This window comes from Homo sapiens, chromosome X, assembly GCF_000001405.40.
Source record: "Homo sapiens chromosome X, GRCh38.p14 Primary Assembly".
NCBI classification, from domain to species: Eukaryota; Metazoa; Chordata; class Mammalia; order Primates; family Hominidae; genus Homo; species Homo sapiens.
Genome location: NC_000023.11, coordinates 13,493,558 through 14,070,273, shown reverse-complemented (window position 1 = coordinate 14,070,273; position 576,716 = coordinate 13,493,558). Strand labels below are relative to the sequence as shown.

The 576,716-nt window shown below is 41.2% G+C and overlaps 7 protein-coding genes, 2 long non-coding RNA genes, 1 other non-coding gene and 2 pseudogenes across 61 annotated transcripts, besides 26 other annotated features; 4 read left to right on the top strand and 8 right to left on the bottom strand.

Moving 5' to 3' along the window:
- Positions 37,193-37,375: a silencer, noted in NCBI's record as "fragment chrX:14051018-14051200 (GRCh37/hg19 assembly coordinates)". NCBI's record gives its function as "represses an EF-1alpha promoter that drives an FKBP-Casp9 reporter gene in an ReSE screen in K562 erythroleukemia cells {active_cell/tissue: K562}" and the evidence as "EXISTENCE:reporter gene assay evidence [ECO:0000049][PMID:32094911]".
- Positions 39,792-40,292: an enhancer, noted in NCBI's record as "H3K27ac hESC enhancer chrX:14048101-14048601 (GRCh37/hg19 assembly coordinates)". NCBI's record gives its function as "activates a minimal SCP1, AML or CMV promoter by ChIP-STARR-seq in primed H9 embryonic stem cells {active_cell/tissue: H9 hESC(primed)}" and the evidence as "EXISTENCE:reporter gene assay evidence [ECO:0000049][PMID:30033119]".
- Positions 39,792-40,793: a biological region, named in NCBI's record as "H3K27ac hESC enhancers GRCh37_chrX:14047600-14048100 and GRCh37_chrX:14048101-14048601".
- Positions 40,042-40,181: a silencer, noted in NCBI's record as "silent region_20670". NCBI's record gives its function as "represses an Ori minimal core promoter by ATAC-STARR-seq in GM12878 lymphoblastoid cells {active_cell/tissue: GM12878}" and the evidence as "EXISTENCE:reporter gene assay evidence [ECO:0000049][PMID:35858748]".
- Positions 40,216-40,415: a silencer, noted in NCBI's record as "fragment chrX:14047978-14048177 (GRCh37/hg19 assembly coordinates)". NCBI's record gives its function as "represses an EF-1alpha promoter that drives an FKBP-Casp9 reporter gene in an ReSE screen in HepG2 liver carcinoma cells {active_cell/tissue: HepG2}" and the evidence as "EXISTENCE:reporter gene assay evidence [ECO:0000049][PMID:32094911]".
- Positions 40,293-40,793: an enhancer, noted in NCBI's record as "H3K27ac hESC enhancer chrX:14047600-14048100 (GRCh37/hg19 assembly coordinates)". NCBI's record gives its function as "activates a minimal SCP1, AML or CMV promoter by ChIP-STARR-seq in primed H9 embryonic stem cells {active_cell/tissue: H9 hESC(primed)}" and the evidence as "EXISTENCE:reporter gene assay evidence [ECO:0000049][PMID:30033119]".
- Positions 40,382-86,089, top strand: GEMIN8 (gem nuclear organelle associated protein 8). 11 transcript variants are annotated; one of them, XR_950464.4, is made up of 9 exons: positions 40,382-44,134; positions 48,763-48,810; positions 49,740-50,196; positions 61,105-61,403; positions 62,404-62,546; positions 66,870-67,034; positions 71,324-71,394; positions 81,445-81,584; positions 83,753-86,089. XR_950464.4 is itself a non-coding variant. In NM_001042479.2 (5 exons), exons 3-5 carry the CDS (start codon positions 48,796-48,798, stop codon positions 61,359-61,361), a joined length of 729 nt encoding a protein of 242 aa, NP_001035944.1. In that variant the 5' UTR covers positions 40,382-40,497; positions 44,053-44,134; positions 48,763-48,795; the 3' UTR covers positions 61,362-63,548. The 11 variants fall into 11 exon arrangements, 5 of the variants coding, with proteins under 5 accessions (NP_001035944.1, NP_060326.1, NP_001035945.1 ...); XR_001755703.2 differs by lacking the exons at positions 71,324-71,394; positions 81,445-81,584; positions 83,753-86,089 and having other exon boundaries at positions 40,382-40,497; positions 44,053-44,134; positions 61,105-61,375; positions 66,870-68,930; XR_001755702.2 differs by lacking the exons at positions 71,324-71,394; positions 81,445-81,584; positions 83,753-86,089 and having other exon boundaries at positions 40,382-40,497; positions 44,053-44,134; positions 66,870-68,930.
- GPM6B (glycoprotein M6B) lies at positions 131,636-299,335 on the top strand. Of its 10 annotated transcripts, none has more exons than XM_011545497.3 (8): positions 131,636-131,767; positions 262,505-262,624; positions 284,466-284,652; positions 286,753-286,909; positions 290,285-290,456; positions 292,849-292,922; positions 293,971-294,036; positions 297,244-299,335. In XM_011545497.3, the coding sequence occupies exons 1-8, from the start codon at positions 131,764-131,766 to the stop codon at positions 297,391-297,393; spliced, it is 930 nt and encodes a 309-aa protein (XP_011543799.1). In that variant the 5' UTR covers positions 131,636-131,763; the 3' UTR covers positions 297,394-299,335. The 10 variants fall into 10 exon arrangements, with proteins under 10 accessions (XP_011543799.1, XP_016884921.1, NP_001305658.1 ...); XM_017029432.2 differs by having other exon boundaries at positions 295,650-299,335; XM_047442007.1 differs by lacking the exon at positions 131,636-131,767 and adding an exon at positions 164,393-181,293.
- Positions 241,503-242,702: an enhancer, noted in NCBI's record as "BRD4-independent group 4 enhancer chrX:13845691-13846890 (GRCh37/hg19 assembly coordinates)". NCBI's record gives its function as "activates an origin of replication core promoter dependent on BRD2, P300/CBP, MED14 and CDK7 cofactors, and independent of BRD4, by STARR-seq in HCT116 cells {active_cell/tissue: HCT116}" and the evidence as "EXISTENCE:reporter gene assay evidence [ECO:0000049][PMID:35650434]".
- Positions 267,655-268,188: an enhancer, noted in NCBI's record as "NANOG hESC enhancer chrX:13820205-13820738 (GRCh37/hg19 assembly coordinates)". NCBI's record gives its function as "activates a minimal SCP1, AML or CMV promoter by ChIP-STARR-seq in naive H9 embryonic stem cells {active_cell/tissue: H9 hESC(naive)}" and the evidence as "EXISTENCE:reporter gene assay evidence [ECO:0000049][PMID:30033119]".
- OFD1 (OFD1 centriole and centriolar satellite protein) lies at positions 296,536-355,769 on the bottom strand. 21 transcript variants are annotated; one of them, NM_001330210.2, is made up of 24 exons: positions 335,191-335,526; positions 334,928-335,026; positions 333,596-333,796; positions 331,360-331,428; positions 331,242-331,272; positions 330,061-330,185; positions 325,755-325,859; positions 323,819-323,955; positions 323,321-323,494; positions 320,741-320,847; positions 318,906-319,025; positions 316,833-316,906; positions 315,032-315,123; positions 313,507-313,696; positions 312,484-312,614; positions 311,826-311,937; positions 309,554-310,159; positions 309,063-309,189; positions 307,830-307,930; positions 306,419-306,529; positions 302,990-303,147; positions 302,050-302,220; positions 301,489-301,556; positions 300,917-301,208 (listed from the first exon to the last, which is right to left on the bottom strand). In NM_001330210.2, exons 7-24 carry the CDS (start codon positions 325,849-325,851, stop codon positions 301,166-301,168), a joined length of 2,619 nt encoding a protein of 872 aa, NP_001317139.1. In that variant the 5' UTR covers positions 325,852-325,859; positions 330,061-330,185; positions 331,242-331,272; positions 331,360-331,428; positions 333,596-333,796; positions 334,928-335,026; positions 335,191-335,526; the 3' UTR covers positions 300,917-301,165. The 21 variants fall into 21 exon arrangements, with proteins under 21 accessions (XP_047298540.1, XP_047298544.1, NP_001317139.1 ...); XM_047442584.1 differs by lacking the exons at positions 300,917-301,208; positions 330,061-330,185; positions 335,191-335,526 and adding exons at positions 296,536-300,589; positions 354,480-355,769; XM_047442583.1 differs by lacking the exons at positions 330,061-330,185; positions 335,191-335,526 and adding an exon at positions 354,480-355,769.
- Positions 309,025-309,524: an enhancer, noted in NCBI's record as "H3K4me1 hESC enhancer chrX:13778869-13779368 (GRCh37/hg19 assembly coordinates)". NCBI's record gives its function as "activates a minimal SCP1, AML or CMV promoter by ChIP-STARR-seq in naive H9 embryonic stem cells {active_cell/tissue: H9 hESC(naive)}" and the evidence as "EXISTENCE:reporter gene assay evidence [ECO:0000049][PMID:30033119]".
- Positions 310,831-310,920: an enhancer, noted in NCBI's record as "active region_29445". NCBI's record gives its function as "activates an Ori minimal core promoter by ATAC-STARR-seq in GM12878 lymphoblastoid cells {active_cell/tissue: GM12878}" and the evidence as "EXISTENCE:reporter gene assay evidence [ECO:0000049][PMID:35858748]".
- Positions 314,727-314,796: a silencer, noted in NCBI's record as "silent region_20669". NCBI's record gives its function as "represses an Ori minimal core promoter by ATAC-STARR-seq in GM12878 lymphoblastoid cells {active_cell/tissue: GM12878}" and the evidence as "EXISTENCE:reporter gene assay evidence [ECO:0000049][PMID:35858748]".
- Positions 334,613-335,184: an enhancer, noted in NCBI's record as "H3K27ac hESC enhancer chrX:13753209-13753780 (GRCh37/hg19 assembly coordinates)". NCBI's record gives its function as "activates a minimal SCP1, AML or CMV promoter by ChIP-STARR-seq in naive H9 embryonic stem cells {active_cell/tissue: H9 hESC(naive)}" and the evidence as "EXISTENCE:reporter gene assay evidence [ECO:0000049][PMID:30033119]".
- Positions 334,613-336,152: a biological region, named in NCBI's record as "CDK7 strongly-dependent group 2 enhancer GRCh37_chrX:13752241-13753440".
- Positions 334,953-336,152: an enhancer, noted in NCBI's record as "CDK7 strongly-dependent group 2 enhancer chrX:13752241-13753440 (GRCh37/hg19 assembly coordinates)". NCBI's record gives its function as "activates an origin of replication core promoter dependent on BRD2, BRD4, P300/CBP, MED14 and CDK7 cofactors, with strong dependence on CDK7, by STARR-seq in HCT116 cells {active_cell/tissue: HCT116}" and the evidence as "EXISTENCE:reporter gene assay evidence [ECO:0000049][PMID:35650434]".
- Positions 335,654-358,029, top strand: TRAPPC2 (trafficking protein particle complex subunit 2). Of its 6 annotated transcripts, none has more exons than XM_011545566.3 (6): positions 335,654-335,749; positions 349,777-349,846; positions 350,292-350,403; positions 353,596-353,740; positions 354,185-354,270; positions 355,769-358,029. In XM_011545566.3, exons 3-6 carry the CDS (start codon positions 350,311-350,313, stop codon positions 355,865-355,867), a joined length of 423 nt encoding a protein of 140 aa, XP_011543868.1. In that variant the 5' UTR covers positions 335,654-335,749; positions 349,777-349,846; positions 350,292-350,310; the 3' UTR covers positions 355,868-358,029. The 6 variants fall into 6 exon arrangements, with proteins under 6 accessions (XP_011543868.1, NP_001122307.2, NP_001011658.1 ...); NM_001128835.3 differs by lacking the exon at positions 349,777-349,846 and adding an exon at positions 336,089-336,224; NM_001011658.4 differs by lacking the exon at positions 349,777-349,846 and adding an exon at positions 336,089-336,230.
- Positions 359,770-381,146, bottom strand: RAB9A (RAB9A, member RAS oncogene family). 4 transcript variants are annotated; one of them, XM_047442645.1, is made up of 3 exons: positions 380,986-381,146; positions 366,372-366,539; positions 359,770-361,553 (listed from the first exon to the last, which is right to left on the bottom strand). In XM_047442645.1, exon 3 carries the CDS (start codon positions 361,525-361,527, stop codon positions 360,922-360,924), a length of 606 nt encoding a protein of 201 aa, XP_047298601.1. In that variant the 5' UTR covers positions 361,528-361,553; positions 366,372-366,539; positions 380,986-381,146; the 3' UTR covers positions 359,770-360,921. The 4 variants fall into 4 exon arrangements, with proteins under 4 accessions (XP_047298601.1, NP_004242.1, XP_047298600.1 ...); NM_004251.5 differs by having other exon boundaries at positions 366,372-366,460; XM_047442644.1 differs by lacking the exon at positions 380,986-381,146 and adding an exon at positions 380,374-380,867.
- Positions 378,016-378,212: a silencer, noted in NCBI's record as "fragment chrX:13710181-13710377 (GRCh37/hg19 assembly coordinates)". NCBI's record gives its function as "represses an EF-1alpha promoter that drives an FKBP-Casp9 reporter gene in an ReSE screen in phorbol 12-myristate 13-acetate-treated (for megakaryocytic differentiation) K562 erythroleukemia cells {active_cell/tissue: K562(+PMA)}" and the evidence as "EXISTENCE:reporter gene assay evidence [ECO:0000049][PMID:32094911]".
- Positions 380,837-380,996: a silencer, noted in NCBI's record as "silent region_20668". NCBI's record gives its function as "represses an Ori minimal core promoter by ATAC-STARR-seq in GM12878 lymphoblastoid cells {active_cell/tissue: GM12878}" and the evidence as "EXISTENCE:reporter gene assay evidence [ECO:0000049][PMID:35858748]".
- Positions 381,007-381,246: a silencer, noted in NCBI's record as "silent region_20667". NCBI's record gives its function as "represses an Ori minimal core promoter by ATAC-STARR-seq in GM12878 lymphoblastoid cells {active_cell/tissue: GM12878}" and the evidence as "EXISTENCE:reporter gene assay evidence [ECO:0000049][PMID:35858748]".
- Positions 381,397-381,446: an enhancer, noted in NCBI's record as "active region_29444". NCBI's record gives its function as "activates an Ori minimal core promoter by ATAC-STARR-seq in GM12878 lymphoblastoid cells {active_cell/tissue: GM12878}" and the evidence as "EXISTENCE:reporter gene assay evidence [ECO:0000049][PMID:35858748]".
- Positions 399,744-404,199, bottom strand: LOC107985656 (uncharacterized). Its single transcript, XR_002958816.2, has 3 exons — positions 403,804-404,199; positions 401,549-402,590; positions 399,744-400,444 (listed from the first exon to the last, which is right to left on the bottom strand). It is a non-coding gene; the product is annotated as an uncharacterized LOC107985656 (long non-coding RNA).
- Positions 400,115-401,314: an enhancer, noted in NCBI's record as "P300/CBP strongly-dependent group 1 enhancer chrX:13687079-13688278 (GRCh37/hg19 assembly coordinates)". NCBI's record gives its function as "activates an origin of replication core promoter dependent on BRD2, BRD4, P300/CBP, MED14 and CDK7 cofactors, with strong dependence on P300/CBP, by STARR-seq in HCT116 cells {active_cell/tissue: HCT116}" and the evidence as "EXISTENCE:reporter gene assay evidence [ECO:0000049][PMID:35650434]".
- Positions 400,938-401,077: an enhancer, noted in NCBI's record as "active region_29443". NCBI's record gives its function as "activates an Ori minimal core promoter by ATAC-STARR-seq in GM12878 lymphoblastoid cells {active_cell/tissue: GM12878}" and the evidence as "EXISTENCE:reporter gene assay evidence [ECO:0000049][PMID:35858748]".
- Positions 404,200-404,864: 665 nt separating the features above from the next.
- TCEANC (transcription elongation factor A N-terminal and central domain containing) lies at positions 404,865-417,133 on the bottom strand. 4 transcript variants are annotated; one of them, NM_001297563.2, is made up of 5 exons: positions 417,086-417,133; positions 414,901-414,985; positions 410,506-410,622; positions 409,152-409,243; positions 404,865-407,773 (listed from the first exon to the last, which is right to left on the bottom strand). In NM_001297563.2, exon 5 carries the CDS (start codon positions 407,763-407,765, stop codon positions 406,710-406,712), a length of 1,056 nt encoding a protein of 351 aa, NP_001284492.1. In that variant the 5' UTR covers positions 407,766-407,773; positions 409,152-409,243; positions 410,506-410,622; positions 414,901-414,985; positions 417,086-417,133; the 3' UTR covers positions 404,865-406,709. The 4 variants fall into 4 exon arrangements, with proteins under 4 accessions (NP_001284492.1, NP_689847.2, XP_016884805.1 ...); NM_152634.4 differs by lacking the exon at positions 409,152-409,243 and having other exon boundaries at positions 416,962-417,133; XM_017029316.2 differs by lacking the exon at positions 409,152-409,243.
- Positions 416,835-417,777, top strand: LOC107985657 (uncharacterized). Its single transcript, NR_171573.1, has one exon. It is a non-coding gene; the product is annotated as an uncharacterized LOC107985657 (long non-coding RNA).
- Positions 416,911-417,000: an enhancer, noted in NCBI's record as "active region_29442". NCBI's record gives its function as "activates an Ori minimal core promoter by ATAC-STARR-seq in GM12878 lymphoblastoid cells {active_cell/tissue: GM12878}" and the evidence as "EXISTENCE:reporter gene assay evidence [ECO:0000049][PMID:35858748]".
- Positions 417,021-417,332: a silencer, noted in NCBI's record as "fragment chrX:13671061-13671372 (GRCh37/hg19 assembly coordinates)". NCBI's record gives its function as "represses an EF-1alpha promoter that drives an FKBP-Casp9 reporter gene in an ReSE screen in HepG2 liver carcinoma cells {active_cell/tissue: HepG2}" and the evidence as "EXISTENCE:reporter gene assay evidence [ECO:0000049][PMID:32094911]".
- Positions 417,021-417,450: a biological region, named in NCBI's record as "ReSE screen-validated silencer GRCh37_chrX:13671061-13671372".
- Positions 417,261-417,450: an enhancer, noted in NCBI's record as "active region_29441". NCBI's record gives its function as "activates an Ori minimal core promoter by ATAC-STARR-seq in GM12878 lymphoblastoid cells {active_cell/tissue: GM12878}" and the evidence as "EXISTENCE:reporter gene assay evidence [ECO:0000049][PMID:35858748]".
- EGFL6 (EGF like domain multiple 6) lies at positions 436,699-500,673 on the bottom strand. Of its 2 annotated transcripts, none has more exons than NM_001167890.2 (12): positions 500,339-500,673; positions 480,606-480,718; positions 475,346-475,438; positions 470,180-470,299; positions 466,838-466,957; positions 463,761-463,895; positions 461,828-461,950; positions 452,221-452,544; positions 451,031-451,111; positions 446,349-446,453; positions 442,998-443,263; positions 436,699-437,289 (listed from the first exon to the last, which is right to left on the bottom strand). In NM_001167890.2, the coding sequence occupies exons 1-12, from the start codon at positions 500,410-500,412 to the stop codon at positions 437,179-437,181; spliced, it is 1,665 nt and encodes a 554-aa protein (NP_001161362.1). In that variant the 5' UTR covers positions 500,413-500,673; the 3' UTR covers positions 436,699-437,178. The 2 variants fall into 2 exon arrangements, with proteins under 2 accessions (NP_001161362.1, NP_056322.2); NM_015507.4 differs by having other exon boundaries at positions 446,349-446,450.
- Positions 449,606-450,124: an enhancer, noted in NCBI's record as "NANOG hESC enhancer chrX:13638269-13638787 (GRCh37/hg19 assembly coordinates)". NCBI's record gives its function as "activates a minimal SCP1, AML or CMV promoter by ChIP-STARR-seq in naive H9 embryonic stem cells {active_cell/tissue: H9 hESC(naive)}" and the evidence as "EXISTENCE:reporter gene assay evidence [ECO:0000049][PMID:30033119]".
- Positions 457,727-458,279: an enhancer, noted in NCBI's record as "NANOG-H3K27ac-H3K4me1 hESC enhancer chrX:13630114-13630666 (GRCh37/hg19 assembly coordinates)". NCBI's record gives its function as "activates a minimal SCP1, AML or CMV promoter by ChIP-STARR-seq in naive H9 embryonic stem cells {active_cell/tissue: H9 hESC(naive)}" and the evidence as "EXISTENCE:reporter gene assay evidence [ECO:0000049][PMID:30033119]".
- RN7SKP20 (RN7SK pseudogene 20) lies at positions 473,803-474,038 on the bottom strand (annotated as a pseudogene).
- Positions 479,928-479,982, bottom strand: MIR6086 (microRNA 6086). Its single transcript, NR_106734.1, has one exon. It is a non-coding gene; the product is annotated as a microRNA 6086 (primary transcript).
- On the bottom strand, positions 495,203-495,633 carry RPL30P15 (ribosomal protein L30 pseudogene 15; annotated as a pseudogene).

The window sequence follows — 576,716 nt, the reverse complement described above, 5'->3', positions numbered from 1 at the left end:
CGGGAGGCTGTGGCAGGAGAAACGCTTGAACCCAGGAGGTGGAGGTTGCAGTGAGCCGAGACTGCACCATTGCACTCCAGCCTGGGTGACAGAGCAAGATTCCGTCTCGAAAAAAAAAAAAAAAAAACCATAAACAAAAAGAATTGCTTCTTTATGTCCATCCTTTGCTTATTTTTGTATTCAGCATTTGTTTTATTTATTTGTAAGACTCTTGCTACATATTATAGATATTAAATCCTCTGGTTTTGTTCTGTCATATAAGTTGCAGCTTCTTCTGTGGGCTACTATTTTTCTTTTAACTTATGGTATTTTTAGCCACCTATTAGGTTTATTGTGTTTTTTTAATGAAGTAAAATCTCTCTGTATTTTAATTTAATGTTTCTACCCTCAGTGACATGCTTTAAAGGAGGGCAGAGGGCTCCAAGTCAAGATTATGAAAATATTTTTTTCTGTTTTTCAGGAACTGTTTTACTTTTCGTAGTTAAGTCTTAGCACACCTGAAACTGATGTTTGTATGTGGCAAAAATCAGGGCTCTAACTTGAGAGATGAGGACAGCAGAAAAGATTATTCTGAATTTTGCTTTGTATTTGATTGGTTGGATGGTTAATTTGAGTTTTGAAATTTGGTTTCGTTTTTGGAGGAGTGAGTTTTTTTAAATTCTAATTTTTTTCAATTCTCTTTGTGCATTTGTTTCTATGGAGAGTGATTTTAATTGCAATTCACAACAGAATTTATTCAAGAATAAAGGTCAGAGCCTAATTTTGCCTATATTGTACCCCGTTTTCCTTTCCATGGATGTGTTTTATGATTCCAGATTTGGTTCCTTGGGACTCGAACCAAAGTAGAGAGTGTAGATGTGAATAAAATCAAGATCAAATAAAAGAGAAAAAAGGAAAAATGCCTGAGGGGCGACACTATGATTACATGGTATTGACACTTACCTACAATTCAGGTCTATGCTCACATGACCAAGTCTTGCAAAACTGGGTCTGGGGCCAAGTTGTCTCGGCCACCCTCAGAGCTATTCTGAGCTTGTAGTGCATTCAGTGGAGATAAAATATTGGCTGACAAGTTCATCTTTGCTTGTGATGATTCTTAATTCACAGGTGTCAACAAGGAGCTGGAGAAAGAACAACACAGTAATAGTGGTAGGTTCCCAGAGTCCACAGGGAACACCTAACTCCTCAGAGATGCCAACTCCCCTGGCTGGAATTCCTGTGCAGGACAAGGAAGATCAATGAAGAAGTGAACCCATAGTCCTTCAGGCACATCTGGCCCAACTGGCAGACAGAATTCGTGTGTCTCTCCTTTACTCCTTTAGTTTATTACTCCCCCTGTGAGATTCAGCACCAGCCTACTTCAGACCTGTCACTGTTAATACCATTGCCTTGCTTTATTTTCAAAGCACTTTCTGAAATTATTCATCTATTTTTTTTACAGGTATACATGTTGCTATGGGTTGAATTGTGTCCCCTAGAAAGATATGTTGAAGTCTTAATCTCTGATTCCTGTGAATGTGATCCTATTTGGAAATAGAGTCTTTATAGAGGTAACTAGGTGAGGTTATACTGGAGTAGGATGGCTCCTCAATCCAATATGACTAGTATGCTTCTAAGAAGAGGAAAACTTGATATGTTGTCATTCCACCCTGAATGTGTCCAATCTTATTTGATCTTTGAAGAACAGGGAAATATGGTCACAGACACAGAGAGGTAATATGGTCACGTGAAAACAGAGGCAGAGATGGAGATCAGAGTTATGCTACCACAAACCCAGGAAGGCCTGGGGCCCAGAAGCTAGAAAGAGACCAGGAAGGATTCTTTTCTAGAGCCTTTAGAGAAAGCATGGCCCCACGAACAACTTGATTTAAGATTCGTAGTCTCTAAAATTATGCAAGATTGGATTTGCATTGTTTTAAGCCGCTAGGTTTGTAGCATTTTGCTAGTGTACACACAGGAATCTAATACTCATGTTTACAATCCATCTTTCACCCCTGCCCTCAACACATACACCACAAACAAACCAAGGGCAAGGACCGGTCCTGTATCTCCAACACTTAGCACAATGCCTAACACATAGTTGGTACACAATATTTATCGGAAAGAAATTATTGTAGCATGCTTTGGCTCTGTACCTGAGAAGATGTGGATGTCACTTTCTGCACTATCCACCCCTCCCTCTTGCCTGTCTTCATGTCCCTTGACTCTTCACAAATTTGTCTCAAGACCTTTGCTGGAGAGCTTCCCATGACTGCCTCTCACTGCCTCTTTATAGCTTAGAGCTGTGCTGCCCAGGTCAGTGGTGACTAGCCACACATGGCTGTTGAGCACTTAAAATATGCCTAGTACATCTGAGGAACTGAATTTTTAATTTTATTCCATTTAAATTTAAATTTAAATATAAAAATAAATGCTCAATTCAGTTACCAGAAAAATTATAAGTGTGCCTCAAACATGTGAATCTCCTTTTTCAACTGTAATTTTAATGAAATCTAAATATGAGCTAAGTATGTTCAATAAAAATTTAGCATCCAAATCAAGATGTGCATTGAGTGTAAAATACACACTGAGTTTTGAGGATTCGGTATGAAAAAAATGTAAGAGATCTTGAAAATGTTTATATTGATTATATTTTGAAATAATATTTTAAATATATTGGGTTAAGTAAAATATATTATTAAAATTAAGTTCACCTGTTTGTCTTTAGTTTTTAATGTGGCTACTAGAAAATTTAAAATTACAGATGTAGTTCACATCGTATTTCTATTGGACAGCGCTGGCTTAGAAGTTAAGAACTCAGCATGTAGTCAATCAGAGCCTGGTTTCAGTCTCTACTTACCAGGTTTATGAATTTGAGCAAATGTCACAACTTTCTGTTTTTTTGTATAAATATAAGGGGTACAAGTGCAATTTTGTTACAAGGATATATTGCCTAATGGTGAAGTCTAGGCTTTTAGTGTAACCATCACCCAAATAATATACATTGTACCCATTAAGTAATTTCTCATCTCTCACCTCCCTCCCATTCTTCTCACGGTTCAGTCTCCAATGTCTATTATTCCACACTCTATGTCCTGTGTACACATTATTTAGCTCCCACTTATAAGACAGAAGATGCAGTATTTGACTTTCTATTTCCGAGTTGTTTTACTTAAGATAATGGCCTCTAGTTCCATCCATGTTGCAGCAAAAGACATGATTGCATTCTTTATGGCACAAATGGCACGACTTTCTGAGTGTCAGTTTTGTCATCTATGGCTTGCAGGGTCTTTGCTAAGCTTAAAAGAGATAAATAAGGCAATGTGTACAGTGAGTGGCAGGGAAGAGCTTAAAAATGGTAATTCTTCTTAAAATTTTATTATCATTATTACTTTTCCTGATGTGAGCATTAAAATGTTTCCTCATGCTCTGACCTGCTATAGCAATCTCTCTATTTAAAATTATCTCATCTTGGCCGGGCGCGGTGGCTCACGGCTGTAATCCCAGCACTTTGAGGGGCTGAGGCAGGCGGATCACTTGAGGTCAGGAGTTCGAGAACAGCCTGGCCAACATGGTAAGACCCCATCTCTACTAAAAATACAAAAATTAGCAGGCAGTAGTAGCGCATGCCTGTAATCCCAGCTACTCAGGAGGCTGAGGCAGGACAGTCGCTTGAACCCAAGAGGCAGAGGTTGCAGTGAGCGGAGATCGCACCACTGCACTCCAACCTGGGCAACAGAGCAAGACTCCAAGAAAAAAAAAAAAAAAATATATATATATATATATATATACACATATCTATATATCTCATCTTGACCCAGGGCTGGCTATACAATTTGCAGAGCTCAGTGCAAAATAAAAATGAGGCTCCTTGCTGGTGTGGGCGGGGGGGGGGGGGCGGGCGGCGGGGGTGAGACAGGAAAAAGTGCACTTAACGTTATTATAATATGAAACTTTTTTTTCCCTTCTTCACTGTTTCTCTCAATCCGTGGTGGTAACTTTTATTTGCTATTTCACGCCAGGTTCAGGCACAGGGTAATGAATAAGGTGAGTTACAGCCCCTCTCAGGCTCCAGGGCGTGGGTAGGGATGGGGGGCGTCTAGGTTGGCAGTGTCTCAAGTGTCCTTCTGGCGGGGATCCATCTCCCCTTCCCAGTCGACCGTCATAGCCACCCACTGCTGAAGAGCAACCCCCTCAAGGCATGAAAAGCCAGAGGCCAGGACCCCCTCAGGCCCAGGGCTACTGATGGGTGGGCGTCCCACCCCTCCTGACGGGCCAAGGTCCGTGATGACGGCAGCCACGCCTCACCCGCGAGACATCGCGGGGCCTGCACTCAACCCAGCCCTCTGCACGCCCACGTGCTAGTGCCCCAAGCAGAGGGTGGCCGATGGGCAGGGCAGGTAGGCGCGGACACCAGGGACTGGGAGGTAGGGCTGCCCCTGCCCACCCCCATGCTCCGTCGTCTCCCCCCACCTTCGCTTACAAAACACATTGCAAGAGATAACGCTGCAGGCTTCAAGATGGCAACTGCAGAGGCTTGAATCCCAAGTGCGGGGTTCTTCGAAAGGCAGGGCCCTGTGCTGCTGCGGTGGCTGCAGGCCCCTGAAGTCGGCCCTTCCTTGACCTAGAAGTAGATACTGTCGTCACACGGCCTGCCCCTTTCAGATTCCCTTTCTAGGACCCGTGCTTCCATTGCCGGGTCCCAGCACTGTCCCTCGACTTCTGTAGCCACTTCATCCTCTCGTCCAGGGAGCAGAAATGCCTGGGAGCTCACTTCCTCCAAAAGCCAACTGCAGCCAGCAGTGACCGTAGGAATATGGAGGCCTAGCTCCCTGGCCTAGAGGCTCTGAGCCTTCATTGATCCTCCAGAGCTCCCCAAGGATCAGGCTGAGGCAGGGACTTCCCTGGCCTGTTCTCCTGCCCTCACTTCCTGAGAAACTCACGGGCTCTTAGATTCTCCTGTCAGCGTCTGCTGCCGGGGAACCTGACTTCAGACAGACTTTTCTTTCGCTGCTTTTAGATAATCGTATCATTTATTCAGCGCTGTCGTGTACCAGGCATGGCGCTGAACGTTTCATCCCATGAGGCAGCCCGTGTCTTCCTCCGTGTGCAGCACAGCAATCGATGATTCGCTTGGAATGAATAGCGCAAACGTAAGAGAGCAGTCGTAATTTACAGAGCTGAATGTTTGCATTGAGGGAGTGGTGTGACTCATCTTGGGTTAGCAAGGCGCTTCAGATAAGGAATTGCCAGTCATTAAGGTTCTTCTTTCAGTGTTATTCAGACAGTCAGAGTGCTCCCTAGCTAGGATTTAAAGAAGCTGAAGACTTCATTTGCTGCCTTTAAGCCAAAATATTAAGATAAGCATAAAGTCCTCACTTAGACATGACCATATGTGACACCAAGGAGCAGAATCATTTATTTTGCTCTAATGGAGTAAGTGAAAGAAACACCATCAAAAACAATACACTGAATGCAAAGGCACAGTGCACTCTGTCATTCTCTTAAAAAGCCACGTTTTATTCAGATGGATAATACTAGCTATCCTAGAGAGAACAGAAGGTGGGGAAAGGCCTCTCTTAAGGAGGCAATTGGATCATCAAAGAATGTCTTTGATTCGCAAGAGTTTGCTTGAATTATGGAATTATGTCTTAACACCCTTCACTCCTGTCATCATCGACAATGTCATTTTTCTCCTTTGAAGTCAAAGCCTGACTTTTCCCTTTTCAACACCAAAAGTTAGCAGCTGTTCCCACATGAAGGTGAAAATGCTGAACAAAATGCTTTTTAAATTGAGTCATAGGTATATTTTACCTAAATGATGACTACTTACAAAAGTTTTAGTTATGTTCATTTAATAAGTCTATATTTTAGCAAACTTAGAACATATAATCCCATAGAAATAGGATTCAAGGGCAAGACAATCAAAAGGCCAATTTAATCCATTAGGTAAAGAAATTTAATATGATAGTATTATTTTGACTCCAACTAATTCCCATTAATTTCTATGGGATATTTGTCCACAATGTCCACATGATATGCCCCAAATCTGGCTTCTTGGCAGTAGCACCTTGAAACAGAAGGGTCATGGGGTACGGTAGACAGATAGTCCAAGGCAAAAAAAAAATGTTTAACCATTTACATCTGTATAGGTATTATGTAGATACTTTTTAATTTTTGAATACATGCTAAATTTCCAAGGTTCAAAATTCAAAGTTACAAAAGGGCATACAGCAAAACGTCTTCTCTCAGCATGCCCATACCTACCCAATGTCTTTCTCATGTTTCTTGTTTTTCCTCCAAAGATTTTCTCTGCATGCCCAAGCAAATATGAATCCTTTTTATTTTCTTTTTATATCCATACTGTATACACTGGAATGTTTCTTGCTCTTTTCCACTTAAGGATAATGGCCCATTTTAATCAGAGGCCACATCAAATTTAATGCACTGCCAAAACAGGAGTTACTCAAAGTGACATCCACTGTACAACCAGTATGAGAATCACCAAAAGCAGATGCCTGGACCCAGCTTAGACTTACAGAATCAGAAATATATACACACTAGAATGTGTGATCTGAGGAAGTAGAGAAAAGTACATTGGCTTTCAAGTCAGATCTGAATTGGATTCAAATCCTGTTACTGTGCGTGCCGCTTGGCACTCTCATCTGAGCAATGGGGATAATGATGTCTACCTTTCCATGCCACTGGGAGGAAGAGAGGTAAGTTGCATATTTCAATTAGGAACAATCTCAGGAACTGGTTTATGAATTCACAGGCACCCATACCCAAAGGTTGGCTCTGCCTTTCCATTCCACTCTACTAGACTTTCCTTTGCCTCCCAGATAAACTGCTTGCATTCAAATTCTTGTCTCAACAGTCTTCTAGGGGAATCTAAGCTGAGACAACACCTTTCCATAGCAGGAAGGATGAAGAAGGATGCTGTGAAGATTAAAAGAGTGAATGTCTATAAAGTGTTAGAAAGTTGCCAGGTATATAATAAGCACTACATGTGTTTGTTTCATTAGTATTATACTATTATTATCACTACATCTTCATTTTTAGTGGTGGCAAGCTTACTCCTAATAATTGTCCCAAATGCATCCTACCTTGTTTCACTAAGGAATAGTTTGTTCACCAAGCAATTGGGAATGGCCCATCATTTGCATTCCCCATAGGCTATAGCAGGCATTTACCCTTGGTGATAATTCATAGAATTTCAATCGCATGTATCTGAATTACATTATTTTGTTGTAATCAGTCTCCAAAGCCTTCACGCTCTTCCCTCTCACTCAGATATGGGGCATGCCTTATTAATTAAATGACAAAGTTATTACAGCCAGTAATTGAATTACTCCATAGCTCCTGCCTGCAGTAATTAACATCTATCAAAATAAAAGAGGAGGAGCTGTGTCACCCTTATTACAAATGGTTTGGTTTCATGGGTTTTTGATCAAATTAAATAGAATCAAACTAACAAGCGATTGGATTAAGCCAAAAGTCATTGTACTTATATTGCCCTTATTTGTTCCTGGGCACAACTGAACACTGAGAATCCACTTTATAGGCTACATATTTTTCCTTAACAAACTTCCTCCTTCTCAGTGCAGACTCAAGAATGTGACTGGGCTTTCAAACTGATGAACAGTATTCTCATCAGACTATATTCAGTAGCTGTTTTGCACACAAGAAACTATTTAAAAGTAAGTCAAGAACAACCAATTAAATCTAAAAATGATTCTGCAGCCACTGTACCAATTATAGGCATAACCAAGGAGCAGTTTATGTACAAAAATACTCATAAAATCCGAATCATGTCAGAGTCGTTCGACAGCTATCAATTGTTATTAGTGTACAGCAAAACAGTAATGCCGGCAAGTGCTGAGCAGGCCAAAAAATGAATCAAAAGGATGTTTTCTCATGAATAGGCAAACAGATTGTCTCTCATAAACAGACACACAATTACATGCAGGAAAAGGATGGAGAGAAAGGGATAAAGGAAAGGGAAAGGAGAGGGAGCCCTAACTGTTGAGTGATACATGAGAAAGAGAAGATATACCACTCCCCCAAAAAAGAGCTGTCCATCAAAGCATATCCCCACCAATATTCAGAGCATCACAAACCACAAAAAAATAAAATTAAATCTGTATTTGTAACAATATTCATGACAGCTATAGACCTCAACAAAAACGTGGACTACTTTTGCTCTTTACTGAAATCCACAAAGACAAAGCCTGCTTTAATTGGAATCTTCCTCTTTTTAGATGCTGTTCCCTCACCCCATTCTGGTGCATAGGCAAACACACATGCAATCCCTCAACAGTTGGCTAAAAGTAGCTTACATAAACTTGTTCTAGTTTAGGTTGCCTGGGATAGTACTGTTTATGGCTATTGTGTCAGCTACATTACTAATAGTATCATTTTCACTCTCACAGGTGTTCTGGTTCAGAGGCTGGGGATGAGGAATTAGATGTTGGTCAAAGGATACAGTTTTAGTCAGATGGGAGAAATAAGTTCTGGAGATCTATTGTACAGCAAAATGACTATAATTAATAATGTACTGTATATTTAAAATTGCTAAAAATAGATTATAAATGTTCTCAACACAAAAAAGTCATAAGGATACGAGGTGATGAATCCAATAATTAGCTTGATTTAATCATTTCACTATATATGTATGTATGTATATATATATATATAGTGCCCCATAAATACATACAATTTTAAAAAGTAGTCTTGGTTTGGAAAATAAGTTATTTGCTCCTATTGTGTCAACATTAAAGGCCTCCAATGTATATATTAATTCTCTTCTGATCTGGTATAATAAAGAGTTCTGAATCCAGTCACCATTCCTGAACATCTCCAAATTTCCTTTGGAATTATCTCTCAGGTTGTATTAGTCCGTTTCCATACTGCTATAAAGAACTGCCTGGAACCGGGTAATTTATAAAGGAAAGCAGTTTAGTTGACTCAGTTTAGCATGGCAGGGGAGGCCTCAGGAATCTTACAATCATGGCAGAAGATGAAGGGAAAGCAAGACACCTTCTTCACGAGGCGACAGGCGGAGAAGTGGCAAGCAAAGTGGGGGAAGAGCCCCTTATAAAACCATCAGATCTCGTGAGAACTCACTCACTATCACAAGAACAACGTGGGGAAACCACCCCTGTGATTCAATTACGCCCACCTGGTCTGGTCTCTTCCTTGACACATGGGGATTATGGGGATTACAATTCAAGATGAGATTTGGGTGGGAAAACAGCCAAACCATATCACAGGTGCTAGAGCATGGGGGGCTTGCAAAATAAATTAGAGGAAAAGAAAGGGCTTGGAGATCAGAAAGTAAATGATAAAGGAATGAGAGAAAGGGATAAAGGAAAGGGAAAAGGTAGGGTGCCCTAATTGTTGACTGATACACGATGCAATGTTGTGAGTCTCTATTTGTGAACACCTGTTCCTCATAAGAATTTGAGATAATTCATACAAGTTTCTTGACAAGTTATTTCCTCCCTAGTTAATATGTAAAGGACACTGAACTAAAGGCAAAGCATCATTATGGAGCTGAAGTGCTTCATGCTTACAATTTTTAGAAATAATAACAGGAATTTGACATTAAAGAAAGTAGCGTTTCACACATGCAAACAGCTCTTTAATTTCATTCTAGAAAATAGAATATTTAAACTATAAAAATATTACTGATCTAGCAATAGGATCAAGCGAGTTGAAGAATATTTTAGAAGTCAATAACCTCAATTTGTCCTCAACATAATAGTATTCTACCTGGCTTTTACCTGCCTCAAAGAGATCTTCTAAGTAATCATCCATCAATATGACAAAGTATTGAAAGAAGTTGGCTAAAGAAGTGGTAAAGCCTGGCTCTATCCCTAGATGTATACCAGAAGAAAATAAATAACCACCCCTCCTGAGTGCTACAGACATCAATCTTTTGGGTCAGCTTATTGTTCAAGTTACTTTCCAGCCATACGAAATCTATAATTCATTGGAACTTTGAAATCCTCTGTAGGCAATATGCTAATACAAATGTTAGAGCATTAAGTACATCCAGAGAAAATGTGACCTTGTATGGACATAAATTTGTAAATAGCCAAAATATTAAAGAATATTAGCTTGCCAGCTCAAACAACGAAACACAATTTATGTCTTAAAAATATATTCTAGTTATCCAAGAAATGCAGATTCACTGGGAAAAACTTGGAAAACACAGATATCTCAAATAAGAAAACAAGATCATTCCATTCCAACATGGTTAACATTTTGGCTTCTTAGTGTACTACTGGATGAATTATGATATACATATAAGTAAACTCCACCCAAATCAAGAACTACAAGATTCCCACTCCCCCAGAAGGTTCCCTTATGATTCCTTCTAGTCAATCCCTACCCTTCATAGGCAAACACTATTCTGATTTCTATCACTGTGGACTAATTTTGCCTGTTCTTGAACTTCACAAAAGTGGAATTACACAATATAATGTTACTGAGATCCATTCATGTTGTTGCCTGTGTATGTATTTAACTCATTTATATTGCTGAGCCATTTTCCATCATATGAATATAGTAATATTACATTGTATTGCTATGCCACATTTTGTTTACCAGTCTCCTAGGGATAGCGAAGGGTGAATAGACTCTAGAGTGCGTAGTAGAGGAAGGCGCCGATAAGTGTCCGTTGTGGCCTCAAGAACAGCTGCAGAAATAAAGACCATAGTGAAGATTCACTAACCTTCATCTTAAAAGTTTTTGCAGGAAAGGAGACCAACCAGCCTTGTAGAGGAGCTGTTCCCAAAACTTGTTGTAAAATGCAAGGACATCCAAGTGGCACAAAGGGTGGATGAGAGTGAATCCTCTGAAGCACCAGCCAGATCCCCTTTAAGAACTGAAGCACTAATTTCCCCAGCTGCTGGAAGTGCTGGTAGCTGATGGCCCTCAGCTGAAGAAGGTTGACTCACACAAGCTTGTAGCCTCTCCCTGATGGAAACCAGCAGCCAACGGGTGGTCGAATTGAGGGTATAAAAGTCAGCACCTGCCCCCGCATGCTTGCTTCAAAGAAGGGCAATTATCTCAATTACAGGGTTCCCTGAGCCATGGACTGAAGCATCCACTGCAACTCGTTCACCATTCCATTTCTTCCTCTGTGTAATCATGTTTTTTTCAATCCTCACAAGTGTTATTACTGAGAGCAATTTCCAATAAAGTTTCTGTCTACAAACATCATAGTCTCAGAACCTTTTCCTCATGAAATCTGACCCACAACAAGCACGTTTTGAAGTAAGGCCTCCAACTTCATTCTTCTGTTTCAAGATGGTTTTCGTAATTCTAGGTCTTTTGCATTAACATGCAAATTTTTGAATCAGCTTGCTCATTACTGCCAAAAGCCTTTTGGGATTTGAATTAGAATTGTGTGGAATCTGTAGATCAATTTTAGATTGAGGTTCATCTTTTTCCATATGGATATCCAGTTGTTCCAGGCCATCTGTTAAAAAGACTATGCTTTCTCCCATTAAATTACCTAGGCACGATCATATCATCTGCAAATAGAGATCATATTTATATGCCTTTTTTGTATTTTTCTTGCCTTACTGCGCTCTCTAGGACATCCAGTACAATATTGAATACAAATTGCAAGAGCAGATATCCCTGCCTTCTTTCCAGTCTTTGGGGGAAGCATTGGTCTTTTACCAATGAACATGTAATTGTAGATCCTCCCACCCCACCACCAACTTGTAATACTGTCTTTATTAAATACCAAATTCCTCTATGTTCACAGGTCTATCTGCATTGATCTGTCTTTTCCTTCACTAGTACCATAATGTTTTAATCACTATAGTTTTATAGGTCATTTTTATGTCAGGAAGAATAAGTTATTCTTTTTAATTTTTTTGGTCATTCTCCGTTTATTCTTCTAGATACACTTTAGAATGCTATTTGTTTAATTTGTCTCGTATGTTTTTGTTGTTGTTTCTTTCTTACTTTCTATTTGATTAATCAAATATTGTTCTATTCCATTTTAATTCCTCTATTGACTTTTTATCTATACCTCTTTGTATTACTTTTAGTAATTATGCTAAACATGACAATACACACCCTGAATTTATCAGAAACTATGTGGATTTAACATTATACCACTTCACATCAAACGTAAGAACGTGTAGCAGTGCAATTTTATTAACCCCCTTCCTTGTTACCATTGTTATGTATAAACACGTATGTTAGAAACCGCAAAATAAAATATTAATTTTGCTTTGAAAAGTCAGTTGTATTTTAAGGGAATTAAGATTAAAAACAAAAAGAGAAAGTCTCATATTTATGCAAATACTTCATTTTTTAGTTCTTTTTATTCCTTCTCTTATATTTGAGATACTATTTGATGCCATTTCCTTTCAGCCTAAAGAACTTCCTTTTTCATTTCTTGTAATTCAGTTGTGCTTGGAACAAATTCTCTCAACTTTTGTTCATCTCAAAATATGTATTCGGCCGGGCGCAGTGGCTCACACCTGTAATCCCAACATTTTGGGAGGCCGAGGAGGGCAGATCACTTGAGATCAGGAGTTCAAGACCAGCCTGGCCAACATGGTGAAACACCCATCTCTACAAAAAATACAAAAATTAGCTGGGTGTGGTGGTGGGCGCCTGTAATCCCAGCTACTCAGGAGGCCGAGGCACAAGAATCGCTTGACCCCAGGAGACAGAGGTTGCAGTGAGCTGAGATCATGCCACTGCACTCCAGCCTGGGCGACAGAGTGAGACTCCGTCTCAATAAACTAAACTAAACTAAACTAAACTAAACTAAAATAAAATAAAATAAAATAAAATAGTCATTCCATTGTCTTTAGGTCTTTATTATATCTGATGAGAAACTGGCCAATATCTATATCATTGTTTTCTGATGTGTCCCTCTACCCACCAGCTGCTTTTAACATTTTCTCTTTATCTTTGATAATCAGCAGTTTGACTATGATGTGCCTAGGTGTGGTTTTATTTGCATCTTTTCTACTTAGTGTTCACTTAATTTCTTGGCTCTGTAAATTGATTATCTTCAGCATTGGGAACTTTTCAGCCATCATTTCTTCCATTTTTTTTCTTCTCTTCTTTCTCTCCAATCCTTCTCAGACACAATTACACATATGTAAGATCACTTGATATTGTCCCACCTGCCACTGAGGCATGTTCATTTGTTTCAATCTTCTTTCCTCCCTATTCTTCAATTTGGATAATTTCTATTGATTTTTCGTTAAAATATATTGATCCTTTCTTCTGCCAATTCCAAGCTGCTGTTAAGCCCATCTGGTGAATTTTTTATTTCTGTTATTGTATTTTACACTTTTAGAATTTCATCTCGTTCTTTTTTATAGCTTTTATTTCTCTGCTTTGGTTCCCCATCTGTTTACTTGTTATGATTTTTTTTCACTTAAGTTCTTGGATGTGAGCATAATAGCTCCTTCAAAGTTCCTGTATATGAATTTAGTCTGTTTATATTCACTGCTTTCTTTCCTGACCTTAGGTTATATGTTTCTGTTTTCATGCATATCTTGTATTTTTATTGTATGTTAGACATTGTGGATGGTATGTTTTATAGAATCTGGTCTCTCTTACTCTCTGTAAAATATTATTGATTTTTGTTTTACCATGTAGTTAAATTGCTGGCTGATAATCTTGAACTTATGGAGACTTCATTTTATACTTTGTCAGGGTAGATCTGTTTTGATTTGTCCTTAGTTTTAGGGTAAATCTTAGTCCTATGACAAAGTTTTAACACCCTAAGTATGGCCTTTCTGTGGTTTCAAAGAAAATCCAAAGTACATACCAAGCTGACATAACTTGGCAGGACTCAAATTCCAATCTTTATCTTCCTTGTTTGGGCAGAGGCTTAAATCCCTGCTCACATTTTTCAGCCTTTCAGCTTCCTTTCACTGGTACCCTTGGATTCTCCTTAAGGCAAGTTCAATTCAGGGATCAGCCTGGGACTTAAGAAGAAATTGTATGCAGATTTTTATGCATATATGAGATACGTAGATAGGACTTAATGGGAGATTATATGCAGCCACCTCTGTGACTTCCTCCTTTCTAGAATTTTACATTCAAATTCTAGCCACTTTTGCCTCTCCTAACTCAATCCTCTGATACCTCTAGCCAATGTGACATCAGCTTTCTGCTTGAGTTTTAACCTAGACTGGAGCATCCCTTCAGGGGAAAAGCTATATAAACTTGGATTTTTACCCAGTGCAGTTCTCTTCTTTCAAAAGTCAAATACAATTTCTGCCTCCTTTTTGTCACTCTCTTTTGTCTTCCAATAATTATTTTGCTAATATCATGTCAAGAATTTAATGTAGTTAGAATTTTCTTCTACAATATAGTTTTTCAGGTTCAGGCATAACTTGAATGCATAAAGAAAACATGATATATATACATAATGGATTACTACTTGGCTATTTTAAAAAGTATGAAATCCTGTCATTTGTGGCAACATGGATAAACTTGGAGGACATAATGTTAAGTGAAATAAGCCAGACACAGAAAGACAAATACTGCATGGTTTCACTTATACAAGGAAACTAAAAAAATTGAGCCCACAAGAGTAAAGAGTAGAACAGTGGTTACCAGAAGCTGGGGAAGGGAGGGGGGAATGGAAGAGGTTGGTCAACAGGTACGAAGTTTCAGTTAGAAAGGAAGAATAAGTTCTGTTGTTCTACTACATAGCATGGTGATTAGCAGCTAATAACAATATATTATATATTTCAAGATAGCTAGAAAAGAGTATCTTAAAAGTTACCACCACAAAGAAATGATAAAGGTTTGTGGTAATGGGCATGCTAACTGCCCTAATTTAACTATTATACAATATACGCATGTACTGAAATATCACACTTACCCTATAAACATGTACAATTATGCATCAATTATAAACAAAATTTAAAAATTTTTGAAGTATAAAAAACATAATGTTTCAGATAAACTTACTACATTTGTGTCAGAATTGTGGAAAATACTAAAATACCTAACTTTAGTTTTCTTAGAAGATTATGATGATAGTCTGGTTTGCAGCACCATAGAGATGGCAAGAAAATATTAAGTGACCTCCGTGAAAATTCAGAACTTTACAAACTATTCCACTGAGACAAATAACTTTTGTGTGATTTCTGCCTTCTGAATGTACTTTGGCTGATATACCAACCTTAAGGATATTCAAAAACTATGACTCAGGTTCTAAAGAGAACCCCTCCCTCAAAAAATTAAAAGCTCTATGCATCTTTCAGGTATTTTCCCATTTCTTAGCATGTCTTCCCTTTACCCACAAGTGTTTGCCTTATGGGAGCTCTAGGTAAAAGTGTAGGAAGAAATTGACATTAATAGCAACTCCTAACCACACATCAGAGCTCACCATTACTTGATATTTCAAGCGCGCTCTATGACTTACAAACACAGTAAAACAAGAGAGCTTGACAGAATGTGTTAAGTCTGTGGGGGACCTCTTCATACATAATACTGACAGATAAACACCCTATCTATTCAGAAACAAACTGAGGTGCTTTTCCTAATATACTGTTTGGCAACGCTCACAACTTACAGTAAAGATTTCAAGCATTAGTTATCAGTTCTGACAAGATTTATATTCAGGTTTTTTTTTTAATTCAGAGTTTTCTAGGCAATTCCATCTCCTGGAAAAAAATATATTCCTTCACAGTTTGTGCTTGTGTTTATTATTCACCATGGAGAGTAAACAGCTGAAATGAAATGACTACAAAATGAGGTTTCTCTTTAGTCATTTGAATGTGGGACACAGATTTTCCTGCATTATCATTCTGCTATTGGGGGTTCAGAAGTGGAGCTGTGATTGTCTTTACTCAGGACACCTGAGCCCCTGTATTAAAAAGCTACACATACTGGAAAATACAAGATTTCCCAGGCCTCAAATCATTAAATACTCAGTACCAAATCTGCAAAGATCCCACTGCAGCTCTCCATTGCTTGGATAGAAGTGCTGGCTGAAAATACAAGTAATAAATGTGATAAATTATATCATGGTGCTTACTCTAAGCTTTTTAATAAGAAACATACATTTTGAGGGACAGAAGTCATGTTTATCTTTATTTCAATCAGCACACTTTCAATTAGCCACATACATGGATGAGTGGCTTGGACCAAACACCACCACCACCACCCAAAGGTAAAATAGCTGAATTTAAGGCAAGGTAGTATCAGGGATGAATAAAACACTTTTAATTTGAATCTTCAAACTTTAAGTAATCATGCTATCCATGAGGAAAATCAGACATCTGTCTTGTGGCCACTAGAGTATCCCATACACTCTGAACTTTTTTAAGAAGCTATAGTCAAAGCCCTATAATTCTAGGAATTTTTCTATCCTACTCTCACGAATAGGTTCATTCTTATGTACAAGAATGATCTTCAGGTACTGGCTTGACAACAAAACATAGGCTAGAATAAATAAGAAACACGCAAAAAAAAAAGGTGCAAATAACGTATTTTTGCCAAAGGTAGAATGTACTGAATAGGCAATTCATGGTACTTGAAAAGCAGAAGTAATGACAACAAATGGAAATACAGGCCACTGGCAGAAGAAACAAGGACAAATGATTGGGTAAACAAGACCCCCAAATTGGTTAAAATTTATAAAAGTGGGGCTCATAAGTGTAGAGCAATAAGCCCATGTGAGTTATAAGAGAGAGAAAAAAAACTGAGACATGATTATGGATAAAGATGAAAGACGAGCCTAGATATTATAAACAGCAGGCTAATATAAGTGCTGTACTGCTGCATGTCAGTTCACTGTTCCTAGAGGTGATACCCATATGCCATACAGAGAAGGGGAAGAAGGAAAGACCTCATATGTCCCAAGAATTTTCTGGGGCCCGTCTGGGTTTACAGTGTAAAATGATATAGCTCCAATAGGGTCTAGAAGAAGATTCCCTTCCTAAGAAGGAAAAAAATATGGCATTTGGGGAATGCTCACTGTGAATCAGGAGCGTCACATGTTACTTTACTTAATCTTCAAAAAAAAAAAAAGGAAGAGTATTACAATAGACCCTTGAACAACATGGATTTGAACTGCAAGGGTCCACTTATTTGTGGATCTTCTTCTGTCTCTGCCACCCCTGAGACAGCAAGACCAACCCCTCCTCTCCCTCTTCCTCCTCAGCTTACTCAATGTGAAGACAAGGATGAAGACCTTTGTGATGATCCACTTCCACTTAATGAATAGTAAAAATATTTTCTCTTCCTTATGATTTTTAACAGTTTTCTTTTCTCTAGTTTACTTTATTGTAAGAATACAGTATGTAATATGTATAACATACAAAATATATGTTAATCAACAGTTCATGTTATCAGTGAGGCTTCCAATCAACAGTAGGCTATTAGTAGTTAAGTTTTGGGGGAGGCAAAAGTTATACATGAAATTTTGACTGCAGGTGGGGGTTGGTGCCCTAACCCTCATGTTGTTCAAGGATCAGCCATATATTCATTTTAAAACCATAAAACTAAAGCTTTATTAAGCTCTTACTATGTATAAGCCCTTCACAAGCATTATCTCATTTTATCTTCACAACGATCCTTCAAGTAGGTATTACTGTCTCCAGTTTACATACAAGTATTAGCTGTACTGACCCTTGCTTTTGAGATTTATATGAGTTTGAAGTGAACCCCCATTTTATGAAAAACAAATGTTAGCTACAACTTTCTTAAGGGCTTACTTTATCATGGTTTCCTCTGCCTCTTAGCTCCTGCTTTACTGAATTTGTTTAGCTTATTAACTGTCTAATCACTCCATGTTTTCCCTTTTCCATTCCATTGTAGTCTAAACATTAGGCTTATTCCCTTTACTTAATACACACACACACACACACACACACACACACACACACACACACACCCAACCAAGACATTTATGTTTACAGCAAACTTGACCCAAGGTTTGGAAAAACAGCATGGGTTCACAACAGTAATACAAGTAACTGAAAACTAATATTAGCTCTCCCTATTCCTAAGAGTCCTTTTGCCACCCCCAACATTCCATGTAGCCCCCAAACTTTCTTACTGGCTCTTCTTTCCCTTTATTCCCTTACTCCTCCTCACTCAGAGCCAACAACAAATGAATAATTTCTCCCATATAATTTCTTATAGAAAATGACTTGGTCCTTCTTGAGTTCTGCATTTCTTCTCCAGACCCTTCTCTGAAGGCTTGGTTTTGATGGCCAAATTACCTATTGAGATATTTTTTCAAACAAGGACAGTTCCATCTCTAACAGGAATTCTGGTGCCAGCACACAAGAAATACAGATGAGGGAACCAAGGCTTGGAGGTGTCTAGAAACTAACCCTGTAAGGTTTGTTCTTGAGAGCTGCTTGTTCAATATAGAAGCCACCAGCCTCATGTGACCACTCAAATTTAAATTGTACTTAATTAAAATTGAATAAAATTAAAATTTCAGTTATTCATTCTCATTACCTCATTTCAAGTGCTCGAGTGCTCTTGTGTCTAGTGGCCATTGTACTGGACAGTGCAGATGTAGAGCAGTTCTACCAACCTGGAAAGTTCTATTGGACAGTGACACTTCCACAGTAGCCGTGTGGTTCCCAGACGCTGCTATCTCTTGTCCATGTGCCACTGCTGAAGATGGTGACATATCCCTCTCCTTCTTTTTATGTTGGACTGCCATCTGCTGTGCCATTTCTAAATGAAAAGAAATACACTGTCCAATTACAAGTATGGAGTCTATGAACAAGTCAGCCGATAATCTCTGCTGTCTGTGTGAAGGCCGCCTCTTAGGCTGCACAGTGTCCTGCCTTCAGATGAAGAAGTCCTCAGACCATACTCTGCCAAGGTTTCTACCTGCCCTGGAGGCCCATTGAGACTGCTTATCCTCCAGAAACAAAGGCCTTATTTCATAATCAAGGCACAGACCAATTTATGAACCTGAAGAAGCAGCAAGTCTTTTAAAGAGTGTTGGTGTTTCCCATTCACCCACCACACTCCCCAATCCTGGCTAACCTTTCAATGATAAAGTCCGACTGTCTCAAAGAAAAAGTGCTGTTAATGGTGTTACCTTGGTGATGATGCCCCAGTCCACTCCCTCTGTAACAGTTCTCACTGAATCCTTTCTTCTGATCTTTGAATTGTACTGAATTCTCTGATTCAGTTATTCAAACTGCCACCATTTCTTCATTTTAAGCTTTGATAGCAAGAGAGATGATTCATCAGGATTGAATGCCTTTAAGCCAATGGTCTCAGTGTGGCTGTACATTGCTGTCCCCTGGGAAGGTGGGAAAAATCCAGATGCTTAGGCACACTGAAAACCAATGACATGGGAATGTATAGGGTTGGGATCCAGGCAACAGCATTTTTAACACACACCAGATGATTCTGATGTGCAGCAGTAAGACAGGCACCACTGACTTAAGTGGAATGACTGTACTATAGAGATTCTCAAACCTCTGTAAGCAGTGACTAAGAAAGCTTTGCAAAAATACAGACTCCCAGGCTCCTCACCCACCAACTGAGTCACAGTCTTAGGACTTGGGATCGAGCTATTTGCATTTTTCTAAAGACCCACAAGAGATTCTAAAGGGAAGACAGATTTGTAAATACGTGCCTAGGTGCAGTTGCAGCCCTGCAGATATCAGGGCAAAACTGCAAGGCGAGAGAATTCTGCCTCTCTCTCTCTCCTGCACCTCCTCTCCAGCACGGTGCAAAAGCCCGCAGAGCCCTTTCCCACCTCCAGGTTTGGGTTTCATCTCTGCTTTCTAAAAAGGGAAACAAAAATAAAGCTAGAGTCTAGAAAATCTTCAGTTTGAAAGTTCCTAAGCAACGGATCCTTTTCTGTTTATAACTTTCCTGCTTCAGGATCAGCCTTTCTCTCTAGCACCCTGCCAATTTTGTAATTGAGTTCATCATGCCATAATCTTGCCTTATATGCAGTAGGTGCTCAATAAATGTTTGAATGTGAATTATAAATGTGTAGAAGTAGTCCTGTATTCATAATTTGACATTCAATGATTTTTTTAAAGGGCTGGATTTTTTTCCAGGAAAATAAAATCTCTTTTGTGTTGATCAAATTAGTTTAGGAGAACATCTCTGCATATGAAAGAGATAAAGCAAAATTTAGGGAAATTATTGAAATTAGCAGAAGATGGACCCTACAAGCTGTCTAATTAATGCCTTGGGAATTAACATCAATCCTATTTTAAATCAATTTTCTGAAGTAAGTGGAAGAGCCCACTGAAACTTTCTTCCACGTATTTGTATGAATTTTGCTCTTAAATACATCTAAACTAACTAGAAGACCAAATGAAATAGAAGATGTTACTTTTCTCTAAGGGGATTTCCTTGGAGAAACCCCAGCAGTTTCAGAGCTCATGTGGCATTTATTCAAACTGTCCATAGGTGGAAGGTGGGAGGAGGGTGAGGATCAAAATACTACTATGCTGATTACCTGGGTGACTAAATAATCTGTACACCAAACCCCCATGACACGTAGCTTACCTACATAACAAACTGCACATATTCCCTGAACCTAAAATAAAAGTTAAAATAAATAAATAATAAAACAAAAAAAATAAGAAAATGGCAATGATTTTCTCATTCCCAGGAGGGGATTTTTCTTTTATTTTTATTTATACATATTTTTTGAAACAGGGTCTCGCTCCCTTTGTTGAGCAGGCTGGTCTCAAACCCAGAAAGAGATTTTTCTTTCCTTCCTTTTGCTTATATTATCTGGCTTTCATACAATACAAATCCATGTTTAGGTAATAATAAATGTAAGTGTACCATCTTAATAGTGAATATTGGCATACACCTAAGTTTAGTTTTATTCAAGTGAAGGCAGGGAGAAGCTATTCATCTCCACTCAAAGATGGGTTAGGTAGCCAAACTAGTGTTCACTGCCTGTTTGAAATTCTCTTTTGGGGAGCTTTCTCCCAGTTTAATCCTTTAATGATAATTATTAATCCATTTTACAAGTTTCTCCATTACACAAAATTTTCCAGTTGCACATTCCTTTATGCATTCTTCATGGACAAAGAAAGACTTCAAAATAGATCTTGAATGTGGCTTTAAAAATAATCCATTTATCTAATTTTTGCTTTTGTTGCCTGTGCTTTTGAGGTCTTAACTAAAAATCCTTGCCCAGCTCATTGTCATCAAATGTTTCCCAACGTTTTCTTCTAGTCGTTTCATAGTTTCTGGTTTTACATGTAAGTCTTTAATCCATTTTGAGTTAATTTTTGTGTATGGTAAAAGAGGTAGGGATCTAGTCTCATCCTTCTGCATGTGGATATCCAGCTTTTCTAGTACCATCTTTTGAAGAGACTATTCTTTCCCCAGTGTGTGTTCTTGTCACCATTATCAAAAATCAGTTTGGTCATAAGTGCATGGATTTATTTCTGGACTTTCTGTTGTGTTTCATTTGTCCATGTGTTTATTTTTATGCCAGTACCATGCTGTTTTGGTTACCACAGCTTTGTAGTATATTTTGAAGTCAGGTAGTGTGATGCCTCCAGCTTTGTTCTTTTTGCTTAAGATTGCTTTGGCTATTTGGGGGTCTTTCGTGGTTTCCCATGAATTTTTGGATCATTTTGTTCTATTTCTGTGAAAAAGATCATTGGTATTTTGATAGGGATTATATTAAATCTGTAGATTGCTTTGGGTGGTAAGACCATTTTAACAATATCAATTTTTCCCATCCATAAACATGAGCTATCTTTTCATTTATTTGTGTCATCTTCAATTTCTTTCAGTGTTTTATACTTTTGATGTAGAAATCTTTCACCTCTTCAGTTAAGTTTATTCCTATGTACATTTTATAACTATGCTAAATATAATTGTTTTCTTGATTTCTTTTTCAAATCATTTACTATCAGCATACAGAAATGCTACTGATTTTTGTATGTTTGTCAAACTAAGAAGCTTTTCCACAGCAACAGAAACAACAGAGTGAAGAGACAACCTATAGAATGGGAGAAAATATTTGCAAACTATACATCTCACAAGGGGCTAATGTCCACAATATATAAGGAACTTAAACAACAGCAAACAAAAACATAATCTGATTTTTAAATGGGCAAAAGACCTTAACAGACATTTCTCAAAAGAAAACATACAAATGACCAACAGGTATATGAAAAAATGCTCAGCATCACTAATCATCAGGGAAATGCAAATGAAAACCACAATGAAATGTGACCTCACTCTAATTAGAATGGCTATTTTCAAAAAGATGAAAGAAAACCACTCTTGGCAAGGATATGGAGAAAAGGGAACCCTTACACAGTGCTGGTGGGAATGTAAATTAGTAGAGTCATTATGGAAAACAGTATGGTGGCTCCTCAAAAAGTTAGAAATAGAACTACTGTATAATCCAGCAATCCCACTACTGGATATATATCCAAAGGAAATGAAATCAGTACATCAAAGAGATATCTGCACTCCCATGTTTACTGCAGCACTATCCATAACAGCCAAGACTTGGAATCAACCTAAATGTCCAAAAACAGATGAATGGATAAGGAAAATGTGATATATCTACACAATAGAATAGTATTCAGCCATTAAAAAGAGTGATATTCTGTCATTTGAGACAAAATGGACAAACCTGGAGGATATCATATTAATACATGAAATGAGCCAGACACAGAATGACAAATACCACATGATCTCACTGTTATGTGGAATCTAAGAAAAAGTGATCTCATAGAAGTAGAGAGAAGAACAGTGTTTATATCAGAAACTGGGGAGGGAATGGGGAAGGGCAGGATGAGGAGAGGTTGGTCAGTGTGTACAAAGTTAAAATTAGGCAACAGGGATAAGTTCTGGTGTTGTATTACACAGTAGGGTGACTATGGTCAATGGCAAAGTATTGTATATTACAAATTAGAAGAGAGATTTTTTAATGTTCTCACCACAAAGAAATGATATATGCATGGGGTGATAGATATGCTAGCTACCCTGCTTTGAACATTATACAATCTGTACATATATCAAAGCATCAAATTGTACATCACAAATATGTACAATTATAATGTATCAATTAAAGAATAAAAAGTTTTAAAAATAAAATAATCCAAATATTTTAAAATCTACATGCAGAAAAATCTACTTATAGTGGTAAAAAATTAGAAACAACTTAAATATCCCCACATAGAAGAAAGACCTAGCAAATTATGATATAGCCATTTGAAGAGACATTTTGAAGCCATACTAAAAACTATTGAATTGTGTATTTTAAATTGGTGAACTATATGGTATGTGAGTTATACCTCAATAAAGTTGTTATAAAAACATGCATAGTTTTGTGCACACTATGAGTACAGGAAAGCATATGCATAGAGAAAAATTCAAATTGTGTGATATGATTATATAATTATAATGACAAAAATTAAAAATGAATCTGATTCATGGACAGCAATCGACATAGGAATTTTCTACCTAATTTTGTGAGCATTCCATATTGTCTTCAGTAAAGATTCATTTATTAGTTTCAAGCCAGATTCAGAACACTTGGGGATGAGGACTGTGAATAGGAGGTGACTCTCCCTAAAAGCCAAATGTAGTATAATAGATTAGAAAGGTGACCGGCAAGCACACAGTAGGTTTGCACTAACTATTAGCTGAGCTTTATTTCTCACATTACATCCTGAGCCCTCTTCTCTCTTCTCCCTACAGTCTCCCTTGAAATCTCATTCTTTCCCATAACTTTGACTCCTTCTGTAGTAGTAAGTCCCAGATTTCTATTTCCAACACAGAGCTTTTTTTTCCCCGAATTTCAAACTCCTGTTGCTATCTGCTTCTTGTTAATAATAAATATAAAGTTTACAAATAAACCGTGTTAATCAGAAAACCAAGCACCACATATTCTCACTTATAAGTGGGAGCTGAACAATGAGGACACATGGACACAGGGAGGAGAACAATACACTGGGGCCTGTCGGGGCATGGGGCCGAGAGCATTAGGGAAAAGAGCTAATGCATGCTGGGCTTAATATCTAGGTGATGGGTTGATAGGTACAGCAAACCACCATGGCACATGTTTACCTATGTAACAAATCTGCACATCATGCACGTGTACCCTAGAGCTTTCAAAAATAATAATAAAATAATAAATAAATAAACTGTGCTCATTGCTGTTAAGCACTTTCCCTTAGAACCTGTACTTAAAAGAATCTCTTTGACTTTTATTTGGCTGAATACAAGCTTTTTATTTGAATACTCCAACCCAATACAATTGTCAAGCTAGTGGTGAGCTGGGGGAGGAAAGTGAAAAGTGGGAGAAGGAATTTAACAGTGTGCTGTGTAACTATCTCCTCTGAATTCCCACTTAAAATTGAAAGCATGTACATGTTCAAAGACAACTCCAGCCTCCAACCCCTTTTTCTCTTCTCCCACTGAACCACGGAATATGAACTCAGATTATCAAGAGATATATCAAACAAATTATCTCAGGGATACTGACAAAAGGCCATAAATGCCCCAGAACAGAAAGACACATATTGTGGTAATAATTTGCACTGTATTAATGCTCCAAATGCATTATCCCATTTAAACCTCCCATCAACTCCAAAGTGGGTGCTAATAATATCTGCATTTTCACATGGGATTCAGGCAAGAATACATTCAGTAAATTGCTCAAGATTACACAGTTAGGAAGTAGAGAAATAAGACTTTGAATGCAGTCAGACTCTAGAGCCTCACTCTGTAGATCAGGGTTCCTTTACCTCAGCACTAGTGACTTTTGGAGCCAGATAATTCTTTGCTATGGCTCTGTCCTGTGCATTGTAGGATGTTGAGCAGCATCCCTGGCCTCTACCCAGTAGATGTCAAAAACAACTCCCCAGCAGTAACAATCAAAAACATCTCCAACATTGACAAATGTCTCCTGGTGGGAAAAAATTGCCTCCAGTTGAGAAATACTGCTATAGATGGGGCAGGGGGAAACTTGCTTAGAGATTAAATACATTGCCAATCTATGACAACTGGTAAATAGCCCAATCTGCATTCAAACTGAGAATGACCTGACTCCATATGCCATTATGCTATATTGATCAACTTGGCAAAAATAAAACAAAATGAAACAAGAGCAAAAAAAAACAGATAGGAATAAAATAAAACAAATAAACTATTATTTTGGAATGATTTGCTTCCATTTAAAGAAAAAGAAACAGAAACAGTCCCTAAAGACTGTTTAAGAAAAAGACTGTTAATGATTGTTAAAGAAAGAGTCCCTGAAATACTTAAACTTAACTAAGAGTAAGCAGAGATGTTCTATAAAGTAGTATTTCTCAAAGTTGGCTACATATTAGAACTATCTAGTGAGCTTTAAAAGTACGGATATCTGGGCCTCATCCCCAAGAGATTCTAGTTTAATTGGTCTGGAATGTGACCTGGGTTTGGGATTTTTAAAAGCTGTTCAAGTGTTTCCAATATGAATTCAAAGCTAAGAACCACTGCTGTAAAGGATTCAACTAGTATTTTATTTCTATGGGTCTTATCAATCATGCATATTAAATTGATTACATACATTTAGTTTAATAGAAAACCAATGGATACCTAATAAATTGAGAGCGTACATTACCCTTAACATTCACTGAGCTACTGATCACCAAATTTGTAGATGTTTATAGGATCATATAGCCAGAAGAGAAAGTATTCTCTAGTTCCTAACCTTTGGACCATCTTGTCCCCCATCATCATTTCCAACAAAAAATTAGCCAAAATTTGAAAGGGTACTGTTATTTCATGATTATTCACAGTGCTTTCAAAGTGTGATGGAAGAATATTTTTTCAGTTATTGGGTAAAATGTGATTTTGGAATGGTTTCAAGACTCTAAACACTTTATTTTGGCTTATTCCAATATGTGTGATTAAGTAATTTTTCTAAACATTAACCTTGTCACTACTACCATGAATAATTCAGAATTCAATAGATACATTCATTTCTAATATGTAATATGTTCAGATAACAATAAGACACCTTAGGTTTTCATTACTGTAGCCGTCAAACTACGGAAGTGATAACATTTGCTTAAATGGCTTTCTATAACAATGACCAGCAAATCTAGCCTAATGTAGACAACACTGTTATTCACTCCAAATATACTCCCTTTCCTTCCATAGACAGTCTATGCCTGCACATGGCAAGCAATAAAACAGTATGAACATTCAGATAATTTATCCAGTGTTGATGATCATTTCTAATTACACTGTACAATAATTTGTCCAGTGATTAGCATTGATTATTACAAAATGGTCACTTCTCAAACATTAATCTAAGCTGACAGGCTCAGAACACAATACCCCAAAATACAGTAGCTTGGCAATTGAGAAAATGGCAGAAGCAGGAAGGTCTCTCTCATCTTCTCCCACCATTCTCCCCTGAAACAGGCCATAGAATCTAGGAAGGTCAGTCTCTGACCCTCTCCTTCCTTTCTCCCCTGAAGACCCTCATATGACAGGTGTCCTGCCCTATACCTAGAGGAAAGAAATGTTACACAGAGAGGCCAAAAAGAATCTGAACAAACAGGCCTTGCTAAGTTCCCCCAAATTTACTACCACTATGTCATATTATTTTGTCCTCCAATCACACTTCTGCATGACTGTCCACAAAAATATGGTTTTCCCTTAGTCTCTGGGTTTTCATTTCTGAAGCTTCCTGTGTTATGTAAAATTTATATTGAGTAAACTTGCTATGCTTTTCTCTTTTTAATCTGTCATTTGTTATTGGGGTTTCAGCCATGAAGGAACCCAAAATATTTCTGTCTAAAACACTGAGGACTATTGACCTGAAGAAGGTTAAAACACCAGAGGACACTCTGCCCCTCCCTCTGCCTGCCTGATGACAGGAGAGCAATTTACAAAGACAAAGGTCTTCCTGTCCTCCTCCCTGACTTTTCCTGCCTACACTTGCTCATCAGCTGAGAGATAACAGTGCCAGAGGACCTAGGAACAAACTTGACTCTTCCCATAAGTTTACCTTCCCACATTTGCCCACCTTTTGGAAGCCTGAAAATGCTCTCTTCTTTGTCTTGTCACTATAGGATTTAAGGCTGTTTGTTGAAATACTATTTAAGCAAGTCCCCTAAGCCACTGCCTTAAGAGAGAAATACTTTTGAACAGAGGCCTCTCCCAAGTGATGGGTACAGCACGTGTCAATAAACTTCTGCTGGTTTTTCTCTTGTTAACGTGACTTTCGTTTTCAGGAGTGTCTCAACTAAGAGAGGGGTAAAAATAAGAAATTATATTTTCTCCCCTATAGTCATGAACCTTATAATGAGTGAGGAAAGACACTCCTTCTCCCCTACAAAGTGTAGATGACTTTTTATACATTGATCCTTGGAATCTGTAAGGTTCTTGAGAATTAAGCAATAGAAACCAAAAATTATGTCCCATTACAAGTTATCTTCCAACCACCATTCTGAAGATTAGGAGGTGGGTTTGCTTATTCGTTTTGTGGTTACTGCAAATTTTGTTGGGTATTTTTTTTGTTTTTTGGAAGAAAGAGAAGGCTTGGAAGTGTAATAAATTTTCCCAAGCCCTGGAAGTGCATAAATACTTTCAAGAGCAGGGTGAAGCTCAACAAATTATAGTATAAACTCTCTTCAATAAAATACCCACACATCCACTGTGGCTAAGGTTGAACTGGAGTCTTATTTTAGACAGCAGAACTAAAAGAAAATAGCACTCACCCTGGGTAGCAGAAATGCCTGAATTTATATAACACCTATATTCACAGAGTTAATGTACAATTTAGTGAAATTAAATTAATTAATTTTTAATTGCACAGAGGGTCCACTCTACTCCTATTTTTAATTCTTTTGTAGGAAGGAAAAAAAAAGGCTCCAGTGAGTTGTAATTGTGCCACTGCCCTCCAGCCTGGGCAAAAGAGTAAGAGCTTATCTCTAAATAAATAAATAGGCCAGGCAGGCATGGTGGCTCATGACTGTAATCCCAACACTTTTAGAGGCCAAGGTGGGCAGATTGCTTGAGCCCAGAAGTTCGATACCAGCCTGGGAAACATGGCAAAAACTCATCTCTACCAAAAATGCAAAAATTAGCTGGGCGTAGTGGTGTATGCCTGTGGTCCCAGCTACTTGGGAGGCTGAGGTGGGAGGATCACTTGACCCTAGGAGTTCGAGGCTGCAGTGAGCCGTAATCATGCCACTACACTCCAGCCTGGGTGACACAGCAAGACTCTATCTCAAAAAAATTTTTTTAATTAAAAATGAGTGAGGGTAGGGAGCATAAATACATCCTTCTTTTGAGTCTCCACAGCACCTAGCAACCTGCTTTACACATTCAAAATATGTCTTATATATTTGAAATATGGGCTATTTATTGATTGGCTGAAGGAAAAGATCCTTGAATTCCATAAATTATGATTCTCTAATTTATCTTTTATCATTTCTTCTTTTCCTCATTCCATTGCTTCTTTCTCAACTGGAGGTAAATTTGTCCCAGGATGAAGTCTATGAATGGAATGGATGAAGTGTCATGGAAACAGAATGGAGCAAATCCAAGTGTGGGTTTTTTTTTTATAACTATTGATTTCTTGACTCTGCTTTCAGTTTCCATTGATTTGTTGGTGTTAACTGGATTTATGACTACTATGCTTTGTTTCTGTGAGTCAGTATTCTATTTTCCCTGAAGCAACATGTCTGTTGTACACAGGCCATCTCCCTGAGACCTCAACGCATCCAGAAAACAGCCAAGAGCTGAGAAGTAAGCAAAATATCTCTGAACAACCAAAACAGGTATCACCATGTCTCCACTGTCCAAACACTTACATAAGATGGAACACCTTTTGGAGCTCTCTGCACATAATTCTAGTCAATTCGTTTGTGTGATTTTCCTAACAAGGCATGTTAGAAGCAGCAAATTTGTTGGCAGGTTAGGAAGGATAGGTTGCCAAAGGCTGGAACACTGACAATCATTAAAATGACACCTGATAGACTAAAAGTGAGAAAAAGAACAAACAACAAAAAAAGAAAACATGTAAAAATAAGAACCAAGGAATCAAAACTCAAAAGAGATTTGATCATGCCATGTAGAGGCAAATAACCCTATATTTGTATTGCTCATTGCATTCTAGTGTGGGAGAGAAATTGACATTCATCATGGTAAGCCTGAGATATAAAGACAAGAATAAAATGTGCTCAGGAAACTGTTGGAGAAGACAGGAAAGTACACAATAGATTTTAGAAAGATTTCTAGTCAAAATGGTTTTGTTGTTGTTGTTTTTGTGTTTAGAGGAGTAAACATCAGTTAATGGGGAAAAGAAGATTCATAAGTCATTTAAATAGGCCACTTCTTTCCTAACAGACTGGACAAATTGGGCATTACTGTATTTCAAACAAAGCACGAAAAATCTCTTTAGAAGTGTCTCATTCTACAAATATACTATAACCGCAATAATGTGATTTAGGAGGGAAAGAGAGAGACACACACACAAAGACTGCTACTAACTCCTGGACAGGTTAGAAGTTATTACCATTCCATCTTTCTTGCCATTGTTCCCCAACCACATATATTCTCAACTTTTACATAGCTATTAGCATAATATATGATTTATTTTGCTTTGACTTGACTTATCATTCATCACATACTTTCCATGTGCCTATATAATATTCATAATTTTCATTTTGATGGCTGCCTAATAGTCCATGTTCCTAAATTGCTTTCAATTTTACCAATTATCAATAAACAATACTGCAATAAACACCTTCACATATACAGCTATTCTGTCCTTGTGTAGTTTTGGATTACTATCAAACAATAAATTCACCAAAGTGAAATTAGAAATATATCTAAATTAAGAAATGTATTTGAACAGTGACTTGCTTTACGAGGTTGTGGTGAAAATGAGGTTGTAATACCAGTCAAAGCCCTCCTCCCCAGATTAGCAGAAATTTAACTCCTCACTTGACTCTCCCCCACTTCCCTGAATTGCCCAAGAACCCAGAGATTCATTCAGTCAAACTCTTAGCAGAGGGAAAACTAGAGAATCTGACCACCGTCCAGTGGACACTTCTTGACGCCTGCTGTTGCTTCAGTTACTCAGTTACTCCTGTCCTATGGCACATGCATCTAATGAGTGGATATCATGGCTCTTAAACCATGAACTCACAACACCCATGTGTGAAGAGGGCCCCGTGGGCATCATTGTTCCTCTACTAACAGATGAAGATAGGCAGGCTCTGAGAAGTAGTGACACAACCAGGAAGGGACAAAGACAGACCTTCCATCCCTCGGACAGGGATTCATCCATTTCACCGTGCAAGCTCATCATGTACAAGATCCATGCCAAGAAAAATCTGACAGTATACAGGGACAGGACCTGATTTTTTTTCTTAATGTAGAAGGGTGATTCTGCACAGTATATGTAGTTGTGCTTCTATGTCAATGACCCATAAAATATCTTGTGAGGACAGAAAACATAACATACGTAAAATTATGCTCTAAAAAAGCCTTACACATTGTTGGCCTCAAATTATTTTAGCCAGTTGAAATGAAAATTATTTAGAGATTAATTTTAACCTAATTCGGATTTTGTTGAAGATGTAGTAACTTTAAAAACAATGTGAAAGAATAGAGCTGGAAACGCAGTAGTGAAATATCATCTAAAAACAATACACTATTGAATTTTAGATGTATAGAGTCATTTACATGTGACTGACATGTGTCACTACAGCCTATGACTGAGAGATTAATGCACTTCCTTTTAAAAGCATTTCTCCAATACTTTGTACAATTGTGCCCTCTGCCGGATGCACATGGGTATTATTTTACAGGGCTATACATAGGAAACAATGCTTTATAATCACATCTTTTTAAAGTAAAACTTTTCAATACTTGAATTCTGTGTATATTTCAGCAATTAGTTGGTTCTATCCCACACAAACTTCCTAATCCTCTTTTTAAATTACTGATAATCTCATTTACAGAAATCAAAACATTGTTAAAGATTAGCTCAGTACTGTTTAGTGCTGTCAGCTGAGTAAATTGTTACTTCTCAAAAAAGAACTCATAACTAAATATAAATATGGATAAATCTCTTGAAAGTTTCTCATATCTCAATAAAATGCATAATGAAACCATTTATTATCATATTTAAGTTTACAAATATCCACCCAATTATTGTCTCATTTCGTTTCATTATTTAAAAATATTTATTCCCATGTAGCATACTGGATTTCAATGATACACAACAAAATAATATGTGGTCTCAATTCTCAAGAATTTTATTATTAAATGGAAAATGGTGAGAAGTAAATGAACAACTGCAGAGTAGCACATGCCATGAACACTGGGATGTTCCAGATTCCCCTTCAATGAGGAACTTGCGGCTCCAGTCACAGAGAGCCTCCTTACGCAATGTCACACCCCTTTTCAGGAGCCCACATCCAATGACTGATCCATGCTGGAGAAAAAAGTGCCCACCATATCAGCCCAACTTTCTACAACTCAGAAGGGCCATTCTGGCTCCCTAAATCCCCTGGGGTTTACCACAGTTGTTAGGCACACATTCAAGCTCAGCCCTTCTCTCTACCCCAGTGGTTTTCAACTGAGGGCAATTTGCTATCCCCTCCTTCCCCACCACCAGCATATTTTGCAATGTCTGAAAACACTTTTGGTCATCACAACTGAAGGGGAGGGAGGTGTGTATGTGTGCTACTGGCATCTAGTGGGTAGAGCCCAGGGATACTGCTATGCATCCCATAGTGCACAGGACAGCCCCACAACAAAGTGTTACACCTAGTCTGAAATGTCTCTATGCCACAGTTGAAAAACCCTGTTCTATCCAATCTCGTGCTTTCCTTTCCCTTTCATAGGTGTTGGTCTGAGGTCATTCTTTTTTTTGGGGGGGGGTGTTTTGGTTTTGTTTTTCAACTTTTGTTTTAGATTTGGGGGTACACACGCAGGTTTGTTACAAATGTGTATTGCATGATGCTGAGGTTTGCAGTACAATTGAAACCATCACCCAGGAAGTGAGCATAGTACCTAACAGGTAGTATTTCAATCCTTTCTTCCCTCCATGTCTCCCTCCTCTTGTATTCCCTGGTGTCTATTGTTCCCATCTTTATGTCCATGTGTGTCCAATGTTTAGCTCTCACTTATAAGTGAGAACATGTGATATTTGGTTTTCCATTCCTGCATTAGTTCACTTAGGATAATCACCTCCATCTGCATCCATGTTTCTGCAAAGGACATAATTTCATTATTTGTTATGGCTGTGTAGTATTCCATGGCGCATATGTACCACATTTTCTTTATCCAATCCACCATTGATGGGCACTTGGGCTAATTCCATTTCTTTGCTATTGTGAATAGCACTGCAATGAACATACAGGTGCATGTGTCTTTTTGGTAGAATTTCTTTTCCTTTGAGTATATACCCAGTAATGGGATTGCTGGGTCGAACAGTAGTTCAACTCTCACTTCTTTGAGAAATCTCCAAACTGCTTTCCACGGTGGATGACCTAATTTACAGTCCCACAAGTAGTGTATAAGCATTCACTATTTTTTTTTTTTTTTTTTTTTTTTTTTTGGCGGCGGGGAGACGGATTCTCGCTCTGTCTCCCAGGCTGGAGTGCAGTGGCGCGATCTCGGCTCACTGCAACCTCTGCCTCCCGGGTTCAAGCGATTCTCCTGCTTCAGCCTCCTGAGTAGCTGGAACTACAGGCACGCACCACCACGCCCGGCTAATTTTTGCATTTTTAGTAGAGACGGGGTTTCACCATGTTGGCCAGGCTGGTCTCCAACTCCCAACCTCAGGTGATACGGCCGCCTCAGCCTCCCAAAGCACTTTCGCAGGCCCACCAGCATCTGTTTTTTGCCAAGGTCATTCTTTACCGAACATCCTGCACCCTAAACTCCATCAAAGAGTTGGCTTTCTGGGAAACAGTTACGATAGTATCCATAAGAAACCATTTGGTCTTATACGTGTGTATAAGAGAGACAAAGTAGTATGTATGTATATAAATTTATTAGTATGAACAAAACTAGGAGGACATACGCTAAATATAAAGAGTGGTTATTTCATTTTTTAAATGTTTTGTTTTTAATTATTGTGGGAATATAATAGGTGTATGTATTTATGGGATACATGAAATGTTTTGATATAGGCATGCAATGTAATTATCACATAATGAAAGATAGGGTATCCATCCTCTCAAGCATTTATCTTTTGTGTTACAATCCAATTATCCTCTTTTAATTTAAAATGCACAATTAAATTATTATGAATTATAGTCACCCTGTTGTGCTATCAAATACTAGGCCTTATTCATTCACTTTATTTTTTGTGCCCATTAACCACCCCCATCTCCCCATCACCCCCCACTATGCTTCCTAGCCTCTTGTAATCATCCTTCTACTTTCTATCTCCATGGGTTCAATTATTTTGATGTTTAGATCCCACAAATAAGTAAGAATATGCAATGTTTGTCTTTCTTTTCCTGGCTTATTTCACTTAACATAATGACTTCCAGTTCTATCTATGTTGTTGCAATCTCATTTTTTTTTTATGGCCGAAGAGTACTCGGTTGTGTATATGTACCACATTTTCTTTATCCATTCATCTGTTGATGGACACTTAGGTTGCTTCCAAATCTTGCCTATTGTGAACAGAGCTGCAACAAACATGGGAGTGCAGATATCTCTTCGATATGTTGATATCCTTTCTTTTGGATATATGCCCAGCAGTGGGATTGCTAGATCATATGGTAGCTCTATTTTTAGTTTTTGAAGAACCTCCAAACTGTTCTCCATAGTGGTTATACTAATTTACATTCCCAACAACAGTGTATGAGGGTTCCCTTTTCTCCACATCCTTGCCAGCATTTGTTACCGCCTGTCTTTTGGATATCAGCCATTTTAACTGGGGTGAGATGATATCTCATTATAGTTTTGATTTGCATTTCTCTCATGATCAATGATGTTGAGCACCTTTTCATATGCCTGTTTGCCATTTGTATGTTTTCTTTTGAGAAATGTCTATTCAAATGTTTTGCCCATTTAAAAAATCAGATTATTAGAGTTTTTTTTCTGTAGAGTTGTTTGAGCTCCTTATATATTCTGCTGATTAATCCCTTGTCAGAGGGGAAAATATTTGTTTGCAAATATTTCCTCCCATTCTGTGGACTGTTTCTTCACGTTGTTGATTGTTTCCTTTGCTGTGCAGAAGCTTTTTAATTTGATATGATCCCACTTGTCCATTTTTGCTTTGGTTGCTTGTGTTTGTGGGGTATTACTCAAGAAATATTTGCCCAGAATGTGGTCCTGGAGAGTTTCCCAAATGTTTTCTTGTAGTAGCTTCATAGTGTGAGGTCTTAGACTTAATTATTTAATTCATTTTTATTTGATTTTTGTATATGGTGAGAGAGACAGGAGTCTAGTTTCATTCTTATGCATATGGACATCCAGTTTCCCCAGCACCATTTATTGAAAAGATTATCTTTTCCCCAGTGTATGTTCTTCCCCCCTTTGTCGAAAATGAGTTCACTGTAGGTATGCAGATTTTTTTCTGGGTTCTCTGTTCATTGGTCTATGTGTCTGTTTTTATGCCAATACCAAGCTGTTTTGGTTACTATAGCTCTGTAGTATAATTTGAAGTCAGGTAATGTGATTCCTCTAGTTTTTTTTTTCTTCTTCTTATGATAGCTTTGGATATTCTGGGTGTTTCGTGGTTCCATATAGATTTTATGATTTGTTTTCTCTATTTCTGTGAAGAATGTCATTGGTATTTTGAAAGGGATTGCATTGAATCTGTAGATCATTTTGGGTAGTATGAACATCTTAATGATATTGATTCTTCCAATTCATGAACATGGGTTTCCATTTTTTGGTGTCCTCTTCAATTTCTTTCATCAGTGTTTTATAGTTTTCATTAAAGAGACATTTCACTTTTTTGGTTAATTCCTATATATTTAATTTTATTTGTGGCTATTGTAAATTAGACCACTTTATTTCTTTTTCAGTTTGTTCACCGTTAGCATAAGAAATGCTACTGATTTTCGTATATTGATTTTGTATCCTGCTACTTTACTGAATTTATCAGTTCTAATGTTTTGGTAGAGTCTTTTGAGGTTTTTTGGGATGAAAGGATGGTGAATTTTATCAAATGTTTCTTCAGCATCAATCTAAATAATCATACGGTTTTTGTCCTTCATTCTGTTGATATGATGTATCACATTGATTGATTTGCCTATGTTGCATCCCAGGGATAAATCCCACTTGAGCATGATGAATGATCTTTCTAGTGTTTGATGAATTCAGTTTGCTAATATTTTGTTGAGGATTTTTGCATCAATATTCATCAGGGATATTGGCCTGTAGCTTTTGTATTCTTTTTGTGTTGTTGTTAGATGTGTCTTTGTCTGGTTTTGGTATCAGGGTAATATTGGCCTTATAGAATGAGTTTGGAAGTACTGCCTCTTCCTCTATTTTCATTTGTTTCAAGACATTTTTCAATTTCCTTCTTAATTTCTTCATTGACTCACTGGTCATTCAGGAGCATATTGTTTAATTTCCATGTATTTGAATAGTTTCCAAAATTCTTCATCGATTTCTAGTTTTATTCCATTATGGTCAGAGAAGATGCTTTATATCATTGTAATTTTTTTGAATGCTTTAAGACTTGTTTTATGACCTAACATATGGTCTATCCTTGAGAATAATCCATGTGTTGAGGGAAAAAAATGTGTCTTCTGCAGCTATTGGATAAAATATTCTCTAAATATCTATTAAATATTTGGTCTATAGTGCAGATTAAGTTTGATATTTCCTTGTTGATTTTCTGTCTGGAAGATCTGTCAAATGCTGAAAAGTGGGGTGTTGAAATCTCCAGCTATTATTGTAATGGAGCCTATCTCTTTCTTTAGCTCCAATAATATTTGCTTTATATATCTGAATGCTCCAGTATTGAGTGCATATATATATATAATTGTTATATCCTAAAGAGTGGTTATTTTAAAGTAATGGCATTGCAAGCCATTCTTGTTGTTTTCCTTTGTACTTAAGTGCCTCAGTTGTCCAAGATTTGTGTTTTTATTATTGTATTTTTCTTTTTTGCATTAAGCACATGTTACCTTTGCAGTCTGGGGAGAGAAAATCTTGTAATTTTAAAGAAAAAGGGCATGGACAATAGTATTAAATACTGCAGAGAGGCCAAAATATAGTAGATGGAAAGTCAGCCATGATGCCAGTGAGACAGTTGTACCGGAATGGACATGCCTGAAGAGAAACAGCTGTGGGATGAGTGGAAAGTAGGTGAGGAAATAAAGGTATCTCACTTTTTACAGAAGTATAACCAAAAAGAGAGGTGGAAAAATAGAAAGGTGAGGAGAGGAGAGTGAAAAATCAGCCCAAATGATTTTAAAGATCAGAGAACCTGAGTAAGTTTGATGCTGATGGGGAAGAAGCCAGGAAAGAGAGAGGCAATGATACGAGAGGTGTACAATTGAGGGTGTGAGGTGCCTGTGAGGACATGGAATTGGATCCAGAGAACAACCCTTGACTGGGTTGGCCTAAGCACAAGCAAAGGCATTCATCATGCCTCTTTAAACCAAGAGGCATGGTGAGTGCAGATGGCAATATATTTCAAGGTGATGAAATCCATGCCTGGTCATCTCAATTGTGTCAATAGGAAGTGGTCATCTGCTGAAACGAAGGGTCTGGGGCTGGTGAGGCAGGGGCTTGAGAAGGTGAAATCAAAGAGAAATTATAGCAGAGGACCTGAGCCGGACCTGAAGCGAGGGCCTGCTAGGGGGTGCTCCTGGGAAACTGCTCTTTCCTTTACCCAACTTCAAAGTAAGAATTCAGGACTACTGTTTGCAGGTGGTTTAGCACCATTTACTTGATCCAGGTAAGGGGACTGGTTCCCAAGCTGTTTCTTCACAACACTTAGGTGGCAGATGGGTCCCAGCTGGGGGACAGGGGAGGATCCAAAAAGCCCCATGAGATTAGCTATGGCTTCCCACAGCTGGCAGGATTTCCACACCTGGCACCTGAACTTTGGGGCCCCAGTAACAGAGTTTGAGATTCGTCGGTGCTACTTCCTGTGTTAGGTAATAACCTCTATATATTTCCTTACCATAGGGCCTTTAAAGAAACTACATCCTGTAGCCACGCCTTTTGGCTTCTCTCCCTCAATCTCATCTCCTATGGTTGAGATAAACAGGAGCGAAATTCTCCAAAGTGTAAACCAGAGGACACGTCCTGCTGCATCTGGTGCCGTTTTCTCCCAGCACTGCCTCCCCATCCTTTCCAGACACACCAGGATACACTGATAGGGGACTACTATGCCTTAACAGGCACTGGGATTTTAGATGCCTTGTTTCAAGGAGTGGTTCTCAACCAGGAGCCATTCCCCACACCCTCACCCTAGGGACATTTGGCAATGGCTGGAAACATTTTTGATTGTCACAAATGGGGGCAGGGAGGGACATCCAGTGGGCAGAGGCCAAGAATGCTTCTAAATATCCTACAATGCACAGAATAGTCCCCACAATGAATTATGCAGCCCCAAATGCCAATAGTGCAGAAAGTGAGAGGTCATGCTTTAGAGTTCCTCATCTGACAGGATTCTTTAAAGTTTTGCTATAATCCATTTAAAATTTGAAGCATATGCCTGAGAAAAATTAAATACTGAGGAATTGCCATTTGTAAATTTCCACCAGGTGGCGCCAAATGACAAGTGAAAATCCAACCTCCTCTAGCCTCCATTTCAAAATTCAGTTTCTCTCCCTGGTTAACCCCCTGGAGTAACAATCCCCATTCTTTTCAAATAGGATTGTCGCTCCTTAGGTGCTTAGTGTTCCCCACCACCAGTATTTTTATGCAAGTGAGTTAAAGTGAGTAATGACTAAAACTCAGACTTAAAGATGAAAAGAACAGGACTACATCCTCAATCAGCTACAGAATTTCCATTCCCTGCAGCAACAAGGGTATGGGAGAATCAGCTAGTTTCTTTTCTTCTTTAGTCAACTTTTAGCTGGGCACTTGGCCATCTGAAAAAGACAATTCCAAGCTCCTGCACCCTTAGGAGGGCTAAGTAATGAAGTTCAGGCCATTAGTAGGAAGTGATCAGAAGTGCTGTGGGCCGCCTCTGGGTAGTACTCTTAAAGCAGTGGTTCTCAACTGGGGGTGACTTTGCCCCCTCCTCCCCCAGCCCAGGAGACATTTGGCAATGTCTGAGGACATTTTTGGCTGTCACAACTGGGAGACAGTACTGGCATCTTGTGAGTAGAGACCAGAGATGCTACTAAAACTCCTACAATGCACAGGACAACCCCCAAAACACAGAATTATCCAACCCCAAATGTGAATAGTGCCAAGGTGGAGAAATCCTTAGAGGGAAAGGGCATGCCCTTGGCTTTCTCTTTCCCACTGGCTGAAAGGTGCAGTGGTGCACCATCTTGGACCATGTGGGCCAAGGCAAGAAACCAGGGAGGGTGGAGCTATGAGACAGGTGGAGCTGCCATACTCTGGACTCCTTACACCCAGACTGCCATGAGATAGAAATACACTTCTCAACAGTTTGAGCCACTCCTCTTCTGGGTCTCTGTGACAGCAGCCAACTAATATTCTATCTAATGCCATAGTATACCATATATATTGTATTTTTTCATTCATAGAACCAGGAATCACTCTACCTGAACTATATCCACTCTAGGCCTGCATCCTTCTGCCTTTCCCAGGAACCCCCTAAGCTCTTTCTCCCTATCTTACCCCTCTCCATCTTTCTTTCCTGCCTCTCTAGATGCTGGCTTCTTCCTTGAGGTAGAGATTGCACCAGGCCCCATCTGACTTATCTGTCTCAATCCACACCTGACTTTTCCCATAAGACTTCACCCTCCTACCATCTCCTGCTTCTATCCATAGATATCTCATTTCCTCCCACATCCATTTTCTGAGGTGGAGGAATAATCTTTTCTAAAATAATCCCCCTCTATATACACATACTTTCTGGCCCTTACCCTGCTATACTGTCTTCATATAACTCACCACAACATACAATTCTATTTATCTGCTTATTGTCTATGTTCTACACAAAAGATTTAATTTTATGAGCCCCAAAACTGTATTGTTTACTACTGTGTATCCGGTAAATAGAATACCACGGTACAATAGAAATGCAATGCATGCCACATATATAATTTTAAATGTTCTAGTAGCCACACTAATAAAGTAAAAAGATAAAGATCAAATTTTAGTCTTTAACCTCAATAGTCCTTCTCTAAGATGTTATCACTATAAAGAAATTGAGGTATTTTACATTCTTTTTCTCATTCTTCTTCAAAATCTAGAGTGTAATTTACCCTTACAGTGTATCTCAGTTCAGACTACTACAATTCAGGTTCTCAGGGCCACATGTAGTGGTTACAATGGACAGCGCTAACATAGAATACTTGGCACATAGCCGGCATCCAGTAAATATTTGTTAAAGTTAATATTCTTCTATACCATTTTAATTCTTCTGTAGTCCAGGAATAATACAGTAATGTCACGTCATTAATACCACCCAATTGACTTAGCCATTTCCTTGTTGGGCATTTAGGTCTTTTCCAATTTTCACTTTTTAAAATAATTCTGTAATAAACATCTATCTGGTTCGTACCTGTTTTTCCTTGGAATAAATTCCCAGAAAGTATTAAATATGGTAATTGCCCCAGAAATGATATGTCACGTAAGACTTCTAATTGTTTATGCTTGGTTCTTGTTAATGACTCTTGTAATGTTAACAGGGCAGGTATTGCTGTGATGGTTATAATTACAAACATATTAGTACTAATGTTTTGTCTGCTGCAATGCATCAGGCACTCTGCATTAGGTTATGCATATCTTATAGATGAGACACACGAGGCTTGGGGAAGTTACAAACTTAGCACTGGACTCGCACTCAAACTGAGATCTGGGTTAATCTATTTTCAAAGACTGGGTGTTTTACGCTGGGACAAATTAAGAAACTAAAACTGTTTTAGTTAAGAAAGAAAACAGAAAGGAAGAAAGAAAAGGCTAAGTAAAGACAAGGGAAGGAAAACGAAGAAAGCTGAGGAAAGGACAAAAAGTTAAAGGCTGGAAACCCGGGCGGTGCAGAAGCGACCCTTATCTCGCCGGTGCAGAAGCACCGTCCGACCCCCGGCGCGGGTGCCCGCCACAGTCCCAGTGCCCCGCCCGGTGCAGCTCCCTCTCCGCCGGCCCCGCCACCCGCAGCCATCCCACGCCTGCCGCCCCGGCGCTCCACTCGGGGTAGCCGATTAGCAGGCAGCTTCCGGCCTCCAGCACTGCACCGCCTGCGGTGCGAACGTGACGTCCGCGACACAGGGGGGGACTTCCGGCGCGCCGCGCCACGCCACGTGTTCCGCACCGGAAGCGCGCTTCCAGTCGCCCCGGCAACAGCCGCCTCCCTCGCGTCCCCCACTCCCCCTCTGTCTCTCCAAGGAAAACTAGGCCCCTGCGCGGCCAACGCCCAGGATCCGCAAGCTGCGCGCCCACGAGGTGACTTCGGGGACGGCTGGGTTTCCTTTGGGGAGTGAGGGAGGAGCTTAGACGCCCCGGGCCCTGGCTTCTTCTGATGCGCAGAGAGCCGAGGTCTTGGACGTCACGTTGCTCTCATAATTATCTTAATCCCGCGACAAAAGGTGGGGCCGGAGGCCCATGAGATTCCTAAATCATTGCAGGTTAATTGTGAGAGGGGACCAGTCCCAGAGGCTCTCAGCTCTGCAGTGCTTCCGAATCACTGGACGACTCTTTAAGAATTCTGATCCCCGGGCCCCCATCCCGGACCAATGAAATCAGAATCTCTAATAGTGGGGCCCTGGCATCGGTAGTTTTTAAAGCTGCCCAGGTGATTCTGGGGTGCCGAGAACCACCGTGTTAAGGTCTGTAGGTGAATTCGGATTTTGCCCATCCAGTCCAGTATCTGAATAGAAGATCGCCCAGGACAGCCACATACTTGAAGGATGTCTAGGATATTGCCCTCTCTGCTCAAAAATTCGGGTTTCTTTCTTTTCTCTTGCACTTTAACCTCTGCAGGAGGTCAGCTTTTGGTGGGAGTTATCTTGAGACATCTGGCGCCTACAGTTTATGGGCCTTGTGTCTCTGCCCACTTATCAGTAATGAGCTGTAATTGAACCAGTGGCCAACGAAGTGCATTTTAGCTCTGAAATCTTGATGTTCCCTTAGTACAGATCAGATGGTTCTGAACAATTTTATTTTTTTCAGGAATGATGTTTTTAAACTCGTTTGACAGGCTAGGCTGTGTATTCAGCTGTTCTTCATCTCAAATCAGAACAATATTACTTAAAAAATCTAGACTAAAGATTAGTAACGCAACACTTCTAGGATTATTTATGCTCACAGCCCCCATGAATTGTAGGATGAGAGCTACCCTTTAAAAATACTATTTTTGCTAGCATAATTTATCGGAATAACAGTCTCTTTGTAATTTCAATGTGAACAGAAACCATATATTTTTAAAGACTGCTGGTTAGTAACTTGGAATAAGCATAACTGAAAGCAAGTTCACAGGTGTATAAATCCCCTCTGTGTGTTCATTGCTGTGCTGGGGAAGTATACAAACTAAAGTTCCAGAGAGAAATGTTCATTCTGAAACTGTTCTATAGATGGTGATTAATCATTTTGGGTTTTTTTTTAAAGGATAGGGTGAGATGAGAATGACGGGGGAAAGTTTTGAACAGTTAAGGCTAGAGTGTAAATTGGAGAGTTTGCAAAGTAGGTACAGAACTTTTTTTGAACAACTTCTCTACAAGAGGAAATTCAGCCACGGAACAGCTGGACAAGTGAAAAAAGAATGTAGTTGATCAAATATCAGATGAATTGAAAAGATCTTTGAAAACATAATGTATTTAAATATTTGCTTCCTGAAAAGATTTGGTGCTTTATAGTCAGTTTTTTGAGTTACTAGGTCCTCAGAGATTTTGGGGAGTAGATGCAGGAGGAGAGAACGTTATCAGGAAACAACAGACAAGCTCAACAATTTCAGCAGCATCTAAGAGCATGAAATATTAGCTATTATTTTTATGCTGGAAGGAAAATAGGAAACTTAAAAGGAGTAGATTGTAGAATCCATGCCTACAGGTAACTGAGTAAGTGCCCAAGTAAATGAGGCATAGTGAGTGCCTATAAATTCAGAAAAGAGAGATTAACATGGAATTACCGTGAATATGTTTATAGAAAAAAGTAAATTTGAAATAAGACGCCTGAAATGTACTAGCGATCTTAACTACTTTAAACTAGCCATGGTTTTTGCTGTTATGCTCTTAATTTGCAGAACCTGCCTATTCAACCCTTATTACCTTATGGTCACACTAGGTTTTGCTTATGAAGGACATGCTTGCTGTGAAACAAACTTATCTGTTTCCTCTTTTGAACTATGTTATCATTATGTCATTCTCAGTCATCCCATTGCTTGTTGTGTTCCTGAGTCAGAGGGTAACTTTGTTCCTGGCCTCATATTTCACTTTTGATTCTGATATTAGTCACAAGGGGATTCAGAGAACTTGCAAATAAACCCATTCACAAATTCATCACACTTGCTGACAAATTAAACAATGCCCTTCTGTGGGTGGAATGTCATTTGTATGAAAAAAAGAATTGTTAACTGCATCCTTTCAGCCTTACTCCTTCCCCATGCTATGCCTTCTTTGTGACAGTACTTATTACAACATCCAGAAGAGGGTAAATTGGGGTTGGGGATTGAGGGAATGAAAAGAAAATAAAACTCAGTTTTTTGGCTCCCTTGCCTATCAGTTTTAACTGTAGCTATTATAGACGGGGAGATGCAGGCTTTCTGAACACAGTGGCATGTGCACTTGAGTAGGCCTGTGTCCTGCCCAAGATGGAGCTTGGATGTCTGCAGGTGGAAGAAGGCCATTTGGACTTGAGCCATCTTTGATGTCCAAATCACTAAGCAGGGACCATGCAAAGACACAGGAGGGAGGCCATGAGGGCATCAAGCCAGATGAGCTTGCCAGCCTCAGCAACCAGCCAGGGATGGGGGCAGGGCTGCCCAAGTAGGTGGGGCAGGAAGCCCAGCCCTCAACAAAACCCTATTATATTCTTTGTCTTAGTGAGGAAGTTCTTACTGTTGTGTGTATTATTGGAAGACATCTTCTGTGATAGGGTTATTATTGCATGTACAGAGAGATTCCTTGGAACCGCATATGACTCAATCTATCTCACTCAGATTTCTCACCATACCTTCACTTATTTTGCTGCAGTGTCCAGCAGATCTCCTTGAAACAGTGTGTACTGAAGACCTAACTAAATCCTCCAAATTACCTGGTTGGTTCAGAGAACCAAATCACTGGAGCTTTGTAGGGAAGGTTTGACTTTCAGGGCTTTAGCCAGAGTAACTTATTTAATGATTGGCTTTTAATGTGTTTCTGTGCAAAGATCAAAGCAGGTGAATTTTCATGTATTTTTAGAATTCTAGTAGAAAAGGAAGATAGGAAAATCTAGTTCAAGTATACATTCTAGTTTTTAGGGGAATTTGTGTTTTTATTTTACTTTTTTGGTTGCTACGATTTGTCCTATATTCTATATTTATAAGAACATAAATATGTAATTAAAAGAATATATTTGATGGCACTACCTGTCAACAAAGCCACTTATTTGTGAAATTTTTTGGTAACTTGATGGAAATAGTCACATTTTATCCATTGAAAACTACAAAGCTCTTATCTATTGTTCTTTGTGTATATTTATGCATTAAAAATAGATCCTGCAGGATGAGCAGATGTACTGAAGTGTAAATCCGTTTTTTAAGAGAGGCTATATGGAAAAATATATCATTCAAGACTCAGTCTCTGCCTTGCCTATAGGCCTCGTCAGTGTTTAGTGAATGACCTCAACCCTGTTTTTTTCCTTCCTTCTTTGGTGGTTGAGGACAGACAATGAATGGTCTCTGTACTCGCCTGGGCTCAGCTGGGTGGTGGCCATTATGCCATTGTGCTCACTGGAGAGGGCTGCCGGGTTTGTAGAGCTGCGGATCCCGGCCTTCCCTGACATTGCCAATCTCTTTTCTTTCAGCTCCACCAGCCCATTGGAGAAAAGTTACTGTTCAGTCCCTGAAGGCTTGTGCCATAAAAGAGTGGGAGACATTCCCAGGGAGGTGAGGAATGAAAGATCGAATTAAAGACCATTAAAGACCAAAGGGCATCTAAATCTGCAGCAACCATCAGCTCTCTTTTCTTTGAGAGGTAGTAGTCTCTGAAGGTGTTGCTGTAATGTCTATAATTATTTAGATGTTGGCTTTTCAGAAACCCAGGCATTCTTATTAGCTCCTTAAGTTCTCCATGCGTGAAGAAAATAACCAGCTTAAAAAAGCTAATCGGACCTATCTCTAGAAGAGGACCTCTTCTTCCCTTGGGAGCTAACTGATATTAACTGACTAACTGATTGCTTAGCAGGAAAGAATATATATTCTTTCCAGGGAATAGAGATTCAGAGCTCTGTCCTGTTTGCTTTCTAAGCCCTGCTGATTGATATGGTTTTGCAGAATTTTTATTGTTATTTTTAGTTAAGTCTTTAAATGTTTATATGGATATTTAAGAAAAGATCCAATTTCCTTATTTAGTCATGGAGAGTGTTTTTTTGTCCCACATATTAGCAACCGGTCAACATGATTGCTATTGGTCATAGTCAGTTTTCTTGCCTCCACTAGTCTTTCTCCAAACCTAATCATTTATGAAACGTGTGAGAATCGTGAAGTTCGTCTACTGATTCCCAAGTGGAAACTGAGGAACAATTAGGATGCTCAGTATATTCAGAGAGAATCTATACAACTTCAAAATGTGTTAACATGAAACAGGGGTGGGCAAAATAAAAGCCCACAGCCTGTTTTTTGTACTTCAGGAAGCTAAGAATTGTTTTTACATTTTTAAAGGGTTGTTTGGTGTGTGTTTTTTTTTTTTTTAAAGCAAAGAACGTGAAGACTATGCGACAAAGACTGTATGTGGCCCACAAGCCTAAAATATTTATCTCGCCCTTTACTGAAAAAAAATTGCTGGCATAAAGTAATAATACTGGAAAGACCTAGCTAAAAATAATTATAAAGCTCTATGCAAGTTGCTATTCCTTTAAACATGTTTTTCTATGCCTTATTTGACTTTTGAGAGACGAATGTGTAATTCTTCAAGTCAATTATTCAAATTGGTTAATTTGAATATAGGATTTTAGGAATCTTAAAAAGACTTAAAATGTAAAAGGCTATTACAAGTACAAGTACATTTTGGGATTTAGGGAGAGAAAATAATAAAGCCAAGAGTGAGATGAGCACAGTCTACATACAGCCTCAGGACTTTAAACTTGATGGAAGATGGCAGCAAGTTTGATTATAAATGTCCCAGTGGTCAAAACTGTGAGGAAAGCATAATCAAAGCAAAGCAAAATTGCCTACAGAGTTTCTTGCACTCCATCATTAACATAAATTCATCCTTTCATAATGTCCTGGGTCTTAAGAGTCTAGCACCTTAGCTGATGAATTAATATATTTAATTAATGTAGATAGTGGGCACTCTGGGCTTATTCTGAACTGCCTCTGGTTCAGAAGCTGGAACTGGCTTTCTTCAGTCATCTCAAATGATTCTCTTGGCTTCTTTCTTGCATAAGTGCTCAGGATGTACCTGGGTGATCTCTGAGGCCTTCTAACATAGCAGCCCTTCTACCAGATGATTTGTTGGATCAAAGTTACCTCTCCTCAAACTAGTGCTCCCTCCCTCTTCTTTTTTTTTTTGTTTTTGTTTTTGTTTTTGAGACTGAGTCTCACTCTGTCACTCAGGCTGGAGTGCAGTGGCACGATCTCAGCTCACTGCAACCTCCACTTCCTGGGTTCAAGCAATTCTTGTGCCTCAGCCTCCCAAGTAGCTGGGATTACAGATGTGCGCCACCAGACCCAGCTAATTTTTGTATTTTTAGTAGACATGGGGTTTCACCATGTTGGCCAGGCTGGTCTTGAACTCCTGACCTCGGGTGATCCACCCACCTCGGCCTCCCAAAGTGCTGGGATTATAGGCGTGAGCCACAGTGTCTGGCCCCTCCCTCTAAATCACAGCCATTGACATTTGAGCAGCCTGGAGAACATCATCAATTACCCTTGAACTCCTTAAAATGGTAGTCTACTTTATCTCACATGCCTAAACTTCCAGCTTTGCAAAATGGAGCCTCTCTTAGCCATCTGGTGGATTTTCAGAATATTGGTGCTACAACCTTTAATACCACACTGGATTTTCCCAATTATAACTAAAAACAAGATTTTGTCTATAGTAGTGTTTGATCTCAATGGTGTTTATTCCATATTTGAGGCTATCACACTTCCCAGTTTGGAATAATTGATATTTTAGTTGACCTGGTTCTAAATGCCTTATGATGCGTAGAAAGAAGTCTGGATTCAAAACACTTAATTTCCAGAACACATGCAGATGTCTCCTAGACTTTTCTAATTTAATTCCTGTGCTGCTTGTTAATCTATAAAACAAATTTGATTAAGATACACATGCAGTTTGCGTTAATGTCATTATGTGCTGCAGGCTCTCAGAAAATTATTCAGATTTTAGTGATAAAAATATAAAACCTGGGCCGGGCACGGTGGCTCACGCCTGTAATCCCAGCACTTTGGGAGGCCGAGGCGGGCGGATCATGAGGTCAGGAGTTTCGACCAGCCTGGCCAACATAGTGAAACCCCATCTCTACTAAAAATACAAAAATTAGCCAGGCATGGTGCCACGCGCCTGTAATCCCAGCTACTCGGGAGGCTGAGGCAGGAGAATCGCTTGAACCTGGGAGGCGGAGGTTGCAGGGAGCAGAGATCATGCCATTGCACTCCAGCCTGGGTGACAGTGTGAGACTTCGTCTCAAAAAAAAAAAAAAAGGAATATAAAACCTGGTTCTAGTGAATTAGCCACTTAAAGGCTGCACCTTACAGTTTTGCTCTTAAGTACATACTAATTTCTACATAATTTCAAGTATGTTTTATTTCTCTGAGTGGTAAGCCACCTAAGTATTAACTTTTATATTTCTTCAGTGGCCCGGAAAGCACATAGCAGTTAGCTAGGTTTTCAGGTACTTGTTCATGTTTTAAACCTTTAAAACATTAAAATTATAGATTAATGTGAACTTAATTTACACTGCATTTGTTAACTTTTTCAGTTTATATTCGTTGCATGTATGCATAGTATTGAATTTAAGACAAGGAACAGGAACTATGGGCTATGTTTAAGATAAATTTACAGAAGGTTATGTCAGCCCTCTTAGAAATACCCTATTTGAAAGTTTATTATATTCAAAAAGAATGTGAATGATTCTCTTTCAGCTAAATCTTAAAATATAGAAGTGGTTGATTTAGCATCTCAGTTCTTAATATAACCATAGCAAAACATCTGATAGAGATTATAAAACAAGTAAAGTTTGTTTCTTAAGGGTTGGGGAATGTTTTAATTCTACCCTATAGTTAAGTGAAAAGGAAAAATAAGACTGCTTTGGTATCTGATTTCCAAAGTTTCAAAACCTAAGTAGTTGTTTGCTCAGCATTACATTGTGTTAGTGGTTTTGTCTCACAGAAACTTAAATTATCATGCATTTTTGGATATTTTTGTTTAACTTTTTAAAAGTACATTCTGGTGTAGCTCTGAACCTCTGAATAGAAAAAAAAAAAGTCTATTTTAAATAGATTGAAAAAGCTACAGCTGCAGATTAGCCATTACTTTTGGGTATTTCATGCATCGAATCAGCAAATCACAACAGGTGGGTAGAGAGAAAAGGAGTAAATCTCAGCAGAGCAATGCTATTTGCCAGAGGCAGTCTATCTGGTGCCTCAGTAGAGACTCCATGGAGTGTTTTTTTCTCCTGTGAAGAGACAGGGTGGTTAGGCAAGGAGAGTGTGATGTCACATGCTGGCTGAGAAATGCATATTGCAATCAAAATGAAAACAAAGCCCATTTGGGGAACTTAAAGCCCAGGGCACAACTGAGGCTGGAGAGATGTCTTATTCTCCAAGTCCCAAACCTAAGGCAAGACCCAACAGAGGTTTCTGGTCATTTGGAAAGATGTGTTCCCCTCAAGCCTCAGGAAGACCCAGGGTTAATTTAAGTAAGCATTAGCATGAGTTAAGGATTAGTAAATAAAGTAATAACTATAAATTTTTAGTTCATGTTTTGTATATTGTGTGTGTGTGTATATATATATACACACACACACATATATATACACATTATATATACATGTGTATATATACATGTGTATACATACATATATGTGTATATATACATTATATATACACACATATATATGTGTATACATACATATACATATATATGTGTGTATACATTATACATTATACATATACATTATCTGGGACTTGGAGAATAAGACATCTCTCCAGCCTCAGTATATATATCAGTATATATATACTATATATATATATATATATATATATATATACACACACATTAACTACTAAATATTTATATGGTCATTTTCATAGACTTTACTTCCTATAGGGAAATAAGTAATTGAACCATGCAGGATCTTTTGACCCACTTAATCAAACCTAAGTGGATCCCTCCTTTTCAGACCACAAAGTTATAGCCCAGGAACCAACGTCATATAGATAGGTTGCATGAAATCAGGCATGGTCCTGGGAAGAGGCAGTTCCTTGGGAGCTGCCTCACAAACCATAGAATAGCCACAAATATCACACAGCCATACTGATCAGACGTTTGCACTGTGATTCTTCTTTCCTAGTTTCAGCACCCATTTGGACTTTCACAATCAGAGATGGCAGCGGTAAAGGTAAGATTTTTATTTTTTTATTTTTTTTTTGAGCTCGTAAGTAAAAAAGGTAAACTTTAGTCTTTTTTTTTATACTTTAAGTTTTAGGGTACATGCGCACAACGGGCAGGTTAGTTACATATGTATACATGTGCCATGTTGGTGTGCTGCACCCATTAACTCGTCATTTAACATTAGGTATATCTCCTAATGCTATCCCTCCCCCCTCCCCCCACCCCACAACAGTCCCTGGTGTGTGATGTTCCCCTTCCTGTGTCCATGTGTTCTCATTGTTCAATTCCCACCTGTGAGTGAGAACATGCGGAGTTTGGTTTTTTGTCCTTGCGATAGTTTGCTGGTAAATTTTAGTCTTTAAAGTTTGGTATTCTCATTGCACGATGGAGAAGACCTAAGAAATACAAAAGTAAAAGCACTATTGGGTGCATTCCTAGACATCTCTTACCCCAGGCATTTAGGGGTGGCTCAGGCCAGCAAGTTAGTTTAGGGGGCAGAAAGGGAAAAACTAAAGTCTGTCATGCTTGTCAGTCTAGTGTGGTTCTTAGCAGGCCGTTGCTCAGTTGGCAGTAGTCATTTAATTACAGTGGGTAGAGAGGGCTAAGGTGATAAACATCCAGTCTTCTCTCTCCCTGCGTCTCATCTAGAAACGATCACTAGCCTTCATCCCCACATTATAATGCTCCATAGCTTTAATTGGCTGGCTTGTGCATACCTTATGTACATGGACTTAGCAAGTGTGCATACACTTGGTGTCCACTGTGGGCCTGGACCTATCTCACACAATATTTTGGGCCCAGTAGCCTCCTCATGTAGGTAGGTATTTAGCAAATACTAAGTAAATACCTGTTGGGTAGCAGATTAAACATTTGAAGATTTCTCTTGAGGATAATAAACACTTTGGTGTCCACCCTCCACCTCCTTTCATTTTGTAGGCATCAACATCGAAAGCTACCAGGCCTTGGTATTCTCATCCGGTATATGCAAGATACTGGCAACATTATCATCAAGCAATGGCTTGGATGCAAAGCCATCACAATGCCTACAGGAAGGCCGTGGAATCCTGTTTCAATCTTCCATGGTACTTACCTTCTGCGCTTCTTCCCCAAAGCTCTTACGATAATGAGGCTGCGTATCCTCAGTCCTTCTATGACCATCATGTGGCCTGGCAGGACTACCCCTGCAGTTCTTCACATTTCAGAAGATCTGGGCAGCATCCACGTTACAGCAGTAGGATCCAGGCATCCACAAAAGAAGACCAAGCTTTGTCCAAAGAGGAAGAGATGGAGACTGAGTCAGATGCAGAGGTAGAATGTGACCTGAGCAATATGGAAATCACTGAAGAGCTCCGCCAGTACTTTGCAGAGACCGAGAGGCATAGAGAAGAACGACGTAAGTTCAGGCCTCTGTCTCTTCATGCTTCCTTTCCTTGCCCTGCCTTTTACATTTTTTTTCTCTAATATATAAAGTAATTTTATAATTCTTCATTGGCTAGGGTAATATTCCAAATCCAGTCCTAAGCCTGGAAAAGCTATGGGGATGCTGTACCTTGCTTATGTTAGTTTCTGGAGTTGTTTTAGTATAAGACATTTTTTTGTTCCAGAACAAAGCTTATCCTAATAGTAGTTCTACTATTTATTAACCATTAGACACTCTACCAAATGGAGTGTGTATGCATGCATGCTTGTGTGTGTGCGTGCTCTGATCTACACAGCAGTCCCTCAGAGTATTAAACTCATTTTATATATGAGGAAAGTGAACCTTAAAAAGGTTAATTGACTTGTTCCGTGGTACACAACTAGTAATTTGCTGTTAGGATCCAAACCAAATCTGCCTACCTCTACTTCCTGTACTGCTTTCTGTATACTAGGACTTGTCCCTGAGACTGCTAGGTTCCTAAAATACTTTTGCCATTCCTCTGGGACACATCTTGGAGATGTCCTTGGTGCTAGAGGTCCCAAATCTTAAATAGCATGAACCTAAACAGAGTAACGAAATGCCTGGCACTTACAACTTTCCTGTTGGTTCTGCATTGAGGCCCTGTCCATGGGGTCAGAGAATTATGATAAAGGTCTTATATCTTCAGTCAAAAACAGGAATTTTCTTTTTAAATTTCTTACCACCTTACTAGAAAGAACTAGAACAGCTTTTGTGCTCTCCTATTAAAATTCACCAGACCATTTCTAAGTACCTCTAACTGAGATACAAATGCTTCTTTCCCTATTATAACCAGTATTCATTCTCAATTTTGTTTTAAGTGAGGCCTAATTGTATGACATTTTACCTACAATTTTCCAATGACACAGAAGCGTAGAAACCTGGGAATGGGAGTTTCATTCCTGTCTGTCATTGTCAGCATTTTCCTAATGATGAATTAGCTTTTATTGATCCCCACTGGATGCCAAGAACTGAGCACTGGGCTTTGTATAAAATATTATATCCTTTAGTATCTTCGTCCGTGATTCTTCACTAAACTACTTGTTCAGATTTTTTTGACTTCCTTTCTTTTGTTTAAACTGTGTACTTCTTTAAGCATATTAGAAAGTATATCCAGCCAGGTGTGGTGGCTCACACCTGTAGTCCCAGCAACTCGGGAGGATGGCTTGAGCCCAGGAGTTTGAGGCTGCAGTGAGCCACGATCACACCACTGTACTCCAGCCTGGGTGACAGAGCGAGACCCTGGCTCAAAAAAAAAAAAAAAAAGAAAAGAAAAGAAAGAAAAGAAAAAGAAAAGAAAGAAAGAAGTATATCCAAACAAATACTTTTAAGACAGTACTTTCTATTACACACAGAATACTTTTGCTTGATCTCCAGAAATAAATTTTACCCTTTTTAAAAATATAGATACGAAACAACCATTAGTCTAATATATACAACAAATGAGAAGCATTGGAGCATGTCCATGTTTGGGTTGGAATGCTGTTTGTTACAGCTTTTGACAGAGAAAATGGGATGGAGATCGAGTTTATTACTCTTGTCCTTACCAGAAAGTAGAATAACATGTTTTGCCCACTAGAGGTTGATACTTTTATGATGGAAATTGTAATTATGGATGGAAGCAAATCCCAGTCATCTCAAAGGTGACTTTGAATTATCTGCTGGTTTAAAATAAACTTGAGTTAGTCAATAAAAAGTGGATATGAATAAAATAAAGATAAAACAATGAAATGTGTCCTTGCACCAAAGAAAAAATGTGAACGGTTCAGTTACAGATATTGTTAACAACCATCCCTATTCCTCCCTCTTGCCATTGTTAGGTAGAACTCTAGGTAGGTAAACAAAATCATGAAAATTACCTGCTAAGTCATACTTGCCACTTAATATTATTTTGAGTGAATAAATGAAGTCTTTCAGTGTGAATTAGAAGCCTTAAATCAGAGGTTGGCAAATCTTACCCATAGAGTGCTACACTTGCAGTGATTCTGTGGGACATTTTACAGAATGAGCTAGGCCTTGTGTGCATTATAAACTTGATAAGCTTCATCTCTGTGTTTCATATTATTTCCAAATCTGTCTAGTTACTTTACGGCTCCAAATTGCACTTTCATCATCTGGGTTGAATTGTATCTCCCCAAGAAAGATACAGTGGAATCCTAACCCCCAGTTCCTCAGAATGTGACCTTATTTAAAGACAGGGTCTTTCCAGAGGTAATTGAGGTTAAGTGAGGTCATTACAGGGATCCTAATCCTATGTGACTCAGGTCCTTATAAAAAGGGCAAAATCCGGACACAGAGACAGACACACATGCAGTGAAAACACCATGTGAAGATTGACATTATGTCGCCACAATCCAAGGAACATCCAGAAGGTGGGAGAGGCCTGGAACAGATCCTTCCCTAGCACCTTTAGAGGGTTTATGGCCCTGCCAACACCTCGATTGCAGACTTCTGACCTCCAGAGCCATGAGACAATACATTTCTGTTGTTTTAAACCACCCAGTATATGGTACTTTGTTATGGCAGCCCTAGGAAAGGAGTACAATCACCCTGGGAGAATTTTCTTTGTCCCCAAATGCAATCTGTGACTGGGACATAAAGTAAACCCACAGTTCTTGTCATCTGTCTGAAAAAACTGTATTACTTATTTGTTTTACTGTGATCTAGATAGCAAACCATCATAAAAGGGAATTTTATGAAAACCCTTGCAACTTCCATCTTGAACCTCATTTTCCAGTATTCATATTATTGCTGGCAACAGTGTATGGAGGCAGCTGTGGCAGAACTGCTTGAATCACAGAGGTCCAGCCTCACTCTACCACTCGCTGATTAGAGGTTCTCGTCCTCCTGTAAGCCCCCTGCCTTCACCATTCTTTGCCTCAGTTGCCTCACCTATGAAATAGGATCCTAATTAGTGGGTAGTAATTATGAAGAATCCCTAATGGGTAGTAATTGTGAAGAATCCATGAGATAATATGAGAAAAGTTATAGAATGGTGCTTGGTACCAAGTTGGTGCCCAATAAATGTTATTGTTACAGTTAGTTGCTAGTAACCCATCCTTTAACATGGATTATTAACCATAAATTGGTTTTTCTCTGATACCGTTTGCCTTGATTAGTGCTTGATTGAGATTCTGTACATATATATATATATATATATATATATTTTTTTTTTTTTTTTTTTTTTTGAGACAGATTCTTACTCTGTCACCCAGGCTAGAGTACAGTGGCGCCATCTCAGCTCACTACAACCTATGCCTCCCGGGTTCAAGTGATTCTCCTGCCTCGGCCTCCCAAGTAGCTGGGATTTCAGGCGCCAACCACCACACCCAGCTAATTTTTTTATTAGTAGTAGAGATGGTGTTTCACCATGTTGTCCAGAGTGGTCTTGAACTCCTGACCTCAGGTGATCCACCTGCCTCGGCCTCCCAAAGTGCTGGATTATAGGCATGAGCTACCGCGCCCAGCTAAGATTCTGCATATTTTTAATAAGATGTTCTGTGACTTCAGAAAGGTCATATTTCTGCTCTGGGTGGCACCTTTCAAACTTTTAAACTGATTTAGAATATTAAAGACATGAAAGAATGAAAGTTTTGGTGTCTATCAAATTTAGCAATTAACACAGTTTTTAGTTCTGTTTCAAGGATATTCTTGCTTGATAAAATTTAATGCAGTAAAGTACATGGACTGGGAAAATTAACCCACTTCAATATTACTAATAATGTCCCTAAACAAGCTTTCAATTCTTTGTATTTTTAAAATGTGTAGTTACAGCATGATTCAAAACTACTTTTCTTAGCGTCTGTGTCATGCTCCTACAGCCTTCCCTGAATGCATTAGCTGGTCCCAGGGAGATGTGAGAATTGTCTGGTGAGGGTGAGAACAGACTGTGGTGTCAGACTGGAATCTAAAGACTTCGTCTATATTAGAAGCAGCTGCCAGGGCCCGATCTTGCACCAGTAAGAAAATAATGGGCAATAGATCACTAGCATTATTTTTTTCAGCAGCACTTTTGGTGAGTACAGGATGAACAACTGTTCTTCAAGCGGTAATGAATGATGGAATTCATATGTAAGTAATCTGAGTGCCCATGGCGCTTTCCAATTCATTACCTTCACCAGAAATTTTCATGGAGGGTTAGTTACATACACTGTTGGAAAAAGCTTTAATAAAGAGATAAGGGACCTGGGTAGTATGAATAATTGGTTCAAGTTTTTTGTTTCATTTTGCTCTCAAAACCACTAGAAGCTACTTATTCAATAAGGACATTTTCAGCTTTGAACATGAATGCTTTGAAGAACACAGGATTTTAGAAAATGTTACTAGCAAGAGGAAATGTCACTAAATTTGAAAGATTTAACTTTTCAGTATTATTCACTTCCACAGGAACATACAAGTTATGCAATTCATCATCGCCTGAGTCTTGTTTAATATTTTCTTAGGATAAAGGCCTTCAGATTGGACAGTATGTTCTTTTTTGTGATTGCTACTCAGATTCCAGATAGTCTCTACTTTAACATATTTCAAGGATAAAAAACACCAAAAGCTTGACTAGGATAAGAACTCCTTTTGTACAGTGGGAACATGCATGCTTTTGATTATGTCTGTCATCATTTCCTAACAAGATATTTCCGTTACTTAAAGCTTCAATGGAAAATAACTTATGAGAAAGTTTACAGTTATGAAGTTTTAAAGGTCAGCTGTGTTTTCAATTATTTCTTAGGAAAAATGTTTATTATTAGGTTAAGAAAAATACCATTTTGTAGTCATAAGTGACCACTGGTCGAGACTGCAAGGTTATATTGCTAATACTTAGAGGGAAAATGAGTGGAAGTCACCCTCAAAAGAGAGTAAGGCCCTCTGAAACAAACACCACCACTGTTTTCTCGGGTTTGAGCCAATCAGGTATTTATGACCTATGTTTTGAGGGTGTTGGCTCAAAACAGGGACATATTCTAAAAGCTTAAACCCCATTGGGAAGAGGAGACAAAATGAAATGTAAAGTGACACATAGAAGAAGAGTGTCTATGGTGTGGTTCATGGTTATACATGCACATGAGGGGTAGAGCCAGTGACCCAGGCAGTCAAAGGAGGAGCACCGCGGGGCAGCTGTCAAGAAGTAAGGTATGCACTAGGCCAATTTGAGGGATAGGGTCAATTTGGAATGAGAGAAAAAAGGACTTAGTTCACTCCCGGCTTAGACACTCAAAGTGCTGTTCTTACCAGAGAGCCCAGATGTGGTTTTCATATGCCCAGATGTGGTTTTCATACGTTTGAGGGGAGACATCTGCTCCATTACACTGTGTCCATCTGAGTGGGAAGGCTGAGACTGTAGTTTTCATAGTGAGCCTTTAGTCAGTCAAACCTAGAGAGAACCCGGTGAAGTTTATGGCCCAGTATTTAGTGAGCTGTCTTGCTTTAGTCAATGAGGTTGAAGGATGAAATTGCAGTGATTGAGCACAATCCTGACATGCGTGTGTGTTTCATCTGGTGCAGATATTCACAGGTGCACAAAACCGATCAGTGAGATGATACGTGTTAATGGCTGTAGAAAAGTGGAAAGGAACATGAAAATGCACTTCTGTTGTAAAAGTAAAAATGGCGGTTGTCCAGTAACTTCAGGATTACATTTGTCATGGGGCAAGGGATGTGCGACGAAGAGAGAAGACCAGTCTGAAATGGCTCCAGTTCTGCTGGCATGTACCTGTGTTCTGGGTGGTTGCTGACAAGCCAGAAATGAGGCATTCATGGCATACATCAAGTTTGTGCTTTCCCTCGGTTGTGCTACAATTATTCATTTTGGCAAAATAGCAGAAAATATAATCAGAAAGATGTACTAGTCCTAGGAAAGTGAGGGGAAAAAACATTCTTTGCCACTTGCTGCCTCCATGCTTTATCCTCTAACATGTTCTGCCTTTGGGCTCTATGTGTGGAATAATCTTGGATGAAAGTTTTCCTGCTATATAAGATTCTCTGAAGTCCTGGTAACTTTCCATGATTTTTTTTTTCCTTTATGGACTATTACGTGATGTGACATTGGTCACATCATGTAGACAAATAGATTGATGTGAAAAATACCAGGATTATGTATCCTGAACCCAGATGGAATCCAGTAAAGCTTTTCCTTAATAATACATGCCTATTGTTCTTGTTTTAACCTATATGCATATTAACCCTTGTATTAGCCTCCCAGGGCTGCTGTAACAAATTACACAACCTGGGTGGATTAAAAAAAAAAAAAAAACAGATTTATTCTCTCACAGTTCTCAAATCAAGCGGTCAACAGGACCACACGCCCTCTGAAGGCTGTAGGGCCTCACCTCTTCCAACTTCTGGTGTTTCCTGGTGTTCCTTGGCTTGTGGCAGCATCATTCCATCTCTGCCTCCATCTTCATGTGGCCTTTCCCCTGTGTCTGTGTGTCCTTTTCTGTCTCATACAAGGACTTTGTCATTGGAGTTAGGGTCCACCCTAATCCAGTATGATCTCATCTTGATCCTTTAATTACATCTACAAAGCCCTATTTCCAAATAAGGTCACCTTCTGTGGTTCCAGGTGGACATGGATTTGAAGTGACACTATTCAACCCACTACAATCCTATTTTGAAGCTGGAATAGAATCAAAAAAGATTTCTGATTCATATTAAAACAAATTATCTTGCCAAAATACCCTATAAAAGTGTATGGCAACATTGAGTCCTACAGCTGTTTCCAATAAAAATGACCAAACCCTCCATGACAAGGCAACTGTTCATTGGCATCTGAAGTGTGATGTCCGTACTGGTCTGCTTTGGTCAGATGATTTTCCATCTGGCTGGCTGAGCGCTCACCTTGTTTTGACAGCAAGGAAAACTGCCAGTGATTGAGAATCCGTTTTCGTTGGAAGGAAGGAAGGAAGCAATAAATAGAAAACAGAATGAGTGGATGCCTTCAAACTCTGATACTCCATTCTGAGGTTTACTTGGTCCCCTAAGTCAGTACACGCTAAAGTACTTTCACATGCTGGCTGTGACCATCAGTGCACAGCCTGTCTGCAGTTATTTGGTTTTAAACTGACTGGTTTTCAACTTGTAGCCTAGCCTTAGGACTTTTTAAAAAATTGTGTGAGTAAGTAGAGGCAAAGCAATTCGAATGTAAGAGAACAGGGTCCGACCCCAACTCATTGGTGCCCCCCCCCATAGCCCCTCTGCCTGGGAGGCTCTGAGGAACCCACAGGGAAGGGAGTTCTGCCCAGCACCTAGTGAGATTTGAGCATCTGTTTCTCAATCCCCGAGTTGTCATTATTGTTCTTTAACAGCATCTGGAAGGAAAAGAGCTGTTTACAAAAAAATCATGCATGGCCTTTGAGCATTCATTTGACAGTCACTTCCTGAGCATCTGCTTTGTGTCAGGCATTGTGTCCTCTCAGGTCTGGGGGTACAGCTGTGAGTAAAGGTGACAGTGCCCTTCCACCATAAATGACCCCCACAGGGTAGGTCGCAGGTGACAGGCTTCTTGCCCTTTAGTTCAGTGTTTTAGGGCCACTGTTCACTATGCAGGAAACCATTAAACCTCCAAATCTCTTGAGAGGCAAGGAGGGGATAAGGGTTGGGTCTTAAATTTTCATGAGGGGCCAGGCACGGTGGCTTTACGCCTGTAATTCCAGCACTTTGGTAGGCCAAGGCAGGTGGATCGCTTGAGTTCAGGAGTTCAAGACCAGCCTGGGCAACATGGCAAAACCCCATCTCCAAAAAAAAAAAAAATACAAAAATTATCCAGGCGTGGTGGCACACACCTGTAGTCCCAGCTACTCAGGAAACCAAGGTGGGAGGATCGCTTGAGCCCAGGAGGCAGAGGTTGCAGTGAGCCAAGATTGCACCACTGCACTCCAGCCTGAGTGACAGAGCGAAAAAAAAAAAAAAAATTCATGAGGAAGCCTGAATGGGAATGAAAAACAAATAAGAATCAAAAGCAGAGGGCTGTGTCTTTTATTTTTGTATTCTTACACCGTATGAACTTTATTAAGAACTAAAATCATGTGATGGTAACCCATGGGCACACGCTGAGTACAAAGTTGGAAAATTGTACCAGCATCATTAACTGGGGTTGCTTTGTGTTAACATTGTGTATCATTCACAGATGTCAACAATAAGAGAACACATCTCTCTATATATAATTGTTACAAACATTTTAAATTATAAGGAAAAGAAAAAAAAAGATGCAAAAGTTCAAAGACTAAACTCACAACATCCTACCGACAGAGAATACTTAGGATAGCTAAGATCTCAGTGTTCATTCAAACTTCTAAACTCAAAGACTCGGATTTATGCAGGAAGTTGAACATGTCTTGTGTCACCAGATCTGTCAGTGAAGCTGATTATAGTCTTGGGATAAATTTGAGAGTAATGTGACAGTGGTCTGGGAACTCTGACTGTGGGCTCTGCCCTCTGGATGCAGAGACTCCAAGGCACTCAGCAAACCCACCTGTGGGATCGTCTCCTCCAGATAGACCAAAAAAAAAAAAAAAAAAAAAAAAAAAGAGAGCCATAGGATTGGTAATGGGTACAAGGCTGCTCATAGATGGCAGAGGGACTGTGTTGTGCTAATGTGGAAATGCCAAGCCTTCAGAAAAGTAGCCCTTGAATGAGAGATTCTTTAGCCAAATTCTACCTTTCCTGGAAAGCCTGGGCAGTGCCATCAGCCCACCCACTGCCTGCTCAAGGTTCCTAGAAAGAGGCAAGTGGGAAAGGCCTGTATGAACTTAGTGACTGAATATATCTCACCAGTCTGTACTGCCCATACCAAGACCCAGTGTCCTAGGTCACCCCCGCTCTTCCTTCTAAAAGCACGAAGCTAAGCTTTCCTTCAAAGTCAGGTTCAATCATCCCAGGACAGAGGCAGGAGAAAAACAGAGATGCCCCCAGGGAGAAGCTAGTCCCCAGCGGGGCTTTCACCCTGACCTGAGTACCAGGAACACACAGAACTCTTGCGGAAATAAGAAGCTGTCATGGCGGTTGTCGAGTGCTTTCTCTAACCCACTGTTTGGCTCATCCACTCCCACGCCACTCCAACACAACTCAGTTTAGGGGGCATAGAATTTAAACACTTGTGAGAACTGAACAACTTATATGCTGATGTTTCAAACTTGGCAGAAAGACCAAAAATTAGAAACAAATGCTTGGTGGCCCCCATTCATTTGCATATTAGGCCAATATTTTGGTTTCATTCTGCATTGCCCAATGAGTTAATCATACATTTTTTCCATGGGTGAGGTAGCAGTTACGCAGCTTTTATTGTGTTTGATAGTCATTGGGCTTATTCATATAAGCCCTTAGGTAAAAATAAACTGTGGATGTTCCAAGACAGCAATGGCCACATACATTTTTAATAATGTTTCCAAGTTTATAAAACTCCTTCCCTCCAATGCCATGATGATGCTTATAAAGAGCAGGATTTATGCGAGCGACTATGCATGGCCTTATAAATATCTTTCCATTCACACTTGATTAGCTCACTACCATGTTCTGTTCCATGTATTAGTACAGGGAGGACCAACAATGGAAGAATGATTTATATGATTCTTTTATTTCCCTACAACCATCTTCACTCCTTATCTCGTGGTGTTTCTCTTGATAGCCATAGTAGCCGTGGATATGTGTTCCCTGCTGTCAATTTCTCTCTTGACAGAGTCGCTTACAAGAGCTATGGAAATTGGCTAAATTTAACCTTATGCAGCATTGTCTTACTGATACTTTTATGTTGTTGCAGTTTACATAAGAATAAAAATTATGATATTGGGACTTGCCATAGTAAAAAACAGAGGGAAGAGTAAATTGAATAGATACTTCTTGCTTTACAAGAATCCATTTAAATTAGTAGGATTAAAAGTATGTAATGATACCACTTGCAGTTTAACCTAGGCCAACCTATGAAGTGGAAAGTCAAATCCCGTAGTGAGAAAACCAACCCATTATTGCAGATTTTTTGATATAGCGGGAAGATTAGAAGTCAGAGGCCTTAATTCCATTTGTAGAATTGCCCTTTCCTCACCCTTCTTCCTTCAGCAAGTGTTGACTCATTTAACTTTTCCTTGCTTGGTATGATTTGCATTTCGAATCTGTGGAAGGATAATCAATCATCCATCATCATTGCATACTGTGCTTGCTAGCACTTGTTCTTTTCCAGGTTACCTAAAATCAATACCTCTTCCAAAGGAGTGATTTTTTCCCCCCACATCACCTCATTCATGGTGGTAAGCACTGCTCGCAACACTGGACTTTCCAGGAAGCTTTTTGTTTCCCTGCTGGCCTGGGGCAGTGTTTGAAACCAAGCAAGCTCTATCAGCCATTCCTAGCTGGGCAGGTGGTGAGTGGGCCGTGCAGATGAAAAGAGAGAACCTCAGGTGGGTTCATTTCTTTCCTGTGTTTTCAGGGCTTGTTGCAGAGGTTTGGTAGTTTGGAGTGATGAGTTTCCTTGTGGCTCTTCACCATTTCTTTTTCTTTTTTTTTTGACACCGGGTCTGGCTTTGTCACCTGGGCTGGAGTATAGTGGTACACTGCAATCTCTGCCCCCTGGGCTCAAGCCATCCTCCCACCTCAGCCTCGCAAGTAGGTGGGACTATAGGCACTCAACTCTTTGCCATTTCTCTCAGTGTATAATAACCCCTTGGTAGGTGAATGATGATAATAATCTGCAGGTCTTGCCTCAAAATCTGGTAAGCATCTCATCTGGAACACTTGGGCCTGGTTTCACAGTTGGAAAGGGAAAGATGAGGGACCTTAGGGGGCTGCAGATGGCATGGCCAGCAGCAGCAGCACTCACTGGGCTCCTTCTGCAGTGCACACACGTGTGTTTATGTTCATGTTCACGTTCGTGTTTGTTCTCAGGGCGGCAGCAGCAGCTGGATGCAGAGCGCCTGGACAGCTATGTGAACGCTGACCACGACCTGTACTGCAACACCCGCCGGTCGGTAGAAGCCCCAACTGAGAGGCCTGGTGAGCGGCGCCAGGCCGAGATGAAGCGTTTGTACGGGGACAGTGCTGCCAAGATCCAAGCCATGGAGGCCGCGGTGCAGCTGAGCTTTGACAAGCACTGTGACCGAAAGCAGCCCAAGTACTGGCCGGTCATCCCCCTGAAGTTCTGAGCTCAGGGCACAGGGTACCCAGCCTCTCCTTCTTCCTTTTGGGTACACGCTCTTTATCTCTCCTTCTGTACATTTCTTAGGGAAAGGGGACTTTGTACTGGGGTACAGGCATGTTCACCACAGTCCCAGTGGGCCTGTCACGGGGTGGATGTACTATGCCAGCCACTTGGAGGTCTGCAGGACATGTTCTGTTGCCAACATGATAAATTTTCTCCTGACATAAAATAATTTTGCATATACTATACTGGTTTTTTATGTTGTTGGTAACAGTTCAATTCATTAACGTTCTTGCCTAGAGATACTGCCTGGTGTTTTGCTTTTTTATCTTTTCTTGTCTTTAACCTGTCTGAACTACACAAATGCCTTTAAAAAACCAGATATCCTCTCTGACTCTAGCTCCATTAGCCCCCACTAAAAATGAGCCAAGTGTGTAGTGAGACAAATACCACTACCTGTAGTGGAGAGGGATGCATGTTCTATAAAGGGCCAGAGAGTGAATATCTTTGGCACTGCAAGCCACACGGTCAGTGTTGTGACTACTCAACCCTCCCTTTGTAGTGTGAAAGCAGCTGTAGACAGTAAGTAAACAAATGGGTGTGGCTGTGTTCTAATAAAACTTTATTTATAAAAACAGGCGGCCGGGCGCAATGGTTCATGCCTGTAATCCCAGCACTTTGGGAGGCCGAGGTGGGCAGATCACGAGGTCAGGAGATGGAGACCATCCTGGCCAACATGATGAAACCCGTCGCTACTAAAATACAAAAAATGAGCCGGGCATGGTGGTGTGTGCCTGTAATCCCAGCTACGTGGGAGACTGAGGCAGGGGAATTGCTTGAACCCAGGAGGCAGAGGTTGCAGTGAGCTGAGATCGCGCCACTGCACTCCAACCTAGAGAAAGAGCAAGACTCCGTCTCAAAACAAAAACAAAAACAGACTGCAGGCCAGATTTGGTCTACAGATGGTAGTTTGCCAACTGCACCTCTCATGGAATGAAAATCACCTGCCTGACATTTTTATTCTTGTTATCTCATTATGTCTACAGAGCTTAGATGTCATACAGAATTGAGAGCAAAGAACAATAATTCCGGCCCGGCGCGGTGGCTCATGCCTGTAATCCCAGCACTTTGGGAGGCTGAGGTGGGCAGATCACGAGATCAGGAGATCGAGACCATCCTGGCTAACACGGTGAAACCCCATCTCTACTAAAAATACAAAAAATTAGCCGGGCGTGGTGGCGGGCACCTGTAGTCCCAGCTACTTGGGAGGCTGAGGCAGGAGAATGGCGTGAACCCAGGAGGCGGAGCTTGCAGTGAGCCGAGCTCCAGCCTGGGCAACAGAGTGAGACTCCATCTCAAAAGAAAAAAAAAAAAGAACAATAATTCCCAAACCTGGTCACTGCTGCAGTCACCTCTGTTGCAGAAAACGCACAGTTGATTTCTTACTATATACAGCAAATATTGATTTGATAAAGGAATACATTTCTGAAAATGAAATCTAAAAGCTGATGGAGCAGGTCATTTATAAAAGCCAGCTGCCTTTTAAATAAGTTATTACAGTACATTGCCAGGGTGAGCCCATGTTGACCTGAGAAGATTAGCACATCCATCAAAGGCTGGTGAAAAGATTTAGTATTGACATGTTTCTCTCTAAGAACAGTTGGCTTCACATTCAGCCCCTGCCCTGAGACAAATGCATTATTTTCATCAGCCCTGGGTGCTTATTTTTCTAAGCTCTCATTTTATTACTGGAGTCACAATTTGTGTGTAGGTGTTGCCGACAAAAATGATAATTAACTTTCCCTTGAGGTGACACATAACTAAAATTTCAAATCTTTAGTATTTCTCCCTTTCATTTTAAATTCATATGCCTAACTATAAAATAACTGTGACTGAGATACAAGTACAAACCAAAGCCTGGAATTGCAGCAGGTGCTGAGGCATTTGAAAGTGAAATGTTTCTCTTCGCAAAGGACTCTTATACCCTCCCCTAAAGAAATCACCATGCCGGTCTCACCCCTACTGGCTTTGTTACCTAAGGCTTCACCTCTCAGTGCTTCTGGTTCCTTCCTTATCCTTAAAATGAGTGTTAATAATTCTCTCGTGGGGTCATTGTGCGGACCACATTGAGTAGTGCCTGTAAAACAGTGCTGGCTACACGGTAAATACTCAATAAATGTTGACACGTTTATTACCTGTCTTTAAAAATCACTGGGAAGTGCCAGTGGGAGTCTTGAGTATAAAATTTCTAAATACGGAGAAATGTTTCCCTGTCAGCTCTCCGAATGGATGCGCTGGCTTCTGGACACCTCATGCCAGCCCATCCTTCCTCCTGCTTGTCTCAGATAATTTGTGATACAAGGCACACGTGACTCGTTTGTTTGTTTATCCAACAAATATTTGAATTTCTTCCATCACAGTTAGTTAAACCATAGTCTCTTCCCTCAGGATTTTTTTTCTCCCTTTTTTTCTTCTAAATCCTACTTTTGCTTCTGTCTGTTGGTGACAGTCTGATGGCTATTCTCCCTGTGTCCCTGTGTATGTGAGAGTAGATGGGCATGCAGAGCTTATTAGATGTCTCTAGCTCAGGCCGGGAGCGGTGGCTCACACCTGTAATCCCAGCACTTTAGGAGGCCAAGGTGGGCGGATCGCCTGAAGTCAGGAGTTCGAGACCAGCCTGGCCAACATGGTGAAGCCCTGTCTTTACTAAAAATACAAAAATAAGCCAGGTGTGGTGGTGCACACCTATAGTCCCAGCTACTCGGGAGGCTGAGGCAGGAGAATTGCTTGAACCCAGGAGGCAGAGGTTGCAGTGAGCCGAGATTGCGCCATTGCACTCCAGCCTGGATGACAGAGTGAAAAAAAAAAAAAAAGTGTCCCTAGCTCTTTGGCCAGTCACAGAAGAATCTGTGGATGTCTTCACTGATAGGATCACATGGCCTTTTAACAAGGCCACCTTTGCCACCGAGGGGAACATGTGTTGGAGGCACCAATATCTGATGGAAAAAACAAACTTCTTTTTTCTCTACTCGCACTCAATACAACAGAGAGCACTTCTGACACCAGATGTCAGGGGGCTTTTCCCTACACATCAAGCAATTTCTCCAGGGGCCACCAACTGGGTGTCCTATAATTCATTTCTGACACTATCTATCTGGAGGTAGCATCAGATCCCACAAGTTAAAGGCCCAGTACCACAGGATTGCCCCCGACTTCAGATGCCAATCACAAGTAGTAGGTTGTCACGTATACTTCTGACTGAACAGCTATCAATTAGGGTTCCCACGACCTCCTCTTTGGGTTCAATTAATTTCCTAGGAAGGCTCACAGAACTCAGGCTCACACTTCTTGAGTTTACCTGCTTACTAAAGGATAGTACAAAAGATACAGATGAACAGTGAAGAGATGCATTGGGCAAGGTATGTGGAAAGGGGTGCAGAGTTTCTTTGTCTCTCTGAGCACGCAGCCCTTCAGGAACCTCCACATGTTCAGCAATCCAGAGGCTCTCCAAACCCAGTTCTTCTGGGGTTTTTATGAAGGCTTCATTACATAGTCATGATTGATTAAATCATTGGCCATTAGTGACCAACTCAACCATCAGCCCATCTCCCTTCCCTGGAGGTTAGGGGGTGGGCCTGAAAATTCCAACCTTCTAATCATGTGGTTGGTTCCCCTGGCAGCTGGCCCCATCCCGAAGCTGTCCAAGAGCCCACCAAGAGTCACCTCATTAGAACAAAAGACTCCCATCACCCAGGAAATTCCAAAGCATTTAGGAGCTCTGTGTCAGGAACCAGGGTCAAAGACCAAGTATTACAACAAAAGACTTTCCTAGTGCCTCTATCTACAAGAGTTTCAGGGGGTCTATGTCAGAGACCAAATATATATATTTTTTATTATCTCACAATATCACACAATGGGGGGCAGGCAGACCACTTACAAGCCTATTGCAGAAAAGGTGTTCAACCTCACTGGTAACCAGAGAACCACTAATTACAATAAGAGTGATATTCCATACCCTTCAGATAGGCAAATGTCTAAAAAGAATAAAAATGCTGGCCAGTCACGGTGGCTCATATCTGTAATCCCAGCACTTTGGGAGGCCAAGGCGGTTGGATTGCTTGAGGCCAGGAGTTCGAGACCAGCCTGGCCAATATGGTGAAACCCCGTCTCTACTAAAAATACAGGAAAAAAATTAGCCAGACATGGTGCCATGCACCTGTAGTCCCAGCTACTTGGGAGGCTGAAGCAGGAGAATCACTTGAACCCAGGAGGCAGAGGTTTCAGTGAGCTGAGGCCGTGTCAGCCTGGGCAACAGAGCGAGATGCTGTCTCACAAAAGAAAAAGAATAAAAATGCCAAGTGTGGCAAGGACGTAGAGAGATGAGAACTCACATTGCTATGGGAGTATAGGTTGGTCCACCCTATTGAAGGGCACGGTGGCATTTTTCTTGCAAAGTTAAAACAGGCACATATGACCCAGCAATCCTACTCTCAGGTATATGCCCAAGAGACACTCTTCCATGTGGGCACAAGGAGGTGCACAAGAGAGTGGGCACTGCCACATAATAATAGCAAACAATTGGAAACAAATTAAGTGCCCATCTACAGGATGTGGGTAAGTAAACTGTGGAGTGTTCAATGATGGCATACTACAGGAGCCCTTAAGAGAAATGAGCTAGACTACATGTATGAAAATGCTAGTGTCGAGGTGAAAAAGGAAGTTGTGTAGGTATAGCATGATAACATTTAGCCATAACTTTAAAAAATACACACCATGCACGCATATATGTACTAAAATCTAGAAACATGCATGGAAAAGATTCACACACATACACCCCAACTTCAGAATAGTGGTTAGTTCTGAGTAGGGAGAGGTTGAGACACCACTCAAAGGGGGTTTTTCTATCTGTCTAATGTTTAATTTCTTTAGAACAGAAAAGCAATGGTAATAACCCAGCTTTGATGGAGGCCCCTAAGTTTATCAAACTCTATTCTAACAAAGTAGTTTATCTTTCACTTCATTTCTAGGGTTAAATGTTACAGGAAATGTTTACTTTATCAAACACTTAAATAGAGCTTACTATAAGCCTCACCCTCTTCTAATTGCTTTACAAATACTAATTTCTTTAGCAATCTATCTATGACAAACCTATGAGGTAGCTATTACAGGTACAAAACCTGTTTTCCAAAACCCTTAGATCATGTATGTTTCAGAATGTAGGCATTTTTGTACTTTTGAAAAGTAAAACAGCATATTCTAGAACTTGGCCCAGTGGGCTAGGGTAGCCTGCCACCAAGATAGCTGGACTATAAAATGGAAGAATATTCTAAGTATGATAAATACAGACCATAAATATCCTCAGTTCCATCCAGGTCAGGTTTTGTCATCAAATCATTAAGGTCAAGTCAGGTTGTGCTGCCAAACAAATTTTAAAACAAGAAAAACCCTTCCAGTTTTCAGACCTTTGGGAATTTCAGAAATGTGTTGAAGGAATATTATTGTCATTTTGCAGATGAGGAGACTGAAGCACAGAGAAATTAACCAACATCACCACATTCACTTCAAGTGATGGATGTGAGCTTCAAACACAGATATTCTGACTCCTAACTTCCCTGCCGTTAGCTGCTCCAGCATGCTGAAATCTGGTTCTAACAACCACATTCACAGGAAGTGGAAGGTACATGTCTTCAAAGCACAGGAGCTGAGCTGAATCTGGAGCTGAGCATGAGGTTACGGTCTAGTCCCTGCTGGGCTTGAGAACGTGTGACTCTGGATAATGCATTTGCATTCTTTAACTGAATTTTATAACTGAGGCTAAGGCAGTGAGAAGAGGGGACACATTCCAGAGACACCGAAGAAATAGACATCCCATGGCTTGGTGACTTGGGCCAGGTGATGAACCAGCCTAGGATGGCTCAGGTGTGTGTCTTGGATGGAAGTTGTAGTCACTGAGGTAAAGCGAACAATGAGAAACAGGTTTGAGAGGGACAATCAATTCCATTTGGGACACAGTGAATTTGAGGAGTTCAAAAAACATCCAGTGACATCCTACCACTCACTGGCTATTTGGGTTTGGAACTCAATAGAGAGGACCTGCATTAAAAATACAGATGTTGGCCGGGCGTGGTGGCTCATGCCTGTAATCCCAGCGCTTTGGGAGGTCGAGGTGAGTGGATCACCTGAGGTCAGGAGTTCGAGACCAGCCTGGCCAACATGGTAAAACTGTCTGTACTAATAATACAAAAATTAGCTGGGCATGGTGGTGCACACCTGTAATCCCAGCTACTCCCGAAGCTGAGGCAGGAGAATGGCTTGTACCAGAGAGGCGGAGTTTGCAGTGAGCGGAGGTTGCAGTGAGCCGAGATTGCACCATTGCACTCCAGCCTGGGCGACAAGAGCGAAACTCCATCTCAAATAAATAAATAACTAAATAAAATAAAAATATAGATGTTTCAGCCCTCGGCCTTAGGAATGTGGAAAAAGGGACAGTATGTAAACTAAGAGGAATTGACCTGTGACAGTGGGGCCCTGAAGAACTCTATTTATCTATCTATCTATCTATCTATCTATCTATCTATCTATCTATCACCTATCTATCTATCTCTACCCATCTTATCTGTATATCTATCATCTATATTTGCAACCGAAATCTAATCAAGACTCTATGTCTAATTACCAGTCACAGGAAGTTCAGGGAGAAGACCAGTATATTAAAAGACACTGAAGATGTCATCAGCCAAATCCAGAATGTGAGAAATTTCATAGGATGGAAGACCCAGTTTCTTTAACAAACTTTTTTTTTTTTTTTTTTTTTTTTTTGCTGGAGTGCAGTGGTGTGATCTTGGCTCACTCACTGCAACCTTCGCCTCCTGGGTTCAAAGGTTTCTCCCACCTCAACCTCCAGAGTAGCTGGGATTAGAGGTGCCTACCACCACGCCCGGCTTTTTTGTATGTTTAGTACAGACGGGGTTTCACCATGTTGGCCAGGCTGGTCTCTAACTCCTGACCTCAGGTGATCCGCCCACCTCGGCCTCCCAAAGTGCTGGGATTACAGGCGTGAGCCACCAAGCCAGGCCACAAATGGACTTTTAAGAAGCACATGTTGGGGCCGGGCATGGTGGCTCACACCTGTAATCCCAACACTCTGGGAGGCCGAGGCGAGCAGATCACAAGGTCAAGAGATGGAGACTATCCTGGCCAACGTGGTGAAACCACAAAAAATACAAAAATTAGCGGGGTGTGGTGGTGCACACCTGTAGTCCCAGCTACTTGGGAGGCTGAGGTGAGAGGATCACTTGAACCCAGGAGGTGGAGGTTGCAGTGAGCCCAGATTGCGCCACTGCACTCTAGCCTGGCGACAGAGTGAGACTCTGTCTCAGGGGAAAAAAAGCGCATGTTGGAGAAAGAGTGATGGCGAGGGCGAGGAGGTGTTATGGGATATGGTGTGGAACTTGTATGTGTCCTAACTTGGACAAATTGATTATTAAAACACTTTTAGATCATTGAAGAAATTTGAGTATGGACCGAGTGTTAGACGATATTAAAGACTTATTAACTTTGTTAGGTATAATAATTGTTTTATGGTTATGGGTTTTTTGTTTCTTTGTTCGTTTAGTTTTTATCTGTTAAAGACACTGAACTATTTCAAGTTGAGCTGATATGATACCTGGGGTTTTCTTTAAAGTGCTCCAGTGACAGGGCATGGGAGAGGCAACAGTTGAAATCAGATCAGCAAAATGTTGAGAATTACTGAAGCCGAGTGATGGACACGTGGAGATGCAGTATGCTATTCTCTCTAGTTTTGTTTTTGTTTGAAAATTTCGTAGTAAATTTTTCAAATGAAATAGAATTTGAAGGAAAGAGCTTTACAGTACTAAATGTTACGGAGAGGTCTGATAAGCTGAAGACAGAAAAGTAGACAATCTAGAAACCATTGTCATCTGAAGGACCTTAAAGCAATTTCAGTGGATAGATGGGGAAGAAAACCAAGTTTTACATCAAAGCTAATATACTCAAAACAAAATAAAAGGACGGCGGCATGTCAAAGGGGCACAGAAGCCACTCCCAGAAGAGCTCCCAGTGGCCAAACTGGACAGCCTGAGCAACAAAATAAATAATATGGTGTTAGATTGTAACCCAAAGTATAACATAAAAATACTTGAGTCTATACTGATAAATGATTGACTAATAAATAAATATATGGAGAGAAGAGACAAATCTTCCTTACAGAATAATTCCAAATAATAGCTATAGATACTAGCCCCTCCAAGATGTGGGACTCACCCCTCCATCTCCATCTTTTTTAAATTTTTTTTTTTTCAAGATGGAGTCTTGCTCTGTCACCCAGGCTGGAGTGCAGTGGCACGATCTGGGCTCACTGCAAGGTCCGCCTCCCGGGTTCACGCCATTCTCCTGCCTCAGCCTCCCAAGAAGCTGGGAGTACAGGCGCCCGCCACCACGCCTGGCTAATTTTTTTGTGTTTTTAGTAGAGACGGGGTTTCACTGTGTTAGCCAGGATGGTCTCGATCTCCTAACCTTGTGATCCACTCGCCTCAGCCTCCCAAAGTGCTGGGATTACAAGCGTGAGCCACTGCGCCCGGCCTAAATTTCTTTTTTAGAGACAGGGTCTTGCTCTGTTGCCCAGGCTGGAGTACAGTGGTGTGATCTTGGCTCACTGGAGTCTCAACCTCCTGGGCTCAACCAATTCTCCCACCTCAACACTTCCAAGTAGCTGGGACTGTAGGCATGAGCCACCATGCCCAGCTAATTTTTTTTTAAGAGATGGGGCCTCACTATATTGCCCAGGTGGATCTCAAACTCCTGGGCTCAAGCAATCCTCCTGCCTCAGCCTCTCAAAGTGCTGGGATTACACGTGTGAGCCACCATGCCTCACTCTCTCTCCCCCATTTGAGTGTGGGCTAGACTAGTGACTCACTTCCAAACAACAAAGTACAGAAAGGGGAAAATAACAGCTTTTGGAAGAACCTGGCAGATACCATATTATCCATGTGATCAAGGTCAACATCACCAGTCGTAAGTTCTGCTGATGTTGTGGACAACCTGATATGATATGATGAGAAGGGAGCTTTACCTCTGTGGGATTCTCAAAACCCATAACCCCAATTTAAACATGAGAAAAATATCAGATAAGCCCAAATTGAGGGGCATTTGACAAAATACCTGACCAGTATGAGTCAAAATCCTCAAGGTCACAAAAGGCAAAGAAAGACTGAGAAACTGTCACAGAGGAGACTAAGGGGACATGACAACTAAATGCAATGTGGGATCTTGGAGCAGAAAAAGGATATTAGTGGAAAATCTGGTAAAATCTAGATACAGCCGGCCGGGCGCAGTGGCTCACGCCTGTAATCCCAGCACTTTGGGAGGCTGAGGCGGGCGGATTACCTGAGGTCAAGAGTTCAAGATCAGCCTGGGCAACACGGTGAAACCCCATCTCTACTAAAAATACAAAATTAGCCGGGCGTGGTGACACATGCCTGTAATCCCAGCTACTCAGGAGGCTGAGGCAGGAGAATCACTTGAATCTGGGAGGCAGAGGATGCAGTTAGCCGAGATCACACCATTGCACTCCAGCCTGGGCAACAAAAGTAAATCTCTGTCTCACCAAAAAAAAAAAAAAAAAAATCTACATACAGCCCGTAGCTTTATTTAACAGGAATATGCCAATGTAAATTTCTTGGTTTTGACACATGTACCATAGTTATGTATAATGTTAACAATGAGGGTAACTGAGTAAGGGTGTATAGGAACTCTGCACTGTCTGTATAACTTTTCTATTTGAAAATAATTCCAAAATAAGAAGGCTTTAAAAAAAAACAAAAATTTAATATCGATTTTTGCAAGTTGTGTTTATATCAGTTATACTTGTTCCACTTTTCAAAGGGAGGAGATATATTTTTATCTGTCTAAAAAAAGACTTTACAAAGCCTTTTTTCTTCTTTTGAGTGCTATAGAATCTGACAGTGACACCAGAATGACAAGTCAGAAGGGAAAGTGAAGGATTCAGCCTTTACAAGGTATGTAATATGTGTTATAGTGCTAGACAACTTACACACATTACCTGCCTTGTATTCTCCTAACCACCTTATAAAGCATAAGCCCCAATTTTCTGATGAACAAGTTGGTTCAAAGTAAGTATAAGAAGCCAAGTGCAGTGGCTCATGCCTGTAATCCTAACACTTTGGGAGGTCGAGGCAAGTGGATCTCTTGCGCCCAGGAGTTTGAGACCAGCCTGGGCAACATAGTGAGGTCCCCTGTATTAGTCTGTTTTCACACTGCTATAAGGACATACCTGAGACTGGGTAACTTATTTTTTTAAAAAAAATATGTTTAATTGACTCACAGTTTCGCATGGCTGGGGAGGCCTCGGGAAATTTACAATCATGGCGGAAGGCAAAGGGGAAGCAAGCATGTCTTTACCATGGTGGAGCAGGAGAGAGAGAGCACGAAGGGTGAAGTGATACTTTTAAACCATCAGATCTCGTGAGAACTCAATTCACTATCACAAGACCAGCAAGGAGGAAACTGCCCCCATGAGCCAGTCACCTCCCACCAGGTCCCTCCCTTGACGTGGGGATTGCAATTTGAGATGAAATTCGGGTGGGGACACAAAGCCAAACCATATCACCCCCTCTCTATAAAAAAAATTTAAAAATTAGCCAGGTGTGGTTGCATGTACTTATAGTCCTAGCTATGTGGGGGACTGAGGTGGGAGAATCACCCGAGCTTGAGAAGTCAAGCTGCAGAGAGCCGTGATTGCCCCACTGCACTCCAGTCAGAATGACAGTGCAAGACTCTATCTCAAAAAAAAAAAAAAAAGCAAAAATGGTAAGAATAAGTAACATACCTAGGGTCACATTAGCTGAAGTGTGGATTTTCCTTCATAGAGGTTAAATTTTCTCCTAATTTTAAAAATACGTCGTGACTATTAATTTATTCTTGCCTCCGGGATTTTTAAGATACATCACTTCTATGATTTTTTTTTTTTTTTTTTTTTTGAGACAGAGTCTTGTTCTGTCGCCCAGGCTGGAGTGCAGTGGCATGATCTCGGCTCACTGCAACCCCTGCCTCCTAGGTTCAAGCAATTCTCATGCCTCAAGCCTCCCGAGTAGCTTGGATTGCATGCATGCATCACCACACCTGGCTAATAATTTTTGTATTTTTAGTAGAGACGGCGTTTTGCCATGTTGGCCAGGCTGGTCTCGAACTCCCGACCTCAGGTGATCCGCCCGCCTCAGCCTCCCAAAGTGCTGGGATTACAGGCATGAGCCGCTGCACCCGGCCTCTATGATTCTTTTGATCAGAAAAATTGCCCCTTGTGTAAGTTAGCTTTTGTTACATAACAACTCGTCCCCAAACTTAGTGACTTAACCATTTTTTATGTGGGTTGGCAACTTAGGCTGGGCTCAGCTAGGTGGGTCTTCTGCCAGTCTCCCCTGGGCTCACTCTTATAGATGCAGTCAGCTGATGGGTCAGCCAGGGGCTGGTTAGTCTAGGATGGCCTCAATCACATATCTGGGGTTTGGAGCTGGCTGTCTTATGGTTATCTGCTAAAGTAATAGGAGCAACTGGGCCACATGTCTCCAGCAAGCTAGCCTGAGTTTGTTCCCATGGTAGTTATAACAAGGGTCCCAAAAGCAACAAAAGAGGACAAGCCAGCCGGGCACGGTGGCTCATGTCTGTAATCCCAGCACTTTGGGAGGCCAAGGTGGGCAGATCACGAGTTCAGGAGATTGAGACCATCCTGGCCAACACAGTGAAACCCCATCTCTACTAAAAATGCAAAAATTAGCTGGGCGTGGTGACGCACACCTGTAGTCCTAGCTACTCCAGAGGCTGAGGCAGAAGAATCGCTTGAACCCGGGAGGTGGAGGTTGCAGTGAGCTGAGCCGAGATATCGCCACTACACTCCAGCCTGGCAACAGAGAGAGACTCTGTCTCAAAAAAAAAAAAAAAAAAAAAAGACAAGCCACAGCATGCAAGCGTTTTATAAGCCTCTGCTTTCTTCATATTTTCTGATGTCCCATTGCCCAAAGCAGATCACATGGCCAAGCCCAGATTCGAGGGGTGAAAAAATAGGCTCCACCTCTTGATGGGAAGAGCTTTGAGTCACATTGCAAGAGGATGTGCATACAGGGATGGGAGAAATTATTGCAGCCTTTTTTGCAAGTAATCTACTGCACCCCTTTTGTGTTCCTTTTCACATGATAGCTTATAGAATTTTACTGCTTAGAGTATAGGATTAAGATTCTATTTCTTTGCCAAGCTCCTATGTAACTATGGATATTGATATGGTTTGGCTGTACCCTCACCCAACTCTCATCTTGAATTCCCATGTGTTGCGGGAGGGACCCAGTGAGAGGTCATTTAATCATGGGGTCAGGTCTCTCCCATGCTGTTCTCATGATAGTGAATAAGTCTCACAAATCTGCTGCCATGTGAGACAGGCCTTTCACCTTCTGCCATGATTGCAAGGCCTCTCCAGCCACGTGGAACTGTAGGTCCATTAAATCTCTTTCTTTTGTAAATTGCTCAGTCTTGGGTATGTCTCTATCAGCATTATGAAAACGAACTAATACAGATATACAATTAGCCCTTGTCTTATGACTTTGAGAATCACAGAGTTGGAAGGAGATTTAATGGCTAGTCAATTCAATATTATACTTAATAGAGGACCATCTTGTGGACACAGAAGCACAAGATCGCATCCATGTGGTAGGCCTTCAAATCCTTAAAAATAGTAGGTTCTATGATTTCTCTTTTCCATTTTAAATATTCCAAATGTCGTAATGTCCCCATTTTATATAATGGACATACAAGACAAGCATTGCAGATTTACCAGATATGCTGATCTTCAGACTGCTCTTCCTCATTGCCAGCTAGATTTGACTGAGCTTCACATTAGCTTCAAACAGAGTGGGAAGTTAGAAAATGACAGGGTAGGCATGGATGTTGACCTACGTGGGTCCTTGAGATGGTGTGATAGGCCCCCCAGTGTGTCCAGCGTTCCACAATGTGGAACCTGTGAATACATTCCTTTGCATCGCAAAAGATTTTGCAAATGTGACCAAGTTAAGGAGCTTGCCATGGAGAGAGCATCCTGTATCCTCCAAGTGGGCCCAATGTCATCACAAGGGTCCTTATAAGAGGGAGGGAGGTGGGTCAGAGTCAAAGAAGGAATGTGAGAAGCAGAGGTTGGAGTAATGAAAGGAAGGGGCTATATATCAAGGAATGCTGGCAGTCTCTAGAAACCAGAAAAATCAAGAAAACGGATTCTCCCCTAGAACTTCCAGAAGACATGCAGCCCTGCCAACACCTTGATTTTAGCCCAGTAAGACCCCTTTCAGATTTCTGCCCTCCAGAACTATAAAAGGACATATCTGTGTGCTTTAAGTCACTGAGTTTATGGTAATTTGTCACAGCAGTAACAGGAAACCAATAGAGATGGGAAATGTGTGATTGGTTAGTGATGAGTGTAATAATACGAGCTTGCTGTGCACTGAACACTTTACATATGCTACCTTATTTCATCCCAGCACAACACTGGGAGTCAATTTCTCATTTCCCAGATACAGAAATGAACTTAGATTAAGTAACTTGTCCAAAGCCAGCAAGCTAGAAAGCGTCATTGAGGGGTGAAGATTGAACCCAGGTTTCAAGTCTTTCTGAGCCCTTGCCTCTGTGCTATACTTTACCATCCTGATAGGGAGTTGAGCCCCTGGCTTGGGAGATTGGGGGTAATGTCGCCATTGAGTGAGCTAACAAATTCAAGAAGAGAAAAGGAGAAGAGGAGGTTTTCCTATAATTGCAGGTGACAGAACCAGCATGGTCCAGTGGGCACTTAAGTGCACTGTCGCCTTCCCTACTTTTGATGTTTTGGGACTCTGACTGATCCACCACTGGCTTCCTTGTTCCTCAGCTTGCAGACAGCCTGTTGTGGGACTTCACCTTGTGATTGTGTGAGTCAATTCTTCGTAATAAACTCCCTTTCATATAGACACCTATCCTATTAGTCCTGTCCCTCTAGAGAACCCTGACTAATACATGCAGAAATCGTGTGGTTTGTAGTATTTCTTAATTTTTATTTTCTGGTCAAAGAACAGTTGTTCTATAGAATGGTATTCATATATGCTGACCACAAATACTCCATGGGACAGTTTGAGGAACAGTTTTTCATGGAATGAGGCCTCATTTTAACAAGAGTACAATGTAAGGGTCACATTTGGCCACAAGTGCCATAGCAGCCACCCATGAGGTTTCAATAAAATGTGAATTCTCTCCAATGCTACTGGAACTGTTCTTTCACCACAAACATATTTTAAGCATCCATCCACCATTTTCTGGGTCACTGCAAAGATATAAAAGAGATCAGAAATGGATATTACACCAAACATTATGTAGTAAAAAATTTTTAAAGTAACAAAACTGAGTAACAAATGTGACAAAGGTAGTAGAGACTTTGGTTAGTGAGGACAGTGCAGCTCAGATGCAGCAGGAACTGAGGGGAGGAGAAGCTCGGGGGCCAATGTGTGTGGGAGTTGAGTCTGGGCTCAGCTTCCCGGAATGAATAGAGTTGGCAACATGGAGATGGCACAAACAAGCACTCCAGGAAGAGAGAACAGTGCAAGGCAGAAAATACGGCTGTGTGTTGGAAACAGAATGGAGATCCGTCTGCCAGCTTGCGAGGTTCTCAGACCTGGCTGCATGTTAGAGTCACTTGGATCCCACCCTAGACCAATTAAAGCAGAATCGCTGGTCATCGGGGCCCAGCCATTGCTGGTTTTGGTTTTGTTTTTTAAAGCTTCCCTGGTGATTCCTGTACAGCCAGAGTTGCACCCACTAGGCTAAGTTGGCTGTTCTCAACTATGGTGTGGGGACCTACTGATGTTTAATTTGAGGTATGACAGGTACTACTTCTCAAACTTTAGTATGTGTTAGAATATCCTGGGGAGCTCATTAAAACACAGATTCCTGGGCCCTGCTGTCAGAGATTCTCATTCAGTAGGTCTGGGGTGGGGTCCAAGAACATGTATTTCTGTCAAGCTCCCAGGTGATGCTCTGGTCTATAGACTGCACATTGAGTAGCACAGATGTAAATAATTTGATATAATGATAAAAGAACAGTGAAGGAAAGTTTACAAATGGTTTGCTTTCTTAAACTATATACATCCAGGCCAGGCATGGTGGCTCACACCTGTAATCCTAGTAGTTTGAGAGGCTTGAAGTGGGAGGATTGCTAGAGGCCAGGAGTTCCAGACCAGCCTGGGCAACATGATGAGACCTCATCTCTATAAAAAAAATTTTTTTTGTTTAATTAGCCAGGCATGGTGGTGCATGCCTGTAGTCCCAGCTGCTCAAGAGGCTGATGTGGAAGGATCACTTGAGCCCAGGAGGTCATACCACTTCACTCCAACAGAATGAGATCCTGTCTCTTTAAAAAAAAAAAAAAAAAAAAGTATACACAACAAAAGCAGATTAAAGCATTTGACTGGGAGACAATGTGGTGGCCTTAAGGTGACTGTGCCAGTGTTTGCAAATATCTCACAGCTCAACACCCCCTATATCCTGTGCATCATGATGGGGAGACAGTCATGAAGCCCTGGGCTAGAACAATTAGTTCATGAAGCAGAGTGATGACATAGAAGCATGGAGAAGAGCCAGTTCATGAAGGGTCCTCCCTGCTAAACCATGGATGCTGTGAGCAACCACAAGGTCTTTACAAAGGTTAGGAATGAACAAAGCCATTTCTCAAGACAAATATGTTTATAGTATCTGTTCAAAGGCGATGACAGTAATGCGAATTGATGGGGCCTAACCTGGAGAAGTGGCAGTGGAACTGGAGAGAGAAGATAGATGTAAGAGATGGTGCAGAAATGGCAACTCCACCCTTCAAGGTGCTCAAGCAACTCCTTTTTCATGCCTCCAACCAACCTATCAGAAAGCCTGCTGGATCTCCCCACTTCTCCCATCCCACCACCTCCTCCTAGTCCAAAGCATCACCATCTCTCACCTGGATTAGTTCCATAGCTTCCTAACTGCCTTTGCCCTCCTACAATCTATTCTAAAACATAAGCCAGATCGTCACTTTTCTGCTCCTGTGTCACTTGCAATATGAGCTCAAGCCCTTACAGTGGCCTACAAGCATGGCACGATCTGGACCCCTATTATCTTTCTGTCATCGGTTCCTTCTACTCACCCATTTCTCTCATTCTGCTCCAGCCCCATTGACTTCCTAACTTTTTCTAGGACCTTGCTTCTCAAAATGTGGCCCCTAGACCAGTAACATCAGCATCAATTGGGAGCTCAATAGAAATGCAGAGTCTCAGGTCCCTCTCCGGCCCCACTGAATGAGAGTCTGCATTTCATCAAGACCCTCAGGGGATTCCTCTACCCCTCTATGTGAGGAGCACTGATCCAGAACAGCCCAGAACACTCCCACCCCTGGATTTTGACATTTCTCTACCTATACAGCTTGCCTGCTGGGTATCCATGTAAATCACTCCCTGCATCCTTTTCTTAAATGTCACTTTCTCAATATTCTACTTAAAACTGCAATGCCTCCACAGCAGGGCACTCCTTAACCCCTCTGATGCCTTTATTTCTCCCACAGCATTTGTCACCACCTGAAAATGGTGGCCTCTGAGAGTCAGAATAAGGTGTGGAGAGGTGAGGCACAGGACTACTACTTTTTTAAGTCTTAAGTTTGTGAAGGATTATTTGACATTTACGTTGTATACATGTATATCTTTCACTTGTTTATTGGTAGAGATTAAAAACTGCCAGAGAATAAAGTCTGAGTTCCCATCAGGCTTCATGAATGAGGATGTTGAGTTCAGCCTCAGCTTCATGGCCAGTAGACGAGTACTGTGGGCAAGAAATAAATCTTTGCTGTTTCAAGCCACTGACATTTTGGAGTCATTTTCACAGCCAACTTCAAGCTTCTCTTCATTGCCGCAGGAAGAGACAATTGAAATGGAAGAACATGGTTTTTGAAAGAGTCAATAGGGATTAGGCTCAGTAAACAGTCACAACAGAGCCACCTCCTTTCCTTGGAGGTTATAACTCAAATTTATAGGATGTCACCTCTTGCTGAAAGGCTGCAAGTAGTCCACAGATGTGGTTTATCTGGTTAGGATAGTATTTGCTTAAATGTTTAAACGGGAGATGGGAAAAGTGTGTGTGTGCGTGTATGTCATTTATTCTCCTCTTAGCTATAGTCCCCACTACTCCCTATTACTTAGGACAGCCTCAATTGACTCATTTACTTGCCTGAATAGCCCTGAAGACATTTGGATTTGTAACACTGGCCTGTCCACGCATCAAACCCATTGAGAGGAGGTAGAACAGGCATTAGCATACTCACCTAATAGACAAGAAGACAGAGGCCCTGAAAGTCCACGAGGCTTCAAAAATGACACAAGTCAATGGCAGAGCTGGGGCCCCAACTCAGGACTTCTGATGCCTCTGTTCAGGACAAGCTAAGGATGTCCCCCCTCAGAGACAGCTGCCATCTGCTGCTGCAGTCATCCTAGGAGGTTAATGCATTGATTGTATGCTCTATTGTCTAATCAGCCCACACACTGCTTGAGTTTATCACCAAGCAAATTCTCATTTGTTTTTAACAGGAAAATCACTCCATCCCAAAATGCCTTAAACCAAACTCTGCAATCTCAACAAACAGCTTGCCTTTTAAATCCATAAGCTAAACACAAGGCTCTTTGCATTCTTTCAGCCAAGCCATTGCAGCTCTTTTCTCTTTCAGTCTGAACTTGTTTGTAATAAGTACAGCCAAGAAAAGGAGTTAAAGAAATGACTCCAACAGAGAATCTCCAAGGTATATTTTTAAGTGCAAAAAGCAAAGTGCAGGCCAGGCGCAGTGGCTCACACCTGTAATCTCAGCACTTTGGTGGGCCAAGGTGGAAGGATTACTTGAGCCCAGGAGTTTGAGACCAGCCTGGGCAACATAGTGAGACCACGTCTCTACAAAAGATAATAAATTAGCTAGCCATGGTGGCACATGCCTGTAGACCTAGCTACTTAGGAAGCTGAGGCAGGAGGATGGCTTAAGGCCAGGAGGTTGAGGCTACAGTGAGCCATGATGACGCCACTGCACTCCAGCTCTGGACTCCAGAGACCCTGTCTCAACAAAAACAAAAAAGCAAAGTGCAGAAGAGTATACATGGAATTAGCCCATTTGGATAAATGGAAAAAATACATCTCTTTACATATATGCATTTATACTTATGTATGCAAAAGTGTCTCCAAGGATGCACATGATACATTATGGCCATGCCTGGAGAGCAGCCTGGGGGTCAGGAGTGAAGGAGGCAGGCACTGTGGGTGACCCATGCACTCAAGCCCTGCCAACTCCAACCATTCTCTTCTGTGACTCTGCCTGAAGGTAAAAGTGCTGAGAAGCCACACACCCTGGGGCAGCCATCAATCAGTGATTGGCAGGAATTCGTAGAGAAATATACCAACTCCTTCACCTCTTGGGTGGGATGATTCTGAGGTACATGCTGTACATCTGTTCCCAGAGTTCCCCAGCATGACTCAGCTGCAGTTGCCCCCAGAGCAGATGCGCTCAACAACACAGCCTTTTCTGGCTGCCTTTGTTTTCTGTCTCCCTTTCCCACACCCTTACTCTTCCAAATGAATTTCAAGTCCTATCTCAGGACTGGTTTCTGGAGGAATAATGCTGTCCAATAGAAATTTCTTCAATGATGGAAATGTTCAATGTCTGCACTGTCCAATACAGTAACAACTAGCCACATGTGGCATTTAAATTTAACTTAATTAAAATGAATAAAATTTAAAATGCAATTCCCTGGTCACATAGCCACATTTCAGGTGCCCAACAGCCACATGGACAGCACATAATAGTCCATTTTCATGATCGCACATGGCTCTATTGGACAGTACTGGTTTGCAGTGCATTGGAGCAAATGAGTGTAGACTTGTACCACATGTGTCAAGAAGCAAGAAGATGTTTTCAAAGGGGAAAAGGATATAATATACTTCTATGAGTGTCTCTGAAATCTGTGTGTGGGATCTATGTGTGAAGCCTGACTCTCACTCAAGTACTCCTCTAAATCTATTACCTAAACCTTAACCCTTTCTGTTCTCAGCTAAGGCGCAGGCTGTTTCAAACCCCTATGGCATCTTTGTGCAAATAAGACCAAGGCGCCTCTCTTCCCAGAGGAAGCAATCCCATGTCAGTGCACACTGGATCTGAGCAGTGCCACCAAACAGGGCCCACCTAACAACGCTGTACAAATCTGGCCTAAGGGCCAGGATTTGAAATTTAGAAGGCAGGAAGAGTTTCTTCATTGCTCTGTGTTCTGCATCTCAATACTTCTTTTAGCAATGAGTGCAGACAGAATGACAGGGCTTGAGTTTGTGAGTTGGCAGGAAGGCCAAAGGATAAAGGAAATACCAAGAACAACAATTTTTTTAAAAACACTAATAATACTACAAGTCAAAAACATGGTCTTTGCTGGGCACAGTGGCTCACGCCTGTAATGTCAACACTTTGGAAGACTGAGGCAGGAGGATAGCTTGAGGCCAGGAATTTTAGACCAACCTGGGCAACATGGCAAGACTTCATCTCTACCAAAAAAAAAAAAATTTAAATTTAAAAATTAGCCAGGGTTGGTGGCATGCACCTGTAGTCCCAGCTACTCAGGAGGCTGAGGCGGGAGCATCCATTTAACCCAGAAGTTTGAGGCTGCAGTGAGCCCTGATTGTGCCATTGCATTCCAGCCTGGGCAACAGAGAAAGACCCTCTCTCAAAAAATTAATTAAAAAGAGAAGAGTTTTGCTCCTCATAGGTAAGCTTTAACTCTCAACCTGCTCTTACTCAAACTATAACAATTTGCATTAATTCAAGTTCTATAACCCAGTTCTACCATTTTTCCAAAGTATAACAATTTGCATTAATTCAAGTTCTATAACCCAGTTCTACCATTTTTCTGTTGGGCACCGTAGCACTCACTGCAGAAAATCCCTTCCATCTTGAACATTTTCCAACTTTGACCCTTTCTTTCCATTCCCTTTCCGTGAAACAGGCGTGACTTCTTAATCCTGTATTGACATGGAATGATACTCTAGTCATCTTGGCTTGATCTAGTGTGCCTCATTGTCCTGATCAGAAAAATCAGAAACTTTGGGGGACCTGAAACATCATCTCTCTGGACTTGTTGCAAAGGTTAGTGTTCAATCTGTTGACTTATTTAATAGCTCCCTTTCCTGCTCCTAGGAGAGGTTCTTTATCTTTTTAGTTTGTGACAAGTTTGACCACTTGCTAAGTGTCAGGTGTTGGGGATACAAGGGCAAGCTTCTGCCCTCAAGGAGCTGCAGTCTACCTGGTGGTACAGATGAGTGTGATGAGAAAATATTCTGCCCTGTAACCCTGCCCCTGCTCAGTTGTTTATTAACTGAGAGAAGGGATGAGATCTGGAAACGGTGAAAATACGATTCACCTCTGGGCTTTTGAGTTCCGAAAGCCTCATGCTCAGGAGAGACAGATAGAACTCATATGTGGAAATACCATCAATATTGAAGAATATAAAACAATACTTTGCCACCTTCTTCCAGCCACTCCTCCCCACCAGATGACTCCCTGTGGGAGGGAGGTTGTCAGAGGGGCAGTTGTACGTGCGCAAGTATGCTTTTGGTCCTAGAATTGCTACGCCCGCATCCCACCCCCAGAAGATTCTAGGGTAAGGAGAGGACAGAAAGAATCTGTGGCAGACACTATTGGCTGTCCTTAACCCTAATAGTATTCAGACAGTGGGTGACAATGTACTGAGCCCCAGGGAATGAATCATGATTGCTCTAAACCAGCCATTGTAATCCAGTGACCCAGTCCTGCCCAATGACTTGTGAAGGGAAAGGGTATTGTAAAGATTTTTCCTTCTTGAAAGAAAGTGAAATACCATTTCTTGCTGCTTTGGATGGTCAGGAGAGAACACGGTGCTTGGCATCACAGCAAGTATGTTATAACTAAGGGGGAAGCCAAGAGATTGGCTGAGAAAGCTTAATAGAGCTGACTACCTGAATTAGCCTGTCTACTTCCAACCTTCTTGCTATATAAAATGATTCAATCCATACTTTTAAGCCATTTGACTTGCAAGCAAAAGCCTTCTACAACATGGGCCTATGGTCTCTGGAAGAGGGGTCTCACATAGCCATGCATGAGTGTGCCAGGGTGTTCCCCATACATTAGAGGTTGGCAGAAGAGGACAGTGTCTTAGGGAGCTCCACAGAAGTTCCTGTGACCCAGCGCAGTGAGAACACATCTGTTTATTCCCATGTCCCCCAGTGGAAACTGGAGAGCTGAGAGAAAGCCTGGCCAGATAGGCCCTTGACAATGGGATGAGGAACAGAAGTCATGGGGAAGGGTGACAAAGAGCCAAGCAAGAAGAGGACACCTCAGGTGATGCAGAAGTGAACAGAGGACCCAAAGCCCAGATCCCTACCTCCACCACCCCCAACTCCAAACTTAGACCCAATGCCACAGAAAAGGGAAGAGTCATGATTCTAGTAAATTTACATTTCCTCACTCTGCTGAATGATGGGTTGAAATAGAAATTAACATCAAATGCAGAAAAATAAGGTTTTATTTCTGCACCTTAGAGCTTGAAGGCCAAGATTTGAACCCACTACCCAAGTCAACAGGCCATTACACCATCATGGGAAAAGGGACTTGAGAGCACTCAAGTGGGGTGCCTGTCAAAGACTGAGGAAGGGGCTCCCTGGAGTGAGTGCAGTAGAATGCCTAGAACACAAGTAGATTAGGAGTAAGGACACAGGGTAGCCAATGACAACCACATATTCCCATCCTGATTTCAAAAAGAAATAACATTTTAACATTAAAAAGTCCATAAGACATAAAGGCAAGATAAAGGCAGAATGAAGGACAGTTCCTTAAATAAAACTATTAAAAAATCTGTACTTTGCACAAATTTGTTTACATTTCAATAGAGCCTAGTGAATACTTTCTTGTTGGTTGGCAACAGTCCTTAGAACCAGCATTTGGGAACAACATATGGAAGGTACATCCCAGTGAACAATTTCTGGCCCATTGTGGTCATCCCCCAATATCTAAGTCCCTTCTTCCATAGTAGTAGAAACCTTGGTTTTCAGCCAGGGACATGTAAAGACTACATTTCTCAGCCCCTGTTGCTGCTAGGTGTGGCCATGTGGCTATGTTCTGACCAATGAGGTGTGAGCAAAAGAGCCCTGTGGCTGCTGCCAGGCACCTCCTTTAAAAGACAGCTGGTGCATGCCCATTCCACAGTTTTCTTCTTCATCCTTTCTCCTCCTGCTGCCCAGAATTCTGACATAGTGGCTGACCTTCATTCTCCACCATAGATGGAAGGTAACACCCTGGAGATGGTAGAGCATTGAGACGAGAAGAGTGTGGGTCATTGAAGACTTCATGAAACACAGCAGCCACACACCAGCTCTGGACTGCCCCACCCTGACTTTGACATTAGAGAAGTAAACTTCATTTTCTTGAGCTACTGTGATTTGAAATCTTTGTTACCTACAGCTGGGGCTAATCCTTTCTGATACACATGGCCACCAGCCATACTATGAGAAAGCCCCAGGTCAAGAGTGAGGATCTGGGCTATTCAAGATGTAAGACAGGCATGGCAAATCTCACCCATCATTGACTCCCAGCTCACATCCTCTGTCCACCTGAACCACATTTATAACATGCTTAGTCCAACTTTTCCATTTCCTTAGTCAATTTTCTTTCTACTTTCTGTTAGGGCCATTTCATAAGATGTTTCAAGTTTGTTGTTGTTGTTGTTTGTTTGTTTGTTTTTTAGCACAGTAGAAATAGCAGTAGTTACTAAATAGAAACAACACAAATAGCAGAGAATCTCATATGTATGAATGTCATTATGCATGAAGTAAAAAAGAAACTTGATAAGAATCAAGTTTCGAAAAAGAAACCATAAAAGGCATTACTGTTCACTCATATATGGCTTCCTTCCACTTTCTCTGGGGGTAAATGGCACTCCCTGTGCAAGTCTCTTTTTATGGTAGACATGCATATCTGTTATTTCTGTTTTAGGATATAGTGTGTCTCTCTAGGTCACAAAAGGCCATTGTTGATCAAGTTATGAAGAGAAGAGTATTAATACCTCATGAGCATTTTTCAGTACACAGCACTTTTCTGTCATCTTTCCAGAAAAAGAGTTGTGTGTACTAATTGGAAAAGTAGGTTTCCAATACAACATTCAATACTCTGTACTCAGTCTTGTTTCGTATAAGGAAACTATAGTGAGCAAATATAGCCACAATACATCCATCCCACAAATTGGGCACTGGTTGAGTTTTTCACAGTAATTTGTTAGGTTATATTAAGAACGTAAGGAAGTCAGTACATAAAAATAATAATCATCTGTGGAGTTTAAGAGCCTAACAAATTGCAGCCCTCTTTTCTGCCCAAGTTCAGGACCAATTGAGAAGTCCAACCAGTGGAGAAGGAAATAATCAACTTTGTTACTAATAAGATGATTAAGGAGCATGGCTTTAAATCCAGCTCCAAATGGACTTCCTAATGCAGTCCCATTGACTTGAACTTAACTATGGGCTCCCCTGTTTCTGGGGGCAGTGCTTACCCCATAAGCTTCTTTCATAGTGGAGAGCAAACCAGAATGGACCCTTTAAGTGGGCAGGCAAATTTGGAAGAGAAATAACCCAAAAAATCCTGAGCCAAGCATGTTCATTTCCTTCTACCAAATTCACTAATTAGAGGTGTCACACCTTTTTCTCTGGTGAGAGGTTGTTACAGAGGTGAGGCAATGGAGAGAAGTTAGACTTGTCCTCAGGTCCTTTTCCTCCTGTAGCAGACCCTGTCCCTGCCCCACCACTATCCACCAGCTTTAATTTTGCCAATTAAAGCTGCCTGTCACCATCTTTTTGCCCGAAGGCCTTCTTCAAAGCCGTGGAAGCAGCATTCCTCAACCAATGACTGACCCAAGTTGGTAAATAAATACCCCAACTCCCTTGCCCTAGTGGCTATAGAACTCTGAGGTGCATGTTCTATACTGTTTCCCAGAGCTTTCTGGCAAAACTAAGCCCCAGACACACACAATGATAGCCAGCTCAATAATGCACCCTTCCTTGGCTTCCTTCCTTTACCTGTCTCATCTTCCCACTTGCCTAGTGTGTCCTGGAATCACCACTCAAGTATTTACTGAGAGTAAATCCTTGCTCTCAAGTACTTACTGAGAGTAAATCCTTGCTCTCAAGTACTTATCTCAAGGTCTTCTTTTAGATCAGGGATCAGCAGATTTTTTCTAGAAAGAGCCAGATATTAATGTTTTAGGCATTGCAACTGCACAACTCTAGCATTGCAATGTGAAAGCAGTCATAGACAATATGTAAAGAAATGGGCATGGACTGTGTTCCAACAAAACTGTATTTACAAAATCAGGTGGTAGGCTGGATTTGGTATCTGAGCCAGGCCATAGTGTGCTGACCCTTATTCTAGAGGAATTTGAGATAAATCATTCCCTGAATTTGTATTTTTATAGCTGTGTAACAAATTATCACAAACTTGGCAGCTTAAAACAACACAAATTTATTATCTCACAGTTTCCATGGGTCAGGAGTCCAAGCACTATATAACTGGGTTCTATGTTCAGGGTCTCACAAGGTTGAAATAAAGCTTCCAGCTGAGCCACGTTCTCATCTAAGGCTCAGAGTCGTCTTGTAACTTCACACAGTTCTTGGCAGAATTTAGCTCCTTGCAGTTGTAGGACTCAGATCCCAGTCTTCTTGCTAGCTGTCAGCCAGGGACCATTTTCAGCTCCTAAAGGCCACCATTCCCTGACACACAGCTCTCTCTGCAACATTACAATTTGCTTTTTTTTTTCTTTTGAAAAAGATTTATAGACAAAAAAGGGAAGTGAGGCACAGAAATCGGAAGTGAGGTACAGAAACAACTGGTTTGGTTACAAGTTGTTGTTTGCCTTATTTGAACACAGTTTGAACACTCAGCAGTGTATGAATGGTTGAAGTACGGCTGCTGGGATTGGCCGAGACTCAGCTATTGTTACAGGCACATACTCCTAAGTTAGGTTTTCAGTCTTGTCTACATATTAAGTTAGGTTGCAGTTTGTCCACAAGGACTCAAATATAGAATTATGGAGTCCTTCTCAGGCCACATTTAGTTTGCTTTAACAATTCCCTCTTTTTGGTCATTTTCTCAATTTTGAAAGATTGACCAAAACTTTATTTTATTTTTATTTTTATTTATTTATTTATTTATTTATTTTTGAGACAGAGTCTGGCTCTTGTTGCCCAGGCTGTAGTGCAATGGTGCGATCTTGGCTCACTGCAACCTCAGCCTCCCGGGCTCAAGCGATTCTCCTGTCTCAGCCTCCCGAGTAGCTGGGATTACAGGCATGAGCCACCACGCCCGGCTAATTTTTGTATTTTTAGTAGAGACGGGGTTTCACCATGTTGGCCAGGCTGGTCTCGAACTCCTGACCTCGTGATCCACCCGCCTCGGCCTCCCAAAGTGCTGGGATTACAGGCGTGAGCCACCGCACCCAGCCTGACCAAAACTTTAGTCACTGATGTCACTGTTACCATCGTAACTGTACTTATTTGGTCTTGAAACCCACTGGGAAACAGTAGAACAGTGAGTTTTGCAAAGGTAGGAACAAGGACTGAGTAGAAGTCACCCCCTCATGCTAGAACATACTGTTTAGAGGAGAAAAACAAAACCTGGTCTGTTCCAGGATCTATGTGTTTCCTTAAAGTATTAGTTTGGTTATGTCACATTTAGCATGAGCAGCTCCATTTTGATTGGGTTTTGTGCGTTGGGGTATAGTGCATGAGCTCAGTCCAAAACAGTGGCCTCCCATAATGCTGTTTTTTAAAAAATTCCCCCTTTTTGGTCAGGTTCTAGCTTAGGTGAGAATGTGACAAAACTTACGGCCTTAGTGCCACTCTCAGTTACCATCATTTTGGGTTTCTGGTCTCAGCATGACATTCATGGGTTACGATGACCTCATGATCATACATTTCTTTCAGCCATTGTCATTCCAGTTGAAGAGAGGCCATTTGGCATTCTAGAGGTGGCTGTATGTAAACATTTAAAAACTTGGAGAGAATTTGGCACACCAGGGAGACTATTATTATTACTATCAGGAGGATAGAGTTTGGAGTATGCTCCCAAAGAATGAGCTAGGTAAAGAGTCTATTCACTTTACTAAGCAATCTCATTAATCCCCTGCAACTGAATCTCTATAATACCTGATGTTTTCTCCATAGGGCATAAGTGCCAGCAGCTGCACAGATACTTCTCTGTTTAGCCAATTCTATTATTTAGCATAACTTTCACAAAAGAATTTAAAGTCTGTTGTGTAACCATAGCCTTTACAGTAGAATCTCCTATAGAGCCTATCACGAGGGATACATTTCTAATCATTGCCTCTTTTATTCCAAACCATGGAAAAAGGACCTAACAAATGATGCCCTTCTAGAAGAGTGAAGGCTTCCTGGCATTTTTTTTAAACCCATGATGTGGGTTAAGAGGAGTGAATCAGTGTTCTGTATTTCACTGATTATGAGGCAACGTATGTACCATTAAAGTTTCTCACCTACACTGGGCTTTCATCTTTTATCTATCAAAGTATAAGTTTATCAATGTATAAGGCTGGCCACAAAATCCTTCACAAATAAAAGTATACCCCATAAGTGCACATAAGAGACCCCCTTTTCATTTCTGTTGTTCATAGAGGCATAAACAAGGAAAAATATTCAAAGATAACAGTCTCATGATAGTAGAGAAGTCTTGCTCCATGAACTTGGGAAAAGCTGTTCACATCAAGAATGTCATCTTCTTCTGGGGGGAAGCTTCCCTGGTTAGGTTTACCTTAAGGTTCCAATGGGTGTACAGTTCCAAGAGTGTGGAGGGACCGTTCTCAGTTTCTTTAAAACCAGCAAGAGAATTATTTTAAAGAATTCGCTTGATTAGTTCAGGCCCTCCCAGGATTATCTCTCTTTTGACGGACTCAAAGTCAACTGATTAGGAACTGTAATTACATCTTTAAAATATTTTCACCTTTGAGTTATAATGTAACCTAGTCACAGAGCTAGTCTGCAGTGAGGTAAGAGTTAAACCCAGAATCCTGACTCCATAGCTCATGCCATTAACCACCTTTTCATACTGCCTTGCCTCTGAGATTTTACATACAATTCCCCACATACCCAACACAAGCCATCTAAATCAGACACTATTATGCTGCATAGCTTTCTTAATATTTAAAATTTGGCCAAGCAATCCTTCAGCCTTTTTAAAAAAGTCAAGCAATATTTGCACAAATTGGGCTTTGGGCAAACCTTTCCTAAAGCTAGAATTAATCAACTATGCCAGATATAAATGAAAACTCAAGACTCAAGTTGGAAGAAATGATATAATCAACATTGCCTTCATTATTGTTTGCTTTCTCAGACGAAACAATACTGTGAAAGTCAATTTTAAAAAGGGAAGAGGAAGGAACCAAGTATTAATAGAGCATTGCATTCATTATTTCATTTGAGTCTGACATCACCCCTGGAAAGCCTATTATTGTTGCAGATGAAACTAAGCTTAAAGAGTAGAAAAACGCTTCAAATTGTCGCATAATGTCTAATCTCCCCTTCTTCATGAGTAACAGAAGGCTGGATTTATTCAGGGTAACAATGTCACCAGCTAAAAGACTACATTTCCCAGCCTCCCTTGTGGCTAGGTGAGATTATGTGACAAGTATTTGGCTAATAAGAGCTAAGTAAAAGTGTGTGGGCCCTCTGGGAGGTTGCTTAAAGAAAGCGAAATCAATCAAGACTTGACTTTTTTGTCCTTTCTTCCTTATACCTTCCTGCTATTTGGAACTCTGGCATTATGGCTAGAGCTCCAGCTGTCACCTTGAATCCTGAGGCAACCTTGAGATGGGAGCAATCTGCTAAGACATGGAGCAGGAAGGTACGAGGAGTTTATATCCCTGATGATCATGGAGCTAGAGCCATCATACCAACCCTGGGGTTCCCAGCTTTGGAATGATTGTTTTGCAAGACAGGAAAAAAAACATTTACCACTTTTAAAACCCTGTTATTTAGAGTTTGTCTTACACAGAGCTTAATAACTGATGGAGATGACCTAAATAACCTTCCCTAGGTCACCCCTTAGTAAGAAGATGCATAATGCAAACCTTACTCTCTCAGACTACTGTATGCTTGGGGCTAATCATCTATATGTTTTGTTTGGAAAGTGGGGATGTTACGTTGGTTGGGAGATGAAGATAACCTTATCTGACCTCATGGACTTCAGTCAAGTTACTATTTCTTTTATGTATGTATGTATGTATTTATTTATTTATTGAGACGGAGTTTCGCTCTTGTCGCCTAGGCTGGAGTGCAATGACGTGATCTCGGCTCACTGCAACCTCCACCTCCTGGGTTCAAGCAATTCTTCTGTCTCAGCCTCCTGAGTAGCTGGCATTACAGGCGCCTGCCACCATGCCTGGCTAATTTTTGTATTTTTAGTAGAGACGGGGTTTCACCATGTTGGCCAGGCTGGTCTCGAACTCCTAACCTCAGGTGATCCGCCCGCCTCAGCCTCCCAAAGTGCTGGGATTACAGGCGTGAGCCACCATGCCCGGCATTAAGTCTCTATTTCTTAGATTCTCTTTTGAATCCAGCTTCCAGCCTCTGCAAAGTTCCTTTTATTATTGCTGACAAAGATAATATGAGTCCATACAATTTATAACTACCTTCCACAGTTGGACCTTAGTCCTCTACAATTAGAACCATGTTTAGAGTATAATTTAACCTGTTTTTACGTTGTTATAATAAATCTAACACATGCACATTGAAAAAATGAGAACCAGGTCAGGTGTGGTGGCTCACGCCTGTAATCACAGCATTTTGGGAGGCCAAGGTGGGCAGATGACTTGAGCCCAGGAGTTTGAGACCAGCCTGGGCAACATGGCAAAACCCTGTCTCTGCCAAAAAAAAAACAACAACAAAAAAGAAATCAGCTGGGTGTGGTGGCACGTGCCTGTAGTCTCCGCTACTCTAAAGGGTGAGGTGGGAGGATCACCTGAGCCCAGGAGGTTAAGCCTGGGTGACAGAGTGAGACCCTGTCAAAAAAAAGAAAGAAGAAAGAGAAAGAAAGAAAGAAAAAGAAAGAAAGAAAGAAGAGAGAGAGAGAGACAAAGAAAGAAAGAAGAAAGAAAGAAAGAAAGAAAGAAAGAAAGAAAGAAAGAAAGAAAGAAAGAGAAAAAGAAAGAGAGGGAGAAAGAAAGAAAGCAGGAAAAAAAGAAAGAAAGAGAAAGAAAGAAAGAGAGAAAGAAGAGAAAGGTAAAGTTTTTCCTCCCCAAACCTAGACTCAAGTCCCACTACCCAGGTGTAACATAATGAATCTTTCCAGAAAGTTTTTGTACGTATACAATAATATATATTGATATCCATTATATTACAAATGAAAATACACTACATGCATGGTTTGCATTTACTGGGTCTTGTATCATATAATCACATATAAGCCCCCAGGTCATTTATTATATGGCTATAGAGCATTCCATTGTATGGGTGCAAAATAGTTTATTTAACCAGTATTTCCTTATTACTGGACAGTTAGTTTTTGTATTTATTTATTTATTTTGAGAAGGGATCTCACTCTGTCACCCAGGCTAAAGTGCAGTGGTGCAATCTCAGCTCACTGCAACCTCTGCTTCCTGGGTTCAAGTGATTCTCCTGCCTCAGTCTCCCGAGTGCCTGGGATTACAGACACATGCCACCACACCAGGCTAATTTTTGTATTTTTTGTAGAAACAGGGTTTTGCCATGTTGTCCAGGCTAGTCTCAAACTCCCGACCTCAAGTGATCTGCCTGTCTCAGCCTCTCAAAGTGCTGGGATTACAGGTGTGAGCCACCACAACTGGCCAGTATTTTCTTTTTTTTTTCTAGATATACAATCATGTCATCTACAAACAGGGACAATTTGACTTCCTCTTTTCCTAATTGAATACCCTTTATTTCCTTCTCCTGCCTGATTGCCCTAGCCAGAACTTCCAACACTATGTTGAATAGGAGTGGTGAGAGAGGGCATCCCTGTCTTGTGCCAGTTTTCAAAGGGAATGCTTCCAGTTTTTGCCCATTCAGTATGATATTGGCTGTGGGTTTGTCATAGATAGATCTTATTATTTTGAGATATGTCCCATCAATACCTAATTTATTGAGAGTTTTTAGCATGAAGGGTTATTGAATTTTGTCAAAGGCCTTTTCTGCATCTATTGAGATAATCATGTGGATTTTGTCATTGGTTCTGTTTATATGCTGGATTACGTTTATTGATTTGTGTATGTTGAACCAGCCTTGCATCCCAGGGATGAAGCCCACTTGATCATGGTGGATAAGCTTTTTGATGTGCTGCTGGATTCGGTTTGCCAGTATTTTATTGAGGATTTTTGCATCGATGTTCATCAGGGATGTTGGTCTAAAATTCTCTTTTTTTGTTGTGTCTCTGCCCGGCTTTGGTATCAGGATGATGCTGGCCTCAAAATGAGTTAGAGGGGATTCCCTCTTTTTCATTGATTGGAATAGTTTCCGAAGGAATGCTACCAGCTCCTCCTTGTACCTCTGGTAGAATTCGGCTATGAATCCATCTGGTCCTGGACCTTTTTGGTTGGTAAGCTATTAATTATTGCCTCAATTTCAGATCCTGTTATTGGTCTATTCAGAGATTCAACTTCTTCCTGGTTTAGTCTTGGGAGGGTGTATGTGTCGAGGAATTTATCCATTTCTTCTAGATTTTCTAGTTTATTTGCGTAGAGGTGTTTATAGTATTATCTGATGGTAGTTTGTATTTCTGTGGGATCGGTGGTGATATCCCCTTTATCATTTTTTATTGCGCCTATTTGATTCTTCTCTCTTTTCTTCTTTATTAGTCTTGCTAGCGGTCTATCAATTTTGTTGATCTTTTCAAAAAACCAGCTCCTGGATTCACTGATTTTTTGAAGGGTTTTTTCATGTCTCTTTTTCCTTCAGTTCTGCTCTGATCTTAATTATTTCTTGCCTTCTGCCTGCTTTTGAATGTGTTTGCTCTTGCTTCTCTAGTTCTTTTAATTGTGATGTTAGGGTGTCAATTTTAGATCTTTCCTGCTTTCTGTTGTGGGCATTTAGTGCTATAAATTTCCCTCTACACACTGCTTTGAATGTGTCCCAGAGATTCTGGTATGTTATGTCTTTGTTCTCATTGGTTTCAAAGAACATCTTTATTTCTGCCTTCATTTCGTTATGTACCCAGTAGTCATTCAGGAGCAGGTTGTTCAGTTTCCATGTAGTTGAGCAGTTTTGAGTGAGTTTCTTAATCCTGAGTTCTAGTTTGATTGCACTGTGGTCTGAGAGACAGTTTGTTATAATTTCTGTTCTTTTATATTTGCTGAGGAGTGCTTTACTTCCAAGTATGTGGTCAATTTTGGAATAGGTGTGGTGTGGTGCTGAGAAGAATGTATATTCTGTTGATTTGGGGTAGAGAGTTCTGTAGATGTCTATTAGGTCCGCTTGGTGCAGAGTTCAGTTCAGTTCCTGGATATCCTTGTTAACTTTCTTTCTCGTTGATCCGTCTAATGTTGACAGTGGGGTGTTAAAATTCTCCCATTATTATTGTGTGGGAGTCTAAGTGTTTTTGTAGGTCTCTAAGGACTTGCTTTATGAATCTGGGTGCTCCTGTATTGGGTGCATATATATTTAGGATAGTTAGCTCTTCTTGTTGAATTGATCCCTTTACCATTATGTAATGGCCTTCTTTGTCTCTTTTGATCTTTGTTGGTTTAAAGTCTGTTTTATCCGAGACTAGGATTGCAACCCCTGCCTTTTTTCGTTTTCCATTTGCTTGGTAGATCTTCTTCCATCCCTTTATTTTGAGCCTATGTGTGTCTCTGCATGTGAGATGGGTTTCCTGAATACAGCACACTGATGGGTCTTGACTCTTTATCCAGTTTGCCAGTCTGTGTCTTTTAATTGGAGCATTTAGCCCATTTACATTTAAGGTTAATATTGTTATGTGTGAATTTGATCCTGTCATTATGATGTTAGCTGGTTATTTTGCTCGTTAGTTGATGCAGTTTCTTCCTAGCCTTGATGGTCTTTACAATTTGGCATGTTTTTGCAGTGGCTGGTACCGGTTGTTCCTTTCCATGTTTAGTGCTTCCTTCAGCTGCTCTTTTAGGGCAGGCCTGGTGGTGACAAAATCTCTCAGCATTTGCTTGTCTGTAAAGTATTTTATTTCTCCTTCACTTATGAAGCTTAGTTTGGCTGGATATGAAATTCTGGGTTGAAAATTCTTTTCTTTAAGAATGTTGAATATTGGCCCCCAGTCTCTTCTGGCTTGTAGAGTTTGGCCAGTATTTTCTAATGTAAATAATGCTACCATATACATCTCTGAACATGAATCTTTTTTGCACACTTTTGTCTCTGTAGGATAAATTCCTAGAGGTGGAATTGCTATATCAAAGAGCATGTCTAGCTTTGAATTTTGCAGTTATTGCCAAAGTGCTCTGCAGAGATTGCTCAAAATTGCACTGCCCCCGACAAGTGGATGAGTGTGTCTATTTCTCTTCCCTGCCCATATTGGCTATTAACAAATCACTGGATCTTTGTCAATCTGAAATTCTTTTAATGTACTTTCTTGATATCTTAATTTGCATTTTAAAATTATAAATGAAATTGTTACTATTTATTGACCATTGAGATTTCTTGTTCTGAGAACTGCTTACTCATGTCCTACCCCAATTTTCTGTTAGGTTATCTCTTTCTTATAGATTTATAAGAGATTTTTGTAATTTTAGGAAATTAATCCTAAGTCACATATGTTGCAAAGTCTTCACTAGTATGTGTTGTTTTCTAACTCTGTTTATGATGATTTTCCCTGCAGAAGCTTATTTACTTTTAGTGAAATTTATTAACCTTTTCCAGATTCCTGACCTCAGGATATCTTCTTAGTTTTATGTCATGCCTCAAAAGACTGTTCCCAAGTTAATTTCTTTGAATTTTAGTCTTGGATTTTTTTGTGTGTTTTATTTTTTATTTTTGTTATTATATTTTTTGAGACAGAATCTCACCCTGTCACCCAGGCTGGAGTACAGTGGTGCAGTCTTGACTCACTGCAACCTCTGCCTCCCAGGTTCAAGCAATTCTCCTGCCTTAGGCTCCCGAGTAACTGGGATTACAGGTGCCTGCCACCACGCCCAGCTAATTTTTGTATTTTTCATAGAGACGGGGTTTCACCATGTTGGTGAGGCTGGTCTTGAACTCCTGGCCTCAGGTGATCCGCCCACCTTGGCCTCCCAAAGTGCTGAGATTACAGGTGTGAGCCACTGTGCCCGGCCTATTTTTTTACATGTATATTATTGGTCCTTCTATTTAAGGAGAGATGTAGTGACTTCATTTTGTTTTTCTCCATATAACTAGAGAGGTATTCCAAAGCTATTTATTGGATAACCCATCTGTTTAGATTTGATACGTGACTTGCATTATATTTTAAATTATCATATGGATTTGGGTCTATTTATGAACTCTTTGTTCTATTTTTTTCTACTCAATTTATTCTTGGTCCAGAAACCAAACTATGTTACTTTATAACATATTTTACTAGCTGGTCAAGCTAATAACCACTCTTTACCCATTAATCACTTTCCCCCAGAGCTCCCTAGCCATTCTCACAGGTTTATTTAAATCTGTAAATGTTGACTGAGCACCTATGAAGTACCAGGCAGCAGGGCTAAGCACTTAGGATACAGCAGTGAACAGAAAAGGGAAGATCCCGGTCCACAGGGTGCTTACATTCCACCTGGGAGAGAAAGACATAAACAAATCAGTCAAATTGATACAGTATCCGAGGGTGGCAACCCATATGGAGAAAGACAAAACAGGGAAGGTTCCTATCTAGGAAGTAGGGGAAGTACAGACCCAGGTAGTCAGAGCAGACATCATTGAGAATCTGGCAGTTGAGGTGAAGGAGTAAGCTGCACCAATACCTAGGGGAAGACTGGCGGGAACAGCACATGCAAAAGCCCTGAGGTGGGAAGTCAGTGTACCTGGAGTAAAGTGAGTGAGAAGAACGTGAGGGCAGAGAAGTAACAGGGAGTGACATCCAGGAGGGCCTCACAGGCAAATGTAAAAACTTGGACTGTTTCTCCGAGCAAGGTGAAAAGCCATTGTTGAGCAGAGGTGCATCATGAGCTAACTTAAAGCTCCAGAAATTGATGCTATCGGTATTTTGGTTGTGATCACGTTGAATCTTTCATTCATTTATGGAGGACTGATATCTTTATAATCCCGTGCCCTATCCAAAAAATCAGACATGTGGCAATATTATAAATGTATAAAATGACAAAAAGATCCACTTCTAACAATGTATTCTACAGATAGACTTGCATATGTGCAAAGTAACTTATGGAGAAGCGTCATTTATGATGACAAAATACTGGAAATAATGCAGACATCCAGACATACACCCATAAGGATTAAGTCAATTATGAGGCATGCACATGACAGAATACTATGCCACTACAAAAAGAGTAAGAACTTTTATGTACTGATATGGAATCATCTCCTTGATAAACTCAGAATAAAAACAAGGTACAGAATGGTGTGTATAGTACACTATCATTTGGGTAAAAAACAGAAAAATTATATTATATATGAGTTTGCTTTTGTATGGATAAAATATCTCCATAAGAATACATATGAAACTGCTAGCAGGACTGATCAGTAGGGAGGGGAACTGAGTAGCTTGAAGACAGAGATACAAATGAAAGGTTTCATTGTATACACTTTTCTATCTTTGGACTATTGAGCCATGTGAATATACCACCCATTAAAAAACAAATAAGTATATATTTTAATGAAATAAAGTATGCATTTATCTCAGGGCTATTTTGGAAATGTATCCAACAGCTGAAACAGAATTAGCAGAGACCTAAATCATATAGCAAAGATGACCGATATGATGTATCTTTACATGTCAGTTTTAATAAATGTGCAATAAATATACGAATCAATAAATAGACAAATGTAAGGCTGAATACATAAATGTGCTCATTTCTCTGCCAAAATAAAAGTGTTTTGGAAGAGGACAAATGGCACAAAATGAAATTTGCACATTATCATTGTGCAAGTGAGTTAGAAGAGCTCAATCTCTTGGCCAGCCAATTGCAGATTAAGGCCTGTGATGAAGAAGGGTGCTGTATAGTCTGCCCAAGGTAATTCATAGATTCAATGCCATCCCCATCAAGCTACCAATGACTTTCTTCACAGAATTGGAAAAAACTACTTTAAAGTTCATATGGAACCAAAAAAGAGCCCGCATTGCCAAGACAATCCTAAGCCAAAAGAACAAAGCTGGAGGCATCACGCTACCTGACTTCAAACTATACTACAAGGCTACAGTAACCAAAACAGCATGGTACTGGTACCAAAACAGAGATATAGACCAATGGAACAGAACAGAGCCCTCAGAAATGATACCACACATCTACAACCATCTGATCTTTGACAAAACTGACAAAAACAAGAAATGGGGAAAGGATTCCCTATTTAATAAATGGTGCTGGGAAAACTGGCTAGCCATATGTAGAAAGCTGAAACTGGATCCCTTCCTTACACCTTACACAAAAATTAATTCGAGATGGATTAAAAACTTAAATGTTAGACCTAAAACCATAAAAACCCTAGAAGAAAACCTAGGCAATACCATTCAGGACATAGGCATGGGCAAGGACTTCATGTCTAAAACACCAAAGGCAATGGCAACAAAAGCCAAAATTGACAAATGGGATCTAATTAAACTAAAGAGCTTCTGCACAGCAAAAGAAACTACCATCAGAGTGAACAGGCAACCTACAGAATGGGAGAAAAATTTTACAATCTACCCATCTGACAAAGGGCTAATATTCAGAAACTACAAAGAACTTAAACAAATTTACAAGAAAAAATCAAAAAACTCCATCAAAAAGTGGGTGAAGGATATGAACAGACACTTCTCAAAAGAAGACATTTATGCAGCCAAAAGACACATGAAAAAATGCTCATCATCACTGGCCATCAGAGAAATACAAATCAAAACCACAATGAGATATCATCTCACACCAGTTAGGATGGCGATCATTAAAAAGTCAGGAAGCAATAGGTGCTAGAGAGGATGTGAAGAAGTAGGAACACTTTTACAGTGTTGGTAGGACTGTAAACTAGTTCAACCCTTGTGGAAGTCAGTGTGGCAATTCCTCAAGGATCTAGAACTAGAAATACCATTTGACCCAGCCATCCCATTACTGGGTATATACCCACAGGAGTATAAATCATGCTGCTATAAAGACACATGCACATGTATGTTTATTACGGCACTATTCACAATAGCAAAGACTTGGAACCAACCCAAATGTCCAACAATGATAGACTGGATTAAGAAAGTGTGGTGCATATACACCATGGAATACTATAAAGCCATAAAAAAGGATGAGTTCATGTTCTTTGTAGGGACATGGATGAAGCTGGAAACCATCATTCTGAGCCAACTATCGTAAGGACAGAAAAGCAAACACCGCATGTTCTCACTCACAGGTGGGAACTGAACAATGAGAACACTTGGAGACAGGGTGGGGAACATCACACACCGGGGCCTGTTGTAGGGTGGGGAGGGGGGAGGGATAGCATTAGGAGATATACCTAATGTAAAGGACAAGTTAATGGGTGCAGCACACCAACATGGCACATGTATACATATATAACAAAGCTGCATGTTGTGCATATGTACCCTAGAACTTAAAGTATAATAAAAAAATAATAATAATTTAAAAAAGGGTGCTGTATAGTATATTAAAAGATGAAGCATCCTAAAAATTTAAAGAAATGATTCCAGTAAGAGGGTTAGAGATTGTGGGATGGATATTGAGATTGAGAATGGGCTGTACAGATCTGAATTGGTTGGTTAGGGAAGGTTCACTGAGAAGTGATATTTGGGGAAAAACATGAAGATGGGAAGGGAGCAGCCATGTGTGAGAGAAAAGCATTCTCCGTAGAGGAAACAGACAGTGCAAAGGCCCTGAGGCAGGAGAATGCCTGGCCTATAGGAAGGACAGCAAGGAGGCCAGTGTGACTGGAGCAGATGGAGTGGGAAAGCATAGGTGGATAGGAGGGGCAGCAGATCCCACAGGGCTTTGTCAGCTGTCCTAAAGGCAGTGCCTTAATGAGTTGGGAACCCCTGGAGAGGAGGGAAATTGACTCTTTTAGATTATATACATATATGGGTGTTTTTCGTTTTTGTATTTGTTTTTTTGAGACAGGGTCTCACTCTGTTGCCCAGGCTGGAGTACAGTGGCATGATCATAGCTGACTGCAGCCTCAACCTCCTTGGCTCAAGTAATACTCCCAACTCAGCCTCCTGAGTAGCTGAGATTATAGGCGTGAGCCACCAAACTTGGAGAATTTTCAAAATTGTTTTGTAGAGACAGGGGTCTCACTATGTTGCCCAGGCTGGGCTCAAACTCCTGGGCTCAAGCAATCCACCTGCCTCAGCATCCCAAAGTGTTGGGATTACAGGCGTGAGCCACCGCGCCTGGCCAAAAATTCACTCTTATATTTTAAGAACATCCCTCTGGCTGCTGTGTTGAAAATGGGTCACAGGAAGTCAGAAGTAGAAGCAGGGAGGCCAGTGCCAAGATGATTTCCAGTTACTCCTCACATGACCGCCCTCTGAAGCAGATTCTTAAAACTATTCAAAGTAAATGTGTGTAAAGAAGCTACATTTAGGCCGGGCGCGGTGGCTCACGCCTGTAATCCCAGCACTTTGGGTGGCCGAGGTGGGCGGATCAGCAGGTCAGGAGATCAAGACCATCCTTGCTAACACGGTGAAACCCCGTCTCTACTAAAAATACAAAAAATTAGCTGGACGTGGTGGTGGGAGCCTGTAGTCCCAGCTACTCGGGAGGCTGATGCAGAAGAATGGCGTGAACCCAGGAGGCGGACTTGCAGTGAGCCGAGATGGCGCCACTGCGCTACAGCCTGGGCGACAGAGCGAGACTCCGTCTCAAAAAAAAAAAAAACAAAAAACCTACATTTAGTACACAAGCAGTCTTTAAAACACAATCATTCTCCTGATTATAAAAATAATGTACAGTCATGGTAGATAACTTGAGAAAGCCAGAGGCATATTAATAGATAAGAAAAAAATTTACCAATAGAATACCTCCCAGATACAATACCTTTAACATTTTGGTGTATTTCCCTCTCAGTTATCTGGTTTTATATAGCTAGATTCATAAAACACATATACTGTGGTATGCCACTTAATCACTCAACCTAATATAATTAGCATTTTATCACTAAAAGAATTACTTATTCTAATGGAAACATAATATTCTATTTTATGACTATATAAAATTTAACCAGTCCACTAAATTATTAGTCTTCTAGGTTATTTCCACTTTTTCACTACTATGGATAATGCTTTATTATTTATAAATAATGCTTCAATGAAGATTTTTATGCATAAATTTTGGTCTGCATTTTAGATTTGTTTTCCTTAGAACAGATTCCAGAGGTGGAATTAGCAAGTCAAATAGAGAATATATTTTAGGTTTTTGATACTCACTATCAGATTACTCTCCAAAAAGGTCATGCCTATATAAATCCCCATAACTTTACTAAAGTCATAGACAACTTTTAAGGAAAAAAAAATTCCCTAATTAGTATCATCCTCCTTTAAAAAGATTTTTTTTGAGCGAGCCATAATTTCACACATCATATGCATAGCAGAGAGAGTGAAAAATAAGATTCTGAGTATGAAGGAGTCATTAGAATTTTAAACCAAAGCTGCAGTTAAATTATGATCCTCCTTGAGGAGTACATATGAAACCCAGTGCACATTGGACATGCTTTATAGGCATCGAAGTAGTCATTACTAAATATATGTGGTTGCTAAGATACAAAACTGAGAACTAAGAATTAAATTTAACATGTTCTCCTCAAATTGAGTTATTTCAGGACTAGCCTTCTCTTCTTTATAAATGGCATAATATGGAGACATTCGTGACAAATTGGTGTTCGGCCAGAAGAAAAGAAATGGGCAGAATTAAGAGGAGATAAGAAGTAGGAAGATGTGGGTTCTAGAACAAGGCCTTACTTCCTAATTTCATGTCAGTCATTTGACCCTTTGGGTCAAGTATAGTGGGAATAATATTGCTTGTCTTGTCTCATCTACCTCACAAAGCTTTTTGAAGGTCAAATATGCTAATAAATGGCAAAGTGACATACAACGAGAGGGTGTTATTACCACATTGAAGTCTTAGGCCCACTGCTTTGGAAACTTACATGTAATGAGGTTCTTTAAATTGCTGTTGCTGGGTTTCTTTTGCGTTCAATTAAAGAAGATTCAATGATCTGTTTTTGGTGAAATCCATTCAAAAAGGAAAGAATGGTAATGCAGGCCATAATTCTGAGCACCCGATTAGACTGAAGCTTCCTAAAGGGAAAGGATTGTATCTCATTCTCCCATGCGAACAAGTGTCCAAAACCCTGTTAGGACAAAGTAAGATTATACACTCCTGCTTTGTCTTGTTTCTCAATGGTGTATTATAGATGAGGACAAGAAAGAGGCTCATGGACTAATTTCTTTCCTACCCCACCCCTACTTGCTTTTCCATATTCACCCTGAGCTGCCAGGCAAGCTACTGCTCATCACTCAAGTCAGCTCTTTCCCTGATCCCATCAATCCAGTCCCAGTCTTCCATTAGTGCCCAGTTCACCTGGTCACAACACCGTCTCATTGGATGCTATGATGCTTTCTTCCCCACTGGCTGACCAGGCTCCACGGACCTGCCCTGCCATGTTATGCCCCTTTGTATCTGCTTCGGTGCCTAGCACAGGCTCAACACATGACCTCCCAGTAAAGGAATGGCTGGGTTTTCAAAGGCCTGGGCCACAAAAAAGGCAAATGCTCACCTGATGAAAAAGAAGTCATTATGTATCTTGGTTCCAGAAACATAGCCATGAGCCAACCTCTACATAGATACATTACTACATACTTACATGTGTTTATGTATACATATATCCAGGATTCTCTTGGTAACACAAAATGTTGAGAATAGTAACAAGTTGAGGTTACTGAGGCCTGATACTAATCATGTTGAGGTCTTACATGTAAATAGAATTGGAGTATAGTCAGAAGGGCAGAGGATTTTTTAATCTGGTTCTTTTCAATTTTCTATCAGAAACCTAATTCAGTGGTTCTCAGTCATCTGATGATTCTGTATAGCAGTGGAAACTTTAATAAATAACTGATGTCTGTGATTCAGGTGTAATTGATCTGGGGTAGGACTTGGGTGTCCGTACCTTTCAAAAGCTCCCCAGGGGATTCTAATGTGTAGTCAAGACTGAGAACCATTGCTCTAAACTGTCTGGGGTGGAGATGACTCATCGAACTAATTAAACCTTCAGGTTGAACACACTAGGCTTCCTGGGCATCTGTATAAAGTTTCTTGATCGCTCCCACACTCTCCCTCTTTCACTCCCTCACTCTCTCATTCTTTCTTCTATTTATCCAATAAATTGCTTTGGAATGAGTCTCCCGCTTTTCAATTCAATCAGGAAGAGCCCAGATCCTGATGGTTCAAATTGAAGCAACCTGGGATCTTTAAGGCCCAGGACATAATGGTATAAATCATGGACTGTGAAAGGATGAGACAATGCCATTGGTTCCCTCTCCTACTTCAGCTTGTGTTATATGGGTGGCCTTAATGATGGGAGGGCATTGGAGAAGCCCAGAGTAAACACTGATATGCTGGGATTTACCAAACCTCCGAAAAATTTCACTCTTGGAATCAGGCACAGACTACGTGAAATACCATCTGACTCCCATGTTATGAATACTGTGTGGCCAATAAGTATCCTAAGATTCTCTGAAGCAGGCAGTTCCTGCAATTTTCTTTTGAGTCCCATGACTCTTGGGGTAGGGTGGAGGATGGATGAAGATGTGTGTCTCAGTGTCAGTGAAACAAAAGCACTCTTTACGTAACTCATCCTTGCACAGGGGGAGCCAATCGTGGCCAATCTCTGACTGTAAGTTCCCAGAGGGCTTAGTTCTTTTTTCCGATGGTTCTGATCATCACTGCCTCTTACGAACAGATGATCACCCAGCAGACGCTCAATGAATATCTACAAAACAAACGCCCTCTAGCTCCTCGGTATTTCAATAAACCATTGACGCCCCATATTTGCTTGTTCTCAAGTCAGAAATTGTTAACTTAGAGACACACAGGCCCTGAGGTTTCTTCCATTGGCTTTTTAAAGGTGTAAGGTATGAACCACAAGGGTACAAGGGGCAGGAGTGAAATAACATGGGTACCTTCCTGGTGCCATGTCTCTCTGGGGAGGGATGGTGCTCTCCTGGAATGTATTGATGAACCAAGAGGTCTCAAAAGACTGGCCTGCAGGCTCGCTGGCAGCCACCTAGCTGGGTCCTGTCCCACGGTCCTACATGGATCATCTCCCTGACAACCAGCATCTTAGCATGATTCAGATGAATATTACTTCTAAAACCCTGAGCTTCACAATTCTCCCAAAAAATTGCATTATCCTGGGAGCTGATTCAACTGATGCTCCACTCAAATTTGATTGCTATAGTCACAGTCTCAACTATCATGAGGATTGAAGAAGTAAAAATCCATGCAGATCATGATACTTTTCAGAAAACATCAAATAGCAATTGTGCCATGTCTTTTATCTCAGTGTGTTGGTTCTTTTTTTGTCCCACTATTTCTTTTTTTGTTATTACGTCGCAGAACCAAGGTTTTTTTTGTTTTTGTTTTTGTTTTCTAAAAGAAACGATTACAAAAGATTGCTGTTTCCGCTGCCTATGAAAACAGAGGAAGCTAGTCCTAAGGCTTCTGCTGGAAGGAAGCCCTATTTCTATTTTCATTGGAAGGTTCTCAAAGCAAGTTAATGAGGATTTCTCAGGGCCCGATGTTTGCCTCTTGCCCTCCATAATGTCAGCCAATTATCATGCAGATATATTTCATGAAATTCCATGGAATAGATACATTTCATGGAGCTTTTTCCTACAGCATTTTTTTTTTTTCAAATCCTGGAACAGGCCATTCCCCCAACAGATAGCATGACTTTTAATTACACCAGACAGCCTGACTCCAAGCCACGAGTGCCCGGGCTGGGCCGCAAGAATGCCAGCAGAGGCCTCTTGACATTCACGCTCATTTCTGAATCGGATATTGCACCAGTTTTCCAGCTTCCGATTTCTGTTATAGCATCAGATTTTGGTTTTAATTGGCTGCCAGAAATAAGCAAGCATTTTTACAGGGTAGGAGGCTGTGGAGTTTTAGGAAACTCTGCCATGATGAGTTTAGAAAAACTGTCAGACAAAGCAATGTATTCTTTCCTTTCTGTCTGATGTTGAATTTAATTCCTAGATTTATAGGCTATTAAATCGGCCTACCTGAAACTCGTTTGCAGATATTGCTAATTGTGATAATAGTGGCATTTCTCAAGCATTCCTTCCTTATGAACTAGGCATTCATATGCCTAAAAATCCCGTGCCTTGGGCAGGGGTGAGCCTGCTGGACAGGGAGCCATGAGACCCAGGCTGTAACCTTGATCCTGCCACTCCTCGGTTGTGCTATTTTGGGCAGGCACTTTCCTGAACCTCCTTTTCTTTCTTTCTTTTTTTTTTTTTTTTCCTTAAATTTCTCTAAATCTCTGTTTCTTCTTTATAAAGTTATGTGTTGGGCTGCATGGTCTATTTCAGGTCCCTTCCAACATCTACAGTACTAAGTAGATACAAATTCCTAAAACCTCACTCAGCCCAATTTTAAAAAATGAAAGACACAAGAAGAGAAAAAGAAAAAAAATTAAAAAGAACCAAATAAATAATTCGGGTATTTTTTTGCTCTTGCTAAGCTTTTAGTTCTGTGAATACCAGTTTTTCCTATTATGTTAGTGGGAAGGATAGAAGGGCTTAAAAAGAAGAAAAGAAAAAGGCAGAAATAGAAAGCAGAGGCGCCAAAAAGGGAAGAGGCAAAGAGAAAGAGCCAAGTAGCGTGGGACAGAAGCTGCATCCCCCGGGCCTGCTGTTCCCCTCTTCTGCCAGTAGCCCTGAGAACTGCGACAAAGCACAACAGCGCGAGATGCTGGCAGCATTTCCCACTCTTATGGTCATAATATAATGGGTCATAGTATAACTTGCTTCAACAAATAATGAGAGATCCCCTCTTCATATTTGAGGAATGGCAGTCTCAGGCCTCCAGAACTTGCAAGGAGATTGGGGAGAAAAGATGTTCACAGAGAAAACAATTTCAGGAGACAGAGAATTCAATCCAAGGTTATGTGGTAGAGACAGGACGTTGTGGAGCGGTAGGAGAACAAGGGGACCTGGGTGGACTGAGGAGGTCTGAGAATGCAGGGGAGAGGTGGAGCTGGATTGAACTTGAGAGTTGTTTGCAGGCAAGAAAGAACCGGAAGGACCTTCTAGATCCATCCATTCTTTCTCCTGCCGCTGCTCCATCATGTGGCGGGGGCCTTTGGGGCACAGCTTCCCTACTTTTCTTCAGGTATTCAGTTATTGTTTTAAATCAACCTGCATATATCTGTTATTAATGAAAGAATCAGCACTTTTCTTCAGACAGAACCATTTGTCCAACACATTAAACATTTCTATTTCCTACTAATGTGGGTCTAATTTCCTGAAAATTTTTATTATTTATGTTTTTCCATTAAGACCTCGTTCTGCAGTGGATTTCACCAGGCTCAATTGATGGACTCATCCTCTCATTTGGAGTTTTACATTGTTATTTGCATGATGATCCTACTAAAGTGTGAATGATTTATTACTTCTTTTTTCCATTCCTCCATCTCTGGAGATCTGTGTTTAGGTAGGGAGGCTAGGGGGCACCAAAGAGAGAAAATAAACTCTCCTTTTTACAGGTGGTTCAGTTTCACTCACTGTAAGAATCATCCCCTCAGACTCAGGCAAAAAAAAAATGGTCCGATTTCTGCTCTAGGGGCCCATTTCTAAAAGATGCCTAATGTCTGGATTTCACACACACAAACACACACACATGCACGCACACATATCCGAAAACTATGGCTTAGAAAAAGACCAAATCTAGATCCAGAATATATAAAGAACTCTTGCAACTCAATAATAATAACACAAATAACTAAAATAATGGGCAAAGGAGTGGAATAGACGTTTCTTCAAAGAAGATATACGAATGACCAATAAACAATGAAAGCTGTTCAATAACATTAGCTATCAGGGAAATGCAAATCAAACTCACAATCAGATACCACTTCACACCCACTAGGATGGCTATAACAAGAAAGATAGACAAGAACGAGTGTTGGTGAGAATGTGGAAACGATGGAACCCTCATACACTGCTGGTGTGAATGTAAAATTATACAGCTGCTTTGGAAAAGACTTTGGCAGTTTCTCAAAAAGTCAAACACAAAATTATCATGCCACCCAGCAATTCTACTCCTAGGTGTATACCCAAGAGAAATGAAAACATATGTTCACACAAAAACTTGTACACAAATGCCCATAGCAGCCTTATTCATAATAGCCAAAAACTGGAAACAACTCAAATGTCCATGAACCAATGAATGGATAAATACAATGTGGTCCATCCATAGAAGGGATATATATTATTTGGAATGGAATATTATTCAGCCATGAAAATAATGAAGTACTGATTCATGCTACGACATGCATGAACCTTGACAACATTATGCTAAGTGGAAGAAGCCAGTCACAAAAGGCCACATAATGTGATTCCCATTTACATGAAATGTACAGAATAGGCAAATCTATAGAAGCCGAAAACAGATTAGAGGTCGCCTGGTGTGGGGAGAGAGGGGGTGGCAGCTGGGTTGGTGGATAATTGGAAGTGACTGCTAACTAGCCTAATGTTTCTTTTAGAGGTGATGAAATGGTCTAAAATTGATTATGGTGATGACTGGTACTGAAAACCATTTAAATCTTACACTTTAAGAAAAGGTGTTCCAGAAAAAAGAAATTCCAAATATTTGTCCCACTTTTGCTTGCTGACAGGCATGAAAAACGAAGGGACAGAAATCAAGCGACAATGATTCAATTGCTGCTACTTTCTAACACAATGCACCAAAACAGTTAAAACTGGTGCCCATATATTTCAATGAACCAGTCCTGTTGGCATAAATGGTTATAGGGCACATCTCATAACCTATGACGGAGGACATCATCCTGGAAGAAAAGAATCCTTGGTTGGGAGCAGGTCATCCCTCCGCAATGTCACTAGGCATCTTCCAGGACTGGCATCATTTTCACAGGCTGAAACCAGGCCGAGTTGTTCAGGAGGCAGAGGTGAGGTATTATCACTCTGTCGTGGAATCTAGATGAAAAAACAGATTTCCGTGCTCAGAAAAACAAGTTCCCGGTTTAGACACACTTCCAGACAATGTAGCACTGATTTCTTAAAATGTTCTTTTTTGAGTGTTAATTACCAGGAACCCAGCAATTCCACTTTTGGAAATCCATTCTAAAGAAAATCTTAAATTAAAAAAAAGTTATGTGCGCTAAGACATTTATCACAATATTGTTTACATTGGTGAACAGTTGCCCAAAAATTGGGGAAAGGTGAAATGAACCATTCCACAAGCATAATGCCATTGAAGTAATGGTGGTAAAACTGATTTTAAGACAACGTTCATTGAAAAAGCATTTTAAAGGAATGTACAGCATGATGTGGATGTACAGTATATGTATATGAAAATATACCCATTGTAAAAATAGTGGTTACATTACATTAGAGTCTTAGGAAAGAAGGTGATATTTTTCTTTTTTATCTTCTCCATTTTTCTATAATGAGATTTAATTACTTTTAGGATAAAACAATTTTTTAATCATTGGAAGAATTAAAATTGTACCTTTGCCTTTTAGAAAGCAATTATAGGCCTGGCACAGTGGCTCACGCCTATAATCCCAGCACTTTGGGAGGCCACAGTGGGAGGATTGCTTGAGGCCAGAAGTTCGAGACCAGCCTGGGCAACATAGGGAGATCCTGTCTCCGCAAAAAAATACAAAAATTAGCTGGGCGTGGTAGTGCATGCCTGTAGTACCAGTTACACGGGAGGCTGAGGTGAGAGGATCACATGAGCCCAGGAGGTTGAGGCTGCAGTGAGCTGTGATCACGCCACTGTACTCCAGCCTGGGCAACAGAGCAAGACCCCGTCTCAAAAAAATATATATATGTAAAATAATAAAAATAATAAAAATGAAAGCAATTATGGCTATGAAATACTGTCTGTATTTTCTGGTTGTCCAGAACAGGACTGTTTTTTTTGAGACAGAGTCTCACTCCATCGCCCAGGCTGGAGTGCAGTGGTGCAATCTTGGCTCACTGGAACCTCCACCTCCCGGGTTCAAGCAATTCTCCTGTCTCAGCCTCCCGAGTAGTTGGGTCTACAGGCACCCACCACCACACCCTGCTAATTTTTGTATTTTTAGTAGAGACGGGGTTTCTTAAGCTTTAATGTGTGTGCAAATCACCTGGGATCTTGTTCAAATGCGGGTTTTGACTCAGCAGGTCTTGGGACATGAGATTCTGCATTTCTAATAAGCTCCCAGGGCTGCTGCTGCTGCCCCATGTTCTTGGTCTATGCAGCACTCTTGGAGTAACAAAGGGCCTAAGAGTTTCTTCAGAGAAATTGTCCACAAAACAAAAACAGACTAAAATAACACTGAAAATCATTAAATTCAGGAAACGGTTTCTATACAATTGGTAGTGTGGACATCCAGGTAGCCAAACTTGCCCCTGGGTTTTTAAACTGAAAGGCCAGTTTTTGTCCCTATTCAGTGACTTGAGTTTAGTTCAGAGATCTTGGAAGCAATCCATGATTCCTTCCCTCTCTACAAATTGACCCCCAGCTGTTGGCTTTCCAAGAATAAAGCAATCAAAAGTCGGTAGACCTTTTCCGTGAAACGTTGTACAATACTCACTTTTCCCCTGGGGCTTTCACTGGGTCACTGGGCAATAACTTGCCTGAACTTTCTCCAATCTGCCAACTATACTAAAAAGTAGAGACGCTTTTCTGCTCTGCATCCCTCAGGTACAAAGGCTCATAGCCTTTACATGCTGCTGCTCATGGTATTGCCACAGTGTTCAGATAGTGATTGTATTAGTTTCCTGCTTGTGCTGTAACAAATTACCACAAACAGAAATGTATTTTCTTATAGTCCTGGAGTTCAGAAACATAAAATCAAGTTGTTGGCAGGGCCATATTCCTTCTGGAGGCTTCAGGGGAAAATCTTTCCTCCACTGGCAAAATGCATCATTCCAACCTCTGATTTCATTGTCTATTGTCACATCTCCTTTTTCTACTTCTCGTCCTCCTGCCTCTCTCTCTCTCTCTCTCTTTTTTTTTTTTTTTTTTTTTTGAGACAGAGCCTCACTCTATTGCCCAGGCTGGAGTGCAGTGGTGTGATCTTGGTTCACTATAACCTCTGCTCCCAGGTTCAAGCGAGTCTCATGCCTCAGCCTCCGGAATAGCTGGGACTACAGGCACGGGCCACCACACCCAGCTAATTTTTGTAATTTTTGGTAAAGATAGGGTTTCGCCCTGTTGACCAGGCTGGTCTTGAACTCCTCACCTCAAGTGATCTGGCTGCCTCCCATAGTGCTGGGATTACAGGCATGAGCCACTGTGCCTGGCCCCACTTCCCTCTTATAAGGACCCTTGTGATGACATTGGGCCCACCCAGATAATCCAGTATAATCTCCCTCCTCAAGATCCTTAACTTAATCACATCTACAAAATCCCTTTTACCATATAATGTAATATAGTCAAAGGTTCCAGGAATTAGGATATGGATATTTTTGGGGGGTGATGTTGTTCAGCCTATCACAGCAGTCTAAATGCAGCCCGTAGCTACTTGCCCTTTGTTGAGTATGTTTCCTTCTTTCTATTAATTGTTTGGTTGACACCCAGGGTTAGCCATAGCTTACCATATGTAAGCTCAAGTAAGCGCACTATGTTAGTTTTTTATTACTACATAACAAATTACCACAAATTTAGTGGCTTAAAACAATGCAAATTTATTACCTCATAGTTTCCATAGGTCAGGAGTCTAGGCATGGCATGGCTGGATTCTCTGCTCAGGGTCTTTTTAGTCTGAAATAAAAATGTTGGCAGGCCTACATGACGTTTTGGAGGCTCTGGGGAATAATGTTCTTCCAAGTCCACTCAGGTTGTTGGCAGAATTCATTTCCTTATGGTTGTAGGACTGAGGCCCCCAATCTCAGCAGGCTGCCGGCTGAGAGCCCCTCTCTCAGGTCCTTAAGGTGCCCTGCATTCATTTCATTCTTGTGTAGCCCCTTTCAATCCTCAAGCCAGCAGTGGTGAGGTTTCAAATCTCTCTGGCTTCTTTCTGCCTTCCTCTTGTCCAACCAGCCAGAGAAATTTCTCTGCTTTTAAGAGCTCATATTATGTGATATTAGATGAGACTATCCAGGTCATGTCCTTTTTTTTTTTTTTTTGAGATGGAGTCTCGCTCTGTCGCCCAGGCTGGAGTGCAGTGGCACGATCTTAGCTCATTGCAAGCTCCACCTCCCAGGTTCACGCCATTCTCCTGCCTCAGCCTTCCAAGTAGCTGGGACTACAGGTGCAGTAATGTCCCTTTCAAAACTCAGCTATACCACATAGCATAACACAATCACAGGAGTAGTAGCTCATCACATTCACAGTTCTGGGGATTAGGGAATATAAAATCTTGGGGGATTCATTTTTAGAATTCTGTCTATTTTACTTATGCACACATAACTCTGCAACTTCCCATCCATACATTTTGTAGGTGACAAGAGAAAGCCTCAGTGAGGTAGAGTGACTCGCTGTAAAAAATACTGTCGGTACCCCACCTATATCACTGGGGGTCTTACTTCCTCAATGATACCCACCAGCCAACTTCTAACTGCCAGTGTCCATATCTCTTTGCCTAAAGTCTTTCCCTAAAGCCAATGAAGGTGACTCAGCCTGAATTGCTGAGGAATTATAACCCTCTGGGAGCAGACCTCAACTAAGACAGAGTAGCTGGTAGATAAAGACCCCAGCTCCCTCGGCCTTGGGTTAACCCTGAGACATGCATTTTATACCAGAGCAGATTGGTTATGGCACTAGCAGCAACAGCATCAAGGAAGCTTGCCTTAAATGCATATCCATGGGCCTCACTCCAGACCTGCTGAATCGGAAACTGTAGAAGTGCAGCCCAGGAATTTTACAAGCTTTCCCGGTGATCTGATGCTTGCCAAAGTTTGACCAAGTGACTAGAGGAGCATCAGTTCTTTCGAAGTGAGGAGGTTCTTAGAGTTCAGCCTGAACTCTAAGAGGTCCACAGCAGTGCTAGTAAAAGCCTGACTCACAGATTGGCAATATCACCCACATCACTTTGAGATTGTTAGAATGCAGATTCACGGGCCCCATCCCAGACCTGTTGAATCAGAAGCCTATATTTTAACAAGCCCTTCAGATTATTCTGATGCACACTAAAGTTTGAGAAGCACTGCTCTGGTCATAATAGAAACCATCTATAAGGGACTACAGCAAAGCCACCTGCTGTGTGGCTTTAGAGTCAAAATGGCTGCCTCACATTGCTCTCTATCTCAAGTTAGCTGTGTGAGTGTGGGCAAGCTACTTGTCTGCCCAGTGTCCTAGTTATCTGACTTTTAATAGGAATGATCTAACCATGCTTACTGCTCAGGAGATTGTTCTAGAGAATCTCTAAGACAATCCCTTAACAACACCTAGAATATTGAGGTGCTCATTCAAAGGGACCTTAGGGATTCCTCTCACTAACCTTTGGAATGGCATGGATTCGTAGGATAATTACACCCAAGACCTTCGATAAATGCTGGTCTGTTGGCTTTGAGGTGACACAATTTACATATTTACAAGGAGCTTTTCAGATACTGCCTGTGGAAGGCTGAATAAAGCCCCCTTACCAACCAAATATGTCCATGTCCTAATTCCAGAGGCTGAAAATATGTTGCCTTATATGGCAAAGGAAACTTTGCAGATGTGATTAAGGATTTGGGGAAGAGGAGATGATCCAGGCTGGCCCAATGTCATCATAAGGGTCCTTATGAGAGGAAGGCAGGAAGAGATGGAAGATAATGCAATGTGATGTCAGAAGAGATTAGAGTGATGTGCTTTGAAGATGGAGGAAGTGGCCACAAGTCAAGGAATACAGGTGATAACAAGAAACTGAAAGGGCAAGTAAAAAAATTCTTCCCTGGAGGCTGCAGAAGGAACCAGTGCTGCTGACACTTTGACTTGATCTCAGTGAAATTGATTTCACTCTTCTGACCACTGGAACTTTAAGGGAATACATTTTGGTTGTTTTAAGCTTGTGGTAATTTGTTACAGCAGCCTTAGGAAATGAATATACTACCTTAACCTAGACCAACATCAGCATGCATCACAATCACCCAGAGCCTGGGCACAACCTCCAGAGCTTCTGATGCAAGAGGTCAAGGATGAGGCCATGAATTTGCATTTCTAGCAAGCTCCCAGCTGATACTGTTGCTGCTGGTTCCACTGCTACTCTGAGTAGCAGTGACCCAAAAAACTTGTTAAAATCCAGACCCTGGCAGATAACTTTTGATTCACGTGGTCAAGAGCATCCCCAAGTAGCTGTGAGTCACACTCAGAGACATGAAACTTAACCTGAGCAGCTCAGAGCATGGGAACACCGTGCTTTGGGCAGGCCAGTGGCAGAGAGAGGTGTTGAGGCTCCCTTGAACCAACTAATTCATCACACAGAGGGGTCACTGTATTAGTCTGTTTTCATGATGCTGATAACAACATATGCAAGACTGGGAAGAAAACGAGGTTTAATTGGACTTACAGTTCCACATGGCTAGGGAGGCCTCAGAATCATGGTGGGAAGTGAAAGGCACTTCTTACATGGCGGCGGCAAGAGAAAACGAGGAAGATGCAAAAGCAAAACCCCTGATAAAACCATCAGATCTCATGAGACTTATTCACTGCCATGGGAACAATATGGGGGAAACCACCTCCATGATTCAAATTATCTCCCACCAGGTCCCTCCCACAACATGTGCAAATTATGGGAGTACAATTCAAGATGAGATGTGGGTGGGGACATGGAGCCAAACCATATCAGTCTCTAACTGTGCTTGTGATTTAGTTTACCCAAATGACCATCCAACAGGTCACCAGGGCCACCAGTGTGTACACAGAGGAGACATTTACAGAGAGCAGAGACCACTGTCCTGTGGGACCAATAAGCACACTACATCACTTGGCCTCATCCTACCAAAAAGCAGAGAAGGCTGGGAAGCATCGACTCAAGGCCACGCTACCCTCTGGCTCTGTACAAAGCAATCTCTGCAATGTTTGGCTGCGCCTGGTTAACACAGAGAACAGCATAAGAAAGGAAAACCGGGGCTGGTAGGAATTGAAGGAGGAAATGGAAACCAAAAAAAAAAAAAAAAAAAAAATGAGGCGGTGGAAGAATAAGAAAAAGGAAATCAGGAAAAAACAAATTGAGAACAGTCAGTGATTATGAGTAAGATGTGGGAACAGCAAGGGAGACAACTGCTGTGGGTCCAAGCCAAGGACACAGTGGGGGTGGGAGAATGGGGTTTAAGCAGCCGGTGGCTTCTGTCAAAACAACCAGGCTTTGCCATTAACTCGTCCTCCACCTCCCCCACCTTGGAGCCCCCTTTATGCACATGTGGACATCCCTGCTACATCACCTTCAGTGGGGAGCAATGAACTGCTAGATGGTTTGAGCTCATAGGGAGAAAAAGCTCTCCAAAGCAAACTTAAGTTAATGCTGGGTTTAGAGTTCCATTCCAGGAATTCCTTTTTCCTTCTGATAAAATCTATATTTTTTTTTTACTTTTTTATTTAAGTTCAGGTGTACAAGTACAGGTTTGTTATATAGGTTTGTTGTGCAGATTATTTCATCACCCAGGTAATAAGCATAGTGCTCGATAGGTATTTTTTCCGATCCTCTCCCTCCTCCCATCCTCCACCCTCAAGTAGGCCCCAGTGTCTGGAAATGGAGACACAAAAAGCCATGCAAAAGATCAACAAATCCAGGAGTTGGTTTTCTGAAAAAATTAATAAGATAGACCACTAGCTAGACTAATAAAAAGAGAGAAGATCCAAATAAACACAGTTAGAAATGACAATGGGGATATTATCACTGACCCCACAGAAATACAAAAAAACTCAGAGACTATTATGAACAGCTTTATGCACACAAACTAGAAAATCTAGATAAAATCTTAATAAAAGGAGACAACCAAGAAAAACATCATTTAATGCTACCAAAAGGGGAGAGGTGTCAATATTTATATAAGTAAATATACATAAATACTTACATGTATATCTCCACCTATTTATATATATACATCAAGTGGAAGTCTGGAGGTCACTCACAGTTAAAGGGTGTCCTTGAGACACACACAACCCCACACAAAATAGCATGAATTGACAAGCAAAGCCTTCTGAAGAAGCTAAGGAGTGAAGATGAGCTAGGTTTTGCCCACACTGGGTCCTTCCAGGGCCGCCCCAGCTGCTCAGTAACCATAGTTACTGTTTATCAAGAACTTTCTGAGAGTGAGGCTTGGCACTACACCCTAAAGAGTGCCAAGAGTTCATTTCATAGCAAACCTTTTAAGAGAGGCAGAATTCCTCTCCCATTCTAGAGAGGAGGAAGGGCTGCTCAAACAGGTTCAGGTCATTCAAAGTTTCACAGCGTGCGTGAAGCCAGGGGCAGAATTTGAACCTCTGTTCCTTAGCTGAAATACTGGGCTCAATTTTTTTTTTTTTTTTTTTTTTGAGACAGAGTCTTGCTCTGTCGCCTAGATTGGAGTGCAATGGCGCGATCTCGGCTCACTGCAACCTCTGCCTCCCGGGTTCAAGCAATTCTCCTGCCTCAGCCTTTCCAGTAGCTGGGATTACAGGCGCATGTCACCATACCCAGCTAATTTTGTATTTTTAGTAGAGACAAGGTTTCATCATGTTGCCCAGGCTGGTCTCAAACTCCTGGCCCCAAGTGATACGCCCACCTCAGCCTCCCAAAATGCTGGGATTACAAGCATGAGCCATTGTGCCCAGTCGACTACTGGGCTCACTTCTGAGTGGAGTGTAGTTTCTTGGAGCAGACCAAGGACCACTTACCATCACCACTTGCCCTTCTTGCTAGGATTTGATAATTAACTTCTCCAGAGAAGGAGCTGGGCTCAAGTGGGCCAGCAGGCAGCGAGGTGAGACACGACCACACAACAGGCATCAGGAAGAGTGGGGAGAACTGTCCCCAAAGGACCTGGCTCTGAAGGCAGAGCCAAGACACCAAGCTGTCCCCAGGGGAGGTGCAGAAGCCCTGTGCACAGCTGCTGCAAAGGGACATCTCTCCCCCAGAGAAGGAGCCTGGTTTTCTAAGACTGCCAATCTGCTCTCACCACCCACACAAACTTCTTAGCAAAGCGAAAGCCGAAAACAGAGAGAAGATTAATCCTACTTCAATAGCCGCACTCCTACATACTTTTTCCTGGCCCTTTGCTGTGGCACAAAGATGTACACACTCAAAAGTCGATTAGCAAATTGGCTTCCTAAATGGCATTTCCAATGGTTAGGTTGACTCACAAAATTGCTGTTTCCCAATGCACTCAAGGGAGAAAAACACAGTCAACTGTGGGGGATAATGGGCATGCTATTAAGTGGTAAAAAATAATGCAGTGATTTATCATTGCTTCACAATCAGTCATTTGACAGAACAAAGAAAAAATTAACAGAGTTAAAATCCCTTTTGGGTATGAAATTATGATTATTCTAAAGCAATCATTATTCATTTTACATATTGGGAAATTGCTCCCAAAATGTGACCTGTTTGGAGATAGAAAGCTACTTCAGTGTAATTCCCCAAGAGGATTTTGATTCTTTATCTCAAATTCAATTGCATTGCAAGAAATCAAAAGAAACGTAACAGTTTTTAGAATTAGAATTAGGTTTTTTTGATTGCCTTACTTTAAACAGGACATTATGTAGCTTGACTGATTGGCTAATGTTTTATCCTTGTGTGTGCTATGCTTTCGTTTGTGACCCACAAATCACAAAAGATATTTTAAAACTCATGATTAGATGAAGGAGGGACCAAAAAAATGGATGGAAGTGCGGTTTGGAGCAGATCAGATGACAGGGAGAAGGCAAATCTATCTACTTCCTCATTTGCTTCTACCTTTGACAACGAGCAAAATAATGAAAAGAAAGAACAAAATGTAAAGAGGATACCATTATGAAAGGGGGAGAGGGCTGAGGTTAAGTTGAATGTGGGAAAGAGAAAAATACCAAGTAGCTATGATATAAATCCTCCTACCAACCCTGTAAGGAGGCTATTTTCTTCACTTTACAGATGGGCAAACAGAGGCTCAGCTTTTAAGGCCCAGGGTGAGATTTGATCCCAGGTCTGTCTTCTCTTTATATTTATCTATTCATTCATTCAATAAACATTCTGTGAGGGACTGAGGACACAGAGGACAATAAGGGGAAGAGTTTAGCCAGTCTTGAGAGCATTCCAGGTGAGCTGGGAATGAGCACTCCACTGTGGGCTGAATGATGCACCCCCAAAATTCCTATGTTGAAATCCTAATCCCCAAGATGATGGTATTAGGAGGCTTTAGAAAGGTGATATGGTCAAGATGGCAGAACTCTCCTGAGTGGGATTAATTCTCTTATAAGAGACCCCAGAGAGACTCCTTGCCCTTCTACCACTTGAGGATACAGTGAGAAGGCGCCATTTATGAACCAGGAAGCGAGCCCTCACCAGACACTGAGTCGGCCAGCGTCTTGATCTTGTACTTCCCAGAGTCCCCATCTCAAATAAAAGGAGACATTGATTCAACAGATCATGGCAATACCAACAAAAATAGTAAGCCTGGAGGCAGGGCTTTACCTTAAACCTTGTGTTTTCAAACATCCTTTTGTGAACCTCCTCAAACTTCCACAAAGATAGCATGGGCCAATGGTATCTTTTTTTGGTTTGTTTCTGGGACGGAGTCTCGCTCTATTGCCAGGCTGGAGTGCAGTGATGCGATGTCAGCTGGCTGCAACCTCCACCTACCGGGTTCAAGCGATTCTCCTGCCTCAGCCTCCTGGGTAGCTGGGACTACAGGTGTGCGCCACCATGCTCAGCTAATTTTTGTATTTTTAGTAGAAACGGGGTTTCACCATGTTGGCCAGGATGGTCTCAATCTCTTGACCTCGTGATCCACCCGCCTCAGCCTCCCAAAGTGCTGGGAGTGCAGGCATGAGCCACTGTGCCCGGCTGGGCCAATGGTATTCTTATCTGCCTCTCAAAGATGAGGAAACAGGCTCAAAGGGGTTAGGTAATTTGTCCAAAAGAAAACAGCAGGTCACCTAGTTAGTGCATCACACTTCTAAGTGGATGCTGATATTGGTAGGCGGGAAGGGAAATTCACAAGGAGTCCTTGTGACTGGAGACTTAGAAACATAGCTAAGGCACTCTCACACTGAATCTTAATTTTCTCTTCTGCAAAGTTTTGATAATACTTTTCCTGCCAACCTCTATTTCACGAATACATTGGGGAAATATATGGTGATGTATAGGGTACATCTACAAATGTATGGTAGATTTACCATACAACTAAGGTCTCTGTGCACATTTTAAAAGAAAGAGATGATTATAGGGAACCAGAAAATATCAAATCACAGCAGTTGGCTCCTCACCCTCAACTTCATTGCTTTCCTGGATAAAGTTTCTAGATGGGAGAATAGAGACATGTTCGCCCTCCTAAAGTCTGGACTTTAGAAAGTGCTAAAGCAGACGAATGGTCATTCACAAGAGAGAAGAGTCCTGAAACCACATTTAATGACCTCATTAGAGCAGCAGAAACTGTTGCACTGCAGGTGTTCCTTGACCTTGCTTAGAATATGGTACAAGAGCTGGTTCCTACTCCATGAGGCAGTTTCTGGGCATTGAAATATGCAGCGGGTTGCATAATTGTTACATCTGTTCTTCTTTCTGGGGTTTAAGTGGGACTTGCTCACAGTGCATTTTGGAAATCACCCTGTTAACAGGTGCCTGTCCCAGCTGAACAGCTGAATAAACCTAGGACTTCGTGTGTGCTAAACAGACGGTGGCCTTTTTCCACAACAGAAGTTGTTATTTCCTTGTGGACAATATACAGAAATGTGTGCCGAGTGTCAGCACAATCAAGGATTACCAAGCTGGCTGAAAACAATTGTGCTCAAAGAATGCTGATCAATGAATTGAGGTCACCCTGAAGGAAGAAAGATTGTTAAGATCTATATTTTTATCCACAAGGTGGATGAAAATTTAGGAGTGTTTGCCAAGAGTAGACGGGGATAGCTAATACACTAGGTAGAAGAATCATAAATTAATAAATCCAAATGGAGGAGGTACTCATTCATTCATTTAACAAAGACTTGAGCATCTGATACATTCTGCACGCGGAGGATACAGTAGTCATCAAAGCAAACAAGGTTCCTGCCATGTGGATCATCCAATCTACTAGATGAAACTGACAATAAAGAAATAAACCTAGTCATGACAAAATCACTTTAGGTAGTAGCAAATAAGACTGAGAAATTGAATCCAGTGAGGTCGAAGGAAAGCCAGGAATATGTGGGTTTATGAAAGCCAAGATAAGAACATGTTTCTACAAGAATGGACGCAGGCACTGCAAGAGTTCTAACTTGTCACATGGCGACTGGTCATTTGTGTCCTTGACAAAAGCAGTTTCAGCGAAATGATGGGGACACAGGCTTATGAAAGTGGGCTCCAGAGAGTGGGAGGTGAGAAAAGCACAGACAAGTACGGATGACTCTTCCAAGAGGTTTTGCTAAGAAGGGGAGTGTGAAAATGAGGCAGTATCTAGACATGTGTATGAACCAGTGGGATTGGCAAGTTAAAAAGGAGATATTGATAATGCAGGAGAGATAAGACTATTATGCAGGAGCAGAATCCTGGGAAGGAAGAGATGGAACATGAATTTAGAGAACTTTATGTTCAAAAGACTTTCAGATTTTAGTTAGCCACAAGTTCAAAGTCTCAGAGGTTCCCCAAAATGTTTTTCATTCATTAATTGGCACGTTTTAATTGTACTTGCACTATAGTCATGGCCCAATGGAGGAGAAAAACAAATATTATGTATTCACATAATCCAAAGTTAAATTGCAACTGGGGCAGATCCTAGGAAAGGGAGGTATTTGGTGTAATGAAACTCAATTGGGTCATTTGACCCAGTGGGGAGGTCAGATGAGGCTTCTTTGGAGAAGTGATGCTCAGGCTGAGAGCCAAACGATGATTGGGATCTAGCCAGGCAAAGTGGCAGTGGGAATGGTATGTGCAAAGGTCCTGCATTTGGAGAGAGGGCCTGAAAGCAAGGTGAGTGAGGCTGGAGCAGGAAGAACGGGGGCATGCAGGGGGAGATTAGGGTTGCCCTGGGCGGAGCCTTGGAAGCCATGGCAAGCAGGTCTTAAAAAATAGATCACTTAGGCCAGGCGCGGTGGCTCACGCCTGTAATCCCAGCACTTTGGGACGCCGAGGCGGGTGGATCACGAAGTCAGGAGATCGAGACCATCCTGGCTAACACGGTGAAACCCTGTCTCTACTAAAAAAAAATTATAAAAAATTAGCCTGGCTTGGTGGCGGGCGCCTGTTGTCCCAGCTACTCGGGAGGCTGAGGCAGGAGAATGGCGTGAACCCGGGAGGCGGAGGTTGCAGTGAGCCGAGATTGTGTCACTGCCCTCCAGCCTGGGCGACAGAGCGAGACTCCATCTCAAAAAAAAAAAAAAAAAAAAAATCGATGACTTAGAATACTACTTCATACCCACTAGGATGGCTGTAATTAAAAAGATGGAAAATAACAGGTGTTGGTGAGGATGCAGAGAAATCAGAACCCTCACACACTATTGGTGGAAATGTGAAATGGCACAGCCACTGTGGAAGACAGTATGGTGGTTCCTCAAAAAGGTAAACATACAATTACCACATGATACAACAATTCCACTTCTAGGCATATACACAAAAGAATTGAAAGCAGGGACTCAAACAGGTTATCTGTACACCAATGCCCTTAGCAGCATTATTTACAATAGCCAAAAGGGAGAAGTAACCCAAGTGTCTGAAGGACAAATGGATAAAGAAAATATGGCCCAACCATACAATGGTATATCATTCAGCCATAAAAATGGAATGAAATACTGCTACATGCTACAGCCTTACGCTCAGTGAGAGAAGCAAGGCCACGTGTTGTATGATTCCATATATATGAAAACCCAGAAGAGGCAAATCCATAGGGAAAGAAAGCAGATTAGTGTTTGCCAGGGACCAGAAGAGGGGGTGATGGAGAGAGACTACTTAATGGACATGGGATTTCCCTTTGGGCTGATGAAAATGTTCTGGAACTAGACTGTGTTAATGTGCCCAACCACACTGGGAATGTACTAAGTGCCACTCAATTCTACACTTTAAAACGGCTAATTTTATGTTGTGTGAATTTTACCTCAATAAAAACAAACAAACAAACAAAATACGTATTACCAGAGTGTTACCAACTTAAGAGAAGAAAGAGTTTCAACCTAACCAGCTGGAGATGTACATCTTATCTAGAGCCCCCCACTTGAAGAGGAATTTTGATAAAATTAGACCGTGTTCACTGCAGGACAATCAGGAGGCTGATTTTCTAAACTTTCATTAAAAGTTTTGAAAAATCATAGACACTTTGATTTTTTTGTTTGCTTGTTTGGAGACAGAGTCTCTCTCTGTTGCCCAGGCTGAAGTGCAGTGGCATGATCTCGGCTCGCTGCAGCCTCCACCTCCTGGGTTCAAGTGATTCTCCCATCTCAGCCTCCTGAGTAGCTGGGATTACAGGCGTGCACCACCACATCCAGCTAATTTTTGTATTTTTATTAGAGATGGGGTTTCACCATGTTGGCCAGGCTGGTCTCGAACTCCCAGCCTCAAGCAATCCACCTGCCTCAGACTCCCAAAGTGCTGGGATTACAGGCATGAGTCACTGCACCAGCCTCATTTTGCTCTGTATAACAGAGGAGCTTGACCTAGCTTGGAGTAAAAGGAGCCTCCCTCCAGGATAGGTGATGGAGGTTGAAAACACAGTAGCTGAGGATGGAAAACATTTTAACAATCACAGTTGTTGAGAAATAATAGTGTTGAGCTCCCCATCATGAAAAGTACTCAAATATACCTGAATGACTAATGGGCATGGACAGATACAAGGGATTACTGAACGTGAAGAATGGGACTGGATGAACCAAGTTCCCTTTAACTCAGAGATGCTTTGATACATTTTTAAGAATCACTTGGGGGCCGGGTGCAGTGGCTCACGCTTGTAATCCCAGCACTTTGGGAGGCCGAGGTGGGCAGATCACGAGGTCAGGAGATCGAGACCATCCTGGCTAACACGGTGAAACCCTGTCTCTACTAAAAAATACAAAAAATTAGCTGGGTGTGGTGGCAGGTGCCTGTAGTCCCAGCTACTTGGGAGGCTGAGGCAGGAGAATCACTTGAACCTGGGAGGCAGAGGTTTCAGTGAGCCGAGATCGCACCACTGCACTCCAGCCTAACAACAGAGCAAGACTCCGTTTCAAAAAAAAAAAAAAAGAATCACTTGGGTGGGGAGATAGCAAAATTCTAGCCCAAAGTGACATTCCTTTTTTCCAACAGGGTACCAAATTCATTATTACTAGGCAATTGGGAAGTGTAGGAGAAGTAAGAGAAATCATTGTCAGCTAATACAGGTGAAGGGGTATTTCAATACCTATTGAGCTCTTTGCATGATTCAATTTTCAGTATCATCTGTAAACACAAGGACACACTGTCAGATTAGCTATAATTTTTGGCATTCATTGCGAGTTCCTGATGCACTGCTGTGAACTCTGTTCTAGATTCACATATGTGGGTAACATAGCCACAGTGCAAAACTATAGAACATCCCATGAAAGACACAAGCTTTAGAGGTAGACATAGCCCAGACTTCGGGATTGAAATGCTCAGTAAAAACCAAAGGAAAATCACTTGCCAATTGCTCTGACTCGCAGGAGACATCATGAAATGACCTGTGTTTTAAAGGCAGGATCTGCTTTTAACCAGCTGTGAACTCCAGAGGCCCTTGGGATGCTGCTATTTTCTTTTTTGCCTTCATTCTCCTCACTTCTGGCCTGCAATTCCATAAGATACATCACAGCATGTAGGCCTTTTCCCTGTTCTCTAAATTGCAGCCAAACTGGACCTAGATTCTGAAAGTGGGCCCTAGAATGTAACCCTGGCTGAGGGCTTCCACCTGTTCCTTGTAGCCCAGACCAGCAATCCTACAATCTGGAAACATCTTCTACAGAGAGTAACATGGTGGAGTAGACGGAGTTTAGATTTGGATAGAGGTGAGCCCAAATCCAAATCTAGGCTGAGGGTGGTGGCTCATGCCTGTAATCCCAGCACTTTGGGAGGCCAGGGCAGGAAGATCACTTGAACCTACCATTTCAAGACCAGCCTGGGCAACATAGCAAGACCCCCATCTCTACAAAAAACTTTTTTTTTTTTTTTTTTTTAGATTTGTTGGGCATGGTGGCTTTGTACCTGCAGTCCCAGCTACTTGGGAGGCTGAGGTGGGAGGATGGCTTGAGCCTAGGAGGTTGAGGCTGCAGTGAGCTATGATCAGGCCACTGGACTTCAGCCTGGGCAACAGAGCAAAACCCTGTCTCTAAATAAATAAAACCTAAATGTGCCATGTACTCAGTGTGTGATCTGGGACACACAATCTAATATCTCCAAGACCCAGTTCCTTCATTAAAGGAGCACGAGGAAAGATTCAGACACCTTAAGATAACCAGAAAAGTGTGAGAGGGAATCTAGGGTCCTCACCTGATGCTCAGGAAGATCCTCAGGAGAAAGCCAAGGGCACAGAGAGCCAGGACACCTCACTCTGTCACCTGCAGATGACTGGAAGAGCCCCCAGAAGAGTTACAGAGGTCCTGTTTTCTCCCATCCCAGAGGACAATTAGCCCCTTAAACATCTTGTAGTCAGAAATTGCATTTTCTCCTCTTCCGTCCCCAAGTTGAACATAGTAAAATGTAGGAGAAGGAAGTTGATCGGGTGCTTTATGTCAGCTTCCTCTCCAAGGTCTGGCAGCTCCTCCTTGTAGGTCTTCCTGGCTGTCCCCATGCCGGGCGCGGGCTGCCCAGGCTTCCTAGAGCTCTATAATTTCCCTTGTACTTTCCGTCTTTCCTTCTTCCATTAAAGTTGCCTACTCTCAGGAAGGCTGATCTCAAGTAGGCATTTCCAAAGCCATCTAAATTCACACTCAAGGTGTGAGTGATCTTTAGTGTTCGGGGGCATTTGTGGTCTTAAGAGGTATGTATTTAAACTCAAAGTATTTTTTTTTTCTAATTAAATGATGGACAGTCCCACAGCATAAGAAAGTTATCTTTGTTAATTGCCTGTTGCTTCTTGCTACTTTGGGCTACTTTCTACTCACTTACTACTCAAGACCTCCTGACCTCCGCTCCTCACCAATAAGTAGACAAACAAACAAACCACTACATAATAGAAGAATGGAAATCAGCAATTTCTTTCCACCTTCCAGAGCAGATGCAGAGCCAAGGGAGGGCACCCCCTGCCTAAAATAATATGAGACAAAATTTCAAACCAGGAACATTCATCCCTTTCTTTACTGCAAAAGCTTGGAATGCCTTTGCCCTAAAGCTGCTTTCTGGCTACCCCAGGGACCCCTCTGGCTCCCCAAGGTAAAAAGAAGGGATAATAATGATAACATTAACAACAACAAGATCCGCATCAATAGCTACCATTTATTGAGTCCCAAATGATAAGTGCTTTACTCATATTATCTCCTTTAATCTCTACAACAATAATACGAGGTAAGGATTGGATTATACCCATTTAACAGATGAGGTATGTCGGGAAATAAGGTCTTAGGGGCCCAGAAGGAATAGAAGTAAACATTCAATAGACTCAGGTGCCTTATTTCTTTTTATTATTCTACTTTAAGTTGTAGGGTACATGTGCACAACGTGCAGGTTTGTTACATATGTATACATGTGTCATGTTGGTGTGCTGCACCCAGCAACTCGTCATTTAACATGAGGTATATCTCCTAATGCTATCCCTCCCCCCTGCCCCCACCCCACAACAGTCCCCAGTGTGTGATGTTCCACTTCCTGTGTCCAAGTGTCCTCATTGTTCAATTCCCACCTATGAGTGAGAACATGCGGTGTTTGTTTTTTTGTCCTTGCGATAGTTTGCTCAGAATGATGGTTTCCAGCTTCATCCATGTCCCTACAAAGGACACGAACTCATCCTTTTTTATGGCTGCATAGTATTCCATGGTGTATATGTGCCACGTTTTCTTAATCCAGTCTATCACTGATGGACATTTGAGTTGGTTCCAAGTCTTTGCTATTGTGAATAGTGCCTCAATAAACATACATGTGCATGCGTCTTTATAGCAGCATGATTTATAATCCTTTGGGTATATACCCAGTAATGGGACGGCTGGGTCAAATGGTATTTCTAGTTCTAGATCCTTGAGGAATTGCCACACTGTCTTCCACAATGGTTGAACTAGTTTACAGTCCCACCAACAGTGTAAAAGCGTTCCTATTTCTCCACATCCTCTCCAGCACCTGTTGTTTCCTGACTTTTTAATGATCGCCATTCTAACTGGTGTGAGATGGTATCTCATTGTGGTTTTGATTTGCATTTCTCTGATGGCCAGTGATGATGAGCATTTTTTCATATGTCTGTGGGCTGCATAAATGTCTTCTTTTGAGAAGTGTCTGTTCATATCCTTCGCCCACTTGTTGATGGGGTTGTTTGTTTTTTTCTTGTAAATTTGTTTGAGTTCATTGTAGATTCTGGATATTAGCCCTTTGTCAGATGAGTAGATTGCAAAAATTTTTTCCCATTCTGTAGGTTGCCTTTTCACTCTGATGGTAGTTTCTTTTGCTGTGCAGAAGCTCTTTAGTTTAATTAGATCCCATTTGTCAATTTTGTCTTTTGTTGCCATTGCTTTTGGTGTTTTAGACATGAAGTCCTTGCCCATGCCTATGTCCTGAATGGTATTGCCTAGGTTTTCTTCTAGGGTTTTTATGGTTTTAGGTCTAACATTTAAGTTTTTAATCCATCTTGAATTAATTTTTGTATAAGGTGTAAGGAAGTGATCCAGTTTCAGCTTTCTACATATGGCTAGCCAGTTTTCCCAAGGTGCCTTATTTTTTAAAAAATGTACATATATATGTAATGCATATACATGGTAAAAATTAAATAGAACACAAGGACTTATGATAAAAAACAACAGTCTCCCAGCCCTCCTCTCCTAGCCAGTGGTCTCCCTCCCAGAAACAATCTCTTTTAACTATTTCTTGTTTTGGTTCTTCTGGAAGTAACTTCCACAGTCTAGACTCATGGAAGTCAGGAAGCTTGGATTTTGGCATAAGTGTTTTTAGTTGTCACGGTGAGGGGGTGTGGGGGAACTACTGGCATTTAATGGGCCCAGGACAAGGTGACAGGCCTCCTGCAATGCACAACATGGTCTTGAACAATGAAGACATGTTCCCATTTCTCACCCAGCTTACTGTCCTCTGGACATTCATATAGATGAAAAATCTGCTTCTAATTATCAGTATATCTCCATCTCACATATAAACGTGAGATATTTGGGGGGTGGTTTTAAGACATGGTGATTTTTTTCCAGGGAGGCAATTATCTTGTAAATTGAGGGAAGATTGCACTTTCTTTTGCTGGGAAATTTACCAAGTTGTTCTCTATTTTGGAACATTGTGACTTTGATGGCAAGGTCACTCTTGGTATTTGAATTACAAAACAACACATCTCTGTAGGTGGCCTTTGTCCCACTCATGGGGATTCTATAAGTAGGTTGCTTGTTAGGTGACTTTATTACATCTTCCACTCTCATTGTACCTGAGGACTTACACATCAAGATAGACACTATGCATGCAACTATTTTCAGTTATCCTTCATAGTTAAGGAATTATATTGAGTTTTTTCTTTGATTTGGATTTAAGGAGCGCAGAAATGGCATTACAAATGTTTGTTTATAAGCAACATCAGATCCAGTGGGGTTGAGAACAATGGCCCTAGCCTAAAAAATATGCTTAGTCCTCTCTTTCTTGACTTAGCAACTTTAAACAGTATCTACTAACTCCCTGACATAAAAGATGAAGATTTATGTTACTTACATTAGCCCCCCTCCCAAATCTCTATTTTCAATCAAATTTTGACAGTATCTTTTGACTTCCACTTGAGAAGCTGAGGATATTAGCGATGTTGCTTTTTTTATAATGCACTTCATGTTTTTCAGAGCAGTTTTAGATTCACAGTAAAACTGAGCAGTGTACGGACAGTTCTCAGAGACCCCCTGCTTTGCCATGCATACCTTCCCCCACTATCGATATCCTGCATCAGAGTGGGACAGTTGTTACAATGAATGGATCTACACTGACTCATCACTTCACCCAAAGTCCATAGTTTACATCACGATTCACTCTTGATGTTGTATATTCTGAGGGTTTTGGCAAATGTATAATGACATGGATCTACCACGGTAGTATCATACAGAGTGGTTACACTGCCCTGAAAATCCTCTGTGCTCTGCCTACTCATCCCTCTCTCCCCACTAACCTCTGGCAACCACTGATCTGTGATGCTGCTTTTTCATTCATATTCTCCTGTGTTCCACTTTGTGTCAGCTACACTTTTACATTGTCAAGGTTTGCTAACATTTTCATTTAGTTGTACAAATGGAACTGTCTTTTTTCATTTTGTCCATAGGTGACCAGTTCATGGACCTCCCATTGGCTTGAGAAAGTAGCCGTCTTGCTGAGAGACAGGAGAGAAGTCTATAAAGGATATAAACCGGGCCAGGCGCGGTAGCTCAAGTCTGTAATCCCAGTACTTTGGGAGGCCGAGGCGGGCGGATCACCAGGTCAGGAGATTGAGACCATCCTGGCTAACACGGTGAAACCCCGTCTCTACTAAAAATACAAAAAATTAGCTGGGCATGGTGGCAGGCACCTGTAGTTCCAGCTACTCAGGAGGCTGAGGCAGGAGAATGGCGTGAACCCGAGAGGCGGAGGTTGCAGTGAGCCGAGATAGTGCCGCTGCACTCCAGCCTGGGTGACAGAGCAAGACTCCGTCAAAAAAAAAAAAAAAAAAAAAGGATCTAAACCATGCATGATATGCTGAGAAAGGAACTAGAGTAAGCAGGAGGTAAAGAGATTTGTAAGAATCAAACATCAAGCCAGGTTTCTGCCCATACAGGGATTGTGCTGGAGAGACAAGATCCCTGAGTGCTTATTAAACAGGAAGGAGTGAGGCACACAAGTGAGTAAATGTCCCCCAAAAGACTATAGTTAATATCACTGTATTGTATACCTGAAAATTGCTAAGAGAGTAGGTTGTTGTTTGTTTTTGGACAGGGTCTCACTCTGTCACCCAGGCTGGTGCAATCTCAGCTTACTGCAACCTCCACCTCCCAGCTAAAGTGATTCTCATGCCTCAGCCTCCTGAGGTGCTAGGATTATAGGCGCACACCACCATGCCTGGCTAATTTTTTTTTTTTTTTTTTTTTTGTAGAGACAGGGTTTTGCCATGTTGCCCAGGCTGGTCTTGAACTCTTGGACTCAGGTGATCCACCCCCGCTTGGCTTCCCAAAGTGCTGGGATTACTGGCGTGAGCCACTGCGCCTGGCCTAAGAGAGTAGGTCTTAAATGTTTTCACGACACACATACACACACACACACACACACACACACACACAGAAATAACTAGATATGGCGATAGATGTTAACTTGATTGTGATTATCATTTTACAATGTATACACATATCAAAACATCTCGTTATACATGGTAAATACATACAATTTTAATTTATCAATTATACTTCAACAAAGCTGGATAAAAAAGATTGGAACAGGCTGGGCGCAGTGACTCACGCCTGTAATCCCAGCTCTTTGGGAGGCTGAGGTGGGCAGATCATGAGGTCAAGAGTTCGAGACCAGTCTGGCGAATGTAGTGAAACCCCCGTCTCTACTAAAAATACAAAAAATTAGCCAGGTGTGGTGGTGTGTGCCTGTAATCCCAGCTACTTGGGAGGCTGAGGCAGGAGAATCACGTGAACCCAGGAGGCGGAGGTTGCAGTGAGCTGAGACTGTGCCATTACACTCCAGCCCAGGCAACAGTGCGAGACTACGTCTCAAAAACAAAAAAAAGATTGGAACAGACAAAATGCATCCTTATGGTTTATAATTATTTTGTACTCCTAGATGAGGTATCGAAGTTCTGCTAAACCTCAATTTTTTGTGTGTGTTTTGTTTTTTAGAGACAGGGTCTCGCTCTGTCGCCCAGGCTCAAGTACAATGACACCATCATAACTCACTGCAGCCTCTGCCTCCCGGGCTCAAGCGTTCCTCTTACCTCAGCCTCCCAAGTAGCTAGGACTACAGCAGTGCACCACCATGCCTGGCTAAGTTTTTTGCTTTTGCAGAGACAGGGTCTCACCACATTGCCCAGGCTGTTCTTGAACTCTTAGGCTCAAGTGATCCTCCCGCCTCAGCCTCTCAAAGTGTTGGGATTACAGGCATGAGCCACTGCATCTGGCCCCTCAATCAAATTTTAAAAATTAGTTGGAAATATGATTTTATTGATAGTTTAAAATCAAATTATTAGAAGACTGTATCTACTGTGGAGTAAGGTATGCCTGTGTTTTCCTCATTATAAAAGTAATTCTTGCTCATTATAGAAGTCCGGGAAAACATAACAAGGTATACAAATAAAACTAACAATTCTATTAATCTCACATCCCAGAGACAAACCCTGTTAATATTTTGGTAGAAGTGAATATATGGATATATTAGTTAGGGTTGGGTCGCTGTTATAACAAATAACTCCCAAAATACATAATGGCTTAAACATAATAGCAGTTTATTTCTGGGTCACAAACATGTCCAAGTCAGTTACAAATTGTCAGTGTGTGGAGGAGGACGGAGGCAAAGTCATTCAGTGACCTAGGCTGATAAGACAATTTCAACTTCAACCCGTGGCTTCCAAAAGCACCCTAGGGGTCAACGTCTCATTCCTGCTGGGAGAAGAGGAAGGCATGTAGAAGCAATATGTTTAAGGTTTTAGGGATAAGCCCGGAAGTGGTGGACCTCACTTCTGACCTCTTTGGCTACAACTCAATCAGGTAGCCGCATTTAACTGTTAAGGAGTTAAGGGGAAATGGAGTCTGGCTGTGTGGCCAGATAGAAAAAAATGTTGAAAAAGTAATAGTCTCTACCATAGTGTATTTTCTTTGTGTTTTTCAATACACACACACAGACACACACACACGTACACACGTATACACTAACATGACTAGGATTATGTTGTATATTCAGCTTTTTATTTGGCTTTTAAAACATCTCTGAGCATTTTTCTACATAATTCTTTGCAAACAAGGCTACATGATATCCGATCATACAGATCAGGGTTTCTCAACCTCGGCACTATTGACATCTGGGGCCAGATCATTCTTTGTTGTGGGGAGGGGAGCTGTCCTCTGCACTGTAGGACATTGAGCTGCATCCCTGACCCTTACCCACTGGATGCCAGTAAGCCCCCCACCCTATCCCCAGTTGTGACAACCAAAACTCTCTCCAGACACTGCTAAATGTCTCCTGGGGGCGAAATTGCTCCCAGTCAAGAACCCCTGAACTAGGTCGACAATCATTTATATAACTAATTCCCTTCTGTTGAGCAACTGTTGCTTTTTTTGTTTTGTTTTGTTGTTTTTTTGCTATTACATCTCACTCTACAATAAACCTCCTTTCACATTAATTTTGATCAAAACAGTTGTTATTTACTTAGGAGAGAGTCCCAGAAGAGGGATTATTAGGTCAGAGGCTGTGAATATTTTTAATTCTCTTGGTAGTACAGCCAAATGGCTTTCCAGAAAGGCTAGACCAATTGACTCACCCACCTGCAGGTGTAATCTTGCTTTAATTTTTAAAGATTTCAGTTACTTGAGAAAAATGGTTTATTATTTTAAGATAGCATTTCTTTGAATAATAGTGAAATGAAATATACTTACTAGCCATCATCTGCATCGTCTATAGCAGCCTTCACTAATTTCCCAAATGCTATTTTTTTTTCTTAAGGGTTTTAGGGACAATTGCTTGTTGAAATCAATCCATGATACTCACAAAGTGAGGAAAATTTTCTGTTAAAATGTGGCTTTCCCCTGATTGTATACACAATTGTTAGAACTCAGTTTTTATCACAGCATCCATTGTGGCTAGCTCCAATATTTAGACAGCTGTTCTTTCTTTGGGGAAAAAAAAGACAAAAAAAAAAAAACAAAAAAAAAAACGTAAGACTTCTAGGGAATGACAGAAAGTAGACCAAGGAGTTTACTTTCATCTCAGTACATAAAACCTTAGAGTTCCTCGTTCCAGAGAGGCTCATTAAGGTCATGTCTTGCCAAAGTACTATTTCAGATGGTCATGCCTGAGTTCCCTTCTGTTGTTTTCAGGGTCTCCTAGGAAACCCTCAAGATGTAGGAACCGACCAAACTCACCCTTCCCTCAACTAGGACTTAGCATGAATTCCTCATTGCTCTCACCCAGTCCACCTTTGTCTTCCTCTACCTTACAGGCAGCCTCTGTTATTGTTGGATTCCTACATACACTTGCACTCAGGAATGGCGCAAATGGATTACTTCCTCTTAACAGGAGGACAACAAGTTATACCTATGAGCTCCCTGTTGTTTTATGACTGCATGAAGATTGGTTAGAAATGACTATTCCCGTGGGATTGTGAAAATGAGCCACTGATCCGCCTAGCACAAATCTCTGTCCTTTCATGTAAAATATTATTAGGCTTTCTAGAGCTCTGCCTTGATAAAATCTTTCCTAATCCAATAAATTTCAATAGATGAAATGTTTGCCTCCTCCATCCTTTCTCAGTCCTAAAGCCTCTCTTTTGGCTTAAATGTCCCTAAAGTGTACTATCTATTGTCACTGTTTATGTAACCCTCTGTTCAAATAACATGATGTATTTTCAGAACAATAAAAGAACACAACAAAAAATATCAGGGGGGAACATCAGGCTCAGAAATGTCACAGAGAGCGTTAGTCCTACAAAAACTGCAAGGGTCCCATGACTCTTCTAATACCTTTGGAGACAGGAAAATTCTCTAAGGAGACAGAAGGAATTTAAGCCCTGGACACTGTTAAACCATTTAATTCACTTAAAGGCTCAAGCGCGAGGCCTGAGCAGCGGGAGAAATGGTTGACTGGAGCTAGCCTGCAAAGTCTCCAAGAGCCTTCCAGGGGTGGACTTCCAGGAATCAAGAGGGGTGATAACGGACACCAGCAAATCTGGCACCACTCTAGATTGGAGGGTGCTACCTGTGTCTTTCTAAGTCATTAGCCACCGACAAGTTACTTATGTCAATGTTTCGCAACCTTGGATGCACATTGGAATCACCTGGGGAGCTTTTAAAGAACGGATGCCTGGGTCCCACCCGCAGAGGCCATGATGAAATCCGGTTTCCAGAAGCTCCCCAGCTGATTTCTCCTCTGCAGCCAGGGTTGAGACCACTGAATTAAGTAACGACTCGTATCTGAACAAAAGGAACTGAGACTGTGGATTGAGGCAACGCTAAGTACTAAGTGCCCTTGGTCCAGTGTCCCGGGCCTCAGTTTCTTTATCTATACAACGGGTGTGGCTAAGACCTCAAAGCCCCCCGCTCCCCCCAACCTCCCCAGGCCATAATAGTTTTCATCTGGGACGCGGATCGCCGCCTCCGCGATCCTAGAAGCCCACTCCCCTCTCTACCCATCCCCCTCGCTGGCTTTTCCGGTTCCCGCGACCCTCGGCGCTCGCCCGGGGGGGTCCCAGAGGAAGCCGCGAGCTTTGCCTGCAGACTCCGCGCGCCCGCTGCCCCCAATCGGGCCCTAGCTCCGGGCGCACAAAGCCCCCGGCGCTGACGTCAGGGCCCCTCTCCGCGCGGCCGGCCCCCAGTGCAGGCGGAGCCGCGCCGCGCTCCCACCCCGGCCGGGAGCTAGGAGCCAGCGGCCAGCCCCGCGCAGCGCAGCGCAGCCCGCAGAAGCCCGGTCAGCGCACGTGCCCGCGAGACCTGCAAACTTGTGCCACCGGCTCTGCCCGTCCCCGGGGAGCCCGAACGCCCCGCAGCCCTCACCCCTCCCGCCAGTCTCCAGCCATGGGTAAGCGAGCGCGCTGGCTGCGCGCCACGGCCACGGTCTCGCGCCCCCGCCCCGGGAGGGCGCGCCCTTCCGAGGGTCCCGCCCCTCCCCCGCTCAGGTGGCGCCTCCTCGGCCACCTCTGCGACGAAGCCGGGACGCTGGAGGTGGGAGGGGCGCGGCGCAGGTGTCCGGAACGCCCAGGTGCGCTTCCCTGTTGTATCCTGTGGGGGGGGTGGTCCCCGCTCCGGCTGCGGCCAGGCTGCACCCCCGCACGTGCGGCTCGCGGGAGCCTAAGAGCTGGGTACCCGGGAGGGGTTGCAGAGAGAACAGACGGCGCGTCCCGGGCTAGTGCTTTATTTTAAGGGGCCAGTAGAGAGTCGCTTCTTGCCTGTTTCCCGGGACGCTCTCCCTGTCGCCCGAGCTCCCAGTCCAGTCCTGCCCCGCCCCGCCCCGCCGTGCTTCTGTTCTCCTTAAGCCCGCGCGAAACAAACACCCGGTTCCCCAAGCCTGGGGTCTTCCGGGAGCTCATTTCGAAACCATGACCCTTGAAACCAGGAAAGTGACAGGAGAGACTCTGGACAGCATGGGACGGAGGCTGAGTCTCTCCTCTTTGTCCCTTGTTCCAACTATTAAAATGCGGCCCGGGTGCAGGTGGAGGCGGTGTGCTGAGCGGGTTCCAATGCAACGGGGGAACGACTAGCAACGGCAAAAGGCTCAGCTCCGGAGGGTTAAAATCTGAAATCTCCAACCTGGCCCGAGGCTGGTGTAAGGCGGCTGTAGGATTCTTTTTGTCACTTCCTAACACCCTGAAATGCTGCCGTCAGCAACATGTCTTTAAGTGGGGACTCTGTATTGGGAGGAAAACTCGTAAAGAGTGCTGTGGAAATCAGCCTCATTCCGCAGCACTCCTGAAAACGTGTGACAGCTGTGCTTGGGAAAGGGTTTTTCTCCTCCTGCTCCGTTATCTTTCTCTAGTGACAGACTCCAGCCACAAGCCACAAAGACTGTGAAGAGCATTCCTAACGAGGACGTCAGTGGGTTTAACCATTGCGAGTTAATGGTGAGGGCTTGGGAATTGCTTGCCCGCTCCTCCGCTTCCCCTAATCATTCATCCCCCTCTTTCACATTATCTTTGCTATTAATTGTGTGTGGGGGGGCGATAATTTTGTACGGATTAAAATTTTGGTGAGGAGTAAAGGGGGCACTTTTTTGCATTTCAAAGGAAGCTCAAATAATTTTCTGGTTTACATTTTTAAAAAATTTACTAGGTGATCAAAATATGAAAGGAGATAAGGCCCACCAAATCCAACAGGAAAATTTCTTTCTAAAAAGGCAAGAACTAGCATAAGATCCTTCTAGAAAGGGCAGAATCGAGTGGCCTGTAACTCAGGTTCCTACTTCTCTTAATGTCCCCCATGTGAGCAGTCAAACCATTCAACCTCCGTTTTAAATGAGGCTCATACACAAAATGAGGCTCAGAGGATGACTGCTACTCAGCCTGTGATCACTTTGGTGATAATTGCCACCAAAGATGTTACAGTTACGAACAAGTGTGGTATTGAGGAAAGCATCAACTACTTTTTCTGAAATCGTTATTTTAATTTAACGCTAGGCGTTTGGATTTGTACGTGGAATTATCACACGGGGACCTTCTCCAGAACAGCTTTCACAATACTTTGGACTGATTTAGGGGTAGGGTGGGCTTCATTTTTAAACAGGTGTGGAGTTGGGTGCAGTTCTCATGAAGCAAAGGCCCGAGCCAGAGACCTGTTCTTAAGGAAGTACTTTGTGTTTTGGACAATTGTTGGCTCCACATTTCAATTGCCAATTTATGTTAATTTGTGCATACTTCACTGGTTCTGGCAGTATCCTTGGTTTTGGTTTTAGTTTTTACATTAAAAAGAAAGTTCCCTTCATGTAAAAAAGGAAACATACTGATTTCCTTTGGTAGACTCTTAGTAAATACACCACAGGGCCATGAACTGGTTTTATTTTTCCAGATGTATTTAATTACCGTGCATCCTCTTATGAATGTTTTAATTGAAATGATTTAACGTTGGGAAAATTCTGACCATTGGCCCATTAAGTCGGGACTTTGGTTCTTAATACAATTAGTTCCTTAACCAGGATCAGTTAATTTACTGGTAAAATAGATGAGGTTTGTAGAAATAAAAGTCCCTTCAGACTCAAATTTTAAGGTATTTGCAATCTTTAACCTAAAAATAAAATAATGAGTAGTGGTGATATGTGTAATTTCACTTTTCATTACATCTTGAAAGAAAACATGGGTTTTTCATTGTTAAGCCAGTTTTTTTATAGCCTTAAGATGTAATTCACATATCATACAATTCACACGTTTAAGTATACAAGTCAGTGGTCTTCAGTATATTCAGATTTGTGCAGCCATCACTACTATCTAATGTTAGAACATTGTCATCAACCCCAAAAAGAAATCTTGTACCCATTTCGCAGTCACTCCTCATTCTCTTCTCCCCCCAGCCCCTGGCAAGCACTAACCTACTTTCTGTCTCTATGGATTTGCCTCTTCTGGAGGGTTCAGGTAAATGGAATGAGCCAATTGATGTCTGAAGTGTATTTGACTGTTCAGTAACTTTGGTCGTTTTGCACAATGAGATGTTGCTGTATTGTGTATGCAGTACGCTACCTAAATGAGTGTGTTGAAACTATTTCTCTGGCTGAAGGGTTCCATGTTTGGCTGCACATATTGTGAAGGTGAGTGAGAGTGCACACACACAGCACACAGACACACACACCCTTCAGTGTTAACTCTGGTTTTATCTGATAGGAACTTGCATTGCCCAACAGAATTTTGATTCTGTTACCTTGTTCATAGGCCTGAAGGCATAGCAATTAAGTGAATTCCATGTAATAACCTCTTATAAGGCATTTGTGGAATATCCAAGCTGCTTTAATATGGCTTATGTATCCAGAGAGAAATGCGGATTTTGTTTCTTTGCCTATAATTGTTTTATTTTTATTTATTTATCTTTTGGAGACAGGGTCTCACTCTGTCCATGCTGTACTGCAGTGGCCTGATGTAATAACTCACTGTGGCCTGGAACTCCTGGGCTGAAGCAGTCGTCCCACCTCAGCCTCCCAAGTAGCTGGGACTACAGGCATGTGTCACCATGCCCGATTAAGCTTTACAGTTTTTTTTTTTTTTTTTTTTTTGTAGAGATAGGGTATTTCTATGGTGCCCAAACTGGTCTCAAACTCCTGGCCTCAAGTGATCCTCCCTCCTCTGCTTCCCAAAGTGCTGGGATTACAGGCGTGAGCCACTGTGAGTGGCCAATTGCCTATCATTTTAAATGGAAACTGTATACGAAATGATCAGATACAACAAAATATTGAAATAATTGTTTCAACCCATTTTGTGGTAAGGAAGTTTTTATAAGGATTATGTATTTAAATGTCAATAATTTCACTAAATAGCATTATAAAAAATTTTGGTCTAGAGCAGTTCTTTTTAATATGTGTACAGATCATCTAGCGATCTTGTTAAAAAAGCAGTGTCTGATTCAGTGGGCCTGGGTGGGGCCTGAGTTTCTGCATTTGTAACAAGCTCCCAGTGGGTGCTCATGCTTCTGGTTCCTGGAGCCAGGAAGCAAAGAAGGCTGTTAAGCAGAGAGGCCCTGGTGCCTGCCCCAGCTTGCCCACTAGTTTGCTGTGTGATCGTGGGTAAATCATTTTCTCTTCATAATTTTAGTTGACTATAAAATAAAAGAATTTGATGAAATTATTTCTTTGGGTCTTTACAGGTCAACCAATATGTAATTTAGAAAAAAAGAAATGAGAGAGTAATGTTATGCTTGAAAACCACGAGAAAACAGCTCCCTGATGGTCTAAACACTACTTGAATGCATGAAGCCAGCATCAGAAGTGTCACCTGTAGTTGGGTTAAATGCTGGCATCTTCGATGTGCATGCTTCCAGTATGATTGGCTCTTCTCCAAGGGAACTGGTGGAGGAAGCTATAATGTTCTCCCTCTTTAACACTTCCAGCTTTGGCTTCTCCTGACCTCTTTTCCTTAAATCCCTTTCTTCCCCGACATCCAGGCTCAAGCCACCCTCAGAGGCTGCACTCAGAAAGAAGCACGCTGAAGACCCATACATGCAATGCTTGGTTCTGGAAGCTTGCTCAGGAATTCAGATGCAGTGGGAGACAAAAAGGAATGGAATCCTGCTGAATAACTGGGCAGGAAGTGATCCCAGAATATGCTAGCTTCCCTCCCTCTGAGTCTAAAGATCTAGTAAGGAGCCCACCCTTGGATCTTGGAGAGAGCTCCCTTTTAATATCGGGACACAAACCGACATTTTGAGTAAACCTCATAGTCGAATACCACGGAGTACTGTTTGTGACAAACAGGAAGTCATTAATTCTTTATTATATTTTTGCTCTACCGAAAGCTGTTGACCAAACCACCTGGCTTCTCCGAGAAAACCCTTATCTGCTACATCCAGGACCAAGCAGCTGGATGGTTTATTGAAAATGCCAAAGGGATCAATCATAAAACGTGCCACTTATGTAGCCTAAACATTTTGTTTAACTTTAAACATTAATTTGCTGATATTTTATTGTAGAGTCAAGGCCTTTGCTTTGAGTGCAAGGACCTGATTGGAGTTCCTAGAAGTCTTTCTTACATTAAATCACAGCCAAAATTCATTGGCTTCTGATTTTCAGCTTCAGATTCTTACATTAAAGTAGAATGAAAACCTAAAGGCATTGGGAACCAATCTCTGGGCAGAATCCCTTTATATCACCTACCCCACTCCCCTTAAACCTTTAAATTTGCCCGTACTTACTTTTGCAACTATTTTCTCAAGTGACTCATTTTTGTTAAGACTCTCCAAAGTAATCAACCTGGTTTTCAAAGAAAGGAAAAAACTCTCTCGTTTGGCACTCCTATTTTATTAGTTTATGTAATATCGAATTAAGTTTCATAATTCTAGTAACAAGTACAACTGGCATAAACAGGTTTGGGAACAAACACCACTGACTCTTCTTAAGTACACTACTTGGGGGAGAAGCAGTACATACATATATTGCAAAAGAGCCTACAACCCAAGTTCTGGACAATGATCAGTATGGTTTAGAAAAAGAATGGAGGATATGGGGTAAATGGGTGGGGTCCTTTAGGTAAACATTGGTAAGAGAGCATCTGCTATATTTTGAGCCATCATCATCCATTTAATAATTTTAACATGATGGCTGGCTTGTTAGTGTTTTTCATATGCTTCTTTCTGTTCAAATACCAAATTTGTCAAGAGCAGAAATCGTTTTATTCATTGTTATACCCCAATGTTCATTGGAATGATTGGCATATTATAGGTGTTACACAAATATTTGTTTAAAAATGAGGATTCATATGCATTTTATTAAGGTCTGTCAACATTAAAATTATAGATTTCAAGGTATTTAAATTAACATTGATGTACTGCAAACTCTGGTAAACTATGCTAAAATAGGGTAAATTACGTAAATTATTGTTCTTTAATAATAATACTTTTATCACAGAATAACAATTTCAGAGCTTGAAGTTGCTTTAGAAGTAATTTGATTGCTGCCAGGCATACAGACACAGAAACAATTGAAAGAGCAGTTTGGATGTTCTTTCATTAGCTTTTTTTTTGCCTTGAGCTTTTTTTCTTCTGCTGCTATAAAATACTTTTCTTTCTCTGGTGAAAAGTACTTCCTTCTCATCAGGTTTTTGAAGTTCTGGAAAGATTGGGGTTGAAGGCTTTGTTTCCCTGAAACTCATTATTGCCCTGAGAATTAAAAGGCAATGGCAGCTTTGTGTTTCCATCCTCACCATGTGTATTAGGGTTAAATGAGTACCTACCACAATATCATGCAACTAGCATGTGCCAGTCTCTAAGCCTTTGAATTCCTGTCACATGTCCATCACCATGGGGCTCTCAGGGGAGTATTGGACAGCTGCTCACTCAGCAAGCATTCACAGAGTCCTGTTCAGATGAGCCAAGTACTGTGCTAAGTCTTGAAGCAAAAAATAAACAAGACTCTGTTCTCAAATAACCACAGTCATTTCTGAAAGGCAGATAAACAACTATAATAAAAGTACAAGATCCTGTAGGAAAAAGAGTATCTGTCTGAGGAAAAAAGCGGGGAGGTGGTATTTCAAAGAGGGATTCCCTAGGGAGGCAGTTACTTTAAATCTGAGAGTCTTCAAGCATGAGCAGGAAGATAGGGGTCAGGGTGTCCAGGTGTCTGGGAGAGGATGGTCCAGGCCCTGGATACAAATGTGTAAAAGCAGGAGCCGTGGCAGAGGCTGCTGTGTGGGTATGTTGAGTTGGGAATGGCCTCAATGTGGGGGAGTGGGGAGAGCTGAGGCCAGATTGTAAAGTACCAGGAAATAACTTGGTCATTACCCTGTTGGTCACAGAGAATCAGGAAGGGATTTTAAGCAGGCACATGGCAGCTGGAGGGAAATGACAGTCTCCCCAAGGGGATAAAAGAAACCCACTGAGAGAATCGTTTGTGTCTAACTATAAAATTCCAGATAAAAGTTTAGAAGTTCTGATAAAGGTAAAACCTTGTGGCTTATATGAAGTTTCCAGTGGTGACTTAGATTTGAGGAGTGTTGAGAAGGGTGGAAGGGATTAGGATAACCCATGAAAGAGAGGTAGGAGTGAGCAAGGTTTGTTGGGGCAATTCTGAAGAAACTGACCTGGCCATAGCAGAGAGTAGGTATGGGAGAGAGTAGGAAATACGATTTGGTCAGGGAACTGAAAGCCAGATGGGAGTAATGAATTTTAGTTGATTACAAATGGACACATATAAATGAATCTTACAAAAATGTTTTTTTGTAAGTCCATTGTTTCATCCCTTTTGAGAAGGAAGGGAAGTATTAGCTTTCTGGGATGGAAAGATATTGGGGTGATCTTTGGCATGACTACAGAGGGGTTGAGGATTGGAACAGAACCAACTTCCATGTCTATTTATTTACTCGATTATTAATTTTATTTATTTATTTTTCTTTTTTTCTTTTTTCTTTTTTTTTTGAGAAGGAGTCTCACTCTGTAGCCCAGGCTGGAGTGCAGTGGTGCGATCTCGGCTCACTGCAAGCTCTGCCTCCTGGGTTCACGCCATTCTCTCGCCTCAGCCTCCGGAGTAGCTGGGACTACAGGCGCCCACCACCATGCCCGGCTAATTTTTTGTATTTTTAGTAGAGATGGGGTTTCACCATGATAGCCTGACCTTGTGATCCGCCCGCCTTGGCCTCCCAAAGTGCTGGGATTACAGGCATGATGGATTATTAATTTTAAAAGTGGGATTTGTTGTTGTTGTTGTTTTGTTTTTGTTTTTTTGAGACAGTCTAGTTCTGTCACCCAGGCTGAAGTGCAGTGGTGTGATCTCAGCTCACTGCAACCTCAGCCTCTTGGGTCCAAGCGATTCTCCTGTCTCAGCCTCCAAAGTAACTGGGATTACAGGTATGCACCACCATGCCTGGCTAATTTTTTGTATTTTTAGTAGATACAGATTTCACTATGTTGGCCAGGCTGGTCTTGAGCTACTGACTTCAGGTGATCTGCCTGCCTCAGCCTCCCAAAGTGCTGGGATTAAAGGTGTGAGCCACTGTGCCCAGCCATTTTTTTTTCCTTAAATATTTGCAAGAATTTACCAGTGAAGCCAGTTGGGTCTGGAGTTTTCTTTGTAGAAATGTTTAAGTTATGAAGTGTATTTCTTTAGCAGAGGAATATTCAGACTTTCTCTTTGTTTCAATTTTGGTAAATTGTGGCTTTCAAGGGCTTTGTCCATTTTATCTAAGTTATTTGTTGGCACAAAGTTGTTCATAATATTTTGTATTATCTGTTTAATCCTGTTATCTATAGTATCTGTAGTGATGTTCCCTTGTTCGTTTCTTTTTTTTTTTTTGAGACGGAGTCTCGCTCTGTTACCCAGGCTGGAGTGCAGTGGCACGATCTCGGCTTACTGCAAGCTTCACCTCCCGGGCTCACGCCATTCTTCTGCCTCAGTCTCTCGAGTAGCTGGGACTACAGGTGCCCACAACCACGCCTGGCTAATTTTTTGTATTTTTAGTAGAGACGGGGTTTCACCGTGTTAGCCAGGGTGGTCTCGATCTCCTGACCTCGTGATCTGCCCGCCTCGGCCTCCCAAAGTGCTGGGATTATAGGTGTGAGCCACCGTGCCCGGCCTCCCTTGTTCATTTCTAGTGATGTAGGTAATTGGTATTCTCATTATTTTTCTTGATCAATATTTCTAAAATTTATTTTAATAGCTTGATACTTACATGTAATAATTATATCTGATAGGTAAGTTGACCACTTAATGAAAAAGGAGTACATTTTCTAGTAATCAAAAATAGAATTTAAGTATCTAAAAGTAAGAATTGCTTACTTGGTTAGAAAAAAATAAAATCTGCCAAAAGAAAAAGTATTTAAACCTGATCTTTGGAATTTTACTCTTAATGGCTGTATATAATTCAGTATATTTGAACTTGGTATAACAAGGTCTATTATAAACAATCTTGAGTTAGAGTAGATCTTGAGTTGAGCTTAGTATTTGCTTGGGTATTTATTTGTTTAGTTTTTGTAGGACTGTTAAATTCTATTTTCTTCTTTGGACCAACTGGAGATAGATACTAAAATAAAAGAAGTCCTTTTTTCTTCCTTTCTAAGTATAGTTTTAGAGCAGGGTTTCTCAACCTCAGCACTATTGACATTTTGGGCTGGGTGATTCTTTGTTGGGGGAGTATGAGGGCTGTCCTGCGCATTATAGAGTGTTTTGCAGCATCTGTGTTCTCTACATACTACATGTTGTAACAGTCCTCTAGTTGTAACAACCAAAAATGTCTCCAGACATTGCCAGATAACCCAGGGAGGGAGGAGGGGAGCACCATATTGATTACCACTACTTAAAGGGTAAGAGGGATTGAAAACCTTTTGTTTCTCACAATATCATAAAATCTGAGTAGTAGCATTGTTGAGAACTTGGTTGAGCACATCTGCAGAATGGGAGGATTTCTTGTCTAAAAGGTTTTTCTTTCCAAAAGGAATGCTTGGTTTTTTTTAGTTGAAGGAAGTTTTTTTTTTTTTAATCTTTTTCTTACATCATCAGAGAATCTGGAGATATAATGGGGAGCTTTGCAGACCACCTAAGTCATTCTTCCTTGGAGTAAAATGGTGCCTAAACCATCTCGATAATGAGGCCAACCTCCTGGGGAAATAGTGTGCCTGGCTTTCCTTGGTAACTTCTAATGATTAGTGCACCTTATCTCTGAAAGGACTGAATCTGTGAAGATCCTTTTGCTTACTAAAATAGTTTTCATCATCTTTTGTTCTCATTAAGTGGAAAGACATGAAGGATCTAGTCACATCCTTAGTTACCTTGATGGCCTTTCCAAATTTAGAATTCATCTTCTTAGCTGTAATCAAATCTAACCAGATTAAGCCCTTAAGGCAACCTTCCTGCACGTTCCGTCCTTAGTCATGTCTTCATTACGTTTGTTCATGTGTTTGAGAGATGCAGGAGTTGGAAGAGAAAGGACTGATTTCCCCCTTGTTTAGAGATCCGTTTTCTATAGCCATTGATCTCTGCCATTCCTACATCCCAGCCCCCACAACCTAGACTCCTCCCTGCAAATGGAGACTATAAGTCAATGTTTTCTGAGACATCTGACCATACTTGCAAAATAGTTCCAGCGCAAAAAGAACAAGAACATTGGAAGCGAGGGTCAGAAGGAGCCTAGAAAACCTGCTATATTGTATGTGCATTGGGTCACTGTTTTAGATTTAGAAATGTTTCACAATGTCTTCCCGAAAAGAATGTTTAAATGGTGGATTTTAAGATGGGTGCTTAAATTCAGGCATCTGTTCCTTCACACAATGGGCAAAGAATGGAAATGTAATTAGCAATGTAAGTCAAGCTCTTAAGATAATGTGATTTGATGCAGTACTTTATATTTTCCTTTTTGTTTTCTCATTTGGCATATTCTGACAGTTTCCATGGTAATTAAAAAGAATTTGGGACCTTAAAGGGATGAATTTCCATCCTATGAATTCTTACCATTTTGCAAAGCCACTGTACCGGTTTACTAAAAACTGTTTTGAGCTCTATTATATGATGTCACAAATATTTTTAGATGTTTTGTAAGAGGCACAAATATCGTAAACTCATTAAAAATTGTTATTGAAGTATAATATGTGTACACGAAAAGTGGGCAAATCATAAGTGTACAGCTTAATAAGTTTTTATAAATGTAACCAGCAGTTATAGATTAATAAGCAGAATATTACCAGCCCCTTAGAAGCCGCCTCAGGCTGCCTTACAGATATACCTGATCAAGGCTAATCACCCCTAATTTCTGTCAGCAGAGCTTTGCACTTTATATAAATGGAATAATACAGTATGAGCTCTTGTGACTGGTGTGGCTTGCCCAACATTTGATAACATTATTTTGAAACAGGAGGATGTTTTCTGTCTGGAAAAGAGATCTGCTTCTAAATCATTATGGTTAAAAGCATTTATTAAATGCTTTCGTGTGTAGAACCGTACTAGGAAGTACACATATCATTGGTTCCTACCCTCTATTTTAAGTGGAAAGCATTGACACAGCAGCTGTGAGAAGGACTTTGAAAATCCTTGATGAAAGATGAGATAGATACATGAAAACATGTATACAGCTGGAGAGATTACAAAAATAAAGTGTCCCCATTATCCCCTTCAGAAATGGAAAGTACATTTTGAGGAGTTGTGAATGAAGACAAAGCTGTAAGTGTTGCATACCTATTCAGGATTTGATCAACGTGAATGCTTGCTAACTTCAGGACTTAAGGATGTAATAGATGTTGAGGCCTGCCTCCTCCCAATTAGTTTCCTGTAGAAGGTGAAATTTTAGGAATTGTTTGAATTAGCAGTAGTTAGTGAATCTTTGGCTAGTGGATATTCCAAATGGAGTAGAGGTGTGGACAAAGGCCCAAAGGCCTGGGATGATTTTTGGTTCTCATCCTGAAAATGGAACTACATAGGAAATTGTGGTTTGCCAGTTGACTTTTCTTCTCGTTTGTTTGGACTTAGACAATAATACTTTGCCTATGTTCCTTCAGTGAGGAACTTTGTCATCTTCTTAACCAGAGTAAATGATGCAGTCAGCAAAATGAATGCTTTGTCACCACACTGAACTAGCTTTAAATCGTATGGTGTTACCACTGCTTCTCAAGTGGTGGTATCAATTTATACTCTCACCAGGAGTGAATGAACATTCCAGCTTCTTTGTATCTTTACCAGCATTTGCTATTGTCACATTGTTTATTTTTTCAAATATCTGATAGGTGTGAAGTGGTATTTCATTGTTTTTTTTTTTATGTTGAATTTCTCTAGAGAGGTTGAAAGTTTTGTGTAGGTTATTGGTCATTTGGGTTTTCTCTTCCATTTAGATCCTTATTTGTATTTGTCTTGATTTGTAGTAGTTCTTTATGCCTTCTGTATACTAATCCTTAGTTAAAATGTGTTTTCAATATCATCTTCCTCTCTATGGCTTATCTTTTAACTTGGTTGAATACATCTTTTGTTGTACTAAATCTTTTTTATTGTAATAAAGTCCTAATTATCAATCTTTTCCTTTAATTTTTTATGACTTGTGCTTTTTATCTTTGCCTTGTTTTAAAATTGTTTCTATCCCCAAAGTCATGAAAATGTTCTTCTAATCCTCAGTATTTTCTAAAAGAAAGTTTTTCTAAAATCACGCTTTTCACTTTTCAGCCTTTATTCCATTGGGATTCTATTTTTTGGTATAGTTTTAGATAGAAAGCTATTTTTAAATTTGTTTATTTCCTATACAGAAATACCATGCACTTAATAATTCACTCTTTCCTCCCGATAATATCTATATCTGTACTTCCTTACTATATGTGTGAGTACATCTATGGACTTCATTCTATTCCTTGATCTGTTTTGGCATCTCTGTGCTACTATTACACTGTCTTCATTACTATAGATTTAGAGTAAGCCTGGCTATTTCTTAGGAGAAATTTTCCCCTTTTGCTCTTATTTAAAAGTGACCTATTCTTGATCCTCTGCTTTTTTTGTGTGTTTTTTTTTTTTGTTTGTTTGTTTTTTTGAGATGGAGTCTCGCTCTGTGTCACCCAGGCTGGAGTGCAGTGGCGCAATCTGGGCTCACTGCAAGCTCCGCCTCCTGGGTTCACGCCATTGTCCTGCTTCAGCCTCCCGAGTAGCTGGGACTACAGGCGCCCGCCACTACGCCCGGCTAATTTTTTGTATTTTTTTTTTAGTAGAGACGGGGTTTCACCGCGTTAGCCAGGATGGTCTCGATCTCCTGACCTCGTGCTCTGCCTGCCTCGGCCTCCCAAAGTGCGATCCTTTGCTTTTGGAATCAGCGTTTTATGCTCCACAAACATACCTGTCAGGATTTTGAGTGGGGTTGCAGTGAACTTATAGAATAATTTTTTTTTTTTGAGATGGAGTCTCGCTCTGTTGCCCAGGCTGGAGTGCAGTGGTGCGATCTCGGGTCGCTGCAAACTCCGCCTCCTGGGTTCACGCCATTCTCCTGCCTCAGCCTCCTGAGTAGCTGGGACTACAGGCGCCCGCCACCATGCCTGGCTAATGTTTTTGTATTTTTAGTAGAGATGGGGTTTCACCATGTTAGCCAGGATGGTCTCGATCTCCTGACCTCGTGATCCACCTGCCTCGGTCTCCCAAAGTGCTGGGATTAGAGGTGTGAGCCACGGCGCCTGGCCAGAATAATTTCATGATAGTCAATGTATTTACTATATTAAGTCTTTCATTTGTGTATATGGTATATCTCTTCATACATTTAGATTTTCCTTTGTACCCCAAGATGTTTTTGCATACCTTTAAAAATTTTATTTCAAGGTCCCTCATAGTTTTTGTGGCATTTTTTAAAGGTAAAATGTAAGGTAATCCCAGTGCTTTGGGAGGCCAAGGCAGGAGGATCACTTGGGGCCAGGAGTTTGAGCAACATAGCGAGACCCCATCTCTACCAAAAAAAAAAAAAAAAAGCCAGACATGGTGGTGCCTGCCTGTAGTTCCAGCTACTTGGGAAACAGAGGTGGGAGGATTGCTTGAGCTGAGGATTTTGAGGTTACAGTGAACTATGAATTGCACTCCAGCCTGGGTGACAGAATGACACTCTGTTTCTAAAAAATAAAAAAGTAAAGCAATTAGGGTTAAATCTAATTCCATGCAATGCCATGGTTCCCTTCCATAGACCTGTGACTTCTGAAAGTCCAGCTGGATGGACAAACTTGTTCAGATTAGCATAGAAACTGTGAAGGGAAGCTGATTCTGAGTTATCACATACCAGCCTGGTCATAAGAGCTGTATATGGTAACTCTGTGACTATGTCCCAGAACCTGCTGAGTAGCAAACGTATGGGATGCATCATGGGCTACATCCTTTGAATAGAATTTCATCTCTTCCTGGAAGAGAACAGAATCCATCATCACTGAGGGAAAACTCAGTTTCTAAGCTGAGTTTTAGCTGCTTGCTTGTGCTATATTTTCCAACTAGTAGTATTTTCATGAAAGATATTGATTTCATTGTCATATTGATGCAGAATGAGAAGTCAAATCAGTTCTTCTACTAATTCAAGAATAAAATCTGTTTGCCAATGGAAGACAAAGCTAGTGGGTAACATACCACAATTAATTTTGCTTGCCTGATATTTTCTCCAAGAGCAGGGAGCCCATGAGTCCTGGGAGTCACATGTTGAATGTTAAAACTTCCAAACAGTGATAGAGTTCACAATTTAGCTAAGAAGGGACCTCATCAAAGTCCACAGGAGTCCTGAAGATGGGATCCTGTTTTTAGATATTTATGCAGAATACAAGAAAAGAGGAAATAGAGTTTGAGTTAGATATTGGAATATCCTTCCGTTGAAGGTGGTTGTGGCCGGGCATGGAGGCTCATTCCTGATCCCAGCACTTCGAGAGGCCGAGGTGGGAGGGTCGCTTGAGCCTAGCAGTTTGAGACCAGCCTAGGAAACATGATGAGGCCCTGTTTCTATTAAACTAAATTTTAAAAATTAGCCTGGCCGGTGATACGCACCTTTAGTCCCAGTTACTCAGGAGGCTGAGGTGAGAGGATTGCTTGAGCCTAGTAGATCAAGGCTGCAGTGAGCCATGATTGCGCCACTGCACTCCAGCCTGGGCGACAGAGTGAGACCTTGTCTCAAAAAAGAATAAAAATAAAAAATAAAGGATCGATTTTATCCATTCACCAAATACTTATTAGACTGAGTGCTAAGCTTGTAATAGAAGGATGGTTAAGTCATGATTTTCACACCCGGTAAGTGATTTGGTCCCATGCAGGTGAATTAAGGTTATATGCAGATGAGTCTGCTGTGTAGCAATTGTACTCTGTGTTGGCTAGTGATGACGTGTAACAGTTTCTGCCCTCAAGGCACTCTGCCTTCATTGAGGATAGTCAACAAGGTAACACCTGTCATGATCCCATGTGGAAAACGTTACGGATAAAACAGGTGGAAGACCCACAGTGCCACTCAGTGGAGGTAAAATGCCCGGGAGGAGCCTTGGAGGGTGAACTAAAGTGAAATGAGATATTTTTACTTAAACCAACCTTCACCATATCATAACATAAGAAAATAAAAAAGAAAATAAAAATCCTTAATATGTTAAAATGCAGATTTCTTCTATAAGAAAAATATGACTTGATGTGCACCATTACAAAGACCAAGTTTACATTCAAGATGCAAATTCTTGGTTGAAAGAAAGAAAAAAGGCCAGTTTTTATTATCTTAGAGCGATACAGCTAAAGTAACCCAGGAAAGATTTAATTGGAGCTCTTCTGTTCAAACATTACTTCCATGTTTGGAGATGTTATTCATGATAATGAAATTTCCTTGGTCAATTCAAGATTACCTAGTTTCCCTAAGACATTTAATGGAAAACTTCTCCTGGCAGATTTTACATAGCTGCTCACCCTGCGAAGAAGGGGCCAGCACTTGGGCTGTAGCAAGAGCTTGATTTATTCCGGAAAGCAGTTTGTTCAGCTGTCAAATGAGATTATATGTGTGGCTGTTAGCCATCACTTCACAGAAATATTCTTATTCCTCAACAAGGCCTCAAACTTTTGTTTATTTAAGGGCAACAAAAATCACAAATGTAGATTCTCCTAAAACATCTCTTTGGAAATGTGATTTTTCACAGGGTGCTGCCATTCCCTGTCTGCTGATGATGGCTACAACCAAACTGGACTGCCAGACATTTTCTACATGTCACCTGCTGTCCCTGGGCAGCAGTATCCCCCACTAGCCAGCACACTTAGGTATGCTTAGGTTTTTTTTTTTTTTCTGAGACGGAGTTTCACTCTTGTTGTCCAAGCTGGAGTGCAATGGCGTGATCTCAGCTTATTGCAACCTCTGCGTCCTGGGTTCAAGCTATTCTCCTGCCTCAGCCTCCCAAGTAGCTAAGATTACAGGTGCGTACCACCACACCAGGCTAATTTCTTGTATTTTTAGTAGAAATGGGTTTCACTGTGTTAGCCAGGCTGGTCTCAAACTCCTGACCTCAGGTGCTTTGCCCGCCTCGACCTCCCAAAGTGCTGGGATTACAGGCGTGAGCCACCGCACCCGGCCAGGTACACTTAGGTTTGTGTAATCCTGAAAGGCCTCAGGCATAAAAATCCCTTTTTAAAATTAACTTCTTTTGTCATATGTTTCTGTCTTGGGGGTGGTCTCTCAATGTAGAAACTCTAGAATTTAAAATTGAAGTCTAAATTTGGATGTGAAAGTGAAGTTTATTTTTTATCTTATTTTAGCATTTAGGGATTTGAGTAAAAGTGGTGGTATTTCTACTCTGTGATTCAATTGCAGTTTCCTCAGCCCAACATGACAAGTGACATAGCATTAAAAAGAAAAACTCATATGTGAAGTAGCTGTGACGTAGAGTGGGCTGTTGATTCAAAAGGTCGACCTGGTTGGAGGCTTGAAGGCGTTGGGCTTTCCGCCTGGCAGTCTCTCCCTCGTGTACCTACAGGTAATGTTTGGAAAGTCAAGGACTGGGGAGAAATTGAGACTTCAGATTCCTTAAGAAGCAAAGGCGAGGTTCTTTTTGTCTCAAGAAGAGTTTGTCAGTTAGACTCATGGTTCTCAACTAGGGTAGATTCTGTCCCCCTCAAGGGACAGTTGGCAATGTCTGGAGACCTTGTTGGTTGTTACAGATTCGGGGGATGGGGAGGTGCTCCTGGCATCTAGTGGGTGGAGGCCAGGGTTGCTGCTAACCGTCCTATAGTGCACAGGACAGCCTCTCCTCAACAAAGAGTTATCAGGCCCCAAATGTCAAGAGTGCTGAGGTTAAGAAACAATAAGGCAGACTGAGTTTTGAAGTGAGGTAGAAAGCGGGACTCTACTCCAGAGACAGGCTCAGATGCTGGACCAAATTGAGGACTAGGTAAAACAGGGCCAGGGTGGAAGCAGCTTTCTGTAAGACATGCCCACTAGTGTGCCATGTCAGCTTACCATTGCCATGGCAACACCTGGGCATTACCTCCCCTTTACATGGCAATGACCTGATGACCTAAAAGGTACTACCCCTTCCCTAGAAATTTCTGCATGTAATACCCCTTAACCTCCATATTATTAAAAGTGGGTATAGGCCGGGCACGGTGGCTCACGCCTGTAGTCCCAGCACTTTGGGAGGCCGAGGCAGGTGGATCACGAGGTCAGGAGTTTGAGACCAGCGTGACCAACATGGCGAAACCCCGTCTCTACTAAAAATACAAAAACTAGCTGGGCATGGTGGCACACGCCTGTAATCCCAGCTACTTAGGAGGCTGAGGCAGGAGAATTGCTGCTTGAACTCGCGAGGCGGAGGTTGCAGTGAGCTGAGATTGCGCCACGGCACTCCAGCCTGGGTGACAGAGTAAGACTCTGTCTAAAAAAAAAAAAAGGGGGGGGGTTATAAATGTGGTTGCAAAACTGCTCTGAGCTGCTACTCTCTGGCCATGGGGTAGCCTTGCTCTACAGGAGCAGTCACAGAGCTGTAACATCTCCTCTTCAATAAAGCTGTTTTTTCCTCTACCTCTGGCTAGCCCTTGAAATCTTCCCTGGGCAAAGCCAAGAACCCCTGTGGGCTAAGCCCCACTCTTCTACTAAAGTAGTGTAAGACCATCATTGCAAACCTTTAAAACATATAACCTGTAGGAAGGTTTGGGATTTGGGCTGGAATAGGGCAAAAAATTCTAGACAGCAAATAAAGAGACCCAGGTATAGATAGGAGTTGCCCAGTTCAGGAGGTACTTTCTGAAGGGCATCTTTCAGGACAAATCTTTTCCTGATGCAGACAGACGTAGTACTGGTTTTCATTCATTACTATTGCTGATGTGGGCCTACTTGTGTAAGTCAGTTGATATTCATTAAACTCTTACAAGGCATTCTTTATGATAATGAAACATAAATGATGATAGCATATATGATATAAAACTGAATTGTAATTAGCTTTGGAAAATAGTACTTGGAAGTTTCTATTTAAGCCTCTTTCTAGCAAACTCTCAAATATTCATGTAACAAAAGAAGACAGCATAAAACATTGAAGTGAACTGTTTTTTTCATTTACCCATTAATTTCTTTTTTTTTTTTTTGAGGCGGAATCTCACTCTATCGCCCAGGCTGGAGTATAGTGGCGCGATCTCGGCTCACTGCAAGCTCTGCCTCCGGGGTTCACACCATTCTCCTGCCTCAGCCTCCCGAGTAGCTGGGACTGCAGGCGCCCGCCACCACACCCGGCTAATTTTTTGTATTTTTAGTAGAGACGGAGTTTCACCGTGTTAGCCAGGATGGTCTCTATCTCCTGACCTTGTGATCTGCCCTCCTCAGCCTCCCAAAGTGCTGGGATTACAGGCGTGAGCCACTGCACCCGGCCTTACCCATTAATTTCAAGCAATAGGTTTAATCTTTTTATTTTCTTCTAAGAGCTGCTAATGAATAGTACAATGGCTGGTTTACGTATCGTGTTTCCCTGGCTTTCCCAATCCTTGGTGAAGATGTTAGGTTCAGATTATGAAATAGACAATATTTGACCCTTTGTGGTATACAAATATAGCATTTTCCTGTGGTTCTAATAGAAGAAGGTAGTGATCTAAATACAACCCCACCACCCCTACCAGGGCCGTTTCCAGCCTGATACTGAAGTAGGACAAATAAATTGCCTATTTTTCTTTCTTTTTTTTTCTTTCTTTCTTTCTTTTTTTTTTTTTTTTTTTTTTGAGACAGAGTCTTACTCTGTTGCCTAGGCTGGAGTGCAGTGGCCCAGTCTTGGCTCACTGCAACCTCCGCCTCCTGAGTTCAAGTGATTCTCCTGCCTCAGCCTCCCGAGTAGCTAGCTGGGATTATAGGTGCGTGCCACCACGCCTGGCTAGTTTTGTATTTTTAGTAGAGATGGGGTTTCACCATGTTGGCCGGGCTGGTCTCGAACTCCTGAACTCAAGTGGTCCACCTGCCTAGGCCTCCCAAAGTGCTGGGATTACAGGCTTGAGCACCTGCGCCTGGCCTCTTTTTCTTCTGAAACTTTGCAGATGTAGCTATAGTCTCATTCTGACCAGTCTTCAAAGGACTCTGGCTTTAGACCTGGGGTTTCTCTCCAAAATACTTAAGAGCCAGAGGATGCTGTCCTTCAACAGCTCCTTTGGAGAAGCAAAGACTCATCCCCCAGTTTCTCTCCTCTGTAAGTATTGATTTCTGTGTGTTCTCTTTTCTGCAGGCGTATGGTATTCCTGTTTGGGTAATTGTTAAGGATGACATGGGAGAAATTCTCGGTTATGTTCAGTCTGTCATTTAATTTATATTTCATAAATGCTTCTCAGTAACTAAATATAGGTGTATAAAATTGATTGTAATAGATATTTGCAGGAAAGTTTTCACCCATATATTTAGTTGAAGTCAGTAAAAATGTCATTTTCAGATAATTATTCAATGTCAGGTGCTTATGTTTATACAGTTTACTTATTCCTAAATATATTTGGATCTCTATCTTACTATAAATTTTCAGTTGGTGCATCTTTAACATCTTTGTGAGAAAAATTCAATATAATCTCACATACTACAGGTTGTTTGAAAGTCTTATTTTTTCATTGTTTATGTAAAACTGTTAAACATTCATGAACATTATTTAAAATAAAGATGTTGGTCTTTGAGGATGAAATTAAGAATGTAGAAATGCATACCTTGGTTTCCCAGAATTGAGTTCATCCTAATATGAAACAGCAAGAAATCAGAACCCTGTTTATTATAGTATTATCTTTGTATTTGAAAGCAGGTGTGTGTTCTTGAAAATATTAAACAGAAGTCATAGAGCTACATATTGGCCAGTCAGGAAACTCTCTTCTTCTTACCTTCCATCCCACCTCCAGACTGTTTGCCTAATCCCGCTTTGTGATGTCTGTTGTGCTGGTATAACGATATTTGAACTCTCTGATGAAAACTTTGGCCGCAATTGACCCTTCCCTAAAGTTGAAGAGATTTCTCCAAATAAGGAAATGAAGGGAGTTAAGAGGGTAAGTCATACAGTTTGGATGTGTATCCCCGCCCAAATCTCATATGGAAATGTAATCCCCAGCATTGGCAATGCTGCCTGGTGGAAGGATTGTGGGAGTGGATTTGTCATGAATGGTTTAGCACCATCTGCCTTGGTACTGTCCTCCTGATAGTTCTCATGAGCTCTGATCTTTTAAAAGTGTTTGGCACCTCCCTGCTCTCTCTCTTGGTCTTGCTCTGGCCATGTTAGGTGCCTGCTTCCCCTTTGTCTTCTGCCGTGATTGTAAGTTTCCCGAGGCCTCCCCAGAAGCCAAGCAGATGCCAGCATCATGCTTTCTGTACAGCCTGCAGAACCATGAGCCAGTTAAACTTTTTAAAATAAATTACCCAATCTCGGGTGTTTTCTTTACAGCAGTGTGAGAATGGGCTAATACAATAAGTGAGAAAGAAAGGAAAATTTGCCCAACTATATATCATCTTTCCCAGGTAATTGGGAGTTTTCTGTGCTTTCATTCCCATGAGGAAATGTCTCTATACATGCTACAGAAAAGATCTACTCTTTTGTGATTGTCATAGTCAGCTACAGTGATGCCTCTGGAAAAATAAGACTGCCACAGCTGAAGCCCAAGCTCTTAATGACCAAGGTAGTTATTTGCTGTGATGTTGCTGCTTTTGTTGATACCATCAAAGGCATTATTTGAGGCATAGCTTGCTTTCCTAGCCAGCTTCCCAACTGTCGTTGTGCACGTTCATTGCCCAAGTGCAATTGCAAGTGCAGGGGCTACAGTGATGAATAAGACAGTCCTTGTCCTTGAGGAAGAGCCCACAGTCTGGTGGGCGGAAAAATTATAAGGGTTATAAGCAAAACAATAGCAATTTTTATTGTGTTCAAAAACGCACTTTCTTCTGGTGACAGGATAGTCCTAATACTGGTCTACATTTCTACCACATATGAATATGTAACATGCATTTCTCTTTTCTTTTACATAGTAGCTGGCTATCTTAATGACTGTATTAACAATTTTCAGATTTTAGTTATATCTAAATGTCGCTACTTTTGCAAGTGAACATCCTGCTGAAACGTATTCAGTTGGGAAGAATCTGGCCTTTTTGAAAGGGCATTTTCTGAATGTAGCAAATTACCACTGATAGTTTAATGCAATTAGGAAAATGGAAGTGAATGGCAACGAAACTGATTAAAACCATGAGTTGTGTCACAGAATAAACCATAAATGATATGAGTAACTATAATGCCATAATAAGACACTGTCATTACTTGGTACTTCCTTCTTCAGAAGCCTGGTAACAGCATCACAGGAGCCTGAAAATGGATTAAGTCATTGTTTGAATGTGGACATATTCTAGTCTCACATATTTTAGTCTCAGATACGATGCTTCATTTAATTATGTCTATAAATTTATTACCTACAGACATTATCTTTAGGGTCAAGGAGACAAGGTATATGTTATTGTTCCCATGGTAACTTTGTACTTAAAATGGCAGGCTGCGCTTACTTGATTTAAAAATATCTACAGTTTGATTGCTGTAAAAACCTGTGTTCATAATTTGCTCACGTCCAGTGACTCACTCCTCATTTAACTGGCATTTCAGCAAATGGCTTGATCACATAAATTGTTTGGAGAACTAACAGAAGGTTATTGCTCTAGGGCACTAAAGATATTTTAGATTTCTATCATTTAAGATTTTGAGTTTTAAAAAATAGTTTACATGTGTTTTTGCCAAGTTAAGAGTGAAACAACCTTAGTGGAATGTTTCTTTTCTTTTTGAGACAGGATCTCACCCTGTTGCCCAGGCTGGAGTGCAGTAGCAGTGATTATGGCTCATTGCAACCTCGGCCTCCTGGGCTCAAGCGATTCCCCCACCTCAGCCTCCCAAGTAGCTGGAACCACAGTTGTGCACCACCACATCTGGCTAATTTTTGTGTTTTTTGTAGAGATGGGGTTTTGCCATGTTGTCCAGGCTGATCTCGAACTCCTGAGCTCAAGCTGTCTGCCTGCCTCAGCCTCCTAAAGTGCTGGGATTACAGGCATGAGCCACTGGACCTGGCCTCATGTTTGTTGATAATTCATGGGCACAGTGATGAATTGTACTTTGGTGTGATATGGGGCATATTAAGCTAGCAGAAGTTATAAGGCAGATGTGCCTACTGGCTTTTCACTTGAATTTATAACAGTGGACTTGAAAGTTTCGATCTATTTGTATCTCTCCTCTGCTGTCACAGAAGTCCCATTTTAGCCAACCTGCTGCCTTATTTTTTAAGATGGAGCCTCCTTACACACACACACACACACACACACACACACACACACACACATTAATAAACTAATACATGTTCTTTTCAAACAAACTTAAACAGTGCAGACATGCTGCATTAGTTTCCATCCAATAGCTTGGCGTGGGTGCCTGGGAACAGCTCTACCTCAGGAGGAAGGTGCTGGGCTTTGTGGCTGCCCTTAACCACTGAGAGTCTTTATACGTGACTATTTTGCAGATGACTGGGGTTTCCAACGCACTTCAAATTTGAGACAAGCAGGGAATAACAATTTATGTAGATATATCTGAGCCTGAATTGCATTGTGTATCCCCATTGGTGACTCCAAAGTCTCCTACTTTGGAGACGTGAGCAATGACAATTCTGTGTTGGTTTTTTCTTTCTGTTTAGATATCCATTCCAAAAACTTGGGGACAGTGTAGGAAGAGAACTGCTTCCACTGTGAGCTTCTCTTTTATCCATCTCTGCCTTTATGGCACTCTTTCATTGGCAGAGTGTGTGTGTATTTCTGTGTTGGCATCTTTTTTTGATGGCTCAGACAACCTCCCTTGGTCTCTGAGAAAATAAAATTATAGCTCTAGCCTCATGAGGCAGGCCCAGAGACTGCTGCCTCAGGCGCCCTTCCTGCTGTATACCTCCTGAGGTTGGATAGAGCAGCTGAAAATCCGGCCGAGCCTTTCAGAGCCTCTTAGGGGATATTTAAGTGGCAGATGCACTTAATTATTAGATATGTTCCAAATGCAGGAGAATGAGCTTTGAGAGAGTTTTGAATTTGGGACAAAAGGATGCTTCTTATGAATCAACTTGATTTTCACAGAAATCAGAATGTGTATATCAGTCAAGAAATGAAGGGATATATACACACACATATACGTAATACATATATACATGTACATACATACCTATTATAAAATGGCAGATATGCAGGCAGACATGCATATACAAGTATGTGGTGTGTATATAACAACCATTGTACACATATATACATATTATATGCACATATACATGATACATATATACGCGCAAAAAAATTTACTGAGTCCTTACTATGTGTAAGTCCTGTTTCACCTGAATCAACTAATGTAATCCTCATTGTATCACAGATGTGACAACCGAGGTCACATGGCTAGGGAGTGGCAAGGCCAGTATTTAAGCCCAAGAATTCTGGCTCCAGCTGTGTTTCTCACCTCCTCCTGATGGAGGGGGTGCAGTCAGTGTCATTTAAAGGCATGATTGATTTGGTTTGTTGGGTGTTGGTGTTCATAACCACAAAGGGACCTGCTGAGAGAGAGAGAGAATGGAGAATGCCATTTTTCCTACCTGTTTTCATCAGCCAGTACAGGAGAGAGAATAGGGGAACTTGTGGCTCATTTTAAAATGGTACCAATGATGGCACAGGCACACCTTTTTTTTTTTTTTTTTTTTTTACACATTTTTTAGAGACGGGGTATGGCTCTGTTGGCCAGGCTGGAGTACAGTGGTACAGTCACAGCTCTCTGCAGCCTCAGATCCTGAGCTCAAGTGATCCTGCCACTTCAGCCTCCCAAGTAGCTGGAACTACAGGGGCACACCACCACGCCCAGCTAATTTTTGTATTTCTGGTAGAGATGGGGTCCCACTATGTTGCCCAGGCTGGTCTTGAACTCCTGGGCTTAACTGATCCTCCTGTCTTGGCCTCCCAAAGTGCTGGGATTACCGGAATGAGCCACCGTGCCCAGCTGTGGCACACTTTTGTTGGTGGGTTAGATCTGGGGAAAGTAGTCACAATCAATTGGGCCAGATCTGATGAGTAAGGTGGATGACACCCCAGAGGTCTGTCATTTTAGGATTCAGTAAAAATAATGTAAATTGTTGATCCTCTCTGGAGGCACTTCCAAAGGAAGAGTGGGAGCATCTTTGGCTGCCAGGTGGCTTGAAAGAACAGTTTGCTGTATGGATGCTTTTGTAATTATTAATAAAACACACCTAATTTCATTACTTCATTATACTCTGTTAGCTACAATATAGATTTGTTTGCTCTAATAGAACCCCCCAAAATGTTATTCAGCATGCCAGAAGTTTCCATACCTCTGATGTGGAAGTCCAAGCTGGCACAGGGACACTCCTCCCCAAAGGGGTCAGAGACCTAGGCTCTGTCTTATTCTATCATACTCAACACGTGGCTTCCATTTCATGATCTAAGACAGCTGCTGCAGTTCCTGCAATCACCTTCACATCCCTGCTCATAGGAAGAAGAAAAGGGAGTTCAGGCCCTTCTCTTTAAAGGCCATTCTGTGGACGTTGCATCTGTCACTTTTCACATCCCAGTAGCCGGAACTTGGTCATAGAATCACACCTAGCTTCAAAAGACTCTGGAAAATGTAATCTTTAGCTGGGCAGCCAGCTAAAAATATTATTACCATAGAAGATGGGGGAGTAGATATTGGAAAACAGTGAAGAGCATCTGCCATACTTATGTATAAAAAAAGTAAAACTAGTAAAAACATATCACATGAACCTTCAGATTTTTTAAAAATCTCAGATGTTAGAATAATTTGATTTTTCTTTCAGAATAATGATACACTGGCAATTAATGTTCCACATTAACATTGCAAATGTAAAACTTTGAAAGACCCATGTAGCTTATGGTATAACTATTAAGAAATCCATGATGAGGCAGGGTACAGTGGCTCACATCTGTGATTTCAGCACTTTGGGAGGCCGAAGTGGGCAGATCTCTTGAGCCCAGGAGTTCGGGACCAGCCTGGGCAACATGGCGAAACCCCATCTCTATAAAAAATAAAAAAATTAGCCAGGCATGTTGGCACATGCCTGTGGTCCCAGCTACTCGGGAGGCTGAGATGGGAGGATTGCTTGAGCCTGGGAGGTTGAGGCTGTGGAGAGCCGTGTTCATGCCACTGCACTCCAACCTGGGCAACAGAATGAGACCCTGTCTCGAAAAATTCATGATGGAGAAAAGGGAGAGTTTTTCACATAGTTGAGAGTATGAAAGCATGTTGAGTATAAATTTTGTTATTTTGTGAAATGCTCCAAAATTAAGACCGAACAAGACAGAACAAGAAGATACCCAACTGTTTATGGTTAGCATTTGAAGTTGGTTCACCCTCTGCTTTTGATTCATGTTTTGACCAGTGTAAATTGAGAAAGGATATATTTCATAATATGAGATTATGCTAGTTTGAAGTTACATTGAACACTGAGGCCTAACCCTACCTCAAGGTCAGGTGCAGTGTAGTGATCTAAAAAGAATGGAGGCTGGGCATGGTGGCTTACGCCTGCAGTCCCAGCACTTTGGGAGGCTGAGGTGGGCAGATTGCTTGAGCCCAGGAGTTCGACCAGCCTGGGCAAGATGGTGACATCCTGCCTCTACAAAAAAAAAAATACGAAAATTAGCCAGGCATGGTGGTGCATGCCTGTGGTCCCAGCTGCTCAGGAGGCTAAAGTGGGAGGATCACTTGAGCCCAGGAGGTCGAGGCTGCAGTGAACCAAGGTTGTGACACTGCACTGCAGCCTGGGCAACAAAGTGAGATCCTGTCTCAGATAGATAGATAGACAGACAGACAGACAGGGAAGACTGGGACGTGCTATAATTGTCTTGAACTGTTTATTCAAGGTAATATCTAATATCTTCCTATGTTCTAATTATAAGCATATGGCTCTCAGCTACACAAACTTTTGATTACAAATATTTAATACTTTTCATCTAAATAAAAGGTAACTAAAGTATATGCTGTATTTTCCTCACACTGACATAAGATGGATTCAGTGATTTTGCAGATGTCAAGTGGAGTTTTCTTCAGGCCAAGATACGGAAACAAAATAAACAAACTGGAAATTTGTAATTTTCTTCCTATAGTAACCATATGGGGAGTCATTTTTAAATAGCCAAGATTGTATCAAGTGCAGAAGGCGATGATTATCCTAGTGGCACTTGTAAAATGAAGTGACAGTTTCTTACAATGTTCCAACCTTCCACTGAGGAAAAGTAGGAATTCCTGCCCTCCCTAAGCTAAGTGCCCCAACTATTTCTTTCATTGCCTGAGCAGTTCTCTCTTTTGCCTTCACATTATTGGCTCTCTATTTAGATTAACATTTTAATTTTTTTTTTCAAATTTGAAAAAATACTGACCTTTTTCCAGTTGTATCTATCAAAAGGATTGCTTCAAAAGCATCTTGTTCCCTAGTCTTTTACCAAATTATTCTAGGCACAAACCTCATATTAACATCAAAATCATAAAGAACAAAAGTAATGGAGGAGGTCAGATGATTTGGGGTGTTAAAGCAAGTTTCTGCAGTTGGGTTTTAGATGCTATTAAAGCATTCTGTGTATGAAGTGCTTTAAACAGTAACAACAATTTCATCTTTTATTGGTTCAGCATCTCTTGGCTGTCTGAACTATAGAGATTTTGCAGCAGTGGAATATACATCCGTAGAGAAACTACACAAAAATTGTACTTTCTTTAGCAGTGTTTTTGGAATTGAATTTTAGAAATAGAAGTTAATATTTTGGATTTTATTCTTGGATTCACTATAGATTAAGCCTATTCACTATAGATTTGGTAAGTTTGTTCACCTTTGTCTTGGCCTCAGTTTTCTGTTCTATGAAAAGAAAATAGTGGTAGGACAAAGGAAATAACGCCCTATGTGGTTGGAGCCTGGGGAAGGGCGTCTGGTGGTAATAATGTCTTAAATGTCACAAATTTGTGACAGTATTTCAGGTCAGCCAGGAGATTGGTTATTGGTGAGTGGAGTTCACATTTGCCTTACCTTGAAATGTTTTCCAACACTTTGGTAGCAAACTACATCCTCAGTGTGAAGGGAAATGTGTAACAGTTTTTCTTTGGGAAATATTTTTATTGACTTAGCTCCATTTTGTGAGTCACATATTCCAGCTTATAGCAGAGCCTGCTGCAGTTAGTTTGCCAGGCAAATACCCAATAAGATCACAGAGCTCAAGCTTGTATTATGTAAACCTCTTGGTGTGTTATTTTATTTCAGGAGGGCTTGAGACAGACTGATGAGCTGTTACATGATCGTGGAAACAGAGCCTAGTTTTAGAAGTAAATTTAGTTTGAAAAGTAATTGTAAAGGCCAAAATTGATAGACCTTTCATGGTCTGTGTAGCTGCCTTTCCAATATGATGGTCACTAGCTGTTTAAATTGAAATTAGTTACAATTAAGTTAAACTCAGTTCTTTAACCGCAGTAACTACATTTAAAATCTTCAGTGGTGGCATGTGGCTTGAGACTACTATGTTGGACGACAAAATACAGTATATTTCCATCATCACCAAAATTTCCTTGCTGGACAGCATTTGTCTGTAGCCACCTAAGAAAGAATTATGGTATAGCAAGGAGGAGGTTTGAGATGGAAGTTAAGAGATGACTCTATTCTAATTTGGGCCCTTAAAAGTTCTGTGACCATATATCTGAACCACTCTAGGCCTCAGTGCACACATCAGTACTGCAGTGACTTCTGTATACTTTTGTATATTTATATTGCAATGCTAACATGAAGATCGGATATACTAGTATCATTTTATGGTTTAGAGAGTGGACTTTGGAGTCAGACTGCCAGATTTAAAATACCAGTTACTTCTAAATTAATGTCTGGGCCTTGATTTTCTGATCTGAAAAACTGGAGCAATAAAATACCTCCTTTGCATGATTGAGTGTTAAATAGTTTCATACATGTGAAGTGCATAGAACAATTCCTGGCCCATGGAAAATAGTGTTTTAACTATTATGTATATCATCCATTGAAGAGTATAAGGTGCTATCAAAAGCTTTTGTTACAAATGCTGTTTTCAGTTTGCCGTTACTTTCTGGGTCTTTGAACCTCCTTGTAACATGTTATATAGGAATGTAAATGTGCCACATGGTAGCTTCTTAATGCTTAGTTGTCCTGCATAAATTAATCCCCTTTAGAAAGTAAATTACTTACAATTTAGAATGGCATACTCATGGTCTGTTCTTTAATCCACCTGTATAATTGGTTCTTCTCCAAAGATATTAACAAGCTTGACGTCGATGCTGAGAAATTCTAGAGCAGAAGAGCAGACTCTCCCTTCACTGTTATTTGTGTTCCTCTCTCTCCAATTCCTTAGATTGTAGGACGAAGTAAATCACAAGGGCCAGTGTCTTGTTTAGAAAGGTTTTGTCATACCGCACAGGCGGCCTGCATCCGTTTTCAGTGGGGTGGTTTAACTTGATGAGGCTAATGCCAAGATACAGTACTCAGAGTCCACCGTGTTTGACATAGTCATCAACGGTCTTCCTTTTGGACTTCTTTTTGGATGAGGGGAAATGTGCATTCGCCCAGTGGCTCTCACCCTGACTGTACAGTGGAGTCACCTAGAGAGCTTTAAAAATGCCGATGCCTGGCCCCACTCACAGAGGTTCTGATGTAATTGTGCAGGGTGCTGACTGGGCTTGGGGATTTTTAAAAGCTTCCCAAATGATTCTGATGTGCAGCCAGGGTTGAGAAGTGCTAGGATGGCCTGCACTGAGTGATATGGAAAGGATACTTTTTGAAATATGGCCCAAACATTGCCGGTTAAGGGGGAGCCACACCACCCTCCAGGGTGGAGGTAGCTGGTGGCTTTTCTCCGGGTCTTGTCCAGTTCCACAGTTTTATCAGTAATAGGAATCAGTGCAAAGTATACTGATCAGACCCATGGATAACGCGGTTCACCTGAAAGGGGAGACTAGCTGTTAGGTTACAGGTGCCAAAGGCCTTATTGACGGGTAGGAGGGAAAGATGAGTGAATCTAAGGGGAAGGCAAACCTTTTAGTTACTTTAAATAAAACCAACTGAGCAGGTATAGGATACAGAAAGCTTAGCTCAACAGCTGCATGGAAGTTTTGGTTGACTGACAGCTGCAGTAGTTAAGAGTGTATACTTAGAAACCAGTCCTGTGTTTGAATCTGGCTTTACTGTTTCCTCCTGGGGGATCTGGAGCATGTTCCTTAACCTTTCTGAGCTTCGGCCTCCTCTTCTATTTAGTGGGAATAAGAAAAGGCACCCACTTAATTTCATTATTATGATAATTAAATGAGATGATTTATGAAAACTGTGACTATAATACCTGGCCCATAGTCAGTACCATGATTATAAATAATAAGGGCATGATTAGCATCATGTTGATCTTCGTCATCATCCTTGTAATAAGCCTGTCTGAAGAGCCTGTGGCATCAGCAACGACATAAATTGAAATATCTGGCATGGAGCATCTTCATTGTTCAAATATACCATACTAATGTAAGATATTAACAATATGGCTGAGCACGGTGGCTCACACCTGTAATCCCAGCACTTTGGGAGGCCTAGGTGGGCAGGCGGATTACTTGAGGACAGGAGTTTGAGACCAGCCTTGCCAACATGGTGAAGCCCTCTCTCTACTAAAAATACAAAAATTAGCTGGGTATGGTGGTGCACACCTGTAATCCCAGCTACTCAGGAGGCAGAGGCACAAGAATCACTTGAACCTGGGAGATGGAGGTTGTAGTGAGTTAAGATCATGCCACTGCACTCCAGCCTGGGCAACAGAGTGAGACTGTCTCCAAAAAAAAAAAAAAAAAAAAAAGGATATGAACAATAGGGCAGATTAGATGTGAGGTATGTTATGAACAATAGGGCAGACTGGGTGTGAGGTATGTGGGAACCCTCTGTACCATCTTTGCAATAATTCTGTAAATCTAAAAATGCTTTAAAGGTTAAAAATGTTATTGCCAATGTAGTACTTGGCTTAAGTGGGAATATAATATTTTTTTGTTCATTTTCCAACAAATATTTGTGTGCTAGCTTTGTGTTCAGTAAATCTGAAGTTTAGCCCTCACATGAAGAACGAAAATGTTTTTGTGTTAAGTATTTCTGAGGCAGACGTTTCTAAGATATGTATCTCCATATGCATGCTGAACCAAATTTGATCCATTTAAAATTTCTTTATTTTGAAATAATTTTGGATACAGAAAAGTTATAAAAATAGTACAAAGTTTCTGTTAAACCGTTCACCAAGCTTCCCCTAACCTTAACAACTTACATAATCTTAGTACAACTGTCAAAACTGGGAAATTGACACTGATAAAATGCCAGTAACTATAGCATTTACTTGGATTTCCCCAGTTTTTCTCTTTGCTGTGGCAGGATCCAATTCAGGATCTCACATGGCATTGAGTTGTCCCATCTCCTTAGTTTCCTCCAACTTGTGATAGTTCCTAAGTTTTTCCTTGTCTTTCGACTTTGACTCTTGAAGAGTACGAGTCAGGTATTTTGTAGCATGTCCCTCAATTTGGATTTGTCTGACATTTTCTCATGAGTACATTAAGGTTGTACATTTGAGGCAAAAATGCCACAGATGGGATGTTGTACCCTTTGCAGTGTGTCATATAAGGGGGCACATGATGCCAATATATCTCACTGCTGGTGATATTAATCCTGATCATTTGGTTAAGGGGGGCATCTGCAGGTTTTGATCAATTTTTTTTAAGACAATGTTTTCAGAATAGTTTCAGGTTCACAGCAAAATTAAAAGCAAGGTACAGAGATTTCCTATATACTCACTGCCCTCACACATGCATTGCCTCCCCCAAGTTTTAATGTATTTTTTATAAGTATCTTTGATAATAGATACCACTCATGTGCCATATCACAATATAAGAGTGAGATGGGAGGAATTATGCCAACACATTAAGTGGTTTCAAATAGCTGTGCTTTTGACTTTTTACATGTAATTTCCATAATTTTCTCTCTTTAATCTCATTTGTGCTCTCAGTAATGACTTCTCCCTATTTTCAGAGTTGTGCCACCAGTAGCAATTGATAAAGCGGAGAAGCTGTTATAATTGTGTGTAAAGTAAAAGTGAATAGGCTATAAATCAAGACTTGAGAGAGTCCTCTGGAAATAAAATACATTAATAGGTGTTATTTGAAGCATTTTTTTCTGCCAATTTTAAGAACGAAGTGCAATCTTCAATAGTCCATTTTAACATTAAACAAACCTGGATTTGAATCTATAAGTTTGTTTTTGTTTTTTTAGAGACAGAGTTTCGCTCTTGTTGCCCAGGCTGGAGTACAATGGTGTGATCTCGGCTCACTGCAACCTCCGCCTCCCGGGTTCAAGTGATTCTCCTGCCTCACTGGGATTACAGGCATGCACCACTACACTTGGCTAATTTTGTATTTTTAGTAGAGACGGGGTTTCACCATGTTGGTCAGGCTGGTCTCGAACTCCTGACCTCAAGTGATCCACCCACCTCGGCCTCCCAAAGTGCTGGGATTACAGGCGTGAGCCACTGTGCCCAGCCGAATTTAACTATAACTTTAAATGGTTAAGAGTAATTTGTAAAGTCAGACGAACCTGGGTTTAAATCCTGGTATTACCCCTCACTAGCAAATTATTTAGCTTTTCCAAGCCACAGTCTCTACAACCAAAAAACCATCTCTTGGGTTGTCATAAAGAGTAAATGAAAAGATGTAGGGAATGTGCTAGGCACTGTGTCAGTACATGGGAAGTACCCAATCAATGTCAGTTGCTGTCTTTGATATTATCCCCCATAGGGCTTTTGTGGTCGCTTAAGAGTTGACAGAGCACAAAAGGATAAATAATTAGCTTTACACCCTAATTAATCTGTAATTGTGCTGTAGGACTACCAGGAGACACAGAAACAGAAAAAGCATAGAGACTATTTTGTATATTTATTCCATCATATTTATGTGTAGTTGAGATCATTCTAAAGTTAGTGGTCTTGCTTTTATGACCATCATTCCTGAATCAATCTGGAGATGACCGGAGAACACAAGAGCATTTTGCCCCATAACTACCACATAATTTACTAGTAAAAGAGGGATCTGTTGAGATTAGCTTATGAAAATTGTCCTTTGGAGTCAAGTTTGGGAATATCTGATCATTAAAAAGAGTTTATGAACTTGGGTGATTTTTCCTTCCCAATAATTCTTTGAAGTACTAGATATTTCTAATGAATTTGAGCCTAAAATATGAAGATCATATAGGCTAGACATTTCTTTTAAAACCCATAAAAATCCTATATTTGCTCTATGTCTAGAAAGGTAAGGTCTAGTTAGGTTGTGGTTTGAAAGATATGAGTTACAACATGAGTGATATAGAGTACATCCATTGAGTTTAAAATTTCATCTAATCACAATTATTTCAAACTGATAATCTTTTAACAGCCTAGCTCTATGGGTAGCCGTTAAAGAAAAAATGTATCAAATCTCCAATACTTAGTGACCAGTAGAGTCAAATTCAGCTATCCTCCCCACCCCCTTCCCCCAATAGGGACATGGTGTCCTAGAAACAGCCAGACCTATACTGGATTCCATTTTAGTGCTGAGCCTCCAAAATGGGTCTTTAGAATTAAATTTGGCTATTAGCCCAGACTTACTCAAATTTGTAACAAGCAGTGCTTTGTATTTCAGCATGCTCCCTAGCCCCCAACTTTGTAACTGGTTAGGGGAGGGGAAGTGGGAGGAGGTGCATGAACAAAAAACAAAAGCAGCTGCTGGAGAGAAAACCCAGTGAAAGGGGGTGAAGAAAAACAATTCGGCCACAACAGCTGTTCAGATTCTCAAAAGAAGAAGCCTTCACTTTACATTTGATCTCTCTAAAGTTTTTGAAGGTTTCGAGATGTTCTTTATTTGGGGAGAAATGAAATGAAGTCTATGAAGCTGGTGGATTAATGTATAAATGAAATTGATTTAGGAGACCAGTGACTCTTGAATTAACACAGCCCTTGCCTCTTTTTACAATTCTGAACTATTGTTTAATATTCAGCATCAAGATGGATTCAGAGGGTTTTTTTTTTTAATCCCATTGTGTCACGAATGGAGGATATAACTGGCTCAGACCAAATCTTCTCACATCCAAGATCAAATAGGGGTTTTTAAGCTTATGGCAGTAGAATAACAAGTACATGTGGTACAAGGCTAGGAAACTGGGAAGGCAGGCAGCAGTAGAACCTTGATCTATCTTGTGGGAAGCTCTTATGATAGCTAATTACACATATTGCTGGTCTAAAAAATCAGAATTACCCAGGCAACATGGAAGAGGCAGAATGGTTGGCTGGACTAGAAAACTCCTTCTTGGAGGCGGTCATCTTCATGTTGTACTAGAAAACTCCTTCTTGGAGGCGGTCATCTTCATGTTGTACAGATGGCCTACGTATGTGCAATATTTACATCATTGCGTTTCTTAGCACCACGGGCGAGTTTGGCATTTTACAAGGTAGCTCACTCTGAAAGGTAATTTTATCATAGTATTTAGGAAATATTCCACGTCAGCCACTGAGTTTAAGAAACTGTGTGAAGAACTAAAATTCTTCATAGAGCCACATTTGAGTATGGAATGATTTGGTATGCTGGAGGCCATAGCACATCTTTGAACATCAAATAATTGGATTTTTTGAGCATCAAATAATTGAATTTTTCTTTTCTTTTCTTTTCTTTTTTTTTTTTTTTTGAGACAGGGCCTCACTCTGCTGCCCAGTCTGAAGTGCAGTAGCATGATCACAGCTCACGGCAGTCTTGACCTCCTGGGCTCAAACGATCCTCTTACCTTAGTCTCTCGAGTAGCTGGGACTACAGGCGTGCACCACCATGCCTGGCTAATTTTTTAATTGTAGAGATGAGGTCTCGCCATGTTGCCCAGGCTGGTCTCAAACTCCTGGGCTCAAGCAATCCTCCTGCCTTGGCCTCTCAAAGTACTGAGATTATAGGTGCGAGCCACCACATCTGGCGTGATTTTTCTTGAAGGCAGATGTGGGCCTGAACTGGAGGAAGCCTGCTCTGAGCCTCACTCTATCTTGATCCCAGAAATAAATTTATTGTATAGCCTTAAGTTTTAGAGAGTTCAGGACACCTAGAGGATGGTTGTGGTGTAAACTGCTTGCCTGGTCAAACCTTAAGGATCTGCTTGGACTCTTCAGGACACATACCCCGAGAGTGTCAGGCCTGAGCCCCAGCTGGTCCCAGAGGTTTAATTCCTAGCACACCTAGTTTGTCTAACGTAGGGGTCTGCAAACTGTGTCTGCAAAGAGCCAGATAGTGAATATCTGTTGCAAGTAAACGGTGTTGTCGTAGTACAAAAGCAGCACTAGATGATACGGAAGTGAATGGGTGTGGGGCTCTGTGTCGATATAATTTGATTTGTGCTATAGTTTGCTAACCCCTGATCTGGAGAGAGGGCTCCCAAACAAGTGAGTCCACATGCCTCCAACAGGACTGTGGGGGATAGAACTCAGGAGGGATTGGGATAGGAAAAAAAATCTATCTGTATTGTCACTAACCTCTAACTGAAACAGCGTTTGTTCTCTTACGAATACAGGCAGCAAACCAGTGACTTAGCAATACTTGTGACTTTGGTCATTAATAGAAATCAAAGGTAATTTCATATCCCATTACAGTTATTGCAGGTATCTCAAAATATCATTAAACTCATCACTACTTTGGAAGTGTATGTTATACCTCCACTAGCATTAACAGAACATATGTATTCTACATTTATATAAAATTAAATGATTACATATATTTATTATATATTATGTATTTCAAACTTGTTTTTTATTTTGATGTATTTCAATTTAGTTTTCTTTCTAATGCTATGTATATTTTTTCGTGCATTTAAGAACATTGTTCTGTAAAGGAGATCTGGAGGGTTCAGCTGACTGCCCAGGGAGTCTAAGAAGCCCTGTCTAACTGGTGTCTTCATAATGGGGAGAACCTCCCCTTCCTCAAATGATCCTATCCCTCTCCTCCCAGCCACTGAGGGGCAGTCATCTCTAGCTCTACGGAGATGCCCCCACCCCATTTTCCCATATCATATTCCACCCAGCCTTCAAAGCCCTGCATGAGTCCACCTAGTCCTTTGTTCCTCTGGCTCCACCACCCTGGCTGCCAGACACAGGCATTCACCCCCGGCCCGTCTCATGGGGTGTTCTATTTGTTTAGTTTATGTTTCAGCCCTAGTGAGAGTCAGTTCTGGAATCCAATGGATCTGTGATTCCTTGTTGGAAGGAACCACTTCTCTTGCGCTGAGTAACGCATTGGTGTTGGATGACGGTGTTCATGATGACGAACTTATGCTGTCCTGACCATGCCTGGAGACTGGCCCTGCATTGGAGAAGATCCAAGAGTCTGCGTGGTAAAATGATAATGAACGTGAGCTTAGGGGCAGAATGCTGATGTGTTTATTCTGCTAACTATGTGCTTTGGGCAAGTGCCTATACTTATTCTCCCTGAGCTTCAATTTCCTCATTGGTAAATTGGGGATTATACTTACCTTTCAGGATGACATCAAGAGTAAATAATATACTGACTCTAAGAAAAGTGCCTGGAGTGGTGCCTGGTGCATGGCAAATGCTCAGTACCTGTGAGGTAGTATTTGCCTGGGCTGGTTGATGGTTGGGCGCTGGGGGTTAGCCTGGTATAAATCGAGATTTTGAGGTGGTCCTGTGAACCCAAAGATGCCTTGAGACCCTGCGTGGGAGACAGATGGAAGGAGATGTCTAAGCCTGGTGTCAAGGTGCTCTCACCTTGCAGAATCACAGTGGGCTGTGGTGGACCAGGAGAAGACCCCTTAACAAAGTATGGGAGTGAGTCTGTCTAAGTCAGCTAGCCCTTAATGAGGTCCTCCTCGAGTGAAGCTCTGATTCTGACACCCATGTTAGGTTGTGGTCATTTCTAGGACCCAGGGTCCAGCCCCAGAGATTCCTAGATAGTTCTAGGACCATCTGGTGGAATCAAACTATGGATAGACCCATTAATATCCAACTGGGTCCTCTTTCGTTGAGTCTCCCGCCCTCTTGAGGGAGACTGATCTTTAGTAACTTCTTTATGAGACTGGGTCAGGTGGGCCTCCTGTTGTTGTCTGTGGTGCTGCAGGTCATGTGCTTTGGTGGGCACCAGTAACTGTCATTGGAATTGCCAAGGTGGTGGGAATAAAGAGAGATGGGCTTCTCTGTGATTGAATTGAAGTTTGGTTGTGAGTGTGGGTCATGAGCCCTGACCGGGTAGGAGACAGAAGCCTGTGGTTCTTCTCCTGGTTTCCTTAGGGATTTTCAGCTGGCTCTTGGGCAGCTCCTTCAGGTGGTAGCTGTTGTGGCAGAATAGAAGAGTGCTGGACTGAGGAGCAGAGACCTGGGTCTCATGAGATCATGAGATCAAACCACTTAAACTCTGTGTGCTTAAGTGACTTCGTTGGCAATAGAGTAATACCCTCCCTGAAGAATAAATGAGGCGATGTTGAGAAAGCATTTTATGAGCAAGCCATTTTCATTAATGCAATGGGGGAAACATGCTATGTCTAGCTTAGAGGGCTGAAACGGTCAAATGAAATAATCAACGTAAATGCTAAAAAAAAAAAATCCAGTCCACATTTATGGAATTGCCTTTATTGACAAATTGAGCGAGGGTAAACATTCGTGTATTTAAGGCATGGAGTGTTTCCCAGTTGCTTTTGAAGGTACCCATTGTCACAAAGGAGTAAAGACCTTACTAAATGGGATCTTATTTGTATTTCTGTAGCAAAGGATTTTTGTTAAAGAAGATTCAAACTCAGAGATGGTAGACTGAGTCTGCCAGGAAAACCACACACTTATACTCCTGTTCCATAGTCAACTAATATTCTGCTTCTGCTACAAACTTAATGATCATATAGGAATTATGAATTTAGACCAACAAATGCCAAAACTTGAACTATACAAGTGTATAGTTTTAGTGTAACTTTGTGTTGTCACTTTTTGCTTCTATGTGACACTTAGCAATTCTTTTTTTAAAATAAAACAACATTAGAGGTCATTTAATTGTAATGACAAATAAAATCAGCAGGTAGACTTAGGATTTCAAAGCATCTCTTTCTTGGTTGGGAAAGCTCCCTGGAGGTCCAACTTGTAGTCCTAGGTTGAGTAGGGATCAATAGGAGAATTTACTGAAGGGGCCCTATGCTCAGTTTCACCAAGTTCACAGCCAGGTTCTTATGATCTGCATCCTTCAGGTACAAGTGTGTGTTCTCTACTCCAGTAGCAGACTTGAACCCAGAGTCCCCAGTACAAGGAAGCACATATTTTTGGATTTTGCCGTGTGACCTTGTCTGGCTGGCTGGACTTTAGGAACAACTGGTCCTCATCCCTGGCAGGTTTAGGGGGAGAGTGAAACCAAGTCAGATGACTCTGAAGCTCCTTCAAACACCACGACAGAAGGAATGGATTGAGCAAGAATAATTTTTATAGACTTGGAAGTTTGAGTCCTTTTTTTTTAAAAAAAAAAACAAGGAAGTGGGGCATTCCAGATGGTAACACAAGAAACCAGGGAGATGAGAGCAGATGAAACCTTGAGGGAGAAAATGAAATTCTCTCTGAATTAGGAGAAGCGGCTGCTTTCCCTCACATCTTCCTGTGTCTGTAACTAGCTTAGTGTTTGGGATGCTTATTTTCTATTTTCTCTGCATTTTTTTAGCTGCCTCAGTGACCACTTGACCATTTATGCCGAGGCAGTAGTGGATGTTTCCAATTCAGTGCTCCTTACCTCTTAGAAAGAGAAGGATTATGCTTTCTTCATGATTGTGAGTCAGTCTATGTTCAGATTTACATTCAACTAATATTTTTCAAATATTGGCCCAGATAATTTCAAGATATGCTATCTGATCCTCAAAACAATCTTATAAATGAGGCTCAGAGAGGCAAAGGGACATTGCAAGTCATACAGGGGTTTGCATATAGCCTCCTCTCTGTAAGTCTAGAACCATCTCTGCAGCTTCCTCCTGCGTTCACCATGTTGTGTGACTTTTGTAAATACTTGAACTCTATGGAAACTCAGGAATGATGTGAAATGTTATTAGTTGGAAGCCTTGTCAGAGAAAAATGGGCTAGAGAGTTCCGTTTGCAGGCTTGAGACTATAGTTGATGGGTCTGATTCTGAATTAAAACATCCTTTAGAAAATAGATCCCGCTTTTTTTAGAGACTATCCAAGATTTAAAAGTTAAGCAGCTTTGGAATATAGCAGGCAGATAGTTCTCCTGTAATGCTTGCTTTGAAACCATGAACAATGTGTGCATAATCAGAATCTTGGATTTGCTTAATACCATTTTTTCTTGCTGAAACATTAGGTGAATGCAGAAAACTGCGCCCACCTGAACTACATGACGTCAGAATACACAAAACACGCACGTGGCACAACCTCATATGTCTACAGCTACCTCAGTTTACCCCGCGTGTTAAGAGCCACACCTGTCCATACCTGGTGTTATGACTGTCCCTCCAATTTCGGGTAACCCTCCCTCCAGCCCTTCCCAGTAACTCACCAACCGCAGCCCTTCCGACACCCACCCCACAGCCAACTTCAGGCCTTTTTCTAGGCGAAGTGACACATTTATTGTTGTGTTTATGTATTTCTTAACTATTTAATGTGTGTAAAATGGTGCTACTATTTTTATTAGGTTGCAATCTTTTTGTAAATGTCACTGATTAAATTTTTGAGTGTTGCTTTCCTAACCCCATTTTTCCCATAAGCCCTGTGTTTTTTATTGTGCATTTTGCAAAGAGTGATGATTTTTAGGACCACCTATGAGGCATTACCGAACAAGTGACTGTGTGAAGCTTTTGGACTAAACCTTCCATCTAACTTCACTCTATTAAATGAGTTATTTTCAGGATAAGACAGTCTCATCTATTTACAAATACTTTATCATATAATGAAGTTCTACTTATGATTTATTCAGAATCCACACAAGAAGGCGTAGATTTGCTCAAGGAACAAAATTAATGACATTTTAAAATCTTACAACTGGAGAGGATGATTAATGGGAAAAGAGCTAACATTTCATGAAAACTAGCTTTATGCCAGGTCCTGTTGGATGCCTTCCAATAATGACTGCATTTCATTCTCATGTCAACCTGTTCGGGTGGTAGGGAATTTTGGCATGGAGAGAGTGAAAGTTGCTCAATGTCCGTACAGCTCCTAAGTGACTGGGCTGCGAGTCACCACTGAGGAGCAGCCCATCTGGAGGTATGATCACAGCAACATGGGCTCCAGACTGTTCTTGGTCCTTGTTGTTCATCGTCTTTCCCATTCCATACTTGCGTGTTTCTGTCTTCTGACACAAATAGACTACTAGTGGGTTCCTGTGGGTTGCTGCTGACAATCCATCCATTTACCCAGGCTACATTTTTGTATCCATTTTTTTCAACCTTTTAATTTTTTATCACCCCACAACCTGGGAGACTTTTTAAGCATTTTTTTTCCTAATTGCCTCCCTATGCAATCTTTTTTTTTTTTTTTTTTTTTTTTTTGAGACAGAGTCTCGCTCTGTCATCCAGGCTGGAGTGGCACCATCTCGGCTCACTGCAACCTCTACCTCTTGGGTTCAAGTGATTCTCCTGTCTCAGCCTCCTGAGTAGCTGGGATTACAGGCGCCCACCACCACGCATGGCTAATTTTTGTATTTTTAGTAGAGATGGGGTTTCACCATGTTGGTCAGGCTGGTCTTGAACTCCTGAGCTCAAGTGATCTGCCCACCTCAGCCTCCCAAAGAGCTGGGATTACAGGCATGAGCCACCATGCCCAGCCCCTATGCAGTCTTAACACCCCAGATACACTGCATATCTGTCTATGTGCTGTGTGTATATTTGTGCTTTATATGCATTAAAGAGTAAAGTTGTTTTTGCCCCTCAAGAAGTCATTTTCATCCTATTGGGGTGATCTTGCCTGTGTTGAAAAGGCATGTTCTGTATCTTCAGTTATTTTTAATATGTAGATCCGCTTTTAAAATTAGTATCATGCTACCTTAGAAGCATATACCTGAGTTTGTGAAGACAAGCCCCCTTGTCTGGGCTGTGATTCCTAGTATCTTATGATGAGCCCGACAGGATGACACAGCCAGGTGACTCACATAGAGCTAAGCTCTGTGAGAAAGCGAGGCCTCAGAGGTAGCACATGATTTCCCTTCTTCCAGTTTCTCTATATAAAGAAATAAAGAGCACACATCAAACCAAACATAAATGGAAAGAAATCAATGGTTGAATGACACATGATTCTGGCTTGTCAGCCCTAGTTGGCACCTTTCGCTCCAAATCATCATCTTTCTAAGATACTAAATTATAGATTCCAACCAAGGTGATTAGTGCTGCTCACACTTTAATGTGCATTGGCATCACCCATGAATCTTGTTAAATTGCAGATTCTCATTCAAGTAGGCCTGGGATTCTGCATTTCTGACAAACTCCCAGGTAATACAGCCACTGCTTGGTCCCAGAACCATACTTTGAGCAGCAGTAGCCTAAGAATACACAGAGGCAATTAAAACTAGCTCTCAAACTATTTTAAGAATTTCAGAAAGCCGAAAGCAGTGGTTCTCACTCAGAAGCGATTTGTTCCCCAGGGGCCATTTGGCAATGTCTTGCAGACATTTTTGGTCGTTATAACTAGAGGATGCTACTGACATCTAGTGGGTGGAGGCCAGGGATGCTGCTAAATAGTCTACAATTCACAGGACAGCCCCCATCAGAAAGAATTATCTGGCCCAGAATATCCATTGTGCTGAGGTTGGAAACCCTTGCCTAAAGGAAATCACACACTTACTCCCAGTAAAGCAGCATGGACAAATACAGATACCCTCTCTCCTTGGCAAGAGTGATATTCAATTCAATGTGATAGCCCCAAATAGTTTGTAGTGGTCAAGCTCTGCAGTTGACATTAATAGATTACTCTAACTGATATGGGGAAGTAAGTTAATTGTAATATAAAGAAATGCAGTTAAGCAGATTAAAAGGAAAACACTTTTGGAGTCATGAGCTGTCAGAGGAGATTTACATGTAGCAAAGGAGACCCTGCTGGTTGAAGGATGGGAATGCCTGTCCCTTATTGGGCAGGAATTGGGTGGGCTGACCAGGCTGTGTACGCCTGGCTGGCACTGTTTATTGGAGTGGTGTTCGAGCGAGCCCATCTGGACATTTTTGGAACAAACTTGGGACATTCCTTTGGCCTTCTGAATATGACTTGCAGCTGGGTAGGGAAGTAGTGCAATATTATCCACAGATTGAAGATTCTTTCAAACAACAGAAATAATCAAGAATTCACTGTGGAGGATTTTCCCCTCCAGAGAGTAACAGATAGATTGATGCGTAGATCTAGGTATGCTTATTAACAAACCATTCCTGTTTCATGGGATGTACATGTGGCAGCATCTGGATTATTTAATGTGTTAATATAGTCAGTTTGTATATGAATAATTTAAAACAGTAGCAAGAGATAAAAGTAGCTCATCTGAAGAAGGGTTGTTTGAGAGCTTTTTTTCTGTCAAGTATAATTTTACTCTCAGGTTAAATGAAATTTATTAAGATGCAATTTGCTCCTGGGAGGTATTTGTGAGTTTAACCACAGTCTGTCTTGGAAGATATTATGACAGTAAGTAAATGTCACCTGGATAATACTGATCCATTCACAGAAGGGAGAAAAAGTGTGTTGGGTCAATTAAGGTGGTTTAAAAATGTGTTGACTCTGAAGAAGAAAAGTATCTAAAGTACACAACTCTAACAAATCTCAAGGCCAGTGGGACTTTACAGACTGAGCCCAATTGTGTTGAGTCTGTGTATTGTATATACTTAACACAAGCAAACACAGACTTTTTCTACAAATGAAAACATGTCTGCTGAGCAGTTGACTCAGTCATCTGGAATAAATGTTCTTTATTTGTGTTTCCATGGGTAAAATCAAGTTAATGAACTGAACCATCACAATTTCTCTTATTTAATTTTTAAAACTCTAGATTACCCTGTCTTCTATCTCTATGTAATTCCTGTGTTAGAGCAAACATAGGAAATTGTCAATATGGCAGAGTGCGGTGGCTCATGCCTGTAATCCCAGCACTTTGGGAGGCCGAGGCAGGTGGATCACCTGAGGTCAGGAGTTCGAGACCAGCCTGGCTAGCATGGTGAAACCCCGTCTCTACTAAAAATACAAAAATTAGCTGGGTGTGGTGGCACACACCTGTAGTCTCAGCTACTTGGGAGGCTGAGGCAGGAAAATCACTTGAACCTGGGAGGCAGAGGATGCAGTGAGCCGAGATCACACCACTGTGCACTCCAGCCTGGGCGACAGAGCAAGACTCTGTCTCAATTTGAAAAAAAAGAGAGAAATTGTCAATATGGGGCCATGTTTTACCTACAAAACTAGCAATTTCATGTTGTTCTGTCTAATATTACTTAGGAACATTTTAATTCTTGCATTAAAAAGTAGCTTTTATAAGCATGAGGGTTAATATCTAGGCATAATGTGTTTTCTGAACAGCTGGCTCTGTTTTTCGTCTCTGTGCAGGATATGATTTCACACCAGTAACCCTTCAACTTGGGGTGACACCTTTCATAGGAGTCATGGTAGTTCTTTCTGTTATTTTTCTAGCCATATGGAGGTCTCATTTCTCTTAATTCTTAAAATGATGGACTACCTGTCTTCTAGCTGTATATTATTTACTTTTTTGTTCATAAGCACCATACTTAAGATTTTTTTCTTTTATTTTTAAGGAGAAAAAAAGGCTGCAGTGAGCTATGATTATGACACTACACTCACCCAGGATGGAGTGCAGTGTCATGATCATAGCTCACTGCAGCCTCGACCTCCTGGGCTCAAGAGATCCTCCTGCCTCAGCCTCCCAAATAGCTGGGACTACAAGTGTATGCCACCACACACGGTTAATTAAAAAAAAAAAAAAAAAGTTTTTCTAGCAACAGTGTCTCACTATGTTGCCCAGGCTGGTTTTGAACTCCTGGGCTCAAGTGGTCCTCCCATCTGGGCCTCGCAAAATGTTGGCATTACAGGAGTGAGCCACCATGCCCAGTCCCATATTTAAGATTTTTCTAAAGCCCTAATTTTAAGATTTTCAAAAATGCTAATTGTATCCTACTGTTTCTGCCCCAAGAACCAGACACCTAGATCTCAAGATATGGACAGGTATTTATTGGAAAGAAATGAGGATTTTGAGGTCATAGAAGTGTCTAAAACATCAAGATTTATTAAAATGATTTTTTACAGCTGATGTTCTAACATTCATTATTGTTTCCTATGATAGAGATACAAATTGAGTCACTTTTCAAACATACTTTACTGTTGAATACCTATAAAAATCTCATGGAACTAGCAGTCCTTAGTATACAGTCAGGAAAATTCTGTTTTACACTAGTCACTTTCCAGAAAGGTTTATTAATAACTGGCTATATAATTCTTTCCCCAGAATATGTTGTTCTTTGTGGATTTTTTCACCCCCCACCCCCAGCTTTTGGTCTATTCCAAAATACACACGGGCTTGACCTAAGAATTTTGCTAAAGGAATTATTCTCCTCTAGGGAAATGAAGCAGCATGTTTCAACACAAGCTTAGAAATCTTAAAACAACTAAAAATGAAAAAAAAAAGTACCAGGTCGTTATTATGTTCTGCAAAAATTAGATTTACGGGTTTTACTGTAGCCATTGTCAATGCCTTACTGAGGGATAGGATCATAGCAGAAAGATGCTAAGGAGCTTATGGTCCCCCTGGGCTGTTGTGATTATGTGGATATATTTAGAAGCTACAAAGAAAGCAGAGCATCAGCTGAGATGCCCCAGTAGACACTCTCAAATTCAGATCTCTCCCATTATGAGAAAAACCCTCAAAAGAAAATATTCACTTGGCAAGGAATGAAGAGCTTTTTTACTCACCAAAATGATGTCGTAATGTTTCAGGGAGAACAGTGACTGCGACTTACTTATTATTGTCATTTATATCTCCTAGGGCTGAACAGTTGTCAGAGAGGATAAGAGATAGGGGGAGTGTATGGGAGGCCTGCTTTGGTTCTCTGCTTATATAAACCTCCACATTTTAGCAGATTTATGTTTCATCCTTAAAATGAGTTAAAAACAGCAGACCCTTTTGTTGCAGATGCAAGATATAACATGTAAAGTGGTTCCATAGCAAATTGCTATTTAGAAAAGAACCCAACGTTATTTTTAACCAACTGTTTGATCTCCTGTATTCTTTCTTATGTGGTTTTATGAATTTTTGTTTCACTTGTAAATAATCGGTAGCAAATGAGTGTGTGAGGCTATGATTTAATTTGTAACAAGGTACAATAAAATACCTCAGCCTGTGACTCAACTATTTTAAGAGGACAAATATGCTAAATAGGAATATTCGTTTCTAACCCTATAGTAAATGAAATGTACCTAAGATCCATGGCTGAAAAAACCTGCCTTATACAAATTCACATAAGAGAGATCAAATGTGGTGAAGGTTGCTTGATAAACTTCTATTGTCTAGCTTGTCTGATGAGCTAGATTTCACAGTATTATGTCCAGATTTACCACAATAATACTGCATAGTTTTTTTCAAGTCTTCGATCTAAGAGGTTCTAGTTTGAAGAGGAGGGGTTCTGTGTCATTCATACAGTGGCTGTGATGCACATCCGTTTGATCTGTGGGCTCATTTAAAGGCTTAGTGGACTGAAATGTTTTGGGGTCACCTGGAGGGGATCAGTGTGTCTGGGCTTTGCTTCCCTGTCTTCCTTACGTATGTGGAAACGGTGAGTGTTGTTCCCTGAGATGTCCTAGAGAGACAACCTTTTCCCAAGTGACAGTGAGTTTCCGTCTTGGAATCAGCTTTGCTTATCCCAGGGAGGATCCAGGCCTGGCGCCAGCAAGTTCTCCCCATGAGGTCTCTGAGGATGTGGAGAGAAGGAATGCCCTGCAGAGTTTCAGCCTGTTACTCTAAACCTCCAGGCATGTTTAAGACCCCTTGGGAGAAGAGGAGGGAGACCTCCATCCGTTTACAACATCTCTGCACAGAAGGCAAATTCTCTTCTCTTGCATAGTACCCTAATGGCAAAGGCATACATGCACCAGGCTCAATTACTTTTAGTGAAGAAAATAAACCAGATCTGTGGAAGGCTTCCCTTCAGTGACTTGGGGAACTCTAGTTTATGAGTGAAAGTAAAGATACGAGCTAGTAGGTGACTTTTGGTGTATGAGCCCTTATTTGTGGGGTATTAAAAACCATGGGCTATCCAGTAACTCAGTAACTCAGGACACACACAGCATTTTGTGGTCCCTGATGTCTTTCTTCGTTTTGGCTGCTGCTTTGGCCATTCAGTCAAATTTGACCATTGGTTTTCATTAAGATTGGCCCTCAGATACAGAGCAGGGAAAAGAAATGAAATTTAAGCTTGTACATGATATAAATTGTCATCAACTCCATTAATGTGTTGGTCAGAGAGAAGGCGGAAGCCAATATTTGACAGGAAGCATGTTTTTTTTTTTTTGTAGATTCAGTGTGACCACCACACCGTCTCGTGCTTGTAGGTAATTTAATTTAACCTAGGAGGAAAATCTAGTCATTTGAGAAACTAAGATAATTAATTATATGCTTTTAAGATGGAGTTCTTAGATGTGAGATCTTGGAGATCCCTGAGACCATGTTTAAGAAATGCTACATTTGTACTGAAAATCTTTGACTTGATATTAAGTTATGATAAACACAACTGCCAATTCAGGTATGTAATTTAGGGATGAAATCTGATCATAAAATGGCCGTCTAGATCAGAGTTTGGCAAAGCATGACCCATGGACCAAATCTGGCCCGCTGTTTTTGAACAGCTCACAAGCTAACAATGGTTTTTAAATGTTTATTATGTATTTGTTTTTGAGTCATGGTCTTGCTCAAGTCACCCAGGATGGGGTACAATGGTGCAATCATAGCTCACTGTAACCTTCAACTTCTGGGCTCAAGCAATCCCAAGTAGCTGGGACTGCAGGTATGCACCACCATACCCGGTGAAGGTATTTTATTTTTGTAGAGACATGGGATCTTGCCCAGGCTGGTCTTGAATTCCTGACCTCAGTACTCCTGCCTCGGCCTCCCAAAGTGCTGAGATTACAGGTAAAGATTTTGTTATTTGCAAAGAGCTTTTCAGAGGAGGGACTAAAATGATAATTCACCCTGTATTTACTGGGTAAACAGTATTAAGACCCCAGATTTTGCCAGTAGCAGTGGCATGTGCCTGTAGTCCCAGCTACTTTGGGAGGCCAAGACAGGAGAATCACTTGAGCCCAGGAGTTTGAATCCAGCCTGGGTGACAGTGAGACCCCATCTATTAAAACAAAACAAAAAACAGATTTTGTCTGAAGAAGTGAGTATTCTTGGACTTCTCAAAATGTCAGTTTGGAGACAGTTTTGGTAGGCCACTTGGTATATAAGCATGGACAGAAATTGATTGTGTGTGTTGTATTAGGTTGGTGCAAAAGTAATTGTGGCTTTTACCATTAAAAGTAATGGCAAAACCCGCAAATATTATGATCTATGTTAGTCCATGTGAGAGCATATTTATGGAGAATACTGACATGATTTGTCAAGTTAGTAGACAAATAATGACTGAACACTCAAAGGCAACATGATTATCCTCCAGCTGTGCCTAGGAGATTCTTGATACCATTTTACTATGTCAATATTCAGCTACGTGGACAACCGCTATTGTTTTGAACGCTCGCTTTTCCTTGAGAAAGGGATTTCCAGAAAAAGAAATTCTGTCATAGCACCAAGAGCTATGCTGGACAGGAGGTTCAAATGTTCATTTTTCTGGCCCTGAAATGAAATGCTTCTTAGGTACACAATTTGCTGTCCAGGTCTAGAGCCGAGCCCAGCAAGAAACATGCCCAGTGCATGGTAGGCAGAATTTTCTGCCTGTGGACTTTCACAAGGCTGCATTGTGGGAACAGAAGCTGCTCAGATTGTTCATTGTTCTGTGACTCCTATTTGGCAGCCAGTGGAGAATTCATTATGCAGTGACTGGCATACTTTTCTTCTGTTTTTTCCCTGCCCTGAGTACAGCAGTGCATCCGTGCTCTCTGTAACCCCTTGCTTCACCCCTTACTGTTCTAATCTTCCCCTCCTTGCCTTCCTCCAGCCTCACTGCTTTGCAAAACCTAGAGACAAGCAGACTTAAATCATATGAACTGATTAGGGGATCAATTTCCCCCAATGCTGAGGAAACACACTTTGTTCTCACATTTGGGTGGGTGAGCCTGCCACCAAATATTAAACACCCACGGACACATAGCAGTGCGTCGGTTCCCCTTTTGGGGACTGCAAGCTCAGACAAATGTCCACAATGGCGAACATGCCACATTTCTCCCTCTGTGTTTCCGCCCCCAAAAGTGTGGCCTCCTGGGCTGAGAGGAAGAAAATTGAGAAGCAGCTCTTTCAAAATTACCATTTGCAGGGTTTGTTGTTGTTGTTGTTGTTGTTTGGTTTTTTTTTGGTTTCTATCTGACTTGCTTTGTAAAGCTGGAAGAAAAGATTAGCATGACTCCGAAAGCACTATTTTTTATGAATTCCAGAGCAGCAGTTCTCAACCTTTAAAATGTATTTGAATCACCTGGGGGTCTGGTTAATATGCAGATTCTGATTTGTTGGGTCTGGGGTGGGGCCAGATTTCTAATGACCTTCCGGGTAATGCTGAGACTACTGGGCCATGGACCACCACATTTGAATAGCAAGTATTAGGTTGGTGCAAAAATAATTGTGGTTTTTGCCCTTTTTTTTGAAAGTAATGGCAAAAACTGAAATTACTTTTGCATCAATCTAAACACTAGTTCAGTGGCTCTCAACCTTGGCTGCACGTTGGGATCACCTGGGGAGCTTTAAAAACTACTGATGCCAGAGCCCCACCCTCAGAGATTCTGGTTTAACTGGTCTGGAGTGTGATCTGAGCCTAGGGAGTTTTTTAAACGCCTCAGATGGTCTCAATATGCACCATTGTGGTTATATTGCAGCTTTACAGGTGTAAGAATCGGATTTGTTCTCTTAAAAGGGAAGATAAGTCTTCTTTTTGGTCCTAGGTCAATCTGAGCTGAGTTCTTCAGCCCTTGAAGAAAGAGCATCCTTCTAACTCACCAGTTCTCAACCAGGGGACATCTGGCAGATGCGTTTGGTTGTCACAACTGGAGTTGGGGGTGCTACTGGAATTAAGTGGATAGAGTCCAGGGGTGCTACTAAACATCCTACAGTGCAACAGCTCCCCACAGCAAAGAATGAAAGGGCCCCAAGTATCGATGGTGCTGAGACAGAAACCCTGGTATAGCTTACCTCACTCCTGCCCTCAAAAGGCTGGGAAGTTCAACACTTCCTTCTTCAATGACTATTGAGAGTAACTAACTAATAGTGTTACAACAAAGGGGTCCCAATCCAGATCCCAAGAGAGGGTTCTTGGATCTCATGCAAGAAAGAATTCAGGGCGAGTCCATAGAGTAAAGTGAAAGCAAGTTTATTAAGAAAGTGAAGGAATAAAAGAATGGCTACTCCATAGAGCCATTTTATGGTTGTTTCTTGATTACATGCTAAACAAGGAGTGGATTATTCATGCCTCCCCTTTCTAGACCATATAGGGTAACTTTCTGACGTTGCCATGGTATTTGTAAACTGTCATGGCGCTGGTGGGAGTGTAGCAGTGAGGACAACCAGAGGTCACTCTCATCACCGTCTTGGTTTTGGTGAGTTTTAGCCAGCTTCTTTACTGCAACCTGTTTTATCAGCAAGGTCTTTATGACCTGTATCTTGTGCCGACCTCGTATCTCATCCCGTGACATAGAATGCCTTAACCATCTGAGAATGCAGCCCAGTAGGTCTCAGCCTCATTTTACCCAGCTCCTATTTAAGATGGAGTTGCTCTGGTTCACATGCCTCTGACAATAGCACGTAGCTAATAGCATTTCTTTCATGTCTAATTCTGTTTTACAACACACTACTGTCGCAAGTATTCTGAACTGGAAAGTCAGTCTTCCTCCCCTGTAAAATTAGGCTATTGAAATACAAGCTTCCAAAGTCCTTTTCAGTTAAAAAAAAAATTATGTGATTGGCAGGGGGAATGGGGAGTAGTTATTTCATGGTTACAGATTTTCTGCTTCTGGTGATAAAAAAAAAAAAGTTCTGGAAATGGGTGGTGAGAGTTACATAACTTTGTGAATGTCGTTAATGCCACTGAACTGTAAAGTTCATGTTATGTATAGTTTACCACAATTTTTTTTAAAAAAAACCATGATTCTGAGATCATTGGTTGAACCATAAACCATATGCTTGCCTGCATCTAATGTGAAACCATCCCTGCTCCATGTTCTTAGCATCCTAGGTTCGTTTCCTTCTTGGCACTCACCGTGGCTTGAAATCACATGGATTTATGTGATTATTTGAGTATGCCTTTCCCCACTAAACTGTCAGCTTCATGAAGGTAAGAACCAAGTCTGTTTTATTCTTCATGGTACTCCCAATGCCCAGCACAGTTTTCCTGGGATTTAGTAGGCATTCCACAGATATTTGTTGGGTAGGTGGTTTTACTACTAGTACATATGTTAACCTCCCTAGGAACAGGAATTAGCCATTATCCACACATTTGTATTTAGTATCATCTGTCTCCTAGCCCTTTGCTACTGGAGGAATTGTGGAATGGAGAGGTTATGGCTAAGTACTATTTTATGATGTTATTCTCTGGGAATTGGCTTAGATTAGAATCACCTGGAGTAGTTTTATAATTATTAATGGCCACATCACAAGGATTCAGGTTCTTCAGGTTCTGTTGATCTGCGGTGGGGTTGGGCATCAGTAGTTTATAAAGGTCTCCAGTTAATTCCAACGTGCATCAAGACGGAAAACCACCGTGTAACTCCTTGCTTCTCAAAATGTCCCAGGACAAAGGCCCCAGGTAAATTGTTTGTATATTCAAGCCTGAGAAACCTACAGGTTCCTTTCTAGTTAAAAGCCCATTGTTCTAGTTGGCCTAGAGAGCTGTTGACTCCGCAATGAAGGAAAGTGTTGTATATTTCTGGAGGCAGAGAGAGGTCTGCAATGCAAAAATAGTTTACAGAGAAAGCGGTATTGTTACCATCAGAATCAGTTGTGATTCTATTTTAGATCATTGGCTTCAGAGGAAAAAGGCAAAAAAACATTTTTTTTCTACTTCATTTCTAGTCTTGGTTTTTCACCACCAAACAAAACAGGAAAAAAAAGGGGGTGGGGGTTGGTGGTGGCGAGGGACTGCAGGAACCAAATGGATAGAATAAAATAGTCTTGTCTCATGCAGAAGAAAAATAAAAGACAAGTTACATCTTTTTCTGCTAGAGAAAAGAATGTATTTCCTGTTTGCCCTCGCCGAGAGCCTGGGCATAATGCGGCAGTGTGCACAGAGCCGCTGAACAAAGAATACAGAAATGGCTGAGAGGACAGAGTTTGAACCGCCAAATACTGGCTCAGTTAGAAACCATGTGACAGATGCAGCTTCTGATTTCATTTACTAGGGCGAAACAGAAATGTGTAAGTGTTTCTCTATATCCTCGGAGGCTTTGAGTGAAAGAAAATGGAAGGTAATTAATTTTCCCTTCCAGAGTTTTGCATGTACATTGGAAGATCTGTTATGATTGAAAGCCTTTTAAATACCAAGCTTGTTAACCAAATGGCTTCTGCAAGAAAGTGGGCTTTATAATAAGCCCTGGCTGCATAAAGAAATGTTCCCAAACCATGACGTTTTCCGTTGGTGTTTATAACATTCCATAGATTATGTGAGATGCTATTCGAATCACTGAAAAATAGTTGGGTACTGAAAGTGTCTTTAGGGATCATCTAATTCAGTGGTTCTCAATCTGTTTTTCTGTCCTCAACACACCCATAGAATATAAAATTCTGCAATTAGCGCCAGCTGTATGTCTTTTTAAGCTGGGTGGGTCATAGCAGAATCAGGAGGGGTGGAGAAGAGCCCATTTTATAACAAAAAATCCTCAGTAGTTCTGAGATGCCCATATCCCACTGGTTCTCAAACTTCACTGTACATTGGAATCAGCTGAGGAGCTTTGCAAGCGACTGCTCTCTGGGTTCCATTTGCAGAAATTCTGATTTAATTTTTCTAGGGTGCAGCCTAGTGAGAGACTATGAAACTCTACCCAGGTGATTCTAAGTGCAGCCAACTTTAAGTCTAATTTCCTTAAAAACCACCACTCTTTTCTCCCTCCATTGCAAATGGCTGTATTTTGAATACTTACAGAGGGGAGAGGTTGTATGTTTCCTCCTGTCCCATTTATTTGCATCTTTGTCTCTTTGATCTGGAGTCCTTGGTCAGGAATCCAGGCTCAGTTATCTAATGTCTGTGGGAAAACGCAGCCCACTTAATTATAACTTCAAGGAGGAAAGTAAGCCCAGGAGGCTCAAATCTGTGACTGGTCTGTGGTAAAAACAGACTGGTGGGCTTCTGAGACTTTCCTGTGGACGCTGTTGCCTCTGCAGCCACTGGAAGAGATGTGGTGTCCTCTTGTTACCAGTGTGTCTTGTGTAATCAAGATGGTATGCCATGCTATTCACTCCAACATGCTTTTCTGTATCTTCCCCCAAGATGTCCCTACAGGCCCTCCTGAAGGAGAAACCCAAAGTGATTAACTTAACTCTTCCCTCTTTAGTCCTCATCATTTGAGGTTATCTTTTGTCATTGTTACCAGCAGGGAAAACACAAAGCATTTATCAGTGGACAGATTGGCATGGATAGGATGGCAGTTAATGTCGTTCAAAGATGAAGGCTCGGGCCAGGCACAGTGACTCACGCCTGTAATCCCAGCACTTTGGGAGGCCGAGGTGGGCAGATCACTTGAGGTCAGGAATTCGAGACTAGCCTGGCCAACATGGCAAAACCCTACCTCTACTAAAAATACAAAAAAATTAGCTGGCTATGGTGGCATGCACTTGTAGTCCCAGCTACTCGGGAGGCTGAGGGAGGAGAATCACTGGAACCCTGGAGACAGAGGTTGCAGTGAGCCATGATCATGCTACTGCACTCCAGCCTGGGTGATAGAGTGAGACTCCATCTCCAAAACAAAAAGATGAAGGCTGTGTTAGAGGGGGCATTTGTAGACTGGTACCCAACATCATACATCAAACACTGAGAACAAGAGTTTCTAGATTTTTTTTTTTTTTTTTTTTTTTAGTAGTGACTTAAGGTAGAGAGAGGTGGCACTTAGGAGATGTCATTCTCTTTGGTTTGATGTTGATGGTCAGTCCTGTTCAGGGCTGGGGAAGTGACCATGTCAGCAGAAGAACGACTGCTTAGGGTTTTGTGGCCTCTTTTCATGTAGGCTAAGAGAGGAAATGTCTTGAAATTCGGGTATAGAGGTGTGGAATGACTGGGATTATATAGGGACTCTATCCCTTCCATGCCCTGTAATGTCCATAGTGCTGGGAACTTATAAATACTGCCTTTGTGTGGAAGCGTTTTTCAGGTACTCAAGTAAAGTAACTCTATCCTGATACTCACAGTACTATAAACATAAAGATGAAAAAATGCAGGATTTAGGGGAAATGTTTTCAGATTTCACTGGAGAAAAATGTAGTAGCCTACAAAGATAGCAATTGAGTTCCTAAAGGCATTTGGGTTAAATTAATCATTGATTAAACGTGAAACTTCAGAGAGATTTTGCTTTCTGATTCATTAGCTTAGATTTGAATACATTTGCATCCCTGCATATGTAGAAAGCTAATTCAGTGAGGTCTTTTTGCAGCACATAATGAAAAAAATGAATGTGTTTTATGCTTAGGTGTTGTAGAATCAGGAGAAAGTGGTAGATAGGTCAAAATTTTATTTCTGTTGCTAACTTAACATATTACAAGTATATCGCAAAAGCATACGTATACATTTTGTGCTTCTTAGGCATTCGTTCTTTGTGTTTTAGCTTAACAAAAAGATATGTCAGTTTTTCATTTGGAGCCATTATAACATTGGAAAGCAGTAGGAGTGAAAAACTAAAACCACTCGAAACTCAAACATAAAATACTATCAGACTTCCTCTCTAAGGCAGCCTTGTTTCCCTGGCACGCACCCTTTGCTTCTCCGCTCATTCTTGCGGTCACTGACTGCCTTGACTGTACTTCATAGGCACCATCCATCACGCTTGTCTGCAGCAGTGACTTAAGATGGAGGGGGGTGGGACCACAAGATGCCTGGCCCTTGGTGGGGCGGGGACGGGGGGTTGTTGTTCATACAAAAGACCTTTGCATCCTTCCGAAGCGGGTGGCACCTCCCTGCCATCACTTGGGCATCCTCCACCAGCCTCTGAAGATTTCACTGAGGAGGAGGGGCCAGAAGTAGCAGGGTATAGGATGGAGGCCAGGGCCACCTCTAGGAGTCCTGGCCCGCTCACCCCAATCAGACTTTACATGCCTTCTTTCACTATTGAGAAACTGTAAGGGTTAATTTTGGGGATGTCATTTTTGAATGCTTCTATTTGCCAGGGGCAAACTGATTAAAAGGAAAAAAAGAGAGAGATTGAGCTTAAACTTCCTGAACATCTATTTGAACAGCTAAGAATTCCTTTTTCTAAGGTGGCAAGTAAGATAATTAATGGAATATTTGGTGCTTATGTTATCTAATATGTTAGTTTGGGATGAAATAAAGTCACAATGAAATTTTATTTTTTATATGATACCTATATACTTTATAGTAAACCAATCCTCCGTGTATACTTGATAATTTTACTTATGCACAGTTTAGGACTTTGTAAGAAAAGTGGTACAGATAGTTGTTTTCAAATGTCCTGTTCTGGGAATGCAGAGTTGGGGAACAAGATGCCTTCCTGTACTAAGAAATTACTGGATGTCTCCCTCGATGAGGTGACATATGAAGAATATATAGAGATGCCCAACAAATGTTATTTTCTACCCCTTTTTCTGGGTTTTTCGTTTTCTCTCCTATAAATTTTGGGCAGGCCGTGTGCTCTGTTGGGTCGTGTCATTTGAGTCCATCACTACATAGGACCTTCTCTCAATATTTCAAATACTTACACAAGCTAGAGGTTGTATGTTTCCTTCTGTCACATTTATTTGCATCTTTGTCTCTTTTATCTGGAGTCCTTGGTCAGGAACCCAGGTTTAATTATCTGATGTCTATGGGAAAACTCAACCCACTTAATGACATGCTGCATTATTTTGTAGCTCTCAGGGGAAAATGTGGCAAGAAAATGGAGACTGCTTATTATTTCTTCTTACGCCATGGTTCCAGAATCTTTTCATGAGAGTAAATAAAAGTGAGGTAAAATCTGCAGAATCCTTAGGTTAGAGAGTTTGCATTATCGATTGATAGGTCCTTAAAAACATTTTCTCTTTATTTCAGAACAATGGTTTATGACAACCCCATTCACTACTCTTGAAACTGATGAGGAACATCAGATTATGTAATCTTGTGCATTTGGCTAAGTCAGAGGAGGCCTGGTGAATTCATTTGTCATTCAGAGTCTAGAGGAATCTAATATTTGTTTCCAGATAAAAACCTGACTGAGAAAGTATATATTTCTGACATGGAGAACTATGCTAGATATTTTATATAATATGAACTATTCTAGAGTATTCTAGACCAGCACTGTCTGATAGAAATGTGAGCCACATATGTAACTTTTTTAAGGTTAGCAGCCTATTGAAAATTATTTGAATGGATAAAATCAGGTGAAATTAACTTTTTAAAATTTATTTATTTTTTGAAATGGAGTCTCACTCTGTCGCCCAGGCTGGAGCGCAGTGGTGGGATCTCGGCTCACCGCAACCTCTGCCTCCCGGGTTCAAGCCATTCTCCTGTCTCAGTCCCCCTGAGTAGCTGGGATTACAGGCGTGTGCCACCACGCCTGGCTAATTTTTGTACTTTTTAGTAGAGACAGAGTTTTACCATGTTGGCCATGCTGGTCTTGAACTCCTGACCTTGTGATCTGCCCGCCTTGGCCTCCCAAAGTGCTGGGATTACAGGCATGAGCTACCACGCCTGGCCGTGAAATTAATTTAACAATATGTTTAAAATTTTTTTTTTTTTGGTTTAGAGACAGGGTCTCACGCTATCGCCCAGGCTGGAATGCAGTGGTGCAATCATAGCTCACTGCAGCCTCAGACTCCTGAGTTCAAGCGATCCTCCTTAGTAGCTAGGACTACAGGTGTGTACCACCACGCCTGACTAATTTTTTTTTTTTTTTTTTAAGAGACGAAGTCTCGTTATGTTCCCCAGGCTGGTGTCAAACTCCTGGGCTCAAGTGATTCTCCCACCTTGACCTCTCCAAAGTGCTGAGATTATAGGCTTGTATGCCACTGTGCCTGGCCCTAACAATACATGTCATTTAACCCAGTATTTCCAAAATGTTATTTCAACATGTGACCAATATAAAAAATTACTGAGTTGTTTTACATTATTTTTGAAGTCCAATGTAAATTTTACACTTAGAGCACTTCTCATTTGGGATTAGCCCCAATCATATGCCCACTGGTGACATGTGGCCAGCGGCTACCATGTTGGACAACACAGCTTTGGACCTTCATTCCTAAACCCAGGCACTGAGAGATTGATAACCAATCAAGACTCCTGCTCCAATTTAGAAAGGGGACTTAAACATTGAGAAAAGGAGCTCTCTGAAAAAAAAAATATGAAAGACTCCTTCAAATAGTTGATATTAGAAACTAAACCACTTTCCACATAAAATCTGTGTTTTTGTCTGAAGAGCGCAGTGGGGAACTAGCAATTTGTAAAATGTTTCTATGTGAATTGGAAGAACATTCTGCCTTCAGATTGTGCTTCTGGAAAACCAGATCAGGATGACATTGAGAGGCAGATGATTGTATTGTAGCTTTTAAGAGAATAAGCTCTGTAGCTTCAATGCCTGGATTCACAGCCAAGCTCTGCTATTTAGGTTGGTGCAAAAGCATTTGCAGTTTTGGCCATTGCTTTTGATGGCTAAAGCCGCAATTGCTTTTGCGCCAACCTAATACTTGCTCGCTTTGTGATCTTTGGCAGATTCCTCTTCATGTGTACTTTTCCTCACCTGAAGACTCAGGACAGTAATAGTAACTATCTCCTAGGGTCATGAGGATTAAATAAACTAAAACAAAGGCCTCAGATTGGTACTTAGCAGTGAGCTATTCTATTACAGCATTAGCTATTAAATCATCATCATCGTCACTGAAAATTGTGCTCTTATATCTCATTCTTTTTTTTTTTGGTGACAGGGTCTTGCTCTGTCACCCAGGCCGGGGTGCAGTGATGCAATCATGGCTCACTGCAGCCTCAGTTTCCTGAGTTCAAGCGATCCTCCTTAGTAGCTAGGACTACAGGTGTGTACCACCACGCCTGACTAATTTTTTTTTTTTTTTTTTAAGAGACGAAGTCTCGTTATGTTCCCCAGGCTGGTGTCAAACTCCTGGGCTCAAGTGATTCTCCCACCTTGACCTCTCCAAAGTGCTGAGATTATAGGCTTGTATGCCACTGTGCCTGGCCCTAACAATACATGTCATTTAACCCAGTATTTCCAAAATGTTATTTCAACATGTGACCAATATAAAAAATTACTGAGTTGTTTTACATTATTTTTGAAGTCCAATGTAAATTTTACACTTAGAGCACTTCTCATTTGGGATTAGCCCCAATCATATGCCCACTGGTGACATGTGGCCAGCGGCTACCATGTTGGACAACACAGCTTTGGACCTTCATTCCTAAACCCAGGCACTGAGAGATTGATAACCAATCAAGACTCCTGCTCCAATTTAGAAAGGGGACTTAAACATTGAGAAAAGGAGCTCTCTGAAAAAAAAAATATGAAAGACTCCTTCAAATAGTTGATATTAGAAACTAAACCACTTTCCACATAAAATCTGTGTTTTTGTCTGAAGAGCGCAGTGGGGAACTAGCAATTTGTAAAATGTTTCTATGTGAATTGGAAGAACATTCTGCCTTCAGATTGTGCTTCTGGAAAACCAGATCAGGATGACATTGAGAGGCAGATGATTGTATTGTAGCTTTTAAGAGAATAAGCTCTGTAGCTTCAATGCCTGGATTCACAGCCAAGCTCTGCTATTTAGGTTGGTGCAAAAGCATTTGCAGTTTTGGCCATTGCTTTTGATGGCTAAAGCCGCAATTGCTTTTGCGCCAACCTAATACTTGCTCGCTTTGTGATCTTTGGCAGATTCCTCTTCATGTGTACTTTTCCTCACCTGAAGACTCAGGACAGTAATAGTAACTATCTCCTAGGGTCATGAGGATTAAATAAACTAAAACAAAGGCCTCAGATTGGTACTTAGCAGTGAGCTATTCTATTACAGCATTAGCTATTAAATCATCATCATCGTCACTGAAAATTGTGCTCTTATATCTCATTCTTTTTTTTTTTGGTGACAGGGTCTTGCTCTGTCACCCAGGCCGGGGTGCAGTGATGCAATCATGGCTCACTGCAGCCTCAGTTTCCTGGGCCCAAGCGATTCTCCCACCTCAGCCTCCCAAGTAGCTGGGACTAGAGACATGCGCCACCATGCCACGCTATTTTTTAAAAATATTTTGTAGAGATGGGGTCTCGCTGTGTTGCCCAGGCTGGTCTCGAGCTCCTGGGCTAAAGCAGTCCTCCCACCTTGGCCTTCCAAAATGTTGGGATTACAGGCGTGAGCCACGTGCCCAGTTCTGTATTTCACTTTCACACTCTCTATGCTCCACTTAGTGTTTCAGTTGCCTGTTTCAGTTGCTGGGCCTATAGTGGTGGGCAAGGTAGACAAGATTCCTGTTCTCACATCTTACATTTTAGGGATGGGAAATAGGCAATAAACAAGACAGGAGAACAGGCAAATGAACAAGGTATTTCCAGAGTGTGAGCAGAGTGTTCAGAGAGTCTCTAGAACAGGTTAACATGACCATGAGAAGCTGGAGGTGATGTTTGAGCCAAGACATGCATGACTTGGTGCAAATTTGGGGCAGAGCATCAAGCCCAGGGAACGGCAGGTTGCAAAGGCCCCATGGAGAAACCGGTGTAACGTATTTGAACACCTGAAAGCTGGCTCCTGTGTTTGGAGTGTAAGAAGGGGGTAAAGATTGGAGATGAGGTCAATAAGCAGGCAGGGGCTGGAACCTCAAAGGCCTTGCAGAGCTTGATAAAGAGTTTGAAATTTTATTCTAAGAGCCTCGAAAGGTTTAAGGCAGGGAAGTAATAGAACCTGATTTGCCTTTTTTTTTTTTTTTTGAGATGGAGCCTTGCTCTGTCTCCCAGGCTGGAGTGCAGTGGCACAATCTTGGCTCACTGCAAGCTCTGCCTCCCGGGTTCACACCATTCTCCCGCCTCAGCCTCCCGAGTAGCTGGAACTACAGGTGCCCACCACCACGCCCGGCTAATTTTTTGTATTTTTAGTAGAGACGGGGTTTCACCATGTTAGCCAGGGATGGTCTCAATCTCCTGACCTGGTGACCCGCCCGCCTCGGCCTCCCAAAGTGCTGGGATTACAGGCGTGAGCCACCGCGCCCGGCCTGATTTGCCTTTTTAAATGGTCACTCTGGCTTCAGGAGATTTAATGGGAGCAGGAGAGAGACGACCACTACTATCTGCTTTCAAGAATGTAAGATTGGACATAGCTCTCTGTCCCCTGCTTTGAGCATAGCTGATTCCTCTACAACAACCCCATCACTGGCCTTGTGTTGTGAAAGAGATCATTTTCTGCTTGTATAGGAGAGTAGAGAGACCTTTACGCTAACGTGGCCTGCCATTTCAGACTATGACATAACCATGCACATGCTCGCACATTCCTAGAAGAATCCGTGTGTTAGCAAAAGGATTGTTGTGTTCTTTGCGAAGCAAGAGCAAAGAATCCCTCACAGAAGCTGAAAATTGCCACTGATGAGTCAAATGGCCATGCTCTGGTCTTCATAAACAAAAGGCAGGCTCTGATTCCTCCAAGTGCAGCTAATTTTCAGGTAGTACTAATGGGTTTATACTAGCGGTTCTCAAAGTGTGCTTCCTGGACGAGCAACATCAGCATCACCTGGGAACTTGCTAGAAATGCAAATCCTCAGGTCCCACCCCAGGAGACATACTGAACTCTGAAGTGGGCCCAGCAATGTGTTTTAACAAGCCCTCCAGCTGATGCACCTCAGAATTTGGGGAATCCCTGTTTTTTGCTGCTAGAGATGATTGCTCAGAGTAAAAAGCACTACTAAACATGGCTGAGGAGCAGAGTGATACTCCTTTCATTGTAATCTTTTTAATGTAAATGCTGAGTATTTGGGTAGCTTTTGGAATCAAGTGTTTGAACCACGCCTTTTGTGTTTGAAGCTATTCATGTTTTATTTAGGTTCTTTTGTTGGATGCTGCTGTATGGTATAATATTTACAAGGTTTCTGGGCTGGCTTCTCCTTACTGGAATTTTCAGAATTGATGTAATTACATCCTCCCTGAGTCGAATTTAACAGTCTAAATTGGAAGAAGCCTCTGGCTGTCCTGATAGAAAGTTCCCACTGAAAACAACCAGCAGCATTGTATTTGAATCTTTGTTGTCCACAGGTAGACTGTCTATACTACAGCTTCCCTTCAGTGAGTTTTTAACCCCTGGGTGGCTCATGCTGCCAGCCAATCTGTTCTTATGTGGATCTTCACCGTAAGTTATGACCTGCTTACGGAAAGCAGACAGATTTTTAGTTTAGATACATCATAAAAGGTATATCTACTTGTTGGGGGAGGGAGGGAAATAAACATTCCAAATACAGTACTGTTGTCAAAGCCAAGGATGTTCTACTGTGGGGCTGTTCTTATATCCCTGCTGTATCTGTTTCCTGTGGCCGCTCTAAGACACTACCACAAATTTAGTGGCTTAAAACAATGCAAATTTGTTATAGTCCTGGAGGTCAGAAGTCTGACGCAGGTCTCACTGGGCTAAAATCCAGGTGTAGATGAACTGTGTTTCTTTCTAGAAGCCCTAGGGGAGAATCCATTTCCTTGCCCTTTCCACCTTCTAGAGGCTACATGCATTTTTTGGCTTGTGGCCATTTTCCTACATCTTCAAAGCCAGGAACTGTGGGTTAAGTTTTTCTCACATCGCATCACTTGGACCTCTTCTGCCTCTCTCTTGTACACTTAAGTACCCTGTGATAACGTTGGGTCTACCTGGATGATTCAGGATAATCTTTGGTCATCTGATTAGCAACCTTAATTCTATCTGCAACCTTAATCCCCCGTTTGCCATGTCATGTAATTCACAGGTTCCAAGGATTAGGATGTGGACATCTTGGGGTGGGGGGTATGATGCTGCCTACCACAGCAGGCCACTAAACTTCCTTACAGCCTCAGTTTCCTTATCTGCATAATGACATTAGTAAAAAATTATTGAAGGCTCTCCTTGAGCATTACAGGAGATACATGTGAAATTATTTGGCACAGAGCTGCCCTTCAGTAGATGCTGGTGGCCTAACACTATTTTATGTTCACAAAGTGTCTACATAGATTCTTTTAAAAATTATTTGAATGCTTGCTTCTCACTCCCAGACCCCTCTGCTCTGTTCTTTGGTACCCCTTCCCCCACCTTCCCATTGGGTGGTCTCCCTGACCCATGCTGATAGGAATAATTAGAGCATATGCAAGTGGAAAGGGTAGGGGAGAGGAAAAAAAAAAAAAACCTTCTTGTCTCTAATCAGTTACTATTTTCCCCCATACTTTAAACTCTGAATAGAATATTCGTAAGAGTTTGGGAGATTCCTTTGATTTTTTTTTTTAACAGCTTTATTAAGGTATAATTTTCCATTTGTTGTTCTCTACCTTGCTAGAGTTACTTCTGACCTCGTCAAATCCTGATTCAATCAAACCAACTGTCATTAACTATTTGGGGGGATAATTGTTGAAATTTGAATATAGGCAGATCTTGGATGATATTAAGAAACATTAACTCTTGTATGAGTGATAATAGTGTTGTGCTTATGTAAGAAAATGCTTATTTTTTCAAGATACTTACTGAGATATTTAGTTGTGAAATGTCAGAAGGACTTAAACTAGGGGAAAAAAAAGGCGAAGCAAATATGGTGAATTTTTTTTTTTTTTTTTTTTTTTTTTTGGCAGAGTCTGGCTCTAATGCCCAGGCTGGGGTGTAGTGGCATGATCACAGCTCACTGCAGCCTCAACCTCCCTAGGCTCAGGTGATCCTCCCACCTCAGCCTCCCAAGTAGCTTTGACTACAGAAATGTACCACCATGCCTGGCTAATTTTCAGGGGTTTTTTTTGTAAAGATGGGATTTTGCCATGTTGCTCAGGCTGGTCTTGAACTCCTGGGCTCAAGCGATCTGCCTGCCTTGGCCTCCAAAGTGCTGGGATTACAGATGTATGCCACTGTGCCTGGTTCATTTTTTTAAAATATTAGATACAATCAAGTGATGCAAAGGACCCAGGTGGCCAGATGTATAGTTTCTGGAACAACTTCTTTTTCTTAATACTTCACTTAAATGACTTGGTTCTCTGTGAACTTTACCAATTCTAGTCCACTCACTCCCAAACTCTGCTCTGTTGACATAGCTCATGCTTTATCAGATGTCCTAAGGAAACTCTACTTCACTATCCTTGTCAAGTTTACATGCTCCCACACCTTTTGGTGGAACATAATTTACATTTTAGAGAACACTGGGATCTTGTTAGGTTTGTTTCGTCCCATATCACAATCCACTCTTCAACTGCTAGATGATGCATCCCACTTCTAGAAAGAGAGCCTTACTTAGTGGGACTGAGAGCTGCTCTAATCATCTGCAGTTCTAGCTGTTACGCGTTTCCCAGTGGATCTTGAGCTGCCTTGGGGTGGTGAGGGGCTGTTTTGTGGGAGTGTAAGGTCAGGGAAGTGTCCTCTCCTGCCCTGTGACCCAGGCCTTGCAATGATACTGAAATACACAGCTGGAAATTGTGTGATCCAAAAAATGGTCTTGTCTGTGCACTTGCATGAACTACAGCCCTGCCCCCAAATTCGGGAGTTGAGATGGTGTTCCCAAATTACTCCAGTGAGTTGTCTGTTATTCCAGGAGGTGACACAGCATCATGGTATGTGCATGATGTCACCTCAGACGTTGCCAGACAACAAGCCCACTCAAGTCGGACATACAGCACTTTATAATGGAGGCTGGGTTCCACCGAGAACAGCCATTCTCTTGTCTGCTGTCCCCAGTGATTATAGGCAGATGTGCTGTGACTTGAGCTTGCACAGGCTTAAAGTTCCTTCTGCCTTCAGAGTCAGCAGTCAGCCATCTTCACAAATGGAAGATTGTTCCAGACCACCATTGACCATCTGGCTGGATCCATCCCACCATCTGCCCTGCACAGTGGCCTCTCATTTCCTAATGTTTCTCATAAACAGCTTAAAGTTCCCTGTGACATTATCTACTGCAGCAGGGCTTTTGGTACCACTCCTGGGCATGCCAGGAACATAGGGCCTATGGGTATTCATCAGAGAACATTTGTATGTCAAAAATTTTAACAAATGAGACTTCCATTTTGAAGATAATGATGCAGACATGTTGTACGTTCACTTATGTGTCTTCCTTGATAACCAGTCAACAATTTATCAGTGATCCTTTATGGACATATTAATACACTTATTGGTGATCTGGAAGTAGTGTAGGACCTAATCTGTAATCTTAAACTGTGCAGAGCCTTGAGGATGGCCATTGTTTGTTGGTTATGGTGTCCTCCTTGATCTTTGATGAAAGAAAGATTGCCTTAGGTGCTTATATCAAGTTAATCTCATCTCTGTGACAATTGAAATTACCATTGGTTCTCTTCTTTCCACATAACACATCGTTGTAACTCAGCATGTCTTTTTCATCGTTGTTCTTGTGGAATTCTTTTAATTTAATTTATTGTGGTAAAATATGTCCAACATAAAACTGATCATTGTAACCATTTTAAAGTGTACAATTCAGTAGCATTTAGTACATTCACAATGTTGTACAAACATCACTATCTAGTTCTAGGACATTTTTGTCATCCAAAGAAAACCCTATACCATTAAGCAGTCACTCCCCATCTCCTTCCCCCACCTCTGGCAACCACTAATCTGCTTTCTGTCTCTATGGATTTGCTTATCCTGGACATTTCATATAAATAGAATCACACAACATGTGGCCTACCGTGTCTGGCTTCTTTCACTGAGCATAATGTTGTCAACATTCATCCATGTCGTAGCATGTGCCAGGAGTTCATTCCTTTGTATCGTTGACTGCTATTCCATTGTACAGATAGATCACATTTCATGTATCCATTCCTCAGTTGATGGGCATTTGGGCTGTTTTTACCTTGTGGCTATTGTGAAGAGTGCTCCTGTGACCATGTGTGTACAAGTGTTTGAGCACCTGTTTTCAATTCGTTTGGGTATGTAGCTAGAAGTGGAATTGTTGGGTCAGACAGTAATTGGATGTTTAACTTCTTGAGGAGCTACCCGTGCGGCCTTTTGCTCATGCCAGTCCTCCTCTGCCATATGATGTCTGTTCTCTTTCAAACCTATGTTAGGACTCGCCTCCACCTTGATTCCTTTTCCTGATAGTCCCCTGCAGCTTCCCATAATTCATGCATCCTTACTAGTCCCTATGAGCACCCCTCATTCAGCTCTGCCTGGAGAAACTTCACTTTTGCCTCCTCATATATTCATCTGGGGTTACCCTACTTCTTTTGGCTTTGAGGATGTTTTTCCCACTAACTGCATGCAACTGTCACCATCTCAAGGATGGAGATGGATACTCGTTCTCTGTGCTCAAAGGCACTTGTCACTATTTTTGCCTTTCTATTGTTGGGCTATTCTAGTAACAGCTGGAAATTACAGAAATAGGTTTTGATTTTATTGCTCATCAAGGTCAGGTTTCCACTGAAATACAGGCATCATAGGGCCTATCCTGTTTGAAATATTAAAATGTCAGAAGATTCAAACAGGCCAAAGAGGGAGAGTTTGAAGCGGGGGTGGGGGGGGGATTGGTATGTGTATGGAGTATAAATAAAGAGGTTCAAAATAACAATAATAGCATTAATGCAACCTTCTTGAGTTTGACCTCGTTTAGTCTTCACAACGACCATGTGAGATGGAGATTTAGTGTGCATGGCTCAAAGCCACACATCCCTTATGTGGCAAAATCAGTATGTTTGACTCCAGAGTCTGTGTTTTTTTGTTTTTGTTTTTGTCTTTTGTTTGTTTGTTTTTGGAGATGGAGTCTTACTCTGTCACCCAGGCTGGAGTGCAGTGGCACGATCTCAGCTCACTGCAACCTCTGCCTCCCAGGTTCAAGCAATTCTCCTGCCCTGGCTTCCCAAGTACCTGGGATTACAGGGATGTGCCACCATGCCCAGCTAATTTTTTTTTTTTTTTTTGTATTTTTAGTAGAGATGGGGTTTCACCATGTTGGCCAGGCTGGTCTTGAACTCTTGACCTCAAGTGATCCACCCATCTCAGCCTCCCAAAGTGCTGAGATTATAGGCGTGGGCCACTGCGCCTACCCTGGGCCTCCCACTTTAAAAGTTGCTCACCAGTTCTTGTATCCCTAGCACCTTCCAGAATGTGTTGAGTATAGTCAGTGCTCAGTGAATATTTATTGAATCTAATTGTCAAGGAATATGCCATTTGCTGTGTTAATTTTCCCCAATATAGTTTTTGTTGTTACATTTTTCTCCTTAAGCCCTAGAAAAGTGTAGGCTTTTTAAAAAATGAAAATGTTTCATTTTATTTCAAGAAAGGAGCCTTAATCTTTATTTGTATCTATTTACAAACTGTTAAAGATTTTGACTGCCTCCTAATGTCTTTCTTAATCTCACACTTTTTGAATAAAAAGTGTTAATATATCCGTTGTAAATTGCTGGCAGCTCAATTTGAAATATCTTTTTGCACAATATGTACTATTAAGTATTCTCGTGTTATTGCTCAGGGTAAGAAAAGATGACTGTTTTTTTGCCATTTAAAGCAGTCGTCTTTTTTTAATGCTGTATTTAATTTTTAAAAGACAAAGTACAGCTTAATGAAACAGGAACTTGCTGTTTCAATGTGAAGGACATGATACTCCAGACACATTCTAAAAGGAAATACATTTTTAAATATAAATGTTTGGTGTTTAATCATTCATTAGGCAAAAATGGAGACATTTGAGTTGTCTGGATCCCTTGAGCACATTTTCATGGCACTTACATGTAATGAAGCAGCTGGCCCAGGATATATTCATAATCAGTGTCACTGGAGGGCTTACCATATGCCAGGCTTGGTTCTAATTGCTTAATGTGGATTGACCCATTTAATCCCAAAATAACCCTACAAAGTTGATGTAGTCATCCCTCTTTTAAAATTGAGATTAAATTTGCATAGCATAAAATGAACCATTTTAAGGTCAACAATTTAGTGACATTTAGTCTATTCACCACATTGGGCAACCACCAGCTCTATTTCCAAAACATTTTGATCACCCTCAAAGGAACCCCATAATCCCTCGTTTAAGAATCGGGAAACAGAGACATGGAGATAAGCCCCTTTCCTTAAGTTACCCAACTGGGAAGTGATGGAGCCATGTTTGAGCCCGGACACTGGGACTCAAGGCCACTCTCTGTCGCTCTCTGAAGATCTATACTTTAGTCCCACTGCCACCTTACCCACCTCCTACCAACCTCCAGTGTAGTGGGGGCAAAGCACTTCACTTCTAACCTCAGGTTCTTGAAGTGAAAAGCAGTAAGATAATGTGCTGGTTGCCAAGATCTCAGGGCTGCAAAAAAAAAAAAATTCCTTACGCTATTCTCCATGGGAATCAGGCCAAAGCTTTTCTTCATCAAATTTCCCGACCCCATTTCTGCAGAACAAACAGCACACCAGGCAGGGACTCCCCTCTGTTTCTTGATATCCCACTTCCACATTTATCTATTATCATCACTCTCTCATTCATGTTTCAGAAGATTCCCACCTCTTCACTAGGGTCGAGACTAGCATAAAACAAAAGAGATGACCAGGGTGCGAAATGGAAGGGGGCACTCCCTCTCAGGGTCCTGTAAGCCGAGTAAGTACTCTCTGGCCTCACGTAGTCCTGGTCCTGCCCCACACCTCCTCCAAGATCATGTTCAGTTGCTACTCCCTCTCATTCCTTGCCTCCCTCTAAAGAATTCTAGGATCCTTTTCACTTCTGACTCCTTGTCCTGTCTCTGACCATTTATGTCCCTCCTCTCTGGAGATGCTCCTGCTCTGTTCGCCCTCTAAATTGTCTTTTTTTTTTTTCTTACTCTATATCCAGCTGGGTCATCTCGTCCGCTCTGTGTGCTACTGTCTTTGTGTTAACTCTCATACCTGCAGTTCTCTTTCACCCTCAGCCTAGGTGACCATATGTCCTGGTTGGCCTGGAAAGTCCCAGTGTATGCTTGTTGTCTTGGAATCATTATTGGCAGTGCCTCTTGTCACTCTCAAAAGTGATATGTAGGCTTGGCATGGTGGCTCACGCCTGTAATCCCAGCACTTTGGGAGGCCAAGGCAGGAGGATTGCTTGAGCCCAGGAGTTTGAGACCAGCCTGGGCAACATAGTGAAACCCCGTATCTACAAAAAATAAAAAAATAGCCCGGTGTGGTGGCACATGCCTGTAGTCCTAGCTACGTGGAAGGCTGAAGGTGGGAGGATCATGAGCCTGGTAGGTTGAAGCTGCAGTGAGCTAAAATCACGCCACTGCATTCCAGCCTGAGTGACAGAGTGAGACCCTGTCTAAAAAAAAAAAAAAAAAAAAAAAAAAAGTGATGTCACATATTGCAGCCTTCTCCCCAGCACTCCTATTCTGCTAGCACGTTTCTCAGGCATACAAAATGCAACAGATCAGAAATAAAACTTCTCAGGGTCTTGCCTAAAGGCTGCACCACCTCAATTTTCTCTATCTTGACTAATTATATCCACAAGGAAAGCTGTTGGCTCTTCATAAACTCAATCTCAGTTCTCCAAGGCTGAAGGAAGACCACCACACCTGGAAGAACAGCTGGACCCAGCAGTCTGCACCTCTGTTCCCTGTCACCCTTCCTTGGAATCAAGGGCTACTGCTCATTTAATTCTCTAGCCCAGCACTTCCCAGCAGCTCTTTCCGCCATGACAGAAATGCTCTATATTTGTGTTGTCCGATTTGGCAGCCACTAGCACATGTGGCTATTGAGCACATGAAATAGGGCTTGTGCAGCTGAGGAACTGACTTAACAAAGTACAAGTAGCTAGTGGCTACTATATGTTATAGAGCAGCTCTACCTCAGTACTTCTCAAACTTTAACATGCATACAAAACACCTGGATCTCACTGAAAGGTGCAATCTGCTTCAGTACATCTGCAACAAGACCTGAGCGTCCCCATTGTAGTAGGCTTCCAGGTGAAACTGACACTGCTGGTCTAAGGGCCACACTTTGAGGAGAAAGGCGCTAATCTAACTCGATTCTCATCCCTGGCTCACATGAGCCACACGGGGGAAGGTTTAAAAATGTGTCAGATGCCCAGGGCCTTTCCCAAGCCAATTAAATCAGGACCTCAGAGAGTAACCTGGGCATTGACATGTTTTGAAAGCTCCTCAGGTGATTCTAATGTAAGATGAGCCCAGACTGAGCTGCTCAAATAAGACTTTACTAAAGATTTAGGGTTAAGAAGATGGAATTAACCAGTGAATACAAGTCAGTTAGCCACTGGGATTTCTGTGTGGCACCTACTCATCTTCAGCCTGAAGTCCCTAATAGAGTCTCTGTATCTGCCTTCTCCCCCAGATCTCCTGAAACTGGCAGAGAATGAAACAGCTCTAACTTCTTTTTTTTTTGTTTTGTTTTGTTTTGTTTTGTTTTGTTTTGTTTTTGTTTTTGTTTTAGAGATAGGGTCTCGCTCTGTCACCGAGGCTGGAGTGCAGTGGTGTGATCATGGCTCACTGCAGCTTCAACCTCCTGGGCCCAAGTGATCTACTTCAACCTCCCAAGTAGCTGAGACTGCAGGTGTGCACCACTGCACCTACCTAGTTTTTATTTTTTTTTGTAGAGACAGGGTCTTGCTATGTTACCCAGCCTGGTCTAACTTCTTTAAATAGATCTGGAAGGTGCCAGACTTAGCCTCACAGTTGTAAAAGATTTCTGTCTTTGCAAAGGGCTGTTCTAGATAATGTGGCTTTTCTGACATATTGCATACATACTCTTTGAATTACTTTATACTTTTCTTCACACACATGTTCATTGTATACTTTTTAAAAAGCAAATACAGAGACCAGAGCTGTTTAATAGCTGAGGACCTCCCTGGACTCAGATTCTCCCTGAAGCAGTGTTAGGGGCTCTGTTTTCTGTGTTCATATAACCCTCAGTCCATACCTTGTTGGAATGGTTGTTATTGCTTTATGATTTCTCTATTTGTACTTCTTTCTAGACTGAGAGCTCCTTCAAAGTAGGGCCACTGCCCTATTTCTCTCTGCCTGTCTATCCCGGCCACTATCAGAACCTCCTGGGGAATTCCTCCCTCAGACCTACTGGTTCAGAATCTTAAGTGGATGAGCCCTGGAATGTGTATGTTTAAAAGGCTTCACAGATGATCTTTATTTTCAGACAGGAATGAACATCATTGCCTTAGAGACTGACATTATATCTGGAACATGGTAAACATTAAATAACTATTTGTTGAGTGCATGAAAATCAGTCTTAAATTCGACTTGTGGCATCTCGAGGCAGATGCCACCTTAGCCAAGTGATCAAGGTTAATGTCATGAGTAACCTGCATCAATACCATTTGCCCCCCATGCAATGCATTGCAAAGGATACAGTATTACTACTCTGGTTTCCTTCCAAGTGATGCATAACCCCAGCTGAATCATGAGGAAACAGCAGACAAACCCAAATTGAGGGATATTCTACAAAATTTGTGACCAATACTCTTCAAAAGAGTCAAGGTCATGAAAAACAAGTAAAGACTGGGGAATTTGCACAGATTGAAGGAGACCAAGGAGACAGGACAACTAAATGCCGCACAAGATTCTGAATTGTATCCTGGAATGGAAAAGGGACATTAGTGGGAAAACTGGTGAAATCCAAATAAGTTCTGTGCTTTAGTTAACAGCATTGTGCCAAGGCTAATTTCTTAGTTTTGATAAATGTTCTGTAGTTATGTAAGATGTTAACATAAGGAGAAGCTCAGTGAAGGATGTATTGGAACTCTTTGTAATATTTTTGCAACACTGCTGAAAGTCTGAATTTATCTCAAAACCAACAAAAGGTTAAATTTAAAAAATGAATGGAAGATAATTGAAATGTCACTGAACAAGGGCATTCTGGAAGGAGAGTAAAGAAGTCCAAGGGGAGACCATTGGTTCGACAATCGGAACCAAACTGGACCATCATAGATTACAAGTTGATGCCCCTATGGTTTTGTCAAAACTCCCTCATGTTTTTATAGCTATTTTGAGGTATAATTTACATACCATACGGTTCACCCATTTAAAGTGTATAATTCACTGTGTTTTAGAATATTTACAGGGTTGCACCACCATCATCACAATCTAATTTTGGAACGTTTTTGTCCCCTTTAAAAAAAAAAAAAACAACCTATATCCATTTGCTGTCACTCAATATCCCACCCCACCAGCTGCTGCCAAGCAACCATTTTTTCCTTTCTGTCTCTATAGGTTTTCCTATTCTGGACATTTATTTTAAATTGAATCATATGTGATATTTTGTGTCTGGCTTCTTTCACTTAGCATGATGTTTCTGAGGTTTATCCATGTGGTAGCATGTGTCAGTACTTCATTCCTATTTGTGGCCCAATAACATTCTGTTGTATGAATACGGACCACATTTATTTATTCATTCATCAGTCGATGAACACCTAATACCTTTTGGACTATTATTCTGATGGGTTTGGTTGAATACTAGGGTAGACTGCCCTTCCAGCCTCCCATGCTCTATGCATCCATTGCTCCAGAAGATAGACTCTTAGGATAAAGAGTTGACACCATCTCCAAGCATCCCAAACAGCATTGTGTACTTATATACATGATTAGCCACTTTGGAATGTCTTTAGTGTTAAGGCAAGAAATGTCCTTAGAGTCCCAGAGAGGGAAAAAATGTGGGTTATGTTATGTCCAAATCCATAACCACCACTTCAGGGAGTTGTGCAGTGAATTGCTTTATTGAATAAGTGTGAGAAAGGAAAGATATTAGTTGTCCAAGAATGCTATTGCCAAACTTTGTGGAAACAGAGTATTTTCTGTGGAAACAGCATACATTTTATTCTGTGCCATGGAATTTCCCCTCATTTGACCCAAGGGGTAAAGAAAAACTCTTATGCAACCATCCCATTTTAAAAGTTATTCTTTTATATGTAGGCTGGTTAATAACCAACAACAGACAATTTTATCTAAGATGACTAAGATCTTGCATTTCGCTTTTAGTGAGAGCTGATTTACATATCTAATTCATGTTCTATTAGCAGAGTTATGGGAATATAAGGAAATGCAAGAAAAACCCAGGACTTGGATCAGATTTTAAAGTCCTACAGTTATATACAGTTGTGAAGATGTCCTTCAAAATCCAGAAACCAAACAGACTCTGTCATCTTACTTTTTGCTGAGGTGTTGGCCTTTTATTTTTGAAATCTAGCAATTTTCACTTCTTGTTATCTAAAAGTTATTAATACAAAGCATTTCCTCCCGTCATTTACATAACTCTTTTCCAGCAGTATGCACACGTACACACACACACACACACACACAATTTAAATGTCTATGAGCAACTTTTGACTTTCTGGAAAATTCTTTCCCCAGCTTGAAACTTTCTCCATATTCTGGTGTTTCACCTGAATGTGAAATGAAGACATTTCACAGAATCTAAGAGTTCAGAAAGAGGCACCGTGCTAGATACTCATGTGCATAGTTTCTGGTCTTCTCACTGGCCCTTCCAGTAACTTGTGGTTATTCTAGAAGTCCATGTCCAGAACAGAACACTGAGCAACAGATATCATCTGGGATCCATGTTTTTGGTCTAATTGGCCTTTTGGGTGAACACATCATTTGGGCTCAAGTTGATGATTGTATCAAGTAAGCCTTTTCAGTCTCTTCTGTGCTGCCACTGAGCCTGTTCCACCACCACCTTCCCTCACCCCCATCTTGAAATCATGCATTTGGTTGCTGAGACCCAAGTGTAGGATACAACCGTTTGTTCCCATGACCTTTTCAGGTCCTCCTCATCTTTCTGGTTTGTCTTCCTTTCAGCATCTGGTAATTTTGTTGTTGAATGGGTTGGCCTCACTTCCTAGCTTCATGTTACCTGCAGACTTGGTCACGAAGATGTGTATAACTTCATGTGAGCCATTGATAAGCAGGGCAAAATAGGGAAAGTGCCACCCCCACACCATGCCTGTCACTGGAGACTGCTCGGCAGTTTCATACTTTATTACCCCTGAGATCTGTTGTGAATCAGCCTCACTAAAGGTCTTCCCCTCTACATTCCCTTGTGAACAAGAATAGCTGGAAAGCCCTTACAAATGCCTTGCCTGCCAGGCACAGCGGCTCACGCTTGTAGTCCCAGCACTTTGGGAGGCTGAGGTGGGTGGATCGCTTGAGCCCAGGAGTTTGAGACCAGCTGGGGCAACGTGGCAAAACCCCATCTCTACAGAAGATACAAAAATTAGCCAGGCGTAGTGGCACACACTTGTAGCCCCAGCTGCTTGGGAGGCTGAGGTGGGAGGATTTCTTGAGCCCAGGAGATTGAGGCTACAGTGAGCTGTGATTGCTCCACTGCACTCCAGCCTGGGTGACAGAGTGAGACCCTGTCTCAAAACAAAAATAAATGCCTCTTCATGATTCCCATGGTTTGTGTCTAGAGATTTCCCTCAGCCTAAGAATCTAACCGTACCAAGTGAAAGCAAGAGAGGCTGATCTTGCATGTAATAGTCACTGAATGTTCTAAGTGCTTGCAGAATATTCTTCAATTGTCTCTTCTAGACTCTTGACTAGGATGTATATCAGATTCACCAATCTGTGGTTTTTGAAGCATGTTTTTTCCTTTTCCCTTTTGAAAACTGCAAATGCATCTCTCTGACTCCATTCGTATTACAGGGGAAGATTTAGTTATTTTATCTTCAAGTTCTCCAAGTATCTGGGTATAATTTGTCTTCACTATAATGCTAAAATTCATTTAGAATATCTTCTAATCAATTTGGGACCTCAGTTCTCTCTTCATTAGATTTTTTTCGTCTACTCTTCCCTGGCTGAAGCTCATTGTTTTTTTAAAAATAGATATATATTTTAAATTTTTAAATATTTAATTGACATGTAATAATTGTACATATTTATGGGGTACAATGTGATATTTCTGTACATTAATGCATTGTGTAATGATCAAATCAGGGTAATTGGTATATCCATCACTTCAAACATTTATCACTTCTTTGTGGTGAAAATATTCAAATTCCTGTCTTCTAGCTTTTTTGAAATATGTGTTGTTAACTATAGTCATTCCAGTGTGCATTAGAGCACCAGAACTTATTCCTCCTAACTGGTGATGTTGTACCCATTGAGTGACCTCTTCCTACTTTTTTGAGACGGAGTTTCACTCTTGTTGCCCAGACTGGAGTGCAATGGCGCGATCTCAGCTCACCGCAACCTCCGCCTCCCAGGTTCAAGTGATTCTCCTGCCTCAGCCTCCCTAGTAGCTGGGATTACAGGCATGTGCCACCACGCCCGGCTAATTTTGTATTTTTAGTAGAGACGGGGTTTCTCCATGTTGGTCAGGCTGGTCTCAAACTCCCGACCTCAGGTGATCCGCCAGCCTCAGCCTCTCAAAGTGCTGGGATTACAGGCGTGAGCCACTGCGCCCGGCTTGACCTCTTCCTACTTCTAACTCCCCTCACCATAACCCTCCATAGCCCCTAGTAACTTCTATCCAATTCTCTACTTTTATGAGCTCAACTTTTAAAAATTCCACATACAAGCAGGATCATGAGGTATTTGTCTTTCTGGGCCTGGCTTATTTATTTCACTTAATATGATGTCCTCCAGGTGTATCCGTGTTGTCAAAAATGACAGGATTTATTGTTTTTTTTATGGCTGAATAGTAGTCTGTGTTTTTATCCAAGCAGTCAGAAGCAAAGTGCAGAAGAGAATGGGGTTTTTTTCTTTCATTTTTTATTTTTACTTTTTCTTTTTGAGACAGGGTCTTGCTCTGTCACCCAGGCTGGAGAGCAGTGGTACAATCTCAGCTCACTGCAGCCTTGACCTCTTGGACTCAAGTGATCCTCCTGCCTCAGCCTCCTGAGTAGCTGGGACTATAGGTGTGCACCACCATGCCCAGCTAATATTTTTCTTTGTTTTTTTTTTCTTTTCTTTTCTTTCTTTCTTTCTTTTTTTTTTTTTTTTTTTTGAAGAGATGGATTTTTACCGTGTGGTCCAGTGATCTGCCGGCCTCAGGCTCCCAAAGTGCTGAGACTACAGGCATGAACCACCGTGCCTGGCTGAGAATGGGGTTTTCTTTGCCTATTGTAATGGAAACATAAATCCGTGAATTTGGCCCGTGACCTCTTTGCTGTTTTTTATCACAATGTCATGAACTGCTTTGCAGTTTACAAAGTGCCCGCATGTGCATGTGATCTTTACAACCACCTTGTGAGCTAGTGAGTTTACTACCTGTATTTTAGAAACAAAGAAGCAGAGTTGAACTTGCATTTAGTGACATGGAGGGTTGGGTGACTTTTCCAAGTTGTGGAGCCTGTTCATGACCAAGTTGGATGCCTCCCAGCTTTTTCACTATGCAATCTTTGCCACATTTATCACATACAGTAGTCCCCCTTTATTCACGGTTTCACTCTCCATGGTGTCAGTTACCTGTGGTCAACAGTGGTCCAAAATAGGTAAGTACAGAACAATAAGATAAGAAAGAGAGACTACATTCACATAACTTTGATTACAGTATATTGTTATAGTTGATCTATTATTAGTTATTGTTGCTAATTTCTCACTGTGCCTAATTTATAAATGAAACTTTATTGTATGTATATACAGGGAAAAACACTGTATATAGGGTTTGTTACTATCTGCAGTTTTAGGCATCCACTGGGGGTCTTGGAATGTATACCTCATGGATAAGTGGGGACCTGTACTTTACTATACGTTGGAAGCACACCTTTCTGACTTTCTCCCCTGAAATCCTTGTTTACTCTTTAATTCATGCCATTCTCTGTCTTTCATACACAGTATGTGGGAAGGGTGATGCCCATAAGCCACTCTAACTTCCTGCACTCCCTTTCATTTCTCTGTGGGGCTCACCGATGAGTGAGTATATTTCCAGAACATCATTTCTGACATCATCCAAATCCTCTAAAGCAGCCTTCCTTTAAAAACTCCAACCCTGGAATCTAATCTGCATTTTTGGAACGTTTGCAATATGCTGAAGTCAGAGCTACTCCCTTTGCTGTGCCCCACGTGCCTGGGCACCAGCCCCTCGGCTCCACCACCTGATGTGCAAGTCATGTCAGTGTCCTCCCAAGATTCCTTTCACTTCCCCAACTTGGTGCCCAAGGGGGATCTGCACTGGGTCTAGTGCAGCATCCCCCCTAACGTGCTTTCTACAAGAGGGAATTGGCAGCAATGCTAGGCAAGGCGATTCAGAATCAGCGACTCTACTTTTTTGCTGAATAAGACACTGCAGATCTATTTCGCTGATTTATTTACATTATTCTGCATGTCCTTGGAGAGATGGCAGAAGGTTAAGGGACAGCATCGATTCTTTCAGATTCCTCAAGGCTCTTGCAGATTTCCCATGGTCCTTTGTACTACAAAGTGGGAGAATCAAGCATCAGATGACCTTTTCAATGTTACTCTGTTGGTTCAATCTGTAACAACTTTTTCTCTTGTCTTCACCAACCTCTCACTGCTTTCCACAAAAAATGAACCATGGCCTGCTATTATTTGTTTTCAATTCTGAATATAATAAGATATCATAAATTGCTTTCACGAAAGTACTGATTTGATTATCACTTATGATACAAATTATGAAACTGCAACATGAGTGTTTTCTCTCTGATTCCTTTCACCATTTCACTGCAGACTTGAAAAGGGACCAGAATGGACCAAAAAGAAATTATTTCTTTGTTGTTTTGCCAAAGACCTTTCCTTTCAAAATGCACACATCCTGGAGTTTTGAAAACTGCTATAATTATCACAAGGCAGTCTTTCTGTGGGAAGAAAGTGAGTGAATTTCCCATTAGGAGATCATGGTTAAAATAATCTCTCGGCTCTGGGACCAAATGGAACTAGAAAGTGTGTTCAAAAGCTGCATTCATTTCAGAAGGGAGAAAGAACAACCTTTCTCATAATGAGCCTTGGGAAGCAGCCAGCGTGGAAAAAGGTCACACAATTGCCACTTTGGTATCTGAATAACTACTCTTAGCTTACTTTTGCTTGTGGTGTGATAGCTTTTGTGGTTTTCTCTGGGGCTGAATCCCTGCTGTCTTCAAGCATAGTTTTCACTGAGTCTGTCTTGGAAACCACTGTGCGTGTGGCATTGTCATCTACCATTTTTATAGGAGACAGAAACAGTTACTCTGACCCAAGTGACTGAAATGCAGCTCAGTAAATTTTTTTTCCCAATAGTCTTAGCATGTGGATAGGACATTTGTTCTTATCCAGAAATGAAATGTGTTAAGATTGTGTGAAATTATCTGTATCTTTTGCTGCTCATTTTTCAAAGATTGCCCCGGAGGGTGTTTTGGTGAAATTATTTATGGAATATGTAAAAATGTTCAAGACCCTTTATCAGAACAGAACTGAGGAGGATGCTGTTCCTGAAGATTCTGCCTACTGCCTATCCAAGATGCAAAATATTAGTGGTATTGAAGAGAGATGAGAGGGGAGATTATTTTAAGGTTATGTGTCTTTCTACAATTATACCAATTTTTAAAGTGTATTTCCAGCTGGGCATGGTGGCTCATACCTGTAATCCCAGCACTTTGGGAGACCAAGGTGGGAGGATTGCCTAAACCTTGGAATTTGAGACCAGCCTGGGCAATGTAGCAAAACCCCATCTCTACAGAAAAAAAAAAAAATCACAAAAGTTAGCCGGGCATGGTGGCATGTACCTGTAGTCCCAGCTACTGGGGAGGCTGGGGTGGGAGGGTCACTTGAGCCCAGGAAGTCAAGGCTGTAGTGAGCCGTGATTGTGCCACTGCACTCCAGCCTGGGTGGTAGAGACCCTGTATCAAAAAATAAAAATAAAAAATAGTAAAGAATATTTCCACAAATCAGAAGTGAAAGAGACAGCTCTTGGAGAAGGGTTCATATTCATAATACTTTTCTCATTGCTTATTTTCCAAAAGCTCTAAAATGGACTTCTATGTATTACCACTGCTTCATATTGCCCACCTACCCACCTTGTTGCTCCTGTCATCTAATGTTATGAAAATAGTGTTTGGGATTTAAAGCGGAAGCCATGGGTTGATTTTTAAGAAGTCACAGAAGCCAAGACTGCTGAGCACTCTGGTGTCATCAGAATGAACATTCCCTGACTCCAGTGAGTATCCTGACGTGTGTAGTTAACTCTCACAAACTCAGGCACGTGAATGATCTCAGCAGAAGAGAGAGAAGGGCCAGTGGTTTACCCCATTGTCTCTCCCCTCTTTCAACATGGGTCTTGACTACCTTGCTTCCAGGAAGCAAGGGTGACAGCTGAAAACCAACCGGAAGCGTTATTTTTGTTGTTGTTGTTTTTTGTTGTAGTTGTTGTTGCTGTTGCTTTTGAGCCTCCAAAGACCAAGATCCACTTAATAGACCGTGGCATTTTTGCCTCATCTACTGACTTAAGAACTTAATCCATGACCCTGTCACTACACCCCCTGCACCCCCACCCACGCACATTTACATGCTCACTCGTACACTCATTCACACTCACCTCTACCTTTAGATTTAACCCACTGAGCTGTACTGAGCCAGATGAACTGGACTGTTGATTCTTACCATTTCTGGATCGTGGGTTCCTGAAGAATCTGGTGAGAAGTTGTAAACCCTCTTCCCTGAAAAGTGTCTATACAAATGTGTGCAGATTTGGCTTATGATTCTGGAGGGATTCATGGCCAGGAAATCCATGTTAGGGGATTTACTTTTCACTATATACCCTTTGTTTCTGTTGTGAGGTTGTTACTGTCTGTGTATATTACTTCTGTTAATTGAATCTGTCTAGGTTACTTTTTCAATTAACAAATTAATTAGAAGACTAAGAGCCTAAAAGAGATTTTTCTTATCTGATTAAGTTCAGTATTGAATCCTGAGAGTCCATTTGAAAGCATAGTATTCGTCGGCTTTTTCAATTGCAAAATATTTATCGTGATTGCCAAGAAATATTGCTGAGAGCCAAAATAATAATAGAGGAAATGATCTACAGTTGAATTTTTATCTGAATTATTTTGAACATAGAAAATGAATTTTTGTAAATAAAAAAATAATAGATGTTGGTGTGGATGCAGTGAAAGGGAACACTTCTACACTGCTGGTGGGAATGTAAACTAGTACAACCACTATAGAAATAGTGGGGAGATTGCTTAAAGAACTAAAAGTAGATCTACCATTTGATCCAGCAATTCCACTACTAGCTGTCTACCCAGGGGGAAAAAAAATCATATGAAAAAGATACTTGCACGTGCATGTTTATAGCAGCACAGTTTGCAATTGCAAAAGTATGGAACCAGCCCAAGTGCCCATCAATCAACGAGTGGATAAAGAAAATGAGGTGTGTGTGTATATATATATGTATGTGTGTATATGTATATATGTATATTATATATATATGTATGTGTATATATATGTGTGTATATGTATGTGTATATATGTGTGTATATGTATATATATGTATGTGTATATATATGTATATATGTGTGTGTGTGTGTGTGTGTGTGTGTGTGTGTGTGTGTATGCACATTCATTCTGTGGAATACTCAGCCATATAAAGGAACTAAACAATGGCATTCGTGGCAACCTGGATGGAATTGGAGGCAATTATTCTAAATGAAGTAACTCAGGAATGGAAAACCAAACATTGCATGTTCTCAGTTGTATGTGGGAGCTAAGTTATGAGGATGCAAAGGCATAAGAATGATACACTGGGATTTGGGGACTCGGGGGGAAAGGCTGGGGGTGGCAAGGGATAAAAGACTACACATTGGGTACAGTGTACACTGCTTGGGCTATGGGTGCACCAAAATCTCAGAAATCACCACTAAAGAAGTTATTCATGTAACCAAACACTACCTGTTCCCCAAAAACCTATTGAAATAAAAAATAAAATATTAAAATGAATTTTTGTGTTAATGGTCTCATATTCAGGTGGGAAAAATCTTCTTACAGTTGCCAAAAATGGTTACCTGGTAGTATGAAAAGGGTAAGAGTTGATAATCCTCGAGAATAAGGATACCTTCCTACAGTGTTTTCAGCATAGCTTATTTTGTGTGATTCTTTGAGAGCAAAAAAAAAAAAAAAAACCCCACGTTTTGGGATTGTAGTGACTGCTTTGCCTTGATTGGGCTCCTCATGGGAGCCATTTCTTATACTGAATCTTTCACCATACCAAAGAGTGTTATAACCTTCATGTACATTTTAAATGACAGTCATATTTTACCCTTCCCAACAGGGTTTATGTAACATCTTTGTGCAGTATGCTTAAAATCCACAAAACTAAAATATCTCAAAGGAGAAAAGAGAGGTTAGTGATGAATAAAAATTGTAGTGAAGATTGTCTTGTTTTTTCCTTCTAAAATTCCTTCCTGTGTAAAAGCCGCCTGGCCAACTGATAGTTTTTCTTTCAACTCACTGTGAAATATTTTTCTTAGCTTGCATGTTAGCACCAAGTGATGTATCCATTGTCACTACTGTGTGATATCAGTTGCTGAGGTGATAAAACATGGATTTCTTTTTTAACCTGGTACTGGAATGGAGGATGGGGAAGAAAAGAGAGTCAAGAAAAGGAATGATGCAACTGACAGGCATACATTAGTGAGGTGCCCTATTCATTTATTTCAGTAGCTGTACATCCTTACTTTCCAGCACTATTGAATACTCTGTGGGTGGTAGGATCGTGTGGGGGAAAGAGCATAGTTATAATAGCTGACATTTATTGAACATTTGCTATTCTAAGCACATTATTTATATTAACTCATCTAATCCCTATGACAACTATATGGATTAGCTGGGTTCAAATCCGGACTCCTCCACTTCCTAGCTGTATAAACTTGTGCAACTTCACTTTTTTTTTTAGATGAACAAAAACTATCCATCTCTTAGGGTAGATGTTAGCATTAATTGAGATGGTAGTTCTATTGCATATATAATCATGTCTGGTATATAAAAGAACTCAAATGATGTAAAAAAAAATCTCTGTACACAAAGACTTCATGGCAGCATGATTCATAATAGCTCCAAACTGAAGACAGCCCAAATGTCCTTCAACTGGTAAATAGATTTAAAAAAGAATTGTGGTATATTCATAGTATGGAATACTACTCAGCAATGAAAAAAAGGACATGGATACACACAAAAACATGGAAAAATCTCAAACATTATGTTAAGTGAAGAAATAGAAACACAAACATACTGTGTGATTTCATTTATGTAACATTCTAGAAAAGCCTAACTGTGGCAACAAAAAGTAGATCAGTGGTTGCCAGAGGTTGGGGAAGGAGATCAGCTGCAGAAAGGTACTAGGAAACTTTGTAAAGTGGGGGAACTGTTCTGTATGTTGATTGTGGTGATTACAAAACTGCATATGATTACTAAATTTCGTAAAATTGTACACTTAAAAATGGGTGAAGCTTAATGTATGTAAATTATACCTCAAAGCTAGAAAAACACTTGCTGCAAATTGTAAGGTTGTATAACATTAGACTTTCTCATATTTTAGAACAGTTGAATGGGTTTTATGCAGCTCGGGTTTTCAGAGCTACTTAGATTATCTCAAAGGAAACTTAATGCAGGTGCTATTGAGCACGCTTCATACACATGCCTATGAAAGGTACAATGGATGATGCCAAAGGGACCTGTGATAGTCTGTATTAGAGAAATTGTAGAGAAATTGCAGACAGTTTATATACACTAAACCATCAAGAAATCCCATGAGAATTGAGGATATGTGTCGCAGGTGAGTATTGGGGCAGGTCAGAAAGAAGGGAGATAATTTAGTAGGGATAGGGGTGGTCAGGGAAGGCCTCTGACAGAAATAAGACTTGAAAGTGTTGGATAAGTTTTCTGGAAATAATTTGAGCAGAGATGTGGCAGTTACAATACATACTTAAAAATGGCTGGACTGGAGTATGTTGGAAAGACTCGAGGACTTTGAGGTCTGTCAGCTTCACAAATAAGGTTGCAGAGTGTTCCCAGTTCTCTAGCCTGGAGCTTGTGTGTACTGGTTCTTACCCTGATTATGTCCTCTTCCAATTCTGAGTTTAGTGACGTTTCATTTATTGCCTGAGATTGGCCACGCTGGGAATATTTAAAGCGTGCAAATTGACAATCATTTTGGAAATCTGTCTCCCCCAACTTCCTACCCACCCCACCAGCCAGTTGTCAACCATTTACCAGCACACTACTGATTGTAATCCTGAGAATTATGAACTTCAGAGAGGGGAACGAACAGAAGATCCAGAGGTGGCTGGAGAGGTGTAGAGAGAGCCAGAGGGGAAAAAGATACTCGTAAGGGAGATGACAAGGCACAAATATTCAATGCTGAAAGAGAAGTAGGATTTTTGTTGTTGTTTCCAAGAGAACTGAAGCAGTAGGATGCCTTATCACAAGCACACATGTAAAAAGCACCTCTCATACAAGTCTTTTCAGACCTTCAGTAAACAGTGCTCCTCCTTGCCTCAACTTGTCTGATATATACACAGCACTTTGATGGTCAATGCATGCAGTGCAGAATTAGGTCCTCCCTTCTCTGTGCTTCCTGGTATTCTTTCAGTTTCTGGCACATGGAAGGCAGTCGTAGTGGCTGAATGAATGAAATCATGAACTAATCCTTATTGCGGTATTGCTCATACTGTATGCTTGCAATACAAAACCTTGCTTACTTGTTTATCTACCTCATTGAAGTGCAAACTTCAGAAGAACCAGGAATTTTGTATCTTGTTGTACCCTAGCACTTGCCACTGCACAGTTGGTGCTCAAGAAATGCTTATTGAAATAATGAAATTAGGCAATTTCAGTTTTAGATAACATGCAATTACCAAAAGATCAAATAGCATTCTGTTCCATGAAACAAACCCATGTCCTTTCTTAAAACATTCAAAAGAGGTGCTATTGAGTTATGTAAAACATGCTAGTCTCTATTGTGGGAGGGCATTAGTCTGCCAATATCTCAGTTTCTTTTTAACAGTACAGAAATTGAAGCAACTTACTATCAAAGTTTCTTCCAGATCTAAGATGCTATGATTCTAAGAGGAAAGAAAATTCAGACCTTGTGGGCTTAAAACCAGGGGTCCTTTATTGCTTTCTGTTAAGGTGGAAAGTTATATATGACATAGACATTTTCTGTACTTTTGGCTTCTTTATATGGATTCTATCTATATAAGTGATAAGTGATTAAGTGAGGTTGGCTAGTAATTATTGCCTCACTCTATTCAATTTCTCTTCTGTCTTATCTGTGGTAGGCTGAACAATGGCCCCCCTAGATGTCCAGGTCATAAGCCATGAAACCTGTGAATATGTTCCCTTATGTGGCAAAAGAGACTTTGCAGATGTGATTAAGTTAAGGATCTCAAAATGGGGAGATTACTCTGGATTATCTCAGTGGGCCCAATGTCATCACAGCATCCTTATAAGAAGGAGGCAGGAGAGTTAGAAGGAGATGTGAGGATGGAAGCAGAGATTAGAAAGATAAAGATCGGAAAGATGTTATGTTGCTGACTTTGAAGATGGAGAAAGGGGCCACAAGCCACAGATTATAAGAGGCGAGTAGAAGCTGAAAAAAGCAAGGAAATGGATTCTCCTTTAGAGCTTCCGTAAGAACTCAGTCCCCCAGTTTGGGCAATATGGCAAATCCCTGTCTCTACAAAATATACAAAAAGTAGCTGGGCATGGTGGCGCATGCCTGTAATCCCAGCTACTTGGGAGGCTGCGGCAGGGGGATTGCATGAGCCCAGGAGGTCAAGGCTGCAGTGAGCTATGATCGCACCTCTGCACTCCAGCCTGGGTGACAGAGTGAGAACCTGTCAAAAAAAAAAAATAATAAAAAAAAAAATAAAGGTGCAGACACCTTGACTTCAGCCTAGCAGAACTGATTTTGAACTTCTGGCCTCAAGAACTTTCAGAGAATAAATTTGCATTGTTTTAAGCGATTAAATCCGTGGTCATTCGTTACAACAGCCATAGGAAACTAATAAAACATCTCTTCTGAAGATTTAAAAATAGCATTCTTTGCTTTCCAAATTTCACTGTGCATAGGACCACCTGGGGATCTTGTTAAAATGCAGATTCTGATTCAGGGGGGTCTGAGGATGGTCATGAAGATTTACAATTGTCTTGAGATCCCAGATGCTGCTGCTGCTGCTGGTTGTAGCCCACACTTTGAATGGGAAAGCTCTGGAGGAGGTATTCATTGTCTGGGCTTCTCTTTCCTTTATTGCCTTTGGTCATCATTACTAAAATATTGTATCCTGTTGGGACTCTTTGGTTTCTGTGAGCATGTAGAGAATTAGAAAGCCACAAAGACTTGGAGTAGAGCCAACATGGGGAGGATTTTAAAAAGCTGCAATTGTTCAACCTGAAGAAAAGACAGAAGATGATTTAATAATGATATGTAAGAAACCAGAGAGTTAATATGTGGGAAATGGTGATTAACTGCCCCTCATCTTTACTTTACAGGATAAAATAGCAAGAAGAATTTGGGCTTAAGAACTCCATACTGGCAGGGAGGTGGTGGTTCTCTTTGACTGTTAGAATTGTACAGCTGCAAGGGCCCTGGGATCCATCTAGTTGTACCCACTCATTTTGTAGATGAAACTGAAGCTGAGAGTGACCTTTGGAAGGTCACAAGCAAATGACAGAATCTGTACTAGAACTGGTGGCTTGGCCATGTTCACTGCACCACCGCAGTGGAGGCTGTGCCATGGGGTTTAGATAATTGGTAGTTGCTCATCACTTTGAAGTGATTTAAAATTGGGGCTGTCCCAGGGAGCCTTCTAGGGTGGCAGAAGTGTTCTGTATCTTGCTCTTGGGTTCAGTTATACAGGTGTATGCATGTGTGTGTGTAAAACTCATCAAGTTGTAAACTTGACCTTTGCATACTTGACCGTACACTGATTATTCAGCAATTTTGAAATTTTTTGCTAGCATTTAGAAAATGAAAATGCTGAACTCTTCGTTGTAGCCAAACACTGGAAATGATCCAAATGTCCTTCAAATTAGACTAGATACATAAACTGTGGCAAATTTATAGAATGGATTTCTATATAGCAGTGAGAGTAAATGAACTGTACCATACAGCAACATAGATGAGTCTCACAAGCATGTTGGTGACTGAAAGAAGCCAGACACAAAAGAGAACATTCCATAGGATTCTATCTATATAAAAGTCGAAACTGAGCAAACTTAACATGGCCTTAAAAGTCAGGGGAGCCGGGCGCGGTGGCTCACGCCTATAATCGCAACACTTTGAGAGACCAAGGTGGGCAGATCACTTGAAGCCAGGAGTTTGAGACCAGCCTGGCCAGCATTGTGAAACCTCATCTCTACTAAAAATACAAAAATTAGCCAGGTATGGTGGCACGTGCCTGTAATGCCAGCTGCTTGGGAGGCTGAGGCAGGAGAATCGCTTGAACCTGGGAGGTGGAGGTTGCAGTGAACCGAGATCGCACCACTGCACTCCAGCCTGGGTGACAGAGCGAGACTCTGTGTCAAAAAAAAAAGGGGAGTGGCTAACTATGAGGGAAGTATTAGGGACACAAGGGGGGCTCTACCTGGCTACATGGTTATATCCACTTTGTGAAAATGAAGCACAATGTATTCATTTGCACATTTTCTTTATGTACATTTCAATTAAAAGTTAAAATTGGTTGAGAGAGGTTGGGAGAAGAACTTCTCACAAACCTCTGTATACTATTAAGCTTTGAAGAATTTAGGTTTTTTAAAGCTTTTTAAATTGACAAATAATAATTGTTCATATCCATAGAGTACATAGTGATGTTTCAATGCATATAATGTTTAGCAGTCAGATCAGGGTAATTAGCATATCCCTCATCTCAAACATTTATTTCCTTTTGTTAGGAATGTTCAATATCTTCTTAGCTATTTGAAATGATATATTGTTAACTCTAGCCATCCCAGAGTGGTATAGAACACTAAAACTTATTCCTCCTGTCTAGCTGTAATTTTGGTTTCATTACTTATTTTTTAAAAGCACAGGTGGAGGTAATTGCATTAGAAAACATGTACTTTCATAGAATCCCTGGAAGATAACTTGCTGTGGAGAGAAACCTTCAGTTAAGGAGTCTGTATATTTAAATCTCAGTTCTAAGCCAAAAGCCATCTCTTCTCTTGTCAGCTTTCTCTCTGAGCTAGTACAGTCTTTCTTTCATGAAAATCTATGAAGCCAGCACCATCCTCAGATCCTTTTTGGCCCTTTGTAGTTCTACAGAATGGGGGCATTTTTTAAAAGAAGCAGCTTGAAATAAATAGTAATTTTGTTAGGAGACAATGTTGTCATGCCAGGCACACTTCCCTGCAGCAGTGCCTGGAGTGCCACAGTTGGTTTCAAATGGTGTGAAGCGGTTCCAGACAAGCAGCCGACCAAACAGAACTTGTCACCCCAAGCCAGAATTCCCCCAAAGCCATATCTGCTTCCTGCCACTGGTGGTATAGTTTCAAACCAGCTGGCTAGCCTACCTGAGATAATTTCATCATGTGAGGTTGTACAGAAAAGGGTTGACTTGACCAATCTGAGACTATCTTGGACAAGGCCAGCTTGCAAGGTTGGCCCTTGGCTGGCATCGGGAACTTGGTGGTAAGCAGTTCCCTGCAGTGATAAGAACTTTCCCTAAGTGATAAGGCTGGTTCAGGATGGCTAGACTGTGCTAACACTATGGCTTATGCTGAACACCTTTCCTTCCTTCCTGGAGTCTGGAATTTCAATATGTTTAGGCAGAGGGTGCCTCCATGACCAGCCTGCCTTTCTAACCAGCTTTTCTGGGCAGAACTGTCACACATATTATTGTGACTTCATTGGTAGGGGCAAAGTGTGCCCATGCGATATCTCCTGGGAAGAGAGAGCATAAGGAAGTCTGCATGTGGATTCTTCCAGACTCCACGTGTGTCTTTTTCCCTTTTTTTTTTTTTTTTTTTTTTTGAGGTGGTGTCTCACCCTGTCGCCCAGGGAGTAACCTCAGCTCACTGCAACCTCTGCCTCCCAGGTTCAAGTGATTCTTATGCCTCAACCTCCCGAGTAGCTGGGATTACAGGCATGCACCACTACGTCTGGCTAATTTTTGTATTTTTAGTAGAGATGGGGTTTCACCATGTTGGCCAGGCTGGTCCCGAACTCCTGACCTCAAGTGATTCACCCACCTCAGCCTTCCAAAGTGTTGGGATTACAGGCATGAGCCACTGTGCCCAGCTTGTGTCTTTTTCCTTTATGATCCTTGTATCCTTGTTAAGTTGCTGTAATAAATATTGGCTCTAAGTACAACTATATACTAAGTCCCATGGATCCTTCTGTCGAATCTCAGAACATGGGGTGGTCTTTGGGACGCAGGTACCTAAGTGAATATTTAAAGTAGTTTTCAGCTTTTTTCCTGATGAAAATAAGGTGAGAAGATACTCCTGGGTGCTTCTGGTGGGAGTACGAACATGGAACAACCCTTGTCGAGGACATGTTGTCAGTTTCTAGCAGATCATACATTCATTGACCCTTTGATCCAGGATTCCCACTTCTGGAAATTTATCCTGTAGCTGTAACAATACCTGTACAAAATGATACACATAAAAGGTTTTTGGCTGGGCATGGTGGCGTGCACCTGTAGTCTTAGCTACTTGGGAGGCTGAGGCGGGAGGATCACTTGAGCCCAGGAGTTTGAAGGTCAAGGCTGCAGTGAGCCATGGTCATGCCACTGCACTCCAACCTGGGTGACAGAGTGAAACCCAGTCTTTAAAAAAAAAAAAAAAAAGTTTTTGTTGTACTCTTCCCCCAGCCTTTATTTGTAATAGCAAAAGACCAGAAACTAGTATTGTCCTGTATGGGGCTGCTGAGTCTCTGAGGGTACATTCACACTAGGAATGACTGCAGCTAGAATAGAACGAAGAAGTTGTATGTGATTAATAGAAAGTTTTCTCATGTGAATTAAATCAAAAGCAGGGTACAGAACAGTTAAGTCTAGTACTGTGTGCTCCTTTTCTGGGCGAAGGGTGTGTGATGCTCTGAATAACTATTAAAAGTGGTGACCTGTAGGGGGCAAGTTAGACAGTGAATGAAGGCAGAAATGAGAACTCTGTGTATACTTCCTTATATTGCTTTCATTTTTGTGTCAATTACCTATTAAGTTTTTTTTAATTGAAAATGAAAAGAGCTGAGAGGAGGCAGTCTGCTTGAGGTGAATCAAAATCAAGGTATTATAAGTGAAATAAAAATTTTACATACTTAATTTTCTCTTTGTTTACATCAGGTATGGCCCATGAGTCAGCCACCTGTTTTTGTAAATAAAAAAATCTTGGAACACAGTCATGTCCATTGTTTTACATATGCTCCTTGGCTGCTTTTTTGCTACGGTGGCAGAGTTGAGTCATTGCAAAAGAGACCAGATGGCCCACAAAACCTAAAATATTGACTATTCTGGCCGTTTACAAAAAAGTTTGATGACCCTGCACCTGTAGTGTTTAGTTATGGCTTATATCAGTGTTGATGCCCTGCCTAAGGATATCAGGATGGATTGGAATTTGATTCATCTGTAGTAGGTAAGGCCAATGGTAGTCATTTGAAAGATGCCATTTTTTATAAACTCTGAGCAAACTCATGTTACGTGATTGCTGGGGGGTCAGGGGAGGGGGATTTTACTCTACAAAGACACATTAGTCTATTTCTAAAACCTGCCAAGAGAAATTTTAAGAAGCAATGAATGATCTCTTCTCTAAAGTGTGGTGCCTCTGAGACAATCTACCTTCCTGGCAATGATACCCTAGCTAAATGTTGTCTTTGAAGATTTATATCATCAGAATCATGGAAACTGGACCTCTCCAGGAGAAACTGAGGTCTGCACTGTGCAAGATGGGATCATTGTCCCTCGATTTCAGCTGGTTTTTTTTTTTTCATTGCATGCCTGAGGTGACTTTACCCATCCTTCCAGAACAAAATGGATTATTCTTTGAGATGTCTGGTGATTATCATAAACCATTATCATATGGTTCTGTGATATAGGACCGTAAGCAAGGCATTTGAATAATCATGATTTTATATGAGTAATGATGATAGCTACTGTTCACTGAGGGCCTACTGTGTGTCAGGCAGCGTGTAAGGTGTTTTATGTGTATTACATCTATTTAATCTTCCCCTCAACCTTCAGGGATTGATATGATCATTTTCACTCTACAGGTAAGGAAACCAAGGCTTAGAGTTTAAGTTACTGAAGAGGTGATGTTGCTGGTAAGTGGCAGAGGTGAAATTAGAACCCAGCTCTGGCTCAGAATCTATATTCTGTTCCATACTTCAGTGACTTGGAATGGGAATTAGTTACGAGGTAGAACCCCATTCAGATTAACTAACTTTTTTTTTTTTTTTTTTTTTGGAGATGGAGTCTCGCTCTGTTGCCCAGGTTGGAGTGCAATGGCACAATCTCAGCTCACTGCAGCCTCTGCCTCCTGGGTTCAAGCGATTCTCCTGCCTCAGCCTCCCGAGTAGCTGGGACTACAGGCATGCACCACCGCGCCCAGCTAATTTTTGTATTTTTAGTAGAGATGGAGTTTCACCAGTTGGCCAGGCTGGTCTTGAACTCCTGACCTCAAGTGATTTGCCCACCTTGGCCTCCCAAAGTGCTGGGATTACAGGCACGAGCCCCCATGCCTGGCCTAGATTAACTTTTTTTCAAAGAAGTGAGTTCAATATAGTTTTAATTTATTGGTAAAATGAATCATTACAAATATTTTAAATAACGATACCAATAAAAACAATGCTTTTATTCATTGCATGTCCTAAAGACTACATGTAGTTTCATTGACGTCTTCCATTGACTTTGTGAAAGATATTTAGTATTCTCATTTTTTCAAAGAAGCTGGATATTAAAGAGCTTAAGTATATTGCCCATACTCACATGTATGGTTCAACCAAGGTCCAGACTCCCATCCCCTGGAACCTGTTCTGTCTACTGTGCTACATGGATTTAAGGCTTGAATTAGTAACTTGGCAGACTGACTGTCCAAGAGACAAACATGCTGTTCAAAGTATTTGTCCTAGTCCATTTGTATTGCTATAAAGGAACGCCTGAGGCTGGGTAATTTATAAGAAAAGAGGTTTATTTGACTCACAGTTCTGGAGACTGTACAAGAAGCATGGCACCAGCATCTGCATCCAGTAAAGGCCTCAGGAAGCTTCCACTCATGGCAGAAGGGAAAGGAGCTATCACATAGAGTGTGAGAGAGGAAGCAAGAGAAAGAGGGGAAGGAGGTGCCAGGCTCTTTTTAACAACCAGCTCTCTCAGGAGCTAACAGAGGAAGAACCCACTCACTCCCTTCCACTCAGAGAGGACATTAATGTATTCATGAGGGATTCACCTCCGTGACTCAAACACCTCTCATTGGGCCCCATCTCCAATATTGGCATCAGATTTCAAAATGAGATTTGGAGGGGACAAACATCCAAACTATAGTAGTGTTCCTATATTTTATTATTTTTTGAGACAGAGTCTTGCTCTGTCACCCAGGCTGGAGCGCAGTGATGCCATCTCGGCTCACTGCAGCCTCTCCTTTGTAGGTTCAAGCGATTCTCCTGCCTCAGCCTCCTGAGTTGGTGGGACTACAGGTGCGTGCCACCATGCCTGGCTAATTTTTGTATTTTTAGTAAAGATGAGGTTTCACCATGTTGGCCAGGCTGGTATCGAACTCCTGACCTCAGGTGACCCGCCCCCTCAGCCTCCCAAAATGCTGAGATTACAGGGATGAGCCACCACACCGGGCCTATATTTTATTACTCTCCCCCCCACCCCCAAAATAACATATATTAAAAATGTTGCTTTTGGCCAACTCCCTGATTCTGTTTCTATTCCCTTTTTGCCATCAATTATGGTAGTTATGTTCTAACAAATTGATTTTTACTTTCTTGTGCTGATGACTTTAGCAACTCCTATGTGAAGGTAATTGCTAGTTTTATTGTCTTAACATTATGCTAACTGTTAGTGTAATCCAGAGTAATCAATGGTATCCAGCCTGGAGCTGATTATGTTCAATTGTTTCACCAATCATTTGTCTGTATTTATGATACACCCATGTACACATCTGGCCTCCAGGCAATGGCAATGACTGTGTGTATGAAAGAATCAAGTGAATGTAATGTAAGGCAGTGTGTGATTATGTCAAAATGGATGGGACAGGGTGTTGGTGCCGTAAGAGTTCACAGAAAGCTAAAGTGGTAAGAAAATGCCTTGTGGAAACCCTGATGATTCTATCTTCTTGGCGTCAGCCTACTTTTGAATTCAGCCTACCTTTCTCAAATTCTGTTTCTACCTGGTCCAAGTCACCATCATCTCTGATGTGGATTACTATGCTTACTCCCTATTTCTTCCACATTTATTTTTTTAAACAATTGTATTTGGGTATAATTTACATATTATAAAATTTACCAGAGTATTTCCATCACTCAGTAAAATTCGATGAGCTTATTTACAGTTAGTTCCTATTCCCATCTCTAGTCCCAGGTTCCTTGAGGAACCATGCATCAAGTTTTCATCTCTACTGTGTGCCTGTTTTGGACATTTTATGTAAATGGGCTTACATATGTTCTTTTGTGTCTGGCTTTTTTCTCTGAGCATGGTATTTTTCAGGTTCATCCATATTGTACCATGTATTAGTACTTTGTTTTTATTGCCAGAAAATGTTCCACAGTGTGGATTGACCATATTTTGTTTATCCATGTACCAGTTGATGGATGCTTAGATTCTGTGAACATTCATGTACAAGTTTTTGTGTGGACAGAAGTTTTTATTTCTCTTGAGTATATACCTAGGAGCAGAATTATCATATGATAACTCTTTAACTTTTTGAGAAACTTCCGTATTGTTTCCCAAAGTAGCTGCATCATTTTATATTCAGTGTATGAGGGTTCCTGGTTTTCCACATCCTCACTAACACTTGTTATTGTCTTTTTTCTTATAGCCATTCTAGTTTGTGTAAAGTTGTATTTCATTCCCTCTTTCAGTCTCTAAACAACCGGCAGAATAATTTTTTATTGTTTTTTTACAAATGCATATCTGCTATCTTACACCCTGACTGAATCTCTTTAATGGCTTCCATCACATGTAAAATAAAGTCTAAATAAATTCTTTGACCTGTTGTCACAGGTCGGGTTCCCTAGGAAGTACACTCTGAGATGGAGAGGTTTGTTGAGGATTGCTTTCAGGGTAAACACCTGTAGGGGCATGAAAGAAGCAGGACTGAGCAGAGGGAGAAGTTGGGCTGCAGCATCATCCCAACCAAGGTCTCAGCTTATCCTATTGGAACCTTCAGAGGTGGGAAGGCTCTGCAAGGTTGGCTGGACAAAGGATCTGGGTCTTTATGCACCCATATTGACCAGTCACTGAGTGCCAGATGCCCCTGAGCCAGGGACATGACCATGGGCAAGACGGCTTTCTTCAGTAGAGTACAATCACTAGGAGGAAGTCCTCAGCCACAAGCTGTCATCTGTCAACTTTGCCAGCAGCTGGGGGTATCAGTATATCAGTCCGGAAGGAGGGGAATCTGGGTGATATATTACAGCATCCACTATACCTGAGCTGAGAGCCATCACATTCTGGTCTTCTCGACTTATCTCTTAATACTTCCTTTCTTGCTGTCTGGGCTCTAGCCACACTGCTTTAAATTTCTTTATGTTCTCAAGTTTCTTCCAACCTTAGGATCTTTGCACATACTATTCCTATTGGTTTATGGCCATACCAATTTAAACACCTCCAATCTTATCTAGAAAGTGAGAGCATTTTAAAAATCAGTGTTTAAATCGTATTTGTAAAGTTGCTTGAAAAAGGACTAGGCTATTAGGCTAGTGTTAAAGCTGTCATTTGGAGGGCCTTTTTAGCTTTATTATAAATTCCAATATTGGGAATTGCTCATTTGACATGATGTATAGGAGCCATTTTCTAATGGACCAGCATTAATCCACTTATAGCTGAGTGGCCAACAGATTAGCAAGCACTTCCATTTTCTATAAAGAAATGGATATTGTAAAGGCCTGGGTGATGCTGAGGAGGAGGCTCAATAGGATCATATTTCTTGTATTCAAACTGCAAAAATATAAGTAGGATTAATGTTATGTTAGAGTTTAGATGGAGGTATTAATACATTGCATTTAGAAATAATACACTGAAATCTATAAAGAACAAGAGTATTTGTTTAAAGTAGACTTTGGAGAGAAACTCATTGGTAAATCTTGAAATTTGGTCTCTAAATAATTAAAAGTTGTTTGGATTTTTTAAAAAATTGCCATGTTTCCCTCTTAACTGATTTTCTGCCAAATTTTCCTGTTCAGCACTCAGAACTTGGGCAGCAGTTGGTGTGTAAGGGATGTTTGCACACATATAAGATGGTGTTTTTTCCTTCATCTCTAATGATTTCATAAGGTCTCAGTTCTATATGACATTTGGATTTTGAATTTATAATACCATGTTTATATATTTAACATGGACACATGGCAAGTGCTGGGAATTAAAGCTAAATATAGACTTGTTGACTGAACAATCAAACTATCTGCTTGTCTTAGTCCATTAGTAGTAGTTTCACTGGTATGGTTGATAGAAAGCACTCACCCTCCTCATACGTGCATGAGACGAGGCCAAGAAGTGATTCCTGTGTAAATTGGCAGCCATGACAGTAATGATGTTTGCCTAAAACATGTGTCAGTAATAGGAAAGATGATTAGGCAAAGAAGAAAAAGTTTAAAAAAAAAAAAAAAAAAAAGCTGGCGCAGTGGCTCACGCCTGTAATCCCAGCACTTTGGGAGGCCGAGGCGGGTGGATCATAAGGTCAGGAGATCGAGTCCATCCTGGCTAACATGGTGAAACCCCGTCTCTACTAAAAAAAATACAAAAATTTAGTCTGGCATTGTGGCGGGCGCCTGTAGTACCAGCTACTTGGGAGGCTGAGGCAGGGGAATGGCGTGAACCCAGAGGGCGGAGCTTGCAGTGAGCTGAGATCACGCCACTGCACTCCAGCCTGGGCGACAGAGCAAGACTCCATCTCAAAAAAATGAAATAAAAAATAAAAAAAAAGATGGTCGAGGGAGAGATGCGTATTTGCTCTGAGTGTTCAGAGATTTCCTTACACTTCTCTATATAGATAAGAAAACAAATATGAGCCCACAGTGGGTATAAAGCAACCTTTTTCTAAGAAGTGGACTGGAAATAAGTCTGGTTTTTGGTTCAAGGAGGGCCTGGGAAGTATCCAGCATGATGTCCGGGAACACAGATCAGAAGTAGACAACTGAGCCTAGAAATGCTGGGGTTGAGTGGGAGATGGGATGGATGCATGAGTAGGTGGGTGCGTGGGTGGGAATTCAGAATTTCGTAGAGGAAATGGAAGTAGGGAAAAGGGACAGCACTCAGGTGGGAAACTCAGAGGTTTAGCTGTCACTGGGAGACAGCCAAATGGGAGAGGAAGGGAAAGGTGGAAAATGAGAAAGAGAGAAAGGAATGCAGAATGGAGAACGGGGTTTTGGCATTCTTTTCTGTCCTTACTTGTTCTACCTGTGATAAAGAACCCATCAGTTTGGACACAGTGTCCCTTCATGGCCTGGCAAGAATCCTCAGTAGGACACAACCTCCTACGTGGGAGTGGTGATTCAGAGGAAACACATGGTGAGGATAATTAATTTGGAGGTTGACCATGTTCTGTGTGGGTGTTTACCTCTTTCAGAACATGTAGCTGAAAGTTCAGCGTGTACTATTGAAAAGCTTTCTTGCAACGTTGCTGGCTGTCCTTGGTCTTGAGACTAAAGCATCCCATAGAAGTGGTGGAACGCTAAAGATTGAAACAAACCACTGAAAATTGATTTATAAATATATAACTAGTTGTAAGCTGAAGACTAAAGCATCCCATAGAAGTGGTAGAATGCTAAAGATTGAAACAAACCACTGAAAATTGATTTATAAATATATAACTAGTTGTAAGCTGAAATCTAAATAACTTTTTAAGTTAAATATATATACAAAAATATTAGAAGAAGGAGAATTTTCACTCTCAACTCATTCTTGCATAGAAAAATAAAATCTATCATCTCTGTATATTAGAAGCATTTTGTTTTTGGAAGAGGTTGTTGGAATAGGTTATATGGAAGGCCATTTCATTCAAATGAACAAAAATTACGTGAGATGGAAATTGGCAAATTTATCCCAAGTAAATACTGAAAAACCTGGAAGCCTTTCAGGTGCTCAGATTTCCACTATAGAAAAGAAAACATTCTGGCCAGGTGCAGTGGCTCATGCCTGTAATCCCGGCACTTTGGGAGGCCCAGGTAGGTGGATCACCTGAGGTCAGGAGTTTGAGACCAGCGTGGCCAACCTGGTGAAACCTCATCTCTACTAAAAATACAAAAATTAGCAGGGCATGGTGACGTATGCCTGTAGTCCCAGCTACTCGGGAGGCTGAGGCATGGGAATCGCTTGAACCCAGGAGATGGAGGTTGCCGTGAGCCAAGATCACACCACTGCACTCCAGCCTGGGCAACAGAGCGAGACTCCGTCTCAAAAAAAAAAAAAAAGAAAAAGAAAAAACGTTCTGAAAATAAATAAAAAGAAACATTCTGGCACATATTAGAAGGTACCAGAGTAAGAGAGGCAAGATAAATCCCAGCTTTGTTGGTCATACTGCATATCAAAAACAATGAATTGTCTTTTCTGTTTTCTTATTTTTGTTTAGAGCATAGTCAGTGGTTCAAGAACTCTAAGCCATAGATAGCTCAGACACTAGGAAAGATGTTGGCTGACTTTGAGGGGGAACCACTTGTAGCTATAGACAACCAGAAAATGCTGTGGTCCATACCATGAAATATTTTGTCTTACTGAAGTTTGAAGATCCTTCCAGATCCCGGCATTGATCTGGAGAATGATATTCTCCACATACTTGGGCTCCAAGTCTTTGTGTCCAGGGCTTGGCAATTACCTTATTGTATCCAGTGGAATAATAATTTTGATGCTATTTGTTCAAATAATTCTGAATGTACTAAATGGATGACATTGTTAAATGGGACATTTGGCTGTTACAGGATGTGTGTGTGATTGATTAAAGCAAATTTTAACTGTCAGAAGATGAAGGCACTAAAAGTTTTTGCCATCTAACAAGCATCAGTCAGATATGAAAATAGGTGTTTCCAGTCACTTTTATTAATAACATAATCAACATTTGTGCTAAACTAGAGTTCTTTCAAAATGGAATTTGGCAATGCCAAAATAGCCAAAACTACAAAGCTACCGTGTGGTACTGGCCTAAGAATGGACATATAGATCAATAGGATATCATTGAGAGTCCAGAAATAACCCTTATGTTTATAGTCAATTGATTTTCATCAAGGATACTAAGACAATTCAGTGGGGAAAGAATACTCTTTTCAATAAATGGTGCTGGGACAATTGGATATCCACATGTAAAAGAATGAAGTTGCACCCCTACCTCATATACACAAAAATTAACTCACGATGGATCATAGACCTAGATGTAAAAACTAAAATTATAAAACTGTTAGAAGAAAACACAGGAGTAAATCTTCATGACCTTGGTTTAGACAGTGGTTTCTTAGATGCAACAATAGCAACAAAGGAAAAGAATAGATACATTGGACTTTATCAGAATTAAAAACTATTGAGCTGCAAAGGACACCATCAAGAAAGTAAAAAGAGAACTCACAGAATGGGAGAAAATATTTAAAATCATATATCTAAGAGACTTGCATCCAGAATATATTAAAATTAATAATAAGACAACCCAAAATAAAAATAAAGGATGTGATAGGCATTTCTCTAAAAAATTTACAAATATCCAATAAGCTTATGAAAGATGTTCAACATCATTAGTTGGGAAATGCAAATTGAAACCACAATGAGATATCACTTCACACCCACTATCATGGCTGAAATCAAAAGACAGTAAATACATGTTGGTGAGGATGTGGAGAAACTGAAACCCTCACATGCTACTAGTGGGAACGTAAAATGGTACAGCTGCTTTGGAAAACATAATGGCAGTTTCTCTAATGGTTAAATATAGGATTACCATATGACCCAACAATTCTACTTTCAGGTATATACCCAAAAGAAATGAAAACTTGTGTTCACACAAAAGCTTGTACATGAGTGTTCATAGTAGTAGTGTTCATAATAGCCAACAGGTGGAAACAACTCAAATGTCCATCAACTGATGAGTGGATCAACAAAATGTGGTATATCCTGCAATGCAGTATGATTCAGCAATAAAAAGAAAGGAAATACTAACACATGCTACAGCATCAATGACCCTTGAAAACATTAAGTAAAAGACTCCAGTCACAAAGGACTACATATCCATGTGTCCAGAAAAGGCAAGTTTATGGAGAAAGTAGAAAGTTTATGGAGAAAGCTCCTAATGGTTGCTTTGAACCAGAGTTGAGGGGTGAGGGTAGGGTAGGGAGGAATACAGATTGACTGCTAATGGGATCTTTTAGTAGGGACTGAAGTGTTCAAAATTAGATCGTGTTAACAGTTGCGATCATATATTTTGAACAAGTGGAAAGGGGGGAATATATTAAAAATTGTACACTTAAAATGGTGAATTGTATGGTATGTCAATGATAATAAAGGTGTTTGTTAAAAAAATGAGTTTTGGCTTCATCGTAATCAGTGAAAGAAATATGTTGAGTAAATATTAATACATTATTTTATGCTGTGTCCATTGACTCATATTTTAATCTGGGAAATATGCATCTTTAATTACTGCCATTGTGTGCTTAAGGCTGATGTGTTTGGGTAGCTTTTAAAAAATTTTTTTTCTTTTAAAAAATTTTTTGTAGACATGGGGGCCTCACTATGTTGCCCAGGCTGCTCCTGAACTCCTGGCCTCAAGCAATCCTCCCATCTCAGCCTCCCAGAGCACTAAGTTATAGGCATGAGCCACCAGGTCTGGCCACAGATCTTTTTGACAATGGAAATGGTTGTTCTTTGATCAGGTCAATAAAATAATTACTGCTGGCAGAGGGATGTGCCTCCTGTTCAATGTGGAGGTCATTAGGGGCCCCTGGGCTTCATAAACCACAGGGGGAAATTGAGAACTACTTAGTGTTTCTATGCACTGAGCTCCTACCGACGTAATGTGTTAGGTGTCTAAATTTGCACTTTATGATATATTTCGCCAAATTTTCTCTCCCTGGCAATGAAGTGATGTTTACTTAACAGTTTCTTAAAAGAGATGGTACTCTGTGATCCATTTTTATTTATGATAGGAAAATTACACTTTTATTTTAAAAGCCAAAGGTCATAGCCATTGCAGATATTCTAGTAATTATTATTTGAGAAATCAGTTCTCACTGAATGCAATGACAATTTTCTAAACCTAGAATAGGTGCTGTGGCGTGGTACCAGAGGAGTAACATATGTGGCCCTTGTTCCATGAGAGATCAAAGTCGTTTTGGAATGTAAAACTTAAACACATGAATATTTTGGAGAAAAAGAATGTCATATTGTAGTAAATTGGGGGGACATAGACCTATGACATGGTGAGAATCGATTCATTGAGGTTTCCCACAAGCTGTAGCCCTTGAGTTGCACCTTGAAGATGAATAGAATAGAATTAGAACAAATCGAAAGGGAGGAAGAGTGAGAAGGAAACTGGTCCAAGAAGCAGAGGTGAGAAGGTACATGGGGTAGCCAAGAGAAACATGGTGGGTGAGCATGGCAGAGAGTCCAGCAATCCATGAAGGTCGGTGATAGCCAGCCCATCTATTAAGCAGGGGTTCCATTGTAGATTGGTTGAACAACTCCATGAAAGTGTTAGTTCTGGACAGATAAGCCTTGGCCTGTGATTTGAAGTGGGAGAACATAGAAGTAGAAAACCAGGTAGATTGCCATTACCTCCACCCAAGTCTGAGGCCAGGAGGAGAGGCTGAAGAAAGGGGTGAGGGTGGATTTAAACTACTGACAAACACCTCCCACCACCGCCCCCACACATGTATATTTGGTGACTAATCAAATGTGGGGAAACCCTAGCTAACTCATGTATTTTAGAGAGAACATGCCTACGATATGTAAAGGCATTCTGTAGATCTTGGATGACTGCTCCAGACTCTAAGGTGATGTGAAAATATATTATGACAACCATCATACAGACATCCAGAGGGATGGAAGTGAGATAACTTCCCATAGCGACCTAGCTGGCAAATGGCAGAGCTGAGGTTCTGAAGTCTTGAAATGAAGATGTTGGAAGGGTAGTGATGCCTTTGATGGGAAGGACAGCCTTGGGAAGGATGACGGAGGCATCTGCTGGGGAGTGGGAAGATGAACTCAACTTATCATACTGAGTTTAGGAGGATGTGAAATATTTAAGTGAAAGTATGTGTACGTATAAATGTGTATATGTGCATGGATACATATGTATATGTTATGTATATATAAATGTGTATGTGTGGGCACATGTGCGTTCATGCATGTACATATGTTTATTCATATATGAACGTCTAAAGTATGCAGGTATGCCTTATGCATGTATATATGAGACATGCACATACACCCATGCATGCATATATGCAATCACATACTTTCACTTAAATATTTTACATCCTCCTAAATTCAAAATATTCTAAGCTGAATTCATCTTCTCTGTCCCTATCCGACACCTCCTTTGTGCTTCCCTTCATACGTGTGTATATGTGCATATATGTAAATGTGTATATACCTACATACACACACACACACATTTGTGTGTCTGTGTGGTAAATGAGCCATTAGAGCTTAGAAAAGAAATCATGGCCTAAAATTTAGAATTGAGAGTTTGGAGCCGGGAGGAATCATGTGAATCTATTATAAAGGGTAATGTCCGGGGAGAGGAGAGAGAGGAGCCTTTTGAACATTCACAGATAGATCACAGGGAGAAATGGAGATGTAGCCACAACAAAGGAAGATTCGCTGGGGGTGGAGGAATTCCTTCTTACTTGGGCAACTGCTCTAGGGAGTGCTAGCTTCCAAGTAGGAGCCCAAGAAGTATCATCTGATGTTTGTCAGTATTTTTAAAAATATATTTATTGCGCTTCTACTATACACCAGTCAACAAGTGAGGGGATGGGGACACCAGGAAATGTCAGGCGCGTGGTGTCAGCCTTCCCGGAGCCCGCAGGCAGGGAGGTCGTGCTAAAATTGCTAGCATAGCACACTGAGGTGAGCTGTGGCTTCCCAGTACAGAGCAGCTTAGATTGCTGTAGGTGGGTGGCTGGAGGCAGGGGTTACAGAAGAGAGCATCAGAGCTGAGCCTGGAGGGTTGGTGGCATGCTGCTTAGTCAGGTACTCCTCTTGGAGGACAGGAATGAGGTATTGCATGTAAATTCCTTAGCTAAATGAAATATGTCTTTAAAACTTTTCGTCCAAGTATTACATGCCTTCTCAAGCTATCATTTTAATAAGGTCCACATTGCCAATTGTTTTCATTTGTGGATTGTACTTTTGGTGTTGTATCTAAACACCTTTGTCAAAAGCCAGTTGACTACATTTCTGTGGGTCTATTTCAGGGCGTTCTATTCTGTTCTACTAATCCATGTACGTCCATTTATCACTACCACACTGCCTTGATCTGCATAGCTTTATAGTTGTCTTGAAATCCAGTAGTCTGAGTCCTCTTTGTTCTTTTTCAGAATAACCTTGGCTATCCTAGATTCTTTTCCTTTCCGATAAGAACTTTAGAATCAGCTTGTCAGTATCTACAATAAGGCTTGTCAGGATTTTGACCTGATTGCATTAAATCTATAAATGAAATTGAAAATGAAACCCTCATTTTGAACATCAGTTTTCCAGTTGGGCTTTAATTCCTAGAAGACCTGGAATTAGGAGAGGCCCAAATTGAGACATGATCCAGGCCAATGAAACATCACTTAACAGGGAAAGAGGGGTGTGTGTGTGCGGTACATGAGAAAGCGAGATGGAAATCAGAACCAGAAAGAGGCTGAGCCAGGATCAATGACTGGAGACTCGGTCCCACAGGCATGGATGTTGGTCCCAGTGTGGTGTATCGCTGAAAAGAGTCAAACTCTGTAAAAATATTTAAAGAAGTTTATTCGGAGCCAAATATGAGTGACCACGGCCCAAGGCACAGTCTCAAGAGGTCCTGAGAACATATGTCTAAGGTGATTGGGTAATAGCTTGATTTTAAACATTTTAGGTAGACAAGTTATAGGCAGACATCAATCAATACATGTAAGATTGGTTCAGTCCAGAAAGGTGGGACATCTTGAAGTTGGTGGGGCAGAGTCCAGACCATAGGTGCATTTAAAGATTTCCTGATTGGCAGTTGGTTGAAACGGTTAAGCTCTGCCTTGAAGGGTTGAAATCAGCAAAAAGAAATGATAGTAGTTAAGATAAGGGGGGTTGTGGAAGCCAAGGTTCTTCTTATATAGATGAAGCTTCCAGGTAGCAGGCTTCAGAGAGATTAGATGGTAAACATCTCAAAGTATTATGGGACCTACAAATATTCTGTTTGGTCCGTTCTGAGATCTCAGTTTTAATGTGAATGCTGGTCAGTTGTGCCTTATTTCCAAATTGGGAGGAGGGTATCATGAGGCATCTTGGTCTGAACTAGTTTTTCAGATTTACTTTGGAGTCCCCTTGGCAGGAGGGGTCCAGTCAATAGGTTGGGGGCTTAGAATTTTATTTTTGGTTTACAGGAGGATGGGCAGAGCTGAGCACCTAGGCCTGAGGGAGAGGGACAATGTCTAGGCCTCTAATAAAGGCAATAGGCTACAGTAGTTCTGCAGGGACCATGTGTAGGATGCCAAGCACATGGTCCCTTGCCATCAGGTTCAGCTGCCTCCCCTTCCTCCCTTTGGGCAGGGGAAGGCAGGAATGCATGGGCCTTCCAGAGCCTAGCTCAGCCCCCAGCTGGTGCCTGGTTCCACCTTGGCCCTTAGGAGAGCTCTGACACTCTGAATGTCACTGGCCTTGTCTTAGGGGCCTTAGAAACCAATGAGTGATAATTAAGGAACTGGAGCTTGTATGAAGAAGGTGCCACTTTAAGTGTCCCTGATGGTTTTGAGTTGCCACTAAAGAGCTCAGAGCCCTTTCAAAGAATTCAGTCTGAGCCAGATGAATCTTAATTTCTCACCCTCAAATTGAGATGCAGTCCTTTGGAGAATTAATATTTAGTGGCATGGAACACAAATCATTTCTTTTGCTGGACTCTTAAAGATGTACTAGATTGATTTTGTTTTTATGACCTTTCAAAAACATCGCAGTCTGTTTTGCTAGCTCCAGCCTGTTGAAGTTTTAGAACTCATCTTTAGCAACATCAAAGGTGACAGGGACAGCCTTTGAGAAAGGTACGCATGAAGTGATTGCTGGCATCCCATAGTCAAGTCTCAGGATAAAGCATCCATATTGCCTTTTTTTTTTTTTCTTTTTTTTCCTTTTTACTAGTGGAGATAGGAAACCTATAAATAAGCATGGCAGAGGTGTCCCCTCTGAAGATTGCCCCTTACTAAGTATTTACAGTAACTGGATTTCTTTATTTTGTCAGTTTCTCCAGGAAGAAAGGTGATGTCATGCTCCATAGCAAGATGAGAGAAGGAGTTTAGGGTTTGTAATTTTTTTTTAATCAAAGAATTTAATTGCAATTTAATGACGAGAGAGAGGATGTTTATTACACGGTGGTCCAATAAATACTTTCTAATAAGTTTTTAAGCCATTTGAGGGAAGGCTTGCTACAACAAAATTGACAATCAGGCAAGCCGCTTTGAAGGAAGCAAATCCATGAATTTTCAGACACTGTTGCTAAGCGCAGCTTTGCTTTCCCCTCTGCTTCCCCCCCCCCCCCCCCCCACCAACTTGCTTTGAAAAAGCAAAGCTTAAAAGCCTCTATTGTGTGGAGGGGGGGAATATGCTAATTTGCAGCACATTTCCCATCAGACTCTTTTTTTGGCCTGTCATAGCTGAGATATGAATGATGATAAAGAGAGGAGAAGGTGGCATTATGAGGGTTCGGGGTTTTGTTATTGTGCAGAGAGAAAGGGGATGAATAGGGTGGCACCTCCAGTCACCCGTGAAGCCCCCCTGGGTCTGCGGGCTGCCTGGAGTTGAGTGGGTTCTCATGGGTCTGTTCTGCCCTTCCCCCAGGCACTGCCACAATCTACTGGTGACTCAGCGGCCCCCTCGGGGGAAGGCCGTGTGTGTAAAATGAATAAACACGCCAGGGTGGGGAACTTCTACAGGGGACTAGGAAAGGGGACTTCTACCTCCTAGATAAGTCGTAACAAAGAAAAAGAGAAATCAGTGTTTTGACATGGCAGTAACAACTTTATGAGATATCAAGGTTGTGATTGAAGGGATATCTAGATACATATCCCTTCAAAGCTGTCATGTCGTGGTTTCATACAATTTGGGTTGCGTTTATTTTTGTCAAGTCTTCAGCTTATTCAGTTGGCTCTCTTGCCGGATAACTGGATATGTAGTTAAATTTTTATGCATTAAACATTGATTTTTATGGGGCAAAGTTAGCTAGCATTTCTGAACAATGAGACAACAGTATTGGATGCTTACTCCTGTGTTCAACAATATGAAAAACATGTTTTCCTTCTTGCTCTGAGTGGTTGATTTTTTTTGCAGGAAAGCGCATTGATTTTGTTCCTCGTGAGCACTCCTTAGCTCAGTTTTTTAAATGTATGAATTTTATAACTGAAGAATAATGCATGCATTAGCAAACAGCTATTAAGACCTGCAAAAGTGCTTCCAAATTGAAATTTCGCATGAGTCATTGGAGGCAATTTGTATATGTCAGGTACACACGTAGTGTGTTCTGTATAGTTCATGAAAGTGAATCGTTTGAAGCTAGAAAAGGAATGTTAATTGCATTCTAGGTTTGTGTTGAGTACTTAGTCGATACTGATGGTAGTATGCTTTAGGTGTGAAACAAAAATATAGGATGTCTTTACTGCAATAGTAAGGTGCTTTTAAAAATAAATACATAAATAAATAAACATAGCATCTTTGCTTCTCTTGACTCTAAATTCTGAACAGCTAAAGCATGACAAATCTTTGCACTGTAAAAATGGGACGTTATTTATATCCACAGAACTTCATTGGATAGAAACTAGGGTTAGAGCTCATTCATTTACCTCTACAAATAGGTAGCTCACTTATCCAGATGCATGCAGGTATTAAATGATTAAGCCTCTGTAGATTTTTTTCTTCCTTAAATTAAGGTCTGGAGTCTTCTGTTTGGTGAGTCTTTCACTGGTATGGTAAGCATGCTTTAGCATTAGAATCACACAACCCATTTAAGTTACCATTAATTTTTTTCTGATTGAAGTTGTAGCAGATCAAGGATATCATCGTGAAGGAGCAGATCAGCCACCTGTATGAGTGATTTAAAGTGCAAACTGCTACTGGTTGTAAGCTCAAGACTTGTCTCATTCAAACTCTGGCAGGTCACAAAACGTTTAACACATCTTGCTTATTAACCTCAACAGGTGGTGTAAGATTAGCATTTGAGAGCCACGTGTTCTGAAGACCATCCTGCATTTGTTTGAGTCAGCTTTGGCATGCGGCTAAGCTGTCACTCTGTTCATATCTTCAGAAACTAGAAGCTAATACATTGTCTTGCCAAGCATTTTTCACATCTAGCACTGATGGTGTACCTCTGTGTTTTACTATAAAATGTAAAAGTTGAATGAAGTTGGGAGTTAAGCAGACTCTGAAAGTGAGACTTCTTGTCACTGATTTGAAACTCAGGGATGCACTAGCCCCTCTTAGTTCTTGATGTTTCAGGCAAAACCCTGATGATGGTGCCATGACTGGAAAAAAATCCTGTATAGACAGCTTTTTAAAAGGTACACGTAAGACTAGCTTTTATCTACATGTTGTATTTAATACTTAATCTAGCCAGGAACTCTTCTCATCTGTTTACTACATCCTCATTTAATCTTCCCAGTCACTTGAAGGTGGATATGACTAAATATTACAGTGTACAGGTGAGGCTCTGAGGCACCAAGGAGTTAAGAAACTTGCTCCCATTGTAGAGTTGAAGAAAAACTCCTAGCTTTTTCACTGGGGTCTAGGACACCCCCCAAAAAACTGAAATTCCTAAAAGTGTATCAGATAGAGAACTTCTGATTATTTCTCAAGTACCCATTCAGATAGTATTTCTTCTAGGAAGCCGTGCTTGCCACACATCCTCTGCCCCTTCCAGCTTTTATTGGCCATTCTTGCTGGCAGAGTTAAGCTTGACTACATACTTGCCCCCATGGTTCCACTCATCCTTCCATGGGTTGTATGAGTTTGGGAAGGCTGAGGACCAGATGGCTCTTGTTGGCCATTTAGCAACACCAATAATAGTTGTCCCGGGCTAGATGCTGGGTCTATACTGGTGAATGAATGAGACATGGACCCAACATTCATGTACTCATGCACGGTTTAGTCTGCTGAGATGCTCTGTGGTTCTAGCTGCCATGACAGTGGCACCACCCCCACACACAGGGAAACAGGTAAATATTTGCTGAATAAAAAAATTAATGTTTGTGTCCCTCTGTTCACATGAGCCCATTAGCTCCTCCAGTGAGAAGCAGTCTCCACTCTTTTTATATCCACAGTACCTGACACAATCCTTGGCACATGGCTGGTACTTGATAAATATCCATTAAGTAAACAGATGAGTTATTAACTGACAGCTAAGATGTTTCGAACTGGTATGTCTTAATACGATGACAAGTATCCATTTATTCTTATGTACCACTGTTGCTGCCTTCCACTGAGAAGCTTTCCTGAGAATGAGTGGGATCTCAGGTTGAGAGCTAGAAATTGCTTATAATCCAAGGTTCTCCCCTGTGAGTGGGTGGAGCAGGTGACCATTATCCATCTACTATACTCTGACAGAGACAGGTTGACAAGCTCCATCCCAGAGTTTTATTGCCTTCATGAAAAAAATTTTTAAGCCCTACTCTGGCCTCGCCTATCAATCATCACAACTACTTTTTATTGACTGTTCCTTGGTCTTGAGCAAAGCCCATGGCATGCATTCGCTTACTTAATTGTATGGCATGGTTTGTCAGTGGCTTTTCATTAAAAAGATAAATTGACATTAACAAGCATTGATTTCCAAAGATTTATGTTGTCTTCTCTATTGTGCTCTCTCTTGGCCCAGTAAGATTTTACTTTTAAAAGGCATTTTGTAAAAATACAGGAATGTGGCTTGGCAAAGATGTATATCTTTAGGAAGAATTATCTCTGCCTAGTGAATATATTGTAGATTTGGCATTTGAGCCTTATCCTAACAGAATATTTGCTTTGCTAACTATACATCAGGTGAAAAAAGAGCATGTTTGGGTGGGAATCAAGAGACTTGAATTCTTTAGTCCTATCCATCCTGATTACAGACTGGAAAAGGAAAGATGAGCTGGATGGTTTTAAAATTTCCCTCCTGTTTTAGAATTCTGGGCACATAATGTTTATTTCAAATAAGACCGGATAATCAGAAGAATTGAACAAAATTCTTCTCGTTGTAGTTTCTGGGAAGAAATCCTAGGTTGTTTGACTCCAGTGCCTTCATCTTAAATGTCTGTGTGGTAAAATGAAGGTACATAGCCTGCCCTCTCAGGGCCCTGGGTGACATTGTCACCTTCATGGCATGAACCAAAGACAAAGCCCAATGGCAGAGCACTAGAAACCTTCCTCTCTGAATTGAAAGCCATCACTTAGTTACCACTTAGAAAGCACGTTAGCCCGTTCTGATTCCACTTGAGTGTATGACTAACTGACCTCAAATTGTTTGTACATTGAAAGCACAGATGAACACAGTTTTGTTTTTGTTTTTTAATAGGGTCTCTCTTTGTCACCCAGGCTGGAGTGCAATAGTGTGATCATGGCTAACTGCAGCCTTAAACTCCTGGGTTCAAGAGATCCTCACCCCTCAGCCTCCTGAATAGGACTACAGGTGCATGCCACCAAGCCTAGCTAATTTTTTTTCTAGTTTTTTTTTTTTTTTTTTTAAGAGATAGAGTCTTGCTCTGTTGCCCAGGCTGGGCTCGAACTCCTGGGCTCAAGAGATCCTCCCACCTCAGCCTCCCAAAGTGCTGGGATTACAGGAGTGAGCCACAGTGCCTGGCTGACACAATTTTTAAAGTGTACCATTATGTTGCTAACATTGCACTATCTTATTCTCAAATATATGGAAAGAGGTTTTATCAAATAGCTTGTGAGGTCAGCATAGACAATAGCATTCACTTGATCTAGTAATCCTATCTAAAAATAGAAAATACATTTGTTTCGGCAATACAGTATGTCATTGATGTAGAAATTATGAATGTACAATTACAGGATAAATTAAAACTGCCCAGCCCTTAAGTTATTATGGGTTAATGCGAGTGGATATTTGTCATCTGCTGTATGAATGTCAGCGTCATACACAGATTTTTAGGGAATGCTGAATGTCAGACAGCTCACAAAGAAGCAAAGATCATAACTCACTATAACCTCAAACTCCTGGGCTCAAGTGATCCTCTTGGCTCAGCTCTTGAGTAGCTAAGACTACAGGCCTGAGCCACCAAGCCCAACTGTTCCTCAGATTTTGACCTTTCCTCTGAGATGATCTAAATCTGCAGATTCTGTGCTATGAAAACATTGTGTGCTTTTTAATGACTTAAAATATTATTGGTAGATTCCATGAGATCACTGAGATTTACTCTTCATTGGTTGCCCTTTCTACCCAATAGGATATTTTATGTTTGACCTGGCAGGGATCATTATTTCAAGTTGTCCCAATGCTTTTCAATTTTCAAAGGCCACTGACTATTTAGTGGATTAAAGGACCTAAATGACTTCATCCTACTTCTAATTTCCATCCTAGAAGGTAAACAGATGAGACAATTGAACAGAAGATTGCATTTGAATAATGTGAATATATTTTAAAATGTGTGGCCTTGTCTTAGTGTGAATTATCATCAGCAATAGACCAAATGAAATAGCTCCAATTTTTGTGCAGTTTGTGTTTTATACCAACCGTGGACCACCCAAGCAGCTGACCCAACAAGGCACTGGTTTTCTGTAGACTTTAGTCTGAGGGCCATTGACTTACATATCTATAAGTCCTGGGTACTTTCCTGAACTAGCAAAAGCAAGAATGCTAACATCAGAAAGTAAATTTCGGATACTTCAACAAGCCACATGTTGGTAAATTTCAAATATTTTGTCTAACTGCGTGTTGGATAGTCACGTTCTTCTGTAAATTAATGGTTTTCAGTCTTTGGTGTATCTCAGAATCACCTGGTGTGAGGCTGCTGGGTCTAGGATGTTCATCTCCCTTCATTTGAGTAGGTAGCTTCATGAAAGTCACACTTGCAGTAGAGTCAAAGGAAGGTGACAACTACATGCTCACTCAGATCACCTGAATCCACCCTGCCAGTTAGAGGGCTGGCAAATATATTCCTCCTAGTCTATCAATAGCCTGTTTTTTTAATTGTAAAAAGTACATAAATATATTGTTTTAATTATATTTAACAAATTGTAATTCCCAGTTCATGAAAAGATCTTAACCAATCTTAAAACTCTCTATCAGATTTCTGTTGAGGGTGGGGAAATACATTCGAATGTTAAGTTTGGTTTTTCAATTTTTATATATTTGATAGCACTAAATTTTATCCATTTTGTTTCTAAAATACATCTCCAAGCAGATAACAGAGCCTGAATTTTATTATAAAATATCTTTGTAATGGTTTTATTGGTTTATCTTTTCATTTTTTGCTCTTAGCAATCTGAAGATAATAATTTCAGTGTAACTGCTTTGAGAGGTTGAAGGGCACAGGTTAGTAAGATCAAGGCTGAGAAAAACTTAATTGCACCATATACTTTCAAAGAAACAGTTTTGACATCTTGCCCCAAAGAACGCCAGGAGCCCAGTGGAATCCATCCCAGGGTTGGATGATGTTTAGAGGTCAGTAAGAGCAGGTGCACAGTCACTTGACCTGTACAGTCAGAGGATGGCTTAGGTCAATAGGAGTGGTGATGGAGCTGGGGCCATGCCTGCTGGGTTGTAGGGCTTCCTACCTGATGTTCTTTTTTCCTTATAACCATCCTGCTGAACTGGTCACTTAAGACCTAGCGTATCTTAGAGCCAGGACAAGCTCTATAAGCATCTTGTCCATGGCCTCGTGACTGGCAAGTGACAGAGCCAAGATTAGAACCTTAGAACCGAGACCTCCCAATTCCCATCCCAACCATCAGAGCCAACCATCTCAATAGATTTTTGAGACCCTAAATGTTTAGACAGGGCCTGATTGTAAATAAACCAGTTTCCATGTGGGTCCCCCAAGCCATTTGTGTGTGTGTGTGTGTGTGTGTGTGTGTGTGTGTGTGTGTGTGTGTGTACTGAGCTCTTCTACATCCCTTTACTCACCATATATTGGACCGTAAGCCTGTGCCTGCCTTGTACTATAGTATCCATAGCTTATTTATGAAATGTCATTGAGCCAGTAAGGGGAAGGTACCAGTGACCTGCCACAGCAGCAAAAGAACAGACTCCTATAGAATCATCACATACACCCTTAATCCCACTGAAATTGCATTAGCATGCCACCACATGGCCACAGCGACCCCTGCCCCCTTTCCCTTGCAGTGACAATTTACTGGATCAGGCCTTGCAGTGAGGGGCCAGCTTCTGAACTTGCAGAGCCAGGTACAAAATGAAAATGCAGGCCAGTTGTTCAAAAGGCAGGAAAAAAGGGCCATTCACGATACTAAAATAAAAACGTTTCCCTTTCTTCCAGTTTCTCTCTCGATTTGTCAAGACATTTTTGTTTGCAACTTAATGTCATTTTAAATTATTAGTGTGAATCTTACCAACCATCCTTCAATTGTACAGTGCAAATTTTAGATGCAAGTTTAAGACCATTTGCCATGTATGTGGGATCACTGACACACAATTTGTATTTTGTAGCTAGTACATACGTGTATTTTATACGAACTAGAACAGTGGAAATGCTGCACAAAGTTAACTCAATTGTTTTGATTTTACTTATTGATATTAGCACATCCTCAACACTCCCTCCCTGTGGCTTGCTAGTAAGTAAGGAAGAACTGAAAGGAAAAGGAACTCGGTTGCCCTATCTTTCCCTTTCCTTCTGGATTATTTTCAGTTTAAGTGCTTGGCCAATACAGGGAAGTAACAGGAGTAAGGAAGGATATGGTCAGGTTCCTTGGTCATTCATGTCTCTTAGAACTCCAGTACCTTCTTTCTGCATTTGAAGCAAGTTGAGCTTAGAACAGAAAGTGTGACCTTTAGGACTGTTCACACCAGTGCTTACTTAGTCATAGATGGAACATGCTTACCTTTTACGGACTTTGAGTCCTTATTGAACTCCCCATGCACCAGGGATTCACAAGAATTCTGAGCTCATGGGACATCATGAATGTGGTATGCAAATGAGGTGGCAAGGAGCACGTAGCTCCTTTGCTCACATGCGTGCATCATGGTCCCGTTGGACTTCACTTGAAAACACAGGTTCGAAGATAAAATGATTAAGAATTTCAAGACAGTGCCATCAGAGTATTAAACCAAGCTTCAGGCCCTTCTGAGGGCAAGGCTCTATGCACATCACATGCCCCTGAAGCTGACCCTGCTTGCCTGATTCTCTGACATGAAGAAAGAAATTCCACTGTGCTTTAAAAAAAAAAAAAAAAAAAAAATTCAGGACAGATTTAATTTGGACTTGAGTACCCAGGTGTTAGCAATATCCTACAGATTCCAGAAAACAATTTAGTCCATTGTTGAAAGAGTACCCTTGAAGGCATGTCTTTTTTTAATCCCATTATCTTATTCATCTCAGTTCCTTTTATTTATTTGCAACTTAGTCAATCTCAGGTCTCACATCCAAATTGGACCTCCTCAGGGAGGACCATGCTACAATTTGAGGACAGAGCACAGGTCTGGGGTGGGACCGGGTGGAGTGGGGAGTGCCCCTAGAAATCCAGGCCAGGCAAGGGCACAGAAATGAACTTTTCAGGGTCAGGGAAAGATCTAGAAGGACGTGAAATCACCAGCTAGTCTTTCCTCTCTCTACCTCTCCCTGGGACCTGTATGATGGTGGTGGGAGCATAAAGGACTTTGAAAATAGAAATAGCATTTTGTAAGTGTCATGTAGGAGGTATCATGCTGAGGTGCTGCATGCAGTGTTACACTCCTAACAATAGCCTTATGGGGGAAGTTCTCTTATGAGTCCTTTTGGTAGACAATGAAGCTGAAACTCAGGAAGGTCACATGGTATCATAAGGCTGGTAAGCATTGGAGTGGGGCTGGCAGGGATGCTGGACAAGGTTGCAGACATGAGAGCCTTCCTGAGTTGCGGAAGTGTGTGGCCCCATGTTTTATCAGAGTTTGAAGGGGAACTCCAGATTACTAGGTTTTGGGGAGATAGTTGCAAGTGATGGAATAGCCATTCTGAGTGAAGCTTTCTTTGGTGGTGACCTGGAATCTCTGAGTTCAACAGTTGATGCTGCTGATCACCTAGTCACCTGGGGCCTTATTGAGCTTTTGTTCCTGCCATCATTGCTGCCTGACTCTTGGTTTCCCTACTCTGGCATCCAGTGGCCTGAGTCAAGGTTCAGCTCAGCTTCTGACCAGCTTCTTGACCACCTTGGCCAAGTCCGTGTACAGCTCCCTTTGGTCTTCGTTTCTTCATCCATGCAAGGGGGATGGATACTGTCATGAAGGCAAAAATGAAAGAACTTGGGTTAAAGTTATTGTAGTAGTGCTGGTGCTGAGGAGACCCTCAGCTTTGAGTGTTGGCTTCTGTCCATTCCTCCTGAGCTACTGTCACATCTCATGTGGGTGCAGTGGGTCCTCTGGACACAGCGTTGAGCCCAGTCCATGGGTTCCTCATATAGCCAGCACCTTGGCCTGTAGCAAATAAAAACAAACCACTTGAAAGGAACTCGCCAAGTATCCCTGATAGCTGGCACTCACAGTTTGTTTGTGTGATGACTTTGCGTATTAGTCATTTTCCTGTTGCTTATAACAAGATACCTGAAATTGGGAAACTTACAAAGAAAAAAAAATTATTTCTTACAGTTACGGAGGCTGAGAAGTGCAAGGTCCAGGGGGCTGCATCTGGTGAGGGCCTTCTTGCTGATGGGGACAGTCCCAAGGTGGTACAGAGCATCACATGGCAAGGGGGCTGAGTGTGCTAACTCAGGTCTCTCTTCCTCTTCTTATGAAACCACCAGTACCCTCCCATGATAATCCATTCATCCATTAACACATTAATTTATTAATCATGAATGATTAATTATCATGACCCAATCACCTCTTAAAGGACTCACCTTTCAGTACTGCCACATTGGGGATTAAGTTTCCAACACATGAAATTTGGGGATACGTTCAAACCATAACAGTTGGTGATAGTTGCAGAGGAGCATGTACAAAGATTAGAAAAATATAACCAACCCCTGGGTTTGTTGGATGCTTTCTGTTGCTCAGATCATTGTGACATGAGCACTGTAGGAGGGGTGGATTTGAAGGGGTCTGGTTCCCCAAGAGGTATGTGGGCATCTGTGTGCCTGCATGAGAAAGCACCTTTCCTGGCAGCCCGACAGGTAGAAACTCATTAATCCACACATTGACTCTATTTCAGGGAAAGATGACGTCAACTCCTGCATGTTGAAGGCAGGGAGTGGCTGAAACAGCATCAAGGCGTGAAGGCTTCCCTGAGCCACCCTGAGTTCTCAGAAGGGTTCTTAAAGAAGTCACGTCATCTTTATCGCTACTTCTGCTGCACTTATCCCATAATTTTCCAACTTCTGTTGTGAGAACTTTTACAGCCCAAGTGTCCTGTGATTTAACCTTCAATTTGGTAATGTCTGTCTTCCTTTAGCAAAGCAGGCTGAAGGTGTTGAGATCCGCCTACCTTGGGAAGCTTTCCATGGTGGCACAGTATTGAAGGTTAGGCCTCATCCAAGTTGGCACAAGCCTTTGTCTCCAACCTGGGTGGGAGGAAGGTCAAGGCAGATGAGTGTCCTTTCAGTGCAGGGAACTGCCATCCAGGGAGGCTTGCATTTATAACTGAGAGACAGCGGGGTGAGTTAGAATGCTAAGAAGGGGGAAATGGGCTGGGCGTGGTCACACCTGTAATGCCAGCTATTTGGGAGGCTGAGACAGGCAGATGGCTTGAGCCCAGGAGTTTGAGGCTGCAGTGATCCATGATCGCACCACTGCACCCCAGCCTGGGTGATAAAGTGAGACCTGGACTCTAAAAGAAAAAAAAAAAAAAAAAAAAAAAGGAAGTCGGTAGTTCACCAAGGAGGCTTTCTAAAGGAGATGGACTTTAGCCCGTGCCTTTCAGGAGGGGACTTGGAGCTGGGGAGATGGGGAGACAGTGCGATTGGGATTTTGGCAGATGATATAAGGCAAATCCTCAGCAGAGCACCCCGGGTTCCACCAGCTTTGTGGTTGAGTTGCAGACTCTTTGAGTGAGAGAATAACCCAGCCCCGGTGGTTTCTGCTGAACCGAGAAGGAACTGCTCCAGAAACATGACAGGGATTCCAATAACGGCGGTTAAACAGCTAACAAAGAGGAGTCTGGAAGGCTGGCCCTTGTTCATGTTGGCTGGAACATGCTGGGTAGATGAGTTAATTGGGGGCCCTCACAGGGAATGCTCATTGTGCCACTCTTAATGAGAGAATCCAAGTGCCCCATGGGATGTAATAATTAGGAAGCATGTTGTCAGTAGATCAGCTGTCTGTCTCCTGATGTATGCCTTGTGTACACAGGAAGAAATAGAAGCTTTCCTTTAAAAAAAAAACAAAAAAACAAAAAACAGGGTCTCACTCTGTCACCCAGGCTGGAGTGCAGTAGTGTGATCATAGCTCACTGCAGCCTCCAACTCCTGGGCTCATGCGATCTTCTCACATCGGCCTTCTGAGTAACTGGAACTATAGGTGTGCCCCGCTACACTTGGCTATCTTGTATGTATGTATGTATGTATGTGTGTATGTATGTATGTATTTTAATAGAGGCAGGGTCTTTCTATGTTGCCCAGGCTGGTCTTGAACTCCTAGGCTCAAGCAATCCTCTGCCTTGACCTCCCAAAGTGCTGGGATTACAGGCATGAGCCACACTGTACCCGGCCAGAAACTTTCTTAAAGCTAGTTTAAAAACCGATCATTTGGTCCTCATTTCCCATTTTGGCTTTGTTTCTTCAGTGTGGCTCTGTCATGTTGGGGCCCATTCCCCTCAGGATGCTGAGACGTAAGGTAAGGGTATTCCTTGTCTCCTTCACTCTACCTCCCTAGGGTCTCTGTGCCCCTGGAAACTCAGCCCTACTCAGGTCCCCGGGCAGTCTAGACTCAGGGCAATCCACCTACCTCACTAAGACCCAAGATCATCGTGCCTTCCGTTTTGTCACCCATAAAACAGAGCTGATGCTTTCTCCTTCTTAGGGCTATGAGGTGAACTAAATCAAGACACAAATGTACCCTTCTCAATGCTGGACAGGTTGCCCTTTTAACCTCTCCATCCCTACCACCTCTTCTAAGATGAAATTCCTTAAATCTTGGAGTTGGATGACTTTTCCTTTTCCCTCTATTTCCTCTTCCTCACTTCCATTTCAGAAGGAGAAGCATCACATCCTGCCACCCACAGCTGGCCCTCTTCCTCTCCTGTGATCTCCATTCATCATCTGTCCATCTTCACCGGCATCTTTTGAAACCTGTCTTTCAGTGGCCGTCACTGCCTTTTCAGCATAAGACATGTTTGGGCCTCTCTTCCTGACTGTGTTTTTCTCCTTAAGCTGCCTGCATCTTTCTCTGGCCTTCCCCTCACCACCAAATTTCTTTAGAAAGTGGGCTGCCCCTGCTTCCTCTTCTTCACCTCCCAACCGAACTTCTGTAGCCCCCCTGTAAAGTGGTTTCCATTCCAGGCTTTGCACTGATGCTGGCAAGGACATCGGAATTTTCCATTTCAGTGGCCTTTGCCAAGTCCTCGCCTTCTGGTTGCCTTGACTGTGGGGACACCCCCTCCTTCTTAAAATTCCCTCCTCCTCTGTGACAGGGCCCTGTCCTGGATCTTTGCCAACATCTTGTGCGTCCTTCGAGGGTGGTTCTCCCACTAGAGATCCCCTGAATTAGGAGGCACCTGAAAGGTTTTCTCCTCTGTACCTTCTGCCTTGGCATCCCACCCACTCCTGTGATGATAATAGGTTCCTCTCTGCTGGTGGTAACGCTCAAGTCTTCATTTCCAAACTCTGCTTAGGTTGAGCAGCTGCACAGACACCACCCACATGGCTTCCAAACTTGATAGTCCTTCTCACTCTCCTTATCTGGTGTGGGTAGGATTGTGTCCCCCACCCCCCTCAAAAAATATGTTGAAGTCCTAACTCCTGCTACCTATGAATGTGGCCTTATTTGGAAGTAGGGTCTTTGTAGGCATAATCGAGTTAAGATGAGGTCATACTCAATGAGGGTAGGCCCCAGTCCAATGTGACTGGTGTCCTTATAAGAAGAGACACAGACATACACACACAGAGAGGACACCATGTGATGACGGAGGCAGAGATGGAGTGATGCATCTGCAAGCCAAGGAACGTCAGGATTGCAGGCTGAAAAAAGGATCTTCCCCTAGAGCATTCAGAGAAAACATGGAAAACACGGCCCCGCCCACACCTTGACTTTGGACTTCTCAGCTCCAGAACTGTGAGAGAATAATTTCTGTTGTTTAAAGCCACCCACTTTGTGGTACTTTGTTCTGGCAGCCCCAGAAAACCAATACATCACCCGATCTCTCCAGTTCCCTATGGGACTCACTATCCTTTTAGGGATCCAAGCTGAAAGTCTCAGGATCAACCCTGAATCTCTCCCTCTTGCCTTAATACCCAGCTTTTCATTTCTGCCTCAGGTGAGTATGCAGTCCCCACCTCTTCCCTAATCAAGTATGGTCGCCCTGACTCTGCCCTCTTCAGTCTCCTATCTGTCCATCCAGCTGCCCTCTGGACAATTTTCCTAAAACAGCTCTGATTGTGTCACCATCATCGTAGCACACTTTGTCTGTTTCCCTCCTGCCTCCAGCAGTTGGCTGCATATTGGAATTACCTGGGGAGATTTGAAAGCTCTCATGCCCACCACACAACCCCATCTGTCAAATCAGAATCTCTGGAGGTGATGCCCCAGCATCAATATTTTAAAAACTTCCCCTATGATTCCAGTGCACAGCTAGGCCTGAGAACCATTTGCTGATAGAATATCACAATAGCCAGACAAAGCTTACGGAAGAAAAGATAGCTCTAAGGCAATGGTTCTCAACTGGGGATGATATTACCCTCCAGGAGACACTTGGCAGTGTTTAGAAACATTTTAGGTCATCAGAACCGGGGTGGTGCTCCTGGGCATCTACTGAGTAGAGGCCAGGGATGCTGTTACACATCCACAATGCCCAGGACAGCCTCACAATAATGATCCAGCCCCAAACATCACTAGTGCCAAGGTGGAGCAATCCTGATTTAAGAGCGAGGAGAGGAGCAGCAATACCGACCTTGACTTTGGGACAGACAGATGCAGTAGACACCAGTGCTGAGGAGGCACATGCCCCCTCATGCCGCAGTACTGCCTGTGCTGTGCCCATTTGGCAGCCCAGTATGTTGAAACTTTTCATGCAGCACCAGTTTCCATCACAGGAAGCCTCAGCCTGCTGGTGCCAAACTTATTCTCTTGCTCTCCTTTTGAAAATGAGGTTCAGTGGAAGCTGGGTGCGGTGGCTCATGCCTAATCGCAGCACTTTGGGAGGCTGAGGCAGGCGGATCACTTGAGGTCAGGAGTTTGAGACCAGCCTGGCCAACATGGCAAAAACCCTTCTCTACTAAAAATACAAAAGTTAGCTGGGCATGGTGGCACACGCCTATAGTCCCAGCTATTTGGGAGGCTGTGGCAGGAGAATCGCTTGAACTCGAGAGGCAGAGGTTGCAGGGAGCCGAGATCATGCCACTGCACTCCAGCCTGGGAAACAGATCAGGACTCTGTCAAAAAAAAAAAAAAAAAAACCAGGTTCAGTGGAATGTTTTTGTCAGGAGAGAAAGGGTCATTACAACTCAAGTTGGCTTTTGCCAAACTCAGCAATCACTGTTTTGGTGGCTCCTGAGGCTCCTAATGAGGACACTGACAGTCGTTAAATAAACAAGTGATTAAGTTGAGAAGAGACTGGCTAACAGAGGTTCCATGTGTGCTCATTGTCATCGATGTTAGCCAGTTTCATGACAGTGACCTGCCTGGGCTCCACCTCTACCATTAAAGAGAAACACTAGCAATGACGGCTTATAGTTCACGTAGCTTTACCATTTATAAGCATTTTCCTATACACCAACCAGTTTGATTTGTCTTTTCAAGTCTTAGCTTTATGCAGTGTCATTTCCTATAAAGGAAAGTATAGCAAATATACAAGAGGTACTCAGAAAATACAAGAAGAAAAAAACTAAAAAGAGTAAGGGATCAAAAGATATTTTTTTAAAAACCCACATTGGATGAAAAATGAGAAATTTAATTCCGGTAATGGAGGACAAAGTCTTTGCCAAATTGATAAAGCTTTGGGAAATTCTGATTATGGAAAGGACCCAAATGTAGACAGTCACATTCTAAATTCCTGGCTCCATGCTATGTGTCCAGTTTCTGTGTTTTTAAATGTATGCAGCATTTTTAACATCACAGAATTATTAATATGTTGAATATCGTTGCTACTTTATATAAAAAGTATCTTTTCTGTCTACTATTTAAGAATTCTTGCTGTATTTATCATTCTGTTTTCTCCAAGTAGACAGAGGGCCGATGTATTTGATACCAGAACACATCTTTGATTTTGTCATGGGGAGCAGTGTGAAAATAGGAGTCACAAGACCAGGCGTGGTGACTCATGTCTGTAATCCCAGCACTTTGGGAAGCCAAGGTGGGCAGATCACCTGAGGTCAGGAGTTTGAGAACGTCTGGCCAATATGGTGAAACCCCACCTCTACTAAAAATACAAAAAAAAAAAAAAATTAGCTGGGCGTGGTGGCCCCACGCCTGTAGTCCCAGCGACTGGGGAGGCTGAAGCAGGAGAATCGCTTGAACCTGGGAGGCAGAGGTTACAGTGAGCCGAGATTGCACCACTGTACTCCAGCCTGGGCAACAGCGCGAGACTCCGTCTCAGAAAAAGAAAAAAAAAAAATAGGAGTCACTTAACACAAACTTATTTTAAGCACAATTTATTTATAATTTAGAAAAAAGAAAAATTGCTGTGTAATGGGGCTTGAAGAGAAAAAGAAATAAAATTTGTTGAGGGAGGTGTAGAGCTTGTTCTGGGTATTGATTTCCTTTGAGGGGCAATAAGGAAGGATTATGCCAGGGTGTTTCTTGTTGCTTAAATGTTCCATGAAACACCAAAATTGCAGAGGTATTAGTAGTTAGAAAGAATGTGGAAACATCCCTCCTTCTGATTAATGACTGCCCCCTGAGGAGTCCTTCAAAAGCCAGAAGAAACCTAAAATATCATCCTAGAAAGTTGGAAGGAGGCATTTGACAAAGTCTTTGCTAGCTATGTGACTAGGATAAGGATGTGTCAGTATATCATTATGCAACTTGATGAATTCTCGGTCAGCTGAACAGTCATAGTCATATTAGCATAGAATAGTGATTCGGGTCAGGCACGATGGCTCATGCCTGTAATCCCAGCACTTTGGGAGGCTGAGGCAGGCAGATCACCTGAGGTCAGGAGCTCAAGACCAGCCTGACCAACGTGGAGAAACGCCGTCTCTACTAAAAGTACAAAATTAGCCAGGGTGGTGGTGCATGCCTGTAATCCCAGCTACTTGGGAGGCTGAGGCAGGAGAATCACTTGAACCCGGGAGGCGGAGGTTGCAGTGAGCCGAGATCACGCCATTGCACTCCAGCCTAGGCAACAAGAGCAAAACTCCGTCTCAAAAAAGAAAAAGAAAAAAAAAGTGATTTGATTTCTGGCCTTTAATAAGTGCTTAATGAATCTTGGATGAATAAACGAATGAATGAACAAAGAAATGAAAGAATGAACCAGCCAACTGACCAGGACGATGTCCATAGAGGTCTACATGGGATTCCCTCACCTTGGTCTTGTTGTGTTCAACATTTCTATCAATGATTTGAATCCCAGACACACAAAGCATATTTACTATACTTGGAAACAGAACAAATCTGGGAAGATCATTAATGTAATAGATCACAGAAGAAAAATCCAATATGATCTTGCCAGGTTAAAAACAGGGCCAAGATGTACAGGCATCAGCCAAAGCCCTATGTATGAGTTTAACATGTCAACTGGACCTTGGGAGCCTCCTATTTTGAGGGTGATCGTGAAAGAGACTGGGAAGTGTTATATCCTTCCCCATCATTCAGCCTTCTCACAGAAGTTCCAAAGGCTATTTGGTGGTAAAACTCCTTTCTGCTTGCTAGTCCTCATCCTTTTTCCTCCTTTTATGGTATTTGACACTATTCTACACTGTTAACTTGATGCCCTTCACAGAACCTTTCTCGAATTTCATGATTCCACTTTGGTCTTATTTCCCTCGTTTTCTAATTTGTCCTTCTTTGTTTCTTTTACCCTCTTTTTAAAGTTTTTCCTTTACCTTTACATTTAAAAGGTAGTGTACCCTAAGCTCTAATCTTGGCATACTTGAAATCTGTATCTCTCCCTGGTTGTTTAACATTGATTTAAAATAGATTTTGTTGAGAACCCGCTATGTGCCCAGAAGTGTTCCAAGAGCTCTTAGAATACAGTGGAGAATAAGACAACAATTTCTGCCTTTAAGGAGCCTGTATTCTAGGAGGATGGGAAGTGATGAACAAATAAGTGAATAACAGTGTTGAGTCGTGGTTAAAGCTATGATGAAACTCAAATCCAGATTAAGGGGACCAGGAATGTCAGGGCTGCTATTTTAGACAAGAGTCAGGGAGAGTCCCCTGAGAAGATGGCATTTGAGCAGAACTGGGCTTCTTGTACTCCCAGGGCTGCCTCCACACTGAAGACTCCCGGATGCTGCTCTCTGGCCAGCTCCTCTCTTCTGGAGCCATATTCCTGAATGCCTCTTAGTCCCTGCAGGATGTCCTAAGAGCACCTTCAACCACGCTTGATAATCTCCCCTACCAAACTTCTTCCTTCTCTTTGGTTCCCCATATTGGTTCCCAGCATGACCATCTCCTCACTCACCCAAGCTAGAAACTCTAGCCTCCCCTTCAAATCCTCCTCCACCCCTACTCATACAGATCCAATCCAATGACATCTGGGTCCTCACTTCCTCCCCGTGCCATAGTTCAGGTTCACACTATCTCTTACTGGTACTGTTGCAGGAGACTCCTGACTAGTTTGCCAGCCTCTAGTCTCATACTCCACCCACCCTGTCTTCCACGTTACCAATAGAATGACCTTTGTAAAGCACGATCAGCTCTGCTCTTGAGCCTTCTATCTCTACCTACTGCCTCTAGGGCTAGCAAGGTGTTCAACCTACCTGGTTCCCAACCTACTGGCTCAGCCATCTCCCTTCAGTCCCTCTGTCAGAAAAATCACTTCCTGACCCTTTGACAGTACCCTCTTTTTCCTCTCATATGCCCTTCAGTTTTTCCTAGAACTCTTTCCGTTCCTCTTTCCTGCTTTTCCCTTCCCTACCCTACCCAGCAGGTTTCTAAGCATTACTGCAATAGCCAACTCAACTCTGCAAAGCTTTTTTCAAATTCTCTTCCCCCTCCATCCATTTTCTTTGTTGTGATGCCATAGTGCTTGTGGCAGGCAGGAGCACCCTGTTTTAGAAGAGTTTTCTGTGTCCCATTAGCCGTGGGTTACCTGGAGACAGGCATCGTCACTTGTGCATGTCTGTGCTGCTTGTAGATGTTGGCACTAGGGAGGTTACTTCATGCATGTTTACTGAGCTGGCTGCAATTATACAGAAGACTTACAAACATATAAGTCAAACCACGTGAAACTGCTGTTCTTCTTGGTCAATATCAGCAATTTCATATGTTTATTCTAATCTGTTTTGTTCAGTATTTTGTATTCCTGTTTTGGCTTTCAGAAGTGTTCTTACCTTCAACCAGACTGCCTTAGAGCATGGGGCTCAAAGAAATATTTTCAGCTCTGGAAGACATTTTCCATCCTACTTCTACATATAGAACTTTTCTGGCCAAAAATGGATGCATATCTCAGAAATGTAATAAGCAATACTCTTCTCTCTTCCTCTTGACAATTGTTTTTCAAATGGTTTATCATAAACATCAGTGAGATCTTGAGGCTGTTATAAAGTGATATAATGGTAATTTCTAGAATTGTAATACATTATCCTAGTGAAAAGAAAATGATGAAGTTGTGAATCAGGCAAAAGTGATGAATTGCTCATTTCCATGTAGTTTTTCAGGTGGAAAGTAGATGCAGGTATCAACTGGAGGATGTGTGAATATTTTGTCTAATGGTTTTGATCTCGATATAGAACTAGAGTTGTTCTTAAATTAAGAATGTCTTTCATATTCTGCCTTTTCACCAGCATCACTATTAAAATAATATTCTTAAGCAACAGCCAAAAAATTATTAGGATCTGCTGGTTCTATAATCAGATGTTTTTGCTGGACACTTTAAAAACCAATAACAGCTAATCACAGTGTCCTCTTTTGTGCTGAATTGAATTTTGTTTTGGTTTTAATTCTCATTTGAACTGCTGGGAAAGCAAGCCTGTTACATACCAACACTTGCCACCTTTCTATATTTGAATGGACCTAAGTAGTCTTTGCAAAAAATGTCTAAGACTGTCCTATCCGGACACACCATAGGGTTTTCCCATGGAAATAATTATATCACAAACGAATCTTTTTTCTAAAGTCTGTGGTTTTAGGCTGCCATACTTCTCAATCCCCTGACCAGGAGACAATAAAATTGGCTGGGGCCTTAATTTGAGGGAATACATATTTGATTGTGGGCGTGGTCTTCTAAGACAATGGTAAAGGGAAAAGCAAGATGTAAAATTAAACGTTGAAACAAGCTAAACTGGTTTTCAAAATCTTCTCGACTGTAACACATCTAGAAGTTCTAAATATAAGAAGGTTTGAGGGATTATCTAAAACCAAGGTATTAAAAGATCAGGTTTTTAGAAGATTTTGATTCAGTACCTTATACTTTTTTTTCAAGGAGTTGAGCAAGAAACCATCAAAACTTAGGAGAGTGATTTTAGGAGAGGGTGGTCTCCAACTTGTCTTTATGTTTGCTTCCAAGATAAGTGTTAAGCCCAACCAACTAGCAGACTATTCATGATCTGGGAATCCTATCAGTGGTCATCCCTGTATTTGACTTGAGTCTCTCTAATTTTTTATAGGGACGGCGAAGGCCAGTTGGTCAGCCAAATGCATAAAAAATGGTGCAGAAATTAGTGATGCTTGGAAACATGGCTCATAATCATGATAAAGGCTTATATGTTGGTATGGGTTGAGAATGTTGGCCTCATGGTATCTGGGTATGCAAGAAGGCAAATCATTATTGGTATACTAGCCTTTATGTTGAATATTTAGAGAGCTCTTGAAAACACCCCTTCGATTTGGAGTGAGGAATTCTAATGAGTAAAACTCCATGTAGAAATAACCATATCCGATTAAAAAACTATTTTGATTTTCATTCCAAGAAACTACCAAAATGTCAGCTCGATATACTTGTGAACATGTTATGCTTATTTTTAAATAAGGAAGGGTGCCTTTTTACAAATTAGGCTTGAGTTTCTCTTACTATCATATATATTAACTATAGACAAGGGAGTGGGTTCTAATAACAAATTGCTACATTGCTATCGTTAAATCCGTGTTTGAGTTTTCTTCCCTCTAATGTATTTTCTCCCCCTCTTTAATTTATATTTTTAAAAAGCAATGTACTTATCTAGAAATTGTATGAAAGACAAATATTTAAGAAAGTAAATAGAGACTATGGGCACGTCCTTTGAATATGTTTTGCCAGGGTCGAGGGGTAAATGAAATAAACTGATACATCATAAATGGACCACACAGGAAAGAAAGTGTCATGCCTATGCAAAGACATGCATTCTCCTTAGAGACGACATATATTGCTGTCGACCAACAAAGTCACGTGGTGGGAGGGGGCTCTTTTCTTTCTCCTTCACATCCCCTCCTCTGATGTCACAAATCTATTTTTTCCTGGGAGAATTAATTAGCATTCATTGGGTGTACTTGGCTAGAAGAAATGAGGTGGGGAGAAAGAGAGAGAGAGAGAGAGATCGAGATTGAGATCTTAAGAAAGAGAGCAAGGAGGAAGAGCCCGGTGGGGAGCAGGTCCTTCTCCCCCACCCCCCTACCCCCAACTCCCACTGGAGCCGCATTGAGACTGTAGGCACCACCGGGCGCCGAATGGCTGTTTTCTAACTGGGATCCTCGGTGACGTATGGCTGCCTGCCCCTTGGCAGCTGTCTTTATGGACCAGTAGGCAGAGCGAAATTGACGCTGACAAGACTTTTGCATCTTGGAAGGGACTGTAATCTACTGTAGTGAAGAACAGAGCCTCTCAATCAGACGGGTGTAAATAAGAGACGGAGGGGAGTCCAAAAGAAAAGGAAGAGGAGGAAAAACAAGTGTGTGTTGGGGGGAACAGGGGGAAAAGCATTTTTGGTGGATGGTATGAAGCCAGCCATGGAAACTGCAGCCGAGGAAAATACTGAACAAAGCCAAGAGAGAAAAGGTACCCAGCGCTCTGACAATAGCCTGTTTAAAGCTTTTCACTGGGGGGTGCTTAAAAAGGGTTAGCTGGGTTTTGTCTCTCTTTTAAAATGGCTCTGAGACAATCCCTATGGCATGGTCTTGCTTTCAGGGTTGATTTTTTTCCTGTGGGCTGATGTTAAGTTAATAGAGCAGCCTTTCTTCAATCCATTCCTGTTCCAAATCTTTCTACCGACGTGATATTTCATAGAGGGATGTCTATAGTTTGTCACCTTGGGCTGATGCATTGGGGAAACTGTCTTTTTTTATTAATATAATTAATCGTAACTTAGGTCTTGTGTCCTGCATGTTATATTCCAGGAACGTGGAATGTGTAGTTTTCTGCTAATGCTGAGGAGGAACTGGAGGGGCATGCATGTTAATTCTGCTTTGGTTCCGCTAATGCTGTAGTGATTTGGGCATTCTCTAATTTTCTTATTCTAATATGATTGCTCTTTCTTGTATCAGGCCCTGACTACGACATGTAATAATCATTTACAGTTGGAGCTTCAGAGAGGGGACATCAGCTCTGTCACCCAGTGCTGATGGAAAGGCAGGGCGGGGGATCTTCTGCTAATTATGACTTGGAGACTGGGGGGAAGAAAATTGATAAAGGTCCTATTTCTTAAAGAGAATCTTAGAACGTACCACAATTTTCATATACAGAATGGTTTTTTGGAGAATAAAGTGTTTTTGCAGTAAGAAAATGGCAGAAAGGAACTAAAATTAATCTCTTTTTTCTAAATAATGACTGATTTCAAGTTTGATGTCCCATAGAATCGGCTCAGCCACTGTTAGGTTAATGGATCTCACTGCATTGTAATTTTCCCTCACTCAAAGTCATAGACTGTCATAAATGCCCAAAAACATATTCTGTAACCGCAGTGGCTCTAATATAAAAAGCCATCATGCTAAGGTTATTTCTCACAGCCCTTGCGTCCACTGATAGTCACTAAAGAGTAATTCGCCAGTACGGGGACAAAACTTCGTTTTATTTATAAAGATACAGGCTGAACCATATGAAATTGCTGATAGTCAACCATTTTAAACCTACAAAAACGGCAATTACATGTACTTCAGCTTCACAGTATGCTGGGGTAAAGACTGCTTGTTTTTATATAAAATTTCTTTGGTACACAATAATATTTTATCCTAAACAGAGCAATTTTACTTTTTAAATTAATTTTTTTAGGTATCACACAATACACATAACATAAAATTTACCATTTTAAGTATACGATTCAGTGGCATTAAGTACATAGCACCTTAATTTTAAAATCGTTTGTTTAGTTCAATCCTCTTACCAAATCTACACCTCCCCACCAAAAACCCAGCCTGTATTTTCTTGTGTGTCTTTAAAAAAAAAAAATCTTCATCAATGACCAAATAGCTATAAGAGAAGCTCTTGGGAATATTTATCAAGATGAAGAAGTGAGATCAAAGTTTTTTCCATGATGACTAGAGACTAAGTTGATTGCATGTTGTCGGGGTATGATAATGTAATAGCATTGTCCCAAGGAAGCCTATCACGATTTTATCCTAAAATGATGATTTTACTTAGTACATACTTTTAATTTTTATTAATGTGGTATTCAACCATGGCAGATAAAACCGTTTTGGTCTTTGCAAAAAAATCCCTTTTTTAAATTTCTCTCTGAAAGGAAGCAAAGGTCATATAACCAATATAAAATCATTACTACACAACTGTGTATCTTATCACTTAGTCTTATGGACTGCTATTATTTTATGTCAATTAAATCTTATTTAATAACAGATCTACAGGTTGCTAGTACATCCCTGACAACCCGTATATGAAAAGTCATTAGTTGTGATTTTAGAGACAAAATTAGAAGCAAAAGATAATTTGTGAAGGAACTTTAAAAATTACCTAAATGTATAAACACTAGCTGCTTGTTAAATAATTCAAAAATATCACACTACCAGAAGCTAGTGTGACATGTATGGTACATGCTTGAATAAGAATACAAGCCAGGGGATTTGTTTTTCCTGATCTACAGCAAGAGGGGTTGTGATTGTTGTGTGACCCACCATAATTGTTGATCTGGAGGGTGGCTTATCTAATCTGCATTTAGATGAACAAGTTCATATGCTGGCTACACAAAATCAAAGCCCACACAAGACACTTTGTAGTTTCCCAATTTGCTCACCCATCATCATTAAGGTACACATAGGATAAAATGATAGCCACAAATGTTTCTGCGTGATTGTCACATCAGTATTCCTTCAGATTTAACTTTAAGTTTATTAAAAAATTATTTTTCCATTGAAATTAACATTTGAAAACTTGACATAATTATTTATAGAATGTGTTATATAATTCTTGAGCTGGTGGATCCGTTTTTTATGTTTTTCTTTTAAGCCTTTCAGCAAAGGATTTTATTCATTAAATTTAATCCTGTAAATTTTGTCACTTTACGCAGAGTTTTTTATGCACATATATATTTTTTTTCCTGTGTTTCTCCTTTCCCATCTGTTTTCAGTGGTTGGTGATGGAGTGATGCCTGTCTCTTAATTTGGGGCATTATTGCCCAATGGCTAATACCCAATAGCATGTGAATTAATATCTTTGGATAATTATTGCAGTGTCTATTAAGAACTAAGAATGTAAATTAAACTTAGCTTTATAAATTGACCTTGCTTTTCTAGTTGGGATCTTTCCTGGGAGTTTCAGCGGGACAACACAACCCAGCTATTGTGATTCACTAACTCCTACAAAGAGAGCTCTTTCTTTAAACTTAATCACAATGACTTTGTTTCTACTTTAGACAAAATTAATCCATGTCCTTAAAAAAGGAAAGCATTTGTGTTTTTTCAGTCTGATAGTTTTCATCACAGCATGCTACCAGATACCAAAATTCACAAGAGTATTTAGTAGATATTTAGGGATTTTTAAGGAAAACAAGCAGATTTTCTTAGATGGATGTAAGAAATGCCAAATTATTACAAATGATAGTTTTTAAATTAAAAGCATTAAAGTGTGAAGATTGAGTAAGCAGATTCACTGACATGGAATAAGCAGAGGAAATGAATAAGACAGAATCAAAAGAAATAGATCATGGAACCCAATAATAAAAAGATGGAGAGTCGGTTTCCATTGATTTCAGTGGAGTATTACTTGTTGTCATTTCATTTGTGAAAATAAATGCATCTGAAATTGCTGAGAGTGGATAATCACTGAGTAGAAAAACAATTGAATCATAACAACTTTGTATGCTCTATTATGGGGGAAAAATCTATCTGTTATGAAAATTATTTTCATTATATGTAGGTAATTGAATTCTACTGAAACAATTATAGTCAGGTTAGTTAACTTCCTATGAATCGTTGCTGAAATAAATTACAGGCATCAAATTAAATTCCTAACCACACAGGAAGAAAAATATAGTGAATGGGAAACAATGTGTAATTTAAAATAAATTACAGGATATAGTCAAAGTAAGAAATGAATTTAAATTATTGACTTCCTTAAAAAATTAATACATCTATTTTAATCTTTTTGATCAAATAGATATAATTTCTTATTTTTTTTTTTAATTTAGCAAAATGTATGCACTTTTGGCTCTCATTTTTCGTTTAGGAAGAAAAGCACTCCTCTAGAATATACGACTTGTGTGATTAAAAACCCAAAGGGACACATAACACACGTCACACTATTCCTGATGATCTGCGAATTATTGCATTTTGAAATTTGTGTTGACATTTTCTAACTTGGCTATATAAATATGGTACAGAGGAAGTTTTAGATGCAGTTATTATCTGTAAGAATTTGCCAAGGTGGACATCTGAAGAGTTGGTGTCTGGGGAATAGGCTGTAGAGAAAAGTGGCTGGCCAGATGGTGCGGAACATATGTGGTAGGTATGATACAGCTTCCTTTGATTTTTTTTTTTTTTTTTTAGAACATTTAAATGTGGAAAAGATCTCAACGAGCCATTTGGTACATCTTCTACTTTTACATTATTAATTCCATTAGGATTTTTTTAAAGACTTGGCCTTGCTATTTCGTTAGAAAAAGAATTCTGGGCCATTTCTGGAAATTTAGATTTGCCTTCCCTGAAATTGAGTGTAAACCCTGAATTAAGATTATTATGATTTTCAAGATCACATTTCTCTGTTATTTGGAAGTACAGGGTCAATTTAGACTAAATGATCTTAATAAAGTGACTTTGTCTTGATGTATCTGAGAACATGCAAAATAACCAGTGTCCCCATGACTTAAACTTCCCCTCTCTGTGACTGTGATGGATTGGATTGGATTGTTACAAAGACACTCTCGCTTTTTTCTCCTTTGGACCAAATGTACATACATGGGAGATAGTTGGCCAGGAGTAGGGATGGCCATGGAACGGAGGAAGAAAGTGACCACACCGACTGTTTTTAAGAGAGGAAGGTTACAATCCCAGTTTCACAAATGTGCTTTGTTGTTCATTCATTTATTCGTTTAATGGTGTTCTCTGCCGGGTGTGGTGGCTCACGCCTGTAATCCCACCACTTTGGGAGGCCGAGGCGGGCGGATCAAGAGGTCAAGAGATCGAGACCATCCTGGCTAACATGGTGAAACCCAGTCTCTACTAAAAATACAAAAACAAAATTAGCCGGGCGTGGTGGTGTGTGCCTGTAATCCCAGCTACTCAGGAGGCTGAGGCAGGAGAATGGCGTGAACCCGAGAGGCGGAGGTTGCAGTGAGCCGAGATAGTGCCGCTGCACTCCAGCCTGGGTGACAGAGCGAGACTCTGTCTCAAAAAAAAAAAAAAAAAAAGAAAGAAAAGAAAAGTGTTCTCCTTTGAAATGTCATTCTTCCTCTGTCCCTTCAGCTCACGTTACAGGAGTACAGGGGTGCTAAGTCATCGTAGGGACCATTAGGGGTAGTATAATCTTGGTTTTAATAATAATTTTGCTGATTGGTGGCAGATTAAATAGCAGACAAAATGCCATAGACGAGAATTTTGATCCTTAGCCAGCTGAGTGATATTTCTCGTCAAAGAGTGTATAAGAGAAAATGTAATAATTTCCTATTTGATAAGCTGATTTTATCAATTGCATTAACTGCTTTATGTAGCCAAGCCTTATTATGCTGTATTTAAAATCAAGGGTCAACACACTTTTTCCGTAAAGGTCAGATAGTAAGTATTTTAGGTGCTGCAGACCACTCAGTGTCTGTTGTAACTATTCAAATCTGCCACTATAGCATGAAAGCAGCCCTAGATAGTATGTAAACAAATGGGTGCAACTGTGTTCCAATAAAACCTTATAAATAAAAACAGATGGCTATAATTTACCAACCTTTACTATATTTATAGCATTGTTATGGCATTCCTTAATATTTTAAATAATAGCTAAAAATGAAAGATAACAAATATAGCTTTGAAAGACCTTGCTCAGTGAATATGGTCTTTCTTGGAAGCTCAGTGTTTGTCACTTAGTTGCTTCCGGTGATAATTTCCTAGGTGCTAAGAAGCATGACAGTCTGAAGTTCATTTGTTCAGCCTTCTCGCTAAATTACATTAAATAAGTAAATGGGGAAAAATAAACAAGGCATTGTTTTGCTTTCCTTTTTGCAATTTCCCCTTGTTTCATGCCCACCTTTGGCAATGACCACTCACAGCTGTGTCTGTCTTCATAAGCCACCACTGGTCACCTCATCTCTATCTTCACTCTCTTAGGGGGAACATTTTGCAGTTTTCCCTCTGCAGGGCATAAACCATTTTCCCATTTCTTGCCAGGTGCCCAGAATCAAGACATTTTAAAAGACCTTTTGAGCCAAGGCATCCTCTTGGAATCCTGTGACTGCCTTTTAGGTGTTGGGATCCTGTCCTTGGGATTAAAATGTATACTGTGTTTTTTGAAATTTTATAAATAACTTTATATTTAATGCCTTTATTTAAATTTGGCTCAAAAATATAAAATAGAAGTGATTTTTCTTTTCTTTCATATCTAAAGATTTACTGTTGTAAAAAGGCCCCTCCAGAAGTGTAAGTCCAGGGGATTTGGAACACATCCATCCAGTTGCCGATCCCATCGGTGTGTCTTCTGGATCTATTCTTTTTTTTTTTTTTTTTTTTTAAATCCTGAATTAAGGGTCTTAGGCATGGCTGCCATGTTTTTCTCAGAAAACACGTTAACATTGAGCAGTCCATGGTTTTTCATTGTCATTGCCTAGCAGCCTATGCTTGCTTGCCTGAACATCTGGAGACTTACCCCATCCATATGAGGAGATGAGCACAGAGCATGGATGAATCTTCTGCAGAGATACCCTGAATTGCATGGCCTGGCTTGGGTAAAAGTCAGCATGGTGGGGGATCTAGAGGTCCATTTCTGGTCCACAGGGTCCCAGGGTGCTCCCTTCCTTTCAACCAAATATTTATTCAGCCAGCGTTTATTGGGCACCTGTGTGCTGAGTATGTAGAGACAAATTTTTTAAAAGGATAAAAATTTCCAGATCAAAAGTGATAGAACTACTTAGAATCCTCTTGCTTAGGGGTCTATGTGGAGGGCTCATAGCCCCCTTTACCAAGAGGAAATCAGATCATACCATGAAGTGCCTTGACCTTCTGTTTTTTTTCTGTCAGCCCCACTGGGTTTTCTTGCCTTTGGAGAATGTAGCAACATCTATTTCTGAGAGAGAATCTCCTGAACAGTAAAGCAAAAATCTAAATCTGTTTTTTGGGGGTTTTTTTTCTTTCTTTTTTTGAGACAGAGTCTCACCCTGTCACCCAGGCTGGAGTGCAGTGGCATGATCTCAGCTCACTGCAACCTCCACCTCCCAGGTTAAAGTGATTCTCCTGCCTCAGCCTCCAGAGTAGCTGGGACTATAGGCGTATGCCACCATGCCCGGCTAATTTTTTTTTTTTTTTTCCTGAGATGGAGTTTTACTCTTTTTTTTTTTTTTTTTGCCCAGGCTGGAATGCAGTGGCGCGATCTCAACTCACTGCAACCTCCATCTCCTGGGTTCAAGCAATTCTTCTGCCTCAGCCTCCTGGGTAGCTGGGACTACAAGTGTGCGCCACTATGCCCAGCTAATTTTTGTATTTTTAGTAGAGACAGGGTTTCACCATGTTGGCCAGGCTGGTATCAAACTCCTCACCTCAGGTGATCTGGCTGCCTCGGCCTCCCAGAGTGTTGGAATTACAGGCATGAGCCACCACACCTGGCCAATTTTTTAATTTTTATTTTTTATATATTTTTTTTATTTTTAGTACAGACAGAGTTTCACCATGTTGGCCAGGCTGGTTTTGAACTCCTGACCTCAAGTGATCCGCCCGCCTTGGCCTCCCAAAGTGCTGGGATTACAGGTGTGAGCCACCGCACCCAGCCCACAAAAATCTCAATCTAAGGAAGACTGAAAGTTAAGAAATTTTAAGAAGCCTGAGATAACATCAGTAGCTTAGGACCTGGACCGTTTCTTTAGGAGACACAGAAGCACAACTCAACTGCAAATGCACCTCAGAAAAACTCTCATTGGGTTAACTGTTGCCTCAGCAGAAGAGTAGAAAATTGCAATACATGCAGAGGTCACAGTAGGATGTATGGTGGTTTCCAAAGTGTGCCCTCTTGAGTGAAATTGCTAAGGTTCACATTCAGGCTTCTCTACCTCCTGGCTGAAAGATCTTGGGCAAGTGATCATTACCTTCTCCTTGCCCTTGGGTTGTTCCCTTGTAAAAATGGAATAATAATAGTACCTATTTCAGAGGGTGGTTGTGACAAATGTAATAAGTACCACATGCTGAGTGCAGTGCATAGTACATCATAAGCACTCCATAAATTTTTGCTGTCATCATCATTGACCACAAAAATAGTTTCATTGTGCAGTTCTGATCTTATCCCAGCATCTTTTCTGTACCTCCCTACCCTGGTTTTAAATGAGTTATGTATACCTTACCTTGAAGTCAAAAAGATTTTTTCTAAAACATTCTAGAAAAGCAGGTTTCTGCTTCCAAACTTGAAATACCTTACAAGTTTTCAGAGATTGTGGAGAGTGGAGTTGGGATTTTATAAAGGCTTTGTGAGGTTTTACTTGCCTCACACTGTGGCTTTAGTAGGTTCTTCTCCTCAGAGACCTGAGCTGCCAGATGGTGCATTATGACCTGATCTTCTGATGGAATCATTACCCACATCAATGGCACAATTTTTTTTTAATCCTTAAATATTTGTGGTGCCCCAGAGGATATAACCCCTTATTAGGTTTTATGGGATTCTCGGAGATAAACTGGCCATAGCGACCTTATGATCTCTTTGAGATTTCAAGATTGTAATTCAACTAACTTTTATGAGAAGCCTACTCTGTGCCAGGCAAATTGGTAGGTATTTTTCTTTGCAATCCCCTAAGAAGTGGGAAATATTGTATCATATTACCAGATAGAGACCTGAGTCCTCAGGGAGTGCCAGCTGTCACCATGTGTGTAATTAAGCAGTGGTTCGAGCCCAAGACCAGTAGCCCTTTCTGTATAGCACATGGGAGAAAATTGGAACAGGATTTAATCCAGAACATTCTAGACTCTGACGTTCTGAGTTTAAGATAAGGTGACAGACAATACTGCAGACGTCAATGGGAGGACAAGCATTTCATCCAAGAAACAGCAGACCATTAGGTTGTTTGCCAGGTTTTCTGGACTAGAGCTGGGTACCCTTACAGAGAGGGAGCCTGCGTTCACCTTTGCTAGTGCAGCTGGCAATAATTATAGTGCTCTGTTAGTGCTCTGTTGGTCTGAAAAGGAAACAGAAAGAAAAATATTATTGTGAGGAGCCAAATTTTCACTATAAATAGTATCTTCCCCAAATGAGCATTTTAAGAAGCAGGATATGGTGTGTGTTGGGGGAAAGATGTAGAAAATAAAGATCATTTTGGTGATTTACATAAACTTCAATTTAGAAACGGAGGACATTCTCAATGGATCATGCTGGTACTGAAGGGTTGCATTTCAATAGCATATTTTTTAAACTCCCCATTTCCTTTCTATGGTAAAGAATAAATAAAAATGCTGATATAGAATCTTTGCTGGAGATAGAGACACTGACTCTTTGCCACCTGAAATTGGCAGTGAACAGCAGAGCTGAAATGGAAATTGGCAGGTACCACTGGATGTACCCAGGCTCAAAGAACCACCAGTACCATCCCGTGCCAACCCTGGGGGACAGGGCTAGCCCCTTGAGCAGTCCAGGTAAATACAGCCTTGGGGTGAATTCTAATAGCAAGTCAACTGTTATCTTTAATATTATTTGTAATGGCTCTTGCAGCTTGGTGATATTTTATGTTTTGCTTGGTGCATTAATTTGTTCACACGGGCATGGGTGGAATTCGCCCTATAAACATTTTTTAATCATCTTTCTTTTTCTCTCTCCCTCTCCATTCCACCCCATCTTTCTCCACTTTCTTCTCCTTCTTCCCTCTTCCCTCTTTCACCTTCAATCACTTCGTCTTCTCAAAGGGAACAATGTACAGTGAGATATGCCTTTGGTTAACCATGAAATTTCCAATGCCTGAACCAATAATGGGGGAGGGGGGCCACCCACATCCCCCATGTGGCCAAGAACTGGGCCAGGGCCTTCAAGGAGCCTTGGCCCTGAGAGTACTGTGAGTGTCCCCAAATGTCTTCCCAGCCCTGCTGCTCTGCACCACCCTCTCACCTCAGTCATTGCCTTTGAGAAAGAGAAATCAAAGCTGTGAAAGTAGGATTGGATAACCATGTACCCGATTCCCATCAGGTAGGTTCAGTGGGTCCGGTTTCCATTTTCCTTGCTCGTGAGGAACATTGGCCATTCAGAACCGCTAGGTGCTGGATCTGGGTGAGGTGTGCGACAGCTGATTTGGGGACCTAGAAGGGGCAAAAGGTGAAGCAGTATGAACATCCAACCTCCCACGTTCCCAAAACCAACACAAGTTGTAATGCCCAGCTCAGTTAGCTAAAACTCAGTGATTTTGCCAGTGTACAACCATAGTTCAAACTACATAAAATGCAGACATAAAGGGCTGGTGGTAGGTCGGATAAACACAGTAAGAGGCTTAAAGTATTTCTGTGATTTTGCATCAATCCATAACATTTCTCCCAAATGCTTGCTAACTTTTTCAGGAGTAAATGTAGCATGGTACAGCTCCAGAAAGGGCAATCCCAAGGTACAATGTAAGTTACCCATTGAATTACAAAGTCATAAAATCCATGATTAATAAAACCTTTTCCTTTAAAATCTAAATTGTGTTGTCAGGTTAATTAAAATGAAATCTGACGTTGGATTTAGTTCTGTCTTGGGTTATGCATTCCTTCATCTGTCCTATGGCTATCAGGTGTTGGTTCTGTGTGTGCCTGTGCAGCGCTGGCTAAATAGGGTGAGCATGAGGTGACATCAGCCATCCATTCTCATGGATCCTATAAAGAATATGGAGGGTTCTGGAATCTTGATTTAAAAAAAGTCATTAGACGTGATATATCCATACAATAGCTACTATTCAGCAATAAAAAGGAATGAAATATTTGTGCATGCTACAACATGGATGAACCTCAAAAACATCATGCTAAGTGAAAGAAGCCAGACACAAGAGACCAAATGTTCTACCACTCTGTTTATGTTAAATTTACAGAATTGGTGAGATAAGAAGTAGGTTAATGGTTGCCAGAGGCTGAGAGAAGGGAGGATTGGGGAGCAACTACAGATGGGTACAAGGGATCATTTTTGCTGTGATGAAAATGTTCTAAAATTAGATTGTGGCGATGGTCACACAACGCTGTACATTTACTCAAAGTCATTGAATTGTATACTTGAAACAGGTGAATTTTATAGAATATAAATTATATCTCAGTAAAGCTGCTTTTGAAAAAAAAAGCAGCAAAAAAAACCATGAGATGTGCATAATTCAAGGGTGGGGAGCGGGGAAAGGGGTATTTTTTAACATAACAAGAAGCCCCCAAGTTATCAGAAACAACTGCTTGAGGGAGGAGTCCCTCTTCATCTTAAGAGTCTTTAAGAGTCTTCATTTTAAGAGTGTTGAATGACATCAGGCCAGCTGGAAACCCAGAAAAATACTTATTCTTTTCTGTATTTTAGTTCACTAAACTGGTAAAGAATAAACACAATATCTTATTGGGGGGGAATAAAAGAAACCTCTATCAATTGCTCTTGAAGAGTTTTCTCCACTTGTTGAGCAGTTCCCTGTAAAAGCATTGCAATAATATTTGTGTGCTTTTGATCCTACGGTGAAACACCAGAATCTGGGCATTCATAGCAGCAGTGGCAGCTGAGAAGAAAAATACGAGGCTCCATTTTCTGTTTTTCTGAAACTGATTTCTTTCAGAATTCCAAAGAATTTGGGTTTCCAAAAGATAACATAGTGCATACATCATGTACTGCATGATACCACCACTGAGTGTCTCTGCAGATCTAACTCATTAATCTTTCTGGAGAGCCCAAGACTATAAACAACTCCTTGTCCATTCAGGTGAGATTTTGGCACCAAGGAAGAGGAGATCAGAACAGGTTTTGCTGCCAGATGAGTTAGGGGAGAAAAAAAAATTACTTTTCAAGTTTTTTGGAATTCCATAATGATATGATGAAAGATTGTGGAAGTCTAATAGTATCAGGTTGCTGGTGATACTACTGCAAGCGAGAATTCCATGAACTAACAGGTTCTTGCCTGAGGGGGAGAAACAAAATCACTGAATTTGATTTAAAGAATTATCTTCCCAGATCCTGAAACAATCTCCACCTACACATAGTTTTAACTTTTTGTGTGCATTGATGGAAATAATTGGAAAAAAGATGCCTCCACGGGGACTGTTAATGTCTGGAGCTGTCTGCAGAGACCTTATGTGTGATAGTGTAAAGCCTACAGCGCAGGCCACAGAGTGAAGGGACCCACTCTAGCCATGCCATCGCCTTTCCAGACACTTACAGATTTTGTTGGGTCCTAAATCAATGCCGTTGCCATTCTATACTTAGATCTCCAACCCCAACCAGATGGTATGAGGCAAAAAATAGGGAATTCTGTATGGCTCTTTTTTTTTTCTTTTTTTTTTTATTAATTTTTTTGCAGAGTTGTCAGCCTTTTTCCATGGGGGAAAAAGAGGTTTTGATACAGGCTGACCAGGAAATTTTTGCCAAAGGAAAATGCCTCTCCCACTCATGCAGTTACTGTAGCAGAGACTGCCCTTCTCCAGGAACTTCCTTATTCCCCATTGGAAAGGTCATGGCGGTTCCAGGGTCCTTTTCATGGTTTTCTTTTTCTTGCTACTACTTCCCAGTAGAATTCCATCTTTAGGGGTTAGATAGTTATTCTTTCCTTATCTCTTTTTCCTTTTCAATTTTTAGCTGCGTTGGACATGTAGTGTCCACATCTTTTCTGCCTTCAGGAGATGAAATGATGTATGACCACATGGGCTACCCCCGCCCCCCGCCCCCCCCGCCGTCCATGATGCTGCCCTAGGGGCCTGGCCTGAGGTGGTGGTCTGAGATGCAGGCAAGCGATGAAGCAGGGAGTAGTTCATGCTAAGTCTCCAGTCAGTGGCATATTGTGCTTAACATTGGAGGGAGCACTTCCAGACTGTTGTAGATTGTGTTACACAGGCTCCAGAGGATAGCCTAAGACAATCTAGATTCTCTATTCCAAGTGCGGGCTGTGGACCAGCAGAATCAACACCTCCAGGAGCTCGTTAGAAATGCAGAGTCCCAGGTCCCACCCAGCCCCACTGAATCAGAATCTGCATTTTCATAAGACTTCCAGGTAGTTCCTATGCACATTAAAGCTTGAGAAGCAGTAATTAAGAGCAAGGTCCAAGAGCAAGAAGGGAGAAGACAGGAAGGAATTGATTATGTGAATTTACCCTCAAGAGATCTAGAAATCTTTATCTTTGGAAAAGATAAAGAATTGCTCAAGGTATTCATCCTTTCTTCTTTCCGTTTCTATTTAGGAAGAGGCATGTCTAAGCAATGCCAAGGCAGTCATTAATCTGTTGAGTCCTGGCTGGTTTGAAAAACAGTGACCTTGCTTCTCTTACCTGCTTGTCTCATGAGGGGGTTTGGGGAAGGGGCAGTGAAGGTGAGAAAGGTTTGTTTCTTTGTGGCAAAGTGAGGGCCAGAGGAGAAAGTAGTTGATGGAAGCTTGGGAGAAATTCTCAAATGTCTCTCATCTCCCTCTTTAATATAATCCAATGACATGCAAGATGCCGTGACTAAATATAGGCTGCCATTTTTAGTGGACTAAGAATGGTTCTTTATATACAGTTAAATCTGTAATTCAGAATTCAGTCTCACAAGGAAGGAGTAGAATAACCACCCACTTCACATATCACCAATTTCCGCCTCTCAAATCCAAAATGCTCTGATGTTTCAGTTAAAATGGCCACAGATAATTCCAGAAGTCGGGACAAAGAGCACACCCTCTACATAGGGACTGTCACAGAGGATGTCGGGAGAGGAGGGCCCTCTGGAGTGTTGGTATTTAGCAAGAAGCCCAAGTGTTGTGATTTGCACCACAGAGAATGGATTCCTGAGTCGCCACGGGGTTGTGGGGTGGGGGCGGGTAGCAGACTGACGGAGGGCCCAGCACTGCTGTTAACTCATGTTGCACCTTGTCTGCCCAGATGTAACCACAGGCTGGCTCCTGGGAACTGCAGACTTTATCCCTTGGCCCCCTTCTAGGCTGAGCCTGGGACTTCTCTCTCACTGATCTGCTTTGTAGAGGGACACCTGTAGCTATAAGTCCTGGGAAATGCTACTGGATTTTTGTCATTGTTCTTTAGTGTCACTCTTTCCTAACCTAAGGTTGTAAGGCCACTAAGTTCGAGGTCTTCTCCCAAACCACTTGAAATGTATTTTAAGGGGGAAGAAAAACCCTTAATCCTTCTGCGTGTACCATTCCACCTCTGGCCATAGTTGGGTGTCGACCATAACTGACAGTCTGGTCGTGCCGTGTGGGTTCTGCTGGTGGTATCATTCTGTCCCCAGAGGCTGGTTGCAGAAGCTTTTGTAGCTTATCCAGCCTAAGCCAGTGGATGCTCTCAGTCTGTCTGATGCCTTCCAGTTACTCAAGATATTTCTGATTACATAGAGGTAAATGGTGAACACAGTGGAAGCACGTTGTAGCTCAGGCTCATGCCGTAAAGTCCCTGAGATTTTTAGAGTACTTTGCCTTTTGTTTTCTGAAATGTATCAATTCTTTCATTTTCAAAGCACCTGCAGTTTTCACCAAAAAAGTGCCATATACAGCAGTTAACGATTTTATAGTTTATTTACTGACTGCTATGGCAGTCTTTATATATATATATATAAAATAATTTATATATAGCTGTAAACAAATACTTATCGATATAAGTAATTTCTTGATTGTTTTTGAACGTTCCATTGTTTATGCGCTATATTGTTAGTCTGTGATTAGCACCTAATTATGTAACAATGGCTTACTGTGTGTGTGACATATCAGCTCCCTTTGTCTTTTGGTCTTACCTTTGCTTCTCACCTTAGAGTAGGCAGACAGAGAAAGCAGAGATAAAAAGCAGATCGATGAGTATTGAGTGTTGATCTCGGGCTTTCTGTCAGACATGTCTGATTGTAGGGACACTGACTTGGATTATTCAAGACTGAGTACTTCTCGGTCTTTGAGAAGTAGTGTCATCTGGTCTTTGCTGCCTTTGAAATGTCCCTTATGTTATATGTTTTCATATAAATCTAACTAGAGTCCATTAAAATTAATTTTGCTTTGAAATCTTTTGCCACCCTTAGAGGTAACTGGAATTACTCTGAAGTAGCTGGGGAGTAGCTGAAATCAGCCACTTAGGTCTTCCCACCTCCTCAGGCTGTGTCCTTTTGGGTGCCGAAGTTCACTCCCAAATAAGCCACATATACCCTCACCCCCTGAGTGCGTCCACGTCTATGAAAAGCTTATATGAATTGGCTTTTGTACTAAACGGAATGCTCTGGGTGTCAGAGTCATTTAGGTGGGACAAATCTTCCTCTGAAGATCATCATGCTTGTATTTTCTGGAGACTTCCATGAACAATGCTTTCACCCCCAAGGACCAGCTCTAGGGGTGAAATGTCAGGCTGGTAGGAGAGGTAATGGGATCGAAACAAGACTTCCTGTGTCTTGAGAAAACCTTGTTTATATTCATGTGCTGTTTCCCAGTGGCAATAAATCGAGATTCCTGTGAGGATTTGACAGACGAGGCTGGTGATGCCACCCACTGTTTTTGTAAAGAAAATGTTATCGGAACCAGCCAGGCCCATTTGATTGTCTGTGGCTGCTTTCGTACTCCACTAGCAGAGTTGAGAAGCTGCAACTATACACCCTGCAAAGCCAAAAATATTTGCCATCTGGTCCTTTACAGAAAACAATTGCCAATCCTTGAATTAGAATTTGCAAAGTGTGTCAAAATGCAATACTCTATCTACTGATGTTAGGCAACACCTAAAAACTTTGCTCGGCACTCAGTTTCCTAAAATCTTCTCCATCAAACATCCCTCATCCTCTGCCCTCCAGGCCCCAGAATCCTTGTTCTCTGTGGGGAATAGGGACTCCCTGCTCACAGGCTGTCAACTAAGGCTCAGCCCTTCTTCAGAGAATTTCTTGGTACTTTCTAGAAGCTCAGCCCCTCTGGCCTCTTTCAGGTCCTTCTCTGAGTTTTCCCATAATAAACCAAGTCCCGTTAAGTGGATACTGTGAGCTACTTTCATCTAGTGTTCTATTCAGTGCACTTTAGCAAGTTTTATTTCCTGTGTATAGAAAAGATATTTGTGGTTTACTAAATGTAGTGCTGGGGATCATTTCTTTCTTTTTTTTTTTTTTTAAGTATGAGGTTCCAATGCCCTGAATCGGAATCGCTAAGAATGCTGGTTAAAAATTCAGATTTCATATGGGCATGGTGGCACACATCTGTAGTCCCAGCTACTTGGGAGGCTAAGGCAGGAGGATCACTTGAGCCCAGAAGTTCAAGTTCAGCCTGGGCAACATAGCAAGACCCGATCTCTTAAAAAGAAAAATCAGATTCCCAGTCCCCACCTACCCTCTCTGCGATGGGTCCCAGAAATTTGGCCCATTTTAAGAAGCTCCCCCAGGCAATTCTAATGCACAGTAAAGTTTGACCACCACTGCTATATACATAGAAGGCCATAACCCCTCATTATAACATCTTTGGTAAAGTATCGTTTCAGTTCAGCCTGTGTATGTATATGTTCAACCTGTATATGTATTTACAGTTAAGATGCTCAAAGTCAAACCTCCACATCCTTAGCAGACAGTACTATTGAATTTGAAGTAAATTCCTCTTGAAGTAATGTTTCGCTATTGCCACTATATCTTTGTGTATAAGAGCCAATGCAAAAACATTAGATTGTAAAGCTGTAGGCAAACATCAGAGCTCAGGCTGTGTGTTAGTTATCAATTGTTGCATAACAAATTCCTCCAAAACATAGTGGCTAGAAACAAAAATGTATATTATCTCGGCTTCCTTAGGTCAGGAGTCTGGACTCAGCTTAGCTGTCTCAGAAACTCTAATGAGATTTCAGTCTCATCTGAAGGCCTAACTGGGGAAGGATCCACTTCCAAGCTCATTCATGTGGCTACTGGCAGGACTTGGTTACTTTGGGACTGAGGGCCTCAGTTCCTCACAAGCTGCTGGCCTAAAACCTCCCTTGATTTTTTTCCATGTGTGGGCTCTCCATAGCTACTTCATGGCATAGCAGATGACTTCATCAGATAGAGAGAGCAAGTGAGCAGGTAAGAGAATGTGCCAGCCAGAGAGACAATGCTAACAGGACAGAAGTCAATTTTTTGAAACCTAATCAGGGAAGTGACATCTCATCACTTTTGCCATATTCTAGTCCTAAGAAGTAAGCTACTAGGTCCAGCCCACATTCAGGGGAAGGAATTACACAAGGCCATGAATGTAGGTTTGTGGGGATCATTGGGGGTGGTGTCTTAGCTGCCTGCCACAGTCTGTATAAACATTTCACAGTGCAAATGCATCCTCCATCTCCTTAATGATCATAACCTCTTCACTTTCTCAAAGCCTCACCTCTCAGAGAATGTATCACTGGGTTAAATGAGTACCTGGCAGGTGTTTGACGGCCTTCCTGAGGTACTAGACTCTAAGCTCTCTGTGAGCAGAGGTCTTCATGCCTTGCTCCCTGCTTTGGCCTGGCTCGGGACCTAGGACCAAGAAAGCAGTCGTTCATAGTGTTGAATGATGATCACTTTATTTTTAGCACTCATGATGTGTGACTCTATATGAAATTGTCTAATTTTAGTGTCCATTGTGTACATGGCTCATTTCCTGGGCCAGGCTGGTCAAGACCTTGCACTCTGAGAGTTGCATAGGAGCTCAGCAGGTGTTTGTTAAGTAAGTTCAGATTGGCTACTCGTTGTCAGGAGTTTGAGACCAGTCTGGCCAACATGGTGAAACCCCATCTCTACTAAAAAAAAAATAATAATAATAATAATACAAAAATCAGCCGGGAGTATTGGTGGGTGCCTGTAGTCCCAGCTACTTGGGAGGCTGAGACAGGAGAATCACTTGAACCCAGGAGGCAGAGGTTGCAGTGAGCAGAGATTGTGCCACTGCACTCCAGCCTGGACAACAGAGCAAGGCTCTGTGTCAAAAAAAAAAAAAAAAAAAAAAAAAAAAAAAAAAAAAAAATTAGGTTGGCTAATCGAGGTTTCTAGAATCATCTGCATGTAAATAGGGTTAACTTTGTGGGATGATTTTCTTGAATAAGAAGTTCTCAGCCTGAGCTTCACAGTAGAACCCTGGAAGGAAGGGGAGGTCTTTTAAAATTCCGAAGCCACATCCAGACCAAGTCATTCAGAATCTTGAGGGTGGGACCCAGGCATCAGCGTTCTTGAAAGCTCCCCCACCAGGTGATCCTCTGTGCAGCCAAGGTTGAGAACCACTGTGGTAGACCAGTGTTTCCCAATCCGGGGGAGTTTCTGCCTTTCAGGAGATGCCTTTTAGGCATCTAGTGGTGTAGAGGTCAGGGATGCTGCTAAACATCCTACAGTGCACAGGACGGCCCCTCCCCAACAAAGGATGGCCCATGCCAATAGTACCAAGAGTTGAGAACCCCTGGGCTAGGTCCTACGCTTTGAGTCAGGAAATTGGTTCTAAGTGAAGCAGTAGAAGTCCATGGGGTAGCTTTGTCCCAGATGTTAAGCTTATTGCAGGCATGGATAGCTTGATAAGTCTGGAATATTATATACAATCTATGTATCGGTGTTTCCTGAAGAGAAACTCACTCTTTTAAAAGGCACGCAGTGCATAAACCAATACATTTAAACCTACATATATTTATTTATGCAACATAATACCATACACGTGTGTTTGCATATAGCACGTGCTATAAACACCCTATGCATACAGAGATGTATGCAGGGCATATGAGTGTGTTATTGTGGTTAGAGGAACAGGTATGTCTTCCTCAGCGCCCTTTATTTTCCTTCCCCCTCACTGTAGCCTCCTGCCCTCTGCTTGTCTAGTAAAAGCCCTAAGGCCTCCCTGACCCTTGCTGTCCTTACCCTCAGTCCAGAGGATGCCTCTGCTGTGCCTTGCTGCCTGGAGGGTTCCCATCACCCAGGTTAATGTGGCTCTTGGCTTTCACCACCAATCCTTAGTTTCTCAAAGGGGTTCACAACCTTTTTAAATTACTAGTGTGTCTTGTAGAAATTGAACTTCACAAACAGGTCTTCTGAAAACGCTTTCTTGTGGTGTAATTGATATGCATATGGTGCATCTCTTTAAAGTGTCTGACAAGCCTTGACATACGTGTGTGCTCATGAAAGCAGCACCATGAGCAGCATGGCAATGTGGCTGCCACTCCCAACTCTTTCCATCCTTCCTATGCTCCCACTCTCCCCAAGCAACCACTGATCTGCTCTCCTTCTCTGTGGATTAGTTTGCATTTTCTAGAATGGCCCTTGTGAAGATGTGTTCACATAAATTCTCTCACCCTTTCTCACCCGAATAGAAAATGTTGCATGATGTTGATTGCTTAATAGCTCCACAGCTTTGTCCAATTTTTATCCTTCCTGCTTTTACTGAAGATGTCCTGCCCCCATGAATAAACCTCAGAAGACCCATTCTGCCACCGCCTACCACTGAAGAGTTGAGCTTGCACCCACTCCAGTCCAGCCCACACACCAGTGCCAGATTCATCTCTTAAAAGCACATCCTGAGTCACGCCTCGCCTGCTCACAAACCTTCCCTCTCTTCCCCTTGCTGCAAAGTGAAGCACAGAGGCTTGAGGCTGGCTTGGACATCTTCCATGGACCAGGCAATGGGGGGACCTACCTTCCTGACTTCTCCCCACCATTACCCTGGTGTCCTTGATGAACTCGGCTACACCCTGAACGCTCCCCACGTCTCCCACATCACATGGGTCCTGCTGTCCTTCCTTTGTGCTTTTCATGGAATCCTTCTGTTCTTCAAGGCCTCTTCACCTCCTGCCATCCATAAACCTTTGCCTTAGCAACCCACACCAACCAAAGAGATCTGTCCCTACCTCACTCCCCCATATCCCTGTGTCAGCACTCTCTTTATTCTACTTTAGTGATACCTTATGTGTCTGTGTGTCTTACCGCCCCCCTCACCCCACCCACAAGGATCAAAGCCAGGAGGGCACACTTGCAGACCCCACCACAGTGGCTTGCACATGGCAGGTATTGGACAGACACTCATTGAATGGAATGGAATCCAGGAAAGTAGAGACACTGTCGCCCAGATGGTCAAGGAAACTGATTGCTGCTAAAGCTCAAAATTGCAGATATTAAATACTTCTCAAATGTCTGGAGTAGCCTCCAGATTGCTGTGCTCTTAAAATCTGTGTCATCTGGACTTAGAGCTGGCTTCCCCTACTCTCCATTGATCTCCATGATTCCTTGCTGTCCCACTTTACCAGGCTAAAAGCCTTTGGGAAAACCAAAGCCAGTTCCCACAAAAGGCAAAGGAAGAGACTAACAAGTATCTGGTTGTTGGATTTGTTTATTCCCAGTCATGGAAGCGTATCATTGCTTTTATTGACTTGCTTATCTTCTGCTAGTACCATATTGCAAATGTTAGAGGCTCATCTATTTTAAGACTTCCATAGTGTTTTCACAAAAATGAAAATCCCTTATTAAACAGATTTTAGGACAAGCTTCTAAAAGGACCTGCCAAAAAGTGATTTCCTTTCTATCATTAGAAATAGTTTCCACATTCTTATCGTTATGTAGTTGAACTTTTATGTCCAGGACTGCATGAAAGACGTGAGAACTGAGAAGCAACCTATATTTGATTTCGCACTTTGTTCTTGGACAGGAAGCCCCTGTCAACTGACTTCACATCTTTTTAATGCACTATATTAGTGGTTCACAGAACTTTCTGGGTGTTAGGTCCCTTTATGTGCTTAGAAACAGTTGACCCCAAAACGCCTTTGCTCTTCTGAGTTGTGCCTATAAATATTTTCTATATTAGAAGCTAGAACTGAGGGCTGGGCATGGTGGCTCATGCCTGTAATCCCAGCACTTTGGGAGGCCAACGTGGGCAGATCACCTGAGGTCGGGAGTTCAAAACCAGCCTGGTCAACATGGCGAAACCCCATCTCTACTGAAAATACAAAAATTAGCCAGGCCAGCCAGGCACAGTGGCTCACACCTGTAATCTCAGCACTTTGGGAGGCCGAGGTGGGCGGATCACCTGAGGTCAGGAGTTCGAGACCAGCCTGACCAACATGGAGAAACCCCGTCTCTACTAAAAATACAAAATTAGCCAGCATGGTGGTGCGTGCCTGTAATGCCAGCTACTTGGGAGGCTGAGGCAGGAGAATCGCTTGAACCTGGGAGGCTGAGGTTGCAGTGAGCCGAGCTGGCACCATTGCACTCCAGCCTGGGCAACAAGAGTGAAACTCCATCTCAAAATAAAATAAAATAATAAATAAATAAGCCAGGCATGGCAGCATGTGCCTTAATTCCAGCTATTTGGGAGGCTGAGGCAGGAGAATCACTTGAACCCGGGAGGCAGAGGTTGCACTGAACTGAGATCGTGCCACTGCACTCCAGCCTTTGAGTTTTTTAAGATGGAGCGAGACTCCATCTTAAAAAAAAAAAAAAAAAAAGAAAAGAAATTAGAACTGAGAAGTTTATTACTTAATAATAAACTTAGTCATTTAAAATAATAGCAAATCCATTATATGTCAACCTAAGTAATGTTTAGGAAAGATAACGATTTTCAAAAAGAAAATAATATTTTAGTGTGAGGAATAGGACTGTTTTACATTTTTGCAAATCTCTTTAATATCTGGCTTAACAGTAGACAGCTGGACTCTTACATCTGCCTCTGCATTCATTCAGAGGCATCTTGGGGTATCTTGCTTTGGTTGAAGTATATGAAGAAAACTCAAATTTCTCACAGGTATGTGCTTGGAGAATGGAGGAGTGTTTTAATGGCCTTTGCAGATAATTATGAAATTCTTCCTTGATACTACACCAAAATTCAGCAGCTAGTGGTTTCTTAAAGACTACTTGTAATGTGGAATCTGAAACCATATTGATGATATTTTTGTACTCTTTTCCACTAAAATTCATTGCTTGATCTTGCACTTTGATTGACTCTTATATTCAAGAATTATTTTCCCTTGGCTATTTGGAAAATATTGGTTCTCTGAGTTGTGCAGATCTTCCAGACGTTGACACATTTAATTAAACCATGTCAAAAAAATTTCATTGGTTAATGTCACCACCAATTTCATCAAGAAGTCTGGTAAGTATTTGGAAGCTGTCAGTCTCACTATGGCAGGTACAAGTTTTCCAAAATTGATTGGCAACAGATACTATCAGTTGTTTTCTTTGAAGTGACAAGCTGTTCATTTTTGGGAAAGTTTCTGCCAAATACTTAAGTCTAAAAAACTATATCTTGTCAGGCATTCTTTCAAGAAAGGGGGTGTTTGCCCCCAGAAAGGTACAAGTTTGGCTCATAACTCAGTTACATAAGAATGTTTCCTGCAGCCCACTGTCACACGCTGGTTTGTGGTAGAAGGGCTCTCTGCATCCTCTCACTCATTTCATTACACAAACTGTTCGAAAGGCACATACTCGGGGGTTGAGATTTAATCAAATTAATAATTTTTTATTGCATCGAGGACATTTGGAAGTGAAACTGGCTTTTTAATTTATTTTCTTGCGAGCGCGTGGTAGTGAGGAATGTGTTCCTGCTAAGTACACTATGGAGCCACTGCCCGATTCACGCTCAGGCATCAGCAGTTTTACTGTGCAAATGTCAAGCAGTGAAAAAAGTAAATAACATCTTGGTGCTATTATAAAAAGTTTTGGCTTCACAGTCCTCCTGCAAGGATCTTGAGGTCTGCCGGGGCTGCACAGACCGTCTTTGAGGGCCCACTCCTGGCTCAGAGTGAGACTGGTGGGCAGGCAGGATAGAATCTCTTGGGAGCTCAATGTCCTTTCCAGACCTGCCTGAACAGAATCTGCGTTTTAATGAAGTCCCGAGGAGATTTATACGCAGGTTAAAGTTTTCCTGTAGTCCCAGCTATTTGGGAGGCTGAGGCAGGAGGATGGCTTGAGCCCAGGAGGCAGAAGTTGCAGAGAGCTGAGATTGCACTGCTGCACTTGAACCTGGGTAACAGAGTGAGATTGTATCTGGGAAAAAAAAAAAAAAGAGAGAGAGAGAGAGAACCACTGCTCTTTAACAGAGGTCTGCAAAACTTTCCTTTAAAGGGCCACATAGTAAATACCTGTGGCAACAACTCAACCCTGCCTTTGTAGCTTGAAAGTAGCCATAGACCATATGTAAATGAATGAGCGTGGCTGTGTGCCAATACAACTTTATTTATAGACACAGAAATTTGAATTTTGTGTACCTTTCATGTGTCACAAAATAGGTTTTTTAATATATTCTAAGCGGTTAAAAAAGTAACCACTTGGAATCATGTCAAAATCATTCTGAGTTTGCAGGCCATGAGGAGAGCCAGATTTAGCTGGTGGGCCACAGTTTGCTGACCTGTGCTATATAACACTGAGTGCTCATTGAAGTTACCGGGGGAGCTTCAAAAAAACAAACCCCAACCCTCTAATTCCTGAGTCCCGTCCCCAATAAATTCTGATAAAATTGGTCTGGGGTGAAGCCAGGGCATCAGGATTTTCAGATGCTCCCCAGATTATTCCAATGTGTAGGAAAAATGGAGAACCTCTGCTCTATAATGTTTTCCAAGAAAGTTAGTTTTCTTTTAAGCATTTCTTTTTAAGATTTTAGAATTTGGCAGTGTCACCAAATGTCTGAGACCAGAATTATGTATTGTAACCTTAGAGCAGGGTTTCTCACTCTTGGCACTGTGAACCCAAAGCTATCTGAGATAGGTCTCAATCAATTTAGAAAGTTAATTTTAGCAAGCTTAAGAACCTGTGACACAGCCTCGGGAGATCCTAATAACATGTGCCTAAGGTGGACGGGGCACAGCTTACTTTTATACCTTTTAGGGAGACATGAGACATCAATCAATACCTGTGAGATGTACATTGGTTCAATCTGGAAAGGCAGGACAACTCAAAGGGGGTCAGAGGGTGGCTTGCAGGTTATAGGAAGATTTAAAAATTATGTAAAGACCTGGAATCCATAGAAAGGAATGTCTGGGTTATGATGATAAGGGGTTGTGGAGAGCAAAGTTTTATCCTGTAGGTGAAGCCTCCAGGTAGCAGGCTTCAGAGAGAATAGATTGTAAATGTCTCTTAGCAGATTTAAGGTCTGTTGATGTTAATGCTGGTTGGCTTTTCCTGAATTCCAGAAGGGAGGAGGGTATAATGAGGTATGTTTGACTCTCCCTTCCAATCATGGCCTGAACTAGTTTTTTCAGGCTAACTTTGGAATCCCCCTGGCAGAGACCAGGAATCTATTCAGATGGTTGGGGGTGGGGTGGGGGGTGCTTAGAATTTTTTTTTTTTTTTTTTTTTAAACGGAGTCTCGCTCTGTCGCCAGGCTGGAGTGCAGTGGCACAATCTCAGCTCACTGCCACCTCCAACTCCCTGGTTCAAGCGATTCTCCTGCCTCAGCCTCCCAAGTAGCTGGGATTACAGGCATGCGCCACCACACCCAGCTAATTTTTGTGTTTTTAGTAGAGACGGGGTTTCACCATGTTGGCTGGGATGGTGTCGATCTCCTGACCTCGTGATCTGCCTGCCCTGGTCTCCCAAAGTGCTGGGATTACAGGCGTGAGCCACCCCGCCCGGCCCAGAGTTTTATTTTTGGTTTATAGCACTATTGGCATTTTGGGTGTGACCATTCTTTATTTGGGGATGGGGGCTGTCCTGTGTATTCTAGGAGGTTTAGGAGCATCCCTGGCCTCTACCCACTAGATGCCAGTAGTGTCCCCCACCCTCAGTTGTAACAACCAAAACTGTCTCCAGACACCGCTAAATGTCCCTGGGTGGCAAAATTGCCTGGATTAGGAACCAGTGGTCTAAACGATGTAGATGTTTTTTGTGCTACTTCAGAGAATCTCCACATTGGAGCTATTGACATCTGGGGCTGGGTAATTCTTTGTTATAAGAGCATATTCTGTACACTGTGGGTGTTGAGCAGCATCCCTGGTCTCTACTCACTAGATGCCAGAAGCACCCTCTCCCCCAGCTTTGGCAACGAAAAATATCTCCAGATATTGCCAAATGTCCCCTGAGGGGCACAGTCACCCCCTGTTGAGAATTGCTTGGCCAGCTCAGAATCAGGGAAGCTTCTGTCCACTGACATTCACTGCTGCTTCTCTTAGGATTTTCGCCCTCTCCATTTTCCCATTGCTTGTTGCTTGAAAGTTGTAAAGCTTGGTTCCTGCATCTTTTCTTTTTAATTTTGTGGCTCATTAGGAATCAGTAATATAGCAAGGAAGGCCCCATGTAGAGAGGTAAGGGGGTGGTTTTTTTGTGTGGTGTTTGTTGGGGGGTGTTTGGGAGGGTGTGTGTGTGTGTGTATGTATGTGTGACATTCATTCCCTGGGGAAGAATCTGAGCCCTTGTTCCTGCCAGCCCTACGTCTGAGCCAGCATTAAATCTGCAGCCAAGATCACAGACAACTTGGGCAAATCACTTGGCCATTATGAACTCACAGCCATGGCAACGGCCATCCACAAGCCTGAGGACAAAAGGTGTTTTATTCTGTTGTTCTGCACAAAAGGTTCTAGGGATACTGGAGACAAAATAGCCTTTGAGACTTAAAGGCATTGATGTGTATTTTTTTTTTCCCTACTACATGGCTTATATTTAAACTGTCTTAGGCTAATGTACACTGTAATTTTTGTGTGAATCAAAACCTAAAATTCTTTTTATCCAGAGGCCAGCTAAATGAAGGCATAAGACAGCCCAACAGAGGCTTTTAGGGTTTGGTGAGAGGTATTGAGAATTACTAGTAAAATGTGCTAGAAAGCCTGGCATTCTAGCCTGGCCAACATGGCAAGACCCCGTCTGTACTAAAAATACAAAAAATTAGCTGGATGTGGTGGCATGTGCCTGTAATGCCAGCTACTAGGGAGGCTGAGGCATAAGACTCACTTGAACCCAGGAGGTTGAGGCTGCAGTGAGCGGAGATCACACCACTCACTCCAGCCTGGGCAATAGAGTGAGACTCTTTCTCAGGAAAGAAAGAAAAAAAAAAAACCTGGCATTGATTATTATTTTTTTACATGAATACATCACAGTCATCAAAAAAATGCTTTCCTTATTTTTTCTCGTTCACGTTACCCAATGTTGTCATTGCTGGTTTGAAGCTTGGGAAAATTCAGTCTGTGGATTTATAGGAGCATCCAAGAAAAGCACTGATCTTCCTTAGCTATCGTAAACTTTTAACAGCATGGTGTTCTGCTGGTACTTGGCACCACCCCTATATTTAAAAACATCAGCTTGCCTATGACTACTAAGGACAGCCTGAATCCCAGATCTACTTCCTTTTTGTGCACAGGCACTCCCAGCACTTTAGGGGGTGGTTGGAGTGTGTGTGTTTAGAAATCTGCTTTCTCAGGTGACTCAATTCCCGTCTTCTCAGACCCTGTCTATGGCATGACACTAAAGCATGAAAAATTCCAAGGTTAACAGTACTTGTTTGGCTCACAAAAATGCACTCTAGCTGCACTCTTTTCAAGATGGCTGGACAACTTGGAACATTTTGTTTTTCTTAACTGTAGTCCTTGGAACTTGCCATTTGATTCACAAGTGACTGGAGGGTTATGGCCAAACCCAGTGGGCCACGTCTTAGAGAAAAAACATCACACACCATCGAATATGAAAGCAGGCACTTCAAACAGACTCAGGATGCCACACCTGAGACCGGGAAGATGCCACTGTTGACTAGAAATGGGCTTCTCAAATTTTCATGTGCACACAAATCACCCCAGAGGCCTTGTTAAAATGCAGATTCTGACTCAGTCTGGGGTCACTTCCAACATTCTTTATTTCTCACAAGTTCCTCCCTGCTGAAGCTGACACTGCTGGTCCAATGAACACACTTTGCAAAGCACATGGAATTGACAAATGACAAATGGTCCACTCATATCTTTTCTTGACCTCTGATAGTTTTCCTTGTTGCCCAGTAGAAGCTGCCAGCATCCAAGTTCAGCTCTTCTCAGCTACAGATCCATATATCCCTTCACATCATCCAGAGTGATCTTTCACAACCCCAATCTGTTTCCCATGCTTAAAAATGCTCCCTGGCAGACCAGGCATGGTGGCTCACACCTGTAATTGCAGCACTTTGGGAGGCCGAGGCGGGAGGATCACTTGAGCCCAAGAGTTTGAGAACAGCCTGGGTAACATAAGGAGACCCTGTCACTACAAAAAAATTAAAAAATAAAAAATGAGCTGGGTGCAGTGGCATGGGCCTGTGGTCCCAGCTACTTGGGAGGCTGAGGTGGGAGGATCGCTTGAGCCAGAGAGTTCAACACCGCAGTGAGCAGTGATTGTGCCACTGCACTCCAACCTAGGCAACAGAGCAAGACCCTGTTTCAAAAAACAAAACAAAACAAAAAAAAAACGCAGTGGCTTCCCATGATTTTGTTTTTTTTGTCTTTTTGTTTTTGTTTTTGTTTTTGTTTTGAGATGGAGTCTTGCTCTGTCACCCAGGCTGGAGTGCAGTGGTGCAATCTCGGCTCACTGCACCCTCCGCCTTCCGGGTTCACGCCATTCTCCTGCCTCAGCCTCCCGAGTAGCTGGGACTACAGGCGCCCACCACCACGCCCAGCTAATTTTTTGTATTTTTAGTAGAGACGGGGTTTCACCGTGTTAGCCAGGATGGTCTCGATCTCCTGACCTCGTGATCCGCCCGTCTTGGCCTCCCAAAGTGCTGGGATTACAGGCGTGAGCCACGGCGCCTGGTCAAGGCTTCCCATGATTTTGAAGATAAAGTCCAGAATTCTTAAGGTGGCCTGGAAAGCCCTAGGTGGTCTAGCTCCTATATTACCTATATCCTCTAGCTCCTAAATAAACACATTTAGCTTTTTCTTACTAACTTTTTGCAGCAGTTTTGGTTCCTCTAGGATGAGTGTGTGATATGTGACTAAATTGCCCAGTGTTCAAAGATATCATGCACACTGTGACCAGAGGTGGCTTCTATACTGACATAGAAGATACAGTGGAGAGTGATCCATTTATAGATTGTTGGATATCTACCACACATGCAATCTTAACCCTGAAGATAACTGGTCAACCAAGCTAGAATAAGCTCTACATCCAGCTGTATTATGTCCTATAAATTTTTCCCATATTTTATGTCACTAGCTTCTAGTCATGTTGGCTGGCACAGTCCGTAAGAGTTTTATCTGTGCCAGTGGAGCAAAGATGGTGATTTCTGTTCTATAGGAGCCAGGGTTCCTACAGCCACAAATAAAATCATCTGCTGAAAACCTAAGAGCATTGGCATCTGCTGAGAGAGCATGATTCATTGAAGTGATCCCCCAAATTCTTGAGTTCCTGGTTTTCCCTGCTGTTATAAAACTAGATCCACAGCATGAGGTATATACAGAGTCCTTGAGAGATATAAATTGGAGGGAAACTTTAGCTTTGATCTAGTATTGAATTTGGGATTGAACAGCATCATTCTTCTAACCCCACTTGGCTTTTTGAGCCTGGGAGAGCTGTGATATTTCTTTGGAATGCTCTAACCATTTGGATGAAAGACCGTTTGAAGTGGCAACTGTGGATTTGGAAGGATGAGTTCTATCGTTAAAGGGCGAGTGTGCTGCACCATAACACCTAACCCTAACTCCAAATGATGAAAAAGGGTGTGGGTTTAGTTTAAAAATATATATAGATGTATACATCTATATATACACACAGAGAATTAATGAACAATTTTATCTGGTTATATATCAGTGTCACCACATCAGCTGTTTAAGTATTCTGGATACTAGATCTTTCTGTAGAAGGACCCATCCAGTATGAATTATTTGCCCTTCTGATCTTCCCTGTCCCCCTTCTCTCCACTCTCTTTCCACTGGCTCTGCAGGGGTCTGTATCTTTGCCCCCATCATGCTGGACTATAATAATTGTGTTACTTGTCTGCCTGCAGTATTGGATTTATCTTGAAGCCAGAAAGGTATCTTATTTCAGTTTTGTGTACTTGGCACCCAGTAGGTCTTCACAAAATACTGAATTAATGAAATCCAACAGAAAACCCAGTTAGAACCCAGCTCCTGGGTTATAGAAAATCAAATATGTGACAATTCAAAATGTATCTTCCAAAGCAGTGTGTTCTGTGATGATGAAATGTCCTATATCTGTGTTGTCCAATACGGTAGCCACTAGTCCATGTGGCTTTTGAGCATATGAAATGTGGTTTGTGCAACAGAGGACCTGAAATTTTCATTTTATTTAATTTTAAATAAACGTAAATAGCTACATGTCTTAGTGGCTACCATTTTGGACCACACAGCCCCAAGGCCTCACATCTTTATCCTTTAAGAACCAGATACAACTTTGTTAGCCAGGAAAGCAGGCATTCATCTTTTTCTTAACATGATCATAGAGGCTGAGAATGTGGGGAGGTTGTGGATGATACAATACCCATGTCTGTTTTCTCTTTATAATGAGATACGTCAAGGCCAAGGATTCTAGTTTCTCTTAGTTTGGGAACCTGGAGAGAATTTGGACTTTGAGTTGCATTCCTCTCACCTCAGTCCCCAGAAAGTCATGTGACAAAATAAGATTGAGCTCTAACATCTCTGCTCACAAATCCCAAGTGTCTGAAGCTCTTTAAGATACTGACTTGCTAGTGAACTTGAACCATATTGTGCACTGGTTCCCTTTTTCTTTTTTTGAGACGGAGTCTTGCTCTGTCGCCCAGGCTGGAAGTTCAGTGGCGCAATCTCGGCTCACCGCAACCTCTTCCTCCTGGGTTCAAGCGATTCCCTTGCCTCAGCCTCCCAAGTAGCTGGGACTACAGGTGCCCACCACCACACCCGGCTAATTTTTTGTATTTTTAGTAGAGACGGGGTTTTACTGTGTTAGCCAGGATGGTTCCCATTTTATATAGTTTCCCCAATCCACTTCAGGGAAGTTGGTCTTCCTAAAAACAGCTGCTCATCTTTTGAAATTAAAGGAAGCACAGCTTTCTTATGAAGCCCTGATATTTTTTATTTTCTAATGAACTAAAGAGAAATCTAGTAATGAGTTTTCATAGTCACTTTCCATAGGTTTAAGCGAATGCTAGTTTAAAAGGAATGCTCACTAAAATGAAAACATTCATCTATGGTGTTTTATGCTGGGTTGTCATTCCATGACAACTATGAAGACCATTTGGGGGATTTTTTTTTTTTTTTTTTTTTTTTTTTTGCTGGCTTAATGTGCTTGCCCTAAAGTAATGAAGTGCCCTTGATTGCTGCTAAACACCATAATGCGTTTAAAGTTCAATTTCCCCGACAAGCCATTTACTTAAGGGTCTGGATAATATAAACAGAGACAGGAGGTTAGGAGAGGTACTGACATTATCCTGAGGCCAGTGCTGCCTTTACTGAAACGTAAATGTCTCCAAACTGAAAACGTCACCTGGCTCTGCCCCTGAGGCAGGTCTTTATGGACATCTCAAGTAAAAGTTTATTTTAAAAATGAATACAAGTCTCGTCTTTTCAAGATTAAGAGTGACTTACGGCTGTCTCTCCTTCATTCCACTTCATGGATGTTCATTTTGGTTTTGTTTTTTTCTTCTGTTCTTTTTTCTCCTTCAAGTACTTAAATATCACCCACCAGTTCTGGGTTCTGACTCTGAACGTGTGTGTCGGGGAAGGGGGCAGGTGGAAGCCGGGGAGGAGGAGGACTGTGAATGAATTGCTTGGGCTGACTGGGCTGGGGGGAAGCATTTTTATTAAAAATTTGAGATAATTTCTGATGTCAACTTGAATGAAACTTGAGTAGACCCACTTGAGTGGCTCTTGGTGACTTTGTTCTTCACTGAATTATGGACCAAAATACCTGTGACCTTTCCAAAACAATCACCTTGCTATTTGTTTGAACCTGGCGACGGCATAATTGCTGTATCAGATTCTCCCAGTTGCCCCGGAGGTCCAGGGCTTGGGGAAAGCCGTTGGTTGCCACAGCAGCAGACGTATTGAAACCCCAGAACTGTGAGGCTGGAGACGACCTGACTGTTGCTTTTCTTCACAGAGCTGCAGCTTCACTGCTGTCCTCTCTTTTGACTGTGTTAGTGGAATGAGTGCTTCTTGTTGGCACTTGAGCGGGGCTCCCCCCACCACTCAGTCGATCAGGAAGCTCTAGAACTGTAACTACCTTATAACTCTTTGTCAATTGACTGCTCTGCCATTCACTACCCTTCCAGATTCTGAGCAAATTAAGTTACATTCCCTTTTGGAGCCTCAGGGTCCTCACCGCAGAATGTGAGATCACGGTAACTACCACACTGGCCCTTGGGATGTCGAAGTATTAATATTAACCATAGAGCCTGAGAGGGGAGATGGAAAATTGTAAGCCTTCTCTGTGAATATGGGGTATTCTTGAAGACCAGAGGTGTTCTTGCCCGTAACGGCTATATTTTCTCTCCTTTGGGTTCAGGCTGCTTTGAATGCTGCATCAAGTGTCTGGGAGGAGTCCCCTACGCCTCCCTGGTGGCCACCATCCTCTGCTTCTCCGGGGTGGCCTTATTCTGCGGCTGTGGGCATGTGGCTCTCGCAGGCACCGTGGCGATTCTTGAGCAACACTTCTCCACCAACGCCAGTGACCATGCCTTGCTGAGCGAGGTGTAAGTATCCGGTTCCCTTTAAAAATGCATCTAAGGCCTGGCGTGGTGGCTCATGCCTGTCATCCCAGCAATTTGGGAGGCTGAGGCAGGCAGATCACCTGAAGTCAGGAGTTCAAGACCAGCCTGGCCAACATGGTGAAACGCCACCTCTACTAAAAATACAAAAAAAAATTTAGCTGGGCGTGGTGGTGCGTGCCTGTAATCCTAGCTACTTGGGAGGCTGAGGCAGGAGAACCAGTTGAACCCAGGAGGTGGATGTTGCGGTGAGCTGGTGAGCCGAGATGGCAACACTGCACTCCAGCCTGGGTGACAGAGTGATACTTTGTTTAAAAAAAAAGTATCTGAGATGCAACCACCTCATGATGTTTTTCAGAAAGACTACAGTGTGCTTTCCTAGCAGAAGATGAATGCTTTTACTTAAAGCTCACTTTATGTAGTTAGAAAAAGGTTCATGAGAGAAGGAAAAAGAAAGGGCCTAGAATATGGTAGCTGTTTAGGCCCCAGGGTGGAATGTTACTTGGGAATGGTAAGGTGCACACATAGGACACTCCACACATGGTAGCTGTGGACATGGGGAGCTGTGACATGGTGATAGGTGATGCTGCCGATTGTCTCAACAGAATTGTGTTGTTCCCAAGTAACAGATGCCTCCAGCTTTCTCCCAGGAAGTGACCATCCCTGGAATGGTAGGAGCCCTGTTGAGGACTGACCCCAACTCTAAGCCTACAGGAGCAGTATTTTAACATTAACTCTTCCAGCAGAAGAGCAGATCCCAGGGCATCCTCCATTGCAGAAGAGCAGATCCCAGGGCATCCTCCATTGCAGAAGAGAGGAAGGTCCAGGGGTTTAGCAGCAGATCTCTGCCTTTCTTTCTGGAAACATTCTCAATGGAGTCGCAGTGACTCCCACACATAGATTCTTGTAGCTGTGCAAGCTCAGCAGCAATCTACTTATTTCCTTCACATGTCTTCCCCTTTCTCCATTTCCTTCTACCGTTTCTTTTTCTTCCCTTGAATCCCAAAGTTCCAGTGTTAGTGTGTCTTATGATTATAAGAAACTTCTTCACCAGACTGAAAAAGACATGAATGAATTTTTATGGAATGGTCATGGAGTCATGTTGGAGACTCTTCAGTCCTTAGGGAATTTTATTCTTTCTTATCTGTTCACAAATGACCTCCAAAGAAATGAACACAGGTTGGGGAGATTATAAGGAGGGCTCAAGCAGGACAGGGGACTCACTGAGTTCCAACTATGTGCAAAGAAGAAATGTTTACCAAGACTGAACCTGGGAAAGGTGTGTTGATTTAATTAGGTAGTGATCTCAGTCTGTGGCTCTCAAACTTCTGAGAAGCTTTAAGAAAATCCCCATGCCTTACCCCAGACCAATTAGGACATAATCTCTGGGGGCGGGATCCAGGTACCAGTATTTTCCAAGCTCCCCAGGTGATTCCAGTGGGCAGCCGAAGGCTGAGGACATGTCATTTGTCTTTGTTAGCTTTTGTGGGACAAACTGCATTGTGAATTAACTTTCTGTATCTTAAACCTACTCGACCTACTACTATTTGTGTGGTGGGAGTCACAGTGCAAAAGACATCTCCCCAGATTACCCCCTAAAGAAGCCCTGAGTGCCTACTTAGGGGTTTTATCAGAGTGACATTAACCACTAGGCCTGGTTGGGAGGCATTTTGAAAGGGCAGAAAGAACATGTTGTCCATTGGGCCAGGGTTCAGATGCTGGCTTTGCCACTAACTGTGTATCCTCCGATGAGGAGCTTAACTCCTCAATGCCTGTGTTTTACTTATGTGCAAAATGAGGATTCTAACCCTTGCCGCCCAGGACTCAGGTAAGGATTAAAAGATTACAACTGGATGCTGCCCTGAGCAAAGGAAACATCATTCCCACCTTGGAAGGAAGGCCCAGGTTGCTGGGACATGGGCAGGGATGCCGCCCAGGATGCCCCACAAGTCCATCAAAGCCATCAGTGGGGCGAGTGACGCACTCACAGGAACATCCCCCTCATGTCCTCTCTCCAGCGTCCAGAAACGTAGTCACTACCAGGCAGTGAATTTAATGGTTCAGGATCTCTTCTTCTCTTTGTAGGATACAACTGATGCAGTATGTCATCTATGGAATTGCGTCCTTTTTCTTCTTGTATGGGATCATTCTGTTGGCAGAAGGCTTTTACACCACAAGTGCAGTGAAAGAACTGCACGGTGAGTTTAAAACAACCGCTTGTGGCCGATGCATCAGTGGAATGGTGAGTTGAACCTCTGATAACTGATTGTTTGATATACAACCAGAGCCATGCCTTGATGTATTTCCTTGTATTTGGCAAAAGCTACCAGGTATCGAGCGTGAATGGAGGGTCCATGACACAAATATTGGCTTTACCAATTTAGAGTTAGGACTATAAAAACCTTCAACATGCTATTGATAGTAAACTAAAGTCTATGGCTGGCAGAAATAAATCAAATGTTTTCATCAGTGTAAAGGTGAAAAGGGTGCTGAAGATTTTTCAAATGCCAAGTTCCCACTATAGAAGGAGGTAACTTTCATGTGGTCTCAGTGCTCCCCTTTGGTTGTCTTTAAATATGGATCATAGCCATAAAGACATACATGAACCATGGAAAATCGTCCTGATCCTTCTGTAAATACTTACCAGTACCTGCTGTACAGAGCGCCTAGCTGGGCTTTGCTAGCCACTAGAGGTGCAAAGATTAAAACACAGGCTGCTTTCTCAAGCAGCTTATAGTCTAAGACAGGGGTTAGCAAACTAGGGGCTGTGGGCCAAATTTGACCTACTACCTGTTTTTGTACAGCTCAAGAGCCAAGAATTTTTTTTTTTTTCTTTTTTTTTTTTTTTTGAGACGGAGCATCACTCTGTCTCCAAGGCTGGGGAGGGCAGTGTCGCGATCTCCACTAACTGCAACCTCTGCCTCCCGGGTTCAAGCGATTCTCCTGCCTCAGCCTCCTGTACAAGTCAGGGGAATGGTTACTTTTGTAGGGGAAGGAGGCAGCTGTTAAATAAAATGCCTGTGGAAAGCAGAGGGAAAATAGCCACAAATAGTGGGAATCCTCCTCCAAAGGAAAAAAAAACCAAAAACATCTCCTCACAGCTTTAAAATGACAGCTTTCCCCCTCACTTCTACCCATCAAGTTTCAAAAATAGAGGTCTAGTTTCCACCAGGGCACAGCATTAAGTCATCCACTGCCTGATGTTTAACATATTTGGATCCTTTGAGCATTGGTCAGGACACAGTACATGGTGGAGAGGAGAGGAGCTTGTTTGTACTTGAGCTAGTGGCACTTCACCTAGAGATGGGGACACTGTGAGGGATCCACAGCCCACCTAGCATGGCCCGCTTTTAGCTCTTATGTCAGATTTTGTTGGAGAAAGTCGAAAGCCCCCTTAGACTGGAGAGGAGCTTGACCATCTTGCTTGATTTCATTGCCAGTCATTCATGCGCTGTCTGCATCTCTGGCCACTGGCACCTCATGTGCTTCCGTTTCATCCATACGCTTAACAGATCACAATGCTGACCTGCCTTGGAGGGTGTGAGGAAGATGCAGGTGACGGGGCAGGGCTGAGGATGCTGGGGACAGAAACAGGACAGAAAGTCATGTGAGGTGGAGAAGGTGGATGAGATCTGCCCGCTAGGGAAGCAAAGCTGCCACTCCATCACCAAAGGCCTTTGTCTCCTCAGTCCTGTGAACCCAAAAGTATCTGAAACAGGTATCAGCCAATTTAGAAAGTTTATTTTGCCAAAGTTAAGGATGCACCCATGACACAGCCTCAGGAGGTCCGGACAACATGGGCCCAAGGTGGTCAGGGCACAGCTTGGTTTTATACATTTTAGGGAGACGTGAGACATTTATCAATGAATGTAAGATGTACATTGGTTCCGTCCAGAAAGGTGGGGACAACTCGAAGCAGGGAGGGGGCTTCCAGGTCACAAGTAGGTGAGAGACAACTGGTTGCATTCTTTTGGGTCTCTGATTAGCCTTTCATTGAATATACAATTCACATGGGAGAGGAGGGTAGAGGAATAGTCACTTATGCCTGGTCTGGCTTGGTGAAAAGACAGGGCAGAGGAAGCAATCAGATATGCATTTGTCTCACATGAGCCTCAGAGGGATGACTTTGAGCTCTGTCCTTTGTCCACGAGGAATTTCCTTGTGGGCAAATTGTGAGGGAGGTATGTAGCTTTATCTTTGTGCTATCTTGTTTAGGAATAGAATGGGGGATTTGCCTGTCGCAGTTCCCAGCTTGACTTTTCCCTTTGGCTTAGTGATTTGGGGGTCTGGAGATTTTTCTTTCGTAGTCCTGTGTGGGAGGTTTGTGCCCAGGAACTCACTGAGGAAGCAGCTCTGGACGCTAGAGGCCTCCATGACAGGGCCAGCTCGCAGCGGGGACCTCTGGGAGGGGGACAGTGGCCTTCCCTCTGGAGTCCTGGCCTCTGACAGAAGGGAAGGCTCACTGAAGCCAAGAACCACCAGCTCCCTCCTGCTCAGGTCCTGTTTTCTTTTGAAGGGAAAGAAACCTAGTCTGGAGCAGCAGTGGGAGGAAGTGGGAGGTGGAACTGCTGAAATCTGCTTCTCTGAATATTTTTGGAGATGCAAATGCTTCCTTGCAGTGCAAGGGAAAGTGTCTCGTTTCTGCAGTTTCCTGGCATTGTGACCATCAGGAGGTGGCCTCCAACCGCCCAGGTATCTCCTGCAGCACAGAAAGTTAGGGGTGACCATCAGGTCTCCACCATCAGCTTCAAAATAGAAAAGCCAAACTAGCACTCCACACCCTCTGTGGGCGCGCCTTCTGAGAACACAAATACCACGTTTTTGAGGCCGCCTCACAAAGCTCTCTGAAAAGTGGTCAAGGCAGAGGAAAGCCAAGCAACGGGATTCTATTCTTCCTGGATTGCCCATGACAGTGTGTGGGTGAACACCTGAAGCTTTTTCCCTAAGCCGTTGCTTTGCTTGCAAAGCTGCTGTGAATCTTAGAGACAAAAGAAAAGTAGAGGAAAATGAGAATTTTATAGATCGAGCATTAAGCTTGTATTCGTGATTATTTGAAACTTTTGGTAATTTTGCAGAATCAGGAAACTAGCAAAGTTCTTTTTGAGAGGGCTTCTTGTGGCAATTGCTATTCTCTGTGAGCCAACCTGTTACGAAAAATAAAGGTAACTTTTGAGAAATTAATATGAAGTTATAATTCAGTGGTATATGGAATACATCCAGAATCTATCCCATGTTAAGTAGCATGTTCTGCATTTTCAGAACGGCTATTTAGAAAGAGCACCTCTTGAGAGGCTGCCACTGATTAGCTCTGTGACCTTGGATGAGTGAGATCACCTCTTGGGGTCTCCTGTCCTTGTTAGTTAAGAGTGACCCGAAAGGCCCTGACATTGCTTCGGGCACTCCAATTCTAGATCCTCTAGCTCTGGGGAATGTGGCTGGCTCTTACTTCCCCTGCTCCCGTGCTGGCTTTTCCTTCTTGCTACCAATGCCGGGGCGAGGGTCCCCACAATGTGTTCCACAGGTCAGTATTGGGCCTGAAAATGCACAATCCTTCCACTTAGGGGACACACATCTACCTGTTTCAGTGATGATTGTCCTTCCTCTTGTTTTGGCCTAGTTCGTTTTCCTCACCTATGTGCTTGGAGTGGCCTGGCTGGGTGTGTTTGGTTTCTCAGCGGTGCCCGTGTTTATGTTCTACAACATATGGTCAACTTGTGAAGTCATCAAGTCACCGCAGACCAACGGGACCACGGGTGTGGAGCAGATCTGTGTGGATATCCGACAATACGGTACTTCCTTCTAATTCACCCCTCCCCCAGTTATTTCATTATCCTCTCGTGCATATGTCTGGACCTAATTATTACATGCGCATCCTTTTAATTGTCATGATCTGTTTCATCCCTTCTATTAGAGTAATTTTATACTTTTCCCTTCAATATGCTATTTTCTGGGTGGAAACTTCAGGGAGGCTTTTAGCTTGCTAGGTATCAAAATTTCGTTATATTTTCATGTTAAGTGTGTAGTGAAAGAAGCTTTTCTTAATATGAAACTACTTTATAATGCAGTTCAATCAAAAAAGACTTCTGGATCTCCGCTACAAAAAGATTGTATTTTTTCTTTATTTTCAGTTTTATAACATCCAACTTTCCATTCAAAATAATATTGCACACATTGTATAATTCAATTAATTTGCACATCCAACTCCTCAAATCTGGTCTTTTTAAAATGACCAACTGCTTAAACTTCATCTGTATTGAAAAATACAACATTAGATCCAGCCATATTTTAAAGTCATCAGAACATACTCTATAAATCATTATCAGCTGTTAGAAACCAGTTCAAACATTTTCTAATGAGTGAGATCCTTACAATGGGGATCTAAGGTTGGTTCATTGTGACAAACCCCAGAAGAGACCACTGGCTCCTCCTGTCAGTTAATTTGGGACTTGACTTCGCTGCTGAGTAAGAGAGGGCAGCTGAGTAAGAGGGCAGCATCCTGAGGGAGGAGTCTAATTACTGCTTCCAGCCACCATGGTAGGAAATCTTTTCTTGGCAGAAACAACCGGGGGTGGGGGGGAATAGCTTTCATCAGAATTGAAGAGGAAATAACTGTCCTTCCAGAGCTTTTCTGAAGAGAGATGACTATTTCATTTTTGCTGTTTTTCTCATGTGGCTTAGTCTCAACATCTTACCTTACAACATAATACTAAATTTGCTTGAAACTACCTATCAGACTAACCTCTTCTCACAAAGACCAAGGCTGAACAACACTGTTCTTTATGATAGAGCTAAAAACGGAGCCTAAAGTTGGCTGTTAAAGTTATTTGTAAATGAATATCTAAATGTATATCATTCTCCTATTCCTTAAAAGTAAGTGTTTTGCCACAAATTTTTGGTAATCAGCAATCATCTTTTTAAATCCTCTATATTTGCCTATTTATTGTTATAGTTACTGGTTTCACTGATAATTTGGGGTAATTTCCCATGCTTCTGAAGTATAAAGATGTACTCTTGGCCCGTGTCAAGGATGAAAGGAATAAGGATTTTTTTTCTTCTAATACTCCTTTCCTTAACCTCCTAGGAGTGTTTAATATTTAAGCACAAACTTATGCATTAAAGGGGAAAAAAAGCAGCAGCCCACTGGACAACTGTCATTGCAGAGGAGCCTCAGGGTTTAAGTGAGAGAGAAATCATAGACTCTGCTTGTCCCACCCTCTGGGGTAAAGGACAGTAGTGTTTTTTCTTTTTAAAAAATTTCCGGCCACGCACGATGGCTCATGCCTGTAATCCCAGCACTTTGGGAGGCTGAGGCGGGTGGATCACGAGGTCGGGAGTTCAAAGACCAGCCTGGCTAAGATGGTGAAACCCCGTCTCTACTAAAAATACAAAACTTAGCTGGGCATGGCGGCAGGCACCTGTAATCCCAGCTAGTTGGGAGGCTGAGGCAGAGAACTGCTTGAACCCGGGAGGTGGAGGCTGCAGTGAGCCAATATTGCAGCACTCCACTCCAGCCTGGGCGACAGAGCAAGACTGTCTCAAAAAAAAAAAAAAACAAACCAATTTGATTTTCAGTCCAAAAATATTTTCTAATACGTTTATAAGACATAATAAAAATGAATATAAAAACAAAGACAAAGTACAAATCCAGAGTTTTTTATTGGATTCCCACAAACATAAATTACTCCGTCAAATTGCCATGAAAGTTTGAGTGTATACTTGCAATTTTGGAACTTAACTCCTGGCAGACCAGTAACAGAGCTTGGACAGCAAGGCCACAGACCACAGCATTCATGAGGAAATGTATTTTGACCTCAATGTGATAAAATGCTTTATGAGGGGGTTGTCCTGCAGTAACTATAGGGAAAGCCTGGCTTTGAAAATTAATGTTTACAAATATGAACTTCCAAATGTGAACCCTCACTGAATAAAGCACAATTTGTAGGGGAAAAAAATATCAGGCTGTTTAAATCTCTTATGGACTAGTTGGCTTTGCTTTTGGCCTATTGTTCAAATGGGGCTATTTATTCCAAAATGCTTGTTCTGCAGACAGCAGATCCATCAATTCTTAATGAAGAACATAGCCTACAATTACACTGTAACTGGCATCCGAAGTGGTGGGGTCTGTTAAGAACATGAGGCGCTATAGTTTGTACTAACATCCTATTGGGGTTCATTTTACAGGTATCATTCCTTGGAATGCTTTCCCCGGAAAAATATGTGGCTCTGCCCTGGAGAACATCTGCAACACAAACGAGGTAAACTCATCACAGTTCAGAATAACCCTTGAGTATTAGGCTGAGAAAAAAGGGTTCTCCCAGCTGTAGAAAGAGCGAGAGAGATGGTTAAAATGCCATTAAGGAAAGCTCCTTGTTTAGAATCTTTAAGATAGAGCTATATGTAACCATCACTATTCAGCCATTTTTGACCTACAAAAATGGTCACTTCATATGGTCCAACACATTTGGTGAGAATCCTTAAGAAGTGGAGGGCTTTTCCTTTGGGCAATAATTTAGAGGTGATCCCAAACCTAGAAATCTAATAATATATCTAGATTCTTCTCTCACCTCTTCTACTTCTACTCTTTCTACTTTGAAAGATTTTCAAAGTAGAACACCTGTCACAGAACGGATGTAAGTTAATTTTCATAGAGGAGTCCCTCTATTTCATAGAGGAATTTGTGTATATACCCAACTTTTAATAAATGAGGCCACAGTTAATCATTTATATTTCTGGAATGACTTGCTACTTCTCTAATTCTCATTCGTCCTTACTAGGGAGTGTGTCCTAACAATTTGGTTTAAATTGTCTCAGCCCTAGAACATTCTTCAGTCATTGGCTTGTAACTGTTTATAAAGGAAAATTCTTAAATGCATTCGTAGGTGCTTGTATATTTAAGAAAATCCTGGCAAGCTTTTAAGAAGCAGTGAGTTACAGAAATAATCAGCTCCTACCCTATCTGACTTGTCAATTTGTATATCCATAATATGCAGTGGCTTGAAGCAGGGCTCCCCACCGTGGCTGCATGTTACAGCCATCAAGGCAGCACTATGTTATACTGATGGCTGAGGCCCAGCCCTTAGGTATTCAGATTTAATCGATTTGGGGGGCAGTCTGGGCATCAGAAAGTTTTTAAAGCTCCTCGGGTGATTCCACCATGAGGCCAGAGCATGAAGAGAAGGCAGGCCTGTGCCCAGTCTTGCAGAGAAGAGCTGCAAAGGAGACAGATGAAGCAGCACCCCACAATGAGTGTAGGCCATTTCATTTAACATCAAATGCTTATGTTGATGCCCTGTTCTTTTGTAGTTCTACATGTCCTATCACCTGTTCATTGTGGCCTGTGCAGGAGCTGGTGCCACCGTCATTGCCCTGGTGAGTAATGGCCCCAAGACCACCCTAGTCTAGCCTCCTCCCTCCAGCTTCTAAATGACAGATTTCCCTTCCAGCTTTTACCAGCCTATTGAAGCCAATGATTCTGGCACTCAACCTTGGTTAACTGGCGCCTGTGTTAACTTACCACATGTAGTTTACAGAAAGTATTAGTTGGTTGCCTTGGCACTGATTGTAGGTGATGTAATTTGGACTCTGGAAAGAAAAGAGGGTATCAACACCTATCAACTAGGCCTAGCATATTACCTTGTTGCACTGAGCACTTAGCTTCATGACTTCAGTCGCAGACAGATGCAATGCTCACGTGAGGCATTACCCATTTCTTTGCCAAGGGATATTAATTTACAAGTGGAGATATGCACATATACATACATTTATATAGTCACTCATACAGGGTAGCTGTGTTCCATAAAGTCACCTCAAGCAATGAATTAGCGAATGCTGGACCACTGCTCCTAGGGGAAATACATGGCTAGGTTTCTGTGAGCCTCTGGTCACATCATTTTCAGCAACCTATCAACACATAAGCTTGTTTCGTGTGTTTCTGTGTAAATACACCGTATTTAATATATATTGTTGATTCCTTAATATTGAATTCATGGCCAATAGCTCTATCCCTATGCCTGAATGAAGCTTCTCTAATGAACATTTTCTCTGGTCAGGCAGTTTGCAACCTTCTTGCACTTAGGGACTCTAGACAGCACTGCAGCACTATGCTTGGGAGCCATTTTAAGCAGCAAAATCACCCACAAAATGCACAAAAATGTGAAAAACGTGGCACTAAATATACTTCGAGTATACTTATTTACAGTCTGAGAGCTGAAACAAGAAGGCAGAGTATTGCCTTGTTCAGCCTCAGCTGGGAATGTGCATACCGGGCAACTCAACTTTCACCGCTCTGCACATGTCTGCTAATAACTGCGAAAGAAGTGCCTCAAGTATTAAGGATTACAAATGAATCTTAGCAAGTAGGCAGTCACAAATGTGGAATCTACAAGTAATGAAAATCAACTGTATAAATACACGCTCTTATGTATGTATGTTTGTATACATGTAATTTTGGAGGGCTTGGTTTGTGATTTCAGGAAAACCAACTAAGATTGGTAGAGCAAGGGAAAAATCTCAGCTGCTTGTAAATTATTCATTCCCAGTTTTTCTGACCATTAAATCCCCTTAGAATCTATGAAAAAAACCACCTTTAAAATCATGGGGTGACCTGTTCTTTTGGTTGAGCAACAGGGAGGAAAGATAACTGCCTGCTGCTGAGCAGGTGGTTTTGGAAAGATGAGAGGATTAAGGCATTTAGCTTCATCCTTCTCATGCTGTTGACCCAGCTCTCTGTCTTGTTATTCTTGAAACGCATCCAAGTCCTTTTAGTAAACTCACTGAGGGCAGAACCAATGACTTACATTGTACATGTGTGATGAGAAAAAGTTTGTGTGTGCTAGATAGGAAAATTGTCTGTTGTGATTTTAAGTGGGAAAAAAACACCTTAGACTATGAGCAGGCACCCGTCCCCACCCAAGTTTAGAAGTGTCATGGCATCGGCCCTCACTGCCTGTATCTTACTGTCCTGTTTTGTTCTCTTCCACCAGCTGATCTACATGATGGCTACTACATATAACTATGCGGTTTTGAAGTTTAAGAGTCGGGAAGATTGCTGCACTAAATTCTAAATTGCATAAGGAGTTTTAGAGAGCTATGCTCTGTAGCATGAAATATCACTGACACTCCAGACTAAAGCAGAGTCTAGGTTTCTGCAATTTTGTTACAGTAATTTGTAAATAGCTTTAGTAAACTCACCTTGCATGGTAGATTAATAAGATGACTTACTGTACATGAATTACACAATAATGAGATCTGGTGGCTATTTCCACATTTTGAAAAGGATTCAGTTATTTACTGACAGTGGTGAGCATCCTTTTTAAAATAATGTTCTCATACTTAAACATTAGAGAGCAGTATCTTTAAATGAATTATTAACACTTTGGAATACTTACATTTTCTGTTATTTTTGATTGCCTGATAACCAGTTTCAATGATGAAAATGAAAACAAGTGCTGAAGATGAAATGGAAGAGAACCGTTTTAATCTGGATTTTGTTTTGTCACACCTGGAAAATACTTTGCAAATATGTTCTAAATTGAAAACAATTTTTTTATGATCACATGGTTCACTACCAAATGACCCTCAAATAAGCCAGATGAAAATTTGAAGAAAAAGGTCACCCAGTTCTCTGGAAAAAAAAAAAAAAAAAAAAAAAAAAGGATTTATATGTGGGTAGTTTTTTTTTTGGTACAACACAATCATTCTGTTAGAGCCCACAAAATTGGTAACCTTAAATTGTGTGTTTTGGTAAGTAATAACTAACTGTTTCCTCATAGCTAGTTCTCAAGCTGCATGTAAGATTTTAACGGGAAGAGAAAATAGGCCTGGACCTGAAGGTCTCAAATATGTTGAGAAGAAAGTATGAACTATAAGGAACTTGAGATGTAGATTTATTTTGCAGGAAATACGAGGAAAATAGGAAAGAAGTGTTTGCCGCATCAAGTGTAAAGAATGATACTGAGGATTTTTACATTTTATGAAATGAAATAATGGCATTTACAAAATGAAAAATGTAGTTTCACAACTAAGTTTTGTTAACAGAGACTGCATGCTTTGCTTATAGTTCTTAATTTTGGTTTTGACATTCATTTAATTTTTTCCATGTTAAATATGTAGTTTAATTATTTACTCAAAATAAACATTGTTCATGCTTTTAGGCCTTTGGGGGAATTGATTTTTATCCACAGGTAGAAAATGGTCTTTGCACACACTACACTTATTTCAAATATACAATGTGCTCCCGAACTTTCGCATTAGTCTTTAAAATTACTCTCAAAATGGTATTAAAAAAAAAAAAAAAAGCACCCTCTCGTATTTCATTTTTGCTTTTTCTTAACAATACCTTTGGCCATTTTTTTCCAGTTCACTATGTTTGTATACTAACTTTTCTTCAGCCTTTTAATGCGAAGCCAACTAGTAGAGCATGCTTTCAGGATCTGACAGCTCTGCTAGTAGAGCGAGTATTTATTAATACAGAATTAACCTTCGCCCCTTTAAAGTCAAGTCTGTCTAATCTAACTAGCGCCTCGCTTTGCCTTCTCACAATGCTCACTAGCCATCATGCTCACCCTTCTCTTCCAGATCCACTTCCTCATGATACTGTCTTCTAACTGGGCTTACTTAAAGGATGCGAGCAAAATGCAGGCTTACCAGGATATCAAAGCAAAGGAAGAACAGGAACTGCAAGATATCCAGTCTCGGTCAAAAGAACAACTCAATTCTTACACATAAATGTTTGCCAGAGTGTTTCGGCCGACGTATTTACAGCTCTGACAAATCATCAGACAGCTGCTCTGCAGTACAGATGTGTATCCCACCAAACTAATGTAGATGTACAAACACTTCACTGTCTGTCTCAAGCTGCTGGGATGTATCTCTAGGAAAACCTTCCAGTGGGTAAATCTTTTTCTTTAGAACAAATATTGGAGGTTTCATGTTAGCCATTTTAAAAGGCAACACTTTGACAAAATGATCGTTCATACTTTGGGAATTTGTGGCATGTTCACATTTATTGCTAGGGCAATTCTACCAAGACACTCAATGGAATATGTCACACTCCTTAATAGGGACCTGTGACTCCTTAATAAGGACCTGTGACATGCCCAGCATCAAGGGATAAGACCGTAAATTCACATATATGCCATCTGTCCTCAAGTGTTATCTACATAGGAAATAAAATGGAATTGATGTAAAGTTCCATTTCTGACAGCTGACATTTATTAAACTTTGGATCAAAGATAATGTGATTCTTATGATTGATTTCTCAAACTAGCTTTTCCCTCCCAAGTCCAGGACCCATTAATTTCCTGAGCCAATCAGAAATATATTTTTCAATAATGCTAAAATTAGCTACAATTCTGCTGACCCTACTATTAAAGAATCTGGATGCTGGACTCACTGACAAGCTTTCCAGAAGCAATTTTATAACAGATTTCATTTTAACAAAATACTGATCCAATTTTCATTATTCTTGAGAAATGTCAGCTTTGCCTTAATGAGTATTTGCTTTAAATTTCTAAGAATTTATATCATAACTAGAGACCCAAATATCTTTCACAGAATTTTGTTCCATAAATGTTTTTCTTAATTATTAAGAAGTGTTACCTTATTAAAATGACCACCATTCTAAACCATTTTTCAGTGGTCTGGATACGAAGTTTACAGTTTCATACCAACTATCTAAAACCTAATTGCAAATTGACCACAGACCTCTAACCTCCTACTTTTATAGACTTGAATACTTAAGTAATTTAAATTAGGGTTGGTATTTCATTTTTTTCTTATCTAAATCTTAGTTTCCTGGAATAATAAAGTTTGATGTTCAGCAAGAGAACTGCTTGAGTTTAAGCCATTTTCAAAAGAAACTTGCCTTTTACATTATTGTGTTCCAGAACATTAAGTGACTGTAGGTACTGGGTATTAGTGATGGTAAACTTTGTGTTGCTCTTTATGAAATGATCCATATAACTGTTGGGTGCATCAGTGCTTTTCAAAGGGGCTGCTTACTATAGGGTTAACTATGTATATTCATTGTTAAGAGTTAACTTGTGGTTTGGCTGTTTCCTGGATTTTATAACATACATGTGCAGAAATGTATTCAAATGAAAGGAAGCATACCTTTATCAAGATGCTATTAAAATTGAACATCAAGTATAATATTTCATTTGGATTCTCTTTTTTGGTTAATGCCTAAAAATGCCTATTTGGGATTTTTTTTTTTTTTTAAATTAAGAGAAGCTCTCTTCTGTGTAGAACAGTTGTTCCAAAATAGCTTAGTGTTTTGTTTTCCTGTTGCATGACAGATTTAACTATTCTTTCCAGCAGTGGAGGTGCTGTCAGAGTCCAGTGTTCTAGAAGAGGCAGTGTCTAAAGCCTAATTTTACTTTTCTAATTCTGGTAGCTATTACCAGGAATTTTTGAAAGTTTTGTTTAAGTAGTCTAATATTTTTTATGTAAAGAGCATTAAATTTTGCTATGTATAAATTTTTGTAACCTAACAGTGAATCAATATTTTCTATCAGTGCCAAGGGCTTCCTGTAGTTCTATTCAAGTGTTACAATAAATATTTGTAGATAATAGTCAATACTTGTGTATGCTTATTTTAAAGATCTATTTAGGTGGAAATAGTTGTGGATGTACTAAGAGTAATGAAATAAAATTATAGCTTCATTCACTTGCCTTTTTACCATACATAAATCCTATCTTTCTTTGTTCTCAGTATGGTTTCACTTTTGAATAATGTGCAGAGTCAAGATTTCACATTGGTATGGAAATCAAATCTGTGAGTGCTAATTGTTTTATTTCTGGCAAAAATCTCTTCAGCAATTAAAGAAAATATTAAATAATCCACTGGGCTGTATTGGGCATAAAAGTGCCACTAGCACGTCTGTAGTTCTCTATAAAGTAAGAATTTTTCTGACTAGTTTTTCAACAAATAAATGCCATCTACCTATAGGATCAACAAAGCTTAAACGTGGGCAAAGCAGAAACAAAATAAGGGCATGTGTGTAGTTATTTTTCAAACCAAAGGTACAAAAGTCTATTGAAAGATTTACTCTGGAATACAAAAAAACCTAGTTCTAACAGTTGACTCTCTAGAGTAGCCAAGCTAAATATGTTACTTAGGATTTTATTTTATAATCTGTTTAAACTCTTACCTCTCAACATGATTATGCATTTGGATTCTCTGCGTCTGACCTTTCTTAGTGAGGCCCAGCCTTTGTCACTATTGACACATGGCCATTCCTAAATGAGGTGCTGACTCTAGATCATCACCCTTCCTTCATGCATGGCAGAACAATCAGGAGGCTCAATTAGTGTGCTATTTGTCACACTACTTAGTATCTTCTGTTTAAGTAGCATTTTGTGCAATTATTTAAGTCACATGAGTCACCAGAGGAAAACTGTAAATAATGGTTAGATAAAATCACAAGCAGCCTCTTAATTACCCATAGTGATCCTGCCACGAAACCTAGGACCCTTTAGAGGGTTCAGTAGAGATTTTTTTCCAGTTCTGCCTTGTAAAACTTGATTTTTTAAGAGATGAAGTCAATTATAGGGAAGGAGCCCATTCATTTAAAAACAAAGGAAATACGCCCATTCATTAAGTATGAGGACCAAAGGTTCCATAATAAAGATGCTATCTCAGTCTGTTCCTGCTGCTATAGCAAAATACCTTAGACTGGGTAACTTACAAAGACCAGAAATGTATTTCTTACAGTTTTAGAGGCTGGGAAGTCGAAGATCAAGGAAGGCACTGGCAGGTTCGATGTCTGGTGAAGGCCCGGTCTCGGCTTCCAAGATGGTGCCTTGTTGCTGTGTTCTCCAGAGGGGATCAATGCAGTGTCTTCAAATGGTGCAAGGGCAAAAGGGCCTAGCTAGTTCCATTGAGCCCTTTTATAAGGTCACTAATCCCACTCTTAGTCACCTGCAAAAGGTGCCACCTCTTAATTCTATCACACGGGGGGGTTTAAATTCCAACATATGAATTTTGGAGGGACACATACATACAAACCACAGACATCAGAAGTAAAGACCAGAGGCAGTATCTTTCTTACTATTTCTAATGCCTAGAAAAATCTGTTTTTATGTTCAGGGACAAAACAGGAGTGTGCTAGGAAAAATGACCTCCTGTTTTACAGGTGGCAGCCCAACTTTGGAGAGGAAAGAACACAGCTTATACTTCCAAAATGTAGGCCTGCAGTTGAGCAGTAAGATAGGTTATACTCATTTATAAATTTAAGACAAAAATAAGGAGGTTAAAAGCCAGTTACTTTTATTATAATGAATGAGAAATACTATGACTGGAGAAGAGGTTTCACGTGACTAGATTATTCTTGGTTCACACACTATGGTATCAAAATTAATTATGGAAAAAAAAACCCACATTGGATTACACACATTTTTATTGAGTTTTGTCTGATGATAGGGAAACATTTACAAAGGAGTAAATGTTACGTAACTTCTCACGGTATGTAAGTTAGAAGCTGGGCAGCAAACATGGTTACCAAGAGTCGTCTAGTTCTTCATGAGAAAAGCCTGTTAAACTAAATTAGGGAAAGATAAAAATTAAAATGTAAAAATTTGTGTCAAGTTTATTTGCTATCTTCATAATGTTCTCAATTCCTTCCCTGGGGGGTTTCTGCCCTAGTTTACAATTTATATCAGGATCAATTTCACAAGTCAAAAAACTCAATTGTTTTTATAGTCACTAATTTTGACTGATTCAATAACTTCTTACAGGCAATCTCAAACATCTGTTTCTCTTGGCTGACAAAATAAGCAATTAACAGTTTGTGTATGAAAGTGTGTAGGGAAAACAGGTACCTTTCGACTTTGTCACTAGATTGCAGCGTGTCCACTAGGGAGCCTTCTTGGACCATCTTTTTTGAGCTCTGATTACATGGAGAGGGTGGAAAATTTTGAAATTAGATATGCATTAATTTCATGAAATACTTTAAGAACCATTTTTGAAATATATATGTAATTTAAAAGTCTAAAAAAGAGGTGACTTTTAAACATGAAATTTAGCAAGCACATCAAAATAAACTATAGGGTATGCATTTAACACCCATAATACTTCAGACTTACATAAAATATTAATGTCAGTATTAATGCATTTGATAGATCTTTTCTTTCTTAATGAGCCACCCCAACTTTTACAAATTAAAATCTCTTAAATCTTTTACCTTAAGCAAAAAAGCTATGAATTTTTGTCAAAAGAATAGTATATTTAAAAGACTCAAGGTTCCATTTGAACTTTGGATTTTCTATACTTTTCACCTTTTTGTCTTCAATGGAGAAGACGGATTCCCGTCCCAAGAAGTTAAGCCACGGAAGCCCTGGATGTCCCCCACCCACAGATTGCCCTGCCCATGGCACTGGCACCTTATCTGCCGACTCCTGGTCTTGCTCCTGCTGGATGATTTTCATGTATTTCTCTAAAGGATTTTCACTGTGAGCAGATTTGTCTTTTATTTCTTGATTACTCATTTCTAATTCATTTTCCATTTCTAATTCCTTTTTTATTTTAATCTTCAGTGATTCTTCAATCATCTTCTATAAAACAGGCACCAAAACAGAAAATACACAAATACATTTGTAAAACTTTTAAGTGTTTTAAAAATGCACTAATATTAATCCCGATCCTTCAAGTACAGCCTGTATGCCAGAGGACTAATTTTTAAAATTGAAGTCATTGCTATCATCAAAGGAAGACAAATATGTCATCTCAATGAAGGAAGGTATTAATTGGCAAGTGTCCTGTGCTTTGGACTTGAATTAACCAAGAGTCCAAGGAACATTCATATGTTAGAGTAATTCAAGCAAGACTTAGCAGGTGTGTTAAGTGGACAGAGTAATCCATCTGCTAGGACTAGAATTGGGACACAGAAGGCAAGAAGAGAAATAGAGGAAGGAGGGAGGGAGTGTGTGCCCCTGGAAGCAACTGTGAACTGGCAGCCACTCCTCCCTTGGGTTCTAGTCCCAGCTAGCTGGCACTGACAGTCTCTTCTTTAAACCCTGTTTTCAAAGCAAAGTTCTGCAGCAAAGCACAGTCTACCTTTTTTACAGGCTTGTTTTAAGGATCAGATGAGAATGTACAAAAATTACCTTCAAAAACTATCCTTTACTACAAAACTCCTAAGCTTCACATTCTGTGCAGCCTTTCCCACTGCTTTTAAGACAAGGAGAGGACAGGGATGCCTTTTAAGGCATCTGCCGCACCTCTGACTTTGTACACCAATTGACTCCCCTCCCTGAGCTCAATGTACTTACGAAAGGTGTACAATGGAGCAACCAGTTCAGAGAATCAAGTCATACTTATTACCCTTTCCTGATACAGTTTTTCTAGTTCTCTTCGTTCCCTTTCTAAAACTTCTTGTAGGTTACTCTGCCTTCTTTCTTCTCTCTGCCTTCGTTCTTTCACTTGCTGTTCCCGTATTTTTTCTTCTTCCTTTTGTTCTTCAATTTGTTTCTGATCTACACCTAATAGGACAGAAAATAAAGAGTAGCTTCCAGTATCAGATTATTCAAATGAATGCAGGACCAGTCTGCAGGAGCCCTTGCCAAGACCCACGGAGACTCTGCTTGGCTTTTAGTTGACTCTGTGACCTGCTTCAAGTCACTATTTCATTTTCACCGACTTCAAGCTCCCGACCCCACTCCTTGAACTGTACCCTACTTCACTTGACTGAGACAAATACGTCACCCTCACCATAACCAACTCCAACTGTCCTCCTTCCATGTCACATGTTCTCATCCTCTTCACAGATCTCCTCCCTCCTTTCCAAGGCAAACCCTGCATTTCTGCCTCTGCCTTTGATTATAATCCCTCCCCTATCTTTAGGACCCAGACTGAGCCATTAATCCCTATTTCTGTACACAGTAGTTTTAGAAGTCTTACTCCCATAAAGATGCTCAAGTCTGTCCTACCCCAACAAAACAGAACAGAAATCACACCACTGCCCTCCCCCCGCCATTCCAGCCATCTCACTGTTCATTCCCCACTTCCTCCAAACTGACGGCAGCCCTTCCTGGGGTTTTAGCCATCACTTGTATATGGATCCTTTCCCTATCTTTTCCTCTACTCCTGGTCTCTCTCCCTAGCCTCGCGTCCACATTTCTGATAGTTCCTTGCCATCCGCATGTGGAAACCCCACAGCACTAGCTTCGTCCCAGGCATGATCATCCCGGTCCTTCGATCATGCTCTTTCTACCCTCTATCCACTCAGCCACCAGTGTTTGCAGGTTCACACTCCCTGTCCTGTGGCTGCAACAGGGGCCCTTCTCACCATCTCCCTGGACTACTGAAACAGCCCAGTCAAGGCTCTTCCTGAAGCCAGTCTCTGCCTTCCAACAACCTGTGGTCATCTGCACCAGGCATTTCCTGAGGGGAAGATGTGGATCTGCTGTGCAGCATCTCCGCTCTGATAAGAGTCCTACGCCATGGTAGTCTGGGCTCTGACAACCTGCCCTTTTCTTCCCAGATTGATTTCCTACATCACCACCAACTTTGTACGAGAAATATTTCATCTGTACCAACCCACTCACTGGGGCCTGGCCGTGGCTCTATCTTCCTTGCTTGACATTCACCTTCACTGTCTCCTCAGCCTGTAGCACTCCCTTGCTCTCACAAAGTCTGAAATGCTATTCAAGACCCAACTGAAATGCCACCTCCTCCTTATTCCTGAAGTGACAACTAACCACTCCAGCATCTCACTTGCAGGATATCTTGTACCTGATCTGTCAAAAACTACATGTACTTGTTTCTTCCACTTCTATTCCTTCCAGGCAAGGTCCATACTTTAATTACTTGTCTGTTCCCTCTGCATCTTGGCACAGGTCCCTATATCTCAAAAGTTTTAATTAGACCCCAATCCCAGAGACAATTATGCTGACCTTTCTCTTCTGGCTCTGACCCATAACCTACATTTTTTTTTTCAACCCAAGCAATGCTAATAAGTAGAAAAATTCATAGGTTCAGCAGAGGACTTTGAACCTTTTTGCTGTGCCTTGTTCTAAAGTGATCAGCAGGAACTGAGTTTTACTAATAGGAGAGAAGCAACACAGTTTCTTCTCTCTCTCCCCCATCTCTTCTGAATCCTTCTCATGAAATTAAAATACCAGAGGAGACAGCTGATCATTTCCACAGGCAGAAATGCAACTTCCTCCTTGCTAGAGAAGAAAAAATAGTTACTCCTAAACAAGATTGCTTTCTTATATGGAATAGTAATCTCAAAATAGGAATGTTGTTTAAGCACCAATTACAAAATAAAGAGGAAGAGTGAGCTGCTTCTCTACTCTGGTGTATATTTTGTAGCTGCAGGGTGGTATACAGAAATCTCTTGGACACAAGGGGAAAGGAAGGAAGCATGTCCACGGGGCACCTCCGAGACACCAAATTTCAACCTTTTTGAATTCCCTTTGTGCCCAGATGAAGAGATGAAATGACAAATATAACAATTTCTCAATAACTAAAATGTCACTCGCCATGCTGCTTAATAATTTTTAAAGCAAATATTATAATCTATGTTCCATCTCAGCAGCAGAACACCTAGTTACTCAGTTGATTTCCCTTATCCTATCACATTATTTGTATTCCCTCGCTCAGGTCTGTGCCAAATGAGTGCCTGTAGACACTCCCTCTTGTGGCCACGGCCCCTACTCAGCTGCTGCAGCCCCTCCCTGCTGCGGTCCTGGGTGATGGCCTGCTGACCATCTGCCTCCCCTGCTAGAAATCCAGGAAGGCGAGGGCTTGAGCTATATGCTCAGCGCTGAGCAAAGTGCCCAGCAGAGACAAGGCTCTAGATCATGTCTCACTGAATGCTTTCCAAAGCAGATTTACTCTGGAATCAGCAACATCAACCCTCTCAAAATCTCTTGCCTCTTTCAGTTATTTTATATGTTCCTGGGTACCATGACTAAAACCAAGAAACTGCTAACAGGGGTTTTGGGTATGATGTTTTTCCAACGTTTGGGAGGGACTAAGAGGTGGCTTTACTTGAGAAAATTCCTTTCAGATTTGAGGATTAAACACTTGGTCCAAGAAGAAAAGGACCTGGCTGTTGGCTGAGCCCTGGAACAAAGCACAAAGCTCCCACGGCTCTCTTCCCGTCTCCCTCCACCCGCAGGGAGGGAAGTGGGTAATCTGGAGGAGAAGAGGAAAAAGAGGAAGTGGGCCAGAGAAGAGAAGTCTGATGGCCAGTTTTCCTCCAGTGCTACGCTAACTCGGTGTCACAGCTTTTCCAAAGATTGAAATACGAAGTTTTTCTGTCCTAATTTCTTAAGACACAAAGGAAACAAGTAGATAGAAAAATAAATAATATTTAAATGTTACAATCATATTAAAGATATATGCTGGGAGTTAATTATTATTTCAATTTTTCACTGTGATTTCCCAAACTTTAAGGTTCCCAAGGAACAGTTTTTGCAGAAGAGTCTTGGGGAAAAGTCCAACTACTATGCCAGGCACTGAAGAGTAAATGAAAACACTTTTTAAGCAACTGGCCTGGGAAGCCTAAATGAGAAGCCTTTCCTTCCAACGTGTCCTTTCTCAGCACTGTCTTTACATGTTCACATGGGAATTACTTCAGAAATGTCATTAACAATATAATGACACCTATAACCCCCAACCCAAGATTTTGACTAATTTACACCTACAAGATGACTTCAGTGATACATGAAATAATTCACAGAGCACACGGACTGGTATTTAGTATGCGACCCTGCTGACTGTTAGTTCAAAAAAAGAACTTACTTGGGTGCTGATATGAGAGGGGCACAGCAGCTGCAGCAGCGTCCACATGAGACATATCCCCGGCAGGAGAAAGCCCGCCCATTTCCAACTGCCTTGGCATGTTCCCTGCAGCTGCATGAGGCACAATTGTCCCATGAGTCCTTAATAATAACACCAAGACAAAGAAGGGCAGTGCAGTGTGGGGGCAACTGACTGGAGCACGGGAACTGAAGCCAAAGTAACTGGGTGCGCCCTTTCCTAACAGGATTCTATGAAGTTCCCAACATAACCACTTGGCAACGTATTTGCTTGTCAGAGTGTTCTCGTAGTTGAAAGAATTAACTTTGTTTACAAAATGAGATTCGTTACCCAACAGGAAAATCAACCCAGTGACAGTGAAGAATTCAATTGGCTTGCTGATCATCATTTGAATTCTATTAAAATATCAATGATTTAACACAAAGACTTTAACAAATATTTACAAAATTTACCAAGCCCTCTCATTTAACTGTTCAAAATATTAACACTTTCAGATTTGAAGATGAAGTTTACAAGGCTAACCAATAGCTTATATGCAAATATAAAGATTTCTCAAGCTGGAAAGAACCTTAGAGATGATAGGCTCTACATGCTTATTTTACACTTACAAAGTGGCTACAAAGTAAGACAGTCTAAGGCAGGGCCATAGCCAGGACACCAGTTTCTGGACTCTTAATATTCTTTTATCTCTATTCTTTTACTAAAAATGAGGTTTTCTAAATCTGAGGCAATCAACTGAATCAGTATATTTAAAAAATAACATCCTTAGGCCGGGCGCAGTGGCTCATGCCTGTTATCCCAGCATTTTGGGAGGCCGATGCAGGCGGATCACTTGAGGTCAGGAGCTCAAGACCAGCCTGGCCAATATGGTGAAACCCCATCTCTACTAAAAATACAAAAAAACTAGCTGGGTGTGATGGCATGCACCTGTGGTTGGTCCCAGCTACTCGGGAGGCTGAGGCAGATGAATCACTTGGACCTGGGAGGAGGAGGGAGATTGCAGTGAGCCAAGATCGGACCACTGTACTCCAGCCTGGGCAACAGAGAGAGACTCCATCTCAAAAAAATAAAAATAAACATTCTTGTATTCCATCAAAGGAAAAAATAAATAAAAATCACTTATTTAAAATCTGATAAGTTAATAATTCATTTATAAGCTTAGCTCAAACTCTGAAATTATTAGTCATACTGAAATTTTTAAAAAGTAAACACACACATGAAAATCATCATGGTAGAAAAATGAGGTGATACATCTGTACTTGTGGTTGTATCACAAAATAATAATGACCCAATTTGTAACTGCTTTTCTTTTTAAACCAATGGATACGTTTCACCAAAACTAAGCTTTCTAGATTTTCAACATATAAAAACTGGTATTTATATTTGAACTTACATTCAAAAGATGATTCAAACTCCTCATTATCCTTAAAAGCTAGCTTGTCCACATCTGAAAATTCACTTTTGTCTTGAAGTTCAGTTTGTCTTCGATAAAGACTAGATTGGAAGGATAAAACTCGTGAAGTTTCAATAATGGAAAACCAAAGAGTACAAGGTGACAAAAAGCCTTTTGTGACTCAAGAAAAGGCTCTACAAAATTCCCTTTCTCTTTGTCTTGTAAATAGCTCCACCTCACCACCACCACTAGGCATTGTTCTCAGCAATTAATACCTGTTTAATCAGTTACTCCTTGTAACTATTTCATGCTGTGAAGTAGGTACTACAGTTGTTAATAAAGAATAATGTTGTACTCTGAATGCTATTCCTAGGAAATAACCATAAAACATTTCTGAAAAAAAATTCTGCACACTATCAGCATGAACCAGATGAAGATGCAACACCACAACCTTGAGTGAGCAAAGCGCCCTAACTCAGCATATGTGTGTGTCTTATCCTTCCTTTTGGCTTATCACAAAAAAAAAAAAAAAAAAAAAAAGCTTTAGGACTACGACAGGCCCATGTGGCAGAGAACTACATTAACATGCAGATGCCCGAGATCGAGCCTGGAGCTAAGGAGTCAGTTCCCTCTGCTGTGGGGCCCAGGTATGGGTAGGAGTCTGCTCATGACTCAAATCATAGCCTGGCTGACCCAGTGGACTAGTTTCTAAAAACATCCACTCCTTCCTGTTTCAACAATCATACACCAGAGCCTGCTACCACGTTTGAATTTATTTCAATGATATGCAGGTCAGAACCTTATCTGTTTATATTTCAATGCCAAAATATTTTAAAAATGACTTTTTAATGATGTGTAAAATTGTTCCAACTTTATAAATAACCTCCATTTGTTTGCTTTCAGATTTTGTACATTTGTTTTTTATCTTAATAAACCAAATCTATTCACAGAACTAGGAAGATGCTTATTAATACCAGATTGCATGGTCCATATATCAAGTTTAGCAAATAAGCATTATCCACTTATTTGCTAAAAGCAATCTTTTTCCCTCCAGGTAATTTAGATGATTCTCAAAGATGACATATCATTTTGCAATCTGATTGCAAATTCTATACTGCCACATGATCTATAATAATTATCTCAAAAAAAAAAAATCCCAGTAAAACAAGTGAAGGCTGACAGAGCAAGTAACATTATTCAGCTGAAGCTAATCAATCAGAACGTTATACTTACCCCACTTTCTGCTCCGGAGGGCTGGAGACAGGAGGGATGGAGAGGCTGTGCCTAGACTCAGTGGGTGATGGTAGGGGCATTCTGTCAGGACAAGGACTGGGGGAAGCAATGTGTGATCTGCCCAGACCTAAGGTGCAGAAAGAACCAAGGCAAGAATATTACCAATTGCACGGAGAAGATACCAACGTGGTTTCTAAAGAGCTCTACTAGTTTGAAAATAAACTGTTATCCTCACAAATAGCCAATTATGATGCATAAGATCCAGAAAACTAATGATTCAAGCACCTAAATTAAATTGCAGTGGCAATAATAAAATGCAGGAAACCAACAGGCAGCAAAGGCAAGGCAACTATCACTCTCTAAACAGCTCTGTGTGCCAAACACTAGACCTTGCCACTCTGGCCCGCTGACCCTCACGGCAACCCTGTGTCGTGGGCAGGGTGGCTACCCAACTCCAGAGCACCCCGCAACCCTTTGTGCGGGTGGCTTACCTTCCAGATACATTTCACTTTCGAGGCTTCTTTTTGCTTTTGGAAGGGGTGTGGAAGAGAGGCGTCTGGAGGAAGTGCCCCCGCGGAGCCTCGAGGCTGCACTGCCTGTCAGTGCTTCCACGACGTCATTCCTTTCTTCAAGTGTGCCCACTTGAGGCTGCTCAGAGACAACTCTGTCCTCTCCAAAAATATGTCTTTCCGGGGAACTGGAAGTAATGTTTTTGAAGGCTTCCAGCAAGTGCAGAGATGGTGGGCTCTTTGCTGCTAGTGGGCTTTTGGCAGAGTTTTTAATGACTCTCCGATGGTAACTTCTGAAAGCCTTTTCCAAGCGTTCGGCCTCTTGCTGAAGCTCTTTGACCCTTGCCTTAGTATTGGCTACAAACTCAAGGTCAGAATCAGGGGAACTACCCTCCACCCATGCAGTTGGATAATTTGTGATCCTTGATGCAACCATACGTGCTAGAACGTTTTCCTGTTTAAAAGGATTGTTCAAGAAATCCCCACTTATCTCACCATTGCAAGGCACCACATTGCCATTTATTAATCCATTGACAGAACGATCGATCACAGACTGCTTTGGATTGCAGTACACTTCATTCTCTAGGGCTGCAGGGTACAAAAAGCCAATTTCAGAAGTAAGTGGACAAGGCAGAGAAGAAAATATACTTGAGAATATTATTTTTTTGAAAAATGGAAGAGAGTAATAAGGACAAACTTGCACTATACAGTTTCTGAAGCCATGGTAACGATAACCACTAACATTTACTGAGAGCTTATTGTACCAGCTACAGCTTTGTATGTCTTTTGTAACATGATATAATTTCAGAATCCATTATGCACAATTTTGAAAGCCACAAGGCTCTGAGAACTGAAAATTTATTCATAATTTATTTGGTGGCAAAGCCCAACCAGACTTGAACTCATTTGGTTGAAAAGTTTGACCTGAACTGATGTAAACCCATTTATAATCTTTATTTATCCCAGCATGAATATTCATACAGTTGACTGCAAAATAATTAATGTGCTTTACTATAGGATGCTGTTCAGAACTCCCAGGGCTATTGCGAAATCCACAGCATATGGCCCGAGTTTCATATAAGGAAGTGAGGACCTGCATTCACAACAACACTGTGGTCAAGAAACTCTCACTGCTCCCATTTTACAGATGGGGGGACTAAAGCTTACTGAGGCTGGGTCACACGGTTAGCAAGTCTAAGAGCTACTGGGCTTTCCTAATGCAAAGCCAGTGCACCTGCCCCTCTCTCCTGCAATGCCTCCCCGTGATGCTACAAGAAAGAAGCTTGCCCTCGGCAACACATGCATGCGAAAGAGTTCTATCCTCATTCAACTATTTTTTATTGATAGGAGACTGCTATGATTTCAGCTGTGAGAAGTTTCACAAACAGAACTGAAAGAAAATGAGGAACAGAAAAAAGCAGAAACGAGTAGAGATAAAAATAAAACAAGTGCTGGTAGAAGAGAGCAAGGAGCTGATGAGGAAACAATGCAGGTGGGAACAAGGAAGGCTCAGACCCAGTTGAACTGGTAACACATACGTACTTTCTTTGAACTTGAAAGCAACTGAAGAATAAAGTATCTGAACTTTAATATCCTTCTTACGAAGTAGGAAGGGGCAGAGATGCATCCACAGTGAAGACACAATAATAAAATGATACCAATAACCATTTCCTGAGTGTCTTTTATGTCCCAGGCACTGGACTGAAACCCATTTCATCTTTTTCATCATGGCTCAGTAGGTATTATTATCCCCATTACAAATGAGGAGACTGAGGCCCAAGGAAGTTAAAGTAACATGCCCAAGGTCAAACAACTTCAAAACGGGTCCAAAAGAAGAACAGTTCTGATTCTGAAGGCAATATTCTTTTTGCTAAACCACCCTGCTTGTCCTGTATATTTATATATCTATCAAGGAATCCGTAAAACTACTGAATTGGTGTTAACATTGGGGTAACAAATAAAAAAGGAAATCCTATAATGAATATGGGGACTTCTATGTTACCACCACGCCTTTCCTATTGGGGCATGAGACTCTCCCAAGCCATGAGGCACCTATGAAGCAAAATACTTTTGCTGATGATCCAGATGGTATTACCAAAATGGATAGGGAGTTTTACTTCTAAGATGACACATATTTCTATGGCTTTTCCCCTAAAACAATAATTAATATTCAATAAATTATGATCATTACATTTTCACAGACACCAGAAGCTTTATACATACAAAAATATTTATGGGTTAAAACGTCTCTAACCTGTCTGAGTTTGCTTCAGTTGCAATTTTAAATCGGCAACCTGAGTAGTTAAACTCTTTACAGAAGCTTTGTAACCTAGAATCTGGGCCTTCAGCTGTGCAGAATGCTCAATCTGAAAAGATTCAGAATAGGAAAAGAAATCAATGTAAAACAAATCACAGCTTGCTTCAAAAGGAAAAGTTCTCTTATCATGTTTGTACTCTTTTTGTTCTGCCAATTCCAAGAAGCTTTATGACAGTAAACAACAGGGTCCCTATTAAAAAAAAACACAAGCAGAACACACAAACAAGTTCTTCACCATCTTTTTCAGTCATATCAAAGAACTCTAGGGCATGCAGGCAGAAATCAGAAGACAGTGAATGTTTGTAATACTTATCAGGGTGAGAATCGAGAGATAACAGTGGGCACCATCAGGCACTCAGAAAATTTTATGTTTAGGTGAGTTTGCTTTCTTCTCCATTTTATTACTATTACGAATATAAAGTCACGTTATCACTGCAGAATTTTCTCAGATGAGAAAGGATACCTTTAGCATATTTGGGGGAGTAATGTTTGATGTTAAAATAAATCTGATTTACACTAGTGTGACTTGTGCCAAGTTTACGTAACTATGAAGTGTACTGGTATCACACTAGAACTGAAGAAGAGCAATACTCACTTCGTCTTGCAGTTGTTTGTGCAGAGCTTGCCTGCAGCTTTCGAACTCCTCATGCTCAACCACTATAGCCTTTTCGGCTTTCCGTAGTTCTTTCTGAAAGACTGCAAGTTCAGGAGCCGGCTGAGCTAGGCCTAAGAAGGTAAAAAAAAAAAAAAAATCCTAGTCATTACCAACCTTAAGTTTTCTTATTTAACTTAACAAAAACAGTTAAAGGGGTTTTAAAGTGTTCTTTGCTTTGTACTGACTCAATAAATATGATAATAATTCTATTAAATGAGCTCAGAGCAATCCTGACTCTCAAATTTCACAACAAAAGAATTTAGTGCATGTTAATGCAAACTTTATTACCCTTGGAGTCCTACTCCAAGTAAAAGAACTCTTTCAAATTCTCAAATTAACCTGAAAGCCTGTTTCTCTCCTCTACTGTGCACAGAAGGAGCTCTCTATCTGGTCTACCTGTTGATGACAGCCCTGGGATCCAATATGATCTGGGCATCTGACAGCAGCAGTTGGGATCCAGGCAGAAGGCAGATGGCTCTCACGGTCAAGGTCATCTAAGAACCCTTTAATAAAGGTTGACTTATTCAGGGTATGCACAAAGGATGGTGGAGTTCCCTGGGTGGGCTAGTAACAGGGCCATACTGTTAGCGCTCCTTGGGCCTGGGGAATCAGAGGAGGGAGAAATTCTCAGCACTAGAGACAGGGTGGTGGTGCAGAGCACTTGGAAGAGGTAATCGCAGGCACTATGGCCTCACTTGGCCATGAGGCACAGTGGCCAGCCTAGGGCCACTGTATGTAGAGGCTGGTGTCCCCACTGGCCAAACCCAATCAGCAGTCAGAGGGCAAGGGAAGCTTTGATACCACCTATAGGCAGGTTTGCAGAGTTTAATCCAAGAATCTTAATTTTATAAATCTTCCCAATGTAAGCCCCCTACCTTATACAAGTACAAAGCATAGTTTTATAATACTGACCTAATGCGAATTACTAAAACACGCAAGTCAGAAGAAAAGAAAAATACATACGGTTTAGGAGACGCAGGTTTTCATTTCTACTCTCTTCCAGTTGTTGTTTAAGTAATTTATTTTGTGCCAGAAGCTCCAGTTTCTCTTCTTTTAGTAGTGAATAATCACTCATCTCTTTAACCTTTTCATTCAGCATATGGTTTTGTTTTGTTATTGCCAAAGACTGGGCTTTGACAGACTCTAATTCAAGCTAAAATTCAAAAAGGAAAATTTACATTTGAATAATGACTTTACAGTACTGCAAAAGTAAAAGCTGGCAGGCTCCTTTAAGCATGGTGTCACAATTTAATTAAGGTCACTAGACAGAAGTCTGATTCTCTACAATAAGACTCTAACTACAATAACGAAAATTATCTTCCGCCCTACAGTTGGGGCAGAACTTTTATAGGCCGCATCCCATGAAGCAAGTCCTTCTAAGATTATCATCCCATTTTCCAGAGGCAACCAAGAACCCAACAATAATCACACATCATAGCAATATATATTTTTTAAATATGAAAGGTAAGATAAAAATGGCTGAGCATGGTGGCTCACGCCCGTAATCGCAGCACTTTGGGAGGCTGAGGCAAGAGGATTGCTTGAGCTCAGGAGTTCGAGACCACCCTGGGCAACATGGTGAAACCCCATCTCTACTAAAAATACAACAATTAGCTGGGTGTGGTGGCACATGGCTGAAATCCCAGCTACTTGGGAGCTGAGACATGAGAATCACTTGAACCCGGGAGGTGGAGGTTGGTTGCAGTGAGCCAAGATCACACCACTGCACTCCAGCCTGGGCGAAAGAACAAGACTCTGTCTCAAAAAAAAAAAAAAAAAAAAAAGGGAAAGAAAGGAAAAAAGATTCTGTAAAATGTTGTGAAGTGCTTCCCTTTTCTTAGTATATCTCATATTTGAGTAAAAAGCCTACAAAGTTCTCACATAAGTCACAGTTGCTAAAATAAATTTCATATACAAAATATGTTGTAAGTACCTAAAGTTCCAGCTTCATCCTTCAGACAGCAAGCACACGAATGAACAGAAAAGTAAAGAAGCAATGATATGTGAAAAATGTACCTCATTTTGTTTTAATCTGTAAGATAACAATGTAATGACAGGAATTTTGTTTACCTGCTGCTGATGGAAGGAGATAACAGGCTGATGTAGAAACTAATAGTAATGGCCACCTGCTATGAACTAGGCACATAAGTTAGCTTACTGAATTCCCTCAACAACCCTATAATGTGGAAAACATCCTAGTTTACAGCTCAGGAACCTGCAGTCACAGAACTTACCTAGCGACACACAAGCAGTTAGAGACACAGACAGGATGTGGGCAGGACTCCAGGACCCAAAGCTCTATCTACACTTTCCTATGTGACACTGACTGAAATTAAGAACTATTGAATTAACTTCAGCTAACACCTTCTTAGCCATATAAATGGCAGTCCAAACATCTCAACAGGATGACTTAGGATAAATTATGTATGACTAAAATTTCATATATTGCTTAAAATCTATTTCAAAAACCAACATGCTTAACAATTACCTCAAGTTCTTTCACACGATTTACAGATTGATTGAGTTCCTCCTTTTTTGAATTAATAGCTATGAGCTCCTCTTGCAAATGAACAGCTTTTTCTGAAAAAAGAGCCCACCAATTAAACACCATAATGTTTTCCTAGTGAATACAAAAGCCATTTAATATTTATGGCCAGTATGTCAGACCTAATGACCACTATTTCACAATCCAAATAGCAGATGTAGCGGGCAAGTAAGAAATAAACCCTGTTACCCAACAGGTGATGTGAAGCTGTAACTGTCATATATGTGGTGAAATTCCACTTGCTATACATGCTAACCAGAGTTATACCATGTGCTCAAAGCACAGGGCCCTAATACCCACAGCTCTTAACTTCCTTGAAGACAAAGATCTGTCTGTTACTATATTGTAGTTACTATTTTGTAGTTTTCACTTCATCTAACACAAGTCTATGTAGATATATCATCAAACCATAATTTGTTACATACGTAATGGTATTAATGCATAAAAGAAGTATTAGTCTCCACAAGATAGTAAAAGGGGCTGGGCACAGTGGCTCACGCCTGTAATCCCAGCACTTTGGGAGGCCAAGTCAGGCGGACCACCTGAGGTCACGAGTTCGAGACCAGCCTGGCCAACATGGTGAAACTCTCTCTCTACAAAAATTAGCCAGGCATGGTGGCGCACACCTGTAGTCCCAGCTACTTGGGAGGCTGAGGCACAAGAATCACTTGAACCCAGGAGGCAGAGGTTGCAGTGAGCTGAGATTGTGCCACTGTACTCCAGCCTGGGCAACAGAGCAAGACTCCGTCTCTTAAAAAAAAAAAAAAAAAAAGACAGTAGCCACACATTGGGTATCTGGTCAACATCAACTATCTAACCCTGGTTTCCTCCCAGGAATCTACTTGAAATTTCCACCAAAACTTCAACTTCTTGTTACAGCAATTTCCTAGAAATACATTGAAATGGGTCGGGCGTGGTGGCTCACGCCTGTAATCCCAGCACTTTGGGAGGCCGAGGCGGGCGGATCACGAGGTCAGGAGATCGAGATCATCCTGGCTAACACGCTGAGACCCCGCCTCTACTAAAAATACAAAAAATTAGCCGGGCGTGTTGGTGGGTGCCTGTAGTCCCAGCTACTGGGGAGGCTGAGGTGGAAGAATGGCGTGAACCTGGGAGGTGGAGCTTGTAGTGAGCCGAGATCGCACCACTGCACTCCAGCCTAGGTGACAGAGCGAGACTCCGTCTCAAAAAAAAAAAAAAATACACTGAAATGTAAAACATCTGAAGATTGAAAAATTATTCAACTTCCATAGTCTCAGGCCAATGTACACAAGAGTTCAGAAGGTTATACATCAAGTAAAAATATTATAAAGCATAAAAATATATTAGAAGCAAAAGAAATAAGAAACTAGGTCACAGAGGACAGAGAAGTTAAAAGTTTTCCGTAAGTGAAAAATAAAGTCTCTCATGGTTAGGAGTAATACGTACTTGACAGCAATAAGTTGCTGCTACGTTCCTGACAATTGCAGATTTATCAAAATATATGAAATAAAGTTGGATAAAATATCCATGATAAATCACTGGCCTTTGTGAATATACAAACTATTAAACATGAAGGTTCCTCAAAAGGCAGTGAAGACCATGATTTTTAATTTATAAAATTAAAATTACAAAAAATGTGTAATTTTGTATGAACAATGAAGTGTAAGCTGTATTTTTTAGAATATAGAAAAGACCCAACTTGGGAAGCTAATAACCTACAGCAGAACTGAAAAATACAGCTTATTTTCCCCCCAAACATCACCTTTATTCTTCCTTTCATCTTCAATCAGTCGATTAGTTCTAATGATGTAGTCATCCTTCAGTTCAAGTTGATACCTGAGAATCAGAATGACTAAATATGAGCTCCTCAGGCATTTTTCTGGAAAGACTGTTATCAGTGCAGGAGCTTATCTATGGCACAGGAGCACCTGAGGGTGCTAAACATGACAACTTGTAAACTTCAAAGTCCTCAATACTAAAGCCAGGGATATAACCCCTGAACATAAAATGCCCAGTAAAACCCTTCCTTGATCCTATAAACTGGGTCCCAAAACTCAATCACACAAAATGAAGCGTCGTGTTATCATAAGGTTACTTACTGAAAGCAATCACTTTTCAGTTGGTCTCAACTGACACAAAGAGCAAAGGGGTAAATTAAATTTACACAGCACACAACAGACTCAATCCCAAATGATAATCAGACGGTCACTTCCAATCCACCTGTACCATCTGCCCACCCCCAACCAAGGTAAGAACTTTTGTGCTCAGGGACTAAGCACAGTCCTGAGAGCCAACTGCCAAGAGCATTATATCCGGATTAGCAATACCAAAAGGCACATTTTCACAGTTTCACTTCCCTTTCCCAGCTGTTACCAGCTGCCCTTTTGGTTCCAAAAGGAAATAGAAGCACTCCTGTGGCGAAGAGCCTCCAAACTCCAACACCTGCCAAAGTCATATGAGGATTCCCAAAGCCAGGCAGACACCATGCAGCCTGTGGAAGCTGTCACAATGACACCAAATAGTTCACTAGCTCCATAACTATGTAAAATTAACACACATACTTTAATTCATTTATTCCTAAAAATTCAGCAACTACAGACACTTCCATTTTAGCTATTTTAGTATAGAAACTGACATAGAAGATGTGGGTAAAATACATCATTTCAAAATCAATAGATAAAAAAGCTGCCATATTTTTTAAAAATAGGATTTGTTTAAAGGATTACCTCAAGAAACCTTTGCAATATTATGTAATGGAATATCGATGACAAATTATGAGAAAGGCAATAAAAGAGGCCAAATAAGAAATGCCCAGAGCACCTGAGTTGAATCATTTCCTCGTGACACATTTACAACAAATATTAACTGAGCACTTTTTATGTGCCAGATGCTTTCCCACACACTGAAGAGAAATGTTACCACATGGGCATAATGTCGTAGCACTGAGATATTATTCACTGATACACAAAACTCAGACTACAGAAAAGCCAAAGTTACCATAGTTGTCCATATTTTCCTTTCCCTATATCACTTTTTGCCTCACATAGTTAATTTTAGCTCTTTTGATTCTGGCTTTGCTGAATCTTGAAGGAATACAAGGCACATGTTCACTGACAAATACTATGACCACTAGTATAATTTATATATTGTCAGATAACCCCATCCTTCTGACTGTATGAGTGAGGTAGAGGAAAAGATAACTAAAAGTGGTTATAATTCCAATTTTACAGCTTATCAACTATGCAAGCTAAGCAAGTCACAAGGTGTCCTGAAAATTAAAGCAAATCACAGCCCACAATAAACGTTAGAGAAGCCATAAGAAGCGCAGAGGATGTGCTTCTCTGTATTTTTTTATTGTTGTTAATTTTTGAGATGGATTGTCACTGTCACGCAGGCTAGTAGAGTGCAGTAGCACAACTTCAGTTCACTGCAACGTCTGCCTCCCGGGTTCAAGTGATTCTCCTGCCTCAGCCTCCCCAGTAGCTGGGATTACAAGTGCCCACCACCACACCCAGCTAATTTTTGTATTTTTAGTAGAGATGGGGTTTCACCATGTTGGCTAGGCTGGTCTTGCACTCCTGACCTCAGGTGATCCGCCCACCTCAGCCTCCCAGAGTGCTGGGATTATAGGCATGAGCCACCACACCCGGCCCTTATCTTTTAAAAACTATCCTAACTCAAATGCAGGAAAGGATTGACTGTATCGATAAAACTATGTTTTTTTTTTTTCAAACACTAAAGTTTGCCTAAGTTACAGACTACTTTGTCAGTTTTTGTTATGTTTCTACCAATTTAATTTAAACATATTAGTTATTTAAAAATGCTAAACAATTACTTTAGAAGTTCATTCTTGAGCTTTCGGTCATAGGTCTCCTCAAAACTCTTTATATTCTGCTCCTGTCTCCTAAGTGCCTCAGTTATGCTTTTATGTTTTTCTTCCTGGAGCTTCTGGTTCCTGAAATTAACAAAAATATAAAAAGTAAATAAACTACCATAGCTGAGCTAACAAATTTAGGAAAAAATCACATGTGTCTAGTTCCACAGACTAAAACTGCTACATGATATCACTACTGGGAAGTAGAAGGAAAGAGCCAGAAGTCCTCAGTGTATTTTATGAACTGACCTAGTTACAGCATATTGAAACTAGCAGAATTGACTGTGCTTTGGGCTGAGGGGAGTGGGAGAGTCTCAAGAGGGAAGTGGTTTCTCACTGAAAATAAACACTCAAACAATGGTTATAGGTGATAAATAGCCAAAATCAATCCTGGGATGAAATAATGATATTATTAGTTACAAAGTAACAAATAAGTGTACTTATGTGCTTAAATCTTCTATAATGCTGTTTCTAACTGTGGGATTTAATTAATTAGTCCATACATATTCAAGGTACAATATGTGTTTTTGTCATTTAATAACCAATCAGCTTTAGCCAAGTGTGGTGGCCCGCACCTATAATCCCAGCTTTTCAGAAGGCTGAGGCAGGAGGATTGCTTGAGCCCAAGTGTTTGAGACCAGCCTGGGCAATACAGAGAGACACTGTGTCTTAAAAACAAAACAAAACAAACAAAAAACCCTATTGATTGAATATTGAAAAAAGTACCAAAAGAGAGGGCAAAAGATAGATGGATCAATCAGGGCTTCCAAATACTGAAGAATAGAATGGTCTTCATAGTGAGACTTTAAATCAACCATAGCACCAACTCCTTAGCCAGGGAGGTAGGTTCATGGGTGGTGAGATCCAGCCATCCTGAGAAGTGCTACAAAATGCTGACTAGTCTAAGAACAGGTAAAGGCTCTAGGTATTAGCTCCCTCTGCTGGTAATCTGGAAAGCCATGGAGAGGTAAACTACATTTATTTAGTTTATATGCTGAGAAGGAGGGAACAAGAGTAGAGAAAATGGAGGTAAAGGAATGATGAACTCTCTCTGCCCCAATTTTGTGCCTATTTCCTCTCTCTTGATCAATTTACCTTTTCATTATTGCCAAAAAGAGAGTAAGGTAGACAGAGAGTTGAAATCAAACAAATCAAGCCTATAGAAGTGAGAAAAAAACATTAATGGAGCCAAATTCTTTAATGAACTAAGATTCCTGGAGTATCTATGGGTGTCAATAGCAGATTCCCAAAGGAAGAGAAGGCTTATTGCACAAACTATAGACAGGTGAACTTGCCATCAATCCCAGGTAAGATCTCAAGGATGAAACATTTGTGAGCACTTAGAAACAGTGAGTAACAAAGAAATGGTTTCACCAAGTACAAGTCAAGTTGGACCACCATACTTCCTTTTCTGAGCACACAGCTGGTAAAAGCTGCAGGCCTGGATATATGGAATTCAGTTACTATACATACACACACGGAACTATCAGATCTGAGGGACTGAATGTAACTGCAAAACATACGATCTGTTCCAGTATTAACAGCTTCTCCAAATAATCTGTCTGGTCTTACTGTAGCCTGATGATAGCATCTCATTCGTCTTTTCATCTTAATGTTTAATATTTCAAAAACAAAACCCTAGTGTTTGTTCCTCTTAATTTGTACCTTCTAGGTGATATCCCCTTTACAAATAAGAACTCTACTTGGCAATGAACATTAGAATATTTAGATATATATTTAGTAATTCTTTTTAATCTCATCATTCTGAATATCCAAAATGAACATGCATTACTTACAATTCAAAAGCTTCAACTCTTTGCTTCAGCTCTGCTTCTCTTCCTCTTAGCAAATCCATATCTTTTAGTAAAAGTTGCCTTTGAGCATAAATTTCTTTTGTTTCAATCTGTATAGAAAAGCATTAATTTTTAGCAAGCAAGCTAATGAAAGCAAAACAGATTTGAATGAATATACTGCTTCCTACATTCCAAAAAGCAAAGTACAGACATTTAGGATAACAATTTCACCTTCAAGAGATTCCGACTCAAGGTATACTTTTTGCGTATTCTAGTTGCATAAAAATTTACTCCCCCAATGACTGTTAAACTACCATTACCCTACAGTCCTAACATGCCATGTGAAATTTATGCTATTTAGTTCTTTAACATCTCTCAGTCCCTTATCTAAAAAAATTTTTTTTTTTTTTTTTTTGAGACAGGGTCTCACTCTGTCACACAGGCTGGAGTGCAGTGGGGTGATCTTGGCTCACTGCAACCTCCACCTCCCAAGCTCAAGGGGTCCTCCCACCCCAGCCTACCGAGTAGCTGCAGGCACTACAGGCACACGCCACCAAGTCCGGCTGATTTTTTGTATTTTTGTAGAGATGGGGTTTTGCCATGCTGCCCAGGCTGGTGTCGAACTTCTGGACTCAAGCGATATGCCTGCCTTGGCTTCCCAAGGTGCTGGGACTACAAGCATGAGCCACCACACCTGGCGCCCTTACCTAAATTTTGGCAAGTTCCCCAGAAAGAAAAATTAAGCAAAATGTACATTCAGCAGTAAAACTCCAAAAGAATTGAATCCCCATGGTTTTTAGTGGTGGTGTCGTCTGAATGTTTCAGTTCACGGGTCATTCTGACTCAGAGTTAGCAAGCTCATATGAACTCCTAAAAGAATGGGCCATCCTTCCATTTGTGTGTTCACAGAGAAAGAATTTACTAACTACCTATGACATGTCAAGCAGCATACTGGGAACTGGATATAAAAAGGTAGACAGATATAGTCCTCATCTCTAAAGACCTCACAATTTAGTCAGGGAGTGAGAAACAATCACACTAAGATGTGATGATTTTGTAACTGAAGTACATAAAGACTGATGCAGGAATGAGGCCTAAATGGGTCGCTCAGTGGGAGTCAGGGACGGCATCACCCAGGTGACATCCAAGCTGGGTCTTGAAAGACACTATGGTTTTTATCAGGGAGAGAAGGGGATGGACAGTCCAGGTGAGGGAATAAAGACATGGTGCTTCTTATGAGGATGACAATCTTCTTCAAAGCCTTCAGATGATCAGATAAATAAACAGGGATCTAGTCAGTCACCTATCTTGAAGGTTGAAGTTATTAGTCTAAACACAATCCAATCATCTCAAAGATATGTGCTTCTGACATTCATTTTTATAGCTGAAGCAAACCCAATTCCCAGAAATGCTATACAAAATTTTAGAGGGGGTGCCCTTAGCATTAAACAACTAGGTCTTATTGAGAAGCCCCAGGCGAGAGTGGACACTAGGGGGAAGCATTCCTACTTTCAACATCTGACAGCAGTAGTTCTGGATGTATGTTGGAAATAGTGCTGTAAATCTAGTTTGGTCTAAGACACGCCCTTGGGAAAGGAATATGATTTAAAGGAGTAGATCCAATCCTGCTTGCCAACATGGACTCCCTCTCACTCCTCACCCTCTCTGTCTCCTGTCCAGTTACTTTCTGGGGTGACAAGATCAAATGGTCACATGGATGACCCTTGTGGTGACTCCTTTACCCCAGGGACCTTCACCCTTGCTCATTTCCATGGCTCTCTCCAATGGCAGCATACTGCATTTGGTTTCTAGTCTCCACCTGAAACCTCATCCTGCAATTCTGTAATCTTGGACCATCCTCATTCTTCCACCTACCAGTCTATCCAGATCGAGTCCTTGATCACTGAGACTGCCACTCAACCCTTCCTTTCCCCCTAGGTTAGCAGCCACCTGCCCTCTCCTCTGCTTCCCTTCACTACCCAAGAGAGCCCCAGAATCTTCGATTAAGTAGGCTGCCTTTCTCTAGTCAAATAAGGCTCTGAAAAGCTCTACTTCCCAAGCATCTCCATCTTTCCACCCTCACTGAAAGGGACAGAGAGATACTTACAAATCCTCCCCAGAACTAGAACAGAAAACTCACTTACAAGCACCTGGTTTGACCTCTCTCAATTCCAGGCTCCCCCAACCACAGCTGAGCCCTCAATACAGGTGATCAGTCCTCTCTGCTTTAAAGGGCTGTTCTTCCCTTACCCACAGGAACTACTCTGCACCTCCAATCTGCTCCTAAAACCCAAGATCTAACCCTCTAATCTGCCTGAGGAGATGGAGCTTATTTAGGGTGTGTTTCTCATAATCCCAACTTGATTGTTCACCTCCACAGTTCTCGCCTTTCCATCAGTCTCAGAGGAAGCAAATTTGTGTATCCTTTTCAAGGACCATCCTTCTATTTGCACTCTTGGCCCCAGTCCCTATTGCTCTTCTGGGGCCTTGTTCCATCAACTGTACCATCCTGTTGCTGGATCTCGAGCCAACCTACTAATAGCTGCAGGAAATAGCCACCCATAAAATATTTGTAAATACCACCTCTTGGTGCTTGTGAATTCTTTCAAGGGTACTCTTTTCCCGAAGAACGAGAGCTTCAGATTTTGCTTGACAAGCTTTTTCAAAATCATTCTGGAACATGGTTAACTCCTTTTCATACTTTTTTTTTGCTTCCATTTTAATTTTTGCTATCTCGGTATCTTTAAAAAACTTCAACTGCAAATTGATCACAAAAAATTAAAAATACCAACTATTATACTATAAAAACAGGAACAAGTTCTCTCTCTACATCTAGGTTTAACATTAATGCTCTGTCCAAATATATTTATTTCATGTTAGTTTTATCTCATTCACTCTATTTGTAGGATTCACTCAAAAGGCATAAACAAATGTCACCAGAAATAAAAAAAAATTTGCACAACAGTACAGTATCCCATTCGTTATTAAAAGTTCTAGATATTTTCCCATATACCTATGGTTAAGACTTTAGAAGACAAACAAAAACATCACTCTTGTTTACAGTAACAAGATAAAGCTTACCTTTTGACACATTTCTGCCCGAAGTTGCTCTTCTATTTCTCTCTTATACTCATTTAGCTTTATTTCTAAAGATTCGAACTTGATACGCTGAGGGTAAGCATCTGCAAACTGATCATCAATAAGCTGAAGCTTCTCAGCTATTAAAAAATAACACATCAAATTAGGACATAGAAACATCGTCAGGTGCGTAAGACGCCAGACCTCTGGTTCAAAAGTAAAGAGGATACTTAGGGGAAAGTGTAGGGATTATCTGCAACTTACTTTGAAATACAAAAAAAGGAAGGTGGATGAATGGATGGACAGATAAAAATGATGAAGCAAGTATAACACAAGTGTAATAGTGACATCTAGGTGGTGGGTATACAAGTGTTCGCTAAAATTGTTTCAACTTTTCTGTATGTTTGAAAATGTTCATCATGAAATGTTAGAGGAAAAAGAAAGCCAAGAGTACAGTTTAAGTCAGAAAATACTGGAGTCTCTTCCTACTCTCTAAGTGCTAAGGCAGAGAGCTCTTTATTGGACTCTGGTTAAAGCTGACTTACATATTCAAAACAATAACTTTAAAAGAATCAAAGATCACGTATATCAACCCCTCCCCTTTACACATAAAGAACAAATGCTGATATAGCTTAATAAGTGACTACATGACAGCATAACCAGGATTAAAGTGAGGTCTACTGACTCTTCCCTTAGTCCATGGCCCTCAAACCAACTATGGATCAGAATCAACCACATAGCAAAGTGCAAATCTGAACCCAGAGTACAATCTCAACCGTGTATAACGCCCACCCAAAAAGTATGCACAGAGGGGAAAAAGGCTGGCAGAAGTAGATTAAAACATCGATAGTGTTTATCTCTGGTAGGGATGACTTTAGACATGTTTTTCCATCTACTTTTCTGTATTTTCCAGATGCTGTCCAACACAGGACTCTCCAGCCACATGGGGCCATTGACACTTCAAATGTGACCAGACTCAACTGAGATGTGCTTTAAATGTAAAAAACACATGAGATTTCAAAGACAGTGCAAAAAATAAATGTGAAATATCTTAGTATTTTTTATATTGAATATATGCTGAAATAATATTTTGCATGTATTGGGTTAAATATATTATTAAAACAAATTTCACCCGTTTCTTTTTACTTTTTTCAACGTGGCTACTAGAAAATTTAAAATTATGTATGTGGCTCACACCACTGAACAGCACTGCTTGATAATTAGCAAGTAATATGTTTCTAATTGAATTAAAAATACACTTAAAGGCATAGTCATATAATACATTTTATGAATTATGAACTTATCTTCTTGCAAGTTACCATTTAAGAGTAAGGAAGGGCCAAGAAATCCATTAAGCATATCGTTTTAAACAGCTATTTCCCATCTCTACTGAGCACGAAACTGACAGACAGGATGGTACTGCAGACCAGCTGGATAGTACAAAAAGCTCCAGATCATGGATGGGAGAACTTGGACTCCACTATTAGTTCTGATGCAGACTGAGTGTTTCCAAGTTGCTCTTCCTCTGAGGACCTCGGTTTCCTCAACTATAAAATGAAGTGATAAGTCACTGACTTCTCTAGTACTTTGCAAAGCAAGTAGTTTATAATCTTCTAACTGGGTGGCTGTAAAGTTAGACAAGACACGAGGAAGAACCTCCCAGTTAAGAGAAGTCAAACTCAACAAACAAGGAAGAATATGGGCCTTTGAATCCCTGCATGATTTGGCCAGTGTAGCCCTGGCATTCATGAGGCTAGGGAATGACACTGGAGAGCACTTCCTGGTCCCCCAAGATGATTCCAGAAATGAATTCCCTTGTTGCCTGCCGGCTGCATCCCTCCAGTTCAAGGAGCAATCACACAATATGGTAAATCAGATAATTTCCTTCATTCAAAATGAAAACAGCAGAACTGAAATTAAGAAAGAAGGCTATAATTACCCAGAGAATCTCTGTTAAATGTCGAACTTGTCTGAGTTTCCATATTACAACTCTCTTTAGCTTGATGATATTCTGCCAATTCTTTTAAAAAATGCATAAGAAAACCTAAAAAACATATGCATACAGTTTTGTTTCAGAACTTTCAACCACTGCTCAGTCACTGTTTTTACAATCTTAGTTTTAGGACATTATCATTTTTTACATTATATATCTTTCCTTTTTTTTAGAGACAAAAGTCTTGCTCTGTCACCCAGGCTGGAGTGCAGTGGTGTAATCATGGCTCACTGCGGCCTCGACCTCCTGGGCTCAAGCAATCCTCCTACATCAGTCTCCCAAGTAGCTGGGACTAGAGGTGCACACCACCACCCACCACGCCCAGCTAATTTTACTTTTTGTATAAACAGGGTCTTGCTATGTTGCCCAGGCTAGTCTCAAACTCATGGCCTCAAGCAATCCTCCTGCCTGGGCCTCCCAAAGTGCTGGGATCACAAGCATGAGCCACTGTGCCCAGTCATATCTTTTAATAAATCTGAGAAAAGGCCTTCCCAAGCATGATACAGAACCTGGAAGGAATAAGGAGAAATATTTATCAATCTAACTACATAAAAACTGAAAACTTACATATGGCATAAAATAAAAAAATAACACACTGGGAAAAATAGTTGCAATAATATGGAGGCATAACCAAGACTAAAGTGATGACATTTTCATAACATCAAAGAACTCTTACAAATCAGTTTAAAAAAAAAAAATCAGAAAAATGGGGAAAAACATGGGTAGTTTGCAGAAAAAACTACATTGTCAAAGATGAACACAATTTTTAGATGCTGAATAAACATGAACAAAATCATAAATGCAAATTAATACAACAGAGAAACCATTATTTTCCCTATAACACTGCTAAGATTAAAACTTGTATAATGCTAAGTGTTGGCAAGGGAGTGGATATATAGCTATACTCATTCACTTGGAAGAGAAATTTGTCAGTGCTTATATATATTCGAAATGCATGTGCCCTTTAATCTAGTCATTCCACTTCTATGAATTTACACAGGTATACTTTCACAAGGGCACAAAGGGTGCACACTGCACATAGGTTACCTGTAATGGCAAAAAGCAAACAATAAAACAACCAGATCTCCATCAATAGGGGGTTAAATACATTATTTAAAAATAATTAGTCTATACTGCTACAGAAAGATACATTGGTGGATTAAAAAAAGCAAATTGCATACAGTATCTACGATATAATCCCAATTGATTGTGTTTTAATTACAAATACATAGTTTTAACCTCAAACAATTCTAGAAGATAAACAAGAAACTGTTAATTCTAGTTATCAGTGGAGTGAAACTGTTAATTCTAGTTATCAGTGGAGCGTGAGATTAGAGAACATGGGCAGAAACTGCTACTTTGCTTTCACTTTATATCCTTCTGAATAGTTTGAAACTGTTTTAAACCACAAGCATAAATTACTTAAGAAATGTTTAGTTTCTTGGAACTAAAAACAGTAGTTAGCTCAGCACCTTTTCCCCCACCCCCACTCCCTTCAGGAAGGGGATTAGATTTTGTCACAGTCTGCATACCATCCTGGGATCACCTGACCTAAATTTGCAAACATTAAGGTTCACTCTTGATGACGTAAAGCTCTATGGGTTTCGACACTGGGTCTTTCATTCTCTTAACAGCGTCTTTTGGCAGGGTACAGTGGCTCACGCTTGTCATCCCAGCACTCTGGGAGGCTGAGGCAGGCGATCACCTGAGGTCAGGGGATCGAGACCAGCCTGATCAACATGGTGAACCCCATCTCTATTGAAAACACAAAAAAATTAGCCAGGCGTGGTGGCAGGCGCCTGTAGTTCCAGCTACTCAGGAGGCTGAGACAGGAGAATCACTTGAACCCAGGAGGCAGAGGCTGCAGTGAGCCGAGGTCACGCCACTGCACTCCAGCCTGGGTGGCAGAGTGAAACTCCGTCTCAAAAACAAAACAAAAAGAACAGTGTCTTTCACAGAGATGTTTTTAATTTTAATAAAGTCTAACTGATCTACTTTTTTCTTTCATGTATCTTGCTCTTGGTGTTACATCTCATCACGAAACCCAAGATCACAGACTTTCTACTGTTCTCATCTGGAAGTTTTATAGTTTTGCATTTTACATTTAGGTCTATGGTTCATTTTGAGTTAGTTTTTGTGTAAGGTATAATAAATAAGATCTGTGTCTAGGTTCATTTTTGCGCATATGAATATCCAACTGTTACAGCACCACTTGTTGAAAAGACTATCTTTCCTCTATTGAATTGCCTTTGCACCTTTGTTAAAAAAAAAATCAATTGACTATATTTGTGTGGATGTATTTCTGGACTTCCTAATTCTGTCCCCATTGATGTATATGTCTTATTCTTTTGCCAATTGCAGATAAGAATTTTTACTTCCAAAAAGCAAAGGGCCGATGTCCAAATTTTCTTCCCTCATCCAAATTTTGTGCACATCATTTTCTGGATATTGTCAGGCCTCTGAGCCGAAGCTCAGCCATTGTAACCCCCGTAACCTGCATATATACGTCCAGATGGCCTGCAGGAGCCAGCTAAAAAACCACAGAAGTGAAACAGCTCCTGCCTTAACTGACTGACCAACCTTACGACATTCCACCATTATGACTTGTTCTGCCCTGCCCCAACTGATCAATCGACCTTGTGACATTCTTCTTCTGGACAATGAGTCCCAAGATCTCTCCACCATGCACCTTGGGACCCCCTCCCCTGCTAACAATAAATAACCACCTTTAACTGTAACTTTCCACTGCCTACTCAAGCCCTATAAAGCTGCCCCTCTCCTATCTCCCTTCACTGACTCTCTTTTCGGACTCAACCCACTTGCACCCAAGTGAATAAACAGCCTTGTTCCTCACACAAAGCCTGTTTGGTGGTCTCTTCACACAGACACGCATAACAGATATCATTATCTCTGAAAGGAAAATTAGCAGTGGGAAGAATGGGTGACTAGAATCTAGGAGGAAAAGTACCAAGGCCATTCAACAGCTTAGCACCCCCTGAGCATAGATATGGTAGGATAAGACCATAGGTCTGAGTCAGGGGACAGACAACGGTTAAGTACACAATATCTTCCTACATGTTTTCTGTTACTTAATTAGAAGACACCAATTTTTAAAAAAATTTTATCTTACCAGGAGCTATTTTGTTAGCTAAGAGTTCTATCCAAATTTTGGCACTAGGATGCCTGACCTATCTGCTACTCATAGTTTTTCTGGCTTCCAGAAATTTTACTGGGATGCTAGGTGAAGCTGGTAAGGGCTGTCGGCCAGATGTCTTTCTGAACCAGATGCATTTAAAGAGACTGTGTAAAAACTATTTTTTTTTTTTTGAGACGGAGTCTTGCTCTGTCGCTAGGCTGGAGCGCAGTGGCGTGATCTTGGCTCACTGTAACCTCTGCCTCCTGGGTTCAAGCGATTCCCCTGCCTCAGCCTCCCAAATAGCTGGGACTACAGGTGCACGCCACCAGGCCTGGCTAACTTTTTTTTGTATTTTAGTAGAGACGGGGTTTCACCATGTTGGCCAGGATGGTCTTGCTCTCCCGACCTCGTGATCCGCCCGCCTCAGCCTCCCAAAGTGCTGGGATTACAGGCGTGAGCCACTGCGCCCGGCCATGGAAAAACTACTTTTAAGGATAATGTATCTATAGTAACTACATAGATTTTTTTTTTTTTTTTGAGATGGAGTCCAGCTCTGTCACCCAGGCTGGAGTGCAGTGGCGCTATCTTGGCTCACCGCAACCTTCGCCTCTCTGGTTCAAGCGATTCTCCTGCCTCAGCCTCCCAAGTAGCTGGGATTACAGGCACTCACCACCACGCCTGGCTAATTTTTGTATTTTTAGTAGAGATGGGGTTTCACCATGTTGGCCAGGCTGGTCTTGAACCCCTGACCTCAAGTGATCAGCCAGGTTTGCCCTCCCAAAGTGCTGGGATTACAAGCATGAGCCACCGTGCCTGGCCCATAGATTATTTCTTAATATCCCTTCAAGCCACAAATTTCCTTTTGAAGTAATAGTTAAGCAAAAGATACTAGCTATATACCTCAGAATTATGCTAATATGGTAGTCACTATGCAAGTGTAGCTAATTAAATGTAAATTAAAAATTCAGTTATCCAGTCACACTAGCCACATTTCAAGGCTCAAAAGCCACATGAGGATAGCAGCTACCACATTAAACAGCATAGACACAGACATTTCCATAATCACAGAGAGTCACACTGGACGACACTTAGAGTACAGAATATAGGATCATTTACCATACTGAACTTCAGTAGAGATGGTCTAGTTTGCGGGCAGTCCAGAATATCTTGTGCTCCAATTTATTTATATTCTGCTAACATTACTACCAAGAGACTTGGCGATTAAGTCACAGACTTAATGGCTGGCAGAAAATAAGTATTCAAATGATTAAGTTCTAAATGAATTGGCGAATGAATGGATGAATAAATGAATGTCCTTGTGGGGATGATAGTGCAGGCAACAGACAAAATCCAAGGGTGTACCAACACAAAAGGACTATTACTAACAGATTATTTTAAAAGACCTAAAGAATAACTATGCATCAAAGCCAAGTTGCCAGCTTATGTTCATGCTACAAAGCCCATCATCAAGTCTAACCAATGGCCTGAAACCCACAGTAGTTATGGACTCTATGAATGGCTATTATCAAGGCCAAAATTAAGGCAATTTATTAGGTCTATATAAACATTTTTTTTTTTTTTGAGACGGAGTTTTGCTCTTGTTGCCCAGGCAGGAGTGCAATGGCGTGATCTCAGCTCACCGCAACCTCTGCCTTCCGGGTTCAAGCGATTCTCCTGCCTCAGCCTCCTGAGTAGCTGTGATTACAAGCATGCGCCACTACGCCTAGCTAATTTTTTTGTATTTTTAGTAGAAACGGGGTTTCTCCAGGTTGGTCAGGCTGATCTCGAACTCCCGACCTCAGGTGATCCACCCGCCTCAGCCTCCCAAAGTGCTGGGATTACAGGCATGAGCCACCACGCCCGGCCTGTATAAACATTTAAGAACAAAAGATATATAACACATTACTGAACACAACTCTCATTCTTTAAGGAAATATTAATACATCTAATACCCTACCAATTATACTTGAGAGGGATACCTAGTATACAAAGACACTTGGCCTAAAAGTTATTAGTTTTTTTTTTTTTTTTTTGCAGAAATATTCCCAACAGTGGGTATTTTTACAAACAGTATCTTTCAGCCTGTCTGTAGGGCCTTTGATACTGTCTACAGTTTTTTTAATTGAATATCTAAAAGTTATTACAAAAATGGAAATATAGGGGAAATGACCTGCAGAAATCAAATAATTTAAATCAAATTAAATTTTACTCTTCTCCCTAAAAATTTGCTTCATTCTTTTAGAGGAAAAAGTACATAGAAAACTGTTGCTGTTCTCTACAAAGATGACGGCTCCTACCTTTTTGATTTTCTTTATCAGATCCTGAAACCTGTTAAAAGAAAATATTTCACTTTTATTCAGCTATTCAGTTATAATTAACAAACCAAAGTAGATTACAGAAACTAAGCCATCTTACCAGTGATTTGTAGAGACTGGAAGTAGGGTTGATTTTAATGAGTTGTAATAGATCCTGCATAGTAAATACCTTAAGAAAAAATAGGTTACTAAGTAGACATATTTTTATATCAGTGTTTAAATGATAAATTAGGATATGTTTCTGAATATGAAATTAAGAAACATCCTTCAGATTAAATAAGATTATAACTATGCTAATAAAGCAAATTTCAAGCTCTTTCTTACACTGTTAAATAAATTACTATAAACATATCAAGGTCAAAAGGATAAAATATCTTTATCATCTAATTAACTTCTAAGTACTTCACATCAAAGATGATATGCCTAAATGTTTAATGCCTTACAGATGACACTGAAATATCTGATGAACCAATGACTACATGACTGAGTTCCTGGGTCATTCAATTACAATTTTTTAAAAAGTATTCATTGTTTAAAAATGTAAATAGATTTTTACTGTCCTTAAAACCGTAATTAAAGTGTACTTAAAATATTGTTTAACAGACATTTTGGGTAGCTATTAAAATATATTTCTACTACAGTATATACCATTCACTATGTCTGCTCTGAGAACACTGATATTTGTTTTCAATTGGTTTTCCTTTAAAGTAAATATTCTGCATGGGCATTTTACATTAGTAGAAACCGTTAAGTTGTATGAATAGGATTAATTCCTGCTATATAATTGTATTATTGACTATTACACAATAAGTAAAAGTATAAAGTGATTAGAAAGTTAGAGAATGATGTATCAAAAATGAATTCCAGGCCAGACACGAGGGCTCATGCTTGTTATCCCAGCTCTTTGGGAGATTGAGGTGGGCAGATCACCTGGGGTCAGGATTCGAGACCAGCCTGGCCAACATGGTGAAACCTCCTCTCTACTAAAAATAAAAAAGTTAGCCAGGTGTAGTGGTGGGCACCTGTAATCCCAGCTACTTGGGAGGCTGAGGCAGGAGAATTGCTTGAACACAGGAGGCAGAGGTTGCAGTGAGCCAAGACTGCGCCATTGCACTCCAGACTGGGTAACAGAGCAAGACTCTGTCTCAAAAACATAAATTAATAAATAAATTCCTAATGCTGACAAATAAAATTTGGTTGCTTATGAAGAAATGCAAATTATTTAAGTTTTCATTCAAATACTGTACTAAGCTTGTGTCACTAAAACTTTGGAATATGAAACTTTTGGATAATTACAGAAAACACAAAGAAAGTAAAAACATATGAACACCACCAAGAGTGAAATTTATTTTATTTTTGAGACAGTCTCGCTCTGTCACCCAGGCTGGAGTGCAGTGGCATGATCTCGGCTCACTGCAACCTTCACTGTAAACTATGGCCTCTGGGTGATAATGACATGTCAGGGTAGGCTTATAGATTGTAGCAAATGTACCACCTTGATGCAAGATGTTGACAGTGGGGGAGGCTATGAGTGTGTAGGGGCAGCAGGTATATGGGAATTCTCTGTACTTCCCACTTAACTTTGCTGTGAACCCAAAACTGCTCTGAAAAAATAAAGTCTATTAAAAAAAAAAAAACACGCACATATCCACAGGGAAAGTCTGCTGTATCTGCCTTTAAAATAATAAAGTAGTACTAATGTTCAACAGTAATGGTGAAGAAATATAGTTAAAATAATTAGAAAAGTAGTAAAAAAAAAAAACAAGTGTTTTTAATATTTGAGAACTTTACAGATTTTTTAAATTACGTATTTCTCACTTATCTAATTACAAAGAGAAACATCTGAAGAAACTAGTGCAGGAAAAAAAGAGCTCATGTTAGAGATCTAGATTTACCACCCTGCATTGTCACTTAAAAGTTACTTGATGTTGGGCAAATTGATTCACCTCTCCAGAGTCTGGTTCCTCATCCGTAACACACAAAACATCTGCAGTGTGCCTATCACAGTGCCAAGCTTACAGCAGACATTCAGCAGATTGGCAGAGTCTTATTAGACAAGATAGAGGATAGATAGATCAATTATAGGTCTGAAACATTTAGAGATTCTATACATCACTGTTTTATGTGAGACTAAATGAGACGCCAAGAAATTAATTTCAAATTTAGTACCCACTTGTTATATAACAAATATATTATGTGCAGGTACAATGTGAATTCAAAGAGGAAACAGAAATGGACCTAGTCGAGGAGCACTTAGCTATCATACAGCACTTTACTGTCAGCAGAGGAAGAACCTGTTAATAAAAACTTCAGAAACAGAAAAGGAAAGACTTTACCTTTTCTTTTGCCAAACCACTTTCTGGAAAGAAAACAGAAAGTGAATATTCATAGCCACATCTTTGTAAGTGATCTGCCACTAAAGAGTTAGAGGCGCCTATTAAGAGGGAGCTCCCTTCTACTGAAATGGACCGAGGCTGCAGTTCTCCACTCAATACAGGGTGCATCAACTCATGAATTAGCTGGTTTCGAAGTTGTGTCTAGCATAAAATAAAAACAAAAATAAAAAAGAAACACAAGGGAAAGAAATTTCAGCAGGACTGTTTCATTAGAGATATACACAGATGAGCTACATTCATTGGAAACCTTCCTTCTATTTCCATAATGGTTCTAGATCCATGGCCAGAAGTTAGAAACCTTCCCCTGCACACTTTGTCTTACCCCGTGAGACAAGCAGTCCAGTGGGTTCTAGAAAAAGCTTTCTTTCCCCAGCTTCCAAATGAAACGGGTGGTTAGCCAGATCCACTTGCAGACTCATAACTTCACTTCCCTAGAAGCCCATTTCAGCAGCTTACGATTGGGATATTAAGTATAGGAAAAAATTCTGCCACTTCATCACACCTCTGTGGACTGTTGGAGAATATAACCAAAATATTCAACAACAGGGGACTGCTATATACATTACAAAAATATCCAAAGATAAGCCTGTTGCCACTGAAAATGAAGATTTCAAAAAACTTTTAAGGAAACAGGGAAATGCTCACCATATAATTTAAATTAAAAAAGGATACATACACAGGATATAGCTACATATTTTAAACGTAAAATATGCTTTTGAAATGCATATTTCAATGAAAACACGTTGAGCTAATCCTACTCCTGGCTGTTAATCCAAATATAAAGCATACTAATAGGTATTTTCTGCCCAAACTAAACATTCATACATTTCAATATAGTTTAAAGATAAAATTTTTCATTTCCCAAACTATTATTAAGCAGTACACTAGTATTTTCTATATGGTGTCAATGTCCTTCATCCAAATGTATTACAAACCCACTTATTAATTTAGGAACCTATAAGCCATATTTATAAAACAAGCCTAATCTTACTGTGTTCATTATACAAATATTTCCTTCTCCTATCTTATTGTCAGTTCAATTAATTATTTGAATATGCTCCTTTAAGACGACTCAAACTCAACATTTTCTCAAACATTTTCAAGAGACTGTAATGTTTCAGGATACAGAGTTATTCGGGAATATAAAAATGTAATTCACCAATACAATCTATGTATCATACGATTATTAAAACCTAAACCTTGATTGAATTTGAACTACCTGTTACAGGTTACACTTGTAAAAGCTGACACAGATACGCCTAAATCCGATACCTTGAGTGTATCCAGTATACCCCGATCCTTAAACGTCTGGTATAGCTTTTTGCGCAGTTCATCTTGACTCAACACATCAGCCACGGTAAACATGTTGGACTAAAAGACAAAATGGTTATAGGTTACCTGCGGGGCAGAGGGAACGTGAACGTCTGAAAACAGACCAGTGGCCTCCGGGGAAGCCATAAGAGGCCTAGCGGCGAAAGTTTAACGAACACAAAACAAGACTTTATTTCCGCCCGAGAAGGGGCAGGTGTGTCTACCTGCGCCATCATCAGGCGTCAGCTCCCTCCGGAGCCCGCCTCGCTCGCCCCGCCGCGGCCCGAGTTTAGTGCCCAGCCCGGGCGGTGGGGCCAAGACGAGGGGGAATCCCTGCCCTCAGAACCCTGCCTCTGTCCCGAGGGTTCGGGAGGAACAAAGGTGCTGAACGTTCTCTGCCTCGCACTCCCAACTAGGTTTTCTAGCAAACACGCGAGCTTCCTTTCTTCGCGGTTCTGAGGCAAGGGCGAGGACCCAGGCACGACTCAAAGGCGGCTGGAGGGCGGGGACCCAGACACTAGGGACTGAAGGCAGCGAGGCAGGACCGCCTCACAGCCAGTCCGGCAACTTCCGGAAACCTGCTAAATATAGCCTTCCCGAGCTGAAGAGCTACGGCGCATGAGCTTGGTTGCCCAGCACCGGCCGGAAGCTCCGCCTACGTATCGCGAGAGCACATCCCAGGGTATCGCGAGAACTGCTTCGGCGTTCTGGCTACAGGTTCGGGGCGCGGGTCTCTTCCGCGGAAACTGACATTGCGTTTCCGTTGTCGGCCTCCCACTGCAGGTAGGGAATGGAGCAAGTGCGGCGGGGGGCGGGTGTTTTGAGTCCCTGGAGGACTTCGTAGCCCCTGCGTGACGCGGATGTTGGTCCTGTACCTCCACCCCTCCCCGGGGTGGCCGGGCCGGACCTGCCAGCCCTCCGCTGGCTCATCCGCGCAGCCCTTCCACCTGCAGACGTCCGCCCTCTCGGGGGCTGTGGTTTCGCGGTTCACTGGGTCATTCAGCTAACCCAGGGTTTCTTAACGGCTGCACTGTTGCCTTTTGGAGCCGGAAGATTCTTTGTTTTGGGAGGCTGTCCTGTGCATTGTAGGTTTAGCTGTATCCTTGCTCTCTATTTTGTCAGTATCACCTTCTCCCCCAAGTGTGACAACCAAAGATGTCTCCAGATATTGCCAGATGTCCTCTTGGAAGCAAGATCGCTCCGGGTTGAGATCCACAGAGCTAAACGTTTTAGAGTACCAACCATTGTGTGCTGTGAGGTAAAGGTGAGCCAGTCCTCATGATGCTTAAATGTAATTAGAAAGGAAAGGAACCAAACCTCTCAGAAGCGATAATGAAAATGTTACAGCCAGAGAATTGAACAAGAACTAAGATACATTGTAGACTGGATAAAGAGTTTAAAGGGGAGGTGGTTGAAGATGGAAGTGATCCAGATCATCTCTGTGGAAAAAGTGTGTCTTTATCGGGGCCTTGATGGGTAGGATTCGGGTGGTGAGCAAAAAGGAGAACATCACAGGAAGGGGAAAAATGAGCAAAGGAATCATTAAAAGAAAAAAAAAAGCCACGACCTTCTTGGGAGCAGTGAGGAATCTAGCCTGACTCCAGAGTTGTGTGCTGGGAATATAAGCCTTATATGGTATCTAAGTCCTGTGAGGACAGAATTGGATGTCAGCTTTGTGTACAGCATTGAAGATGAGTACGATGAGTTTTGATCTCTGGCTGTGAAAAACTTAAAGTATTTAAGAGGCAGTAAGAGTGACAGGACTTCATAGGAGGTGGAGAACCTGTAAGTTTTTGTTGGAAACAATGGAAAAGGAGGAGAGGCTTAGTTGGATTTTAAAGGATGGGTAGTGGTTGCAGACAGAATAAAGGAGAACATTCCAGGCATGAAGAGAGAAATGATAGTAGCTCTGAACTCGATATAGTCAAAGTGAATTTGGGAGAAAAAATAAGTAAACGAGTCAACGCTAGCAGAGGTGGAACAATAGGGCTGAGAAAAGACACGTGGAGCAATGTGGGAATCTTGAATACTAGTACATGATCCTGTAGCTGAGATGCATCAAAGGCTTTTGAGTGGAATGATGAAAACAGTGTTCTAAAAAGATGTTGATATGTTGTAAATGTTGTTAAGTAGAATCACTTGTCCACTGTTTAAAAAAAAAAAATGTTCCTGAAGACCCCCTTACTCCCACCTCCACCTTTGGTCCCACAGTTGAATACATGAATATAATTAGATAAAATGTTCTCCAAAAACTAGCATAACTTCTAGGGGAGGGAGAATTGCTTATAATATTAATAGAAAAATGTCACATTAAAGACCTATCAGTAGTATTCCTACTGCCCCTCCTCATTGTAATAGACATGTCCCATGCCATACCAGTTTAGTCTCATGACCCCAGGTTTATGGAACAACTGAAATCACTGCTCTCGCGAGCACAGGGCAGTTTTTCTAGAAGCTCTTCTATAGAGGTTGTAAAGAGGCATGCTACAAAAATGGATGTCTTTGGAACTGGAGTCCATGAGTTTTATCTTGCATTTGTCTACAACTTAAGAGACTTCCAAGTTCACTGAGCATCCTCCCACTCTGGCACTGTTGGTGTTCCACCCACCCCTTAGTTTCTAGTTTCCCAGTGACTTCAAATGAGCAGCCCTGGGCTTGGCCTATGGAACGGTTTGGAATAAGTCTGTGTAGTCCAGAGTCAGCAAATACTTGGCCCTCCTGTAGGTACTGCACTTCCCCAAATTCATAGCAGACATGGATAATTGATCACAGCATTCTTTCCTGGTGACCACATTTAGTCTCAGAATCTTTCTCAGCGCCAGTTCCTGGCAGTCACTACCAGTTGATTAGAATTCGCTTATGAAAGGAAACTCATTTGCCATCCCTAGCCAAGTCCCTTTTTCATTAGATAGCTTATCGTATTTAAAGATAGTACTGTGCTGTACCCCACTCCCTTTCCACCCCAAAAAGGTCTCCCCTACTCCGTTTAAACATCCTCTGTTACTTCAGTTGCTCTTGTCTGGTTTCCAGAGCATTTCCTAGCCTAGATCCTGCCCTCCCTTCCCCTGTAACACACAGAGTTATTGATCCTTTTACAATATGATTCCCAGAACTGAGTACCTTCCCCAAAGATGATAATATTATTGAAGAGGACATCAGCATTCTCCCTGACCTTGCTCTTAATGCCACCTAGAATTGATTAGCTTTTTTGACAAACCTATCAGACTTTTGCCTCTTACTGAGCTTGCAGAACTTTTGGGTTGATGTAGATGAACTGTTCTTAATCTAGGTTTCCCTTGTCCTTTTGTACAGTTGATTTTTAAGCCCAAGTACAGGGCTTGCTTTCTTATCCTCTTAACTTCTATCTTGTTAATTTCACCTTACTCTCCTAGCCATGGAGATCTTTTTTAATCCTAACTTCTGCCTTCTAATAAGTTAGCTGCCCTTGGTGTTATCTTTGAATGTGATAAGTTATCTTCATTCAAGTTATTGATTCAAATACTGAGCTAGACTAGGTTAAGGTCAACCTCAAAGCCTTACTAGAGACCCTGTGCCATAAATTGACACGGAGCACCCAATGTTCTCCGAGTATTGACACTCAAGTCGGCTATGAGCCATCCCTCATTCAGCAAATAATGAGTGCTTTCTGGGTCCCTGGCACTGTTGTAGCTCTAGGTATACCATAGTGAATGAGACGAATGGTGTATCTGCTCTCATGGAGGGCAACATTCTAGCAAGACTGTATTTTCACTCAGGCTCCAGGACTCCAGTTTGTTCTTAGGTAGATACCAAAATATTTCGTAAAATGACTTTCTGTTTACCTACCGTATCTCCCTTCAGAAACAAAAAATGTAAATTTGGTATGACTTGTTCTAGTACAACCAGGAGTATATGAATGAATAATCTGTTTTTATCTAGGGATTCACATTAAATGAGTTAATGTATAATAAAAGTGCCTGGCATGGCATCTGACTGAAAATAAACATTTAATACACGTTTCTGTTGGTGTTCTAGTCGCTCTGAATGTACCCTGTTATAGACTAGGAGATAAGCCTTTTTCCTGTTTCTGAAAATAGGAATAGCATTTAACCTAGCGGATGATATGGCATTTTTCTTGCAATTTCTCAAATGTCACTGATCAGCAGTTATGCAATCACATTTGTTAATCCAAGGTATATAATTTGTCAGGACCTGATGACTTGGATTTATTGAAATGTCTAGATGTTTTCTTTTTTCTTTAGTTATACTTTTAAGTTCTAGGGTACATGTGCACAACATGCAGGTTTGATACATAGGTATACATGTGCCATGTTGGTTTGCTGCACCCATTAACTCATCATTTACATTAGGTATTCCTCCTAATGCTATCCCTCCCCCAGCCCCCCACCCCCTGACAGGCCCCAGTGTGTGATATTCCCTGCCCTGTGTCCAAGTGATCTCATTGTTCAATTCCCACCTATGAGTGAGAACATGCAGTGTTTGCTTTTCTGTCCTTGTGATAGTTTGCTCAGAATGATGGTTTCCAGCTTCATCCATGTCCCTACAAAGGACATGAACTCATCCTTTTTTATGGCTGCATAGTATTCCATGGTGTATATGTGCCACATTTTCCTAATCCAGTCTATCATTGATGGACATTTGGGTTCATTCCAAGTCTTTGCTATTGTGAATAGTGCCACAATAAACATACGTGTGCTTGTGTCTTTATAGTAGCATGATTTGTAATCCTTTGGGTATATACCCAGCAATAAGTTTGCTGGGTCAAATGGTATTTCTACCTCTAGATCCTTGAGGAATCGCCACACTGTCTTCCACAATGATTGAACTAATTTACACTCCCACCAACAGTGTAAAAGTGTTCCTATTTCTCCACATCCTCTCCAGCATCTGTTATTTCCTGACTTTTTAATGATTGCCATTCTAACTGGCGTGAGATGGTATCTCTTTGTGGTTTTGATTTGCATTTCTCTAATGACCAGTGATGAGCATTTTTTTCATGTGTCTGTTGGCTGCATAGATGTCTTCTTTTGAGAAGTCTCTGTTCATATCTTTTGCCCACTTTTTGATGGGGTTTTTTTTTTTCTTATAAATTTGTTTGAGTTCTTTGTAGATTCTGGATATTAGCCCTTCGTCAGATGGGTAGATTGCAAACATTTTCTCCCATTCTGTAGGTTGCCTGTTCACTCTGATGGTAGTTTCTTTTGCCGTGCAGAAGCTCTTTAGTTTAATTAGATCCCATCTGTCTATTTTGGCTTTTGTTGTCATTGCTTTTGGTGTTTTAGTCATGAAGTCCTTGCCCATGCCTGTGTCCTGAATGGTATTGCCTAGGTTTTCCTCTAGAGTTTTTATGGTTTTAGGTCTAACATTTAAGTCTTTTTTTTGTTTGTTTTTTGTTTTTTGAGACGAAGTTTCACTCTTGTTGCCCAGGCTGGAGTGCAATGGTGCAATCTTGACTCACTGCAACCTCCACCTCTTGGATTCAAGCAATTCTTCTGCTTCTGCCTCCCGAGTAGCAGGGATTACAGGCATGTGCCACCACGCCCGGCTAAGTTTGTATTTTTAGTAGAGACGGGGTTTCTCCATGTTGGTCAGGCTGATCTTGAACTCCCTACCTCAGGTGATATGACCACCTCAGCCTCCCAAAGTGCCGGGATTACAGGCTTGAGCCACCGTGCCCAGCCCTAACATTTAAGTCTTTAATCCATCTTGAATTAATTTTTGTATAAGGTGTAAGGAAGGGATCCAGTTTCAGGTTTCTACATATGGCTAGCCAGTTTTCCCAGCACCATTTATTAAATAGGGAATCCTTTCCCCATTTCTTGTTTTTGTCAGGTTTGTCAAAGATCAGATGGTTGTAGATGTGTGGTGTTATTTCTGAGGCCTCTGTTCTGTTCCATTGGTCTATATATCTGTTTCGGTACCAGTACCATGCTGTTTTGGTTACTGTAGCCTTGTAGTATAGTTTGAAGTCAGGTAGCATGATGCCTCCACCTTTCTTCTTTTGGCTGAGGATTGTCTTGGCAATGTGGGCTCTTTTTTGGTTCCATATGAACTTTAAAGTAGTTTTTTTCAATTCTGTGAAGAAAGTCATTGGTAGCTTGATGGGGATGGCAGTGAATCTATAAATTACCCTTGGGCAGTATGGCCATTTTCATGATATTGATTCTTCCTATCCATGAGCATGGAATGTTCTTCCATTTGTTTGTATCCTCTTTTATTTCACTGAGCAGTGGTTTGTAGTTCTCCTTGAAGAGGTCCTTCACGTCCCTTGTAAGTTGGATTCCTAGGTATTTTATTCTCTTTGTAGCAATTGTGAATGGGAGTTCACCCATGCTTTGGCTCTCTGTCTATTATTGGTGTATAGGAATGCTTGTGATTTTTGCATATTGATTTTGTATCCTGCGACTTTGCTGAAGCTGCTTATCAGCTTAAGGAGATTTTGGACTGAGACCATGGGGTTTTCTAAATTTACAATCATGTCATCTGCAAACAGGGACAACTTGACTTCCTCTTTTCCTAATTGAATACCCTTTAGTTCTTTCTCTTGCCTGATTGCCCTGGCCAGAACTTCCAACACTATGTTGAATAGGAGTGGTGAGAGAGGGCATCCTTGTCTTGTGCCAGTTTTGAAAGGGAATGCTTCCAGTTTTTGCCCATTCAGTATGATATTGGCTGTGGGTTTGTCATAAATAGCTCTTATTATTTTGAGATATGTTCTATCAATTCCTAGTTTATTGAGAGTTTTTAACATGAAGGGCTGTTGAATTTTGTCAAAGGCCTTTTCTGCATCTATTGAGATAATCATGTGGATTTTGTCGTTGGTTCTGTTTATGTGATGGATTATGTTTATCGATTTGCGTATGTTGAACCAGCCTTGCATCCCAGGGGTGAAGCTGACCTGATCATGGTGGATAAGCTTTTTGATGTACTACTGGATTCGGTTTGCCAGTATTTTATTGAGGATTTTCGCATCAATGTTCATCGGGGATATTGGTCTAAAATTCTCTTTTTTTATTGTGTCTCTGCTAGGCTTTGGTATCAGGATGATGTTGGCTTCATAAAATGAGTTAGGGAGGATTCCCTCTTTTTCTGTTGATTGGAATAGTTTCAGAAGGAATGGTACCAGCTCCTCTTTGTACCTCTGGTAGAATTCGGATGTGAATCCATCTGGTCCTGGACTTTTTTTGGTTGGTAAGCTATTAATTATTGCCTCGATTTCAGAACCTGTTATTGGTCTATTTAGGGATTCAACTTCTTCCTGGTTTAGCCTTGGGAGAGTGTATGTGTCCAGGAATTTATCCATTTCTTCTAGATTTTCCAGTTTATTTGCGTAGAGGTGTTTATAGTATTCTCTGATGGTAGTTTGTATTTCTGTGGGATCGGTGGTGATATCCCCTTTATCATTTTTTATTGCATCTATCTGATTCTTCTCTGTTTTCTTCTTTATTAGTCTTGCTAGTGGTCTATCAATTTTGTTGATCTTTTGAAAAAACCAGCTCCTGGATTCATTGATTTTTTAAAGGGTTTTTCGTGTGTTTATCTCTTTCAGTTCTGCTCTGATCTTAGTTATTTCTTGTCTTCTGCTAGCTTTTGAATTTGTTTGCTCTTGCTTCTCTAGTTCTTTTAATTGCAATGTTAGGGTGTAGATTTTAAATCTTTCCTGCTTTCTGTTGTGGGCATTTAGTGCTATAAATTTCCCTCTACACACTGCTTTAAATGTGTCCCAGAGATTCTGATACTTTGTGTCTTTGTTTTCTTTGGTTTCAGAGAACATCTTTATTTCTGCCTTCATTTCGTTATTTACCCAGTAGTCATTCAGGAGCAAGTTGTTCAATTTCCATTTAGTTGAGCAGTTTTGAGTGAGTTTTTAAATCCTGAGTTCTAATTTGATTGCACTGTGGTCTGAGAGACAGTTTTTTGTGATTTGTGTTCTTTTACATTTGCTGGAGTGCTTTACTTCCAATTATGTAGTCAATTTTAGAATAAGTGCAATGTGGTGCTGAGAAGAATGTATATTCTGTTGATTTGGGGTGGAGAGTTCTGTAGATGTCTATTAGGTCCACTTGGTGCAGAGCTGAGTTCAAGTCCTGGATATCCTTGTTAACCTGTCTTGTTGATCTGATATTGACAGTGGGGTGTTAAAAGTCTCCCATTATTATTGTGTGGGAGTCTAAGTCTCTTTGTAGGTCTCTAAGGACTTGCTTTATGAATCTAGGTGCTCCTGTATTGGGTGCATATATATTTAGGATAGTTAGCTCTTCTTGTTGAATTGATCCCTTTACCATTATGTAATGGCCTTCTTTGTCTCTTTTGATCTTTGTTGGTTTAAAGTCTGTTTTATCAGAAACCAGGATTGCAACCCCTGCTTTTTTGTGCTTTCCATTTGCTTGGTAGATCTTCCTCCATCCCTTTATTTTGAGCCTATGTGTGTCTTTGCACATCAGATGGGTTTCCTGAATACAGCACACTGATGGGTCTTGATTCTTTATCCAGTTTGCCAGTCTGTGTCTTTTAATTGGAGCATTTAGTCCATTTACATTTAAGGTTAATATTGTTATGTGTGAATTTGATCCTGTCATTATGATGTTCGCTGGTTATTTTGCCTGTTAACTGATGCAGTTTCTTCATAGCATCAATGGTCTTTTACAATTTGGCCTGTTTTTGCAGTGGCTGGTACCGGTTGTTTCTTTCTATGTTTAGTGCTTCCTTCAGGAGCTCTTGTAAGGCAGGCCTGGTGGTGACAAAATCTCTCATCATTTCCTTCTCTGTAAAGGATTTTATTTCTCTTTCACTTATGAAGCTTAGTTTGGCTGGATATGAAATTCTGGGTTGAAAATTCTTTTAAGAATGCTGAATATTGGCCCCCACTCTCTTCTGGCTTGTAGAGTTTCTGCTGAGAGATCTGCTGTTAGTCTGATGGGCTTCCCTTTGTGGGTAACCCGACCTTTCTCTCTGCTGCCCTTAACATTTTTTTCCTTCATTTCAACCTTGGTGAATCTGACAATTACGTGTCTTGGGGTTCCTCTTCTCGAGGAGTATCTTTGTGGTATTCTCTGTATTTGCTGAATTTGAATGTTGGCCTGCCTTGCTAGGTTGGGGAAGTTCTCCTGGATAATATCCTGAAGAGTGTTTTCCAACTTGGTTCCATTCTCCCCATCACTTTCAGGTACACCAGTCAAACGTAGATTTGGTCTTTTCACATAGTCCCATATTTCTTGGAGGCTTTGTTCGTTTCTTTTTATTCTTTTTTCTCTAACCTTGTTTTCTCGCTTTATTTCATTAATTTGATCTTCAATCACTGATACCCTTTCTTCTACTTGATCAAATCAGTTATTGAAGCTTGTGTATGCATCATGAAGTTCTTGTGCCATGGTTTTTAGCTCCCTCAGGTCATTTAAGGTCTTCTCTACACTGTTTATTCTAGTTAGCCATTCGTCTAATCTTTTTTCAAGGTTTTTAGCTTCCTTGAGATGGGTTCAAACATGCTCCTTTAGCTCAGAGAAGTTTGTTATTACCGACCTTTTGAAGCCTCATTCTGTCAACTCATCAAAGTCATTCTCCGTCCAGCTTTGTTCCATTGCTGGCGAGGAGCTGCAATCCTTTGGAGGAGAAGAGGCACTCTCATTTTTAGAATTTTCAGCTTTTCTGTTTTGGTTCCTCCCCATCTTTGTGGTTTTATCTGCCTTTGGTCTTTGATGTTGGTGACCTACAGATGGGGTTTTGGTGTAGATGTTGTTTTTGTTGATGATGATGCTATTCCTTTCTGTTTGTTAGTTTTCCTTCTAACAGTCAGGTCCCTCAGCTGCAGGTCTGTTGGAGTTTGCTGGAGGTCCACTCCAGACCCCGTTTGCCTGGGTATCACCAGCAGAGGCTGCAGAACAGCAAATATTGCTGCCTGATCCTTCCTCTGGAAGCTTCATCCCAGAGGGGCACCCGCCTATATGAGGTGTCTGTCGGCCCCTACTGGGAGGTGTCTCCCAATTAGGCCATACGGGGGTCAGGGACCCCCTTGAGGAGGCAGTCTGTCCGTTCTCAGAGCTCAAGCACCACGTTGGGGGAGCCACTGCTCTCTTCAGAGCTGTCAGACAGGGATGTTTAAGTCTGCAGAAGTTGTCTGCTGCCTTTTGTTCAGCTAAGCCCTGCCCAGAGAGGTGGAGTCTAGAGGCAGTAGGCTTTGCTGAGCTGCAGCGGGCTCTGCCCAGTTCGAGCTTCCTGGCCACTTGTTTACCTACTGAAGCCTCAGCAATGGCGGACACCCCTCCCCCAGCCAGGCTGCTGCCTCACAGTTCAATCTCAGACTGCTGCGCTAGCAGTGAGCAAGGCTCCGTGGGCGTGGGACCTGCCGAGCCAGGCATGGGAGAGAATCTCCTTGTCTGCCGGTTGCTAAGACCTTGGGAAAAGCACAGTATTTGGGTGGGAGTATCCCATTTTTCCAGGTACAGTCTGTCATGGCTTCCCTTGGCTAGGAGAGGGAAATCCCCCGACCCCTTGCACTTTCTGGGTGAGGCGACGCCCTGCCCTGCTTCAGCTCGCCCTCCATGGGCTGCACCCACTGTCCAACCAGTCCCAATGAGATGAACCAGGTACCTCAGTTGGAAATGCAGAAATCACCCATCTTCTGCGTTGATCACGCTGGGAGCTGCAGACCGGAGGTGTTCCTATTTGGCCATCTTGGAACGGATCCCTAGACGTTTTCTTAATATACCTATCTTGAGGTTCGCAGCCTGCCTAACCTTGTTTCTTCCATGCTTGCTATTTGAAAAGTCATTTAACAGAGAAAATGGAAGTTAAACAGGTCAGCATCCACCATTATTTCAGTGTGTAGCAAGCGCTTGAAGCAGTTGACCCTTCTCCCTTGCTTTTTCCTGATCGTAGCCTAAAAAGCCTCTTTTTTTTTTTTTTTTTTTAAATATATATTACACACTTCAACTCATTGTAGGCCTTTGCCCTTCTGATGCTAGCCTCACTGATTTCTGGTCCCGTTTTTATGTTCATTACTAGTTAGTGTCCTACTTCTTACATCTTCCATGTGGCCTCTTTAAATTTAAGGTAGTCAGAGAGCTCTTTGTATCACCAAGTTTATTTCTTTAGTCTTCTCCTTCTCAAAAGCCCAGGTTTCCCTAGCCACTGAAGACAGCTGCTGTTTCCACCACAAGTGAGAGTTCTGGCTCTCACTTGAGAGCCAAACAAGAATCTGTTTCCTTGTACTTTCCAGCTTCTGGGGGCCTCCTGCATTCCTTGGCTGTGGCCCCTTCCTTCATTTTCAAAGCTGTCAAGATCACATTGCTGTGACCATTCTTCTGTCACTTCCCCCTGACTTTCCTCTTTTGCTTCCCTATTCTACTTTTAAGGCCCTTGTCATGACATTGGGTCCACCTGGATGATCCAGGACAATGTTCCTATCTTAAGGTCAGCTGATGAGCAACCTTAATTCCTCTTTGCCGTGGGCCCTAACATACTCACAAGTTGCAGAGATTAGGATGTGGATGTCTTAGGAGAGGGGCCACTGTTCTGCTTGTTCACCTCAGCTAGACATATGGAAACCATCCTAGATTCTCCTCTTGTCCTCAATTTCCCAGTTTAATCTATTCCCAAATTCTGTGTAGCTACCTCCTCAACACCTCTGGGCCAAGCCTCTCTTGGAGATGCTTCAAAGGCCCCTATTTAAGGCGATGGGAAAATCGAGCAGACCATACATACACAGTCATGTCAACGCAGGTAATTCAGTAATGGCAGTTGCTTTATCTGTATTATATATTGGAATTCTAAGTAATACTTGTTTTTGTTGGTGAAGGGAAGGTGGAGGAAGTCACAGAACTTTTATAAAACGTTTGGAATCAGGCCGGGCATGGTGGCTCATGCCTGTAATCCCAGCACTTTGGGAGGCCAAGGTGGGCAGATCACTTGAGGCCAGGAGTGTGAGACCAGCCTGGCCAACACGGTGAATCCCCGTCTCTACTAAAAATACAAAAATTAGCCGGGCATGGTGGCACATGCCTATACTCCTGGCTACTCAAGAGGCTGAGGCAGGAGAATCTCCTGAACCTGGGAGGCGGAGGTTGCAGTGCGCTAAGATTGTGCCACTAGTTTGGAATCATTGATCTAGAGCTGTGCTGTCTAGTACTGTGGCCACTAGCCACATATGGCTATTTATGTTTAATTAAAATTCAGTTCTACATTCTCACTAGCCACATTTTTTTTTTTTTTTTTTTGAGATGGAGTCTTGCTCTGTCACCAGGCTGGAGTGTGCAGTGGCACGATCTTGGCTCACTGCAAGCTCCGCCTCCCGGGTTCACACCATTCTTCTGGCTCCGCCTCCCAGGTTCACACCATTCTTCTGCCTCAGCCTCCCGAGTAGCTGGGACTACAGGTGCCCACCACCACACTCGGCTAATTTTTTGTATTTTTAGTAGAGATGGGGTTTCACCATGTTAGCCAGGATGGTCTCGATCTCCTGACCTCGTGATCCGCCCACCTTGGCCTCCCAAAGTGCTGGGATTACAGGCGTGAGCCACCGCGCCTGGCCTACACTAGCCACATTTCTAATGCACACTAGCTCACATATTGGACAGCACAGGTGTAGAACATTTCTGTCCTCGCAGAAAGTTCCATAGATTGGACAGCGCAGAATCCTAGCGTGTGTCTTACCTTTGCTCCATACCCTCAAGTATTTGCTAAGTGTTTGCAGCTGTTCCCCTCCCGAGACAATGAGGTCATTTTCTCCCAGGGTTTTCAGTTCTTCCACTTCACCTGTCAGTTTTTCCTTGGCAGAACTGAATGAAAAGCTACAGCCCTTCTTGCTTCTTCAGCTGTTTACAAAATCAAATAATTGGCAGCTGAAGTCAAGCATGGAATGTATATAAAGAAAGCTCTGTCTCATCTTTTGCGCAGCTGGGTAGTTGGTAACAGCATCCTCATGCAGTCGGTCTTTGAGTTCCCTTTCTGTCTTCCTGCTGACTTAGCGCCATGCTGCTTGCCCATTCGTGGCTTTCCATATAGGGGTGAGTGTGGGGATGCATGTTATCTTGCTTATACATATGTGTACATATATTTCCTTCTGCTGCTGCTTTTGCTTTTTTTTTTTTTTTTTTTTTTTTTTGCTGCTGCTTAAATGTACTGAAGAAAGTAAGAAGCCCTTCCCTTGGCAAACTCCAGCTCTGAAATCTAGTCCAGCAAGAATTCATGATATCATTGTTTACTTGGTTCAAATTTCAACTCCCTGTCCTTCCCTTCACTTTGGAGAATTATTGCCAGTTCTTCTAGTTTTGCATAGCTTTTTTATCATTCCAGCTCGTCTTTGTTATCCACTTTTTCTGTTTGGACCTTTTTCTTATCTTTCCCCTAAAACAGGGGCAAACATTTTCTTTAAAGGGCCAGATAGTAAATATTGTTGGCTTTGTGGGACAGCTGGTCTGTGTCACAGGTGCTTAACTCTGCCATTGAAGCGTGAGAGCAGCCTTAGATGGTCGCAAAATGATGGGCAAGGCTAGATTTGGCCTGCAGTCTATAGTCCCCCACCCCTCCACCCCTGCCCCAAATAGCATTTTAAATCTTACGTCATCATGCCAGGAGTTCTGATCTGCCTTTTCTTCCATAGTCATGGCCTTCCAATTCTAGAGTTAAAAGTGCCAGCTGTGCCTTGATTTCCTTTATAAAATGTGTCATTCATTAGCAAGTACATATCAGATTTCTTCTGATTTCATTGTGTGTTCTGTGTGAATCAGCAGAAGGCCCAATGAGGCTTGCTAAGTCTTGGCTTCTAACACACCTCAGATGTATGTTCTAGGAGACTGACTGTAACTCCCGGTTTACTTGATTTCCACTCCGTGTTGAGAAGTTACTAGTCACCACATCCCAGTGTGCATACGGTCTCCCATGTTATTCCACTAACATTAATTGAGCATGTACTGTGGGTCAGACACTGTACTGGGTACTTTACATGCATTAGATTGTGTGATCCTCATAAGTGCACCATAAGGTGCTACAGTGTTAGCACTATTTAACAGATGAGAAAACGGACATTAGGAAGTTAAGGACTGCCTGTGGTCACACTGCCAGTAAGTAGCAGAGCTAGACCTGAACCTAACTTTGACTCCAAAGTCCTTGTGTTAAAAATACACACCGTGGGGTTACCTTGGGGTAAATCCATCCATGCCCCCACCCATCCATCATTCATCTAGATTTCAATTATCTGTGCTAAAAGCCATGGAATCACTTATATTTTTCCCCCCAGTTTCTCGTAGTTTCATCTCTTCTGCCAATCTGTTTTTTTTTTTTTTTTGAGACAGGGTCTCATTTTGTCACTTAGACTGGAGTGCAGTGGTGCGATCTTGGTTCACTGCAGCCCTGACCTCCCTGGGCTCAGGTGATCCTCCTGCGTCAGCCTCCTGAGTAGCTGGGACTACAGGCACATACCACCATGCCTGGCTACTTTTTGTATTTCATGTAGAGATGGAGTTTCACCATGTTGCCCAGGCTGGTCTCGAAGTCCTGGGCTGAAGCAATCTGCCCATCTCAGCCCTCCAAAGTGCTGGGATTACAGGCGTGAGCCACTGCACCGGGCCCAACATGTTAAACTTAGTTCCAAGATCTTTCAGTGCCTCAGAATGTCTTCCTTTATGGATTATTTCTTCCATCTTTTCTAGAATACAAAACTCTTCCTTTCTTATAAATTGGTATATAAAGAGGCATATCATAGGCTCTTAGATTTGCAAAGACTTACATTTATAGCACACATACTTCAAGTAGAAAGAAGACAAATACAGCACACGCAGTCTGCGAATCAGTGATACAGTGTCTGTCCTTTCTAGGTAAGTGACATGAGGTAGAGTTGGTTTTAGCTTCCCCCGACGGATGCCTCCTGGAAATTTCTAAGGCAAGGTAATTACTTCCTTGGTCTTCCCACTACTCTGTATTGTCCTTGACTTACCACCACCTTCTGTTAATCCTTCTAGGTGTCCGTGCTGCTACTAACTGGTCCAGTCCAAATGAAGCCCAGCTTACTCTACCAGACACTTAGGGCCCCTTGAGCTGAATGAGCCATATTTTCAGATCATGAGAATGTTGTCTTTGTGATTTCATGTTAGAGGTCTTCCAGTTTACTTAAGAAAATACATTAGATTCACAGATTCATATCATAGATACATAATTTGTTTATTCCAGAAGCTACGTATCTTCGCTAGTATACTGGAAACTGCCAAGCTTAGTAGCATCTTCCTCTACAATGTCAGGTTTAAATTTAAAAAAGAATTCTACACTTCCCATTAGTCATTTTTTAATTTGAAGATTGACTACTAAAAATATGTACTATTTTTCACTTAATTAGGAGCCATATATTGAAGACCATGTCTGGGAGCTTCTACTTTGTAATTGTTGGCCACCATGATAATCCAGTTTTTGAAATGGAGTTTTTGCCAGCTGGGAAGGCAGAATCCAAAGTACGTAAGAATTTTTATGCTATTGTAATGATATGGTATAATATGATTTTAGAACTGGAAGATCTGGACAGATAAGGTAACTGAAATCCACCACAATTAAATGAGGCTTGCTCAGGAGCCCACAGACTGATAGAAGCCAGCCAGGGTATGTCCTTGGAGATGTTTATTCATCCTTTAGTTCAGCACAGACTAGCATGACGCTCTGGCATTCCCATCATACTCAGTTCACTATGTCACCCACCATGAATTGCTGTTGCTTAAGCACATAAAGACATAGTTCACCTGTAGTGGATTGCCGCCTTGAAATACCATGAAAGTCCAGGCTGTTTTCATGAATCATGTTTTTCATCAGGACCTACTGGGTTAGAAAAGACCCTTACTTCCCTGTCTTCCTGCTGCCACTGGGTCTGCAGCACCTCACTTCAGGGGCCTTCTGCAGCACTTCCTGGCTGGGTTGAGCCTGTATGCTCCCCTCCCCAGTGACACCTTGGCCATACACAGGAAGCTCAAAAGCAGCACCAGAGGTGATACCACCCAACTTGCTTGTCAAGAATGGTTCCAAAAACCAAGCTTAGCTCGAGGACATATTGCCATTCAGACCCATAGAGTATTTTTTTTTTTTGAGACAAGGAAATGGACCATATATTTTAAGAAAGATTACCATCCCAAATGCTTAAAATAAAACCATTTGGATCTTATTTATTTATTCTTTTTGAGACAGAGTCTTGCTCTGTCGCCCAGACTGGAGTGCAGTGACACGATCTCAGCTCACTGCAACTTCTGCCTCCTGGGTTCAAGCAATTCTCCTGTATTAGCCTCCCAGGTAGCTGGGATTATAGGTGCGCACCACTGTGCCAGGCTAATTTTTGTATTTTTAGTAGAGACAGGGTTTCGCCATGTTGCCCAGGCTGGTCTCGAACTCCTGACCTCAGGTGGTCTGCCTGCCCTCGGCCTCCCAAAGTGCTGGGATTGCAGACATGAGCCACTACACCTGGCCCAGACCTGTAGAGTTTTGACACGAGAAGAGCCCAGTTCTTTCCAATTTCTGTTTCTAATAAATTGCTGACAAGTTTGCTATGTTTCTCCCAACCTCCAAAAATTGGCTTTAATGTCCTTTAAGGAATTGATGTTTTAAGTTAATTGTAATGCATAATATATGGTATTTTTCAACTATTCAGGCCTTGCCACCAAAATAAGATAGGCATTTGTTTACGGGATTCTCTATGAGGTGGAGTTGTGACATTATTTTCTCATATTATGAGAACACTACTCATTAAAACTTGTTTTTGAGGTATCTCTGTACCAGTACTGCTTTGTGGGATGCAGCTACTTGTATGTAATTTCTGTGCACTCCACTGCCCTTGTGTTGGACAAAGCACACATAAAAATACTTTGTTGCATAACTTGATTTTAGTTCTTTCTCCTGCTACCACTCACTTTCTTAAAGCGTTTTCAGTTTGCTCCTAATTCTTCAGGATTGATCATCATTGTAAAAGAAAACACTGCTGTGAGCCAGACACAAAAACATCCATTTCTCTAAGGATTCACTTAGCTTTGTCATGGCAACATGAGTGAAGTAAAACATGCTTTAACTATGCATGGGATTCCACGGCAACGGGCCGCCCTCCTCCAGCCCAGGCATGAGAACAGCCTCCTTGGCAAGGAAGCCGTCTCAGTTTCCTATGGCTGTTGTAACAAAGTACGAAAAACTGAGTGGCTTGGGACAGCAGAAATTTATTGTCTCAGTTCTGAGGGCCACCATCTGAAATCAAGGTGTCAGTGGGGCCATGCTCCCTATGAAGGCACAAAGACAAGGGTCTGTCCAGGCCTCTCTCCCAGCTTCTGGGAGTTCCTTGGCTTGTGGCAGCATAACTCCAGTCTTCATGTGGCATTTTTCTCCCTGTGTGCATCTCTAAATGTTCCCTTTTTCTAAATACACCAGTCCATTGGATTAGGGGCCCACCCTACTCCAGTGTGACCTCATCTTAGCTAACCACATCTGCAACAACCCTCTTTCCATATAAGGCCACATTCTGAGGTACTGTTGCTTAGGACTTCAACAAAGGAATTTTAGAGAGGAAACACTTCAACCCATAACAGGTATTCTTTGAAAAATGGCTTGGGTTTTTTTGAGACGGAGTTTTGCTCTTGTCCCCCAGGCTGGAGTGCAATGGCGTGATCTCGGCTCACTGCAGCCTCCGCCTCCCAGGTTCAAGCAATTCTCCTGCCTCAGCCTCCCGAGTAGCTGGGATTACAGGCATGCACCACCACAGCCGGCCAATTTTTGTATTAGTAGAGATGGGATTTCACCATATTGGACAGGCTGGTCTTGAACTCCTGACCTCAGGTGATCCACCTGCCTCAGCCTCCCAAAGTGCTAGGATTACAAGCATAAGCCACCGCGCCTGGCCAAAAAATGTATTTTCAAAGAACTACATTGGAGTAAGACTGCATTCCAAGTTCTGAATTCCGTCTTCACATTATGGTCAGACAGTCCCACCTTCTGTTCACTTAAGCCATTTCAGCCCAGGAAAAGGACACTCCCAGCTCTGACAGGACTGTGTCCTGCTATTGACACAGGCGACTGCTCACAGCTGGGGCTGAGCATCACCTCCCACTACTCCTAGGTCCCGCTGTCATGTAAGCTCCATGCACTGGAAAGAGGCCTCTGGCAGGCCGTTATAAGCGCCATTTCAACTGTCTCTACTGCTTACCTGGTGCCACTGTGCAGGAAGCCCCGCCCTCTCAGTTTCCTCCCAGACCTTGAGGCCTAGTGTGAATGGCACCTCTTCTCCACAGGATCTTGTTTTTTTTTTTTTTTTTTTTTTTTTTTTTTAACATAGTATCCTTTTTTTACATGTTTAGATGGTTACAGAATTCGGTAACTTCCTTCTTGAAACATGAAAAAAAATTTATATGAAAAAGATTTTCAATAAATGATTTTGTATAAATCCTCTATATACACATTTCATTTATTAATTGGCTGTTTCTGTTGAGATGTAGATATCAAATTTAAAAATAGAATATAATATGAAAACAGATCTTTTATAAGTCTCATGACAATAACAAAGTATAAAAGCAAACTGTTTTTTCCCCACAAGAAAACCATCTATAGAATTTACAGAATGAAATGTCAGCATTCTCGATGCCATATGCAAATGTTAATCTGTGGTTGCTCACACTGTCATCTAGGACGACCATCGTCATCTGAACCAGTTCATAGCTCATGCTGCTCTCGACCTCGTAGATGAGAACATGTGGCTATCGAACAACATGTACTTGAAAACTGTGGACAAGTTCAACGAGTGGTTTGTGTCGGCATTTGTCACTGCGGGGCATATCCTTACCTTCTTAGTAAAGGTAACTAACTAAAGTTTGGGCTCACAAACCAGAAGAACATGGAACATAGATGCCAGGCTCTGAGTCTGTAGACTTCACAGTCAGGTGAAAATGTAAGTTTCCATTTATGGGGCTACTTTTCTTTTTTTAGGGGGGAAAAACATTTTGTTTAATAGCTAATTTTAAAACTAAGTCTCATACACAAAAAGAGTTTATCTGGACCCTATCAAGGGTGATTTTACTTTATTTTACAGTTATTTTCTAACTTTGAAAGCTTATGTTCTCTTTATGATAAAACTAAGCTAATTTTAAACCCAGTTTATATATTCAACTTTTCCATCACAAATACACTGCATGTGACTAATTTGAAGAATACTGTATCAACGAACTGGTTGCTTTTTGTTTTTCATTTCTAAGAAAGATTATGCCTTAATTATTTCACATATGAGGTTTATTATGCTTCATGACATAAGACAAGAAGATGGAATAAAGAACTTCTTTACTGATGTTTATGATTTATATATAAAGGTATGGTATGTTCTATAATTTTTAAATTCTGATGAGAAAGGATTCGACCTTTGTCAGGAAACTGGCCTATTGAAGTAACTCCCTTAGGCTGCAGTTTACCTTTCAGACTAGCTTTCCCCCATCAGAACTATCTCTGGCAACTCCCTCCGCAGGTAAGTCTTCACAGCCAGGTGAATATGTATTTAGGAACACAACTTCATGGTAGTTACCTTTAGATGATTGTGAAGGTAAATTGGTTTCATTCTTCACCTTGTTGTCCTCATAGCTGATTTTATTAGGGATCCCTAAAGACAGCAAGAAAGCAGCCTATATAAGGGAAAATTACTTCATAATTTAATCTAAAATGTTTCCATCTACTTTACAAATAAGTTACAGTGCAATAGAGATCATAAACTGGCAGGAAGTGATTTTTATATGATCAAATAGCCACTCAAGAAGAATGGCGCCACTTGCATTTCTTGATTTTGAAAAATAAAATAATAATAGGACGTCATGGTTACACTGCAGTGATAACAATAGTATGTTTTGTTTTGGAGACAGTCTTGCTCTGTCACCCAGGCTGGAGTGCAGTGGCGTGATCTCAGCTCACTGCAACCTCTGCCTTCCAGGTTCAAGCGATTCTCCTGCCTCAGCCTCCCAAGTAGCTGGGACCACAAGTGTGCACCACCACACCCAGCTAATTTTTGTATTTTCAGTAGAGACGAGGTTTTGCCATGTTGGCCAGGCTGGTCTCAAACTCCTGACCTCAAGTGATCCACCCGCCTTGGCCTCCCAAAGTGCTGGGATTACAGGCGTGAGCCACCATGCCTGGCCCATATGTTTTTAATAATTTAAATAAGTTCTGTATTTGGACAGAATTTCTTGCATATCAGCACAGTAATACAATTTAACAGTATTCCTAGTCAGAGGTAGTAAGTAATATTTAGCCCTCTTATAAAGATGAACAATGTCAAGTGATTAAGGTATAAAAATCAGCAATGCCTTTCCTCATTAGTGATTCCATTTAATGATTTTCTGTCATGCGTTATGATACACTAATTTGAGAAGCTGATCATTTAGCAGTCTTGTGTTAAAGGAGAGTATTAAAAACCTGATTGTTAAAAGATTACCACACAAGAATAGCTTTTTCTGAACTCTGAGCACATGGCAGATTTTTTTGTTTTATGTAGCCAAAGGGCCATAGAGATTAATCCATTTATTTATAATGAATATGAGTATTTCACACACACGGTAAATTCTGAAAGTTAACTGACACAGGCAACATTTATCATACTGCCATTAGTTTTGCCACAGATACTTCTCAAAACCAAAACACCAAAATAAAAATTTCCTTAAGAGGATGTTATTAACAATGCAGCATTTTCAATAAAACTTAAAAATGTGGTCTTTAGACTTTGGAATGTCTTTGGTTTTTAATTTAAAACTTTAAAATGATTTCCTTTCAGAAACTTAAGATTTGTCAGCTTTTTTGCTTCACTAATACTTTCTTCTTTCCTAGTTTTCAATGAATCCATTTTATGAACCCAATTCTCCTATTCGATCAAGTGCATTTGACAGAAAAGTTCAGTTTCTTGGGAAGAAACACCTTTTAAGCTGAATGCAGAAAATTCCAAAATAAATGATGTCACCACAATGGTGTATACTCAGGAATGTGTACATTGTAAGTTACTTGATTAAATAGCCTGGAAAACTTTTGTGTATTCTCAGCTTATCTAAACCTAATGAAATTCCTTTTATATTTAAAAATAGTACATTCTGTCTCATGTCACGTATCAATAGATCAATTGGTATTTCCTTGTGAACAGTGTTATTTATAAAGAGTTCATTATCAATAATCATGTTTTTTTTTTTTTTTTTTTTCTGATACAGAGTCTCACTCTGTTGCCAGGCTGGAGTGCAGTGGCGCAATCTTGGCTCACTGCAACCTCCGCCTCCCAGGTTCAGGCGATTCTCCTGCCTCAGCCTCCAAGTAGCTGGGACTACAGGCGCGTGCCACCACGCCCGGCTAATTTTTGTATTTTTAGTAGAGACAGGGTTTCACCATATTGGTCAGGCTGGTCTTGAACTCCTGACCTCGTGATCTGCCCGCCTTGGCCTCCCAAAGTACTGGGATTACAGGCGTGAGCCACCGTGCCCAACCATGAAATATTTTTACTTAAAAATTGGGAATAAGCTCGCTTTTTTTTTTTTTGAGATGGAGTCTTGCTCCTGTTGTGCAGGCTGTAGTGCAGTGGCACGATCTTGGCTCACTGCAACCTCCACCTCCCGGGTTCAAGCAATTCTCCTTCTTCAGCCTCCCGAGTAGCTGAGATTATAGGCGTGCACCACCACACCTGGCTAATTTTTGTATTTTTAGTAGAGACAGGGTTTCACCATATTGGTCAGGCTGGTCTTGAACTCCTGACCTCGTGATCCACCCACCTCAGGAAGTGCTGGGATTACAGGCGTGTGAGCCACCACGCCCGGCCATGAAATATTTTTACTTAAAAATTGGGAATAAGCTTTTTGGTTTTTTGTGGGTTTTTGTTTTTGTTTTTTGTTTTTTGTTTTTTTGAGATGGAGTCTTGCTCCTGTTGTGCAGGCTGGAGTGCAGTGGCACAGTCTTGGCTCACTGCAACCTCCACCTCCTGGGTTCAAGCAATTCTCCTTCTTCAGCCTCCCGAGTAGCTGGGATTACAGGCATGCACCACCACACCTGGCTAATTTTTGTGTTTTTAGTAGAGACGGGGTTTCGCTATTTTGGCCGGGCTGGTTTCAAACTCCTGACCTCAGTTGATCCACCCGCCTCAGCCTCCCAAAGTGCTAGGATTACAGGCATGAACCACCGTGCCCGGCCAGGAATAAGCTTTTGACTTACCCAATTCAGATAGGTTGATCTTTGGGGTTTTTTTTTTTTTTTTGAGATGGAGTTTCGCTCTGTTGTCCAGGCTGGAGTGCAATGGCAGTTGTTTCACCGTAACCTCTGCCTCCTGACTTCAAGCAATTCTCCTGCCTCAGCCTCCCAAAGTGCTGGGATTACAGGTGTGAGCCACCGTGCCCGGCCCAGATAGGTTGATCTTAATGTAACAACCCAAAAATAAATGTCATAGTCAAGATTTGGTAGATAAATTTAAAATTAAAATATTCTGCAGTTGGGAGTGAAATGTGATAGCACATACGTTGACATTATGCATTTAGAGATGTTATAAAAATGTATAGGCAGTATACACAGCACTACTCAAGAAGCCAAAGAAACACTTGTGCAGTGCTAAGTGTCACATGTCTGCTTCCACCAGAGGCTAGGAATAGTGATCCTGCTATAATGTGAGAACCCAAATCATGTTTATAAAATAGGACGCTGGGAGCAGTTGCAGGCCACAGTGAAGTGTGTTGCTTCTGTCACTTTATATTCTTATATTTCCTTTCCCTCAGACAGTAAACTGTTGATACTCGTACTTGTAAAAAATTGTAAGGCAATTTTTAGTATTGTTGTCAAAGAAAAGCTTGGATTACATTAACATTTGTATTCAGTCTTTTAGGTGATACACCAGAGGGGGCTGGGAATTGTCTCTTTGTTCCTATAAGTAGATCTTAATGTAAAATAGTAAATGTCCATTGAAAAGCAAGTAATACAGCCTGTGCTAATTGGGAGCACTTGAACAATTTTGTTCCATTCTGAGTAACTTTTGAGCAAGTAATTCTAAGCTTTGTCTTGTATCCTTGTGTGAAATTGCATAATTTTTACCCTATTTGATTTCTTAAATAAAGATGTTTGCTCAAGATCGTGGTAGTTTAATATCCATTTTTAAAGTGCTGCTTTCGTCCTATTTCTCCTATTGATAGTCTAGTCTGCAAACTAATATGATGTCTTCACCTGTTATAGAGCTCAGATTGACTCAAACTAGATGCCAGAGCTTTGGGAGCAGAAAAATTTACATACTCATCTAGAAATCTAGGAGTAATTTCAGCAAACGTGTATTTTTTTGTATATAGTTGGCCCCTCCCTCAATGAGCATATCATCCAGAGGGCTGTGATGCAGGGCAGCCAAGAGCAGCAGGGTGATTGATTGAGAGCAGGAAGACTTGGCTCAGCTGCACAACAGTGGTACCCTGAAAATAGCCTTTTCTCCAGGCTGGTGAAGGTGAGGTAGGCACTAGTAACACACTTGTGAGTATATTACTAAAGTTAAATGCCAAATTTCATGTGTGACTGAGTCTTCAAAGGAGCTGGAAGGGAAGTGGAGCATTGAGTGGGACCTCCAAGGTAGGCTGCACAGGAAAGCATTGCAGGTGTGAAGGTGTGAAGAGCACTTGGGCACATGGGTGGAACTGACAGCTGATTGATTGATAGATAGATAGGAGCTGATCATGAGGAAAGCTAAGCTGGCAAAGCTTGGATCTGGTAGGTGATGTTCCTTGAAGGTTCTGGAACACAAGAGCAATGGGGTGAAGTCAGTCTTAAAATCAGGCTCTCCTGAGCACATGTATGTTAGCACAAAGTTGGTTATCTGCTTTAGTGCTCCAAAAGTGATCCAGATAAAACGTACACCGAGTTTTGTCATCTTGCCATAGCCAGAAACTTACTAGGATGCTTCCTTTGGCATGGACATAGATCGTCTCAGTCTCTGCTCTGCCCATGCTATTACCCATGTGCTTTAATTTTTCAGTCACTTCAACACTTCCTGGTTGACAGTCCAGAGTTCCAGAAACCACTGACTCTCCAGACACCACCTTTCACTGGGTACCACACTGGTGTGTTTTTCTACTTAACAAACACTTCACTACTCTACAAGACACGGATATTGTGTGAGAACTTGCATGGTGGTGTCACAATATTAAAATGAAAAGTTTGTACAGAAATATAAAAAGGTTTTCTTCTAAGACAAGTAATAGTAGGAATGTTTTAACTTCAACTAGGAAACTTTCCCCAAGGGTGAAAAATAAAAACATTTAGTCCATTAATGAATTGTAATTTTGTATCTTCCACACAGCACATTGTAATTGTTACATCAGTTAACAAATGCAGGTTTGTCTGTTCTCCAGTTCAGTAGTTTGCTTTTTTTTTTTTTTTTTTTTTTTTTGAGGTGGAGTCTCACTGTCACCAGGCTGGAGTGCAGTGATGTGATCTCGGCTCACTGCAACCTCCACCTTCCGGGTTCAAGTGATTCTCCTGCGTCAGCCTTCCGAGAAGCTGGGACTACAGGCACGATGCCCAACTAATTTTTGTATTTTTAGTAGAGACCGGGTTCACCATGTTGTCAAGGATGGTGTCGACCTCTTGACCTCCAAAAGTGTTGGGATTGCAGGCGTGAGCCACCGCGCCTGGCCTTGCCTTTTTTCTTAAAACCGAACTGTATCTCTGCTGGGGGCAGTGGTTCACTCCCTACATGACAGTCAGCTCCTCTCACCCAGCATGTCCTTTGATATCCCCATCACTCCCCAGTTGAGGGTCTCATCCACACTCAGTCTAGGCTTTGGTTAGCCTCCATAGAATCAGATAGTCACCAACCACACAGCATATGAACTTCATCCACAAAAGACCACAATTTGCTTTATCAAGTCTGATCACTGCAACAAGTCTTTTTCTAACAAAAAATCTCCTTGAGAGCAAATCACTAAATGTTCAGTAATAGAGAAGACACTAAGTAAATACATTGCCGAATAAAGATGTCTTCGTTTACCCTCTCACAAAGTACAATCCTTCTTAGTATTTCTTCTGAGAGTGATAAAGTCAGCTTGTGTCTTGTGTTATAAAGGAATGTTTTAACTTCAATTAAGAAACTTTCCCCAAGGGTCAAGAAAGTAACAAAAATATTTAGTCCATTAATCGAATTGTAATTTTGTATCTTCCACACAGTACATTGTAATTATTACATCAGTTATCAAATGCACATTTGTCTGTTCTCCAAGTTCAGTAGTTAGCCTTTTTCTTAAAACTGAACTCTATCTATGGAAAGGCTTTCCATTCATAGACAACTTGAATTTAGCTGGATGTATTACAGACTGTATGAAGCAACTCTTGTACCACTGGGGGCCCACCCTCCGCCTGAGACTGTGGAACATGATTTATGGGGGTGGGGGTGCATGAATGGCACACAAATGATGAGTAATTACTAGTGAGAGTAATTCTAGTATGTAGAATGAAAACAGGAATGGTTAAATCATTTTGAAGAGAATGAAGAAGTAAATTAACAATGCATTGCAAATACATTAGATTTTAATCTTTAATATCTAACATTATTGCTTTAGGAAAGTATTTCCCTGAACCAAGAATACAATGCTAATTGCATAAAAACATACACATATAAAAAGTAGTTCTCCATTTTCCCAGGAAAAAATCCAAGTATAACTTCTAGAATAGTCAAGTTTCTTATTTTTATTATAATTAAAGTCTTGGTCATTTCATTTATTAGCTCTGCAACTTACATATTTAAATTAAAGAAACGTTATTAGACAACTGTTACAATTTATAAATGTAAGGTGCCATTATTGAGTAAATATATTCCTCCAAGAGTGGATGTGTCCCTTCTCCCACCAACTAATGAAGCAGCAACATTAGTTTAATTTTATTAGTAGATGATACACTGCTGCAAACGCTAATTCTCTTCTCCATCCCCATGTTGATTTTGTGTATATGTGTGAGTTGGTTAGAATGCATCAACAATCTAACAATCAACAGCAAGATGAGCTAGGCTTGGGCTTTCGGTGAAGATTGACTGTGTCTGTCTGAATCAAATGATCTGACCTATCCTCGGTAGCAAGAACTCTTCGAACCGCTTCCTCAAAGGCTGCTGCCACATTTGTGGCATCTTTTGCACTTGTTTCAAAATAAGGATAGTCGCCGTTGTCCCTGCACCAAGCTTGGGCTTCTTCTGTAGACACCTGCCGTTCGCTTATGTCAATCTTGTTACCCAGAATCACAAAAGGAAAGCTCTCAGGCTCTTTCACATCTGCATAATATATGAATTCTTTCTTCCAGTTACTTAAGTTCTGGAAGCTTTGTGAATCATCGACACTAAAAGTAAGCAGGCAGCAGTCAGAACCTCTGTAAAATGGTGTCCTCAGGCTTCGGAATCGCTCCTGACCTGCCGTGTCCCAAATCTGCATGGTAACAAAATGTCCATCCACTTCCAAATCTTTATTTAAAAATTCCACACCTATTGTATGGAAGAGCTGGGTATCAAACTTATTAGTTACATATCTGTTCATAAGTGAACTCTTCCCAACTCCACCATCTCCAAGGAGAATTACTTTAAAAAGTGATGATTTTCCTGCCATTGTTAATCTCAAAAGCTTCAAGAACCCTGTAAAATAAAAAGGCACCATTACATTCCTTTATACCTACACATTCTTCTACATGATTCTACGAATATCAGCATTTAGCTGAAATAAAACATATGGCCCCAGGGAATACCTAATAATAAGACTTGTTGTTTACTGAGCACTTAGCCATGTGCAGGCTACTATTCTACCATTATTCTCTGAAACAGCTGGGAAGGGCTCACTCTTCCCTTTTCTCAGGTCACAGTTGACTGTGAAGCTGGCACTCAAGCCCAAGTCTGACCCCAAAGCCCTTGCTCTGAACCGTTACTCTATGATAAGCCCCTCTCTGCTCATAGTAAGCCCCACCATTTGTTAGAGATGGGTAGGAGACCAAAGTTCGCATGTTGTTGTTGTTGTTGTTTTGGTTTTGTTTTTTTTTTTGAGACAGGATCTCGCTGTCACCCAGGTTGGAGTGCATGGGACCATCTTGGCTTACTGCAGCCTTGAACTCCCAGGCTCAAGCAATCCTCCCACCTCAGCCTCCCAAGTAGCTGAAATCACAGGTGCACACCACCATGCCTTGCTAATTTTTCTATTTTTTTGTAGAGACAGGGTCTCAACCACGTTGCCCAGGCTGGCTTCAAACTCCTGGGCCCAAGCAATCCACCTGTCTTGGCCTCCCAAAGTGCTGGGACTACAGGCGTGAGACACCATGCCCAGCCCACATGTTTCTCTTAACAACTTCAAACAGCCCTTCAGTGCACAGTGATGGTGTTCACTTAAGGCCTCTCTCCTACCAGGGACTTTCTCTACTACTCCCTCCACCTCTCTTCAGACACAGGTGCTGTTAACCAGGAAAGCCAGAGACAGAAACTGACTTACCTGGCTGTGAAATAAAGTATGAACCAACCACTGAGTAAATGGACTTTATTCTCTTCATTAAGAACATTATTTTGAATTTGTTCAAATTAATGTCAGCAGCAATGGAATTTTTAATATAATCTAGCACATTCTATCCACAAGATTCACTTGGGCAGTTCAAACACTTAAGGAACATGAGACTGCTGCTACTTGTGTGTTTTCAGGTAGAATGAAATAAACCTTAAATGAAAATGTGGTACTATATGTGTTCTTTAGAAGTCCTGTGGCAGGATTAAAAACTTTACTACACTACAAGAGCCAGCCTGTGGGGGGTGAGATTTCAGATGCCCGTTGACAGACAGCTACTTCTAGGTGCTGGTGGGAGCACAGTTCCTGGTTAATCCTTCTGCTTACATTTTTATTGTGAAAAATGTAAAACATGTACAAAATTTCTATATAATGAGTACAATACAATGAGCTCCCATGAACTCTAAACCCAGCTTCACAATTATCAACTTATGGCAAATCTTGTTTCCTCCATAACCCCTCCAACTCTCCCTTCTCCCCAGTTATTTCGAATCAGATTATATCATTTAATCTGTACTTTAGTATTAAATGGTTTTTAAGTATACTAAAATGTATATAAGAAGATAACTATTAGAGCAGCACTGTACAAGAGAATTTTATGCAACAATGGAAATGTCCAATATAGCAGCCACTTAGCCGCATGTGACTGTGGAACACTTGACATGAGGCTGATGGAAGTGAAAAACCGCATTTTAAATTTTATTCAATTTTAAATAAATAGCCACATTTAATGAGCCAATTGGAGAGCACAGATCTAGAGCAAATTTGGTCAATAACCTTAATAGGAAAGTAGGTATTATGAATCCCTCCATGGGAAGGCAATAAAGACATGAACAATAATTGTTATATTGACCAGGATGAATTTGTAAAATCACTGCAGTAAACATTATCTGGCTGTCTCCTGGTTATATGCAATGTGAGCAACTATAGTGTAACTGAACACTTACTGTAACATGTAGGAATTCTGCACTTCTAGCCACATGCTCCACTGTTCTGATAAAAACCTTGTAGTGGCTTGTATAGTGAGAAATCAAGTGAATGGGAAATACTATTAAAAAATGATGGGACATACCTTAGTCCCTACCTCTTACTGGTTCTTTCAAATTACTACTACAGGCCAGGCACGATGGCTCACACCTGTAATCCCAGCACTTGGGGAGGCTGAGGCGGGCAGGTCACTTGAGGTCAGGAGTTCGAGACCAGCCTGGCCAACATGGTGAAACCCCGTCTCTACTAAAAATACAAAAAAAAAAAAAAAATTAGCTGGACGTGGTGGCAAGCGCCTGTAGTCCCAGGTACTAGGCTGAGGCAGGAGAATCCCTTGAACCTGGGAGGCGTAGGTTGCCGTGAGCTGAGATTGCACCACTGCACTCCAGCCTAGGTGACAAAGCAAGACTCCATCTCAAAAAACAAAACAAATTAATACTACAGTAATTACTACTATAATTAATATTAATACAATTTAAACTGTCCAACACAAGTGTGTGGCAGTTAAGGTGCATACCTTTTGAGAGACTTTTTCAATTTCAAATGTATTGCTCAATATCCAGACTATTAATGTTAAAGAGGAAACTGCAACAGTCCCAAGCCCCTTACTTTCCTGACATAGGTAACAATGTGCTAAATTGGCTGCTTTAATTCTTTGGCATCTTGCTTCAACAACTTAAAAAGAAAAGATTGAAAACCATAAAAGCAAACCAACTATTTTGACATAGGGGAACCATCTATCTAATGTCTCCTCAGAATTCTTCAGCGGGTTGTTTCCCAGAGATCCAGGACTAAGTCCAACTTCTAAGGCAAGACACCTGGCCCCTGCTCTTGGCCAGCCTCACTCTAGCCACCTTCCCCTCACAGTCTCTGCTTCAGTCATTCTGAATGCACCATCACCCGGAACTAAAATTCAATTCCACTCACTCAGCACACCCCACACCCTCTTGCCTCCACCCTGGCATATGCTGCTCCTTGCTGGTGACCCCCCCAATGAACCGCTGTGCCTTCAGAACTGCTTAGCATGGTCACCTCCACTGGGAACCCTGCCCCAGCAACTCTCCCAATGTTGTTCCTTTCACACAATTTCCATGTTGTGTTATGAGAGTACAACAGACATAATTTATTCCAGTATTTTAATAAGTCTCTACTGATCTAACAGCCTTACCAGACACAAAGTTTTACTGTACATCACTGAATTTTTAGCATCTTTATATCAAATTATAAGCCAGATCATGCAATCTAACAAACCCCACCCAGACTATTGGTTGCATATATCTACTAAATTAAGTTGTAGAAATTCCTTGAAAGTGGTAATTTGTAATTTTTCCAAGACACTTTGACAGTTCTTTTTTCATAATAATGTGGGACTTCTTAGTTTGTCTCATTCTGACCAAATGAATTTGGGGTATGCCAGCCCACCAGGAAACAGAGTATAGGGTACAATTTTTTACATTTCCCATCTACAGTTTGAGGCCTACCAGATATTCCTATTTGGGAATATATTTGCATTTGCTAAAATAATTAATTTCTACATGAATATCTCTCTAACTCTAGAGTTGTATAAAAACACACATGGTGATATAAATCATTGTACACACCATCTTATTTACCAGTGACATCTAACAAAAGCCAGTTTCATTTGATCTATACATTAATATAACCACAATCAGCTTATGGACATTAAAAATATTATTTTTTCTTTAAAAACAGTAAAATCCTTTGAAATTTCTTTAGTATAAGTTAAATAAATAAAGGGATCCTACTACGTTATTTTCAAAATTTGCCTAAAAAGGTAACGTGAAGTCTCTTATACTTCACAGTTTAAAATGACTGTCCAAAGGCAATTTTCACCAAGGTTAAACATTAGTAATTCTGCTAAATTCTATAAAGAAATCTGAATAAGGGGCCAGGCACAGTGGCTCATGCCTGTAATCCCAGCACTTTGGGAGGCTGGGGCGGACAGATCACTTGAGGTCAGGAGTTCGAGACCAGCCTGGCCAACATGGTGAGACCTCATCTCATCTCTGCTAAAAATACAAAAATTAGCCGGGCGTGGTAGCACATGCCTGTAATCCCAGCTACTCAGGAGGCGGAGGCATGAGAATTACTTGAACCTGAGAGGTGGAGGTTGCAGTGAGCCAAGATTGCACCACTGCACTCTAGCCTGGGGGACAGAGCTAGACTCTATCTAAAAAAAAAAAAAAAGAAAGAAAGAAATCTATATAAGAAAAGCATATTACATAGGTCATAAATTTTACCTTAATTTAATTGTTCAATTCAAGCATCATTATCTACATAAAAAAGTTAGAAAGCTCACCTTAGCAGTGTATGTTTTCATAATTTTAAGAGTAAAATGAAGAATTAAAATGTTAAAGTACAGTATCTGACTTCTATTAACAGCCAGATTCTTAACTTAAAAACCTGAATACTATCCATGACCTTTCTCAGCCCAAAAAAGTCATACAATCAATATTCTACTTTAATCATTGCATTTTTCAAAAAGTTTTTCATCTACCCATCTTCTTTTCTAAGTTTTATATTCAGAGATAGCTATGAAATTATATCAAGAGGAAATGTGTAATATTTCATTCATTCTTCAAAACTTGCCCAAATTTTCGGTGGCTCAGAATGAGTCATATTCCAGAGAATAAAATAAAGATAACACAAAAGGGAAGACAGAAAAGGGCCATGTGAGGGAGGGGCACCAACGTGATATAGGAAAGGTCAAGCTAAGGCTCAAGGTAGCCCACCTACAGGGCAGCCAAGGCAAAAATGAAAACGCTCTTGTTTCTGTGCAAATCAAAGCACACTGTCAGAAAAGAAAACTTCTTCCTGGCACCAAATGCCATGAGCACAGCCCCATGGACGAGCAATTTAACATCCTGAAGCCTCATGGGAACAACAGTGACAACAGTACCTACCTCCTAGGGTTGTTGAGAAGATGCACTCAAACGACACGGGAAAAGTGTTTCATCACAGTGCCAGGCTCATTACAGGAGTGCAAGAGTGTCTGTGAAATGAATACATGAAGAAGTCTTCACTGGCAGTTTTACAGACAGGTTCTTTCTATGGTCATGTCTTACATCAACCTTCAGTAAGGGCAACAGGCAGAACAAATTAGAGGATGATACAGGCCTACATTAGGAAGCTGAAGGATCCTAGTCCTACAGATCAAATTCAATGTCAAGGTCTCCCAGTGATCACTATGTGGAACTGTGCTAAAGTACTAGCCTCTATTGGTCTGAACCAAAGGTTTCAACCACTCTCCCCACCAACCACTTTTTAAAGCAAAGGGCATTTTTGTGGGACTTACATACAGCAGTCCTTAACTTATAAATTCAATCAATAATAAAATGAGACTTCAAAATCCTGACATTTGGGGTTGAAGATGAAACAACAACAACAGCAGCTAGCCTTGAGCCCAGTATGGTATGCAAGCTACAACACTGTGTTTATTCCTCACAAGTTTCTTAGTACCTATTACACATGACGATACTGACTCAGAGAGGTTACATACATGCTCAAGGTCACACACCTAGTAAAAGGTGGGAGTAAGATATGAACATGGCCGACTGACTCTAAAGCCCAGGCACTTAACCCACTAGGCTACGTCAATCCCAGCTGCCTATGCATCTGTTTCTGAGATTCTACTGTTGTTGCTGCAGGTAGAATGAAAATAAGCAATTGCAAATGGTAAGAATCTTTCAACCACTTGCTTTATTTCAAAATCTGCTCAAGAGCAAGGTTAACCTGACAGAACTAGTAATCTCCAATCTTACTGACATGTAGCATAAAGCACATGTGAGTGTCTATGCTTTATTAGAGTTTAAGTAGTTTAAAAAATGTTTTACATGAAATGAGTCAAATTTTGCAGAAGCTTACCATTTGGTAGAACGATTGGGAAAGGAATTTTTCAATAAGTATTTAGTGAGTGCCTACTATGAGCCAGACCCTGAGGATACAAGCCACACATACAGTCCCAAGTTTGTGACATCCACACAAAAATGCATTTAAGTCACAACTGTACCTCACAAAATGAGAGGTATATGGTACAAAGTACAACTATTCACACTCAACCAAAAATCGAAGAACACCTTAAAATAGTGCAAGGGATTCTGCCCACCATCTCCCTCAGTGAGTGAGACACACAATGTGTAAACCTGGGGCTCTCTCAATCACACTCAGATTCCCCATGCCACTATCTTACGGAGTTGCCTGAGTCCATGAGAGTCCAGCCACCTGGGGGACTTAATTTACATGCAAACATGATCCTGTAACACAGGCCAACTATTTCACTTGCTGAGCTACAGTTAAGGAAAAAGAGGTAACTTCTAATATCAGAGGTAAACTAGGCTGTGTTACACTGTGTTAATGAGAGACTGTACATCGGTTTCTAGTGTGATGTGTTCCAAAGCAATGTCTCCATGATCATTTTAGCCACGTGCTGCCATGAGAACACAGCCCTCACTAAAGTCTGATTCTGCTGGAGGGAGATTTGACCCAGGGGAAGTAGGTTTGACCACAGGCTAAGCTCAGCAGGAGAAAGAGAAAACTATGAGAAAAGAGGAGGGAGCAGGAACCAGAAAGTGGAACCAATCCATGCCAAAGCCCTGCCAAAGAAGCCTGGCCCTGGCATGAACTGGGAGAACTCAAGGTAGGCCTGAGCACCCGGAGGCTAGAGAGTGAAGAGTATGCTACAAAGACAAGACTGAAGGAAGAGGCCCAGGAGCAGGGAGGCGAGTAGAAGCCATGGAAAGGATTTCTGCCTGTACTCTAGGAATGATGGGGACCCTCTGAAATAGCTTCAGCAGTGGGTGACCTGGTCAGATAAGGAGTCCAGAAAGCTAACTGGATGCAATGGGAGAAGGGCTGTGGGTGAGGTGGGGAGGAAGGCCTTGGACAAGCTGGGATGGATGCTGCTATGATCCCTCTCCACTAACAGTGTCAGCTGGGCTTACGAATGAAAATTGAGGTGGTTATACCTCACACTTGATCCTCCAGTAAGATATTTACTATATGACTTCGTGTTTTACCTTGTTCACATTCAAATCCCTGGCCCTTTACCTGTCTAACTCCTAGTCAGCCGTGTGGATGCAGCTAGACCTCACCTCCTCCCGAACACCTACTGGACATCTCCAACTGAACCCCCTTCCTCGACACTCTTAACCATCCTGTGCGTGCCTCTACCATTTACCATAAGGAATTCTGTAATTGACATGCCTACTATGTCTAATAAAAGTGAAACATGCTCTCTTAACCCACATTACATGGATGTGTACTATCCAATTACAGAAATGTCCATACATTTCTGAGTTGTCAATGTTTTAGATTGCACCAAAAAAATGCATACCCATACTATTATCAAACCACCTTCCCCTAAAAAGAAAGACAATGTCCATCAATTAATGAATGGATAAATAAAATGCATCATACATCCATGCAATGTTGTAACGTAGATAAACCTCAAAAACATTATGCTAAGTGAAGGAAGTCAGAACAAAAGGCTACCTATTGTATGATTCCATTTATATAAAATGTTCAGAATAGGCAAATATGGAGATGGTAGATTCATGGTTGTCAACGGATGGGGCGGGGGGCAGTGGCAGGTAAAGGAGGAGGGACTGCTAATGGGTATGGGGTTTTTTTGGGGGGGTAATAAAAATATTCTGGAATTAGATAGTAGTGATGGTTGTACAACTCTGTGAATATACTATAAACACCAATCAACTGTATACTTTAAAAGGGTGAATTCGGCCAGGCGCCATGGCTCACGCCTGTAAACCCAACACTACGGGAGGCAGAGGCAGGCAGATCACTTGAGCTCAGGAGTTTGAGACCAGCCTGGGCTACATGGTAAAACTTCATCTCTACAAAAAATACAAAAATTAGCTGGACATGGTGGCGCATGCCTGTAGTCCCAGCTACTCAGAAGGCTGAGGTAGAAAGATCACCTGAGCCTGGGGAGGTCAAGGCTGCAGTGAGCTGTGATCACATCACTGCACTCCAGCCTGGGTGACAGAGTGAGACCCTACCTTGAAAAAAAAAAAAATTTTTACTGTATGTGAAAATATATGTGCAAATCTCCTGAGAATTAAAAATATGACCCTAGAATTAGATTTACACTACTAGAGCTACAAATGTTCTCCTTGTCCCTTCAGCAGCATCCCTTTAAATAAATCATTTACATGTACAACAGACACTACTTTAGGATTCCCACACCACGTGCCGGTACCAACATATGCTGTATGTGTCATACACTAATCCGAATGTAAAGTTGGATAAGCAGGTCACTGGCAGGAAAACAAATGAACCACATTGCCAGCAGATACGGCAAAATTCAAAAGACAAAAGAACATTTTATGTTAACCCTTTCCTTCTTATAACACTATTTTCCCAACTTTTCCATTATGTACTTTTATCTTATACTATCAATTGTTCATGAATAGTTTATCAGTAGTACCCTTTTCTCTGGCCTTCTCCAACCCCTTGCTGGCTTCCAAAGCCACATCCTACAATAAACCAAGGGGAAGAATAGAAAGCCTCAAGGTCCAAGCATCAAGAATTTAAATCTGCTGGCCACGCACGGTGGCTCATGCCTGTAATCCCAGCACTTTGGGAAGCCGAGATGGGCAGATCACTTGAGCCCAAGAGTTCAGGAACCAGCCTGGGCAACATGGTGAAACCCCATCTCTACAAAAAATACACAAATTAGCCAGGTGTGGTGGTGCCTGCTTGTAGTTCCAGCTACTTGGGAGGCTGAGGCAGGAGGATTGTTGGAGAGGCAGAGGTTGCAGTGAGCCGAGATTGTGCCATTGCACTCCAGCCTGGGTGACAGAGTGAGACTCTGTCTCCAAAAAAAAAGAATATAAATCTCTAATATGACTGTGTATGTGACTGAAGTTAGACTTTTTTTATTGGTCCTGGATCTAATTGTCTCCATTCTGACAGATAACTAAATTCATTTATTTATTATTTTTATTATACAGGATTTTGAGCATGGCATTCAAAGAGCTATTCAATGTCAGTTACAAGCCTGTCCCAATTATATCCCTACTACTCACCATCCCCGCACCTATCACTGGCATTTTCTGTCCATATCTTTGCTCGGGCTGTTACTTTGGCCTGGGAGGCCCCTCCCTACTTCGACAGCTATGACAATCTTAGTCATCAGAAGCCTAGTCCAGATTACCTCATGTAGGAAGCCAGGACCGCCCCAGCAACCTAATCTTTCTCTTTTCTTTGCTCTCATCATTTCCACCTCTTTACAGCTCTCATTTACTTATGCTCTAATCACCTTCAGTTGTGTATGTGTCTGTTTCCTAATTACAATGTCAACTCCCTGGGAGGGACACACAACACCTAATTGCATCCATTCACTTGTCCCTTTTTTGTTCTGCCACTTCTCGTACAATGCTCTACATTTGGTGAGGTGCAAATAAATGCTACATTGAGAACGAAGAGTATATTACTTCCTCTTTTATTCTTGTTATTCTATTATTATTCTATTTGTGCTTTCTGTACCTAAAATTCTTTGTTTCTCTATCAGTTCTCCCCGCATTCTATTTTTGAGGTCTATTAAAATGTGTGGGTAGGAACAAAAACATTGATTCTTACTTGCAATCCCAATGAGAATCCCACTTTAAAATAAGTACTATTGACTGACTGCGACAGGGAGCTGGCAAATGCTGAAAAACGACTACATTCCTTAATAAGCTGCCAAAGGGAGAGCAGGCATCATTTGTAAACTGCCTTCTCAAAACTTGAGATTTTAAAACACATACTCTGTAACCCCTCCAAAAACTTAAAATGAATTTATCACTCCTGGTTTAAATTTAGGAACAGATTTTTTTTTTTTTTTTGGTCAAATTCACAAGTTCCTTTGGATTCACCCTGAATGTCCTACTTAGAGGTGTACTTACCACTTCATTTCACTTCATAGCTTGAGGAAATGAGGTTCAAAGAAAACCAGGGAAACAAAAGCATGGATAATCTGAAAATTATTTCTATTTTTGCTGGAGCTGTATTTATTTCCTCATAGCTTAATTTAGGCGTGTCTCACTTAACAGCCTAATTGGTTCCACTGTTTGTTTCTAAAAACTTCCTGATTGTCTTACAGAAATTTATGAGCAAGAAGCAAGTCAAGGAAAGTCATTATGTCTAATGGGTACCAGCTCTACAGCAAGAAATTACCAAGAAAAATAAATAAAGAATTAAGAAAAATACTGTCAGAAAATACCATACTTAGTGTGCAGGAAGAAGCAAAAGAAAGAAAAGGAAATACCATAGGAATAGGCCAACTTGGAGGCAAGACCTGCCAAGGTGAAATAAATTATCTAGTCCTATCTAGTTAATCACTGAGCATTACCTCAAGAACAGGAGGCAGCTAGAGGAGAAAAACTGTATTATCAAACCATACTATCGCTATGTCAGAGCACCTCCCCTATTGAAAGAACTTATTTCAATTAAGTAACTTTTTTTGAAGCTGAATCAGCTAACTTAACTTTTAAGAAATATGTTAACATTTTTCTTAAAACAAGGCACCTCTGTAGGTATGTTAACTAATCACTAACAGTGGTGGGGGGAGTGGGAAAGGAGGAAGTGAGAAGGGCCAAAAAAAAAAAAAAAAAAAAAAAGAAAAAAAAGAAAAAGAAGACTTAGTTAAGGAACTAAATCTTAAACCATCATGAAACTATATAGTGCAGCAAAATCCAACAGACCCTTCTGCAATGACGACAATGTTCTATAATCTGCACTGTCCAATATGGTAGCCACTAATCACATGTGGCTACTGAGCACTGGAAAGTAGCTGGTCTAACTGAAGAACTGAATTTTTCATTTAATTTTAACTAGTTTAAATTGCTACATGAGGCTAGTGGGAACTGTGTTGGACAGTGCAGGCCTAGAGTGTGGTTAATTGGGAGTCCATGAAATGAGCTTCAGGGAGAAAATACACTCCCTAGAATCACATGTGAAATAAGGATGAGAGCATTGGTGGAAGCTTGTGTGCTTGCGCTTTTTTTCTGGAAAGAACAAAAAATGTTTCATCAGATCTTAAGGAGTTTGGACACCAAGAACTGATTGCTACATGCCTGCATCATTTGTATGTTATGTGTGATCCATTTCTGTAGCTCATAACACCCTTCAAGAGTTTCTGTCTTTAGCAGAATTTCCTCTTTTTCTCCCTCACCCATGAGACTTTTATGAATATCACACTTTGACCATAAACTGTGATAGTTCAGTGAACAGCCTTACTCATGGGAAACTGCTAGTCCTGAGAAGTGAGAATAATTTTTTTTTGTTTTGCTTAAGTTTTAAGAACCAAGCATAAATCTACCTGCGATGACACTTACCTGTAAAAGGTACTTACAATACTTTTTGACAATAGAGTGCACTTTGGAAGACAGAATTAAAATGCAAAGACATAGATAAAAGTCACAAGATGAGAACATGGGGAATTAAAGGTAGATATTTCAGGAAGAAAAACAAATTATGAAAGGAATGAATTTGAACATATATGTCAGAAAAATATATTAAAGCAGCAAAACACAAATCAAAAATGATCTGCAACGTTCTGCTATCACCTAAAGAAACATTGGTTCTGAGGCCTCCCTTCCAGTTCGATAAGAAACCAAATGTCTTTAATTTACAGCAGACAAAGCTAGGGGTTGGGGAACTATACAAACTCACTGAGTGAGGGGCTCCACAAGGCATGGAGCCACAGCAAAAGGAAACTTCTCGACTGTTAGAGAAGTTAATTACAAGGAGTGAGGATTTCCTAAGAAGATATATTTAAAGAGGGGCAGCTATGTCCGGTATATAGGACTCGACTAGACTAGAGGCTCCCAAATACCACTCTGCAGGGAAGTTGTCACCAGCTCAACACTGCAGGCAGCTCTTCATCAAGTTCAGTTTATCCAATGTAACTGTCACTTTGTCAATGATCCCCCCAGGTCTGCCCCTATCGAAGTGTTGAAACTGACTTTTCTCACAAAAAGCTTTCCAAGCCCAACCTCACTCTGCCCATCACTACCCATTTCTCAATGTGCCTGCAAACCTGATTAACTCTCTGCTCAGTTTATAGGACACCAGGGCTCCCACCCCATCCTTTCCCCCTGATTGTCAGCAAAAGTCACCAAAGACCTCCTAATGGCCAATCCAATGGCTTTTTCTCAGTCCTCATCTGAATGCCCTACGGCACATACAACCCTAAGGTGAATACAGGGAAAAGTTCTTCTCTCAGGACTTCATTGTGTATGTTTCTAGAAAACACCTGCAAGTTTGACCAGCATCTCCACCTGAGGCCCAGCTAGTATATAGTGAATTCTCTCAGGTGTAGCCATCTGTCTGAATGTGCATGAACTAAAATCTTGGAAGGGTACCCAAGTCTTTTTTCTTTTTTTAAAAGACAGAGTCTTTCTCTACCACCCAGGCTGGAGGGCAGTGGCATGATCATAGCTCACTGCAGCCTCAAACTCCCGGGCTCAAGTGATCCTCCCATTTCAGCCTCCAGAGTAGCTGGGACTACAGGTGCATACCACCAAGACTGGCTAATTTTTTTTTTAATTTTTTTTTTTTTTTTGTAATGACAAGGTTTCACCATCTTGCCCAGGCTGGTCTTGAACTCCTGGGCTCAAGCAAGCCTCCCTCCTTGGCCTCCCAAAGTGCTAGGATTACAGGTGTGAGCCACCGTGCCTGGCCTCAAGTGTTTTTTAAAAACAAATAAGGAAACAGGTCTAACTGGGAAAGTGTCTTACACAGGATCACACATCTAGCTAGAGGCACAGGGGAGACCTTCAAGTCTGAGCCAGGACTTACCACCCATTACTGCTTCTATCAGGTCCAAACAGCCTGGCAGTAATCCTCTTGAAAATGTTTCCTAATTGTCCATAAAACCACTCTGATAATAGGTTCTGCTTTCTCTCCTCCTTGGCCCCTTAGCTTTCTTCAACATAGACAGCTCCCTTTCCTGACAAGCTCTTCATGAAGCTATTTCACGAGACTGAAACCCTTACCTGTTTCCAGATGGTATCTCCCTGGGCTATAAAAACCAGTGATTCCTAAAGTCTACATCCGCATGTCTGAGCCAGACAAGAATTTGCAACCCCTTGTATAGTATGTTCATCTGGTACCCTGATGGTAGTTCAAATTCAACATATCTAAAACTGAGCTAATTATTTTCTCCATTTCGAAAATCTCTTTCTTTTCTCTTACGCACTTCATTCAGCCACACATGAAATATGTCCACTTTTCGCACTACCTATTGCTATTGCCTTGCTTGCTCAAATAATAAATGCTATGGCTGTAATTATATTAGCAGCCACTATTAACTGAATATCTACTAGGTACCTGGCATATAGCACCTTAAAATTACCTGCAAGTTGGACACTATCATCCATGTTTTATAGATCAATAAACAGAAGTCCACAAACTTCCCCAGGTCTAACTAAATAGGGCAGGTCAAGTATGTGTTATCTTCACTCCCACCCAGTGACAGAAAAGGTCTACGTAAGGTACAAATCCAAAAAGGACACCAAGAAAGAACAACTGTAGATGCAAGACAGCAACAAAATTTAGAAAGTGGAAAGCAAATGGTCCGGGAGTGACAGAGTGAAGAGACAATGAAACCTAATGCGGAAAGCAGCAGCCAACAATGAGAAAGCTGATTCCCACCAGAGAACTGGAAAAGAACTGAACAGCACACGGGCACTTCTCGAGACTTCTCCAGACAGGCCGGGTCCGGAGGCTCGAGGGGTCCCTGAAAGGCTGTAGATTCCATGACCCACATCCCTGTGCTACCCTAGCAGACCCACTTCCTAAGGAATTGCACCCAGCAGAAAATGGAGAGAAAGCACAAAGGAAAGTGGAGCTGGAGGGACGATTTGCACAGGAAACCTGAACTGCAGTCTCTTTCCTGTCTGTCCCTCCCCTCAGCTTAGCAACTAAAAGGGTAGCATCCCAAAACTGCAAAGCTCTGGGGGAAATGAGGGGCCCAAGGGAAAAGCTTACAGATACTGGAAGGGGGGATGGAGAATTAAAAACGGACTTTGATGCCTTTTCTCCTCACCACTATACCTTGTAGTCCATAAACTAGAGCCAATAATACCAACTTCTAATCCTGAGGTTCCCAAACTGCATGCTGAGGTGCCCCAAAGCATCACGGCAAATTCACAAGGGCAGGGTGGGCTATTTTAAATTTCTGAGGGAAACATAGATACTTGACATTTGTAGGGCACCCCACTGGAGGGGAGTTAATTAGATTGCACTGCATTCCTTTCGATGACATCATATCTTCATGAAGCTAGGTTTTCCAGGACTGCTGTGATAAAAATCAAGTACTGGGCACAAATTAAAGTGGATTATGAGGGTGGCAACTGTTTGCTCCCAAACAACTATTTTTAAATGTTATTTAAGAATACTAGCACTCATTCCAAAGAATGTTCTGCATTCACCAATGGGTAGTCCTCAGGCAGTTCTAATCTGACTTCCAACCACATTATGTATGTATTTCCAGGTATATACATCTGATCAAATACACAGGTGTGAAACTGCACAGACCAGAGCAGTCACCTAGCTGCATAAACACTCCTATCTGTTAGAGTTCTGCACAGCAAGTTGTAGAAACAGAGGTCTGTAAGGCTTTTTTTTTTCCCAGGTTTTTCTAACTCTGAGAACATAGACAGTCTTATGGGCACTAACCTTTTGGAAATTACCTTAGCTTCTGTACCCAAAAATCTAATCCAATTCACAGGAACTTGAAATTAAAATACAGTAGTCAGTTCAACTCCTTTATACTGTTTTGCTCTCTGTCACACTTGAATAAAGAATGTGGCAATGAAATGAATGTGTCCAGTTGTTCTATAGTGTTTCTCCATCCCCTGTCAAACAACAGAATATGTTTGTACGAGTCAGGCCTAAGACAAAAGTGGAGTCTGTGTCCACAGACTCCCAGAGAACTCCTGGAGAATGCAATGAGCTGGCTTCCATGCAGCCAGAATGTGAAGCCTGAACAGCCTGTTTCACTTCTCCATTTTTTTTCCAAAATACACACCCAGTCTCTCTCCACCTCAGGCAGATCTAGCTGTTACCTTACATTCATTTACACCTAGTCATCCTCACTGTATTCATAATAAGCAACATAATAACAACGCCTGAACTCACCATGGTCAAAAATTAACAAAAGGATTTGAAAAATCCAGAATGTGGAAATACCCAGAGCACACAGCTTCACAACATGCACAGTACCAAGAGTCATGGTGAGAAACAGAGATTTCTCCTCCAAGTTATCTAACTAGCCCTGGCACCCCTGGGCTCTCTGGCAACACGGCCTGGGACCGCCTCCGACCTCCCTCCCCTCTGCCTACACACCTAGGTGGCTCCACGTCTCCTCCCTCAGGCATCCTCGCCTTCCAATTGCATCATAGCTTTCCACCAAACTCCCTGAAACATTTTTTGAGTTCACCCTCACTCCTCTACAAAAAAGTCCTTAATAAATGTTCTCTGTTGATGGCCTACTTAGTCACAAATCCTATTCTCTTATGCTTGGTTCTGACTGAAGAGTCTATTATCTATACACCTTTCAAGTTAGATGCGTTGCCCAAACACACACACACTTCCATTTGGCTTACTTCCTCCTCCTGCTGCTTAACACATTGCCTGGGCAGAACTACTTGGAAGCTAATAATTTGCTGCCTCTACTTTGTGACATATAATCTCCTAGAGATTATGAAGCACAGCCATCTCATTTTACCCAGAAGGAAATGTGGTGACCTAAGTTGGCTGGAGGAGCAAGCCAATTAATGATCAAACAAGACAACTCTAGCACCAATTTATCTCGACCTTTCCCAGAATAAAACACGTCACTTTTGTTAGATTCCATGTGTATGCACTAGCAATCATTTTGAGGTGTGTAACTCAACATCCTCCCTACCCCACAGCAGACAACTCCTGATAAGAGGCAGAGAAATCTATTCATCAGCAAAGAACGTGCTGTGCATTGGCATGAGTCAAAAACCAAAGCTACCGACAAAAAGATGCCATGTTGATTGCGTGAATAACACTCAGTGATGCCTAAAAAGAGATGCGATCCTTTTTGACTGCTCCAGTCAACCACTCCCTCCCAAAGTTCACCTAACAGTTAATACTGCCACCAGAATGAAGCAGTACATATTTTGAAAGGCCTGATCTTAGACAGGCATGAAAAAGAGACCAGAAAACACCAGAAAGTTATGGAAAAGCCATTAAAAAATTCATCATTTCTTTCTCGATTCCAGTGATAAAATGCAGGCATAACTATTTGTCTGGTGAGGTGAAATTTAAGGATGAATTTTATGCTCAACAAGAATGGCTTCTCAATTTGATTCTTGTAAATATTCACACGTGGTTAACCGTACAAAACTATAACACACACATCAAGTTTTCCCCATTTTATTTAAGTCTGCCCACAGTAAACACCATGACACAGGTACTTCTGTGCCGAGTGTGGAGTTGTTTTCTTTAATTATTGTTATTTTTTTAGCGACAAGGTCTCACTCTATCGCCCAGGCTGGAATGCAGTGGTGTGATCATGACTCACTGCAGCCTTGAACTCCAGGGCTCAAGTCGTCCTTCTGCCTCAGCCTCCAGAGTAGCTGGGACATGCACCACCACACTGAGCTAGGCTAATTTTTTTTTTAATTTATTTTTTGTAGAGACGGGGGTCTCACTATGTTGCCCAGGCTGGTCTCAAACTTCTGGGCTCAAGTGATCCTCCTGTGTGGGTCTCCCAAAGCGCTGAGATTACAGGCATGAGCCACCACACTCAGCCTGTTTTGCTTTTTTTTCCTGTTTTGCTTTTTTTTAATGAACACCTGGCCCCTGTCCTTGAGTAGCCCAGGCAATAAATTCTGTTCTAGGATGATGTCAGAACCTAATCTTATGACTGTGATTGGACTGTAAGCTTCAGGAAGGTTGGGACTCCCCACCGCCCTTCTCATCAGCACCTTTGTATCAGTGCCCCACAGGCTGCTCAGACAACTGAAATAATGCAGAAACTAAACTTTCTAAGTCCACTTTAATGGCTCTGAATAGCTCTAAAGTTCTTTTTGTCATTTTTGCCTTACAACAAAAAACAGATTCTGCTACCAGAAATTATTTGGTCTTTTTTTTTTTTTTTTTTTTTTTTTTTTGAGATGGAGTCTCATTCTGTTGCCCAGGCTGGAGCGCAATGGCGTGATCTCGGCTCACTGCAACCTCTGCCTCCCAGGTTCAAGCGATTCTCCTGCCTCAGCCTCCTGAGTAGCTGGGATTACGGGCATCCGCCACCACGCCTGGCTAATTTTTGTATTTTTAGTAGAAACGGAGTTTCACCATGTTGGCCAGGCTGGTTTCAAACTCCTGACCTCGTGATCCGCCCACCTCGGCCTCCCAAAGTGCTGGGATTACAGGCGTGAGCCACCGTGCCCAGCCACTCACTCTTTAATCTTTCAAGTGAATATGCTTCTCAGTAGAGAGAATTTTCCCCTGCTCACTGTTAAAATGATGAGGTATCCCAAATAGGAAAACGACATTGCATTTGAAAAACTACAAAAGCAGTTGAAATGTAAGCTCTGGGGTTACTTGGACTGCTGAAAAGGAGGGTTTCTCAACCGTGGCACTAGTGACATTTTGGGCTAGACAACTCTGTTGTGGGGGGCTGTCCTGTAGGTTATAGAATGTTTAGCAGCAAAATTTAAAAATTAAATAACAAAAATAAAAATAAAAAAGAATGTTTAGCAGCATCCCTGGCCTCTACCCACTAGATGTCAGCAGCACCTCCCTTGCCCCCAGGTGTGAACCAAAGATGCCTCCAGGCATTGCCAAATGTCTCCTACGAGGACAAAATTGTCCTCTCTTCCAGTTGAAAACTACTACTCTAAAATTACCCAGACCTGCTTTGAATCCCCGCTCCACCCCATCACAACCTGGGTCATCTTGGAAAACAGACTGAACCTTCCTATGCCCCCCCAAATTCCTCAACTGTAACATGGAGCTCTTACTGAAGAAATGCTATGGAAATTAAATAAAATGATGTACGTACAGGATTTACACGTACGGAATATTCGCCGCAGAGTGAGTGCTCAATAAATGGTCAGAAATGAGGGGAGGCTAAAAAAAAATAATTTCGAGAACTCAAGGATCTTCTCTTTAGGCCTCCAGAGTACTGTAGTCCAGACAGAAGAAATGGTTGAGATAGAAACAAAAAGAGATGAGAGAGGTTGGAAAAGAAGTGATAGCACTAAGGTATTATTTCCCTTATCTCTAAAACCCGGCTTGGAGTCAAAGCCAATGATGTTCTACTTAGTGTTTGCCTATCTACTCTAACATTCCAAATAATAAACGAAAAAATATGCCCAGATCCCAAAAGTCTCCAGAAGAGAAACTTTGTAGTATAAACGAGGAATTTACCACAGCAGACACAAAAATACTAAAAGCACCAGACTGCCACAGCATTGTCTTAGATTTAGGAATCCAAATAACTACTAAAGTTCTAGAGAAGCAATCATGATAACTTCATAATCTTCTAAAGGAAAAACTAAAGGCTGGCTTCTTAAAAGTTCCTAACTGAATCGTTCCAGGTTTCTTTATCTCTAGTTTTGCTACACTGGACAGCTTCTGAGAGTACAGGCAATGTAGGGATTTTCCATTACAATGGTGCCAGAGACCGAAGGACAAACACATTTTTAAAGAAGCAATCAAATTCTGCCCATTGATTTTTATCAGGACGCTAAAATCCTATGAAAAGATTGTGGTCACGTGCCGATTTGGAAACTAGCAGAAAAGTTATTCCTCAAAAGAACTGTAGTCACGAGATGTGTCATCCCTTACCAAAAAAAAAAAAAAGCAATACGTCCACCAACTATTTATTAAGTTCAGCACTTAAATTTCTCATTTTGCCTTTTTACTTACCAAGTTGGAAGAAAAAAGGGAACGCGATTGTGAAACGTTAGCCAGCGTCTGAATCAGATAATGCCCCCAAAACGCCTGCAGCCTCTAAGATTGGCTTTACTTTCCGAATTCCTCACCCGAGTGGTCGTAAGACATCGAGCAAACACGTTCTGCTAGGTGGAACTTCAGAGGTCGCCAAAATCAAGTCATGGGAGCGCCTTTGTTTTCCCTACATTAATCATTCGGGTGTAGGATTTGGTTTGGGGTCTGTGGATGTGTGTCCCGGAGTGGTTGGGGGAAAGGCTGGCGTGTACGTGTGTTCCCAGGTGACCGGGTGTATTTCTCCGTGTGTATGTGCACGGGTGTCCGGGCTTTTGTATCTCCCTTTCTCCAGTGTTTGTGTGTGTTTCTGTGAGTCCCTCTCCCCAAGGGTGTGGGGACCGTCTTTCCTCCTGCGTCAGAGAGGAGGCAGGGAGACAACCAGCCGTCCTCTCTCCCGGGGCGGCCTTGTGACCCGCGCTAGCCCCGCGCGCACCGCACCCCGCCCCAGCTGCCCGAGGCCCGAGCCGCCCCCTCAGACCCCGACACCCGCGCACTCCGCCCGGTCCCGAAGGAGTCCCGAGTCCCGCTCACCTCGCGGCCACACGAAAGACGACCCGGGAGCTCTGGGCCGGCCCGTCTGGGCGCAATGAGGACAGAGAGAGGGTCGGGGACCTGCACAGCAGGAGGCAGCCGCGGTAGCGCAGCCAGGCTCCCGCTCCAGCTGCTCCCGTCCAGCGCGGAGGGAACAACATGGCGACGGGCCGGGGCGGGGCCAGGGAAAAAGCGGGGCGGGGCCTGGAAGGCGGGGTCCCGCGGCCGAGACCCTGGGGGACGGGCGCGGGGAAGGTGGAGCCGAGGCAGGCGGGGCCTGGATCGTGCTTTTCCTTCGGGTCGATTGCTCCTGAAGTGTCCTCCCGTCTGCGTTCGGGCGACAGCGAGTACGAAATAACTGTCATTTTGAAAAGTTTACGTAAAGTGGAAATAAACAGACCTCATGAGCACAGTCACAGGATGTCGTGATTACAATGATAAAAACGACTAGTCAAACGGACAAAGAACAAACAGGTGGATGAAAAATGAAAACAGTTGTGATACTGTGGAAAAACAAGAACTTTTTAAATGAAGCTATTAAAACTTTCCTTTAATCTTGTTAAAATACTGCCTCTGTCATCTCTGAATAGAAAGCGATGGTGCAAAAGGTGGTATTGGAGAAGCTCTCCTTAAGTCCTTGCTTTATGTATGAAGTTGAGTGCATGGATCCTATGATACAGAACCCTACAGGCGGGAGGGACTCATAGGGACATCTCAATACGTTTTGTACGGTGATTTAGTTTGTTTATCAGAAAACCAAATACTGCGTGTTCTCACTCATAAGTAGAAGCTAAATGATGAGAACTCATGGTCACATAGAGAGGAACAAGAGACACCAGGGCCCACTTGAGGGTTGAGGGTGTGAGGAGGAAAAGGAGCAGAAAAAAACTAGGTATCAAGTACTATGCTTATTACCTGGGTAACTAAATAATCCGTACACCAAGCCCTTGCAACAGGCAGTTTACCTACATGACAAACCTACACATGTACCCCTAAACCTAAAATAAAAGCTTTTTAAAAAAGATTTAGTCTGTTTATTTTCCAAGACAAAGATCTCACTTTTATGATGCTGGGGCTCACAACAAGTTAAATAATCTCCAGCTTTTTGGGGAGTCATTTTCAGGTAATGACTTTTCATTCAGCACTAGAAAGGTCATGTTTGAGAAAGTTCCTCACAAATTAAAAAGGCAATTTTAGAATGCTTCTGAAAACGACACATAAGCTTAAATAATTGTTTTCTCATAAACAGAAATCTATTTCTTATCTGCAGGTCATTTCCCCAAGGAAATATGTATAAACGTTTATAAAATACAAATCTGTTAAATTGGGGGGAAGAAGAAATATACACTATCTTGTTTTAAAACACATATTAAAAGTACACAGTAAAACATTATATATGAACACTAGAGTTAATTTTCCAATAGAAAAAAAAGTCATGTACATTGGGTCAAATTGCAACAAGCAATCCACAGGGTAATTAAAGAAATGCCACCTGAAAATCGTATATCCTAACCATAGTCAAGGAGTGATCAAATAGGAGTTTATCTGTGCAACTGCTAATGCCAACTAGCTATTAACAAGTGATCTCATAAAATTATTGTATTTTGAGTTAAAATAAACCTTGACAAACCCAACAGCTTTCATAAAAATGTTCTAAGAAGGTTCCATAAGTGACTCTCAGGCTGTTCCAAAATGTAAGAAGGCATTCAAACATATTTGAGTGTAGCTTATAGTACCTTAAGAAAGAATAAGCTTAGAAAGTTACTTTCTCTAAAATTACTATCAGTTGGATACTAGCCAACTGACATTTAAGAAAGTTAGTATATTCTGGTCTCTTCCACCATTCACTTCTTAACCACATTTCTATGTCAGTGCAAGAGTAAAGTGGGTTAAAAGATTTTTCTCTGAAGGGCAAGTTTGGGGGATTTTTGTTATTGGATGTGTGTGGTTGGTAAGCTGATGCAAGTTGGATAGACAGTTGCTATCTCTCTTGCTCCATAAACTTGTTCCTTGATGAAAACATTAAAGAACTAACCTAGTTTGACTCCCTTCATCTAACGAAGATTTTCATCTTTATATTCTGTAAACACCAATGCATCACTCACGGGAGAGAAAGAGGCCAAAGTTGCTATGCATAAATGATTCTTTTACTTAAATAACACCTACTTATTACTATAAGTACTAGGAGTTAATACCCCATCTCAAGCTGGAGACTGAAAGAAATCACTTCTGGCATCTCTGATGAAAAGCTACAAGTGGCTGGGCGTGGTGGCTCACGCCTGTAATCCCAGCACTTTGGGAGGCCGAGGCCGGTGGATAATGAGGTCAGGAGTTTGAGACTAGCCTGGCCAACATGGTGAAACCCCGTCTCTACTAAAAATACAAAAAAATTAGCTGGGTGTGGTGGCGTGCGCCTGTAATCCCAGCAACTCAGGAGACTGAGGCAGGAGAATCACTTGAACCCGGGAGGTGGAGGTTGCAGTGAGTCAAGATTGCGTGCCACTGCACTCCAGCCTGGGCAACAGAGTAAGACTCTGTCTCAAGAAAAAAAAAAAGCTACAAGTAAGTGGGCCCTAGACTCGGGTACAGTAAATACTGATGATAATTGAACTGCTTTTATTTTCACATACAAGGAAAAACACAGAACTCAGTTGTAGACCATTTCACCATTATATTACATATGTAAATAGTCACAAATTTGATATTTTTCCTAAGTTGTTTGGCCAAATAACAGATTTGGTCGTAATACTGCATAGATGTTCTTCTATAGCTGTACTAAGAGGGGGAAAAAGCATAAAATATACATAAAAGTAACTCAAAATTTGTTATATTTGGCTTTAAAGTCAAGCCGGAGTGAAAATTCATAACAACATATGTTAAGTGAAAAAGAACATTACCAAATAGTATATGGAAGAAAAATCCCAATTTGGTTGAGGAAGCGTTTTTTATAATATATAGCTTTTCAACATATATTGACGTATTTAATAATGCATTTATTTATATACTTACATATTTATATAATATATACATCTTCAATATTTTATACCAATGTCACACTTACCCAGTTTGCCTAGATACTAAGTTCAGCATGTTTCTTGCACTAATATAGAACTTTTGATAGTGATTCTTAAGTCAGATAAAATTTCAATGTATAAGGAAATGCCAGAAATTGGATTTCTTCACTGCTCTGCTTAAAAAGGAGTTCTCAAGCAAAAATGAATAGGAGCATCATCCTTAATCCATATATCACCAGTGAGCAAATTTCAGAATTTCCAGACTCAGATTGATGTAAGCAAATGAAAATTCTGGCCCTCAATCAAATAAAACATATATTCTTTCATGAGTCCCATGAATTCTATCCAGTGGACACTGTCAAATGGCAACCTGGGCGTCAAAAGCCATTGCCATGCTTCCTTCTGTCAACCTACACACTGTCAGAAGGGAGGTGGGCATGGCAGGCAGGAGCCAACACAACTCACGCCTCTCAAGTTTGTGGGTAACCACCACGCTCACCCAAATCCCTCCAATGCCTGCAGCATAGACACATGTTTACTGTCTCTTCCCTTGGGTGATTTTAAGATTTGCAGGAAATGAAAAGTCAGTTCATGTTAATACTTATTTATTCAACAAATATATAGTGAGTGTGTACACTGTGCTAGGTGCTGAGAATACAGAGTAAATAAGACACAGGAGGAATTCAGGGGGCGTCCCCAGCCACCATCCCCTTCTCTGAGGACAAACACCCTCCTCCACATTTTGGCTCCCATCCACCAGTTTTTAAAAAAATGTTATGTGACTTTTTCTTGGTGAACAAAATAGATTCAGTTCCTTTTCTAGGAGAGCTTAGAGAAGATTGGAGGAGACATTCAATAAGTAACTAAACAAATGTGTAGTTACAAATGGACTGCAGAAAATAATCAAGGTGCAGTAGGTGGGAATATAGGGTGATGATACCAGAGAAGGCAGGAATGAGGAGGTGACTCATGTCGAGCCCTAAGAATGAGCAGGCAGCAATGGGAAGGGCTGTGGAAAGAGTAGTACAAGCTTAGCAAACAAGGTCACAAATAACTTAGCACATAGCAGCTTTCAATAAATCTTTCTAAATAAAGAAAACAGGCGAACTATTATTAAATTTTCATAACTGGTGGAAGAACTTAAAATTGTAATGCTTTCTCTAGCGATGCAAGATCTAATGTATTGTCTTAAGAATAATATGTGTATGTTGAACAGTGCTGCACTTTCTCAACCACACTCTAAATATAGCTTAACTCAGTTAATTAAAAAAAATGGCAAAATGGAACAAGCATTAAAATTCAGGAATGAAGTGAGGAATTCAATCCCTTTGCTGATTTGCTGATGAACATGAGTCAAAAACTGAACTTAACCTTTAAAGGCAATGGAAGGAAAATCGCATACACATCATGGTTACAATTATGTAAAAAGTATATGTGTGTGTTTGTATGAGTGTGTATATATGAGTGCTTATATACAAAAGAATGGAAGACAGCAAGGAAAATCAAAGCAGTTGAATTATTATGGCAGTAGGATTCTAGGTAATTTTTATTTAAATTTTGAATTCCATGTTATATTATTATTTTGGGAAGTAAGTGGAAGTTTTTCAACGAAGCAATTTTAAAAAAACTTTAAAAGTACTTCATAAGGCCTTGCAATTTAATCTTTGCCTTAGGCTATAATGGTTAGTGCAAGGCAAAAGTCCAGTTATCTTGCCAACTATTTCCTTCAGACATAAGCCCACACAGACATGTCCAAAACCATATGTGCTGCTCCTAAGACTCAGGATAGTGATGCTGAAGTGTTCCTCTTCCAGCCGCGCTGTGATCTTCTATCTAAATACCCAGTGCTCATTTGCAGCTTTCTTTACTTTTTGGTTTAAGAGCTGAGACCGCCATCACTCTCACATAACCAGCTTCTTATCCTCTCACCTCCCCTACCCTCACTCCATCCACAGGAGTATAAATAATCCAAGCTGGTGCTGGATCCTAGTCACAGCTACATCTAGGCTCTGGCTAAACGAAATCCCTGATTAAATTTGATAAATCCCTCACTCTATCTACCTAAAAGTGGAAAGGGTGAACCCTCACTGGTGGAAGACATTATGTGGACCATTTCTGTTTCATTTATATACTATGTCCCGCATGCAATAAAGTGTTAGATATGCAAAGAGGGAGGAAAAAGTGACTAATAAGAGAAAATAATAGAATTTCATTTGTAATGACTAATTTGGATGTACCTCAGGAATGCAAGGGTAGTTTAACATGAACAGTTCAAAGGGAAAACAACATGCAGTCAACTCAATAGGTGAAGAAAAAATTCATTCAATTAAATTCAACACCCATTTGTGATAAGTAATCTCTTAGCAAACCAGGAATAGAAGGGACTTCCCTAACCTCATAAGGAATATCTACTAAAAACCTATACCAAACATCATTCTTAATGGTTAAAATCCATTACGTATGCCCTTCAAAATAGAAAAAAAAAAAAAGATAAGAATGTCTGCTCCAACCACTCTCTTCAACATTGCATGGGAGGTCCTAGCACACAGCAATAAAAGCAAAAACGTGTGAGGACTGCAAAGGGAGAAACAAAACTTATTAAACACAGACAATATGATTAGAAAATCTAAATCACACTATAGAAAATCTATCATTGAAAGGGTTTAACAAGGTGGCTAGATAAAAAGTGGTTAACAAAAATAAGTTCCCTTTATATAACCAACAAAACACAGGAAACATCGATTGTTTTTTTGTTTTTTTTTGTTTTTTTTGTTTTTGTTAACTTTTGCCCACTTTTTTTTTAAAATTATTATTATACTTTAAGTTTTAGGGTACATGTGCACAATGTGCTGGTTAGTTACATATGTATACATGTGCCATGCTGGTGTGCTGCACCCACTAACTCGTCATCTAGCATTAGGTATATCTCCCAATGCTATCCCTCCCCCCTTCCCCCACCCTACAACAGTCCCCAGAGTGTGATGTTCCCCTTCCTGTGGCCATGTGATCTCATTGTTCAATTCCCACCTATGAGTGAGAATATGCAGTGTTTGGTTTTTTGTTCTTGCGATAGTTTACTGAGAATGATGATTTCCAATTTCATCCATGTCCCTACAAAGGACATGAACTCATCATTTTTTATGGCTGCATAGTATTCCATGGTGTATATGTGCCACATTTTCTTAATCCAGTCTATCATTGTTGGACATTTGGGTTGGTTCCAAGTCTTTGCTATTGTGAGTAGTGCCGCAATAAACATACGTGTGCATGTGTCTTTAAAGCAGCATGATCTATAGTCCTTTGGGTATATACCCAGTAATGGGATGGCTGGGTCAAATGGTATTTCTAGTTCTAGATCCCTGAGGAATCGCCACACTGACTTCCACAATGGTTGAACTAGTTTACAGTCCCACCAACAGTGTAAAAGTGTTCCTATTTCTCCACATCCTCTCCAGCACTTGTTGTTTCCTGACTTTTTAATGATCGCTATTCTAACCTACTCATCTGACAAAGGGCTAATATCCAGAATCTACAATGAACTCAAACACATTTTTTTTTTTTATAGACAGAGTCTCACTCTGTCGTCCAGGCTGGAGTGCAGCGGTGCAGTCTCGGCTCACTGCAAGCTCCACCTCCCAGGTTCATGCTATTCTCCTGCCTCAGCCTCCCAAGTAGCTGGGACTACAGGCGCCCACTACCACGCCCTGCTAATGTTTTGTATTTTTAGTAGAGACGGGGTTTCACCGTGTTAGCCAGGATGGTCATGATCTCCTGACCTCGTGATCCACCCGCCTTGGCCTCCCAAAGTGCTGGGATTACAGGCGTGAGCCACCGTACCCGGCCAAAACATCGATTTAAAACTATATTAACTTCAATAACAAAATTATAAAATACTTAGGAATAAATCTAACACAAAAAGAGAGAAGACCTTCATGGAGAAAATTAGGTGTGGTACCTGAATGGACTAGAATTGTGCTGTTCAATATGGTAGCCAAGACGCACGTGTGGCTATCTAAATTTCAATGTAAACCAATTAAAATGAGATAGCATTCGGAATTCAATTCCTAAGTCATATTAGCCTCATTTGCACTGCTCTATTTAGGCACATGTGGCTAGTGGCTACCCAACTGATGGAGTAGATATAGAGCATGTGCATCAGCACAGAAAATCAGACAGCACTGGACTAGAATATGTCCATCCATCACATATACTTTCAATTAGAATGCAATCATTTATACTACACTGCTTATGTCATACCTCTGTATTAGTCTGTTCTTACGCTGCTAATAAAGACATACCTGAGACTTGGTAATTTATAAAGAAAAAGAGATTTAATGAACTCACAGTTCCACTTGGCTGGGGAGGCCTCACAATCATCGCAGAAAGCAAAGGAGGAGCGAAGGCATGTCTTATGTGGGGGCAGGCAAGAGAGAGTGTGCGGGGGAACTGCCCTTTATACAACCATCAGACCTCCTACGACTTACTCACTGTCATGGGAAAAACCCACCCCCACGATTCAATTACCCCCCACGACATGTGGGGATTATGGGAGCTACAATTCAAGATGAGATTTACGTGGGGACACAGCCAAACCATATCAACACCCATAATGGAAATGCAGAAGAGAGCTGTAAAGTTTGCTTATCTTCTTTTTCTTTTCTTTTTTCTTTCTTCTTTCTTTTTTTTTTTTTTTTAGATGGAGTCTGACTCTGTTGCCCAGGCCAGAGTGCTGTGGCACGATCTCGGCTCACTGCAACGTCCGCCTCCAGGGTTCAAGCGATTCTCCCGCTTCAGCCTCCCGAGTAGCTGGGATTACAGGCGTGCACCACCACGTCTGGTTAATTTTTGTATTTTTAGTAGAGACAGAGTTTCACCATGTTGGCCAGGCTGGTCTTGAACTCCTGACATCAGGTGATCTGCCCACCTCGGCCTCCCAAAGCGCTGGGATTATAAGAGTGAGCCACTGCGCCCAGTCAAGTTTGCTTATCTTCTAAGTTTGTGGGGGATATTTGTCTTTTGTAGGGGATGCGGTTTGGTTAGCATCTGAAAGTCCTTCCGACACTTAAGAAACCAACTATCTTGTGAGTCTTTTCATTATAAAAGTCCCAATGGAGAGACACTTGCTCTTCCAGTACCCTGACAACAAAAATACAGAAACGAGACCCAAGACTAGCCAATCAGATACTCTCTTTGAAGAGCTGAGTCTTGGGCAAGCAACAAAGAGATGCTGCATTAGTTCAGGGTTCATTCTGGCACAGGTAGTGGTACCCTCTAGTATCTAGTGACCACCATTGGTGCTAGTGTCCAGAATGCCAGTGGCAGTTTCCAGTACCTAACAGTGACAGCATCTTAATCAGGTCATTCACGTTCCGGCCATGGCTGCAGCTCCAGCCTCGTGGATTCCCTTTGGTGCCTGCCCACACTCCAAACTTCAGCCTTGCCTCTAAGAGCTACTTAATATCTCCCTGAATAAATTCCTTTTCTAAGTTAGAAGAAGTAGATGTCTTATAGATTATCTAGTCTAAGCTTACTGGGATTCATAATATAAATGCAGGTAAATGGAATTCTATCTCTCTTAAAACTTATTTATCTGTCAGCTTAGGCTAAGTTACGCTGTGGTAAAAAATGACCTCCACAAACCTCAGTGGCTTATAAAAACAAAGATTTATTTCTCACCTTAATGTCCATTATGGGTCAGCTGTGGTTCCCGTCCATGTCATCTTCCCTCTGGACCTGACGAACCTGAGCTAATGGATCAGCTTCTGTCTGATATATTGCAGGTATCACTGGTTGAGAGAAAAGAGACCAAAAATAAAACCCCTGCTGGCTCTTGAAGCTTCCACACAGAAGTGATGTTCATCATCTCCCCTCATATGATGTTCACCAAAGCAAGTCACACATCGTGATGTATAATCTTCCTAAAGAGAGGGACATTGCAAATCACATGGAAAAGCCTGATCTGAGTGATGTGGTATCCTACAATGGTCCCACCGGGAGGGTCATCAAATATTTGAACAAGAATACAATCTAACACAGACTGTTATGACTCAGGGCTTTTTTTTTTAAATTATACTTTAAGTTCTAGGGTACATGTGCACAACACGCAGGTTTGTTACATACGTATACATGTGCCATGTTGGTGTGCTGCACCCATTAACTCTTCATTTACATTAGGTATATCTCCTAATGCTATCGCTCCCCACTCTCCCCACCCCATGACAGGCCCTGGTGTATGATGTTCCCCAACCTCTGTCCAAGTGTTCTCATTGTTCAATTCCCACCTATGAGTGAGAACATGCGGTGTTTGGTTTTCTGTCCTTGTGATAGTTGGCTCAGAATGATGGTTTCCAGCTTCATCCATGTCCCTACAAAGGACATGAACGCATCCTTTTTCATGGCTGCATAGTATTCCATGGTGTATATGTGCGACATTTTCTTAATCTAGTCTATCATTGATGGACATTTGGGTTGGTTCCAAGTCTTTGCTATTGTGAATAGTGCTGCAATAAATATACATGTGCATGTGTCTTTATAGCAGCATGATTTATACTCCTGTGGGTATATACCCAGTAATGGGATGGCTGGGTCTAATGGTATTTCTAGTTCTAGATCCTTGAGGAATTGCCACACTGTCTTCCACAATGGTTGAACTACTTTACAGTCCTACCAACAGTGTAAAAGTGTTCCTATTTCTCCACATCCTCTCCAGTACCTGTGGTTTCCTGACTTTTTAATGACCGCCATTCTAACTGGTGTGAGATGGTATCTCGTTGTGGTTTTAATTTGCATTTCTCTGATGGCCAGTGATGATACACATTTTGTCATGTGTCTGTTGGCTGCATAAATGTCTTCTTTTGAGAAGTGTCTGTTCATATCCTTTGCCCACTTTTTGATGGGATTGTTTGATTTTTTCTTGTAAATTTGTTTAAGTTCTTTGTAGATTCTGGATGTTGGCCCTTTGTCAGATGGGTAGATTGGAAAAATTTTCTCCCATTCTGTAGGTTGCCTGTTCACTCTGATGGTAGTTTCTTTTGCTGTGCAGAAGCTCTTTAGTTTAATTAGATCCCATTTGTCAATTTTGGCTTTTGTTGCCATTGCTTTTGGTGTTTTAGACATGAAGTCCTTGCCTATGTCCTGAATGGTATTGCCTAGGTTTTCTTCTAGGGTTTTTATGGTTTTAGGTCTAACATTTAAGCCTTTAATCCATCTTGAATTAATTTTGTATAAGGTGTAAGGAAGGGATCCAGTTTCAGGTTTCTACATATGGCTAGCCCGTTTTCCCAGCACCATTTATTAAATAGGGAATCCTTTCCCCATTTCTCGTTTTTGTCAGGTTTGTCAAAGACCGGATGGTTGTAGATGTGTGGTATTATTTCTGAGGGCTCTGTCCTGTTCCATTGGTCTATAACTCTGTTTTGGTACCAGTACCATGCTGTTTTGGTCACTGTAGCCTTGTAATATAGTTTGAAGTCAGGTAGCGTGATGCCTCCAGCTTTGTTCTTTTGGCTTAGGATTGCCTTGGCAATGCAGGCTCTTTTTTGTTTCCATATGAACTTTAAAGTGGTTTTTTCCAATTCTGTGAAGAAAGTCATTGGTAGCTTGATGGGGATGGCATTGAATCTATAAATTACCTTGGGCAGTATGGCCATTTTCACAATATTGATTCTTCCTATCCATGAGCGTGGAATGTTCTTCCATTTGTTTGTGTCCTCTTTTATTTTGTTGAGCAGTGGTTTGTAGTTCTCCTTGAAGAGGTCCTTCACATCCCTTGTAAGCTGGATTCCTAGGCATTTTATTCTCTTTGAAGCAATTGTGAATGGGAGTTCACTCATGATTTGGCTCTCTGTTTGTCTGTTATTGGTGTATAGGAATGCTTGTGATTTTTGCACATTGATTTTGTATCCTGAGACTTTGCTGAAGTTGCTTATCAGCTTAAGGAGATTTTGGGCTAAGACGATGGGGTTTTCCAAATATAAAATCATGTCATCTGCAAACGGGGACAATTTGACTTCCTCTTTTCCTAATTGAATACCCTTTTTTTCTTTCTCCTGCCTGATTGCCCAACTCAGGGCTTTGTTATTAATCTGGTAAATTTTAAATTCCATAACATGAATGAAATGAATTTATCTTGAAAAATCTATTTTTCTGGAGATTGGGTTTGAAACATTAGTAATAGTAATATTTGATCCCATTTATTAAGGTTAGATGCAGGGCTTCTAAAGTGTGACATCACTGTACAAAACCAAAGCAAAGATGAGGGCATATTGAAATTCTACTGTAATTTGAAGTAAAAATCTATTTTGCAAAATTGCATTAAGCATCTGCCAAACCTAGAGTTAAACCTTGGGGCTTTGAGGGGATGTAAATCTCACTACTAAGACCTGCATAGGAAACTTGATGGGCAATTAAAGAAAAAAAAATAAAACATGTTCACAAATAATATAAAGCAGTGATAAGATAGAGCAGAGATGGAATAAAGGAAGTTCATAGGATGGGCTAAGTATGGAATTCTGTAGCTTAGAGATATAATGGAATTGTGTGAGGAACAGATTACTTTTCAATAAGTCATGCAATGCAAACAATTGTATACCACCCCCACACACACGCGCACATACACACACATACATATGTATATTTTTTGAGATGGGGTCTCACTCTGTCTCTCAGGCTAGAGTGCAGTGGCACAATCTCAGCTCAACAAGCAATTCTCTGGCCTCAGCCTCCCAAGTAGTTGGGACTACAGGCATGAGCCACCAGCTAATTTTTGTATTTTTAGTAGAGACAGGGTTTCACCATTTTGCTCAGGCTGGTCTTAAACTCCTGAGCTCAAAGCAATCCACCTGCCTTGGCCTCCCAAAGTGCTGGGATTACAGGCATGAGCCACCATGCCCGGCCTACATATTTTATACCACAGGATATGTATGTTTGGGAGGAGACATACAGGGGAGAAAAAAATTGATCCAACTTCTAAGCATTCCTAAATTTTGTCCTTACTAAACACAATGGCTCTAGTGATGAAATTTCATTAAATTCTTTTTTGCCAAATAAGTTACAAAACTAGGGTAAAATATCCTTGCTTCCTTTTTTTTAAAGAAAAAAAAATCTTGTGACCTTCATCTGTAGATAACAGTGAGTATCTGAATTTCAAAATGTCAAGCTTTGCATGTGGTTAATCAAAAATAATTTTTGACACAAAAGTTGGAAGGAGTATAATTGTGACAGGTAGAAATGTCAAATTATTTATGCAAATTCAGCTAAAGATGTACTTTAAGTAAAGGTCAGTATAGTTTATTTGGTTAGTAAAATATGGTTTACTTCTTGAGTTAAGAAAAAAGAAATGATGTGAAAGAAGCCAGACACAAAAACCTACATATTGTATGGTCCCATTTGCGTGAAATGTCCAGGATAAGCAGATCCATAGAGACAGAAAGTAGGTGGCGGTTGGGGGGCTGGGGGCTGGGAAGAGGGTGGAATAGAGAGTGGCTATTAACTGGTACTGGATTCCTTCTTGGGGTAATGAAAACATTCTGGAATTAGATAATGATGATAATCGCACAACTTTGTGAATATACTAAAAGCCACTGAATTATAACAAAAATAAATGCATATAAACTTTAAAAAACTCGTGAGTTACAAATAGTGTTTATGTATATGATTTGGGGAAAATTATTTTCAAAGAGTCACTTCTAGAATTACTAACATATAGCCAAGTACAGTCTGTAATGCATGCTAACAGACAACTAAGTCAACAACCACAAAATCACCAAACAATTTTAATAACCTTTTCAACTATATTCCTTAAGTACCTGCAGGGTCTTCCGGCAAGTAAAACAGTGAACAAATAGAATTTTTTTAATCTCCTTTTCTTTCTAACAATGCTATTGAACATTAAAACAGAAAATAACACACAAGAAAGGGAAGGATTATAAGACAATTGAACAATTAGCTTTATAATAGAGTTTGAGCATATATGGCCTAAGACTTTATAGTATATGTGAGGTTTACTCAAAGATACTACATACATGGAGAAGAAAAGCTCCAAAATGTTCTGGGGAAAAAAAATGCTCTCTCTTTTCCAATTGCCCATTCTTTCCACTCTCAAATTGTTTTGCCTGTCATAAACTACAATCACTCCCTCTGAGCTTGTTTTCAATCTTTTTTAAAAATTTTTTATTTATTTTTTATTTTTTTGAGATGGAGTCTCGCTCTGTCGCCCAGGCTGGAGTGCAGTGGCGCGGTCTCGGCTCACTGCAAGCTCCACCTCCCGGGTTCACGCCATTCTCCTGCCTCAGCCTCCCGAGTAGCTGGGACTACAGGCGCCTGCCACCACGCCTGGCTAATTTTTTGTATTTTTAGTAGAGACAGGGTTTCACCGTGTTAGTCAGTATTGTCTCAATCTCCTGACCTCATGATCTGCCCGCCTCGGCCTCCCAAAGTGCTGGGATTACAGGTGTGAGCCACCGTGCCCGGCCTAATCTTTTACCTAAATGTGCGTATGTGTTGATCTGTCATATTCCTGGCTCTTCCAAATTTCTTAGGTGCACTCATTCAACAAATATTTCTTGAGGGCACTCTGTGTGCCAGAACTATTCTAGGGGCTGGAGATAAGCTGTGAACCAAAAAGACAAAAATCTCTGACCCCGTGAGCAAGAGCAAGGCATTGTATTTCTTTCTTTCTCTTTCTTTCTTTTCTTTTTCTTTCTTTTCTTTCTTTCCTTTCTTTCCTTCCTTTCTTTCCTTTCTTTCCTTTCTTTCCTTTCTTTCCTTTCTTTCCTTTCTTTCTTTCTTTCTTTCTTTCTTTCTTTCTTTCTTTCTTTCTTTCTTTCTTTCCCTCTCTCTCTTTCTCTCTTTCTTTCTTTCTTTTTTTTGACATGGTCTTGCTCTGTCACCCAGACTGTAGTGCAGTGGCATGGTCTTGGCTCACTGCAACCTCCACCTCCCGGGTTCAAGCCATTCTCCGGGGCCTTGGGCTCCCAAGTAGCTGGGATTACAGGCACATGCCACCATGCCTGGCTAATTTTTGTATTTTTAGTAGAGACTGGGTTTCACCATGTTGGCCAGTCTGGTCTCAAACTCCTGACCTCAAGTGATCCACCCACCTCGGCCTCCAGTGCTGGGATTACAGGTGTGAGCCACCACGCCCAGCCAGGGCATTGTATTTCAATGGTGAATAAGCTCTATTAAGGCATGGTCAAGGACTTCATGTCTAAAACACCAAAAGCAATGGCAACAAAAGACAAAATTGACAAATGGGATCTAATTAAACTAAAGAGCTTCTGTACAGCAAAAGAAACTACCATCAGAGTGAACAGGCAACCTACAAAATTGGAGAAAATTTTTGCAACCTACTCATCTGACAAAGGGCTAATATCCAGAATCTACAATGAACTCAAACAAATTTACAAGAAAAAAACAAACAACACCATCAAAAAGTGGGCGGAGGACATGAACAGACACTTCTCAAAAGAAGACATTTATGCAGCCAAAAAACACATGAAAAAATGCTCATCATCACTGGCCATCAGAGAAATGCAAATCAAAACCACAATGAGATACCATCTCACACCAGTTAGAATGGCAATCATTAAAAAGTCAGGAAACAACAGGTGCTGGAGAGGATGTGGAGAAATAGGAACACTTTTACACTGTTGGTGGGACTGTAAACTAGTTCAACCATTGTGGAAGTCAGTGTGGCGATTCCTCAGGGATCTAGAACTAGAAATACCATTTGACCCAGCCATCCCATTACTGGGTATATACCCAAAGGACTATAAATCATGCTGCTTTAAAGACACATGCACACGTATGTTTATTGCGGCACTACTCACAATAGCAAAGACTTGGAACCAACCCAAATGTCCAACAATGATAGACTGGATTAAGAAAATGTGGCACATATACACCATGGAATACTATGCAGCCATAAAAAATGATGAGTTCATGTCCTTTGTAGGGACATGGATGAAATTGGAAATCATCATTCTCAGTAAACTATCGCAAGAACAAAAAACCAAACACCGCATATTCTCACTCATAGGTGGGAATTAAACAATGAGATCACATGGCCACAGGAAGGGGAACATCACACTCTGGGGACTGTTGTGGGGTGGGGGGAGGGGGGAGGGATAGCATTGGGAGATATACCTAATGCTAGATGACGAGTTAGTGGGTGCAGCGCACCAGCGTGGCACATGTATACATATGTAACTAACCTGCACAATGTGCACATGTACCCTAAAACTTAAAGTATAATAATAAAAGAAAAAAAAAATCAGAGGCCAGGCGTGGTGGTGGCTCACTCCTGTAATCCCAGCGCTTTGGGAGGCCAAGGCAGGTGAATCACGAGGTCAGGATATGGAGACCAGCCTGGCCAATATGGTGAAACCTCGTCTCTACTAAAAATACAAAAAATTAGCTGGGCGTAGTTGCAGGTGCCTGTAATCCCAGCTACTCAGGAGGCTGAGGCAGGAGAATTGCTTGAACCCGGAAGGCAGAGGTTGCAGTGAGCCGAGATCATACCACTGCACTCCAACCCAGCAGACAGAGTGAGACTCCATCTCAAAAAAAAAAAAGAAAGAAAAAAATCAGAAAGGGTGCTAGGGAATGTAGGAAGAGGCCAGGGAAAGCCTCACAGCCCCAGGTGACATTTGAGCTAGGGCTTGAGAGAGGTAAGTTAAGTCATTAGGAATCTGGGAGACTGGGTTCAGTTGTTCACGCCTGTAATCCCAACACTTTGGGAGGCGAAGGTGGGAGGATCGCTTGAACCCAGGAGTTCAAGACTAGCATGGGCAATATCATTGGGACCTCATCTCTACAAAAACAATTTAAAAATTAGCCGAGCATGATGGCATGTGCCTGTAGTCCCAGCTACTTGGGAGGCTGAGGTGGGAGGATCTCTTGAGCTTGGAAGGCAGAGGTTGCAGTGAGCTGAGATCATGCCACTGCACTAAAGCCTGGGGGACAGAGCTAGACCCTGTCTTTAAAAAAAAGGAATCTGGGGTATGAACATTCCAGGCAGAAGCAATAGCCAGTGCAAAGGCCCTGTGGCAGAAATGTGCCTGGTATGACCAAAGAGCAGCAAGGAGGCCAGTGTGACTGAATGCAGTCTCCAGCAAGGGGGTAAGTATTAATAGCAGGCAGGGAGCTCAGAAAGGTAACAAGGAGGGGCCAGATTAGTGAAGCTTTAAAGACCACTATAAGAACTTTGTCTTTCTCTTGGAGACAGGAGCCAACAGAGAGTTTTGAGCAGAGAGGTAACCTGATCTGATTTGCATATTCCCCAGGATCACTCTGGCTGTTGTGTTAGAGACGTACTTGGGAGACAAGAGTGGAAGTCAGGCAACCACTTAGCAGGTGGTATCTGTATGACAATTGGTCATCCAGGTGACAGTCAGCCAGGTGAGGATGATGCTGGCTTAGAACAAGACAATGGTAGAGAACATAATATGTGGTCATATTCTGGATATTTGTAAACAGTGTTATTGAGGTATAATTTACATATGATAAAATTCACTTGTTTTAAGTACACAATTCAATGATTTTTAAACAGATTTACAGAGTTATTTAGCCATTACCACAATCCAATTTCAGAACATTTCCATTACTCCAATAAGGTCCCTTGTGCCCATCTGTAGTCACTCCTCTTTTCTCCCACCAGCCCCAGGTAACTGTGAATCCACTTTCCATCTCTGTAGATTTGTATATTCCAGACACTTCACATAAGTGGAGTCATTCAATATGTGGTCTTTTGTGATTGGCTTCTTACATTTAGCAAATGCTTTCAAAGTTCATCTGTGCTACAGCATGTATCATTACTTCACTCCTTTTTATTATGGAATAGTATTTCTTTGAATATCTATACCATATCTTTTTGATCCATTCACCAGTTAATGGACATTTGGGTTGTTTCCACTTTTTGGCTACTATGAATAGTGCTGCTATGGATGCTCACAGATGAGTCTTCGTGTAAATGTATGCGTTCATTTCTCTTGTGTACACGCCAAGGTGTATAATTGCTGGGATGTATGGTAAATTTATGCGTAATTTCTTTTATTTTTATTTTTAACTGAGTCCTATGTTTACTATGATGCTTAACTTCTTAAGAAACTGCCAGGCTGGGCGCGGTGGCTCACGCCTGTAATCCCAGCAGTTTGGGAGGCTGAGGCAGGCGGATCACGAGGTCAGGAGATCGAGACCATCCTGGCTAACGTGGTGAAACCCCGTCTCTACTAAAAATACAAAAAAAATTAGCCGGGCGTGGCGTGGGCGCCTGTAGTCCCAGCTACTCGAGAGGCTGGGGCAGGAGAATGGCGTGAACCCGGGAGGTAGAGCTTGCAGTGAGCCGAGATCGCGCCACTGCACTCCAGCCTGGGCGACAGAGCGAGACTCCGTCTCAAAAAAAAGGAACTGCCAAACTGTTTCCCAAAGTGGCTGCACCATTTTATATTCCTGCCAGTAATGTACAAAAATTCTAATTTCTCCACATCCTCACCAACACTTGTTATTTTCTGTGTGTGTGTGTGTGTGTGTGTTTTGTTTTGTTTTTTTCTAATTATGGCCATCCAAGTGGGTGTGAAATGGTTTCTCGTGGTGGGTTTAATTTGCATTTCCCTAAGGACTAACCATGTTGAGCATCTTTTCATGTGCACGTTGGCCACTCCTGTATCTTCTTTGCTCTTCTTTGGTGAAGCGTCTATTCAAATCTCCTGCCCATTTTTAAGTTGGGCTTCTGGATATATATCTGAAATAGAGCCAATATGATTTGCCAACTGATTGGAAGTATGATATGAAAGAAAGAGAGGAGTTAATGATGACTCCATGTTTCTTTAGCTCAAGGTACACAAGGATGGAGTTGCCATTCAGTGGAGAAGGAGGCGCTGGAGAGAAGATTGGAAGCTTGATTTTAAACATGTTAAGTTTGAGATGCTCACTGGACATGCAAGTAGAGTTGTCAAGTTGACTGTTAGGTTTCTGGATCTGGAATTCTGAGGGGGAGATGCAAGCCTGAAGATAGACAGCGGGGAGGTCCTTAGCATGGAGATGATGCAGGAAGCCATGGAACTAGAGAAGATCACCAAAGGAGTGAATGTAGATAGAAGGGGTCCAAGGATTACATTCCAGGACATTCCAGTTAAAAAGTCAGGAAAGATGAACCAGCAAATGATACTGAAACAGAGTGACCAGTGACAGGGAAAACCAATGAGAGTGTAACCTACTGCAAGCCACATGAAAATGTTCTCAAGAAGGAAGCAAGCATGTCAAATGCTGTAGATAGGATTCAAGGCTGAGAACTGTCCCCTGAATTTAGTGACGTAGAGGGTGGAGGTCATTGGTGACCGAGGCAATCAGAGAGATCCATGTTAGTTTCCATGCTAGGAACTCAGGCATTTCATCCAAAGGTATAAGCAGGAAGGCAGACTTCGTAGGGCCAGCTGCTGTGGACAGTTAATATGCAGTTGATGGCTGAGGACTTGGTGAAAAATGTAGATTGGGATTCAGTAGGTCTGGGATGCGGCCCTTGTTTTGGTATTTGCTCCCAGGTGATGCTGATGCCATTGATCCCAGGGCCTCAATATGAAGGGCGAGAGTGCAGGGCTGATTTCATTTGTGGTTATTACAATTCTTTTCTGAGTATAACTCTTACTGGGAACGAAAATGTCAACTGTTTGGGGTTGATTCTAGAGGATTTTTTATTTTCCAGGGGTTTAATATCATTGATAGTTCAGCTCAGATCTGTAGCTTGAGAAATGGGGAAGAAACACAAGGACCGATGATTTGGGATCCCCGTTGAGCCCTGTGAGCTGTGTGAAAGCAGGTTTTATGCAGAACCGCAAATGCTAGAGCCCAGGAAACCGCCCTGACAACTTTGAAGGCATTGGGAGACTCACTCTTTATCTGTCAGTGATGTGGCTGGGGCCTCCAGAAAGCCCCCTTTGAGAAAGACTGTCATTACGAGCATGTATAAATTGGGACTAAGGTTCAGAATGACTCACTGAGATAAATATCCAATAGAGACCCTCTCTCCAATTTCTTCCTTCCATTCATCTGATTTTTTTGGGTAACAGCTTTATTGATATTATTTATACTATACAATTCACTCATTTAAAGTGTACAATTCAGTGATGTTTAGCATGTGCATCCATCACCACCACCAATTTTAGAACATTTTTAGCACCCCCAAAAAGAACCCCCCATGTCCTTTTTGTTTTGAGACAGAGTCTCCCTCTGTCACCCAGGCTGGAGTGCAGTGGCACGATCTCAGCTCACTGCAACATCCGCCTCCCGGATTCAAGCAATTCTTGTGCCTCAGCCTCCCAGGTAGCTGGGACTACAGGTGCGCACCACCACGCCCAGCTAATTTTTGTATTTTTAATAGAGACAGGGTTTCACCATGTTGATCAGGCTGGTCTCAAACTCCTGACCTCAGATGATCCACCCGCCTCAGCCTCCCAAAGTGCTGGGATTACAGACCTGAGCCGCCGCATTCAGCCTCATTTTTAAATGTTCATAAAAATCCACTAAGTCATTTGGAAACTTTCTGCTGAGCAATTCGTGAGATTTCACAAAGCTGGGGGACAAAAGCCCATCTGCTGAAAGAAAACAAAACTGAAGGAATAGAAATCCTCGGTCTGAAAAGATAAGACAAAACAAGATGGCCTGGTGGACTCATAAACACCAACACACAGTCCATGTAAAATCTTCAAGTCCTTTTCTGCTAGACATGGGTGAACTTTGACTTTTAGCTCTTCCCAACTGACACGCACATGAAGTCACACGCCATGGGGAAGAGCTACGTGGGAAACTGTTGGACAAGTGCCTGGGTGTGCTGTGGTTAGAGAAAAAAAAACAAACTGAAACTGGTTTTGCAGCTCTGTCTTCAATCATTCACAGATAGGCGCGTTAGGTGGAATCCAGCCAGATGACTCAGGGCCTCACCGGCACCTTGGAAATTTCTGAATTTTTTGTTTCAGTCTACAAAGGGGAATTTCGTGAGTTATGACATCACTCTGAAGTTGTAAAAGTAGCTGCCGGGGAGCTACCTGTATCTGTTTACCTGCATTTCAAAAGTGAATATGGTATATTCCAAAAATAAAAAGTAAAGAAGTTTTTGAATGGGTGAAGTTTTAACTTGCTTATTAATTGGATATGTAACTTTACCATGGTTGTTTTAGATTTTTTAAAAAAATTTGCCACCATTTGAAAAAGATTAATGACTACTTGGAACCTACCCCTATTTGTATCTCATTTACATTTTAAAAGAAAGCAAGAGTATGTCCAACAAATTAATTTTAATTCTATTTTTGACTCTCTGTCCAGGAGGGTACTTACAATAATTTAACAAAGGATTCTAAATAACTATTTTTTCATAATTGATTGTTATTTTCCTAGATCATACAGGCAGAACATGAAGATAGAAAGGCCCTATATTTGGCGGGGTATGGTGGCTCACATCTGTAATGCCAGCACTTTGGGAGGCTGAAGCAGGTGGATCACATGAGGCCAGGAGTTCAAGACCAGCCTGGGCAACATGGTGAAACCCCCGTCTCTACTAAAAACAATACAAAAAATTAGCCAGGCATGGTGGTGCATGCCTGTAATCCCAGCTACTTGGAAGGCTGAAGCACGAGAATCACTTGAACCTGGAAGGCAGAGGTTGCAGTGAGCCAAGATCGCGCCACTGAACTCCAGCCTGGGTGACAGAGTGAGACTCTGTCTCAAAAAAAGAAAAGAAAAGAAAAGAAAGGCCCTATATTTTATAGGAAATGATACCTGAAACTGCATTTATATATTTATAGTCTTCAAATTCATAAAAATATATAAACATGTAAATATCCCTTAAAAAGCAACATGTTCTTATACTGTCAAATTTCAGTATTTTAAAAATTACTTACTTTTCAGAAAACTGGATAAACCACATGGATGCCACGAGAAGGTGTCAGGAGAGCCAGCAATCCTAGCCAGGTGGTCCCTCCCAATCTCTCCATCATCAGGAGGAGTGCACAGTACTGGTGTAAGGGGGGATCCATACACCACATGCTCCTGGCATTGAAAGAACAAACCACAATTATAAAATAGCAGGACCTCACCTGGAATTAATAGGAAGCCTGCTGTTATTTCTAGAAGCAATCTGACATGCAAAATAAACAAAACCTACCCACTTTGTTATGAGTTAGTCCTGGCTTTGTCTCTGTGTACCCTTGGGCAAGTAACTTAATCTCTCTCAGCCTTAGTTTCCTCACCTCTAAAATGCTGTGCAGCAGGGTAGTTGTGAAGATTAAAGGAGATGCTATACATAAAGTGCCAAGAATCTAGCAAATATGGTGCTGGAACAGACTTTCCCATTTCCTCTGCCTGGCCATCTTCCTCTCAAGATTTGCCCTAAGGGTCACGGCCTCTATGAAGCTTTCCCTGACCCTCCCACACTGGGTTAGTTGATCCTCTGGGGTCCTCTGCACCCCTTTCCAGTGGGTGTCTCTCTCAGAGCTCTTAAAAGGTAAAACGATTGCTGGCTGCATAGCATGGCGCTTCCCCTGCGTTTCGTGGGGCTTGAGGCCTGGGATGGTGTCTTAATCATCTCTTTGCTCCCGGCACCTGGAAAAGTGAAAGCAATGTGCAATCATGAACACAGAGCATTTCTGATGATGCATGCTAACATTTGTGGAAATCTATTATTATTATTATTTTTTAGATGGGGTCTGTCTCTGTCACCCAGGCTGGAGTGCAGTGGTGCAATCATGGCTCACTGCAGCCTCAATCTCCTGGGCTCAGGTGATCCTTCCACCTCAGTCTCCTGGGTAGCTGACACTACAGGCACACACCACCACGCCTGGCTAATTTCTATATTTTTTGTAGAGACGGGGTTCAGACTGATCTCCAACTCCTGGGCTCAAGTGGTCCTCCCACCTTGGCCTCTCAAAGTGTTGGGATTACAGATGTGAGCTACCACGTCTGGCCAGGAATCCCAGTTTTAAATAATAATGCAAATGGGACTATATGAGGTTGTCATCTGGTCTCCCTTCTGATTGTGGGGCTCTTCTGAAAGCCTAGGTACTTACAGTATCTGAGAGATACAAAAATAACTACTTTAGTAAAATATTTTGCATTTACTGGGAAGTTATAAATAACAAAGCAATCTGACCCAGAAGATGAAGGCCCAGCCCTTGCCAAAGCAGTGGAGCACTGCCAGCTGCAGGCTTCCTGACTGGTATTTAGAATGGTAGTGGCGAATGAAAGGAGCCTCTCATCACAGGAAGTGCTCAGGGAAGAGACAGAGCTCCAATTGTATCCAACTTTTTATCTCAGAAAAGTAACACAGACAAAAGGAGAGTGATGTGGGAAAATCCATCAAGAGTCAAGAGAGCGCTCCTACATTCAGGTATAACAACTGGTGTTTATGCCCTATGCAGGGACTCCCAGTAATCATGGCAACCCGAGTATAGGATATACTTGTCCAATGCTGAATTTCTGCATTGTCTATTATTGTTTATTATGGGCCATGGGTAGGGAACTTGGGATTTAGTGTATTTTATGAAATATCCATTTGCAAAGTTGTCAAGGACTTTGCTGACTATAAGGATTCGGGGAGCCCAGACTCTGTGTACTCTTGCTTGAAGCCAGTTATTTGACATTTGGATCACTGCCAAGGGTCACCTGTTGTCCCTGCATGCATCCTTGCTTCCTTCCCTTCTAATTCAATATAACAGCCAGAGTGATCCTTCCTAAAGGGTGTTAAATCTCATCACCACAAACTCCCCAGCTTCAGTGGCTTCCCATCATGTTTTAAGAAACGCCCCCAAATCCTTACCATGGCCGACCGACAAGAGCCCTCACGATGGCCTCTTTGACTGCATCTCTCATCCTTGTTCCCCTTGCTCACTGTGACTTAGCTGCCGTGGACTCTTGCTGGAACTTGCGTGTATCAGGCAGTCTCCTGTCTCAGGGTCTTCCATTTGCTGTTTCTGAAAAAGCGATTTTAAATTAAAGAGTCTTGGCCAGGCACGGTAACTCATGCCTATAATACCAGCACTTTGGGAGGCCGAACACTTTGGGAGGATCGCTTGAGCCCAGGAGTTTGAAACCAGCCTGGCAACATGAAGAAACCCTGTCTCTACAAAAAATACAAAAATTAGCTGGGCATGGTGGCACGTGCCTGCAGTCCCAGCTACTCAAGGGAGTGGGGATGCTGAGGTTGGAGGATTGCTTGAGCCCGGGAGGTTGAGGCTGCAGTGAGCTGAGATGGCGCCACTGCACTCCAGCCTTGATGACAGAGTGAGAACCTGTCTAAAAAAAAAAAAAAAAAAAAAAAAAAAAAAAAAAAAAAAAAAATCTTTACCCTGCAGTCAATTTTAAAGAAAGTCCTTTCCTTTTAGGGGAAAGGACATAGGATCTGAAAGAATTACCTATAGGCAGAAAATGTAATGCTGTCTCATTAACCAAAAGAAAAACACACAGATTACTATTTTCCTATCTCAAGTTGCAAAACTCACGAATAAAGATGAAATGAAATGAGGAAGACCACGCAGATTGGTTTTTTTGTTTGTTTGCTTGAGGTGGAGTTTCTCTCGTTGCCCAGGCTGGAATGCAATGGCGTGATCTTGGCTCACCGCAACCTCTGCCTTCTGGGTTCAAGTGATTCTCCGGCCTCAGCCTCCCGAGTAGCTGGGATTACAGGCACCCGCCATCATGCACAGCTAATTTTTGTATTTTTAGTAGAGACGGGGTTTCACCATATTGGCCAGGCTGGTCTTGAACTCCTGACCTCAGGCAATCCGCCCGCCTCGGCCTCCCAAAATGCTGGGATTACAAGCATGAGCCACCGCACCCGGCCAGACCATGAAGGTTTTTATATTTTGGAGAGTAAGGAAATTTCCATTTTAATTACTTTTATTTGTCTGAACATTTAGTTTGCCAAATTCCAATATAAATAAAAACTACACACATACACACAAACCCCCAAAGCAAAACATAAACACCGACTTGAACTAATCAAATTTGGTTTTTATGTGCTGTGCTCTTTCGTAACCACTGAATAGTTTTTCAGATTATTCCAAGTCATATGAAACCACACTTTGTGAAACTTCAAGTTTTAGATGACCTTGCAAGTTAAGGACTAAACATGTTGCATCACAAAAAGCAGCCCTGGGAAGACACGGAGAGCAAGTATATCAAAATAGATTTTACACTTGATGGCATTGAGCCGACTCTTCCAAATTATTTGAAAATACGAACATATTTTACTTTTATGCATGTTTTGGAGAATTCTGTCAGGCAGGTAAAGTGTACACACAGTTAGGCCTTCAGAGCTCCAACAAAGGAAGAGAGTTAGGAGAAAAGAACTGGTGAGAAAGTGAAATGGTAGGTTTGTAGAGACCGCCAAAGTAAACTTTTTAAAACTATAAAACGGTGAACATTCCATGAGTTTTTTAAGGAAAAAAAATCAGCCATAATCACATAGAAGGCGTGTTGTAGTCAAACAATTATATAAACTGGTTAAACACTGTTTGCAAAGGCCTCAAAGAGGTAATTTTATCTTCAATTCATTTATTAGATAAACGTCTGTTACTACATTCAAAGGCTAAAGTGATGGGCTTCCTCTGACAGACTAATGACCATTAATGTCCATCTCAAGGACACTTGTCCTTGAGAACATGAAGACTCCTGACATCAGAAACTAAACATCCTAGAGTTTACATACCCCCGAAAAACCTGTTCACAGGGGGAAAAAACAAAAACAAAAACAAAAACAAAAAACAACTACGAAACTCCTTCAACTAAGCAAGAGGGCTCCAAACAAAATTCTAACTGCGGGATGAGTTCCAGGGTGACTTTTGTGGTTGAAGGGAGACCTATAAATGAGAAAAGAGAGGGGAAAAGAATGAAGATCTAGTCACCCAATGTTGGAGTTTAAACACATTCTTCATTTTGTCCCCGACCTCCAGGAATACATTTCTCAGAAGTCGATATTGAGCCAGTCTCAGTGAGTCAGGAGGGAGAAAATCTGGGATCTGTCAGAATTGGTACTATTTATGGTTGTGTCACTTGGACATGTCACCACACCTCTGTGGACCTGTTTCCTCATTCGTGAAGTGCCTGGAATAACATTCTTGTCTTAGAGCTGTAAAAAGGATCAAATGAGAGCCTATTTCTGAGTAGTTCTCAACTCTGACTGCATCTTAAAATAACTTGAGGAATGAAAAAAGAAATGTTGATGCCTGGGTCCCATCTCATAGGTTCCAACTGAATTGTTCTAGGGTGGGGTCTCAGCACCAGTGGGTTTTCAAAGCTTCCCAGATGATTTTAATATGCAGCCACTGCTGAGAGCCACAGGCCTATTGCTAAAGTAGCACTTCTCAAACTATCCTATCCTGGAAGATTACCTGGGGATCCTGTCAAAATGCAGATTCGGATTCAATGGTGTGAGGCCTGGGAATGCATTTCCCACAGTCTCCCAGTTTATGCTGGGCTGTTCTCACCCACACTCTGTCTACAGTAAGGTACTAAATGGCCACAAGGCACAATATAAATAGTCATCCACTCCCTCTCCCCAAACTGTAACTTTTAGGGATGGTGGTGGCAGCTTCAGCTAACGACTTTCTTTCCTCCTTTTTCTGTTTTAGAGAGTAGTGTGTATAAGATTTTTAAAAGCACAAAAGGGTTGTACAAATAAAAGGTATCACTCCGGTTATCTGTTAAGAGAACACTGATTTACAGTTACCAGCACACCCACTTGCTATGGTACCACTGCTCCCCACATTCGTTACAAATTACGTAAGTCATCATTTGTTCATCTGGGTTTGAATTCCGCACCCAGCTGGGAAGGAAAAGTGTTCCTCTGTCAATTACAGTGACTTTGCAATTGTATTTCTCACAGCGTCTGCATTTTATTTTATTTGTCTGTGTGCCATCAATTACTTGGGGAAGGTAATGTTCCTGGATACAAGATTCCGTGTAGGAGGCTCTCAACTGCTTCAGTTCCTTATTTGCCATCTCCATGACAGTCATTTCAGCAAATTCTCGTGGAGACGTGGTCCCAGAGAGCAAGTTTTGTTGTAAATGAGAATTTCTGGGGTTCTTCAAATTGGCAACTTTGCTTCTGATGCAAGTTTTATATTTTTTGATGTTCTTTGAATAAAGGGTAAAAACATGCTCTTCAATTTCTCTTGCAAAGTTTTGCCACAAATCAGCTTTGGGTTGATCTGTGGAAGAACTAGTTAAAGCTGCGTAAAGAAGCTCTATGCATTTAGTTCTCATGGGTGTTGTGGGATCCAGCAACTCACTCGATCTCTTGCCAGTGGATTCAGGGTCACCATCCCCAAAATGCTCTTCCTTAGGTTTCAATTGAATGGCTCTATTTTCAGGCACAATCATTTCACTGAGTTTTGCAACGTCTTGGGAAGACAGAGAATTCGAGCTGCAGATGCCCAGTGTCTCATTCTGACTTGGGTCATGAGAAGGTCCTGAATTTTCTTCTTTATTACCCCTCACAGGAAATAATTTAGGGCTGTTCCTCGCTTTGGAGTGAGTCTGCTTATAAACAGCTTTCCACTTTGATAGCAAACACTTGGCTTTCTTTTTCAAAGCCACAGAGGGGCAGTTTTTGAGGACTCTGTACACAGCTCTGACCACATCTGTCTCCTGGAGATGCTCCTTAGTCACATAAATTGTTTCTAGCTCAGTAAGGTGGTTGCCAAGATCCTCAAAATTCCTTTTGGACATCAGTTGCTCAATAAGAGAAGCTCTGGCAGCTATCTGGTTCTTGTCAGACATCTTTACAGCTGCAAAGAAAAAAGAGGTTTCAGTTTTCTTAAGTTTGCCGTTGCTAGTCGCAGCTTCTGGATACTAAAATAGCACTTTCTGTCAGTTACCTAGGCAATGTTTTCCGAAAGAGTCATGTAATACAAATGTATGCGACACGCTAGAAAATGGAATCTTTAAGGTGACGGTATGGTTTACTCTCAAGAGTTTAATTCCTACGAGTGAAAAACAAACAAACAGCATTGCAGAGCCTCTACATAACATCTGCTTAAGAGGCTTGCCGGAGGATCTGCTATAGCTTTTCCACCTCCAATTTTACAAATCAATGATCTTTCTAGATTAGTCAATCCATTTGGGCGGAATCCGGTGGTCATGTTGGAGGTGAAATCATGCCGGTGTCAGCATCAATATGGCAATGCTGAACAGTGCTAGACAATTTTTCCCCAGAGTCAGCTATATAACTGAACTACTTGCTCATTTCATAATCTTTAAAGTGGTACTCTTCTGAAAATAAAAGAGAAACAAGACAGAAAGGGTTTGCTAATGTCTCAAGCAATCTAAGGAAAATGTGAGACAGCACAGGTTGAAAAGCAGCTAGAGATACGTCTGCGGGTCCCAAAAGCCAACAGGCTACACTGTGCTGCCTTAGGAGTCTTCTGAACAAGGGAAAGGTTCAGACTCAATGATCCAGATGATTTATGACTTTAGACTAACTGGTTCTTACATTTTGGTTTTGTTAATTTTTAAAAAATTTTTAAGTGTAAAGAGTTGCTCAATGATTATGTCTGTGTGAATTTCATCCTAGGCAGGCAAATGTTTACTTTTATCTATGCAGTCTATTTTTTCCCTCCACATAATGTACATAATCTTGTCTATATAATACCCTTGGATCTATATTTATCTGTCTGGTCTAAATGTGAACATAAGCATCTTGATGGCAGGGACTGTGTCTTTTCAAAAATCCATGGGCTCTGTTTTATAGCACTTGATATTAAATAATCACCACCGAACATACACAGGCTAAGAACACTGAAGTGTTTAGAGAGAGAATTCACGCAGTCTTCCCAGACACCATATGACAAGTGACATAAAACATAATGACCTTTTAGTAATTCTACTTCCATAAATTTACTTTAAGGAAATGAGAGATGTGGAGACTGCATATGTAAGAATTTTCTTCTAAGGAGAAATTAGAAGGCCCTCAAATGGTTAAATGGAGAATGGTTAAAAATATGGCACACTCCTAGGATACAGTAATATAACCATTTAAAAATCATGTATTTAGATAATATTTAACGACATGGAAAAATGGTCATAAAGTTAGGTGAAAAACAATCAAGATGTAAAACTATATAAAAGACTAAACAGTTAACATATGGGCCGGGCATGGTGACTCACCCTGTAATCCCAGCACTTTGGGAGGCCGAGGCAGGCAGATCACGAGGTCAGGAGATCGAGACCATCCTGGCTAACATGGTGAAACCCCATCTCTACTAAAAATACAAAAAATTAGCCGGGTGTGGTGGCGGGCACCTGTAGTCCTAGCTACTTGGGAGGCTGAAGCAGGAGAATGGCATGAACCTGGAAGGCGGAGTTTGCAGTGAGCCAAGATCGTGCCACTGCACTCCAGCCTGGGCAACACAGCAAGACTCTGTCTAAAAAAAAATAATAATAAATAAATGAATAAACCAGTTATCATATGACCCAGCAGATCCAAGAGAAATGAAAACATATGTCCACACAAAAACTTGTATACAAATGTTCATAGCAGTATTATTCACAATAGCCAAAAATGGGAAATAATCGAAATGTCCATCAACTGATGAATGGATAAATAAAATGTGATTTATCCACACAACAGAATATTATTCTGCCATGAAAAGGAATGAAGTATTGATACAGTTACAACATGGATGAACCTTGAAAACATTATGCTGAGCAGAAGCAGCCAGACAGAAAAGTCCACATATTGTATGATTTTATTTACATGAAATGTCCAAAACAGGCAAATCTATAGAGACAGAAAATAGATCAGTTGTTGACTAGGTAGGGTAGGGCAGAAGGGCAGTGGGGTGAAGGAGGAGGAGCAGCTGATAAAGTTCAGGGATTTTCTTGGGAGGTGGTGGCACACATAAATCTTCTCAAGATTTATTTGTGGTGATGGGTTATACAACTGAGTATACTAAAAAACACTGAATTGTACACTTTAGGTGAACTGTATGGTGCGTGAATTACATCTGAATAAAGGTGTTATTTAAAAATAGAATTTGATCCAAATTTTATTTAAGAATTACATGTGAAAAGACTGAAAAGAGATACACAAAATTTTAAAGAGGGGCATTTTCTGAATGGTAAGATTTTAGGTAATTTTCATTTGTTATTTTCCTCTTCTGTATTTTCTGTGATGAGCATGTATTGCTTTCATAATCAGAAAAGTTATTGGTCTAACGCAATTTCATGATAAACTATATGCACTTAAGATATACCTACTGAAAAATGGTATGAGCAATGAATCAATCACCTTCTACCCACCTCCCCTCTGGAACGAGAATGTACATAACACTACTGAACTGTATACTTAAAAAGGCTTAAGACAGGCTGGGCGTGGTGGCTCACACCTGCAATCCCAGCACTTTGGGAGGCCAAGGTGGGTGGATCATGAGGTCAAGAGATCGAGTCTATCCTGGCCAACATGGTGAAACCTTGTCTCCACCAAAAATACAAAAAGTTAGCTGGATGTAGTGGCGCATACCTGTAGTCCCAGCTACTCGGAAGGCCGAGGCAGGAGAATTGCTTGAACCCGGGAGGCAGAGTTTGCGGTGAGCCGAGATCATGCCACTGCACTCCAACCTGGCGACAGAGCGAGACTCTGTCAAAAAAAAAAAAAAAAAAGGGCTTAACACAGTAAATTTTATGTTTTGTATATTTTATCACAATTAAAATTTTTTAAAGAAATATGAAGAAAAGGTCAATAAAAGAACATATAAAATGAAGAGCAAAGTGCTTTTTGGTTGTTTATACATAAATACATTAACTTCTATAGATTTACTCATTTTGCTGGTAAGACAAATTGCTGCTTTCACCCCACTGAAACCCCGAAGCTATAATTACAATTCCCTTTAAGAATTACCTTGAAACTCAGACCTTCAGTTGAGAAATTCTGACCTGAGTCAAATATTGCTTAACTTCCTTTTGGGCGCTGTAGGCCCATCTCTTATTCACCATCTTTCTCAATGCCTAGCAAACCTCCATCCTGATTTCAATAGTAATGCATATAGAATGCAGGCACATTGAATGTTTCTTCTTTGTTAGGAAACTTTTCAACGAGTCGGGGAGGGCTCAAGTATATTGAATAACTTGAAACTTTATCACTGTGACACAACTGCGTGACTTCAAGATCTGAAGCAGACAATTCTGAGAGAAATGTTCGCTAATAGAGGGTGTGAATATTTTTTATTTTTCTGTGCTGTCTTGCCTGTTGTTTATTAAGAGTTTGATTCTTAGGAAGACCTCTTTTACTGTATGCAGTCTTTAAAAGTGGAATTTTAAAAAGGCAAAAAAGAATTATCTTTTAAGTGCTGGTTCACAATAATTAGGAAAATTACATAAGATCCTGAATTGATGGCCCTTTGTGAAACTAACTTTAAAACAAAACAAAACTGACTGCCCCAGGTTTTCTACATTCCAGCTCCCTCTGGTGGTTAAAAATGTAGGACTCAGACTCTTGGTTATGTAAGGGTACTTAACTCTTCATATTTGGGGATAAAGTTTGAGGGGAGATGCACCTGTTTGAGATGCAGTAATCGATTTCTGAGGCAATTATGAATACTTATCTGAATGCAAAGCCACAGGTGATATAGCCACTCTTAAGAGACGATATTCACATTTCAGAGGGAAGGTGGGTAGAAGGTGATTGATTCATTTCTCACCATACCATTTTTCAGTATCTTAAATGTATACAGTTTATCATGAAATTATATTAGACCAATAACTTTTCTGATTATGAAAACAATGCATGCTCATCACAGAAAATACAGAAAAGAGTAAAAGAACAAATGAAAATTACCTAAAATCTCACCATTCAGAAAATGCCCCTCTTTAAAATTTTGCGTATCTCTTCAGTCTTTCCATATGTAATTCTTAAGTAAAATTTGGACCAGATTCTATTTTTAAATAACACCTTTATTCAGATGTAATTCACATACCATACAATTCCCCTAAAGTGTATAATTCAGTGGCTTTTAGTATATTCACAGTTGTGTAACCCATCACCACAAATAAATCAACTTTAGAAGATTTATCTGTGCCACCACCCCCCAAGAAAATCCCTGCACTTTAGCAGCCACTCCTCTTTCTTCACTCCACTGCCCTTCTGTCCCACCCCACCAAGTCAACAACTAATCTTTTTTCTGTCTGTATAGATTTGCTGTCTGGACATTTCATGTGAATAAAATCATACAGTATGTGGTCTTTTGTATCTGGCTTCTTCTATTCAGCATAACGTTTTCAAGGTTCATCCATGTTGTAGCATTTTCAGTACTTCATTCCTTTTCATGGCAGAATAATATTATGTTGTGTGGATAAACCACATTTTATTTATCCATTCATCAGTTGATGGACATTTTGATTATTTCCCATTTTTGGCTATTATGAATAATACTGCTATGAACATTTGTGTACAAGTGTGTGTGTGTTTTTTTTTTTTTTTTTTTTGAGATGGAGTCTCGCTCTGTCACCCATGCTGGAGTGCAGTGGTGCAATCTTGGCTCACTGCAATCTACACCTCCTGGGTTCAAGTGATTCTCGTGCCTCAGACTCCTGAGTAGCTAGGATTACAGGCATGTGCCACCACGCCCGGCTACTTTTTGTATTTTTAGTAGAGACAGGGTTTCATCATGTTGGCCAGCCTGGTCTCGAACTCCTGACCTCAGGTGATCCACCTGCCTTGGCCTCCCAAAGTGCTGGGATTACAGGCATGTGCCACCACACCCGGCCTGTGTACAAGTTTTTGCATGGACATATGTTTTCATTTATCTTGAATCTGCTGGATTATATAACTGTTTAATCTTTCATATAGTTTTGCATCTTGATTTTTTTTCACTTAGCTTTAGGACTATTTTTCCACATCATTAAATATTCTCTAAAAACACGATTTTTAAATGGTTATGTTATTGGATCATCCTAGGAGTTTGCGATAGTTTTTAATCATTCTCCTATTTGGGGCCTTCCAGTTTCTCCTAAGTTTGAAGAAAATGCGTACATATGCGGTCTCCACATCTCTCGTTTCCTTAAAGTGAATTCACAGAAGTAGAATTACTAAAAGGTAAATATGTTTTATGTCACTTGTCATATGGTGTCTGGGAAGATTGTGTGAATTCTCTCTCTAAACACTTCAGTGTTCTTAGCCTGTGTATGTTCGGTGGTGATTATTTAATATCAAGTGCTATAAAACAGAGCCCATGGATTTTTGAAAAGACACAGTCCCTGCCATCAAGATGCTTATGTCCAGCACTCTTTTCATCCTCCCAAACTGAAAACTCTGCACCCATTAAACAACTCCTCATTCTTCCCTCCCTCCAGCCCCTGGCAATCACCACTCGACTTTCTGTCTCTATGGATGAGACTACTCTAGGTACTTCATGTGAGTGGAATCATACAGTATTTCTCTTTTTGTGACTGGCTTATTTCACTTAGCATAATGTCCTCAAGGTTCATCCATGTTGTAGCATGTGTCAGAACTTTCTTCCTTTTTAAGAATGAATAATATTCCATTGTCTATACATAACACATTTTGTTTATCCATTCAAATGTCAACGGATACTTGAGTTGCTTCTGGCTTTTGGCCATTGTGAATAACACTGCTGTGAGCACTGGTATACCAATCTCTCTTTGAGACCCTGCTTTCAATTCTTCAGAGTATATACTCAAAAATGGAATTGCTGGATCATATGGTAATTCTATTTTTAATTTTTTGAGGACCCACTGTATTGTTTTCCATTCCCTTCCACATTTTTAACAGGATTTAAATCCAGTCAAACTTTCTAGTCCTCTGTGGGACCATCATGTGGATATAAAGGATTTATTGCCCTAGGAGGGTATAATGTGGAAGCCATTGAAATACAAAATTCTGACAATTGCCATAAAAAGACAAGGTAAGGCATATGTCCAGCTTAGTTCTACATAGTTCATTCAATAAATATATATTAGGGATTGAGTATGTGCTAGATGCTGAGCCTAAAGAGACAGTCTCTGCCTTGAAGGAGCTGATAGCCTAGTGGGAGTAATACTGACAAGAAACTGGCCAGTTACAACACATGTGGAATTTCAACATGGACAGACACTGGCTGCTAGGGGAAACACACGCAGGATGGCACCAAACCCTATCTGGGCTCGCCATCATCTGGACAGCTACAATTTGCTTCTTTACTGCCTTCACTGTACTTCTGGCACTCACAAGGCCCAACTGTGAGTCTGGCACTTTGTTAGAGGGATCATCCTCTAGTACAGATCTCAGAAAGATACTCCCTCATTTTCCTGCTGAAAGCCCTTGAGAGGTTTCCCCTTGCTTTCATGATGGAGCCAAAGCTCCTTGGCCAGTGGCAAAAAGAGCCCTAGCAGGCCTCCCTCTTGACTACTCGCAACCACTGATGGGCACGGCTCTGTGCCTTTGCTCAAGCAGCATCCCGAGCCTGGCTGATCTCTCACCATTAGTGGTTCTCAAGCCTGGCTGCACATTAGAATCCTCTGGGGAAATTAAACAACAAAAAACAAAAACAAACAATGGCAGGGCCTCACTCCAGATAGGATGAATTAGGATCTCTGAGGGTAGGGCCTGCATATTGGCTCAGCTCTCCAGGGTGACTCTGATTTAAACCACACACAGGCATACAACCCTCTTCCACACCCCAGCAGGACCTGCCAGTTAGGCTGCCATCAGCCCCAAAGACAGCTCTGGTTCTGCTCCTGGACCGAATGCAGACAACTCTATGACTGGCTTTTCTAGATGAGTCCCATTCAGTCAGAAAAGATTTAAAACACCTACTGTGTACAATGCAGCTGACAACCTTCTCTACAAATTACAAATGACAACTGTAATATTTTAAGTGTCATAATGTACACAATTCCTGATATTCACCCTCTCACTTACCTCTTCACAGTGGAAGGCAACATATATTTATTGAGCAACTCTCCAGGCCACACACACTCCAGTCATCTCAATCCTCACAATACTCCTGCAATACAGATAATGGCTTATTTTCATCTTACAGGTGAGGAAACCTGCTAAAAACAGTAAATAATTTGCAAGTTTTTTTCATGGTGTTAATCACATTTAAAAAACGTTTTTACTGCCTTCCCCACAAGACCATAAGAGAAGATCCACATGTTTTATTCACCTATACACACCTAGCAAACACCCAGTCAGTGCTTACTATTACTTAACACATTTTTGTTGTTGTTAAATGAGTAATGAGCATCCAGGATGCTCTCTCTCTTCTCTGCTTGGGAGCTTCATTTCTTTTCACTACACACCAGCTTGCTTGTACTCATTGCACCTAAGCCCAGTGCCCCTTGGCTTCTTTCGTAGGAGACCAAGCCCATCTCGATTCTAGTTCAAAAAAATCATTCAAAAATTCTAGTTCAAATAAATCTTGTTAAAAAAAACAAAACAAACAAACAAACAAACAAAAAAACCATGGTGCCCACTGTGGGCTAATGAAGTGGGTTTGAGGGGTCAAAACATTTGCATAAGGAAGGTCAAGCAGGTCCAGTTCCCAGAAGTGAGGGGTGCTGAGCAAGTTGGATAAGTTTCTTGACCATTCTGTGCCTCAATTTCCTCATCTACAAAATGGGAGAAATCCAACATCCTAGGATTAATGAGAATTAAATGAAAGTCTTGATAAAGTGCTTTGAACTATGGCTGTCACACAGTAAGTGTGAATAATAGGATGTGAATCTACAATTAAAAGGCTTAAAAATATCTACCAAACCAGGCATTGTTCTACAGCAGGGGGTCAGCACACTTTTTCTGTTAAAGATCAGAAGGTATATATTCTAGGCTTTGTAGGCCATACAATCTCTATGGACTACTCAACTCTGCTGCTATTGTAGCAGCAACAGCAGATACAGAAAATAACATAAATGGATAGGCATGATCTTGCTCTGGTAACACTTGTTTACAAAAACAGGCAGGCTGGATTTGGCTGCAGGCCATAGTTTGTTGACCCTTTTCTAGAGCAGGGCTGTGCAACATATATATAACATGTAAACCACAAATATGATTTAAAATTTTCCAGTAGTCATGTTAAAAAATAAAAATTGGTGAAATTAATTATACATTTTATTTAACCCAGTGTATCCAGAATAGTCATTTCAACATGTGATTAATATAAACAAATTGAGATATTTTACATTCTTTTTCATGCTAATTCTCGAAAATTCACTGTGTCTTACACTTACAGCACATCTCAATTCGGACTAGCCACATTTCAAGTGATCAAGCCTTATGTAACTAATGGCTATCATTATTGGGACGCCACGGTTCTAGAACTGATGCTAATATGGATAATGCTTGCTTAGGTGCATACCTATACCAAAAAGTGTATACAGTGCCAGGAAAAGTAGGCACGAAATATGGTATTGGATCCATATAAAAACTTATAAAGATTAGCTAATATTATAGTAAGCAAGGTGCACACATCTGCACAAAAATGGCCTAAACCCTGAGAAGAACGAGAGGAAAGGTCTGGAAACAATGTTTCCAGAAGTTTGTAACAAGTCAAAAATAACCTAGATCTGTTCAGATCTTTAGATCTCTTTAAAGCCTAAAGAGAAACTGTAACTTTCTAGCCCTAACCCACTTAACAGCTCCCCAGCTTCACAGGGAGCCCCGCCCTCTATGGAGAGAAACGATGCCAAATGTTGGCAGCGGTGTAGCGGTTACTGAACAGCCACTCAGCACTGCACTAGGACCATTTCCCTTAATGGTGACCCCTAGTAAAGGTGCAGCGAGAGGAAGGGACCAGCCCAACTGCCCGGTCTAGCCCGGGTTCGAGTTCCGGTGGGTGGGGTCGAGCAACATGCAAAGCCTGCCGCTAATCATCTTGGGATGACGGCCCGGCACCCAGCACACAAACAGCGACAGTCCCGAGGGTTCAGCCCACTCTGGCGACCTCGACAGTCGGAGAGGAAGGGGCGGGGGTGCGAGCACCTTCGGATCTACGCCGCCCAGGGCGCACCGGAAAGCTGCCGCGAGCCGGGGTGGGCTTCCGCTGGGAATAAGGGCTCGCCTTTTTGCGGGACACAGGCCCTGGCAAACCTGAAGCATGACTCACCGAAAAGCGCAGGCGCAGTTCCGGAGCCTTCAGCCGCCCAGTGCCCACGGAGAACTTCCGATCACCGGGACTGGGACAACGTCAAGGCTCAGCCAATCCAAGCCCACAGGCCGGCGCACGTGGTCCTGGGACCCAGTGCATGCGCGCTAGGGAAATGGCTGCCGTGGGACTGCGCTCGCGCGGCTTCCTAGAGGAGGAGCCATGGCCCCGCCCCGGGCCCGAGAGAAAGAAACTGCACTTTCGTTTTTTAGCAGCAAAGTTTGTTGATGTACTTTACAACTTATCTTTTCTGCTTCTACTCAGGACAGTCAAGACAGTGCTCAGCTAGATGTTCACATAACTGTAGACATAAATGTGAATCTATTTAACGCAGTAATTAATTCAAAAAGTGTTTTTAGCATCCTAGCATGCATCAGTTGATATGAAAGTAGTAAATGTTAATTGAGTGGTCTTGTGCATCCTGGACTTCTCATCTGTGCATATTCTCATTCTTTGCCTGCAAAGGGCCAGTAAAAGCACAGTGATGGTTGAACGAATGTGACAGCCTCCTTTGCTGATGCCTTACCCCAAGGTAATTTGGGGAAAGGTTCAGGGAAACAGAGTATCCAATCCAATACTCTGGACTGGGTGCTGGCAGGAAGGAGGGCGATTGTATGATTAAGTATCATAATAAATCTTACCTAAAAGGAGGGGAGACAAGACCAGTGACTCATTAACTGGGATAGGGGATGTTTGGTCATTTTTGTGGTTTGGACAATGTTTACGTTTTTTCAGCATTCCCACGTGATTACGAAGGAGTCTTGTTTTTGTCTTGATCCATCTGGTCAAAGAGTGGCCACGTCTGATGGTGTTCTGTGAAGTATTTATGTTCCACGCAGCACCAAGGCCCAGCTGTGACTGCCGGGGCAGCTCAGAGCTGTCAGGGGTTACTTTTTTCTTGCTGTCTATTATAGGGCTAAAATGTTTAAGGATTATATAATACCTTTTTAAAGAAAAAATTATTTGGCTGGGCGTGGTGGCTCATGCCTGTAATCCCAGCACTTTGGGAGGTCGAGGCAGGCGGATCATGAGGTCAGGAGATCGAGACCATCCTGGCTAACACGGTGAAACCCCGTCTCTACTAAAAATACAAAAAATTAGCCAGGCGTGGTGGCACGTGCTTGTAATCCCAGCTACTTGGGAGGCTGAGGCAGGAGAATCGCTTGAACCCGGGAGGCGGAGGTTGCAGTGAGCTGAGATCGAGCCATTGCACTCCAGCCTAGCGACAGAGCAAGACTTGGTCTCAAAAAAAAAAAATTATTTAATGACACTTGTCACTTGTTAAAGCATGGTAAGGAAGACTTTATTCAGGACCATTGAGATAGACATAGGTACCACTGCAACAGGGTCTTGCAGTGGGGAAGAGAGATTGGGCTCAACTTCAATTGTAGCATGGAAAAGTGAGAATTTATAGCCAAGGAGCAAGGTAGGGGGGTCAGTGGATGGAAAATTATTAAGAGGAAACATCAGGGGTAAGGGGGATTCTGTCTAAACCAACCTGACAAGATTCTTGCTGAAGACGGGCCAGGGTGATCAGATGTCACCTGGAGGTTGGTGGAGGATGAGGAACCAAATCAGATATTAAGGGTGATCAGATATTGAGGGTGGTTGCTTTTGGCTAAACTGATTTATCAAGGCTTTTTGCTAAAACTGGATTTTACAAGGAAGTGCACAGATAGGCCTAGTCAGGAGACTGACTAAAGTTTGGTTGGAAAAGAATGCTTGATAATCTTTACTTTTGCCTGTTAAAATAAAAAAAAATTGACGTAATTTAAATTTGGCAGAGTTTATGTGAGCAAAGAATGATTCATGAATCGGACAGCACTCAGAATCAGAATAGGTTCAGAGAGCTTTGTGGGCCGTGAGTATTTATAGACAGAGAATGGAAGTAAAATACAGAAATAGGCTGATTGGTTGCAATCAATGATCAGATCATTTGGATATGATCTGAGAAGTTGGCAGCTTGTGATTGGCTGAAGCTTGTCTGCTTGTGTTTGGCTGAGACTTGGCTGTTTATTATACTCTTCCTTAGGTTAAGCTTTCAGTGTATTTATGTACTAAGTTAAATTGCAATTCATTGTGTAGAAAATCAAAGTACAGAGACAGCCTTGAGCCAATAGCCTCCTGCTTATTTAATTTAACATGCTTTAATGGTATTTCTCTTCTCATTGTTACTTTTTTGGTTCATTTTATGAGTACTCTTGCCCCACTTTGTAAACACTGATTTAAAAATCCGAAGGACTATTGGCTCCTAGACCAACCATCTCTAGTTTTAGACAGTTACCTAGGAAAAATACTTTCTTTGTGATCAGATTTGTAACATGCAATTCTTAAAATATCTGATATTTGTCAAAACAATGGCACTCAAACTATGAAAGGCTCAATCTGAAGGAGTCAGTTTGGAAACTAGAAGTTACTACAGAAGTGGTCATTAGAGCTTTGAGGCATATTATAATCAATTTCTCATGAACTCTATGCTGAAGAAAAAAACAGAAATTACTCAAAAGTCTAAAATCAAAAACAACCTAGTGTTTTCTCTGGTGTGAAGGATAAGACCATTATTTCAACTAAGAGGCAAGCTATAATTACTGCGTAGTCCTGCCTTGTCTACTACAGTAGCCACATGTGGCTATTCAGATAAAATTTAAACTTCAGTTCCTCAGTTGCACTAGCTAAATGTCAAGTTCTCAATAGCCACCTGTGGCTAGTGGGTACCATATTGGATAGCACAGATATAGAACATGCTCATTGCTGTAGAAATTTCTGGCTGAGTTCATCTGGAATGAATCTAGGGCTGCCAGTGGATTCTAAAGAGGTTGCTGAAAAGTTTGTTCTTTTGGGCAATTTAAAAATGGAATACCTATAAAAGTACTCACATCTATGATAATTTATCATGCATAGTTTTCAGGCCTTTGTTTTAAAATCATCTTTCAGCTGCTTCAATACTCTGGAATTCTCTTTGATAAATTTCCCTTAGTGCAGCGGAAACCTCTTTTCAATCCTTATTAAGTCTCTGAGTGGCAATATATTAATAGATATTCTGAGCTCATGCAGACAGCCCTTTCCTGCAAATTCCCACGGAAGAGAGACAAAATCTTATGGGCCTTCTCCAGAGGCTAATGTTACACATTGCTGAGGGAACAGTTACAGATGTTTTCCATGGAATGAGGTCATAGAAACTGCCTCTTTCTGGGTTCTGAGGTGCCGGCCGGTGTTCATTTCCTGATAAAACACCAGGACCAGACACTGGGCTTAACTGGGGATGTTCTTATAAGTCACAGTACATAAGGCATGGGATTAAAACGATGAAGAGTTCCCTTGAAATCTCAGGAGTTACAGAATATTAGGAAATAGAACAAAAAGTCATACATTATAGAAACAGAAACTTTATGTTTAAGTTCTGCAACATATTTCTCAGACTTATGCAGGTGAAATGACAGAGAAGCAGCGAACATGGTATCTCCAGTGAACATCCCCAGAGGCTTCCAGAAGAGCTAGTTCAACGGGTCAGGCAGTCCCTGGCTGGTGGGCCACAGATTGCTTAAACCAACCTAATACCTCTTTTGTTCTTTGGAGGGGCCCACTTTGGAGATTTTTTGGAGGACCCTCCCTTTGCTGGTAGCCCCTTATTACCCATTCCATGGTTCAGATGCTGCACCCTCTGGTTAACCGCTGGCTCCTGCTTTTGGTAGCACATCCCACACAAACTTTTTCTGTCGGGTTACCTCACCTGCAGGCCTGTTGGTCAGGGTCCTTCCAAGACAGCCTAGGCCCAGCTGCTTGCTTGATGTGCACTTAGCCCATGGGAACAACCCAGCGGCCCTGCTCCCCGCCCAGCCCTGGAAGCAGGGCTGTTCCCTCTGCAGCCCTTCTCGTCATCTTCACAGTTGGTCTTAGGTAGCTCTAGCTGGCTTCTCGCCTATTTATTGTTTTTTTTTTTTTTTTTTTTTTTTTTTTGGAGAGTCAGACACCATTCTACAACAGGGGCACCTGTCAATCTCTCTGAGTGGTTCTCTCAAAGTCACCCTCACTTGCCTTGGAGTGGGGGTGGGAAGGAAGCTTCCAGAACTGTAACAACCCTCTTTCACTGTTGCCTTCTCCTGTACATAAGCTGAAGAGTGGCAAACGGGCATGGGTGACAGGAGTTTTTGGCTCATCATTTAGTAAGCCCTGGGTAAATGGTCTAACATCTCTCATTAGAACCAGCAGACACTTAACATTGTGCTCTCACCTTTGGGGCCTTGGACAAAACTCTGAGTCAGGAAATATCCCATTTAACACCTTCTTGTACCTGTAGTAATCTCCAGATCAGTTCCATACCTCTTATTCTCCTTTTCTATACCATTTGTCCATTTTGCTAATTTCTCTAGAAGGTATGTTATTCTACCATAGATTTATGGCAACATTTAGTGGAGGAATGATGAAGGACCAGAAAGTCTGGCTTCAGTCACCTCTTGGTTGATATGGTTTGGCTGTGTCCCCACCCAAATCTCATCTTGAATTGTAGTTCCTATAATGCCTATGTGTTGTGGGAGGGACCTGGTGGGAGGTAATTGATTCATGGGAGCAGTTACCACCATGCCGTTCTTGTAATAGTGAGTTCTCATGAGATCTGATGGCTTTATAAGGGGTGTTTCCCCTTTTGCTCTGTACTTCTCCTTGCTTTCACCATGTGAAGAAGGATATGTTTGCTTCCCCTTCCGCCATGATTGTAAGTTTCCTGAGGCCTCCCCAGCCCTGCAGAACTGTGAGTCAATTAAACCTATTTGCTTATTAAATTACCCAGTCTCAGGTATTTCTTCACAGTGGTGTGAGAATGTACTAATACATTGGTGCATATCATAAGAGGAAAATTCAGAGGCAGTGCAACATCTTTACTATTTTGTTACTAGGGATTCTTCAAAATTCTCTTTAATCAGAAAAATATAGAACACTTACAAAATGAAATGGAACAAGGGGACACCAACTCTACTCAAAGACCTCTGCCTGCCTGCGCAGTTGCTGTTTCCATTGCTATGAAGAAATCCAAACTGAGGCCTGTCATCTGGGGTTTTGTTCTGCCAGAGTGGCTTGTAACCAGGAGTAGTACAGTCTGGAGGTGATCCTGACATGTGGACTGCCCCATGAAATGCCTCACTTCATTTTGGTTTTTGAGTCTTTGTTTTAAAGGGAAGTCGTTTTGTAACAGCAGTTCATCGGCATAGTGAGACATAAGCATTAAACATTGAAGCGTTGGTCGGTGCTGCTTCCTTTATCTTTCGTTCTTGCACCGCGTGGCCTCATGACTCATTCTCATGGACTGACACTATACACACCACCCACAGCTGTCCTTTCATGATATGACCTGGCATGCTGCCAGGAGGGCCTATTTATCAACAGTGACAATATAAAGGACAGCCATGTTCTCTTCTTAGTCTTCAGTGGGAGACACATTTGGCCAGAAGTATACCGTTCTGATTTACAGTGCCCAAGAGAAGCGCTTTGCCATTTCAGCCTCATTTTCTCACAAAAACCTAGTACATGGAGTTGCTGCACTATTTGGCTCATATAATAATGTTTTTTTTAAAAAAAATTTTAGTCATTTATTTTTGAGACAGAGTCTCACTCTGTCACCCAGGCTGGAGTGCAGTGGCGTGATCTTGGCTCACCGCAACCTCTGCCTCCTGGGTTCAAGCAATTCTCCTGCCTCAGCCTCTCGAGTAGCTGGGATTACAGGCAGGTGCCACCACACCAGGCTGATTTTTTTGGTATTTTTAGTAGAGATAGGGTTTCACCATGTTGGCCAGGCTGGTCTGGAACTCCTGATCTCAAGTGATCCACCTGCCTCGGCCTCCCAAAGTGCTGGGATTACAGGCGTGAGCCACTGTGCCTGGCAATAATGTTTATATTAGTTGTTCTTCATTTCAAACCTTGACTCAGACCCCACCTAGGTTTCTGGTTGCTGAAGAGAATGAAGTTGTCAACTCTTTTGTCGTTATGAGAGTAGATCTATTACACTGGTATGTGGCCTGGGATAATTACATGTACTCGATCTCAGATTTGCATGATGGGGTTCATTCACATGGTGGGCTTTGGTGAGTTTGGACCACCCAGCTTCAGCACACCTTCCAAACAGCCAATCAGGTGCCTATTCTGCCCTAGCCAGGTGGCAGCCAGATGACCCCAGCTGGCCCGATTGCACATCCTCCCTGGAATGTGAATTTTAAGCAGAATGATGTGGAGTCTAAACATGGTGAAAGATCATTAAGATGAGGGTGGTGTCCTTATGAGACCATTCCTCCAATGGCTCCTTTCCCACAGTTCTGCTTCTAGCCCAGCGGCCCATTTCCAAAGCTGGCTGGCTGGTCTCTCCCTCCACCTGTACATTCCTGCTATCCTTACTATAACTTCCCTCTGCTGGGTCTGTTTTGGTGGCTTGCTAACAGTAAACACTAACTGACACAGCCTGTCTTAATATGGCTGTGTGATTTGAGGGACATCAGAAGAGAACCCCTGACCTTACCATGGTGCTAGAATTCCTTTCTTACTCATTCCTTTGGATGAAGACATTGAAAGCTGCTATTATAAAACAGCAACTATTACTTAGGAAAGGTTACACTTGAAGCTGTTTATTTGCTATGCCTGAGTTATATTGTAAGGATCGTCTCCCTTGTCAGAGACCAATGGAATGGGACATAGGATAAGTAAATGTTGATGGGGAGAATTGGGAGGGAATGAAAGGTCTGCAAGATTGGATTCTTCGAGATCTTAAGGGTGACTGAATTGGAAGGTTCTGGGTACCCAGAAAGAAGCATGAGTTCATAAAACACCAGGGAGGAGAAGAAATGGAGCAAAGAGGGAGTAGGAGGAGATCCTGGAAACAGCTCTGCTGTTTGCCTGGTGGCAGCCACACACATGCAGTCACAAGGGGGCACTGCTGGAACTCTGAGAGAAGACTCCAAAAAACTGATGCAAGTGGAAAGCCGTTCACATTCATCAGGAGAGCTGGGTGAGGATAGCCTGGACTAATCCTAGGAGGAAAAAGACTTTTAAAAGAAGTAACAGGGATAGAAAAGGGAGACGTAGAAACTTCCATCATTGTCCAGAAAGACTAATAGATGTGGGGCAGGTGAGAGTTCCAGGCTCTTGAGCAGCAGGAATATTTCCTCAAACTTCAGCCCCTGGGCCCGTTGAACTTCCTCTCCAGATTCCCATGCCATTCACCTCCAGCAGCCTGGATGGCAGGCCAGTGAACACCCACAACAAAAGTCATCCGTGGCTGGATTATACCTGAGTCTGTGTAGCTTCAGCCACAACCTACCTGGCGCTGAGAGCTGAATTCACTCTAGGTGTCCCGAGTCATTCAGCACAATGTCAGACAGAAGAGGTTCATCTTAAGGGGTAGGGGGAGTAATACTTTTATTTTTGAAAGAAGTTCTTACTGAAGTATGACACATATATAGAAAAGTCAGTGTACAAATCGTAAGTGTACTGCTTGTTAATTTTCACAGTGAACATGTCCATTCAAAAGGCACCATGAAGCAGAATTACCAGCCCCCCAGAAATTCTCCCCTTGTGTTCCCTTCCAGCATCCCGCCCCCACCACGGGTAAAAGCATAAACAGAATCCCAACTTTACCGCTATAGATTAATTTTGCCTGATTTTGAAACTTAAGTAAATGGAAGTGTACAGTATGTACTTTCTGGCTTCTTTTGATCAATTACATATTTTTGAAATTTGTCTGTGTTGCTGTGGGCAGCGTTAAGCTATTCATTCTCATGTCTTCATAGTCCTTTATTGAATGAATACACTACAGTGCATCCATTCTAACAATGGACATTATGGATATTTGGGTTGTTCCACTGGGACTAATACAAATAGTGCTACTATTCATTTCTATTAGGTATATACCTAGCAGTGGAATTCTGGGTTGGTAATGCTATTTTTGGTCATAAATGATGACCAAAAATTTTAACCATAAATTGACAATGCCAAGTCTCTTGTATGATTTGTGTACCTGAAAAAGGCAATTTCAAATGTGTTTTGAGCAACATTGTCATTAAAATAAATATATAGGCCGTCAAAGAAATTATTGAGAAAGAAAGGGTAATTAGCTCTTACCTAATGACATTCAGCACTCTTAGTGGCCACAGAGTGGAGGAAACCAAACCAAACAAACAAATAAGACAACATAGAAATGTAAAACAATTTATATGACACTACCAAATTGATTAAAGATATACACAAGATAATTATTTTGGTCAAAAATATGCATATGTAACCCCTCTATCTTATGCATATGTAACCTTTCTGTCTTAAGCCCACTTAGGGGCAGCTCTTTCTGGCCCCAGGCAGACTCACCACCACACCATACTACTGCCTCCCAAGATGTAAGTCTATACTACTGCCTCCCAAGATGTAAGTCTATACTACTGCCTCCCAAGATGTAAGTCTATTTTACATCTATAAATCATTTTACAGATTTTTTTCATGTGCATATTAATACTAGAATTTTTTATGAAGCATAGATATGACATTTAAAAATGCCAGATTTCTAAAAAGGTCAACCTAGAACCCCATTCTCCACACACAAAAAGGACCCTTGCTTGTATGTACAAAAATCCCAAAGTTCATATTACCTTACCATTCCTTGACCAGACAGAATGATGAAGCTGCATCTACACAACTCCAGGACAACACTTTGAATAGAGACAGAACACAGCTATTTAGTATCTGTAGTCATGGTCTGATGGAATTAAAGAGAAAAAAGGTTGAGTTCATTTACGTTGGTTTTTTAGATGTTGACCCAGTCTAAGCCTTTTTGACATTTTTAGAGGGCCTCAGACTTGTCAAAGGAGTTTTTTTTGTATCCCAATTAAAATCAATGTACTGAGATAAATTCACCAACATTCAATAAAAGCCAGTTTTAAAAATAGAAATGTGTCTAGCCACTACCTCTACCCCCTATTCCTTCTTGGGGAGAAACTATCGGTGCTTTAGATTGTCAGGCTGATAGCTTTCCACCTTCCATGAGAACTGCCTTTACCCGAAATTATGCTAAATAGTCATTATCCAATTCATCCTGTCAGGTTTCCAAAACACGTTAATTGTTCCAAGAGACAAGCCCATTCGACTCAAAAAAAAAATAACCACTTTTAGAGGAGATTATCAAATTATAACATGTTCCAAAACTGTGATACTTCTCCCTCAAAATTTGGAATGATTTCACTCTATGTTTGTTTCTTTTGCAGAAATTAAATCACCTAACTGATATCTTATGGTCTGATTGGAACAGGATTTCAATAGCAGCCCTGGGAAAGTAAGTTCCAGAAAGTATACTTCTCTTCACTCAAGGAAAGGTAGCTGGGCCCATATAAGGGGAGAGTGTTATTTGCAATGTTACGGATTTGTGAGAGATCACCATTCCTATCAAATCTTTCTGTTGTCCCCTCATCTAATGAATTCTAGAAAGTGAAGAGTCTATGTTAGGAAGTGATTCGCCATAGGTCTGCCCATCTTATACACATAAGCCCTGGCAGCCTTTGTTCTGAACTATCTTTTCTTTTCTTTCTTTTTTTTTTTTTTTTTTTTTTTTTTTTGTGAGACGGAGTCTCACTCTGTTGCCCAGGCTGGAGGGCAGTGGCAAGATCTCGGCTCACTGCAACCTCTGCCTCCGGGGTTCAAGCAATTCTCTGCCTCAGCCTCCCGAGTAGCTGGGATTACAGGTGCCCACCACCACGCCCGGCTAATTTTTTTTGTATTTTTAATAGAGATGGGGGTTTCACCATCTTGGCCAGGCTGGTCTTGAACTCCTGACCTTGTGATCCATCCAGCTCGGCCTCCCAAAGTGCTGGGATTACAGGCGTGAGCCACTGTGCCCGGCCTCTTTTCAAGGATGTTTGTATAATGAACAGCCTCAGGGAACAGGGATAGCATCTTCCTTTTGGGGGGCAGACTTGGTTCTCCACTAAGATGATAAAGGTATTGTCTCCTTCCAGGACAAAGTTTGGGAAGCTTTGCTCTCAGCCCTCTTATTAGACTGGGGCTTTCCCAGACTCAGGGCTCAGCTGTGGCACAAGCCCACTGTGAATGCTGCACTCTGTGGCCCAGGCTGGAGTGCAGTGGCGCGATCTTGGCTCACTGCAACCTCCACCTCCTGGGTTCAAGTGATTCTCCTGCCTAACCCTCCTGAGTAGCTGAGATTACAGGTGTGCACCATTACGCCAGGCTAATTTTAGTATTTTTAGTAGAGATGGGGTTTGGCCATGTTGGCCAGCCTGGTCTCAAACTCCTGACCTCAAGTTACCTGCCTGCCTCGGCCTCCCAAAGTGCTGGGATTACAGGCATGAGCCACCATGCCCAGCCAAGCTGTGTTTTTTTACCAATATCTATGAAACCAGGACAGGACAACCTGCTAGCTTGTAATTCAGGTAAAACATCAGCCTTTTCACGGTTCTTTTTTTTTTTTTTTTTGATGTTAAAGCCCATGGGCTAGTTCATATACGTCTTTATTTCTTTTTTTTTCTTTTTTTTAAATTATACTTTAAGTTTTAGGGTACATGTGCACAACGTGCAGGTTTGTTACATATGTATACATGTGCCATGTTGGTGTGCTACACCCATTAACTCATCATTTAACATTAGGTATATCTCCTAATGCTATCCCTCCCCCCTGCCCCCGCCCCACGACAGGCCCCTGTGTGTGATGTTCCCCTTCCTGTGTCCAAGTGTTCTCTTTGTTCAATTCCCACCTATGAGTGAGAACATGCGGTGTTTGGTTTTTTGACCTTACAATAGTTTGCTGAGATTGATGGTTTCCAGCTTCATCCATGTCCCTACAAAGGACATGAACTCATCATTTTTTATGGCTGCATAGTATTCCATGGTGTATATGTGCCACATTTCCTTAATCCAGTCTATCATTGTTGGACATTTGGGTTGGTTCCAAGTCTCTGCTATTGTGAATAGTGCCACAATAAACATCCGTGTGCATGTGTCTTTATAGCAGCATGATTTATAATCCTTTGGGTATATACCCAGTAATGGGATGGCTGGGTCTAATGGTATTTCTAGTTCTAGATCCCTGAGGAATCGCCACACTGACTTCCACAATGGTTGAACTAGTTTACAGTCCCACCAACAGTGTAAAAGTGTTCCTATTTCTCCACATCCTCTCCAGCACCTGTTGTTTCCTGACTTTTTAATGATCGCCATTCTAACTGGTGTGAGATGGTATCTCATTGTGGTTTTGATTTGCATTTCTCTGATGGCCAGTGACGGTGAGCATTTTTTCGTGTGTCTTTTGGCTGCATAAATGTCTTCTTTTGAGTAGTGTCTGCTCATATCCTTCACCCACTTGTTGATGGGGTTGTTTGTTTTTTTCTTGTAAATTTGTTTGAGTTCATTGTAGATTCTGGATATTAGCCCTTTGTCAGATGAGTAGATTGCAAAAATTTTCTCCCATTCTGTAGGTTGCCTGTTCACTCTGATGATAGTTTCTTTTGCTGTGCAGAAGCTCTTTAGTTTAATTAGATCCCATTTGTCAGTTTTGGCTTTTGTTGCCATTGCTTTTGGTGTTTTAGACATGAAGTCCTTGCCCATGCCTATGTCCTGAATGGTATTGCCTAGGTTTTCTTCTAGGGTTTTTATGGTTTTAGGTCTAACATTTAAGTCTTTAATCCATCTTGAATTAATTTTTGTATAAGGTGTAAGGAAGGGATCCAGTTTCAGCTTTCTACATATGGCTAGCCAGTTTTCCCAGCACCATTTACTAAATAGGGAATCCTTTCCCCATTTCTTGTTTTTGTCAGATTTGTCAAAGATCAGATAGTTGTAGATATGCGGCATTATTTCTGAGGGCTCTGTTCTGTTCCATTGGTCTATATCTCTGTTTTGGTACCAGTACCATGCTATTTTGGTTACTGTAGCCTTGTAGTATAGTTTGAAGTCAGGTAGCATGATGCCTCCAGCTTTGTTCTTTTGGCTTAGGTCACAGTTCTGACCTATGAAGACATCTCCAGGTAAAAAACATTCCATAGCCAGCCCACAAGTATTCTGTGTTTTCAAGGAAAAAGGAGAGTACAAAAAAATGCAGGCTCCCAGCCTGGCGCGGTGGCTCATGCCTATAATCCCAGCACTTTGGGAGGTTGAGACAGGTGGATCGCCTGAGGTCAGGAGTTTGAGACCAGCCTAACCAATATGGTGAAACCCCATCTCTACTAAAAATACAAAAATTAGCCGGCTGTTGTGGCATGTGCCTGTAGTCCCAGCTACTTGGGAGGCTGAGACAGTACTGCTTGAACCCAGGAGGTGGAGGTTGCCGTGAACCGAGATCGCACCACTGCTCTCCAGCCTGGGCGACAGAGCAAGACTCCATCTCAAAAAAAACCAGGCTTTCTCAGGCTAGGCTGGAAGCCAGTGCTGTCTTAGGGAGGCATCAAGTAAGTGCCTGAGCAGTGGGGATACAGGGGTCACCCAAGTCCCAGCTGCCATCTTGCAGAAGAGGTACAGCATACACCCTCCACGCTGGGTGGAAATCCCCTGAGGTCTGTAAGGGAGGGGCAGGACAGATATCCCCAGCCACAAGGAAGCTTTTCCCAGCCTCCAGAGCTGATGGTGAACATCTGAAGCGACCCACAGGTGAGGCAGAGGCCTGACAGGTTGGGTCAGGAAAAGAGGATGTGAGGGAGAGCCAAGACTGGGCTTCAGAACACTGGTGGTGACTCAAGGATAAAAAGACATGATCACAAAAGCAGAAGTATAGGCAGCCAGTGGACCTGCCAAGATGCCCCATCTCACCGTAATCAGCAAGGAGCCGGTGTCTGCCCCCAGTGAGGTTGACTACAATGGTTTGCTAATATGAACTGTGTGCAGAGGGTAAGGGAATACTACTCTCACCCCACTGCTAGTGGGCCTGTGAATTGGTGGAACCACTTAGGAGGGGAACCCAGCAGTAACTATTACAATGAAAAAAACTGTGCATGTCCCATGGGAGAAATGTGCGCTGGAGTTCAATCAGCACCCTCAGAAGCCAGGTGCTTTCCCCTTGAAAATGGGAGAAAGAGAAGCTCTGTAGATGACATCTCCATGACAGCAGTGAACATGTCCAGGCCTGATGACATTTTGTGCCTTGGGGTTTTACCTGGTTTGGGGTAGGCTTCCATGTTGCCATCCTCATTTGGGAAAATCTGAGGCAGAGAGAGGGTAGGTAACCTCCCCAGGGATTCTCACTACTTGGCTCTCAACCACTGTACTCTGCTGTGTGGCAGAGGAGTGGAGGGAGGCCACTGTCTTGTTGGAGAGTTAAAGCGACCCTCCCATAGATCCACACATCTTACAGATACTGAGCCTCCGCCCCAGAGCCTGCCCATAATTGTGCTGCTGTGGTAGCAATGCCAGCTCTGGAACCATCGCTCCTGGCCTGGTCTTGGTTTGGAAGGCCTAGAGAAGGCCAGTGGGAAATCGATTCTCCCAATTGCTAGGGGATTACTAGGAGAACATTTTCCATACATCTGAAGGTTTAATGCTTCAAGATCCAAATGGTGGCCGGGCATAGTGGCTCATGCCTGTAATCCCAACACTTTGGGAGGTTGAGGCAGACAGATCACCTGAGGTCGGGAGTTCAAGACCAGCCTGGCCAACACGGTGAAAACCCATCTCTGCTAAAAATACAAAAATTAGCTGGGTGTGGTGGCACATACCTGTAGTCCTAGCTACTCGGGAGGCTGAAGTGCAAGAATTGCTTGAACCTGGGAGGTGGAGGTTGCAGTGAGCCCAGATTGTACCACTGCGCTCCAGCCTGGGCAACAGAGTGAAACTCAGTCTCAAAAAAAAAAAAAAAAAAAAAATCCAAATGGTTTCATTTTAAGCATTTGTGATGGTAATCTTTCTTAAAAATACATGGTCTATTTCCTTCTTTGTTTGTTTTTTAATGTTTTACTGTGGAGAATTTGAAACATACAAAAAAGTAGACCAATTAGTATTCTGAGACCCCCATCACTCAGTTTTGTCAATTATCAACACATGGCTTTTCTTGTTTCCTCTAGACCAGAGGTCAACAAACTACAGTATTTGGCCTCAGTCTGGCCAGCTACAGGCTTTAAAATTAACTTTATAAAGAATGCAGCCACTCCCATTCGTTTACATATTGCCTACGGCTGCTTTTGTGCTATAGTGGCAGAGTTGAGTTGTGGTGACAGAGATGTCTGGCCCACAGAGCCTGAAATATTTACTATATGCCTCATTCCAGAAAAAAATGTTTATCATCTTTTCTTCTAGATACCCTCATCGACTCCCTCCTCTCCCCCCCATTGTTTTCCAAGCAAATCCCAGATCTCATGTAATTTCATTTAAGTAGTTCAGTGTGTTTCTCTAAAGGGAAGAATTCTTTCTTTAAAAAAAGCATAACCGCAGTACCATTATCCCACCTAAAAGTATCGCTTAATATTGTCAGATATCCTGCAAGTGCTCAAATTTCTACTTGTCTCCTTGTTTTCTTAAACAGTGAATACTCAACAACTACTTGCAGAGCCAGTGCTCAAGTGTCATCTTCTTGCTTTGCTCTTAGAGATAATGGAGGGACATTTGAAGGTTTTTCACATGTGACAAAGTTCTGAGACCAGTCTTAAGGTTATAGCAACACGGCTCAGGGTTCTTTGTTCTAGGAGTGAGTTACCTAACTAAAGGTACAACCCCTCTCCAGGGCCCCCCATTCTGGACAGTTTTGGATCATTTCCTTGGTTAGGGTCAGCCTTCAGTCTGGGGAAGAGTGGAGGCAGTGTTTTGAAGAAGGAGTAGTAGCCCTTCTCCTTGGTCATGTGGCTGGACACAGCCACCCCTTTGTGAATTATTAGAAGAGGATCCTCACAGGCCAAGGACTACCCAGCCTGTTGCAGGCAGGCCTGTTCTCCCAGTTTGTTTCATATCCTCAGAGGGAGTGAGTGACACAGCCTGTAGAATAGGGAGAGGATCATGCCACAGCCTGTAGAATAGGGAGAGGATCATGCCACACAGGTCACATCTGCTGACAGTTGCCTACCTCCTTGCCTTTGAGAACTCCAAACAGTGTCATTCAGTACCCGTCCTTGCTGTGATAAAGGCCCAAATGTGATCTCAAAATCCTCAACTCAGGGCTTTAGTCAGAATGACATTCAGCCTTAGCAGGCAAAAATGGGGGGGACATGTCATTGTTATTTCAGTAGTTAATATTAACTTATGGGGCTGTAGGATGTGAGGACATGGTGCAGGAAGTCAGGGACCCTGAACAGAGGGACTGGCTGGAGCCGCGGCAGAGGAACATAAATTGTGAAGATTTCATGGACATTTATCACTTCCCTAATAATACTCTTATAATTTCTTACACCTGTCTTACTTTGATCTCTTAGTCTTGTTATCTTCGTAAGCTGAGGATGTACATCACCTCAGGACCACTATTGTACAAACTGATTGTAAAACATGTGTGTTTGAACAATATGAAATCAGTGCACCTCGAAAAAGAACAGAATAACAGCGATTTTTAGGGAACAAGGGAAGACAACCATAAAGTCTGACTGCCTGCGGGGTCAGGCAGAATAGAGCCATATTTTTCTTCTTGCAGAGAGCCTATAAACAGACGTGCAAGTAGGGAAGATATTGCTGGATTCTTTTCCTAGCAAGGAATATTAATAATTAAGACCTTGGGAAAGGAATGCATTCCTGGGGGGAGGTCTATAAACAGCCGCTCTGAGAGTGTCTGTCTTATGCGGTTGAGATAAGGACTGAAATACGCCCTGGTCTCCTGCAGTACCGTCGGGCTTATTAGGGTGGGGAAAAAAATCCCGCCATGGTAAATTTGAGGTCAGACTGGTTCTCTGCTCTCAAACCCTGTTTTCTGTTGTTTAAGATGTTTATCAAGGCAATACGTGCACAGCTGAACATAGACCCTTATCAGTAATTCCAATTTTGCCCTTTGCCTTGTGATCTTTGCTTTTGTCCTTGCCCTGTTACCTCAGAAGCATGTGATGTTTCTTCTCCCTTTTGCCCTTTGAAGCACGTGATCTTTATGACCTGATCCCTGTTCATACACCCCCTCCCCTTTTGAAATCTTTAATAAAAACTTGCTGGTTTTGTGGCTCAGGTGGGCATCATGGTCCTACCGATATGTGATGTCACCCCCAGAGGCCCAGCTGTAAAATTCCTCTCTTTGTACTCTCTATTTCTCAGACCGACACTTAGGGAAAATAGAACCTATGTTGAAATACTGGGGGTAGGTTCCCCCCATAGGGACATCCTGGTGAATGTTACTTAGTGTGTACAAGCAAACAGCCAAGCACTGCTCAGTGGTAAATAATTTGGGCAGCACTACAGGTTTGTGGAAGGTTGAAGATCATGGTTTTGTTGAAGGCTCAGCCTGCACAGTTGTATAACTTTCTCTAACCATGCTTAGCAGCCTGGAGACACGATGGAGAAAAGAAGGCAGTTGGGTTGATTGAGGGCTCTTCCTGGTGGCAGTGGAAGACACACGAGCCTGGGACTTGAGGGGCATTGACAAGAGTGTCTTTGAAGAGATGATGGGCCTCAGAGTCTAGGCTATGTTTTATTAGAGAGGAAAGTCAAGCCAAGAGGAGGTCAAGAGATAGGAAGAAAATGGAGCTGTCAAGGGAATGGAGGTCTCAAAAAGGCCAAAGAGTAAGTGTAGGGGGAGTAGGATGAGGAGGAAGCCAGAGAGACCAGAGAGTGGGATGTTGGAGTTCAAGAGTTCAGAGGCAATGATCAAGTCCAAGGGGTGGCCATGGTGCAGTGACTGAGGAGGAGGTGATGGTAACTGGGATAGATGAGGTCAAAGGACTCTGAGGCTAGGATCCTGGATTGGTATTTGCATGGATATCGCCATGCTGGTCAATGACAATGGCTAGCCAGGACAGAAGGCTGTAGTACTACTTAACTGCATCTCCAAAGAACAGCAGCTTTCACATTACAGAAATAAGAGGTGGTGAATAAGAGTGGAGTAAGGAGAATGCCACCCTCAACTTTAGACCCTGCCATGTGTGGAATGTGGGAAGATGAGTGGTTTTCATTTGATAAGGCTGCAGCGGGAGAGGTGTCCCTGGGAGAGAGCTCAGTTTCAGCTAAGCTTGAGAAATGCAGGAAGAGACCTTTAAGCATGAATTAAGATGGAGGGGGATTTGTTTACCAGACAATGGATCATGTGTGATGGGGGTAGAAATAGTGGGGAGAAGTGCCAAGTAGAGTGGGCCCATACAGAGTGGGGATGAGAGAGGGGGAGATGATGGGTGAGAAGAGGGAGAGTTTGCATGTTGGGTGGTAGCCAGGGGCAACAGATACGGAAGTCATGGCTGAACTAGCTGACTTAAGTTCTGCAAAGGAATCTAAGTATGATTTAGTGCTGGTGCAGGCTAGAGCTGATACCATAGGCTATTGACTGGAATTCAAAACAATATGTTGCTATTTAAGGATCTAAGAAGTTAGTCCATAAGACTCTCCCAGGAGAGTGATCACTTGGGTCTGCATTGTGCTGTTTGAAATCCTAGATAGGCCAACAGAGGGCTTTTCTCTTACTTAAGAAAATGTCCAGCAGTGACTAGTCTGGGATAGTGGTAGAGACTTCACAAAATCATCAGGGACCCAGGCTTCCTCCAGTTATGTACTTCACAAGGTGAGGGCCTTGCCCTCTTGATCACAAAGTGGTTCATGGACCTTCTGCCTTTACAGCCACATTGCAAGCAGGAAGGAGGAAGGGAAATGCCAAAAGAGGGGTCTGCCAGCTGGAAGCCCCCTTTGATGATCCTTCCTGAAAGCCCCAAGAATGACTTCAGCTTCCATCTCAGGGGCCTCCCCATCTGTAAGAGAGGCTGGGAAATGCAGTCTATTAGTTGATCACATTGCCTACCTCCCCCTGCTAAAAATCTATTTATATGTGGTCATACTGGTAAGGAAAACGATGAGAATGGATATTGTGTAGGCAACCACGGTCTCTGCTGCAGACTTTAGAGAAACATGAAACTTAACTGAGCTTTGTGCACTGATTTTCTATCCATATGTAGCAGAGTTCCCAGGTCTCCTTATTTCATTTCTGGTTTAACGTTTCTTCCTTTAACCTAAATCACTCGGGCACTGCCTTTCATTGTAAGTTCTCCCCTCCATTGTCCTTTCTTTTTTTTTTTCTTTTTGAGACAGGGTATCATGCTGTGGCCCAGGCTGGAGTGCACTGGTGTGATCACAGCTCACTGCAGCCTCAACCTCCCAGGCTCAGGTGATCCTCCCACTTTAGCCTCCTGGGTAGCTAGGACTACAGGTGCAAACCACCATGCCCTGTTAATTTGTGTAGTTTTTGTAGAGATGGGGTTTTGTCCTGTTGCCCAGGCTGGTCTTGAACTCCTCAGCTCAAGAGATCCACCTACCTCCTCCTCCCAAAGGGAGTTGCTGGGATTACAGGTTTGAGCCACCATACCCGGCCCCATTGTCCTTTCTTCTAAGCCACATTGTGCTCTCAAATGTCCTTGGTCATGGAAGAGACAGGGGGTCTTCTTCAAGTTCTACCACAATATCAGAAATCACCTATATCAGTTAACTTTTGCTGTGTAGCAAACTACCCCAGAATTTTGTGGCTTAAAACAACTATTTTTATTATCTCTTAGGATTCTGTGGGCTGATTTGCCTTAGCTGGGCAGTTTTTCATCTGGTCTCACCAGAAACACTATTTTTGTGGTTTCCATAACTAGCAGTTATCCTAACAGATACAGTTACAGTCCTATATAGATTTTGTATGCCCAGATTCTCTCACACTAGGGATAAACAATGTGGTCCCCACCCCATCTTAAAAGGTTGTGTGTGTTGGTTGTATTAAAGAGAACATTGTTGAAGAAGAATTACTTAGGGTTTAAGTATTTAAAAACCTTCAAGAGTGGGGTTTAAATTTTGTATTAAAATTAAATTTTAAAGATTAGTAAGTGGATCACCTCTCTTTTTTTCCTACCATGGTTCAATGCCTTAATTGCTTTAGGTAACAGAGAGCAAATATCTGGAGAACCTTCTGTTTGGAGGGTGTCTTAGACCTGTTTCTAACCCAGAATCTTAAACAGAATATAAAACCGTCCTCAAGGAATACACTCAAGATTCCTACACAAAGCTCTTCCTGAATTTGGAAGAAAAGAGTAAGACAAAGAAGTCATCCATGTTTCTTTGAGTCCTGCTACCTGCTCATTTAGTTTTAGGTAGTTCTCTGAGGCTTTGAGCTCAACAATATATGCTGGCTGGGTGCGGCAGCTCACTCATGTAATTCCAGCACTTTGGGAGGCTAAGATGGGAGGATCGCTTGAGGCCAGGAGTTCAAGACCAACATGGGCAACATAGCAAGACCTCATTTCTAAAAAATAAAAAACAAACAAAACCCCAATATATGTGAATCTGCTTTGCAGTTATAAGGCCTAATAAAGCAGTCATATTTTCCCATAATAGAAAGTACCTTTAAAGAATATGAAGTAATAGTGAAAAGATAAAAACTACATTTTTCAGAAAAGCAAATAATCATTTACATAAGTAAACACAGAATCAAGAACATATTTTCTTACCTAGAAAAATTAAACCATGACACAAGATGATGATTTGGATATTATTATTACAAAGAATTTAAATATACAAGTTTGGCTATGAAAGACCCAGCTAAGCCACTTAGGCAAAAGTCTATCTTTGATGTCATAGTTTCCAAGAAGTATCATAAGAGTCAAACAGTTAAACATTTCTCTGTGCTTTTTTTTCTATTTTCTAGAAATGTTGTAGAGAGAAGCTCATCAACTTACTTATACAAATCAGATATACTGAGGAGGGGAGATAAACTGACATTTCCATATTTTATAATATAATGTGGAAAGATTCAGAAATGACTGAGAAGATACAGTGATATGATATTTAAAGCAAATATTGGCATATCTTATACAAGAAAGGCATCTTACAATAATATTTCTGTTGGTACATTACAATTTTTCAGCTAGTAATTCTAAAATGCCAGAGGTCCTATGATGCAATATCAAAAAAACCAGGGAACTGACATACAAAGTCAAATATAAAGATAGTAACATTCAGTCATCCACAGATAAAAGGCTATCTGGACATAAGCCTGAAACAAGCAAGACGCCATCCACTGCGATTTCGCCGGTTTTGCCCTTGCCACGTTCTGCTTCAAAAATGATCTAATAATGGAGAGAGAATAAAAAAATTACTCCAAACTGTTCAAAACAATGATATAATCAAGCTATTTAATAGCTATTAACTCGTGTCCCTATTTCATAGAAACCGGCTTCGACATTGAATATACTGTAATAGATTATTTTTTAGATGCCAGGTGTCTGCGCTGAGAGAACTACATTTGGTGAAAACAAGGTCATAGCAAAGCCCACATAGATTCTGAAAAACGCCATAAAGCTGAGAAGAATAAGATTTAAAAGGAAATTTTGGAATTCACATTTAAAGAAAAGCAAAACAAAAAATAAAATATGGTTTTCTTTACAAAAACCAAGTGAGAAGAAATTTGATATTCCCCTTGAACATCTAATAAAAAACTATATAGTCAAGGCCGGGCACGGTGGCTCACACCTGTAATCCCAGCACTTTGGGAGGCCGAGGCGGGCGGATCACGAGGTCAGGAGATCAAGATCATCCTGGCTAACACACAGTGAAACCCCGTCTCTACTAAAAATACAAACAAATTAGCCGGGCGTGGTGGTGGGCGCCTGTAGTCCCAGCTACTTCGGAGGCTGAGGCAGGAGAATGGCGTGAACCCGGGAGGCGGAGCTTGCAGTGAGCCGAGATCGCGCCACTGCACTCCAGCCTGGGCGACAGAGTGAGACTCTGCCTCAAAAAAAAAAAAAAAAAAAAAACCAAAAAACAAAACTATATAGTCAAAGATATATTTAGATTTTGGTAGTTTATATGAGTGTAATTATTTTTCTTTTTTTTTTTGAGACGGAGTCTCACTCTGTTGCTGGGATTACAGGCGTGAGCCACCGTGCCCGGCCTAATTATTTTTCTTAAAATATTGGTTAATGTATTTGGAGATTATCTGGAATGTTGTTTTCACGTGTTGAAAATATTTCATAATATGCTATAATCACTTTTGTCTAATAAATTTATTAGTAATCAAAAGAGAAACAAACTTCTTTATAGTTTAGAAATTTCTATATAGAGAGAACAGAGGATGAATACTAAAAAAATTATCTTCAAATTGGACACAAAATGACAGGGGACTCATTTAACAAAATTAAGGATATACAGTGACTATTTTATATTCATTCATTTATCCAAACATGTTTTCAAATAAATAAAATTAAAATCAATATTTGCTGAATGAAGATTTTGTTTTATTTATTTATATTTATATTTATTTTTTGTGAGACGGAGTCTTGCTCTGTCACCCAGGCTGGAATGCAGTGGCACAATCTCAGCTCACTGCAACCTCTGCCTTCCAGGCTCAAGTGATTCTTGTGCCTCAGCCTCTGAGTAGCTGGGATTATAGACATGTGCCACCATGCCCAGCTAATTTTTTAAATTTTTTAAATTTTTAGTACAGGGTTTCACCATGTTGGCCAAGCTAGTCTCGAATTCCTGGCCCCAAGTGATCCACCCACCTAGGCCTCCCAAAGTGCTGGAATTACAGGCATGAGCCACTGCGCCCGGCCTGAATGAATGTTTCTTCAATATTGTAATTTAAAAAAAAAAATAGTTCATGTTAATTTTATAATCAGATAAAACACTAGAAATATTTGTTAAATTCAATAATTATGAAAATAATAATAGCTACAATTTATGGAGCACCTATCCAGTAACATTCACTCTAAAGAGAAGTATGTCTCCCATGCCTCCCATAAAGAGCAGACTAGGCCTAGAGGGTTTCTACAATCTTCAATATCCGAAATAAGCAGATTTAGAGGACAACAAAATGATCCTGATTCAAAGATGACAAAAGTTACCCTGGAACAAACATAGAGGGAAAAGAATATTTCATTTGGAACATGGTATTCTTTAAAATAACATGCACATATAGCCTATCAAAATGAAATTCAACAATAGCCTACGCATACTGCAGTTACAGATAAATAAAAATATACATTCATGTGCAAAGTAAAATGTGAAATATAAAAGCACTCATGTTACTGTAGTATGATTATGAATCTTTTCTTATTTTCAAAAAAGTAATTTCCTTTTGTCATTTCTAAACTTTTTAAGCTCAAACTTATATAAATTCAAACTTGTATAAATTGGCATTTTAAAGAAAGACCCTTTAAGAATCATGCTCACAACAATGCCATCATGCAATTATTCACTATCCCCAGCACCATCTCTTTTTTGCTTAATAAAGAATCACAGAATAGTCTTCAGAAATGAAGCAACTTTAGGCTTGCTGTCATCACCATATCCAGTTTTCTCTGGCTCTCCAAAGAAGAGAAACCTCAGGGAACAAATGGAGATGACAAGGGTCTATGACTGCTCAGTACCTGGGCTGCTCTCTTTTGCTCTCAATCTGAGTGCATTTTCTTGAGAACTATTGGAAACAAGTTATTACTAAGCAGCCAGTGATAGCACAACTGGGTATAGAAGTTTCTTTTTCCTCTAGTCTCAGGAGGGAACTGCTTTCAGAAAGATGTTCCTTTTGCACCCAAAGGAACTTTTTTTAAAAAGTAGGGGTGAGCCAAACAGCAGACCCCTCACAGCAGCTGCAATGGGTGGGATAATGAGGGTGGCTATGTCTACATCTTGGCATATGGTGGCTTTTCCAACACTAAGACCCCTGACTGATAACCACTGGATAACTAGAAATAAATGTCCGGATAATTAATTGACATACTAATTTTGTGTTTTTCACTATATTTTTACCTCCTCTATCCCCCCCAAAATTAGGCAGGATTTTAATGTTCTTTTTTATCAAGGAGATTTGGGATATAACAATCAAAAGCAGACTTTTCTGGAAGATGGTCCCTTTCCTGACGTTTGTTACCCACAAGCTTAACTTTCTGAGACTGTGGCTGAAGGTAGAAGGTTAAAAGGAGAAGTGGTGAGGGGAGCCATGAGATTCTCCAGGACTAGGATGCTGTACCACTGCATCTCCCTGGCAGAGCCCTGGGCAGAAAATGGTTGCCTGATGTTCCTATTGAGGCTAGATTCTCAGCAACAAGATTCCAACCCCAGTAAAGGTTTCTGTGTCTGGGCCTGGCATGGAAGTTGAAGAGATGAGTGACTTCAAGGGCCACGTAGGTGCAGAAGATATGGGTATCCATGGCCCCCATGATGAAGTAAAGATGTGTTGCCCCCTTCTTAATGTCTGGACCATTTTTAGCCTTTCAAAAGCACAGGCTACCCTAGGGAGGGGGCCCCTATCCCAACCCTGAATGAGGAAATAGCCAAGATTAAATTTCCCCCCCAGCCTAATGGGATGGGGCTTTGGATTCAGAAATAGTTTGATTTCGAGAAAGCAATGTGACTTACATTGTATGCCCAAGTTTATGCAGCAAGAGTCACATATGTTACAAATGTCCACAGCCAATATGACATTGCTAAACTGGAATATATTCTTTAGACTGGATTAGTCAGCTTCCTTACCCTTCAATATCCCCCCATCAAGATTTCCCCTAGAACTGAAGAATTCAAGGAACAGATGCCTGGGTCTGAGAATGCCTCTTATGAAAGCACTGCTGTGTTCCAGTGTGATTGCTGGCCAGGCTCTTTGGGGGCATGTCTACAGAAATGTGCATTTAAAAAAAAAATCACTGTTTTGCTAGTATACCCTCCCTGCAAGCTACCATGTTATATTAAAAATATTCTCCATCACATGAATTCAGTCAACATGAAAGTGATTATGAATGCTGTGCAGAGGCATGTTTCAATTCTCCAGCAGGGGATATCATCCATATATAGCATGGCTCAGTGCCACAGTCCCCAAACCATGCTGCAAACACAACAAGAAAATACGTGGATTGGATTTGTATTGATTTAAATGTACTGCTATAAGAATAAACTCAAATTAATGCATGTGTCATTCCTAAACAAGCACTGGCTGCTTTTACCTCAGAGGGGAAGAGTGGTTAGGAAATTCATTAACTGGTACCCAACATATACTTTTATTTATAGTCATGTCTCATGACATATTTTAAACAAGATGTTCTGCTTTAATTAAACTATGACATGTAAATGAAAAGATGTTAAATTTGCATTAGTCATCTTTCACAAGCAAAGTATAAATGGAATCCCAATACATGGATCTACTAATTGCTCTTCCTATTATCACCACTTAATGTACCTTTTTCTAGCTTTCACCCTTTTTCCTTCCCACCTTGACCAAACTTTTCATTTGTTTGTTTTTTCGGGGTTTTTTTTGAGATAGAGTTTCACTCTTGTTGCCCAGGCTTGAGTGCAATGGCACGATCTCGGCTCACTGCAACCTCCGCCTCCCGGGTTAAAGCAATTCTCCTGACTCGGCCTTCTGAGTAGCTGGGATTACAGGCTTGCACACCTGGCTAATTTTGTATTTTTAGTAGAGATGGGGTTTCTCCATGTTGGTCAGGCTGGTCTTGAACTCCCAACCTCAGGTGATCTGCCTGTCTCGGCCTCCCAAAGTGTTGGGATTACAGGCGTGAGTCACCTCGTCTGGCCTACCTTGACCAAACTCTTTATAACGTCCACAGTGGCTGCCTTAAGGCTCTGATCCCTTCTCTTTTCATCTTTCTGAAGTGTGACCTTCGACCCTTCCCCTCCAAAGAAAGAACTCTTGCAAAGGTCACTAGCCACCTTCTGATGGGTCAAACTGAATAGACTCTTTGCCATTTTTATTCTGCTTGTTCTTTCTCAGGGTTTCATCCACTTGACCAACTTCCTCTTAAAACTCTGTTTCCTTTTCCTTTATTAAACCCACTGTGCAATAAAAGATTAACTCAGTAGGTCTGGGTTGTCCAAACCATACACATTCCAAAGAAAGGTTTGGCCCTTGACTGGTTCTTAGGAGATAACCTCTAAGCCCTTGTAATACCCTCTTTGATTAAGAGTGCCTTTGTTTACCTGAGGCCTTGGGCCATGCCAGATAGTTTATGGTAACAATGTGACTTATGGTGGGGGCCTTGAGTCACATGGTATCAACTTGACCACTAGAGAGGCTGGAGACTAGATAACTAAAGTCAGCTATGCAGGTGATCACATGGGCAGACTGACCCCCAACAAAAACCTTGGACATGAAAGTTTGGGTGAGCTTCCCTGGTGGGCAATACTTTGTAAGTGTCATCATGCTTGGTTGCTGGGAGAATTAATAGCTGCCCATATGACTCTACTGGGAGACAAAAACTGCAAGCCTCTGCCTGGTCTCTCCTGGATTCTGCCCTACGTGTCTTTTCCCTCTACTGATTTTAATCTATACAAACTGTACTTGTGAATATAACAGCTTTTCTGACTTCTGTGTGAGTCCTTTTACGGAATCACTGAACCTAAGGGTGGTCCTGGGGACACTGACAATAGCCACTCTCTCAGTTCCGTTTAAAAAAATATTTAAAAGAAATCACCTTCTAGCTGCCATTAATTGTAGTAAGTTCTGGGCATAGAATGAATGAGCATGACATTCTTTTACATACTACGGAATGTATAGCATGTATAGCCTGATTTGGAAGGACGCTGGTGAGAGGAGCCTGACAAACAGGTTATTTCCATAGAACGTGATATGCATACGCCAGATAAGTATCCATGAGTTGTGCCGATTAATCACCTTGCCTATTCAGCTCCAGAACGTATTCTTTAAGTGTAGGGAAAAAGTCTTATCGTTGTATCCTTAATGCCTACATACTTCAGTAAATGTTTTGTTTCATTTGTTAAATCATTGCAAAAGAATGCAAATATTGAGTTTAATCATTTTTTTCCCACTTACGCTTTTGGTAGCATCAGTTCCTTGATACAACTGAATTTTCCCTGTCTTCCACTTTTCATCCTCACTCGTGGTCTTCTCCCATGCCAGGGCATTGTTACTGTTTTTCACAAACACTCGAAGTTTCCCGACTTTGTCTCCGGCCAGCCGGTAATCAAAGAGCAAACAGAAGTTGCTTTGGGGTTGCAGGTCAGGTAGGAGAAGTTTCAATCGGCCAATGTCTTTCTTGTGACCTGCCAAGGCCGGAACTGCCATATAGAAGCCAATAGCTTTAAGAGAAGGGAAAAAATGCACAATTAATGAGGCAATTGTAAGGAGTTTGGCTTTAATGTATAAAAAAAGCTATAAAAAGTAAACAATAGTCTCCTATAGGGAAAGCTGAAGTCCTTTTCATTTTGAACATAGGAATAAAAGTTTCATGCTAAAATGGATTTTAGGGATCACACAATTGAAATCTTTTGTTATATAGACAAATTGATGGTCAGAGAAACCGAGGAATTTTTTGCATACACAAAGCATACACAAAGATATGGGGTAAGAATCTAATTAAATGATCCTTTAGCACTGCAGGTAATCTGCAGTTGATGGAGAACTTGTGTTCCATAATTTCATTTCCATTTTGGTGACTTGAAACTTAGAATGCACTTCCCCACTGAGTCAATGACATGTAAGATGATCAGCTCCTTAAATGGGTCCAGAGTGTGGTGTTTAATCCAAAACACACCTGCACCTGTACTAGTGGTTTCATGGAGCTCAACTACCATGTGTAACATATCACTCCAATTTCTGATTTAGGATGACAGGAACACTCTCCTTCAAATCCTGCAAATCTTCTAAGTATCTTTTAACCTGTGGTGTAGTGGACTTTTGCTCATATCCAATCTTCGGGTTGTGGCTTTGATGAACTTGGGCAAAAACTCTCAAAGAGTAGGGTCTGAAGAAGTTGATAAGAAGGAAAAATTTCTATAGAAGCCAGGAAGAAGACATTGGGGAATGGGTCGTCTTCTGCTACTGCAAGTCGGAGATACTTGCAGGACCCAGGCTGACATTGCCTTAGTTTTCAATGCATCCAGAATCTGGTCTTCTTCCCCAGCTAGTAGGGTATCCAGATTTAGCAAATAAAAATATAGGATGCCCAGTGGAGTTTGAATTTCAGATAAAGTACATGTCCAAGACATACTAAAAAGTATTAATTGCCTGTCTGAAATATAGCCATCCTATATTTCATCTGGCATCTCTTTCAGCTACGCTTTCTGTCACCTACTGTGGAAGGTTTCCCTTTCTCTCCCAGATAAAGTCCGCTTTGAGCTGTCTTTGTGGTTTTATCCCTTTAATAATGCTAACTCATTCATGTCTCTTTTCTTTTTTTCTTTTTCTTTTTTTTTTTTTTTTTTGAGGCAGGGTCTCACTCTGTCACCCAGGCTGGAGTGCAGGGGTGCCATCATAGCTCATTATAGCCTCAAATGCCTGGGCCCAAGTGATCCTTCCACTTCAGCCTCCTGAATAGCTGGGATCACAGGTGTATGCCGCCACACCTGGCTAATTTTTTTCTTTTTCATTTTTTTGTGTTTTATTTTTTATTTATTTATTTTCTTGGAGATGGAGTCTTGTTCTGTCGCCCAGGCTGGAGTGCAATAGTGCGATCTCAGCTCACTGCAACCTCCGCCTCCCGGGTTCAAGCGATTCTCCTGCCTCAGCCTCCCAAGTAGCTGGGATTACAGGCACACACCACCACGCCCGGCTAATTTTTGTATATTTAGTAGAGACAGGGTTTCACCATGTTAGCCAGGCTGGTCTTGAACTCCTGACCTCAGGTAATCCACCTGCCTCGGCTTCCCAAAGTGCTCCCAAAGTGCTGGGATTACATACATGAGCCACCGCACCCAGCCTATTTTTTTTCAATTTTTTGTAGCGATGGGATCCCCCAGTGTTGCCCAGGCTGGTCTCAAACTCCTGGGCTCAAGTAATCCTCCCGCCTTGGCCATGTTTATTTTTCATATTTAGCTGTACAGAGGGAATGAAAAGCTCACCTAGAAATCCAATGGAGGTGCAGGAGGAGCAGGGGTATGATTTGAATGATGCAGAAGCTGAGAACCCTGGGGTTATTTGTGAATTGAGTGTTTGTAAATAGGGAACTTCCCTTGGACAGAAGACTCAACTTAAGACTTAACATAACCTTATATCAGCTGTGGAGGTCCTGGAATAACCTATGGGCTCCCAATATGATATAGCTCTGGTAGACATAAATTTAGAGATGCCATTATGGAAGAAAAGAGAAACTCAGGTTAGTTATCAACAAGATAGCTTTTCCAATGATATGATGTTTTCAGCCTGGTTAAATTTGCCCTTTGCTTACACTGAATCTTTAGTAAAAGTCCCATTCACACAACTGCTGTGTGAGATGTAACCCCTCTCCCCTAACCCCAAGTTCAAAAAGGAATTCTTGTTAGGGGATATCTAGGTTTTCTGATTGCATGTGAGGGCATGAAAGGAAAGATGTTGGAGAGGAATTGGTCTAGAGGAAGGATCTAAAAGAAAGATCTTTTAACTGAGGGCTGAGCCTATACATCCCCAAAGAAATAATTTGATTGATAAGTAACTGGAGTCCCTGAAGGTGTAACAGTTGACTTTAATTATATAGTCAGTCTTCAGGAGACAGAGATTCAATTTGTGCTCTAAATGGGATCTGCAAGACAAACACTAAGGGGATAGTTAGGGTCCGTCAATAGTGTTTAAGTAGGCAATGGGAAGGGTGGGAAATCCGCAGCTCACAGATAAGATTGAGAAAAATTCAAGGACAGGTGGCTCGAAAGAAATCCTCAAGCAACAAACAGAAGGGAAAGCTCAGTTCAGGAGTTCAGGTCATTGACTTGATGTTCATTATGGTTTTCATGCTTTGAGGGGCCACTCTACTAAAACACCAGGTTTAGGTGGAGGTTATATTTCCTTTCAAGATTTATTTCCCCCATGAAAACAAAACAAAAAACAAAAACTACAAGATGCCATGGCTGGTAAACTGGGAAGAAGAAACCATTTCTTTCTACCTTTTCCCTAACTCTCCCAAACTTTATACAAATCTCAACATCTCTCCCTCAGCAGCAGGAGAGTGAATATGGAAGAGGTTTTCTCCCATATCCTTTGTGGTGGCAGGTGTGTGGGAGAGGGATTAAGTAGGAGAATATATGCTGGACCAAGTTAGTCATCTATCAAGGGAGAGCTCAGAAGGTCTAAAAGTTTCCAAAAATGACAAACAACCCTGCTCTGATGAGTAATGGGAATAACAACCCATCACTCATGGAGGGCTTTCTATCCCTTCACCATATTGCAGAACATGAAACTGTCAAATATAAATACCATTATCTCGATCAGCAGGATTCCAGTCAAAATCATCTTCTCTATCCTGTTTCCAGTCACAGATCCCATGATTGAAGCTGCAGTCAACCGAGATATTTAAATCTGCTAAAAAGAAAGAACATATTTCATAACCCCTAAAAGCATTAGGAAGGTGTCTAACATTTGGGGCTTTGGAAGGCAATACCTTGTTTTCAGTCGCACAGAGTACAGATCATGACATACCCTGTTTTGAGTTATGTCTGTGAAGCCATTCTGAACAAATTCAGTTGTGATCTTAAAAAAACAAAAAGCTTTGGGAGGCTGAGGTAGGCAGATCACGAGGTCAGGAGTTCAAGACCAGCCTGGCCAACATGGTGAAACTCCGTCTCTACTAAAAATACAAAAATTAGCTGGGCATGGTGGCAGACACCTGTAATCCCAGCTACTCGGGAGGCTGAGGCAGGAGAATCACCCAGGAGGTGGAGGTTGCAGTGAGCCAAGATCACATCATTGCACTCCAGCCTGGGTGACAGGGTGAGACTCTGTCTCAAAAAAAAAAAAAAAAAAAACCCAAAATAAAACAAAAACCCTTTTTTAAAAAAAAAAAAAATTAGTAATGGGCGAGAACCCCATGCACAAAGAGAAACAGAATATAAGCAATTGTTTATCGAATTCAGGCCAGAAAATAAAATATCTCCTACCCAAATAAACCAGTGAAGACCTTGCCGGAACTTTCTACTTTCTTTTTCTTTTTTTTTGAGACAGGTTCTTGCTCTGTCACTCAGGCTGGAGTGTAGTGGCACAAACACAGCTCACTACAGCCTCTACCTCCTAGGCTCAAGTGATCCTCCCACTTCAGCTTCCCGAGTAGCTGGGACTATGGACACATGCTACCATGCCAGCTAATTTTTAAATTTTTTTTTTGTACAGATGGGGGTCTCATTGTGTTGCCCAGGCTGGTCTTGAACTCCTGGGCTCAAACGATCCACCTGCCTTGGCCTCCCAAAATGCTGGTATTCCAGGTGTGAGCCACCGTGCCTGGCCTCTAAACTGTTAATGACTGCCTTGTTTAGATGTGTCAGAGAAATATAAGAGTTCATTCAGCTAGTTTTAAGTTTTGAACCAGTGCCTGTGGTTACTTTTATGTAGATCCTGGCCCACTGTCTGTTTTATAAAGTTTTATTGAAACACACTATGCCCATTCATTCACATAACATCAATGACTGCATCTGAGCTACAATGACGGAGTTGAATAGTTGTGAAAGTAGTTTATGGCCTACAAAGCTTAAAATATGTACTATCTAGCCCTTTATAGAAAAAAGTTGGCTGACCTCTGATGTAGATAAATACCACTGGGAAAGGGCGGGGGTGAAGAATGAGATATTTTTTATTTATAACTAAGGCTAGCCTCTGGCTCTGATTTTGGGGCTTTATATGTTTTAATGCTGGGGAAGAAAGGAATGGTAAGGAAAGGGAATAGGGTAAAAAGAAACACAGCAGCAGCTGATTCTTGACTCATTTTGATTTGCCAAATATTTTATATCATTTGATTAGGTTGTTTAAAAAAACGTCTAGCATCAGACTCATTTTCAGGAAACTAAAACTAAGGCTCAAGTTCTGCTGACACTGAATGCTGGAGTTGGACCTGAATCCCAAATCAGACTGCAATCCAGGACCTTCCATCTTGCACATATCCTAAGTGAGCACATACGGTCCCTTTCCTCACTTTCCTTTCTTCTTAACTCCCTATTTTTTCTCTGTGCAGCAAATATATTTTCTTTCTAGTCCCAGTTTTAAAAGTAAAAGATGCCAGGTAATACTGGCTTCCAGTCTTCAGTATTCTTCAATGAGTGCTAATACTAGTTAGATAGTTGATGTTATTATCCCACAAATAGTGGAATATCAGCTTTTCAGTTGGTTTACAATTGTGGTGGAATGTTTCTCCCAAACTCTTCCCCTTCCTCCACATGGGGAAAGCGAGTGTGTAAATTGGGATGATGGAATAGTATATAGCAAACTATTCCATACAGAGATAAAACTCAAGGCTTTGGTCTCACAGGCACATTCTTTCATTTGTATAGCACTTCATGGTTTGGAAAGTGCTTTCACATATATTCTCTGGTTTAATCCACACCTGCCTTGAAGCAGATGCTCTTGGTGCCACACAAATATCTGTCAGTACTTATATTCTCTTGCAGGCATTTGGCTTTCTACTGGAAACACTCACAGCTCTCTGTGTGAGGGTGTTCTCTGGCTGGAGCATTCTTGGCCCAACCAGGTGAGCTAGAATGCTGGGAAGTTATTTTCCCAGGGACAGCCCTCAACCAGTGATGGACAGGAGTTGTTGGATAGATACCTCCATTTCCTTGCCTTTGGAAAGGACCACTAAGTGCTGGAATTGAATGTGGACTAAAGTCAGTTTGGAATTCAGGCTTCCCCTGTCTTGTCGAGGGTCCAAGTGGGATTGAGATCAAGTTGCCCCAGTGGTGCCCTTCCTTGCTTTCATGCCAGGCCAGGAGCACCAAGGAATCAGCACCCTCCTGGGAGCAGCCTTCAATCAATGCCAGATGGGAGTTGGTATATATATGCCCCAGCCTCCTTACTCCTTCAGTAGGATAATTATGAGCCATGTGTTCTACACTGGCTTCTGGAGTTCCCCAATGGGATTGAGCTCCAGTTGCCCACAGTGGAAACTTGCCTGATAACATACCCATTATTGCCTCCTTGTCTCCCCATCTCACTTATGCACACCCCCAACCACCATTTCCTGGGATCATCTTCCACATAAACCACTTGCACACAAATTCTTATCTTGGGGTCTATTTCTGGGGAACCCAGCCTAAGACAGCACCTAAGAGATGAATATTGCTCTTATTCCAATTTTATGTATGAAAGCAAGGAGGCACTGCAAATCCAAGTGACTTGTCCAAGGCAAACAACCAGTGGAAGAGTTGCAGTATGCATCTGAATCTTCTGATTGGGACTGAGCTTTCCAAGACAACTTACTCAAGGACTGTTGAAATTACAGGGTCATATGGTCATGTGCAAAATTTTAACCTTTCTGTGTTTCATTAGGAATCATGGAATAGAAAGTAAACTAAGAAATCTGGTGGTTTGGGGATCGAAAGAGGAGTCAACGGATTCCTTCATGTCACTTATCAAGGGTAGACAGAGCTTGGGCAGAACTTGTGAGCACCTGGAGAACGTAGCTTACCCCCTGTACAATGAAACATTTTCTTTCTAACCAGGAAAATGGGCAATAAGTTGTCTAATGCAGAGAAACAAAAACATAGAATACTTAGGAGAAATATGGAAGAAAACAAAATGCCTGTAGGAGTTGGGTCATAGGTTACTAGGCTTTGAAGAGTTTTAGTAGAAGCTTCTCAGATACAATTTGGAGGACTGAATTAGAGAGGTACATTTTTTTTTGCGGTAGAGATGGTCCTGTAAACCAAAGTGATAGAACTGGGCAATGCACTCACAGGGTAAACACAAAAGGGAATCAATTAGCACAAGGTTATGCTAATCTTTTACTTACCACATGTATAGTGGTAAGTAAAAGGAAGTTTGAAAAGGAAAAGGTTATGCTAATCTTTTACTTACCACATGTATAGTGGTAAGTGAAAGAAACTTTGAAAAGGAAAGAGATGATCAAGGCATTCATACTTATACCAAGTGAAAGGGATAAATATATAAATGGGCTTTTCCCTGAGGTCTGTGTAATTTGTCATGAGTGGTGAACGTTCTAAATAAACCAAGAGGAATTAGGGATCATGCCTAAGAAACTCCAGATTATGAGGCTTTGGTGGAATGATCGCAAAAATGGTCCTGATTTTTATCCCTCTCTGTATCCACACTCTTTGTATGACTTCACAGCTCCTTCCACAACCTTGAAGTCTACGCTGGCCTTGTGACTTGGCTTGGCCAATGGAATATGGCAGAAGTGATGTTGTGCCATTTCTGGGCCTAGACCTCAAAATATCTTGTGTGCTGCTGCTCTCTTTCCTGAAACCCTGCTGTTGCCTCATGAGAAACAGCTTGGACTAGCCTGCTGGAGGATGAGAGACCACATGGAGCAGAGCTGAGTGAGTCCAATCCTCCCAACTGAGGCCTCAGGCATGTAAGAAAGCACAGCCAAGATCAGCAACATCACGAAGCAGGCCCACAACTGACTGTATGTGGACACATGAGTGAGCCCACCCAGCCTAGCTCAGGGCAGCAGAACCGTCCAGCCAACCCATAGACTCATAAGCAAAAATAAATATTTATTGCTGTAGGCCACTGAGGGCTTGTGGTTGTTTGTTACACAGCATTATTATGGCAATAGGTAACTGATACAGGCACTTTGGGCCAAATTTAGTACATGAGGACTTTCAGGTTGTGGGTCCTCAGGCAGTAGAGTTGAAGAAAATATGTAAGTTTCTCCCATCTCCATATATACAGTCTGCTTCAACCATTCACTCTCAGCATCAGGTGGGAGTGGCGGGGAGAAGAGAATAGCCTTACTATATTTCAATCATTAGTACCAGTCACACAAGGACCTACTATTTTAATACTGGCACTGTGTGTGTGATGTAATGATTTTTCCCTTGGGGGTTTACGAATGAAGCAGGGATTCATAAACAATCATTTCACTGTATGAAGAAATGAAAACGACCAGGACAACATGAAAGAGCATACACTTGGGAGAAAGAATTATTTACCTTTATGTTCCAGTTTGGAAGTTAGCGCTTTCCTTTGGACCAGAATCAGGCCGAATTCACCTGCTTCATTCACCTTAGGGACTAATAAAGAACACTTGGTCAGTTAAGAAAAAAACCTTAAAGCCCACATGCTCAGAAGGTATCAATCAAATGACCAAACAAAGAAGGTTAGATCATGTATTCTAATTACAGAATATATTAGAGCAGTGTTTCCCTAACATTTCCAAATAATTCACATTGGATCCAGTTTCCTCATCTAAAACATCTTTTCCAGACATTTCCTTGGGTAAACTAAGCATCTACACTCTTGATACATCCCTTCATACTAGGTTTTGGAAATATGTTTTTTTTTTTCTTTTTTTGAGATTTTTCACTCTCTATTAAGGCAGAGAATGTCACCGGATGCTAGTTCTTGGACGGGTGGGCCTGTGTCTACTTTTCCTTTGGTTAAATCCATCTGGCATTTGTATATATGACCACCAGTCACAGAGCCGAGACTAGATAAGGCAAAATATAGAGGGAGCAACAAATGCCCAGCCAGAATGAATGGGAAAGTCTCAGTGTAGAGATGCAGGGTGGGTTAATATGGAAACCCTCCTGGGGGGACTGAGCCTTATGGTGGGTTCTGCACAGCAACTAGTGAAAAGGGAGTTACGGCAGTTCTCTAGTTCACATAGAAAACTTAAGCTCCACTATAAAATTTGTCCTCCTACATTTGTCGATTTTGGCTTTTAAAATCACAACCATACAACTGTGAGGTTCCATTTTCATAGACTAGGCCTGTAAAAGTGCCTTCAAGAAATAAAAAGGTAGAGCTTAGCAGATCCATGTGGTGAGCCTCTCTTTGATTTGGGGGCATGCCTCATGGAGAGCTGGGCAGCCAAACCACTGCCCTTGCAGGACTAGCAGGCTTCCTTGGCTGGAAGCTAGAAGAGAAGGTCTGTGTCAAATAGGAAACCCCCCAAGTAGGGGAACAGGACTTCCCCTCCTTGGTTCCTAGAGCAGCAGGTTTGATTGGGTATTTGCAGAAGGTATTCGTTTCTAGACATTACAGAGAATGTTGCTTCTCAGGACTTAAGACCCAACCCATTTTACTTAAGCTGTGAAACCGGCTTTTTGTCTTCTTTCATTTGCCAGGAGAAATTGCAATTCATTTTTCATAAAACATATAAAATAAAAATAACACTCACAAAACACATCTCCTCGCAGGCTTCGCTCCTCTATGTCATTCTTCAGGGCTTTCTCTTCTCTTTTCTCATCCTCAAGCCCCTCTTTCATTTTCTCTTCATTCCCTTTTTTACCTCCATGAGAGTTCCCGCCTCTGGAAACTATCTCTTCATAGTTGAAGGGCTGCAAGTTCACCTTAGGGGTAGGAGTCCTGGTGGGTTCTGGGGTAACATTTTTAATTTTTGCCTTCTTTTTCATGCTGTTTTTGTGAGCAAGCAACTTCTTGATTCTGTCTTTGATGGTACCAGGTGCTCTGAGGACTTCCTTCACAGAATTTTCAGGGATAGCTAAAACAAATAAGAGGCAATATGTTCCAAATTGGAAGATAATTAAATTACTCACAAAATGGAGCATTTAAAAAGTGTTAAAGTGTAGTAAGTGAATGCTTCCAGAATGAACCCACATGAGGCTCTACTATTTGATGATAAATTAGGAAGAACTATATTTGTATTGTTTTAAGCAGTTCCACTGTTATGGTAGTTATCTTAATTACCTTTTGTTGCTTTTGTTTTGCTTCGGAGACCACTTTAGTGAAACACTTATTACTACCCAGTTGGGCTACAGATCCCAAAGACATGGATTTGCCATGTTCGTCTAATATTTCTGCTTTCATTGTGGTATTCTTCAAAAACTGGTATTGTCCTGATAGCCCTATAGATTTGTCCAAATTTGATATTCAAAAATTACAGCTACAGCATTAGGTTGAACCATATAAATTGCTAATAATGGACCATTTGTGACCTACAAAAATGGTGACTTATGGTGCAATATACACATACCCAATTTTCTTTCTCTCTTCTCTCTCCCCTTTGAATTTTTTCACCTCAGTCAACCATTATCTAAAGCTAAATGAGTTTATTTATTAAATATTTCAGAGAGGCTTCTATACTTACTATTTTTCATTCGTTTTCTATTTCCCACCACAAAAGTAAATTACTTTAAAAATGTACCTCTAGTCTCTCTACTAAAAATACAAAAAATTAGCCGGGCGCGGTGGCGGGCGCCTGTAGTCCCAGCTACTCGGGAGGCTGAGGCAGGAGAATGGCGTGAACCCGGGAAGCGGAGCTTGCAGTGAGCCGAGATTGCGCCACTGCAGTCCGCAGTCCGGCCTGGGCGACAGAGCGAGACTCCGTCTCAAAAAAAAAAAAAAAAAAAAATGTACCTCTAGATCAATTCTTCTTATCCCTCAGTGGACTAATGACCCTTGGAGGAAAAATGTTGGTGTCGAAGAACGCAAGAGGTACAAAAAAGTTCATTTAGTCCAGGACTCTTGTCTTGTCGATGAGGCAACTGGGTGTTAAGTGACTTGCCCAAAGGCACTCATCATGTTAGGGACGGAGCTAAGATTTGGCAGTAGAGCATATGAATGACTATTTTTCTTTTCTTTTCTTTCTTTTTTTTTTTTTGAGACAGAGTTTCACTCTTGTCACCCAGGCTGGAGTGCAGTGGCATGATCTCGGCTCACTGCAACCTCCCCCTCCTGGGTTGCAGTGATTCTCCTGCGTCAGCCTCCCCAGTATCTGGGATCACAGGTGCGTGCCACCACACCTGGCTAATTTTTGTATTTTTAGTAGAGACGGGGTTTCGCCATGTTGGCCAGGCTAGTCTCGAACCCCTGACCTCGGGTGATCCACCCACCTCGGCCTCCCAAAGTGTTGGGATTACAGGTGTGAGCCACCATGCCTGGCCATGAATGTCTCTTTTTTCCAGTCCTATTTCTATGATAGATTTATTTCTGCTTTAAGATTAAGGTTACTTTTCTCTAGACTGTTTCAAATTCCTTGAGATCTATAATTCAAAGATATATGTCTCCTTTTCAGGGATATACTCATGATAATTCAGAATATCCAACTGATGTAAAGAAGTAATTAATTTTTAAAAAATTAAATACACTGATATTTGAAATCAAATATATTGTCTCACTATAAAATATCTAGGCATGTACTAATCTAAGACTAAGCAAGAAAGGGTCTAATAACACCTCAATCAATTCACTTAATTCTATTATTTGGACATAGTTTAGAGAGAAGTGAAACAATGGAGTAGACATTAATTTTGATGCCTAAAAAGAGTACTATAAAAAATTGGAGTGGGATTTTATTAGAATATTTTTCTTAACAATGTTTTAACCTCTTCTCCTGCTTTGTTCCTTCTCCATCATTTGGCTGATTCAATCTATATCAAAGTAGTAGAAAAATAAACAAGCAGAAGTCCACAATATTTGGGGTAACCAAACGGGGGAAAAATGCTTTGAAAATATGTATGCTCTTAATTAATAATTGCTTTTACTTTGGAATCAAAAGAGCAACATTTTTCTTTTCAATGAAATATTCTAGTTATTTATCATTGTGACAGCCTGACTATAGGTAGAAAACCAACAAGCACTAATACAAGTAATGCATCATTACTCATTTTCCTGACCTTCAGATAGCCTGTTTCAGCTACTTTGCCAGAGATTGCATGTTAAGTTATGACCGTAATGTGTGATCATATATAGACCTTCCTCTGGAGGCCCCACTGTAATTCCATCCATGGTCGACTGCATCTTTCTCCAGCACCTGGCAAGAAAAATTAACAGGAAACCCCTATTCCCTGCAAATTTCCTTTTTGCAATCAGTAACATAAAACTAAAGACCTTTAATAAATAATGAGGAAAGGGTTTCAGCTCACACCAGGCAAACCTAAACATCTGCTTTCAGTTTCTGCTTTGAAGTTTCAAATGTTCCTATTGAAAAGAAACAAAAACTAAAACATCATAATCTTGATAGTGTTGACAATTTCATTCTCTTAGTATGTAAACAGAAAGCTGGGCAAGGATAAAAATGCACTTTAATGATATGCATATGCATAAGTAGATTTGGATTTATCTAGGTATTGCTGTTTCAAATTTGACATTATGACGGTTTTCTCTTAAAGATTTATTGATTATTGCATCATCTTTTTGAGAATATAAAAATGTGGGAGGGGCCAGGCATGGTGGCTCACGCCTGTAATCCCAGCACTTTGGGAGGCCAAGGCAGGCGGATCACTTGAGGTCAGGTGTTTGAGACCAGCCTGGCCAACATACATCGTGAAACACCGTCTCTACTAAAAATACAAAAATTAGCTGGGAGTGGTGGCAGGTGCCTGTAATCCCAGCTACTCAGGAGGCTGAGGCAGGAGAATTGCTTGAACCCAGGAAGCAGAGGTTGCAGTGAGCTGAGATCATGCCACTACTCTCCAGCCTAGGCAACAGAGTGAGACTCCATGTCAAAAAAAAAAAAAAAATATGGAGGGAGTTGCAGTAGGAGGGTCTTTGGCACATTTGGGGAACTCAGATATAAAACTTAGGTCTTCAGGTTCACAGGCCAGTTTTTTGTAAAGTTGACAATTTCTCTCGGGAGGTATTTGAGATTTCTCCAAACACCCATGTTGTCAAACACTTCTATCAACCTGAAAACCCTAATTTTAATTTCATATCTTTGGAATAAAACTTTATAGAAGATCACTCTTAGGTGAGAATATCTTACCCAGGAGGAATATGACTTTGACATTCATTCAACTGTGCTTAGTGCATTAGATGATCTATCATCTGGGAGGAGAAAAGTTCTACTAATCTGAGCTTTGGACACAGTCCTGGAAGAAGAAGCTTAATCACAGATGAAGAATGTGTTCCAGCATGGGACCCAGGAAACAGGAAGGGGCTAGGACAGAACAAAAGATGAGCCAAGAGAGTTTGCTGAGGAGGGCAAACTCTGTGAGTTCTCCATCACAGAGGATCAACCAATTGGTCATGAACACACCTGTCCTGTGTTTAAGCACATAATCCTGAAGCCCATTTTCCTGAGTTTGACTCCTAGCTCCCACATCTTCTAGCCATATGTCCTCAAATGAATAATTAACTTCTCTTTGCCTCAGTCTCTCCATTTATAAAATTGGGATAAGAACAGATTTTTTTGGGAGGCTTAAATGGGTGAACACACATCGATTACTAAGATTAGTGCTTGGCACACACTCAGCATGTGTGCTATTATTTTTAGCATTCATGACCAGAATGTTTAAAATCTTTTCCAGAGTTAGAAAAATTCCCAGGCCATACCTCCAAGTTTCTAATGTTTATAATTGAAGAAAAAAAATGGGGATGGCCTGGTTGTAGCAAAACCCATATTCTTGAATACACACCCTACAAACTGAATTAAGCAATCAGCATATTTTTAGTGACTAAAGAAGCTGCTTTTCAACAGAAATGATTGTTGAATTTTGGTAAGGAGGGCTTTGTCACTATTACTCCTACTCCTAGCACATACTTATTGAACATTTCATATATTCTGGGCTGGTGCTAAGCTCTTTAGATGGACGCTCACTTATTCTGTGTGAATAAATTTAATCATCAAAACAATATTAAGGGCTAGATACTATCATCCCTATTTTGCAGGTGTGGAAACTGAGGCACTGAAAGGTTGAATAATTTGTTCTCACTCCACAGGTAGTAGGCTAGCAAGTCAGGAATCAAGCTAAGGTAATACGATTCCAGAAGCTGTGCTCCTCGTAAGCCAATGACAGTTTCCTTTCCTAAGTTGACTGTTACTCCCCAAATTGAGTGTTATCTGGGTTTTGATTTTCTTAGAATGAGGTGTAGCTGCTGTCAAATCAAGACCAAATTATCTGGCAGTATACTATTAATACTCATATTAGAACAGTGGAACATATACACATCTACATTTAGGGTGCTTCTTCCTTTAGGTACAGAGAATGGGTTAGGATAATCTAACTCTTTTTCCATATTGCAATGTAGAGTCTGAAATTTTCAAAACAATGAACTTAATAAAAGTTGCTACATCAATGCCATATATATGACATATATATATATATATATATATGTATATATTTATGGAGATGAAGTCTCGCTCGGTCGCCCAGGCTGGAGTGTAGTGGTACGATCTCAGCTCACTGCAATCTCTGCCTCCTGGCTTCAAGCAATTCTCCTACCTCAGCCTCCCGAGTAGCTGGGACTACAGGCGCACACCACCATGCCTGGCTAATTTTTTGTATTTTAGTAGAGGCGGGGTTTTACCGTGTTGCCCAGGCTGGTCTTGCACCCCTGAGCTCAGGCAATCCACCCGCCTCGGCCTTCCAAAGTGCTAGGATTACAGGCATGAGCTACTGCGCCCGGCCTATGCCCTAGATTATATAATAACAATTTATGTGCATACAAATGTATTTGTAATATAACATTTTATAATGTTTTATAATGCTGAATGCTAACTAGATGCAATTCTCTCATTTTTGTTTTTATGACTCTTGTATGTACATAAGCGTGGATTTTGGCCCGGCTAGCCACCCCGTCCGGGAGGTGGGGGGCAGCCCCCTCCCGGCCAGCCGCCCCGTCTGGGAGGTGGGGGGTGCCTCTGCCCAGCCGCCCCGTCTGGGAAGTGAGGAGCCCCTCTGCCCGGCCGCCACCCCGTCTGGGAGGTGTACCCAACAGCTCATTGAGAACGGGCCATGATGACGATGGCGGTTTTGTCGAATAGAAAAGGGGGAAATGTGGGGAAAAGAAAGAGAGATCAGATTGTTACTGTGTCTGTGTAGAAAGAAGTAGACATAGGAGACTCCATTTTGTTCTGTACTAAGAAAAATTCTTCTGCCTTGGGATGCTGTTAATCTATAACCTTACCCCCAACCCCGTGCTCTCTGAAACATGTGCTGTGTCCACTAAGGGTTAAATGGATTAAGGGCGGTGCAAGATGTGCTTTGTTAAACAGATGCTTGAAGGCAGCATGCTCGTTAAGAGTCATCACCACTCCCTAATCTCAAGTACCCAGGGACACAAACACTGCGGAAGGCCGCAGGGTCCTCTGCCTAGGAAAACCAGAGACCTTTGTTCACATGTTTATCTGCTGACCTTCCCTCCACTATTATCCTATGACCCTGCCAAATCCCCCTCTCCGAGAAACACCCAAGAATGATCAATAAATACTAAAAAAATTTAAAAAAAAAAAGAGTGGATTTTGAGGCATCCTTCTTTAAGCAATGAATGTTAAGACCTTGTTAAGATGAATTTTCAATAGTAACATGGCTGTTTATTTTATGGAGAATTAGAGAATTAAAGCAAAATGAAAAGGGTTGGACAAGTAATATAGTAAATGACCCAAAGATAGTTTTCTCCTTTAAATAAACATTCCAGTGAAAGACTAAAGAAATAATTTAGCTGCAGAATGGATAACAAAATGCATAATTTTCAGATATTGAATAGAACAGTGTGATGAATTTGAGGTTTCAAAGAATAAAGACAAATTTCTTTTATCCCAAAATAAAGTTGGATGGTCCAAGAAAAACAGACATTTTCTTGACACAAGAAATGTTTGTGTTGATGTAGGATTTACAATTTCAAAGCACTGAGTTACAATATAGAAAACACAGGCTGCAAACAACTATCTAATTGCATGCTTAAAGATGTTGCCTTCATTTGAACATTAATAATACATTGCGGTTTAAGGGGATCAAATGACGAGGAAGAAAGATGGCTCCAGGTTTACTCTGGGCCTTCGATTCCCCTCTAGGGGTAGGAGAGTGAGTATGTGGGGGTGAGTTGCCCACTTATTGAAACAAATGCTTTCCTGAGGTGTCTTTTTTTGTATGCACAACATTTTCATATTTACCTTTGTGAAATTTCAGAGTGGGTGGCCCTTAACAAACAGCTGATTGAAATGATACTAATAACAATAACAATCACAGCGAACTTTAATGAGCATCTACTATATGGTCCCGCTAAACTAAGCTCTCTCTCTATATTACCTCATTTAAACCTCACAATGAACCTCTGTGAGACATATTTGTCTTAGTGTGGGTTCCTCTAAGCAGAGCCTGAGACAAGGATTTGGGTGCAGATGACTTACTTGGAAGGTGATTCCAGGAGGCAGAAACTGGGGAGAGGAGACAGTGAGACAGGAAGGGAGAAAAGCCAAAAGATGGTGCTTAGATGGACAGGTAATCTCTGTGGGTAAGTGGGGCTCAGTCCTGCTGGGGACATCTGGGAGCCAGTGCAGAACACACCTCAGAACTGTCCCACCCCGTGAAGTGGAAGCTGGAGACTCCTGTCAGAGAGAGCACTGCTAGAGATACGCATGCAACTGTCTACCCTACCTCAATAGGATTAGGGAGCTCCAAGGGACTGTGGACTGGCCCATTACAAGAACCCACCACAGTACTACCATAAACCCCATTTTGAACAGGAGGAAACTGAGCTTAGAGAGGTTAAGAAATTTGCTAAAGGTCACAGCCAGCATAGGGCAGAGCTAAGATTTAAACTCAGGCCTTCCCAACCTGGAATGTGCATGTTCAAATTTGGTGGCATAAAGGAGCTTTGAGCACAGGTCCCTTGGGCACTCATCCGATATGGAAAGCTGATTTATTCAGTCTCCTCTCTGGGGAACTCCCAAGGTTATGGTGTCCTTCCCCCCAACCTACCTATGCACAGCCCTGCCTGGGCAGCCAATCTCTCTCTCTGAATCAAGTTTCAGAAGGACATCATTGGATACTTCTATCTAGAGGGATAGAAACCATGGCATCCAGTTGCTGGACACTAAGTGGTCATTTAATACCATCTCCAGCCCAATGCAGGAATCCGTCTCAGAGCCCCCAGCCTGCAAGCCAGGGGCAGTGGAATGTCCCTACTCCATGGGGCTCCCTGCTCCACTCTTCAATACCTAGCAGCCATTTTTAAGAGAGAATGTAACCTCCACCCACTGGACTTAGTTTGCTTGAGAAAGCCACTTTTATTTCATATTTCTTAAAGTATTTACAGGCACAATTTATGCTTTTCCATACTATATTTCCCAGACTAAATGCTGCCCTGTTCTTTTGGCAGTTCTTCACAGAATTTGATTTCCAGACTCATTTTCTTTGGTTATATTCTTTTATACATACTCTTGTCCAGTGGTGCTCAACAATAGCCCACTGGGGTACTGTGAACCTTTTATGGGTGTGGCGCTGAATGTCTAGCATGGTACATATAGTTTATTTTTGTATGACTGAGTAGATACTGTTACAGTCATTTGCATCATTGGGAGCATTGGCCAGATGGGTGTATGGAATGTGACGTAAGTTAGGGTACACCTTGCAGCCATATTTATTGAACATGCGGGAACTCTGCTAAGGGGTATATAAGAGAGTTGAATCAGGGCAGTCAACAAGTCTAGTCACACTATGAGCTAGTGCTAAAAGGGTCATGACCAGAGGGATAAACCTGGATGACTTTATTTATTTATTTATTTTTTAATTTTTTGAGATGGAGTCTTACTCTGTTGCCCAGGCTGGAGTGCAGTGGTGCGATCTCGGCTCACTGAAACCTCTGCCTCCCAGGTTCAAGCAATTCTTGTGCCTCAGCCTCCTGAGTAGTTGGGATTAGAGACGTGCACCACCATGCCCGGCTAATTTTTTTGTATTTTTAGTAGGGACAGGGTTTCACGATGTTGGCCAGGCTGGTCTTGAACTCCTGACCTTAGGTGATCTGCCCACCTGGGCCTCCCAAAGTGCTAGGATTACAGGTGTGAGCCGCCACGCCCAGCCGAACCTGGATGACTTTAAACATTGTAAGATATTGTTAGGGAAGTGATTGTGCTGTAATCATAGCTGCCTTGCCTTGGAAGACATTCCTGGTATTCACCAAGATTTCTAGTTTTCTTCTCTTTTGGGACACACAGCAAGTTTAATATTATTTTTGTCCCTTGAAGTTAGATACTTCCAAGCTGAATAAACTAACAGCTGGTGCATGATTGTTCATGCTTCTTTCTCTGCTGTGACAAACCTTAAGGCCTTGAATTGAGACCATGGTACCATAAAATGATGGGGCCTCTGTCAGCCTGTGTCCTTAAGTGATTTTATTGAGAAGAAACCCCTGAAAAATTCTCTTTGGACATATTACATGAGTGAGAAATAAACCTTTATTGTTGCTGTAGTTATTAATAGCAGTGACATTTTATTGTTAGATGTCTGGTTTATAAATTTAAAGTTTTAACAAAAAGTATTAAATAATTCACCAGCAAGAACAATGGAACTCTCTGCTATATACATTAAAACAAGTGGATCCAGCGTTGAGGATGACAGATAAAGTAATCATACTTTAATGAAGATCAGCTTTGCCTTACTTTGTTTTGGTTGTGCATTCTGGAAAACGTCCGGATTCACTTGGTTAAAAAACCTTTGTGGTTTTAAGCCACTGTTATTTTAGGTTTGCTTGTTACTGCATCATAACTCAGTCTATCCTGATAGATAAATTTGCTCAGTGTCTTTTGTCCTTAAATGTTATGTTCAGTATTTGAAGTATGTCATGGCCAGAAAGATATTAAGTACCCTTGCTGTTCTTTAAGTTTAGTGCCTACAACTTCAGTGAGTATTGGAGATGTGGTCCAATTAGCAAAGAAGAGAAGGCTGAGGCAGAGAGTTAAACACTGCACACACACACAGAGTGAGAGTAAGGGAGAGGGAGAAGGCGAGGAAGACAAAGAAAGGAGAGAAATAGAGGGAGGAAGGAGATATGGGGAGAATGCTTCATTGGGAATAGCTAAGACACCATGACCAAATGCTACTTACCAGAACACCGAAGTCCATTGCCTTTATATCCCTGCTTGCATTTACACTTGAAGGACCCTTGGGTATTGAAGCAATTGGCATGGTGGCTGCACGTATGGCTATCCATAGTACATTCATTTATATCTAAAAAAGAACATTCCAGTGAACGACTCTGTGGTACAGAGCTTGCTGAAAGACTCACCCTTACACTTGATCAACTGTAGGGCCAAGCACTAAACACCCCTGACAAACCAAGCATTGCCTGAGAACTGAGAGGTGTTCAGAACTGCAGGCTCATTGGCCAGCAGCCCTGGCTTTGTTTGCTGCCTGGTATGTAGGGAGTGTTTGCTGCTTCCCTCCCCCACAGCAATTTAATCTCCTGCTTATCAATGCTATTGAAATCTGTAAGATGTTTAGGTTTTTCTCTTAACTTTCTCCTCTAACTTAGAACTAAATAACAATACCAGAAAATCAATTCTATATTCAGAAGGTCTTGAAACTCCTAACAAACAAAGGCAAGATCAACTAGGAACCGTTGACATCATCTAACTTATAGGCACAGGCATTTTGTTCTAAGACTGCCAGGAGAAAGGGTCAGGCTGGCCTGAGCTTGTCTGCTGGGTTTAGAGGAGGAAAATTTGCCAAGTTTCACCCAAGCGAGAGGTTTGTTTGCCGTATTCTCCACCCCATTTTCTATCTATGCATTTGTAGACATGTATGTACAAAATAGTCTGTTGGTTTTAATTTAGCCACAAAGCTGAGCTCAGATGTTAATCTTAGTCACCTTTAAAGTCTCAAAGATTTGTTTCCTTTTGAACCTTTCCATGTGAATTCCACCCTGTTCTGTGGAACCTCCCCTTAGGTATCAGGAAACAGGATTAAACTCTGTAACACAGCATCATAGGATTACTGGGCTGGTTTGGTCTGCAGGAGGGCATGGGGTCCAAGTCCACGAGAAATATGGATTTTATGATCCTCTCTAGGATGGACTTTGTGTTTGAAATTTGAGGGAAGAGTTGTAGAGGCTTCACAAGATGGTTCGAAACCCAGCAATTGTGTGTTGTCCCAACATGATTACACAAGACGTGTCCTGGGAAGCCCTGAGTATAGGGTTGAAAGAAATCCTATTTTTTCTCAACTATTAGCCTTCCATGTCATGCATATAGCTTTGTTACACGTGTTACGGGCAGAGAAATCCACAGAGAGCCCGAATTTCCCTTCACTATAGGGCAGGCCCCATCCTACATTATATAAAGGGCAATGGGAATGCATCCAAGGTCTCCCCAAATACCCCACCTCACTTGTTCATGGAGGCCTGAAATTCATTCACTAAGGAATAAAATATTTATTTCACATAGATTAGGGCAATAGCTGACTGATACCAGAATCTTATCAGAGAGCAATTTTGGTAACTGTGGAAAGGGAACATTATATTTGGAGCTTGAACTATGAAAGGGCTGAAAGAGGGGAAAGTAAAGAGCATAGGCCTTCATGTCTCTCATACATTTCTCTAAAGCCACCCCTGATGGAGACTGTTATAAACAGATCACTGAGATCAAGATTAGATAGACCTTGTTATTCTTCCTTTTACCAAATATAAATACTGCTTTATTGTTCTGATTTTTAGATGTGTAACTGGAGATAAAACAAAAAATATAAACAAAACAAAAAGCCAAATTAAAGAGAGTCCCACCAGAATCATCTTGAGATAATCGTTTCCACAAGAGAGCTGTATTCCTTACTTTAAATCTTTATTGACCTAGCTTTATAATTGATGTCATTGGAATTCCCTAAATGCCAGACACCTAAAAAAATAACCTTTCCTTATTGTTAAGCTGGTCAGCACAGTAGATTGTTCAACTAATAGCTTGAATTGACATCAAAATATCTGCAGAGAAGGCTCAAAGGTTTGGTGGGGACAGGAAAAAAAGGAAAAGGTGCCATCGAATCTTACCTATACAGTCATATCGTCCACTGATATATTGCAGTTCGAAACCAATGTGACATTTGCAGTAGTAGCTTCCAAATGTGTTCACACATCTTCGATTGTAGGGACAGATGACTTTACCAGAGGCACATTCATCAATATCTAGGGTGTAAAAACCAGAAGGTGTCAGTGATAGCAAGAAAAGTAGCCACATACATGCACGCACGCACACTCACAGCTACTTTTCTTTATCTGGGAAACTGATAATAGTATACTGGTGCCAACATCATATCCTCTGGCAAGTGTTCTAGATCCCCCAGGCACACACACAGCTCTTCACTTTATGTATTTATATTATTTTATACCTTTTTAAGATGCATTATCTTTCCATAATGTCATTACTTACATTCACATCTTCTGTTAGGCCCTGGCTGTTCTCAGGCAGGGAGCATGTGTCTGACACTTGGTACCTATACATTACGTGTGTGCTGAGTGAATATTTTCTCCAGCTGAGTGAATATTGTATATTGTATAACATATACAATTTTTGAAACTAGAGTCAGATAGCTATACTTTAAGTAAACCAAACACACAGACTTTTACAATTTGCATTTTACAAAATAACTATTTCTTGAGTAAGACTGTCCAAGGCCCCTGCAATATTGACTCACAGAAATGTGGTTGTGAAGGCATGCACTTATGCATAAATTGTGGGTCAGGTGTAATTATGTAATGATGTAATTTTAGCCAACAATAGGTGTGTTGTTCCTTTTCTACCATTGAAAGTCAGGTAACAGAGGGGCTGACAGCTATGCTGACCAATCTACTAAGACTCAGGCTTGGTTTAACTTTCAGATGTCAAATCAAATAGATGTTAGTTTGTTCTTCTGAACCTGGCTTAAACCGGCAAGTTGATGTTGTCTTACTATTTCCCTTGCAATCTTTTTTTTTTTTTTTTTTTTGAGACAAGGCCTGGTCTGTCACCCATGCTGGAGCATAGCAGAACAATCATGGCTCACTACAGCCACAAATTCCCCAGGCTCAAGTGATCCTCCCACCTCAGCCTCCTGAGTAGCTGGGACTACAAAGCATGTGCCACCATGCCTGGCTATTTTTTATTATTTTTTTTTTGTAGAAATGGGGTCTCCCTATGTTGCTCAGGCTGGTCTCAAACTCCTGAGTCCAAGCTATCCTCCCACCTCAGCCTCTAGCATAGCTGGGACTACAGGTGCACATCACCATGCCCGGCTATTTTTAACAAAAGTTTTTTATAGAGATGGAGTCTTGCTATATTGCCCAGGCTGGCCTCTTGCATTTTCCAAATAATAAATAAGTGTTGGGTTGAACAAAATTATTTTTGGTGATCATTTTCATGCACATCACCTTTCCCTTCCAATAAAAATGGCACCCAACAACTCAAAGAGTTGGGTGGAAATTTGGATTCAGTTTGGTCAATAATTAGCCTTGTCATATAAATCTTATTATACTAAAAAGTAGTAAATCCTGTGAACCTAATTAAACCTTTGATTATTCTCAGAGTAGAGACAAAATTTTAATTTACATGTATATTTTTAAAAAGTGTTTAGCTAATTTAGGATCCATTTGGCTGAGCTTTCTAAATGCAGTTTTTTTTACATTATGTATAGTTAGGATAAATAAACATCTAGCACCTTGACTGAAAAATATTTCTATTGTAGTGAAGAAGATTATGAAATCATACTGATATGTGCTTCTTTAAATCACAGATTAAGAACTCTTTCAACATTCTGATTTGGTTTGACATCCCTCATTAATGCTAAGTGCTCACTTACTCTAAATATTATGTATATTAGGTGCAATGTAATTAAGTGTTATGAGTATATACAATTTGATGGCAATTTGATGGTTGAACATAATTCAAATCCACAAAGGAACCAAAGCACAAAGTGAAAAAAGTGTTGCTTCAGTCACTGAGGGTGCCCTGTGGGTGCTCCATCCATAGCTCCTCAGCACTCAAGTTTCCATACCTGCCAAAGGCTGCTTGCTGCACCTACAACATTGTGCTTTGCTCCCGACCCAGGCTAGGCTGGGAGTGCTGGGGGGTCATGTCCCAGAGCAGCCTCCCATCAATGAAGGGCAGAAGTTGGTGGATGAATATCCAGCACTCCTGCCCCAGAGGGAAAATTCAGGGGCAGCTTCTCTCTGCCTCCCAGAGGTGCCCCCAGCTCATTTAACCTGCTCATCAGATTTACCCAACACTGGTGCCTTCCTTTCCCTGGGTTACTTCCCTACTCCTCAACCAGAATCTTACTCATAAGATTCTGGTACCAGTCAGCTATTGCCCTAATCTATGTGAAATAAATATTTTATTCCTTAGTGAATGAATTTCAGGCTGGGATTTCAGGCTGGGATCACCTCCCAAATCAACTACTTGCTCAGGGTCAGCTTCTGTGGAACCCAAAACTAAGACACAAAATAAGACAAAGGAGAACAAGAGAGGAAAGTTCTAAGCCAATGAATTTGACTAAATTCAAAGTTATAAACAAATAATTTTTATGTTCCCTTAATTAATATTATGGACTTAATCTGCTCATTTTCTCCAGTTAAATTAATTATACTTAGTTCATATAACTTGGAGCAAGTTTTAAAGACAACATGAAATTTATTACATGCTAATGTAAATTATATAGAAGGTGTATACTATTTTCAATAATGTTATATCTAAAAAATAAGTAAATATAGTTTTTCCAGAAAATATTAGCTAGAACCCAGAATAAAACCCAATGGTCCTTAGGACCTTACTCATTAAATGACAAAATATAAGTAGTGGAGTTTATATTGGATGGTAATTTAAATAAAATGTACATAGTAAATATACTAAAATTATCCCTTTTCTACTATGGCATTAAGGCAATACAAAATAATAGAAAAATGTGTTTTTTAGCATCCCAAAGTATGTTTAGAGCATATGTGGCTAAAAGTATCTCAGAAACTGATATAAATCTGTACTTTTAGAAGTTTCCAATGTCTAGTCAACAAGCTGATTGTGATGAATGAAAAAAGATTCAGTAAAAGGGGAGTCAAGGGAGGAGAAGGAGGAGTAGAGGTGATTCCTGCTGTTGTACCTAGACAGTCTCTTCCATTTGGGGCCAGGCGGAGTCCTGAGGATGGACACAGGCACTGTGGCCCTTCTTCTGTGTCTTCACAGCTGTACTGACAGTTTATCATGGCACATGTCCTAGAGTCTGAAAAAGTAGACAAGGATTAGCCTTTCTCTCTTGAGATGATAAAAAGAGCTTACTAAGAAACTATCACCAAATTCTGAGCCATTGAATGGAACACGTTGCATGGCATTATAGGACAAGTTTCATTGTCTGAGTCCCAAATGGAGAGCCAAAAGGGATCAGTAGGGGTGGCATCTTGGTGGCCCTGGGACTGAATCCTACTCATGGTCTGCTTTCTTGGCCACTTCACTGAATTTGACTGTCTTTAGGCAGAGCATGCACCCCTCAAACTGTATCACTTTCTCCACTTGTGTGTGCTCTAGCCACTCTTTTATGTCACCTGGCTGGCCTCAGTAGGTTGAATTGCAACTGCTGATGGAGATTATCAACCTGAGTAATCAGGGTAAAAGAATCTACTCTGGAGAGCTCTCCATACATATCTAGCCTCAGTGAGAGTCACTTAAGTCACAAGACTCGATATTTTAGGTGACTGAACTAAAACGTGTGGCAGATATAGCTGATCAGCTATCTGAAAGCCATTCTGGACTCTTCTCTTGCCATTCCCAGCACTGAGGCTTTTCCCAGCTTTCCTTCAGCAAGGAGTGGCCATATGATGCAGTGTGGCCAAAGAGATACAAAAATAAGTCCACTGGAGGGAGTGGGGCTTCTGGAAAAGATATTACTGCATGATAAAAAGAGACAGGCATGAAAGAGGCATTGGTTCATTGGCATCACCCGTACCCACTTAGTTTTGTCTATTTTCCATGTGTGTGTGATGTCTGGAGCTAGGGCAGCCATATTGTAACTATGAGGCCACAAGTGTGAGAGTAAAATCAATACTCTGAGGATGACAGAGATGGACTTCTTCTTGAGCTGCTCTGGAACTGCTTGCCTTCAGCTTTTAAAGTAAATGAGACAATTTACTTGGCTTTTTTGTCACTTGTTGCTAAATATAACTTATCTTACACAAATGCATTTTTATAGCAGCAGTCCAGTATGTGTGGATTAGAAATGCAGGGGGGCTAAGAAACTCATATGGTTTCAGCCCAATGTCCATAACAGAGGGGCATGGTGAATGTACTCCCTCCCTCCATCCCCCTCCAGAACGTGCCAATCACCCAGCTGGACAAAAGAGACCCAAGGGGCCTGGTGGAATCCAATCAGCATCCAGGAGAGAGTTCTAGGGCTATCTGGACACTTTGAGCTATAAACAGGGAGGCACAGGTAACCCCTAGATATACAGAAAGAGACCCAATGTATTATAACAAACATCTACCTATGATTATATTACTCCTTTATTCTTTCATCTTTTCTCTTTAGTTGTCTTCTTTTAAAATTAATCTTCAAAATTAACCTAATTCTATCTTTCCATTTGAGGAAAGATATCTTTTTTGGCACTGACTGGGTTTTCATGGAATGTTTCAGAAACATCCATTAGCGTACATCTTTTTTGAAATTTTAAGTGATTACTATAAAAGCCTGGATAGTGGTTCCCTTTAGGGAGGGGTGGGAGGAGGAGGTTCTGGCAGAGTTCTATTTGGTGATGATTACAAGGGTGCTTGCCTTATAAGAATTCATTAAACTATGCATTTGTTTCCTGTGAGTTTCTGTTTAATTTATAATAATAAGGATTTTTTAAAAAGGCCCTTCCAATGCCCATTTTCAAATGCTTGCTTGCTAGCAGAAGATCTACGTGACTGGTGGTGTTGGGACACTTTGCCAAGGAGGAGCCCGTGCACTAGGCAAGATTTTATAATCTCGGGAAAACCCAGGATGGGCTGGGGAGTCTGTGCAACTCCGCAACCACAGGAAGCTGGCTGAAGGCACAGGCTCTGGGTTTGTTGGGGGCTGCAAGGCAGAGGAAAGAAAGATGGAGAGAGAAAAGGGGAGAAGGGAAGGCAGGCAGGGAGGGTGGGTTTCCCTTTCAACTGGAACATAAAACCTGAAAAGCCTTCCCTCTCAATAAATGAATGGGTATAGACTCTCACTCTCCCACAGGACATGGGTTTTTCTTTATCACAGAAGGGCTTTTCTTTCAAGGAATTGAGTAAGTCGGAATGTATTTCCAACAAGTATCACTAATCTTTGGTAGTGGGGCAAGGGGCGTGAGAAAGTTAGCTGGTGGGAAGAATTGATGTTCCGAGAAGGAATTTAAATGTATCACTTCCCTAAAACAATCTGCTTATTTTGTTCAACGTGCTTATTTTCATGAGGAAACTCAACAGGGCTCTGCATATATATAGATGCAGATATAGATATATAATTAATTTTTCTCCTAGTTTGCCTTTTTATTTATAAAGTAAGCATCCAGAATAGGCAAATCCCTAGAGAAGGAAGGCAGATTTGTAGTTGCCAGGGGCTGGAGGAGGGGGAGTGAGGAGTGACTGGGTCTGGTTTCCTTTTGGAGTGATGAAGATCTTCTGGAACTCGATAGGGGTGATGGTTGTACAACACTGTGAATGTACTAAAAGCCACTGAATTGTTCACTTGAAATTTAAAATAATGTGAATTTCACATTATTTTACCGCTTTTTTTTTTCTTTCTGAGATTACAGGTGCCCTACCATGCCCAGCTAATTTTTGTATTTTTTTTTTTTTTTTTTAGTAGAGACAGGGTTTCGTCATGTTGGCCAGGCTGGTCTTGAACTCCTGACCTCAGGTAGTCCACCTGCCTCAGCCTCCCAAAGTGTTGGAATTACAGGTGTGAGCCACTGTGCCCAATCAGCACTTACTTTTTTAAAAAAATTATGGAAGCTGGGCATGGTGGCTCACGCCTGTAATCCCAGGACTTTGAGAGGCCGAAGTGGGTGGATCACCTGAGGTCAAGAGTTTGAGACCAGCCTGACCAACACGAAGAAACCCCATCTCTACTAAAAATACAAAAAGTAGCCAGGCGTGGTGGCATGTGCCTATAGTCCCAGCTAGTCGGGAGGCTGAGGCAGGAGAATTGCTTGAACTCAGGAGGCAGAAGTTGCAGTGAGCTCAGATTGCACCACTGCACTCCAGCCTGGGTGACAGAGCGAGACTCTGTCTCAAAAAAAAAAAAAAAAAAAAAAAAGAAGAAAGAAAGAAGGAAAGAAAGGAAGGAAAAGAAAGAAAGAAACAAGTGCCACAAAACATTTTAGCTGGGGGCAATATTAGAGATTTTTTAAAAAATCACTGAAGTCAGCTTTTCCCCAAGCATCAAATGGCAAAAGCCAAGCCTTAAACATTGACTGAGATCAGCCTGGCTGTTGAAACTTACTCACACACGTAGCATCTGGCATGAGCATGTGGCCACTGAGGCAAAAGCACTTGTAGCTTCCGTGTGTATTCACACATCTGTGTTGGCATGGCCGGGGTTTCATTCCACACTCATTCACATCTGCAGGGACATTTAGAAAACAGGGAAAGGTGAACTGAATCAGGAAACTTCCAGATGGGGAATATTAGACCCCAGTCTTGGAAAGGACAACTGGGTTAGCTTCCCTGAACACCACCACTTACCCACCTTCTCTCTGACCATCAAATTCCATTTTAAAGGATTGGTGACAATGTGTAGCAAATGGAATAATTATACACCACTGGAAGGAATGTAAATTGGTACAACACTTTGGAAAACTGCTTGGCAGAATCTACTAGAGCTATATTTAGACATACTCATGACCTGGAAATTCCAGTCCTGGGATTTCCCCTACATACTAAAATGCTCATAATAGCATGATACTAGATAGCCCCAAACTAGAAGTAATCCAAACACCTCCCAACAGAAGAATAGATAAATGACTTGTATATTCACACAATGGAATACTATATAGCAATGAAACTGAACAAACGACAACTATAGGCAACAATGGATGAATCTCACAAACATGATATTGAGTGGAAGCTGGATATAAACGTGTATATACTGTATGAGTCCATTTATATACAGTTAAAAAATAAGCACAGCTAATCTGTGATATAAGAGGTCAACATATGGTTCTCTCACTGGCAGTGGAAGTGACTGGAAGGTGTGTGAGGGAGTCTTCTGAAGGGCCAAGTTTCTGGCTTTTGATCTAGATACTAGTGACATGGGCATTTAGAAAAATTCATCGAGCCATACATTTTTTATATATGCACAATTCTATGTGTATACTACTTGAACAATAATTTAGAAATAGATAATTTATATATTTCTGCCTTTCATGCTATCCCAAGCAGCCGCTGACATAAGCTGACAGCACAGCCTCCTGTCGATTATTATTTTGGCTGGCCCCTGCACTGGCCAAATTGCCTTGGCTCACATTCCTCTAGAGGGAGCCCTGTCAGACAGCTCTTAGTGGTGAAGTTGGAGGACAATATTTAATCCTAAGTAAAGATGTTCACAGGATGACATTTGGGCTGGATGATTTAAAAAAATATATATATATATATGAATTATATATATGTGAATTATATATATGAAATATATATATGAATTATATATATGTGAATTATATATATGAAATATATATGAATTATATATGTGAATTATATATATGAAATATATATATGAATTATATATATGTGAATTATATATATATGAAATATATACATATGACGTTCACAGGATGTTACGTGATAAAAGAAGGTTACAAAACTCTGTGTACAGATCATTCCAAAATTGGTTTAAAAAATACATAGGAAAAGAAAAGCCTAGGAGGGTATGCTCTAAATGCGACTAATGGTTATCTTCAGGTGGTAAGATCGAGGGTGACTTTCTTCTCTGTGCTTTTTTGTTTTCTAAAACAACAACAACAACAACAACAACAACAACAACTTAAGAATAAGTAACATTTTTATTAAAATAAAAAATGACACAGAAGGAAAATAGAACTTTAAAAAGGATTATCTGTAGAGGATGTCGCCTTTGGAAATGTGGTCATGTGAGGGTTTCATATCTTAACTCTACCAGGGAACATACAGAGAGGAAAAAAACAAACAAATTCCATGGAAGGCAAAAGGTCAGCATGGTAACAGATTCTTGAAAATAAGGAGCTGCTTTCATCTCTGAAAATATCCTTATATGGGGATTTTCCAGTGCCCTAGCTGGACATTTGAAACCCTCTTCTCCACTGCCTATCCCCTTTACCCTACCATCTCCCTCATAGAACCTAACCTCTTCAAATGGGGAAATTGAAAAATGCTGATTGGACATAACGGGAAACCCAGGAATATCCCATAGCTTGGCCCTAACTCTGAGGTGACTCACTCATTTCTTGGAAGAGTGTTTTGGGAAAGACATGAGTTGAGGGCTGAGGCCTGTCACCATTAATGGATGTACGTGGACTTTGATCAGGCTGCCACAGGGCAGGGAGGCTGTGGGAAGAAAACAGACTGCCTCAAAACTTGATCCAACTGGACCACTCCCTCAACGTTAATATTTTGCTGAGACTTTAAAACTAGCGTGGAAAATATTGTCTCTATTCCAAATCTCTTGAGACAGTATCTTGGTTCAGAATCCAAAACATATGGAAAACCAAGTTTTCTGCTGTAAAACCTCTGGTGAAGGGTATAGCTGAATTATTACTTATGAAAGCATGATTTTTTTTTCTGAGATGGAGTCTCGCTCTGTTGCCCAGGCTGCAGTGCAGTGGCGCGATCTCAGCTCACTGCAACCTCCACCTCCCAGGTTCATGTGATTCTCCTGCCTCAGCCTCCCGAGTAGCTAGGATTACAGGCATTCGCCACCACGCCTGGCTAATTTTTGTATTTTTAGTAGAGATGGGGTTTTGCCATGTTGGCCAGGCTGGTCTCAAACTCTTGACCTCAAGTGATCCACCCACCTCGACCTCCCTAAGTGCCGGAATTACAGGTGTGAGCCACTGTGCCCACCCTGAATGCACGATTCTTGAAGCACCTCTCTCAAGCAATTGCATGCAATTCTAAGAAACATCTCCAGGGCTCTGGCCTCTATGCTGGTGGCAGGACGCAGAGAGCCAGATTGCTCTCCGAGACTGTAGGGCTGGCAGCTCAAAGAGCGGCTATTTCAGTTTATGGGGCTAACCTCTGGGCTTGGCAGCAAGGGCTGGGAGTGGTAGAGTGGAGTGGGTGTCCAGTCTTCTCTGAAACTCCATTCTCCAAGGGCAGCTGAATTGGATTTACTGCTCTTTGTTCAACTTCCTTATAGGACTGGGGACCCTTTCTGAATTATTGAAGATTTCTTCATGCCAGGGTTTCTTAACTTCCGTTGACACAAATCATTATTTGTTGTGGGGACTGTCCTGTGCACTGCAGGATGTTTAGCGGCATCCCTGGGCTCCATTCACTAGATGCCGGGAGTACCTCCCACATCCAGTTATGACAACCAAAATTGTCCCCAGTCATTGTCAAGTATCCTGTGGATGACAAAATCAGCCAAGTTGAAATCTGCTGATCTATAGCAAAGACCATATCCCTTGCTCCAATGAGGCACTTTTATTCACCACGTTTACAGCAGGGTTTTTCAGCCTTGGCACTACTGACATTTGGGTCTGATCATTCTTTGTTGTGGGTGCTGCTATCCTGTGCATTGTGTAAGGTGCTTTGCAGCATCCCTGATCTCTACCCATTAGACACCAGTAGCACCCCCTCCAAATGTCCTCAGACACTGCCAGATGTTGCCCGGGATAAGGCTCCCAGATTTGGCAAATAAAAATACAAGATTCCAGCTGGGTGTGGTGGTGTGTGCCTGTAGTCAGGAGTCTGAGGCGAGAGGATTGCTTTGAGGCCAGGAGATCATGGATGCAGTATAGTCACTGCACTCCAGCCTAGGCAACATAGTGAGACCCCCATCTCTAAACAAAACAGTAAAGGATTCTCAGATAAATTTGAATGTCAGATAAATGACTAATACTTTTAAAGTATACACACTTCTCATATACTATTTTGAGAGCTTGTTTGGAGGTGCTAGCAGGGGAGCACAGCTAATATACCCTTGACTGAAGGTAAGTCCTCCTCTATCGGGGATGGTCGTCCTCTCCACACGAGCGCGCAGCTTCAGGAGGGACACACATGGAGCAGTGAGGGAGGAAGGGGACATCTGCCTAGCCAGCCAGATCAGCCAAATCAACCCAGGTGAGCAATGGGGTGACAGATGTCACAGCCAGATCACCCTCACATCCCCTATATACTATTTTGAACAAACATATACTATAAAATTATTTGTTGTTTATCTGAAATTTAAATCTAACTTGGTATCTGTATTTTATCTGGCAACGCTTCCTGGGAGACAAAATTACCCAGGTTGAGAACCACTGTTATAGATATTATCATCTCTTTAATGTTTTCAGACAAACAATCTAGGATGAAAGTTATAAATTATCTGTTATGATATATCAAGGCCAGGTGTGGTGGCTAAGCCTTTAATTCCAGCACTTTGGGAGGGCAAGGCGGGAGGATGGCTTGAGCCCAGGAGTTCAAGACCAGCCTGGGCAACGTAGTGGGACCTCGTCTATACAAAAACTGTAAAAAGTAGCCAGGCATGGTGGTGTGTGCCTGTGGTCCCTGCTACTCAGAAGGCTGAGATGGGAGGATTGCTAGAGCCCAGGTGGCTGAGGCTGCAGTGAGCCATGATCACGCCACTGCACTCTACCCTGGGTGACAGAGCGAGACTCTGTCTCAAAAAAAAAAAAAAAGTATATGAAGTATAATAAAAATATGCACGTTGTTCAACCCAACAATTCCACTTTTAAATATTTTTCCTACAAAAATATTCATTCAAGAAAGCAGGGCTATGCAGAGAACAATGTTAGATTTAGCACTGTTTGTAATGGCAAAAAATTGGAGACAACATAAATGATAATGGTTAAATAAAGCACATTTTTGCACAAAGGATAAAAGTATTCACACTAGGGACTAGGATACAGCCTTAAAAAATGTAAAGTAGTTCTGTGTGTGCTGACATGCAAAGATGCCTATGAGAAAAACTTACATTTATACTATCACAGAAAAAGACTTCCAGGATCTAAGACAAACTTAACTATGCTTATAGTAAAAACTAGTGGTGATCACTCTCACTTTTAAGTTTATATTTTTTTGCACTGCTGGATTTTTAAAAATAAAAATATACTTATAATACATAGGTAGTTTAAAAAGCAATAAAATTATTTACTTTTTAAAAAGGCTCTTTTTTTCTGTGTTACGGAAAGAGATGAAATAAAAAAGTAAAAAATATAAAAGACCTTTAGCTTATTTAAAAAAGATAAAAAAAGAAAAGAAAAGAAAAAAGGCCTTTTATTGGGCATCTTGACAAAAACATCAGACTTTTTACATTTTTCAAGGAGAAGAGATTGAAAAACTTGTCCTGAAAGCACCTTCATTTGAAGATTTGACTTTAAAAAAACCCTAAGAAATCCTGCGTACCATATTGAGTCGCCAGCCCTGCTGCAATGATTGAATTTGAACTATGACCCTGGGCTACCTTACTGACCTTGACTGCAGGTTTTCCCGGTGTATCCTGGAAAGCATCTGCATTTGTTTGGTCCCACGCACTCACCAAACTTACATCCAGGTTCGCATGTAGCTGTGGAAGGAAAAGATGTCTTGATGATAAAAGAACAGTAGTTAGTGTAGTGAAATGCACGCAAAACTTCGCTGCGTTCTGTGTGGCAGAGAACTCCATGGGGACATACAGAGGACAATCTGCCTCCCTTTGAAGGGAGGCAATACCACACTTCCAGTGGTATTCAATGAAATATAAAGCCTTCCAGACCACAGTCAGCCAGTTTTGCATGCAAACACAAAAGATTTAATAAAATAAGTATAATGTTGGAACTGGAAGAGACTCCAGAGTAACCCTGGGCAAATGCCAACGTCATTCCCCTTCCTTCTGTCTCTTGCCTCGTTTCATCTCCTCCATATTTTCTCCATTTCTCTTTTAAATGATCAAAATCTTTTAATGCTGCACATTATCAGTCAGACTGAACAACCAACAGATTGGAGGGAGGAAGGTGCTGCTTCTAGCCCTAAGGATGGGAACTAAAAGCATCATGATGATGATGAGGATGATGATGGAGGCATGAGAAAGCATGACAAAGGTAGGATTTGTTTTTCTATTTTATTCACTTCTGTATCCCAACTCCTGACACAAAGTAGACAATAAATATTTGTTCAATGAATAAAGTGGTAGGAAAAACAACAGGGGTAGGATGTTATAACCGATTCAGTTGGGGGCAAGAAAACAAACAGTCAAAGATGATGGACAATTTCATTCCAGCTCACAGGGAGGTTATAAGGAGAAAAAGCAGTAGATAGGAAAAAAGGAAAATGGGAAAGCCTCAAGAGTAGAAAGGGAGAGGATATAATATATGAGAGAGAAAGGAGACTTTTAGGGTATCAAGGACTCTCAGCAGTTTCTGGATATAGTAGGAGCTCAAGAAATAGCCATAATAGGAAAGAATGACTCAGCAATTGCCCAGGAATGGTGCCTACTTCTCCATCCATCAATTCCCCTGGCTCACAGTAGGTCCACCTCTAAGAAAGCCTATTCTTAAAGATACCAGCATCTTTCCCTACAACCCCAGATCCTATTTTTTGTTATTATCATCATTCCTCTACCAGTTACCTGGACTCAAAAAATTCAGTTGTCTATTTTTTCTTGTCTCCAGACCACTCAGTTGCAACATCCTATCCCTGTTTCTACCACCAACTCATTCATTGAACAACTATCTATCTAGCTAATGGGAACTACCTTGCCCACAGATACTTGGAAGATGATGCTGAATCCCTCTCCCTGCTTTCCCCACCACAGCTTGTGACCAGTGCCTCACTGATGCAGGAGTCTAACAGCCTAGTTCCTTGTTTCTTGGCAGGACAAACTCTGGTGCAATTAACCCCCTAGAGGTCCCTGTGGGATCAGGCTGAAGCTAGACTTCTTCTGAAACCATATCTCTGCCTAGCCGCTTCCCATGCTCCCTCACTCCCTTGCAAATTGCTCGTAAGATACCTTTCAATGGAATATTTGTACAAGAATCCCCCTTTCAGGCTCTGCTCCTAGCAAACTTTATGTCAGACACGACATTAAACTAATAGTCCAAAAGCATAGCTCTGATCATGCCACGCCTTGCACAGAGGTCATAATATAATCTTTGTTCCCTCCTGAATACAGTACAGGTATCATAACCAAGTTAAAACTAGCATGATCTGGCCAGGCATGGTGGCTCCAGCCTGTAATCCCAGCACTTTGGGAGGCCGAGGAGGGTGGATCACCTGAGGTCAGGAGTTTGAGACCAGCCCGGCCAACATAGTAAAACCACATCTCTACTAAAAATACAAAAATTAGCCAGGCGTGGTGGCGGGCACCTGTAATCCTAGCTACTTGGGAGACTGAGGCAGGAGAATCACTTGAACACAGGAGGCAGAAGTTGCAGTGAGCTGAGATTGCGCTGCTGCACTCCAGCCTGGGTGACAAAGCAAGACTCTGTCAAAAAAAAAAAAAAAAAGAAAGAACCTAGCCTGATCTGGCCTCCCCCTTCTTTTCTAGCCCCCCCACCCCCCCGACAAAGGCAACACTGTGGGCAAAAGATATTGCTTGCTATTCTCTAGACCTACCCTTTACTTTCTACCTTTTCCTACCCCTCCCTAGGATACTCTTCCCTGGGTTTCCAGTAGTTCATATCCTCCCCATTCTTCAAGGACCACCTTGCATGGCCCCTTCTTCTAAAAGCCTTTACAGATTTCTCCAGCCACCTATGAATGCCCACTCAACTTCGAGAACTCCACAGAACTTTGGCAGGCCTCTCCTGTGCAACTGATCAGTTTTTGTCTTATTAAATAATGAGGCATATATTTGGCTACAGTGCTTGTCTTTCATCCACTACTTGTTTCCAAGTGCCTTCAGGACAGGGACTTAAACATTCATCATTGTTTCCCCTGTAGCATTTAATATAGTGTTGTAAACATGTTAAATATTTGAATATTTTTGAATAATGAATAAAGTAATTACTGTAGAACTTTTAATGGGGGAACATTTTATGGCCCTGAACAAATCATAAGGGAAAAATGCTTCCCCAGCAAGGTTTTTCCACTTTTAGAGACAAAAGAGAGAGAATTTAATTTCCAGTGTCTACTTTGTTATGGATATGTACTTGGAGTTGCAACTTTAAATTCAGATGTTAGAAAAATAAATCTTTTTTTTTTTTTTTAAGCCCTGAAGACCTCTAGTTGTTCCCTGGAAACTGATTTCCAATGTGGTCCAGACAGGAAAGCCCAGCATAAATGCCAAATAGAACATAGGAGAAATGGTGAATAATACCCTTGCTATAAGGTTAAAGCTTCAGTAAGATGTTTTCAATTTACAGTAACTTTGGATCTGTGACTTCAACAGCCAATCGACAGCAAGGGAAATTCAGTTTGTGTTTAAAATGGCCTGAGATTGAAGCATGATTTAGACAAAGTAAAAGTCTTATTTGGTTCTCCCCCAAACTTCTCTATCTGAAGCTTTTCATCAGGTACTTGTTTATGGACAATTCTGTATTTCATCTCACTGAAGTGGCATACATTTTAAGGTTAATGATATCGAACTGATGAGACCCTGCCTTGGGAGGAGATTTAGACAGGGTAGAGGCTGAGAGCTAGAAGGCTCCAGGATACATAGAGGCAGGGCTTCAAAAGGAGTGAAGGGCAAATAGATGGACAGAGGGGAAGGCCTGGGTAGACTGTGACCTCACAGCCTGGGGTCTGGCTCTCCTTGTTGGGGCAGGTTGATGTGTATTCTTATTATCATGCATCCCACAACTCTGGCTTAGAAATCAGAAACCCAGCAATCAGGGAATAACTACCCTGTTATTTGGTGCTTCAAGAAACATGACTTTACCATCAAGAAGGACCATGCAAATTGGATAAAACATGATACACATTTTAGATCTAAAAATCATTGCAATTTAAGACCTGAACATTTGACTGGAGCAGTAGGTGTGCTGACCGTCTCTTCAGCTTGCAAAACTTGCATAGTGAGCATTTTGCTTGAACCCCCTGCACTTGCCCTTTTAACACCTTGCCTTCATTTATTCACCAGCGACATGCTGGGTCTCACAAGTTTTATGGCAGTAGACGCTGATGTTCGTGCAACTGTAAGAGAGACTCTAAATCATGTGTTTCACGTGGTTTTTGCCCCTTTCCACCTGACTGACTTCAAATAAAAATGTGTTATGTTGTGTCTAGCAAAAGAATAAAGCCACATTTAATCCCCCCATCACCTGGTGCTTTAATGACGAGAAGTCTGTGATGAGAATTATTGGTCCTTCCTGAAGGAATGGTAATTTATGAGGTATTTTCTATGCATGCCAGGTAATGAACTCACCCTTTAATGCATACATTCCTTACTCTCAGAGGTAGGTATTGCTCTCTCCAGGTTGCAGAGGAGGAAATTGAGCCTTAGCTAGCTTACCTTAGCTAGCTTGCCCAAGGTCACCCACGTCAGTCTGGTTCTCAATGCCCTTGATCATGACACTATCAATCCAATCAGGATGAGGACCCACCCTTTTAATTGACACAAGTCCCAGGAGGATATTCTAACTTCCTTTATCTAAGTGGGCAATGATGATCTTTGTTTTTGTCTAGTATTTTTATGCTCTTGTCATCTTGTCACAAGCAAACTATGATGGCAGAAGGTTTTGCATAATATGGAACATGTGGGAACGATATCAATGTTTTCTATTGTTTTATAGATTTTGGATATTATCAAGTTCTGACCCCACTTATGGTCAATCCAGATATTTTTTAACCAGCCAGAGAGAAGGAGGTTGGGGCAGGAACAGACTAGCAAAAAGAAGGTAGCATTGTTATTCCTAAAAATAGCTAACATGTTAGTGCTTTTATGGGACCTGCAACTGTGTTGTTATCCCATTTAATAGATAAATAACTTAGGATGAGGCACATGCTACCTACTGAAGGACACAGGGACAGTGAGAGTAGACTACTGCCCTGAAGGAATACACCCCTGGTGAGACAGTCAGGAGGAATGTGGATTTGGTTCTGCTACACTGCCAGTGTTGGTCGTTATGGAAAGTCATAAAAAGAAAAACAAGGCAAAAACTTTATGCTCATCTCTGCCCTTCCCAACCTCCTTGAAATGATCAGAGGCCTCTCTCGGAGTTCCTAACACATAGTCTGAGAAACAATGTCCAAGGCAAATTATGGTTCCTTGGTTTGCAATGTACAAAAAAATCAGCAAAATACTTAAAATCTTTGCATATATGCATATGTACCTTGAAAGCATTTAGAAATTGGCAGTATGAATTTTAAAAATGTGAGTTACAAATCTATAAGCTAAAAGGTGTACTTATTTTGTGGCTGAAGCCTACTGGTTGGGTGATTAATAATTAAAGTTTATTGCATTGGAAATCACTTAAATTATAATTAGAGGAGAAATTTACCAGCCTGCTTTTGCCCATCTTAGTTCCTTTAGATTAAAAAGAAAACCAAAAACAAACAACCCAGTCATACTCATTAAGATAATCACAAAAATAATTGACAAGACAGTCTTCTAAAATAAATCATGCCAAGTATGATGGCGTCAGCCACATTTTGTCTGGGAAGAGATCTCATAGGAACCCAGACCTTGGTTATTGGTAGTTATGCATGTCCTTGCCTGAGAGATCCACTGGCAATTTTGTGGCAGTTCATGGTATGACAGATAAAAACCTAAGGGCCCTGATCCAAGTGCAGGGTCTGAGTTTTTACAAAATTACCTTCACAGACTCCCTTGCTGTTTCTTCTCCAGCCGTAGCAGCAGGCCAGTTTAGTTCCATAGTGACAGACCCCAGGCTGACGTGCCGATGCTAACAACCCGTGATGCCTTGCACTGCAGATAAAGAACTACATGTTAGTATTGAGAAAATAGAAAAGACAACAGAAACTCTTCCCTACTACTAAAAGAACCAGAGATGTCAATTACCTGGTTAATTTCAACGAACCCGCAGTAAGTGCTAAATTAGATTTTGAAAACCTGAATTTTGGGGTTGCCAGCCTTCCTCAATAATTAGTTTCAACCATTTCCTTCTTCCCCACGGTTAAAAGAATCTATAAAACTAGGGCACATGAAGATGTCCAAAGTATATGTTTTTGAACCTTGTAGAGTGTCACTTTTCAGATCTGCTCTGTATACGCACAGCAACTATCCAGTTCTTTGTCTATTTCAGTCACTTTCTAATCCTGTGGCTTTGTCCCAGACCAGAGCTCTGCACTTTTATCCCACTGGCACCTGGGAACCATTGAATAGACTGGAATCAACATACACTATAGATGATTAAGAGTTGGAAGGGCTCGTTCAGCAAAGCCCTCTTATGTTACAGAGGAGGAAACTCCAGTCCAATGGAGTGGAGTCACATCCCCAGCAGAGCTGGGTGTTGGGAATTCTAGCCCAGGGCTCGTTCCCATTGACCTCCTGGAAACCCAATTTGCTAAACTGCTTAATTTTAGAGCAGAGATCGGCAAACATTTTCTGTAAAAAGCCAGATGGTAAGTATTTTAGGCTTTGTAGGGCCATAAGATATCTGTCCAAGTACAAAAGCAGCCATAGGCAATAGTAAACAGATGCGCATGACTGTGTTCCAATAAAACTTTATTTATGGACACTGTAATTTGAATAGCATATAATTTTCCTGTGTCATGATATGGTATTCTCCTTTTGCTCCATCTTCTAACATTTAAAAATGTAAAAACTGTTCTTCGCTCATGGGCTGTTTATAAAGAGGGGATCACCTAGCTTTGGCCAGCAGGCTGTAGCTTGCCTGATCTAGATGCCTGAAAAAGGTGAGCCCCCTGTCCCCCACCAAGTGCCCCCAAGTAGTGCCGCCATGGATGAAGCTCACTGCATGTTTACCTACTTACTGTCCTGGTATTGGACAGGGTTGCTACCAGACTTTGAAGGAAAATACTTGCATTGTATGTTTAGTGGAGGGCTGTGATTATTTCCTTACACATATTAAATACACTGTAAAAATGTTTCCTGGGCTCTTTAACAGACAAAGGAATGCACATTTTACCATGTGCTTTCTGCTACAGAACTGAACTTCATGCAAGTTAATAATATCTAAGTCAAGGTCGGGAAGTTAAACAACCTTGTAGATTTCCCTCAAGATCTGCCTCTCCCACAAATGTGATTACTCAGTTAAGAGCTATAAAGATATGGTCTGAGACATTTCATTTACTGAGAGCACCAAATGGGAGGATGATTTTAACATTTACTTTTTCTTGAAGAGAACTTTTTTTCATTTTTTAATGGAATTAATTTTAGGGATTCATAAGTCACTCAAACATTTAGAATAGGGTTTCTCAACTTCTACACAACTGATATTTTGGGCCAGATCATTGTTTGTTGTTGGGAGGTGTCCTGTGCATTGTAGGATATTTAACAATGGTCTTTATCTACAGTTGCCAGTAGCACACACCCCTCTAGTTCTGACAAACGAAAATGTCTCCAGACATTGCCAAATGTCCCCTGGAAGGTAAACTTTTCTTTCATTAAGTAGTAGTACTTTAAAGCAAAACATTTATTGTGCATTTGCTATGTACCAAGTACTGTCTCAGGCACATAGAGTACAGTGACGAAAAGGGCCTGGTCTTTGCTCTCTTAAGTTCACAGTCTATTGGAAACATATGCATTCAAGTATAGGATAGCATGCTAAATATTATTAAAATGCTCTGCTAAAGAGTTTTGACTGAGAAATAATGCAGCCATGTGTCTAATCTAATTTGTATATTCCTAACAATTCTGCAAGGGATACCACAATCTTGACCCAGTCTGCGCCTAACAGTTTCCAAAGAACCTATGATAAACTCCAATATTCTGTAGCACAGCAGGGTGACTACAGTTAGCAACAATGTATTGTAAATTTCCAGGTAGCTAGAAGAGAGGATGTCAAATATTACCAACACATAGAAATGGTAAATACTCAAGGTATTTGAGTATTTGATGGGTACCCCAAGTACAACTGGATCATGATATAGTCTATGCATGTAACACTCACATGTACCCCATAAATATGTAAAATATTTTGTATCAGTAAAAAAGAAGAAACTATGGGCAACTAACCATAAAGTATGCTGAGTAAATAAGTGCCAGTCCAAATACAGTGATGTCCTTAATAATTTTTTTACTTTAGTATTTTAAAAATTGAGATATAATTTACATAACGTAAAATTCACCCTCTTAAAGTATACACTTCAGTGGTTTTTAGTATTTTCACTATGTTATGCACTCATCACTTCTATTTAGTTCCAGAATATTTCCATCACCCCAAAAATAAACCCTATACCTATGAGCAGTTCATCTTAACTAACTTCTCCCTTCATCTCCTGGCAACCACAAATCTGCTTTTTGTCTCTGGATTTGCCTGTTCTGGATATTTCATATAAATGGAATCCCACAATATGTAGCCTTCCGTATCTGGCTTCTTTAACTTAGTATGTTTTCAAGTTTGATCCATGTTGTAGCTTGTAACAGTACTGTATTTCTTTTTATTGCTGAATAATATTCCATAATATGGATATACCACATTTTATTTATCCACTCATCAGTTGATAGACATTTAAGTTGTTTCTACATTTTGGTCATCATGAATAATGTTGCTATGAACATTGGTGCACAAGTTTTTGTGTGGACATATGTTTTAATTTCTCTTGGGTATATACACAGGAGTGGAATTGTTGGGTCATATGGTGCAATGGACAGAATGTTTGTGTCCTCCAAAATTCATATATTGAAACCCTAATCCCAATGTGATGGTATTTGGTGGTGGGGTCTTTGGGAGGTAATTAGGTCATGGGGTTGGAGCCTTTATGAATGGGATTAGTGCCCTAATAAGAAAAGGCTAGAGAGCTTGAGAAGTCGGCAGCCTGCAACCCAAGAGTGCCCTCACCAGAACCTGACCATGCTGACACCCTAGTCTTGGAATTCCAGCCTTCAGAATGGTGAGAAATACATTTCTATTGTTTATAAGCCACCCAACCTATGGTAATTTGTTATAGCAGCCTGAACTGACTAAGACATATTATAGTTGTATATTTAACTTTCTGAAGAACTGCCCGACTGTTTTCCAACATGGCTATATCATTTTACTTTCCCATCAGCAATATATGAGAGTTCCAATTTCTCCACATCCTCACCAGCACTTGTTATTGTTCATTTTTAAAAACTCTAGACATCCTAATGCTTGAGAAGTAGCATCTTGTTTTGATGTGCATTTCTCTATTAAGTGTCTTTCATGTGTTTATAGACCATTTGTATATCTTCTTTGGATAAATGTCTATTCAGGTCCTTTGCCCATTTTTTAACTGGGTTATTTGTTTTGATGTTTTTAAGATTTGAAAACAAGATTGAAATTTGTTGGTAAAAACAACTATCCCCATACCTTGGTGAAAAACCCCTTCCACATAGATAAACAGTAAGTCCATTTCTTAACCATACACATCTGTGAGAAACCTTGACAAAGTACTACAATCTGCTTTTACCTCTTCCTTTAACAACATGAAGCTGATGCCTGGGGGAGCAGAATGGAGAGAGGAACTAACCTTGCTTGGGAAAGAGGAGGAAAATGTCACAGGGTAGGTGACATTTGAGTTGGATTTCAAAAGAAAACATGATGAAAGAAAAGCTGTATGGGGGAAATTCTGCCTTTGGAATTTTAATTTCATATTTTTATAAGAAATGTGGGATTCATTTAATTAGAATTCAATCTAGCAACAAAATCTTAGAGATGATCTGTCAACTTCTTGACTGCAGGTTTGCAAGCAATATGCTCCCCAATCACAATAGGAAGGACCTTACCTATTTCCTGATGCCAAAAAAAAAATCAGTATAATCCTCAATAGGGCATTAATATGTATGGACTATAGTGCTAGGTGCTGAGGATACACTTATAATCCTGGCATAGAGGGTCCCCTACTCATGAGCTTTTAGACAAGGGGTTCAGGGTAACAGAGGCACTCAATATATTCAGTCTATTACAGAAGCTTAAATCAAAGAAACATAATCCAGTCTAAAGGGTCCCAGATGTTCCCTTTGAAGGTGCAAACTTTAAATTAGACTTAAGACAAACAGGGTTCAACCACATAAAGTGAAAGAATATTAGAGGCAAAGGGAATAGAATGAGTGCAGACTAAGAGGTAAAAGACACCATGCTTGTGCTTGAGGAATGAGTAGATGACCAGAGGATTACAACAAAGGGAGGGAGGAGTCAGCTTGTGAGAGATGAGCCCCGAGAGGTTGGCAGAGGCTACATCACAGAGGGTCTTGTGAATCAAGTTAGGGCTTTGGGTTTTACATCTTAATGGCAATAGAACAGCACTGAAGGGTTTTAAGTAGGAATGTTATTTGATAAGGTTTTTCTCTTGAAAAACAGTACCACGAAAGCAGTCTGGAAGATAGATTGGAGGGAGACAGAATGGAAGAAAAGATACCAGTTGGCTCAGAAGATAGATTCTGGTTGCTTGGACTGGAGCAGAAGCAGTGGAGGTAAGGAGAAATGAATGGCATCAAAGTGGGACCAAAAGATTTGGTAATGGATTAGAGTGATTCATTCATTCATTCATTCAACAAGTATTTATTGAGTGCCTATAATGTATCAGACACTGGGCTAGTTTCCAGAAGTTCATCAGCAACCAAAAGGGAAATAAGATTTCTGTCCTCATGGAGCTTATATCCTAGTCGATTGGATATAGAGCGTCAGAGGGATGCACCATCGGGTAGATGTTAGCACTGTATTTCTGGAATGAGGAATATGGGTGGAGGAACACGTTAGGGAATAGGATAGATGATGAATTCTCTTTGGCACATGCTGATTTTGAGTACTCATTAGACGGACAACCTAGAAGAGGTGTTGAGTAGGAAGTTGGATATTTGGGTGAGGAGTCCAGGAAGCAGAACTATATTTGGGAATCATCTGCAGGTAGATGGTAACTGATTCTACAGAAGTGGATGTAGTGTAAGAAAAGAAGGAGGCTTAGGGCACAGTCCCAAAGATGCCAGCATGTAAGAGATGGACCAAAGAGCAGGAAGGTCCAGAAAGAGGCCCAGGCAATGCTCAGAGGAACACCAGGTTAGTACATTGTTGGGAAAGCCAAATGAGGAGAGTTTTTCTAGTAAGAGAGTGGGATCAACTCTGAATGTTGAGAGGCTGCATAACATGGTGGTCAGGACTATGGTCTCCTTCCTGGGTTTGAATTCTGGCTCTACTATATATTAACTCTGACCTTCAGCAAGTTACTTTGTCTTTCTATGCCTTAGCTATCTCTTTTCTAAAACAGGGAAAACAACAGTATTTACCTTAAGGGTATTTGTGATAATGAAATCATTAAATATATGTAAAGGGCTGTGAATGGTGACTAACACAGTAAATGCTCCCTAATTGATTGCTTTTATTATTCGTAGTAGTAGGATTAATATTATCAGATGTGTTGACCTTCAGAGGAGAGCCACGTTTCCCACAGAAGGACCTGCCTTAGTATCCCTGCCATGCTCAGTCATTGGTGGCAGCAGCCTGTGGGAGTTGCAGCCTCACTTAAAAGTGGTGCTGGATTTCCAAGAGCAGAGTAGTTGGGACCCTGGGTCAATTATGCTCCCTGCAGTTGGATGTCTGCGAGGCACATCCTCATAGCTGTCACAGGTTCCATGTGACTTGCCTTTTTTATGTTTGTAGGAATAACTGTTCATTCTAAGGGGAGATTATCATAGAATTTCACCTTAAAGAAAGCAACCTTAGATATCATCTGGTTCCAACCTATCATTTTGTGCATGAAGAAACTAAGGCCAAGAAAAACTGAGTATTTCATTGGTATTAGGAGCCAGAGGGGAACACACTTCACCAAACTATTCACCTACTCATTTGTCTACCCAAAATTTATTAAGTAACTACACACATCAGGCACTGTACTAGGCACTGAGACTACAGGAGGTATATGAGAGAAGCCCCATTATATTCCAACATATGACCCTACCAAAGGGGCAAGTTCTCAGGAGCTAGGGGGAGATATGGAAGTTAGTACATTGGGATGGGTGGGTGAGGGGTGTTCTGGAGGAAATGGGGCTCAATATGAATGGAACTTAGCCATGGAACTTAGGAGAAGTGGGAGGAGGCTGTATGGTGGGGAAGGTGTTCCAGGCAGAAAAAATAGCCTGTGCCAAGGACAGCACCATTAAGAACATGGGGAGTTGGTGGCCTGAAAATTTGAGTGTAGATCGTGGTGTGTGTTAGGAGCAGGAGTGAGAAGGGCAGCAGGGGAATGGTGGGATAGAGAAGGCGCAGGGAAACAGCAGGGGGCAAAAGAAAAAGGCCTGTGTCCCTCCTGCAGGCTTCAGACAGTGACAGGTAGATTTCAAGCAGTTGGAAATATCAAGAATTTTGTAATACACAAAACAGCCTCCTTAGAAGTAGGGTGAGCTCACTAAGCTCCAACAATATTTCTGAAACAGTTAGATGTGAAATCACACAAAACCAAATAGAAATTTGTTGAAATCTGATATTTTTAAAAAGCCTAATCAGAAACCAGCCACGAGTCCTTGGTACAGGTGGTCAAACCTACTTCATATGTACCAGTCAAAGTCAATTACTTGGGATTGCAAAGAATACTGCCTGGGGTTAACTAACAGGAGACAGTTACCAGAAGATAAAATTCATATACTGTTTGACATTACCACAACTCTCCAGAGAAATCCTCATTTTCTCAATCTTTATTGCTTTCACATGCCTGCTTTCAGGTGAAAAGGTGAAACTGAGAAATCTGAGGTGTATTAATTTCTCCCAAATCATTGTTTTTGATGTCGTATAAAGTGTTACTTATAAAACTCCCCCAAATGTTAATGACTAACACTTGGGCCATCAAAAATTTATTAACTTTGTTAATAAATTAAGATTTCTTATCTGCTGTAAGGAATTCCTTTCTCAGTCACAAAAGCATCTTAGTATTATAGTTCTGTCGAAAGATATAGGAGATTTGCCATCAAATCTACATCACTCTCATTTGTTAAAAAATGGAAGTAATTGTTTAAGAATCAACTCGGCCGGGCGCAGTGGGCCACGCCTGTAATCCCAGCACTTTGGGAGGCCGAGGTGGGCGGATCAAGAGGTTAGGAGATCGAGATCATCCTGGCTAACATGGTGAAACCCCGTCTCTACTAAAAATACAAAAAATTAGCCGGGCATGGTAGCAGGGCCTGTAGTCCCAGCTACTCAGGAGGCTGAGGCAGGAGAATGGCGTGAACCCGGGAGTCAGAGCTTGCAGTCAGCCGAGATTGCGCCACTGCACTTCAGCCTGGGCAACAGAGTGAGACTCCATCTCAAAAAGAAAAAAAAAAAAAGAAAAGAAATAGAATATCTAATTTTGGACTGTACTAATCCCATCAACATCCTCTGCCACCTTGGAAGGTCTAGATGGACTGGCCAGCTTCTCTCTCACTCTCTCTCTGTCTCTTCCTAAACAATATTTTGCACATATGAGGCTCAGGGAACCGAGTCTTGAGACAGGGAAATGCTAATGTAGGTGAACAAGTCTCTGTGGAGTGGAAGCCCTGAGCTGTGGGAGTCTTAGCTAAATGCTGAATTGCCCAGTTTCTTTAATGCATTATACAGCTTGCTGTCTACATTGATCAAATTAATCAGAAAATCGCCGTCTCCACAGCTGAAGTTAATTTAAAAACATTCCAGGGATTGTGTAAGTAGTGTAGTATTTCTTCATAGGATTCCTTATTTTCTGCAAAAATATACTGTGCCAGAATTCTTAGTATGTTTGTTTATGGTCAGATTCCAGAAAACTTCATGATATTCTCCAAGACAAATTGAGAAATTAAACTTCTTTTGCCGATGTTTAAATACATTTAAATATTGCCATATAAATGAAATAAAAGATTTTCTAAATAGGGACAACAAGGTCCAGCCATGAAGATTTTTGTTGGCGGTGGTTTTGATTTTTGTTATTTTTTTTATCATAGCTCCCAGTATGGCAAGTTCACTGTACTTAGCCAGTTAAAATTAAGTCTGGGTTCCCATCTACCATCAAGAAACAGAGTACAAGTCCAGCGGGTCCAGGGATACCCCAAGACATCTCACTTTCCCAGATGTGTAGGGGCTTATGTGCCCAGTGAAAAACTTGCCTGGGTTATAAAGCTCTCCTATACTAGTGTGTGTTGATGTGTCCTCAAATTTCTAATGCCATGACTGGTAGGGATAGTAGTAAACTTCAGGCAAAAGTTGGAACTTTCCATTGCTTCCTCTATTTCCCTCATTTATCTTCCAAGCTCAGGAGTTATGTGGAGATTGGGGATGGGGAGTGTCTTGGTTTTGGCTACCCCAGAAGCAGACCATGAGACAAGAATTTGCATGGAAGTGGTTTACTTAGGAGGTGAAGGGAACGTTGATAAAGGAGTGGGGAAGTGAGACTAGGAAGGGAAGGCAGTCAATAAAGCAAGTGTTATCAAGACAGCTACATTTATTCTCCCTCTCATTCATTCATTCATAGTAAGCATGGGGGAGAATGATATAAGATGGAAGATGGAGTTAGAGAAGTAGTCAAAGTCTAGGTCAAGTAGAGCCATTTATGTCATTTTAAGTAGAATGAATTTTATTCTTAATCTGGTGGAAAGTCACTGAAAAGTTTTAAGAAGAGGGCTGACATGGTCTAATTTAACTGTTAAGAGGAACACTTTGGAGCATGGACTAGAGGGAGCAAAAGAAAAAGTAAAAGGAAGCTATTGTGGTGGTTCAGGTGAGAGATAATGGTGGTGTAGCTGGATGATGGTAGGCAGGGGCAGAGAGTGGGGATAGAAGGAGATGGACTTGAGACATGGTTTGTAACAGGACTTAGTAGCAGATGTAATACAAGTGGGGAGGAAGAACCCCACCTGTCAGCAATGATACCCCAGTTTTTGGCTTGAGCCAGTTTGGATGCTGTTTGTTCTGGGGTGGGGAGAAAGGGTGAAGTGGAGGGAAGCAAGTTCTGAATGATGATCAAGAGTTCAGTTTTGGATGTCTTAGGCTCAGTGAGACATCTCAATGAATCGGTCAAGAATGCAGCAGAAAGAGGCTGGGGCTTGAGATTCACATTTTGAAGACATGAATATACATATAGATGGCATTGAAAGTGCTGGGACTGGGAAGATAACCTGGAGAGTGTAAATAAGAAAGAAAATAGGGTCAGAGATTAATCTCTGTGGAAATACAGCACTTTAAATCCTGTTGAAGAAGGGAAGAGTAACAAGTGTGGGCGAAGGCAAACCAGAATGTGTTGTATGCTGTGACGGTTTTAAAATATGTCCATAAATGATCTGATGCTCATCCTTTCAAAAGGTGAAGTTTAATTCCCCTCCTTTTATGTGGGGTTGTACTTAGTGACTGATATCTAACAAAGAATACTGTGGGAGTGATGGGGGTAACTTCCGAAATTAGGACACAGAAGGCATTGTAGCTTCCTCCTTGCTCTCTCTCTTGGATTAGTCACTATGGGGGAAGTCAGCTAACAGTTGTGAGAACATTCAAGCAGCCCTGTGGAGAGGTCCACATAGAGAGAAGCTGAGGCCTCCTGCCAACAGCCATGTGAGTACGCCGTCTTGGAAGCAGATCCTCCAGCCAGAGTCAAGATGTCAGATGACTATAGCATTGATCAACAACTTGATTGTAACCTTGTGAAAAACTCCAAGCCCAAGCAGTATGGCGATTCCTCAAAGAATCTACTATTTGAGGAAATAGTAGATACAGAACTACTATTTGTAAATAGTAAAAACAGAACTACTATTTGACCCAGCAATCCCATTTCTGGGTATATATCCAAAGGAATATAAATCATTGTACCATAAAGACACATGCACACAGTGTTCATTGCAGCACTATTCACAAAAGCAAAGACATGGAATCAACCAAAATGCCCATCAGTGATAGACTGGACAGAGATACTATGGTACATATACACCATGGAATACTATGCAGCCATAAAAAGAATGAGATCATGTTCTTTGCAAGAACATGGGTGGAGCTGGAGGCCATTATCCTTAGCAAACTAATGCAGGAACAGAAAACCAAATACCACATGTTCTCACTTATAAGTGGGAGCTAAATGATGAGAACCAATGGGCACAAAGAGGGGAACAACACACACCAGGGCCTATTTGAGAGTGGAGGGTGGGAGGAGGGAGAGGAGCAGAAAAAATACCTATTGGATACTAGGGTTAGTACCTGGGTCACAAAATAATCTGTAAAACAGCCCCCCATGACGTGAATTTATCTATATAACAAACCTGCACAGGTACCCCTGAACCTAAAATAAGAATTAAAAGACTCCAAGCCCTTTTGCTATGAATCTAAAACTGCCCTAAAAAATGTCTTAAAAAAACCCCAAGCCCCATCTTGCTAAGCTGCTCCTGAATTCCTGATTCACAGAAAATGTGTGAAATAATAAATGTTGCTTTAAGCCACTAAATTTTTATTTATTTATTTATTTATTTTTATTATACTTTAAGTTTTAGGGTACATGTGCACAACGTGCAGGTTACATATGTATACATGTGCCATGTTGGTGTGCTGCACCCATTAACTCGTCATTTACATTAGGTATATCTACCAATGCTATCCCTCCCCGCTGCCCCCACCCCACGACAGGCCCCGGTGTGTGATGTTCCCCTTCCTGTGTCCAAGTGTTCTCATTGTTCAATTCCCACCTATGAGTGAGAATATGCGGTGTTTGGTTTTTTGTCCTTGCGATAGTTTGCTGAGAATGATGGTTTCCAGCTTCATCCACGTCCCTACAAAGGATATGAACTCATCATTTTTTATGGCTGCATAGTATTCCATGGTGTATATGTGCCACATTTTCTTAATCCAGTCTATCATTGTTGGACATTTGGCTTGCTTCCAAGTCTTTGCTATTGTGAATAGTGCTGCAATAAACATACGTGTGCATGTGTCTTTATAGCAGCATGATTTATAATCCTTTGGGTATATACCCAGTAATGGGATGGCTGGGTCTAATGGTATTTCTAGTTCTAGATCCCTGAGGAATCGCCACACTGACTTCCACAATGGTTGAACTAGTTTACAGTCCCACCAACAGTGTAAAAGTGTTCCTATTTCTCCACATCCTCTCCAGCACCTGTTGTTTCCTGACTTTTTAATGATTGCCATTCTAACTGGTGTGAGATGGTATCTCATTGTAAGCCACTAAATTTTGAAGTATTCTGTTGCATAGCAATAGATAACTAATAAATGTGATATCCAGAAACCAAGCAGAACGTACTGAAGAGCAAGGTGATGATCTTTGTTGACGTTTGTTGCTTTGGTATTTTGAGTTTTAATTTTGTACTTAAATTCATTAAATCTGAGATATCATAGATTATAAGCATTCTATTACTATGTACATTAGAAAAGAAAAATGCTGCCAATTAAACTAAACTATAGCTCATTACCTTAATAATTCTGTGCAATTTTGTCATAATTCTGTGCATGAATTAGTCACGATCGTGTTAACTTTAAAGAACACAGAGCCTGCAATGGCCTGTTTGCTCGCTATTGTTGTCAGAACCAAGTCCAAACTCCTTGGCTCAGTGTACTGGGCTCCTCACAGCCTGGTTCCAGCCTGCCTTCTTTGCCTCTTGGCAGCCACTGGGCTTATTACCTAAGATTCTGGCCAGTCCACTTTCTGTATCTTGGGCTGATGCTCACCTTATGCATTCTTTTTGCAGGTATGTATCTATCCATCCATTCATTTACTCTTATGCAATACCTACTAGGAATTAAGCATTGGAATGTTTGCTTTCTATGCCCATTTTATAGCAGGTGGGCTCACATTTGCTCCATAAGAACACTATAAGTGTCATCCACTGTATTCAGTTTTCCCTGATTCTCTCATGTGGACTCAGTTTCTCTCTTATCTGTATTCTGTGGAATGTTTTATATGTTTTTATATATATGTATATATATAATATGTATATATATACACCCTATATAAACTTATAGTTTTATATGTTTATACATATGCATATAGACATATATTCATTGTTTGAAATGCTATACTGTATGTGTGTGTGTGTATGTATATATATATATATATATATATATATATATATATATATATATAAAATTCATATATAAATAACATTATGTGCCTCTCCATCCCCCTTCCTTGGTCATTTATTAATTTACCTAACTTTTAATTCAGCACCTACTATGTGCCAGGCACTGGGCTAGAACCTGGACTTGTATCCTTCCTCCCTGGCTTCCCTGGCCAAAAAGGAAAGAAAGACATTTTGATGGCCCTATGAAGTTGTCTAGTGAGGGAGGCAGTAGTTATGAATCTCTGGCATTCAGAAGAATGTTTGGGCACATCAACTGTTCAGTTAATGTTGCATTAAACTGAATTAATTTTAACACTTTTTATATTTTTTTTTCATAAACAAGACCTTCACATTGAAAACAGGTCAGTTATTAAAACTTACCCACTGGGACCCAGCAAGTTAACTGATGAAACTAGAAGTACTACTGATCTCTCTGGGTAAAATATTTCATGAAAAGTGACTTAATCATCCTTGGGAAACACCATGGCTTTTAAATCTGTCACTTGTTCAATGTGAGATTCTGGGCAAATCATTTAACAATCTATCCTTTTGAAATTCAGTTTACTCATCTATATAATTGGAGATGTGATCTGTAATTTACACATGGTCAACATTGCCAGTGGGACCTCAATCTCTGTTCTCCCCTTCCTTCTTAGTAATAGGACCCCTATTACATAGCTACTCAGAATATAGACTACATTTCCCAGCCTTCACTTCAATAATATGTGGCCATGGAACTAAGTTCCGGCCAATGGGATGTAAACAGAAGTGCCATGTGCAACACTTCCAGGATGTGGCTGTGAAGGGAGGATGATGTTCTTCATTTATTTCCTCTTATTGGCTGGTGATACAGATGGGATATTTATCTCTCAAATCTCATGTTTAAATGTAATCCCCAAAGTTGGAGGTGGGGCCCAGCAGGAGGTGACTGGATCGTGAGGGTGGATTTCTCATGAATGGTTTAGCACCATCCCCTTGGTGTTGTCCTCATGGTAGTGAGTGTGTTCTCATGAAATTTGGTTGTTTAAAAGTGTATGAGTGTGTGGCACCTTTCCCCGCCCTTGCTCCTGCTTTTGCCATGTGAGACACCTGCTCCCGCTTCACCTTCTGCCATGATTGGAAGCTTCCTGAGGCCTCACCAGAGGCAGAAGCCACTATGCTTCCTGTAAAGCCTGCAGAACGGTGAGCCAATTAAACCTCTTTTCTTTATAAATTACCCAGTCTCAGGTATTTCTTTATAGCAATGCAAGAACGGCCCAACACGGCTGGAATTTGGACATGTTTGCTGAAGCTCAAGAAGCCATCTTAGGCCACAAGGGGAGGGCCTTCTGATGGACCCATAAAATGGCAGCATCTGGGTCCCTGACTCCATTGAAAGCCAGCCATATCAGCCCAACTACCCACACCTTTGTGAAAGAGAAACACATGTCTATCTTGCTTAAGCCAAGGTTATTTGAGTTTTCTATCACTTGCAGCTAATTCTGAAGGATCAAAAAGCAATGTTGCCATGCTAGTTAGCTGCTATGTGCCCATTATCCATATTCTGACATTTCCTGCTTAAAACCCCCAATGTCAAATAGCTTGTGAGGCCAGTTTTCAATTTGCATTCAACTGAAAATAAAGATCAGGTGGACTTTTGTTTTTTGATCCTATGCGGTTTCTATCTTTTCTGAACGTACCTTATGTATTAGTTTGCTGGGGCTGCCATAACAAAGTACCACAGACTGGGTGGCTTAAACAACACACATTTATCCTCTCACAGTTCTGGAGGCTGGAAGACCAAGATCAAGGTGTTGGTAGGGTTGGTTTCCTCTGAAGCCTCTCTCCTTTGCTTGAAGATGGCTGTCTTCTTTTTGTGTCCATACATGGTCTTTCCTGTGTGTGTGTCTGTGTCCTAATCTCCTCTTTTTGGCTTGTTTTTTGAGACAGAATGGCATGATCTCAGCTCACCACAACCTCCGCCTCCTGGGTTCAAGTGATTCTCCTGCCTCAACCTCCCGAGTAGCTGGGATTACAGGAATGCACCACCATGCCTGGCTAATTTTGTATTTTTAGTAGAGACAGAGTTTCTCCATGTTGGTCAGGCTGGTCTCAAACTCCCAACCTCAGGTGATCTGCCTGCCTCGGTCTCCCAAAGTGCTGGGATTACAGGCATGAGCCACCATGCCCGGCCTGTTTGTTTGTTTGTTTGTTTGTTTGTTTGTTTGTTTTAAATAAGCTTTGGCAAGTTTTAGTAAAGAATAATCTTGTATGGTTTACCTTTCACCAGCCTGTTATGGCATGCTTCTAATGATATCAGAATCATCTGGATAAATGATAGCTAGTGTGCAGAATCTGTAGTATTTTCTGCATGCTGTGCACAATTCATTATTATTGCCACTGTAGTGATGGACACCAGTTTGGGCCAATATGCTGTAATAATGCTATTTCAGATTTCCTCAAAGCTGTACAATTGTTGGCAAGGATGACAGTTTCACTTTGCCTTGTCTGATCATCTTCAGAGTCTTCTTGTACTCCAGCATGTACTTTTCACTTTTCATAATGAGTTGGAGCCTACAGCTGATTGACTCCGGTGATTTTTTTTTTTTTTTGTCTTTTTTGCAGCCACAGTCTTCCTGTCTTAGGTGTGGGATGGCCCCCAGCCAAGAGCATCCACCAAGATGGCTGGGGAGGGAGAAAGGCCCTAATCTCCTCTTCTTATGACAGCAGTCATATTGGATAAGGACCCACCATAATGAACTGATTTTAATTTAACTGCTCCTTTAAAGACCCTATCTCCAAATGTAATTATATTCTAAGGTAGTGGGGTTAGGGCTTCAACATATGAATCTTGAGGGAGTACACAATTCAGTCCACATCACCTCAGGATACCTGCATGTCCTGCCCCCACTGTCCTCAGAGGAGTTTTTGTCCTGAAATTTGTCACCAGGAGCACAAGTTCATCAGTGGTAGTTCCCTGTTTTACTGGCTCAGTGGCAAATAGCTGTTGGCACATTGTGGAACCTGACCAGCCTCATTTCACGATTCCTGAGAACTTTTTGTCTTGGCAGGAGCCAGCTCTTCCTGTGTGCACAGTAGGCTGAAAGTGCAGAATCCCCTTCCCCAGAAGCCCTCAACCAATGACTGTTGGGATTACAAACACCCCGGCTCCCTTGTCTTCACAAGGGATAACTAGGATTCTCGTGTTCTACTGTCTCCTAGAATTCCCCAGCAGGATTGACAGAGTGGTGACTTATTTTTACGACACTTCTTTCCCTTTTCTGTCCCACTTCCCCACTTCTCTACCAGAACTTCCTGGGGTCACCTCTCAAATAAATTACACACAGAGTCTGCTTCTGAGAAAATGCAAACTTAGAAAGGAAAGTGGTGGTACTGGGTGGATGGAGCACTTACTCTACATATGTCCCTTGAATGTGCTGAACTAGAGTCAAGCTAAACAGGATCACTGGTGATCATTTGTAAGAAAGCCCTTTGTAAAAATGTCAGCTTTTCTGTATTCACTTTTTTTGAGGGAATAAATTTGGAATAGTGGGACAACACTGGTCTTAGAGCAGAAGACCAAATCAAATGTAATTCCTGGGAAATCACCTAATTTCTTCAAGTTTCTCCATTCCCTTGTCTGTCAAATGAACACAATACCCATTTCTTAGGGTTGTTGAGAGGATTGATTGAAATAACATTGAAAATGGTTGACACTGACTAGGGCCTCAATAATATCTGTTGAATGCCAATCTGATTTATGAAGACTAGGTAATACACTTATTTTCATTGTAATGTTTACATAGCCTTGATTTATGCTCATGAATTACATATAAATAGGACTTTAACACTTTCTAAGCCAGTGAAACTAACTATTGAAATAAGGCTGCCCAGAAATGATTTTTAAGTTGTAATTAGATGATTATTATTTCCCAGAAACACACAGCTCTTTAGTTTTGGGTACATTCTCACAAATTACAGCTTGAAGAATAAAGAAATAAATGATATACCAATCATTCGAAAATCACCAAAATCATGTTTAAAGATAAAATCTAGCCCATAGAAATAAGAACAACAGACTTACAGCTCAGGCTTCCTGTGAAAGGCTGAATAACGCCCCCACCCCGCAGAGGTATACATCCTAATCCCCGGAACCTGTAAATGTTATCTTATATATCAAAAGGGACTTTCCAGATGTGATCGAGTGAGGGCTCTTGCAATGAGCAGATTATCCTGAATTATCCGAGTGGGCCTGATATAATCACAAGGGTTCTTCTTAGGAGGAAGAAAACAAGGAAGAATCAGAGAGAAGGCAAAGTGACAAAGGAAAAAGATATTGTGCCACAAGCTAAGGACTGTTGGCAGCCTCTAGAAGCTGGAAGATACAAGAAATGGAACCTCCCTGGAGCCTCCAGAAGAAACCAGTCCTGCTGATGCCTTAATCTTAGCCCCATAAGATTCATTATGGACTTCCGGTCTTCAGAACTGTAAGACAATAAACTTCTCTTGTTTTAAGCCATGGAATTTGTGGCCAATTTTTACAGTGGCACTTTGCTACCAGGGCTTTGAGAAAAATCAATTACCCACATAGCATGTGGTCTCTGTAAGTAAAGCCTCTCAGCAGGAACCTAGTCATTCCCTCCTCTCTCACATTATTTTTACTTGAATTCAGTAGAGAAAAAAATATAAAACAGAAATATGTTGTAAGGAAGGAGTTGCTCCAAACGTTAATCTCCAGAATAGCAAAGTTAATAATATATTTATCTTAGGTACTCAAGGCAAAAAGATCCCAGTGTTAGGACTTAGAACACTCGAGATGGAGTTCAGATCAATAAGTGTTCTAGACCAGCACTGTCCAATAGAAATAAATATCCATATATGCCATTTAAAATTTTCTAGTAGCCACATTTTTTAAATGCTAAAGAAACAGAAGCAATTAATCTTAATAACAATTTTATCTAATGCAGTATATCCACATTACCATTTCAACATGTAATCAATATCAAATGATTAGTGAGATAGTTCCTGTTCTTTTTTTTGAAAATTAGATGTGTATTTGATACTTTTTGCAGCACATCTCAACTTGGACTGGTCACATTTCAGGTATTCAATAGCCACTTGGGGCTCCTGGTTACCATCTTTGCTGTATTGGACAGGTCTAGGGTATCTAAATAGTTCCAATACCCAAAGGACATAAAAAATATAAGGCAAGCCAAATTCTGAAGCTTAAGGGCAGGTACATGCATGGAGCTAATGATTTATTCATTTGATGAGCGTTAATTGTGTACTATGCACTAAATACCATTTAAGAAGCACATAATTTTCTAGGTTATAAAATCATAGTGCAGTGTTTCAATTAAAAAGAACTGATGCTTATACTGGAAATCTCTATACAGCAGCCACAGTTTTTCCTATAAGTTGTGAAACCCCAGGAAATAACCAGTAGACACAGTTTTCTGCAATGGGTGCCTTGCCTTCTCTGTAACAGTGTCTTATCCATAATGTGGAATCTAGAGCTGATTAAACATGGGTCCTGGACATTCCTGAAGAGCTGACCACTTGACATTTCCAAGCACATTGAGCAAATAATAAACACACCAGCTCATAAACTTGATAATCGTCTAAAGAAACCATGGTTCACATCTTGAAAACTGCAGAATTGCAGAATCCTGACATGGATTCTCCAGTTTAATATGCTTTGGTTTATCCAGGGGCTTTTGGCTTTTAATTTAATTTGGTGGCACTTTGAAAGTGAAGCTCCTGGAGGTCAGTTTGCTGGCCGCTAAAGAACTATTAATCTCATCTCCAAACAGCATTTGGTCTTTTTTAAGTGGGCTTTCTAGCAACGCAAGAACCTCTAGCATTCAAGGAAAATGTGATTATGAGCAAATTGCATCTGCTTACATTTTTATCATGAAAAGGAAATTGAAACTTGCGATCATACATTCTAAGAACCTGGTTTGAGGTTTGTTCTGTTTTAACTTCGAAATCCTTTAATACCATGGCTAACTCTGATGAAATATTTTTTCCTGTAAGTCAAACAAAGATAGGCAAACCTTCGAGAAGCCTGTACCAAACCAAAGCTCTTATCCTACTCTCCTCAGGAATCATCACTGAAAAATTTCTATAGTTCAGCAGTCTCCGCTAGGAGCAATTGTGCCCTCCAGGGACCTTGGGCAATATCCCAAACCTTTTTTTTGTTGCCACAACTTGGTGGTGGTGGTGGTGGTGGGGGGTGGGGTGGGGTCAAGGTTGCTACTAGTATCTAGTGAGTAGAGGCCACAGGTGCTGCTAAACATCCTACAATGCACAGGGCAGCCCATCACCCCAACAAATAATTATCCAGCCCAGCCCGAAAGGTCAATAATGCTGCGGTGGAAAAACCATATTCTAGTGGACACCTAAGTAGAAAGCAAGACATCACAGTTAGAGAACCAGAAAACCTCTTCCGTTGCCGGAAGGCTGCCCTAGTGCCCTGGTGAAGAACAGACTTTGGGCCAGAATACCTAGGTTTGCACCCTGGCTCCATCTCTTACTGGCTATGCTTCCTCAGGCAAATTACTTTACCTCTCTGTGCCTCGTTTTTCTCTTCTACAACACGGAGATGATGATAATAGTACCTTACACACAGAGCCATTATGGCTTTGGGTAGGTTAATAGTCCTGAAGTGCTTAGAACAGTGCCAGGTCGACAGTCACCATGTAAGCGTGCATTTACTAAGCGTCTTTGCCGATCTCTGGAAAAAATATTTCAGGTCTCAGCTAAGCTTAAGGGCAGTAGGGAACGGCTTCAGAGTCTGCATTGCCATAGCAAGAATGAGAATGGTTGTCATCTGACAACCGTGTCCTTTCTTTCCAGTTCATCAACCCTAATCAGAGAGCAGTGAGGAGAGCAGCCCGGCTGGCTCAGCTCAAGAACAGTAAATGCTTTATCGTCCTCGGTTTCTTTCCCTCCTTCCCCAGCAAAACTAGCGACTGACAAGCACTTGGTGTCCTGTGAATAGAGTGGAAAACACAAAACCGCACAGACACAGAACCCACCCACCGACACGCATACCAACCCTCACACACCTGCCCCTACAGCAGGTCTGCAGACCATCAAGCCCGCACGCACCCACGGGTCTGCGTGCAGAGCCTCCCTCCTCCTGCAACCCTCCGGACGCAGCCAGGTGGGGCACAGCTGATGCAAAAGGAGCTAACTAGGTGCAAAGCCCCGCCACAGGAGAGCAGGGAGGAAAGCCCGTGGGCGCTCCCGGCCTGGTATCCAGGTTAAATCCCGTCGCAGCGCGCACAGGCACACGTGCACACTCACACCCATACACGCGGGGGTGCCTGCAAAGACATGGGGCCCCAAAGCGGGACCTCAGGCCGGGGGTGGGGGGAAGCCAATCGCCAGTCAGACACTCACCTGGCCGCGTTCCCGAAACCACCTGCCACCCAGGAGAGCAGCAGCGGGAGCGCAAGGCTCCAGGGCAGAGGCATTCTCGCACGGGTCCTCCTTCCTCCTCCTGAGCCCCCCTCGGGAGGGCGCCGGCCGGACCCCGTAGCAGCTAAGCCGCCGCCTCCTCTCTCCTCAGCCGCTCGGGTCCTCCGCTCCACTCGCAGTTACCGGGTGCTGTCCCTGCAGTCTGGGAGGGGAGGCCAGGCACCGCGGCAGGGGCGCTCGCGGCCTGGGGAGGGGCTGGGGGCGCCCTGGCAAGCCTGGCCGAGGCTCCTCTGCGGATGAAGCTGGACGGGGTGAGCGAGGGAGGGCGGGGCGGGCTGTGCACATCTGGCTGGGACCCGCCTCCAGCATGACCCGCGCATCCTCCGCGCTCTCTGTTCACCCAGAAACTTCCCCCAGATTCAGGTCACTTCACGCTTGTCAGAGTCACCATCTACTACCATGTATTTCAGGCATGGGGCAAATTTCGGTGATACCTGCACTCCAGGACTTAAGAATTTAGTTGAGAAGTCGAAGCAGGATGGAAGGATGCAGGTTCCTAAGACATGATCCCTCACTTCTCTTTGGGTTTTCACGTTCTCCCGGTTTTCTTCTACAAACTGCAAATAATGGGATGCTAGAGCTGGAAGGTCACTAAGTCCTGGGCAACCCTGTCATTTGGCAAGTAATCTCTCAGGCCCATTTGCAACAGCTTACTTACATGGGACCCCAGATGACATCCCAATATAGTAACCAGTGCAGAAATTCATGGCAGAAACATGAATGCTATATGAATTCAGATCCATTTGGGTACTGACACATTCTTTGTTCTGACAACGTGTTACATTAGAATGAATGACTGATCCCTTTCTGTCCTTCCTACGTCCACACCCTTTGGCTTCATGGTAGGCAGACACTATGACCCCACACCTTGGCTTTGGACTTGGCCGTGTGACTTGTTTGATCAATGGTTTAAGGGCAGAAAAGTTGCAGTGTTCCAGTTCCAAGCCTAGGTCTTAACACACCTGACCCTCTATCATGGACATGAGAAGACCTTGCACCACCTAGCCTGGTGGTCCAAGGCGAATGAGAAACAGGTGAAAAAGCTACCTCGTCAACCTGCAGATCTATAGCTTGAAGCAGAGCTACTCGGTGGAGCCTCATGTATATTACCCAATCCACACGTATATGAATGAGCTCAGCTAAGGTTGCCCGGCACCAGCCAATCTACTGAGGCTTATTGTGATAGTCCTCTGACACACAGTGGCCCAGTGTGAGAAATGAAATGAAAAAGGATACAGAGAAAGAGGAGGTTTATCTTGATTGGAAGCTTGATTCATGGTTTTATAGGCATATGCCTTAATTCTGGCCAATGAAATGTGAGAAGTAGGGAGGGGGGAGATTCTTGCTGCAGAATCTTGCTTTACATTGTAATAGATGTTCTTATTGGTGCAAGCCATGTTTAGTTGGGACTTCTATTTTACAGTTGAAGGTATCCCCATGGATTCAGTATTCTTGGGTAACTAGTTAGACCATTGAGCTGCTCGTAATTAATAGTGTCAGACCTTGTCCTAAACACATATGTTATCTGATTGAACATCCACAAGCCTGTGGATGGAGACCATTAGTTCCCCCATGTTTGAAGTGTCAAGAAACTGAGTCGGAGAGGTTAAGCAGCTTGCCCGACCAAGGTCATACAGCTAACAAGTATAGAACCAGAACTGGAAACCAGGGCTTTTCCCCATTGGGCTCTGCTGCTGTTATATCAATCTCTTTTCTCATCTTCTCACGTATTGGCAGATTCACATGTCAGATGAGTATCATGAATAAGGTAATAAGATGAGCTCTTCAAGGTTGTCATCAAAACACTTTGAACTCTTCATACCATAACTTATTTTATTTACTGAAATATTAAAACTAAAAGAAAATAATATAAGTTATGAACTCTATACCTGTGAGGATCTTAAAGAAAATGGAATATAAAATTTGTCTTGTTGTGGGTTTCCCCACAAGCAGGCCCTGAGGCAAGGATTCAAGTAAAAGTAGTTTATTCTGGAGGTACAGAGAACATGGGTAGGTGAGTGAGGAAATGAGTTGGGAAAGAAGACAATATCAGGCATATATTAAGTTATCATTGTGAGCAACTGGAGGTTCATGCTGCTGGGGATCTCCCAGAGCCAGCATAGAACAAGCATCTCCAAATGATTTTACCTAAAAGGCAAGGGAACTGGGTATTTATACACCACTTCCATTCACTCATTACCTGAAAGCTTCAACTGTGGTACTGATCCTAGAACTCAGTCTTCTGTGCTGAAGACAGAGTGGGGCTTACAGCCAAAGAAAGCCCTCAGGCAAATGGCTAGTGATACTGACTGTTGAAGGTCCTACTGAAATGTAAGGCCTGAGGGGATACGGGTAGTGGCATGACATTGGCAGCTACCTAATATCTGGAACTTGAATCGAATTAAAAATTATGGATTTTTGCCCATGCCACTTCTCCCTTAACATTTGGATACTAATCACTCCCTCCTCCAAATAAACCATTACTCAAAAAAGTCCTAACTAAACATGATTAGTCTAAAATGTGAGGGCTATCTGCCTTCTTAGTCCTGAGTTACAAAGTCAGAATAACATCTTGCATTGACATTATCTGTAACTTTCTAGCTTTAGTTTCAGTATTTTGATGCTTTGTGCTTTTTCTTTGTCAGCTGAATTCTCTTTTGTAGGCTTAAAGGAGGTAATGGACATTACAACAGGAAACTTTGGGGGAGGTCAAACACTCCCCAGCCAACCCACCTATTATTTCCTGGGGGAGCTGTGAACAAAAGAGCTGTCACATAATATGAGCAACAGAGAAGGAACCTGCAAATGATGTGTTGCCAGGTGAGAAGATGTTGGATACAAATTGCCACATGGAGGCAGTTGTTTTTAGTAACTGCACTGGTGTTGCTGACTTTGAAGAGGAACCTGGAAACTGATCTTTAGGGGACCCTACTTCATCATTCTACAGAGAAAAAACAATCTTTGATCAGAATCTCATAAAATCGTCCGTGCCTTTTACAGGGCTACATTTTCTTCCAATCTATTTCCACTTAACCCCCTGTGTGGAACAGGTGTGATGGGATATTTCTGTGCTTTCTGAATACATATACATGACACACGTATAAAACTTTTAACACTTACAATGTGCCAGGCACTGAGATCTAAAAATTATTGTAATATCAGCACCAAAAGCAAAGCATTGTCAGAAGAAAGAGCTGCATAGAAGAGTGCCTAGGCCAGTGTTTTCAAGATTTAATGTCAGTACAGGTTGCCTGGGGATCTTGTTAAAATGCAGATTCTGTTTATTTAGGTCTGAGGTAAGGTCTGAGAATCTTAATTACTAAAAAGATCTCAAGCGACACCCATGCTGCTTGTCTGAGGACCACACTAGGGGTAGTGAGGGTCCAGAAATCACCTGGATCAGTAGTTCTCAAGTTTATCTGCACATTGGGATCACCTGGGAAGCTTTGAAACTACTGATGTCTGGGGCTCCACCTTCCAAGATGCTAATGTCTGGGCTATGGCTAGAGCATGGGCACTTTCAGAAACCCCTCTGGTGATTCTAATGAACAGCTGATGTTGAGAACCACTAATATGAACCAACTCCCACATTTTACAGATGCAAAAGCTCAGCTCCAGCCTGTGGAGCAACTTTCCTGATGTCCCACATAGGATGAATTAATGTCTCTGTGTTTCTACTATAGAGTCCTCCCCTTCAAACGTCATGATGTTTTATTGATCATCATTCCTACTGAAGACAAAACTGGCAACTCTTAATTGTTAATCTTCTGTGTTAACTGTAGCCCAGTGCCTTGTTCTAGAAATTGATATATTTTCCTGGTCTGTTTCTTTCCATTTCTTCTTATTCAGTGAAAGGAGTCAATGAAGAATTATATGTCTTTTGATGCAGACACTGCTAAATTCAGTATGGGAAGGTGTTTCTTGAGATACACATCAATTTTCTTCATCCTGTGCCTGTCAAGAACCCTGCTCTTGGAGCTCTATGGTAGAAGAAAAGTCCCAATCACTTTCAATCTTCTTTTCCTTTCTTTTCCACCCATCCCTCCTTTTCTCTCTCTCTGTTCCTTTCCTTCTTTCTTGCTCACACATTTATTGGGGCCCTACAAAGTGCTGGGCCCTGTGCCAAGTAGTGGGGGCCCTTGGTGGAAATGTGTCCACCAGACAGTTCCTGTTTCTTTTTTCTCCCTGGTAAAGTGGGCTGGACGACTAACACGTGGTTCTTAGAATGTCTGGTCTCCCTCAACAATATAATTCTCACCTCTTGTAGGGCAGGAAAAAAAAACTAAGGCAAGATTAAAAGGGAAAAAATGACACCTTGATGCATTTTTCTCTCAAGTTTTGCTAGGTCTTAGAACTCACCACTTAGTAATTGAGGGAGAGGAAGAAATTGATATTTGTAGAATGATTATTATATGTTAGATATTTTAAAAAGAGTAATCATTTAATCTTGACAACACCTGTTTAAGGTGGGCATTATTATCCCATTTTACAGATGAGGAATGTGAGGTTTAGAGCAGCTAAATATCTTGTCTAAGATTACCTAGCAATGTAATGAAAAGAACATGGGCTTTGAAGTCAGACCTCACTGGAGATTAATTTTGCCACCAGATTTCATTCTTCATAGCAGGGATTTTTAACCTGGCAAATGTGGGGTAGTATCAATTCACCACAAGAAATAGCAAATAATACTTTATGTGTAGGAGAGTATGTTATGGTGAGGGACAACATGGCTTTCCTCTGATTTTTTAAGGGGGGTGGTCCATGGCTCTTTAAATGTCATTATTAAATAAAAGAATCCCCTTGCCTGTGATTGAAACCCCATTGCCTAGATGTTAGCTCCCTTGACTTTAAAGCAAGTTCATAAATTTCCAACTGAAGGCATTCAATCAGCAGGGGCTTTTCTTTTTGTCTTCATTGTGGGGAGGATTACTGCTTGAGTCTATCCTGTATGCTTTCTTCTTCCTGGTCTGGGTATAAATATCCTTTGCTATTTTATTGTTCACAATTGAATGTAATAATAACTTGGCATACTCTTGCAAGGCTTGTCTATTTATTTTTTCCTACATAAATTCTATATAATAATTTGTGAGAGCGAAACCCAGGCAACTCCGTTTAGATACACCTTAAAAGTAAAGACTCTTATTCAGAGTCACTCCAACTTGATTTGGAAATGTTTGGTTGAGAAATGCTCTGTGGACTTAAAATTGGAACTACATTTGTGATCCCTTTGTTTTAAAGAAATAAAACCGGTAAAATTTTCTAAAACAAAAAATTTCTTTTTTTCTTTTGTAGAAAACATATACCTTCCTATTTTCAGAAAGTTCTCATCTATGGTTTATAGGCTTGTTCATTCCTTTAACAAATATTTACTGTCCCTTCACCAATCATGTGCTGGACACTGTGTTTGGTTGGAATATAAAGATGAATAAGACATAATCCCTCCCCCGAGTCACATAAATGTAAACATGTTATTAGAATTAATGACATAAGTATTAACAGAAGTACTTCAGGGTGCTGCAGAAACAAGGGAAAAAGATCAGTTCTTCCTGCCCTATACATATAACTGTCCTTGTTTTATCCCCTACTTTTACAAATCATTTTATGAAGTAATTTTTAGACGGCAAGATTTTTAGAAAATAGAAAATCTTAAAAATGATATTCTCTCAGATAATAACTTGTTGTGAACCACGTTGTTCTGACACAAAGGAGTTCTGCTACTCTCGAGTGAGGCAGCATTGTTGGGTAAAGGAGCCTAGGACTGGAAATTAGGAGGATGAAGATCTAGTTCAGGAATCTACCAACTAACTTCCTCAACCTGGACAAGCCCATTCACCTGTTTGGGCCGCACTTTCTACATCTATATCTCGGCATACCTCACTTGATTGCAGTGCACTTTGTCGTGCTTTGCAGATACTGTGTTTTTCACAAACTGAAGGTTTGTGGCAATTCTACATTGAGCAAGTCTATAGTGCCACTTTTCCAACAGTATGGGCTCACTTCGTGTGTCTGTCACATTTTGGTAATTCTCACAATATTTCCAACGTTTTAATTATCGTTATATCTGTTATGGAGATCTGTGATCAGTGATCTTTGATGTTACTATTGTAATTGTTTTGGGGTGCCATGAACTGCACTCACAAAAGACGGCAAATTTCAATAAATGTGTGTGTTCTGACTGCTCTGCCAACCTGTTGTTCCCTGAGTTTTTCCCTCTCCTCAGGACTTCCTATTTCCTAAAACACAATAACATTGAAATTAGGCCAGTGAATAGCCCTACAATAGCCTCTAAGTGTTCAAATGAAAGGAAGAGTCAAAGGTCTTCAGCCACAACATTCCCTTAAGCCAAAACCTAACCCAGAGCAAGGCCCTAACTCTTCAATTCTATGAAGACAGTGGTGAGGAAGCTGCAGAAGAAAAGTTGGAAACCAGCAGAGGTTGGTTCATGAAGTTTTAAGGAAAGAAGCCATCTCCATAACATAAAACTGCAAGGTGAAGCAGCAAGTGCTGATGGAGAAGCTGCAGCAAGTTATCCAGAAGATCTAGCTACCATCATTGATGAAGGTGGCTATACTAAACAACAGATTTTCAGTGGATATGAAATAGCCTTCTATAGGAAGAAGATGCCATCTAGGATTTTCATAGTTAGAGAGAAGTCAATGCCTGGCCTAAAAACTTCAAAGGACAGGCTGACTCTCTTGTTTGAGGCTAATGCAGCTGATGACTTTAAGTCGAGGACAATGTTCATTTACCATTCTGAAAATCCTGGAGCCCTTAATAATTATACAGAATCCACCTGTCTGTGCTCTATAAATGGAATAGCAAAGCCTAGTTGACATCACATCTGTTCACAGCATGGTTTACTGAATATTTTAAGCTCACTATTGAGACCTATGGCTTAGAAAGAAAGATTGCTTTCAAAATATTACTGCTCCTTGACAATGCACCAGGTCACCCAGGAGCTCTGATGGAGATATGCAACAAAATTAATGTTGTTTTCATGCCTCCTAACACAACATCCATTCTGCATCTCATGGACCAAGGAGTAATTTCAAGTCTTATTATTTAAGAAATACATTTTATAAGGCTATAGCTGCCATAGATAGTGATTCCTTTGATGGATCTGGACAAAGTAAATTGAAAACCTTCTAGAAAGGGCTGAGTGCAGTGGCTTACAGCTGTAATCCCAGCACTTTGGGAGACTGAGGCAAGGATTACTAGAGGCCAGGAGTTCTAGATCAGCCTGGGCAACATAGTGAGACCCCATCTCTACTAAAAATAATAAAAAGTACTTTCTGGAAAGGATTCACCATTCTAGATGCCATCAAGAACATTCGTAATTTGTGGGAGGAGATCAAAATATCAACAATAACAGGAGTTTGGAAGAAGTTGATTACAACTCTCATTGACGACTTCGAGAGATTCAAGACTTCAGTGGAGGGAGTAACTGCAGATGTGATGGAAGTAGCAAGAGAACTAGAATTAGAATCTAAAGATGTAAATGAATTTCTGCAATCTTATCATAAAGCTTGAATGGATGAGAAGTTGCTTCTTATGGATGAACAAAGAAAGTGGCTTCTCGAGATGGAATCTACCCCTGCTGAAGATGCTGTGAACATTATTGAAATGACAACAAAGGATTTAGAATAGTACATCAGCTTAGTTGATAAAGCAGCAGCAGGTTTTAAGAGGATTGACTCCAATTTTGAAAGTAGTTCTACTGTACATAAAATGTGTGTCAAACAGCATCACGTGCTACAGATAAATCTTTTGTAAAAGGAAGAGTCCATCAATGCAGCAAACTTCATTGTTGTTTTGTTTTAAGAAATTGCCATAGCCACCTAAACTTCAGCAACCACCATCCTTATCAATCAGCAGCTATTGACATCAAGGCAAGGTCCTCCACCAGCGAAAAGGTTACAACTCACAGAAGGCTCAGATGATCATTAACATTTTTAAAAAATAAAGAATTTTTAAGTTAAGATATGTACATTTTTTAGACATAATGCCATTTCACACTTAATAGACTATAGCATGACCTAAACATAACTTTTTTTTTTTTTTTTTTGAGACGGAGTCTCACTCTGTCGCCCAGGCTGGAGTGCAGTGTCGCGATCTCGGCTCACTGCAAGCTCCGCCTCCCGGGTTTACGCCATTCTCCTGCCTCAACCTCCCGAGTTGCTGGGACTACAGGCGCCCGCCACCATGCCTGGCTAACTTTGTTTTTGTATTTTTTTAGTAGAGACGGGGTTTCACCATGTTAGCCAGGATGGTCTTGATCTCCTGACCTCATGATCTGCTCGCCTCGGCCTCGCAAAGTGCTGGGATTACAGTAAACATGACTTTTATATAAATTGGGAAGCCAAAAAATTTGTGTGACTCACTTTACTGTTATAGTCTCTTTATTATGGTGGTCTGGAATAAAACCTGCAATGTCTTTGAGGCATGCTTGTATTTGCCAAGGATTCTGGATCCTCAAGTGTCTTCCTTTAATGTTCTGTGATTCCAACATTTTCTTTGGCAGGACAGTGAAAAAAAAATCAAACATGACCCCAAAATACTGTATTTGAAATTGCAAGGTTGGGTTAATTTCACCAAAGAAGGGATGTTAATCCAATGAATAAATGATCAACTCCCCCCGCCCGACCCCGCATTTTGTTAACTAGTTCCTACAATCCTACTGAAGTGGTGGCCAAAAATAGTGGTTTGTACCCTATGACTCAACTGTCCTAGGCCATAGCTGATTGGACCAGGGTGGATATAAAAGCCATGTTATTCCTTTCAGGAATGTGGAATTGGGACACTAAGGACTGTAGTTGTGGTGGGACAAGTCAAAGGCATGTCCAAAATCAAGTTAGAGCAGGGGAGCTCTAACTCAGTTAGTTGGGGGAGCAGGAGGAACAAGTCCAATGAATCAGGAGGGAATGCTCAGGAACTGGGTGGCCTTGGATATATCTATATCTACATGTATAGGTTGGTGCAAAAGTAACTGTGGTTTTGCCATTACATTCCATGGCAAAAACCGCAATAACTTTTGTACCAACCAAGTACATCTACATATATATACATTGATATCTAGATATTTCTCAATATCTATAACTCTATGTCTATAATTATATCTCTATAACTTAACTATAATTATATCCATATTCATCTATATCTACATATCTCTAATTATATATCTATCACTATTGCTATATCTATATATGCATAATTATTTCTCCCTATGTCTATATATCCCTAACAATATCTCTTCTGTATCTCTATCACTATATCTGTATCTACCTACATGCCTATAATATCAATACCTCTATATCACTATATGTATAATTATAGCTCTATCTCTATATCTTAGTTATCTATATCCCTATGGCACTATCATTGTACCTATATCTGTATATCTATAATTATATCTCTTGCTATAACTACATTTATATATTTGTAACTATATCTCTTTCCATTTCTCTATCACTGTATCTATGTCTATCACTATATGTATCCCTACCACTATCTCCCTATCTTTATCTTAAGTTAGTTTTATGATTCTTCTGTTTCATTAAGACCTGGATCTACTTGCTGCCCTCCATCTCTATAAGACTCCCTGAATCATTTTAACATACTTCCTTTGAATGTTGAGTTAGTTTGAATGAATTTCTGTTTCCTGCAGCCAGAGGAGTCCTGGCTAAAACACCATTCCATTTTACCTCCCAGCTTTTTGCATAAATGTCAAACAAACAAAAAACCACACACACACACACACACACACACACACCAAAAAGTCCCCAGCAGTTGAATCCTAGCTCATTGTTTGGCCCCACACCTTCCATTTTACTGATCTTGTAAACGTGATGTTTTTGGGTGTGGTATGAAATTTGTATGGTGTGAAAATGAAAAAACAAAAAAATCGCATCTTTTAAATTTTGTTTTCAGTTCAACAAAATACACCATAAGTTCCCTAAATAACAGATTTCTGATGTATGTAAACTCTAGTATTTCCTGCTTTTGTCAAATGCATTTTACTGCTTGGATGCCAGGGACAAGAATTTATGTAACTGGGAGCTTATTGTAAAAACACAATATGTTAATAATTACATATTTCCTAGATATAGTTATCTTTGCCAAACAGAAAAAGAAAACTTAATAGTATTTTGTTGATGTTAAATGGTCTTCAGATTATGAAAATAAAATATCCCGTATTTGCTACTGAGTTCCAGTAACATCGCAAACCATTTTAGATGAGTGTATATATTCAGGAATTAATAATACAACACAGCTCTGATGGAAATATTTGTGCTTAAAGTTTACAGCTAAAGGTTGATTTTTCTTGTTCTTTCATTCAACAAAGGTTTACCTAGTGCCTACCATGTGCTGGTCACTGTGGGACAGAGAAGGGGACAAGAGAAAACTGCTCTAAGAGAGCTTCCTCATAATGAGGAAAGATAGACAAACAGGTACACAAATATATAAGTAATATAATTGATACTTAATTTGTAGACAGATTTTTTAAAATAAGCTGAACATTTTGTTGCATATATACATAAATATATAAGTAATATAATTGATAACTTTAATTGTAGAGAGTTATTTTTAAATAAGCTGAACATTTTGTTACATATATAGACCTTTTTCTTAATTTGGCTTTATAATAACAGGAAAAGGATTGAAGGTTTTAGTAAAGTTGTTGGTCCATGTTTGGTTTTACACAATATTTATTTAAACCACAACTGCCTTCTAAAGTATTTTTCATAGAAACATTTTTACAAAGATTTTTTAAGTAGCAAAACATTCACTTGGATTCTTTTGGATAAATGGATAGGGGTATTAATTACATGTGTGTTTTGCAAATGTGACACTGGAGCTCATGCAAAACAGCTGCCCAAAGCCTAATATGAGGGGTCTCATATTAGTTCATGGAAAATGTATATTATGAAAAAAGTATGCATGGATTTCCATTTTTTTAACAAAAATAAACTTTATTTTATTTTATTTTATTTTTGAGATGGAGTTTCGCTCTTGTTGCCCAAACTGAAGTGCAATGGCATGATCTCAGCTCACTGCAACCTCTGCTTCCTAGGTTCAAGTGATTCTCCTGCCTCAGCCTCCTGAGTAGCTGGGATTACAGGCATGCGCCACCACACCTGGCTAATTTTGTATTTTTAGTAGAGATGGAGTTTCTCCATATTGGTCAGGCTGGTCTCGAACTCCCGACCTCAGGTGATCTGCCCGCCTTGGACTCCCAAAGTGTGGGGAGTACAGGTGTGAGCCACTGCACCCAGCCCCAAAATAAACTTTTTCACTTGTTATAACATGCCTGAACAGGATCGCGTTTGAGGCACTAAGAAGGATAAGACATCAGTTTGAAAAGAGTCTAAAATTAAAGCAAGAAAAAACATCAAATTTATGGTGCTCAGCCTGGGCAATGTGGCAAAATCCTGTCTTTATAAAAAATACAAAAAATTAGCTGGGTGTGGTGGCAGGCACTTGTGGTCCCAGGGAGGCTAAGGTGGGAGGATCACCTGAGCCTGTATGATCGAGGCTGCAGTGAGCTGAGATTGCTCTGATTGCTCCACTGCACTCCAGCCTGGGTGACAGAGTGAAACCCTGTCTCCAAAAAAAAAAAAAAAAAAAAAAAGGTTAAGCTTGGGTGGAAGAATGGTGAAATCATTGATGTTTAATGAAAAGTTTATGGGGACAATGCCCCAAAGAAATCAGCAGTTTACAAGTGAACAATTTGTTTTAAGAAGGAACGAGGTGACGTTGAAGATGAAGCCTGCAGCTGAAGATCATCCACATCAATTTGTGAGGAAAAAATTCACCTTGTTCATGCCCTAATTGAAGAGGACCGACGATTAACAGCAGAAGCAATAGCTAACAACATAGACATCTCAATTGGTTCAGCTGACACAATTTTGACTAAAAAATTAAAGTTGAGTAAACTTTACACTCAGTGGGTGCCAAAATCATTGCACCCACATCAACTGCAGACAAGAGCAGAGCTTTCAAAGGAAATTTTAAACAAATGGGATCAAGATCCTGAAATTTTCTTCAAAGAATTGTAATGGAAAATGAAACATGACTTTCCCACTGCCATGCCAAAGACAAAGCACAATCAAAGCAATGGCTACCAAGAGGTGGAAGTGGTCCAGTTAAAGCAAAAGTGGATGGGTCAAGAACAAAGATTATAGCAACAGTTTTTGGGAATGCTCAAGGCATTTTACTTGACTTTTTGGAGGGCCAAGAAACGATAGCATCTGCTTATTATGGGAGTGTTTTGAGGAACTTAGGCAAAGCTTTAGCAGAAAAATTCCTGGGGAAGCTTTACCAGAGAGTCCTTCTCCACCACAACAATGCTCCTTCTCATTCTTTTCATCAAACAAGGGCAATTTTGTAAGAGTTTTGATGGGAAATCATTAGCTGTCCACCTTATAGTCCTGACTCTCTCCTTCTGACTTCTTTTTGTTTCCCAATTTTAAACAATCTTTAAAGGGTGCCCATTTTTCCTCAGTTAATCATGTAAAAAGACTGCATTGATATGCTTAAATTCCCAAGACCCTCAATTCTTTAGGGATGAACTAAACTGCTGGTATCATCAATTACAAAAGTGTCTTGAACTTGATGGAGTTTACGTTGAGAAATGAAGTTTCTATTTTTATTTTTATCTTTTAATTCAGTATTTCCAGGAACTTTTTGAGGTCCCCTCATGTTACTAAGTCCCAAATGCTCAAGGGATCATTCAACATCAGGAAATGTGAAAAAATAATACAAGTGTGAACTTTGGTGATAAAGCAGCATAGGATATCCTACTCCTTAAAAGAGGGAAAAAAAATGATGTCTTTACAGTAGTTGCTCTGTATTGTTTAATTTTACTTCCAGTTTGAAAGAGCTAAGTTAAGAATCTCCTGTTCCCTATCATTCTTAATGAATTGAACTAAAGACCTCACCTAAACCTGCCATGGGTGTCACCTAGATGTCAACAATACTATTGAAGTGTAGCCCAGGTCTGATCTCATCACCCTGAATTTTGCATGATCCATTTTCCTGTAATGAGAGTCCCAGGCATAGATTTATGAGATCAAATATAGCTGGACTTCTAGGACTCACAAACCAAGTGATTTATCTAAAACTGCTACTAATTCTTGGTAAAGGTGAATCATTTGATGTTGTATTTCTTCACTCATCTCAGAGGGTTAATGAGAATAATTTTAGGATATAAGACATTTAGAAAGTTTGTATTCTCATTTGAGTGTAGGTAAAAATAGATCACAGGCACCACTTTTAAAAGAGGTGGGTCAAAGCCTGCCATCCATGGTATTATGCCATGATTCCCTTCTGGTGCCTTTCCCTTTCTGTCCAACTCAAATTTCTTCTAAAACTGAGAACTCTGGTTTCCATTCTTATTAGTAAGGTTATGGGCATGAGAAATGATGAATTATAAGACAAGGTCTCACTCTGTCACCCACACTAGAGTGCAGTGGTGCAATCATGATTCACTGCAACCTTGAACTCCTGAGCTCAAGCGATCCTCTCACCTCAGCTTCTCAAGTAGCTGGAACTACAGGTACACACTACCACACCTGGCTAATTTTTGTATTTTTTTGTAGAGATGAGGTTTCGCTATGTTGCCCAGGCTGGTCTCAAGCTCCTGGACTCAAACAATCCTCCTGCCTCGGCCTTCCAAAGTGTTGGGATTACAGGCATGAGCCACCACACCCAGCTAAAGTCAGTGTTTATTGCAAGAATTTTGCTAACACTTTCTAACATTAAAAAAGCTTATTAAAAAGACATGTCCTGTTTTGCCTCTTGTGTTCTATAATAAGGCTTTATTCTGAAGCTACGTAAGATCTGCAACACTCACAAACATGCCAATGAGAAAATTCAGTCAAAAAATGTTTATCATATGGTGATGTAGGGAAACATTTGTGTTTCAATGAAAAGCAATGCATTGTTTAGATCACACTCTTCTTGGTTTTCTGACTCTAGCCTCTCATTGCCTTTGAACTATTTTACAACTCTTCAAGTTATAGGTGACTATAGCAATGCAAAATCACTTTTATCTATAGATGTGTACATCCTGTCCGCTGGAAGTTCAAGTGACTTTCCTCACCCAAGCCCTTGGCACACACTTTTGCATTTAGTCATCATATCAGCCTATGACATAGGAACTATTATCATCCCCATTCCCCCATCAGGAAACGGAAGTCTAGAGAGATCCAGAAACTTGCCCAAGTCACTTTGCTGGTAAGCAAGGAAATCAGGATCAAACCCTGTCAGCCCGATGAATACAAATTATGTTAGTTTTCAGGTTATCATAGAGAAAAGTATGTTTATGGTCAGGAGGGAAGACATTCCTACTACCAATTTGTCATCGAGTGTAACTTGTGTTGTTAATTTCCTCCTTATAGAGTTATTTTTTTTAATCTAAATAGATTACAGTTCCATGGCTTACCTCTGCATTTCTCTCTGTACCTTCTTCCTCTCATCTCCAAAGGACAGACACCATCTGTGAACAGGTGCAATGGTATTTAAAGAGGACAACCCCTCCTCTAGGGATCTCAATGCTAGTGCTCTAAATATGGCAGGCAGAGCTGGAAACCCTGCTGCAGTGCCAAGGAATTTCCAGGATTCCCAGCGAGTGTCTTGAGGTCTCTTGGAGATATAAACCTTTTGTAAAAAGATCTCCTTGGACTGATCTGGATGGTATAATTCAAAGCATGCAGCCCTCGTGTCAGAGATGCTCTGGGTTTGAAGAACCTGGGCTATTTTTTAAGGAGTCCTGAAAAAAACCAGAAAAGCTCTCTCTTGTATAAGTCCTGGAGTAGCTGGCACCAGGTCCCCGATCTGCCTGCACTTGGACTGTGGCATAGCGAATAGAAAGTGTTATATAAGGAACATTTGAAAAGGAACTTTGAGAGAGGACTGCTCTGTTTCTGAAAACTTGATAGCTCAAAGCAAGACCAGGTTTATATTTTTAATTTTTATTTTGGAAAGTTTTAAACATTTGCAAATGTAGAGCAGTATAATGAGGCCTCATGAACCCATTAGCCAGCTTCAACTATGACTGTCATTCTGACATTAACATTCCTCTTCTATTTTGCTGGAGAATTTAAAGCAAATCTAATGCATTTGTATACTTTCACCAGTAGATACTTCTGTATTATCTTCTAGCAGATAAGGCCTTTAAAATAATAACAATAATGCCTATGTATTTAAGAGGAAAGAAAATGTATCCCAAGTCTATTACTCTGGGTAAAGCCACTTACATAGGTTATTTGCATTCCTTTTTAAAAGGAAGAAGTTTGGTTCTTGGGGGAGCTAGTCTGTTCTGTGCAGTGTCTACCTGGCTGTCTTCACAGGAGCCAAGCGGCCTCCCTGAAGAACACAGCTATGTTGACAGGGAAGCCTACAGCTGATTGGGAATGAGGATCCCTCCCAAGGGCTCCTGAGAAGGTTGGAGAGCCTAGCCCCTGGATGGAGGATGGCCATAGGCCATTGTAGAGGCAAGCTAATTCCTCTACCATTGAGGCAGACTGAGGCAAAAGAGGAAGACCAGCCTGAGGAAGATACCATAGACTCCAGAAGCAGCCCCATCTAGTCATCAATTTAAAATTTTTACTTTCTGTTTTATCATTTCCTTCAGTGATGTACAAGCTTTCAGTCAAGCTTTGTTAAATACTGAGCAGAGCTTTGTTCAATATGGTGAGCTGCACAGTGTAGCATGTGGCTGTGGCTTATTTGGCTATCACAGTTCTCAAAACACATGTTTAAAACAATGTTAGAAAATTGGTAAAATTTCCCTCCAAACCTGTTCCTCTGGCTTCTCTTTCAAAATCAGAAAATATGGCAACGTGAAACCTGAACTCTGCCATGGTGCCATTTGATGGGGGCTGAATAATACAGCCTATGTCCCTAGACTGGACACGTTTGCCCTATCTCCACCCTCACCATGGGCTCTGTCATCTCCCCAACACTCAGGCTGAGGGCAGTTGTCATTTATTAATGAGTCTGAACCACTCTTTTTCTTATAGAGGAGAAATATTTCTTTGTATCCAGTTTGTTCCCTAAACTAGTAAAATGAGAGATAAAATCTACCGAAAACTTGGCAGAAGTTTTCAAGAAAAATGGGAGAGAACAAATGTTTAAGTGAGGACCATTTCTACTTAATATCCAAACAGCTCTTCCACTCCTTCTCTTATCTTTAAAAAATTTTTAAATTATTCATTTATTTATTTAACTGACAAGTTAAAATAATATATATTTATGGTATACAACATGATGTTTGGAAATATGCATACATTGTGGAATGACTAAATAAAGCTAATTAACATATCCATCCCCTCACATACTTATCATTTTTGTGGTAAGAACACTTAAAATCTACTCTTAGTAATTTTCAAATGTATAACACATTGTTATTAACTATAATTGCCATGTTGTACAATATATCTCTTGAACTTATTCCTCCTGTCTAACTGAAATTTTGTATTCTTGAACATCTTCCCAACTACCCCTTGTCTTGTCTTGTCTGATTCCAAAGGGAGTTGTACTTTAGGAGGGTATAACTAAGGTTGTGTCCCCATAAGTAGCCCCTAAGAAAAGAGATTTACTGGGAGGTGTTACCAGGGAAAGTCAGAAGGGAGGTGGGAAGGACCAGGAAAGGAAGGTGCATAGGCAAATATGTAATGTTGGGCAAAGTACTACAGAGAGTTCTGTGGCCCAGTCCCACAGGAGAGCTCAGGAGATAGCGAAGGTTGTGACTCAGAGTTGTTCCAGTCAAGGTGCAAGGGAGCTGGGGTATTTATACCTCCTTACTCATCAGTCTTGAGTTGATAGCTGTTTTTGGCAAATACATAAATTCCCATGTGTAGGTGAAGTGGGGTCAGGCAGCTGGAGGCTGTTCCACCTACAAATGGGCATCAGTGTGTTGCTGGCTATTGAGAGTGAATGCATGCTGGGAGGTACTGTGCTCTGAAATGCAATGGGCACCAAGGGCAAGTGGCTGAAGCACTGTCAGCATCTGCTACAGAATGGGACGGGGCCAAAGCCTCATCTATGGTGGGGACAGAGGTGTGAGAAGGGCAGCAGCTTCATGGAGGATGGGAAAGTCAAAAGGCAAGAAGTGATAGCTGAGCAGAGAACCTGAAGCTGTGCTTGTCAAGTGAAAGAGACAAGCAACAACCGGGACAGACTGGGGGAACAAGCACATCTCCTTCACAACTTCCATAATTCTAATTCACTGGGAAGGGGATTTGGTAAGACTCCTTGCCACTCAAGGGGATCAGGGGCTTGCTCCTTGGTGACTTGGAAAGGAAAGAGTTGTCCCTGAAAGCTGGAGAATCTGGAGATATCTGACCTATAGAAACATATGTACATATTTCCCAATAGGCTAACCACAGCATCCTATAGTCTCACCATGCCTGCCACATATTCCAGAACACATATTGCCTAGTGCCACAATACTGAAGGAGAATTCTGGGCAGCCCTGGCCCTCTGAAGATGTACATTATTCCAGAGAGCTTCTGTTTATCACTTATGGGCTCAGCTAGGCTACTTGTTGTGCCTAAACAGACAACAAGATCTCCAAATGTCCAAACCTGTATCTTCCATGACTGCCTGCCCCCACCCCTACCCCTCACCCTGGTAATTCCCTGGAGAGAAATGGGGTATTCAAAGCATCTGAGACAAATACCTACTTTATCTCTTCATCACTGGCTAGGGTTAGCTCCTACTCTGGCCTAAGCTATATGTAATCCTCAAGAACTCTTTCTGCTTAAGACCTATACTAATGCAGACCTACACAATTTAACCTCCCAGAGAAACATACTTTTTGTATCTTCTGAGAAGGAGACATCTCAGGGCTCTGGCCACAGGTGTTAAAAGAGAAAAAAGAGTGATTGAAATGGAGTAGGAGTTGTCAAACTTGTTCTGTAAAGGACCAGATAGTAGATATTTTAAGCTTTACAGGTCATGTGGTCTGTCACAATTACTCAACTCTGCTGTTATAGTACAAAGGCAGTCACAGATAATACTTAAATGAATGAGCATGGCTGTGTTCCAATAAAACTTTATTTATGGACCTTGAAATTTCAATTTCATGTAATTTTTATGTGTCAAGAGATATTATTCCTTGGCCAGGTGTGGTGGCGCATGCCTTAATCACAGCACTTTGGGAGGCCGAGGCGGGTGGATCACTTGAACTCAGGAGTTAGAGACCAGCCTGGCCAACATGGTGAAACCCTGTCTCTACTAAAAATAAAATAAATAAATAAATAAAAATTATCTGGTTGTGGTGGCATGTGCCTGTAATCCCAGCTACTTGGGAGGCTGAGGTAGGAGAATTGCTTGAACCTGGGAGGTGGAGGTTGCAGTGAGCTGAAATAGTGCCACTGCACTCCAGCCTGCCTGGGCAACAGAGTGAGACTCTGTCTCAAACAAAAAAAGAAAAAGAAAAAAAAAGGAGACATATTACTCCTCCTTTAATTGTTTTTAAAGCATTAAAAGAAAAACATTCTTAGCTCACAGATGTATAAAAACAGCTTGTGGGCAGGATTTAGTTCAAGGATCATATTTTGCTGAGTCCTGCTATAGACAGAAGAGCAGTTGCCCCACCCACTCATATTTATCCACTTTTTATTTCTCCTATTACACACTCCCATACCCTAGCAGACCAGGCTTGATGTGTAATCTGAAAACTCTATTTTGTCCTCAATGATGATGAGTTTCCCTTTCTTGGAGGAAGAGCTGGTAGAGACCTAAACTCCCCTTGGATGTTAAATTATGGGACCAAATTAGCCAATGTTGGGTGGAATTTTAAATTTAAAAAATTAAATTGAAAACTTAAGTAATATATTTCCAAAAGTTTAATGAGGCCATTCCAAATGTACACATTTTTTTCCAACTTGAACCAGAACATGAAAATATTATAGAAATTCAAATGACTGAATAAACAAGCCACTTGGTCTGCGTTTTTGGAGAAAGAAGAAGCTATGGAAAATACCAAAACCATTTAACATTTGTCTGTGGAAAGCCCTCAAAGACAGAGCACAGTAGTTGATCCAACATGAGAATTTCAAACATTTAACTGGGAGTTAAACATTTTGAGTGTTAGGGCCTCATCAGAATCATAGGCAATGTTTTATTTCTTGTCAAAATGCCTTTCCCACTGTACATTCAGCATAAATGACTGTCATTTTAGTAAACATTCAGTCCTTAGTGTAAAAGAAAAAGGAAAGTTATATTAAAATGACTCAGTGTTACAATGAGTTATGTATTACATAAAAAATACAGTTACAGGTTTTGCAAATGTCAGCCTCTGGTATTATGAATGTTGACTTTCAAAATCAATCAGTTAGGCAGCTGAAAGCAGTTCATAGGAGTCATTGGGGTTTAAATTACCAGAAAAAAAAATAATTTGGAGAGAAACAGTGGCAAGGTTATATTTCTAGACTTGAGGGGGTTTAAAAGGTTTTTTAGAAAGTTTGGCACTGGCTGAGACAGGACTGCTGTTTTAAATAAAGTATTGGTTTTGACAGTAGCCCACATTTTATTTGTTGTAGCGATACTATTTTGAGGTTAGAGTTGTAAGTTGAGGAATTTTTTCTGCATTTACTTATGGAGAAACACAGGACAGACCATTTCACCTGGAAGTCTAAGACACTATAATGGTTCTAAGAAGACCACATCAAAGTGTCCTGTTCACTCTTAGAATTACAGTCCAGGGAAAGGAGGAATTGTGAGGAAGAACAGAGAATACAGAGAATTGTGGGATAGAACAGAGAACTGTGGGATAGAACAGAGAATTGTGGAATTATGGAGTAAATGGTGAATTATAGGAAAGGCAAGGAATTGTCAGAGAGAATGGGGAATTGTGAGAGCCACATGGAATTATGGGAGAAATAGGGAATTTTGAAAGAAACAGAGAACTATGGGAGGTAATAGAAATTATAGGAAAGGCAAGGAACTGTGGGAAAGAATGGTGAATTGTGAGAAAAGTAAGGGATTGTGGGAGAAACAGAGAATTGGGGAAAAGAAAGTACAGTATTCCCCACTACCAAATCCCAGTGGATGCCTAAAACTGTGAAGAGTAGCGAATTCTACGTATACTATGTTTAATTTATAAATTAAAATAAAAATTAAGTGAATGTGGTCTCTCTCTCAAAATATCTTATGGTACTATATTCACCTTTCTTCTTATGATGCTGTGAGATGACACTGTGACTAGATGAAGTGAGGTGAATGACGTAAGCATTGTGATGTAGTGTTAGGCTACCACTGACCTTCAAGTGACACGCCAGAAGGAGGATGGTCTGCTTCAGGTGATCCTGGATCATCGAGCCATGATGATGTTGATGGTTGGATGCCAGGAGAAGTTGATGGTTGGGGATCCTTGATGGTTGACGGTTTTGTTTGTTTGTTTGTTTGTTTGTTTGTTTGCCAAAACCTTTTGGAGAACATTGTAATTGGAGGTTGTTGTCTCTTTCTCTTTAGCTCATCAAGATGTTGCTGCAGAGATAGTAGATAGATAGTCCTTCCATGGTCATACGAGTGCTTTTAATGCTGCGTTCCATCCAAGGATAGTATTCCATAATTTTGTCCGTTAATGTATGTGCACTTCGAAACACTTCAGCAAATTTCAGTATTGACCTCGTTGCTGGTTCTGCATGCTAGCATAAATCTCCTTTTCCTTCTTCACAATTTCACAGATAGAAAATTCATTTTTACCATAGATGTTAGCAACCTCAAAATACAAGTTTTTTTCTTTTCTTATTAATTGGAGATCCTCATCTTTTCACTTAAAAGAAGCATTTTACAGCTTCTCTTTGACATATTCAAATTGTTACCATCACTACTCTTGTGCTTTGGGGCATTAAGGAAATTAAGGGTTACTTGAATATGAGCACTGTGATATCACTACAGTCAACCTAATCTCTGATTTCTGATCTCAGAGATGCCTCCTAAGGTATGAGATTTTATCATGCTACTCAGAACAGTACAGAACTTAAAACCTATGAAGTGTTTATTTCCGGAATTTTCCATTTAATATTTTTGGACTGTGGTTGACTGCATGTAACTAAACCTTGGAAAGCAAAACCATGGATAAGGAAGGACTATTGTAGAACTGTGAGAGAAAAGAGAATTGTGGGAGAGATGGGAAATTGTTGGAGAGGCAAAGAATTGTGGGAGAGACAAGGAATTGTGTGAGGGACTGGAAATTGTGAAAGAGAATGGAGAATTGAGAGAGAAACAGAACTGTAGATGCTCTGAGAAATGCAAAAGCAGCACTGATAATAAAGATGAGGAACTGTAGTTTGGGAAAGGTGACTCATTTTACCAGGGCCAGTTGTAAATTCAGTTTGTAACTCCCAGAAAGCTGCTGATTTTTACTCTCTGCTAAGCCCTGGGTTCTGCCAGCAGCAGTTCCATCACACTACCATGAACTGGCAACTTCACAGGCACTGCCCCCTATGTGCTAGTTCCGAAGTCTAGGATTATTACTCTAGACTGTCTCCATTCTCTCCCCACAGAGCTTGCTCTGCCACAGTATGGAAAGTTAGATGCTGTGCTCAGTGGCCCTTACATTTGCCATACCTGTGGACCTACCGTTAGGAGCCCTAGAGATGAAGTCAAGCTTAGGCAACTGGAGACACTCATTTTTCATGCCACTTTGGTTGTCAGTTTATAAAGAAAAAAGCAACATATATGCTTTGCTGAGTGACATTTTCCCTCTTTTGTACTTTAGTTTTCATTGAATGCTGGGAGGTCTTCTCATTCACCAGGAAATTGATTGTTTGTCATTTTCATGAATAAATGTGATGAGAATGTTAGTTTCAGCTTGGAAATATGCTAAATATAAATTACTGGCTTTGGAATGAAAAAAATATATTTGCTCACTTCTGTCCAAAAGCTGAGAGCTTCATATTGCTGCATTTAGACATAGGTAATTTAGTCTCTTATTTCCTAAGTGTTTATAATCATAACCAGGGTGATATCCTGGATGTCATTCAGGACTTTTTCACCCTTTGGTCTATAATGCTTTCCACATGTTGGTTTAGAAATGTACTTCTCTCTGTTTTCTCTTCTTAAGAAGCCATCAGCTTTTAAAGACATCTAGGAATATTTTACTTTTTAAATGGGAAGAGCATTGTAATGTTACAAGTAGTTCATTTCTCTTCAGGTACTTTTGTGCATATACATATATGTGGGCTTTCTAAAGACTTTGCTGTCTAACTGAAAGCTAACAATCACTGGGGATAAAAGTAGTTAAATTAATTCCTTTTCCCAGAAACAAATGAGTGGAGGCAGAAAGTGAGAATTCAATTCTACATTATCACAAAAAGAAAGGCATTAAGGCAGAGAAATGGTGGTTGGTAAGTCGAGTTAGCGGCAGAGTTCATCAGGATTGTCACCATCCAGCTTTGATTCCAGCAGGTCAAGCATAGAATGAAATCAGCTAGGTAAAGCCAAACATCTAAATAATGCAAGAAGAATTACATTCTCATTATTTGATTTTTTGTCATGAGCTAATCCATTTTGTTGTCTAAGAACTTGAAAAAAAAATCCTCAGTACAAAATTCAAAAGTTTCCAAGTTGTATAAGTGAAAAGTCAGCCTCCATTTTGCCCCATCCCCTAGTCACGCAATATCCCTTCGTAGAGACAATATTGATACCAGTTTCCTACATAGAGATGATTCATTTTCAAAAGTAAACAGGGTCTTGAATTTGAACTATTTTCTACTAATACAATTGAATATTTGATGTAGCAATGTTCCAACAAAATAAGTTGCAATGAACTGAAGTGAGATATGACCTGTATTTGTGTAGCCCACACTCGTGAGCATAAAGTGGTTAAGTAGCAAAACAGACAGTAGGTATATCTGAGTGGGAGACACTGAATTATTGAGTAAGTGACTTCTGTGCTGGGGGAACTTTTTTGCGTTATTTTAAACCTATACATTGCTACTTCAAATATCCTGCAAATTAAACCCTCTTCAGTGACTTTACTGCAACTTACAAAGGCAAAACCCAGAATGTCCCCAAATTATGCAGTCTAAAGAGAAACAAAAGACATGCCGAAATTAACAGGGGATGGTGGCCAGCATTTCCAGGTTGTGTAAAAGGAGAGATGGCCTACCTAGAGCAATTAGGCAAGAGGAAAAAATAAAAGGCATCCAAATTGGAAAGGAGAAAGTCAAATTGTCCCTGTTTGCAGATGACATGATCTTATATATAGAAAAACCTAAAGACCGTACCAAAAAGCTCTTAGAACTGATAAATTCAGTAAAGTTATAAGATAGAAAATTAACATAGAAAAGTTGGTAGCATTTTCTATACACAGTGAACTAGCTGAAAAAGAAATCAAGAAGGCAATCTCATTTACAATAGCTACCAAAACAGTTTTTTTAAATACCTAGAAATAAATGTACCCAAGGGGGGGAAAGATCTCTACAAGAAAAACCACAAAACATCAATGAGAGAAATTGAAGAGGATACAAATAAATGGAAAGATATACCACGCTCATGGATTAGAAGAATTAATATTGTTAAAATGACAATACTACCCAAAGCAATCTACAGATTCAATGCAATCCCTATCAAAATACCAATGGCATTTTTCACAGAAATAGAAAAAACAATCTTAAAATTTGTATGGAACCACAAAAGGAGAAACTGGGGGACAGAACTGGGGAAGCTACATTGCCATCAGACTTCAATGCAAGTCTGACCCCAAGTGAGGAAGAGAAGTTTGGTGAAAGAATCCGACTGCTAAGCAGACAAAAGGAAGGTTTGGCAGAGCTGCCTGGAAGTCTTGAAGTCAGAATCTTCCATTAGAGGAAACTTGTGTATCCCAGTAATGGGCTGGCTTAGTACCCACCACACTCAGTCATCAGCAAGGGCAAGGCATGGGAGGGGTGGCCTTGGCACAAATGCTGTGATGAATTTCAGAGGCAGCAGCTGGGGCCGTCAGTCACTTCAGCTCCTTGCAGTTAGACATCTGCAAGGTGTATTTTAACAGCCCTCATGTTTACAAATCACCCCTTTCCACTGAGGTCCATTTGGGAATTGTCACAACTAGCCCATCTCTAGTCCTGCCTTAATCTTTTTGCTTAAGTTAACTATTTATAAAGCTGTGTATAGTTCATTTTCCCAAAGGTGGATTTAATTATTCTGAAGTAACTTTTCTGTTTTCATGCAATATTGTTGGTAATGTAACTCTTTCAATTGTGGTTAAAAAATAATTGGACTGGTGAATTTTGGCAACTGAAATCAAGTTTCAGGTGCTCAGAAGAGGCAGATCAAGTTAACACTGTGCAACATGAGTTCTGATAAGGCCTGCATCTTTGGGTGTGTAAACATTACCTAAGCACCTGTAGGGCAAAAAGCCAGGGCCAAAATATGATGGAGCAGGTGCAAGCGATGAAGGAATAGTAAAAGGAGGCTGCCAACTGAAGCCAAAAATATAAATGGGAACAATAGCAGGCCCCAGTGGTGAGAGAAAATTCCCCAACTCTGCTAATCTCCTGTGCCCTTACAAGGGCTCCATGTGACAGAACTGCAGTGCTTCAGCAAAATCCCTTTGAGCAGAGGAATAGGAATGCTTTATTTGCATGTATTTGGGCCAGAGTTTGTCTCTTATTTCATGGTTTGTTCTTCTAGTTTGTATGAGAAGTGGAGATTACAAAACTCGGCACATTTGTGGGAATGGACTTCAATGCCTGGCTGTGAAATTAAACCCAGGGAGAGATAGGGGGTGTTTCTTCAATGTGGTATGCTGGCTTCGCCCACATAGTCCCCCTGACATCTATCTGTAGGAGCGAAACTCAGAACCGAGTTATCGAAGCACTGGAAATGCTTCTTGGCTCTCAGCACTTTCCCCAAAATTTCAATGAACACTGCCCAAGTCTTCTCTCTACATGCAAAGCCATTTTGGAAGAATTTTAAACTGTAGCAAGAAAAGAGGTTTCCAGAATTTGTGGTCTTAAACTGTTTATTCATTTAAAATATAGTATTTGTTTAAAATTTAAATGTATGTTAGGTAGTCTTTTTTTTCTTTTTTTTTTTTTTTTTTGAGATGGAGTCTCTGTCTGTTGCCCAGGCTGGAGTGCAGTGGTGTGATCTCGGCTCACTGCAACCTCTACCTCCCGGGTTCAAGTGATTCTCCTGCCTCAGCCTCCCAAGTAGCTGAGACTACAGGCGCATGTCACCACGCCTGGCTAATTTTTGTAATTTTAGTAGAGACGGGGTTTCACCATATTGGTCAGGCTGGTCTCGAACTCCTGACCTCAGGTGACCCCCCCACCCCCCACCCCCGGCCTCCCAAAGTGCTGGGACTACAGGCATGAGCCACTGCACCCGGCCTGGTAGAAAAAATTTTTAAAGGAGAAAAGGACATGCCATGGAAACCACTGCTCCTTCTCTCTCCAGTGACAATATGGAGCCTTACCTGAGCCCTACACACCTGGAAAACAGCAGAAGGCTCAGAAACCCCCTCACCCACTTTTTTTGTGTTGCAGGAAATGACTATTGCAAAGAACCACCTTTCCTCATATGATGATTTAGATAACCCCCCCTCGTTTACCTAGTACAAAGCCAGATACAGATTCTCCAAATTTCTATTCTTTTCCTTAAAAATGACTAGCTGAGCTCTTTTGTCCCTGCTGATCAATCGGGACAAAATGCTCTTTCCCCAAGACTCTGACATTCTGGCCCAGCCGCAGTCTAAACCAGCCACTCCAGAGAACAAGCTGGCCTGGGGGTAAAACCTTCTCTGATCTGCTGTTCCACGATGCCACTCTCGTTCATCCCACTGCCCACCCCTGCTCATTTTTGGCTTGATTTACTCATTCCTATAAAAGAAAAGTCATTTTTGCCTAAACCTTGAGAAGCTTGCAGATCTTACTGTTGGTGTATCCTGCCTAGAGCAATAGTCCCTTGCACCCCCTTACAATAATACTAATCACCTTTACCTACTAAATCTGGATTATTATATTTAGTTTTCTATGTGACATCAGTCCCTCAATTTTTCTCCCTGAAGATAACCACTGTTACCTTTTTTTTCAGACCTTTCCTTAGTCTGTGTATTTATAAAAATATGTTTGTAAATATTTACCCTGCTTCTACTCTTATTTTCATTTAACATTGTAGTTTACAGATTATTCCAATTATATTTTAAGGTTATAAAGTCTTCCATGGCATTTTATGGGTGCACCATCATTTACTTAAACAGTCCTCTCCTGACAGATATTTAGGGTGTTACATAAACTCCACTGTAATGAATTTTACATATATTTGATATTATGCATATGTGTGAGTATGTCCATGAGAGAAATAACTAGTTGGGGAATTTCTGGGTCAGAGCGCACAGGCAATTTTAATTCTGGTAGACAGTGCTGAATTGGGCCCCAACTGAGATTTATAGAATCAGAATTTGCACTTTAACAAAGCCCCAGGTGATTTTTTTTCTTTTCACATTAAAGTTTGGGAAGCTGCCCCTAAAGCAGCAGTTCTCACCCCTGGCCACATATTTTACTCGCCTTGGGAGTTTTTAAAAATTCTGATGCCCGGGGCTCATTTCAGACCAATGAAATCAGAATTTTGGCCGGGCGTGGGGATAGGGGTGAAATCGATGCATCAGGATTTTTTAAAAGCTCCCCAGATGATTACAAGTTGGCAGTTATAAATGATCTATTTTATTATTACCTGCTTCTTTTTAAAAATGAAAAAGCAGAATATTTTTAAAAGCCAGTTACATAAGGGTTTGGTGAGGAGTGTTCTGGCTAACTACATGATTATACTTGGCTGGATGAAATGAGTTTGGCATAATACTGACTCATAATAATAGTGTTTATACATAGCATTTTATGTTTTGCTGTATGGCATCTGATTTAAATTCTCTTTCATAAACCCTGTTGGAGCACTAACTTTGTACCAGGTTCTTTGCTAGGTACCGAGAAAACTGGACTGAGGTATGTCTTATTTATGCCATCAAGAGGCCTACAGTTTAGGGCATGTCATAACCAGCCATGGGCATATTGGGATTTCAGTAACATGGGCCAGTGGGTGAAAATTGGGCCTGTCGTACTCTGGAGAGAAAGCCAGCAGTCCAAGTTACAGTGTTTAGAGTAGCCTGGTGAATTGGACTTGATTAAAGCATCAATATGGGGGAAAGTGGGGAGGCAATGAAGAAAAGCCTAAATTTGCTCTAACGAGTTTTGGGCATGATTCGTTTTTGCTAGGCTGTAGGATGGGCAAATCAGGAAAAGAGTAGCATCATGGTTTTCTTGGATTTTCAGGGTAGAGTGGGGCTCTCACCAGCAGCAGAGCATTCAGGGATGGGGCCCAGTTTCCAGGAGAAGGGGGACTAGCTTACACTAGATCTGGAAAGCTGAAGAGGACGTACAGACTGCAGCCATGTGGTAGGAACTGGACAATCATGGCTGGGTCTAGGGAAGTCCGTAGACTGGTAGCCATTCAGGACACTTGGGGCTCCCACTTCCCATAGGCAGAAAAAAAAGAAAAAGAAAAACCATGATGTGGACAGCAAGGCTAATTCTTTGTGTGTGTGCGTGTGTTATTTGGTTATATGAGTAAGTTCTTTAGTGGTGATTTGTGAGATTCTGGTGCACCCATCACCCGAGCAGTATACACTGAACCTCATTTGTAGTCTTTTATCCCTCACCCCCTTCTCACTCTTTCCCCCAGAGTCCCCAAAGTCCATTGTGTCATTCTTATGCCTTTCCATCCTCACAGCTTAACTCCCACTTATGAGTGAAAACATTTGATGTTTGGTTTTCCATTCCTGAGTTACTTCACTTAGAATAATAATCTCCAATCCCATGCAGGTTGCTGCTAATACCATAAATTCACTCCTTTTTATGGCTGAGTAGTATTCCATCATATATATACCACAGTTTATCACTTGTTGATTGATGGGCATTTGGGCTGGTTCCACATTTTTGCAATTGCAAATTGTGCTTCTGTAAACATGTGTGTGCAACTATCTTTTTCATATAATGACTTATTTTTCTCTGGGCAGATACCCAGTTAGTGGGATTGCTGGATCAAATGGTAGATCTATTTTTAGTTCTTTAAGGAATCTCCACACTGTTTTCCATAGGGTTTTACTAGTTTACACTCCCACCAGCAGTGTATAAGTGTGTTATTCTACAGTGAAAATAGTTTCTAAAAATTAAAAATTCTAATCTTGAAGTACGAAGTTAAATCCTTCTAAGGATATTGTTTGCAGTTGGTGCAGAAGTCACAGTTCCTTTATTTATTTATTTATTTACTTAATTAATTTTTGAGACAGAGTCTTGCTCTGTTGCCCAGGCTGGAGTGCAGTGGCACAATCGCATGATCTTGGCCCACTACAACCACTGCCTCCTGGGTTCAATCGATTCTTATGCCTCAGCCTCCTGAGTAGCTGCGATTATAGGCACACGCCACCAAACCTGGCTAATTTTTTTTTTTTTTTGTATTTTTAATAGAGACAGGGTTTCGCCTAGACATGTTGCCCAGGCTGGTTTCAAACTCCTGGCCTCAAGCAATCCACCTGCCTCGGACTCCCAAAGTGCTGGGATTACAGGCATGAGCCACTGTGCCCAGCCCCCAGAAGTCACAGTTCTGTTGCGGACTATAAGTGAGGGCCAGAACATAGATCTTTTTTATATTTTTCAAAAGTATGAAATGAAGTGAAATACGTGCAGGTCAATATGTTTATGACTCTTTTATGGTTATTTCTTCCAGCAGTCTTTAAGATAGTAAATATAGGAACTTCAAATGACTTCTCATGAACCATATCACTATACATGCTCTCTTTTTTCCTGCAAATCGGGTTATTTTCTTTGAAATAGGAATAGGAAATTGAATGGAATGGAATGTCCTTCCACCCATCTTTCATCAAAGGAATTTTTATTGTAAGTAGCACCAGAATCCTGGGCCTGCCTCTTGAAAGGAAAAATGAAACACATCTCTTCCCACCTCCTCTGCCAACAGGCATTAGCTATCCCAAATATTAACAGAGATAACCTCCCAGCAAAAGATGTAGGCCCTTAGATTTCCTTATAAGCCCTTAGAGGAAGAAAAAAATATACCGCCCTAATCCCGAGTAATTCCTGAGCTATGCAGCTCAAACAGAAAGTCAAATAAAATAAAAGTATATCTTTCTTAAGTGAAAACTGTTTTGCAATGAAAGTCAGGGTTATTTATACTGGCTGTGACTGAGTGTTGCCCTCAGAGGCATCTTTGCATTTCCCACAAGCCATTACAAGTTGGGTGCTGCTCATCTTTGGTGGAGAGAAACCAGTTCCTGATCATATTCCCCTCAGCCAGACCCGCCATCAGCTGGTTCCCCTTAAGTCCTTATCTCCCTGTTACGTCCCACTACCATTTCCAGGAACAATGTTTTCTTTTTTATTCCTTTTTTTCCCCCCTTTTTTAGAGACAAGGTCCCACATGTTCCCCAGGCTGGCCTTGAACTCCTAGCCTCAAGGGATCCTCAGCCTCCTTAGTAGCTGGGACTATAGACACATGCCACTGCCTGGCTCGGGAATAATGTTTTAATAACTAGGTAGCAACAAGGGAAGAAGAGCTCTAATGAAAATATCTCTGGGACACTCAGAGGCTGGGCCAGGCTGTAAAGTAGAAAAATTTTTGAACCTTTTCCACGCATCTGTCAGGAGCAACCCAAGCCAATGTTGTTTTGTCGCCTCCACAGCTACCTAAGGGTTGTGCGTTGTTCTACCTTTCTTTTTCTTTTTCTTCTTGTCCTGCTTTTATATTTAAGAAATGAAATTGTATTATTTTGGGTAAGTTCAGGAATCTTAAGGCATGCCAAATTACCTGGGCCAGGTGGGTAGTCTCCCATATATATTATCTAATAAGAGTGAGTATCATTCTATCATTATTATTTATATATTGTTATTATATATGAGTTTAATTTAAATCACTTCAGTAAGCACTGAGACTTTTATGTGTCCAATTTGTTTTGGGCACCAGATATACAATTTCATATTATCTCAAAGGCATTTTGAGCAGGGCTTAGATGTATAAAAGCAGCTTCTCAAAACACAGGGTGCCTCAAAAGGTCAAGGACCTAAAAAACACAGATGGAATCTGGATTCTGACCAACAGAATATTTTAGCTGTGTCCAGAGACACATGGGTAGGCAGAAGAGACAGGCTGCTGTCTGCTAGGAACGCCTTTTTGTTGGTTTCCCCTAGTTGAATCAGCAGCCACATCTGCCATGTTGGGGCAATCTAGCTGTTAAATGTATCACAGGACTGATTAACTGGAAGGACGGAGTGGCACTCCAGGTATGCTCACTAGGGAGTATAATTTGGAATTTCTTCTATTTGAAACATTTTCTTGAGAAAAATATTTAGAGAAGCTTGGCCAAATAGTATATGGTCCATCCATTGCTCTAGGTTAGCACTGCTCAAAGGTGTTTTGCATCAGAATCAACTGATAAGGCAGTTAAGAGTACGTATGTTATGGCTTCATCCAAGGGTCATTAATTCTGAGGTTTAGGAAGGAGTCTAGACAGATGAATTTGGAATTAGGTGGCTCTTATGTCTGCACATGGTTACCCTTTCATGAACACCTCCATTTTCCATGAGGTCCTCACCCTAGCACACGTAAGGGATTCACTACACAGTCATGGTAATACATTTGGGGACACGCTTCATGGAAACCTGTCAAAAGGAAGGGAGTGGTACTTACATAGTTTGAAGAAGCTTTCCAGTTGATTCAAATAGGCCCCCTCATTTCCCTGTCTAGACCAAGAATCACAGCTTTACAATTGATCCTTGTACTAAACAATCTATCAGAAAGCTGTTTAGGCCAGGCACAATGGCTCATGCCTGTAATCTCACCACTTTGGGAGGTGCAGGTGGGAGGATCACTTAAGCCCAGGAGTTCCAGATCAGCCTGGGCAACATAGGGAGACTGTGTATCTACAAAAATAAAAAATAATAATAAATTAGCCAGGCTTGGTGGCAGGCACCTGTGGTCCCAGCTACTCAGGAGGCTGAGATGGGAGGGTCACTTGAGCCTAGGAGGTAGAGGCTGCAGTGAGCTGTGATCATGCCATTGCACTTCAGCCTGGGCAACACAGTGAGACCCTGTATAGAAAAAAAATAAAAAGGAAGCTGTTTAACTGGACAAAGATATATTGATTTCCAAGCTCTTTGCCTAAGAATTGTCTTTCGAAACTTTCGGAGTTGCATATTTGCATTGGCCTTACTAGAAGAACAAACGGATCAAACTTGTTTATTTTTCACAGGGGTGTTGATGAGGTCCTTGTTAGGCACTTTTGCCCCATCCTCTTTGCTAGGACTAGGGGAGAAAAGAACTAAGAATTAGTTTATGCTTTCTGGATGCTGAATCAAGTAACTGCCTATGTCTCTCTCTTTGAGTTGGCTGCTTGAAGGCTTAGAGCCTAAATTTTGGCCACAGTATGCATGTTGAGTAGTTCACTCTTGGCTGCTTCTTATTTTTCTTTACCTAATTTCTTCACTTACTTTTTGTTTGTTTGAGATAGAGTCTCTCTCTGTCAGGTAGGCTGGAGTGCAGTGGCATGAACACGGCTCACTGCAGCCTTGATCTCCTGGGCTTAAGTGGTCTCCCACCTCAGCCTCCTGTGTAGCTGGGACCACAGGTGTGTGCCGCCACATGTGGCTATTTTTAATTTTTTGATTTTTTTTTGTAGAGACAAGGGTTCACTGTGTTGTCCAAGCTGGTCTGGAACTCCTAGGCTCTAGCAATCCTCCCGCCTCAGCCTCCCAAAGTGCTGGGATTACAGGCATGAGCCACTGGGCCTGGCCAAGTTCAGAGCCCTTAATATATCAATAATATTTGTTTTAAGTTTCTTATCTGATAATTTCAAAATCTGAATCACATCTAAGTCTGATACTGATGCTTGTTTTGTCTCTTTAGACTGTATTTTTTCCTTGCCTTTAGCTTATCTCATAATTTTTTTTGTTGGAAGTGATCATGATATATCTGGTAATAAAAACTGAGTTAATTAGGCTTTCAGTGTAAGGCTTTATGTTAATTTGGCTAGGAGGTGGGCTATGTTTAATGTTAACTGTAGCTATATGTGCCAAAGGCCCTACCCAGACTAACTTACTTTTTTAATGTAACCTTATCTCTTGTGTTTAAACGTTGTTCCAATCAATACATTTAAAAGTACATTTGTAATAATCAATACATTTGATACAATGTATAAAAAACACACATGTAGCAATTGATATATTTGTAATGATTGATACATGTATAGCAATCAATGAGTTTAAAAAATTTGCAATGTTTTATATTTGCAATGATTTATATTTAAATCCATTATTGGAGGATAGCCTGGTATAAACACAAAAAACAACAGATAGACACTATTGTTTTCTAGATGTACTGATGAAATATCCAGTAATTTTAAAAGAACATGGCTGTTGGTGGAGGAAATGGGGTACAACATGCTTTTACTTTGGTCAGTGGCTTTTCCAAATTGTTTTCATCTAGGACTTCCCAAAAGAGGATCACTTGGGGAAACTGAGGCATCTTAATGCCTTTTAAATCTGCAGTAACTCAGGTCTGTCTGCTTAGCAGCGTCCAAACTGACCATTGTTTCTAGATTTCTAGGGTTCTCGCTGATGTCTGATTCATCATTGTCTCTAGTGTCTTCTTGATATTAACGGGGATCCCGGAAACAAACAAAAAAGTACACTTTTTCCATGTACATACACATATACGTTGTATAAACCATATTTTAAGAAAATGACATTTTAAAAGAAGCCATTCCTCTTAATCAATTCCTCTTTTCATTCTCCTTACTCCTAACTGTGCCCTGACTATGGTGATGGTGCACATATTTTCTTTAAAAATGAGGGAATGGCCATTCGAGGAAAATCTGCTTCGAATCTGAACTTATTTTCTACTCCACTCTGGGAGATCCTTTATAATATGGTATAAAATGAGGCCTCAATTTCCTCAGCCTATAAAATATCCAGAGGTATTCAAAGCTGCCTTCAAAATGCTGGAAACCATGCCATCTGAGACTCAGAGGAATAGCCTACGCCTCACATTTGGAAATGTTGTTAAAACCTCATCCCAGAAGTTCATCGTTTTCCTTCACTCTACGAATCCTGCTTTCATTTGTGTGAAATGTGTCCTGGTGGAAATAGCAAGAGTGAAGCTGGCTGGGGCTGCTGGGACCCCGTGAGCCAGTGGTGAAGGCAGTGGGGGATGTTCTGCTGGAAATAACAGAACTTGAAAACAATGAACTCATATGATGGGGTTTGCCTGCTAAGTCATTCCTTGGTCCCTTCCATTCAATTCTGAGAATGGGTCTTAATAGGCAAGGCCCCCTCAGAAGCTGGGGAAAATGACCAGGAAAAAAAAAGGCTCACTGGGTATATTTAGTGAAGAGAAAAGAGCACAAAATATAATTCACTCTTAGACCAGTGCTGTACAATAGAACATTCTGTGATGATGGAAATGTTCTATATTTGTGCTGTCCAATATGGTAGCCACTAGCCATATGTGGCTACTGAACACTTGAAATATGGCTAGTGCAACAGAGGAACTGAGTATTTAATTTTATTTCACTTTTATTAATTTAAATTTTAATTGCCACATGATGGTAGTGGCTACTGTCTTGGACAGTGCCGCCTTAGACAATTTTGAGGATAATGAAGTATGATTTGGCTCGCAGACATGCAAAATGCTAGGCCTGCTCAGTATTTCTTAGCTACTTTCTATGTGTCTAAGGCTGTGATCCCCAAGGATTTGTATCACTCAAAATAAGTATGGCTGTGTGCCAGCTTGTTTATCTCTGCCATTTTTGCTATAGGTTCCTTCCTCTGCAAACAGACTTTCTTTCTTTTCAGCTTGCTTTTTGCAGAGAGCCAGAAAACAAGGCTGCCTGCCAGCACTTTACCCCCATGGCTAGGCTCAGAGAGGATGAGAGCTAGTCTCTCAGGGAGGATTTGCTGAGACAGATCTCTCCAGTGGTGAGGGCTGGGGCAGTCTGCCTTAACACGACTCAGTTACCTTCTCCTAACAGAACGCCAGGTGAATTTAAATTACTTACAGATGGGGAATGTAGGTCACTAGCAAAGCGAGGTCCTGAACAAATTGTGAGCCTGACAATGCTACTTCAAGTTCACCTCTAGCTGGGGCTATGTGACTGTTGAAAATCAAATACAAGACCCTAAGTATGGGTTTGCTAAGTCATTTCAATGCCCTGTAAGTGGTAACTCCAGCAGTCTTACCCCTAATTAGGAAGTTGGCCCAGATCACAGGTTGTGGTAAACCATCATGACCACAGTTTGCAGCCCTGGCCTGGGTCACAGCATGGCCCGCAAATTCCAAAATCAGATGATAGCAGCTAAAAACTAGACCCACAGTGCATGATAAGTGTGTGTGTATCCATACAGCGATTCATTAAAAACACGGATTAAGTGGTTACTATTCACCAGGCCCTAAGCTGGGAGCTAGACATTCAGGAAAGAAGGAAAAAAAATCCTCTGCCTTCAAGTTGCTCACCATCCAGTGGAAGACATAGCAGAAAAGACTCAAATATTGCAATAGACTGTGGTAAGAATGTGTCATGATAGGGTGAATGGGATATTGTGATTGTGGAGCCTGGATTCAGCTTTGAACTTCACCAAGGCAGCTTCCTAGAGGAGATGGCACGGGTGCTGGACCTGAAAACAGAGTAGGAATTTGTCAGGTGGGCAAGGGAGTTCTAGGCCAAGGCATTTGTCCAGAGGAATAGAAGCAGGAGAAGCTTGGTATATTTGGGGTAGCCCAGGTGGTGTATTCTGACCCTCAGTGTATGTGTAATGACCCAGAATTACACAGAACTGTCTAAAATAGAAAGTCCAAAAAACTCTTTTGCCTCAAATTTCATGACCCAGAGACAACCACTGTTAACTGTTTGATGTATCCTTATAGACTGTACACATAAGTATAAGAAATGGTGCTTTTACCTAGTAACTGCTCAATAAAGTTAGTTCCATAAATGTTGACTCTGTGTGTGTGTGTGTGTGTGTGTGTGTGTGTGTGTGTGTGTGTCTGAAATGGCCACAAAGTTCAGCTCAGACTCCCTCATTCTCCCCCAAACATGAGCTCTCCATGTTCTCCTGGTCATCTCCCTCCATTCTCAGGCCTGGAAATCAGGAGAGAGAGCCTTGGCAGCTGGTTTGAGGTCTTTGTTGATGAGACACAGTCTCAGGCATAGAGCTTTCTGGCCACTGAATGTCATGGTTTGGCTGGGAGGTTGGTTTTAGAATCTCCTACCCCCAAATCCCATCTCATCTAAAGCTATGCCCCATTTGAACCCTGAAGAGAATCCCCCTAGTAGGGCTGCCTCAAAGCCATAGTTGCCATTTAAAATCGACTTTGCTCCCATTTGCCTGGTTCTTTAGCACTTAAAGTGTGGCTCATGGACCAGCAGCATCAGTACCTCCTAGAAGCTTCTTAGGAATGCAGAATCTCAAGCCCCACTCTATCCGAATCCGTAGGCTAACAAGATCCCCAGGGGATTTGTGTGCGCATCACAGTTTAAGAAGCTCTGGCCCAGTCAACACAACCTCTTTTTGTGACAGAAACCCAATTGTTGGCCCTTCACCTCAGCTCAGCCAGCCCTTCCCCTTCTCCCTCACTTGCTTTGGCTTTTGAAACCACCCTAAAGAGAAAATGGTAAATTTCTGGAAGGTCACTTGTGACATTTTCTTCTTGGATTAGCTAGGAGCCCTTCATGCTCTTCCTGACCCTCCAAACACTCCCAGTTCCCCTTGGAATTGCTACTCTCAGCTTTGATCCTCTGCTGGTCCAGCTTTGTGGCTTCTGTCCACTGCCTCTGCCTCACATTTTTAGTTATGCAGAGAGATGGCATGGGACAGTTAACCCATGTATGACTCATGGTACTCACGTGCCAGGATTCCAACCCTAAGCACTTGTATTGCTTTGGGCAAGTTACATCACTTCTCTGTGCCTCATACGTGAAAACAGGGGATACTGACAGTTCCTGCCTTTCAGGGTTGTTGCAGGGAGGATTATGTGAGTTAATAAGTATATATGAAGCATCATACGTGGGAGCTCTTTGTGGCAGATGAATACTAGCTGAACACCAAAATCCATGATTATTTTTTCTCTCTGGGCACAAGTGAAACTTTAAGTTTGGGCACATGGCTAAATTTTCCAGCCTTCCTTGCAATTAGATGTGGCCATAAGAGTGAGTTTGAGCTATGAGAATGGAAGCAGAAGTGATGAACATTACTTCCAGGCTTGACCCATAACATCTCTCATGTATGTTTCTCCACGTTCTTCCACTTGGCTTGAATGGAGACCACCTCTGGGGTGGCCTTGGAAGCTACATGTTGAAAATAGCAGAGGCTTTGTAAGCTGTTTACCCCTTCTGGACTACTATAGGAGGGAGACATACATTTTTGCTGTGTTTGAACCATTATTCATTTTTTTAGTCCATTTATTACAGCAGTTAGCCTACCCTAACTAAGATACCATTATTGTCTGCCCTTGTTAGCTCACCTGCCTGCCCTGTCCTCCCGCACCCTCTCTTGGATCTGGCACTAGCTACCTCCAACCCTTCTGTGACTACCTTTATTGTTCATAGTATGCTTCAGACAGAGGCTGGCAAACAGGCCAGATGGTTTTGTTGCAATTACTCAACTCTGGCATTGTAGCATGAAAGCAGCCAGACAATATGGGAATAAATGGGCATGGCTGTGTACCAATAAAACTTTATTTACCAAACAGGAAGCAGGACACATTTGGCCAGAGGGTCACAGTTTGCCAACCCCTGCTGTAAGTCCAATTTTGGTTGAAACTGGCAGAACCTCAGAGAATCATATTTGACTTGATTGACTGATGATTTTTACAGAACTGCCTTGATAATCATATCTGTATTATTTTTTCCCCAGAATCCAGGACGTTTCCATTCTAAGTCCAGTTCAGTGCAGACTATAGAGAAGTTGTGGATCTCTGCTATAATGTCAGCCTGCTTTTCTGAGCCAGATGATAAAAAAAATTTAGTCTACTTGCCCCTGTGATTATTTCACATTTTCTCTTGTCAGCTAGCTGTTGCCGTTCTCTCACTATTCTAGATGGTTCTCTTTTCAATGTGGTGAATCTGGCAGCTCCATTTCCCAGAAGACCCTTCCCTGTGTGGTTCTAGGTTAGAGTAGGTCAATGGAAGAACTTGTGTGAGATTTGAAGGGCAGAAGCAAAGAAGCAGCCCTTAACCTTGGAAGATTTTGAGGCCAAAGAGGGTGAGGGACAGACATGGAGGTGCCCAGCAGCTCCCAGTTTATCCTGCTTCTCTATCACCTGCATCTAGCTTTTTTCCCTAACTCTAGGCTGCTGACCATCAACAGTCTCAGGCCCACTACCAGATGCTGGTCTGCAGATCCAGAAGGGTGGTAACCAGAGGCGGCTGCCTCCCTTAGATCTCACCACCATCTCCCCCATTGCATTCTGGACACTAAGCTGCTGGAAGAGCTTGGTTTCTAAGGTTCCTTGGTTAGTGCGTCCTCTGATGATCCTCCAAATTTCCCTTTGGATCTTCACTTACCTAACCAACTCTCCCCCACCAAAATTATGTAATGTGTAATTCCTCTCATGAATCCCTTATGCTAAAAATTCTTAGTGGTTCTGCATCCATGAATGGACCCTAATACACCCACAAAGAGTCACAAGTTCTGGTAGTGCCGTGGTTTGGATATCCTTCGTTTGTCCCCACCAAATCTCATGTTGAAATTTGATCTCAATGTTGGAGATGTGGCCTAGTGGCAGGTGTTTGGGTGATGGGGGTGGATCCCTTATAAACAGATGAATGCCTTCCCTCAGGGGTAAGTTCCCACCCCATTATTTTCCATGAGAGCTGGTTGTTAAAAAGAGCCTGTCACTGCCTTCCACCCCTTGCTTTCTTTTTTGCCATGTGATCTATGCACATGCTGCTGGCTCTCCCTTGCCTTCTGCCATGAGCGGAAGCAGCCTGAGGCCCTCATCAGATGCAGATGCCTAATCTTGAACTTTCCAACCATCAGAATCATGAGCCAAATAAACCTGTTTTCTTTATAAATTACCCAGCCACAGATATTCCTTTATAGCAACACAAAAAAGATTAAGACAGGTAGAAAATATAAATGGAACACATAGGTTAAGAGAAGTTTCTGAATTAGGTCAGCAGTCACTGGTGTTTTAGTTGTACTTGCTTACCTCTCTAGATCCCTGTCCCCTTGACTGTCCTATCCATTGGTCCCGAGTCCTAGCTTGTTCCTGCAATCTTCAAGTGTTTACTTGTTGGTCCTTTTCTGCCCAACATCTTATTGGCTCCTGAATTAATTTGCATAGACACACATCCACACTGGTGTCTAAATCCTAACTCATGTCATTTTTCTAAGCTGGCCTTTTCTACCATGTCCAAGACTTCCCATGCCAATGTGACACATAGAGAACCACTCCAGAGACAATAAATGGATTTACTGTTTTCTTGATTGTGATTTACATAGACTGGCTGGCTGTTGGCCCTACCCACAGGATAGAACAAAGGTAACCAATTATTTTTCTTGGTACTATTTATGACTATTTCAGATGCTTTGATAGCTTTCCCTCTCAGAGAATCAAGGACGTCAATGAAGGCTTCATAGTGAAGCTAGGTTCATGCACACTTTTTTTTTTAATAGTGAGGCTGGGTTCATGCACACTTTCCCAGAGTTCTGTTTATCCAAGTGGTGAGAAGATACAAAAAGGCTGGATCTAGACACATCTAAGAATAACCCATATTTACTATTTTGCTGATATATAAAATGTATACATATTTCAATTTTAAAAGGAGAGCTCTTTAAAAATAAAATAATATGTACACACTGATGATCAGTTAGCCTACTCTAAGTAAGACACTGACTAATGTAGCTCCCAGCTTAACCAAGTTGGCAAGAGAAAAATACAATGTGGGGATGGAGTTGGGGAAGTGGTAGTGGGATGGCTACACTACATAAAAGTGAACTAATCGCAGAGGCAAGGAGTGTGTGTGTGTATTTCCATATGTACATACACATGTGTTTAAGAGGAAAGTGTTATTCTGTCCATGTAACTGATTCTGAAATCCAGCAGGATTTGCATTGCTAATTATCCTAAACAAATGATTCAATTGTCTACCTAAAAAGAAATCAGAGGATAGTGGTACTTGGGGGGTTGATCACTCAAAATCCATCTTCATTTCAGTGATGAAGGTGTTTCTGTATCAGGAATAGAAACAGTGTTAGCTCTAACATAACACTCATAGATCCTCTTATCATGTTATGGAACCAAGTCTGTGGCCTTGAACTTTAGGACACAAAGATGTCTCCATGGCTTTTGAACTGTTATGGATTGTAATCTTAATTAATATAAATCTAAAGTTTAGGGAAATAACCCAAACTCAGCTCTTATTTGTGTAGCCTATGGCTTGTTAATTTCATTAAGAAAGCTAGGGGTTGAATGTGAAATTCTTTGAAGCAAAATGTTACATTGCTATGGATGAATCTTGAAAACATGCTCAATGAAAGAAGCCAGATACAAACACCACATATTGTATGCGTCCATTTATGTGAACTGTCTAGAAAAGGCAAATCTACAGAGATAGAAATTAGATCAGTGGTTGCCTGGAGCTGAAGGTGGGAATGGGGGTTGACTACAGATGGGTACTGTGGATCTTTTTGGGGTGATAGAAGTGTTCTTAAACTGGATTGTGGGGATGGTGGCAAAACTCAGTAAATTTATTAAAAATTACTGCATTGTACATTTAAAATGCAAAAATTTCATGGTATGAAATTATACCTTAATAAAGCTGTTAAAAATCCACATTATGGCTGGGCATGGTGACTCACACCTGTAATCCCAGCACTTTGGGAGGCCAAGGTGGGCGGATCACTTGAGGTCAGGAATTCGAGACCAACCTGGCCAACATGGTAAAGCCTCATCTCCACTAAAAATACAAAAATTAGCTGGGCCTAGTAGTGCGTGTGCCTGTAATTTCATCTACGGAGGCTGAGGCAGGAGAATTGCTTGAATGCGAGGTGGAGGCTGCAGTGAGCCGAGGTTGCACCATTGCACTCCAGCCTGGGTGATGATTTGAGACTCCGTCTCAAAACAAACAAACAAACAAAAAATTGAGATTGCCATATTCCCCCATCAGTAACATAATGGTGACTTTCTTTCGGGGCTCAATAACATTGTTGCTGCTCACTCCAGTCTTTTAGCTATGTAACTTTTGTCTTTTGATTACCCTCTTTAATATGTAAAATGTAAACAGTGAATGCAGGATGATTTGGGATTTTAGGGGGAACAGTGAGGACTGGAGACATGTATTTCATGCCAGTTAATGTAGTATACAGTGGATTTCTAGTACCCTAATGCTATGGACTGAATGTGTCCTCCAAAATTCATGTGTCAGAAATTTAATCCCCAATGCAACAGTGTTGAATGGTGGGACCTAATGGGAAGTGTTTAGGTTATGAGGGCCTCACATTAATGGATTGATGCCACAATAAAATGGACTTGCAGGAATAAGTTTTTTCTCTTCTACTTTTTTGCCATGTGAGGGCATAGCATTCGTTATTTCTCTTGCCTTTCTGCCTTCTTCTATGTAAAGACACACCAGATGCTGGATCCTTGATCTTGGACTCCCCAGCCTCCCAAACTGTGAGAAATACATTTTCATTCCTTATAAATTATCCAGTCTCAGGCATTCTGTTACAGTAGCCCTAAATGTACTAAGACACCTGGCATCATAATTATCATCATCAGCTTGGACCAATAAGATGAGGAAAAGAAAATAAAATTCATTCTAGCAGTTACAGGCTGATTTGGTTCTCTTTGAGTTGAATTGAGAGTTGACCAGATAATTGCCCACTTACTCCAGCCCTTCTCCAGGTGGAGCTGGATTTTGAGTTAAAAACTATTGGAGAAACAGAACCAAAGACAAAAACCACATGATTATCTCAATAGATGCAGAAAAGGCCTTTGATAAAATTCAACAACACTTCATGCTAAAAACTCTCAATAAATTAGGTATTGATGGGATGTATCTCAAAATAATAAGAGCTATCTATGACAAACCCACCGCCAATATCATACTGAATGGAAAAAAACTGGAAGCATTCCCTTTGAAAACTGGCACAAGACAGGGATGCCCTCTCTCACCACTCCTATTCAACGTAGTGTTGGAAGTTCTGGCCAGGGCAATCAGGCAGGAGAAGGAAATAAAGGACATTCAATTAGGAAAAGAGGAAGTCAAATTGTCCCTGTTTGCAGATGACATGATTGTATATCTAGAAAACCCCATCGTTCAGCCCCAAATCTCCTTAAGCTGATAAGCAACTTCAGCAAAGTCTCAGGATACTAAATCAATATGTGAAAATCACAAGCATTCTTATACATCAACAACAGACAAACAGAGAGCCAAATCATGAGTGAACTCCCATTCACAATTGCTTCAAAGAGAATAAAATACCTAGGAATCCAACTTACAAGGGATGTGAAGGACCTCTTCAAGGAGAACTACAAACCACTGCTCAATGAAATAAAAGAAGATACAAACAAATGGAAGAACATTCCATGCTCACGGGTAGGAAGAATCAATATCATGAAAATGGCCATACTGCCCAAGGTAATATATAGATTCAGTGCCATCCCCATCAGGCTACCAATGACTTTCTTCACAGAATTGGAAAAAACTACTTTAAAGTTCATATAGAACCAAAAAATAGCCCGCATTGCCAAGTCAATCCTAAGCCAAAAGAACAAAGCGGAAGGCATCACACTACCTGACTTCAAGCTATACCACAAGGCTACAGTAACCAAAACAGCATGATACTGGTACCAAAACAGAGATATAGACCAATGGAACAGAACAGAGCCCTCAGAAATAATGCCACATATCTACAACTATCTGATCTTTGACAAACCTGAGAAAAACAAGCAATGGGGAAAGATTCCCTATTTAATAAATGGTGCTGGGAAAACTGGCTAGCCATATGTAGAAAGCTGAAACTGGATCCCTTCCTTACACCTTATACAAAAATTAATTCAAGATGGATTAAAGACTTAAATGTAAGACCTAAAACCATAAAAACCCTAGAAGAAAACCTAGGCAATACCATTCAGGACATAGGCAAGGACTTCATGTCTAAAACACCAAAAGCAATGGCAACAAAAGCCAAAATTGACAAATGGGATCTAATTAAACTAAAGAGCTTCTGCACAGCAAAAGAAACTGCCATCAGAGTGAACAGGCAACCTACAGAATGGGAGAAAATTTTTGCAATCTACTCATCTGACAAAGGGCTACTATCCAGAATCTACAATGAACTCAAACAAATTTACAAGAAAAAAAACAAACAACCCCATCAACAAGTGGGCGAAGGATATGAGCAGACACTACTCAAAAGAAGACATTTATGCAGCCAAAAGACACATGAAAAAAATGCTCATCATCATTGGCCATCAGAGAAATGCAAATCAAAACCACAATGAGATACCATCTCATACCAGTTAGAATGGTGATCATTAAAAAGTCAGGAAACAACAGGTGCTGGAGAGGATATGGAGAAATAGGAACACTTTTACACTGTTGGTGGGACAGTATACTAGTTCAACCATTGTGGAAGTCAGTGTGGCGATTCCTCAGGGATCTAGAACTAGAAACACCATTTGACCCAGCCATCCCATTACTGGGTATATACCCAGAGGATTATAAATCATGCTGCTATAAAAACACATGCACACATATATTTATTGTGGCACTATTCACAATAGCAGAGACTTGGAACCAAGCCAAATGTCCAACAGTGATAGACTGGATTAAGAAAATGTGGCACATATACACCATGGAATACTATGCAGCCATAAAAAAGGATGAGTTCATATCCTTTGTAGGGACGTGGATGAAGCTGGAAACCATCATTCTCAGCAAACTATCGCAAGGACAAAAAACCAAACACTACATGTTCTCACTCATAGGTGGGAATTGAACAATGAGAACACATGGACACAGGAAGGGGAACATCACATACTGGGGACTGTTGTGGGGTGGGGGGAGGAGGGAGGGATAGCATTAGGAGATATACCTAATGCTAAATGACGAGTTAATGGGTGCAGCACACCAACATGGGACATGTATACATACGTAACAAACCTGCACGTTGTGCACATGTACCCTAAAACTTAAAGTATAATAATAATAAAATTAAAAAAAAAACTATTGGAGAATAATAAGCATTCCTGGAAAGATAACACATTGTTCACAGAAAGAGTCATCAGGTGCCTGATATACATTGTTGCCTGAATTCTGCTATTCCCTTTTGGAGATTTGTCACTTCATACAGCCAAACTAGCTATAAATTTGGAAAGACTTGGGGAAATTTTGAGGGCCAAACTCCACCATGTTGCTCCTGAACTGCTGTGAAAAACTGTGTGTCACTGTTGCTTAGATATTAAATATGATCTCTAGAAGAGATTTTGTTCTTCTTTGCCCTGATGTGGTCTGTCAAGGGGCTTGGCTGCCAAACGTTTTTCCTATGCTTCTGCGTAATTGTACAGCACAAAAATAAGAGATTTGAAAAACACTTAAGAATGGCTCACCCAATGGTACATGAATATATGCCAGAACCCATTTTATAGCAAATAAAAATGTTAGATAAGCAGTTTTAAGCCTTTTGTGGAACCTCTTAACTTAATCCAGCAAATGTTTGATGATGCTTAAAGCTTTTCTTTTCTTTTCTTTTCTTTTCTTTTGAGACAGAATCTCACTCTATCATCCAGGCTAGAGTGCAGTGGCACAATCATGGATCACCGCAGTCTTAACCTCCCGGGCTGAAGTGATCCTCCCACATCAGCCTCCTGAGTAGCTCAAACCACAAGCGTGTGTCACCATGCTAATCTAGTTTAATTTTTTAGACATGGGGTCTCGCTATGTTGCCCAGGCTGGTTTCGAACTCCTGGCCTCAAGTGATCCTCCCACTTCGCCTTCCCAAAGTGCTGGGATTACAGGCATGAGCCACCACACCCAGCCAAAGCTTGTCTTTTCTTAGTGGCCTGAAATGTTTAGCAATAGCTACAAGAATTTTTCTGTTACTTAGTTGTCCTAGGTTTCAAAACATTCTTGATTTTAATCTCATCAAAATGAGAATTTTGATCTTGAGCACTTGCTGTAATGTGGTTTTGTTGGTACTCCTGATAACCAAAGACCTCCTTCAATGTCTTCGAGGTTAAGCCAATTGTCAAAACTGTGAAGGGTTTGAGTTGTTACCCTATTTACAAGCTAACAGGTTGGCCGACCATAGTTCCCTACAGACGGGCAGAATGTAGAGACTCCTGGGTCAGATACAAAGGACTTATGAGCCTTCTGTTCACATCAGTATCTCTTGCCCCTGAGTCCCATAGGGTGATGCAAAGGTGGATGTTGTGTATGTAGTGGCTCTGTGTCAAAGCCCAGGAACCCTGGGCTTAGAAAACCCCTGATTGCATGTAAACCTGCCCAATCTTTGCCCTGGAGGCAGACATTATCTTTATTATCCTGATCAGGAAATGAATCTGCCTTCTGCCTCAGAGAGAGACACCATCTCTATCTTCCAAGGCTGGCTGCTATACAAACATCATTGGAAAAATAATCTGGAACAAATGTTGCCATGTGTTTGCTCAAAAGATGGGAAGAAATGCAAAGACCTATGGAGAATTTTCTCCAAACACCACCATCTTCATCAGGTGTCTTCTCAGATGGCCTCTCTCTAAAATAATCCCTGGTTGTCACTTGCTACCCCTTTCTTTGCTTTGTTTTTCTGCATAGCACCTACCATGTCCTGATATCACATTACACTGTTATTTGTTTATCGTATGTTTCCTCCACTAGAATACAAGTCTCATGAGGGCAAGATATCATCTGCTTTGTTATTGCTGTATAAGCAGGGTTTAAAACAATGCTTGGCACACAATAGGTATCCAATAAACATTTCCTAAAGTAGTCAATAAATTAATGATAATCTGTCATTGAGTATCTCCTTTGTCCTAGGCACAACATGTTGAATGAGAGTACCATGTGTATCTGAACTTGCTACCTTTTCCCAAAAGAATTTATTCAGATGCTCTGCTCAATAACAGGGAACTCTTAGATCATGCACAACCCCCCAAAGTTTCCAGGATTCCTTGATCACCCCACATTCAGAAAGATCCTGCCCATTTTGGGCCCAAGCTCATAGTGTAAAGCCTTCATTTCTGCCTTTTGGTGATAATGACACAGAAAGAGAAGGGCAGGACTCTAGGACTGATCTCTTTGGAGAAAGTTCAAAACTGCAATAACCACATGTCCTGTGCTCCTAGCCATTAGAAACCTAAGGCTGGACGCAAAATGTCTTGGGAAGTAATTCATAGTGGTATGGAAAACAGACCACAGGCTCAACAATTTAAACCAAGACATTGGCATTTATGAGAACTTTATTGCAAAGGAAGAGGAGAATGCCCACTAGCCAGAGACTTGAAACCCCATGCTGTGGTTCCTTGACTCTCAAAATTATGAACTGCTTTTAGAGCTGAGCATACTCAAGACACCCATCAATACCCACTCCCTTGTTTAGTAATGACTTTGTATTTACCAACAAGCTTCAAAAGATTAAACTGATACTTTCTTTGAAAACAAGGGTAATCACAGTAATCTGTTCAGAAGAAAAAAGGAAGTGTGCCAGTTATTAAGCTCTTGTCTCTCAGCCCCCAAATCACTCTGCTGCATTTCTGCTTTGCCGGTTGCTCCCTGTCAGACTCTGCCATGAAGGGATAATAGAGGGATGCAGCAAGACTGGAGGAGAGAGAAGAATGTGTTCCTTCTTGTTTATTAACATTCCTATTAGTGTCTTCTCATGAATGGTTCTCCCTAGCAGGTGGTTCCAATTCTTGTTTTTCCTCCTACATCATTGGAACCATCCTTATCCCACCCACTCAACCATCAGGACCACCAGAAAGTTTCCCCACTCAGAGCCATGGGTGACAGCCTCATAGGGACCCTCCTCCAATCTTCTAGGTTCAGAAACCTCTTCTCCCTGTTCCCACCAAGCCCTAGGGGTAGTGGCTGCTTCCTGCAGTTACAATCTCTGAGACAACTCAGGATTCTCTTTACTTGTCAGTTCTCCAACACCATTAACCAATTCCTTATATTAAATTCACTCTATTAAAATAACTGGTATAGATCCTGTCTTCCTGATGAAACTTTGACTGAAAAAGGAAGTATGACACTGAAGATTGGTCAAGAGTCATGGTATTTGTTCACATGAGTAAAACATTAATGATCTCTGTTAGTTGACCTCTTTAACTTTTGGATTAGATGACACGAAGCTCTATTGACTATGGAGAGATTGACACCACCGTTAATGGTGGACAGCATCCCTTCGTTATTATGAACTATGTTTTTCCTACTTATTTCATGGAATCAGTGAAGAAGTGACTATTAGGTACCTTGTGCATTGTGGGATGCAAGCACAGAGTCCTATATTCCAGTAATAATAGTTTCAGTTAATAGACCATGCATTTTTCATCATATCACAAAGAAGTATGATCTATGCCAGATGTCACCATGCTCTATTTTAAGTTTTTCTAGAGGACAGGCATTTCCACACCACATATAAAACTAAAAGGGACATTTTCACAGTAATGTAAGGGAAAGGAGACGTTTAGCACAACTGCAAGATGACATCCCTTATACTCTGTGCTCCAAGAAGCCTTCCTCAACAATGTTTTCTGAGTTTCCTCTGGGCAGGATTACCTAATCACAGCTGGTCTCCTCAGGGGTTGGGGATGTTCTGTCTAAATCAGCATTTCACACCTGAAAACAGAAAGCATACATTTTTCTTATAAAAATAGCTCAAGGGACAAAGGATACTTAATATGCCTCTTGAGGAAAGAATACAACACCACCTACAGACTTGCCAAAGTAATTGAACTTGAGTCCATTTAGACCTCTGAATCCAGATGTCAGTGGAAGGAAATAGAAGACAAAGGTCAGGGTTGAACTGCCCATGAATATGAAATAGCAAAATCCAGACACTTACAAATCTTATAGATTGACTGGCTTTGGTTTTTCAATAGGTAAATTATAAGAAAAGAAAGATGGAGGAAAACATATGTAATTCTTTTTCTTTCTTTTTTTTTTTTTTTTTGAGACGGAGTCTCACTCTGTCGCCCAGGCTGGAGTGCAGTAGCGTGATCTCGGCTCACTGCAATATCCGCCCCCTGGGGTTCACGCCATTCTCCTGCCTCGGCCTCCCGAGTAGCTGGGAATACAGGCGCCCGCCACTACGCCCGGCTAATTTTTTGTATATTTAGTAGAGACGGGGTTTCACCGTGTAAGCCAGGATGGTCTCGATCTCCTGACCTCATGATCCACCCGCCTCGGCCTCCCAAATTGCTGGGATTACAGGCGTGAGCCACCACACCCGGCCATCATATCAAGTTTTAAAAAATGAGCCAGACAAAACTCCAGTGTCTAGAGAGAGACACCGTCTGTTACAAAGATAAAGAAACACAAGGAAGTGATGACTAGAAGTCAGTGATGGTGGCTACTTTTGGGCTGTGACTGAACTAGGACAACTGAAGGGCTTTTGGGATGACTGCCAAAGCTCTATTTCTTGACCTGAATGATGGTTACAAGGCTGTTTATCTTATAAAAATTCATTAAGCTACGTCTTTGTTGTGCGTAGATATTTATATCTGGATTTTATTTCATGGCAAAGATTGAGAAAGAGAATAGCCCCTGGCAGCCTGGCACTATCAGCTAGACCAGGGGTGTCCAATCTTTTGGCTTCCCTGGGCCACATTGGAAGAAGAAGAATTGTCTTGGGCCACACATAAAATACACTAACATGAATAATAGCTGATGAGCTAAAAAGAAAATTGCAAAATAATCTCATGATGTTATAATAAAGTTTACAAATTTGTGTTGGGCCACATTCAAAGCCATCCTGGGCTGTATATGGCCCACAGGCTGTGGGTTGGACAAACTTGAGCTAGACTTTGATGTTGCTAGAAGCTGGCTTGGTACTTATGGTTGGGTCTTGGTGCCCTCCTATTGAACATAAATATTTTATAAACCAACAACATCAGACAAGGCCACTCTGTGACCATGATGGATAAAGATAAAAATAAAGACTGGCCTGTAATCATGTGTGACTACAGAAGACGGAGCATTGTGAGGTCACAAAAATGACCAAATATGGCCAGTAATAGAATTACCTCCACTTCTTAACAGCAACCACTCTAAAGCAAAACCTTGCTTCCTTAAACCCTCCCCTAAATCACCTAACATAAGCCCACACCCCAAAATAAGTTTTTTCTAAAAATCTCTTAATGAGATGTCCAATGGTTCCCCCATGGTGTGCAGTCTCCCTCATTGCAAAAAGCAGTAATCCCAATGTGTTCAACTATAGGTATGTTCCTGGCAGTCCTGGGCTGGAGGTCTTTGACAAGATAAACAACAAAGAAAGAAATAAAAATGAGAGAAAAAAAAGCCCAAGGGCTACCAGTCCCTGTCTGTCTGACAATGTTCCAGGCAACCAGAAATCTCTCCAAGTCAAGGTACATATTTGCCGTGACTGGGAATATTCAATTCTGTGTGCTGAAACATTTCTATTTCCTGATTCTTTGGGGAAATGGAGAAATACCATTGCAGTTGAGTGTAAATTGGAAAGCATGTTGGAAACATCTGGATATAAGTTCCAGAAATATCTGGCCTCTCTGCTGGCTTCACCCAGAGGGAGAAAGCCAGACTGCTTTGTAATAATCAGCAAGTCACTCTGAAACCACCTGACAGTTATCAAATTTAGGAATCTAAATTAGTCTGAGACCCAACACAGACATCTCCCGAAATATTCATATTCATTTCAGGTTGGAAAAGCTATTTTGTGCATGGCATAACCACAATCTCTTGTACTTGTGAGGCTTTATAAAGGCTTAAAAGAGCTTTCATATACCTGGTATTATTTTACCTTCAAAACAACTCTGAGAAAAACTGAAAATACATTGTTATACCTATTTTATGATGGAGAAAACAGAAAAGAGAAGTGACAATCTCAAGTACACATAACTAGCCAGGGCAAAAGCCAGGCCTCTGACCCTCTTAACTTTTCACTTTAGAAAATACTTAGTCATGACAAACCTTGATCCTTTCAGGGTTGATGTGATTGTTTGAAAGAGTCACATTTCATTTAAGCGAAGTCTGGACAATGAAGTGAGTAATACTTTTTATGGTTAAGGAAATGTAGAAGGTGTTATTCTTAAGAGTAAGAGTGATTTTTTTTGTAAGATATTTTCTGGCTCCTTGGTCAATTCTCTTTCCAAAATATCATCACACAGCACATCCAGGGGGACAATTAAACTTTCTGCTTTAGGGTAGAGTAAATACAGTTCGAGGGAATGGAGAGTTTGCAGGGAAACATGTTTAACATATCATCCCTCTATTGCTCTTCAGGGATTTGTGAACACGAACCAAGACAGTAAATTCTATGAAAACAATGGTACAATATTTGCTTCTGGAACTTTCTGTTCACCCACTCAAGAAATGCAGTATGACCAGGCCATGCCAGAAGGCCCTTTGTGTTCTGTGGTAACTTTGAGGCCCTTGGGTAAGTCATGGAACCTTGCTGAATCTCAATTTCTTTGTCTGTACAGCGAAAGGTGGGACTAGAGGAGCCCAGGGTGGCTTTTAGCTCTGTAATGCAATACTGTGATCTCAGCAGGATTTCACATCCCTCCTCTACTCATCTCTGATGGAGAGCGTAGCTTAGGTGATCATTTTACCTTTATGCCGAGACACACACAGAGGTTTTCCTATACCGTTTTCTTACGACAAATATCCATACACTCTTTTTATAACAAATAGTTTACAGTGCCTGTTTTCCTAGTTTTACATGAAATTCACAGACAATACAACCCACCTTTACGTACTTTTGCCCCAAAATTGGTATGATGCTCTAATAGTAATACAAAAGGGAATAAAATGAAAGTAATTCAGAATAAAATGTATTTAAACATGTAAACAGTCAAACATGACAACACTAGAAGTGTCCTTGCCCTCTGTCCTTCAGAAAAAAATTTTAAAGGCTCTGTGATCAAACAAATTTGGAAAGTTTTAGATTAATCCAAGTCCAACATTTTGCAGGACTTCTCAGAGACTTGAACATACTACTGTCCATTGCCAAGTTACAAGGGAGAATTTGGAATATAGCATTTTCCCAAATCTTAAGACCATGCAAGCCATTCTTTAGAGATGTTTTATGCAACTAGGGATCCTGAGGACATGCTTTGAGAAACTTTCCAACATCCATCACGAGGTACATCCAATCACGAGTGACAGCACGGCCCTGTGAACTGGTCATTGTCAAGGCTTAGTGTTATTGGGTGTAGGAACACAAACTAGAGCAGAAGCTCATTTAGCAACACCCTGGCCTTTACCCACTAGATTCCAGTAGCACTTTCCCACCCTTGCCAAAGTTCTGACAACAAAAAATGTCTCCAGACATTGCCAAATGTCCTCTGTGGGGCGAAATTGCCTCCTGTTGGGAACCCCTTATTAAGTAACATGCAATATATAACATTACTTTTCCCCTGCTCACATTTTATGAAAGATATTTTATTCAGATTCTCCACATTCAACTTCCAACAATGATGTCTTCACTATTCTGGGAAGCACTTCTGGAGCCATCTACAGGCATCTTCCAGGCTTCCACCATCTTTGTTTTTATCTAAGTTGTTTTGAGATACAGCCACTTGTCTCTGGGGACCACTGAGTATTCAATTCTCAGCCATGGTTTTTACGTTCATTCTGTATGTATTTGTGATCTTCAATCTTAATGGCAGATTCTATTGCTTCTAAAGAGCTTCTGGAAACAGCTTCACATTACCTGCAGTGCTAGTGACTACCACTTTCTGGTACCAGGGAAACATCTGCTGCTCTTGGCCATCTCAGGGGTCTGAGAGACTCTTGGAGATTCTCTTAAACTTCCTGCAGACACAGCAAAACGGATGTGCCTTTTGCTCCCACAGTACGCTGGGTACAGGGAACCCTAGGGTCTTTCTGCCCACTTGAGCTTTAGCCATGGACAGAGCATAAGTTCCCCTTGCATTCAGATCCTCAAAGCTAGGCTGGTCTTCCATTATTTCCTCCTCTCTGCCCTGACTTGGCCTTGTCAAGGGCACAGGCCTGCTCAGGGACCCACTGACATCTGAAGGATTTTCATTTACCTTTTATCTCTCTTTCTCCCACACATCCCAGAGAATCTTCTCTAGGCTTGAGCATGGCACAACTGTACCTGCTTGACGATGTTTTCTTCCAGGTCTTTGTATCACGCCCAGCCTGGGCTTTTGGAACTCAAAACTTTGACTGCCTAGTTGCCTGTATCATCCCCTTCCTGAGGCAACCACGGCTGACTTCACAGACAGGAGTAAGGGTGGGGCGGGCCGAAAGAGTAGAAAAAGTAGCAGAGGTTAATGACCTAAAATAGCATGCCATCACACGGTTAAAGGTGTTTCTGGTCATAGCTGAGAGACAGAGAACAAAGAACTTACAAAGCAAAGTTTGCTGGCTGCCCCAACAGAACAGGAGCTGATGCAGAGATGGGGAAGGAATTGGACTGGTTTAACAATTGTGATTCACTATCACACAGTCTATTATTAGTTCTGCAATATTAAATAAGAATTTCAAATTCAGTTATGGTAACAATGAGTCACCATTTTCTACCCCCAGATGAAGCTAAAGATAATGCCATAATAAGGTAAATGACACTGAAAATAGACCAATAACTTTTCTGAAGTGGTAGGCTGAGTTTTTGTTCATTTACTATTTGCCTGGGTATGGAGAAAGTGGAAGGGCGGTGATTGTATTTGTGGCCAGGATGTAATGATGTTTTTTGTTTGTTTGTTTACAGTTATGACTAAGAGTGTTAGTCGGTCCCATTGACCTGGGAAGGCACTCTTTCAGGCCTTGGCTCCTGGAGTGGGACATAAAGATTCATGGGAGCTGGTTTGCTTATAATACAAGCATATTTCATACTTCTTTACCCACATTTGCAGCCTCTAGAACAGGGGCTTGGTAGGTGGTAGTTCTGTGGAATGTGATTTACCATAGGACATCATCTAAAAACTTTCCAGTGGCTCGCTTTCTCTTGCCACGAAGGTTTCGATGGAAAAAGGTTTCCACCACTTTCTTTTCACGGTCTGAAAGGCCTTCTGAGTAAATAAGCCATTCATATGGTCCTGAAGTGGTGCTTCACTTGGGCTCAGAGTTGGGGTCAGGACATGAAGAGCGTGGCACCAGTCACTGGACCAAGCAGTTTTCAGGAGATCGTATGACTACGGCACTCCTGCACCGTCCTCTGCTAATTGGTAGGAAATCACTCGGTGTCCAGGGGAAGCTGTGATCAAGTATGTTAGCGTGGCCAAGGCAGAGACAGAAAGAGGAGAGAGAAAAAGAAGGGTCACGGGGATCCTATACTTGATGCTGCCACAAGTTTGACAAGGAGATATAGCAAAACGGCCTTCCGGACTTCTGCTTTTGTTCCCAACTCTCCCTCTTCCCTCATGGTCTCCTGGTTTGCTAGGCTACAGGGGTCTGCAATGTTTGTATGTACAAGGCAAGTTCGTAAATATTGGAGGCTTTGCAGACTAATAGTCTCAGTTGCAACTATTCAACTCTGCCATTGTAGGGGCAAAAGCAGCCATAGACAATATGTAAATGAATGGCCATGACTGTGTTTCAGTAAAACTTTATTATGAACACAGCTGATGGGCTGGATTTGGCTACAGGTCATAGTTTGACTACCCCTGTGTTAAGTCATGTGTATGCTGTAGGGACATCTTTTGCTCTGTCCACAGACAGCCCTAAGGAATGATGAAAAGGCACCTCCTTGGTCTCTTTTCCCTTGGCAGCATAACGATTGTGTCCCTTTCGGTTTGTCATTCTACTCTTGGTGAGAGATGGCAATGATCCACGTGGAAGTTCTCCAAGAGAAAGAGTGGCTTTCCCTGAGACTGGCAGTGTCTGGCCAAGCCGTCCACCTCAGGCCCCCACCTGGGTTTCTCCATGGATTTCAGGGAATGGAAAGCCCTGGCCTTTTCTGCCCCACTGGATCTATAGGAGAAGAGAGACTTTAATGAAGGTAACACCAAAATGAAGGGTGAATCCAAAGGGTGGAGCCAATGAGACGCCACAGCATTTAGAGAGCTGAACTCATCACATTGCTGACTCTAACCCCAGCTTCACAGGCCCCAAAGCCCCCGAGGGACACATTTTATCCTTGACCATCCTTATGTGTGGAGAGAAACCGTATATAAAAAAAGAAACACTGCGATTCCAAACATATTTCATCAATATTTCATCTTATTATTTTAATATCTCATGAAATATTAATAACTCTGGTTCACCCCCTACCATGATCCTACCTGCTCATCACAATCATACCTGCTCCATCACTCTAGGCATGTAGGAGCTAGTAGTGAATCCTGTAGCAGGGTGACCAGCTAGAGAGTTAACCCAATTTACTAGGTTAACTAGTGTTTTGGTTCAGCTGGGGATGTCCCAGATAGTTCCCCTGTTCTTCCCTGGGAGATCAATCCTGGGTGAAGAAGAGGAGATCCCCCTGCCAGGTTCCCCTCCACCCGCTGATGAAACATCAAACTCCATTTGGAGAAAATGAGTGGAATCAACCCTTTGTGTTTCAAGGGCCTATACGAGCAAGAAGTAACTTGAGTTTTACTCAATCAGTCTACCTCCCCACACATACACGTGATTGGAAAAGGAGATGCTGGCTGCATGTACCAAGGATGGCATCACCTGAACCATGCCTGGACAGTGGCCACTCATGATGGCACAAAGTAACAATCATCAGATCACATATCAAGTTAACTTCACAAAACTAAGGGAAAAAAGAATGCAAATATCCTCTGAATAATTATAGTCCCATATTTGAAAAGCTGGACCCCCACCAGCTCTCACATGCCTGGGTGGTCTTCACTAGAGCAGTTAAATTCAAAGCATTGCTTCCTTAACACATGTGAGATCATTTTGAACCATGAGGGGTTTGAACTGTCAGTGTTTCCCACAGGAAGCATCATGCTGGGGAGAGCGGAAAACACACAAGGGGCCGACTCAGATCTGAGGCACATTAATCAGACACTCCTACTAATATATATCACTAAGGACAGAGAGGATTTTCTCCTGAAATTTGTCTTTAATTACCTAATTTCCTGAGATAGATGCAAAATTATTCTAATTCATACTGATCTGGATTTGACCTTCATGTGGCCAACAGATGTGTCAGTGGGTTACAAAACATATTTTCTAAAATAAAACCATGCAATGGTAAAAGAAATTAAGAACTCTGCCCCTACTGCAGTGCCCCAACTTCCACCCCAGCAAAGCCTTCTCCATGCAATTTTCTTAGGCCTCAATTAAATATTAAGCAAGCCCTGCATGAATTGAATATAGACATTGGCAAGATTTTAGGAATTTAAACATTCTTTTGGTGACTCAAATAAATCATTTTCATGGGGCTGCTATCAGCCCTTCATGGGGAGTACTCCTTTTAGAACTTAGAAAAATCAGGACTGTGAGTCCTCGAACTCTTGGAATTGGAGTTTTGCTAAGCTGGGGTTCTAGATGTTGGTTGGCCCTCGGGTTTACTCAGTAGTAGATCACCTGTGGCATGGAAACCATATGATGAAAGAACACACAGGCTTCTCACTCTTGCCAGGGCCCACCCACACAGTTTGCAATGGAGAGCATGTTCTCCAAATTCTGGGAGTTCACACAATCTCAGGAAAACTACTTTATTTCAGAACATAGACTCCATCATTGAAGATTGAAGTAGGAAGGCTATTTCTCTTTTTTGACTCATAGCCAAACATCTCAATGAAAGTTATGTCCATTTTAGGTCATTGTCTATCTTTTTCACTGGCTTGTTTTCTTTTTTCAACTTTTAAATGTTGGGGTTCTTCAGCACTTTGTTCTGGGCCCTCTGCTCTTGGCCTTCAATCTAGGTGACCTAATTGGAAAAATTAAATGGCATCATTTCTCTCTTCCACTTAAAATTCATCAACGTTTTCTTATTGCACATATACTAAGATCCAAAGTCCATGATACAAAACAAAAACAAAGTCCATGATACAGTCGACTGGACCTTACAGGATTCACTGCCTGCCCGCCCTTCAACCTCCTTTTATGTTTTGCTGGAAGGGCCCTCATTGCTATACGCACTTTGCTCCAGAAATACCACTTCTAGAAACTTACCCTGGAATTTATGCAGATAAACTCCTACAAATGTGAAAAAGCTTAATTCAAAGTTACATATTATAGTATACTTTGGAATAGAAAAGATTTAAAACAATCCAACTGTCAATTAAGTATAAGGAGCTCATACAACTCTATAGGAAGAAATCTAATAATCCAATTAAAAATGGGGAAAAGGTTTGACTAGATATTTATCAAAACAACACATACAAATAGCAAACAGATAAATAAAAAGGTGCTCAACATCAGTGATCACCAGAGAAATGCAAATCAAAACTACAATGAGATATCATCTCACCCCAGTTAAAATGGCTTTTATCCAAAAGACAGGCAATAACAAATGCTGGCAAGGATGTGGAGAAAAGGGAACCCTCAGACACTGTTGGTGGGAATGTAAATGAGTACAGCCATTATGGAGAATGGTTTGGAGGTTCCTCAAAAAACTAAATATAGAGCTACTATATGATCTAGCAATCCTACTTCTTGGTATATATCCAAAAGAAAGGAAATCAGTATATCGAAGAGATAGCTGCACTCTTGTATTTGTTGCAGCACTGTTTACAGTAGCTAAGATTGGAAGCAACCTAAGTGTCCATCAACAGATGAATAGATAAAGAAAATGTGGTGCATATACACAATGGAGTAATATTTGGCCATAAAAAAGAATGAGATTCAGTCATTTGCAAAAACATGGATAGAAATGAAGATCATTATGTTAAGTGAAATAAGCCAGACACAGAAAAACAGACATTGCATGTTTTCACTTACTTTGGGGATCTAAAAATCAAAACAATTGAACTCATGGGGATAGAGAATAGAAGGATGGGCCGGGCACGGTGGCTCATGCCTGTAATCCCAGCACTTTGGGAGGCCGAGGCGGGCAGTTCGAGACCAGCCTGACCAATATGGAGAAACCCTGCCTTTACTAAAAATACAAAATTAGCCAGGCATGGTGGTGCATGCCTGTAATCCCAACTACTCAGGAGGCTGAGGCAAGAGAATCGCTTGAACCCAGGAGGCAGGGGTTGCGGCGAGCTGAGATCGCGCGCCATTGCACTCCAGCCTAGGCAACAAGAGCAAAACTCTGTCTCAAAAAAAATAGAAGAATGATTTCAAGAGGCTGGGAAGGGTAGTTGGGGGCAGAGGGGCTGGAGGGAAGGCAGGGATGGTTAATGGGTACAAAAAATAGTTAGGATAGATGAATAAGGCCCAGTATTTGATAGCAAAACAGGGTGACTATATTCAATAATAATTTAATCATACATTTAAAAATAAATAAGAGTATAACTGGATTATTTGTAACTCAAAGGAGAAATGCTTGAGGGGATGGATACCTCATTTTCAATGATGTAATTATTATGCATTGCATGCCAGTATCAAATCTCATGTACCCCATAAATATATACACTATGTACCCACAAAAAATTTTTAAAAAATTTTAAATGTTGAATAACTAGTGAATAAACTATTATACATTCATACAATGGAATACCATGCATCTTTGAAAAAGAACCAGGCAGCTCTTTTTATATCAATATGGAAAGGACTCCAAGCCATAACCCCACCCCCACTTCCCCAGGACTGAAGCACTTATCCCTTCGGATGCTGGAAAAGTTGGCAAATGACACTTTACAGCTGAATTCCCGTCTGGAAATTGCCCTTGGCTGAAGAAAGCCACCTCTCCAAGTTTGTGACCCCTTTCTTGGGCAGCCCACTTCTAATGACTGATCAGTGTGAGGTTATAAAGGCCTAGCCTCTTTGTGCTAATTTGAGACAACTCGTCAGAGCCCTCCCAAGTCTAGAACTCTCGCAGGATTGCATAGGTCTTTGTTGTGACTTGCATAGCAGCCCAAATCCTCCCTCTGCCCAGTCTGACTTCCTTTACTCTCCCAGAAGTCTTGATCTGCAGGGTCCCCACCAATGAACTTCCTGCATACAAATCTTCATCTCACAGTAAGCAACCTGTGATGATGGTTAGATGCAAAAAGCAAAGGGTATAGCAGCATGTGCCACGTGCTACCATTTGTATTAAAGAGGAGGGAGGAAAGGCTCTAAGAAGCTGTGTTGGTGCCTTTACTTCCCTTCCTTCACACTTTGAGAGTCCCTAAGAAGTCTGCAGCTATCACAATGTCAGTATGTCTTCGTGATTCTTTTTAGAGTGACTTCTTAACTTGAAAAGTGCCTGTAATTCCTGAAAGTATGAGAAATTGAATGCAGGCCAGAGTGACCCTTGCATGGCTGGTCCCAGGAAGCATCCAGGAGGTTCCCCTCACAGTCTGCTGTGGGAAACACAAGGAACCCACAGTCTCTCCTTAGAGGAGGACACCATTCACAAAATCTCACGCTCAGACCTGTCTGCTGAGAAGACAAATGATCCCTTAGCTCAGAGGTGCCTCTCATTTTGCTGCCAAATTTCTTTCTTGACCTTTGACCCCATTGCAGTCTTCTTTCATTTATCATGTGCTTCCCTTCATGAAAGAATTCTTTAGGCTGAGTGTGGAGGCTCACGCCTACAATTTCAACACTTTGGGAAGCTGAGGCTGGTAGATCACTTAAGTTTGAGACCAGCCTGGGCAACATGGTGAGACTCCAAATCTATAAAAAATACAAAAATTAGCTGGGTGTGATGGTGTGTGCCTGTAGTCCCAGCTACTTGGGAGGCTAAGGTGGAAGGATGGCTTGAGCCCGGGAGGTTGAGGCTGCAGAGAGCTGTGATTGCACTACTGTACTCCAGTCTGGGTGACAGAGTGAGACCCTGTCTGAAATAAATAAATAAATAAATAAATAAATAAATAAATAAATAAATAAATAAAAGAATTATTTACATTAAATTCCTGGGTGTTCCTCTTTCCCCAATAAAATATTCCTGAGATTTGCCTCAGAAGTGGTAAGATATGTTCAACATTTTAATTCACTTGTTCATACATTTGTTCATTACTTCAACAGTTACTTATAGCATCTCTTGTGTACTGTGCTGTGTGCTAAGGTGTAAATATTTGTTCAAGTCTCCCTCTTCTGGAAAAACTGTCCCATACTGCTGCCTCCTTCTCAAGCTATTCTCTTATCTCACTTCTTCCATTTTCTGTCAAAAGACCAATTTCAACCCAGTGTCTCCACTTCCTCACCCCTCCTTTTATTTCTAAACCCACAACAATCTAGCTGTTATCTCCTCAACTCTGTTAAAATACTTCTCTGTCATGTCACTATATTAAGGAAACTAACACTAATTTGGGTAACAAACAACCTCCAGTTCTCAGGGGCTTAATACATTAAACAGTTATTTCTTGTCCTGTCATTGCATTTTTTTTTTTTTGAGACAGAGTCTTACTCTGTCACTCAGGCTGGAGTGCAGTGGTGTGATCACAGCTCACTGCAGCCTCTACCTCCCAGGCTCAAATGATCCTCCCACCACAGCCTCCTGAGTAGCTGAGGCTACAGGTGCACGCCACATCCGGCTAATTTTTGTGTTTTTTGTAGAAATGAGGTCTCACCAAATTAGCTGGGCATGGTGGCAGGCACCTGTAGTTGCAGCTACTTGGGAAGCTGAGGCAGGAGAATGGCATGAACTCAGGAGGCGGAGCTTGCAGTGAGCCGAGCTCCTGCCACTGCACTCCAGCCTGGGTGACAGAGCGAGACTTCCTCTGAAAAAAAAAAAAAAAAAAAAGAAAAAAAAGAAATGAGGTCTTACCATGTTGTCCAGGCTGATCCTGAACTCCTGGGCTCAAGCAATCATCCCTCCTCAGCCTCCCAAAGTGCTGGGATTACAGGTGTGAGCCACCATAACGGACCTAAGATATCCTTTTTGCATATCAAAAACTTTTGCACAACAACTATGCAATATTCTGCACGTGCCCTTTTAAAATTTTAATTTACTTTGAGACCATTCCATGTCAATATGTTTGGATTTACAGCTGCATTATTACTGTTATTTTATGTGGTCTTTCCTCAGTCTTGACTCTCATTTCACTAGACTCTTAGAACACTGGTTTGTCAGGTTAGGAATGAATTCAGTGATCACATGGTCCCAACCTCTCATTTTACCCATAAAGAACTACAATCTGCCATAGTGGAAGGATATTTTTTAGCTGACCCTTTACTTGGGTCATATCTGAGGTTTCATAAATCTATGAGTGCATTAGGGTCCTCTCAAAAGGTAAGTTGAGGCCCATAAAAACCACCAGTGCACATAACACATATTAAGTAGTCAGTATGGATACACTTCTTACAGCTAGAAAATGAACTCTGTGGGATGTGTTGCCTGACAATGAGCAGAAAGTCAGGGAGGACTTTCAAGTTCCCAGCTTTGGGATTGGTAAGTCATGATGTACTAACTGAGGCTAGGAACAGCAGTTCCAGGGGGAAGTTGATGGGTGCAGTTTTGGATATGCTGAACTTGAGCTGGTCAAAGGAAGTTCACATGGAACTTTCTAAGCAGGCAGTCAGATATATTAATTTGAAAGAGTGCTAAGGCTGGAGATGCAGAGTGGAAAGTCATCATTTACAGGATACAGCCAAAGTCATAAGAGTGCATGAAAATATGCAAAAAAATTATAGAGAGAGCAGAGCACGGGGCCACGGGAGACACTGGGGAAGACCAATATTTAAAGAGTGGACATAGGAGAGCATAAAAGATAGATATAGGGAGTCAGAGATAGAAGGAAAAGCGGGCAAAAGCAATGTCAGGTCAGGGGCAGAGAAGTGAGTCTAGAATGTCAAGGAGCAAGTGGCCAATACAGCTGAAAACACACTAAGAAATGGACAAAAAAGAGTTCATTGGGTTTCATAGTATGGCAGTGATTTGTCATCAATTTCAGATCAGCTTTGGTGGCGTCACTGGGATAGAATCCAGACTGCTTGCAGAGTAAAGGGGAGATGGCTAGTGTAGATGACCCCTCTCAAGGAGCTGAGAAGAGCAGATGGAGATAGACTGTAGCTGGGCACAGGGAAGGATCAAGGAAGGCATGTTAGAGTGGGAAGCTTGAAGAGATTTATAGACCTAAAGAAAATGCCAGTGGTGAGGGGGAGGATGAAGACACAGAGTACTGAATGGGTGATTGATGGAGAAGGCTTCAGAAAAGAAGGGTTAGGGTCAAAACCAGAGACTGAGGGTTGGCCTTGAGGAGAGACTCCTCATCCTGTGGGATTGATAGGAAAGGATAAGGACAGGTTCAGATCCTAAGTAGTTCATTGATTGGAAGGAAATAGGCAGCAAGCAATACCTAATGGCCTAACTGTTCTGGAACAGTAGTTGGTCAAGTTTTTAAATGGAGAGCCAGACAGCAATTATTTTAGGGTTTTGGGGGCACACAATTTCCATCACAATGATTCGCCCTTCTCATCGTAGCACAAAAGCAGCCATAGATGATAAGTAAACCAAGGGACATGGCTGCATTCCAATAAAACCTTATTTATAGAAACAGGCATTGGGATAGATTCAGTCCATGGAGTTTGGGGTTTGCTGAACTCTGTTCCTGGAGATTTAGGAAGTGAACCATGTGCTAAAAGTGGTAGGTGTGGGAATTGAGAAGAGTATTAAATGTTTTGGACAGTCAGGGGGTGATGGATGAGAAAGCTGACAAAGCATAGATAAAAAGGTTTCCATCCTCCCTGAGGGATCAGTTGGGGCTGGAGCCCAGGATTTTGTGATTGCACCAACCTGTCCTACTGCAGGTAGTGGAATTACCTCCGGCATGTGCTGGAGAGCAAAGGCAGAGTGAGGATCCTGGTTTGGAGTTTCATGGGTTGCTTCTGGTGGTAGGACAGTGGTACAGGGGAGTTGGGTGTGTTGATGAGAAAATGTTTAATGCCAGCCATATGATCTATGCTGGGTAGAGAAATCATGCCAGGAGTGGGCTGCTAAACTGGAAGAAACAGAAGCCTCTTCCATAAACACAAAGAGAAGGTGTGTTGGAGATGAGGCAAGGATAAGAGACTGCAGCTTGAGATTTAAGAGGCTGGAGATGGGGGGCAATGATGGGTTAGTGCGGATTCAGAGTGGAGCTACGGAAGATGGTGGTCGACATAGAGGAGAAGTGAAGGTCATCGATGGATGTTCTTTGGAGATGCTCAGCTCTCCCGGTCCACTCTATGATTGTACAAATTGATGCCTGTGGTCCATTTTGGTAAGGCTATTTCTACTTTCAGTAGCATTTCACCTTTTATTGATGTAATACAGTTGTATATTGTGCATCCTCTTGTAAGCATAATTAATTTGTTTGGCTTTGTCAAAATAATATTTAATAAATTATGTGCCTTTTACACATACATCTTGGGTAACTGGTTCAGGCCCAGAAACTTGGAAGGCTAGCTTCCCAGGCTGCTGACTTAGGGATTGTTGGATCATGATGGACTAACCAACACCATTTGCATTAAAGAAACCCAGGAGCTTTTATCACTTTGGTTTTGCGTTACTGTTTTCAGATATATTTGCATTATGTACTATAATTTTGCTGATCTTGCAGTGTTAAACACAATAATAAATTCCAGTTGAAAATTTGTAATTTCTCAACACATAAAATAACTCATTTGGGAGACTGTGAGAGCTATTTGACCGTCTTTCTATGATGAACTGTTGCTTTAGTACTGGTGACATTTTCATATTGGAAAGACTGACCCCATTACCTAAGAATGGAGCTTGGTCTTAGCAACCAATAGTCTTTCTAGCAACAATTCATTTTACTTCATCAATATCTATTTACACAGGGATGATGTAGCTTGAACAGGGAGTATATGTTCAGCTGGGACCTTCCAGCAAATTAGGAACCACATCCAAGGGAAACGTTAGATTCTTTCTGCCATTTCACTATGAATCCTGGAATGAAAGGCATTGAATTTCTCCTCGACTTTAACCTTTGACATTTTAGTCAGCAACAAATTCAACCCTTCAAGACAGCAGGGAACACATTGAGAAAATATTATTACTCTTCACTGTTTTTTTTTTTGAGACGGGGTCTCGCTCTGTCGCCCAGGCTGGAGTCCAGTGGCGCGATCTCGGCTCACTGCAAGCTCCGCCTCCCGGGTTCAGGCCATTCTCCTGCCTCAGCCTCCCGAGTAGCTGGGACTACAGGTACTCTTCACTGTTTTAACCACCAGTTCTAGAGAACAATACAGTTTAAAAATGATATGTCAACCTATCTGAAGAAGTTGCACTTAGCTGCATTATTTATTTTTTAAATAGCTGAATTAATACTTTGTTATAGGCTTGGTGCGGTGGCTCATGCCTGTAATCCCAGCACTTTGGGAGGCCGAGGCGGGCGGATCACTTGAGGATAGAAGTTCGAGACCAGCCTGGCCAACATGGTGAATCCCCATTTCTACTAAAAATACAAAAATTAGCCGGGTGTGGTGGTACACACCTGAGATCCCAGCTACTTGGGAGGCTGAGGCATGAGAATCTCTTGAACCTAGGAGGCGGAGGTTGCAATGAGTTGAGATCGCACCACTGCACTCCAGGCCTGGGAAACAGAGTGAGACTTTGTCTCAAAAAAACAAAAAACAAAAAACCTTTTTTATAAGAATAATAATTATAATAATATATATATAACAATAATAATAATATATAATTCTTATTTGCAGCTCTTCCACTTAGATTTGGTTGATGGTGGCTTTCCTTTTGTGATGACATCTTCATCAAAAGAAATCAAAGTGTCCTAATGGAAGTTCTTAGATATAGCTCCTTTGAAGCAAGCCTCCTTAAAGGCTCAAAAATCCTGAAATAAGTGGGGCCTGTTAAAAAAATCCCCTCTTCTGCCACGCAGCAAGAGCGACATCTGCTGGCCGATGTCAGACATCTTTATTTTGGAAAGCAATCTTTCCCTTCTTAAAAATTACCTTTGTTGTTTTTGCTGTTGTTATTTATTTTTAAAATATGTTCTCGTGCTTCTACAGAGTCCTTAATAGCAAGTCCCAGGCAGGGTTCTGGGGTTAGAATCAAGTTTCTACAGAAGAAGAAACGGCTAGCCCCATAATTTGCGGGGCTCGGTGTAAAATGAAAATGTGGGGCTCCTGGTTCACAAATTAAGAATTTCTAGATGGTCTAGATGACCTAGACCATCAAGCCAAGTGCAGGGCCCATCTGAGTGCAGGGCCTTGTGAAACTGCACAGGTCATACGCTCTGGAAGTGGGTCCTAGTGTAACTGCCTAGTAGTTTCTTCCTGCCTACTGCACAGACAAATCATTTCACTGAGACTGCTGCATTGTAGTAGAGAAGGAGTTTGACATGAAACTGGTCACATGGGAGAACTGGAGTTATCACTCAAATCCATCTCCCCAAAGGCTCAGAGATTAGGGTTCTAACAGACAATTTGGTGGGCAGGGGGCTAGAGAATGGGTGTTGCTAATTGGCTGGGGATGAAATTATAGAGATGTGGAAAACTGTCCTGATACACTGAATTGGCCTCTGGATGGGACCACAGGGGCAGTTGAGTCATGAGTCATGAGTCCGTATGGGGTCAGTCTGAAAGATGTCTCAAAAAACCAATCCTAAATTCTACAATAACGATGTTGTCTATACGAGCAATTGGGGAAGTCACAAATCTTGTGACCTCTGGCCACACGACTCCTGAGCAGGAAGGGATTATGGAAACTACATCTACGTTTTAGCAGAGTTCAGGCCCCCCTCAAAATCCTGTTCTTGTTGCCTATCATTAGTCTTACCTGGGTTGTTTTCGGTCCTGAGCAAGGAGGGCATTAGTTTTATGTAGGGCCTATTATCATCCTTGCTTTCAAGTTAAACTATAAACTAAATTCCTCTCAAAGTTAGCTTGGTCCATGCTCAGGAATGACCAAGGACAGTGTGGAGGTCAGAAGTAAGATGCAGTCAGCTATGTCCGATTTATCTTACCGTCATAATGTTGCACATGCAGTTTTACTAGGTGAAGGGTGCTAGGAGAATGAGCCCAGTGCTCAGCTTCAGAAGGTAGAGTGTGCAGGTGACAACTCAATGACTTTGGAGCCTACAAATGGCTCCTGTGCCATGTATCACCCCCACTCAGGAGGGACTGAGAGGAAAGTGACTTGAATTAAAGAGAAGGAGAGCAAGTTAGTCATTAGGGGCCACCATACAGACCACACCTTCTCATGTTCCTCCTCCTTGGTAAAGGTTTGGTGCTTGGAGAAGAGCTGGATGGGTGCTCAGGAGGGAAGGCCACCTGGGTTCCTCTAGAATTAGCTTCCTAGAGGAAGGGACTGAGTGGATAACACATTTCTGGTGTCTCTCCAATGCTTATGACTCTTTGGACCTTCATATCTTCCCCAATCATTGAATGACAAGGGAGAAAGCAGGGGTCTGAGGAGAAGCCACCCTCCTTTTCTTTTCTTTCTTTCTTTTTTTTTTTTAGAGATAGAGTCTGCTCTGTCGCCCAGGCTGGAGTGCTGTGGTGTGATCTCAGCTCACTGCAACCTCTGCCTCCTGAGTTCAAGTGATTCTCCTGCCTCAGCCTCCTCATTAACTGGGATTACAGGCACGTGCCACCATGCCCAGCTAATTTTTGTATTTTTAGTAGAGACGGGGTTTCACTATATTAGCCAGGCTGGTCTTGAACTCCTGACCTCAAGTGATCCACCCACCTCGGCCTCCCAAAGTGCTGGGATTACAGGTGTGAGCCACCACGCCTGGCCACCCTTCCTTTCAAAATGTCCCCAGAGTGTCTTGATGAGGCTTAAGTAATCACAACAGCTAACATTTATTGCACAGCTATTTTGCCCTTATACCAGAGGCAGTGTAACTAACACAGATTGGGGGCCTACTATATACCAGGTATTAGTTCAAGTGCTTAGTCCTAGGTGCAAAGTACATGTACCATCTCGTGGAATTCTACCAACAAACCTATGAGATAGTTGCTGTTGTGGTACCCATTCTACAGATAAAGAAACTGAAGGCCAGGGGTCTTGAATAACTCGCCCAAAGTCATGAAGCAAATAGATCATTGAGCCAAAATGAAGAACCCAGGCAGTCTGACTTGAAAAGGTAACACCTGCTGAGAACATACACTGGGGAAAGGCCAGTGTCCTCAATAAGTGGTGCTGGGAAAACTGGATATCCATACGCAAAAGAATGAAACTAGACCCCTATCTCTCGCTATATACAAAAATCAAATCAAAATGGATTAAATAATTAAATCTAAGATGTCAAACTATGAAGCTACTAAATGGAAGCATTGGGGAAGCTCTTCAGTTCATTGGAATGGGCAAATATTTCTTGAGTAATACCCCACAAGCACAGGCAATCAAAGCAAAATTGGGCAAATGGGATCACATCAAGTTAAAAAGCTTCTGCATAGCAAATGAAACAATCAACAAAGTGAAGAGACAACTCACAAAATGGGAGAAAATATTTGCAAACTACCCATCTGACAAGGGATTAATAACCAGAATATATAAGGAGCTCAAACAACTCTATAGAAAAAAAAAATCTAATGATCCCATAAAAATGGGCAAAACATTTGAATAGACATTTCACAAAAGAAGACATACAAATGGCAAACAGACATATGGAAAGGTGCTCAACATCACTGATCATCAGAGAAATGCAAATCAAAACTACATTGATATCTTACCCCAGTTAAAATGGCTTTTATCCAAAATATAGGTAATACCAAATGCTAGCGAGGATGTGGAGAAAAGGGAACCCTTGTATGCTGTTGGTGGAAATGTAAATTAGTACAGTCACTATGGAGAACAGTTTGGATGGTCCTCAAAAAACTAAAATTAGAACTACCATATGACCTGGTAACCCCACTGCTAGAGATATACCCAAAAGAAAGGAAATCAGTATGTTGAAGAGATATTTGCACTCCCATGTTTGTTGCAGCACTGTTCACAATAGCCAAGATTTGGAAGCACACTAAATGTCCATCAATAGATGACTGGATAAAGAAAATGTGGTACATATACACAGTGGAGTACTAGTCAGCCATAAAAAACAATGAGATCCTGTCATTTGCAACAACATGGATGGAACTGAATATCATTGTGTTAAGTGAAATAAGTCAGACAGAAAGACAAACGTCGCATGTTTTCACTTATTTGTGGGATCTAAAAATCAGAACAATTGAACTCAAGGAGATAGTAGAATGGCTACCAGAGGCAGAAGGGTAGTTGGCGGGATGGTGAGGGGAGTGGGAATTGTTAATGGGTACAAAAAAAATATAGATAGAAAGAATGAATAAGACCTAGTATTAGATAGCACAACAGCGTGACTATGGTCATTAATACTTTAAATGTGCATTTTAAAATAACTCAAAGAGTATAACTGGATTGTTTGTGACACAAAGAATAAATGCTTCAGGGGATGGATTCTCCATTTTCCATGATGTGATTATTGCTTATTGCATGCCTGTATCAAAGTATCTCATGTATACCATAAATATATATACTTGCCTTGAACCCATAAACATTTTTTAAAATTAAAAAAATTAAAAACAAACAAACAAAATTTAGCGGGTGTCAGCGCCCTTTTCAGACCCAGGAGTCAAAGCCCTATAATTTAACAGCACAAGGACTTCAAAAACAATGCAGAAAGTTACATGGATGGAAAAACCTTAATTCTTTTAAATCTCAGTTTTTCTAAGCAATCAAATACCTAATAATAATGATGACACAGAAATTCTTGTGATAAAACGTAAAATCTGTTTCTTAGGCCAGTTACTAAAAGGCAAAGAAAGCCCTTCTGCAGTGTGATTGCTACTCCTTAGGGGAAGCACGTTTAAATAACCTGAAAGTCAAACCTGATGAAAAGGGTACTTGAATTAATCAGACACAGGAAGAGCATGTCCAGGGTCATGAGTGAACCTTATGTTATAGAGGAAACAAGAAACTAGATAACTAGTACTTTGAGCAAATGAATCAAGTTATGCTGGAGAAAAACACTGCTTTTCTAGACTTTCAAGAAAAACATTTTAGCATCAGGCTACAACAGCAGGTAGAACTGGAGGAAAAAAATTACATGAGCTGGTGAAAAAGTTGAAGGAGAGGGTTATCTCAGCCGTTTTGAAGGGGAGAAAAAAGGCTGAAAGCAGCAAGACACAACAAAGTTGCACTTCTGAGATATGAATCTGAGAAGTTTCCAAAAAGAAACAGATTATAGAATCAAAATCAAAACCTCTTGTAATTTTATTAACAGCAAATCAGTATTTTAAGGAAAACTTTTTCTAACATAGAGGGCCAGTCTTAACTTTTTCACATCTCTTTCCCCTACTTACTGGTTCCTTTTTATCTTGTTTCATAAAAAACCTTTCCAAGTCCAATTTTTTTTTTTTTTTCTGAGATGGAGTCTCACCCTCACGCAGGCTGGTGCGATCTCGGCTCACTGCAACCTCTGCCTCCTGGGTTCAAGTGATTCTCCTGCCTCAGCCTCCTGAGTAGCTGGGATTACAGATGCCTGCCATCATGCCCAGCTAATTTTTCTATTTTTAGTAGAGACGGGGTTTCACCATGTTGGCCAGGCTGGTCTTGAACTCCTGACCTTGTGATCCGCCCGCCTCGGCCTCCCAAAGTGCTGGGATTACAGGTGTGATTGAATTCACCTTTATATAACTTCTGAATTAGACAAAATTATTATTTTTCTCAATGAGAACACATCTTCTTTGGCACATTTTATATACAGAATTATGTATTAACTAGAATTCTTATTCTTAGTAACCTTAAATTTTAGTGAAAACCTAGGAAGAAATCCTGAACTGTCTATCAAACATTAGCATTTAATACATGAGAACATTCCATAATTTTAAAAAAGAACAAACTTGTTTCCCCATATCATCACCCTTTCTTAGTTGGAAATGATGCAGACATCTACTGAGCATCCAAAATAATATCAAGTTTTTAAATTACACAAAAAGTTCACCTATAGTGTTTATCCTATTTATATTTTATTCATTTTTAGCAGTTTATCTAGATTACTTATGAGAACTGAAATATTAGACAGAGCTAGTTATTATGTCCTTGTTAACCACTTTTATAACTTGTGCATATTAGGTGTTCACTTCAGTTAAGGACCTTAAATACATGGGTATTTTTGCCAATAACACAGAAGATTCAGCTGGAGTTTTGGTAACAATGTCATAGTTTATTTGTCACTGCACGTAATTTAGCCCATCTGGATAAAGGAAATGACAAACACTATCCTGAACCTTCACTTGAAACAATATATCCTGGAGATCTTTCCATTTTATTGATAGGTGCTATTCCATTTTGTAGACGTATCATAGTTTATTTAATTAATCCCTTTACAATGGACATAGTTTAGTTCCAATTGCTTGTCATTATGTATATATATCATTATATACATATGGAGATGGAAGAATGTTTTAAATGGTTGATATGGAAAATGGGACGAAGATTTGACAAAGGAAACACAAAGATTGTAGCAACATTGAAGACCCAACTGATTTTGGATCCTATAAATTTGTTGTAGTGCAAATCTGAGAGATTGTATAGTTTTTTTCTAATTCTGCTGAGTAGCATTAGAAGAGGCAGACAGTTGGACCCACTGAGGATGGGGTTTTGACAAATTGATTGGAGAGCTGGACAATAGGCAAGGGGAATGAAGACCTTGGCAGAAGAATGGTTGAAATGTAGGTCCAAGTTATCTGAGCTGGATAGGAAAGGAAGTGAAGAAAGGAAGAGAGTGTCTGGGAGGGAGGAAGTTTAGGGACCAATGGGCCTGTTGAGGCAGGAGAACCAAAGTATTGGGAGAACCAAAGTATTGGAGAGGAAATATGTAGTCAGAGTGCCAGATATTTGAATTTGTGATTTCACAGATGACAATAGGTGTTCTTTCAGATGAAGGGTAAAGTTTAGGATGTGACCATGTGGCCAATATGGAGTAGAAGAGGTCATTGGAGACAAAGAGAAAAAGGAAATTAGAGGCAGGATTTGAGATGTGACATTCATTTGCGATGTGACATTCATAGTCTATTACAATGTCCAGAGTGGGATGATAATTAGCCTGGTATAACTGAATGCATTCAGTCTGGCCATTAAAATGGGGTGGTCCAGTCTCCTAAAATATATAGAAAATAAGCCTGTTTTAAACCCTTGTGTAGACATGGACCCTGACTCAGTAGCGGCTAGAAGAAGAGCCCCCTCGGAAGTGAACCACCCAGTGAAGACGAGTGAAGTCTGTTCTCTTGACAGATGTATGCTTCTGTTTGCCATCCTCAGCTACAAGCTTACATGCATGTTTACTTGGCAGTCGCATCAGCAAGTGTGGAGAGTAAACGTATGTATGTTTTGCACCTGCTGGCGATGTTTATTTTGAGTAAAGATATGCTTCTGCCTTTTCCTTGACAATGTGAAATGTGCATGTTTTTGTTTTCCTTTGCTTACAGTCGGGCATTGAGCAAATTCAGTCCATATGTTTTCCCTTGAAATCTATCTTTTACTATTGGCTTTAAATATTATCGTGTCAGTTTGTTCTCATGACATCTGATGGCAACAAGCATTTCAGAGGATAGAAATGATTTTTTGCACTGAAAAGGTAGTTATGTGGCATTGTATTTAGCTGGCATCAGACACCACACTATTGCTACTGCTTGGCTACTCAGATGAGACTTTATATAGTACCTGCTTTCAGTGTTCCCACCTGCCTGGTGCCGCTTCTTTCCCTGCACCCACACACCCACACACCCACACCCATCTCAGCTTTAGCAAGATTGATTATCTCCCTGCTTTAAGTTATACAGCTTCTGCCTGCTTTTCCTGGATGCTAAGAACTTCAACTGCATGGAGAAGAGCTAAAGACTTGGAACTGACAGTTGGGTCGTTTGGACCAGTTTGAGATTTTCAGCCTTGGCAGGACTGTCAGAATAATAAACCCTTAGACTCTTCACTGTAATGTTTCATGAAATAAAAGAAGAAAGTGCTTATTTTTCTTAGAAGAGAGCACACAAAGCTGAAATAAAGTAAAATTATTTGTTACTAATTGCAAAGACAAGTTCACAGTGCACTGGTTTGTGAAGAGGCAAATTTAGTATTTACCAGTTGGAAAACCTATAGAAAGTAAAAATCACTCAACACATAGAACACAGAGACATAGAGCTTTTGTTAATGACTGTTGGGAGACAATTCTCCACCGACCTTTACAGTTTTGTCTTGCTGGCAGAGGTGCTGACAACCTTTGTTCTGCACATTTTTGTCAAGGATGTTTGTATAGCATCCTTTGAAAGGTAGAAAGAACATCTACTTCCAGAACTGAGGGCAAGTTTGTTTGCTGTCAAGTATAACCAAGATAATATCTGTCTCTCAAGCAAAAGTCAGGCAGGTTTACCTACCGTCCATTGTCAAAGATTTGGGTTTCCTAAACTCAGGATTCCTCAGTTGTGATGTAAACCCACTGCATACACGGCATCTACCTGGGCCACTCTGTGTAACTCCCATGGGACTCGGGAAGTGAGAAGGATCTGATGTGAATATGAAAACTCATGCTGCTTGTAGTTCTGAGAATAATGAAGTCTCTTTTGTCTCTGACCCAAGAGTCTCATATCTTTTGCCAGAATCCATGAAACTGTGGCAGACTAACTCATGAGACTGCTAGTAGGATCAAATCTCAGATCCTTCACAGTTCTTGACTCTGACAATGCCATAGTTTCATCCATTTCCCTGACTTGCAGTTTGATATACTGGTTTGAAGTTGAGATGTGGTTTCTTTTGGAGGAGCTATGTAACAGCATGCTGGAATGAATGTAAGAGACACTAATGTCTATATTCAAGGCTCAATCATTATCAATGGTTGAAAGTGAGATGTTATGGCAGAAGTGGAAGTTAAGGCTATGAGAGTTCAGATTTAATTCATATATCTTTTGAAGAAGCATTGTAGAGTGGTTGCTAAACTTTGAATTGAGATAGACCTGGGATCAAGATCCAATTCAATAACAGCAGTGTGAGCAAGTCCTTAATCTCTGCATGTGTCAGTTTCCTGACCTGTGAAATGGGAAGACAATATAATTTACCTCTGTGGTTTTGGGGAAACATTTAACACAGGGGTGGGAAATAAATTTCTGTAAAGAACCAGGTAGTAAATATTTCAGGCTTTTCAGGGCCCCACAGTCTCTGTGGCAACTACTCCCCTCTGCCAACACAGTATGAAAGCAGCCATAAGCAATACAGTAGTGAATGGGTTTGGCTGTGTTCCAATAAAACTTTATTTACAAAAACAGGCAGTATGCCAGATTTGGCCCTTGGGCCATAGTTTGCCAGCCTGTGACATAGCAACTTACTTGGCTCACTGCCGGTATCTAATAAAGGGGTTCTTCTATGTCACCCACTATAGTTTGTATTTTTTTTTTAAATATAGATTCAGGGAACGTGCAAGTTTGTTACATGGATATATTATGTAATGGTGGGTTTTGGGCTTCTAATGTAGCCATCACCCAAATAGTGAACATAGTATCCAATAGGTAATTTATCAACTCTCATCCTCTTCCACTTCCCCCTTATGGAGCTCCCAGTGTCTATCATTCATATTTCCATTTTTAAGTCCGTGTGCACCCATTGTTTAGCTCCCACTTATAAGCGAGAGCATGTGATATTTGATTTTCTGTTTCTAAGTTATTTCAGTTAGGATAATGGCTTCCAGCTCCATGCATGTTGCTGCAAAAGACATCATTTCATTGTTTTTTTATGGCTACATAGTATGCCATGGTGTCTATGTACCATATTTTCTTTATCCAATCATGTGCTGATGGATACTTAGGTTGATTCCATAACTTTGCTATTATGAATAGTGCTGCAATAAATATACAAGTGCAAGTGTCTTCTTAATATAATGATTTACTTTGGGCAGATACCCAGTAGTGGAATTGCTGGGTGGAACGGCAGTTCTATTTCTCTCTTCACATCATATAAATCTTTCACCATTTATTATGTTGTCTGTACTTGTTACTTCACTTAATCCTTGATGAGGTAGCTAATGTCTCCTTTTTATAGACAAGGAAACTGAGGCTCAGGGAAGAGAAACAATTTGCTAAATTCCCATGACTGGGTAGTCAAGGTCAATTCAAACTCTGGCCTTCTGACTTTAAGCCATTATTTTTACCAACATCCTGTGTTACCTTTGGACAAATATCTCCATTCCTAAGAGTTTTAGAGGCAAACCTCAATTTTGTTTGGGGACAAATTCTTGTTTGTGGGTGTATGTACATGTATAAAATAAGGTTTGAATTATACAAACCAATGATCACCAAAATCCTTAATGAGATTCCAGCTACGGATTCATAGGCATTTTTAGTTGTCCTATCCACACCACCAAATCTGATATATTGCAGAGCATTTCCATCAAGAAAGAGGGGGAAGTACGCTCTACAAGAATAGTGATGAGTAGGGAAAAGAAGGTTTCCCTGTCTACTACTTGGGTTGGGAGTTTATTACTTGGAAGAATCCAAAGTGAAGTATAAACCCAGGGTCCATCTGAAGAAAAAAGTTAACATTTTCTTATGGATTCAAATATACAAGGCCCTGGCCATGGCAAAATTCTGGAAGGATGATATTGCCTGGATAATTACTATATGTCAAGCAAATTATAAGGTGAACACCAGTTAATTATCATTAGAATAAAGGTACCATCAAAGCGAAAAAAAAAGACAAGAAAAAATCCCACCAACATCTTGAGTGATTATCATTTAGATATGGAATCATAGATTATGTACATTTTTTACACTTTTTCATGCTTTCCAAATTTTCTACATGGAGAATGGGTTGACTTTACAAACAGACAAAACCAAGAAATGTCACAAAACTTATTCATGTTGAATTTGTAATAGCAAGGGAAATGATTCTGTCATGATGTTAAGGATACAAAGTGACACATAGAAATATATTTTCTCTTTGTGTAAAAATAAATCTTGGCAAAAACAAAAAAGACTAGAAGAATATTAACAGAGGTAGTATAGGGATGTAAGTCTTTTTTTTCTCTTTTTTTTATTCTTTTGTAGTTTCCAGATTTTCTATAAGGAATATATGTTATGTTTAAAACTTTTTAAAATAAATAATTTAAAAAACAAAGCTGATGCTATTAAAAAACAAAAACACACACAAAAAGCTGATTACAATTTTGGCCTCAATTGCTTCGCTTCTGCTCTGTTCATGGAGCAACTTTTGCTTCAGCATGATCCCCAGTGCTCCAGACCAATCCTGCATACAGGCAGGAATTGTCTCAGTGAGTCCCATAGTATGTTAGAGGTGGTGTGTGCGCATGCACGTGTGTGTGTGTATGCATGCACGTGTGTGTGTATGCGCGCATGCACACACGTGTGATGTTAGGGAGAAGGGAGAGTTTCTCTTTGTTGTAAAATCAGGGTTCCTATTTTTCAGACTCAAGGTGCAGTGTCCTGTTGCTTATTACTGAACTCAGTAACGTTTTCCATGTCACCACCTCCCTCCCCCATGGCATCTCCACTCTGTTAACGAACATCTTTTTCTAAACTGAGCCCAAGCCTCCCATCTGTCCCGTATCGTAGTTGTGCTTTTTTTTTTTTTGAGACAGAGGCTGGAGTGCAGCCATGCGATCAAAACTCACTGCAGCCCCCGCCTCCTGGGCTCAAGCGATCCTCCCACCTCAGCCTCCCGAGTAGCTGGGACCACAGGCATGTACCACCACACTGGGCTGTTTTGTATTTTTTGTAGAGATAGGGTTTCGTCATGTTGCCCAGGCTGGTCTCAAACTCCTGGGCTCAAATCATCTGCCCACCTTGGCCTCTCAAAGTGCTGGGATTCCAGGCATGAACCACAAGGCTCGGCCCACAGTTGTGCTTTAGTCCCTGATTCAAATCCTCCTTCAGCTGGTTTACAAAGTATCCGTGTTCCTGCCTCTTCCTGGGGTCCTGACTTACTGTTTCACAAGGTGTCCCACCCCAGGATTTAGCCCTGTCCTCAAACCCCAGCTTGCTGGCTGGGACTTTTACTCATTGCTTGACTTTACAGAAGCAGCCTGATTTTACAGTAAAACTCTTTACTGCTTCAGATTCCCAGCCACTCTGTCCCCACACCTGGCAGAACATAGTGTCTTTTGCAGGGCCATTTGTGCTGTCATCCATCTTGAATTATGCCTGTGGCTTGCCTCCCCTGACCCCACCCTGCTGAACCTTTGATGAGAACTGGCCTGCTTCCCAGTATTGATCTGTTCTAGAGCTGAGCTCTGTGCCAAGCTTCCTTCTGAGCCACCCTATTGCTGTGCCAAAGTTGCATCAGGTCTAGACATCCAAACCTGGATGGGTGACACTAGGGCAGATATAGAAAACAGAAGCCAAAGCACTGAGTCAACAGGGGTGGAAAAACTAGGGGGTCCCATGGTCACAACGGAAGTGATCCTAGAGTAATAGGCCTTGGCACTATTGCAATTTGGGGCCTGATGGTCCTTTGTTGTGGGAGTCTCTCTAATGTACTATAGGAGGTTTAGTGGCAGCCCTGGCCTTTACCCATTTGATGCCAGTAGCACCCCACTTCCCCAGCTGTGACAAAGAAAAATACCTGCAGATATTGCCAAATGTCCCGAAAGGACAAATATCACCCCCATTGAGAACCACTCATATATATTATTAAAGATTTCCCCAAATGGTTCTTCAGTTTGGACTTTGTGGACATGTTTGTTTTTAATCAAGGTTTATCAACCTCAGCTCTATTGATATCTTGGTCCCAGTAATTCTTTATTGTGTATGTTGGGGGCTGCTGTCTTGTGCACTGGAGAATGTTTAGCAGCAGCCCTGGCCTCCACCCACTAGATGACAGTTGCACCTGCCCACCTCCCAGTATTGACAAACAAAAATGTCTCCAGATATTGCCAAATATCCCCTGGGGAGCAACGCCTGGTTGAGAACTGTGGTCCCAGAGCAATGCTCACTCTTGCTGCTGGTGTGCATGGCGTGATGGGAGCAGAAGGGACTAGAAGGAAGCAGACAGAGAAGAATTTTGGAAGGGAGCCCTTCTCAACTGATTCTTTTGAAACTGAGAAATTTCAAAACAACAACACTGGTTTTTTTTTAATTGACAAACTAACAGTGAGTCTGTATTAGTGGTTCTCAACAGGAACAGTTTTTCCTCATAAGCGGACATTTGGCAATGTCTGGAGACATTTTTAGTTGTCAAAACCAGGAGGTGGGGATGCTACTGGTGTTTAGTGAGTAGGGACCAGGGATGCTACTAAGCCTTCTACAATCCACTGAACAGCCCCCACAAAAGAATAATTAGCCCCAAATGTCAATAGTGCCGAGGCTGAGAAACCCTGGTCTATATGCATGTCATTCAATTGGATTTGATTGGAAGTCTTAGTGCAATTCACCACATTTGAATTCCACTTGCAAAACAGTCTTTACAAACAATGCAGGACACTCACTCCAAGTCTGGGTGACCAGTTGTTCTACTTGTATTACTGAGGAACCAACATAGTTTGCACTGAGAATGCCAAGAGGGTCCCCAAATTGTCTACTTGATAACATACCCAACTCATCTATATGGATAATAAGCTCTGTCCCAACTTTCTACAAAGTTGTTCAAGGGCATAACTGAGGCAAGTGGCTAATTCAGAAATGTCCTGGCCGGTAGAGTTCCCTGTGAGAAGAAATCAGACCAACTTCAGGGCAGGAACTTTGTGATCATTATTTTTGGCTACCCAGAGGCCGTTCTTAGCACTGGTCACAATTTAAACTATGCCCTGGGTAGGGGAGGGATTCCTGCTTTTTTTTCGTCATATGTTTGAAATGAATGAACTTTGAATTTCATTTGAGTCAGTTTCATCAGAGCTAGTATGGTCAAGTGCCCCAAATTAGTCAACCAAACAGCAATGCAGAGAGGAAATCAGTGGTTCTCACCTCTGGTGCACATAAGGATTTTTGAACAATACCAATTGTTCAAAATCGGGGAGTTTTAAAATAATACTGATGCCTACGACTCCAATTCCCAGACCAACTAAATCAGGATCTCTGATTTAAGGCTTCCCAGCAGAGTCAAGAACCTGCAGAATAAATGCAATTTGAAAAAGACCATAGTGGAAGAGCAAA

Coding starts and splice junctions, on each gene's coding strand:
- TCEANC (NM_152634.4), bottom strand. CDS start 410,587: ATGATCTCGGCTCACCGCAAACTCTGCCTCCCGGGTTCAAGCAATTCT. Junction 407,774..410,505: donor CCGAGTAGCTGGGACTACAG/GTATGCGCCACT, acceptor TTTTCTTTGCAG/CTGTAAAGATGTCTGACAAG.
- OFD1 (XM_047442583.1), bottom strand. CDS start 354,512: ATGAAACCAATTTACCTTCACAATCATCTAAAG. Junction 335,027..354,479: donor ACCTTCACAATCATCTAAAG/GTAACTACCATG, acceptor TTTGTCTTTTAG/TCCAACATGTTTACCGTGGC. Junction 319,026..320,740: donor AGAGTTGAAGCTTTTGAATT/GTAAGTAATGCA, acceptor TGTTAATTTCAG/GAACCAGAAGCTCCAGGAAG.
- RAB9A (XM_047442645.1), bottom strand. CDS start 361,527: ATGGCAGGAAAATCATCACTTTTTAAAGTAATTCTCCTTGGAGATGGT.
- GPM6B (NM_001001995.3), top strand. CDS start 253,370: ATGAAGCCAGCCATGGAAACTGCAGCCGAGGAAAATACTGAACAAAGC. Junction 262,625..284,465: donor TAGCCCCTTGAGCAGTCCAG/GTAAATACAGCC, acceptor CTTTGGGTTCAG/GCTGCTTTGAATGCTGCATC. Junction 292,923..293,970: donor ACATCTGCAACACAAACGAG/GTAAACTCATCA, acceptor GTTCTTTTGTAG/TTCTACATGTCCTATCACCT.
- TRAPPC2 (NM_001128835.3), top strand. CDS start 336,142: ATGTCCTCTTGGAAGCAAGATCGCTCCGGGTTGAGATCCACAGAGCTA. Junction 336,225..350,291: donor CAACCATTGTGTGCTGTGAG/GTAAAGGTGAGC, acceptor TCACTTAATTAG/GAGCCATATATTGAAGACCA. Junction 353,741..354,184: donor GGCATTTGTCACTGCGGGGC/ATATCCTTACCT, acceptor TAATTATTTCAC/ATATGAGGTTTATTATGCTT.
- GEMIN8 (XM_005274555.4), top strand. CDS start 43,865: ATGACCTCAACCCTGTTTTTTTCCTTCCTTCTTTGGTGGTTGAGGACA. Junction 44,135..48,762: donor TGGGAGACATTCCCAGGGAG/GTGAGGAATGAA, acceptor CTTCTTTCCTAG/TTTCAGCACCCATTTGGACT. Junction 50,197..61,104: donor GAGGCATAGAGAAGAACGAC/GTAAGTTCAGGC, acceptor GTTTGTTCTCAG/GGCGGCAGCAGCAGCTGGAT.
- EGFL6 (NM_001167890.2), bottom strand. CDS start 500,412: ATGCCTCTGCCCTGGAGCCTTGCGCTCCCGCTGCTGCTCTCCTGGGTG. Junction 470,300..475,345: donor CGGGAAAACCTGCAGTCAAG/GTCAGTAAGGTA, acceptor ATGTCCCTGCAG/ATGTGAATGAGTGTGGAATG. Junction 443,264..446,348: donor TCCTGCTGATCGAGATAATG/GTATTTATATTT, acceptor CTTCTCTTAAAG/CTATTGGCTTCTATATGGCA.